At 38.7% G+C, this 576716-nt stretch overlaps 6 protein-coding genes, 1 long non-coding RNA gene and 2 pseudogenes across 68 annotated transcripts in view; 3 read left to right on the top strand and 6 right to left on the bottom strand.

The window, feature by feature from the left end:
- CCDC89 (coiled-coil domain containing 89) overlaps positions 1-836 on the bottom strand; it is a 2636-nt gene extending 1800 nt beyond the window's left edge. Inside the window, exon 1 of the mRNA XM_058687619.1 lies at positions 1-836. This exon is cut by the window's left edge and continues 1800 nt beyond it. The gene's annotated coding sequence lies outside the window, so the exon portion shown is untranslated.
- A 3037-nt stretch (positions 837-3873) lies between these two features.
- Positions 3874-157343, bottom strand: SYTL2 (synaptotagmin like 2). 22 transcript variants are annotated; one of them, XM_058687589.1, is made up of 26 exons: positions 157207-157342; positions 154857-154917; positions 151866-152000; positions 146935-147162; positions 143331-143426; positions 139047-139103; positions 137634-137831; positions 70804-71306; positions 57025-57176; positions 54553-54685; positions 43346-43427; positions 42314-42428; positions 39889-40692; positions 31182-35075; positions 27960-28061; positions 25928-25981; positions 24638-24685; positions 21355-21449; positions 18122-18241; positions 16663-16832; positions 15450-15552; positions 12951-13121; positions 10966-11044; positions 8640-8739; positions 5793-5998; positions 3874-5000 (listed from the first exon to the last, which is right to left on the bottom strand). In XM_058687589.1, the coding sequence occupies exons 8-26, from the start codon at positions 70914-70916 to the stop codon at positions 4855-4857; spliced, it is 6687 nt and encodes a 2228-aa protein (XP_058543572.1). In that variant the 5' UTR covers positions 70917-71306; positions 137634-137831; positions 139047-139103; positions 143331-143426; positions 146935-147162; positions 151866-152000; positions 154857-154917; positions 157207-157342; the 3' UTR covers positions 3874-4854. The 22 variants fall into 22 exon arrangements, with proteins under 22 accessions (XP_058543572.1, XP_058543570.1, XP_058543567.1 ...); XM_058687587.1 differs by lacking the exon at positions 146935-147162 and adding an exon at positions 141975-142034 and having other exon boundaries at positions 137634-137834; XM_058687584.1 differs by lacking the exon at positions 146935-147162 and adding an exon at positions 141975-142034.
- Positions 136219-204311, top strand: CCDC83 (coiled-coil domain containing 83). Of its 12 annotated transcripts, none has more exons than XM_058687612.1 (13): positions 136219-136237; positions 149870-149957; positions 157845-157911; positions 163886-164008; positions 170106-170190; positions 175245-175407; positions 179326-179493; positions 187449-187540; positions 190617-190685; positions 196154-196275; positions 200249-200325; positions 200847-201049; positions 204089-204311. In XM_058687612.1, the coding sequence occupies exons 4-13, from the start codon at positions 163914-163916 to the stop codon at positions 204248-204250; spliced, it is 1236 nt and encodes a 411-aa protein (XP_058543595.1). In that variant the 5' UTR covers positions 136219-136237; positions 149870-149957; positions 157845-157911; positions 163886-163913; the 3' UTR covers positions 204251-204311. The 12 variants fall into 12 exon arrangements, with proteins under 12 accessions (XP_058543595.1, XP_058543593.1, XP_058543598.1 ...); XM_058687610.1 differs by having other exon boundaries at positions 157845-157920; XM_058687615.1 differs by lacking the exon at positions 157845-157911.
- A 16582-nt stretch (positions 204312-220893) lies between these two features.
- PICALM (phosphatidylinositol binding clathrin assembly protein) lies at positions 220894-322264 on the bottom strand. 19 transcript variants are annotated; one of them, XM_058687551.1, is made up of 23 exons: positions 322098-322264; positions 288955-289097; positions 285545-285620; positions 282122-282224; positions 274982-275075; positions 271711-271822; positions 270117-270223; positions 268085-268126; positions 265839-265924; positions 263420-263543; positions 263021-263157; positions 260564-260667; positions 254874-255023; positions 251076-251156; positions 246589-246696; positions 244123-244254; positions 243998-244028; positions 243725-243824; positions 239886-239909; positions 238418-238477; positions 236804-236908; positions 223535-223637; positions 220894-222265 (listed from the first exon to the last, which is right to left on the bottom strand). In XM_058687551.1, exons 1-22 carry the CDS (start codon positions 322225-322227, stop codon positions 223545-223547), a joined length of 2142 nt encoding a protein of 713 aa, XP_058543534.1. In that variant the 5' UTR covers positions 322228-322264; the 3' UTR covers positions 220894-222265; positions 223535-223544. The 19 variants fall into 19 exon arrangements, with proteins under 19 accessions (XP_058543534.1, XP_058543535.1, XP_058543536.1 ...); XM_058687552.1 differs by having other exon boundaries at positions 244123-244239; XM_058687553.1 differs by having other exon boundaries at positions 254874-255002.
- Positions 321606-516306, top strand: EED (embryonic ectoderm development). 9 transcript variants are annotated; one of them, XM_058687577.1, is made up of 17 exons: positions 321606-321789; positions 321920-322034; positions 354343-354443; positions 359304-359397; positions 455317-455465; positions 491102-491254; positions 493532-493624; positions 496758-496823; positions 497771-497896; positions 498588-498669; positions 501101-501192; positions 503638-503771; positions 505753-505858; positions 506989-507063; positions 514410-514568; positions 515533-515606; positions 515972-516306. In XM_058687577.1, exons 5-17 carry the CDS (start codon positions 455463-455465, stop codon positions 516096-516098), a joined length of 1290 nt encoding a protein of 429 aa, XP_058543560.1. In that variant the 5' UTR covers positions 321606-321789; positions 321920-322034; positions 354343-354443; positions 359304-359397; positions 455317-455462; the 3' UTR covers positions 516099-516306. The 9 variants fall into 9 exon arrangements, with proteins under 9 accessions (XP_058543560.1, XP_058543562.1, XP_058543558.1 ...); XM_058687575.1 differs by lacking the exons at positions 321606-321789; positions 321920-322034 and adding exons at positions 322695-322817; positions 355312-355476; XM_058687579.1 differs by lacking the exons at positions 321606-321789; positions 321920-322034 and adding an exon at positions 322657-322784.
- Positions 377687-379189, bottom strand: LOC131486557 (large ribosomal subunit protein P1-like; annotated as a pseudogene).
- On the bottom strand, positions 382936-387165 carry LOC131487186 (uncharacterized). The gene is made up of 2 exons (XR_009249652.1): positions 386916-387165; positions 382936-383256 (listed from the first exon to the last, which is right to left on the bottom strand). It is a non-coding gene; the product is annotated as an uncharacterized LOC131487186 (long non-coding RNA).
- Positions 415703-415768, bottom strand: LOC131488939 (U6 spliceosomal RNA; annotated as a pseudogene).
- A 16612-nt stretch (positions 516307-532918) lies between the features above and the next one.
- Positions 532919-575979, top strand: HIKESHI (heat shock protein nuclear import factor hikeshi). Of its 4 annotated transcripts, none has more exons than XR_009249651.1 (6): positions 532919-533144; positions 537411-537648; positions 566526-566677; positions 567768-567849; positions 568055-568345; positions 574849-574972. XR_009249651.1 is itself a non-coding variant. In XM_058687549.1 (5 exons), the coding sequence occupies exons 1-5, from the start codon at positions 533115-533117 to the stop codon at positions 575506-575508; spliced, it is 615 nt and encodes a 204-aa protein (XP_058543532.1). In that variant the 5' UTR covers positions 532921-533114; the 3' UTR covers positions 575509-575979. The 4 variants fall into 4 exon arrangements, 2 of the variants coding, with proteins under 2 accessions (XP_058543532.1, XP_058543533.1); XR_009249650.1 differs by having other exon boundaries at positions 567768-567853; XM_058687549.1 differs by lacking the exons at positions 567768-567849; positions 568055-568345 and adding an exon at positions 575433-575979 and having other exon boundaries at positions 532921-533144; positions 574849-574967.
- Positions 575980-576716: the final 737 nt, after the last annotated feature.

Raw genomic sequence — 576716 nt, 5'->3', positions numbered from 1 at the left:
CCTGAGTGGCTGTGAGTTGAACCTATAATGTTTAACACAGCTCAGTACAAGAGCAAACCCCAGTGAAATTTCTTTAGTTTCCCTTCCTATTGTCCCCGGCTGGGAATACATCTTATTAGATATTCAGCTTTCCCTGTTTCTACTCAATGGCAAAATAAGGTTATAGAAAGAAGCTTAATGAACAATATAGATGTGCTGAACATTAAAACTGAAAGAAAGATCCAGATGAGGCTTGCTATCATATACCAAAGTCAATTCCAGATTAAACAGTTAAATATAACAAGTAAATTAAAGTGTTCAAAATGGAAACAAAGGAAACACAGGTAAGAATAAAACCTTAAAATAAGAATAAAACCTGCAGAAAGGACTGTTAGTTTATTCATTATGTAAAAGAGGAGTAAGGAAAAGCTTAATTGGACTTTGCCGAACATCTCAAGTTACTTATAACTTTTTAAATTGTGAGCTCTGAGGTCTCTCCAACCCCTTGTTCCTTAGGACCTGCTTGACATTTTACTTCCTAGTCCTTCCCAACTACTGATGTTCCCCTAACCAACCAGCTCTCTGGCCTTGTTTGTGCGTGTTCTCTCTGCCTGGAATGCCTTTTCCCACCTTGTCCTTTGTTACTCTACTCACTTATTGAGCATCAATACTCAGTTGAGAATCATCTTCTCTGTGAAGCCTTTCCTGGCCCCCACATGTAGAATTGACTGCTCACCTCTTTTGGTGCATCCACTGGAGACTTTTCACAATTCTAATGGAAACTGTGAAAGCCTTATTGCACTCATGGCTCACCTGCCTGCCTCCCCCTATTAAGCCCTGAGATCATTAAGGGCAGGGGCTGTGACTGTTCCATCATTGATACTTGACAAGTGCCTGGCACCTTGGGGAGGCTTAAATAAATGTGTGGTGAATAGATGTTGAAGGCAAATTTCAAAAACCAGGAAAAATATCCACCATAAAGATGACAGATGATAATTTTATATTTTTATACAGCCTGAACAAATAAATAAAGCATTAACATCTAAAAAGAGAAACAAATTCACAGATGAAGGGGGGAAAATGGGCAAGGATTGAACCCCCTCAGTGATCCTATAAGTTAAAGTTAGATACCATTTCATCCATCAATTTAGTCACAATTTCCCCCCTATTTTAAGACTACCCAGGACTGGTGAGGGTATAGTGAAATAGGTACTCTCACACTATTGGTGAAAATCAGTTGACAGCACATATTGAGGACTAAAAACATTTTTATGCTTTTTAAACTAATGATTGCCCTTTTGGGGGAGAGTTTTGCTTAGGAAATAATCCAAAAGATAAAGTTTTTCACTGCAGTGTGGTTTATAACAACTAAAAGTTGGAAACCTCAATGTCCAAAAAAGAGAAAATGTTAAGAAATTATATTTTCTTAGGATATTATGCAGCTATTAAACATTACCATGCTTGTAAGTAATTTAATGGCATGGAAATTTTTATGCTAGAAATATAAGTGAAAAAAGAAAGATAAAAATCTTAAAATTCAGAATGATCCTAGTGACTATTGCTATGACCACTGCTTCTGGTGTTCGGCCTTCATCTCTCAAGTCATGATGATCAGGAAAAAGCCTGAGTGTCATTGTAGATGTTGGATGGATTTTCAAATGCTTCAGATTTCACCAGAATGAAAACAGATGAGAAATAATCTGATCTTTGGTCTCAGAGATCAGGGTCTCATGTCTGTAAAGGGAAAGCAATGTTGGAAGACTAGGAAATTTCCTGAACTGAAATTTTAATAACTACTTAAATTGTAGGATATTGAGGTTTTATGAAAGTGGATTCCAAAGACTTCACAAATATGAATTAGAGGCGCCTGGGTGACCCAGTCAGTTGAGTGTCTGACTTCAGCTCAGCTCATGATCTCACGGCTCATGAGTTTGAGCCCCACATAAGGCTCACTGCTCTAAGTGCGGAGCCTGCTTCAGATCTTCTGTCCCTCTCTCTGGGCCCCTCCCACACTTGGTGCTCACGTGTGCTCTGTCTCTCTCAAAAATAAATATCAAAAAAAGTGAACTAAACTTATTTGTATTTCCCCCTCATTCCTCTTCTTTTCCTTAAATTTCAAGCTCATACACTGAAATGGAACTTACAAAGTTGAGACAAGTGAGTAGAAAATTAGAACAGTCATCTTCATATAAAAAAAAAAGGGTCACAGATATATTGAATGTATTTGCTGATTACCACATATGGTTGTCTGATGTAGTAAAGTGAATTCACAGAATATATTTCCTAAGAAAAGAAAACACGACAGAAAAATACTCAGTGTTAACAGCAGTTGTTTCTTGAGGGATAAGCTTATGGATGCTTCCCCTACCCCCCTCCACCTTTCTATGCCCCCTGCACGTAGTGAATGCTTGGTGACATTTGTTGATTAAGTAGATTTTCCACATTAAAAATTGGTTACATTTCTATCTTAAAATTATTTTAAAAAACTAAGTCCATAGATAACTTGTCAAGTCTGAGAATCTCACAAGACCCTAATCAATATTCATTTACCTATTTACTCAACAAACAGCTACTAGGTATAGTGTGGTGCTAGAGGCTAAGTATACATTAATAAATTAGATACCATCTCTTTTCTGAGAGAACTTCCATTTAGTAATAATGACTCTGGGCTCCTCTCTGCCATGGTTGTTTTCCTTGCTCTACCATTTTTTCCCCCACCTACCTTTGATCCTGAAATTGTCCAATATATTTCCTCCCCAGAAGTTCAAAGCCTAAAACTGGGCTGATGCTCTCCCTAGTGGTGACCAATGAGTCCCCTCCACTTGCCTGTAAGTCTTTTAATGTCTGTTTTTTTTTTTTGAATCTACTATCTCCAGAGTTCTTCTATATAACCTGCACAGTACTAGGCACTTGTACATCTTCTCCCATTTAATTCTAACAATATTCTTGAAAGGTAGGCATTAGTATATACATTTTATAGTTTGCAGGGAACAAAGAAACGAAGGCACAGAGAGGTTGAACAAGTTACCCCATGTCACCCCGAGTGGTAGAGCCAGAATTCAAACCCTGATCATTTGGATACCAAAGGTGCTTCTACTGACCACTCTGGTGTTTTGCAGGTCAGGGATCTGAGAATAGGAGGAGGCAGGCAGTCCCAGTCCTAGATGGGGAGACACTAGGACCAATCACAGTGTTTCAGAGCTGCTGGCTGCTGGGAGGTGGCTGAGCAGGCAACTGAAAGAAGGGCTGAGAAAGAGCTGGCCCCGTGAAGTGGCAGGAGCTGGAACAGGATCTGTACTTTCGACCTGGGAGCTAGCTGCGCCTCCACTCAGCTCGTGCCCCTCCTTGTGGTCAGAGCAGGATCAGGAAATAGAGCTAGACTACACATCTCGCTAAAAGACCTTGAGAGACCACGGGAAGGGGGTTCTAAGTTAGCCGCTCTTACTGGGCAGAAGTTTCTCACGTGTTTCAAGTGGATAGAGGTTCTAACATCTGTTCAGAGGAGACAAGCACACTAGTCATTTTCAGTGATGTTTCCTAGACACCTGTCGTAAGGTTTCACACTCCTGACCATCCAGACCCCGCCTAACCTACAGTGCTTGTTTTGAGAAAGGCAAGCAAGTTGGGTCCTAAGGAGGAGTCATGCTTTATATCCTAAAATGACCCAAAAAATGTCTCTGTGGAAAACTTTTCAAAAATAAATATTAACATATCTTCAATGCTTTTCAACTACTTCTTTAAAAGAAAAACTTCCACTTTCAACAACGTGGTCAAAGCATCTCACTCAGAGGAAATGATGTCCAGAGTTACAGTAAAGACTCGAGAAATATTAGCTTACCAATTCTTTAGCCTTGCTGGGAATTTAAGATTTTAGGACTTCTAACATGAAGTATCTCATTTAAAATAAGAAGTCTATTTAACTTGACAACACAATTAAATCATATCATAATTTCTTCTAAGGGTTTTTACAAAATACTGTATGAAAATTATACATAGGAAGCAAAGTTTAACAATTTACATTCTAATTAAAACTTTGTTGCAAAACATGCCTGTGACCACTCTCATGCTAATTTCATATAGTAGAGTTACAGGAAAACCAGAATCTTATATATGCAAGGTTTTTGGTTTTTTCACATAGTCTATGACAAAATACAGGGTTGAGAGCTTGGGAGAAAATTAAGCCAAAAACTGAATTCCACCTATGAGCCAGGAGGTGGCACCAAAGCACATCTGAGACTTTGACATTGGGGGCCGGGTGGAAAGCAGTTTCAAAGGCAGAAAGAAATACATGCAACAAATTCAGTCTCAATTCCCTAACACGGAATTCCATATCATAATAGAGTTTATAGAGTATATCGTTTTCTTATGGTCAAATTCTTTATCATCACTGATATTCTCCCTCCCCCCCCCACTTCTTATAGGAGTGTTTTTCTGTCCCTCTTTTACAAAAACTATACATTTTCAGTTCCTGCAAGGGTTTTCAACCACTGAGAAGCAGGCCCTCCAAACCGTCGCACAAAATTGTGGTGTGAAACACACAACAGCAAACTAGAAAATGTTGCTCGTTAACACCACCCCATATTTAATATTTTTTGATAGCGTTTTCTCTGAAGCCTCAGTACCATTTGATTTTGCTAGCTTTCTCAAATATCTTCTTTGATGTTGAGGGCACAAATAAGTTAGACTGTTTATTATCATTTAAATCTCTTGGGCCTTGTAACCAAAGAAGCACATGCAGGTTGACTTGAACATGCTGTGTGGCATCCGTTAGTGGAAATAGGTAGCAGGTGAGAACTCTGTCCACACAGTCAGATTTTCAAGATCAGATTCCACCTGCTTAGTGGTTTTTAGTGGAGGAGCCAGTCGATGTTGAGTTCATTTTGAAATCTTGGCAATTAATAGCATTCTGAGAGGCAAGGTTGCTTCAATCCAAGTGTTGGGGGAATTCACCATCTTTTCCCAGAGAGCAACTTCCTCTGAAGTAGAGTCCATCCAATCCACTTCAGTGCCATAGCTTTTACCTGGTGGGGGGGGGGGGGCAGAGAAAGGAAGCTTTGCATTTAGAAAGGAATTGTTCATTAGAGGCAGCAAGGAAGGTCATTCCCTCATTATAATCACCAGTGGAATACAGCTAGGAAGCATTTTAATATCATCAGGAGGGCAACTCTGGGGCTCAATCAAAGAAAGAGCTGTTTAGTCACCTGAGCTAGCTGACAATCTGTCAGGGACATAGTGGGGTAGTAGGGAAGAGGCCTGGCACTGGGATGGAGGTGACACTAGATAATCTCTAAGGAAGTGTGGTTTGGGGTTTTGTGTCTAAGAGACTCGACTTTGAATCTTGGCTCTGATGCCTATTAGCTGTTACTTCATTTCTTAGAACATCAGTTCCTCTGGAGATAACATAGTAACGACTCATAGAATTTCTGTGAGGATTAAATGAAATAATATAATCAAAGCACTCAGTACAGTGACTACTGCTCCACAAATGTTAATTGCTATCATTATTTAAAGCATCCTTTTTGTCATAAAAGGATATAAATATTTTTCAGGGAAGAGTAGTGATGAAGGATTTTCTGTATCCCCCCACATACTGTAACTTAAGCTCTGTGTGGACAGACACTACATCCTGTTAGTCTTCATATCTAGAGCCCTTGGCATAAAGCCTGACATTCCTTCATTCATTCATTTCATTACACTTAACAGAAATAGAATATCTGTTTTCATAAGGAAGAAGTAAAGCAACAAGCAGACAAACCTCTACTGTCTCCAGAAGCACTTGGCTCATAGAGAATTAAAAACGTAACAGACATTACCTGTTCCAAAGCCAATCCGAAGACCACCCAAAAACTGGTTGGTTAATTTGTAATGGTCCCAGACAGTAAGCTCTACACAGGCTTCTGTCAGATCTTCAGGCCTGAAACCATCATACACCATGGTGTGGTTGAAGACAGGGTTGGTGGTTTTCCCTACAGCTCTTGTCTTTTGGCGACTTTTCCTACTTGTATCTGGAAGGATGATACTACAAAAGAAATCATTGTGAAAGCATTTTACTAAGACGGTGAACATTTACACCTTAAGTGTACTTCAACACAGCTAGTGAAGACTGGCAGAAGGATATAGAAGAAGAAAAAGAGTGTAGAGAGGCAGTGGTGGTGGCGATGGTGATGGTGGCGGTGGGGATGATTGGTGGTGGTCATGGTGGTGGTGGTGGTGGTGGTGGTGGTGGTGATGGTGATGGTGATGGTGGTAAGGATGGGGGTGGTGGTGGTTGTCGTGGTGGTTGTCGTGGTGGTGGTGGTCATGGTGGTCATGGCGATGGTGATGGTGGTTGTGGTGGTCATGGTGGGGGTGGTCATGGTGGTGATGGTAGTGGCGGTGGTGTTGGAGAATATTATGGGGATGGTGGTAGTGGTCATGGTGGTGGTGAGGATGGTGGTGGTTGTCATGGTGGTGATGGCGATGATGGGGGTGGTGATGGTGGTTGTGGTGGTCATGGTGGGGGTGGTCATGGTGGTGATGGTAGTGGCGGTGGTGTTGGAGAATGTTATGGGGATGGTGGTAGTGGTCATGGTGGTGGTGGGGATGGTGGTGGTTGTTATGGTGGTGATGGCGATGATGATGGGGGTGGTGATGGTGGTTGTGGTGGTCATGGTGGGGGTAGTCATGGTGGTGATGGTAGTGGCGGTGGTGTTGGAGAATGTTATGGGGATGGTGGTAGTGGTCATGGTGGTGGTGAGGATGGTGGTGGTTGTCATGGTGGTGGTAGTGGTGGTGGTGGTCATGGTAGTGATGGCGATGATGATGGGGATGGTGATGGTGGTTGTGGTGGTCATGGTGGGGGTGGTCATGGTGGTGATGGTAGTGGCGGTGGTGTTGGAGAATATTATGGGGATGGTGGTAGTGGTCATGGTGGTGGTGAGGATGGTGGTGGTTGTCATGGTGGTGATGGCGATGATGATGGGGGTGGTGATGGTGGTTGTGGTGGTCATGGTGGGGGTGGTCATGGTGGTGATGGTAGTGGCGGTGGTGTTGGAGAATGTTATGGGGATGGTGGTAGTGGTCATGGTGGTGGTGGGGATGGTGGTGGTTGTTATGGTGGTGATGGCGATGATGATGGGGGTGGTGATGGTGGTTGTGGTGGTCATGGTGGGGGTAGTCATGGTGGTGATGGTAGTGGCGGTGGTGTTGGAGAATGTTATGGGGATGGTGGTAGTGGTCATGGTGGTGGTGGGGATGGTGGTGGTTGTTATGGTGGTGATGGCGATGATGATGGGGGTGGTGATGGTGGTTGTGGTGGTGATGGTGGGGGTGGTCATGGTGGTGATGGTAGTGGCGGTGGTGTTGGAGAATGTTATGGGGATGGTGGTAGTGGTCATGGTGGTGGTGGGGATGGTGGTGGTTGTTATGGTGGTGATGGCGATGATGATGGGGTGGTGATGGTGGTTGTGGTGGTCATGGTGGGGGTGGTCATGGTGGTGATGGTAGTGGCGGTGGTGTTGGAGAATGTTATGGGGATGGTGGTAGTAGTCATGGTGGTGGTGGGGATGGTGGTGGTTGTTATGGTGGTGATGGCGATGATGATGGGGGTGGTGATGGTGGTTGTGGTGGTCATGGTGGGGGTGGTCATGGTGGTGGTGGCAGTGGTGGCAGCATCCTGCTGGAGGTACTCTTCATTACTCTTCATTACAGTGGACCAGACTTGCTTTGAATCCTGACTCTGCCATTTATTGGTTGTGTATTGTAGGAAAAGTCACTTAATCTCTCACTTGCTTCATCTTTAAAATGAGAATGGTGATACCTAATTCGTAAGGTTAATGTTATAATTACATATGAAGGAAACAACTTAGTTCAGTGCTTTCAATTAGTAAGTGCTTAACATGGTAGCAATTGCTTGAGGATTCCTTTATAATTTGGAAATATGATCTAGTCCTGATTATCTCTTTTCTGGTTTTTTTTTTTTTTAATTTTTTTTTAACATTTATTTATTTTTGAGACAGAGAGAGACGGAGCATGAACGGGGGAGGGTCAGAGAGAGGGGGAGACACAGAATCGGAAGCAGGCTCCAGGCTCTGAGCTGTCAGCACAGAGCCCGATGCGGGGCTCGAACCCACAGACTGTGAGATCATGACCTGAGCCGAAGTCGGCCGCTTAACCGACTGAGCCACCCAGGCGCCCCTATCTCTTTTCTGTTTTTAACCTACCATACCTCTTATAAATATAAGAAGGTCTGAAAGTTGTCTCAGAATGAGAGACTGCCCTGAGCTGAAAAATCTTACCAGCTGACATCTATGAATAATATATAGAGAGAAAGTCACAAATAATGTCATATAAACTTAAACAGCTACAACTGGTCTTCTGAAAGAATAGGTATAGATAAAATCAGTCAGGGGGGCTAAGAGAGCACACTAATAGCTGTTTAGACACTGCTGACTTGATGCCAGGCATTTATATATATAACAGAGAAAAAAGTTTGCCACTTAAAAATTCAAATTAGGGGTTCATATCACAGGTCCTTCCAGAATGTGTTGCCATTGTCCTAAGTTATTTCATTCAAACCATGAATGATGAGTTTCAGCACCACAGGTATGGAGACTTGAAACCAACCAGCAAAGTCTGGGCTATGGCAGAGATGAGAGAGGCAGAGTTATCAATGCTGTTACCATTTAACAAAAGAATTTAGATGGTTGCCCCTTAGCAGAGGTAGATCGAGACATTCCTTCACCCAGATGTGCACTTCTCCAGTTGTAGGAAGCTTTTTACCTATAATTGAAAAAGGGCAGAAAAGAAAATTTCACTGCCATTCCTCTCTTGGCAATACTGCATCCAAAGATGCAGTCTGGAACAGTGATGCTAGCTAGAGCTTGATGATATGATCCTAATTGGCTAAATTTATACATTCTTAACTAAATCTTCCCTAGTCTGGCTGCACTGAGCTCAGATAACTCTATGCAAATAATTCATATTGATTCCAAGTGCAGAGTACTATCATTATTTCTGGGTTTGGCTTGTTTCAAGATAAATTATAGAGATCAGGTATGTAAATCATCCATTTACAGTTATATTCAAAACACCTCAGTGAAATGCATATTCCTTTCAAATATTGTTAATGGGAGGCATTTGAAACATAATGAGTATAAAGTAACCAAAACAGGTACTGGCTAAGTACAGCCACTTTTCTTGTTAAATGTGGTTACACACTTTGTGACAATATTGCGTACACACATAATAACTAGGGTTATGGTCAAGGAATTCTGAGAAGTTGGCTTACTCTTTAGTTGTTGGCTAGGCTGGGTGCACATGGACAGAGGACCACTACCATATTTTTCTGAATGGGTTAACCTAATTAACCAACAGGAATTTAATGAGCATTTATTATATGCTCAGCCCTATGCTAGTAATATCATTGGATGCAAGGAACATAAGAAATCTATGTCCTCGGGAAATGTTTACACTTAAAAAGAGTAATTCAAATAAAAACTATAAAAATGTAACACAGAATGAAATGCCAAGTTATAACTATAGTGTTCTAGGTGATGATGTGCTCAACGAGGGTGAATGCATATAGCCAGGAAAAGCTTTATGGAGAAGATGGGGCCTCATCTAAGACTTGGATAGGTTGAGAGAGGAAGCCACTCCAGAGAAGAGAAACTACATGAACAAAAAATCAGACAAGGTGGAGCCCATCACAAAACATCCTCTCCTTTGCCCCCTGCTCCCACCAAGAAATGATAGTGGTGGAAAACAGACTGGCAGAATTTCTATGCATGTGGACCATAAATGATAGGATAGAAATTATATATTTTAAAAATCTGCCTTTTAGGAAGATCCAGAAGTAACAAAATGGTGGTTTGGCAGCCATATGGACCTAAAGATATCTTTTACTTGCCCTCCAATTCTTTTTTTCTTTTTTTTAACCGAATTAGAATGCTTTTTCTAGTTCAATCACTGCCCTTACCATCCAAGATTTCTTTCATGCCACTGGTTTCACAGCCTGGTTACTGAAAGCAGTTGAGTTGCAACCTCTGATTTCAGTCATAACATTTATACAGATTCTTAAGGAGAAAAACTTGGGGAACTTGCTTAGGAAATAAATGGCAGGCATTCATTTCTTGCTAGTCTCTTGCTCCTTAACTGGGCTGGAGACCTGAGGCCCTAACATCAAGGATGCAATTAGGAATCTTGAGGAAAAAGCTTTCAGTCCTGCTGAGACCTTAAGAATGGGGAACCAATACACTCTTACTTCCTAAGGGCTCCATATGAATTTGTCTAATTCTTGCCTGTGAGGAACACCCAGGCTCCATTCTGAATACGGGAAAGGCCATCCACACTGTGCAGATACACCCAGTAAGTCTTGGGTAAGACTAGAAATCAGTGCTCTAGGTGATTTTGATGCAATATTTGGGAACCATTTCTTAAGCATAAGTGATTTATTACGGAGATGCTAAACAATGATTTCTACTATTGATATTCATCACTTCCAGCTGAGATCATACCAACCCTCACACTGGGAACAATAAAAAAAAAAAAAAAGAAAAACTTTTGGAGAGTGAGGTGATAATTCAAACAAGGATTGTAAACTAGAGAATTTTGGAAACTGAACATTTTTTTTTCCATGGAACCAGAAGGTAGAATGGTGGTTATCAGGGGCTGGGAGAAGGACATAGTGAGGCTGAAGTTTAAAGGGTACAGAGTTTCAGATATGCAAGATGAAAAAAGGTCTAGAGATCTGCTTTATAACAATGTGAATATGCTTAATCCTACAAAAGGTACACTTCAAAATGGTTAAGATGATAAATTTTATATTATGTGTTTTTACCACAATAAAGAATTATCAACTATAAATTGACTCATCTGGTCCATATAATTACTAAGTTAATAATTTTGCCTAGGGTTTCACCTTTGAAAATATCACAGAGTTCAAAGAAATCCTTGGAGAGGGAAGGGATCGGGAAAGGACATAAATCTGTATGGAAAATCATTACATACCAGGAATTGGATCTGGAACATACTGGAGAGCTAACTTCATTTCACCTCTGTTTTCTGCTTCAAGGGCAACTGGTGCTGTCTGGAAAATGAAGGACACTGTCAGTAAGTGTGAGACACAAACTATTTTACTCTGTTGATATTGTGTTATAGGACAACAAATGCCCGTTTCTGTGAGTATGTATCACCCATGAGTGCCCTGAATTAACATTTCCATCAAAGCTAAACTCTTGCTTTTATATCTGGGAAAGCCATACTGTGTATCTTGGAAAGACTTGCTTGGTACCCAGAAAATATCTCAAGGCCTTTAGTCTCAGAGATAGTAAAGAAATCAGAATGGCTTTCTTGGACAGAGAAGAAATGTTCTGGGATGCTTTGGTTTTTATAAAAGCACATAAATTTTGTTGGTCACCCAGTCAGACATAAAACTATTTATTTGAGTTACTCTTTCTTTGAGTAAGAAGAGTGTGGGGAAAGTCTGGGGGAAGAAAAGCCAAACATTACATTTCCAAAGCTGCATTAACCTGATCATTTCAGATCACATGGTTTGACGTCTGTAAGAATAACAAAGACTGGACAATAATTTTAAAATGTGTATCTATTATTTTCAAGTATAAGAGAGCTGGTTTCACTTTCAAATTCTGGTCCTTTAGAGCCTTATTGCCAAAACATAGCTATGCATCAGAAACCTAAGGGTTAGTTTAAAATGAAAAGCTTTTGACATCTTCTAAGGAATTCACACCCAGTGAGTCTTGGGTAAGACTAGACATCAGTGTTCCAGGTGATTTTGATGCAATATTTGGGAACCATTTCTTAAGCATAAGTGGTTTAATATGGAGATGCTAAACAATGATTTCTACTATTGATATTCATCACTTCCAGCTGAGATCATACCAACCCTCACACTGGGAGCAATAAAAAAAAACTGGATTAAACAAATTTATTTGAAGGAATTAATGAATTATTATCATGACTCAAATGGAGAACATCTTTGAGTCTGACATTCGTTGCTTTTCACTTTGAGGCATCAGCTGATTTTTAAGTAGTGCCAAACTAGAGCATAATAGAAAGGAATAGCCTTAGACATACTCTAGATCAGTGGTTGTCAAAGTATGGTCCCCAGGCAAGGCGCTGTATCAGCAACCAGCCATGGCTAGAAACTTGGGCCCAGATGTTACTAAATCAGAAACCCTGGGAATAGGGCCCAGAAATCTGTATTATAATAAGTACTTCACGTGAATGGGATGCATGCTAAAATCTGATAACTACTTCCCTAGGCTTTCACTTGGAATCCCTGAAGGGCCATAGCCTAGGAATTTGAGCAAACAAAAACTACATGAGACCACATGAAAACTGAAACCCAGCTTCTAGTCAGTTTGTTCTCAGATTAAAGTGTTCTGTCCCCACTCTGTGTGTCAGAAACAAAAGTAAATCCTCTCAAAGTATCCTTAGAACTCTCATATACAATGCCTAGCCTACAATAATAAATGAACAGGCATACCAGGACAAAGGACCAAATGACCAAACTAAGATAAAAAATTAGATAAAAGAGACATACAAATGTTTAGGATATTGGGTTTTCAGATATATATTTTAAATAACTTTGATTAATATGGTCATGAGGATAATGTTAAGATAGAGAATTTTAGGAGAGAAGTGGTCTATGAAAAATCAAATGAAAATATAAATCTGAAAAATATAATGATTGAGAACCTGTAAGATGGGTGTTTTAGACATAGCAGATAAGAAAATTATTGAATGGAAAGACAAGTTAGCAAAAACTAGCCAGCCTGAATTCTGGAGAGGAGAAAAAAAAAAAAGAACAGAAAATACACTAAAAGGGCATAAGAGACATATTGGACAGAGTGAAAAGATATAATGATCCCAAACAAGGGATAACCGTTATTAATTAAAATGCAGTTTATAGTAGCTTTCTCCTACATGCCAGGCACCAAACCAACCAACAAACCAAAAACGTCAGAACTTACCTTTCGCTTCAGAGGGTACCACTTCAGTTGTTTATTCTGTTTGTTGTCCCAGTCCCAAGTTTCCAAGTCAAGTTCTACTTCCCCTAGAAAACTATTGCGCTTAAATGTATCTCGATGCCAAACGGACAGGTTCAGCTTTTGTGTTTTTAAGATTTGCTTTTCGACTTTATACTGCAGATCAAAGAAGGAAATTAAAGTGGTGAATAATACTATTTTATGCCAAAGTTATGACACAGAGATAAAGAGAAAAGTCATCTGTACAGATCAAGTTTTCTCATCTGCTAGGTTTCAAGTCTCAAAGATATTGCAAAGTCATCTTATTCTAAGTGTCTTGTTTCAAAGAGCTAAATCCATCTTTCACAAAAGCTGATTTTCTTTCTGCTTCTGGAAAAGCAAACCACAGTTCAAATATCATAGCCAGTAATAGCTTTCTAAAAACGAAAGCCAATTATTCATTTTTTACTGGATGTTTTTTTGTTCAAACTAGATATAACATAAGTCCAATTCAGTCTCAAAATGCTAGTGAAGTTTAATCCTGTGGTCTGTTTTCTACCTAAGGACAAGGTATTTTTTTTCTAATAGACTCTATTTTTTAGAGCAGTCGTAGATTTCCAGCAAAACTGAACAGAAAGTACAGAAAATTCCTATATACCACTTGCCCCCATTTACACACAACATCTCCCACTATAGATATCCTGCAATGACACGGTACTTTTCAATTAAATTCCTTTTTCCTGATTCATATGGTTAAGTGGAAAATATCTGGCATCCTAACAGTTTTTCATCTAAGATGCAATCAATCCTAGATTGTATATAATTATGGGAGGGATAATAGTACTTCTGACCTAAAAATAATCTCTATTTGGTTTTATGATGTACTACTTGAATGTCCATTTTGGTTGTAGCAGGCTGGTCTTTCTCTGAATTTACTATTTAAATTAGGTGGCTTTTCCTGAGTATAGGGTTGAAGTAGTTGACCTAGAAACAGCTAGGGTATGGAGGTATATCACAGTCAAACTGTAATTAAAAACTGGCTACAGAAAATCTATAAAAAATTGACCCATGGATGACTGAAAATTAATTTAATTCTGCTTCTTTCCTCAGAGGATAATCAAATAGTTGGACAGCCTTTCAGAAAAAGGGAATGAATGACACTTCTTCTGTTTCCAGTTTCAAATTATCATGACTAAGACAACATTATACAGTCTGGGGTAGGGGGAAATATGGGTATTTGAGGCAGGTATACTTTCTATTCATCTGTCTATTCATCTATCCTTCCAATAAACATTTTTTGAGTACTTATCCAGACACTGTATTGAGTCAACATGTGTTTAATACATACTAATCACTTTGCATATATTAATTCTTTTAATGTTCACACCTACTGAAGTAGTTAGGTACTCTTATTGTCTCCCTTTGGCAGATATGAAGCACAGACAGGTTCAGTCATTTGCCCAAACGCACACAGTTGATAAATGGCACAGAGTTGGACCTTGCCCTCCTGGAACTCACAGTTTAATGGGAAAGCAGACAATGAGGCTAGTAGTTCAAGTGCTGAGTGTTAACAAAGCCTAATATAGAACAAGGTGACTGAGGCAGCAGACCGCAAGGTGGCCTGATGGGTTAAGGACAGCCTCTCATAGGAAGAGGCATTTAAGGCTGTAGGAGGTAGTTAGGGATAGAATGTGGGAAAGAGCACTCTGGCCAGATGGAACAGGAAGTCCGGCAGTGTGAGAAAATGTAGTCAGTTCCTCCAAAGAACAGAAAGGAATCGGGGTGACCTGAACAAAGACTCTGAAATTGAAAAGAGGAGGCTGGAGCCTGGGTTGTGGAGGGACTGGTGACATGTTAAGAAGGATGGACTTGCCGCTAAGGGTAATGGGAATCCTAAAAGATTTTAAGCAGAGAAATAACATGATCAGAATTATGCTCTTGGTAAATCATTTTTACGATGCTCAATTCTGTCAGCTGTGTATCTTTGAGCAATTTCCTTTGTTTCTCTAAGCTTCACCTGCTTCATCTGTGAGGTGCAGGCAGTATCCTCCTGGTGGCCTATGTAGAGAATGCATGACAAAACGCAAACAACATTCAAGGTGTATGGTCTCATGCAAGGCAGTTTGTCAGAAAATGTTTATTCCTTCCCTTTTTCTCTCCCCGTGACTGACTTTACTTGTAGAGATACTACCCAAGAAGACGTGGCTATTTAGGGGCACCTGGGTGGCTCAGTTGGTTAAGCGCTGGACTTTGGTTCAGGTCATGATCTCAGTGAGTTGGAGCCCCGAGTTGGGCCCTGTGCTGACAGCTGACAGCCTGGAGCCTGCTTCGGATTCTGTGTCTCCTGCTCTCTCTGCCCCTCCCCCGCTCACACTCTGTCTCTTTGTCCCTCTCTCTCAAAAATAAACACACATTAAAAAAATTTTAGACAACATGGCTATTTACACATAATCACAGTGACACATCATCATTTAGGATTTTCCTAGACAGAGAGTTCATAGATACCCGCAGTATCTCATTATACACAGGATTCAAGGTCTTCTTCACTACAAGTGTTTTCTTCTTGCCCATTTTGCCCTTGTCTGGTAACAGATAGGCCTTTACATATCTAAAAAGAGAAGCGGAAAGACAAGAAGGTCAGAGAAAATAAAAGTCATGTTTCTATTTCTACTTTGAAAAATGCATTGGTAATTGACAGAAATAATTCATGACACTCAGAAAAGTGATAAGTAAATGAATGTTCTCACTAATGTCTTTTATACTTAAACGTTTAAACACATTGCAGCAGAATTGATCATTTTATGATTGTTTAAAAATTTTTTAAAGGATATTTCCTGAACTCCTTTTTTCTTTGGCCTTATCTGATATGGAGGGTGGTGGGGGACAGATCTCTAATGTAGTGCTTAATTTTACTGGCTTGTTTCCGATTAAGAAAAGACTGGTGCTTACAGAATTTTTTAAAAAAAGTTTTGTTACTGCCTTTTGAAAACGAAAATTACTCTTAGCACCAAACTAATCAAGCCACATTCAATGTGGGAAAAAAGTATACTGGCCCCAATTGTTTTTATAATAAAAGCACGAAGGATTAGGCTTATGCCAGCAAAATAATTAAGAATCTGACTTCTGCATAAGGATAAGTGAGGAATGTACTCAATTTTTGCAAATAAACTGAAGTATCAATTAAGCCTCTGATTTAAAAGACGAGCTGGTAATTCCCCCTAAAGTTCTTCTGTAAAATAGAAGTTAAATTTAGAATCTACCTCAGTCTAGAATCTTAACTGTTCCTGCACCACTGAACATTCTGAAGTATGCCTCTACATGTCCCTAACTTTAGAGAAGTTTGAGAGTCATGGGAACAGATTAGGGTTTAAGCCCTTATTCCCAGTTTTGCTGCTGACTCTCTGAATTTATGTAAATAGGTCACTTATCTTTTCTGGCCTTAATTTCCTTATCTGTTAAAAGAATGAATGGGACAAGATGGCCTCAAAGGTCCCTTCCAACTCGAAATATTTTGTGCTTCTCTGACATTTTTATAGTTTAATAACTTTGGCACATGAATTTATAAAGTAAATAAAACAGCACTTCCCCCAAACTTTTCTTGTCAAACATTTCTTTTTGATGCAGTCACACACATATCCTCCCTTCAATTTCTTTCTTGGCCAGTTTCTGCAAGATTACGAATAACTAAGAGAAAACAGTTACTTCAAATTGTACTTACGGGTCTGAGCGCTGTTTTTTAACATCTGCTGCTGCTAAGTCTTTACACTGGGCCACAAAGACATGCAACTCCTTCAATGAGTCCACATAGTCGATTGCAAACTGAATATTTCCTTTCACTTCCAGATTGCCAAAGTCTCCACTGTAAACACTCATCACACTGCCGCTCACCTGAAAGCATCCGAAACACACAGTGTTTGTTTCTATCTCTTTCACAAATCCAATACAAGGATCATGAATATAATCTTCGCTTGCCATTATTTCTCTAGTTTGCACTTAAGGCGATTAATAAAATATGGCATAAAGACAGGCCAACACAGACAACCTGACGTAATATACGGCATAACTAGTGTGTAAAAAAAAAATGCCTCTAAAAGATACAGATGAAAAGTGAAATGCAAAGTTATTTAGATACTGGCTCATTTCAAAGCAGGGGGATTTTTATGGTGGGGGGCATTCAAAGTTCCATTTTTAGGCATGCTTAGTATTTAAGACATTAAAGAAAGAGGATGTGAGAAACCCCAGGCACACAAATCACAGTGACACATTGCTCTATCAAATTTCCAAGGCACTAAAAAGGAATTTTACTATGTTACTCATCCACTAAATCTAGGAAAATGCTTACTGGGCCACACGCCTTTAGAGGTCAGGAAGGGTAGAGAATGGATGATTGATGAAGGCAGTTGAAAGCCTTCCCAAGGCCATACATTTGATTGTTATCAGCAGAAATTCAATTTAAACAGATTTTTTTTTTAAAGTTTGAGAAATGGGAGGCGAGTAAGAATTTAAGTACAGCTTTGTCATTTGATTAGCATACCTGTTGAGATATGTGCATGTTTATGTATATCAGAGAACTATTTGGTAAGTGTATGTGGATATATTTACATATATATATTTCTACACACATACTACATGCACGATGACTGATCTCACTTTATAAAAGAAGTTCTAGGTAAAGTCAAATTTTCTAAAGCCAACCTGAATACACTTAAGTAGATTTCCTTTTAAAACCCTGTTCTAAATCCTTCTGTAAAGCAAAGAAATCCTATTCTTTTATGTGAATCAGTACCTTTATTCATCAGGTTTGCTAAAAGAGAGATACAATTCTAAACCTGCAAAGAGAGTATAAAACATATCTAATATAAGCAGAACTTAACAATAGTTACCCCATTTGTTGCAGAGAAAAATGCAGCGGTTCATCTTGTTGGTAATTTAGGCTATTTCTAAAGTGCTTACATCCCAAAAAACATATTCATTTATAATGGATGTGAACTCTTTTTATGCTTAAAAAAAGAAAAACAAAGATTTAGCTAGCCAGAAGCTAATTGTGGGTTAGAGAAAAAGCTAGTGCCCTTGGAATCTGGGAATACAATGGGAGCCATTTTATAGTAAGAAGGAGCACGGCAGAGCAAGGTTCACAGAAGCAGAGAGATATTAACACGGAGCCTTTGTTTACATACAGAAGACAGGGACGTCATGCCAGAGGAGCTGCTAAGATTGGTTAAAGAGCTTGGGCTCTTCTTGTGTCTGCTGAGCTGGTAACTGCTTTCTGATGCTGTATCTGTTTCTCTGTCATCACTCTACAAAACATCATATAATATACACAAAATTTAAATTCAGGATGAGTGAAGATCAGAATCTCAATTTAGAAAAATATGATATCTCGGTATCCCAGGGATCTGTCAACATTTCTGAAGGTCAAAAGACACTCGTGCTAATCACCAGGGAATGGGATTCAGGATGAAATGGGTGGTCTATCTTGGACCTCACCTAAGGAGGAGAGCAGTGCTTTGCTACCAAAATAACAAAGTGATTTTTTTTTTTTCACCTACAAGGTGGGCCCATAGTGCTACAGAAGGCAGCATTACTGTGAGCTTTCTTGTTACTGTCTTAGTATATGTATTTAGGTTACTTGGGGAACTTTATTGATAGATATGAGAAGTTAACTTTACCCACACAATAAAAGGTCTAAGACTTACTATCAAAACATAAAATGTCGTGTGTAATTCCTCATTATTAACATAGCCTGTCTTCCCTAAAATTCAAATCTTTTACTTGAGACACTATTAAACTAGAAAAATAAATGCTAGTTTGATCTGTTTCAACTAGAACTTATATATATACATATTTAAGAATTCTAAACCACCTCTTATGTATTTTCATAGTGCTATTGTGCTTATCTTTTTATTGCTATAGGGAAGTATATATTAAATTACATTTATTAACATGTATTAAATTCTACCCACATTAGATTTTAACAATTTTTTAAAGTATTATTTTAAATATGTCCCAGGAAATATTTACCTGGGTCAAGAAAAAAAAAAAGTGGCAATAATAAATTTTATTATATTCAGAGCTAAAGTTTATCAGACAGTACCTTTAAAAATTCATGATTCAGAATGTGTTCCTTTTGGGGTTAGAGAGTTTATGGAGCAGTTCAGTGGAGTTAGGGAAACATCTGTATGGAGTAGTTAGTTCATGCCAACATATTCTGGGGCCATGCAATTATGTATCAATATAACAGATGCCAATTCAAATGCAGAGTTAAGGAGTTAAAGAAAAACAAAATTTATGACTTATATGGATAAGAAAAAAATCCTCCCTCAAGGATTTAAAAAAAAACAACAAAACACCATACCTTTTAAATGTCTCCGTTGTCACACCCTCCCCCCACATGCTTACGGTCCATCTCCCTCTATTATCGCATGCACTATGGTCTACCTAGTATATCAGGTCACTAGTGAATTCATGAAGGATGGGATCCTGTCTTATTGACCTGGAACACCAATTTTCACATAGCATGTACTCAACAAATGTGACTGATGTTAAACTAAGCCTCAAAGGGCTAATGGACAAAGGCACACGGCCTGGTTTCATGTCCACTTCCTTTAACATTTAGTCCGACCCATGTGCTTTGAAAGACAAAATTATACAGCTTAATTTGGCATCTCTGATGTACAAACTCAAATGACTTGGACTCTCCTTTGTGTGGAGCTATGAGGCAGCACATTAAAAGTGAAGGAGGAGAATGAAAAACCAGAACTGGTATCACTTGCCTCTTCAGTTATTATATAGCTTATTCATATGACCAACCAAGACCAAAGCCTGTTTACAAAGGTATAAAACCACAGGAACTCCATGAGGTGCCTACCAGTGGCTTCCAACTAATGATTTAGTTTCAAAGAATGAGTGATTCTTTTCAAAGGAACTATAATGTGGGCTGTTATGCATACGCAGGGGTGAACATTTGCAGATACAGTTCATCTAAGGCCCAAGAATAGACAAAGGGAAGGCCAGGAGGTCAGGCAAGAGATATGTAATTTATATGCTGTCTAGAACTTTCCTCATATTTCATCTACTAAGAGAATGCTTGAGGATAAAGCTTTTTATTTTACCATCAAAAATCAGACCCGAACTGCAAATAGTAACAGTTAATGTTTACTGGGCATTCACTATGTGTCAGGCACGATGCCCTGTGTTTTCCCTCCATTATCTCACTGACTCCTCACAACCTAATCAGGTAGGTACTAGGAAACCAGACACAGGGAAAGTAAGAAACTTGCCCATAGTCACACAGCAAATTTGTAGCACAGCCAGAAGTAGGAGTGTCTGACTCCAAGCTCCTAACTACCTGGCTGCAAGAACACAGAATCTTTTATGTTTTGTTTTTTTTTTTTGGGGGGGGGGCGGATTTTTAAGTTTCTATTTTAATTCTAGTTAACTTACAGTGTTATATTAGTTTCAGGTGTACAATATAGTGATTCAATAATTCCATACAACCCAGTGCTCATCATGACATGTGCACTCCTTAATCCCTATCACCTCTTTAACCCATCCCCCAACCCAGAACATGGAATCTTAATTAAGTCAAAGGACCTAAGTTAAAGTCCTAGGTCTACTTTTTAGCAGCTGTTGGATTTGGGGAAAGTTATTTAACATCTCAGGCACTTTCCTGTTTTATGTACCTACCACATTTAGTTAGTGACAGTTAGATATCAGAATGAATATTAAGTGCCTGGTATTTACAAAGTATTCAGGGAATAGCAGATAATAGTCCTGTTCTGACCTGAGGCACTAGGCATAATGGCTAACCATGATAATCGGATCTGGGCTCCAGTCCTGGTTCAACTCTTTTCTAGATGAGTGATGTTATTTACCTTTCATGGTGTTTCCTGACCTGTAAAGTCTGGGGATAATGATGGTGCCCGCCTTCTAGGCTTGTTGGAGGAATAAATGAGATAATGTACACAAATTGTCTATGCCCAGGAGACATCCTTAAAGTCTGCTGTAAAATTGTCACTCTATTACTTTACCAAATGCTTTCAAGCTAGTCATGCTACCCAGACTAAGCTTTCACAAATCAACTCTACTGTAAACTAAAGAGTGGTTATTTCACACCAGCGTATTTCTGTAGGGGTTTCTTATTTTGTACCCACTTTGAAACAAAAGTCATATTCCAAAATCAACGCAATTTGACTTCACCACCAAAATGAGTTGCCGTTTGAGTCAAATGAGACATGTCATGCCTCGTTCCAGGATCAACAACACTACCTTTATTGACAGGAAAGTTCATGGGTCAGTCCTACTGACCTCTTTGGTCTCTGCCACAGCTGAATAAAAACACACCAACCTTGGCAGAACAAATTCACCGATTTGGTTCCATTTTTTCTGAAATTACAAAAAACAAACTTGCCTCATCTTGGAGAAATGCTGGAACAGACTTGCTCATCCTTTTGAGTTTGTCAGGGTGGGAAAACTGATTATCAGGTTGTGAAGGCACTGTGGAAACTAAACAGCAGCATTTCCATTCAAAATTATCCTTACAATTTTGGACAAACATAAAGCATAAGTTGAAAACACACTTTTCTTTCATCTATGAATGAGATATTTTTATAAAAAGGTTAAAGGCACAGTAGTTCACATGCACAGGATCCTAAGATAAGCAACATGCAGTTTTCATAAATTATATAGAGAGAACTAGCAAGGAGATGAACCAATTGAAAATAAGAATTAATTTACAAACTGTTCATTTTTATTAATCTGGAGCTGGAGTTGAATTATATTTATTAAAACATAGAGACATTGTGAATCAGTTTTAACTTATTTTTCACATCAGAGATTTGAACCACACGATGTGTGATTTCTTGGTTCATCTCCTTGAGATGTATTTTTAAAACATGCTGCAGGCTGAAAAACTATTTCATTGGACAGCAAGGATCTCCGTACACAACTCAATCATAAAAGTGTCCTGGCTACTGAGCGTCTAAGAGAAGGCTTGTTTGTTCAGTGATTATGAGGATCACTTCTCTGATAGTGTTTCTCACTCAGAATTATGAAAGACTATGATTCCAAACTATTTTTTTAAACAAATTGTTTAGACTTATTATTTAGACACCTTAATTTAGATACCCTTTGATACAGTAAGTATATACATGGAAGTCACAATGAGATGATGAATTTTATTCCTCATTTGTGTAATTCTAGTTAGAAACCTATTTCCTTCTTTAAGAATTAGTGTCTGGGGCACCTGGGTGGCTCAGGTGGTTAAGCATCCAATTCTTAATTTTGGCTCAGGTGATGATCTTGAAGTTTGTGAGTTCAAGCCCCCACTCCCTTCTGACAGTGAAGAGTCTGCTTGGGATTCTACCTGTCTCTCCCTCTCTCTCTGTCTGTCTCTCTCTCCCTCTCTCTCTCCCTGGCCCCTTCTCTCTCATGTGTGCTCTCTCAAAAAATAAACTAAAAAAAAAAAAAAAAAAAAAAAAAAAAGAATTAGTGTCTAAGCTTTTCTTACAGTGAATCAGAGCTTGCATATTATATGAGTTAACATGTTTCAAGGCCCTTAGAATAGTGCCTGGCACATAGTATACTCTATATATAATTATTTGCTAAAAAAGTAAATATTGTCTGATAATCCTTAAATTACCTATTCGATGTGCTACAAATATACTGACTTGGTTTTAGCAGTGAAAGAGATACCAGGAAAATAGATAAAAATCAAATTATATTTCTATATATAACTCAAAAGGCTCAAATTCAGCCCTAAGCATTAGCTAAATTCATGTTTGGTTAAAAGAAATCTAATGAAGGAGAACTGAAAACTGAACTATATATATTAAATATTTTCTTATTCACATAGTTCTCATCTAGCCTTTGGCTCACAAATGTATCAAAACACATTTTACGGTGACTCATGAAATGATACCTTCTTTAATTGCTTCCCACTAAACAATAATATGTATGTGTGCATATTCAGGTGACTTACACTGAAGTGGTGTAAGACTAGGTCCTGTGAGGGCACAGCACAGCCCAATGAGTACACAAAACTTATGTAATACTGCTTGCTTCCCATTATTTGCAAAATCTACATCTGCTCCTCAAATGTAGTCAGTTTTACATTTATTAGGCTTTAGTTATTTATGTTTTTGATCATGTATTTCATTTTGTTTTTTGGTAAGAATACAGTCTCCACTGGAGAAAAGCAATAGTCTCAGCCCAGACATTAAAGTCATCTTGGATAATATAAAATAAGAGAGAAATCAATACATCCAGAATTCAGCACATGACTAGCCTTCGTGGCTTGACCTAACTAAGCTGGGTCATGAATGAAGACACAGGTACATTGGCATATATGTCCATGTTACTGTTTTCACTCCTCTGCTAACTGTTGAACAAAACGTAACAATATAAAACAAGATGACCATACCTAAGTATCTTCCAGTTCAAAAGCAACTGGAGAAATCTCTTTATCCAACACCCCCAAGGGGCAGGAATTTTGTTTCCTCTGCAGCAGCTGGACAGAGAACACGCACTAAGATCTGAAGCCTGGAGTGTCCTTTTGCCAGGTCATGTGCCAGAGCTCAACACCTTCCTCTCTGGCATGACCTTATGAGCAAAGTTTCAGATTTCAGACTAGATGTCACTGCCTTCTAGCATCAGCACTTTGTTTCTCTATCGAATGGCTCCTTCAGTTAGCTGCTGTTCTCATTAAGACTTATTAGCACATCCAGACTGTTGGCAAACTGTCAATAAAAATCTTGTAGACTCCTGAGGGCAGACATGTGTATCATTGTCTTCATACCTCCAGCACCTAGCATTATGAAACTGACTGAAAGCGAGAAGCTTAGAAGACACACACGCATTATCTGCATCCTTTGCAAGGCCCCACAAACTCCCTTTGAATGTGCTATTTGTCCTTGAGACAGTAGTCAGAGTTTTAAGTACATCAATCTTAAAATTGAACAGAAAAGAGTACATCATTACTTTTGATTCGTGGTGGATATTAATTAGCTGATGGACATTAGCCACCACAAGTATACACTTACTTCTTAAAACTCAGATGTTCACTTGCTTTATATATTGAATATATACTGAGTCCAGTTTTGAACCCCAGAGCTTAAACCCTGGACATAATAAAATTTGCTTCCATAGATATGGAGAGAGGCATATACAACCATACCACATACTTGTAAAAGTACAATTCTTTCTTATGTCTAAATAACTCATAAATTGTGTCATGTCTACAGTCTTGTGTAAAGGCCACAAGAGATCCAATACTCAAGACCATATACTGCAAACATAAAAGTCAAGTGATAAGACAAGGTGCCAACTTCATTTTAAGCCAAGACTCAAAGAGCAGAGAGATGTACAAAAGTATAACAATTCTCAGCAATAACATACATGTATATATTTATATATAAAATACACACACACACACATATGTGTGTGTGTGTGTCTATATAAAAATTGTTTAAGTACATAACTCTTCCTCAGTGGAACCATGAATTAATCTTTCAACACTGACAGCAGTAAAATGTTTTTAATAAAACGCTTGCCAGAATGAAATAGTTTTATAAGCTGCAAGAGTTTAGTACCAATAATAAATACTGTGTTATTAATAGTGTTAGTTATTTCAGTATATTTAACACCATGTAAAGTGGCAACATTTAGTCATTTGTGAGAAAGATCCTGCTACTCACTTCCTTGTATGCATTCATTTGTATCTGGTTCCTGATCTGCTTTTTGATCTACTCAGAAGAGCAACATTGAGAATAAATACCATTTTAACAGAAGGATTAAAGAGACATGAAAGTAAAACTTAAATGTCAGTTTCACAACAGAGACTGAAGAATACATCTGATGGGTTTTTAGCTTGCTTTCATCTGATCCCCAGAGTAACTCTTCATTAGCCGCTTTAGGGTCTCCTGTTCAACTAAAAATCCAACATCCAGCACAGGAGATGCTTGGCATCTTTTCTCTAATTCACTGAGCCACACATAGCTTGGGAAATGCAAAGAGCACTGCACTAGGAGCAATGAAGCTGAGATTCTAGCTGCCACCTCCCTCCACTGACCAACCAGCTATAGGATCTTAGAAAGGCACCTAATTTCTCTGAGCTTTTCTTATCAGTAAAGGACCATGAAAATCCCCGCCCCGCCTACTTCCATCAAGTTGTAAACATAAAATGACAAAGATAAAACTATGACATAAAAGTAAGGAATGACCTTTGAGGAGCTCTGATGCTGCATTTTATATGGAAAACTCAGTTAATACACATTTTTTGTATTATAGTAAAGGCAATTTAGAAAACACAATTCCAGTATACAAATGTAAACTATATATTTGCATAAATGCTGAGCTATAAAATATAAAGATCAGACTCATTTCCATCCCTTCCCCCCAAAGGCACTATTACCCTATGCATTTTATAACTGAACCCAGTAATAATCCATTGACAAAGTTCAAAATCTTCTGGCTCCTGAATATTCAGAACCAGTTAAATTTTACCTCAGTCTATATTTAGCTATTTAAATTACCCAAGGAGGATCCTGACTCTGGTTCTGGGACTCTTTCCTTTGAAGTTAAAGCTTTACCAGCTATGCCAGAGAGATCCAAATGCTGAGATGTGCGAATCCAATACAGGAATAACTTAACCCAGGAACCCACCCGATGCTTCCTGCCCTCGCAAGGAGTTTTGCAAGTCAGAGCAGCAAAAATCAGCTCATACCAATAGAAATACAATTTCCTATTTATAGAAACCCTCGCTTGCCAAGGGTCTCTGATGAGATCCTCACAAAGGTATCACCAGCAGAAGCCTTGAGAATACAAATAGTTAGTATTAAATGCACCGAGTCAGAACCATTTTATAATAACTTAGGCACCATTCATCACATAGTGGCAAATGACGTTCTTCTATTTATCCAACAGCTGCATCCCGGTGACTGCCCAAACCGCCCCAGACAGACATGCAAATACGTAAAGATATTTACCATCTTCAGCACTACGTACTAATTCTTCTGGCAGATTATCTACTTTTGCTTGATCTGTTCAGGAGAAATTAACAAATGGTTAACACGGCTGACCCTTGGCGAGAGAGAACAATGAGACTGCCCCTGGAAGCCCCCGGAGTTGGAAGCAATTAGTCAAGATGCAGTGAGGGGTGCAACCAAGATGTCTTCCCCAAAATACTTTCTCTTTAGATTAGCTACTTGAACCAGTGCCATAGCGGGAGCTCCCATTTCAGCCCCGATGCAGCTTACATCAGCACACTGCTGCACACGGACTCCCAAGGGTTAGTGGGTTAGCTAAGAGCAAGCAATCGGCCAGAGGCAGAAGAAAACACAGGGCTGCAACAGCCTCTCTATTCTTCTGGAAAGGGTAAGATGCTAGCCATGACTAACACCTTCTCAAACCCATGGTCATTAACAAATATTTCTGTGCATGCATCATCACTTGTGTAAGCCTCTGGGAGCCTTGCTTGGGAAGTCAACTGAAGAGATGTAACTGGGGACCAGCTGCTAAGTGGAATCTTGGCAGGCTAGTGTGAGAGTGGGTATCGGTATTTGGAAGGGAGCATGCAGGAATACCCGTCAGCTGATGGTGATTTTTTTTTTTAACCCTACACATTCCTAAGTACTTTAAAGCTGCACCATGGAAATATCCCCATGCTTCACAGGCAAGAGGTTTGTCAAACTGGACAATTGTTGCTGAGTTTTTTGTTTTTGTTTTTGTTTTCAGGACCCATCGCCAACATCAGGAAGAACAATTAGAGCGGTCCAACAAAGGACTGGACTCCCTTTCTGTGGGAGCATTCAGGCGGATGTAGGGGGTTGGCCACCTGTTGAGGAGGCTTTATAGAAAATTCCTGCATGGTGGGGAGGAGTGTAAAATGGGTGACCTTCAAGGTCACTTCTAACCCCGAGATTCTAAGATCTCCAGTGGGGATAGAACTGCCTAAATTGGGAATACTGTCTTCAGAGTCCTGAGAATCTCTGATTTTCAGGAATTATTTAATGGATTTTTCCTTTTCCTTTTTAAATTCAGACTTTTTAGTTTCAATTGCAGGTGCCTAAAGCATATTCTAAACATGAGAATGGTCAACTTTCAATCATATGAGTTTGGCAGTGGTTAACTTTCATTCAATAAATTTTCTCATGACCCTCTGCACTCCCAGGGGTGCATCTTAGTTTAAAAACAATTAAGAACAAACCCCCTAGAAGTCATGATTTCTAAGTTCACTTGTGTGGCTCACAAGTCCCTATAGATATTATCCTTCATGTTAGTACTCAAGAAGTCCTTCACCAATTAAAGGAGCAGTTGGGGGGGGTGGGGGCAGGAACAGTGTGCCTAAAGTATTGCAGGCCAGATAGTCTTTGGGCTTATAGTTCCAGTATCCAAAAGAAATATGTGAAAAGAAGGAATAAAAGAGGACAGTCCCTGAAGCTAGGGACTCATTCATCTCTATATCATGTAAAATTCATCAGACATCCATCACTGTCACATATAACATGGTCACTTCATAACTACTCTTGGTATTAGTCTGTTAATTCTGAATCACAGTTCTGTTGCAGGACACTAAGCAATTTACTTTACCTCTCTGAGCTTCATTTTCCTCATCTCTAAAATGGGAATAACAATTCATCCTCATAGGGTTGCTTATGCCAGTTAAATGAGATAATGCATGTGAAATGTTTAGCCAAGTCTTGGTACACAGTGCTTAGTAAATCTTAGCTATTACTATTAGAACCACTAGCTACCCCAATCTTTTAAAACTCACTGTACTTGAATAAACACTCAAACTTGGATTCTTCAATTCAAGGAAACCTAGTGTGTAGTAACCAAACTTCATGCGCTATTTTAAAAGTTCCAGCCACTCTGCTCACTTTGGAAAGGTTATTCTCATCTGTTAACGCCCCCTTTAGGGGCTTCAGTGCACAACAAGCATGCAGTGAGGCCACAGAAGAGCACATAAGCATTTTTAAGCTCAGACTGGGGCATGAACAGTGGGGCAAATTTTCTCACTTGGTGAATCTGATGAAATGTCTTCTAGACTTTTGGAAGGCATTTTCCTAGTAGCACTCTTTTCCAAAGTTTTCAAGACAGGACTGGGTTCTTCTTCTGAACCTGTTACAAGACAAAATCGATGAACACTGCACAATACAAAAAACACCCAAACTCTTAAAAACCAGTGGAAATTGATATCATAGGTTGAAAGCAGGCATTATGTTATAAAGCCTCTATACTTGTATTCACTCTATGAAGCACTTCTAAAAAAAAAAAAAAAAAAGGAAAAAGAAAAAAGAAAAGAAAAATTTCTCCACTCTTGGTATGTCCTTTAAAAACCATTTCCCTGGTCAAGAAATATTTGCAAGCATAAATCATAAAGAAACAAGATTACCACATAAATAGAAGAGTGATCTCTTAGTCGTCTACACCTCTATTTTAGGCACATGATTTGTTCTGTGCCAGACTTTGAATCTTTCCACTTCACTTCCAGCTTTTGAAGACAACCACAAAGTGGTTTTAGGAGCATTAAAACAATTAGCAGAAAACCACAGAAGGCAGGATTCAGATGTTTAACATCTGTGTATAATCAGGTACACAGATGGGCGAATTCCCCAGATGAAGAATGTAGGCTTTTTGGGTTTCATGAGGTAGTAAAGTTTCCAACAAAATGTTGGGAAATGACATGAAATAGTCAACTTTTTATGTAATTAAGTCAATTTAAAGTCGGGGGGTGGAGGGGAGGTGGCTGTATCATGTACTAATACCTGTATTCATTTTTTAAAAAGGCATGTTAGGACCAAAAGAAAAAAAGAAAAAGGGCATAATCTCAAAATAAGAATAGTCCTTTAAATTAAATACATCTAATGTTATAAAAAAAAATATCTCTAGATGGCTCTTAACTTTTTCATTTTGACAGTGAAAACTCCATCATGGATTAGCCCTGGTCTGAATATTGTCATTTATCACTGTTGTATCCTTAGTGCCTAGAACAGTGGCTGACAATAAGCACTTCAAAAATGTTTGCCAGGCACGCCTGGCTGGCTCAGTTGGAGAGCATGTGACTCTTGATATCAGGGTCGTGAGTTCAATTCCCACGTTGGATGCAGAGCCTACTTAAAAACAAAAAATGTTTGCTAAATCACTGCATGATTTCATTAATGGGCTAATGAATTTGAGAAGCACTTCTCCACACAGTACTTTCCTGAAACGCATCCCAGTTCTCCCCAGTGTTAACAGGCATTCTAGAACAAATGGACTGTAAGATGAATTAGGTATGAGATGCTCTGTGTTCAGATTTAAAGGTTTCTTACTACAGATATTCTTATAGACTTTAATATGCTAATAATGTGCATAATTTCCCAGCATTTCCAAATGTATTTAATCATGGAAATTTTTTTTTTTTTTTTTTTTTTTTTTTTTGGTAAGGAGCATACTGAGGTATTGGTTGATTAAGAGCTCTGCCACATGTCAAACATGTTAAGTTGCTCACCCAAATTGTGGTGCTACTGTAGCCAGGTTCCTCCCTCTCCCACCCTACCCCCATCTGTTTTCAAATAAAAATTTAGGTTAGGGGATATAAAATTACAACTGTACTAATTTATACCTCTTACTGGCTTATGAATTTTAAATATCTTCTCTAAGCTCTGGGTGGTTATTTAATATTATTTCATTTTTAGATAGGCTTTTTACTGTCTAATTGGTTATCCTGATATACTATAAACAAAGCTATATACATTAGGCAATAGTCTCCAAAGTAAGTACAAATTTACCCTCTTAGGGTCACTTCACCCTCGTCTCTAATGGGGTACTTTAGTAAAAGTCTACTTCAGCATGTTTAACATGCTGACTTATACTCTTGCAAATGTCTGGTTTCAGAGACTGGTATATCACTTTCCTTTGCTTACCAACAACCTTTGTTAAAGGGGCTCCAAGTTGATTAATTAGGATTAAAGGGGATACTTTGGTCAGTTTTCAAGAAGAGAAGACTACAGTTACTTGCAAAGGAAACCAAACCTCACAAGTCATCCACCCAGTAAGACTTACTCATTCTCATTGATGCTGAGGGGACTCAAAAATGACAAATTTTTAAAACTACTAGGAGGGTGACTGACACTAGCTGTTGTGCAACTTTGGTTAAAATGTCCCTCCCAAAGAGCATCCTTTATCATTTAATCACTATAATTGGGTAACTTCTCATTCCTATTTGTCTCTGGGTTTCTCTTCTAAAATGCCCATGTTGATCACAATAGCAAACAGAGACAAGCCCCGTGTCTTACAGCCTGGCTGAAACCACTACCCCCAAGTCCGCTCAGATGAATGTGGTAATCAATTAAGATCTTCATCCATTTGGCCAAAGTTGGAGTCAAAGAAATGCAGCAGGCCAGGCAATGCCTTCAGGTGGAATCAGGTGAAGTCATCTGACCAAAGTCATACTCTAGAGAAGGGAAAGATTCTGCAGATAACTGAACACAAGCGGAAAAGAGTGGCAACAAAACACCACAGTACTATGTATCTGATGGAAAGAAAGTTCCAACCTTGCACTTTGTTCCTGGTATTTAGCCCCTACTGTGGTAAAATATTCATCCTAAAAGGGAAACGTCTGTCCATTTGTGGCACTGTCTTGCCACAAATCTTACTAGAGACTTCTGTGTGGATTGCCCATTAAGAATGAAATTCTAATTATGTCCAGGAGGAAAACTAGCTAGGATGTTTTAGAAGTACTTTCTAAACCCAAAAAGTTCTTTAAAAAATACTTTTAAAACCTAAAAATTCTATTGTGATTAATGAGAATAAAGTCAGATTCTGAAACACTGCCTGTGGGTAAAACTGTCTCTATGTAACTGATTTGATTAAAGAATAAAAAGGAGGCTGGGTGGCTCAGTTGGTTAAGCATCTAACTTTGGCTCAGGTCATGATCTCATGATTTGTGAGTTCGAGCCCTGCACTGGGCTCTGAACTGACAGTGCTGAGCCAGCTTGGGATTCTCTCCCTCTCCTCCTCTCTCTCTTTGCACCCCCCTTCTCAAAATAAATAAATAAACTTGAAAAAAAAAGAAGAATATAAAAGGAAATGTAGCTTTTCATTAAGAAAGGCTAGGTAGAGCTAAAGTGATATGAAGAATTTAGCACCATTTGGAATGTCAAATTAATCTCAATTGTAAAAACTGTATCATCTTTTACATCAGCATTCCACAAATCAATTCATTAACCAACAGGTTAAAAAAATCAGAATGCTCACTAGAGGTATTTCTCCAGCTTTCTGCATTGGAACCAATGTTTCCATCTGAAAAATCAGAGTCAGAGAAACCTTCTTTTTCTTCCTTGTTCTCTTCTCTCTTACATGGTGATGCCAGAATCAATTCAACTTTACTTGTTTTTGTAGGGTTTGCTTTGTCTGTCAGGAGAGAAATGGGTTGCCTATTTGTGGACACACTCATTGCTTTAGGAGCCTTTTCAAAGCCAGGTTCCTGAGAAGCCCCTTTTTGAACCCCTGCAACCTCACTTTCACTGTCCCTGTCCTCTGGGGCTATTATAGTTTCAGTGACCCCTATTTTATGTTCCGCAAAGAGCTGTGGGGTTCCAAAGATCTCAACCCCACTGTCAGAACCACAAAGATCTACTGATAAATCAGTCATAGCTTGGTGTCCGCCCAACACTTCATCACACTGGTTGACTTGAGATTTGAGAACATTATTCTTAAGCTTCCTTTCAGAGGCCTCTGAGGCTGTCCAGTAAAAATGGGGCACTGTCTTCAAGAAACTGGCCTGCTCTGACTGTGGACACTCCTTCTCGGGAGTTTCTTCCTTCACTGACAACTGGAGCAGGTAAGAAGGAGTTTCCGATGCTTCTCTAAAAAGTTTCTCAAAACCCATATCAAAAGCACTCTCAGTTATTGATGGTGCCTCAGACTTTTTTACTGTTTCTTTGATTTCCTCAGGATGGAATTCAGAAGCAGCTTGCCTGGGCACCTCAGTACTACCTGTTAGCTTTGATGGAGAAAGAGTCCCTGTATCACTTCCATTTTTTGAGGAGGGGCTTTCAACTGCTTCCTTCAGTAGTTTTTCTAAGCCAGCACTGAATTCTAGGAACTCTGATTTAGGTTGAATAACTGTTTCCTTCACAATTTCTGCCACTTCCTGGGATAACTTTTTGCCATACTGAGTAACAGTGCAATCAGGTGAACAAAGGGTTTGTTCTGATGGAGATACTCGGGCAGCTAAGTAAGATCCAATTTTATGAGTTTTATCAGGAACTACAGTGAAGGGATAAAAATCCTTTCTGTCTGGAATTAAAATGTCCATTATAGCCCATGGTGTAGAATTCTGGGGGCTACCTGCTGCCTCAACTCCTTCAGGAAATTCTGCTTTTACTTCTCCAGGCACTACTCCCCTCCCAACTGGATAGCTCAACCAAGCTTCTCTAAGTAGCTTTTGTAATGTAGCATTTACATACTTCAAGGCAGGGTTAGGTGGAAGAATGACTTTTTCTACAGTCTCTGAAATTTCCCTTTGTGAAGGTAATGCCTTATCCTGGGGAGCGAGATGAGCATCCCTGGAATAAGGCATCCTTTGGGGAGAGTTGGCCACATCCCCAAAAGAATCCTTTCTGTATAGATGAGAAGGTCGACCCAATGAGTGAGAACTTTCTGCAGCCATCTGACACAAATCCTCCATGTTTAGCTGGCACTCACCACTTTCAGCTTTCTGAAGGAGAGCTGCATTTCCCAAAGTTTCTTCCCCTTTTGGAAAAGGAGCTATTATCTCTTTTTGATAGTCTGATATGTTGTGACTCCATTCTATCCCTTTTTCATAAACTCTACTCTCTTCAGGCTCAGAGTTGATCCTAGTGGTAACAGGTTCTAACATGGTTGGTAAGGGAGAAGGTGAAGTCCCAGTTGCTTCCTTCAGGAGTTTGTCTAGACTAGCAGTCAAAGTGTTCGGTTTGACCTTTGGAGGAGCTACTGTTTTGTCTACATGCTCATTAATGATCTCCTCATGTCCTCTGTCTTCTCCCTCAGTATCAGCAAAATCTGTGTCATGAGGCCATGTTTTATTTCCAGAAATCTCTCGTTCAGGCACTTGTTTTTCATGAACTTTTCCAACAGAAGTTTGCACGGCTGGTGATGAAGCTTCTGAAAGTAACTTCTGTAAGTTGTCATTAAAAGTGTCTTTGTAGTCTTTAGACAAAACACTTGTTTTTACTATTGATTCTTGTATCTCTTGGTCTGAGTAATCCTTTTCTTCCTTGAACACTGGTGTAACAAACCATTCCGTATTCTTTTTCACATTTTCCTTTGATGACTCATTTCCTGGCAACTGATGAGCAGACTTTCTGGATGGTCTCAATGGAAATGTGGTTTCGTCTGGTAACACCTGGAGTGTGCACTTTGAATTTAATTTCTCAATTTCCTCTCTTGCTGGTAATTTTTTTTTACCTGGAAGTGTCCCTATTTCATGGATATTTTTTCCTGATGATTTAATGTCACTGAGTTCTTTGTGTTTCTGGCTATTAAAAGGCACCAAAGGTTTTTGGCTTACTATGGTAGTATTCTTCTCAACATTATCTTGACTATTTGTATTGGCTCCTAAGTCCCAAAACTTTCTCAAATTCTCAAATTGAGAGTGATTATAGACCTGTTCCATATTGGGTTCATCCATTCTTTCTTTTAGGGACATAACTTTAAAGTTGGGATTTGATTCACCAATTAGGGATCTGTCTTTCTCCAAAGGAGTATATATTCCATTCGCAACATTTGAAGGATGTTGCCATGATGGTAAAGTAAGATCCCTTTTATAATGCCAGCTCTCAGCCTCTGGCAACATTTTTATAGGCTCATTTATCCTATTCTGAAAAGGAGACATTTCACCTGATTGGTCAACTGAAGGATAATTTTTGGATGGACCTGGTTTCTGAGGACTGGTCTCTTTAGATTTATTCGAGGAATAAAAGCTGGAGAGATGGGCTATGTGGCCATTGTCATTTAGGACCACTTGTTTGCTAATGACTTGATTATATTCAGTCTGGCCTGTAGATAAATTGTCCATGGACTTCACAGGCTGATATGCTTTAGCAGAATGTCGCCCTTGACTGCATGATGATGTGGGTTCTTTATGAGTTAATTTAGCAGCAGCTTTCTCACCTTCCCAAAAAGATATTCTGTCACTTACTCTTTTGTATTTCTCTCTTTGTACTTGGTTCTTGGGAGCCTCAACAGCATCCTGTGATTGGACTTCAGGCTTCTTCCAAGATTTGTCTTTGGCAATCCCACATGGTGACTCAATATACTCTGGCTCTAAGGAAGCTTTCAGGATGTATGTATCTTCTTCTTTGCTCTTTTTCTCTGTCTTCATGTTGTCTTTCAAACTTGGTTCTTTGACAAGTGTTGAAGAGTCAAAATTCACTTCTGAGTTTCCTCTACTTTTTTCAAAACCATGAAGCTTAGGCTCTTCTTCACCTAAGGTGCCAACAGCCTTAATGTTGCATGGAACTTGGTCTTCTGCATCAGGTCCTGTGACAGCACTGTATGAATAGTTACTGGTTGGGGGAACTACCCGATTTCCTTCTCCCATGTTTTTCGAACCTTGGCTATAGTCCATAGTTTTACTCCCTTGATTTGGGTCATAGATTTCACATGATTGCAAAATGCCTAGACCTTCCTTGCCTTGTTGGAACAAATTAATAGGTTTGGGTTTGATATTCACATTATTATTTTGGCAATTTCCAGAAGGTAGCATATTTCCCTTTCCCTGGAATGTCAAATCAGATTCCATAGGCGTCAGTTTAACTTTGGCAGATAATAGAGCCTTTGAACCATTTTCTTTTACACTGGCGTCATCTGTCACCAAGGTAGTAGCAACCTGTGATTCTGAGTCTATTTCTTCTTTGGGCTCTATTCCTTGGGGATGTTGGAGAGATGACTTATTGTCTTCTGAATGACAACTTCGATTAAACCAATCTAGGACTTTAGATATGGAATCATCAGTTGTCTTCCTTATCTCAGTGGCAAATGGATCAGAGTGTGAGGACGTCATTGCTTTTAGGGCCTTGAGAAGAGGGGGCTTACCTTGCTGATGGTCTCTAGAACTGTGACCTGGCACCTGAGATGGCTCAGGCTCAACACAAGACAGTCCATCTGCAACACAGAAATGCTTTTCTAAATAAGAGAATGCTTAAAGAATTATTATTCAATCACTCACATTATCTTTTGAAGAGGCACTTTGTATTTGCACTTTCCATACCACTAGCTGTTTATATCCGCACTTTTCAGGGGCTACAATATAAACAATCTTAATTAAGATATTCTATTAGAGTTGCTCTATGACAGTAAAGGAAGGTAAATGTAGACCTCTGAAATATGGGATATAGACCCAATTGAGAAATTCCTCTGAAGTCTCTGATTTATACTGAAAATTCATATGGGGGCACCTGGCTGGCTTGGTCGGTGGAGCATGTGACTCTTGATCTTGTGGGGTTATGAGTTCAAGCCCCAGGTCAGGGGTAGAGCTAAATTAAAATAAAGTAAAAATTCATGTGAATTTAGTATTCTGATCTATGTTACATTAAAATTTTTTTCAACATTTATTTTTGAGAGAGAGAGAGAGAGAGAGAGAACAACAAAGCACGAGAAGAAGAAGGGCAGAGAGAGAAGGAGACACAGAATTCGAAGCAGGCTCCAGGCTCCAAGCTGTCAGCCCAGAGCCCAATGCAGGGCTTGAACCCACTAACCATGAGATCATGACCTGAGTCGAAGTTGGACGTTTAACCAACTGAGCCACCCAGGTGCCCTATGTTACATTTTAAATATTTTCTTCTACTCTCAAATCTATGTATAAAACTGACACTCTAAGAAGATGCAACATGTTGATTTTGTGACTCCACCAATCCACTGGCATACTCATAAACATTAGAGGGGGCTTATACCCACGTTTGAGGAACATAGACCAGAATATTCAGGAGTTGGGAAAACAACTTTCTGGAGCTTCCGCCAGAGTATAAGAATGTTACAATGAAGATATTTGCATTCCTGGGCCTTACTCCTGCTACATTAAAGCAGAATCTCTGAAGAGGGGCCCAGGAATCTTTACTAACAGTTATCCCACTGATTGTTCTACATATTGGAGTTTGAGGACCATGATCTCAAGAGGCTCCTCTGTTATCTTCTATTTCCCTGATATAGTTTGTGATTTTTGTAGTTTCTATGAGCCAAATAAACTAAACTGAAGACTGATGGAGAATGTGATCTCAACTTGTTCCCTGATGTTGGCTGACCAATGGCTAGGAAGCTAGAGAAGGATATTTAAGTTTATGCTAAGCTATCAAGAAAGCAGAGAGAATCCTGTCTGAGCCTTAATTATTGGGCACACGGTACACTTAGGTAAGGGAGCTCAGGTATTTCTCCCCTTTAGTTAAGACTTGGATGTTTCAGGAGCACCTGGGTAGCTCAGCTGGTTAAGCATCTGACTCCATCTCAGCTCAGCTCATGATTTCATGGTTTGTGGGATTGAGCCTGGTGCGGAGCCCTGCCTCTGGCTCTGCTCTGATAGCATAAAGCCTGCTTGGGATTCTCTCTCTCCCATTCTTTCTGTCCCTCCCCTGCTCATGCATGCACATGCTGGCTCGCTCTCTCTCTCAAAATAAATAAACATTAAAAAAAAAGACTCCAGTGTTTCAGCATTTCTCCCTCTTCCTTACAAATGCTAAGTTATGTAATACATATTCCTAAAAATTACATCAGCAGAATTTTTATGAAATCAGCTACATTTCAAATGCACTAGAGGACATCTCAATTAATAAAATTTTATCTTTAATTTTAATCATCAACTCTGGCTAAGTGTGAAAACAACAAAGTGTTACACAATAATTGGCACATGGTTGATATTGGTTTCCGTAACTACCCATTGTACTATTGAATATATGTCAATAACTGTGAAGTTCTTTTGAGAAATCTTTAAGAATTCTGTGTTAGTTTGTTTAACAGAAGACTATTTAATGATGGAGAAATGCTTATAATATGCTATACGGAAAAAAAGAAATCTGGCAGTATAAACATAATTTAAAATTATAGTCATGCTTGAAAATTTTTGAAAGGCTCTATAATTAAATGTTAGCAATACTGTGGTTGGGGCGCCTGGGTGGCTCAGTCAGTTAAGCGTCCGACTTCAGCTCAGGTCACGATCTCACAGTCCGTGAGTTCGAGCCCCGCGTCGGGCTCTGGGCCGATGGCTCAGAGCCTGGAGCCTGCTTCCGATTCTGTGTCTCCCTCTCTCTCTGACCCTCCCCCGTTCATGCTCCGTCTCTCTCTGTCTCAAAAATAAATAAACGTTAAAAAAAAAAAATTAAAAAAAAATGTTAGCAATACTGTGGTTAATGCTGGCTGATGACATCACAGATAATATTTGTTTCATTCTGTGTGCACTTCTTTTCAAATGTTTTACAACAAAACTATATTACTTTTATTTTTTATTAAAATTTTTTTTTAATGTTTATATATTTTTGAGAGAGAGAATGAGAGAGACAGAGCATGAGAGGCAGAGGGGCAGAGAGAAAGGGAGACACAGAAGCCTATGTAGGCTCCAGGCTCTGAGATGTCAGTGCAGAGCCTGACATAGGGCTTAACCCCACGAACTGTGAGATTATGACCTGAGCTGAAGTCATATGCTTAACTGACACAGCCACCCAGGAGCCCCAAAAGTATATTAGTTTTAAAATAAGAACAGTTATTTTAAATATTTGATGCCAGGTAATGTTTAATTTCCTCTGAGGAGTTCTTTTGTATTTTCCAGGTAGTAATGAATGTGATATTGACTGTCCTGAAGCTCAGAGCTAAAGTTAAACCCTTACAATCCACATACTTTGCATTTATCATTTTTGGGAGCCTGTTTTCTTTTTACGCTTCGTTATTTACTTGTATATATTTTTTTGGTAAGCAAGGCATTAATAAGTAAGTAGAACTTTGTATATAAGCTATAAGGCCAGGAGGCCCATCAATCAAAACAGGTGTAACTGATGATGCCTTCCTCCCAAATTTCCTGGTCAGCTGGGATTTAAAAATCAGAAAACAGGGGCGCCTGGGTGGCGCAGTCGGTTAAGCGTCCGACTTCAGCCAGGTCACGATCTCGTGGTCCGGGAGTTCGAGCCCCGCGTCGGGCTCTGGGCTGATGGCTCAGAGCCTGGAGCCTGTTTCCAATTCTGTGTCTCCCTCTCTCTCTGCCCCTCCCCCGTTCATGCTCTGTCTCTCTCTGTCCCAAAAATAAAAATTAAAAAAAAACGTTGAAAAAAAAAAATTTAAAAAAAAAATAAAAATCAGAAAACACAAATAGTTAATACGTAATTGTAGTTTGTGGGAAAGCAGGTGCAGTTTGAAAAACAGGAAAGGTTTACCAATTTTTTTCTGTGGATTATAGTAAATGAAAATATTATTAAAGAATTTTTTTCATCTTTTGAATAAATATTTAAGTAAACACCATACAATTATTTGCCAGTGTTTATGAAACTTTAGTAATTTTCTTTAGCATGAGGTGTTTTTATTGAAGAATCACCTGCTAATTTTTAATTAAAAAAATATTCCTTTGTGTTCAAATAACTAAAATGTCTGGGGTGCAGGGGGGTGATTGAAAGTGCTCTGCTCTTTAAGAAGAGGATTGATCTGAACAAGTATAAAACTGTAGGGCTGAGCAAAAGTGACTCAGAGTTAACTTAGTACTGACTAATAAGGAAGGAGGAGAGCAAGTGCATCAGACACGTGGCTGCTGCTATTGTAAATTTTCTGGACTACAAAGACATCATCATAGGGTTGGATGAAGAATTACTGAAGATGGGAAAGAGTATACAACATGATTTTTTCCATTGTTCCTGTTTTATAAAACATAAGAATTATGAAGTAATCACATGGGTCTGGGAAAACAGTGTCTCATCTCCTGAGAGGTGTAAGATTTTCAAGAGAGGGCTAGTTATCTAGATAGCAGGAAAAAGCAGTATTCCCTTCACCTCTCCGCTCACAGCAGCTTAAGGAGAAAGTTCCTTCTGCGCTTTTAACATCTAAGAACACATGGCTGGTGGCCCCAGGCAAGCCAAGGTCTGAGGCTTTTCATAGTAAGTACTAGAACTCTAAGTTCCCATCCTTCAGAGCTAACAAAGTGAAGGTTCTTCTGAGGTTAAAAATAAAGTCAGGGGCTCCTGGGTGGTTCAGTCAGTTAAGCGTCTGACTCAGGATTTCAACTCACGTCATGATCCCAGGGTCTTGGCATTGAGCCCCACATCAGGCTCTGCATTGAGTATGGAACCTGGTTAAGATTTTCTCTCTTTCTGCTCCTTCCCTGTTCTCTCTCTTTCAAAAAAAAAAAAAATCAAAGTTTGATTAAATGGTAATTGATAAAATAACTGAATAATATATCCTGTACAAAGATATTAGCATATATTTAATTCTTACTCTATATACACACCTTGATTTAACTCAAAACATTATAATTTGTTTAGTTAAATTATTGGTAGCTAACAATTTTTAGTGAAAAGCATAATGGGCCAGAAAGTGTGTGTGTGGTTTTTTTTAATGTTTATTTTTGAGAGAGAGAGAGAGAGCAAGCAAGCATGAGGGGAGAGGGGCAGAGACACAGACAGACAGAGGATCAGAAGAGGGACCCATGCTCACATCAGAGAGCACAATGTGGGGCTCGAACTCACCATGAGATCATGACCTGAGCTGAAGTCCAATGCTTAACTGAGTCACACAGGTGTGCCTGGTTTTAGTTTGAGTTATCCCTTTATTTACTGGTGATTATACTACCTCCAAACCCATTAGAAGGTAGTATAATCATTCCCCAGTGGCACCTGCCTGAATTGTAGCTGAAATGTCTAAAAGGCAAAATGGGGCTTCTACAGGGCTGGTGGACTTGGTCATTCCAAACCCATTGGGTTGGTTTCTATAGCCTGGTAGTAACAACTCTTACCAGCAGGGCTTTTGGACAATTCTGATTTAAGCCTTGACAGTTCTGATGGTTTGGCTTTGTGTTCATTGATGGTAGGTGAATTCTCAATGGACTCTGGTCTTGTAGTTAAAACTTGTGAGGGAGAACGGTGCCCATTAATTGGAAAAGAACCAGAAGTCATTGGCTGACATGTTTCATTTTTTGATGCACTTGGGCTTGAGGCTGATTGATGTAAAGGCAAAGGCTTTCTGTACTGGGGAGGTTTAGGGTCATTCCAAAACTTATCTACGTCCACTTTATCTTCTGCTCCATTCTTCAATCTGTCAGATTCTAAAACACTAAATTCTCCTATGTCCCGGCCATGGCTTAGCCCAGGGCTCTGTGGGAGTTCATCCTTCACTGCAGAGAATCTCACATGTTTTAATGGCTCCAGAGAGTTTGAAGAGTCGTCATCTTCCAAGGAATGCTCCTTCTCAGAAATTCTCTCATGGATGGTTAGGCCAGGTGACACAATTTTGCTTTTGGGTTCAAAGTTCTGATGAAAACGAACCGTTTCAGAGTCTGTGCTGCTAGAACTGGAGTTGCGCTTCAGGATCCCTCTCGGAGCCCCCCTTGCACCCAGGGAGTCTGTCCTTTGTCTAGGAAAAGGCTGGTTATCATCTTGCTTTAACTCATGTGATTTGTGGAGCATTTTCCTGGCTTTGGGGATTGGAGCTTTGATCTGAGATCCATTCTCAGGGCCTGGAAATGTCTGCTTTGGTTTCTCTAAATTTTGGCTTGAAATATCTGGGATCGACGATTCTTCTTTTGACTCTGACAATTCACCTGAAAATTAAAACATGTTAGGTGATATACCAAATGGAGAATAACCCTAATTTAAAACACCTATCACGAATTTAATGTACATTTAGCAAAAAGAGTAAAATAAAATATTAAAGATAACAAAGTATTCGTGTAAGTGCAGACCTAATTAGAAAGCATTAAAAAATTCATTCATGAACTTCATTGAACTGTACATTTAAGATTACTGTGCTTTACATCCATACTTTGAGGTATTTTTATACTCAGCAAGTTTTTAGAAAAAATTTTTAAAATTCCTTAAGGAGGCTAAGGAAAAACACAGAAGTCACTTAAAAAATTCACGTATGTTGGGGCGCCTGGGTGGTTCAGTTAGTTGAGTGTCCGACTTCAGCTCAGGTCAGGATCTCGTGCTTTGTGAGTTCAGGCCCCACATTGGGCTCTGTGCTGACAAAGCCTGGAGCCTGCTTCGGATTCTGTGTCTCCCTCTCTGTCTCTACCCATCCCCTGCTTGCGCCCTCTCACTCTCAAAAATAAATCAACATTAAAAAAAATTTTTTTTTTAATTCACGTATGGAAACTAGAAAAAGGAACTCAATGTTTTAATTTTTTTTTTTTTCAACGTTTTTTATTTATTTTTGGGACAGAGAGAGACAGAGCATGAACGGGGGAGGGGCAGAGAGAGAGGGAGACACAGAATCGGAAACAGGCTCCAGGCACCGAGCCATCAGCCCAGAGCCTGATGCGGGGCTCGAACTCACGGACCGCGAGATCGTGACCTGGCTGAAGTCGGACGCTTAACCGACTGCGCCACCCAGGCGCCCCAGGAATTCAATGTTTTAAAAAGAAAATGTCAATTTTTTTAAAAAAGAAAATCTCTAAAACAAAAATTATTTTTTTCCAAAAAGTTAAAAAAAAAAAAATGGGTAGCACGTTCCAGTGCCTTTTTTTCTGTAAAATATTTTACATAATTTAATGTGTATCCAATGGAGGGGGGAAGTACACTAATATTAAAACAGGATAATTGATACTCCAACTCCACTATTTAATGTTAATTTTCTACCCCTTGTCCAATTTTTAATGCCTGAGGGCTCTTCTTATACTTGCTTTTGAAGAGACTGAACTGTCTAGTATTTCTTCTTAATGGTATGGAAGAACAGTAAAATTCTGTAAAAGGCAGACTTAAATCAATTAAGCCACAAACCTGATCAAATGCCTCCTGAGGGACTAGGCTGATAATTACAGATTAGAGGATCATAACATTGTCAAGTGGCCTTTTTTCCTTAAGGCAAAAACTCTTTTCATTTTACACAAAGAATGTCCTCACATGGTACACAGCCAGCATGTGCTGTTAAATGAATGAATGAATGCCTCTGGTCAAAAAATTCCCCAGTTCACTGAGGGGGAACCTAAGGCCTGGAGGTCAAACAACAAGTGTGAGCTCCAAGACTGGAATGCGTGAACTTCCAGTTTCTAAAATTTCTGCTTCCTTCCCTCAGGCAGGAAACCAATGGGCACAGTAGAATAAGAAAATCATCAGGACTTTTCACTTTCTCTTGAAAGTTCTTTTAGTTAAAGGAACTCAGAATTTCCCTTGGTCCACAGATAACAAAGATACAAATATCTAGTCCATAAAAATAATATTTACCTTCTTTTGAAGTCTGAAAGAAACCAGCCTTTCCATTTTTTGACGGCTCACTTTTGGTTTGTTGAGATAAGTGATCTTCTGGCAACTTGGAGCTATTAAATGGGTTCTTCCTTTGCTGGGGAAAAATATTGTTTATTAAACTCATTTTAAACGTCATAGCAGCAACTCAGTGTTAACAAATGCTTATTAGTTCCAAAACTTGATAGTTTCATCCAGTAAACTCTGTCTGGCATGTTTGAAAAATTACTGTTCTGGTTAATGTGGCTGACACAGAATTACCAAATATGCCAGACCAGAATTAAACTGTATAAAATATACTCAATCCCAGAGTCCTACAAAGTTAGACCAGAACCAGGCATTCAAATCTAAACCTCACATTTTACAAAGGTGAGAAAACTTGGGCCTGGTCTAGGTTAGGGTAAAGCTGAGACTGATCAGGGCAGATTCCCCCAATGCTCTTTCTACATAAAAGACTCTCACTGTGCTAGATTAAAGCTGAACTAAATACAATTGTAACTTATCTTTCCTATAAAGATTTAAAAGACACTTATCAAGGTATTTGGAGTGCTTCATAATCACTGTTATGATCATCAATTCCAATGACAGAAAGGGGAACAGTAAATAGAATTTTTTTATTAATATAAGACTGAATATGCTTATTGTCTTGACCTTCATAAATTGGCAATCCCCTCCCATAAGCAGAACTCTAACAGATTCAGGAAGCTATGAATAGGAACATGGACTGATATGGAACTAACAAGCTACTTTCCGTATGCTTAAAAGCAGCAATCCCCAACAGGGGATTTTTTTTATTCTCTAGGGCAAGAAATCGGGGTCTTCAGCAATGTAGAAACATGGTATTCACCAACTTTTTCACCACAAGAGTGACTTCTTACATAAAATAGTAAAAATTATCTATATTTGATACAAAAAAGGACTACAAAATCCTCTTTATATCATGGTACTTTGATACAATGAGAAAAATGGCATTCCTGACAAAAATGAGACTTTTGGAGTCTGAGCTCAATCTACCTTAGCCGGAGACACAGCTGACTTCCTTGTGTTTTCCTGGGACATATCAATCACGGTGGAAGCTGGATTTACCACGCTAGAACTGCAAAAGAAATAATAATTCAGAGAATAAACCCTCACCCTTTGAGGAAGCATAAATCATGCCTCTGAAGCTGAAAGCTATTAAGGCAGGACAGGAGAGGAAGTTTGTAAAACCAAACTGCCGGGAAGGGAGAGAGAGTTGGGGCCTAGAGATCATTAAGCAGCAAAGTGAAGGCAGAGGCAGAGCAGACACGAAAGACAGGCATGAGACAAGCAGAACCATCAGAAGCCTTGAGATTTTTTTTTTTTAATTTTTTTTCAACGTTTTTTATTTATTTTTGGGACAGAGAGAGACAGAGCATGAACGGGGGAGGGGCAGAGAGAGAGGGAGACACAGAATCGGAAACAGGCTCCAGGCTCCGAGCCATCAGCCAGAGCCTGATGCGGGGCTCGAACTCACGGACCGCGAGATCGTGACCTGGCTGAAGTTGGACGCTTAACCGACTGCGCCACCCAGGCGCCCCAACCTTGAGATTTTTATCATGGTACCAGGCACACAGGAGGTTCACAATGTAAATTTGTAGAGATGAACCCATCTCAAAGTCAGAAGCTAAGGTCAGGTGCAGATGACAGGGAGCAACTTATCTCAAGGCGAGGGGATGTCATTGCTGAAAATAAAGCCCCAAAGAGTTTCAGGGCTTGGTTTCACAGAATGGCAGTGGTCACTCTAACTCAGGCAGGAAATAACTGAAGGAAAAACTCTGGTGAGACCAGTGACTTGACAGCCGATCGAAGAGATGCTGTGCAGGGAGGCCGGTACATTCAGGCAACTTGGTGAGGGCTCTCAACCTAACTCTCCTAACTCAGGCTGGGCAGTGAGTTCTTGTTCAAATACAAAAGGGGTAAGGGTAAGCACAGCAGCCAAAAGATGGTGGCAGGTAGAAGCCTGGGGCTGGCTCAGAAGAGTGAAGAAGATTCTCTACCCAAGGGACAGGACAGCCCCAGGGTGAGAGCACGGTGAGAGTAAATGGAGAAAAGGGAGTTTAGCAGGGTTCCCTCCTGAACAACCACTCCCATGGCTATTAAGGAAGAAAGGAAAAAGAGAGTCAGAGTGGCCCCGGACAGACAAGAAGAAAACTATCTGTTCAGACTTCCTGCTCCAGTGGCCTTGCCTCAGGCATAAAAGGTGAAGTCACTACTGGCTGAAACCACTGTGCCCAGGTGGACTCCACCTGTCCTCTTAGTGACATCACAGACTCAAGAACTCGGAAAATACCTAGGAAGGCACCGGCTTTTCACCATGTAGCAAAGGAACTGGATGTTGGGGAAAGAGAGCAATTTTCCCCAAAGCCACAGAGCCCTGCCCAAGAATATGGTTACTCAAAACATGGGCTACTTGTTCCCACAGCTTCATTTCCTTTCTTTCCCTCTGCACTTCAATTGTTATTTTTTGCACAGACTTAGTCCCAGGAAAAGGATGAACTTTTGAGGAAGCCATTCTTCCTTTTGTTACTCTCTTCATTGTTCCAGAAAGGAATTGCAGCAGTTGAGGCAGATGTATATAAAATACATCTTAATTACGTGGATGTGACAAAGAGGGGAAAAGGATGGGGAAGGGAAGGGCAAGGAACAAGAATGGGAATTTATAATGGAGCTAGAATTAAGGCTCATAGAAAAACACATTGCAGGAGGCTATTCTTACAACAGTGGGCACAAATTTCAATCAAGGTATCTATCAGCCAACATGAAAACCAGTACCTGGTCACTGAGAGAACTCACGGTGTCCATACAATAAAAATAGCCAATAGCTCAGGACTAGAAAGCACTATCTCTTGACTGTCATTTTAAGAAGCCCATGAATGACACAAGGAACCTTACAGCAGAGGCTAGGCTCAGTTTCTTAGAATGTTTTGTATCATCTCCTTATAAATAAAGCAGTCGTATAATCAGAGGACCTCAACCAAATGCTACTGGCTCCATGGATCACCCATTTTGTCCTGCCATCTTCTTCCCTCCTCTCCCACTCACCAATACTGAAGGATAAGCAGAGTCTCAACTCTCTCCCCTCTCTGCTCCCTGGAAACCCAGTTCCTATGCTTCATAGGCCCCAGTTCTGAGTGCCCATATTTCACATCATAAAACCAGACATGAAACTAGTCTCTCTCTTTCTAAACTCTATCAACCAATGTATGTCAGGTCCACTATGAAGTACCTCTTTGACCATCTTTATAAACCCTCTGCAATGCCTTGTACAGCACCTGATACACAACTCATGAAAAACTGAAAAATGAAGATCACTGAGCCAGTGCCAGGCAGCAGATAGGTATCCGTGATTTTTTTCTTAAAAAACCCATGTTATTTGCCAAACAACAACAAGGCACATTATTTAAGTTTAAAATAAATGCCTTTGTTTCTATTAGTTCAGAAAACAAAAGAGGAAGAAATGACACATTCAGAGCACATGGTCAGACACTAAAGTACAGAGATACAGTATCACTGGGCCACTGTGTGTGTTGGGAGAGGGAAAATGACAAGGGGGTGGGACACGTGGTTAGGGACTGGGTTAGTCTGCTTAGAAAAAATGAAAACAACAGTCTTGTGCCTCAAAGTCTGTAAAAATACAGCTACTTCTCAGATTAAGCTCTGGCTTTACTTCTCTCAAGGAATACAGCAATGTTTTGCATTCCTGCCTTTTATTTGGCAATCATCTAATCCTCAGCTGATTTTTGCAACAACCCTTTGAGGTATGTATGCTTCTCCTCATTTTACTCATGAGAAAAACTAAGGCTTGGGAGGTTAAATAACCTTGATGTCACAAAATTAATAAATGAAGAGCTGGGGATTTGAGCCAGGTGTGTCTGACCCTGACCCAACAGACAATCACACGAATAATGGCGAGGCTACACTGCCTCTGATTTCTCACGTTAATAAAGTGGTGGTTTATAGCAAGAAGACTGAAGTCCAGGTGATCCTTCTTTCCCAGTGACTGTCACATCTGTCACTTCCTTTCTACCTTTACAGTCACATCCTTTATTTCTATCAACTTTATTAGCCTCACATCTGACCTCCTGATTCTAAAGTTCCACGAATCCATTCAGCATTCTGCCACTAAGCTGGGATGATCTCAAACACAATTTTGATCATGTCACTCTTTTGCTCGTTCTCCTTCCCTGACTCCCCAAGGCCTGTTGGAATGAAGTCTGTTTGAACTTGTCAGGAAGGAACTGGAGATGCTCTGCCATGTACCCAATATACTTTCCCACTCTTTCCTTCTATTGCCCCTTCATGCCAAAGAGTTCCATCTACTCATTATCCCCAAAACTCACTTGACTGTTGTCTCCACTTGGTCTATCCCCCCCTGCCCTGCCCTCATGTGTTTGCTCAGCTCTCTGCCCAAATCCTTGCTGTCATCTCCAAGCCCAGTCCAAATCTCACCGCCTTGTGATACTGCTCCTGTATCAGCCCAGCTGGAAGTGGGTCTCCTTGTCTCAAATCCTTATATCACATTTCAGTGGTACTTTGGATTCGAAATGTGCTCTCTGTCTGGCACTATTTGTTATCACATGATCAGATATTCACACACACGGATGCATTATTTTTCCTAAGAGAATATAGACTCTTTATAGCCAGATACTGTGTCTTTGTTTCTTGGAATCCCTCCCCAAGGCAGTAGACTGTGTCCTGCATATAAAAGATACTCAATACATTCCACAGGACTAGATTTTTAAACTGTAGCAAGCCAAATTCCACACCCCGTGCTTGTAATTCTTCCCTCAGGCACCCTTCAAAAACTACCTGCAATGCCAGAAGGAACACTTAGACAAAATGTGTTTACTTTGTTAAAAGAATTATTAAAGTATTAGATTATGATATTGACATTAGGGTTAAAAGTATCTGCATTTTAATACAAGTCTTGGAAAACTTAACTAAAAAGAATAATAAGGTATCATACTGTTGCAGGGATGCTGGGGAAAGAGGTGCAGCTTTAAATCATACCACGTGGCCAGCTGGACACTCAACCTGTTTCTGTGTCTAGCCATAAAGTGCTCCCAAGCACATAAAGTGACTTTTAAGAGTTTCTGAACCTTAACTGGCCTTTCCCTCTAAAAAAGTTAAAAATAACAGCAGACATCTTACACTAGTTCTTTGCAGCTTAAATATTAACAGTGTCGAATCAGAAGCAAATTCTGCGAGTGATTTTTTTCACATGTTGTTGCTGTTGTTCACCTCTCTCCCCCTTTGGGTGGCGAGTTTCTTGGAAGCTAATGCTGGGTCACGTCCCAAGTGCCCAACACTGTGCCAGCACATGTTACACTCAGTGAAGCTCAAACACATGGATAAACAAATGAAGAAATGGCTCAGGGATAAAGTGAGGGAAGTAAATTAGAAAATATGCTACACCAAGCCTTTCAAGTCAGCATTTTTTTTTTAAGTAAAACATTACTTGTCTGATGCCACCATACTTCATGGTACAGAATTCTCTAACATGAATATTCTCAGCCAAGTGTAAGACACTCTGATGTCACAGTGAAACTATTTCTACCACAGGTGATTTGGGCAAATCCAAGATCCTATACGATTAAGAAAGATTGTTTTAAAGTGCTCAGTATAAGTGATTTTGGGGGGCAGGCCTCTAAGAAATGAAATGGTCACATCACTGCATATGCAATATATCCAAGGACAAAAGATCAAATGCATTATCCTTAGAATGGCATCTCTACCTTGCTTTTGGGAGAAAGCTAGGTGCTTCACATTGAGCTTATTATTGGGGGAGGGGTTGAGGTAAGTGGCTAATTCTTCTGGGAGATTGAAACAGGGAGAGGAAGAGGGAGAAAGAGAGGGAGAGACTAAGAGATTGAGACACAAACAAAAGCCTTCCAGGGAAAAGAACATTAGTAGAAACAATAACATTATTTCAGAATTAAAGACATGGTTTTAATTTCTTGGTCTCAATTCAACAGAGGATAAGACAGAGATCGGTGGCAAAAGTATCAATGAAGCATAGGAAGTGAAGCTTAAAGATTAGCATTTTTGTTCATTATGATGACTCACAAGTAATCAGTGCTTTAACTCTACCAAAACCAAAGTGAGGTGAGGACGTACAGCTTCTCTTGTAAGAAAACTCATTGTTTTCTCACCACTTCCTAGGGAAGTGCAGAAGCCATGGAAAGAAATACCACAGGGAAAGCTTCACCTTGTTCTCCCTGAACTCATTTTGGAGATATTCTCTAGGGATTTTTTTGATTAACAGACATTACAAACCTCTGCAGCAGCCAAGCTCCCTCCTACCTCCATGCCTTCTGGTACTCTACTGTGAATGCCCCCTCTTATAGTTGTCCAAATGTGAGAATACCCCTCATATTCTTGTCCATCTTTTATAATCACCAGAGCTCATGGTGATACTGCTGAGCTGAGAGATTCTCAGTAACGCAAAGCAATGAAGTCTGTAGGCTATCGATCATGTTCTTCATTTGTAGCTTAACTTTTCCCTTTCTCCTCTTTTCTACTCTATTCCTGAGTTCCAAACTACTTCATTCAATCATTCATTCATTCACTCATTTGTTCATTCGTTAACCCCTCATTCACCATTATTCTTTACCTCATAACTCATTACCTTATCAACTGTTTTCATTCAAGTGGTCAGTCTCTCACTCTCCGTCTATTCTCCATTCATTCATTCCTTCCTTCATTCATTCCACAAGACACTCTTCGGGCACTGTTGTATGTGTTAGGAATAGGGCAGTGAACCAAACAAAATATAGCAATAAACCAAAAGGCCTTTTCCTCATGCATTTGGAGGGCGGGGAAGGACAATACATACACACAAAAATAAATATGTAACCCAATGTCAGGTAGTGGTAAGTGTGCAGAAGGACAATAAGAGAAAAGTGCTGGAATTCATATATTCCCCAGATACTTATCACTACATGTTAGGTGCTTGGTACATGGTGGTGAATAATATCCATGTCCTCAACACTGAGAAAGAAATGCAGTGATGCTCAGCCCTGGGAAAAATCTGGATTTTTAAAAGTTCCTTGGGCAGTTCTGACATACAACTCACAGTTGAGAATATCTCATCAAGTAACCCACATATCTTTTATAGATTATTAGATATCCCTGTGTCATACAAACACCTGAAATTTCTTCTAATTTCATCTCTAAAACTGTCATACGTTTCCTCTTTTCTCCACTCCTTTGATTAGGTTCTTACCATCTCTCACCTAAACTTCTGTTACAGTGTTCTAATGGAATTGCCTAACCCCATCTTCCACAGTTATCAGAATGATCACTCTAAAAAGCAAACTTGATCAAAATGTCATTTGATGGCTCCTTGTGACTTAAAGGAAAAGTCCAGCTTTTTGGCCAACATGCAAGGCTCTTCACAATCTTGCTCTGGTCTCTTCCTACAGCATAACTGCCCATCACTCACAGAGCACATCTACTAGACCATTTTCAGGTCTCCAACACGCCAGGCCCTCATGTCATTCTCTGTGCCTATATTGTCATTCTCCCCATGTCTACCTAACATAATCCTTCTCATCTTTCAAGAACTGACTTACATATAACTCTCTCTAGAAGCTTCCCTGACAATCCCTCGCATTCACCCTGGACACGGGGCTACTCCTCTGTGCTCCCATAGCTTTTAATTACACTTATCATGTGACATCACAATTTATGGTTATACATGACAGCCCCTTTTGCAAACAATAAGTTCCCTAAGGACAGGGACCATATGTTGTTCATCTCTGAGGTCCTAGGTACTATCTTGCATACAATAAATATGGAATAATTACTGACTGACTAAATAAATGACTGAACGAAGAATAAATTAGAAACCCTATAAAATGATTTATTCTACTGGGTGCTAGCAAGACATTGAATCAGTGTTTCCAATCAGCTACATACAGTGATATTTAAACATTTTATTTCTAATAAATATCCTGAAAGTAAACCGAGCCAATATATGGATTAAGTGTTCCATCCTAACCATTCATACCTGCTTCTCTTTCCTATTTTTGTACACATTTCACTGTCTTTCTTCTGGCCTTTCTGAACTCTTCTGCCTGTGGTTTAGGCTGGCCCATAGTACCCCTGCTGATTTTGCTCCAGCAAAAGCAGTAGCTGACCTCTGACGGAGGACATCTATTACTAGGGCTTGTTTGTTTATAGTCAGAGTATACTACCACCTCTTTGATATGATGCCAGGGCACTGAGATGCCCACTGCCACTAACACAGTCCTCTCTGCACCTAACACTTTGCTTCCCTTGGTTGAAGGCTCTGATCCCCATCAGTCTGCATTCTGAAGGTAATTCTTTAATCTTTAGAAACCATTAGGGACTGGAAGTCTTCCCAGCAGAAAGTCTATACAGGGTGGGAGACAGACACGTGACAGACCTCTGAATCCTTTCATTGAAATGCCCTCATGTGCACTGCACACCACATGATAAGAACTACTTGGGCTGTGTGTTGGGATGCCACAAACATGCTCAGGTTCTTATTTCAATAAGGTGACCATTCAGAAAAGGCAAGAAGCTGAAAATTTCCGTCCGTGCAGGGTTATTAAAAAGTCAATATTCCTTAGAGTGGAATGCATGCTAGATTCCTTCAAAGGAGAAAGGAGAGGCCATCGGGCAACTGAGGGATGTGGGATGGGGAAGGACGTAAGAAGAGGAACCAGAAGGGGAAAAGAAATGAGAAGGTTGGAATGCACTTGAGAAACTAGCGTTTTCTTTAGTGTATTGGGCTGGTCCTGTGAGAGGCCACAGTGTTAATATAAGCTATCACAGAGACCAATCTTCAGACAGGCAGTCTTAAAGGAAGAGATTAGAGAGAGAAACTACAAGGCCAGTCCACTTGCAGCCTCCTTCAGACCAAAGCAGCACCAAAATGGGGACATCTAAGACTATCAGTGTTGCCCGGAGCACCCAACCTTGTTTCACAGAACATGTCATCCCAAGTAACAAAGGAAGGTCTTCTCATCCCAAAATAGGTCTACCTCTATAGTCAAGAGATGTTATACCTCATTTATGGGCAGGGTCCTGACCCCCATGGGAAGAGCTTCTCACATCTTTATTTGTATACTCCCCACCTTGGTTCAGCCATGTCTTGTGGATTATTTGGGGATAGGGAGGACATGATGTGCTATCAAGGTGTGGTTCATGAACCAGTGCCAATCTGAGAACTGCATGTCACTGGTTCGCAATGAGGGGAGTACAGAAATTGAGTGTATACATTTAGACTCATTTATAGCAATTTGCTAAGACATCCCAAAACTGTATCGGGGCTTTATACTTTGTATGACTTTGCTGTTTTCTGTATTTCATTTTTGTTATATTTTTATATAAGATTCCAATCTGTGATGACTAAGAAATACAGATTATTTTTTAAAAAACCAAAACACTGGTCTTTGACCACAGTTTGTGCCAATACTGCACAGTTAAAATTCAGCAACCAGCACTGGAACTGTGAGCATTTGGAGTTTTCCCTTTGCCACTTTAAAGAAAACCTCACTCTCTACTCCTTCATTCATCAAACCTCTCTCTACTTCCTTGTGTGACAGGTGCAAACAAAGATGAGTTCCGGAAGAATGCAGGTACCAGATGGCGCGTGAGTTCATGCCAGGCACCCACAGTGTTTCAATTCTTCCCAGGAAGGACCCCACAGAACTGTGCCCATACAAACAAGGAATCTTGCCACAGAACCTATTAGAAAAACTGCTTCAGAAACTGCAATATCTACTCACTGTTGCCTCACAACACTCCCGGACACCTGACTCCTGGCTAAGAAAATATTGACAGGTACTGAGTCATGCTATTGAAGTTCAATTCCACTAAAAGTACAGGCCCCAAAATACACTTAACACACCCAGTTCGCAAAGGTTAAAGTATAGGTGAGAAACACCGCAGGAACCCGATACTGAGTAAAGTACTAGCTTCTGACATGGGAAGGAAGAAGTAAACAACAGCTCCTTCCACAGTTCTGGATGATTACCACCCATGTCACGTCATGAGCAAAGCAGCATACATTTTTATTCTGACATTTTTATTCTTGCCTTCTGAACCATACCTCATCTATGTTATAATAACATAATTATAAAGCCACTGGAAATTGCCAATTTTCTTTCTTCCTGTGAAATGCTAAGTGGTTCCCACATCTCATTTCATTTAATCTCATAATATCCTGGTGAGGCAGCTCTGCTCTGATTTACAGATGAAACCAGAAAGACTCGTCTGAGGCCACACAAGGAATGCAGAAAATAATGAAGATATGACTTGGGGAAGCTATATTAATAGCCTCAGATTGAGGAACAGGGGAGAAACACCCACCAGCCTGCATGGGGGTCATGAAGAAAAGAAGCCAGGTAATGAGGGCAGCGGCGCCTCTGTCCCCCAGGCCCTTTGAGATGAAATGCGTTCTTGGGAGAAGGACAGGAAGTCTGACCCAGATAAAACTGTGCAGTAAGCTAAGTTGGTCTTCTGACACCCCCAAATCTCCTTTCCCCTTCTGTGGTACTTGAACCCTCCTCCCCTAGTTAGTGTTCTGGTGTCCCCATCACCCATCAGATTGGCTCTTAGGAGCTGCTCTCAGCTCCTTAATGATGATTCTAAATAACTGTGTTCTCACTCCTGGAGTTTCTAATACTTAAGTTCTCATCTTTCCCTATGGAAGGAAATCCTTTATCTCATTAGGGGGATTGCTGGAAAATGGGAAGTCACCAAGGGGAAGTGGTAGGGGTCGATTCTCACTCAATGTATGTGAGAGTCCATACTTCCATTCACTAAATGCCCACTATGTCCTATTGACCATTTTAAGAATTCTACATTTACTAGCTAATTAAATTCTCAGTAATCCTGCTGGAAAATCATTATCATTCCATTTTTATAGTTGAGAAACCAAAGGCCCAAGAAGTTAAGTCACTTCTAACACAAGGTCACAAAATCAGTTAGTGACTACTTATTGTTTAACTTCTAGCCAACATGGTTTCTACATACAGAACATTACAAATCATCCCAGAGGGGAAACAGTCCAGCCTACAACCCATGGAACTGAGTCCTCTCCAACCGGGAGATGGATACTGTGTACCTTAATAGAACCAGTATTCCATTATTCATGTCATGTAACTTTACTCATATTTGGCTCTGAAATGCCTATTGATGCCTACATTATAGACCTTCTCCCTCATGTGTCAACTACATTAGAAATATCCCTGTTCCCTAGGTGCCTCAGACTTGGAAACTGACTCAGTGATTATCCTACCAGCAAATTTGTTGACTTCAGCCCTGTTGTAGACTCTGAATTGAATTGTCTTCACTGAGGAGGTACAGATACAATGCAACTGCCTTCCCACCAAAGGGTAATAACTATACCTCCAAGGGATGAACACCAATGGGAAGATCTTAAATACCTAAAAGCAAATCATCAAAAGGTTTCTGGCAATGTAGCTCCACAGTCAGGTACTTCTTAGGAAGGATGCACAAATGTACATTTTTGACTGGCCAGATGGTAACAGGTATGGAAAACACCAAAAAAATAAAAAAAATCAAGACTGAAATATTGAGGACAATCTGCATCCTAAAGAGGCATTTACTGAGCACCTCCTATATACCAGGTATTCTACCTACGTTATCACTAATTCTCACTATAGTCTTTTCTGGTGTGTGTGTGTGTGTGTGTGTGTGTGTGTGTGTGTGTATTATCTTTCCTATCTAGAGTTAAGAAAAGAGACTCAGAGAGGTTAAATGACTTGTCCATCATCAAATGGCTAATAAGTGGCATATTTAGGATTTGAATTCATGTCTGGTTTCCCAGAAACTTGAGCTTCTTCCATTGAACCAGGTTGTACAATTTGATCATAATTCACCTCTTCTCTGAAACGACTATATTTATTTTGAAGTACCTCTTCATTCTACTCTAAGGTGAAATCATTAACACAAATAAAAATCAGCTATTGTTGGTGCTAGGAGAAATCACCCACTTAACATTTTAATTTTATTTAACATTCAGGTCTGTTAGAAATTCTCGAAGTTGGAAGAGTACTGCTCAGGCTTTGTCCACATCAGGTCCCCAAATTCTCTCATACATACTCCCATCAAAGTGCCTGTGAGAAGAGTCTGGTGTTTGCACTCATAGCACACCAGGCCATGAATCCCACATCCAGCGGCTCTCCCTGTGAGCTCTACCTTACCTTGGGCTTGCTGGTGCTACATCCTCTGGCTCTTCTAGAGTACCAGTTAGCTCTGGGGGAAGGATAGCATCTTTGTTGACGTTATTCACCCAGCTTTCCTTTGCCTCATTTACTCTGTCCTTACTCTGCTCAGCTGAAAGAGGAAACAATAAAGACAGGAAGGTTATCCCTCACCTCCATGACCTACAACTCTTATAGTAGCTCTTATCACTGAAGCTCAAACTTGAACCTCAGGCCTTTCCAGAGTGCCAAGGCAATCACTAATGAGTCTGAGTATCCAGGGTCAGAATTACATCTGCAAGTCAAGTCAGTAGATTCTCATATTGTTAGCTTCCCTCAAGCAGAATCTCCTGAGAGCATGATTGTACATTTAAATGTGCAGGTAAATCCAGAGACCACTACAGCAAAATGCTGACCACCTCTAAGTGGATCTGACCTCAACTGGGGACAGGACTAAATATGTATGCCAGGGGAATTCTCTGGTCAGTGAGTCCTCATTGGAACAGAGACACCATCATTACCAAGCATTTACCAAACATCAACAGTGCCTGACTTGAGGTTGGGCTCTGGGACCCAAAGGGAAATAAACACTTATCATCTGGAATGTTCCTCTCCACTGCCTCTTCCTTCCCCCAGTCTCTACACATCCAAATTCTACATACTCCTCAATACCCAGCTCAGATGCCAAGGCCCCCCAAAAAACTCTGCGTTCCCTATTCAGGAAATAACTTCTTTTTGCCTCTGAACATCAGATCTCTTCACCAGCACCTCTCATAGCATCAACCAAGTACTAAATGCCAGACACAGTGCTGAGTTTTTTGCATGCATTTCCTTGTGAGGAAGGAGTTTTTTTCCAAGTTCGCAGGTTTGGAAATTGAGGATCAAAAAGTTCAGGAGACTTGCCTAAGACCACAGAGCCAATAAATGCCAGGAATGCTTATACATCAACGTTAAGAAAATGAAGCAGGGGCGCCTGGGTGGTTCAGTCGGTTAAGCATCTGACTTCAGCTCAGGTCACAATCTCGCGGTCCATGAGTTCGAGCCCTGCGTCGGGCTCGGGGCTGATGGCTCAGAGCCTGGAGCCTGCTTCTGATTCTGTGTCTCCCTCTCTCTCTGCCCCTCCCCCGTTCATGCTCTGTCTCTCTCTGTCTCAAAAATAAATAAACGTTAAAAAAAAAAAAAGAAGATGAATCAATATAAGGGCTCCCAATTACCAAATAGTCACATTCCAGGGTGGTATTCCCTACAGAGTCTCTCTACACATAAATCTAATTTCTTCAATTGCAAAACAGAATCCACAATAGTAACCTGTACCTATCAAGAGTTCTGAAGGCTGGGATGGTTTTGAAAATCAAGAGGGATGCGAGCAACACATGGCATATACTCAACAATAAGCCTTTATTTGCAAGGAGTATGACTCTGAGTCATAAAGAATGAAATCCCAGTGCACCATGTGCCAATGATACAACCTTGGACAAGTAACTTCATTTCTCTGAACTTTACATGTCCCATATATAGAACGGGGATAATAATACCTACCTTACAATATTGCTGCTATAGTTACAAATATAGAGAGTAAATGCCTATCATGTATTATATGATCAAAAGGTGAGAGCTGTTTTCCTTATTGTGTACAGGTTAGATCTACACAGGGGCTAATTCTCAGGGGTAAAAGTTTATACTGTCTAGTCTAGAGTGAAAGAGAAGGCACACTATTAATGTTTAATAAACCCAACAGAATTCTAAAGCCCTCAAAATACTGTCTTTACAGTCTCTTAAGTAATACACTTGGTTGATTAAAGAGGTATCAGATGTTAAAGTTGTTGAAAGAGATGCTAGTCTCTTTCTGTCACCCTACCCAAAGGAAAAGGTTTTGAATCTTTAGAGTTAAAAGCCAAAAGGAATGCAGGGGTAAATGCCCTATAAACCCCAACTGTTGGGGCTCCTGGGTGGCTCAATCAGTTAAGATTCTGACTCTTGATTTCAGCTCAGGTCATGATCTCACAGTTTGTGAGTTCAAGCCCCATGTGAGGCTCTGTGCTGACAGTGCAGAGCCTGCTTGGGATTCTCTCTCTCTCTCTCTCTCTCTCTCTCTCTCTCTCTCTGTCTGTCTCTCTCTCTCTCTCCCTCTGCCCCTCCCTTGCATGTGCATACTCTCTCTCTCTCTCTCAAAATAAATAAAATAAACTTAAAAAAAAATAAACCCCAACTGTCTATACTACTACAACTCAATACAGTCTCTAAAGGACTTCCCATGTTTTTCTACATTACCCTGGGTCACTTAGCCCTGCCTTCATCCATCTGAATTCAGGGCAAGAGGATTTTGAGCTGGGGGACTATACATTATGCAAAGCACACCTCTAAATGACATCCCTCAGCAGCTTCCAGTAAAGATTCTAACACCCTTCCCTTCTCTTGACAATGCCTTCCCCACAAATGCTGGCTCAAAATGTACTACCCAAATCAACTCACCTGCTACCTGGAGCTTCTTCTTTCTCATGGATGCTCTGATGATATCTGCACCATGAATTCTGTCTCTGTGCCTTTTTGCCTTGGCTTCATAAAACCACTGGCCACTCATATTCTTCAACTGTTGGTCATCCTTAATTTTTTCAGGCAAATGTCTACAAAAGGAAAAGAGCTTTACTTTGCTGAGAGCCCATGGTAAATAAATGAGTTTACTGTGACAGTGCATAAAGAAATTTGTAAACAGAAAGACAAATGAAGCTCTCAATAATTTAGAAGACCCCACAAACCTCCTAGCTGACTAAGAAATATATATTCCTCTTTGAATGAAAAGTCAAGAAAGACAAGGCTTACACTTTTTAAAAATCAAAGACTTTATCCCTGACCTCCACATGATGTCTGGAATTTCTCAAGAATGGATTCACTTTTGGGCTGTGGTCTTCTGTGTCTACTGTTCAAATGCAAACACCCCAGGGAAAGATGATATATTAAGCATCTCTAAGCTTTGGTCCCTTTAGCTGTAAAAAGAGGTTAATCATACTAATCTACTTCATGGGATTGCTTTGAGGATTAAATTAGCTAATGCATATAAACTGCCCTTTGCAAATGCCTGGCACTTAATACCCAATGAATAAGTGGTGGAGTAGTTATCAGCTCATCAATCCTTTCCATTTCAGTGAAATGAGTTTTATCAGAGACTTTCTGTGGGGGAAGTGCATGATGTCTCTGGGTCTTAATGCTAGGGAAATAAATGCTGAAAAAGCAGGCAGGAGGCAGGCAAGATCAAATTTATGGTAGGAGGGGGACAGGGAGTAGAGGCAGAGGCACAGCCAATTGTGCAGCTACTGCTTTCAAGGGTTCCATGATCACTCATGCTCACTGAAAAGCTAAAGCCTATAGAACAAAACAAATGCAGCCCTAAAACCTTCCTAATTTACTCACTTAAAAAGACACTGTTCTATTTAACAAGTCTTTTTTTGTTCATTGTGATAAGTGTATTCTTTAATTCTCATCCCCTATTTCTCCCACCACCACCACCCCCACATCCCCTCTGGTGACCATCAGTTTGTTCTCTATTGTTAAGCATCTATTTCTAGGTGTCTTTTTTCTTTGCTCATTTGTTTGTAAATTCCACACATGAGTGAGATCACATGGTAGTTGTCTTCCCATGACTGACTTATTTCCTTTAGTATTACACTCTCTTGCTCTATCCCTGTTGTTGCAAACAAGATTTCTTTCTTTTTTTAGTGGCTGAATATATTCCATTGTAATACACACCACTTCTTCTTTATCCTTTGCCTATCAGTGGACACCTGGGTTGCTTCATAGTTTGGCTGTTATAAATAGGTTGTAATAAACATAGGGGTGCATATACCCCTTTGATTCAGTGTTTTTGTATTTTTTGGGTAAATACTTAGTAATGTGATTACTGGGTGGTAGGGTAGTTCCAGTTTTAATCTTTTGAGGAACCTCCATACTGTTTTCCACAGTGGCTGCACCAGTTTGCATTCCTACCATCAGTGCAAGAGGGTTCCCTTTTCTCCACGTTTTCACCAATACTTGATGTGTCTTGTGTTTTAATTTTCACCATTCTGACAGGTGTGAGGTGATGACTTATTGTAGTTTTAATTTGCATTTGCCTAATGATGAGTGATGCTGAGCTTGTTTTCATGTGTCTCCTGGCCATTTGGATGTCATCTTTGGAGAAGTGTCTGTTCATGTATTCTGCCCACTTTTTAGTTGAATTATCTGTTTTTGGTACTGAGTTGTATCAGTTCTTTATATATTTTGGATACCAACCCTTTATGTCATTACCAAATATTTTCTCTCATTCCACAGGTTGCTTTTTAGTTTCATTGTCTCCTTCACTGTGCAGAGCTTTTTATTTTAATGTAGTCCCAAAGTTTATTTTTGCTTTTAATTTTCTTGCCTTAGGAGACATATCTAGAAAAATGTTGCTAGGGCTAATGTCAGAGAGATTACTGCCTATGCTCTGTTCTAGGATTTTTTATTATTTCAGGTCTCACATTTAGGCCTTTTAATCCATTTTGAGTTTATTTGCATGTATGGTATAAAAACGAGGTCTGGTTTTGTTACTTTTCACATGGTTGTCCAGTTTCCCAATACCATTTGCTGAAGAGTCCTTTTCTCATTGGATATTCGTTCTTCTTATGTTGAAGATTAACTAACCATATAATTGTGGGTTTATTTTTGGATTTCTTTAATATTCCAGTGATCTATGTGTCTATTTTTATGTCAGTACCATACTGTTTTAATGACTCCTGCTTTGTAATATAACTTGAAATCTGGAATTGTGATACCTCCAGTTTTGTTTTTCTTTTTCAAGATTGTTTTGGCTATTTGAGGTCTTTGGTGGTTCCATACAAATTTTAGGTTTGTTTTAGCTCTGTGAAAAAAATGCAGTTGGTATTCTGGTAGGTATTGCATTAAATACGTAGATTGTTTTGGGTAGTATAGGCATTTTACAATCTTTATTCTTCCAACCTATGAGCATGGAACATCTTTCCATTTCTTTGCATTGTCTTGAATTTCTTTCATCAGTGTTTCACACTTTACAGAGTACAGATCTTCCACCTGTTTGGTTAAGTTTATTCCTAGATATTTTATTGGCTTGGTACAGTTGTAAACGGGATTCTCTTCTTTTTTTTTTCTTTTTTTTTCAATATATGAAGTTGGGATTCTCTTCTTAATTTCACTTTCTACTGCTTCATTGTTAGTGTATAGGAATTTGAAGGACTTCTGTACATTGATTTTGCATCCTGCAACTTTACTGAATTCATTTATCAGTTCTAGCAGTTTTTTGGGGGGATATTTAGGGTTTTCTAAATACAGTAACATATCATTTGCAAATAGTGAGAGTTTTACTTCTTCCTTGCCAATTTGGATGCCTTTTATTTCTTCATGTTGTCTAATTGTTGTAGTTAGGACTTCCAGTACTATGTTAAATAACAGTGCTGAGAGTGGAACAGGCTTGTCTTGTTCCTGACCTTAAGGCAAAAGTTCTCAGTTTTTCACCATTCAGTACATTGGCTATGGGTTTTTCATATATGGCCTTTATTATGTTGCAGTATGTTCCCTCTAAACCTACATTACAGAAAGTTTTTATCATGAATTGGTGTTCTACTTCGCCAAATGCTTTTTCTGCATCTATTGAAATCATTATATGGTTTTTATCCTTACTCTGATTGATGTAATGTATCATGTTGATTGTTTTGTGAATATTGAACCACTCCTGCATCCTAGAAATAAATCCCACTTGATTGTGGTGTAAGATTTTTTTTTAATATAATTTACCATCAAGTTGGTTAACATACAGTGCATACAGTGTGCTCTTGGTTTGGGGGGTAGATTCCCATGATTCATTGCTCACATACAACAGCCAGTGCTCATCCCAACAAGTGCCCTCCTCAATGCCTATCACCCATTTTCCTCTCTCCCCCATGCCCGCCATCAACCCTCAGTTTGTGCTCTGTATTTAAGAGTCTCTTATGGTTTGCCTCCCTCCCTTTCTGTTTATAACTATTTTCCCCCCTTCCCTTCCCCCATGGTCTTCTGTTAAGTTTTTCAAGTTCCACATATGAGTGGAACTGTCTGTCTTTCCCTGCCTGCCTTATTTCACTTAGCATAATACCCTCCACTTCCATCCACATTGCTGCAGATGGCAGGATTTCATTCTTTTTCATTGCCAACTAGTATTCCATTTTATATATAAACCACATCTTCTTTATCTGTTCATCAGTTGATGGACATTTAGGCTCTTTACATAATTTGGTTATTGTTGAAATCACTGCTATAAACATTGGGATACATGTGCCCCTATGAATCAACACTCCTGTATCCTTTGGAGAAGTTCCTAGTAGTGCTATTGCTGAGTCATAGGGTAGTTCTTTTTTTAATTTTTGTATTGTTGGATTCAGTTTGCTAATATTTTTTTGAGATTTTTACATGTATATTCATGAGAGATATTGGCCCGTAGTTCTCTTTTTTTGTGGTGTTCTTATCTGGTCAAGGTGATACCGGCTTCATTGAATGAATTCGGAAGTTTCCCTTTCTCTTCTATTTTTTGGAATTGTTTGAGAAGAATAGGTATTAACTCTTCTTTAAGTGTTCGGGAGAATTTTCCTGTGAAGCTGTCTGGTCCTGGATTTTTGTTTTAGGGGATTTTTTTATTATGGATTCAATTTCATTGCTGGTAATTGGTCTGTTCAAATTTTCTATTTCTTCCTGCTTTAGTTTTGGTAGGTTATTCATTTCTAGGAATTTATCCATATTTTCTAAGTTGTCCAATTTGTTGGCATATAGGTTTTCATAATATTTTGTTACAATTGTTTGTATTTCTGTGGTGTTGATTTTATTTGGGTCCTCTTTTAGAGGTTTATTAATTAGAGGTTTACCAATTTTGTTAATCTTTTCAAAGAACTAGCTCATAGTTTCACCTGTTCTATTGTTTTTTAGTTTCTATGCCATTTATTTCTGTTCTAATATTTGTTACTTCCTTCCTTTCGTTGGGTTTGGGTTTTATTTGTTCTTCTTTTTCTAGTCCCTTTAGGTGTAAGGTTAGGTTGTTTGAGATATTTCTTGCTTCTTGAGGTAGTCCTATATTGCTGTAAACTTCCCTCTTAGAACTACTTTTGCTGAATCTCAAAAATTTTGGACCATTATGTTTTCATTTTCATTTGTTTCTATACAATTTTTTATTTCTTCTTTGATTTCTTGGTTGACTCATTTATTGTTTAGTAGCATGCTATTTAACCTCCAAGTGTCTGTGCTCTTTCCAGATTTTTCTTGTGGTTGATTTCTAGTTTCATAGTGTTGGGGTCAGAAAAGATCCCAGAGTCAAGCCCCTATTTTTAAAGTTACAGGCCTTAAGTCCCACTGGTTGTAAGAAACCACATATTCAGGTCCTCTCAATTTCAAAGGCAAATATTATGGGAATTCATCCTCCATTTTATGGGTTCCCTGTGGGAAAGTCTGTTTTCTGCCCTTCTTTGTGCCACCAGCTTCCTCTGCACCATAGATGGCCCTAATCCACTTCACTCCCAAACTGGGCCTTCACTCTTCCTACCTTTTTCAATGTGGCCTCTTCTCCACCATTTAATTGTGGAGTTTGTTCTGTCAATCTTTGGGTTGTTTTGTGGGTTATTTATACCGATGTGAGTGTAATCTGGTTGTATCTGTGAGATGAGGTGGGCTTAGGGTCATCCTACTCTGCCATCTTTCTAGCTGACCCTCTACCTGACAAGTCTTTTAACCTCTACATCTCTCCACCCATCTCGGTAAAATGAGAATCACAAACTCCAGGGTAGAGCAACAGAATAAAGAAGTATTAAAGCCTTAAGCAGACTTTGAACTTTTGGGAGGTAATGTGCTACATAAATCCAAGAGGGTTTATGATTGTCATTCAAGCTAATATGCACCCTTCCTAAGTAGCAAATCAAAATGTCTTAGCCAGAGAACGTTGTATGATGGCCACACCAAGGGGGTGGCAGCAGGGCTGTGTGTGAGGGTTGCACACTGGCATGCCCAGGAGTGGAGAAAACAGGAGGGATTCTAGCAAGTGCATGTCCTCTCTCCAAGGGTGCCTGGAGTGTCTTCCTCCCAAGAGTTCAACTCTCTGCTGGAAGTTTCTCTCCTCTCCCAGTTACCTAGGAAGAAGTGACCCCATCCCAAACATGTCCAGTTACAATAAAACATCACCAAACCCTGACAGAAACAGTCATCACTTTATGGTTTTGAATCACCAGGGAAGTCATGGTTCTTATCAAACATTTCTAATGGTTTCCAATTGTCTGATGCTTTTGACAAAGCAAACAATCCTCCATGGGCTACTGATGGAGCTTTATTGGCTTCTCCTCCCAAAGGACCAAGTTTGAGTTCAATTCCAGAAGAGAGAAGTCCTTCTAGCATTCCATGATTACAAAGTGAGCCCCTAGGAGCAGGTCTTGTACTCTATATATCCTTATTTGGTATCTCTGGAAAACGGTGGGTATTTACTCAGTGCCTGTGGAGTGAAGGAATACCAAAAGAGGCCCCTGACCACCTGGCTTCAGACTACCTTTTCAGATTCATTTTCCAGCATGTACCTCCAGACTCTACTCGCCAGTACTCTAGATTTCTTATTATTCCCCAAACTGCTCTTTCTGATCTCCATAAACATTACAAGCAGAAAGTCCTGGCAGAAAGATTACAAGGTTTAGACTCTCCCAAACAGGTCCAAATCCTTGTTCTAACCCTTCCTATATGCTACCTGGGCAGGTTACTGAACCCCTTGACACTACAGTCTCTTTGTAAAGAGAAGGAAAATAAGATCTACTCTGTAGGACTTCTAAGATGATTAAATGAGGTGTTTACCTGAAAGCACCTAACAGTGCCTAGATCTTGGTAAGAGGCCAATAAATGTGAAGTCTCTCAGGATATCTTTCCTCACTTCTCTTTGCAGTACATTGGTCCTTATCCTTCAGATCCAGCTCATGCACCACCTCACAGGGGAAGCCTTCCCTGATTGCCAAGACACATGTGAGCAGCTTGCCCTTCCCCCAGGCTCCCACAGCACTGACCACATCATGTTCCAACGATCTATTTGCACATCTGTCTCACCCACTACTCTGTGAACTCTGCAAACACCTTGTAGGTGAGGACTACATCTTAATCACCTTTGTAATGCGAGCACCTCGCACCAAGCCTGGCACAGAGCTGATACCCAACAACTGTGAATTGAGTGAATAAAGAACAAATAAATGCTCAGCAGCCACCCCAGTCTGAGTCAGGCAAGATATAAGAGAGATCCTGTCGCTGCTGGGCTTAAGTGAACCATACCCAATACAACGGCAGTGAAGGGTATGGTTCACTTCCCCTGATGAGGCAGGACATCTCACTCTTGGGGGAATGGGAAAAAGCATGATGAAATATGGCATCAGCCATCATCTTGTTGAAAGAGACCACAAACCCTCATAGCATAACAACTCTCAACTCCTCTTCAGGTTATTTATTTACTTATTTTTGTTGTTCAGCTGAAACATACTCTGTAGTCATCCTCGTGCAACTCTTACTCTGCTCCTGCCTGAATGACTGTCTGTAAGCCCTAATCATGCTAACCTTTCAGTGTGCAATGAACACACACCGTGTGAGTCAGGCTCACTCAAACACACTGGCCCCTGGAAAGGCTGGTAGCCATTACATTACAGAACGAGGGGTGAGTTTGTGGCTTAAGTGGCAAAAGAGTATGAAAATTTTCAAATTCATTAAGTGCCAATTATGTCTTTCCTAACATGATAATCACTGCTAGGTTTAATCAGTTTCCTTTTCTATCTTAGTCATTTGGAATATCCTATAGACGAATACATATATGTGACATTAAATCCCAAGTTTTACAAAGATGTAGGATCATTAAACAAAAATTCCACCATCTAGATGATGCTATTAAAATCTTCTCTATCAGCCGGGTTGATGTCTCATTTTTCATCAACTCTAATTGTACCAACAAAAATGGCATTTGATTCTCTAATTCGTATACCATTGAGTTGAAATGAGAAAAAGATAAATTTTTCGGCTCACAGTTTTCATTGCTTACCATCCTCTCCACACATGCACATTGTGCTTAGCAGAGAGCTGAGGATAGAGAAGATGCCCACTAAACCCCGCTGGGCTGGTGGGCAGAGATGAAGGTAGAAGAAAAGCACTCAGCCTATGAAGCACACTGTCCTGCTGGCCTTCCAGGCAGAATATGCCCCTCATGCCCCCCTCCTCTGGCTAATACATATAAAGCATGCGTGTTGTACTGGGCCCCATGCTTGGCACTTAACATGCATCATCTATCATCTCATTTTTTTTTTTTTAATTTTTTTTTTTCAACGTTTATTTATTTATTTTTGGGACAGAGAGAGACAGAGCATGAACGGGGGAGGGACAGAGAGAGAGGGAGACACAGAATCGGAAACAGGCTCCAGGCTCCGAGCCATCAGCCCAGAGCCCGACGCGGGGCTCGAACTCACGGACCGCGAGATCGTGACCTGGCTGAAGTCGGACGCTCAACCGACTGCGCCACCCAGGCGCCCCATCTATCATCTCATTTAATACTTACAATTTCACCATGATGTACAAAGAATTTAGTGAATTGTAAAAGACAGCCATCTTGCCTGCTCTGCGTGCTGAAGGCCATATCTATTCATTTGTTCATTCATTAATTCATTAATCCCCTATCATGTATTAGCCAGATGTTTGGAATTGTGCATAAAAAATTCAATCTACAGCCCTAAGCACCAGCCTCAACTTCTGTGTTGCAGAGTGTGAGCACTTCCAGAGGAAAGTTGGAAATGCAGTGACACCCTCCAGTCCAGCCTCAGTATTACCCTCAGCCGATCCCCTGCTCCCCTTTGTATTCACACAACACACCCCAGCTTCCAGTTATTCATCATTAGGCAAAGGTTTACCTTCACAGGCGGGACCTTCATGATGTTATCTAGTCAACTGGACAAGAAACAGCAGTCTGTCCAGAGAGGCCCACTGGCCCACTCCCAGGCGCTTTTTTTTTTTTTTAACTCCTCAGTATATTCTGGACAAGGCAGTTAGACTATGTGATTTGAGAATAGTCTGAGGCCAGAGAGGTTAGAAGGTTTGCCCAAGGTCACACAGAGCCAGGACCAGAAGCCATCCAGACTCCTGGCCAACACTGTTTCTGCTACTCCATCCTACCTGAGAAAGCCAAACATGATTTTGCTAAGATGGTCATCACACTTCACTTTTTCTACAAGGGAATTCAACCTTTGATAGAGAATCTGAGAACTAACACATGCAAAAATGAAATAAATTGCAAATGCTCCATGCGGAAAATGAGAGGAAACATGTGTCCCTTGTGTCATGGACACATCATAAATCCACACAATCTGCTGAGGCAGCACAGCATGAGGGAAGGAAGCACAGGCTTTGCAGTTTGATGAGCAAGGCTTCAATCTTGCAGGCGCTTAACCTCTTCTACCTCATTTCCTCACTGTAAAGCAGGTTTAGCTATACTGCTATGTAGATGAAAGGGGAAAATGTAAGTGAAGCTCAGGGTACAATATAGTTCCTTAACAAATGTTGATTCCTTTCCCTTTTGCACTGACAGAAAATACCCCAGAGGTCCTGAAAAGCAGTTCTTTAATGCCAACTGCCTTCCCTTAAAAAACTAGGTCTTAGGGGAGCAGCTAAGAATCATAAGATGTGGTTGCGGTTGTGATGGTATCTATGGCAAGAACGTCCATCACCGTAGATGTGGTTATGTATGCACAGGGGTGGGGGTGTGGTGCTGGTGGGGTACAGACGCACATGGGCAATGGTTTCCTGCTGACAGTATGACGCAAAGCACAGGAAACACCACCTTTAAAGTGTCTCGTTTCCAAACCATAAAAGACTAAAATTACATATGTGTATGTGTGATAATGTTTCTTAAAATGAAAAGGGAGTAGGGAGAGAAAAAGAATCCATCCTAAAGTCTGCTTCACTGCTGGTCTGTGAAATGGCTCTAGCTGGTAGTTAGGGAAGCATGCTGAGTATACATGCATGGTAATGACTGAGCCCAGCACTTGTGGCTGTAGGCAGAGAGGCAGCATGAAACACAGTTGTGGTGGCAACAGTCACCTGGAACTGTTATCTTGCAGCTAGCTGCATCCTGAGACATCACACTGGATATTCCCTTGGGTTCAAGTCCATGCTCTACCAGGTACAGGGATTTGAGAACTGAACACTTTCCCTGTGTGACACTCATCTTTCTCATCCATGAAATCATCCACAATGTCTTGAATGAGCTTGGAGGTAAACAATTTGAACCCCTGGATATATTAGGAAAGGCAAACAGATTTCAGTTTGAACGCAAAATCTCACTTACAGCCATGATGAAAAGGATTCTGAGGCATCATCTGGTCTTACTGGGCAACAGTGCTCCAGTCCATTGCCTTTCTAATGATGTCTTGTCGAGGTTATTATTAGAATTATATAATTTATGTTTCTAAAGCCACATTCCAAGTAGGAGAAGGACAGAAACTGAAAATCATGTTAGGGAAACAAAGCTGAGATTTTTAATTTGCAATTGATAATCCATTAAATGGACAAAAGTCAATTCTTTGAGGGCTGGGACCATGTCTTCATGACCCTAAAATTCTCTTCATATCATTGTCCAGAGTAGTTCCTTATACTTAACAGATGCTCAACTAAATTTCACTGCATTAAATTATTGAGAGTTTTAGGAGCAATTTGCTCCTGAAGAGTCAGACTACCAAGCATAGAATTTTGACCTATTTTAGAGGTAAAAACAGAGTGGGGAATAAGGGAATCGAAATGTATCCATCACTTCTCATGAGCTAAGAAGATTAAGAATTATTTTACTTAATCCCAACTCTAATCCCTTGAGTTTGGTATTATGGTCATTCCCAGTCTCTGGGTTAAGGCTCCAAAAGGTTAAATAACCTGTCCAATGAACTATTGTTGGTTAGTGGTAAGGAGAGGATTGAAACTCATGTCAGTTTTGACACCAAGGTTAAGCAGGGGAGTTCTTCCCTATTCTTCTGAAAGAATAATGCCAACAATTTTGACCCCAATTGAACACGGATGCTTTATGAACATACTGAACTTCACTTCAAGCACTCCAGAGTATCTGATTATGGCTACAAATAATAATTCATAGACAGTGCTTCACAAATTAACAAATGATTAACAAATGACAGTGCTTAACAAATTGCAAAGGGCAATAATACCAACATGGGATAGAGGGAATAGCACTGGACCAAAAGCTTTTCTTACCATAGCTTTGGCAATGACTAGCTGTGTGACCCTGGGCAAGTCACTTCCCCTCTCTGGGCTTTACCTTCTTTGTCTGTAAAGTAACCAATATGGACCAAAAAAGCCCCTTTTCAGAGCTGTCAGGCTATATGGAAGGCTGACAGAAGAGTCAAAGACAAACAGCTGGAGAATAGCAAAGGGGCTGAAAAGCAAAAGCCCATGGAATAGCATTTTCAGAGACCAGAGATCTAGTTCCACCAGCCCAGAAGCAGAACAGCCTCAGACCAATACCCACAAGTCCCTTTACCTCTAAATCAAAGAAGGGGCCACAGCATGATTCTCTTTACATGAAGCAGGCCAGGCCATGGGCTGGGCCTCTTTCAGTGTCTTCAGACTATCAGCCTCATGCTCACCTGCCGCCCCCTGCCCCCCACCCCCACCCAGCTGTAAACCATCACTCCTCCCCAGGAGCAGAGTCCTAGACCTATCTGTGGCCAAGTAAACATCAGGTGCTTGATGTCTAACTCAAAAATCCCCCAGAATGGTGGTGGTATACACGGCCTGACTGACACTTGATTTTTTGCCACCCCAAGACTTCTTCCTATCAGTTTACAAAAGTGGCAGCTGCTGGGGCACCCTCAGAAATGGCGAATGGGAGGGGCATCTGCAAACTCACCACTACCAAGGGACTCATTGCATTGTTGCTGCAGCTGTAGACTGGCTGGTACCAGAGGATATGCTCACACCCCTTACCAAGCCCAGCTCCAGACAGAACTTTGCATGTTTTGAGGATTTTTCCATCAGCCACTGCAGATGTCTATGAAACACCTCCACTCCACTCACACAGAAACACACAACTATGCAGAAGACTCAGCAGCCTGCAATCCCAGGGGCCAAGAACATTTAGAGTCAAAGGTGTTCAGCGATCTGGTTTTCACAGTCCCCATATCCTGACGTAGGAAGAGGGGCCCAGTGTAGCCTTTGCTCCAGTGCTTTCTTTCCAAGTCTCTCTGTCTTGTCTTCTGAGAGGATAAAGGAATTCCCACTATGGTTTAAGAATCAGCTAATATTGGTGCCTCGGATTCTGTGTCTCCCCTGCTCATGCACTGCCTCTGTCTCAAAAATAAACATTTCAAAAAATATTTTAAAAAGAATCAGCTAATATTGGGGTACCTGGGTGGCTCAGTCGGTTAAGCGTCTTACATTGGCTCAGGTCATGATCTCATGGTTCGTGAGTTCAAGCCCTGCATCGGGCTCTGAGCTGACAGCTCAGAGCCCAGAGCCTGCTTCAGATTTTGTGTCTCCCTCTCTCTCTGCCCCTCCTCTGCTCGCTCGCTCACTCTCTCCCTCTCTGTCTCTCAAAAATAGATAAGGATTTAAAAAAAAAAAAAAACAGAATCAGCTAATATTTTCTCTGTGTTGCCCTCACTCCTTATTTTCAAAATGGGTTTAACAGTCCTACCTTGCCAAATCTCAGGGTTGTTGTGAATAAACATAGGATACCATTCATGAAGGGGCTTTATAAACTGTAATGGGTAAAGGATCAGTGCTACCAAAAGGCTCTGAGGGCAGATTGATGTAAATCCCCTGCCCCCCCCCCCCCATAAAATGCTCACAGCACCTCACTTGCTGAGAATGGAGAAAAGCGCCCCTTCCAGGTGCACAGAGCACTACAGGTGACTTGTGGGGAGGCACATGCCAGGTAAAGAACCCCATTCTCACACTCCAGTATCTGTTACCATCATAGCTCTGTGCCCTTCCTACCTCAAGGCAAAACAGCTGCCCTCTTAACCACAGCCAGGTGCCAGGATGGCCTGTATGCAATTGTCTTCTCAGGGAGGGGAGGAGGAGTTAGTGCATGAGTACCTAAAGACCAGAACGTGACTCTCAATCCTGACACCTATGGGTTGTATGAGCTTGAGCAAGTCACCCGACCTGTGCCAACTTCCTCACACATCAAGTAGGCATAGTTGTATCCCACCGTGACCCACTGCCAACTGCAAAATAATGTTTGGGCTCAGAAAAATGCCCTTTGCAATCTGTTCATCACTGTCATTTGTGAGTCATTTGTTTGTGAAGCACTGTCTGTCTGTGAGATATTACTATGAGTAGCCATAATCAGATACTCTGGAGTGCTTGTAGTGAATTTCAGCATGTTCACAAAGCATACACATTCAGTTAGGGTCAAAATATCGTTCAAATAAATCCATTATTCATGATCCTGTGTCCCAGGAAATAAGAACATGGCTTATGCTCCTTTTGGGTAACTCCTGGGACAGTGATTATGCAGTTAATACTATTAACTTACACTCGGGAAGCCTTTCCCTGTCTTCAAAGCCCAAGGTTACACAGGTGACAGATGGCTCGCGCTGGGCTCAAGCCCACATCTTTGACATCCTGGTCTCATGCTCCATCTACCCCGCAGGTGAGTGGAAAGCAGTAGGAATGGTTACGTGGAACATTTGGGTTCCTTTCAGCAAGAATAGTGTGTCAAAGTTGCCATTCCTTCTTGTGAGACACAAATGAAAAACTGGCTCAGTGAGAGCCAATTTCAACTGCTGCTGAAACCAATTCAAACATTTCTGAAGGTATGCAGAAATGTGAGCTACTTCTCAATTTATTTTCTTTTAAAAATCTTAGGAATTAAAAAAAATTCTACTTTTGTCCATGATTCCTTTTTTTTTTTAAAAGTGGCTATAAAAATGCACACATTCAAATATACAGATGCAGATGTATGTACGTGTTTGTATATACTTCATTTTAAATTCAATATTTAATAAATTAAAGGGGTTTAGTTTATTAAGACTATTTCTGGCAAAAGTCCTAAGGAATTAGGAATTAAGAGACACTAAGAAGGAAAAAAGTCCCATCCTGGAAGTAAACCTAAAATTGGAACCTGTAAGTTCAGGCTCCAAGTCAGAACTACCACTTATGCCTGAGAAAAAGAGGTGTCCCATCTTCTGACAGACTGTGCCTCCTTCCCCCATGCCCGAGGACCCCCTGGCCTCTTACCTGACTCTCTCCTCTTCCACTCTCTTCAGAGCAGCGTCCCGCTGCAGAACCTTCATGATGGCTTCTTGCTCCTCCTCGGTCAGGAAGCTCAAGTCAATCATTTTGAGACGCATACACAAAGATAATAGCAACAAATCCGGCTTACAATTCTGAAAGCAAAACAACTATGACTGTAGTTCAAATGATTAAAAGACGCAAAAATTAAGTGAAATAATATCTTGTTCAGTTCTGCAACAAAAGTCTTGTGTTGGCTCAGCTAAAGTTTTAGGTGACTGATTGCAAAATCCTCCGCACCCTCTTCAGTGAGGAAGTGGTGGCCTGTGGGACAAGGTGGAGAAGAGGCTCTCAGAAGGACGATGAATTCCTTGCCAGACAGGTCACTTGTTCCTACGGTGGCATTCCTACTCACACTCCCACTCTGGACCAGTTTTAGACACAACTGATTCTCCCTCCGTCCAGATCATCGACTTGAGGAGAGGCAGCAAGATCCGAGCATCACCTACCTGGGGAATCATGAGACAGTAAACACCAGACAGTGAGAGGCAGTTCCTACAAGCATTGCTCATTATTACAAGATTTAAAACATGCCTGGGGAAAGAAAATGACCATGTGAGATGGTCTCTGAGATCAGGGAAACCAGTTCTGCCAGCTTCCTGAGCAAATGGGTCATGAAACATGCTTCAACTCAATTCCAGACTGCCAAGATGGAGAGCACACAAAATGCCGATCGACGTTTGACAACCGACTGAGCAAAGGAATGGTTGCCAAAAGGAGCTGGTTCTCTCTCTACAAACTCATGGGATGCTAGGCTAAAAAGTCACACTCGAGGTCCATAAGACCAGGAAGACGTGATCAGCTGTCAAGTGATTATGGATAAGAAACTAGACGTAAAAATTCACAAATGTTCACATCTTCATGAGTAGGAATGTTGCACCAGAATATATCTGTGCTCTGTACTGACAGGTAGTGAGCTAGTATCAGGTTAAGATACTTCGCGCAAGAGTGGAAATTGTTATTCTTCACCCAGTCTCACCTCTAACTTTGCTGAGTCTAGAGCAACTCACCAAGCTTGTCTCTCTTCATTTCTGAGGAGAAAGTACATGTGATGTGTGTGTACATAAACTGGGGAAAGGGAGATGCAGAATTTCAACCTCCACCCCCCCATCCAAAATGAGAATTTTAAGTAGGACTCCGGGTAAGAATCCTATTTTCTTTGAGGCAATTCAAACCCCCGTGCAATGGGAAGGTGACACGAAGAATTCCATAGCTGTCTGGGATTTCAGAAGCCACCTACTTCAGGATTGGGGCCCTTTGACAAACACCGTGCTATACATACAGTAGACACTGAAAACCAGGTGTTCAGTAAGTTTTAAAGCAGTCTCACTGAAGAATAAAATACAGTGTGTACACGGCTGAGTACTTTTTATGAGTAAGTTCTTCGCTTTGGCAAAATAGAACTGCTGAGAAGCGCCCCTTCTGCCACTTTAGCAAGCGAGCTCTCACTCGGCGACTCAGATTTCTTCTCATCTGTGCTGACTTGCCCATAGGACAGCCCTCAGAGGTTGTAAAGACTAAGTGAAACGTGAACAGAAAACAGCACATATCTTGCATCCTCTACCAAAAATAGCTACTGAAAATACATTCTAGCTTCCTTTCTGAGTTCACACTTTTGTTCTATCCCTCTGAATAAGAGTGTCCTTGATTATATAGTTTCCTTTTCTCTTTTGTATTATGTTTCCTTCCCAGCTTCCCCATGAGGTGTGGACTTCATGGACACATACTCTGATGACCTTTGTTTTAAATTCCTGTAGCTCTCTTCATATTGCCCACAGTGACTACTCAAAAATAAACATTAAGACACTACTTTCTTCTCTCTTTTTAAAATTTGCACTCATTTGTACAGGTTAGAGCCTACTTGTTCATCTTGGAGACTACTCATCCTTCAGGGTGAAAGTTACCAGTTACAGGAAGCCTTCCCTAATTTCCATACCTAGAGTTAAAAGTAGACTCACTTATGGCTGCTAACTCTTCACTCCCTCCCTGAAATAGCCATGCAACCATGTTGCCATTAGAGTAAGCAGAGTATTCATCCCTACCTTCCTATTGTTGGGCTTGACCTGTGACTTTGGTCCATGGAATGTTACAAATGACATACAAGCCTGACTGTAGATGCTCATGTGGTTTGGCTTGGCTTCTTACAGTCCTGCCATGGGCTACAAGAAGAGCTGCCACAGGTAAGCTACTGCCCTTTCAGTCTGGTCCCAGAAAAGGAGGTATTGGGACAAACTAGAACCTGACCCACCTGAAGTAAGGCCACCCCAGCTGACCTGGCGATATGGGAAGAAATAAATATTTGTTGTTGGAAGCCACTCAAGTGTGGCGTTGTTCTAGAACACTTCTGTAGCAGGAGCCTAACTAATACAAAAACTTTCTTCTCCATATATACACTTTCACCGTTGTAACTATGTGTCTTCCTTCAGTCATTCCCATTTGACTGTGAGTCTCTGAATGTGAATAAGTAAATGAATGAACCTAATCCAAAAAATACAAGTTTGCCAGGGGATGGCTATCCTTTCATGCAGAATAGCTTCTTTCATGCATAGGAACTTCCTTAGATCTCACAGGCTAGCAAGGAAATGAATTTAGGCCACATTCTGAGAACCATGAACACTGCCATATGGTTCGATGAGAGACTGTTTTTAAATCAATAAGTGGGGGACAGGAAGAGGACAAAGGAGAAAAACAACTCAGGTTGTCCAGCAGTGGTAATTGGCAGCGTTGCTAAAGGAGGAAATGCTGGTTTCCACACCTTCATGTACAAGCTAACCAGTGCTTCTATGTAAGAGCTTCTAAGGGTTAAAGGTTTTTCCTAAGAATGGGCTGTTAGTGAGACAAAGAGCAAAGTCTGCATTTCACAGACAAAGGAGTGAAGGGCTGGAACCTTCGACTCCTAACTGGGTAAGACAGCATTAAAGCTCTTGGATGGCAATCAAGACTCTTCAATGCCAGGTGCTTTCTCAATTCCCAGTATTCTAGATGGTCTCTACCATGGGAGCTAATCAAGCATTTAATTCATTCATTCAACAAACACTTATTGAGAGCCTATTATGTGTCTGGCACTAAATAGAGCAATAAATAAAACAGACAAAAACTTCGTGTCCCATGGAACTTACATGGCACTTAGAGGAGACAACAATAAAACGAAAAAGGCCTAGATAATTAAATTATGTAACAAGGTGATAGCAGAGAAGGGAAGGGGGGAGCTGGAGTTTTAAAGACAGTGATTAAGGTTGGTCTTGCTGAGAAGATGGCATCTGAACAAAAACTTGACAGAGGCGAGGAAACAAGCCACGCTGGTAGCAGAGGCTCCTCAGGTGGGAGTGTGTCTGGAGTGTTCAGAGAACAAGGAAGCTGGTGCCAGGACACCAGGTGTGCCAAGAGGAGGACAGGATGGGGAAGGTCAGAAAGGAAGTATATTGGACTGTATTCGGCTTTGCATTAGCACTGTATGACTTCTGGCTTTCACTCTGAGATGGAGCAGCACTGAGGAAAGGCAGAAAGAAGGAGAAGCAAGTATTTACGGGGTACCCGTAAACACCTGGCACTTGACATATATCATCTCATTGGATCCCCACAAAGATCTGAGGCTGGTGGTTTGGGATCTGTGTGTTTAGATGAGGAGAGTAAGGCTCAGAGAGGTGTTGGCCACCAAGCCTGTGTGTGGTGGGGCTGGTAGCTGTCAACAGCTTTGTCAGATTAAGCTGCCCCGATACTGAACTTTCCCTTAATTCTCCCAGCCACAGATTCTTCAAACTGGGAAGGAGAACAAAACTCTTCTGTCTGAATGTGGACTCTCATTCTCTGCTTAAGCATAAAAAAAAAAATCACTGGCCCTCAGCTGGCAGTCAGCAATGGGGGCAACTTCAGTGCAATGGGGGCAAATTGGGAGGGATGAAATCCAACAACAGGGATTCCCTATGTGTTCACACATAGTAGCTCCCAGGGTGAGGCATAAAGTCTTCCTTAGCTTCGGCCTCCCTCCCACCCACCCTCGTCATTCTGCCGAGTGACTTTTCTAAGTCACATGTGACTAAGCCATATGGCCAGGTTTAAAACCCTTTACAACTTCCCATTGCCCCTGGGCTAATGCTCAAACTCCCCACTGTGGCCTGTGGGCCCCACATGAACTAGCACCAGCTTTCTTCCTTAGGCTATTGCCACACAACTTTTGCCCCCTTTGAATATGCTGTTCCTTCCTCCTGGAATACCTTTCCTGAGCTAATACATTTGCGTCTCAAGTTAGATGTCACTTATTGCACAAAAGCCTTCCCTAACCTCTCAAGGCCAGGTTAGGCATCCCTCTTGTGGGCTACAATAGCACCTGACTTCCTGAGTCAGGATATCTATCACACCATCTGGAATCCCTATCCGCTCATGTTTTTCCTCCACTAGTTTATGAGCAAGGCCTGGGCATCTAAGTGCTTTGTGTCCCTAGCACCTGCCACTGTTCCTTGCATCCACAAGGCACTCACATACTCAACACATGAATACAAATGGAAGAGGACTGAGCTGCCCCCTTCTTCCTTGACATGAAGCTGGCTCTAGGGCCATATTGAAAAACCAGTCCATATTATTCACAGCTTTCAAGCTCTAGGTCTTTCACATGACTGTGTGGTTTAAATAAATTACATGACTTCCCCAGGTCTCAGTTTTCTCATCTATGTGATGGGCATATTTATTCTTACTTTCCCTTTCTTATGGAGATTACTGTGAAGCTCTCATAAAAATGCAGGACACCATTGAGAACAAATAAGGAGTGAGCAAGAGTAAGAGCAGCAGCAAAAAAAAATAAATAAATATATAAACATTAAAAGAAAAAAAAAAAGAGCAGCAACATGAAAGGGAAATTTACAGGCTCCAAATGCAGACTGGGCTTAATTCAAGTTTTTCATGTGTCAGCCCTGTTATGCCACATCTACAAAAGCCACTACTCCTTGTCAAGTGTCCAAAGTTAAGCTAGAGAGGGAAACCAAGACCCGAAACAGTTGGTTCTTGCTGGTAATCACAGCAAGAAGAAGAGTTAGACTTATAGCCCTAATCCCAATCATTCTGCCTGACCAAACCCAGGTTAAAGCCTGATTATCAACGGCATTTGTTCTCCAACCGCACTCTGCTGCAAAGGCAGACACATACACCATCTCTTCCTTCCCCAGATGACTGTTGTTGCACCAAAGCCTGCAGACCCCAAGGAAGGGGAGGAAACCTCAAGTAAGTAGTGACTCTCACATGATGAGGTTTTCAGATGAGAAGCAAATTGTTCTGACAGTCCTGTGACATCAAGAATGAAGACTTGAAAGAAAAATTTGGGAGGCAGAAGGAGAGTAGGAATCAATACGGTGGGGTTAGGAAAAATAGCGCTGGACAGCCCTGATCAATTAAGGGACTCGCCCCCAGCAGTGACAAACCATTATACATACAACCAAATGTTTTGTAAACTTCCTAGATCATAGTGGCATCAAGGAATAAATGGAATAATCCACAGATGGTTCAGAAGATGCCTAGGAATGAACAAGTGAAGTGGGACAATTAGAGAACACTTGATCACCTCCCACCCACTGCAACGATCTCCCCCCTGCATACCAAACTGGTGTCATCAGACCTGCAGGCCACCCCACCAGGGCACCACGCATGCCCAAAGCCCTAATTCCCCTACGGGGTTGCTCCACTTTTCAGGCTTAGTTTGAACTATGGTTGAACTTGTCCCTAATTTTTACCCTTTGCCTCCAATTTCCCCTGGCCCCCTCAGCTCACTCTCCCTTTCACACAGCAATTTATATATTTTTAATTTTATTTATTTATTTTGAGAGAGAGAAAGGGAGCAGGTAAGCAGGGGAGGGATAGAGGTAGAGAGGGAGGGAGGGAGGGAGGGGGAGAGAGAGAGAGAGAGAGAGAGAGAGAGAGAGAGAGAGAGAGAAAGGGAGAGAGAATCCCAAGCAGGCACAGAGCCTGACACGAGGCTTGAACTCAGGAACTGTGAGATCATCACTTGAGCAAAAGTCGGATGCCTAACCGACTGAGCCACTCAGGCACACTTCAACTCAAATTTTTTGAGTAGTAACCTTGAACCAGTCATAAGACAATGAATTATGCTTTCCCCTCAAAAAGTCAAATTTAGGCAACATATTAAGTTGAGTAATTTGCGTCTTTTCAATAGAGTGATAAAAGCCCTGACCACGCAGAAACAAGAAAATATTCATGTAGCATTGTTTCTGGACAGTGCTGTGAACAAAATTTGCTTTTCATATAAACACATCTCTATGTAAGTCTATAACAAAACATTCTGATTGAGTTTAAACACATAAAGGTAGATTCTTTTAGTAAGTTTCTGGTTCCTGGGATCTCCACCATCCTAAGAGGCTCATGGCCATGTTATAAACACTACCTGTTGACACAGGTGCCTTTTTCCCTCTACCCTGTGCTTGTGCTCCTTTCCATGTCTGTCCATAAAACAGATCCAAAGGGCCCAATCATTTTCCTATTCCTATGAGTTGTGCATAGAGGAACATGTCCTGCTTTGAGGGTCAATGCACATTGCTCATAGGGACAAAGAAGGAAACAGAATGTACAGAAGGAGGAACACATAGTAAAACCAAATGGGACTGGGAATCAGGAAACCTGGGGTCTAGTTTCATCTTTGTCCCTGACTAGCTATGTGATATCTCTGAAAATAAGGGGGGTGGTGACATAGAGAAAGATGAAAAACAGTGGCTTTAGAATCTTCCAGGCCTGGGTTCAAATCACCTTCTGGTTGAGTGACTATAGACAAATTATTTAACTCCTTGAGCAAAATGTTATCTGCACAATGCAGAAAATACCTGCCTTGCTAGGTGGGCAGAGAGATCCAGTGGGATCATGTAGGTAAAGCAAGATCATGAAAAGCTTAGACAACATCATGTGAGGAACAGTTGAGAAGGAAGGAAGCTCATCTTCCCCTCAACAAAGGAGACTCAGGGAGAAACATGTTTTCCTTTTAAGTTGCTGTTTGGTGGCTCAGTTGGTTGAGTGTCTGACTCTTGATTTCAGCTCAGGTCACGATCTCATGGTGGTGGGATCGAGACCCAAGCCAGACTCCATACTGAGCGTGAAGCCTGCTTGGGATATTTATTCTCTCTCTGTCTCTCTCTCGCTCCTCCTCCCCTACTTACACACATGTGAGCTTTCTCTCTTTCTCAAAAATGAACACTTTTTAAAAATATGAGTTGAATGAATAAATAAAATTAATAAATGACATGACCCTATAAATAAGTGAACAAAAAAAGGATAAAGATGGAATAAGAAAGAATATGTTAGTTTGTTATCTAATCATAGGTTTATTTTTTCTTAGAGGAACAACTGAAAAATTAAAACTAACAAGCACCTTCAAGACACAAAACTTTCACCTTCATGAGGATTATTCCAAAGGTAGAAGCCATTTTGCTACTCCATTCTCCTCCTCCAGTCCCAGGCTCATGTGACTGACAGCTCATATTTCCCATGACTAATGTGGTGACCTCAAATTAAGAATGAAGGAGATAGGGGCGCCTGGGTGGCTCAGTCGGTTAAGCACCTGACTTCGGCTCAGGTTATAATCTTGTGGTTCATGAGTTTGAGCCCACCATCGGGCTCTGTGCTGACAGCTCAGAGCCTGGAGCCTGCTTTGGATCCTGTGTTTCCCTCTCTCTCTGCCCCCACCCCCCACTCATGCTCTGTCCTCTTTCTAAAATAAATAAACATTTAAAAAAATTTTTAAAAAAAAGAATGAAGGAGATAGAAGGAAAGACTTCTTATATGTGACATTCCCCCCTACCCTTTAATCTCACGTTCAGACCTAATGATAATGTGCCATTCCTAGGCAAGTTTGGACTTATGGTACCCATAGGAACAAAATATTTTCATCCAGCCCCAATTGAGGACAAGATCCTGGGCTATGTGAGGAAGGCAATATCACACACAACTAACCTTCAGGCAAGTACTATGTGAAGAATGAATAAAGGAGGCACAAACCAAGTATGGGGGTCCCAGGGATTTAGGAAGCAAATAACATGAGGTGAACCTTGAAGGCTGAATTAGAGATGGGAACAGGAATTCTGGGCCAGTGTACTGAGCTGTGAAACCATGAAGGGATTCAAAAAGAAGGCTGGTAACCAGAGTATAGGGTACAAATGGGGAAACAGTACCCAGGGTCAGACCACACAGGGCCTGAAATGCCAAAGAAGGGAAATTTGAAACTGAATTTTTCACATTTTCCAGTCTTGATAAATGTGCCAGAACCACTCTTTTAATCTGTATTTTCTTGGCATATCAGGATTCCAAAATATGAAAACAGTGAAGAAAGAAAGGAGCTGGGGAAATGGGGAGCTGAAATTCATTTTAAATTTTATACTTGGGCCAAAAACTGAAATATTAAAAAAAAGGATGACAATCAACAAAAGGGATGATTTGCCATTGACAGTGTATCAACAAGGAGCTTTAAGACACAGTAGAACAAGTTTCACTTGACATTGCACAGACCATGGGTTTTTGTTGACTACCCAGCTTGGAAAGCACCAGGACCCTTGTCTAAGTTCAAAATGCCAGAGAGAAACTTCCTTTCCCTTTGTAATGGCAGTATCCACCACAGGCCCAGATAACAGTTTAGGAAGAGGAATCTGTATGTTCCAAAAGTTCTATAGTATACTCAGTCCCTGCCCTCTGAGAGTTTATATTCTGGAAAGGAGGACAGATGTTGAACAAGTCCAAGAATTCCTACAAAGCAGAAGAGCAGGATGCTTTAAAACTCTTAACCAGGGCACTTATTAAGGAAGAAATACAATCTCTGTCAACTTTAAGCTCTATAGTCACAACTAAATTGGGAGTTCTATCATTTTAATTAAATTCATCATTGCTTATATCTAAAATTTTTTTAATGTTTATTTATTTTTGACAGAGAGAGACAGAGCATGAGCAGGGGAAGGGCAGAGAGAGAGGGAGACACAGAATCCAAAGCAGGCCCCAGGCTCTGAGCTGTCAGCACAGAGCCCGACACAGGGCTCAAACCCACACACCACGAGATCATGACCTGAGCCGAAGTCAGACGCTCAACCAACTGAGCCACCCAGGCGCCCCATCATTGCTTGTATCTAAACGTGGCTGCTGAGTAGCAGATTCCCAGACTTTGCTCAAGACCTACTGAATCAAAATTTTCAGGGCTGGGGCCCAGGAATCTGCATTTTCTAAAATGTTTCCACATGATGCCAGATGTTTGGCCAGGTCTGGGAATCACAGCTATGAAGGATTCCCGATGGATTAGAAACAGATGGTGACTGGTTAAAGAGCAAAGCGATTAGTCAAAGTTAAACATGTTCATATGTACATCAATTGTTTTCCAGCTGTAACAAAAGCAAGCCCAACAAAGGGAGTAATAGCGGAATCATAGTCATAACTAGTTTTTTGTGCAGATGAGGAAGCTGAGATGCAACTAAGGTCACCTAGAACAACTGCCTAAGGACACACAGCTCCCTACTGTGAGAGCTGGGTTGCCCAGAAGAGGCCTTCTTTATCTTCCAGGACATGTGCATCTTCAACCTAAATAAGAATTTCCAAATGAACTACTACGTGGATTGAACTGCATTTCAGAACACCCTGAAGCCAGCACATTGACAACAGCAGGCATTACAGGTGAGTTCTAGATTTAATTCTTTTCTAGGTTTCAAATTCAGAGGAAGGGAGTGTAGCAACCAGGTGATTTATTAACCAGCTGGAATTAAACCAGGATCCTAAAGTTAACTGAACTGTAGCAAATCACCAACTCAGACTTTAAAAAGACTACATAAAGCCCCACTTTTGTACAATCATGTACATTCCTCCTTGGGAATGAGGGACCCTTTCCAACCATACTACTCAGGGTTTTCCAAACCTGGCTGCACATCAGCATCGACCTGAAAAGCTTTAAAAAAAATATTAGCCATGTCCAGGTCTCTTCCTCCTCCAACCTCCGTAACACTGATGTAACTTGTCCGGGGTCAGACCCTGGCTGCCCAGGTGATTGTAATGTGCAGCCAGTGATGAGACCCTTGAACTAACTGGTCCTCTTTTCTCTCTGGCCCCTGCTCAAATCTAAGACCTCAGGGTGAGGCAAGCAAGATGCCCAAGGCACAAAATTCAAGGAGGCAAGGTTGTGTGAGCGCAGCACTCTGCCCCTGAAGCCCCCCAACAGTGAGGCCTCCTTATCAGTGAGGCACCTAGGGCACAAAATGTAAGAAGACCCTCATTTTCACTCAGGGTGCCACAAATCCAGTGTCAGTACTTACATAACCTTGTGTCCATAGATTCTGTGCCCTGGGGGCCTCATCTCCCTCACCCCAGTCCCAGAATCTGTCCAAATCCCTCTGCTCAGGCCATTAATTATCCCATCAAAGATACATAAAGGTCCCACTATGTGCAAAGTCTTCCTTGCTCCTTTCCATCTCTATAGAGACACTCATTTTAAAACTGATACAGGTGAATAATGCCTACCACATCCATTTACTAGGGTGTTGTGATGGAATGGAAAACACTGGTTTGTGCATCAAAAAATGACTGGAAGGGTATTGATCTTTATTCCTTCCTTGGAAGCTCCCTGAGGATTCTGTATATTGTTCGACCCATACCATGCGGGCAGCAAGACGAACCTTCCAGGGTCACTGTGAGGATGTCATTAGACTGTAAGTTAAGTGGTCTGGGACACAGTAAGTGATCCATAAATACCTGTTGACAATAAATCTCCACATTTTACCAACTCAATCACCCTTCCATGCTACCTTGAGGTCAGAGTGTTATCGCTGCTGTTTTTCTCTTTTCCTCATTAGACTGTCGCCCATCTTCTAACCTCCCACCCTATTTTAAGGAGTCAAATTCTTGGTTTCCACAAGCCATACCCCCCTGGACTTTGAGGAGATAAAAAAATCTTCTAAATTTGGTATGGGGGTTTGGCAATAGAGAAAGAAGGTGGGAGGATCTCATTTTCAAATTACCAAAAATTCTTCTAAATCTTTTCATCTTAGGCCTGGACTTCAGCTTTGAAAAATCAAAAGTCAGGAGTCTGATATCTTGGTCTCTGGGTCTACACCAACATCCCTCATCTAATTCTGCTTCCTCTGATGGTGGGCAAAGAGGAGCTTAGGCATCCTTGGGCCTCAGCACCTAGCATGGTGCCTGGCACACAACAGGTGCCTCATTTATTGAATAAAGGAAAGAAAAAAAAGGGATTAGAAGGAAAAATCAAGACAGCAGCATAGTGAAAAAGCCTAGAAAAGTCACAAGAGTGGGGCAGAAAAACTGTGACAAGTTATCTTCCATGAATGTATTTATTAACTCTCTGTGGTTGGCAAAATCATGGTCCTCCAAAGATGTTCACATCCTACTTCCTGGAACTTATGAATATGGTACATGGAAAAGAGACTTCATGGATGTGTTTAAGTGAAGGATCTTATGGTAGGGAGATTATCCTGAATTATCTAAGTAGGCCCAGAGAAATTACAAGGTCCTTGTGAGGAGGAAGCAGGATGGTCAGAAGGAAAGAGAGCAGCTGTGAGAATGAAGACAGGTTGGAGTGATATACTTTGAGAGTGGAGGAAGAGGCCATGAGCCAAGAAACAAAAAAGCAGCCTCTGAGAGCCAGAAAAGGCAAGGAAACAGAGTCTCCCCTAGAGCCTCCAGCAGGAACTCCACTCTGCCAACTCCTTGATTTTTGCCCTGGAAGACCCATTTCAGACTTCTGACCTCCAGTCTGTCTTATTGACTATAATACAATAAATTTGTGTTGTTTCAATCCACTAAATTTGTGGTGATTTGTTACAGCAGTAACAGAGAACTGACACATAGTGTGAGGACAGATGGTGTCCTTATTCATCTCTGAATCCCCAGTTTGTTGCCTGAGACTCTGTTGACTGTGTTCATCATCATAAACAACACTCTGGCGACACTTTCCTCCCCAGGCCCTCCAGCCAACCAACTGCCAGGTACAGGTGACTGAACCTACGCAATCTCCCTCTGGATCAACCCTTTCTCTCCTTCTCTACCACTCACTGAGAAGGCTGTCATGGTCTCTTGAACATGGCTCCTCTCCTTCCTGGTTCTCCCTCACTTCTGTCTATTGTACACAATCTAGCTAGATTCATAGTCCAGAGCCCCACTCTAAGCATGCCATACCTCGATTTAAAAACTTTCCTCAGCTCTTCCCTGATGGCAGAGTAAGTCAACATTCCTTCTCATTCCCAGCTCCCTATCAACCTAATTTCACATGGAGCTTTTCCTACCTCATGAATTCCAGCCAAAGCACTTCTCAATAGCACCATGACACCATCATCATCAGACCTCTGTTTCTGCTGTTCTCTCCACCCAGAATGTCATTCCCTTCTATCTGCACACATGCAAACCTTACCCCTCATCCAAGTCCCACCCTCAATGACAGACACCTCCTCCATGAAGCTGCTTCTGCAGCTCCCTTCCACCTCACAAATACCCCTTCCACAAGCTGGTGATAAGGTACTTCTTTCACTGAGCCCTCATGGCACTTACGTGTACATCTCTCTCTGAAGTTGGAAAGAGCATAGGCTCTAGAGTCAGATAGACCTAGGTACAATGTGACCCTCTTGTGCAAGGTACTTAATTTCTCTGAACCTCAGGTTTCTCATCTGTAAAATGGACATCATATCTATCTCACTGGGTAATTGGGAAGATTAAAATTCATATTTAGGTGCCCAGAACAATAAGTATGCAATAATTACATCAACATTATAGTAATTTATACACATGTCAAATTCCTACTTCTAGATTCTTTTTAAAATGTTTTAATGTTTTTGTTTTTGAGAGAGAGAGACAGACAGAGCATGAACAGGGGTCAGAAGGAAAGGTCAGAAGGGGAGGAGCAGAGATAGAGGGAGACACAGAATTTGAAGCAGTCTCCAGGCTCCAAGCTGTCAGCACAGAGCCCAACGTTGGGCTCGAACTCACAAACTGCAAGATCATGACCTGAGCTGAAGTTGGGCATTCAACCGACTGAGCCACCCAGGTGTCCCCCTACTTCTAGACTCTTTAATGGAAGGATATATGTCCACTTCATTTTCGTAGCCACATAGTATCTTGCATGTAGCAGTGAAAAAACTTAAATACTGAGTAAGTCAACAAAGTGTTAGGAGCATCTCTGCAGTCTTCCTGTTCCATAGATACTAAGGATGGCCTCATTTTTTCTCCATTTTAAAGGAAACCAGTACACTGGTTCTCTTTCTGGTCATCAGTGTTTGCCTTTTAAGACAGCAACTTTGGCAACTTTGCAAGACCCACTCTCTTTAGAGAGACTATTCACCCCCAACTACTCTAAACCACTATTCACCCCCAACTAACAATACTCAATGAGCATTGTTTTCACTAGCATAAGTTATATATTGTTATTCTAATGTCCTTGAATTCTAGCTCAGAAAACAACTGTTGTTCCAGAGCTAGTGGGACAGTGTTCACTTTTACTCCATCATGTTTAGGTATCTCAAGCTGGAGATTCTCCTTCATTCCTCAGTTAGGTATGTAACAGAATCACGTTCCTTTAAAGGTATTCCTTAAACCACTTTTGTGGAGGGGAAACTTGGCCCTTTATTTCTCAGCCTAGTTGGCAGCATCATGAAGGGGAAAGAACATGAGATTTAAAGTCATTTAATATCTGATTTGAAATCTAGTTACCTGCTTAATAGCTCGGTGACCATGAACATAGCACTTACCTGAGTCTGAGTTTCCTGTCTCTAAAATTGAGAATAACCACTGCCCATCTCCCTCACTGAATCACTACAGGGGGCCAATGATACCATATATGGAAAGACATTTTATCAACTGCAAAATGCTATACGATCATATTTATCCATTCACTGTCTAACACAGCATGAACTCTACCAGATACCCAGGAGACTAGATAAGAGGAAAGATGCATAGTACATTCTAGAAGAAATGAAGAATGCTTTCATATAGACACTTCACCTGCCCAGACAGTAGCATTTTAACTGTAGATGTCAAATAACCACAGGCAAGCTCCCCTCACAGGAATCTTAAGGAACATCTGTCTTGACATCTATGAAGTGTTTGGAGGTGATATTACTGAATGAAAGGTGCTATTTAGTGTAACTATCATGTAATTAGCACCACCTCTGCCCAGGCATCATGCCAGACTCTTTACATATATGACATCCCTAAATCTTCAAAATCCAACAATCCTTCAAGGTACTTGCTGTAATCCCAAAGGACCTTAGCTGTGATTGACAATGTGTGTGAGATGACCAACCTCATCTAAGACAGCACTTAACATTAAAAACGACAGCAACTATCCTAATCCCAGTTTAGTTTTCCCCAACTCTAGTCCCTTTATTTATTTTCCAGGACAGCCTGACTCAGACCCAGTACAATGCCTCACAAAAGGGTAAAAGCTCTAATGAGCAAATCTCATGAAAAATTCAGCTGGTCTTTTGGAGAAAAACAGCTGGAGCTGACCTTAGGAATTCCACTAATTCCCCCTACCACACAGCCTAAAAATAGCCAAAGAGCATTTCTAGCTAGTGATGGCCTTTCCTTTAAAGGACATAATATGCAAAAAGGCATGCTGGGGTCATTAGCCCAAACCATGCAGTCCCCATGATAAATCCTTGGCCAAACGTTCCTATGAGAATCTGCTTCACAAGGTCAATGTTGAAATTTCATTGCGAAGGCTCCCTCTGCCCTACTCCCCAGGCACCACTGAGTCTGTTTAAAGATGAACACTATCAGCCACTAACTACCTCTGTGGCCATGAGTAAGACACTCCCCCTTCCTTGGCATCAGTTTCCTATTTTGTGAAATCAAATGGTAGACTGACCTCTAAGGTCTTCTCCTAGCATAAGACCTGGGCCCCTTCAGTGTTACATGGGCCCCTACAGATCTGCCCCCTACTTCCTCTCCATTTTCCCCTACCCCATGCCTTGATGTTCCTTAAATTTACCTCTGATGCTTCCATGTCTTCAGACAATAATGCTCTTTCCCAGCTTCATAAACTCCTACTCATCTTTCAAGTCAGAGTCCAGTGTCAGCTTCTCGGGGAAAGTGAGTCTAGCTCCTTCCTCAGAAGCTGGGTTAGTATCTTGGCCTCTGTGGTCTTGCTGAACTCTGCATGATATAGCAATTGTCTGTTTATTTACCTAGCTCCCTTATAAGACTAAGTGCCTCTGGAAAATAGACATTCTATGTCCATCTCCTCCATATTCCCACTATCCAACCCTGTGCCAGCCATTCGATGTTTGTGGATTCTGTACCAAATTCCACCAAAGTACCACATGGTTTTACAGTGTTATTCCAAAAGACCAGAAATTGTGGTTTTTTTCTTTTTACTGTATCACATTCTATTTTTATTTTATTTAAATCCAAGATAGTTAACATATAATTTAATAATGATTTCAGGAGTAGAATTTAGTATTTCATCACTTACATAGAACACCCAGTGCTCATCCCAACAAATGCCCTCCTTAATGCCCATCACCCATTTAGCCCATCCCCCCACCCAACACCCCTCCAAACCCTAAGTTTGTTCTCTATATTTAAGAGTTTCTTATGGTTTGCCTCCTCCTCTCTGTATCTTATTTTCAGAAACTCGGTTTTTTAAAGTATTGTTTTCTCTATTCAAAAAGCAAGAAAATAAACTATTACCAAACCTTTGCCTTATTAGGAAAAAATATATACAGCTGTTTGGAATTGTAACATAATCTTTGCAGAGCTTAAAAATATACATTACATTTTCCCTGAGAAACCTCTCTTTTAACCAGCTGAACCACATTCTTTTTAAAGGAGATTCAAATTTAGAAATGATGTGCAACTTGGTGGGTTTTGGTTTTGGTGGTTTTTTTTTTTTTTTTTTTTTTACCAAGAGGAAGGAAAATTTCCAAAAGGGATATATTATATACTAATCTTTCCGAAAATTCTCAGCCAAACCCTGGAAAATCAGATGAAAAGCAGCAAGAAAGAATGTGATCTTGTATAGAAAAGTAAAATGTCTTATTAACTACTAATAACATTAAAAGGCATGCATATGTGCCTGTATTACAGAAGATTTAAAAACTAAGTTAATACCATTAAGAGGTAGGAGTTGGGCTTGATGGAAGAGTAGAAGAAACAGACATTTTATCTTCCTTCAATACCTCCTTCCATCTTTATACACATGATATGTACAGCATAAGGAAACCAGCAAAGTAGGCGACTTTATCTGTGTTTTCCAGACGAGGAAAGTGAATTTCATGGAGGTTAAGGGATCTGCCTGTACCCATATTGCCTGTAAGCCACACAGGGATTTGAACCCAGGTCTGCCAAGTTTGAGTTATGTCCAACACACAGGAAGAGCTCTGGTAAAGGTGAAGAAAGGAAGGGCAAGGGCCCTGAGAAGGAGCCCAAGGATGCAAAGAAGAGCTGAGGTTTCCCTCAAACCCCGGTACACACAAAGCACTGAGCTTTGCAGTACACAATGCTGTTAACCTTGTTGTGTAAAGCAACCAGTTACAAAGGGACTTTTTATTCTTTATGTGATCCCAATTTAGCAGCACATATAGAGAGCAGGCAGGGAGTGTGATGTGGCAGCACCAGCAAATCTATTTTCCTAAAGCCTCATAAACAACGCAAATTTTTGCACTGATCAGGGAAAGAGCTTTACAGTATTAGCCAAAGACAAAAGATGATACACTTTGTTAGCTGAGGTCAGCCTGTGCCCTGCCTGGAGGAGCAGCCAAAGACAAGGGTTCTGGTCCCTGTTCTGCCACAAATGACTGAAACCCTTTGGTGTCTCTCACCTCTCTGAGGGCCCTCACCTGTAAAATGAGGCATGTGCTCTCTGATCACTCAGATATCTTCCAATTGTATAATTTTTTTCCTCATGGGCATAAAAGCAAACATCCAGAAGGAATTTCAACACCACTACCAAGCTAGCTGAAGGAGAAGGAGATGCAGAGGAAACTGACTGGAGGAAAAAAAGTGATTCTGCTGCCCAGTGCAAATGCCTTTTAAAAACTAAACATTTTCGGGCCACCTGGATGGCTCAGTTGGCTAAGGGTCTGACTTTGGCTCAGGTCATGATCTTGCAGTTCATGAGTTCAAGCCCCACATCAGGCTCTGTGCTGATAGCTTGGAACCTGCAGCCTGCTTCTGATTCTGTGTCTCCCTCTCTCTCTGCTCCTCCCCTGCTCATGCTCTATCTCTCTCAAAAATAAACAAACATTAACAAAAAATTTTTTTAAAGAAACTAAACATTTAAAAATAAGATAGAGCTATACTGAGGGAGGGGATGTTAATTAGGAAAATAAGATACAAAAACTGACAGAAGTCCTCCATCGCTTCTTCCTGTCCCTCCCTCTTTCCTTCCTTTCTCACTGAAAGTGTCCCCTGCTTGGGACGAGGCTAGGTACCACCAACACAACTGTTAGGTAGTTAAGACCTGGTTCGTGCTGTCAAGAAGATTTTGGCTCACAGCAATAACAACAGCTCCTATTTGTACCATATTGGGAGTTTACACTATACTCTGGCATACACACTCTTCACAACAACCTTGGCAGTGAGGGAGGGCAGGTGGGAGTAAGCATCATCATAATCCTCCTTTTATTGATGTGAAAACTGAGGTTCAGCAAGGTCAAGTGGTTTGTCCAATGTCACATAGCTGCTAAGTGACAGACCTTGGAAGAGAATACATTTGCAAAAGGGGAAAATGACTACAGACAAAGGGGGCATACTTCAGCATCAATTATGTGAGAAGTGGGGAGGTGAAGAGATCAGAACAAGGACTGGGAAGAAGTGAGACTTGAGATGACCTTTGAACATGAAGTAAGATTTAGACAATTCACACCCTACACACACTGAATTCAATGCAGAAGATAGCACAGTACTACTTTAGAGGGTGGAGTGCAGAAAAACCTAAGGATGTCTATACTTAAACACACACAGAAGCACACTGTCTTTCATTTAAGAAGTGGTCATTCTTTAGCCGTCATCAGTAATCAGCATGTGTGTGCTCTGAGTATTTTCCCCAGCAGCAGAAATGTGTGGCTCTGAGCCTTTTCCTTTGGCACTCACAGTGGGTATCAGGGAGAGGGTCACATGATGTTAGGGATATGTGATCTGTACCCACTGAGCTAGGGTGAAAATTCCTGACCTTGGCACTCTTGATCCTTACTGTAGCTACCTGAGCTAACTGGCCTTCTCAGTCAAGTATTCTTCTCTGTGGGTGTGACTAATCACATGGTTGTACAGCAAGCCTGCCTTCCCTGCATTCATTGCTCCCAAGGCTCAAGAATGTAATTAATGATCAACCTGGACCCGTTCCTATGTGGGAAGGGAAGAAAGAAAATGTCTGGGAAAGATTTCAAGGTGATGATAGAGTCTCAAAATTACAGAAGCGCTTAATAAAGCAGGCCCAGGCTCTGTACATCATGCAGAAGGAGATGTAAGCCAAAAAAGCAGAACTGGGGAGACTTTGGAATCAGGCTGAAGGTGCTTGAGAGAGAGGAGGAGGTCTTTGGCACAATGAAGGATGAGATTCAAGTTAAACTACAGACCTGCAGGTGGGGAATTCAGGTGACAGGAGTCCTAAGGTTTACTTCTAGCAGAATTCCAGGTCTTGCTAGTGAGACTTCAGTCAGCCTCCAGAATTCTGGTTCCATTTTTTTTTTCCTAATCAGGTTACATTTCAAACAATACCAATTTCATCAAGGGTTCTGAGATGAAATTCACAGGGTACAGGGTATAATGAGATTTATCAATCTTGTCTCACCCCCAGCCCCAAGTAACTGACAAGCATTAGGGATGAGGTGAAAGCAGGGACTATCTGATGACAGTACCCAGGAAGTGGTTTTGGAAGCTAGACTCAAAGCTGTAGGTGACTTTTTCCACCACAGGGAATTTAAACCTTCTCATCCATCACATCAGAACCCAGTACTATTTGCGGAATAAATACAATGGCCAAAATGAGCTACCAAGTTAGAGAGCATATTTTTCCAGCATATTTCCAGCTTTTCTGGCATCTTGAGGGGCTCATCAGAAGGCAACAAAGCCTTCCATAGACATCCACTGATGGAGATTTGAAGACTTGTCCTTAAGCAAGTGCCTAACAATGACTAAGTGAAGCAGAACAAGATAGACACTCATGCACTCTATCTGTCTAAAGTACAGAAGATAGATGTATACACATATACATGCAGGGATATATGTAATATATGTAAATTCTTAGTTCTCAGTCATTTGCAACCAATTTATGAAATCCTGAGAACTTTTCACTCTACTGTTACATAGAGAAAGCTAAGCAGGGTGGTTGCTAACTGACTACAAAACCAGAATTCTGGTGCCCAAGTAATGGGCAAAATCAGGCACCCTCCCCCCTCAAAGATGTCCTAATAAGGCTGGTTTTTGTTCAGATATAGCTGTTTATTGGAAGGAGGTAGCAGGATTAGATGCAAAGTCACTGCTATTGCTGTTGTTTCTATTCAGATTCACCATGCTGGAAGGCTTCCAGAACCATCACACCAAATCCTCAGTCCCACACTGTAAGGAAGGTGCAACTATCACTCCTTACTGTACAGAAGATGAACTGGGCTCAGAGAAGTGGAGTAACTTTACCCTGTCTGTCTTAAATACTATGTCATATTTGTGTATATGTGTATACTAAAGATATCAATTACAAACTGAGATAACAGAATTTGAAGTTTTCATTTCAAAAATTAAAAACAGATGGCTCAGGTAATATTTGTGCAATCTCATTATTCTTTCCTTTTGTTTTTTTGTTTTTTGTTTTTTTTTTTTTTTTGCCCTAGCAGAGGTAAATCTTAAATAGTCAAGCTATAATAGAAAACTGAAAATATTTAGGTAAAACACTTTATCCATAACTTTGATTTCAGAAGAAGATAAACACTCATGAATTTTTAATCAACAAAGGTTGACCAGTAAAAACCCCCTAAAACATGCCATGTGAGAGAGATTCACCAGGCGGCGCATCACACTGCAGAGAGGGGCTGTGATCATGGAAAACCTGTGTTGGGGAAAAAAACATCCTGGGACTCAGGCAAGGTCAATTTTACTCCCAGTTCAGTTTCTCCCTAGCTATGTGATGTTGGGCAAATCACTTGACCTTCAAGAGCTTTGTTCTCCTTAAGGACCCCTGCCAGCAATAAAACACTTATATTCATATTGGTGAAAGAGAAAAATTCAGGCCACAGCAAAATTTGGTTACAGTGGACCATGTCCATTTGGCTACAGGGAATGGCCCTGTAATTCATGAGTGCTACTTTCATTTCACCTCAAAGCCTGGATAATTCCATCCCAACCTTGCTGGACCAGGTTAACATAGTCCCTCCTTCAGTAGTGCTCACGCTCCTCTAAATCGTGTGATATTTTACAACCAAATTAAGTATCCCTCATTCCTGACAGTAAACAGCAAACTTGGAGTAATTATTTATTATTAATCACAGCAATATCAAAGGTTTACATAGCACTTATTATATATGCTAAGCACTGTTCTAAGTGCTTTATATCATTAACTCAGTGATTTCTCAAAACAACATGACAAGCATTTTATAGCTAAGGAAATAGGCTTAGGAGAAATGAAGTAATTAATAAGTGGCAGTGCAGAACTCTACAAAGACATCCAACTCGAGGGTCCACACTCTGGACTTCCACACCACCCTGCCTCTCTTGGACAGTGGTGTCACAAAGCACAGAGTCATTCTTCACATGCCTCAATGTTAGCTTTTTAAGTCTCTGGCTCTTCCTACTTCTTTTTCTCTAACCCTCCCGGACTCTCTGGCTTGGCCCATTTTCTAATATCTGGCAGATTCAGCCCACAGATTTCTTCAGAACAAACAGCCCAAGTTGATGAGGCCCCAGGAGCTTCCAGCCTCCTGATGGGTGCTATTCAGCCAAAAGAGACATGTGTCCCTGGGCAAACTTCTTAGTATGGCCTGAGACAATGTCCTACAACCAACCCTCACAGAGTAACTGAAATTCATCTTTCTTAAGCCCAGGGAGAACTCTGACCCAGCCAGAGGAGAAAAGAAACATTTCCCCAAGAAAAGCATTTGGTGGACTCAGATAAATTGAGTTTAAGCTTTTGCAAAAGTTTAATGGCATAGATGGTGCAACACAATGGTCTGAAAATAGAGCTTGGGCTTTTATGAGCTGCTTAACCACTGAACTTGAGATTCCTTATGGCTTATTCTTCCATTAGGAAGGCCAAAGCCACTAAGAGGAAAAAGAGTGTGGTGAACCTCACGAAAGTATTGAAAAAAGGAATAAGTAAATCAACTTATGAAGAAATGTGAAGAAAGAATCTTCTCTAAAAATATGATATTCTCTGCCTTGCTAATTCTTTTTTCATCTTACATACAAGAGAAGAGGGAAAAAAGTGGAAGAAAAACTAATCAGCCTGCGATGATTTTCACTTCTAATTCTGGGCTCAGAATTACATTATTCTTCCAAAATAATGGCTTTCAAATGCCATTGTTATCTACAAGTGAAACAAATGATATCATCATGGGACTTAACTCTATTGCATGTTAATTTTATTAAATTTATGCATATCAGAAGCCTACAAAATTATCAGACTTCAACATTCATTTAAAAAGAAAAGAATTATACCAAAAAAAAAAAAAAACATCATCTTAACTCTTAGTTTTAATTTATTTTTACAATCCCACAGAGCTGGTAAGGAAGACAATGTTTCCATCCCTAGATTTATAAACTAGTTTCCATCAGCCCTGGGAATGACAAGTTATTCCCACCACAGCCTCCTGCCAGCTGCAACATGCAACATTTGCATGTATTTAACGTAGTACCTTCTTATTTGCTTGTTACTATTTATTTGAACCAATGTCAGAAGTCAAGGTACATTGGGAAGAAGCGGGAGGTGAAAAAAGGGCCATTTAGGCCAAGAGAAATCCCACACCCACGCCACACTGAAGTCACTGTCTAGTCCCCTGACACACTGGAAAGCACAAGTGCCCCTGAAAGCTGGAAGACAAAACATCAAGCAGGTCTACTCTGTGGGACTCAGTTTCACCTGAGGATAGAGGTTTCTTGTAATTCTAAACAAAATGAAAGAAAACAAAATACATTTACTAAATGTAAGAGTCGACAGAATAGAGTTTCAGTATGAGCTCAAGCAAACAACACAGCCTATTTGAGAGCAACTAGAAATAAAAACCTTCTTTGAGGATGGAAAACAGAAGGAAAAGTGGGATTTCATTTCTTCCCTAGGCATTATCTGGCAAATGTTGAATATCTTCCTAGGAGTAAAAATGTGTGTGAGCAGGGGAGAGGGACAGAGGGAGAGAGAGAATCTCCAGCAGGCTCCATGCTCAGCACAGAGCGTGACACAGGACTTGATCCCATGACCCTGGGCATGACCTGAGCCCAAATCAAGAGTTGGAAGCTGGGGGTGCTTGGCTGGGGGTGTCTGTTTAGCATCTGACTCTTGATTTTGGTTCAGATCATGATCTCACAATTTGTGAGTTCAAGCCCAGAGTAGGGCTCTGCACTGTCAGCATGGAGCCTGCTTGGGATTCTCTCTTTCTGCTCCTCCCCTGTGCGCTCGCTCTCTCTCTCTCTCTCTCTCTCTCTCTCTCTCTCTCTCTCTCTCACACACACACACACACACACACACACACACACACACACACAAAATAAATAAATAAATAAATAAACTTTTAAAAAATGGTTTAAAATAGTGTTGGACGCTTAACTGACTGAACCACCCAGGTGACTCCCTTGTCTTTTTATAAAAGGAAAAGCAGATCTTTAAACTATTTTTGCAAAAACTTCTTTTATTCTTCTGTTTCCAAAACAATACAAAAGAATGATTTTTAAGATTTTAAATGAGATTTTTAATCATTATGAAAAGTTACAAAAATTCTGAATTGGTTCAGGAGAATTAAAGAGAGTACGATGTTTAAATTTTAATTTGTGAGGTCTATCAGAGGCTTAAATGAGGTCCAGACTTCTAGTTTTTCTCCAAAGAGGTCATATACTAAGAGCTGTAGGCCACTGAAGTCCAAAAGCCAAAGGTAATTTTCATTTATCTATTTCTTAGAAGAAAATAAGTAGTACAATGCCTAGCTCAAAAAATAGCTGTTGAATAAGTGCTAAATGAAGAAATAAAATAGCCCCAAATAAGGCCTACCATTGTACCCAACTAAACTACATAAATAGCAAGAAAAAAATCCTGTTCATATCAGCTTGGTTTGTAATAGCCAGAAATCAGAAATAACCCTGATGCCCTTAAACAGGTGAATAGTTAAACTGTGGTATATCCATATTATGGGATACCACTAAGTGGTTAAAAGGAACAAATTACAGCTACATACAACAACTTGGGTGAATCTCAAGGAAATTAAGCCAATCCCCAAAGATTATACACTGTATTGTTCCATGGCAAAATTATAGAAATGGAGAACAGGAGCACCTGGACAGCTCAGTTGGTAAAGCACCCAACTCTTGTTTTCAGCTTAGGTCACCATCTCACGATTTGCGAGTTCAAGCCCCGCATTGGACTCCACATTGGCACTGTGAAGCCTGCTTGGGATTCTGTCTCTCTTTTCCTCTCTCTGCCCTTCTTGCATGCTCTCTCTCTCTCAAAATAAATTAAAAAACATAAAAAATATTGTTAAAAATATTAGAAATGGCAAACAGATTAGTGGTGGCCAGGGGTTAGGGATGAGGATAGGGGAGGTTATATGGTTATAAAAGAAGAATGGGAGCAATCCCTATGGGGATGGAACTGAGAAGTCTCTAGGTGATAGTGTTGGCTACCTGTGATAAAATTGCATAGAATTTAATTACATACGCGGGCACACGAACACACATGATATTGACGTCAATATCGTGGTGGTGATTACTGTACTATAGTTATACATGATGTTACTACCATTGAGGGCAACTGGGTTAAGGGTACACAGACCTCTCTATATTATCTCTTATAATAGCATGAGATTCTATGATTATCTCAAACTAAAAAGTTTAATTTGTTTTTTAATTTTTTTTCTTTTTTAACGTTTATTTATTTTTGAGACAGAGAGAGACAGAGCATGAACAGGGGAGGGGCAGAAAGAGGGGGAGACACAGAATCTGAAACAGGCTGCAGGTTCTGAGCAGTTAGCACAGAGCCCGACGCGGGGCTCAAACTCACGGACCATGAGATCATGACCTGAGCCGAAGTCGGACGCTTTACCGACCAAGCCACCCAGGCGCCCCTAAAAAGTTTAATTTTATCTTATTTTATTTTATTTTTTTTAAATTTTTTTTCCAACGTTTTTTATTTATTTTTGGGACAGAGAGAGACAGAGCATGAACGGGGGAGGGGCAGAGAGAGAGGGAGACACAGAATCGGAAACAGGCTCCAGGCTCCGAGCCATCGGCCCAGAGCCTGATGCGGGGCTCGAACTCCCGGACCGCGAGATCGTGACCTGGCTGAAGTCGGACGCTCAACCGACTGCGCCACCCAGGCGCCCTAAAAAGTTTAATTTTAAAAAATTACCTTGAATCAATCTCTCCTCTGCCACTATCAGCACCACTAATTTGAGACTGTGTGTGTGTGTGTGTAGTTAACACATTAAACGTTTCCTAACCACCTACATAGATCTCTCCCACTTCTAAACTCACAATGTACCAGGGCACCTGGGTGGCTCAGTCAGTTAAACATCAAGTCTTGATTTCAGCTCAGGTAATGATCTCACAGTTTGAGTTCAAGACCCACATCGGTCTCTGCACTAACAGTATGGAGCCTGCTTAGGATTCTCTCTGTCCCTCTCTCTTTGCCCCTCCCCAACTCATGCTCCCTCCCTCCCTCTCTCTCAAAATAAATAAACTTAAAAAAGAAAATGAACTCACAATGCACCAATTGATTTAATCATACAATCAAATTCCTGTTCTTACATTAAGGACAACTATTTTAGGACTCTTCTCTCTTCACCTAGGGTAAAAGCACCTGAGATAGAGCCCATTTCTTAAACTTTTTTAATACTCTCTCAGTGCCTAGCACAATGCTGAGCCTAGAGTATAGACTGAATAAAGTGTTTTCAATTAATTAATTAATTTACTTATTTATTTTAAAGTAGGCTCCATGCTCAGCATGGAGCCCAACACAGAGCTTGAACTCACAACCCTGAGATCAAGACCTGAGCTGAGATCAAAAGTTGGATGCTTAACCTACTCAGCCGCCCAAGCACCCCTGAATAAAAGTGGTCTTAATAAACAAATAAGTGAATCAGGGCACCTGGGTGGCTCAGTCGGTTGGGTGTCCAACTTCAGCTCAGGCCTGATCTCACAGTTTGTGAGTTCAAGCCCTGTGTCGGGCTCTGTGCTGACGGCTGGGAGCCTTGAGCCTGCTTCGTATTCTGTGTCTCCCTCCCCTCCTCATGCTCTGTCTCTCTCTGTCTCTCAAAAATAAATAAACGTTAAGAAAAATTTAAAAAGTAAATAAATAAGTGAATAAAAGAATGTATGCATTTTCTACCGCCCACAGTAGGGCTGGATAAACCAGAAATTCACAATGCTTTTGCTCCAATTTTCTGAACTTCAGAGGTCAGCAACAGCTGTGCCCACTGCCTTACAGGCCTACTGCAAAATTAAAGGTCATCTGCAGCTGAGCCTACAGTAGCAGCAAGCACATGCAGAGATTCAGTCAGACAGCTGCACTGATCATTTGCTGTATGATCTTGTGGTAGTTAATTTCTCTGAACCTCAGTTTTCCCATTAGCAAAATGAAGAATAATACATATTTTTGCATGCAGCTTTGTAAATGAGACATGGTGTACATAAATACCCCAGCTCAATGCCACCTATGTAGAAGCTCAAGAAATGTTTATATCCTTCCACAGATACTTCCAGACACTGGTGTCTGGTTCATAGTTCAAAATGGTAGCCAATTCTTAGTAAATTTATGCCTTTTTAAACAAATAAACAGTGTTTCCTTCATGTAGCACCTTTCCTCTAAAGATCAGACTTTGCTTCCATTTACAATGGCAAAAGTAATATGGACAAAGTAAATGGAGATAGAGGATGGAGTAAATGGGAAGAGGCCAGTTTGAGCGGAAGATGATCAGGGTATATATGGGTAGCTGTTAGGATAGTGTATTCCCAGTACCTTTTCTGGTAAATCACGACAGAAGGCTTGTTTTGGGCTGGCTCCCCTCCCCCCATAGTTCCTTGCAGTGGTCCTGCCCAAAGGCAGCATAGGCAGTAGGGAAAGACACCCACAATGTCTACTGACCCCAAGAATGGTAGGCTGGTCGTCCTGAAGGGAAGCAGGACCCTATGGGAGGACCTATGTTTATCTTCTCTGCTACAGAAGTATTTGTTTTTAGGGTAAGTCTAATGCTTCCTTCTCAGGGCTGGGATTGCCTTAGTCCATTCTTACACTGAGGGTGATAACTCTTCCCCTAAGTATGCAGCTGTCTGAAAACATATTTGCTATGGATGTGTCACTGGGTCATGAGGAGTTCTCTGAGAAATACTTCACACATGGGTGTCTCCATGACCAGGCAGTAGAGATATTTGCTGATACATGAGGCAGAGATGGACAAACACTGGATATGGTTCCAGGGTCCAGGTTTTAAAAGAATTTACTAACTCAGTTTGTCAGTCAACAGCATTTTGAGCCTTGACTATACACACCTGGTCTCTGGTAGAAGCTGAGTAGAATCATGCATGACTGTGACAGAAAAGGTGATTTTCCTTTATGGAACTCATATCTAATTCTGCATACTCACCCATGTTTGCTTTACTTATACCATAATGATTTGTGTGAGACAATAGCACATTTTATCAACACAAAAATCTTAAAAATAGAACATCATTCCAAGCATATTCTCTGTAACTAACAGAAACATAATATACAAAGAATATAAAAATATATATATAAAAGTATGTCCATCTTAAACAATGAAGTATGACATATCCCACAGATTTCAGAAAAGATGACTGCACCATTCAGAGGGATTATAAGGTTTTAAAGCTTTATAAGTTTTATTATTTTATTTATGTATACAATGAATAATACCCTTCCTACATAATTATTATGTACCAGACACGATACTAAGCCCTTCAAAGAATCATCTCATTTAACCTTTAGAATAAAAAATGATATACCTGACATTTTTCCTATTTTGCAGATGAGGAAACTTGAGCTTACAAAGACCAAGGATATCAAACCAGAATCATCTGATTCAGAACCACTATTCTTGATCACCACAATAAGCTACCTATTATATGCTTGCTTGTTTTAGAGAGAAGGCCAAGGTTATTATTGCTATTATTGAACTAAGAAAGTATACAGGATTGCTCCTTCAAACATATTTAGGTTGCACCTCACAAACTATCCATAAGCAAATATTTTGAACCATGGAAATGGCAATTTCACTCGGTTCAACCCAATGTAATATGAAGACACAGAATGACATATGCCTATCCCCAGCACAGCCCCTAACAGGACTTTGGACAAATCATTTAACATTTGTAGTCTTCACTTGCTTGACCACATAAAATGAAGAGGTTGAACTGAATGTGTCTTTAGTTTCTTTCAGCTCTATAATTACAAGGGAAGAAGGGGGAGAAGCACAGTAATTCATTCGTCCGACAATTCTTCATTAAGTGACTATTATCTGTCTAATAGTGTGCTTTCTCTTTCTTTCTAAATTCACTTGTATTGCCAGGACAGCCTCCCAGCAACTTCCTCTGATCCCTGGGTCCCACATGTTAGAGAGAAAGAACAGCTTGAAGATCCTCGCTAGTCTGCTAGTTAGGCGAACTGGGGTGTGCCCTATGGTGTTGGTAGCTCCTGCCCCAACACAATTCCACCATGGACGAGAAAACCAAGGGACCCAAAAATCACTAGGATAAAGAGATGAGGTATAGTGTGGAAGAAGAAATGGGACATGGGAACAAATGTGTATCTTCCAAGGCAAAGAACTCTCAGTAAATATTCTGGCTCACAGTGATTTCCAGAAAAATATTCCACTCCTTTCTGGACTTCACTCACCCCTCTTCAAGAAGTCAGAAACACACACTTTTGATTAAGACAAAAACAAACAAACAAACAAAAAACTCCAGAAAGGCTGTCAACTGCCTCCACTGCTCTGTGAGCTAGCTGATTCTGAACTATTCCAGAAGAGTGGGTTTGAGGGAGTTCTGTTGGTAGAGCTATCCAGCTTTGCTGCATAGGGCACTTAATAAGCACCTAGTCCCAACCTTTGCAATGACTGAGGATTGGGAGTAAAGGGTTACAGGAAACACCCACTGCAAGCCTGAGGACTGATTCAATACCTGGCTGTGCTCCTCTGCCTCAGTTTCCTCATCTGTAGAATAAAGACTAGGATAAATGACCTTGACACATCTTTCCTATTCTAAAGGTTGACCAGCCCTTTATCTATGTTTTTACCATCCAATCTGCCATCTGTTCCTTTTGCACTGTCCACTGTGGACACAGAAAACAACTGTTTTCCACCACGCCTACAATAGGTCTTCAAATACATACTTGAATACTCCCATGAGTGCCCACTTCATTTCCTCTCCTCTGGCCTAAATCAAAGTTCTGAATGAAGTGGGGCTAGTAAGATACTGAACCTAACTCATGTTGGGTCATGTGCCGGAACTTAAAGCTCATAAGGAAGAGAATACATGCAGCTAATAGCTGTTTGCTTTCTCAACTTCTTGCAACTGAAAAAGACCCATAACTCTCAACCTCATTCCCTGGGAGTTCTACCACCTGTTATAGGAATACAAAAGCTGCAAAAGAAGGGGATTAATAACATTGGCATGCTGACAGTCTAGCTAAGATCGACTGTTCACACAGTATGTAACGGTGAACTGTCTATAGGACAGATTACTATTATGTGATATATTTAGGTGTATACCCAGTAAGACAAAAAGGAAGCCAGATGAACAAGGTCAGATGAGGGATATAGTCTGCTTCAGGGAAAGCCTATTGTTCTGTAGATTGAACTCTTCGAATCACTGAAAAAAGATATAACTTACCAGGGAAACCATGATACCAGCCCAGCCTTTAGTGGGGAGTGGTTTTCAAATTAGGGGTGACCCTGGGCACTACCAATATAGCCCTCAAACCCACTCTTCTGGAATAGTTCAGAATCAACTGTCTCACAGAGAGGTGCAGGCAGCTGACAGCCAGCTGACCTTTGCCTTTCTGTATTCTATTCCAAGTCAGGGCTGTTCATTTCTCTTAACCTGCTGCTTAACTTTCTAGTCCATTTAGTGCAGACCATCTTTAAATGGGGCTACTTTGAAATGTGTCACTTTAAGTACCTTAAAGTCTCCAGAGGAATTTTTTTCCTCTTTAAATATTTTTTAGAAACAATAAACCAAAGAGTCAAAATGATTTCACAAGAAAAGTTATCATAAAAGCAAATTGTTTGTTGCTAAACTGCATCCCCACCACCACTCAGATTCTTAGTTTCAGAGTTTTATTACCTCTCCTCTTCATTACAAAATATAAATACTTATAAGGAAGGAGGTAATGTGAGAATTGTTATTAATCAATGTCTATGTTTTAGAGATGAGCCATTTTCTTTTGAGACTGAATTAAAAATCTCCAATAGACAGACATGGAAAAAAGTTTCAGCCACCTCAAATTTTGGTAACATCCCTGAAATGTAAACTGATTTATCCCTAACTAGTGTTTTATAAACTTGTCCTTAAAAAGGGAATGTTCTCAACACTTTCTGTCATGGAAATTGTTCCAACAGGCAAATAAATAGGCATTTCCATGGTTAAGGCCTCACAGCTGTCACATTACTTAGTTCTGCACAAATGAAAAATCCTAGTACCAAAAAAAGGCTGGAGAATCTGTCGCTGGAAGCCAACAATTGTATTTTCACATTGTTTTAGTCAGTATGCTCCCTCAATGCAAATATAAACCCTGCAAAATATTTAATTAAAAATAACTATGTCGTCTAAAAAACAAGTACAGCACAACAGGAAGCATGTCAAAATGAGAACTTAATGCTCTGCCATCTTTAATTGATGATGCTATATAATTCATTAGAGAAAAGGGCTCACAATTCCTCAATCCCCATGGTCCAATGACTCAAAAGTACAGATTTAAACTCTAAAGGGCAATAGAACAAGCAGTAAAACCTCCTACTTTCTCAAGGTCACAGAATAGACTGTCATAGCCCAAAACTCACAAGAATCCAAATTCCCAACTAGGCATCATGTATCTCCTTGAACTGGTTCCCTATTGAGGGACCTTGAGTTTAAGAAGTCTTCTCTGACTACATGGACTTGATTTCTACTATTTGCCTGATATTAGAAGAAAGAAAAAATCATTATATTATGGCAGGGGGGTACAAGACTCAAACATGAATTCTCATTTCTTTCTGATAAAAATGTAAACAATTTTTTAAGATTTACATAGAAGTAAAAGAAAAGCAGAATTTCCAGAAACTGCTCCAGGAACTCATGGAAAATGGAGCCCTTCACCTGTACTTTCCTTTCAGTAAATAAAACCAAGAGATACCAAGAAATAAAATGCCTTTAAAAAGGCCTAGTTTCCCTCTAATGATTTTTGACAAGAGTGCCAAGATCATTCCATGGGGAAAAGACAGTCTTTTCAAAAATTGGCCCTAGGAAAACAACATATCCACATGCAAAAGAATAAAGTTGGGCCCTTACCTAACACCATATAAAAAATTACTCAAAATGAATCAAAGGTCTAAATGTAAGATCTAAAACAAAAAAAAACTCTTAGAAGAAAATTCAGAGAAAAAAGCTTCATAACATTGGATTTAGCAATGATCTCTTGGCCATGACACGAAAGAACAGGCAACAAAAGAAAAAAATAGACAGACTGGACTTCATAAAAATAAAAATTTTGTACATCAAAAGACACTATCAACAGAGTAAAAAGGCAACCCACAGAATGGGAGAAAATATTGAAAATCATATATCTGAGAAGGAATCAATATCCAGGATATATAGATAACTCCTAAAATTCAAAAACAACAAACTCCAGTTCAAAGTGGGCAAAGGACTTGAAAAGACATTTCTCCAAAGAAGACATACAAATGGCCAATAAGCACATGAAAAGATACACAACATCACTAATCACTTGAGAAAGTTTAAATTAAAACTACAAGACACCACCTCACATCCACTTAACTGGCTACTATCAAAAAAAAAAAACAACACCAAGAAATAACAAAGTATTGGTTGATAAGGATGTAGAGAAACTGAAATCCTTGTTTACCATTGGTGGGAAACTAAAAGGGTAGAGGTGCTGAGAAGCACAGTACAGCCATTCCTCAGAAAATTAAAAACTGAATTACCCCATGATCCAGTAGTCCCATTTCTAAGTATATATCCAAAAGAACTGAAAGGAGGGTGTCAAAGATATATTTGTACCCACATTCATAACATTATTCACGATAGCTAACACATGAAAGCTACCCAAGTGTCCACAGATGGATGAATGAACAAGCAGAATGTGGTATATCCATACAACTGAATATTGCTGAACCTTAAAAAGGAAGAAAATGCTGGTCTATGTTACATCATAGATGAACTTAAGGATATTATGCTAAGTGAAAAAAGTCAGTCACAAGAAGAGAAATACTTTATGATTCCACTTACATTACATACTTAGTCAAATCATAGAGCTAGAAAGCAGAATAGTGGTTGCCAGGGGCTAGGGATAGGAGAGAATAGGAAATTATTATTTACTGGATATAGAGTTTCAGTGAAAATGTAACTGAACAAAGGTGGGTTCACTCCTTGGTAAGTCACAGAAACCACACCAGGTCAGGTATTAACACAAAGAAAAAAACTTGGTTTGCAGCTAACTGTGACTCAGAGAGAGAGAGAGAGAGAGAGAGAGAGAGAGAGTAAGAGAGAAAGAATGGGTTAGGATGAATATTTAGATAGGGAAGCCTTGTCATTGTATGTAGAGGCAGGCAAATGATGGTACATGTGCCTGAAGGAAAACCTGCCTATACACATATTGTATGTTATATAAATGAGACTGAGGCTCCTTTGTGGGCAGAGATTTTAGTATTATAATGAGGTACAGGTAATTGCCTGCCATTCTAGGGGTCACGCCTCAGGAGTCAGGGGTTAAACTCAAAAGGTCTGTGTGGTCTGGGCAGAGGTCTTGTCAGGACAGTCGCCATCACCTGAGGGGTGGTGTCCAGGATCATTCGCCTAAGATAAAGGTAAGCTGGAAAGAAGAGCTTGGGGTTGGGAGCAAGGGGGTGGGGGAGGATGTAAGACAAAGGTTAGTGAGTACAAACAGGTGGGCAGTAAAGGTCAGGTCTTGGGGTCTAGCTGGTGACCTGGGGACAGCTGGTGTCTGGAAATGGATGACGGTGATGGTTGCACAACCCTGTGAATGTGATGCCACTGTACACTTACGAAAGGTTACAATGATAAATTTTATGTGCATTTTACCAAAATTTAAAAAATGCAGGAAATGCCTGGGTTCCTATTTCCTTATATTACCCCTAAGGACAGGTTAAGTGGCCTGTTTCTTACCCACATTTAAGTTCCAGAATTACCACTTACTATGTGATCTTGGGCAAATGACTTAGCCTTTCTGTATTTCAGCTTCTTCATTGGTAAAACATCTACTTAAAAATGTGATGTGAGGATTAGATGATTTTCCATGGGTAAAGCACTTAGTCTAGCACAGTAAACCCTATGTATTAGTTATTACTATCACCACCACTCAATCTATTCTCCATAATCCAAATAAAATTTTACCCATCCAAGAAGAAACAATTTGCATTTCATTCTCTGAAAGATGATGGATGGCTTGGCCCCAGGTTCAGCACCTGATCTAAAAGTAATTGAATATTCTCTTCCTCATCCAGAACACACTAATGGCAATTAGGGTCCAAGTTACTGTGTTCTTTGGGCAACAAAAGAGTTAAGATACTTATGTCCAATTGCTTTCATCCAGCAAATGTTAACCAACCATGTACCTAGTGTATGCAGAGCATTGTACCAGGTGCTGAATTTATTTGCTCATGGTCAGCACTTTCCATGGCAGTCTCTGGAACCCAAGTCCTTGTTTCCTTACTGAAGTGTGCTGGTCATCTGAAAGAAATGTTATATGAAAGCATTTCCCAGGATGAAATTAACAAGAATACAAGAGAGTACCCCAACTGTCCATTTCTATTTTCCTCCCTATAGTTTTATTAAAAGAAGAAGAAGAAGAAGAAGAAGAAGAAGAAGAAGAAGAAGAAGAAGAAAAACAACAACCCTCCACTTATTTCAGATTTAATAAAGCAAACTGTTCTCAGATAAGTTTTGGCCCAAAATCTGTTAAGAAGGGAAACGTCAGGCAAACTTGCTTTGAAATTGGCAAAACAACAGAGCAGACCATCCCCTCTTTCCCGGGGAAGGCACGTGAAAAGAATCAGAAAGGCCACTAACTGCCATGCATGGAGACCCACCAGGACTGGGAAAGGTGCACTGACATACAGAGCATGCACACGAAAGCTACCCTCACCAAAGAAATCTTCTCTAAAACTTCCAGTCGGGAAGCTAACTAACACTTCTCAAAACTTAACATTTACGGAGGTCCAGATAAGATTTAGTTACTTGTGAAAGAGCTGATATGTGTTCAGGCAGGACAGAGGTAAACAAAACAAAAAGCACTGCTTTGGGAGTAAGACCTGGGCTTGAACTCCAGGGTTACCACTTCTCAGCTCTGTGACTCTGGGAAAATATTAACTTCTCTGTTTCATTTCCTTATCTATATTATATGGCCTAAAATTCCTGCCTTTGAGGGTCTTTGTGAGGATTAAAGGAAATGATTCATACCACACACCTAGCTGATGTCTGACACAATGGAAACTCAGCATGATGGATGCTCTGTCCACTTTTTATTTTCAGGCAGGAAAAATGGCCCAAGGAACTCAACTCTTGATATGGAAGAATAATGACAATGGATCCCAGGCAAATATTGTCCTTAATTTTTCTAAGAGCCTAGCCCTGATAACTGGTATTTTTAGAACTCTTGACAGTACATGAGATGCTATAAAAAAAAAATCCAACCAAATCTTCCCCAATAGCTCTTTCTCACCCAAATTTTATAGTTGGCAATCAAGAAGACTTCAGCTTTATTCTGCAGAGCACCATATACATTCACAAGGCCCTGTACATATAGTCTTAAGAATTGGGCTTCTCCTCCTATGTAAAAACCAATAATCTCTCTGAGTCTTTCATGTCTCTGAAGTCTTGGTTTAAAAAAAAAAAAAAAGGATTGGCCCTGCATTTGTGGCATTTCATAGAGTTGGGGGATCCCCAAGACCAGCCCTAGGTTTTGATATTTTACTAGGAGGACTCATAAGGCTGTGGTCATACTCACAGCTATGATTTATTACTCTGAAAGGATACAAGGCATAACCAGCAAAGAAAAAAGGTAGGTGGAATGAAGTCTGGGAAAAACCAAGCATAAGCTTCAAAGAGTCCTCTCCCGAAGAGTTACCCAAGACACACAAGTTCTGACAACATGTGTGAAATGTTACCAACCAGGGAAGTTCATTAGAGATTCGATGCCCAGGATTTTTATTAGAGACTGGTCAGGTAGACACTCCCTGCCTAGCATGGAACCAAATTCCAGACTCCTGGATGGAAAGCAGGTGCTCAGCATACACAGTGCTATTTGCGCAAACTATTTAGGTACTGTGAGCTGCTCTCAATTTAGAGTGCTGCCAATCCTTCTGAAATCCAAGTTCCCAGACACCAGTAAAGGACCAGCTTTGCAAGCAGGGCTTTCTAGGGATAAGCAGTCTCAGCCTTGCTTTATGAATTCTTTCCTGTACACAACAGAACAAACACCCAAAAATCTAATTAATACCTGCCCACTGACCACTAAATTTTCAGAGCCAATTGATGTATTAAAATTCTAAAACAAAGAAAACAAACAAACAAACCTTAGTCGGGGCACCTGGGTGGCTCAGTCAGTTGAGCATCCAACTTCGGCTCAGGTCATGATCTCACAGTTAATGGGTTCGAGCCCCATGTCAGGCTTTGCTCTGACAGTATGAAGCCTGCTTTGGATTCTCTTTCTCTCTCTGCCCCTCCTCCACTCACTGTCTCTCTTTCTCTCTCTCAAAAATAAACAAACATTAAAAATAATTTCTTAAAAAACACAGTGAATATAATTCAGTGCTTCAAAATATATTCATTCAGCACATTTGTACTGTGTCAGCCTGCTGTGCTGTGGCATTAAGGAAATAACAAGACCCTTAGTCCCTGCCCTTTAAGAACTTCCAGACCAATACGGAAGATAAGAAGAGTACATAAAGAGAGATAATACAAGTTGGTATGCAATGCTGGCCATAAAATAGGTATAAATTGGCCCAGGTAGAGAAAGGGGAGCAAACTTCCTGCTCTGATGAACCAGGAAGATTCTGGTGACAATCACCAGAGCTGCAGTTTTAAGGACAGGTAGGATTTGAGAGTAAGTGACCGGCCAAGAAGAGCTCAAGGAGGGGAATAAAACTATCACTCCAGGCACAGGAAGCTACATGAACAAAGCACAGAGCCTGATACAGGGAAAGGAGAATATGATTTGAATAGAAGACAGGGTTCAGGGAAGGAGGTAATAGAAGATAAGAATTAAAAACAGAGGCTAGTATCACATCAGTGAAAGTCTCAAATGTCAGACTGAGATTGTCCTTTATGCAGTGGGTGATGGGAAGCATGTGTGTGTGTGTGTGTGTGTGTGTGTGTGTGTGTGTGTGTGTGTTTACTTTTTAAAGCATGCTACTTTAGCATGAATGAAGGAGAGGAGTGACCATAAGCCAAATGGCCAGGACTTTCTCAGTCAACTTCACAAGAGCCAAAGAAGGCTGGCAGTAGCAGAGGAGGTGAAATATAAGTATCATTTGGGAAGAACATTGGAAAGGAAGGAGTAACAATGTTCCTCAGGAAATGCATGAATCTAACAAGACTCAAAGTTCTTAAACAGAGTTAATTGGGGGATTGATGCACCAAACCAAGAATGCCTAGGAAGGCAGGCAGGTTAAAGGTAAAAACTGATAGCATGGTAGAAAATTCAGTAGACATGTCTAGAACTCTGATGGAGATGAGGAACAAGTGCTCAGGAGAGAGGCCATGGTTGGAACTATAAACATGGCAGTTACCAACTTAGAGACTCAACTGATTGCTGAACTCAGCAAGGGAAAGAATGCAGTGAAAAATCAGAGAGAAAAAAGCAGATGACATTGTACTTGTCAAGTGAAAAGATAAAGACCAGTCACGTTGGAAAAACAAAACAGCAGGGTGTCACAAAGCTAGGGAAAGAATTTTAGGAAAGAGGGAGCTGTCAACCTAGTCAGCTACTGCAAGGAGTTGAGGCAGAGTGGTGCAGAGAAAAGGGGAATAGGCTTGGTAACTGATATGTCACTTATGACCTTTGCCAATCAAAGACAGGGTGGGACAGAAAACCGTCCACAGGAAACTGTGTGAGCCAAGGCCTCTTGTCACTATGGGGGAAAAAAGGCGAGATGAAGTTCTAGAGGCTAGGGAGAGTAGTATAAAAGATAAAGAAAGTAGTATAAAGAGGGGACCCATCCTTTAATGGGTCTCCCAAAAGGAGAGATGGTTGTAGAGACATGGTGTCTGGACAACAATGACACTGACTGAGGTGCTAGGAATGGCAGCCTGCTCCTTCTCTTTCAGGGGACAGAAATGGGGAGAAGCTCAGGGACAATCAAAGGTGTTCTTCACAATCCAAAAGGATAGTGATGATTGTGCAAAACAGCCGGCTTCCTCAGCCAGCCATGGTGGATAATGGCAGAATGAAGGAGGAAACGAAGGTCCTTCCAATGGAACACTGGTTTGAAAATGGTGGAGTCCCCATTTTCAGTAACAGATGTGTGAACAGAAGAACCTGTCAGAGGCAAATGGTTCGATTCCCTCCAGAATTAACTATTTGCAGGACACTTGAGGGAAAGTGATCCTCCCACTCTTAGAAGCTTACCAGCCAGGTGTCCACCCACAAGCACAATATTTTTTCCCCAGACACACAGACCCACTGTAACAGGCATTTTGGAAAAGCCAAATACCATACATGGCAAGTGCACAGCTATGCATTCCTTTGCCTTCAGCCTACAGAACTTGGCTCTTGAGCTTGCCACAGAGTTAGTACTATAAACACATACATACACACACACAGAGAAGTTATCTTTAGACAGACTACTTCAGTTCAAATCCTAACTCCACCACTTATTAGCTTTATGATCTGAGACATCACTTAATCTCTGTGTTTTCTCATCTGTGAAATGGCCTTAATAATAGAATGGATAAAGAAGATGTGGCTTATATACACAGTGGAATACTACTTGGCAATGAGAAAGAATGAAATTATGCCATCTGCAGCAATGTGGATGGAACTGGAAGGTATTTTGCTGAGTGAAATAAGTTATCCAGAGGACAGACATCATATGTTTTCACTCATATGTGGAACTTGGTAAACGTAAATTTAACAAAAGACCATGGGGGGAGGGAAGGGGAAAAAAATAGTTACAAACAGAGAGGGAGAGGGGCAAACTATAAGAGACTCTTAAATACAGAGAACAAACTGAGGTTGGATGGGGGGGTGGGGGAGAGGGGAAAATGGGTGATGGGATTGAGGAGGGTACTTGTCGGGATGAGCACTGAGTATTGTATGCAAGCAATGAACCATGGGAATCTACCCCAAAAACCAAGAGCACACTTTACACCGTATGTTAGCCAATTTGACAATAAAATATATTTTAAAAAATAATAAACCATTTCAAGTTTAGGTTTAAAAAAAATAATAGTATCTACCTAATAAAGTTGTAGTAAGGGTTAAGTGAGCTAATCTGTGTAAGTGTTCAATAATTTTTCACTATTCTCTTATTTGAGTCTCAGTATTATTCCAAGAGGTAAAGCCAGGTAATCATTATCATCTCCATTATTACTAATAAGGAAACTGAGGCCCAGAGAGGAAATACTTGACCAATCATCACACAGAACAGGACACAAGGCAGGATCTTTAAAAAGTCCAGTCTCGGATACACAGAGTTCTCCATGATTGGCCCACTGCCTACCTCTCTCTGGCCCCAGATCCTGCCAGTCCTGCTTTGAACATGAAATTGTGTGATGAGCAATTTCCCTATTCATCCCTCAGTCTCTTCGCAAGAGCTCTTAACTTTCTTAACTTTCTTAACTTTCCCTATTCATCCCTCAGTCTCTTCTCAAGAGCTCCCTCTTCCAGAAAGCCCTTGGCACTTGATCCCCCTTCCCCTCACTACCCGACTTCCTTCCCCTGTGCTCACATCTTACTATTAACATCATACTGCACAGTGATCACAGAGGTCTGCTTTTCCCACTGAATTCTTTTTTTTTTTTTAATTTGAGAGAGAGATAGAGAGAGAGAAAGAAAGCAAGGGAGGGGCAGAGGGAGAGAGAATCTTAAGCAGGCTCCATGCTCCAAGCCCCAACATGGGGCTTGATCCCACGAGTCTGGAATCATGACCTGAGCCAGAAATCAAGATTCAGATGCTTAACCAACTAAGCCAACCAGACACCCCTTCTCCACTGAATTCTAAGCCTAAAACAGTTTCTGGCACATAATAAACACTCGGTAAGTGTTTATTGAATGAACTCTTGTCTCCAAATCTGATATTCTTCCCACTAGAGCATGCTTCCCCTTTTATCAACATATGTTCACTATTTAATAACAGTTTTAAAAAAAGGAAAAATAAAAATCAACCAATCAGAGTGTATTTAAATATTAAACTAAACTTAAAACACTTGGTCACTGTAACTCAAAATAGTGAAACACACACATACACCCTTCAGAGACCCGACCACTCCCACCCACAGTTCATCAGCCCTTGTGCCTTTGGTCTCAAGAGACCAAAGCTAGATCTATCAAAGGACTCAGCCCGGGTTTGATTAACCCAGTGAGAAGGAACTGGAGCTCAGCACATAGAGAAAGACAGGTTCAAAGATCTCATACTCTAAACCTCCAAGATGAGAAGCCTTTAGGAGTTTGAGGTGTACATAATCCTCCCTGCACACCACATGTCAGCCCAAGACTTGATTTCAGTTCCCGAATACTCAGAGAGTGATCCTGGGGAAAGGCTATCAGAGAAGGAGAAAGCATCCACTCTACCTTCACTTCCTCACACGACAAGCAAACACTGGTGCTCAGTTGTCCCCAGCAGAATCTCGTAAGTGGAACCACATCTCCTCACACCTTCAGTTCCCAGCCACCACCCAGTTCACGTGAGAAAGCAAGTGTCTTCTTTACATCTAGGTACCTCTAGTAACCAAGGCAAATCTCTCTGGAGGCTTTCCCTGAGGAATTCTGGATATGTATCTAGTTTTCCCCCTGGTCTGGATAAAGCAGACAGCACTCAGGAAAACATAAACACAGACCTAGAAACACACAAACACATGTGAATGTACTTGTGTTTGACTCTGACTACTTAAGGAAAAACGTCACCCAGTTTCTTGCAATTTGCCCATAAATGATAGTTTTGTGGCCCAGGCCTCCCTGATCCTCCCCTGAGGAAATTCAGGGACTGCTAACCACAGCAGCACATGCCGAGCACAAGAAATTCAACAAATCACCACCCAAATTCTGCACACATTGGGTGTCAACTACTCCCAGGATCTTAAACTCAGTGCTGGAGATATATATGTATAACATCTTAACATCTTTCTGGGTCTAAGCCTCAATGATTTGCCAAAAGCATACCTGGTCCTTTACTGAAAAATGGTAAATATGCTTAGCTCCAAAGCAGGGCATATTCATCCTTTTGGAACAATATGGCTCCACGTGGTGCAGTCCACAAATTAGTATATGAAGTCTCCATTTTCCTATACACATGTACCTTCATGTAGAAGTCTTGAGTTTGATAGCAGCACCATCTCTCCAAGTACTTTTTACAAAAAAGTTTCAAAACATACTATTTTATGTTACCCGTAAGTCCTAAGAAGTATGTCTTCAAACAAATCCATCTTCCATAACTTGAGCAGCGTTAACAACTTCCATAATTTAGGCTGTTTGTCCAAAGAGAAACCCAGCTATTTCGCTCACAATATTGAGAAACTTCCATTAGTTCCTTGCAGCCTCCAAGGTAAATGGCAAGTTTTGGTGTGGGGCTTGAAACCGCAAGCTGTGAGATCATGACCTGAGCCAAAGTCAGATGCTCAACTGACTGAGCCACCCAGGCACCCCAGTAAAGGGCAACTTTTTAGCCTGGTTTCACCATTGGGCTTCAGCCCACCACATTAGCACCTCCAGCCACAACTTATCTACCCTATATGACAACACCATAATCTCTCCTTTGGTATCCCATGCCCTTCCTGCCTCTATGCCACTGAACATGAAAATCCTTGAACGTGTTCTCTCTATCCCATTCCCTTCTCAATCTAGCAAACTCCTACTGGGCTATGGTTCCACCTCATTTTTCACCTTTCAAATTTCCCAGGCAGTGCACTCCGCAGTCTCACAATAAGCTGTATGTATTTCCACCAGAACATTTACAGTGAATTGTAAGTACTCTTTACCATGGTTGCCCCTATTATGGGCATTTTCTTGTCCTTTTTTTAATCCTTAGAATCCAATTATCAACTTAATGATTAGATAAAAACCCCATAAAATAGTGGGGCAGAGATCATCAACCCCTGTTTTCTATAGGTGGAAACTGAAGCATCAGTGAAATTAAGTGATTTGATAAGAGTAGAGCTGAGTAATGGCAAATCTCGTACAATGGGAACTCTCAAGAACCAACAGAGGAATCCAAGAGGAAAGGAGGAAGAGAAGAGAGGGGCAAGGAAACGGACACTGAACAGTGACTCTGCAAGACACAATGTTGGGCACTTTAATATATTCATTATGTTATTTATTCCTTAGAGCCACTTTGTGCGAGATGGAAGATGAATGCAATTTTTTCCAGAAAAGAAAGTTGAGATCCAGAGGTTACTTGTTCAATTACACAATTAATAAATGGATCCAAGGTATAAACTCAATATTGTCAGACTCCAAAGCCAAGTTTATTCCTCTACAGGGAACATGGGCTTCCAGACCCCACCTGTCCATGGACACAATCCAGAAACACCTTCCTTACTATAGCCCCCCCTTATCACCTTGCCAGCCGCTGTGCTTCACAAAATTCTGACTTGTGACTTTCCACCTATGACTGCACCTCACAACCATCTGTTACTAACCATCAGAGCAAAGTATCCCCAGGATTCTAGCAAGAACACAGTGACTGTATTTGCATAAAGGTGGTATGATGTTATTTCAAAAACGCTTGAGTGTGTATGCCATCAGAATAAAAACGTGTCATATTTAAGTGGTGTGAGTAGGGTAACTGGTACAAAGAATTCTTTAATAAACCTCTACAACATGTACAATATGAAGACCAACTTTGTTCTACTCAAATTCTTCATATATTCTTTCTAATTTCTCAAGTGACACCCCAAAATAAAAAGTATTGGGGTCTTCCAGAAATTAAGCATAAGGAAACAATTACTTGCCAGCTCTCTAGATCATATTTCAGCTACTCTGATTCCAGGTCATCCTGCTTCTTAGATACCAAGTAAGTACCTGACTCCTTAGGCTGTAGTGTGCTGGGAAAACCAGATTTTTCTCCTGTAAGGCTTATATCAAGTCCATCATTACTATTTCTTTTTTTTTTTTAGTATAATTTATTGTCAAATTATCTTCCATACAACACCCAGTGCTCATCCCAACAAGTGCCCTCCTCAATACCCATCACCCATTTCCCCCTCTCCCTCACCTCCCATCAACCCTCAGTTTGTTCTCTGTATTTAAGGGTCTCTTATGGTTTGCCTCCCTCCATCTCTGTAAGTTTTTTTTCCCCTTCCCATCCCCTATGGTCTTCTGTTAAGTTTCTCAAGATCCACATACCATCATTACTATTTCTATGGTAACATAAATGTTCCAGGTTTTCTAGAACAATCCCAGTTTCAAATATAATAATCTGTTATGAGCCTCAAGCCAAGCAATATGTTTCAACAAAGGATTCAGTAAATGTGGATATACTATGATTCTTCTAGAGAAGCCCCAGAAAGACTCAGTACTGGCTAGGGGACAGAGCACAGGCTTTTAAGTCAAGGTAAGCAACCTGAGTTCCAATGTTTGTCTTGCCATTCACTGTTGTTGACCTTGGGCAATGTACTTAACTTCTTTGTGCTTCCATTTCCTCATCAGTAAAATGGGTAATTATCATCTAGTTCAGAGTTGTCCTTCCAATTAGAGGAGCAATGACCTAGCAAGGGACTGACACATAGTATGTACTCAATAGATAGTAGGCATTCTTTTTTATCACCATATTGTTGTTATTATTCATAACATCCCTAAAAGGAATGGAAAAGAAAGATAGAATTTGGCATTCTAAGCAAAAGATGATAAATGATGTGACTTACCTAATGTAACCAGAGCTACAACTTTACTTCCTAAGACACAACACTTCAGTTACTATATTACAGTACTGTCTTGATACTGAAATGAGGCATTAAGTTGCTGACTCCTCATTTTTTAAGTCTCACCCCCAGATATTTCCTGTAATACTTAAACTTAATTATTGCTATTTCTAGGCAATAAAATTTCCTGAATATCATGCAACAAGTTCATTTTCAAGTATTATCTTGTATGGTCAGAACGTTTGTCAAGCGGGGCACCTGGGTGGCTCAGTCAATTGAGCTTCTAACTCTTGATTTCGGATCAGGTCATGATCCCAGGGTTGTGGTATCAAGCTCTGCATAGGTCTCCCTGCTGAGTGTGGAACCTGCTTGAGATTCTGATATTCTCTCTCTCTCTCTCTCTGTCCCTCTCCACCACTTGGGCTCTCTCCCTCAAAAAAAGAAAAAAAAATTGCCAAGCTATGCATCCTCATTCTGTATCTGGAACTGTTTCTAGCATCTTGCTTCCATGAATAATAGAGTGGAACATGCTTAGTTTGTGAATGTGACTTTCTCGTACTTTACGGACAAATAAAAGGGTTAGTTTTGATTGGAAAGACCATCCTCTGATGATCCAAAGCATGGGCTCTAGAGTCAGACTGCCTGGGTTCAAATCCCTGTCCCTTCTTTCATCAGCTATGTTATCTGGGTAACTTATTTAACTTGTGTGTCTTAATTTCATCATCATCAAATGGGAAAAATAATAGTACTCAAAATAGACTACTGTGAGGATTAAATAAATGGATGTAGGTACAGTGTTTAGAACAGTGCCTGGTACATGGTAACTGCTCAATAAAGGTCAGATATCATCACCATTCACTTGCCTCATAGGGTTTTAAAAAAGCAACCAGATATAATCAACAAAGCAACAAAGAACATACCAGATAAGATCAAATACTTTTGAAATAACTAACGAAGATGAAGCCCACCTAACCAATTGCTTTCCTCAGGCATTATCAATGCAGGAGATCCATAGCATTTGCAGCCTGAATGCATATGGCTTCAACAATTCATAAGGCATCTTAAATACATGTCACATAGAAACTGTAGTTAAATGAAAAATGGCACCAGATAGGTATGAGGTGGTGAGTCCTTGGCTGATGAGTCTTTGGCTAACCAGCCAGCAACAGCATCTCAATCTGCTTTTGCTGTTTTTTATTAAATATGTGACCTAATTTAATCCTCTGAGCAACTTGTGAGGCAGGTATGATCATCCCCATTTTAGACACACTGAAGACATGATATGCCATGCTGATAGTTGACTTGGGGGTACCAAAAGTCTCAGAATGCATACCATGAACATGCCCCAAGATGGTAAACCTGAAACAACACTAGAATCCACTTTAAAAAGAATGAAAGAATTAAACTGAAAACCCAGACCCCTTACTTCTAAAACTCAATGACTAATCTAAAACAAGCAATGGTAAAGAATATTCCCTAATGAATCTAACATGCCATAATTCAATCTTCCTCCCAATGTAGATTGCTGGCAGAAGGGGCGGGAGTGGTTGAGGCACTTGGCTTGGCCTGGGATCCAGCCCTTGCCTTCAGCCTCACAGACCAATGTTTTAATCAGCTGACTCAGCAAGTGGCAGGAGAGCCCAGGCGCCTGTGGCCGTGAGTAATGGTGGCACAAAACACATCTGTCTAATCAGAAGCTGATGGCACCAGTTCCGTCAAGACTTATGGTGAAACAGTGCTTCTGCAAGGGGGAAAAAAATGTTTATTCACCCAGAAGTTGAGCAATGCCTGTCTTTCTCCCTCTGACTTGGAATGCAAATTTGTGGACTATTTACAGGTCTTATACCCCCACTCCTCAAATATTTCTTGGTGCTTTTACAGAAAGACTTATCTAGAAATAATCAACCAAATCCTTTTTTTATCAGTACCTATGAAGAGTCTAGAAAGTATGGCATTAGGCAATGTTTTCATTTTGGCCTTTTTAAAAAAATGTCTATCATCATTATGCAGGATAATGCACAGGAAAGTGTTTCCATAGGTTGTAAGTACACATTTCATATATATAAACACGTCACTGCAACCACCTGAAGGTCACTGTACTACATTTCAGCAAAAATTTCCTTTCAACAGAATCATTCATTCTTCATTTTTTCATTTATTAATTCATTAAAAATACTTTACTGAGTTCCCGTCGGGGGTTGGGCAATGTAGATGCAAAATTAAACCAAAAGTCCAAGTCCTTGGGGACTTCGTCTTTTCCCAAATTGGTCTTTTAATCTCCATTGTATTCTAACCACAACTGGTACTCTCTGCTCTCTCCTGTCCCTCTCCCTCTCCCTCCTTATCTCTCCCACCTTCCTTCTCCCCTTCCCTTCCTCCCTGCCTCTCCCTCTTCTAGAGTTCGAGCCACTCAAGAGTGCTTCTCCCACATTCTGCAAAAGCCATAGTACAGGCAAAGTTCCCAATGGGCACTAAGGAAAAATACTGTATTTAGTAATTTCGAAAGCCAGTACATAGTGACACACATATCCCTATTACCATAAGTAACCTACTTTTACTATACTTCTATCAACCAACCTTCCCAAAAGTTACCAAAAGTAGTTCTCCCTCCCAACAATCTAAAAAGGTTCTAGTTAAGAGTAACACATAGACAAGCAAAAATAATTCTTCTTTCAATGATGTACAGATCATGTGTTGTGCATAAAGGTATCCAGCTGGGAAGCCCCATAGGAAATCATGAGGGGCACCAAAAACTGGAACATTCTCCCACACCTGATTTATCTGTGTGGTAATTCTCTACCAAAGTTCCATTTGGGCAGACATAGATGAAAAAATGGCCAGAATCATAGATTTTTAAGACTTGAAGTTACCTCATCTGGTCCTATTCCCTCACTTTATTAAAACAAAACAAAACAAAACAAAACAAAAAGCTCAAGAAGAGGATATGACTAAGATTACACAGCTTGTCTTTGGGGCAGGAATAGAAGCCAAGACACCTGCCTCCCAATCCCAATGCAGGACCCATTCCTCTCTTCAGAACTGAGTTGAGTGCATGCCTGTGAGCAGCCCTTGAGGCAGTGGCTTCTAGCATTCAGCCATGCACCGCCCCCGCTCCCCCCCACACATTGCCTTTCCAGTTACTCTCTCTGCTTCTCCCTTGTACACCTCTGCCCTCTTAAGGCAGCTACAGATGGCCCTGGAACTCTCTGACTCTCTCTGCCAATGAACAGCTCTCTTGAATGGCAAGCCCACTTTTATTCTGTGAAATGGGACTATTTTCTGCCCTTTCCTTCAGTTCAGAATTGTGATGAAAAGTAATGAGATGTTAGCCATCAAGGAATCTTCTATTCTTTGAAGAAAACTTAGAGTGGGGATCCAAAAGAGCATTTGCTTTGTAATTAAGTCCTGCTAATGTTAAGCCCAAGAGTTAGATTTCAGCTTTTTATAAAGACTGACAATTCTTTTGATCTTTCTACATTTAAACCTCCTTTTAAAAATAGCATAAACACCTGCATGCAAATTTAAGTAACAATACCTGACACCTGGTCCTCATTAGTGACTCTGGTAGGCAAAGGTACAGTAGGTGTCATTATCCCCAATCTAAGGAAGGGAAAACCAGTTCAGAGAAGCTACCTGTCTTGCCCAAAGTCACACAGGTAATAAAATTCAATGCTGGAGGGGCACCTGGGTGGCTCCATCATTTCAGTGTCTGACTCTTCACAGTTTGAGCCCCACATTGGGCTCTGCAGTGGCAGCGAGAAGCCTACTTGGGATTCTCGGTCTCCCTCTCTCTCTGCTCCTCCCCTACGCGCGCTCTCTCTCTCTCTCTCTCTCAAAAATAAATAATATTTTAAAAATGCAATTCTGGAGCAATGATCTTATCTGAGGCTCCTCCGTGTGCAGTTTAGCTTCAGAATTCTCTGGTCACATTTTCACTTCAACAACACTGAGGAGCTACCTTTTCTGTCACATTTAAGACACGTGAGTCATTTCACAAGAAGCACAGCTGGACCCTGTGACTGCAGCAGCAGCCCCAAAGGTAGGCACTTCCCTCTGCTGGGAACTGTCTGACACCGGGGAATTATGGGAAGGTGAACTTCACAAACAGGATTAACCTTTACGATGATTTTAATTATTCAAAATTAATTCTCTGTATCCTTTCAAAAGCAATCTGAGATGACTCCTAGCTCTAAGGATGATTGAGTCAAAAGTAAGGGTTATATTAATACATTTGTTCATTTTTTGTTTTCAGCTTACTACGCTTTTTTTATCCTCTCTTTTTAGGTTTATTTTTGGTAGTAATCTCTACACCCAACATGGGGCTCGAACTCATGATCCTAAGATCAAGAGTCACATGCTCTTCCAACTGAGCCAGCCAGGCACCCCTTCATTTGTTCTTTTTTTTATTTTTATTTCTAATGTGCTCATATAGACACAGAGAAGAAGATTTGGAAGGCTATAAAACCCAAGTTTTGCATTAGTTATTTCTGAGTATAAAGGTATTATTACTATTAATGCTAATCTGTAGTTTTTCTTTTTCTACAATGAATATATATATATATACATATATATATATATATATATGTATATATATATATATATAACCTTTGGTAATAGGAAAACAAACAGTAAGGATCTTCCTTCTACATATAATCGATAAACAACTGAACTCACAGAACAGGGAATAGAATGGTGGTTGTCAGAGACTTGGGAGAGGGAGAAATGGGGAGAGGTTGGTCAAAGGGTACAAACTTCCAATTCTAAGATGAAGAAGTTTTGAGAATCTAATATACAATATGGTGACTATAGTATTATATACTTGAAAGTTGCTAAGAGAATAAATCTCAAATGTTCTCACTACAAAAATATAGTAGCAATGTATACACATATGAAATCATCATGGACTTATACAATGTTATATGTCAATTATATCTTAATAAAGCTGGTGGGGGGGGTCAAACAATAAAGATTGTTTTTATTTTTAAAACATGTTCTTCATTCTGATAAATAGGAAAGGGGCTATCTCCACAAGGAGTTGGGAAGCTCTATTACTGTAAACCAAGTGCATGAAAAATGCAAATGGTACCCTATGCTGCCACACCAGAATGCTTGCCATTTGGGTACTTCTCCATTTGGGTACTCTCAGCACCCAAGAATATAAAATAATGTACCAAGACACCAATTTTACACAAATATTTTGAGGAAAAAATTTGTTTTATATATTGAAACCAAATTCAACATATGAAATCAAATTTAAAAATCGCATAATTTCATAAAACAATTTTCAAGCTTGTTGGGGTCAATCTGAACCGTACCCCAACCCCTAGGAGCACTTGCCAGTTCGTTATTGGAGATTCTCCTATGAAGAAGTTTGGGAAGCCCTATGGCAAATAGCACCATCTTATTTCCCTCCCTTTTTAAGACAGACTAAGTGATTTCTCCTGTTAGTTAAAAAAAAAAACATCAAGTTTTTCCTCATCTATAACCTTTAAAATTTCAAATAAAGCAGGTGGCAGAAAACATATTACCAGGCAAATCTAGAAGCCCACAGGGGCACAGCCTAGAGGAGAGAACTGCCTGGCCTGGCATCCTGGGTTCTGAGCATGGTGAGCCCTAGGCTGCCCCACTTCTGCAGGACAGCAGACCACTCTGCACAAGGTACTAATTCATTCATTCCACAAATGTTTATTGAGCAAAACCTGAGAAAGGCCTCTTAGGGGACAGTGGGATCATTCACAAGCCAACGGTCAGGTCTAACGGATCAGACGTGGACAATCAATCTTTCTTTAGACCTCAAACCACCTCTAGGATAAAGCAAACAGGGTCCCTGCCCCATTCACTCACTAGCAGCTGGGTGGGATCAGGCAGGCATTCTGGAACAGCACTGCTGCTTTGAGAAAGGCTAAGGCAGTCACTTATTCCCAGCAGAATGACCAAAACTGCACCATAAGTGGCATAACTCTTTTTTTTTTTAACATTTATTCATTTTTTGAGAGACAGAGTGTGAGCAGGGGAGGGGCAAAGAGACAGGGAGACACAGAATCTGAAGCAGGCTCCAACTCTGAGCTGTCAGCGGAGAGCCCACAACCTGGAATCCACAAACCTGTGAGATAATGACCTGAGCTGAAGTCAGCTGCTTAACTGACTGAGCCACCCAGGCACCCCTATAACTCTTCTAAAATGCTTTGAACAGTGTCTGCCACATGTGAGAACTCAGTAATACCATTTTTGCTGTTACTAGGCCAACTTACAAGGGCAAGTTTTTCTACCAAAAAAGGTAGAAAGAACATAGGTTTTAGAATCAGAGAAACTAGATTTGCATTCCAATTATTTTGTTTACTAGCTATGCGACTAAAGGAAGTGATCTTTCTAACCCTCAGTGTCTCATTGGTAAAATGGGTTAACTGACAGTACAGGATCCCTCATGTGGCTTTGTGAGAACCAAAGACACATTATACACAAAGAAGAGTGGCCCCTAAGTGCCTAATAAAGACAGTCGATAATGCCACTGCCATGCCTCCTTCCTTCCTCACCATTCTTGACAGGTCCTGGCATCTGACTTCACCCAGGCACCACACTAAGGAACAAAACAACTATAGGGAGGGGAGAGAACACCTGGAGACTTTCCACAGAAACACATCAAAATCCTCAACTCCTTTCAACCATCCCTCTGTTTGGCTGCCGTAACCAACTGGCTGCCCAACCAACTAGATCCCCTATTCCCTCACTGGGAATGGCTGCCAAGAAGAGGCCAGGAAGCTGGACAGCAGTTTGAATCCATCCCACCTTCCAGTGTCTGTCTGTCTGTCTGTCTGTCTGTCTGTCTGTCTGTCTGTCTGTAGCCCACTGGGCTTCCTCTGCACGTCCCTACCAGGCTCTATGGGTCAGGAGGCTGCCAGCGGATTCATAGTCTGTCCTTATCCAGACTTCCATCCCTACCCAGCGCCCAAAGCTCTGGAGGCTGCTGGTCACAAACCAGCACTAAATGAAAAGTCAAAGGGGATTTATAAAAGCAGGAAGGAGTAAAGGGAAGAGGAGGCAGGATGGGTGCAGAGAGAGAGGCCCACTTCGTACAAGCTGATGAAGCCCTATGTCCTAGGCGCTGAAGCAGTGGTTTTCCTCTCTGAAAGATGATAAATCCCATTCCTGTGATTTGTAATTCAAGACGGGACAAGGTCTGGGCGTAGGGAGATAATTCCAAAACAAACTGCTTGTTTTGCAAGTAAACCTCATCGGCTCCCAAACCCTCCTTCCCAACACCCCACCTGTAGATAGGTCCTATCGCCCTTACTTCACCTGAGCAATCTGGAGGCAGTTACTCTGCAACCAGATCCCGCTAACAGCCAGCCCGAACGAAGCTCAGGGTCGGTCCTCAAAAGCCTCAGGAAACGCGACAGCCCAGCAGAACCCCCGCCTACCCGGCACGTCGGCTTCCTGAAGACTGGGCCCCCTGGGCAGCGGAGCTGGCTCTTAAGTAGGTGCGGATTTGAAGGGAGCTTGCCGCTCGCCAAAACGCGGCTCACGCTTTACAACTCCGAAGACTACAAAGCATCAGTCAACACCAACAACTCCCTCATTTAAGAGGAGGAAAGAGAGACCCAGAGAAGGAACGAAAGTTGCCCGAGATAACACCCCGAGTGGGCAGAGAAAAAAACCCCGCTGCTCTGGTCGCCGCGGGGCAGGGAGAGCGTCTCGCCGCCTCCCGCGTCCTCGAGTCCACAGACGTGCAAACCCTGAATCCCCGGGTGCTGCGCGTTACCTTCCTCGGGACCTGGCGCTCGGAGCCTCCTCTCCCGCGAAGGCGCGCCTGCAGCTCTACCCCCGCACTCGCGGGGCAGTCCAGGTGTCGCCCCGCAGCTGTCAGCGCAAGGAGGCCGGTGCAAGCTCCCCCCTGCGGGCGGCAGGCGGGCGCGCAGGGGCGGCTCCCGGGAGCGCCGACCAATGGCGTTCCGCCCGCTCCCCGCCCCGCCCCCGGCACGCCTCACCCGCCTGCTCCCCTGCCCTTCTCCCACTTCCCTCCGCCCCTCCCGGTTTTTCTCTTCCCCTTGGACCTCCCGCCCAGACCTCCGCCAAAGCACCTTGCCCCGAAGCAACTTCTTCACTGTGCAAATAAGGAGTGCAATTATTTTGTGACCACTGTGCGTTAGGTGTCCCTGGAGCCGAAGAACGTGGCGCTCAAGGAACCAGTCCACTCAGAGAGAGGAGTTAGCCACCGCGCCGGGAAAGCGGACGGGATCAAGATGCTTTAACCGCTCCGGACGTCAGTTTTCTAACGTGTAAATTAGATAAAAATACCCCACAGGCAGTTGAGAGGATTAAGTGAAGTGATGCTTGAAAAGTATCCAATAATACCTGGATAAGTTGTGAGCGTGATGTGTACAGACTGAGCTCCCCCCGCCCCCAGCGCCCTGGATGGTGCTGGAAGGCAGGGTATCACGGCCAATTAAAAAAAGGTTACCAATGATGGGGAGAGCCCAGGCAAACTTCTGAAAGAGGTAAACCTTAAGGCCTTCTCCATTCTCCTCATCTCCCCCATTTGTGCTGTCCATCCAACTGAGGGTGGCCCAGGTCTGCCTTTGGTTCTTTCAAAAACCTTCTCTCCAACTTGCAAATGCTGATCCCCACGGACCTCATTCAATGCTGGGTGCTGGGCTGCTAACCTGGCCCAGGAATCCTTGTGCTGTGTTAATTTGTGTATTCTGGCTTTCACCCAAGCTTTGAGTCTCATGTGTCCATATGGTGGGTGGGCACTAGGGGATGCAAAAGAGGAAAAACCACTCCTCTTGCCCTTGAAGAGACAAACATGCAAATAATTTCAGTTTAGTGTCATAACAGCTAGAATAGATGTGCAAAGTGTTACAGAGTCACGAACACTGGGAGAAGAGGGCAATACAAGTTTAAATACAGATGTGACCAAGTCTTGAAGGAGGGCTATAACTTAGGTCAGACAGAAGGGGAAGAAAACAGTGGCTGCAGAGAAGCAGGCAGACATGCAGATGCCTGTCATTTGTTGCACAGGGTATGTTGACAGTGAGACAGAGATGAAACTAAAGAGGTAGAGGCGGAAAGAGCAGCCAGGCCTGCCTTGCTGAGGGAAGCAGACTGTGTCCTGTTGGTGAGGGCTGCTGGTGAATGATTTTAAGCAGCGGAGTGGTCTGATCTCATTTGTCTGGTGTCTTGCTTCCAGTGTTTGTGTGTGCCTTCATAATCCCCTTCCTGTCCCTCTTCAACCTGGAAGGCAGGCACTGGATCTTCCTCACCTGTGAGTGCCCTGCATGCTTGGTACAAAGCTTTGAAGGAACTCAATGCTCACTATTCCCGGTGTCACTCCTCCCAGAGGGAAAAAATAGCAACATCTGCTAGGAAAGGTCTAAGGATTCTCTTAGGTTAAAAGCTAGAGCCCTGATGTTAAGTGGCCAAAGTTCAAATACTGGCCCCACCACTTTCTAACAGGACCTTCAGCCAGTTACATAACCTTTCTGTGCCTCACTTTGCTCATTTGTAGAAGAGATGATAATAATGCTCCTCACTAAGGCTACTTGAAGCTTATAATGAGAAAATGCGTGTGTATAAGCATAGTGGCTTGCACAGAGGAAGTGTTGAATAAATCTTAGTTAACATGATTATATCAAGTCAGCAGAGGCTTGTTCCTCATAACCTATAAGATTTTGCCATTCTTCAAAATAGTTTTCATGTAAGTGACAAATTTCACAAATATTCTCTGTTGATATTAAGGGGAAAAACAAGGGTATAGGGATAATGCAGGGTTGGAGTACAGACTGGTGTGTGTCCCAGCTCTACCACTGGACTCTACAACTGGCTGTTGAACTATCCAGTTGACTTTGGACAAGTCACTTAACTTCTTTAGGTCTCTGTTCCTGTTCTACAAGAGAAATACAATTGACCCTTTCATAATATGGGTTTGAACTGCATGGGTTCACTTATATGTGAATTTTTTTAATATAAATACAATACAGTACTGTAAATGTATTTTCTCTTCCTTACAATTTTCTCAATATTTTCTTTTTTTTGGCTTACTTTACTGTACGAATACAGTATATACTACATATACAAAATGTGTGTTAATTGACCATTTATGTTATTGGTAAGGCTCTGAGTAGGCTATTAGTTCAGTTTGAGGGGAATCAAAAGTTATAGATTTTTGACTGTGTGAAGGAGGGGTGGTGAGGATAGGTACCTCTAATCCCTGAGTTGTTCAAGGGTCAACTGTGGTCATATTACCTGTCCCATGTAAGGGAGATGCTGCAAAATACATAGCACATTGCGTGGCCCAAGGTAAGATTTCAAAAACTGTAGTAAGAAGAAAGGTCTTATACATTTGGGAAAGGGAAAAGTCATCTAACAGTAATGCACTGGAAGGGGAAAATGTAATCCCAGGAAAAAAAAAAATCTAAGTGGAAAAGTTGATTCTGGATCTGTGAAAACTGGAACAGGAGTAGACGTCAGCTTAGAAACCTACAGGTGGAACCCTGGCCTGGAAGAGTTTTCTACTTGGGAATGGGTTGTTGAAATCTGGAACCCCCTTCTGGTCAATTTTTGCAACTCTATGGAGCTGCAATGAAATGGAGTGTTGTTTGCCAGGGTGTGTATGGTCTCTGAGCTGTCCTCCCGGAATGGTGGAATGCCATAAAGCTGGTGCTTTCAAATGAGAATCTGGGATGTAGCCTCCAATACCACCCATGGGTCACAGACACATGGCCAAGCTGTTTAGTTTTACCAGCTAGTTAGTAAGTGAATATTTATTTGTGGGATAGTGGGTGTGAATCCTTTATGCTTGAAATATGTCCCATCTATCTCAGAACCAAGGAATCCTTCTCATGCATTAGGGCCTGGGACAAATGTCCCGAGATTCTTCCTTCTTAGGTTGAATGAATTAATCCTTTGGACCTCTGGAAGTCCCATGGCATATTCCTCAAGCCTTTTCTTGGCATTGATTTCATTGTCTTTATAGTTAGTTGTCACAGGACTTGCAACTCCACACCTGTTTTAAAGCCTACCCAGTCAAGGGACACCCCTTTTCTCTTTGCATTTTTTCTCACTACCTCCATCATTCCTCTCACACCATCTCTACTTCAAATGCCTTGCACACTATAGGTACTCAATAAATGCTTATTAAATCGCATTGCAGGCAGGTCTCACAGAGTAGATACATTACAGAGAGCAGCACTGTTGCCACCATGGAAAAGTTAAAAAAAAACAAAAACAAAACTTCCTGTGCAGACATGACTTTGCCTTTAAGCTATGTGGATTTATAACTTCTTACCCACCAAAAATTGAAGATATTGCTGAAATGCTGTACAATTACATCTAGTATGGTAATGTGGTTAGATGATGTATAGCAGTAGGTATCAAATGTACAGCATTTAGAACACAATTGAGTCATGGTGCTGGGTCACCAAAGTAGGAATTTGGTTTTCTAAATAATTTGCAAAAACTGAATATCTTTTTAACTTTTGGAAGTACAAAACTCTGGCCTTGAATCAAATCGTATTAGCAATCTCTCCACAGTCTTTAATAATGCCTTGCCTTTCTACTGGGCTGTGTATTTTTCAAAGCTCTTCCACTTTAATTATCTTGTTTGATCTTCACATCAACCCTATGATGTAGGAAGGGCAGCTATTATTAGTATCTGCATTTTACAGATGAAGATAGGAAGGGCTTGAGAAGACCAGGCCCTAAACCCAGGCCAAATGGCAAACTAGTGACAAAGTCAAGGATCTACTATATCAGCGAGAGTTCTGATATTCATGAAAATTGGGCATCATTATTTAAGACCTTTATGGGCAGTAATCTCAAACAGACATGTCTTAATTTATATTCATGTGTATATACTCTCGCACAGACTTCCTTTTATAAAGAAGAACCTTTGTAGTGACCATCTCCCTCAGATATGTAATAATTATAATTTATTTCTTCAGTGGCTTTCATCCATGTCTATCAACATGCATTCCAACACTAATATTCTTTTTTTTTAATTTTTTTTTATTACGTTTCTTTATTTTTGAAAGGCAGAGAGAGACAGAGCATGAGTGGAGGAGGGGCAGAGAGAGATGGAGACACAGAATCCGAAGCAGGCTCCAGGCTCTGAGCTGTCAGCCCGGAGTCCGACGCAGGGTTCGAACCCACGAACCATAAGATCATGACCTGAGCTGAAGTCGGATACTCAACCGACTGAGCCACCCAGGCACCCCTCAACACTAATATTCTTTTTAAAAAGACCTCTGGGTTTACTCAGTCAGTATTTTAGGACAAATTTTCTTATTTTAATGTTTAAAGAAAGAACAAATGTTACTTCAAAAAAACATAAGACCTCTGTTTATATGAGATTCCTAGAATGGTCCAATACAAAGAGACAGAAGAGTGTTTAGCAGGAACTGGGGGAGGGGGTGCTGGAGTTAGTGGGTAGTTACTGGGTACAGAGTTTCACTGTGGGATGTTGAAAAAGTCCTGGAGATGGATGATGGTGATGGCTGCAGAACAGCTACTTAATGACACAGAACTGCATATTTAGAAATGCATAAATATTTATTTTAAAAATTAAGCAAATTTTATGTTATGAATATTTTATAACAATAAAACACTAGAAGAGGGGCACCTGGGTGGCTCAGACAGCTAAGCGTCCGACTTCAGCTTAGGTCATGATCTCACAGGTCGTGAGTTCAGGCCCCGCACTGGGCTCTGTGCTGATAGCTCAGAGCCTGGAGCCTGCTTCAGATTAAGGGTCTCCCTCTCTCTCTGCCCCTCCCCCACCCATGCTCTGTCTCTGTCTCTCAAAAATAAATAAATGTTAAAAAAAAATTTTAAAAGAGTAGAAGACCACCTTGTTTTATTAATATGAGATTCCCTGTAGTAGAAGGCTACTTATAACGTAATTCATGACCTTTTTTGTTTCACCTTGTCTTTTTGAAATTTACTTCACCTTCACACATTTGCTGTGGCAGAAAAGATACTGATCTGTAGGGAGTCATACCAACCTTTTGTAAAAAAATCCAAAATGGGTTGGGGCGCCTGGGTGGCTCAGTCGGTTAAGTGTCTGACTTCTGCTCAGGTCATGATCTCACGGTTTGTGGGTTCGGGCCCCATGTCGGGCTCTGTGCTGACAGTTCAGAGCCTGGAGCCTGCTTCAGATTCTGTGTCTTGCTCTACCTCTGCCCATTCCCTGCTCACACTCTGTCTCTTTCTCAAAAATAAACAAACATTTAAAAAGTTTTTTTAAAAATCCAAAATGGGGTTGAGATAGGGGGTGATAAGGTAAATCCTAGTAGAGTACTAGAGCTCCTATTAACCAAGTGTCTCTTACCTGCCAGTATTGACTACATGCTTTTTCCTATTATTTCATGTAATTGTGAGAGCAGCTATGGGTAACAGATGAGAAACTGAGTTACATGAAGGTTAGGTTACTTGCCCAGGGCCACACAACCAAACATCTTCCCAAAGGGCTGACAAAACTCTGGAGCTGACTTCCCAGGAGGTAGTAGAATCTCCCTTCAAGTTGCAGTGATCTGGGTTATGCAGTTGGACTAAAGCAGGAAAATTTCCTCAAGTATTCCTTCAAATTCTACTTCCTCTGTGCTGTAATTACTGTTGCCTTCTCTCTACAGAATCATTGTGTCCTATGTGCCTAGACCTGTGCTGTCCAAAATGGTAGCCACTAGCCATATGTGGCTATTGAACACTAGAAATGTGGCTAGTCTAGGGGCGCCTGCCCGGGTAGCTCAGTCAGTTAAGCATCTGAATCTTGGTTTGGGCCCAGGTCACAATCTCACCATCATGAGATTGAGCCCCACATCGGGCTCTGCACTAGGCATGGAGCCTGCTTAAGATTCTCTCTCTCCCTCTCCCTATGCCCTTCCCCAGCACATGCATGCACGCTGTCTTGTTTTCTCAAAAAAAAAAAAAAAAAAAAAGTACTGAAAAAAATGCTTAAGAGAAATGTGGCTAGTCTGGATTGAGATGTACTCTGAGTGTAAAACACCCACTTAAAAAAAAAAGTAAAATATCTCATCAACAATTTTTGTATTGATTATATGTTGAAAGATAATATTTTGGACATACTGAATTAAGTACAGTATATTATCAAAATTAGTTTTATCTAGGGGTACCTGGGTGGTTGATTATCCAACTTTGGCTCAGGTCATGATCTCCTTCCAGGGTTCAAGCCTTATGTTGGGCTTTGTGCTGACAGCTCAGAGCCTGCTTCAGATTCTCTGTCTCCCTCCCTCTTGGCCCCTCCACAGCTCACACTCTCTTTGTCTCAAAAATAAATAAACATTTTTTAAAAATGTTTTAATTAGGGGAGCCTGGGTGGTTCAGTCAGTTGAGCGACCGACTTCAGCTCAGGTCATGATCTCACAGTCTGTGAGTTTGAGCCCTGTGTCGGGCTCTGTACTGACAGCTCAGAGCCTGGAGCCTGCTTTGGATTCTGATTCTCTCTCTCTCTCTGTCCCTCCTCCGCTCATGCTCTGTCTCTCTCTCTTTCTCAAAAATAAATAAACATTAAAAAATTTTTTTTTAATTTTAAAAATGTTTTAATTAGTTTCATCTGTTTCTTTTTACTTTTTTCAGTGCAGCTACTAGAAAATTTTAAATTAAATATGTAGCTCTCATTATTCTACTGGATAAGTCTGTTCAAGGTTGCCTGGGTCACTTTCTCTACCTCACTTTCCCCCTTGAAAGAAGGGGCATATTACTTTTGAGTTATTACATACAGAATAGGAGACACATATTGATAGAACTTGCCTTTCTGTTCATTACTTTGCTTTCAAAGCACAATAATTACAAAATGTTGTCATTACTACTGCCTGGCATTTTTATCCCCTATTCCTTTCCAAGTACAGATGAATCTTGATTAATCATACACTTCAAGAATGGAATGTCTGGTAAAAATAAAACACAATCTTGTTCTATCCCTTGTTTATTCAGTTATTCATTCATGTATTCATTTCATATTACAAATATTTATTGAATGACACATTATGTACATGATATACGGCTATGAGAAATTCAGAGATGAACCAGATAATGTCTGCTGTTGATGCTCTTTCAAAAAGATATTAGTTTATTTCCTGGTTTTTAATAGTGAATATCTCAGGCAGCATGATATAATGAAAAAGCCCTGGCCCAGGGGACATAAGACCCAAGATCTAGTCCTGCTTTTATGAGTTATGTGAAATGAGCAGGTCTTTTTAGATCTAACTCATCTACAAAATTAAAAAGGATAAAACTATCCACTTTGCCAATTGCAAAAATAAAATTATAGAAATGATAATCTACAAATTGCTATTTCTTATTTATTAAAAGACATTGTAGTAGAAGTCAGAATATTTGGCTTCTCTTCTGGACCCAACTAACAAAATGCTCTGTGGCTTTAACCTCTCAGGACTTGGTGTCCTTACCTCTAAAATTAAGAGGTAACGGGCACCTGGCTGGCTCAGTCGGAAAAGCATGTGACTCTTGATCTCAGGGTCATGAGTTCAAGTTCCACATTGGGTGCAGAGATTACTAAAAAATGGTAAATAATCTTAAAAAATAAAGTTATGAGATTAGACTGCATATATTGCAAGATCTCTTCCAGCCCCAAATTTCAGGTTTTAGGAGTTTATGATTTTTAAAGTAATCATTCCCTGCAGATCAGCATTTCAATTTACTAGAGTCATAATTATATCAGTTTTCTAGCCATAGATCTTAAAAGACCTGAATGTATGAAACAGAAGCTTCTCTGGAAATTGTGCTTATTTACTTGCAGAAGAACCTCTGTATTAGCTTATTTTACAGGGCATTTTACCATCTGCATCTTTTTTATTATTATTTTTTTTAATATTTCTTTAGTTTTGAGAGACAGAGAGAGAACATGAGTGGGGGAGGAGCAGAGAGAGAGGGAGACAGAGAATCTGAATCAGGCTCCAGGCTCCGAGCTGTCAGCACAGAGCCCGACATGGGGCTCCAACTCACAGACAGTGAGATCATGACCTGAGCCAAAGTTGGATGCTTAACCAACTGAGCCACCCAGGTGCCCCTGCCCTCTGCATCTTTAAAAACCAAACAGAAGAGAAAAAATTGTAAAGAAATAAAAACAACAATTTCCGTTATCTATTGGTATGTAGCAAACCACTCTAAAACAGTGGCTAAAACAACAATTTCTTATTTTTCATGATTCTCTGGGTTGGGTGGTTCTGCTGCTACTCACTCACTGATGACGGTTTCTTATGCTGCTGCATTCAGCTGAGTGCTCAGCTGAGGCTGTAACATCGAAGGTGGCAGCTCATTCTCCAGGGCTGCCCTCCACATGGCCTCTCCTCATTCAGTAATCTAAGCCCAAACTTCTTACATGGCAGCTGAAGCCCCATTACAAGAGGCAAGCCCCAATGTGTAAATATTTGCATCAAGCTGGCTAACCATCCTTTGCCCAAAGCAAGTTTTGTGGCTAAGTCCAGAGTCAACATGGGGGAGCCTGAGGATCCTAGAAGCATGTTTCATTGAGGACCACCAGTGTGATAGTCTACCACCACCACTTCCATCCAACTGAGTTCTAACTAACAGAGATCTTACTCCTGTTTCTCGTATGCATGCATATATCATTCCATTCTTTACTTATGTGCTTTGTGCATACTTCCCTTTCTGAATATGTCACGCTCCACTTTTTTTTTAAGTTTATTTATTTACTTTGAGAGAGACAGTGCGCGAACAGGGGAGGGGCAGAGAAAGAAGGAAAGAGAATGAATCCAAAGCAGGCTCTGCACTGTCAGCATGGAGTGCCATGCTGGGCTGGAACTCATGAACCATGACATCAGGACCAAAATCAAGAGCCAGACACTTAACTGAGTGAGCCACCCAGATGCCCCTATCATACTCCACATTAATTACCAGTTTATATTTCAATTTTCCATCACCGAAATTGAATACTTGTGAATAAGGGAAGAGAAAGCATCTTAGCCCTTTCTGAATGTTGAGCATCTATCACAGCTCCACATAGGAGGCATTTAATCAGTAACAGACTTGAATGACACAGACCTAAAATCTTTGGAACTTCACCCAGTGCCAAAGGTAGAGCATCTCACTTCAGACTACACCAGGGCAAGGATTCTTAACCTAGGCTCCTTATTTCCACTAACTTATATCTGCAATTTATCATCTCTTTCAATTATAAATGTAAGCAATAACCACAGTAGTGTTATCGGTAGGTGAGTGAGTTTACCACCAATGGAAACCCCAAATGTTTCATATCACAATACAGATGACTTGTTGTAAATACTGTAAATATTACAATTTTTACAATATTTTAAAAAATAATTTGAACAATCCATTTTTTTTGCATTTCAAATAGCCTTTCTTTTTATTTATTTATTTTTCAATATATGAAATTTATTGTCAAATTGGTTTCCATACAACACCCAGTGCTCATCCCAAAAGGTGCCCTCCTCAATACCCATCACCCACCCTCCCCTCCCTCCCACCCCCCATCAACCCTCAGTTTGTTCTCAGTTTTTAACAGTCTCCTATGCTTTGGCTCTCTCCCACTCTAACCTCTTTTTTTTTTTAATTTTTTTCCTTCCCCTCCCCCATGGGTTTCTGTTAAGTTTCTCAGGATCCACATAAGAGTGAAACCATATGGTATCTGTCTTTCTCTGTATGGCTTATTTCACTTAGCATCACACTCTCCAGTTCCATCCACGTTGCTACAAAAGGCCACGTAGTATGAACAATCCATTTTAATATAATTAGTTTTCTTTGGAGTCCTAGGTATTTTATTTTATTCAATTTAGAAATATTTTCTGAGGAGTACAGGGTCTTCACCATGCTGCCCAGGCTACCTGTTACAAAGAAAAGGTGAAGAACCCCTAACCAGACATTTAATAGTCAGACAATGGGAGATATTTCATACCCTTAGGAAGACCCCCTCTTCCTCACCTCTAGAGCCATATCAACATTACCTTGTTCAAAAAGCATATTCTCAAACTCTACCATAGACCTTCTAAATCAGAAAATCTGGGGGTGGAGCCCAGTAATCTGTTTCTACAAGCCTTGTAGGTAATTCTGATGCAGGCTAGAATTTGAGAACCATTGAACCAGGGAAAACAGGAGTGAACTGACACTGAACCATATACAAGGGTAGCTGGAAACCATTTAATGAATCAATGAGTATAGATAAATATTGGCATATATCTCCTACTTCCTCAGCACTGGGGAAAGGACTATAGGAAAATGCTTTATATATTCATTTCAGGGATTATAGTGTAGATATACAGATATATTTTAAAAACTTTAGTCTCTACATTTAAGATTAGTACACTTTATGTATATTACATGTCAATTTTAAAAATAGCTACACAGAAGTGTGTAATACATAATTCCCGCCTTTGAGGAACTTTCCATTCATTTTAGGAGTCTATTTATTCAATCATTTCTTGAGGACCAGATAGTGTGCTAGATGGTTATGGATATAACAGTGAAATGAGCCAGGCATGAAATCTGTCCTCATGAAGCATACATTCTAGTGGAAGAATCAGAAAAATAAAACAGTGGTAATGTCCATCATAATTATGAATAATATGTAGCACCAAATAATTACCGTATTTCATTGATCTTAAGACAAACTTTTTTACAGCTTAATCTTCCTGAAATAAGTATGTGTCTTACATTCTGTGGGTGCCGGTTTTATTAGAAGCGTTTTTCTAACAGTACGTAAAATAATGGTGCATCTTCAGTTGATGGCTTCATAGATTTTGTGAAATTTGATAAATTCTAAACTATTGAGTATCACACAAGTTCAGGGATATGGAGATCTATAAGCATTCCAAGAGTCAAAAGGCCTTCAAGGGTAAGGTGATACCTGAACCAGGTTGAAGAAAAAGTAGGATTTTTAAGAGGGGAAGAAGAACAGGAGCATCTAGAGGTGAAACACCCAAAGGGAAGGAGAAACTGACTGAGAGGCACAGGCCTGGGTGGGACAGAGCAGGAGGTGTTAGGAACCAAGGGAGCTGAGTGACTAATAACTTGAAATCAGATTATAAAAGCCTTAGAAAATTTAGCAAATGATGCAGTTAAAAAATAAGGAGCAATGAAAGATCTCTGAGCAGAAGAATGAAAGGTTAAGTCCAAACTGATATTTGGAATGGACTCAGCATCAGGTGATTTTATATATATATAAATATATATATATATATATATATATATATATATATATATATGAGATAGATATAGATATATATATATATATCTCATACATTTATTTATTTATGTATTTATTTATTTCCAATTTTTGGTCACCACTGTTTGAGAAGGAAGGAGACATACTGACTTAGTACTCAGAGGCTATGAGCTCCTGGCACAGCCATGGCAAATACAATAGTACTATATACACATGAGCACGTGGCAGAGACGAATGAACCAACACCCACCCACTCCCCCAGACCTGGTGGGAGAGCACACCCACTGAGTGTTATTGCTTTCCAGTTGCCAGACCCGAATGACTGTGCTAGATCACAATAGGCACCAGAGCCAGGCATGCCGGCACTGAGCTGCTGACCATTGCCCCCTCCCCACTTGGGCCTCATGGAGAGAGCCCACTGTTCAAAGACTCGTCTTCTTTTTGAACAAGTCTCACTGTCACCCCAAATTCATCATTTAATCCTCACCACATCCATGTGAGGTAGGTGTTACCATTCTCATTTTACAAGTAAGGAAACTAGGGACTGGAGGTGAAGCGATTTGCCCAATGTCACAGTTAGTAAATAGCAGAGTTGAGATTCACACCCTCTTCTGTCTCCTCTCAAAGTCTGCTCTTTGAACTTGTATTCTCTATGAGTCTCAGTCCTAACCAGACTGCCAGATCAATGGTTTCCTTTTGAGCCCCCCCCCCACATCCCTCCCCCCCAGTTACAGAGTCTGGAATTAGCACTAAGATAGCCCGGGTTTGGTGTGCACCCATGTGTCCACCAAATTAGGCTTGTCCTTAACCCTTTATTAGGGACATGCTTGCCTTTCTGTAAGACTGGAACTTACCTGAACTCTTTGCTTTGCACTTTAGTTACTCTGCCACACAGAGAGCCCACCCTGAATCCCTGACTCCTTCACCTTCTCCTGCCAGTCTCTTCTTCCCAATTGTGGTCCTGATCCAAACTAGATAAATTCTGCACCCCCAACTTCGTTGGCCTGCCTGGTTCTGAGCAATACCCCTATGTGAAAATTGCTGCTGCTATGCCCCAATCCCTGAGATCCAAGTTGTCAGTTGGTCAGTGGGTGTCTAAGGCTCCAACCTAGAAACTAGAGCTAGGCTCAGATTGAGGTAGAGCTGGCCCATAGCTTGGGATGTAGAGGTAAGAAGGAATCTAGGGAGAGAAAGTAGGAAGGAAGGCAAGGAGCAGAACCAATACCCAGGCCCAAAAGCATCAATCCAGAGGAACCAGGCAGAGAGGGGCAACCAGCCAAAAGGGAAGAAGGCTATAACCAGAGCCAACATTAAGGAGCAAGTGGGTGGAGAAGGGAGGACAGAGGTGAAAGAGGCGCTAACTTCCCAAGCACTTGAATGTAGGGCAGGTCTTCTTACAGGATCTGTAAGTACAGCGAGATCGGGCAGGGTCACTAAGCTGGTCCAGACCTGGAACTGACTTCCTTCTGGCTCTAAGCCCTCGAGAACTATCAGGGATTGCTGTCTGGGTGCTGTGATCGCCATCCAGTCCAACCCCAGCATCCTTCCTCGCTCCACCCACATTCATTCATTTACTTATTCAATTAACAAACATTTAAGCTCCATGCAGGTGAAAATGTTGTCTATCTTCTTCATCACTTTTTAAAGTTTATTTAGTTTGAGAGAGAGAGAAAGAGAGAGAGTGTGCGTGTGCTTGTGCACACACACATGCCTGAGCACAAGTAGGGGAGGGGCAGAGAAAGAGAGAAAGAATCCCTAGCAGGCTCAAAGCCCAGTGAGGAGCCTATTGAGAGCTCAGTCTCACGACTGTGAGATCACGACTTGAGCCAAAATCACGAGGCAGATACCTAACCGACTGAGCCACCCAGACACCCCTCCTCTTCAACATTTGAAGGCCTAAAATCCAGAACAATTTTTGGCACACAGTAAGCACTAGATATTTGTTAGTTGAATGATTGAATAACTGCTGAATGATCAGAAAATATGTAGTGTCCTAGAGTATACTCCAAATTGTGGCAGTAACCTTAAGTAGAATTCCAAGCACATGTTGTCTGCTGGTATTCACCAATAAGAAAATAGGCTATAAGCTGTCAGCATGTATAGTTTTTAATCAGACATATCCTATACTAAGATCATTTAAAATTTTCTGACAAGAAATGGCATGCAGATTTTAGAGAAGGTAAAAATACACTTAAGTCAGGTTTTAGAACATTAAAATTTTATTTTTTCTTTTTATTAAATTTCCAAACTAATCTTTGGTCAATATTATCAATACTACTAAGCATTTGCCAGTGGTTTCAAAAGAATTTGCAACAAAGAATGCCTGAACATTGCCAATAATTACACAGTCAACATCATAGGTAAAAAATGATGGCATTTGATCACAAAATTTCCTTTGGAGTCCCCAAAGGAAAATATTGATGCAAAGGTTTGAGATTTTACTTTGGATTACTTCTTAGGGCACTAGATCAAGTAACACTCAAAAGTTTTCAAGATGCATGTAAACTCTTCATGCTGACTACAGGATGCTGTGGTTAGTTAGGCTGAAGCTCTCTATCTGCCATCTGAATACTCAGAGTAAACAAAAAAGGACTCTGGGACTTGCACAGAAACCATGGTAAACCCTGAGGGGGATTTGAACTTTGAATTAAAGGAAACCGCAAGCTACCACACTGTTGACCGTGAACATGTTTACATTTTGTATGACTGGGGACAAGGGCAGATGGAGTTTGGATGACTTACAGAGATGCTGCCTGAGGTGTGGTTAAAGTTGTCTCACAGTGTCGGGAAGAGGACCCAGCTACACGCAGTCAGAGGGTCAGAAGGTCCATGACAAACTTGAGCTTGGGTCGGGCAGGAATTGCCATCTGCTGGGTATGTGGGTGGAGGGAAGGAATACTTAAAACAAGTAACAGATGTCACTTAAAATGATATAGGGCCTACAGAAGATTGCCTAAAGTCTGGTTTATGATCATCAAAAGTGTCAGTCTGAGCATGGAATGGTTTACAAAATTCTGGTAGAGATTTTTCACCTAAAGTCATAGTGTCTTGGGGTAGAATGGATTACATTGAGTAACAGTGAAAACGTTGCTTTGGTCAGTGAAAACTGTCAATGACACATTTCAATTCCTAATTCTTGCTAAATTCTGCCACTCTAAGTAAGATGAAACAGTTGAAGCAATAGCAAATACTTCCCTTCCCCCTGCACTGGGTAATTACATGGGAGTAAATGAGCCAATAAGAAGTAAGCTCCTTGCTTAAAGTTGGCCCTAAGAAGGGCAGGTGGGGAGGGAGTGGGGAACCCTAGGAGAAATCAAAGCTATGACGACAGGCCAGGACTTCTGTGGTCTATGTAACATCCATCCTATGCAGACAACTCCCCAGACTCTACCCCACTCTTTATGCTGTCCCCAGAGCCTCAGCAGAGCCTGGAAGAGCAGAGACTGTGTTTGGGATGAGTCAAATCATGAGCTCTACTAGCTGCCACATCCATCCCTAGGGAAAGGACGCCTGGCCCATTAGGAATACCGCCCTGGGCTTAAGAGGTTGGAGAATGAAGTTTGCATAAATTAGTGCCACTTCCTTCTTTCTCCACTGTGCCTATTATGTAGCTTATTTACTTTAGGAAGTGCCTGATGCCTGGTATGAAACTTCAAAGAATCATGAGGGGTGAGCTATAGAGGAAAGGAAACATTCTAGTTCCTAGAAGCTATTTTGCAACATGGAATGATGTTTTGTTTCCAGGCAACTGGACTATCTGTAGCAGAATCCCAACTAGGAGATGGACAGGTAAGGAGGAACTGGAAAGAGCTGGATACAGGATCACTAGCCAAGCTGGAGGGGGAAGGAGGGAGGGACGGGAAGGGGTTGGAGCAGGGCTCAGCTTAAGTAAGCCAGAATGCCAGAAACTAAAGTGTTAGGCAAGGAAACTGAAGCAGAGGCCCAGCTGTATGGATTCTGGCAACATAAGAGCATTAAGGAAGAGATGCTTGAGATATCCCAGAAAGTATGAAGGCTCAGAGCCAGAGATGTGAGCTGGAATCCGGGCTGTCATTTCCCATCAGCACAACTTTGACAAGCTTCTTAACTTCTTTAAGGCTCAGTTTCCTCATGTAGAATACAGAAATAATACTAATCCAATAGGGATGTTGTGAGAATTAAGCTTTATAAAGTATATAGGTCCCAAATATATAGGCTTAAAAAAAATTATTTTTAATGTTTTATTTATTTTTGAAGAAGAGAGAGACAGAGCATAAGTGGGGGAAGAGCAGAGAGAGAGCGAGACACAAAATCCAAAGAAGGCTCCAGGCTCTGAGCTGTCAGCACAGAGCCCAACACGGGGCTCGAACCCACAAACTGTGAGACCTGAGCCAAAGTCAGACACTCAACTGACTGAGTCACCCAAGTGCCCCTCAAACATATAGGCTTCTAAACTATTAGTTTGTCAGCTCCTTGAAAGCAAAGAAGGGATCTTATCAGTGCAGCAATGACCATGAAGACAGAGAAAGCGTTTAATACATGTTTGCTAATAAATGGGGAAAAAATTGCATTATAGACCCTATCTCCAGGTGAAGTTGAAGTTGATAGTCTACACAGTCTCATGTTACTACTCAAAGTGAAGTTCATGAACTATTAACATGATTTGGGAACTTCTTAAGAGATGCAGGATCCCACCCCACCCCAGACCCAAATATCAGAATATGACCTGATCCCCAGGTGATCTGTCTGCATGTTAAACTTCGAGAAGCACTGCTCAGTCACGATTGACTGAATGAGGAGGCCTGAGTCTCCTGGTGGACGGCTTCTGGTGGCTCTATCCGGGAGGGGACGGGAATGGCAGGAGCTCTCAGGGAATATCCAAACTGATTCCTTAAATTGTGACCATGGTCTCTCAGGGTATGAGCAGATGGCCAGGCTGCTCTGCATCAGAGGAGCTGGGACCCCAATCTGGCCAGGCAGGGATAGCATACTGATTCCATAGATGTGTGAGCAAAGGATGAGTTTCAGAGCCTCAGCCTGGACTCGAAGGCAATATCTACAGGTCAAGGAGGCAAGAAGCCAAGCCCAGGGGACTCGGGTGAGGGTGAATGAGAAGCTAAAATGAGTTATGCTGCTCTGGAGCACCAAAGTCTAGAGAATAAGAGTTTGGAAGAAAAAGAAAGCAGACGATTCAACCAGTACTTACGGTGCCACTTATGAGTAAGACAGGGAGTGAGTTCTCATTTTAGGAGAGGTTGGTCCTCATTCTCAGGCTGACATTCTTTCCCGTGTAGGTAGATGTGTCTTTATAGCTGTGTGGGTGTAGTCTGAGGGGGACTCAGCATTACAACGCACTTGTTCCTTGTGAAGCCAGATAAAAGGCTTGCTGGAAGGTTCCTCTGTCCTGCTGACATAAAGAGACATCAGTCAAGCTGGGAAAGTGGAAATTTCAGGGACTGTTTTTGAAAGTTCTGTAAAAAAAAATGAACAGGAAGTCCCAGAACTTTTGCCCACACCATAATCCTATATTTTCAGTAAAGAATGGGCCACTCCTCTAGAGGCAATATGTCCACACCCCTAGGAACCCAGATGGCATTCTCTCAGGGGGCACAGCACAGGTGCCAGAGCTGGAGGGGACTTGGTAGTTTTCAATCATTTTTAAATCATGGAACTCTATTTCCTAACACTGTTGGATGCTCAACACTTGAACTGGATATTAGTGAATCTACTCTTACTGAAGAGAAACTGAGGACCAGAGCCATTCCCTTCTACCCCCTACACTCCAAGGCCCTCTGAGGCTCCTAGGTAGAACCCCCTTGTTTCCCAAAGGCAGTTTGAGAAGGATTTCTCTATACCAGTCCCACTGATGAATGAGGAAGATGAGGCCCATGCAGACAAGATCTTCCTTGACTTGGCACAGGCTCATCTCACTACCCAAGTGACTCCCTACAGTTTGGCCATTGTGGACTTTCTTCAGTCTTCAGAACATTCCATGTTCTCTCTTCTGGGCCTTTCTACATGCTATTCTCTCTGCTTGAAACACTCTGCTCCTCTCCATGCCTCCTTGTCTTCCCACCCCACTCCTGCCTGCTGGACTCCTCAGTAACCTCTGGATCTCAACAAAGGCCTATTTGCTCTGTTCAAAGGCCTATTTGCAACTGAGGCACAGTTGCCAGCTCAAAGGTGTGAGATTGCTGACTGCCCCTCCACCCAAATATGGGGTGATTGTGAGCAAATCCTTGTCCAGTCCACGTTGATTCCATCTCAGGGAGTTCTAACTGATGTACAACAATGTGAGGTGAAGATCCAAGTAATGGGGAAAATGTGAAGGAAATGCAAAGTGAGACACACTTAGAAGATGTTGGTAGGTCCATGTGACAGCGGCCTTCAAAGTGGTCATACAGAGTTATTGGCAGATATCTGTTTCTTATAATGACAGTTTTCAGAGATCATCCTGACCTGCTACCCTGAGAGTTTGGAAGACAAGAGGTCTTCAATATGACTACCTTCTAACCCCAGTAACTATATTTGACATCACTAGTAGATAATCTTGCAAAAGTTCCACAAGAAATTATTGAAGACTTCACCAATGACAAAATACAGACACAAAACATGCTACCTGGTATATCTCAGGCATTTCTGTGGTGGATGCATGAATCTCTCCTGAAACACCCATCTGACAATCAATCAATCAATAAATAAACAAACAAACAAACAAATAAATCTGAAGTAATGTTGCACTAAAATTGTTCTAAACATGCAAGGAGCTACAAATGCTAAGTCAACATATTCCAAAATTGGCTCACCCCATTAGTATGTGGGCAGTAAATTGTTAAAAAAAAAAAACTAATTATCTTTTTAGATAGTATTACCCCAAACATTATTTTTACAAGCTTTGTAGAGTAAGTCAACAGGTTAAGTCAAGTCTCTGCTTAAGCTTCATTTTATTTAAAGTGACACTTCCTGGTAAACAGGTTTTAATTAAAAAGGAAAATTACATTTGCATCCCTGGAAGATAAAGGAGAAACTACAGACTATTTCACTATCTATTTCAGACTATTCTGACTATAGTCAGACTATTTCACTCTCTGTTTCTACTTATCTTTGGCACCAGTTACAAAGGAAAACTACCTGGAAGGATAATTTCCCCCACAAAAATCCCTTCCAATTAGACAGGACTTAGCAACTTATAAAGTATATTCATATACGTGATTTCATTTGATCCTGTCAACGGCCCTGAATGGCACATATAACAAGAATTAGAGTTAACTTCATATCATAAATGAGGATGCCATGGGTGCTACGTGACTTGCTCATGGTCACCCTGATGGTAGGCAATCAGCCAGGCTTTGAATACAAGGTCTGTGATCACAGCTCTATCTCAGAGCTGTCATCATCAGGTAAACTGTGGTTAAGTCAGCCTGATGTCTTAGATCATATTATAGAGGGCCCAGGAAGGGTCTTCAAGTTGCTGTGGTTCTCAAACTATACCTCTTAGAATCCCAAAGGTCCCTAGTGATGCTTAGGAAGCCACCATAGGGAACATGAGAAGACCGGATACTGGGCTAATATCCCAATCAAGGATCTCCGTTTTCATGTCTCATATACTGATGTTTCAAGTAAAATTTCTTTGGAAGAAAGTATTCCACTGCTTAGAAAAAAACATTTGAAACTCCAATATACTAGTCCAAACTTGTCATTTTGCATATTGGAAAAGACCCATAAAGATCACATAATTTGTCCATTTTCACACCCAACTTAGATTGGAAACCACACCCAGTTGATGACCCTGTGATTGGGATAAGAGTTAAGTCTCTCAGTACAGTGTTTTGTCTCCATCTGAAGACAAAACCTGAGTGTGTATCAGGATCGCCTACAGGGCTTGTCACAGATTTCTGGGTCCCATGTCCAGAGGTTCTGATTTAATAGGGTTGGGGTGGAGCCTGGGAATTTGCATTCTCAACAGATTCCAGATGACACTAATGCTGCTGGACCACCAGTCTACAGAGTACAAAACAACTGAAAAGTCTATTGAATTGACCAGCAAATTGTGCATTTCCTCAATTTTATTTCACTCTGGAAAAGCAGTAAAGGAAAATTTCTCCTTCAGAATTTATAAACCCATTGCTTTAACCATGTCAGTATACATTCCTCAACACCTAGTGTTGATATGCTATCACATCAAGATCCCAAACCCTCCATGTAGCAGATAACATGTCCCAGTTCATACTCCCTCATCCAACCTCTGAGTTCACTGGCATCTACAGTGGGCAGTTTCCATGCACACAGCCAGCTTTCTATCTCAATGGATGGCATATCGTTGGTGTCTCTGAGGACTTTCTTTAGCCAACAAGAGCTTGCTTACTCCGTGTGTGTGTGTGTGTGTGTGTGTGTGTGTGTGTGTGTGTAATTAATGTCCCCATTTTCCAGGGCACCCTTCAAACAATGAAGACATGAATCTGCAGATAAACACTCCAGGTTCCCTATCTCTCGGTGGGATTATTTTTTTAAGTTTATTTATTTTGAGAAGCGGGGGAGGGGTGTAGGCAGAAAGAGGGAGAGAGAGAAACCCAAGCAAGCTCCCACCATCAGTGCAGAGACTGACATGGGGCTCACTCTCATGAACCATGAGATCATGACCTGAGCTGAAATCAAGAGTCTGACGCTTAACTGTCTGAGCCACCCAGGTGCCCCTCGATGGAATAATTTTGAAGCTTGTTCAAATGACTCCTCAGAGGGTCCCCAGTGAGATTGTGCCCCCGTTTCACACAGCAGTAACTCACTTATTCATCACCCTTTGTTGGCATTTCTCCCTTTCTATCCACCTTCCCCACTCCCTCACTTGTGCTTCCTGAGATCACTTCCTAAATAAACTACCTGCATTCCACGTTCTTGTTTCAGGGTCTGCTTTTGGGAAAAAACAAACCAAGACACTCTATCTCATAAGTTGTTCACCAAATTCACAGAAGCATCACTTCCCAGCTGACTCACACCTGTTCTTGCTCACCTTTCATATCTCATATCTCACCATTAACACCAACTTAGGGTGCACAAGATGGGTGTTAAATAAGTGAAACAATTGTTGCTGCCCTAACAGCAGCAGAAATAGAGACTGTTGAATGTGTGAATATGATTCACTGACTGTACACTTAAGTAGTCACTCTTCAAAAAGAGGCCCAAGTTCATCAGTCATATTTGTGAAGGATGCCAGCTTTAAAAAAAATTGGCATTGGGGCACCTGAGTGGTTCAGTTGGTTAAGTGTCCGACTTCGACCTAGGTCATGATTTCACTATTCCCAAGTTCGAGCCCCACGTCAGGCTCTGTACTGACAGCTCAGAGCCTGAAGCCTGCTTCAGATTCTGTGTCTCCCTCTGTCTCTCTGCCCCTCCCCGACTCACACTCTGTCTCTCAAAAATAAATAAACATTATGCATATTTTTCAGGGCATCACTATAAATATAAATATTTTTAAAACTATCAATTCTGAAATGGAGAGAAGTTTCCTTTTGTACTGTTAAAGCAAGATTAACTTTCAGCTAATATTTACATTTGAGGAGTGGAGTTTCAGCAGTGAAGGCATTGACGTTTGTCAAACTGTCGTGCAAATCTCAATGAAAAAGAAAAAAAAAGAACTATGTCAGAAGCAATTAAATTGTCCTCAAATTGAAGCCAAAGAATAGATACAGATCCTTTGGTTAAAAAAACAATTAAATGAATCAAACTTCATCCTAAATAATAGAGCTATTACATGTATTTCATTCCACTTGTTATTGATGGCTTAATTTTTTTCTTTATTGAAAAAATAGTCTTATTGTGGGATAACTGACATATAATGAACTGTACATATTTAAAGTGTACAACTTAATAAATTTTGACATATATATGCACCCAGGAAACCACCATGTGCACTTATTTTTTAAAGCAATATTCTCAAGTTTAAGTCTATATTATTTTAAAATCCAATTTCTGGAATAATGCATTAATTATCATATTGATGCAGTGATTCCTTGTGGGCTAAAAGTTCTTTAAATTACTCCCTATTTCAAATGGCTATATATGAGTATGCTCAAAAAACTGGTTGGCCCAATTCCCAAGAACTTAGACATAGCTGGCTAATAATAATAAAAGCTACCACTCATTAAGGATCTGTCATTGCCAGGGGCTATTTTGTAGCTCTTTAAATATATCAGTTGTAACCCTCACAACAATTCCATGAGGTAAATGTTACTAATGCTATTTTACAAGTGAGCAACTGAGACTTAGAGACATTTAAGGGGTATGACATGACAGATCTGGGAACTATATTCCCTCCATTATATAATATTCCCAAAAATGTTAATTTGCTTTTTATAAAGTTTATTTATTTTGAGAGTGAGAGCACAAGCATGAGCAGGGGAGTAGCAGAGAGAGGGAGAGAGAGAATCCCAAGCAGACTCCACCCTGACAGCATGGAGCCTGATGCAGGACTCAATTCCATGACTGTGAGATAATGACCTAAGCTGAAATTTAGACTCAGATGTTTAACCGACTGAGCCACTCGGGTGTCCCTTATTTCTTATTTATTGAACAAATATGCCCTGGACCCTAAGTTAATGTTGAAGATACAGCAGTGAAAGTAATTGATACGAAATTTCTTCAGTGATGAAGAAATTTACTATTTCAATGAAATACAGTTGCACAAATAATTGATTACAATTGCTATTAATGCCTACGGGAGAAGTACAAGGTGCTGTAAGAGCATGAAAGGGGACCTGATCTAGTTTGGGGGCAGGCAGTCAGAGGAGGCATTCATAGGGAAATAATCCTTAAGCTAAGACCCAACAAATTAGTGGATCTATAATTTTTTAAGTAGGAGAGGTGACATAATCAGATTTGCAAGACTATTTAAGGGAAAGCCACTTACCTGGTAGCAGGCAGTACAGGAGGAAAAATGTCTTCCTTGAGAATTGCAAACTGCAAGCTCAACCCTCGGGCAGGGTTGGAACCAGAATCTACATGCCTATGTAACACAAGAAAACCTCATCACACCTAAATATTGTTCAGAGTGGTTCTTGGTTAGTTAATGCTCTCAGGCATTTAGGTTAGTAAAAGCAAACTTGCAGGGACAAAAACCAACTTTCAGAAAGTTCACACATAATAAGGTTTCCATGGACATGAACTCACAATGAAAACACCATGAAACAAGCTGCCATGAGCAAGTGTTAGCATAAACAATAAAGTATACCAGAATTAGAACTGCAAAGACTGCAGATATTATTAGAATTATCAGATTGAGAATATAAAATAAGTTTGTTTGATACATTTAAAGAAATAAGAATATCAAAAGTACAATTAAGAAGCAAGATATTTTAAAACTGATCAAATATATTTGAAAAAGAACACAGAACAACTTAAAATTTTATGTGTAGATAGATAGCATTAACCCTTTATCTCTTAAATATATTGCACGTATTTTCCTCCAGGTTTGTTGTTTCTGTTTTAACTGAATTTGTGGTGATACTTGCCACTCATTCCTGAATTTTTTATTCTTTGGAGGTTAAATCTGTGTATCATTTGCCTTTAAGGCTTTTGCAGTTTGTCTCTTGCTTAGAAGGGCTTTTTGTACTTCAAGGTTATTTGAAGAATCTTTATTTTTTTAATGTTTATTAATTCACTTTAATCTGTATTTTATATTAACACAAGAGTCAAATGTTGCTTTTAATAGACTGCATTTGGAAATTCCAGCACTGTTTAGGGGCGCCTGGGTGGCGCAGTCGGTTAAGCGTCCGACTTCAGCCAGGTCACGATCTCGCGGTCCGTGAGTTCGAGCCCCGCGTCGGGCTCTGGGCTGATGGCTCGGAGCCTGGAGCCTGTTTCCGATTCTGTGTCTCCCTCTCTCTCTGCGCCTCCCCCGTTCATGCTCTGTCTCTCTCTGTCCCCAAAAAATAAATAAAAAACGTTTAAAAAAAAAAGAAAAAAAAAAAAAGAAATTCCAGCACTGTTTATTAAATAGAACTTTCTTTCTAACTAATTTGAAATAACACTTTTAACATAAATTAATTTCTTGTTCTAGTCAATAAGAATTTAGTTCTCTTAAAACTTCTGACCTCACTTACTCCCTCCCCCATCGTCCAAATTTTGGGATAAATCATCAGTTGACTACTTATATAACAAAAAAGCATGCAAATATTATACACTGATGAAGAAGGTAATTACTACAATTATGTTTCCTTTCTTGAACTTTTTTTTTTCCAGGAGTTAACTATCCACCTTGTTATTTTGAGTTGCACAGTTTCCTATGAATCTATTCAAATGCTTGATTGGACCTGTCAAACACCTATTGTTATTATTTTCCAGACACTAAAATATATCAAATAATCTTTTTGCTCCACTTTTTTTTCCCCCCTGACAATATCCCCCTCAAACTCTCAAGTTTTCCTACTCCATATGGGCTAATTACTTTCTAGGCCCACAGCACAGCTGTCAGCTAGAATTTCCTTTAGTGCTTTCCTACGCTAGATCCTTCAAATGTCAGTATGTGGAGGTGTTTTCTCTTTAGAGAAACAGCCTCCAGTTTCCTGCCTGGGGGGACATATGCCTGATGGCTCTTTGGAAGAAGGGTCTTTGTGGGAGTAGATCTGAGAAAGAAGGCTGAGGGTACCTTTGTTTATTACTTGAATTTTCCCAGAATCAGCATGTTTCAGTCTCCTGCCATTAACCCAACCCCACCACACCCCTATATGTCTTGTGTCCCTGAGTCTGTCTGGGTCTCTCTGGTTCATTGTCTCCAGAGAACATACTTCCTATCACCTGTGGAGGGTAGTTTCCCTGACTTCAAGGGATAGGGAAGACGCTTTGGCTTCAATATCTGCATAAAAACTTCAACCAATCCTTGCACCTCACTCACCTTTGGTGTACCTGGTACCACCTCAAGTTCTGCATCCTCTATGGGCTCTCAATAGTAGCCTCCTCTGCTGTCAGTTACATTTTGCTCCTCCACTGATTTTCCACCTTTCAAAATTTGCTCACATCTCCTTTCTAATTTTATCAGTCTTTGTGGATTTACACTCCCTCCAACTCTACCCCGCCCCACCTCTTCCTATTTAGTCATGTTTCAGTAGGAGGAGACAAACTCAACTATGTTTAACTAGAAGTCTCTCAACCTCATAGTGCCATATATGTATGTATAGATAGCACTATGAGGTATATAAAACCCCATCCTCAATGAAACAATCACTGATCTGCTTTCCATCACAGTAGATTCATTTGCATTTTCGAGAGTTTTATGTAAGTACAATCATACATATGTATTCTTATTTGTCTGGATTCATCTCTGGATAGATTTGACCTTTATTCAATTCTTTTTTTTTATTTTTTATTTTTTATTTTTTTTAAAAAAAATTTTTTTTCAACGTTTTTTATTTATTTTTGGGACAGAGAGAGACAGAGCATGAACGGGGGAGGGGCAGAGAGAGAGGGAGACACAGAATCGGAAACAGGCTCCAGGCTCCGAGCCATCAGCCCAGAGCCTGACGCGGGGCTCGAACTCACGGACTGCGAGATCGTGACCTGGCTGAAGTCGGGACGCTTAACCGACTGCGCCACCCAGGCGCCCCAACCTTTATTCAATTCTTAAAAACCAGCTTTATTGAGGCATAATTTACATACAAAGTCACTAATTTTATTTACTTTTAATTTATTTAATGCTTATTTTTGAGAGAGAGAGAGAGAGCGCGCTCAGGGGAGGGGCAGAGAGAGAGGGGACTCAGAATCTGAAGCAAGCTCCAGGCTCTGAGCTGTCAGCACAGAGCCCTACATGAGGCTTGAACCCACAAACTGCGAGATCATCACCTGAGCTGAAGTCAGACACTTAACTGACTGACCCACCCAGGTGTCCCCAAAGTCATCAATTTTAAATATAGAGCTTGAGAAGTTTTGATACATGAATATCATCATGTAATCACCACTACAGTCAAGATGCAGAACATGTGAAAAGGAATATTTAAATATTTGCTTAAACTTAAGCAAAGTTTTAAGGGAAACAATTTCTTAGTTTCAGAGAAAGTCATGTGCTGTATGCACACAACATTCAGGCATCATTCCATGGACACAAAAATCAGTGCCATTTTACCTCCCTTTTCAAGTTACACAGTTGTGAGAACTTGCACTCTTGATTATTTATAGGGAACCTTTGTGATGACTTATAACTTTTTTTTTTTTTTACAAATACCCCTTTGGTGTCTTAGGAAATAACTTCAAAGATTAACAGAAGAGGGCTTGTAAGGGAGTTCGATTAAAACCTAAACTGTATTTGCATACTGTATATACTTTGATTCATTCACTGCTGTGATTCATCTGTCTCCAACCAGGCTACTGGCCCCATAAGAAAGTGTCACACAGCTCACAAGTTTCTGTTCAGCCATGTTGTCTCAGTGCTCTTTGCTCCTATCTTGTGTCCCAGCCTCCAGCCTCTCCCCATTCCACTCCCACCTAGGTATCACTGTTCATTAATATTTCTGAAGTCTTACTTTTATGGCAGGGCACCTTCCATACTTCCCAGTGCTCACAGGAGTAGGTCTGAGTTCCGTAATGCTGCCTTCAACTTCGTGTGCTCCACCTTATTTATGTTCAAACTGTGGGGAGCTGGGAGCCATTTCCAGAGAGTCATGTGGCTGAGCCCGGTTGTTGTTGTGCAGGGTGGGCTGTGTGTGTTTTATCCTTTCCAAACCCAGCACAACATGTGGAATGGCCTGGGTCTAGAAAAAAGGTGTTAGGATTTGTTGCAAAAGAATAAAAATTTACACCTTAAGCTTTATTTAAAAAGCACAGTAAAGCTTTTAATTAGCTACTGTAAAGAGAGTTCAGTAATTTATGTGAATATAGAGATTTAGGTGTCACAATAACTTAGAGGTTTTATGCTCCATGTGTAATTTATTTGTCAGATACAGAGCATGACATGCCTTACTTACTTTCTGGTTTGTTTTTTTTTTAAGTTTATTTTTTTGAGCGAGAGAGAGACCAGGGGAGGGGAAGAAAGAGAAGGAGAAAGAATCCCAAGCAGGCTCCACACTGCCAGTGCAGAGCCCGACATGGGGCTTGAACTCACGAACCATGAGATCATGAGCCGAGCCAAAACCAAGAGCCGGACACTTAACTGACTGAGCCACCCAGGTGCCCCCTGGGTTACTTTCTGAAAAGCATCATCATTTATTTATTTATCCAAACATTCATTAAATATCTCTTGAGCAACTATTACTTGTCAAGCTCTGTGCTAGGCATTGCCAATACATTTGTGAAGCAGAGAGATCTTGTCTATAGCCTTACAGAGCTAGCACATTGGCTGAATGAGTCATGATAAGAATAAGCAGAGCTACGGATGGAAAGTAAACTGGGGGCTGTGGAGGCCACTACTGCCCTGCTCACATCCCCTCAGCACCCACCGGGCAAGCCAAAGGCTTCTTCCTGCAAGAGACTCTCAGGCTGAGTAAGGCTTCTCTGGCCCACAGCAGGCAGGAGCATGCTCGGCCCTAGTATGGTGCAGGCCGTCAGTGCCAAGGAATCAGTGCCCTCAGGAGCGGTCCTCAACCCATGGTGAATAAGACTTGAGAGTTAACTACGCAGTTCCCTCACCCTCTGGGTGTTCTATACTATCTAAGCCTGGGCTGCCATAACAAAATGCCATAGACTGCGTGGCTTAGACAACGGAAATGTATTTTCTCACAGTTCTGGAGGCTGGATGGCTGAGATCAGGGTGCCAGCATGGGTGGTTTCTGGTGAAACCTCTCTTCCTGGCTTGTGGATGACCACTTTATCACTGCGTGTTCACGTGACCTCTTCTTTGTGTGCTCTCTCACGAAGAGAAAGAAAGACCTCAGGGGAGCTCCTTGGTGTTACTTCTTAGAAATACACTAATGCTACTGCATCAAGGCCCCACCCTTATGATCTCATTATAGGCCCTCCTTAATTTTTAATTATCTCCTTATTGTCCCTATCTCCAAATATAGGCATATTGAGGATGAAGGCTTCAACATATGGATTTGGGGGAACACAATTCAGGCTATGGTGTATACTGTCTCCCAGAGTTCCCCAGTGAGACTGAGCCCCAGTCACTCATCTCCCATGAATCCATTCATTAAGGCACTCTGAATAGCCTTCTTTTTCTTCCTTCCCCATTCCTCTATCTTCCTACCACAGCTTCCTGAGATTACCCCCCACATAAACCACTTGCACTCAATTCCTAGTCTCAGGATTTGTTTTGGGGGGAACCCCACCAATGACTGGAGCATATATCAGGGAACCAGACTTATGCCTAGTGGGCCTGGATCTTAGAAAGTCTTACCAGCTGTGCCAGGTGGGAAGCCATTTAAAGTCTTAAGCCAAAGGAACGAATCTCTGGTAGCATGTGGAGAAAAGATTCAAAGACGTAAGAAGCTGATTCAGGGCAACTAACAGGGAAGCTATTTCTTCAGTCAAGTCAGAAGAAGATTGTGATCAGTACTAGGGAGGAAGCAGTGAAGACAGAGCCTGACATGATGCCTAGTCCATAGTAACTGCTCAACAAATATTTTTGGATGAAAATTAATGAATAGGTTCAATGTACCAAATCACTAGATAGACTGTCAGAACTTGAAGACTCGTTTCATTTGGGATTTGAGGAAAAGGAAAGAGTCAAATCTTCAGGCTTGAACAGCTAGGTGAATGCTGACGCTATTTACTCAATGTGGATCATAGCTTTGAGGATCAGCAAGTTGGAGGGGTAAGAGATAATGTGTTTGGGGCATGATGTGCCTGTGAGACATCTAATTAATGCTGAGTAGGCAGCTGGGTACACAGGTTTGGAGCTGGGTTAGAGATGCATATTTGGGTCCCACCAGATATAGCTGCAAACTGCGTGGAGCAAGCCCTCTCCAACCACATGGGAAATGTGACCCAGAAGAGCTCCACGTTTTCCTATTTTCTGGAATTCTCTCTAAAATAACATTTCAGAAGGAGTATGAGGGAGAACTAATATCCATTGAGAACCTACTATAGGCCAAGAATTGCACTAGGTGTTTAATCTTCAGAACAGCCCTGAGAGGTATGAAATATTATCTCCATTTACAGACGAGGAAATTAAGGTACAGAAAGGAGGTCATTTATCCAAGTTCACAGCTGGTCAGCAGCTTCAGAAAAACTCTAGACTGTCCTAGTCCAAATTTCATGTTTAAAATAAGAATCAACAAAACATGGTTCTGTATCCTATGACTCTTAGTCTCACCAGACTTCACAATGTGCAATTCCCAAAGTCAGGTGCATTCAGTAGTAGAGTCTTTCGATTCCAGGGACCAAAGGTTATTCTCTCTGCAGCCCTCTGTTCAGCTCCTCATCCCTCATTTGAACAACTCTCTTTCCAAGTGGTCCCCCTGCTGGTGACCCTACTGTGGTAAAGCCCCAACTGAAGTCTCTCAATTTCTGTCTCCGCAGATTTGCTTTCTCTGGACATATCATTTAAATGGAAGCATATAATGTGGTCTTTTGCAATGATGTTCTCAGCCAGTGTGCTGAATAAAAAGTAAAATATTTAGTATTTCCTCAACACCATATGTAACATAGAGAGTAACCCAAAACCTCATTATTTTTTTTAATTTTTTTTAATGTTCATTCATTTTTGAAAGACAGAGAGAGACAGACCACAAGCAGGGGTGGGGCAGAGAAAGAGGGGGACACAGACTCTGAAGCAGGCTCCAGGCTCTGAGCTGTCAGCACAGAGCCCAACGTGGGGCTCGAACTCATGAACTGCAAGATCATGATTTGAGCCAAAGTCAGATGCTCAACCAACTGAGCCACCCAGGTGCCCCTTTTTATTTAAAAATATAGCACACCATCTTGGATTTGCTAATACTGATACACAGTAGTGCAAACATTTTTTTTATAGATCTGCATTAAACTTATACATTTATTTGGAAAGATTAATACTGATATTATTCAATGTTATATATTTTCTATTCCTGGTATGATCCAGTCTGTTAAGTCAAAAGTTTTGAGAACTTTAAGAAAACTATTATTTAGGTTTTTAACACATACTATCTGTATCAAACACTTTTTCTGGTGATATTTTTATATGGCACATTTTCCCACAGTCTATTCTCTCTCTCTTTTTTTTAAATGTTTATTTATTTATTTTGAGAGAGTGTGAGAGAGGCACAGAGATAGGGGCAGAGAGAGAAAGAGAGAAAGAGAGTGAGAGCAAGAGTGAGAGAGAGAGAGGATCCCAAGCAGGCTCCATGATGTCAGTGCAGAGCCTGATGTGATCATGATATGAGCCAAAATAAAAAGTCAGACACTTAAGTGACTGAGCCACCCAGGTGCCCCCACAGTCTATTCTAAATCATTGTTTCTAACAGACAGGGAAGCTATTGAATTGCATATTCAAATTTTGGAAAACAGTATGGAGGTTCTTCAAAAGATTAAAAATAGAACTACCACATAATCTAGCAATCCCATTTTGGAATATTTACCCAAAAGAATTGAAATCAGGATGTCAAAGAGGTTATCTACACTCCCATGTTCACTCCAGCATCATCCATAATAACCAAAATATTGAAACAACCTAAATGTCCCTTGATGGATGAATAGAGAAAGAAAACATGGTATAGGGGTGCCTGGGTGGCTCAGTCAGTTAAGCGTCCGACTTCGGCTCACATCATGATTTTGCAGTCCGTGAGTTCGAGCCCCGCGTCGGGCTCTGCTGACAGCTCAGAGCCTGGAGCCTGTTTCAGATTCTGTGTCTCCCTCTCTCTGACCCTCCCCCATTCATGCTCTGTCTCTCTCTGTCTCAAAAATAAATAAACGTTAAAAAAAATTTTTTTAAATAATAAATAAATATTAAAAAAATTAAATTAAATTAAAAAAAAGAAAACATGGTATATTCATACAATGGAATATTATTTAGCTTTAGAAAAAGAAAAAAATCCTGCCACTTGCAACAATAGCCTGTAGGACATTATGCTAAGTGAAATAAGTCAGACACAGAAGGATAAATACTGCATGAATACACTTATATGAGGGATCTAAAATAGTCAAACTCATAGAAGCAGAGAGTAGATTGGTGGTTGCCAAGGGCTTTGGAGAGGGAAAATGGGTAATTGCGGTTCAAAAGGTATAAAGTTTCAGTTATGTCAGATGCATAAATTGGAGAGATCTGCTACTAAATACAGCACCTATGGTTAACAACAATATACACTTAAAATTTTGTGAGAGAGTAGATCTTAGGTTGTGTTTCTTACCACAGTAAAAAAAAAAAAAAAGCAACTGAAAACAATTATACAAACACAGTTCTTAAAAGATGGAAGTCAGAATCCATACTGCCTCATTCTCCAGATGTGAGGTAGTGTCGCTCCCTATGTTCTAATTCTTTTAATATGTTTGTTGGAGGCAAAGTTTCATAGACTACTTCCTGGTGTGGGGGTGAGCATCTCACCTGAGTCATAGAAGGTTCCAGAGATTGGGCAAGATTGAGCCAGAGAGATGAGGTCATTCTTTTTGCCAATCATTGCAATGTTGCAAAAGGCAGAGGCGGTGTCTTGGACAAGAAACTAGACCTAAGTGAGAGGCCCTTAGGCAGAAGAAAGAAGTATGATCAGTGGAGTTCATCCTGGACCATGTCCCCTTCTTGACCTCTCCCAACCCCTTCCCACTGTAGCCAGAGTGAACTTTTGTCACCATGAAAGATGGTTCAGAGGACCTGTGACTACTGGCTAGCTCCTCTCCTTTCTCTGGGAACCTATTCTCTAAGCATTTGTAAATTTCTTTCAGCTCCAAAAAACACATCATTTTCATCTTTACCTCTAGGCCTTTGCCCATACCCATCACTCTGTTCCAGCCCCCTTCACATCCAACCCTCCAAACTGACTAATGCCTGCTCATTGTCAAGTCTCTGTTTAGACCTCATTAGGAATTTTTTCCTGACCCTCAAGACTGGGTTAGGTTTTCCCTTTTCAGGGGCTTTTACCCCTATTCCACAGACCAGCCGAATGTGTTGTGATTGCCTATTAACTTGTCTACTCCTCACTCCCCCTAGACTGAAAGCTTCTTCAGGCAGGGACAGAATCTGCCCAACATCTGAACTCATGAGATACCCTAACTTAGAACTTCCCAATCAACTTGCTCCCAAACTCCTGATCCATAGGCACTGTGAGATAATAAGTGATTGCTGTTGTCCTGAACCATTAAATTTGGAGTAATTTGTTATATGGTAATGGATAACTAATACACTATCAAAACTTAGAAGCTTTAAACAATCGTATCCCAGATTCTGCAGGATAGCAACTGACGACCTCTTGGTGCTTGTGGCATCAACTATGGCACAACTCAGCATTACTCAGCTGGTGGATGGGCCGATTGGGAGGATCCAAGACAGCTTCACTCACATCTTGGGCACTTTTTGGGCTAGAAAGTAGTCTCCGTTGGAATAGATTACCACAGAGCCTACACTTGGCCTCTCCAGAATGGCTGTCTCCAAGTAGATGAACTTTACATGGCAGTTGGCTTCCCTCAGAACAAGTATCCCCAAAGAACCCAGAAGAAGCTGTACTTTTTATGACCTAGCCCTGGAAATAACATAGTCATTTCTACTATATTCTCTTGGTTGAAGCAGTCATAAGACCACCTAGATTCAAGAAGTGACTCCACCTCTTGATGGGAGGAATATCAAAGAATTTATAGCTATTCTTTTAAAAATAAATTAATTATTAAGGTATAATTTATATGCAATAAAATGCACCAATTTAAATATGCAATTTGGCAAGTTTTAACACATGACTATGTATTACCCTGTAACTACCATCACCATCAAGCTACAGAACATTTCCTTCATCCCAAAGTTCCCTTCTGCCTCCTTGCAGTCAATCCCTTTACCCTTCCCTCCTAGTGCCAGGCAACCACTAATCTGCTTTCAGGCTCTTCTAGAATTTTGTGTGACACCATATATGGTTTTTTACAGTTGGCTTTTCACTTAGCTAAATTCTTTTGAGACCCATCATGTTGTTTGTTGCATGAATCAATAGTTCATTTATTTTTTATTGCTAAGTAGTTTCTGTTGTATGTCTATATATGTTTTGTTTTAGCAGTTACCTGTGGATGGACATCTGGGTTGTTTCCAGATTTAGATTATTATGATAAAGCTGTTATGAACATTCATTTTCATTTCTCTTGAATAAATATCTAGGAGTGGGGTTGCTGGGTCATACTGGAGATAGATGTTTCAACTTTATAAAAGACCACTCAATTGCTTTCCACAATGGTTGTGCCATCTTATTTTCCCAGCAAGAATATATGAAAGTTCTAATTGCTCCCCACCCTTGCTAACACATGGGATTGTCAGTCTTTTTAAGTTTAGCGATTCTATTGGGCGTGTAGCAGTATCTCATTGGGGTTTTAATTTGCATTTCCCTGATGACTAATGATGTTGAGCATATTTTCATGTACTAATTGGTCACTGATATATCTTCTTTTGTGGAGTGTCTATTCAAATCTTTTGGCATTTGTAACTGGTTATTTTCTCACTACTGAGCTTTAGAAGTTGTTTACAAATTACAGATACCAGCCTTTTGTCAGGTCTATGTATTAAAATACTCTCCTCCTCAGGGCACCTGGGTGGCTCAGTCAGCTGGGCGTCTGACTTCGGCTCAGGTCATGATCTCATGGTTCTTGAGTTCAAGTTCTGTGTTGGGTTCTTTGCTAACAGCTCAGGGCCTGGAGCCTGCTTCAGATTCTGTGTCTCCCTCTCTCTCTGCCCCTCCCCCACTCGCACTCTGTCTCTCTCTCTCTCTCTCTCTCAAAAGTAAACATTAAAACATTTTTGTAAAGAAATATTTTCCTCCAGACTGGCTTGCCTTTTCATCTTCTTCAAACTGACTAAAGAGCAGAAGTTTTTAATTTTGATTAAGTCCAAATTATTATTTTCTTTTTTTTTAATTCATGCTCTTGGTGTCCTATAAAAGAAATCTTTGCCTACTCAAGATCACAAAGATTTTTCTCCTATGTTTTACTCCAGAAGTTTTATAGTTTTAGCTTTTATGTTCAGATCTATGATTCACTTTGCGTTAATTTTTTCAAGGTGCATAGTCAGGTCAAGACTCATTTTTTTCCCAAACATATGCAATAGTTACAGTAGCCTTTGTTGAAAATACTATCCTTGCCTCTTTTATTTAGCTTGCCACTTCTGTCTGAAGCAACTACCTATATGTGTGTGTATGTATATATATAAAATAAAATATATAGTCAAATATATGTAAATATATGTATATATATTTTTGTGTATCTATTTCTGGATATTTTTGTCACATTCTATTGATCTGTACATTTACCTATGTAGTCATATTTTAAAACTGCCAAACGCATAGCAACTCACTGTAGCTGAACTGGTCTCATGACATCAGACACCAAAGCCCTTAGGCATGGTCCATATTACCTGGCTCAGGCTCCTGGGAGATGGCATGCTGGCTCCTGCTTACCATTCTGGGCTCCTCTCCCTCAGAGAGAATGAAGAGATCATAAAAAATTAGTAAGGAGGAGGAGGTATGTGGGGAAAAAAAGAGATGTGATCTCTTTTTGCCAGAGTTCTGGTCATTCAAGTTAAACTCGGTGTGAAGAAATGAAGATATGAGGAGAGATTGCAGAGCTATGTCTCTGGCCTAAAAGAAAAAGTTAGGACCCATATAAGTTAGATGGGAAACAATCCCATTTTACAATATTGAAACATGCCAATGGATGTTGCATCACAACACAATCCCCTCTATGGGTTTGTTACAGTGTCTGCATAAAGGTAATGTAAGCCTTTCCTCTCAAGAGAATATTTTACTTCATGACTTTTTTTTAAGTTTATTTATTTATTATTGAGACAGAGACAGCGTGAGTGGGGGAGGGGCAGAGAGAGATTGAGAGAAAGAGAGAATCCCAAACAGGCTGCACACTTTCAGCACCGAACCTAACGTGAGGCTCGAACTCACAAAACCGTGACATCATGACCTGAACAGAAACCAAGAGTCAGAGGCTTAACTGACTGAGCCACCCAGGCACCCCGACTTTTTTTTTTTTTTTTTTTGGCAAAACACCTATTTAATTATCTCATATTTGTCAGGAACAAAGTTTTTGAATAAGAAGTTATCAGGGTTTTTCTGTTTCTGAAAAGTAACCTTATTTTCAGTAAACTTTCTGATTTACTAAAAGTTTTAACTGGTTTACAAAGTCAATATGTTAATCACTAGCTCAGGCGTCTAAAAATTATTGTGAGATTTAACATGAATGCATTTAGTTGATTGCTGTAGGGTCTGTTTGCAGAGGTAGCGATCCTCAGTAAAAGTGGGTGAAAATTTTGAAAAAGTATAAAATGTTTAGCAACTGTGCATACCAAACAGGTTCTCTGGCATTTTGCCAAATCAGACAACATATCTGGCTCTTTCTACCACAGAAACTCTCCTACCTGTATTTCTACATCACTCAACATGGCAGAGCTAACAGAAAACCAAAGTCAAATGAGGAAACTTGGCAAATGATTATCTGGCTTCACTGTTTGACCACTAACTGGCAAATACCATAACAAAAACTGCCCAGGAGATAAATGAGGGGATAAGAGTACATTTTTGACCCTGGATCCAGGCTCTCATGGAAGAAGCAGGTCTAAGATTTATAGGAAATGATTTGGGAATGAGTTCAACGTACTGAATAATCACAAAATTGTTTTTCCATTTAACAAAAATAATCCCCACGCTTCAAAAATTTTGGTGGTAGCTTTTTTTTTTCTCCTGCAACAGCACTCTAATATTTTTACCCCATAATCCCACCTGTTGGTATTCTAGTTAAGACCAAGTACTTGAAAACCTTTATCATATTTGTAGATCCCAGCAACCTGCTGGCATTTAACAAATACACAACACTGATGGAAATAAAGGAAGGTCCAAATGAGGTAAAACACATAAATTGTCTCAAACTGGTTATTTTTTGGATGACTTTTTACTGATGAGAAAAACTCTCTCAGCCAAAAGCTAATATGCGTATTAACTGCTTCAATTCCCTTCTTTTAAGAAGTTCTGAATTTGTTATTAATATAACACAGCACTAGTTAGAAAACATATGATAAACTAGTTTTTAAAAATCGAATTCAAGAATGCCAAACTGGGTGACTAATAAGAGTGGAGGTTCCAGGGAGCGCCTCACTTCGTCTCCCCAGGACAGAGGGATAAATAACTGAGTCAGAGGTTAGTGGCCTAAGTAGGTGGTGCCAGGGCGTAAGAAATTGTTGTCTCGAGGCAGATGAGGAAAAATGCAGAAGAGGAAAGGGGAACCTTAAAAGATGTAGGTGTGTGGTGATATTCTTTTCTCAAATGAGGACAGAGCTGCAAAAAGTATCAGGAGGGGCAAAGACGAACCTGCGTTGGCTTCTCGAGGTTTAGGAGCAAAAAAAGTAAAGCGAGAAGCAAAAGAGGCAAGATCTTTCAGATCTTTCAGGATCTTTCAGAGCTGGACATTATCATACAAGCACTTAATCCAGGGGGTTGCAATTCTGTCTGGAGCCAAACCCGAAGGAACTTTTACACAAAACAAGAGCAGAGAGAAGACAAGCCTTGGTCGCTGAAGGGCAGAGTGCGGCAGAAGCCCTCCACGCGCATACACCCCTTTCCCCATCCCGTGAGCTGCTAGGAAACCCAGAGCGGTCTGTGCCTCAGTTTACAGCGGAAGAAACAGACACACAGACCCACGTGACCCGCTCACGGTCACAGAGCAGAGCCGGCTGTCACGTCTCCACACAACTCACCACTTACCGGTTTGCCACTCCAGGGAGGCAAGGAGGGAGTTGTGTGTTTCACGGAATCAACAGGGGAGTCGTGGCGGTCAAAATCACGCGGGGAGAAGGCGGGAGGACGCGATCTCGGCTGCGAAGGCGGCCGTGCGTGCCCTTCGCCTGGACTCTTCCCCGTGCGACCACCAGGTGGCGCGCCCGGCCCGTGGGTCGCGGCGGCGCGTGGCGGAGTGGCGGGGGGGAAGCCCTCGCGAGCCCATCGCCTAGGAAACGGAGGGCTAGGCTACAGCCGGGGAGTGGGTGGGCCTGGTCCGCGGGCAGGACGCGAGTGCTACCTGCGGGCCGACTGCAGTGCATCCGCGCCTAGAAGCGGTCGAGGGAAGGTAGGGAGACTGGCTGGACTCCTCGCTCGACCCCTGACTCCTTCCAGTCTGGCACTTAAGACTTTACATCTCCGTCACACCCCCACCAGGCCTGGGGCTTGCTCTACGCCCAAGCGGGCCTGGGGTCGCTCCCTCCTGGCGTCCTCCACCAAACCCTGCTCCTGGACCGTTGGAAACCGCCGGGAGGGGTTCTCATAGGCCCGCCCCTCTTCAGGAAGGAGACAGTGAGGGAGATTTTTTGAACTGATCAAAATATTAACCTCTCTTCGCCTTGCAGTAGAACCCCCGGTGACTTGCTGATTTGCCCGCCCTTCGAGATCTGTTCCTGAGGGCAGGATCTGAATGTGATTCAGGTTTGTGACCTTAATGGTGCCCTCACAGCCTCTAGCACATAGGTGTTCAGTAAACTAATCCTTCCATTTGTGTGGAGCTTTATCGCTTGACAGTATTCCTAAAGCATTTGAGCCTCATTGATAACCCGGACAGGAGGTAGGAAAGATGGAAGAGAACTCAGGGTCAGAGGGGATTAGAGACTCAAGGTTATAAAACTCACTAGTGGAGGAGCCAGAACTAGACTCAAGTCTTGCTTTGCTTAGTGCTCTTCTCACCGAATTCCTGGTCTTGTGAATGCGTTTTGAGTGAGGACTCACACCTCCCTCCAACCTTCTCAGAGCCATCATGGAGCCCTCCCACGAAAGCTCTAAGTGTTGCTGATGACCTCCCCCCCACCGCCCCCACTCTCCTCCACAGTCCATAGATTGGCTTTAGCTCCTTGCCGTGGATCCTGCAACATCCTGTTCACAGGATGCTAGGTTTCTTTCTTTTATTAATGTTAGATTTGTACAGTACTTTGTTCTTCACTCCCCTTCTTGCTCCATGATTAATTCTCTGCTGGGCAAGAGAGAGTTGAGGAGGTGGTTGGGTAGTGTGAGATGTCCCATTGAAGGAAAAAAAAAAAAAAAAATATATATATATATATATATATATATATGTGTATATATATATATATGCATATATATACATATATATACACATACATATACATACATATATATATGTATGTGTATATATATATGTATATATATATATATATGTGTGTATATATATATATTTCTGTTAAGGCAGAGAAGGAAAACAATAAACCTGGGTATTTATCACTGTGTGTGTGATAATTGCTTATGGATTTCCTTACTGCCACCCCAAGACCTGGCCCCAGTAGATCTCTTTGTATTCACCACTGCTCTCTGAAAATGGAAGCCCTTTGGTTCTCCTCCACCATCAGAGTTTGAAAATACTACATGTATTTCCATTATCCTCACAACATTCTTTTCATAATTATGTCTCTTTTATTTTGACATTTCTAAGCTTGAAGGACAGCAGGAGTTGGGGAAAAAATGTAGTAGTTCTGGTTGCTAGAGAAATTAGTATAATATAATGCTTCTCAAACTATTTGTTATTAGCAAATCTGGATCAGAAGATAGACCAATTCAGAAGCTAAGTGTAATTCGGGAACTGCAGTTCAGAAATGTCCCACTGACCAAAGGATTTGTATGGGTGAAAAAAATACATGGTAATATAATGTACATCACCAATTAGGCATGTGAAAGTTGAAAGTGTTATTTATCCAGATATTTTTAAATATCTTGATTTGAATATTTGGTTGTTTAACATATCTCCAAACTGGCTGTGTTTTACATTTTAAAGCTGTTTTGGGCTGTATATACATAATCTATACAAAAAAAGGACTGAATTTGTTTTAAGCTAACTTTTAGGTAATATTCTCACTACTAAAAGGCTTTAAATGAATTCAGCGCTTTTTAACATACACTGAAGAGCATTTCTTTTTTTAAATGTTTATTTATTGATTTATTTTGAGAGAGACAGAGAGCACAAGTGGGAGAGAGGCAGAGAGAGAAGGAGAGAGAATCCCAAGCGATGTGGGGCTCAATCCCACAAACCATGAGATCATGACCCAAACTGAAATCCAGAGTCAAATGCTCAACCGGCTTAGCCAGCCAGGCACCCCTACACTGAAAAGCATTTCTAAAACATTTAAATATTGTATTAACAATATGTTCTAGCATAAGTGAGAATTTGAATTTAAAAGTGATTTACTTTCTAAATTCAGGGTATATACAACATTACGAGAAAATAAATAGGGCCATGGATAAAGAAAGTGAGTATACATTATTTGCAGGTCATTCAAATTAGACATTTATTGAGCATCTACTTTGTGTCCAACAAGGTATGTTCCAACATATATTTTGAAAATATATTTTGAAAATATATATTCCAAATATATGTTCCAACATATATTTTTGAAAACCCAAAGATGGTTTGTTGAAGTGGTTAGTTGTTATTCAGTATTAAAGGTATTATATTTTGTTGCAAATGAGCATATAACACCATGAATGCTTTCAAATATATATTGCAATTAACACTATAATGGGATACTACTACATTATTATTATTTATTAGACATACACATTTAGAACTAGTTAATGGCAGAGCCAGTACTGGATAGACTTCGAGACTTCCCACACCCATATAGAAATCTTTTCACTAAATCATGCCCTCAATCTCTGATGAAATCTTATTCAGAACTTTTACCGTTACTAATGCTGTTAAGTAAATATCTTCCATTTTAATCCACATAACAAACATCAGAATCCATTTCAAATGTCAAAAAAGCTATTAGAGCAGAGCTGCCATCCCTCTCAGCCTCCACAAAATTTGGAAAGAGTCATTAGGAGGCTTCTGGATATTCATGGCTCCACAAAGTCATGAAAAAAGTCATTAGGAGCTTTCTCAGTATTGAGGCAGGATCCTGAGAATGCACCCTTTGGTTTTTTGGGGGGGTAATTTTGCAGAGTCAAGTAAAGCATTATGGGATAACAGTACATTTGAATAAGATGGCTATTCTATGTCCATTTAGAAGTCTAAACAGACTTCTTCCTTTCCACTGAGAAGCATTTGGGGAATATGTTTTGAAAAATTTTCTGACAGAAAGTGATTATGGAGTAGGCTCTGAAAAGGCTGGAGACCTGAGTCTTTCAAACCTAGCCTCCTCGCCTGCCATCGCTCCATGGCATATGTTATGGAATGCCCAAAGAGCATTGGGAAAGAACAAACAGATAGTACAAAAGGTCATACAGTGAGCAAAGATCTCCAAAGCATTCATTGCCTGCACAATCTTGCTAGCCTTTTAAAGTTGTTCATTATTTTTTTTTCAACGTTTTTTATTTATTTTTTTGGGACAGAGAGAGACAGAGCATGAACGGGGGAGGGGCAGAGAGAGAGGGAGACACAGAATCGGAAACAGGCTCCAGGCTCCAGGCTCCGAGCCATCGGCCCAGAGCCTGACGCGGGGCTCGAACTCACGGACCGCGAGATCGTGACCTGGCTGAAGTCGGACGCTTAACCGACTGCGCCACCCAGGAGCCCCTGTTCATTATTTTTCTTAAAGTCCTACTAGAGTATGCTTCTTTCTTCCTATCTGAGTAGAGACTTGCCTCTTCCATATGTTATAATTAAGGACCAGGTAACGTGCCATGCACAGAGCAGGCACCAGATAGATGTTTGCAGTTACTGACACACAGATTAGGTGTCCATCTGTCAAGAATTATTCTTCATAAAACCTCCTGGAAGATAACCTACATTACTGTGTGAATATTTTTCTAGGGTCCTCACCCTTTGCTGAGATAGAAGTCCTCTAGGTGGACAGGAACTGTAAATCCTTGTAAATGTTTATGAAAATCCCCATTGTTTGTAGGACATTATCAAATGTAGAAGGACATTCTGAATAATGTCATTAGCTCATTGCAAAAATGCATCTATTAAGAAAGAGGCCAATCCTCTGCTTACTGATTTTCTGGAAAGTATGTAAAACAACGAATCTTAAAATAGTTTATGGATAAATAATTTGTGCTAATGGATCCACATTTTCACTCATAGTTTGTTAAAGTGCTTTGCCATGAGTTGCAGTTAGGTAACTAATAATACTTTAGTCAGAGAGCTGAAAACTTAAGAGCCAGGTAACTGAGGTAATGAGCAAGATGAGGTCATTTTTCCTCCAGCACCAGATGGGTATTATAGATGGAAACTCTAACACTTGATCTCCTCCATATGACTCAGAAGGAAAATTAGAGATCAATGTTAACATTTGTTTTAACTTTTAAATAAAATATTTATAGTAAAACAATCACTGTTAAGTAGTAAGTTATTGTTGCAAAATGATACACTTGTCAGCATGTTATCTCTTTGCGCAATAGTCAAGTTAAAATTTCTAATTCTAAAATAGAAAATAATATAAAAATTCAACTCTGCATCTAAAACAAAAAAAAAAGCAATTTTTACTCAACTTACAAGTTTCTGTGAACTGTGATGGGAGAATGACACATTTTATTGTGTAGTTTATGAAATTATTCTCAATACTTTCATATCTGAGAAGATACCACTTAATATATTACTCTGTGTTAATGTGTTAAATCTTTTTGTTGACAGCTGTGTGCTTTTCAGTTGGAAAGTATTATATAGTATGTTTGCATTCACATATACTCGAATCTGTTAGAATGTAGAGATGAGCACACTGGCTGGAAAAGAAAAGTCTCAGACACAAAGACTGAGCCTCACTGGAGGTCTAGGTGTGAAAACAGCATGTCTAGGAAAAAGTGTTTCATTTCAGAGACATTTTCCACTGTGGATCTCAGTGATCTATGTAGATTGCCGAGTCAGTGACCCAAGTCAATGATGAAGGTTGACAATAGCAAACCACATGGATTAGTTTTTCCACACATCATTATACTTGGCATTGGGTAGACATCCTCTGCTTTAGTTACCCAGAGTTTGAAAAAGCCTGATCTGGAGCTTTAACTAAAAGGGCATAATACTTAACTAAGCTCTTTCTGTATGTCACCCACTATGCTAGGTGCTTTAAATAATGGCTTATTTAATCCTTATAACAGCTTTTAGAGTATGATTTTTGCTCTTAACTTATAGATGATGAAACTGAAGCTCAGAAAGATTAAGTCACCTACCCAAGGTCACATAGATAATAGGTGGTGGATATAGGATTAAAACATGTCTGCCTGATTTATCCATCCAGTTTTTCCTTTGACAAGGACTTACTGTGCATCTACTTGTGCTAGGTGGGGAATAGAGTAATGCACAATAATTACATCATACCCACTCTCATGGACTTCCCAGCCATCTAAATAAATAATTACAAAGGTTAAATTCTTTCTACCATACCCAACTACTACTACTTTGATTGAAGCTTAGGCACTTATTTTTTTTAATTAATGGAAATTAGAAGATAAAAATCTGTTAAGATTATAATCTGAAAAGAAGCACTTTAGTACCTATACAAAATCCATCAAGTATTCCTGTTCACTATAAAAATCTGTGAACAGTGGACCTGATTTTTCACTCTTAAAAAATATTATTTTTGAGAATTTTTTATTAGATAAAAAGCAATCGATAGCTGATGAGCAGTGACTGCTAAATATTACATTATTATTATTACTTTGCATTTGTAAACCTTTTAGCCATTTAAAAAAACATTGGAATATGTGCTTTTATTTGCTCTAACAACCCTAGCCATACCTAATTCTTTTGGATTCTAGTTTCTTTGGATTCTAGCTCACAGAAAATTGTGCTTTTTTGTTTTGTCTTAATTAAAAAAATTAACAGACATTTCCTGAGCTGTTATTATATGCAGTAACACTGTGGAGAAATAAAATGACTGGAAAAGTATAGTCCTTGTTCTTAGAAAAGCTTGATAGGGACAAGAGATGTAGATGGATAACATAAGGGGGTGAGTGTCTTAGAAAGTTTGGGTAGGAAAGGGTACCTGGGTGGCTCCGTTGGTTGAGCAGCTGACTCTTGATTTCGATTCACATCACGATCTCACAGTTCAGTTCCTGGGATGAAGCCCCACTGCAGGCTCCACACTGACACCAGGGAGCGTGCTTGGGATTCTTTTTACCCCTCCCCTTCCCCTTCCCTCTCCCCCTCCCCCTCCCCCACTGCACATGTGAGCATGTGCGCTCAAATCTCTCGCAAAATAAACTTTAAAAAAAGAAAAGAAAATGTTTTGGAATGGGGAAATGCTGTACTTGGTCCAAACAGAACTTACTAGACTCAAGAATCCATTGATTCACTGATGTCCCAGCAATGTGGTGGATGATAGGTCTGATAGGTTTCCTAGCCTGGAAAAACAGTTTTAAATTAAGTGCTGGCAGTTCCTTATCTTGAGTAAACACAAGTAGAGGGGCAAAGACAGAATTTATTTGCTTTTCCTACTTCTTTTCTAAACAGGCATACCTCTTACTAACGAAGCAACACAATGGACAACACAGCGAAAGCAAATAAAAAGGATATTCAAAATGAGCCACCCAAAGAAATCCAATTGCCTACCAGTGAAGCACTTCTAGACTATCAGTAAGCTTAGATTATGAAATCCAAACATCCCCATATGCAAATGGAAATCATTGTTAAAATTCATATAACTCCAAACGGACAGTAATGCACTCAAAAGTTGTCAAGAGAGCCAGACTAGAGGTAGATTGGAAGCATAATTGAACTCTTGTGCTATGTGCAGACTTTTTTTTTAAGTTTTGAAACTTTGACTATAATATATTCCAAGTAGTAGCTGTGAAACCACATTCATTAATGTGGTTTTGGATCTCTCTCTCCCTCCATTGTATTATTGGTCACTCTCCCACATACTGTGTACACTTTGTATATAACAGCTGGCTGGCTTACCTCTTAAAATACAACAGAGAATAGTTAGTGTCATCTCCAGTGGCTACAGATCAAATCCAAAAGATAGAATTATTTTTAATAACAATATTTCTTAATGTCTCACTCCCAGGAGCTGAAGATAAAACTAAAGGTAATACCTATTCTATATTTATGTTTTCATAGATAGTAAACTGCTGGAGAGATTTTGAACCTCAGCTTTTGACACAGCGTAGGTGTCTTAATGTGTAATTCTTAAGGAGTGAATGAATTCATTTCATTCTTTTACACACAAGAATGTACTTCATAACCCTCAACAAGGTAGGTTTAGAAGGAACATACCTCAACATAATAAAGGCCATATATGAAAGCCACACAGCTAACATCACAGTCAGTGGCAAAAAACTGAGAACTTTTTCAGGAAGGTCAGGAACAAGGTCAGGAACATGACAAGGATGTACACTCTTCCCACTTTTATTCAACATAGTCCTAGCCACAGCAGTCAGCTAAGAAAAACAAATAAAATGTATCCACAATGGTAATGAAGGAAGAAGTAAAACTCTATTTGCAGATGACATGATACTATATATAGAAAACCCTGAAGACCCCAGCAAAAAACTACTAGAACTGATTGATTTATTCAGTAAGGTCACAATTTACAAAATAAGTATACAGAAATTGATTGCATTTCTATGCACTAATAATGAAGTTGCAGAAGAAGAACTTAGCAAAAAAATCCCATTACAACTGCACCAAAAAGAATAAAATAGCTAGGAATAAACTGAACCAAGGAGGTAAAAGACCTGTACTCTGAAAACTATAAAACACTGATGAAAGAAATTAAAGATGACACTAACAAATGGAAAGATATTCTGTGCTCATGGATCAGAAGAACAGATATTGTTAAAATGTCCATACTACCTAAAGCAATCCGCACATTTAATGCAATCCCTATCAAAATACCAACAGCATTTTTCACAGAACTAGAACAGATAATCCTTAAATTTGCATGGAACCACAAACAACCCTGAATAACCAAAGAAATCTTGAAAAGGAAGAACAAAACTGGAGGTATCACAATCCCAGATTTCAAGATATACTACAAAGCTGTAGTAATCAAAATAGTATGGTACTGGCACAAAAATAGATACATAGATCAACAGAGTATACATGTGTGTGTGTGTGTGTGTGTGTGTGTGTGTATATATATATATATATATATACACACACACACAATGGAATATTATTCAGCATTATTATTCAACATATACAATGGAGTATTATTCAGCCATAAAAAAGAATAAAATCTTGCCATTTGCAACAACATGGATGGATCTACAGAGTACAATGCTAAGTGAAATGTTAAAGAAAGACAAATACCATATGATTTCACTTATATGTGGAATTTAAGAAACAAAACAAATGAACAAAAAGAAAAAAAAGAGAGAGACAAGCCAAAAACACGCTCTTAACTATAGAGAACAAATTGATGGTTACCAGAGGGGGGTTGGTAGGGGTATGGGTGAAATAGGTGATGGGGATTAAGAGTACACTTAACATGATGAGCACTGAGTAATGTACAGAATTGTTGAATTGATATATTGTACATGTGAAACTAATATAACATTGTATGTTAACTATACTGGAATTAAAATTTTTAAAAAAGCATGTACTTCATTCATGCATTTACTGAACAAGTACTTGAATATTTACCAAGTCCAAGGCAAGTGCTAAAGGACAACAACAAAGAGAAAACCTGGTTCCTGCCCTGATGAGACATGGGAGACAGACATTAGACAACTAATTCAAGCTTTTTTTACAAAATTGCATAGCTGCAATTAAGACACTATAAAAGAAAAGTGTAAGGTCCTGTGTAACAGTTTAACTAAAGGTTTAAACTATGGTCAGAGGTGTCAGGAAAAGCTTGTTGAGGAAGTGACGTTGGAGCTGATCTCTGGAAGGGGAATAGGTATTATGGAGAGATAAAGTAAAAGAGAGAAAAGCTTATGGAAAAAACGCTGGAGTGAGGGAGAGGTTTCACAGCCCAGGAACTGAGAGAAGGCAGAGTGAGGGAGAAAGGGTAAGACTGAACTGATGATGTATGCAAGGGTCAGATAAACCGAGTCCAGTGGAATATTTGGGAGTCAGTATGAGAAACTATTTATTGGAGAGGAACAAGACTGAAAGTGGGGAGCCTGGAATGCTGGTGACTAGCCTGTGACACTGGGCTTCAAGAGATTTGTTTTTAACAACATTCAGATAAAATCTACCTCCTTCTTGAGAAACTCCAAATCTATCTGTTCTTTTTAGAGGGCAGTTGACTGAAAGGGTCAGAACACTGAGAAACCCAAGAAGGGACTTGTGACAAAGCTCCCTTTTATTTTTTACTTGAGATAACATTAAGTTATAACCAGAAACTACCCACACTCATTTGTCAACATAACTGAAAACTTCCCTCATCTCATCTTCGGAGAGGTGGACAAAAAGGCTCTAGGAATACAACCTGCTCTCTAATTTGCTGCCCTGGTTTACAGTGATGACATCCAAATACAACCGTTTCTCTTGTAGGTCAGTCAGAGGCCAGTCTTTAACAGAGGTTTACAAAAAGACAAACATTTAAAAATTCTCATGATCTAGCACAAGATATAAACTGAACATCTCATGCTTTTGTTCTCTGCTTTGTTAAGACTAAATAATCTCATGGACTGAAACAGTCGAGGCCTGACTGTACCATACTCTGCTAGTGACACTTGACTCATTCCAGGTGTTCCCAGGTGACAGAACTTTTGTCACATGACAAATTGGCCAAAACACCCACCTCACCATCTGAGAAAGGATTGCCCAAGGGTCCCCTGGAAGTATCTTCCTTCTCTCTTACACAATCTCATTTTAGAACAAAGAGCTGGGAGCACGTAGTAGGTAATCAATGACTTCTGAACTGAACATTTTTTTAAATCTATCCCAAGAAAATAAGGTCATGAACCTCTATGATTGTGAAGAGCTGAGACTGTCAATGCCAAATCTATAAAGTGACACCATTTCTAGGTAATGGTGGTTTTTATTTTTTCCTTTGTACTTGTTTTTCCCCCAGTTTTCTACAATGTGTGAATAGACCTAGAAATAGGTATAGATATTATTATAGGTTAAAAAATAGATAAAAGTATAAAATTTTTAAATCCAGATTTATCTATTTTACTTCTGAGAATTTTCAATGAAATTGCATGGAGGGAGAAAGTTGACACATTAATAACACTTTAATAATACAGTGAGGTAAGGGGGAAGGTGACACCTTGTATTACTAACCATTTCATATCACTGTGCTTCAGAATAATGTGTATCCTTTCCAAACGGCTTTAATATCTATTATCTCATTAGTTTATCCAACTTGCTTCAGCATTTAGTGTGACATGTGGGCTACTATGGCATCTGAGAAAGTTATAAAAAGGAAAAAGTATATAGAGAAGAGTGAAGCTTGAACTCCCACAGTGGCTAAGAGTGTTGAGTTCTGAAGTTCAGTTTCATCTTCATGAGACCTAAGGAGGTTGAAGTAAATTCCAAGGAAAGACTCAGCTAACTTAGACCTATGACTACCATGTGAGCCACAATTGATCCAATGAAGCCACCAAAATCTTTTGGGCATCTCAGAATCTCCCCCAGGCCTGCCGGTGCCATTTAGATCTTTCTGAACAGCTCACTGCAGAAGGAACAAAAGACAGAGCCCTAGGTCATTTGCCCCTAACTGCTCTGAGCAGAGGGGTGGTTGGCTGAAGTGTAAGGTTGCCAGATATAGCAAATAAAATTACCGGATGCACAATTAAATTTGAGTTTAAAATGAATATGAAATAATTTTTTTTAATGTAAATTTGTGCCATGCAGCAGCTGGGGTTGGGGCAGGATGTAGTCTCTGGACCCATCTTTGTATACTCAGTCATCAGCAGCGAAGGCTCTCAGCTGAAGCCATTAGTAAGTCTATTAACTAGACCATCCAAAGACTCTTTCAACCAATGGAGACTACATATTTGAGATTCATTTGCCTGCTTCACCCATACTGAGAGTTAGGTTGCCATATTTGTAATTGCAGAAATTGCCTAATGTGTGAACATTTGCATAGCCTTTTTTCAAATAATTCTCATAATATTTTTTATTTTTCTCCTTAAAATGGGAGGTAGAGAAGGCGTTCCTTCAAAATTTTTGCATACCTAAGCTTTAGGTGAGAAGTAAAAAGATGGTTTATACCTACCTATAGACTTATTTATTATTATTGTGTGGAAACCACCCTTCCATTTAGCCTGTTATTTCCCCCATAACAATGGGTAAATAATATGATTGTGTGTTTACTCCTTTATTGTCTAATAAAATGTAAGCTCCTTGAGGGCAAGAATCACAGAGGTCTTGTTCAACACTATCTCCATAATGCCATAAACAATACTGGGCACAAAGCAGCAGCTCATTAAATCTTGTTATTTGTGAATGCATGAAAGGGAACAATGGTCAATTTAAATTGTATAATTTTTGAACTGAAAAACTATAGAGCTCATCCCCTTCAATTCTTTTACCTACAGAAGAGTAAGGCAAGGCCTAACTAGGTGAAGAGTCCTTGGGCAGTTAGTGGAGAAGCAGGCCTGAAATCCAAGTTTCATAGTATCCAAACAGAGTACTTTTGCCACTAAAATGGATTGCTTGTTTTGTTTTTATGTTGCATTTTCTCATTATTGGGAAAGAAGGAGTCTTATTTTTCTCTCTACCAAACATGCAATATCACAAAAATAAATGGTATTTTGGAGGAAGGGCTGAGGATATAAGATTCACTTCAACGAAATTTACTAAGCACTTACTCTATGCTAGAAACATTCACATACAATTTCTTATTTTAATCCTTATAGAATTAGGGCTAGGTATTCTTGTCACCACTGATAGCTTGGAAATTGATACTCAGAGAAGTGACTTGCCTGAGATCATGTAGGTAAGAAGGGACAGGGACAAGATTGAAAACAAGAGTTGCTCAATCTTTAACAGCATCTCTGTTCACTACACCACAGAGGTGCTATATATTTGTTTTGTTTTGTTTTGTTTTGTTTTAATTGAGGCAAGGTATTTACATGAAGTTGTTTCCATTGTGTTACTTTGGTCTCAGATTTAAAGTTACAAGATGTACTGGGTAGTAGAGATATACTTAGCACTTCAAATATTTATCACATAGCCCACATCAAAGTCTTCCTGCACCTTTCTGTCTCTCCTTTGTATCTGACAGATGCTCAACAAATACTTGTTGGGTATTAAAGAAATGTGTTTGTGTCAGGAAAGCTTTTATTATTTATAGAAGAGATGGCGTGCTAAGGAACTTGAACCAAAGATATGCCTAGTATATCTTTCTCTTTCAAGAAGATGTGCCTGCACTTATAAAGCCTTTGTTTTGTCATTTTTGTTTGAAATATTTAGATTTCTAGAAAGCATGTTTTCTGTATGCCCTTCTTTAGTTTCCCTTTAAGCTTAATTATTTATAGATAGTTAGAAAGTATAAAAATTATGAAGTACAAATGGGGATTGATTTAAGAAAAAAAACTTGAAGTTATCTCTCCAATATATATTTTAGTGAGGAAAATATACTCAGAAACACACACACACACATACACACACACACAAATCACTTAAAAAGTTTTCTGATCCCTAAATGGGTTTTTATAATGTATCTAATACTTTATTTCAATTCAAATAATTTAGTTTAAAATTTTAAATTTGCCCCATTAATTTTCCAAGATAAATAATTGTAAAACATCTTATCTTTGTTTATTATCAGCTGTCAAATAAAGGAAAATGCAGTAGAACGGTTTATGGCTCAAATAAAGAGACTTAGAGAAAAGAACCAAAAGTATCATGAAAGAGTGAGTATAACATTTAAAGCTTATATCTAGTTATTAAATATTTACACAAATGTTTTAAAAATTGTGAATTAAGATGACATCTTCTTTAGTGCTTGGAATTGATTAATTTACAATCTAAGTTTTTTGTACATGTAAGGCAAAAGGGTACTGTTGTTCCTATTATATTAATTACAGTGTCGAAGGAAGTCAGCTTGAGCTGTGTTATTTAGACATGATGACATTGAGTCTTGTGTTAAAAATTTTAAGGCTCTGAAACCACATTTATCATTTAATTTCTTATTTAGCCAAATGATAAAACATTGGGTCTCTGTTTTTAATTTCTACATCTTTTTGCTCTTAGATTTTCAGAGTGTGCATATGTAAATATTATTTGAAAAATATAATCTCAGTTGTTAAAATGACTGATGTTTAAGATGATATGTTGTATTTATAAAATCAGATTGAAATGAATATCAAAGTCATGCTGTATATGACTAAGTGATAATTAACACAATTTTTCCCTTAAGGGGATAAGGAAACGCTGAGACTGTTCTCTACTAAAACATTTATATGGACTCTAAAGCTTCCACAGTTAACTGTTTTATTTGGCTTTTGTCTAAACTGACTATATCTACAAGTTTTAATGGAGTCTTGGGTCAGAGACCTAAGATTGCATCCTGACTGTACAACTTAAGGCTGGTAGCATTTTGGCCAAAACTGATGTGAGCCCCAGTTTCCCTCCTATAACATGGGATTCCTGTCTTCCAAATAGGGCTAATTTGGTCATTCATTCAGCAATATTTTGGGGACTAGATATGGTGGTGATATAACTGTGACCCTGACATTGTCGTGATTCTCAACGATCAGTTACTAAAGTCTGTTGATCAGAAACTCAGGTCTGTGGGTGAAAATAGAAAGGGGACGTTTGGTCTAGGTGCTTGGATGCAGGTTCCACATGATGAGATCCACAGCACATTAGATGAGTGAACTGCCATCAAGGACCAATGCACACCATCCCGTGGTCAGCACTGGGACTTCCATTTGGTTGTGGAAATGACATCAGGACTGAGGGATCACTTTCCCATACATAGCCCCTCATTTGAAGCCAGAAACAAAATTCTTATTTTCATGACTATGGGATAGGCCTATGTCTTCTTCTGGGATCATGTGGACCCAGCAGTGACGAACATGGAGAGGCAGACTAGTTCCAGCTATGTATCTATTTCTTTCCATTTATGCGGCTACTGCCACAGTTGAGGCTGCCACCAGCTCTTACCCATCCTTCTTCTATTCAGTACATTTTCCACAGTGCAACACTTTGAATACCGTAAACCTTTCAGTGCTTAAAACCCTACAGTGGCTTTCTATGGTACAGAAAATTAAATCCATGCTCCTTACTAAAGTCTTTGAGGCCCTACAAGATCTGACCTCTGTTCACCTCTCCAACCTTGTCTCCAGTTGTTCCACCCTTTGCTCACCACTGCTTCTTTTAAATCTTGGAAAACCCAGTCTTGCTCGTTATTGTACCTTTCTTCAGGCTTTCATCCTCCAGAATGCTCTTCTCTTGGCCAGCTCCTTTTTGTTCCCCCAAACTAAGCTGGAATGCTCCGTACAAATGTATCTCCATTATTAAATTGAAAGCTCTTTAGGGAGCAGAATCAAATCTTACTTACCTTTGTTTCTCCGGAAGGGCCCAGCATGAGTCGGTGTTCGATAAATATTTGTTGAGTTGATTCACACTAACACCAGTGAAGGAAACATTTTTGAGGTCACAGATATTTACTTGCTAAATTAAATATGACTCATTAACAAGACCTACTTTTTCTCTTCCATTAGGTCAAACTCAGAAATCCTTCCTCCCCATCATGTCCTCCTTTGTGTGAATTTTGTTTGGACTGTCACTTCATTGATTATCTTTCTTTCTCTCTGTATGCTCCACTCATGTCATTAGACATTTCATAGTTCACTCTGTCCACTTCCTTACCTCCATTTCATCCTTTCACTCGTGCTATTCCACCACACCTGCTAGGACAGAAGTTATTAATGACCAATTAGCCGGGTCCAATGGCCTCTTTTTAGTCTTTATTTCTCGTGCCTTCATCATCAGCCCTGTCATCTTGAAACTCTCTTTTCCTTTGGCTGCCAGCACATCCTTTAATATTCCCCCATATTCTCCAACCATTTCTTGTTTTTCATTCACTGCTCTTTTCCCGGAACCATCCCTTAATTAGGTATTTTCCAGGGTTCTGATCTCCACTCTTCTCTTTAAATCTAAAGGCCTTACTTAACACTATGGCTTCAAATGCCATCTGTCTGGTGATAATTCTCATATGTATATGTGGCAAATTTTCTTAATACTTATCCACTAAAAACAACTACAATGAGCATATGTAAAAACTGGTGAAATCCAAATTAAATTCTCTAATTTACTTAATACCATTGTACAAATGTCAACTTCTCCATTTTCAGGTGCTGTGGTTATATAAGATGTCATCATTGGGGAAAGCAGGGTGTAGTAAGGCGAAGCTCTGTGTACTATTCTGGCAACTTCTTGTTCTTGCAAATCTTAAAAAGTTAAAAAGGCAGAGCCCATGAGATGGCCTTATAACAAAACAAAATCAGTTCTTTCTTTGTAGTTTATTTATTTAATCTACGTTATTCTATTTTTATGGTGTGATAATGGTTTGCTTTGTAGGATAAATGTCTTTTTTTAAACACATTGGTGAATATAGCTAACTAAATTGTATTTCATATATCACTCAAAATAATTTTTCAGATATAGTGAATTTTGTAACATGTTATCAGACACATGTCCCATCCACTTGTAATTCACTATGGGATTTGGGAAGTTTAATACAGATGCTATTAAATTTATATATAATGCAAATATGATTTAGTCATGTTCATGTAATTTTTGAATACAGTTTTAGGACATATGATACTATTTTAATTTATAAATGAAAATATCATATGTTTTAAAAGGATAGTCATTGTGTTAAAAATTTGATCTAAGAGGACTGGATTCACTTTGACAAGTATTGTGCTAAGTATGGAAAGTAAAAGGAAAATTTGTTGACTCATTACACACTATTCTTTTATGAATTATATGTAGTGGTTTTTAAATGATCACTGTCTTTGGGTATTTTTTGCCTATTTTTCAGCTGGAATTGATTTTGAGGCAATTATTGCCTTACTATAATCACCTAACATAAATAAAATCAGATAAAGATTTATTTAGTATTCGGACTATGTATTCTACTATGTATATAGTATTCCTAAAAAGTATTAGGAATGCAATAATTTGGCAAGGGATATTTCCATTGCTATTATTCAAGTTTCTAAAAATATTTCATTTTCAGATAACTCATGTCGAGCCAAAGTAATTCAATTTATTTATAAGAAAAGCAAAACATGAATCAATTTCATTTAAGAAAATGGAGTTATTTGAGAACTTATTAAAGAGCAATAAATTGTTTACCAGTTGCTAATATTGATTGATCTTCATTTTTTAAATTAAACTTTTTTGAAATAATTACAGATTAGCATGCAGTTATAAAAAAATAATACAGAGAGATCCTGTATACCGATACCTGGTTTCCTATAACATATTACAGAACTATAGTACAATATCACAAGTAGGATATTAACATTAACAATATTGACATTGATACAGTCAAGGCATAGGACATGTCCATTAACACAGGTGTCTCTCATATTATCCTAATATAGCTACTCACTCATTCCCAATTCTGCCCCTTCATTAGCTCCTGGCAACCATTAGCCTGTTCTCCATATTTATAATTTTGTTATTTTAAGAATGTTATATAAATGGAATCATATAGTAAGTAATCTTTGGAGATTGGCTCTTTTCATTCAGCAGAATTCTCTGGAGATTCAGTTTGCTGCATGTATAATTAGTTGGTTCCTTTTATTCATTTTTATTTCATGATATGAATATATCACAATTTATTCAACCATTTACCTTTTGAAAGACATGTGAGTTGTTTCCAGTATTTGGCTATGATAAATACAGTTTTGTAAGCATTGTATCAATGTGAATATAAGCTTTCATTTCTCTGAGATAAATGCCTAAGAGCCTAGTTGCTGAGTTGTATGATAGGCAAATGTTTAGTTTTATAAGAAATTGGCATCCTTTTTTAGCAGAGTAGCTGTACCATTTTACAAAGGAGTCAACTTTCAAGAGGAAGAGAGAAAAGAGGGATAAGGGGGGGAATAGGAGAGCAGAGAAGGAGAGAGTTTGAGAGAGGAGGGGGAGAGCAGATTTAGAAAAAGTTTTTAAAGCTGAGATCTGACAGCATGTAAGGCTCTGGTCCAGATGTGGCATCCTGCCTTGGCTGTTTGGTCATATGAAAAAATTAAAATCCTCTTTATGCTTATGCTAGTTGCAGTTAAATTATTACCTTTGCAACCAAAGCGTCCTTTTTCTGAGTCTGTTGTCCCCATGAAGCTGGAACTCTGACCATGGACACCTCGCCTTACATCTTTTAACCTCAAAATGGAGACCAAAAAACATGTTTCCATCAGTTTCAGTGAAAGTATTTCCAGGGAAGGACTCTGAGCATATGCTTGCTTGAGACAGCATGCTCAACCTGGACAAATCCAGTGGCCAGGAGAAAGTGCCACTGTATTTTGTGTATAGTGTTCACTGATGTACTCCTAGTGTCTAGAAGACCTCCTGGCACATGGTAGATGCTCCATAAATACTGATTAAATGAATGACAATCGCTGGAGAAGAATGGTATTAGTGGGAGATTGAAGAAATTGGCCTCCAAGGTCTAACTTTAATGTTCACTGATCCTATAATAGAGTGATAGACTAGGAAATTAATAACACAATTTTTTAAAATGTAACTTTCTATCCAATAGTTACTATGTTGATGGTTTTAATTTTATTTTGAGTCTTCCATATTCCATAAGCTTTTAGAGATATTGTATAAACTTACTTCATTAAATGTTTTTTTCTCATTTTACAAGCCTCAGTGTGACTCTGTTTTGAGGCAAATCAATGTAAATATTTGAGCAGATGCTGTTACCTACTGTTGATTGTCATGACAGAACAGACGCTTGAAGGATGAACAGACTTGGCACATACGGAACCTACTGAAGGAGCTGAGTGAAGAGAAGTTGGAGGAATTACCAGTTGTAACAAGAGAAGATGTTGAAGAAGCAATGAAGGAAAAATGGAAGTTTGAAAGAGACCAGGAAGAAAACTTAAAAGGTGGCTTAGGAACTTGGAAAATTATAAAGCTGCATCAAATTATTTCTTGAATGTGTTAATGCTTTTGTCTCCTAATATGTTCAAAATGCCACGAACATGTTTCAGATGAGATCATTAACACCACAAGCACACACACGTGTGGGTAAATGGACAGGAGAGGGAAATAACAAGTGGGCAGAGCTACTGAAGCCAAGTGAGGAGGAGGAGGAAGGGCACTGATCAAAAACAAAGACAAAAGAAAACCACCTGGGTCTTGACACTAGATAACATCATGTTAGCTACCACCCTGAAGTCCTCACAGTGGGGATTTGTTCTTTCTTGGGGAAATTCTCTTGTTTGGCAGTTTCTTTGACTTCAACTTCAGTTCAGACTTGGGAACAAGGTGAATATTACCATAAAGCTTCCCCCCACACCAGTATTGCTAAAGGAGCAAACACTCCCATTTAGGTGAAGAGAGGGATTAGAGTTGACCAGGGGGAAGGTTGGCGGACGTGGATAGAAATGATGCTAGGTGTAGAAGATGAAAGACCCAGGATTTACTCTTGTCATGGGCTTAGGAAATACCGTGGTCCTGTGGGGAAGTCGTACATAGCTTTGACACATGCATTAAAAAGAGATTTTCAGGGCATCTGCGTGGCTCAGTGGGTGGAGCAATTGACTCTTGATTTCAGCTCAGGTTGTGATCTCACAGTCATGAGACTGAACCCTGAGTCAGGCTCCACACCAAGCATGGCACCTGCTTAGAATTCTCTCCTCTGCTCCTCCCCAACTTGTGCACTCACACTCTCTCTCAAAAAAAAAAAAAAAATTGTTTTTCATTCCTTTATCCTCAACTTGCTGCTAAGATTTCCAGAACCACTTTTGCCAAGACCTCTATAAGTATCATCTTAGCTAGGAAGCTGGAAAACTTGGGAAAAGACATTGAGTGTTCTCAGGAAGCAGTACTAGAAGCTCGGAGGCAAAACAAGGACTTGCTTCCCTGAATGTGTCCCAAGTATTTCAGAGAGCCCACTTACCCAAGCACTTGACAAAGAGCAAGCACACCATCTGTAATTATTTTTGGTTTTGAATGAAATAGTTAACAACACAAAAAAACGGCAATCAGAAAACTTCATTTTTAGGGGTCTCCACAACTGTTCCCATAAGCCTGTTCTGACCCATCTTCTTATGGGCAATGATGATGTCATGAGGTGGTAGATACTGTATTTCTCAGGGCTCCTTTCCAGGAGAGTTCTACTTATGCTTGGAAGGAGTACTTTAATAAGTCCCTTGAGGTGGGAGTGAGACCACAAAGGATACTCAAATGTGCTCATGAAACTGCCTTCGCAGGGAAATGAGCCCAGCTAGCAGAGGTGTGCCTGTTTATGGTTTGGGCTGAGTGATGGAACGTGTGTGTCATACGAGACTGGCGCCGAGCTGGGTGACCAGGCAGAGAGGAGGAGTGCTGGGCATGGGAGGTGATCCAAGAAAGAAAAGAGCCCACAGGTGCCAAAGGAGAGAGAGGAAAGTGAGAGGGCAGGTGGCTCTGAAAAGGCTTTCTGTTGCAGTTCTGTCAGGTACCAGGTAGTCGCTTACAGGCAAGCCAGTTTGAGGTGGCAGAATCTCAGACCCAGCCAGACCTACAGAGTTAGAATCTGCATTGTGACAGACCCTAGAGGATCCCTATGCATAGGAAGGTTTGAGAAGGACTGAGGTAACCCCTTTTTTTTTCCAACTTAGGACTCTTTAGTCTCAAGGATAAAACTTTAACCCAAACTATAGCCTAAGCTCAAGGAGGATGTTAATTTTTTCATAAAATCAAACAGAAAAGTCAGATTGCTACTGACCTGGACCCACCAGAGCCTCACATGCTGTTAGATTTCAGTTTGTTTTTTTTTTTAATCTATCTCCTCTGCTTCTCCCTCTTTCTTCCCCTACTGTCCTCCTCCTCTACCTCTTATCTTTCTCCTCTCTCTGTCTTCCCCCTGAAAGATGGCTCCTTTAACTGAGGCTATTGTTCCCAGGAGGCTGGAACTCAGACAATAGACACTTCTCACCTTACATCCTTTTAACCTCAAAATGGAGACAAAAGAGACATGTTTTCCACCAGTTTCAGTAGAAGGACTCTGAGCATGTGCCTTGCTTGAGACACATGCTCACCACTGGACAAATCCTTATGTCCAAGAGAAGGGACCATTGTAATTGGCCTACTGATTTGACAAGGGGTAGGAGAAGGGAAGGGAGATAGGTTCTGGGAAAGTATAACAATAGCCGCTACCTCCACCTCTTTTCCAGAATCTTCAGTGACATTAACCAGCCTTCCCCTCAAAGGCTGGATGTGGCCCAGGGCTGAGATAGCAGCAATCTTTTTTTTTTTTCAATATATGAAGTTTATTGTCAAATTGGTTTCCATACAACACCCAGTGCTCATCCCAAAATGTGCCCTCCTCAATACCCATCACCCACCCTCCCCTCCCTCCCACCCCCCATCAACCCTCAGTTTGTTCTCAGTTTTTAAGAGTCTCTTATGCTTTGGCTCTCTTCCACTCTAACCTCTTTTTTTTTCCTTCCCCTCCCCCATGGGTTTCTGTTAAGTTTCTAAGGATCCACATAAGAGTGAAACCATATGGTATCTGTCTTTCTCTGTATGGCTTATTTCACTTAGCATCACACTCTCCAGTTCCATCCATGTTGCTACAAAAGGCTATATTTCATTCTTTCTCATTGCCACGTAGTACTCCATTGTGTACATAAACCACAATTTCTTTATCCATTCATCAGTTGATGGACATTTAGGCTCTTTCCATAATTTGGCTATTGTTGAGAGTGCTGGAGATAGCAGCAATCTAACCAAATAAGAGGACAGATCATCGGATAGGTTATAACAGTATTAATTGTTTAATGGCAACAAGTATCATTTATTAAGGGATTTAAAAATATCTTATTTACATATTTGGAAAAAGGCATGTCTGGAGTCCTTCTGGCCCTCTGTACTGAAGGACATCCCTCTGGCCTGAATGGGGTGTCTCAGTCATTCCATAAACATTTACTGAGCACCAACTAATTGCCAGACTCTGTGCCAAGTGCTGGATTTACACACATGAATAAGATGTGGTCTTGCCTTCAGGGAGCTCTCAAACCAGATGGTGTGTGGCATTGAGACAAATAGCCATTCACTTCACTGTACCTTGTTCTTTGCATGCTTCCATTTCCAAAATATTTAGAAGCATGAGACCCCGCCTAAAGATTGAGTAACATATCACGTTTAGCAAGTGCATCAGGGTGAACTAAAAGTTTATACAGTTGAGATAGCTCAATTGCACATACTGTCCTAGTGAATTTATCTTTCATTCTGAAGGCCTTAGTAAGTGGGGGCAGGAGAAGACATGGTATCATTTGGTATGATATGGTATCATTTGGTATGATATGGTATCATTTCACACAAGGGAAGCCCAAACAATGAACTTTAGATAATGGAATCAGCCAACTTACTTACAAAAATGGTTGCCAAGGACAGCACAAGGATACAAGTTGAGGTCACTTTGCCCAAAGGCATAATGGTCAGAAAAATCACAATTTATTAATAAAAAGTATATGCAACATAATCTTGTACAAAAAAGGACTCTTATCAAGCTATCATGGGAATAATTTAAGCTTATGGGTTCCTAGGCATATAGGTTGTCTATTATAGCTGTCAGTCACGGCCTAAAACCACACATCTACTTCATAATTTGAAGTTTAATTTTACTTAGATTATGAATTATGAGGGATAAACAACAGTTCGAATAGTTTAGATTTCCTTTAATTGGAGTTAAAAGTTTGTATTTATGAATTAACAGCATTGTAGTATCAGACCTTAACTTCATAAAATCTGATTGCAACATATAATGGTTGCAAGAACAAAAGAAATGACATGGTATCTTTATTTTCTTTCAACAGATATGCACATGCAAATAAATAATGCTGAGAAACTATTTCTTGAGAAACTCAGTGAGAAGGAATTCTGGGAAGAGTACAAGAACGCAGGGAGTGAACAACATGCTAAACTCATTATCTCCTTACAAAATGACATCAATACAGTTAAAGAGAATACAGAGAAAATGTCAGGTCAGTTGAGACAAAGCTAGTTTAAATTCAGTAGAAAATCTTCAGAGAGCAGCCCTGTGGTAGAAGGAAAAAAATGCACACTCCCTGAATCATTCTTTACTCTCTGCTATCAGCACAAGTAGCTATGAACCTAAGGGTGAAGGTGGAAAGAGAAGGTGGAGAAACTCTCCCAGGACTACCAGTGAAACTGAGAAGGATGGAGGGGTGGGTGCTGGGGCAGTGGAGAATCCCTGAGACCAGATATCTTAGAGAAAGAAGCTTCGTTCAGCGGATGGTGTCTGTATGCTCCCACACGTAGGTCTGGGGCAATTCTATCGGGGTGGAGGCAGGGGGGTCCTGGGACAGGGTTACATTAGAAAAGAAATTTACCTGAGACAAGCTTAAAACAGCGTAACCAAGCTATAAAACCAGAATCATTGTAGAGAAATGCCCAAGTAAATGCTAGGTTATGGTCAGAAAGAACTGAAGAACAAACATGAGATGGGAAATGGGAAGAACAAAAATGAGAAGGTATGGAGAAGGATGGCATCAGGTGAGATGAAACTTACCAGGACTAAATCTGGGAACCATGAGGCTACATGTCTGTCCCTGTGGCTAGCATAGTGGCTTAAAAAAAAACAAAAAATCAGAGACCCAGAGACAGAGAAGTCATGGGATAGAATAAATGGAGTGATCTGATGACCCAAAAGACCACTGTGGCTGGATGACAATTCTGAACCCAGCTGGTGATGGTGCCCTGTGTTGGGGAGGTGTTCCTGTGGCATAATTTCCATCCCCACCTCTGGGGCCCTCTTGGGATGTTCCACATCTAGACCAATTTTTCTGTAAAGTTCTCAGCTCAGGGCTTCTGCACCACGATGGTAGTATAAATTTGGCCCAAATCAGACTGGACTTGGAGTTCTAATCTTTCAAAAGGTTCTCCTCCTCAGAAGAAAAGTAGAGCATAAAAGGGACACCTTCCTACCCCTGTACATCCCCCAGTCACTCAGACACTCTCTGTAGATAAAACCACAATTACCAATTTCTCATATAGCCTCCATCAGAAATATTTTATATCAAAATATACAAAGCATGCTACAAATACAATATATGAACATTCTTATAGATCAGTACATATTAGGGTGTCTTCATTCTTCCAGTGGCTACTTTGTTTTGTTCTGTTACAATTTTTTTTTTTTTTACCAGTCCCCTACTCACAAGCATTTAGGCTATTTCCTGTATTTTACTATTACAAATAATGCTGCAAAGAATATTCTTATATTTATATAATTTCATTTTTGGGTATCTCTAGGGAGGAATGGCTGGCCCAAAGAGCCTGTTTATTCATTTATTTTTTTATTTTGATAGGGATGGCTCTCTGTAGATCTTGTACCAAGTTTATTTCCCCCATATGGATGAAGATGCCTATGTTCACACATCTTCAACAGCAGGGATGTTAGCTAACTTTTTTTGTTGTTTGTCAGTCTTAAAAATAGAAAATGGTATCTTCTTGTGGTTTTAATTTCCACTTCTCTTATTATAAGTGATAGTGAGTATCTTTCATAAGGTCAGGATATGTATTGAATTTCCTTTTCTGTGAATCATCTGTTTGTATCCCTTGCCCATTTTTCTTTTTTTTTTAATTTTTTTTTCAACGTTTTTTATTTTTTATTTTTGGGACAGAGAGAGACAGAGCATGAAAGGGGGAGGTGCAGAGAGAGAGGGAGACACAGAATCGGAAACAGGCTCCAGGCTCCGAGCCATCAGCCCAGAGCCTGACGCGGGGCTCGAACTCACGGACAGCGAGATCGTGACCTGGCTGAAGTCGGACGCTTAACCTACTACGCCACCCAGGCGCCCCTGCCCATTTTTCTACTGTGTGATGGAGCTCTTTACCTTTTAAGGAAATTAGCTCTTTAACTGTGATATAAAATACAAGTATCTTCCTTATTTGTCACTAGTTTTCTGTTTGTGGGGTATATTATGAAGACATTTTGTAGTTTTGGAGTGCCCAAGTTTGGTTTTTATTTTAAGATATCTGAGATTATAAATAGTCTAATATTTCTTCTATTAGCCATATTTATGGCTTCATTTTAATATTTAAATCTTTGGGTTTTTTGTGTGTGTCTATGAGGTGGGAAACCAACTTTATGTTTTGCCAGATGTTTTTCCAGTTGTCCTAACATCACTTCTCAGATAACTCATTTTAACCTTACTGATTTGAAATGCTGATTTTATCATACTTTAATTTCCCATGTGTATTTGGGTCTCTCTTATCTTTCTATTCTGTTCCATTGATCTATGTGTTTGTGTACCAGTATCATACTTTTAAAATAGTTATTGTTATGGCATGTTTAAATTTTTTTAAGTTTTTTCCCCAACATTTCTTTATTTTATATTTTTAAATTAGGAAGAGTCATCTTCTCAGATAAACTTATTATGTTGATCAGAAATTTGGATGATTTCTTTCGGTTGAAAATTGTCATGCTGTTGAATCCAACTTTGGGATGATGGTAATGACATTTATACATTGAATAACTTCCTGGTTGAACCTTGGTCTGTAGCCAACTTTAGGTGTCATGGGAAGTAGTTGTTATGGGCTTGTTTTACTTGTCATTGAATTTAGGCATTTCTCCCAACCACGCAGTTAGCAGCAGCAACTCTGCCTGGGGGCTATTAAAATATTGGGGCCATTAATTGGAAAATGAATATGAGCAGAACACTTGCATCTATTTTTCTGGAGCCTTACTATTATAGTGCCCTTTTTCTCCCCCACTGCCTCTCTTCTTCCACGATTTTTCTGGAATTTTTCTCCCACAACCGTGATCATGGACTTTGTGTTAGTTAGACTGGGTTTACTAGCAAGGAACAGGTATTTTAGGGACGGGGCGGGGGGAGTTACTGAATGAGGATATTAAAATAAAATTCTTTAGTCTCAGTTAAACTGGAGTGGCAATATAACAGACACCACATCAGAGTAAACTGAGATACCACCATGCAAATGAGGCAGAAAACTGGTTTCATACCTTCAACCACTGAATTCCAGTCTATAAAAGGAGTTGGATAAGTCAAACAAAGATTGTTGGAAATTAGGGGACAGCGTTTAGAAAGAGACCTTGGTGTGCTTTACGTCCTACATTGTCCCCCAAACGGGCAGGTGAAGGGTAATTCCTCCTTCATCTCAAATCAAGACGGAGGGTCTTCAAGGGAATGCCTCTGATTATTCAGTATGTGTCTCCTGAAGTTTGGGAGGCATGGAGGTCTGGTTTATGACCCACCCCTGAGAAGTCTAAGGAATAATGGACTAACTAATCATTCTGTCAGCAGAGCAAATATGAGGAGGCTGCTGTCCTGAGCTAGGGCTCTGTCTTAGTCCATTCAGGCTGCTGTAACAAAGTGCATTGAATGTGTGGTTTATAAACAACAGAAATGTATTTATCACAGTCCTGGAGGCTGGAAAGTTCAAGACCAAGGTGCCAGCAAATTTGGTGTCTGGAGAAAATCCACTGCCTGGTCCATAGGCAGCCATCTTTGGTGGAAGGGGCAAGAGAGCTCTCTGGAGTCTCTTTTGTAAGGGCACTAATCCCACTCACGAGGGTTCCACCCTCTTGACCTAATGACTTCCCAAAGACCCCATCTCCAAATGCCATCACACTAAGGGTTAGGTTTCAACCTATGAATTTTGGGGGACACAAATATTCAGTCTGCAAGAGGCTACAATTTCAAGAATTTGTTATGGCAAAGCACGAAAGAGTTTTTCTTGTGAATATGCTATGAGGGAGGGCTAGTACACTGTCCAGTTAGATCTTGGTGATGAAGTTCCAACAGAGGAATTAGAGGCCAGCATGTAAGGGAGGAAGGAATATATTGAGAGCCAGAGGCCAAAGGAAAAGTTGTTAGCCAGCCATTAAGGACAGTACATCACCCGCATCAAGGGAACTCAGGTGAAATAACTAGCAATGGGGAAGGTGGTCCTCTGAAGAACCTATAAGAACACCTCCATGAAAAAGACATCAACCTTAAGCATCAGCTAGGACCAGAAAGTGCAACATTAACTTGAGACAGTATCTGTCAAGTGAGAGCTTTCTTGTCCCTTTCCATGCTTCCCTTCATCCCTAAGGGAAGAGGAAGCTCAAATCAGAGGATATAGTTGTGCATCTAAGCTGGAAGGAAATAGCCAGAGTTTTGAATAAAATTTAAAGTTTTGTTTATTACAAAAGACCGGATATATAAATTACCAATTGAGAACCTCTTATCATCACAAAGGAAGCAGAAAAATCAGAAATTTGCCACATATCTTGTTGAGAGAATTACTAGCTTCACAGTGTGAATTTTAAAGGGAAGAGAAAAAACTGAGGTTGCTTGATGTCCCATGGTCATGTTTGTTGAATATAACACTTATAATGAGGAATAGAAAGTTTGAAGATGGTAACAGAAGCCTATCAGATAAGTGGTGGCTATAGGGATGGCTCCTCTCCACATTTATCTCTCACGGACTGTCTCCTTCAGATGTTCCTCTGCTTTGCTTTGCTCTGTCCTGTCCCCATTCTCTTCTTGCTTCCCAAAGACCAGTTCTTGCAGTTTTCTCCATCTCCTTCCCTATAGCCTAAGACCCCTGAGATTCTGAAGAGCTGGAGTGATCACCTACCTAATCAGAGATGAGCAAAGACCTTTGTCCATGCCTCCTCGTGGGTAATGAGTCAGCCCCAGCACAAACCATTCTGTGGTCAGCTATCCAACACTGCCTTATTCAGTATGTCCCTGAGCTCTAGAAGGAAGCGGGAGGAAGCACCTAGAGCTTCTTCCCTGAACTTGAACTGGGAAATGTTGGGATAGTGGGTATAGGAAACATGGTCACTAATGTATCCAGGACAAGGCTCTGACTCTCAATAAAAGGATGAAGCCCAGCAATACAGAAAGCGTGGGGTTATTAAGAGTCATTAGATATCAGAGCCACAGAGCATTTTTACTTTTGCCCTTCACCAGACATACAGGACAGGAATCTCTAAAATTTCTTTGTACGCTAATAGTGAGTTAAAAGATTTGGGTTCAAATACATTTACAAAAAAGTAGCATTACTTCTTTGAACATTAATTTCTTCATCTGTAAAATGGGAGTCCCCTGGTGATCTTCAAGAGAGAGTACAAGAGAGGCCACCACCACAGGAGGGGGGGTGGTCAGTAGGGTGAAGTTGTGTGACACCGACACGTGTGAAAAGTGGACAACAGACCCCCAGAGAGCTGTGGAGGAGCAAACCAACTCAGAGCAGATACAACAGGGAAGGTAGAACAATGCAAAGCCAGCTTCAGCCAGGGGGGCTTTGAGCTTGGCTTCTGAGAAGTGGCCACAGAGATAGGAATCTGAGCAGTCCAGAGTTTAAAGCACAAAGCCATAGTCGCCCATGCTCAAACTTTTATGAGGAGACATTTATATACTCATAGCTTCTTTGGCTGTATTCACAAATGTGTGGTTAATAACTGTTTCTCAAAACATCTTGTGAATCACAAAAGAGAGCAATGAGACTTTTACATGCTCCCTTGTGCTTGTTACTCTGCTTTTAAGAAGATAAAAAGTCCACTGAATTCTATATGGAACTTGGAACAGAGCTGGATATTTTTGTTGCTGTTTTAGTGTTAATATGGCAATAGAAAGAGGTATAACTTTAGTCAGAGCATATCTGATCATCTGTTTTTTATGATTTACAGCAAAGAATTAATACTTAATGTTATCAAGCTCCCAGTTTTACGGTTTCTTCAGATGCTAAGAATTAAAAATCCACTATAACTAAACTCCTGATCCATAGCAACTTTTAGATTGCTTGTTGTGTTTTGTTGGGTAGAAATTTCAAATAAATATCCAGCCTTAGTCTAGTGGACTAGGTACTGAATTGAAAACAATTTCTATCAGAGATGAGATTGGAATGATTAAAATATTCAAGTGATTACCCCGGATAAGAGTAAGAAAAATACAGGCTATATAGATGAGTACATGTGCGTTGGAATAATGAAGAGTTTCATTTTCTTATTCTCCAGATGTCAAGTTAGACTAGTCCCCAAAACGCAACTCTTGTGTTTGTTAACTGCTGCCTCAGTCAGACACTCCTGTTCCAATTCTGTTAGAGGCAGAAACTGACCCGCCCCCCTTTCTGGCCACTGGGCAACCTGGGAGAGCTCCCCCTTCTCGCCCTCCCCTCCCCACCACAGTCACAACTGAAGGCCATCGTTTGCTGCTGCCCTACCTTGTGGTGAAGCCTCAGATCACTGCCCGCCAAAGACTTGCACATTTAATTTTCTTCAACATATTCTTCATTATCTGTTGTGTCCGAGACTGCAGGAGAAGAAAGGTATGGAAGAGGAATTTTTACTCTGGTCCCCTTTCCAGAACCTCAGCTCCAACCTACTAAAAGACCAGATCTGCAGATCTCCTTCCCTGTAGCCTAAGACCCCTGAGAGTTCTGCTTTGACGGACTTGCTCTGGGGAGAAAATGTTCCCTTTGAAACAGTGTCCTAAATGGCAGTTAGGTTCCACAGCACCACTCCTACAAAAGTATTGTTTAGTTACAGAATAAGTTAAATGGGTTTCTGTGGACCAGTACAGAAATCTAGCAAATACTTATCCTTCAGATGTTATAAATAAAGTACAACTAATGGCGACTTATAACATAGATGCTATCATCAGGTACAACTGACTTTGATTATTCTCAGATTTGTGTAGTGTGGTTCCCTCCTGTTGCACATTGCTGACTACCTCACCTCATTCAGTCTTTACCTCCTCAAAACTTTCTCTGAAATGGAGAATTTTAGTTCTGCTTCATCACACATATCACCACCCAAAATATTATTTATTTGGTTGGTTACTTACGGTCAGGCTTCCGTACTGGAATGTACCTGTCATAAGGGCAGGTGATTTGTTTCTTATTCAGCAGTGTTCCCAGCGCCTTAAGTAGTGTCCTGCACATCAGAACACATTGCTGCTGGTTTGTTGAATAGAAGATTAACAAACTGGACTCATTATGCACCTTTCTTCCTCTCCACTCTCTACAGAGACCTTAATGTCACTACTTCACTTTCCTTAAACAGAAGTGTTGATATGATCGCTAAGCATCTTTCAAGGCCTAAGATTTTATGATCCTTTGCTCTCTCCTTTCTGACTATGACACAAGAACTTTTGGAAAGAATAAAGAATCCTGCATTTCTTCATATCTCTCCTCCTTTCTTGCTCTGAGCCCAACTCAGACCCAGGGGCTGACTTCCACAGCCCCTCCACACCTCTCCCTTCTTCTGGCTCTGTCTTTCCTGCCCACAGAGACACATGCCTAGAATACTGGAAATTTAGTTAGATGAAGTCAGAGTACAGGATGTTTCTTGTGCAGATAATCAGATCTTCTTTATGTTTCCATTGTGCAGTCAGAAGTGTGTGATATGAAAGGTAGATGGCTGCACACATACTAAAGTATTGGGAATTCTCCCTTTGGAGAGACAATTCTTTGAAAATACAAATATTCTTGGAAGAGATATCATCTTAAACCAATTCACATTAAGGTGTTAGTAAATTATTGGAGCATTTCTTCTAATTGAAGGTACTAGATGCTTCAGTAAAAATGTACCCTGAAAATTCAGGAGGGAAAAATATGTAGAAAAGGAGGGGGAAGATCATGGAAGATAACATTTATGAACACCATAGTTTTACTTAGGATTAGTCTTTTTTTTAAATTTTTTTAATATTTATCCATTTTTTGAGAGAGAGAGAGTGAGAGAGACAGAGCGCAGTGGGGGAGGGTCAGACAGAAAGGGAGACGCAGAATCTGAAGCAGGCCACAGGCTCTGAGCTGTCAGCACAGAGCCTGACATGGGGCTCTAACTCACGGACAGCAAGGTCATGACCTGAGCCAAAGTTGGACACTTAACCAACAGAGCCACCCAAGCACCCCTTTCCTAGGATTAATCTTGTTGAGACTTCTAATTTTCTTTTTAAAGAACACTATAAAGTCACTCTGGAAGATGCCAGAAAGAGAATAATCAGAGAAACTTTGTTGCAACTGGATCAAAAGAAAGAATGGGCCACGCAGGTATATTTCAATTTTCTTAAAAACAAAAGTTCTTCCCCTACTTTTTTCTCATGGTATATAACAATGATTAAGATCTTGAGTTCTAAAGTTAGTTTAGTTTAAATCACAGCTGTACCACTTACTGGGAATATAAACTAAATTTATTACTTGACTTTTCTGGGCTTCAGTTTCCTAATTTATAAAGATTGGCAATGATATTTACCTTTAAAGAATAGTATGAGGATTAAATGAGATTTTTTTTTAAATTTTAGAGTGGGGGGGAAGGCGGGGGGGGGAGGAATCTTTTTTTATATATATTTGTTCATTTTTTGAGAGAAAGCATGCCCATGCATGTGAGTGAGTGAGGGAGGAGTTGGGGAGGAGACAGAGAATCTGAAGTGGACTCTGCACTGATAGCCAGGAGCCCCATGTGGATCATGATCTGAGCCAAAGCTGGATGCTTAACTGACTGAGCCACCCAGGCACTGAGAGAGAGAGAGAGAGAGAGAGAGAGAGGGAGAGGGAGAGAGAAAGAGAGAGAATCTAAAGCAGGCTCCATGCTTAGTGTAGAGCCAGGCATGGAGCCTGGCACAGCACTCGATTCTACTATCCTGGGATCATTGACCTGAGCCAAAATCAAGTCAGATGCTCAACTAACTGAGCCACCCAGATTGAGCCACCCAGGTGCCCCTAAATGAGATGATTTAAGTAGCATAGTGACTCATAAAAAATAAAAAAATAAAAAAGAGCTCAGTAAATTGTTACTCAGTTATTTTTAAGTAATAATAATGACTACAACAAATTATCAGATAAAAGTTTTGGATGTATTATAGAATGAAATATGATTTGTCTAAAAAGTACTTTCATATATATCCAAACCTAAGAAAGTACTCCACATTGTTAGAGGTTTAAAGATTTGGGACATAAAAAAATGTTTGAGATATGGTTTCCAAAATTATATGTTTTCTAATCCTTTTGTTTTTCACAAAACATCTGAATCTTTTCTTTTCACTGTTCTTCCCCTGTCCCCAGACTACCTTCTCAGTTAGTGAGGTCCCCACTGGGATTGTCTCTTCATCAAGAATATCTCTTCTTCAGAATCATAAGCACTGGTCTTCTCTAAAGTTCCTCATTGAATTTCAGTTGCTTTGGTTTGTTGCTTACGTGTTAGTTTAGTTGTCCTTTCAGTTACCATCCCATTGCATGATTTTTACAGATCTATGCAAATATAGAGGATTATGGAGAACTTGCCAATAGTTTACTGCCCATAAAATTCAGCCCCTTTGTGACAGAATATGATTAAATGGTGAAATCAACATTAAAATGATCTGAACATAGTTAAGATGATTAAAAATGCATCTGTAAATCAAATATCTTTCAAATATACATATTCAATATATAATGAAGACTGTTCCAGATACTGTTCTGAGCCTTTTATATTTATGTCTCTCAATAATCCTATAAGGCAGGGACTTGCTAATGAGAAGGCTGAAGCACAGAGAAATTTTGTGACTTTCCCAGAGCAAGTGGCAGAATCGAGAGATTCAATTTAAGGTGTCTTCTTCAGATCACTGCTCTTAATCGTTACACTATACATTTTCTTTTCTCTACATAATTCACACACATAAATGAAATTTCCCCATTTTTATCTGGCTGTTTTAGCATACATTTAACTTCTGATAATCCACTGTTGTACAACCTCGGCTGCAATGTTGGAGTCACCTGAGAAATTGGTTAACTCAGTCAGTGCCTGGGTCCTGTGCACAGATATGCTCATGTAATTGACCTACAATGTTGCATTGGCTTCTGGATTTTTCAAACTGTCCAGGAGATTCTAGCGTATGGCCAAAGTTGAAAACCTCTGCTCCACTTTTGGTAAATGAGGCCATTAGCCATCTAACTTCAGTTATGAGCTATGTCCTGCTTTTGTTCAGATGAAATTCTGTGTTCCAGGAAACCTTAGAATTATCAGTTGTAGCTGGAGCATAAAAGTTCCTAGTTCCTGGGGAATACAGGTCCACTCTTAGTTTAATTAGTGTGATTTAAATAAAAAAATTATTGCAAATCTTCCAACACTAAAGACTTAGATAAATTTATTCTTAACATAGTTTTAAATTATTCCTGTGAATGCTTATGATCTATAGGAGTTTTCCTAATTTCTCTTCTTTAGGTTGTGCCCTTCAGTCACTGAATATGGAATTTATAACATGGTATCCATATAAAAGTACCTCACAGATAAATACAATCTTTCATCCACTATAAAGTTCGAGTGAAACTATAAATATACAAGTAATTGAAAATGAATTTACATTTTGTGAACCTACTGACAAAGTAATACTTTTCCTGTTTTCTTCATCTAAAATAACTTTCTCCAGAAGACTGTCTAGCTACAGCCTGCTACCCTGAAACTATTTGCTATTAAGTTTGTAAATATGTATATTGTTATTACTGACATACAGAAATATCTCAAATTAAAAATGTAGTTATAGAATCTATTCATGCTTTTTGCTATATGTTGGATTACAACTGTGACCATAAACTTGAAGAATAGTTGATCACTGCAGTTCAGCCACCTTAATTATGGAGCAGATCACTTCTTTTTTTTAACATTTATTTTTGAGAGAGAGAGAGAGAGAGAGAGACAGTGCAAATGGGGGAGGGGCAGAGAGAGAGGGAGACACGGAATCAGAAGCAGGTTCCAGGCTCTGAGCTGTCAGCACAGAGCCGGATGCAGGGCTTGAACCCACAAACCTCAAGATCATGACCTGAGCCAAAGCCGGATGCCCAGCTGACTGAGCCACCTAGGCGTCCCATAGAAGCAGATTACTTAATGATTGATTTCACCATGGCAATCAGGTTCATTCACAATAGAAGCCAAATTGAATGGATAACTGCTATCGAGTTCTCTAAATCACCTGTATTAGGCAGTGCAAATTAGCAAAAATAATACAATAGGAGAATAAAGAACAACTGAAGCAAAAGTTCTTAGGTATGTTTCCAAAGTAATTGCAAAACATAAGTTAAAATGAGTGATCAGCTAAGTTGATGTTGAACCACCATGTTACAATTCTTCCTTAATACAGAAACTTTCTTTTAGAATGCCATAAGGTTCATTGACAAAGGCAGCTACCGAGAGATCCGGGAGAATGACTGGCTAAAAAGAGAGGTGAGTGGAATTTTAAAAGCAATTTCTTCTTTCTCGTTTTTTTGAACTGAAAATGACTTTCATTTATGACCTAAAGGCATGGGAAAAACACAGATTTGTGGCTAGCTGAGGTAAAATAAAATTCAAGTGGAATCCTAATCTTATTATAAGCTGTTACTCAATGAGTACCATCAACAATTTCATTAATAATCAGAAGTCATTTTTTGACATCATAATTAATGCAATATATTCAAATGTTTGAAGTTTCTCATGCCCTAAATTGATCTGGTCTTTCTCAAGACGCTACTTCCTTCTGGGTGGTGGGAGGAAGGCTAAAGGATCATTCTAACCTCATTCTCTGCTGTTTTTAATTGCCCCTTTGGGATGCAAAGGATGCCCCTTTGCATAAAGGTTCAGTTGTTTGAATTTCCTTACTTCCCCCTGCACTTCTCGAAGATGGACCCTGTTGTATAAGAAGGTGGAGTTACATGCCCTCTTGTGGGGCGTATTATTAAAGAGGGTTCAGATCTATGGGATTTCCTTTGGACCTTTGCTCCCTCTGCCTTTCATCTGTAGAGGACATGCATCTGTCTCCTCCCTGCACTAGTGACTTCTGAATGGACTGCTCTAGCTAGCCTTTTGGACATTGTGTTGCAGCCAACACCAAACCCACAATTACAGCCATTTGCCAATGATCAAGATGCCCCTGCCCACTGCAGTCTCTATATCCTATCCTAGCTTGGTCCTTAGACTGTCTTCACACCTCCCTCTGGAAAGCATGCAGAAACCAGTGGACCCAGCATGCTGCCTTAGACTCAACTATCTACTTGTCTCCCTATACCAGTGCTACAATATTGCTCTTGCTGAATGTGATCATGTGAGGACTTATAGACCTTCTTTGTTATGAGGCACTGTCCTGTTTTCCTTACATTGTACATACTAGTCCCTCTGCCTTATCTCCTTACCTTCTCACCCTCCTCTGCCTGGAAAACTCCGACTCTTTCTTTAGACACAGACCTTGATGACTAATTTCTTTCTGAATCATTTTGTATTTCCCCCAGAAAGTCTTGAGTACTTTTTCCTCAGTGCTCTCTTGTTTCATTGTAACTCTTGCTAAAATATGTTGAAATTGTCTGTTTATGCATCTATCTCCTCATTGCACAGAGCAGGCTATGCCTTTTCAACTATATGTGCATGAAAACTAATACATAATCTATGTTCACTAAATAGTTATTGAATGAAAGAATGTCTATGAGTATAGATATACTCATTGGAGCAATGAATCAAGTACATGGCTTAGATCTTGGGTGAAGATGTGAGAGCATGTTATTGGATATAACAGGTAGATAATCTTTGGTCTAGATGTTACAAGGGTGCTACAGAAAATGTGCAAAACTCACTACTTTGAAATTGCCTTTACATTCAAACAAGGAGTCACCCAAACTGTGCTTAGATACCATCTATGAAAGAAAACTCAGTATCTTTTGAAAGAATTCACTTCAACTACACACAGCTCTTGTTGGCAAGTTATATGTATGTCATTCTGAAATCACTAGCATGTGATTTCTTCAGCATTATACCTTAGCTCTATACCTATATTTTTATTTGCCTACCAAATATTTCCACGTGGATGTCCCAAAGGTACTCAACATACCTAAAGCAGAACTCATTAAATTTGTCCTTAAATTTTCACTTCTTGCATTTCCTTTTTCACCATCTGCTCAGACACTTGAAGTAAAACTGTCACTGTCACCTTCTTTTCTTTTTTCCCTGCCTCCTATTTGGCTGAACAGTATTGGTGAGTCTAGGAAACAAGGAATTTAAAAATTAATGTGCTTTCTATAATATTGACAATTATCTTTAAGTTGCCTTCATAAAGTCATGGTCAATAGGAGTCCATACTACTTCCAAAATGAATCAAGAGGAATCCCCAGTTTTGAAAAATGAATATTGATTTTAAAAAACTCACAGTGAAGGGCTTAATCAGCTCAGGGTCAGACTCTTGATCTCAGCTCAGGTCTTGATCTCAGGGTCATGAGATCAAGCCCTGCTTTGGGGTCCATGCTGGGTGTGAAGCCTACTTAAAAAAAAACAATAATAATAATAATAATAACATAATAACAAAATAAGTTAAATTAAAAAATTTAAAAACTCAAGGTGAGCTTAACAGTTAAAGAGTATTAGGGAAGAGTTTAGTTTTGATACTTTTATTGAATACAATAGTATAATCCTAATTATAGTAATTTCACAATTCAAACCTTAAATCCTATAAGATGTCATAGATATTAGGTTCAGAGAAAATGATGGCAAACATTTATATTTGACTGATAAGAAAGGCTTTTTTGGTGTTTTGAGCCTTCCTACTAAAGCCACAAATTACATTTTGTCTTGTTTTCTTCTCAGAATTCAGTAGAAATAAAAGACACAAAAAATGTCAAATCTAATTAAATCATGAACAAAAGAGCTTAGTAATAAAGGACAAATCATTTTAAGGAAATTTAGTAGATTTAATTTCTCCTTATTTCAATAAATATTTATTTTAGCATTATTAAATTTACTCCCAAAATTAATTAAAACCATCTCTGGTTATAAGTATTATCATAAGAATTGAAAATTGCCTGGAAATGGAATAATGTATGTCAATTAATTTCTTTGAGGAAGGTTTAGAATGAGTAACAAGGGATATTTAATAATGGAACTCCTGAAAATATTTCTCCATTTAACCATCTTTCAACAATAACCAAACAGTTAGATCTGTGGGAAGGATATGAAATGTCCCCTGCATGACTTCCATTATCTGGTTTTATTTAGTATGCATATTAAGGAAATGAAGAAAAACTGAAATTTACAAATGACTGAGACTAACTCAACAAATGGAAAGCAAATAAAACTAGACAAAGAAAGGGATTCAAAGAGGTTAGTAATCAGAGTTTCAAGGGTGAGGAGGCATAAAGCTAACTGGGAACTTGCAGGGGAAAATTTCAAGAACATGCATTTAATTCAGGATCCTAGGTCTCTGACTTATAATAGTTTTAACTAAATTCTTTCTCAATTTCTTGGATATTTGAGGATGGGGAACATGAGGAAGGAAAAGCAGTCTTCTACTTCTTCATTTTCAGTTTCTTACCCTAGAAATCTAAAGGTACTTTTCATCTCCCTAACATTTCAAAAGGCTGGAAAGGAGACATTAATTGCTGAGAACCTTAGTTAGTAGTCCAAAGGGGTACGTGATGCTCCAAGACATCCTTAGCTTGAGAGGTCGGACCCCAAGGGGCCCTCATTCCAAGCTTTGGAAGAAGACCAAAAACTGTGTGTGCTGCCTCCCAAGCATGCCAAGTCCTTGGGTCAAACATTTCCAAATGTTCTATCAATTCCTTCTGTTTACAACCTCTAAATATAATTTCTTCTCATCCTTTGACATTTGAAAATTATTAACTTTTCTTTAAGGCATTCAAGCCTGTAATTGAACTGTTTATCTCCCAACACATGAGATCCTAAAGCACCAGCCCCTTGCTTTCTAATTTAGTATTATGGACTCAAACGGTTTTGCTAAATTGTTTAAGGCAGGTAAAAAATATATGCTTTTCTTTTGAACTCCAAGCCACCAGCAATATTTGAGCTTTTTTTTTTTTTTTAAGATTTTATCTTTAAGTAATCTCCACACCCAACGTGGGGCTCGAACTCACGACACTGAGATCAAGAGTTGCACGCCTTACCAACTGAGCCAGCCAGGCACCCCTATTTGAGCCTTTTTTATGGTACCAGTGTTGTTTTATGTTACAAATATTTGTGTATTTGTTCACTGCATTGTAAACTTCTTTGAAGGAAGAAGCTATGCCTTATTCACTTTTGTGTCCCTCTGTCTCGCACAGAATCTTGCCCATAGTAGGAATTCAAGCATGTAATACATGACTTATGTGACAGAGATAGGAATGTGGTAATATACGGAATGCTTCCCAAATCAAAAATACAATAAATATATTTAATTACAAATCAAAAATGTTAGCTATCTAAGTACTCTTGGCAACTCCTAACAAGAAATACTGAATCTAAACCCCTGAACCTTTTTTGTTTCATCATATTCTTCTGAAATACTTTTTCCAGTTTATTTTCTATTATTCTTACCAGTCTATTGCTTTCTCTTTTGTACTGTTGCTTCTAATTTTGCTATTGTCCTGACCTCTTTCTGTGAGCATCTCTCAGGGCAGCACCTGTATAGCTCATACTATATGAGGCAGGGAGAAAGGTGAGTTGGGAGTTCTGTCTAGTAACATTCTGTGTATTTTTCCCACTATCAAGCCTTCTTTAGACAAAAGTTATCAAAATACACTTCTTAAAGACTAATGGGGATTCTGTCAATAGAAGCAGCATGTTCATATTTAAGTTAGCCACATTTCTTTACTAAACGTCAAACCTGCTATGTCTGTCAATGACCTTCCATCACCTGCAAAATAAAAACTAGTGCTTTATTATGCTAAGTGAAATAAGTCAGTCAGAGAAAGACAGATATCATATGTTTTCACTCATATGTGGAACTTGAGAAACTTAACAGAAGACCATGGGGGAAGGGAAGGGGAAAAAATAGTTACAAACAGAGAGGGAGGAAGGCAAACCATAAGAGACTCTGAAATACAGAGAACAAACTGAGGGTTGATGCAGGGGGTGCAGGGGAGAGGGGAAATGGGTGATAGGGATTGAGGAGGGCACTTGTTGGGATGAGCACTGGGTATTGTATGTAAGCAATGAATCACAGGAATCTACCCCCCAAATCAAGAGTATACTGTATACACTGTATGTTAGCCAACTTGACAATAAATTATATTAAAAAAAAAAAAGAAAAACTAGACCCGTTAGCATTATTTGGCTCTTCCCTAATTGTCCAATTTCTCTCCTACTTCTCCCCGCTTCCACTTTGTAGCTATCTACACCAAAATGATTGTGCCTAACATGTGGTTCCTTCTGCCTAGAATGTACCCTCTTTTGTTGCCTAGAGAATCCCTACTTGGCCTTCAAGATCCAGATTAGATGTCATCTCCTCTATTAATTCCCCTCTATCCCCTACACTAGACATAGGGTGAACCTCCCACCATACCTGGACAGCTTCCGTTATAGTTTGATCACACTGCTTTCTGTTTTTATCACCATCTTCCCCCACTTATATGGATAAGTTAATTAGTCTTATTTTTGTTTATCTATACCTCCAGTGTATATCATCACAGATAAGTCCAGTGATGTTTTTGAAGGGTAGGAAAGGACAACTCCTACCATTCACTAATAACTGCCTTGCCAAAAAAGTACTGCACATAATCTAGAAAAGAGACCCACCTATTCCTTCTTAGAGAGGAAGGACAAAACAAACCCAGTAATCAATAATACAGGATAGATCTTCCCCTTAGGCAAATGGATTTTTAAGAGTTGAATTTCTTATAGAAGACTAGATAGAAGTAAGTCAACAAGTACCAACATTCATTCTCTTCTTCTGAAAACAGATTGCAAATCACAGGAGGGAAACTGAAGAATTAGAAAATACTATTCATAAACTGGAAGAAGAAAACTTGGTGCTTATTGATCAACTATTCAACTGTAGACTTGTGGATCTCAAAATACCCAGGTGAAAGTCATTAGCATATCTAGAAAGTAGTTTGTCAATGTTTGTAAAAAAGTTATTTTTATTTATTTTTTAATGTTTATTTTATTTTTGAGAGAGAGACAGAGTGCAAGCAGGGGAGGGGCAGAGAGAGAGAGAGGGAGACACAGAACCTGAAGCAGGCTTCAGGCTCTGAGCTGTCAGCATAGAGCCTGCTGTGGGTCTCGAACCCATGAACCATGAGATCATGAGCTGAGCCAAAGCCATACATTTAACCAACTGAACCACCCAGGCACACCCAAAAGTTATTATTTTTAAAAGATGATTTAATATTTGATGCTCCAGCAAGATGACAATTGTTGAAAAGAAAAGAACTCACAAAACAGCCATGATGAAGGTGTAATATTATAATCGACCATTGGTACAGTACAAACTGTGGCTTGCTTTTTCTAGCAATACACTATAGTCATAATAGCAAACACTTAACATGAATATCACAACTGCTGACCTTCAAAAGCCTCCACGTCAGCAGGGAAGAGAGTCATAAAAATCAAAGCATACCTGTGAAGCAGAAGAAGTATGAGGTGTGGAGTTAGCACAACGAGGAAGTGATCAACTTTGTGATAACTTCCTGGAGGTCTTCTGGGCTTCTAGTTACCTTGTGGACTGTACAATTGTTTCCTTTAGTAGTTAGTGGAAGAGTCAAACTATCTTGTAGGCAGAGAAAATATTCCTGCACAAGAGAAACCAAATGTGTATTTTAGGTTCTTTTCCTTGCCTGACAAAAGAATTCTTAATACACCAGCCTTGAGGAAAACTAGGGCCCTGGAATATGGATTAAAACTCAAAGTAGTGATTATAATTTGGGCAGGTAGTCAGAAACAAGAAATAATCTAAATAGTAGCACGAGAAGGGAAAGAATCACACAAATGTAGGGTGTATATGTGTTTGATGGGAAACAAATGTCTACGTCTAGGAATTAAAGCAGAGAAATTCAACGTGGTAGAAGGACCATGAAAAAATTTCTACCCAAATGGTTCCTGTGGCTTGTGTGGCATGGAAAAATACCATTTGTGACATAATCAGATATTTTTTGTTTGCAAACTTCCTGATGTGTGGATACAGGTAAGTTGTGGGGGGTTTTGTTTGCTGGGCTAAGTGATGGGCATCAGGATACAAGATTGGAGAAACTGGGAGATAGGGCAGTTGCACTGCAGACTGAAAGCTGGGTGGGGCAGGGTAGAAAAAGGGGCCCTCTGCTCCCTTCCACAATGTCTGTGTGATGCCCTGCAGAGGTAGACACCAATGCAGATGAGGCAGGCAGTCAGGCCGAATGAATTGGCTGTTTCCTGGACGCTTGAATTCCCAGCCTCTTGAGCTGATGCTCTTGAGGGGTCCTCTGGGGAGGGGCCTCACTGTGCCCCATAATAGGCACACCCACTTGCCAGCTGTCTTCTGTCTGATCAGGTCTCCAGCTCCACTCTCCTGTCCTGCCTGCTGCTGCTGCCTTCTTAGCAGTCAGGTCTAATCTCCGCAGCCAGTGCTGGCTCTGTGGCTTAACAAGCACTGCTGTACCTGCCATCCACTGTCGTCTTTCCCTTAGGAAGGAGCTACCCTCCAAACAGATGACTCCACTTGCTGCTTTGATCAGCTCAGTCTGGCATATCTGATTTGGTGCTGCCATGGATGTGAATTACTAGTTACAACAAAGAGGAATTCCTTCACTGGCCAGAGAGAACTTGGCAGTGACAGGCAGGGAGAGGAGAAACTTTTAATGGAGATTCTCATTGTTTGCTGTGTCCTATGCAATTTAACCCTATCCAATTTAACCCCTAACCCCACAAAAATCTTCAGTAGAACTGGCAACGTTCATCAATGCCTTGTGGGTTGATTTTCTTTAGTGAAAGATATGAGTGTTTTGTCTTGCCTTAGAGTTGGGAGAGATGAATTCAAAATCTGACCAAGCAAAAAGAAACAGCATGGGTGACATTTATAAGAACTGGGTTAGGTACCCTGGTATATGCTTCCAAGGATGGTTTTCCTTCATAACCAGCATTTATCACACTCACAATTACTTATTTAATGTCTGCTTCCTTGCTAGATTGTAAATTGTCTGAGGCAAGTGTTTAGGACATTTTACTGCATAAAGGAACAGAAATGTGTAAACACTTCATTTCTGTTACACTACTTTTCCAGAAGGGTAACTCCAAGCATATTCAGCAGCTTTTACTGTAACCCATTTTCAAGTCAAAGAAATATAACACATATTGCATATTTTATGGCAACTTCCATTTTCACCTATTTGTTGAGAACTCAGTCCTATATAATACTAGAAGGGGGTGAGAAATAGACACAAACTGTACCCAGAGGAAATAGAAAAAGTTGTTTTCTTATTTGGCTGAAAAATGAGGTATTCTAGCTAATAGAGTTACTACCTTTCCCATCCAATGCTCCCCAGACATTTTCCTTTCACAACTCACAAAGAACATCACAGTATTTGTTTAACACATGAGAGGAGGTAAATGTCCACCAGAGGTGACTTCCCAGGGACTCCAGTGCCACAGAACTAGACTAAGTGCACCAATACCTATATAATAGCATTCTTTAAATATTTTCTATATCATCAAGTGTTGCCCTATGATGGTATAAAAATGACAATAAATTAATGATTGAGACAGAATCCAGATTTATGAAGTTTATGACATTTAGTAAGATCATAATTATTCAAAAGGGTAAAACCACTTGGGCACCTGGGTGGCTCTGTCAGTTAAGCGACTGACTTCTGCTCAGGTCATGATCTCACGGGTTAGTGAGTTCGGGCCCTGCATCAGGCTATCTGCATCCCCCCCTTCCCGTCCCCCATTCACACACTCTCACGTGTGTGCTCTCTCTAAAAAATAAGTAAACATTTTTTTTTAGGGGCACCTGGGTGGCTCAGTCGGTTGAACGTCAGACTTCAGCCTAGGTCATGATCTCGCCATTCCCGAGTTTGAGCCCTGCATAGTACTCTGTGCTGACAGGCTGGAGTATGTTTCAGATTCTTTCTCCCTCTTTCTCTCTCTGCCCCTCCCCAAGTAAACATTTTTTTAAAAAAAGAAGTTTTATAAACATAAATATTGTATGTAGTTACATTATTTGCTTGAAACTTAAGCATTTTGAAGAACGATTTACTCATGTTCTTTAAATAATTGACAACCTGTAATCCAGGGGCTTCACCCTGACTGCTGAGCTGCTAAGCATGAGGGGTGGTTTGACTATCGACAAGAGTGCAATTCATGCTGTCTTCGGGAAAACTTCATGGAAAAGTTATATGGAGCTTTCCAGACATCGTATTTTCTGGTTGCAAGTTCAGTGGGCGCTGAAAAGCAGAGAACAGGATTAAACACATGCCCAGAGAGCTTCAATAGCAGACGTACAGCTCCCCAGGCTTGGAGCTGCAACATGGCACTCGGCGACAGCCAGCACCTCGATGTCATCTGGGATTCTTGCTGCTTGTTGTCCTTCTCTTTCCCTCTCCATCTTAAAACCACTCATTCAGGCCACGGCTGTTGCTCACCTGGACTACTACAACAGCACCCTAACTGGTGCCAAGCTCACTTTCATTTCCAGAACATTAAGTGTGTCATTCCCTTATCACACAATGCCCTTCCTCACCCCAAACTCTTCCCTGGCAAATAGCCCCTGGTTCTTCAAGACTCCACTCAGGTCCCATCTCCTCCTGGAAACCTTCCCTTACCTCCTAAAAGCTCAACCAGGTGCACCTTCCCTCTGTGCCATAGCACTTCTCACACTACCCCCATCACCCATCAGGGTACAGAATGTCACCCTAAAGTACTGTAAGTCCATCAGCCATCTCCTTGGGCCTCATGCTTCTCCAGGGGAGAAACTGTCTCAATTTTCATCTGTGTGTCTCCAGAACCTAGCAGAGACACAGACACCAGTGACCAGATGGTACAATGTTTGTTGACAGACTGCTTTTCTCATTTGTTCTTTTTAGGCAACTGTATCTTACTCAAGCTGCTGGACAGACAGTGACACCTGAAGTGCCTTTGGAGTTACCAGAAACACTTAAAGGTATTATTTCATCGTAATGGTGACAGGTTGTTTTTTTAAAATAACAACTACTTATTGAGCATCTATGACAGGTACCTCGTACCCAAGAGCTATTCAGGGAATAGGTATGTGCCAGTTTCTCCATATTTCTCTTCTCCTTGCAGCACTTGTCCTAACCCACCTCCTTTCTCTAGTCCTGTTTTCAAATTCAAGTCACCACGTTTCACGTGGTGTATGTAATTCAGTATTACATAAATACTGGTGGAGAGGGATGGAGTGCTGTCTATACTGGTGTATTTCTGGGTTCTAATTTAGCCAACCAACCAAAATAACAACACACACGAGTTACCATATGATTACCAAAACCTGTCAGCTAAGAGAATGGAATAAACTTGGAGGTTCTAAAAATGGGGCTCACTCTCACATTAATATATAGACTCTACATTCCTCAAAGATCTTTCAAATTAAAAATGTGACAAGTGTATATTGCATTTTCATTTTTATCTGTCCCAAAATAACCAATCTCTTTGTATTTATCCCAGAAGAGTCAAAATTGCAATCTGTAGAAGTAAAAAGTGGAAACACGATGAGCTCCTCAGCTGAGAGCTGTGCTTTATGTGTCACTCGTGAGGATGGGACCAGGTACAGCAAGGACCTGAAGACAGATGAGGAAAGCGACTCATGCACAGGGTTTGGGGCCTCTGATATGAAATACTTACTGTATGAGGATGATCAGGATTTCAAGGTAAGATTCATGCAAAAAAAAATTCTGACTGCTAAGAGAATGCTGTTTTATTAATTAATGGAGAAAATTAACCTATAATACGGATATTGAAAATTTCTGTTTGCAGTTATTAGTAAAATTGGCCCACCATTCACATCTCTCATTAGACACAATTTTCACTCCTACCCATGTGCAATTTGCTGCATATATTCACTAATAGAGTTCCATTCCTAGTATACAATGTAAGTTATCTAATGCCATATAACAAATCATCTCCAAACTTAGTGGTTTGTAACTTCTGTGGCTTATAACTTCTTTCATAACTTCTGTTGGTTAGGAATTTGAGAAGGGCTCCACTGGACACTTCTCACTTGGGCCCTGAGGAATTGCAGTCATATGTCAGCTGGGGCTACAGTCACCTGAAGGCTTGGCTAGAGTAGGAGGAGATCCACTTCCAAGGTGGCTCACTCACATGGCTGGCAAGTTGATGCTGGCCAAGCTGGGACCCTCAGTTCTTTATCACACGGGCCTCTCGTGAGGTGCCTTTATTGTCTCTTGGTTATGTGTCAGGCTTCTCCCAGAACAAGCAATACCGGAGGCCAAGGTAAGAGCCGCAATATTTTGTATGAGTTAGCCTTGGAAATCACACACCATCACTTCCATCATATTCTATTGGTTGATGTAGTTACAAAGCTCCACCCAAGGGGAGGGAATGTAGCTCCTGCATCTGAAAAGAGGAAGGAGCATCATATTCTAAGAAAAGCATGTGGGGGTGCCTGGGTGGCTCAGTTGGTTGAGCGTCTAACTTTGGCTCAGGTCATGATCTCACAATTCATGGGACCAAGCCCCACATCAGGTTTTGCGCTGACCATGCAGAGCCTGTTTTGGATTCTGTCTTCCTCTCTCTGACCCTCCTTCTCTCCCTCTCTCTCTCCTATATATATATATATATATATATATATATATATATATAAATCATGTGGCTCTCTTCCACTCTAACCTCTTTTTTTTTTCCCTTCCCCTCCCCCATGGGTTTCTGTTAAGTTTCTCAGGATCCACCTAAGAGTGAAAACATGGTATCTCTCTTTCTCTGTATGGCTTATTTCACTTAGCATAACACTCTCCAGTTCCATCCATGTTTCTACAGATGGGTATTGAGGAGGGCACTTTTTGGGATGAGTACTGGGTGTTGTATGGAAACCAATTTGACAATAAACTTCATATATTGAATAAATAAATAAATAAATAAAAGACAGAGATTGTCATAGTGGATCAAAAAACACAACCCAACTCTATGTTGTCCACAAAAATACACTTAAATATAAAGACCTGTATAAACTGAAAGCAAATGGACAGAGAAAATAGACCATAAAAAAAAAAAAAAGAAAGAAATCATGTGGGACAGGATACCTATTACTGTGGCCATCACTGGAAAGTACAAACCACCATATATACCATATTAGGTGAAACCTGGAGTATCAAAGCTTTTTATTTTTAAAACCTTTTTGGTATATTCTAATTACTCCCACATCTATCCCTTGCTATCTTCCTTCTTGGTACTACTAATAACTTTAAAAGTCATCCTAGAACTTAGGGGGCACTTGGGTGGCTCAATTGGTTAAGCATGTAATTCTTGATTTCAGCTCAGGTCATGATCCCTGATCTCTGTCTCTCTCTCTCTGTCTCTTTCTTCCTCCAAATAAATAAATAAACTTAAAAAAATCAAAATAAGAGTTCTCCTAGAACTTAAAATCTGGTAGAATAAAATGATGTATGAAAGCAGAAGATACTGAAAAAAAAAATCAAACAAAAACCATTTTAGCTAACTACAACTCAGTCCTGCTAACAACAAGTGACATTTTTTTAATGTTTATTTATTTATTTTGAGAGGGGGAGAGCATGTGCAAGCAGGGGAGGGACAGAGAGAGAAAGAGACGGAGAATCCTAAGCAGGCTCCACGCTGTCAGCACGGAACCCAATGTGGGGCTCAAACCCACAAACCGTGAGATCATGACCTGAATAGAAATCAAGAGTCAGATGCTCAATGGACTGAACCATCAGTAAATTAGATTTCTGTTTGTTGGTATCTTAAATTACAGTTAGTTTGGCAGAATATGGTAAGCTTTCTTATATAGTGGCCACTGGTCCTGTGAAAAGTGAAAATTCACGGAGAATTTTCTCAATATTAGAATATTTATAGTCAAAGTAACCTTTGCCAATCCTTCCCATTGTTCTTGAATAATATAGAAAACTCTGCTGTGTTTATATCCTGGCCAGCAGAGGGCTACATATATACAGCTAACATTTTCTTTTACCAATTAAAGACCTTGAGAGAATATATCTCCCCATTCTAATTGGTGCCCCTCATCCAACTCCCTGAAAGACAAGCCTGTCAGCCTTGCTGCCTGCCCTTTGGGAGGTCTTGCCTCACATTCTCTACTGGGTATATAAGTGTATTTAGTGGTTTTTTGTTTACAGTGGTTCTCATATTTCACTTGTTATTCAGTCAGTTAAAAGGACAATGAAATGTCAGATAAAGGCCAACTATAATAAAGGAAACCTAACTATTGTTTTTAATGTTTATTTATTTTTGAGAGAGAAAGCAAGTGGGGGAGGGACAGAGAGAGAGGGAGACAGAGAATCCCAAGCAGACTCTGAGCTATCAGCGCAAAGCCCAATGCAGGGCTCAAACTCACGAACCACGAGATCATGACCTAAACTGAAGTCAGACACTCAACTACTGAGCCACCCAGATGCCCCAAGGAAACCAAACTATTAAGACTGGTAATTTGTTGGGGCACCTGGGTGATTCAGTCAGTAAAGTGCCTGCCTCTTGGTTTTGGCTCAAGTCATGACCTCACAGTTCCTGACTTTGAACCCCGTATCAATCTGCCCTGCAAGCATGGAGCATGCTTGGGATTTCACTCTCCCTCTCCCTCTACCCCTCCCCATCTTGCTTTCTCTCTCTCTCTCTCAAAACAAACAAACAAACAAACAAACAAAAGACTGGCAACTTGTTGAATAACCTCTCATATTTTCTTCTATATCTGTTTATCATAGGATTATGTCAACTTGGGTCCCCTCCAAGTGAAGCTCATGAGTGTGGAGAGCAAGAAGATGCCCATTCATTTTCAAGAGACGGAAATTCCAGTCAAATTCTATGAAGATGTCAAGAGCCCAGAAAGCTATATCACATACAAAATGATGAAGTCTTTTCTCTAAGACTAAAAGCTACAAAGTAAAAATAACAACTTTTCCTTATAAATTTTCATTGGGAACTGAAGTATATCACTTGCCCATTTTATTTACACTTTGGTCCATTATTAAACCAGTTGTTATTTTTAAAGGTCATAATGATATTTAAAATCAAAGTTCTAAGTATTCAGTTGTTCATTTATCTGCATGGCATGAGTGACAAAAATGAAAGTACACTTTATATTTCCATATCCAAGTATTCAGAAGCATGATAATGGGCCCTAGATGGTTTCCAAGTTTCCTTACCACTTAAAAATCTTCTGATAAATCTATCATTCCAATATGAAATATTTCAATTAGAAATTTTCTAAGACAAATTTAGAGGTTTGCATAGCACTGACTACAAATCTTTCTCTCTGAGGGTGCCAGTCCACAATTCAAGACTATTCTTCTTTCATCTAACACTATTTATAATAAATACAAAACACTTCGGAAACAAACTTGAGGGTGATAATTATTGTATAAAAATATTCCACCACGGAGCACCTGGGTGGCTCAGCTGGTTAAGTGTCTGACTCTTGATCTCAGCTGAGGTCATGATCTCAAGGAGCCTGCTTGGGATTCTCTCTTTGCCTCTCTCTCTCTGCCTCTCCCCCACCCGTGCACACTTATTTATTCAAAATAAATAAACTTAAAAAAAATTTCCACCAACAGTGAGATCCCTCTCCTCTCAGCTCTATTAAGTCTAAACTGTTGAGTTCCTGTTCAAGACCATTACCACTTCCCTCTTACGGGTGCCGCAAGCCAAGGACTGTGACCACGCCTGAAGTTGACATCGACACTCCATTTTAAAGCTACTTTTACTTATAAGGCTTTTACAAGGAACATGTTTTAAATATAAGGCCAAAGATAGGGAAAGAAAATCAGCAAAGCCAAACGCTGGTTTTTTGAAGGGCTCATTGAAATTGATAACCCCTAGTAAGACTAATCAGAAAAGAAAACAAGAAACAAATGAAAAAGGAAACATTGCTACAATGTTACTGACACTATGAAAAATATCATGAGAGGAAATTAAGGGAAAAAAACTTTTCCCAATAAAATTGACAACTTCGATGAAATGGAAATGGTTTCTTAAAAAACATTTCTGAAAAACGGAAGAAATAAAAATTCTGAATAGCCCTCGATCTATAAAAAATATCTAATCTGTACTTAAAATTTTCCCAAGAGGAAAATTGCAAACCTAGATGGCTTGCTTTACTGGTGAATTTTTCCAAATATTTCAAAAAGATTTAATAGCAAACATACACAAACTCTTTCAGAGAACAGAGAAAAAAGAAACACATCCAAATCATTCTATGAGGCCAATATAATTCTAACACCAAAACCTGGCAAGACATTACAAGAAAAGAGAATTACAGACCAATCTCTCTCATGAATATAGATGTGAAATCCCTGACAAAATATCAGCTTATTGCATCTAGTAATACATATTTCATGATTAAAGAATGCAAGGTTGGTTTAACATTCAGAAATTAGAGTGTAAACACAAATAGAACCAGTGGATTATATCAATGTCAATATCCTGCTTTTGATATTGTACTATACTTTTGAAAAATGATACTATTGAAGGAAACTGGGTAAAGAGTACACATGATCTATTCATATTATTTTTTTTAAGTTTTAATTATTTATTAATTTATTTAGAGAGAGAGTGAGCAGGGAAGAGGCAGAGAGAAAGGAAGAGAGAGAGAATCCCAAGAAGGCTCTGTGCTGTTAGTGCAGAGCCTGATGTGGGGCTCAACCCCACAAACCATGAGATCATGACCTGAGCCAAAATCAAGTGTCAGACGTTCAACTGACTGAGCCACCCAGCACCCCATATCATTTTGTACAATTGTGAATTTGTGAATTTATGTATTAAAATTTTTAAATCAAGGGTATAAAGAACAAAAAAATAAAATAAAAATCAAGGATATAATGAATGGAGCATAGGAGGTAATTCATATGATCATCTCAATAGGTACAGCATTTGATAAAATTCAATACTGTGAAAAAAATCATAATAGTATGATAAAATTCTCAGCAAACCAGGAATATCTAAAAAACACTATAGCTAATTTTAATAGTGAAATATTAAATATTTTCCCACTGAGGTCAGGAACAAGACACACATGTTCACTCTCATACTTCTATTCAGCAGTGTTTAACACAAGTGGAGGTTGGGACCAGTTCAATAAAGGCAAGAAAAGAAATTAAAAGCATAGAGATTAGAAAGGAAGAAGAAAACTACCTTACTTATAGATATCAGGTTTCTGTAAGTAGATAATCCAAAGTAATCTACAAATTAGTAGAATTTATAAGTGAATTTAGCAAAGTCACAGGGTACAAGGTCAATAAAGATCCATTATATTTCTTTAAACCAGCAGCAAACAATTGGGAAAAAGTCAAATCATTTATAATGACATCAAAAACATCAAAATAAATATGTCTAATGAAATATGAGCAAAATTCTATGCTGAAGACTGTGCAACATTGTTGAGAGAAATTCAAGACTTACATAAATGGGGTATAGAGACATATACAATCATAATGCATTGGGAGATTCAAAAGATTCAATTGGAAGATTCTTAACAGAGTTAAGATGTGAGTTCTTCCTATACCTGTAGACTCAGTGAAATCTCAATAAAAATTCCAGCTGATTTTTTTTCTTAGAAATTACTAGTTTCTAACATTATTATGGAAATCTGTAGCATAGGCAATAGACCTATGATAGCCAAAACAATCTTTAAGAAAAACAACAAAATTGGAGAACTTATTATCAAATTGCAAGAGTTTTTTTTTTTTTTTAAGTTTATTTATTTATTTTGAGAGAGAGAGTGAGAAAGAGAAAGTGCAGGCAGGGGAGGGGCAGGGAGAGAGGGAGAAAATCCCAAGCAGGCTCCCTGCTGGCAGCACCAAGACTGACACAGGGCTCAAACTCACGAACCATGAGATCATGCATGACCTGAGCTGAAATCAAGAGTCAGATGCTCAATAGACTGAGCCACCCAGGTGCCCCAAATTGTAAGACTTTTAACATTTCAGTAATTGAGACAGGGTGGTATTGGGCCAAGGATAAAGAAAAAGTACAATGGAACAGAATAAAGAATCCAGAAACCAACCCACAAAATCACTTAAATTCTGACAAACATGCCATTATAATTTGGGAGAAAGGAGTTCTTTTCAATAAAAAAATGATGCTCAGGCAACTGTATATCTAAATGGGGAAAAAATGAACCTTGACACCTACATCATACCATACTCAAAAATCAATTCAAAGTGAATGAGAGACCTAAATATGGAAGGTAAAACAATTCAAGTAGGAAATAGAGTATCTTCATGTTCCCCTTTATACACCCAACAGATCCAATAATTAAGCCTATGCTTGAATTAAAATCTATACCTGGTAGGTGGGTAAATGTGGATTTGGCAGTGTTCCAAAAGTCCCCTTCCCCAAGCCTACTGCTTCCTATGCTACCTACCTCTTTGGGAGGAAAAAGGGACATAAAAATCACCAATCATAAATTGACAAATTGAATTTCATGAAAATTAAGATCTCTTTTCATGAAAAGATACCATGAAGAGTCAAAAGGCAAGCCACATACTGGGAAAATATATTTTCTATACATATATCTAACAAAGAAATGTCTAAAATATATAAAGAACTTTTACAAATCAGTTGGAAAAAAGACAACCATTTTAGGAAAAAATGGGCAAACGATTTAAATTGGTATTTAACAAAAGAGTATATCCTAATGACTAATAAACATAAAAAGAAGATTGGTATTATTAGTCATCAGGAAAAAGCAAATTAAAACGATTAGATACAACTATACACCCACTAGAATGGCCAAAATTAAAAGTTAAAAATAGCAAACATTGACAAGGATACAGAGCACTTGAACTATCATATAATTGTTGATGGGATTATAAATTGGCACAAACACTTTGGAATATGTTTGGCAGTATTTTATTAAAGCCGAACATATATATTTGTCATGATCCACCACTTCCACTCTTGGCTTAATATGGAATAGAAATGAGTGCCTACGGGGCACCTGGGTGACTTAGTCTGTTGATAATCTGGCTTCAGCTCAGGTTATGACCAAGGTCATGGGAAGGAGCCAGTGTCAGTTTCCACGCTGAGCATGGAGGCTTGCTTAAGATTCTTTCTCTCTCTCTCTCCCTCTGCTCCTCTCCTCTGCTCAAGTGCTCTCTGTCTCTCTCTCTCTGTCTCTCTGTCTCTCTCTCTCTCTGAAACAAAAACATTTTTAAGAAATTAAAAAAAAAAGAAATGAGTGCTTCTGTTTACCAGAAGATATGGATAAGAATATTACCAGCAGCTTTACTGATAGTAACCAAAAATTAGAAACAACCCTAATGACTATCAGCAGAATGTGTAAATAGTGACTGATACATGTGTATCAATATATATCAACCTATATACAGGCACATAGTGGAATAGTATACAGCAATGAAAAGGAATAAACAACTACCAAATGTAGCCACATAGATCAATCCTATACACATAAAATTGAGTAAAAGAAGGCAGACACAAAACAGAACATATGTTATGATTCCATTTATGCAAAACAGGACAAGCACACTAACCTTAATGACAGAAGTCAGGATTGTGGCTACTTTTGTGATAGGGAATGCCTAGGATGCTATAGGAAGGAGTTTTCTGGTAATCCTGATCTGAGCGAGTGGCAGTTAACATGGATGGTTCACTTTACAAACATTAAGCAGGACACTTAAGATTTGTGTACTTGACTGATATAATACTTTAAAGTTATCTCTCTGATGGGAATTGAGGAGGGCACTTGGGATGAGCACTGGGTGTTATATGTAAGCGATGAATCATGGGAATCTACCCCTAAAACCAAGAGCACACTGTATACACTCTATGTTAGCTAACTTGACAATATTTTTTTAAAAAGTTACCCCTCCCTCCCCAAATATCCCTAAAATACCCATCTTCCAATCAGTTCCATAAAGTAACAGAATGGAAAGGCCATGCTTATGTCTTGCGGTGTGAACGGAAGCAACAGTGTTTCCTGACTGGAAGGCAGAATACTTTGTTAGGATGGTCTTTCAAAGGTCAACAGAAACAGAAATGCCCTTGGAAAAGTTAGTAACAATATGGAGTGGATTTGCCAATTTTCTTTTTAAGAAAGAAGGGTAAACTTTTTATAGATAAGACTTATCTTTACTTTTCTCTGATAGAGGGGGAAAACTTACTGCCTTTCTCCTGGGACAAATCAAAGAGCTTCCAGTAAACTGACAAAGAAAGGCTATGTGACAGCTTGTTGGTTTCAGTAGGTCAGCAGAAATTGACATTGTTTTTCTATCACTCTTGGAAAGTTCAGACCATGAGATTATGAAAACAAGCCAGGCATAACATGGTAGGACTCCAGCATTAATTTATTAGTTGTGGCAATTTTTACTTTACAATGTGAATTTGAATCGGAAGAAAATATCAAATGGCTAAAAGTCTTGTTTGCTGCCAAGAAGATGTCAGAGTAGAAAAGGCATCCTTTGGAAAAGGAAAGGGAAGAATGTTCTTTCCTTCTGTTAGTATCATTTCTTGCGTTTAGAATTTGCAGAATAGCACTATCTCTAAAAAAAAAAAAATCTGCAGGTTGTTTTTTTTTTTTTTAACAACTCAAACTGTAAAACAGTATAGGTGTGATAACTTTCTTAGATGACAACATTCCAGAGCAAATCTCAAAAACGTTGCCTACCACAGCGAACTTCCTACAAGTGTCCCTCATTCAATGAAGTGTTTATTAAACAAGTCCCTCCAGCCACGCACTGTGTGTAAGGCATTCGGGAGGCAAAATGAAATTGTCTCTTTCTTCAAGATGCTAATGGGTGCTGAGAACTGCTTTCGTTCTTCATACCAGCAGCAAAGGAGGAAGCAAGAGAGGTGAGAGAAGACAGGACAAGATACTCTAGATGTGGTGGGTGGTTGTATTAAACTTACAATATTCTATTTTTAGCACCATTAATAATAACTTTGGAAAAGAAATTTAAGATGAGTTTAGGAGGATCTTATGCTTTTTATGTGGTTTCAGTTTTCAGAATAACCAAGCATGTGAGTTTTATATGTTGCTATTCAAGATTTGAGGGGCAGAAGGATAGAGACTGGTGGTCAGCAGCTTTAGCTTCAGGCTGGGAAATTGCTTTTTTGGGGCTAGAGATTAGATAAATCTGGAGAAATTAAGGAGGTGTAGAGATGAGGTAGAGTGTGGGAGAAAACATTTTGTGGAGTTAGGCCAGCTACCTTGAATCTTGAGCAGTCACTTAACTTATTTTAAGCCTGGTTTCTGCAACTTCATTACATGGACCTAATTCTCCTATGGCAGGATTATTTTAAGGATTAGAAAGAGTACATGTAACCTGCACATACTAGACATGCAGGATATGGCAGTTGAAATAATGACTGGCACTTAACGGTAATCACTGGCAGTGAGGCCCAAGAAGTCTTTGCAGAGCATTCACTACAAAGGCATAGAGAGTGCCTGGGTCCCATCCACCGGATGCTGTGAAGCGCTGACCTGTCTCTGATGGTAGCTGTATGAAGGGGTTCATTCTGTCCTGGGTGGCTGGGAACAGGGACTCAGCTGCCACCTGGTGTGAGGGCTCCAAGAGGCCATACCCAGCCTCTGCCAATCAACACCTGGCAGTAGGGACCAGTAGTAAACCCATTTCCAAAATTTTCATGAGTGTGGGGGAGGCAGGGCATGGCACTGTGGGCCAGCAGTTAACATTTTTGTTTCTTTTTGAATCTTCCAGCCAGACACTAGAGCCATTCAGGGAACAAGGAGGCCAGGGGATTTTTGTGGCAATAAAGGGCTGTTTGTTAAAGGCCCGCTTGATCCTTCCTTGTTTTACTAGAGCTCAACACAACAGTTTCTCTGTATTTTTCTTGGAGTAAAACTGGCTTTTGCACTAACTGCAAGGAAATGTGCTCTCAAAGCAACAGAGGCTTTCTAAATATTAGTGACTTTAACTCGGTTAAGTATTTCCATTTCCTATTCCTGGGACTTTATGAGGCTCAAGTTCCCTGAAAGGCTGCTTTTTTGGACTGTGACTCGGTTGGTTATGTTTTAAGTCATTCTGTTCTTAGGATCTGAGTGTTAAAAACCTTCAAGATGCTTTTAAAGAAGCATAAAGAAATGTTTTCAGATTTCCAGCAGAGTGAATGAGTTTGAAAGGGACTGCAGATTCAGATATCCTCACAGATTCTTAGTAAAATGTTTTGTCAGCATTTCCTTCCTTAAGCTGGGTGCTCAACTCACTGACCTCCTGCCTTCTTGGGTTAGGGCCATCTTTTTGTATAGTCTCAGCTATAAAAATATGCTAGGACTTGCAACATTTCCCTCCTAAGAGGAATGAAAATTAACTATGCTGGATTCCCCTCTGTATGACTAACTGAGGCCAGCGAAGCATTTTTACCTTAAAGCCCTCACTCCAAATCCAAGTGCTCTGGCCTCATTTGAGGTTCTGGCACAAGTGTGCCAAGCACTTTGGATCTTTGATGTTCTTTGTTCTTTGTTATGTTTCACTTTTGCATCAGTTTCTTCTAGCCACTTCAAAAAGTGACTTCTGTGACTTTGGTGCTATTTATGTAAAACTGTCAATATGGAATCCTGCTGTGCCTGAAATTTGGTGTGAAGGTACACATTTTCAACATGTCTTGTAACACACACTGAGCATGAGCAGTTTGGATTCACTTTTTAATTTTTAAGCATTTGACACTTTTTCTATTTAATTTCTTTGAAATAACTCAATTGTAAAACTATATATATATATTAGTATATACATGTATATGTATATATATATATGTATTAGTATATACATATATATATATATATATATATATATATATGTATTAGTATATCTCAGATCTAAACTTACAATATGTGACATGGGAGGGATTTAAAGTCACTGATCAGAAAAAGGCTCAAGAAATTAGCAATTCTTTTAATGAAAATGAAACGATCGTGATAGTAGCTTCTAGTACTCCTTTGTCCCCCTTACGCTATAATAATGCATTGATTTAGCTATGTTGGCTGAATACATGGTCACCTAAATTAAAGATTATTTCCCAGCCTCCCTTGCAGCCACATGACAAAGTTCTGGCCAATGGAATGTGAGAAATTGTGCACAATTCTTCTCCCTTTCTCCCTACTTTCTCTATCCTGCTGCTTGGGGTGGGGTTATGCTGCTCAGCCACAGAGAACTATGAGATGGAAGGAGCTCCTTAAGGACTATGGAACAGCAAGCAGGCACCTATCAATCTGATGAGCAAAGCTGCCATGCCAGCTCAGACTTTTATGTGAGAAAATAAACTTGTCTTCTTTGAATCATCGTATGAATTTTGTTACACACAAGCCAAATCTAATACTAATACAGAGACTAGCATGAATATTTACCAAACAAGAAGTCAATGTTTCCAATAGTAAAACATAGTCTCTTCCACTAAATAAGACTTGGGTAAGTATTTATTCTCTGTTAAAAAGAAAAAAAAGGAGGGGAGCTCAAATGACTTTAGAAAGTATTCTGCTTTATCTGAGGCATCTAAAGCTGCTGACCTAAGTATACTTAGATGTGTGGGGGCTGGCTATTTTCAAAAGTGTGTTCTGTCACACCAGACTCAGGAATTACTGCCGCTGCTTCAGAATCAAGGACTCCTGCTTATGTGAGGACGTGTGGAGTTAGAGGTTCAGGGTTCTGCTTTGGAATCACGTCATGAGACCTCCAGCAGAGCACTGGGCTAACATCAGCACAATGCAAACAGGGCAGGGTGAACAAGTCCAAAGAGTGACATTTAAAAAGGCTCTTTAGTAATAACTAACAATGGCAAACACCTAAATGCTCTTATTATTGCACTTTACATATATTACATATATTTACATATATATGCACATATACATATATTATATGCACTTTACATATATTATGTATATTATATATTAACCTAATTGATCCTTCTTATAATCCTATGTAGTGGGTCCAGAATTATTCTCACTTTACAGATGAAGAAATAGGCAGAGGGAAATTTAATAAATTTCCCAAAGTCCCCCAGCTAGTAAGGGACAGAGTCAGGATCTGAACACAGATGTTTTGCCTCCAGAATCTAGGCTCTTGACCACAAGCTATTCTGTATTTCAAGAAGTGTACTCAAACTTTATTACATGCAAAGATGTCCTAAATGCCTCCATTTTTAATTCATTAATTACAAACAGCAGTCATATGGGGTAGGCGTTATTATGCCATTTTACAGATGGAGAAATTGAGGCATGGGCAATTATATAAATTGCTCAAACTAGGAGTTAAACCCCCAGCATAGCTGCAGAGTCCACACTTACCATCTATGGAGCAACTGTCTCATCAAGCAGCAGATGCCTCACTCAATGACAGAAATACTCTCTGAAGGGAAGAATGCTCTTCAAAGACAAATATTATGCAAATTGTCTTCTGTATATGTTCATATTCCAGGCTATCCATTTGCTTTTCTTTCATCACTTACCCCATCTCATCTCCAGTCTGATAACCACTCAGCATTTCCCTTCCTCCCATTGATTTTGCAACCTATCTCATAATGCTACATTTTTTTCATCTTTGAGATATAATTGACAACATTTTAAAATATTTAAAGTACATGATGTGATGATTTTATATATAAATATATATATATATATATATATATATATATATATATATATATATATTCTTTGTGAAGGGATTCCTCCCATAGAGTTATATACACATCCAACACCTCACATACTTACCTTTTTGGAGGGTGGTGGGGGGAGAGCATTTAAGTTCATTCTCTCAGCAAATCTCTTTTATATGACACAGTGTTATCAACTATGTCACCATGTTATACGTTAGATCCTCACACCTTATTCTTTTTATAACTTAAACTTTGCACCTTTTTACCAACCTCTCTCCCTATTTCCCCCACCCTCCAATTTTCTGTTTCTATTGACTTTTTTTTTTTTCAGAATCCACATATAAGTGAGACCAGGCAGTGTTAGTTTTTGTTTGGCTTATTTCACTTGGCATAATCCCTCCAGGTTCATCCAGGTTGTCATAAATGACAATAATTTCCCTCATTTTTAAGAATAAGTAATCAATATTCCAGTGTGTGTGTGTGTTTATGTATATGTATATATATCTTACAATTTTTTAAATCAATTCATCTGCTGATGGACACTTAGGTTATCTCCGTACCTTGGCTATGGTGAATAATACTTCAGTGAACATGAGAGTAAGGTATCACTTCAAGATCATGATTTTGTTCCCTGCAGATATATACCCAGAAGTGGGATTGCTGGATCCTAGTTCTGTTTTTAATTTCTTGAAGAAACCCCATCCTGTTTTCCGTCGTGGCTGTACTAGTTTACATTCCCACCAACAGCACACAGAGTTCCCTCCTCCACATCTTCACCAGCATGTTATGATTTCCTGTCTTTTTGAAAATAATCTTCAGCTCTGTTCTTTTCCTGGCCTCCATTAATCCTTTACTATATATCCCTTAATAATGGAGATAATTTCTGGGATTTATCCCTGAATTTGCCCTTATTCCACACTTACACAGTTGTTTCTTTGATAATCTCAATCCCCCTTCCCCAGATATATGGTGCTGATAAAAACAGCTTGTTAAAAGTCCACCTTCTCTTTACTCCAGATCCCTTAATACTGGGATTTTTATGGAGGCTTCTAATGACTGGCTTGGTTTTTCTAGTGACCAGCCTTCATCCTCTGAAGGCATCCAGGAGCCAAGAGTTGCCTCATTAGAGCAAGACACCCCTGGCACCCAGGAAATTCCCAGAGATTTAGTAATTTTGTGTCAGGAACCAGGGTCAAAGGCCAATTAAAACAAGAGATGCTCCTAGGACTAACACTGAAATTATAAGAGTTTTAGGAACTCTGTGCCAGGAGTAGGGAACAGAGACTTATATTTTCTATAATTTCCTATTATCCTATTGTATTGTTGCTTTTAGGCCAGAATGACACCAGTTTAACCTTTGTAAGATTAAGTGAACCGTCATTCTTTCATTTCTACTTCGGAGCCACTATGTGACATAAATTCTATCACAAATTATTAAGGTCCACATATGAGTGTAATGGTTGTAAAAGATCAGCTCCGAGCAACAGGTGTTATGAACACCAAACAATGGGCACAGCCATCTTTATTGGGCTTCGTGTCATCTCTGTTTTTCCCCGCCTCCTACCACAGTGCCTCTGCCTGCCTTTTCCAGGCCCTTGGAGCCTCCTTCAAGCAATTGCATGGAAGCGAAAAGCTTTTCAATTCCTACCCTACTTCAGGACAAAAGTGACCAGAGAAATACAGATTTCATTTTGTGCCTTTTAACGTGACCCCTAAGTTAGCTGGCAGTGCCGTGTGGTGTGCCTGATGCTTCCATGTAAAGTGTTCCAGAAAGGCCAAGGAAATCAACTGGATGTTCTGCATTAGTGCAGACAGCATGGAGTCCAGGTGCAGGTGGGGAGTGGGGATGATCTACTTTGTTGATACTTTCTTCCCTACAGTCCCAGTCGAGGGGCAAGGGCATGATAACCCTGTGCTTGTTTAAATGGGAGTCTAAGACAGCTGACAAGTACCCAGTCTCAAGGGAGACAGGCAGGGTGCCTGAGTGTGGAAGGCTCAGACTGAGCTAAGGGTTAGCTCCCCAGGCGATTCTCACACGGCTATTTTTATTTCAAAACCAACCTTAAAATCATTTTTGGGGGAGGGGAAGCCTGGGTGGCTTAGTCTGTTGGTTGAGCATTGGATTCCTGATTTCGGCTCAGGTCATGATCCCCAGGGTCATGGGATTGAGCCTTGCCTCGGGCTCCATGCTGAATGTGGAGCCTGCTTAAGAATCTCTCTCCCAGGAAGATCTCTTATGCACTGCTGGTGGGAATGCCAACTGTGGAGGAGCTGTGGAGGATAAGCTTAGGAATCCCCAGGGTTTACACCAATGGATTAACAAGGCATAAAGAAGTACAAAGCCATAGGTTGCTCACAGGTGAGTTTGGGTAAACAAGATTAGGTGAGTAAGGATAGAGAAAGGGGGCTTAAGCCCCCAGAATAGAGAGGGAGAGGCAAAGGCCCCAAAATAGGGAGGTGCCCAGGCACCAATATAGAACATAGGTATAGGAAATAAACAAGATTAGATATTCAGAGTGGAAGCACCCCCAATTTAGTACTATAGCAGAGAGCTACTTTCAACAGGAAGAAAGGACTAAGTTAGGTAAACAGGTAAATAGGTCTATAGACCTCTGCGCTGCAGGTGAAGCAGCCCAGAGGAGAGATGGTTAACAAAAGAAAAGGTGCCTTGTCAACCCTGAGGTGATTTCCCCAGTCTCATCCCTTAGGCTAGCTAAGATAAACAGAGGTGCTGCCTCACCTCCGCTGCAAACAACCTTCCGCCAGGCTGCCCGGCGTCAGGATTTTGCTTTCTATTAACCCAAACCCCTAAACCCAAATATCTTGAAGACCCCCTTTCCCTCACGTCCACAAGTTAATGTTCAGAGATTGTCTCTTTGTGCACATCCACCGCATGTTTGTAAGCCTTCTGATCCTAATAAAAACAGGCAAGGACCCTTATTCGGGGCTCTTGTCTTTTCCTGGACATTTAGCCATCTCCTGCTTTTCATCCTGAGTCCTACTCTCTTGCCAGACAAGAGAGAACTTTAGACCCAGAGTCTATGACAGTGCAGCCATTCTGGAAAACATTATGGAGGTTCCTCAAAAAAATTAAAAATAGAACTATCCTACAACCCATCAATGGCACTACTAGGTATTTATCCAAGGGATACAGGTGTGCGGTTTCGAAGGGGCACATGCACCCCAATGTTTATAGCAGCACTATCAACAATAGCCAAAGCATGGAAAGAGCCCAAATGTCCATCGACAGATGAATGGATAAAGAAGATGTGGTATATATATATATGTACAATGGAGTATTACTTGGCAGTGAAAGAATGAAATCTTGCCATTGGCAGCTACATGGATGGAACTAGAAAGTATTATGCTAAGTGAAATTAGAGAAAGACAAATATCATGACTTCACTCATGAGGAATTTAAGACAGAAAACAGATGAACATAAGGGAAGGGAAGCAAAAAGAATATAAAAACAGGAAGGGGGACAAAACCTAAGAGACTCTTTTTTTTTTTTTTTAAATTTTTTTTTTCAACGTTTTTTATTTATTTTTGGGACAGAGAGAGACATAGCATGAACGGGGGAGGGGCAGAGAGAGAGGGAGACACAGAATCGGAAACAGGCTCCAGGCTCTGAGCCATCAGCCCAGAGCCTGACGCGGGGCTCGAACTCACTGACCGCGAGATCGTGACCTGGCTGAAGTCGGACGCTTAACCGACTGCGCCACCCAGGCGCCCCAAGAGACTCTTAAATATAGAAAACAGAGGGTTGCTGGAAGGGTGGTGGGCTAAATGGGTAAGGGACATTAAGGAATCTACTCCTGAAATCATTGTTGCACTATATGCTAACTTGGATGTAAATTAAAAAATTTTGGAAAAAATACACTAAATGTGATGAGCACTGAGTAATGTATTCGTTTGTTGAATCATTATGTTGTGCACCTGAAACTACTATAACACTGTATGCTAACTATACTTCCATAAAAATAAAAGGATTGTAAAATATGTATTTGTAGCTGAAAAAAAAAAAAAACACTCCATCTCCCCTTCTGCCCCTGCCCCACTCGTGCATGCATGTGCACACTCAAAAAAATTACGTTTCGTAGCAGATAACTATTCTATGGTTTTTGTGTGTTTTTAAGTAGGCTCCAAGTCCAATGTGGGGCTTGAACTCATGACCCTGAGATTAAGAGTCACTTGGTTTACCACTGGGCCAGCCAGGTGCCCCATGGAAGAGCTCTTCAAAAAAATTTTTAATGTTTTTATTATTTTTGAGAGACCAAGTGTGAGCAGGGGAGGGGCAGAGAGAGAGGGAGACACAGAATGTGAAGCAGGCTCCAGGCTCGGAGCTGTCAGCACAGAGCCTGACGCAGAGCTTGAACTTGTGAACAGTGATATCATGACCCGAGCCGAAGTCGGACACTTAAACGAGAAGCCACCCAGGCGCCCCTGGAAGAGCTATTTTAAATAAGAACCTATTGGAAAACAAAGCTTCTATAAAATTTTCCCTTCCGTTTTTTCTCCTGTCTGCCTACCATCAGTGTAACCTACTATCCTGCCTCAAGAGAGTTGTACCTGCTCCCTCCCCCATACCACAGAAAGAACTTTACACAACTTTTGACAATGTGAGTAATTTCATATATGGCTTAAGAACTCAACTTGTATGCTTCAATAACAAATGGGACATTCACTAAATGCTTACATGAAAATTAGACTACAAATACTAGCTGAAGACTTAGAAAACATTTCTAATTGGTGGCACACCAAAATAGATGATGATACTGCAGCTCTCCATTCAGAGCCCAGACAGCAGAATTCCAAGCTAGTCAGACCCATGGAAGGTAGCAAGTATGGCTGAACAAAGAACTAAGCTACTTGGGGAGGCCACTGATGGAAGCTGTGAAGCCATCTTTTCTCCAAGAGTAAGTTCATCTGGCTGTGTGCTGTGACCTCTCCATACAGTCTGTGACCCAGCCACTGCTGAACACATGGAGCCACACTCATCCCGAGTACTAAGTACATCAGTACTCTGAACCTCAGACTTTGAAAATATGTTTGGTGATGATGATGAATAAATTATTCAGTTGAAGGAGAAACTTATCCCATAAAGGCCTATTTTTCAGGGGTCATGTTTTATTGGTTTGTGGAGAAGTAAAAAATTCCTAGTGTAACATAGGTCTTTTCCTAAATATGGACTCTCACAGTCACTGGTTAAGAAAAAGACAGCTTTAAAAAAATGAGTCTGGGTGGCTCAGTTAAGCCACCTGATCTCGGTTCAGGTCATGATCTTGTGGGTCGTGAGATCTAGCCCTACACTGGGCTCCGCACTGACAGTGTGGAGCCTGCTTGGGATTCTCTCTCTCCCTTCTCTCTCTGCCCCTCCCCTGTTCATACTCTTGCTCTCTCTCAAAATAATAAACTTTATTTTTTTTTAAAGATTTTTTTAAAGTTTATTTACCCATTTTGAGAGAGACAGAAACAGCAGGAGCTGGGGAAGGGCAGAGACAGAGGGAAACAGAGCATCCCAAGCAGGTTCTGCACTGTCAGCACGGAGCCCAATGTGGAGCTCGAACTCACAAAACCATGAGATCATGACCTGAGTCGAAACCAAGAGTTGGATGCTTAACCAACTAAGCCATGCAGCAGGCACCCCTAAATAAATTAAAAAGTAAAAAAAAAAAAAAAAAAAAAAAAAAATTAAATTAAGAAATGCTGAATGATAATAACAAGATGTTAAGCCAAAAGCAAAAGACTAATTTTGAAAATGATTTGGGACAAGTATAGCTGCCCTCCGTAGCTAATGATCTAACTTCACTCTGCAGCCTCCACCAACTTGGTATTTGGGAACTAAGATGGTTTGGGCATGTACAGGTTTATAACCTAATAATATAGTTATGCATTCAACATCTAAGTTACCTCACTTGTTACATTGTGATTAAAGTTAATATGATCATATATTTTGTATATTTCCTAGTCAATAATGTCTGGGCATCAGAGCAGGAAGCAGGAAATGTGCTTCAGAGAGGAAGTCCGTGTGGAAATGAAGAGTAGTCATCGGTCTACACTGCACAGGGATACAAATCTTTGTTTAGTTTATACACCTGAATTAACAACAGCAGGTCATAAAAAGGACAATGGACCATGAAACTAAAGACCAGACTCCTCTATTAGCTTATCAACCTGATCAAGTTCCTTTTCTAATTCCTGATTTCAATTTGTAAAATGGGTAAAATATGGATAATACCTATCCAACAAGCCCAGAAGTTTTTTCAGCAATAGGATGAAAATATTTACAAAGCACCTTCATAAACATACAAAACACTACTGCTGCTTTAATTATAAAAGGAACAAGCCATAGACCTGAAATATGAACATCCACTCAACATAAGACAAATCAAAATCTGTGAGAATGTTAAGGAAGTTAACTACAAAAGTACAATTTCCCAGTTTATATGAAAATGGTTTAATGATAGTGAAACTTAAAAACTAGTAAAGTTAACAAAGTATATTGGCTACAGATGAATTTTTTCCAACCATGGCAAATACTATGCAGATAATTATCAACACAAAGCCTTTAATCCCTCTCTCATGTACTCTGAATCCTACTTACTCTTCAATATGAAACACGATACAGTCAGAGGTTTCCTTGGCACAATAAACACATGCATTAATATGCCAAACATCAAGCATTTTCTCCCTTAAACTTACCTGACTGAAGGCATCTGATCAAAAGACATAAACAATTTTAGTAAGTAGTTTAGATTATCAATGAGTCTAAAAAGTGACACAAAAGTACAAAGAAAAATCCTTAAGGAAATTAAGTTAAAACAAATAAAATTTACATTTTATTAAATCACCAAATATAATCACCTGGGTATATTTTTATTAGCAAAAAATGATACTGATGATAAGGAAGAAGGAAAAAGGAAAAAAATGCACCTCAGACCAGAATACCATAACAAAAATTTTGTGGAAGCTGCATTTTATTTGAAAATCCACCCATTTTTGCTAACATACATTTTAATATTGTAAACAAAAATAGAATCTGCAGAGACAATGCAACAAGTATGCTTAAACTCATGTACAGAATTGCTTTCCTACAACGAACTGTCCTTCTTAAGGCCCCTCTCAACCGAAACGTTAAGATGTATTTACACAAAGCACCGATCAACAGTGCAGTTTAATTCTTCGTTAACTAAACTCTTGGCTAGACATTAACTTTAAAGATACTATTTCCCCTTATTTAAAAGGTACATGATCATAACATGGCATGAGCCAAATAAAAGGTTTCAAGGATTTTGTCCCCTTCCCTCCCCCCATAACACCTCCTAGAGTTTTACTGAAAAGAAGGAAAGTCTTGAAGTGAAAGCAATTCCTCACATTCATTTTGGAAAGGCCCTAATGTCAAATGGAAAATAATGACATGCCAAGCACAAAGCAGTAAAGTTCCTTCCCAATGCACTAATGCTGAATTTAAAATGTAGTGCTTTTCCTAGTCAGTGAACTGTTCCCTTGCAAAATCCTAGGCACAGAATTGACTATAAGGATTAATGCATTTATAATGCTTCCCTAAATCCCATAGAGACTGAGAATTCTGAAGCGATTCAGACCTATGGACTTGCCTTAAAATATTTAGTGCTCTGTATGTCAGCTGAAAAGCATTCGGAATCAGATTCATTCTTATGGATAAAAATCAAACATACTGTTTACATCCATACTCATTTTCATAAGGAGGTCTGATACAATATTAATGTTACGTAAATTGATAATCATAAATAAATACAAATACTTAAGGAATGTCTACTGCAAACTGAATATATAATTTTTTAAAAGAAAAGTTAATTTTAGTTACTGTTTCTGTGTCTGTGAGGACTGGAGAAAAGAAAGATACTGCATAATTAAGAATTATGATTTTGATCCCCCCAAAAGAGTCCTGTTGCATTACAGGAAAGGACACAGCTCTTCTCTCCAGGCAGCTTTTCCAAATACAAATTTCACACTTTCCAAATAAGGGCTTTTTTCTTGGTAGGTTACTGATTATGGGTATTAATAAGAGTTGAAAGAACTGAAGGGTTAGTCACCAAAAAGATCTTAGTCTGAAATCATGGCAATTCTCGGCTTTATAAACTGTATTGATACGTTCTCCTATATACTAGTCCCAATTTCCTTCATGGGCCTTCACTGGGTTACTGTAGCATTCTAATGGAAGAAGAGAGTTTAAGAGACAGCAGTTTGGATTTTGCTCGAAGTAAGTATTTGCTGCTTGAGCACTTGTCTTTTTGGAGTAATTCCATTCTCTTCCATCTAGTTACATAAACTGTATCTGGAAAAAAAAAAAAAAAGAGTGTAAGTTGATTCACTGCATTCTAGGAAGTCTTCTCACAAATAAAAATGCTTTGTGGCTTTTACCATTCAACTAGCCCAGAAATGTTTATAGCATGTTTATCACAACGCTGATCACCAAACTAAGTCAGTATTATCAGCTTATCATGTGTCAAAACTCAATATGTAAAGACTAACTATAGGGACTTCAAATAGATCTTTCTAATTATTAAAAACCAAGAGATGGGGAAGAAAGAATATGAACGAGCAACTTTTCAATAACAAGTTCAGAACATCTCTCCATAAACACAAATATTCTATGTGAAAAATCTCATTTAGAAAAGCAAAGTGTGAATTATTATTTACAAATGATGTCATAAAATTAGAGATAATTGAGGGAACTGTAATATGCTTACTAAATCATTTCTTTACTAATATAAATCAAAATCTCAAAGATCTACACAGGAAAAGATTTCAAATAGGGCATCACTATTTGCTCAGATACTTCACTCATGAATTCCCTTAAACTGTTCCTCCAAAGACATTACTGAAGTAGATGTGCTAATAAACTTGTCAAATCAGAAGAATACAAACTCTCAAAGATCTAGAAGCTATATACCTACACACTGGGGGTTAGAGCACCAAGAAGAACAAATTACACTGTCTTCCAACAAAAAGAGGCAGTGTGAATCAAACACAGAATCCTTCTATCAAAAAGGACAGAAATGTTCCCTTGCCCTTAATTTAAAAATAAAACAAAAGTCTGTTTTGGGGAAAATGTTACTATTTTTAAATGAAAAGGCACACATAAACATAACACTTTAAGAAACTGTTAAAATGAATTCTTCACAACTAACATTCAAGGACATTATATTAAAACTAGAGATGCTCCTAATCAAGCTCTAATCCAGTGTGTAAAATTATGTTTTCTATGCAAATCTTTTAAGACTGATGAAAATACCCAGTTTTTAAGGGTGGTATTTGATCTCATCCATCTGCTGTGGGCAGTGGATGCTCACATGTAAACATGAAAGATGGTTCTTTGATTTCACACCTTCTAATTATGTTAAAGGTATTTTCCAAAATTGTTTGTCCTTATGTCCTATTTTGATCTATTTTTATTCTTCACCTAAAGAACAGAGAAGGAGGAGGAAAAGAGAGAACCTAGAGTCCTTTAAAGAAACAAAGGAGAAGAGTGAATTGTGTTTAACACTTGATAAATTTTTAAAGTATATAAGTCCCCATCTCCCCCAACAAGCAGCAATAATACCTAAAGTGATTTATAAGAAATCCTCCAAAGAGAGCTCTGCAAAAGGGTCCTTTCCTGAAGCTCTGTGAGGACTGTGACTGGAGGGGCTGGATGCTGCCGACAGCTGGGGGAAAAGAAGACAGAGAGAGGGAAAGAAAAAAAGATCTCTGAATGACAGAACATGAAAGCAGAAAATGTAATGAAAGAAGAAGTGGTTTTTGTTTTGTCATCTTTAATAAATATAAAGGCAGCCTTTAGAGAAAATGGAATTATTAAAACAAAAGTTTCAATCACATGTCAATTTAAAGGGTATCCAAATGGCATGTGTTTTTCAGAAAACAAATTGTTTCTGAAATTCCAGAGGAATAAAGTATCTTATTCAAAAAGGTCGATAAAAGCTGACCCACAGTTAAGACTTCTATTGGAGGTGCGGGGGAGAGAAGAAGTGCTTGTGATTTTTTCCTTTTTAATTGAGGGAAGATGGCTTCGTGTATCCAGGCTACCTGTCAAAAGCTGTGCAAAGTCCAACCTCAGTCCAAACCAAATGCATCTAGCTGCCAATAGTCTTTCCTTCCTTCCTCCTAAGAGGTGGAAGGTCACACTTTTTTCACATGGGAGTTGTCTCCTGCCTGTTTCTCTGGATATGCTGTAGCTAATACATATACTAAGAGGTGAAAGTGATCTTTGAGGTCACCTAGTCTAACTGCCCACATAATACCTTGAATATAGGGAATACTTCAGATCTTTGATTCTGTTTTCTACTTTATTACATTTGTTTGATTCTTGGAATTAGCTGCTATCATTTGAGGCAAATCGTTTATTAAACTCAATAACATATCTTTAGTATTCCTTCAAAGAAAGACAGTTCCTGAAGAACAAAGATGTTCATTTTCTTATGTCACCAAACCTACTTTGAGTATTTCAAACCAAACCCGAGCCATTTTAGTTTGGAGTAAACTTTTTATTTTTTTTTTTATTTTTTTTTAATGTTTATTTATTTTTGAGACAGAGAGAGAGCATGAGTGGTTGAGGGGCAGAGAGAGAGGGAGACACAGAATCTGAGCTGTCATGGGGCTGGAACCCAAGAACCGTGAGATCATGATCTGAGCCAAAGTCGACATTAAACCGACTAAGCCACCTAGGTGCCCCTAGTTTGGAGTAAACTTTAATTTTTTTTTTTTTCTCTCCCCCTGCAAAAGAATGCAAAGGCATGCAAGCACGGGGCTATTATGAAATGAGTCGTCCTTTTAGGGATGTTCAATTGAGTACTAAATCAAAGATGATCAAGTGGGAATGGTTTCAATTCATACTTCCAACATTCAAATTCTGTAACAGATTTCAAGCCTCATAATCTGTCTTTGCTAGTTGAAGGTGATCTCATTTCTACCTTTAATTTTTTTTTAAGAAAAGCACTATAGAAAATGGATAGCCAATGACTTTCAGGCAAATATTACATCACAAGTACATGCAATTTGTTATTGTAGATGCCAAAGTCAATTTAAAAGTTGAAAAATCATCCTCAGTTATTTTAGTGGTTGAGTCATTTTCCTGATCCATACTTTGTTCTCAGAAATAAATGTTCTAAGACAATGGAAAGAGACAATGGAAAGATGATGGAATTACACAAGCAGCTACAGATGGGAGGATGGAAAAGCTCTCTGGGTTTGGGGATTCAAATAACATCCAGGTAGAGACAGATTAAGGTGCAGCTTAATTGAAAAGACGTCTCCTCCCCACTTCAATTTTGTTATTATTTTTAATGTTTATTTTTGAGAGAGACAGAGACAGAGACAGAGCATGAGCTGGGGAGGGGCAGAGAAAGAGAGAGAGAGAGGGAGACAGAATCTGAAGCAGGCTCCAAGCTCTGAGCTGTTAACAGAGCCCAACGTGGGGCTCGAACTCACGAGCCTGAGATGAGCGACTGTGCCACCCAGGCGCCCCTCCTACTCCCCACTTCAGAGCAATCATGGATGACCATTCAGAAACAAGAATGATTATACGCAAAGTGATCATCAGTCACTGAGCTGGATAGAGTCTAAGATTAACTGGGTTTCTCTCCAAAACAGATTCTTTCACTTGAAGTTAGAAATAAAAACAACAAAAATCCCTGCTTATTGTGGATAGATTGCATCCAAAATCTGAAGTCTCCTATGAGAGCCCACAGTAAAATGTCTTCTTAAATCACATGTTTTATGAGGGCAGCAGGCAGTCTGAAAACCTGCCAGTCCCAGAGGAAAATGCCCCTTCTATTCTTCTCAATGTGGAGCATACTGATAGGGAGAAGTCCCACAGGCTTACAAATAATGTTAAAGAAGATCAGTATCTTTGGAGGGGGAAAGTGCCAGTTTCTAATACTACTACTAGTCTCTTAAATTGGTAAATTTAACACGTTTATCTTACATTTATAAATATGTAGCTAAATTAAAACGTGAGAAAACAAGATCTAATACCCCTGTAGTAAGTTTCAAATCATCAATGCTCATCCCAAGCATATGAAATGATGGCCCAAATTGGTTTGGCTGACTGGAGAGTGCTAAGGGAGGGGCCACGAAACAGCCCTGGACCACCTGTACCCACCTCTTCCTGGCACCTGTACCAAAGCACAGACACACGATGCACTGGTGAGAAGTAGCCAGTTCTGAGTAGTAAATAAGGATAAAAAAGTAAAGGAAATATGCTGTAATAGCCCAATTACTGCTCAAGGAAAGGAGGAAGAACAAAAGAGCAAGACAGGGCAACAGGATCTGGTGGGAGCACCTGCAAGTAAAGGAGCTGACCCTCCTTTACTTAAGTGAGTAAATCAGAGCCTATGTAGGGCTCTAGTACTAAAATACAACTAATTTAAGAAAAAGAAAAAAATCCAACTACCTTCATTAACTGTAAAATCACCAACTTTTAAAAGTCAGCAAAAAACAAACTGTAGGTGACCATTCCAATTAAGTCCTATTACAAATATGCCATCACAAAAAGACAAAACATAGCCAATTACCCATTTATTTCAAGTAATATTCTCTATACCAATTCCCACAGACCTATAAAAAATTAGCATACCTATCACAGTCTGTTCAAATTAAACTGACCTATACCACAAAGGAGTATGCCCTTTAAAGAAAGTAGTCATTTACCGTGAGTCTAATACAGACATATTACTTACTCTTCCTTTCTCATTTTATAGGAAAATAAAATACTGAGAAGCAGTCAAAGGGCAGCACATAAACAGAAGCACTAAGATTTACAAGTAACTGATGATGGTAACTCTTAGCTGAAATTCTTCTACCCCTTCCCTCCACCCTAATCAACCTTTAAAAAATAATGTTGACATGAAAACAAAAATTCTAATGTTACCAAAAACTTTTGCTTTTATCTACAGAGCAAAGATTTTTTTGGTTGTAGGTGTGTTTCATATAATAAAGACAGAGTACAGAAAACATAAGTTATCTTTAATAAATGGCAAACACACTTAAAAGGTTTTTTTTTTTTTAAACAAAAGAATTCTACTGCTACACCAAATGTCATAAAACAAAAATGGTTACTCCCTCATTAGACTCCTGTCCAACAGCAAAGAAAGAACATTTTCAGGTTAGAACAAGAAAATAACAGCAGTCTCAGAGAGAGACTAGTCCAAATGAAAGCTTTGGAGAGAATGAAGAATTGATATTTAAGGATAAACTTCTGACATATCGTTGGCTGTGCTTAAAATTCTTAGAGAAGAAGCAACTTTGCCGCATCTTTTCTTTCCATATGAATTCTGCAGTCACCCCAAAGCCTGGGTAGCAAATAGCAATGCTGCAGAGATTCACTTTGTCTTTGGTGGAGAAGTGAAGTCAACATCTTAAGAGAAAAATGGGTATTACTTCCTTTGTCCGGGATGACAGAGTTTCAAAGAAGGATGGCATTGAATCTAATCCTGGCTTTTTTATAAAATGGAGTTTAGACTATCTAGACCTGATGTGCGTGTCTCCCTTTAAGACTATCTTGAGAATTAAAATATACATAAAGCAACCAGTATGTTGCCTGGCATAGATTAGTAGCTCAAAGGCTAATTACACCTACAATCAAATGCTCTTCTATTCTTAAATAAGAGCCCAACTCTGAATCTATGTTGCTCATATTCTTCCACTGTGTTCTCAACACTCTGTGTTTCTCTTCTAATCATTCTTATTGTACCATCAACCAGTCATTTGTTTGTCCATATTATACTCACCTTAAACGGAGAAAATATACTTTACCTGATTCTTGTTCAGAAACTAGCAACCATTTACACATAGTAAGCATTCTATAACATGTTAAATTAAAATGTTTTTTGGTGATAAAACATGCTGTGTATAAAAATAAAAATGATCTACAAAATAGGACATTAGAAATAAAACCTAGAACTTCTCTCTTAATTTTTACTTATTTAACACTTCTATTTTTGTATATTGCTGTAGGAATATATAATTTATAAATATACATACACTAAGGGTTACATGCTTAAAAAAAATATTTTCCCGATAATGCTGTACAATCAAAACACTCAGAGGCAGAAATACCAGTTATAAAACTGAACACAGAGTTACAGAACATCAGGACAGGAAGTTGTTTTTGGATAATATGAACATATGAATATGAACAGAACATGGCCAGGACACTAGTGGTGCAATTGGATCCAGTTGCATAGGAACATAAGTATACAGTGTTGCATTCTGGTATTTTATATTAAAGATAAAGCTATTCCTCCTTTGTCCCTGTGAAGTGTGGCTAAAAGGATTTCTTTACTGTGGAAGGTAGAGGGCCTGCCCTGTAGGTTTACTCTAGTACCTCTGATAACTGCTTCTTGGGTTTGTGCTCAACATAACCCCATCTTGGGTTTCTGCCCATCAGTAATATCACAAAGTTATGCCACCAGTACTCCTGTCACCCTCAAAGCACTACTCATCTTGAGGGCATTGGACTACTGCTAGAGTCTATAATAATTTACAACTGTTAATACGGAAGCAATAAGTTATTCCAAAATGGCATCTAACGTCATCTCATTAGAATTAGGGCAACCTACATTGACCAATAGTTAAAGAAAACCAAACTGGAGAAAGGGAAATAGATTACAAGATTTCCTAAACTCTGGGAGAAAATATTAACTGACCTAGCTAAAAATAAACATCCTCTGTATATCATAAGTGCTTCCTAGAGTAAGAGAAGTCCTTTTAAAGTCCTACTTAATGGGTGGGCATCACAGAACACTGGCTCAACTTAGTTGAAATAAGTGCTCACTGCTGATTCCTACTAGATTTCAACTTCTTACTCCTCAAAAACCAAAGAAAATGAAAAGCTAAGGTTTATGTCAACTGGTGCCAGAAGACAAAATAATGAAATGTGCCTATAATGTACTACTTATTTGCCATTTATTGGAAATGCAGCACTTCAGCTTGGCTAAAAAAGTTTTTCCAAACTGTCTTCCATATATGAGCTTGCTTTTGCCTGATTTATATACTGAGTTTCTACTAAAAATTTATATATTGAATATATATTGAATTCAATATATATTGAATTTCCACAAAAAAGTTTACCCCTCCCCCAAAACAGAGCAGTTTGTTTATTTGGTCCAAAAAAATATTTCAATTATTATAAACTAAAGTTTTATACTTCTGGGTAACACTATCTTCCATAAATGGTGAGCCAATTAAGGTGCTTCTGATACAGTCCTGAAGAATGATGTATCTTGGTTCTTAAGAACGATGTCCACAGTACACTGCGCATGTGGACGATCCATGCCCTAAAGCACGCTGTGCTCAGCCCGACTTCCCCATCTCACCACCGTGGCCTATGCCTGCGTATTTACATCTGATGTTGTCAGACAATAGTGAGTCGTAATTAAGGTTTCAAAGTAATGAAGTATGAATTATTTACAATCAAGATTACTTGTAATGCATGGAAAGAAATATAAACTGTATTAGAATTAGAATAAATTAAATTAGAATATGGAAATAGAGACAAGCACTGAACATGAAGCAACCTTATAAAATTTCCCTCTAAAAACAAAAAAGTTCCTTATAATAATCAACAAAGAAAAACAACAAACCTCCACATCCCTAAGTCAATTTCAAATATTTTTATCTGATTCTTATGGCAAACATAAAGTACACAAGGTAAAATTACCATTTTACAGATAAGGAAACTGAGGTCCATGCAAGTTACTTAGGCAACTTGCCCTGAAATACTGTTAGTGAGAAGGTGACACTATTGAATTGTGTCCTCCCACAAAAACATGAAGACCTAAACCCCAGGACCTATCTCTGAATGTGACCTTAGGGAAACAGCGTCTCTGCAGATGTCATCAAGTTAAGATGAAGTCGTTAAAATGGGCCCTAATACAATGACTGGTGTCTTTATAAGAGGGAAATGCCACATGCAGACAGACACAGGAGGACGCCACGTGACAGAGGCAGAGACTGAAGTGCCAACCAAAAAGTGACTGGGGCTACATCTTTCCCTCTGAAAAGAAGAAAGGAAGGATCTTACTCTGGAGGATTTGGAAGGAGCATGTCCCTGCTGACACCCTGTTTTCAGATTTCTAGCCTCCTGAACTGTGAGAATACACTTCTGTTTTAAGCCATCAAGTTTGTGGTCCACCTTGTTACAGGCAGTCCAAGGACACTTAACAGTAGACTCAAATGCAGATCTGCTGACACCAAGGCAGGTGCTTCGTTTCCTCTCTAAAATCTGCTATCCCAATTAATTTCAACTTAGCTAGAATTTATGGCTATATTTAACATACAGGGAAAAATTATAGTGAGAGTAGAGAAATAATTTTTTAAAAGGGACTTCTCTAGTAAATGTTAAACAGTCAATAAACTGTTGTGTTTTCATCTATACAGTGCTGTATATGGTCACTGATGTTCATCATGAAGATTTTGTAGAACTTTACAGTCATTCAAGATTTTAAGAATATGTTCTGGTTTCAAGACAAGAAATTAGATCTCCACTTTTTACAAAGGAAGTCCTCAGCAAAAACCCAGTAAGAAGGTCTTACTCTACAGGTTGTCTTAATATCTTCAATTGTCAGCAGATGGGACTCCTCAAATTTTTGACTGATTCACATGTGCCCTGGGGACTACAGAACCACTCTCACCTATGGTGCTAAATCCCAATTCCCAAAATAAATTTCCTTACAGTCTACCAGGCAAGAATAAATGAGCATAACACACTGCTGACAAGGCAAAAGGCCTTTTTCACAGAAATCCAGCTGGACAGATCAGCTGACAGAAGAGGCACTGCCAACACCCACAATTAATGCACCAGGAAAGTTTAAAAAAAAAAAAAGAAAGAAAGAAAGAAAAAAAGAGAAAGAAACTAAGCCCCAATAACAAAAAGAGTCACTAATTCTGACACACAAGAAAGTCATTAAAAAGGCAATTTTTTTTAAAACTTGAATTATTCCTATATCTAACAATGTTCCTATTTAGAAGGGTAAAAGGCACTCACAACAAGCCTTTGTTTCCTTTCAGACACTTAACTGATGTCAGACTTATTTAAAATTGGCCAAACTGGCCATTACAAACAAAACACAGCATCCATTTTGCATCTTTAGCCATATCCTCCATAAACAAAACTGGCAAGCCTCCATTTAAAAAAACAAACAAAAATACAACAATACCAATCAAAACCAATAAAACTTTTAAAAGCTATTTTAAAAATTAAATACCCAAGTGTAACATTCTGTTTCTCATACTGCTTTTGAGAAAATACATTGGTATGGAATCAGAGTGAGTTTCTCATACAAGGAAGTGATAAGAACATAACTAACACAACATTCACTCCCACCTCCCCCCCGCCCCGCCCCGCCTTTAGGATCTTCAACAACATCTAAACTGCCTGATATTCAATAAAAGAGTGTTATTTCACATCATAATGACTTTCAAAAGAAAACTGAAACTAACTAGATTAACTGTCTCCATGCTTCTAATAGAATAGCTGCATATTGCAATGCAGGATAAGTTTAACAAACTACTGGTCAGCAATGGACATTTCCATGTATACACCAGTAAGTATCAGTAAGATTTACATAAAACACCATTAAGAGAAGGTGTAAGAGTCCCATTCTACTCTAGTTAACAAAAAGGCACACTTGTAACTAGCCATTAAATAGTGAATAAAACTGAGAGGAAGCACAGAAGAGAAAAAAAAAAAAAATCACTAACCACAGGGAGCTGGTATTTTCCATGTAGTCAAACATGTAGGAAGATGCACTAATGTAGAACACATATATATTTTTTTAAGCTACAGTGTTGGGCATGAAACAGAACATAATCCCCATCTTTTTAAGCAACTAACAGTTACACAAAACTATCTAAAAAATACAGAATAAGCCTGCACAAAAAAATGAGATGAGAACAGGGTAAGTGTATAGAAAGTCATAATTTCACTACTATAGTGAATACTACAGTGTAGTCTATTAAAGACAATATACTAAAGAACAGAATAGTCTAGTCTGAGCTAACAGCCATCCGGAAGGTATTAGCTAACAGGCACTAATGCAGCACTTATAACCTAGATATAATGTAGGACACAGAACATATTGTTTGGAATGGCTCATTAAATGTAATAAGATGAACATATCTAGGAGGGCTGAGATACTCTCAAAAATATTAACTTTATTTAGAATAATCACAAGACCAGAAGATACAAGTAACGTTCTGGGTGAGTAACAGGACTCAAAAAGGCACTTCAAGGAGCAGGGAAAGATTTCTGGCACTAGGTGTAGTACTGGGATTTGATTAAAAGGTTCTATTTTAATGGGATTTCATTTTACATTTAAATTACCATTTCATTTACCACATACAAAGATGGTGTTGGTCTTCAAGTAAGTAGGAATCCAATTGAAAAAAGGGGCGGAGGAAATAATGAGAGAACTAAAAGGTAATTCATTAAGAAAAATTATTCTGGGGGGGGCACCTGGATGGCACAGTCGTTTAAGGGTCCAACTTCGGCTCACGTCACAATCTGTTAGTTCGAGCCCCACGTCAGGCTCTGTGCTGACAGCTCAGAGTCTGGAGCCTGCTTCAGATTCATATTCTCTCTCTCTCTCTCTCTCTCTCTCTCTCTCTCTGCCCCTCCCCCACTCGTGCTCCGTCTCTCAAAAATGAATAAACGTTAAAAAAATTTAAAAATGTAACTATCTGGTTACAGCTAGCATTTGAATGGACAAAATTAATTCAAGGGACTACCTAAGAACAATTAAAAACTAAAACATGAAAAATACTCACCTACTTCAAACATAAATAGTTTAATTGTTTTAATTATTAAAAACAGTCAATCATAGGGGAGCCACAGCGGCTCATGGCTCATGAGTTTGAGCACTGTGTTGGGCTCTATGCTGACAGTGCAGAGTCTGGAGCCTGTTTCAGATTCTGTCTCCCTCTCTCTCTGCCCCTTCCCTACTTGGGCGCTCACTTGAGCGTGCTCTCGCTCGCTCTCTCAGAAATAATAAATAAATAAACTTAAAAAAAATCAATCACAAAATTAAAAGTATCTTCATTCCTTAGGTGACAGTTGTCAAATATTTTAGGTTACAATAACCATTAGCTAACAAATTAAACCAATCTTAAACATTGCTCTAAATTATTACAGTGGTCATAAGTAAGTAAAAAGAGAGGTCAATGAGGAACAAGTAAGTTACACAACAGAAAAGGAAAGTTTTTCAACCAGATTCACTTGTTTGACAATGTTCAAAACTATTACGAGTCAGGTACTATTCTAAGAACCAGGGACACAGAAGTAAACAAGCCACATAGAAGCCTGCCTCTAGGAGGCTTACAATCTACTACAGGAGTCTCTTGTTACACTGGATGGATGGATGGATGGATGGACAGATGGATGGACGGATGGATGGATGGATGATGGATGGACAGATGGGACAGATGGGACAGATGAACAGATGTTAGATAGTGGTAAGTTCTATAAAGAAAAATAATACAGGATAAGGAAAAGAACTTTAGATCTCAGAAGTACTGAAAGGGCATGTGAGATGACTAAAGAATTAGTGAAGAATGAACACTGGGACATGTATGGAATTGTTGAGTCACTACACTATATACCTGAAACTAATATAACACTATGTGTTAACTAACTAGAATTAAAATAAAAACTTAAAGAATAAAGAATTAATCTACTTTATGACAGATAAAGGCCTTGTGGCAAAGACAGTAAGTGGCAGCAGAAAACTGGATACTTACGGAGAACTATAAAGGCATGGGAATTGAAGAACCTGAATATTCTGTTTACTCACTATTACTGTTACAAATATGGAGACTTTGTGAGGCAGCTGTTAAGCCAGAAGGAAAGCTAAGGGATGTTCACATGTTGTTATATTTAGATTCACCTCCTTATTTTTAAATATGGAGATAAGACGCTAAAAATACTGCCATATCAGATTACTGGAGTATTTATAAAATAGATTAAATTACAAGGCAAGATACACAGGGAAACTACTGCAAAAGAAACCTGAGATTAAGGGTCCCTGCAGAAGACAAGAAGGGTGGATCTAATGACAGCAGAGGAACAATTAGTAGGGCTTTGTGATGAGACACCTGGAGAACAAAGGGAGAAAAGGAATTAAAAGTAACATTAAAAGATTTAGGATTCTGCCGTTCAACTGATTCAAACTGACTGAAGCTTTTTTGAGTCACTTCATTGCCCCCTGATTTGTTTTCCTGGTTATCCATTTGCTTCCTTTATGTGCTTTCTTTAATCTATAATATTCAAAGTTAAGTACTCACATCAAATTTGATTTCTTAACTGGAAGAAATCAGTTAATTATTATCAGCAATAATAGAGCATTATTGCTCTAATGTTTTCATTTCTTTTCTCTTTTGACATAATTTGATTAGGAAAAGGTAGTTCTGCCACTGTCTCTCTTCGTGACATGAAAATTCTAGCATGTTTTTTGATGTTTCATGTTTGCAAATTTTGGTGTTATGTGGATTTTAGAAGGCAACAGTATATAAAACCTGGATTAAGAGCAGATGCTAGGGAGTCAGCACTTTTTATAAAGGTAGATTTTTACTATGATTTTTTTAACCATATATTTTTTTAAAAAAGCAAAATTCATACAAAATGTTTCAGGAAGGTTGAAAGCATTCCCTACAACTATAGATGTTCTTGACATTTATAGTAGTTATATCCTGAAATGTGTAAATGTAGTTTATAATCCAGCAGGAAACTCAAAAGACTGGCAGAGTGGGTCAGTGCTACATGCTAGTAGAATAGCCATATGGACTCAGTCCCATTAGTACAGAGGCAGAGTGATACAAATGAGCACTGCACCAGAAATGCCCTCATTTCCCTCATTCCTGGGGATAGTTGCATTTCACCATTTACTTGGCTGAAGAACGTTTCCAAGTCTCAGCTTTCTCTATCAGAAAAATAGGATGGTCAGCCCATCCACCTTAAGTATTATGTTGAGAAGAGGGTGAAACAGTAAGTGCCTGCAAACAGTCTGGCGTTATCCAAGCTTAAGTTTATGAAGTATTATGTTTCCGAGACAGGAGCCTGCAAGATAAGACCCAGACTGGGGATACAGGGTTTAGTCACACATCAGGGAAAAATTACTGTAGTCAGTAGTTCCTGGTAAATGTATAGCTCTGGACTGTAGCTTTTTCTCTTAAATACATTTCAGGTGCTAATCACTTAGTCCAATCAGCAAAAAAAATAAAAGTAATTTTTAAAAATAAATGATACTGGGGCCCCTGGGCGGCTCAGTTGGTTAAGCATCCAACAACTTCGGCTCAGGTCATGATCTCACAGTTCATGAGTTCAAGCCCTGCGTCGGGCTCTGTGCTGACAGCTCAGAACCTGCTTCAGATTCTATGTCTGCCCCTCTCTCTCTGTCCTTCCTCCCTGTGTGCTTGCTCTCTTAAAAGTAAATAAACATTAAAAAAATTTTTTTAATTAAATAAATGATACATATCTGAAGTTAAAAGTATAGATAACAAAGAAAAAACTGAAAAAGAAAAAAACAGAAAAACAAAATGACATGAGGAAGACATATAATCTCAAGAAAACATCTACACCAACAGTTAGGGAAATCATCAACATTTTAAAAGATTATCAAAATCTAATATATTTCTTTCTTTAGCAAGTTAAGTCAGTACTTAGGCCTACTACTGGTAAAAGAAGGGAAAGAAAGGTATACATATCCATAATCCATCTTATAAAAACAAATACATACGAAATAAGTGACTTATAAAAAAGTTATGGCTGCATCAAGTACCCTTACTCCCAGCAACCTTCATGGTAAATACTCTGATAAACAAACAGGAAGATCACTTTAACATGGAAAAAAGAGGCAAGAGGGTAAATACATGAATTGCAAAGAACATGGATTTTACCTTTTAATCAGAACGAAATTCACTACCCATTCCAAGTTACTGGTACTCCCTAAGATGCTAATTTATGAAATGAGTTAAATTCTTCAAAAGGGCTGAAAAACAAAAGGATCGATCCCCTTGTGATAGAAAAAAAATTCTATCACTTCCTGAGTGTCTCATCCACTAGTATGCCAGAAAGAAGGGACTAACAAATTTCATAGCTCTCCTACCCATAATGAGGAGAAACTTTCAAAAAACAAAACAAAACAAAAAATCCAGATTCCTCTAATGCTAACAAAAATGGGATGAAAAACAAACAGTATTTGGGGTGAATTTTCAGGACCTGGGAGAGGGTCTACGAAACATCTGAAAAGTCTCTCCTTCAAAGAAATTAGGTCAGCATGGCATTTCAACTTTTTGTTTGTTTCTTTGTTTGCCTTCCTCCCCACACCCCCCCACCCCCACCCCCACCAGTTTGTGTTTAAATACAATCCTCAGTGGCAGGAAGTTATCTAATAAAAAAAATAACATTCACATCTTTTTGTAGACTTGTCTTGTGGTACAAACATCTCAAGGGCAACATCTTTCGTGTAGCACCATTCAAACCAAGGCACTGGAGCTCAGTTTCTAGGGTTCACAAAGGAGAGCAAGCCAGAATCATGAACAGAAAGTAGGTTCCTTAATCTCAGAAAAACCACCCTCTGGATTGACCAACTACAAATTATCAAGAATTTTTCACCTTTAATGTTTGTAATCTGCTTGTGCTTTCCTTCCAAATAATATTCTTAAAAGCTCTTAGATGATAAAGAGGCAAACAAGACAACATCCACCATCAGTGGGGAAAAAACACTAATAGCTTGTTTCTCAAAGTTGTATAAGAGGAATTCTTAGTATTATATTCTTTCTACATCAAGCACATTAAAAGTTACATATGGCACATTAATACCTGTGCTCCTGATACAGGACCAAAGGGGTTTGGTGGTCTCATGACAGGCTGGCTATATATTAAGGTTGGTTGTGTCATTACAGGTACACTTCCCATTTGAGGAGGCTAAAAAAATAGAAAAATATTAAGTTAAATGATGTTGACGGACATCTTCCTTAAGTAGTACACAAGAAGGATGTCAATAATGAAAAATACTAGTACTTTTGCTTTAACTCAAAGGAAAAATTCTTGTAAATACAGCTACAAATTCTTAAGAGCTTTTTTTAAGTCTTTAATGTACTCACTTCTAAAGTTTGTTGTTATTTTTTAAAAAAAGCTTAAATTTAAGAAAAACATAAATCTTACTACAGTATGACAGAGAAAGCAATTCAAACCAATCCAAAATTTCCAAATTTGTCAGTTTTAGATACAGGAAAACTTAAAAAACTGTAAAATAGTGAAGCTATTTCAAAGTAAACTGCCTTTGTATATTAGATCAAGTTCTTACATCATTATGCAAATAATCACAAGTGAATAGAGTTGTTTCTTTGAAGAGGTTTACTCTCTATGGCTCTTTAACTTTATTTCTGCTACTGTTAGGGAGAACCAAGAAGAGGTTTAAACCAAGAAGAGGTTTAAATAACACATGAAGAGCTTAGTTCATTCTATAACTGAAAACAGAATCACAACCAACCATCTGTTTTTTTAAAAATCACCACTCCATGGTATAAAATCAGCATAAGTAAGTGACCAAACAGAACATACACAGACCACTATGTTATTTTGGTTAAAATGCCATACTCTCAAGTCTTATCTTTCCATAAGTTCTATTTAACCTTTCAACTAAATTCCTATTTATAGCAAGAGCTTCACTTTAACCTGTGAGATTTTGTGCACACTCCTTTCTTCTATAGTAACCACCCATCCAAAAGCTGTGAAACTTCTTCATATGTGGGAAACAAGCTACTTCCAGAAGATGTAAATAAAGAAGTAGCACAGAGTCCGCAGTAACAATACCAAGGAAGGTGGTGCTGTCTCCTACTGGTAACAGTACCTCAAACATGTAGGGGGGGGTGGGGTTGAAGCCACTTACCTCCATTTCTTATCTAAGTGAGTGTATATATTAAGAAAGCTAGGAGAGTAAAGGCACTGTAGAATGTGGATTGTAGGCAGCTCAAAGGTTTAAAGGACTATTTCTGTATGGTAGCAATCACTGTCAAAGGAAAGTTTCTCTGGCCTTTACTGGACTGAATTTGCCCCAGTACAATTCAACAAATGTAATTCCTGCCCTTCCCCTACAGTATTAAGGTTTTTATAAGACTTCAATGGTATCAATGTAAGGTCACACAAACAGTTGGAGTTAAAATTAATGTTTAAAAGAGTTTGTAATGAAGTAGAAAATGCTTCGCAAAGTTATGAGGGAAAAAATAAGCTAAGTAATACTGGGAAAATTCATAAACAGTATCAGCTGTATAATGACTATTCTAGAAATATTTATGAAACCAATGCTGTAAGATTCTGTGTTAGGCACTAAGAGTATGTGTGGCACTAAGTGCTTTTTTTAGTTAAGTTTGTATAAATGCATGTTAAACATGAATTAATCTATTTTCAAAATGTGTCTAGAAAGATACTTACGATTCCATATCCTATCATGCCTGTTGGTGTAGTAGCAGGATAGGCCATTACAGGGGGTGCCTGACATGGTGAAGAAAAAATAAACAAGGATGTATATAACTTATGTGTGTCAACTGAGTACATGGAATTAATAGCTTGTGGTTCCACTAAAAAGAATTGCTAAGACAGCTGTGATTAAATGTGACACTTGTGATCATTAATAACTGTCAATTAATGCTCAATGAAAAAGAGTGTCTTGAAATTAGCAGAAAAGCAGAATTATTAGAAAGAAAAAAATACCATGTAAACTTAGATACAACAGTGATCTAAAATTTCTATGAGCTTTTTACAGCTTTAAAAATCTTCAGATTTTAAAAAATATTCAAGATTCTAAAAGTTAAAGTCCATCACTATCAGTAGCATAAAAAATGTTTACCTAGAAAAAGTTGTATTACTGAATGTTTTCCTAGGTACTTCATTTTTTGAGCAAGAAAAAATAATTTTTAAAGATCCCCAATCAAATAATAACCTGATCTTCCAAAAAATTAGTTTCTAAAGACCTCATTTACTCTTTTCAAAGAGCCCCAAAGATTTCAAAACACTACTGAATAGGACTATTTCTATGACGCACACAGTTCTTAACATGGAGTACGTACATTAGCATTCCTTCTAATCTACTCTATAAATTACTTAAACTATCTTCTGCAAAGCACCAATTTGGAGGAGCAATACATTTTTAAATCTGTTTACGCTTTAATGCTTAAAAAAGCCACCTAGCCCTAGGATGTTTAAGTTCCCTTTTTCCTCCTACTTTAACTCATGCTCTGTAAATATACAATCTGAGCACAGAAATCATTTTAGATATATTTGCTGTCTTAACAACATTCCCTGTGTGTATCTTATAATGAAAACTGAAACTGAATACAGGAGAAAGACCAATAACACTGCTGAAACATAAAAAATAACTGAAATTTTATGGCAATTTGAACATATGCATGGAGAAGTTAAATGAAGCATAACTAAAGTGAACAGTTAAAAGTTGAGTATTTGAGTAAGCATGTAGGACTTATTGGTCTCTCCCTACTTAAAAACCGAGAGCTGCAAGAGCAGTAGACAAACTGCCAAGTACAGCAGAAGCCTGTAAGATTTCATGCAATTGTTATTGTCAACATTACCACAATCAACATTTCCCTTCATTCAGAAATCATCAAGTGCATAGTGGCAGCACAGATACACACACAGACACCCAGCCATCTGGCAGCAAATGGCAGAATATTAAGCAAGAAAAAAAAATCTGTATTTCCCATGCCACCATCAGAATCAATTCTGCAACACATCCATGAAATCAGTAGATGCTAGAAAGAATTTTTGGCACATTGAAAATCTGAATGTGAAAACAAGTAATAGCTAGAAGGTTATGAGATTCGGCTACAGCAGTGGTTAATAGCATGCCAATTTATTGCAAAAAGGCTAGTTTTTGGTCACTTACGTATTGTGGAAAATGCATGCCATTCTGTTTTTCCCAGGAAGAACAATTACATAATGCAATAACACTGGATTAGAACAAGTACTTACACAACAGAAAATACACAGAGCATTTTAGTTCACATGTACATTCACTAACTACCTAAAATCTCTTGTATTTCCAAAATCTAATGGAAGAACACCTAAACTAAAACACTATCAAGGTTACTAGGAAAATTTAGTCTCCAGCATAATCCCCTTACATACCTAATAGTTTACTATTACAAGTATCATAAAACATAAATGCAAAATTCATTGCATCCCATGAACAGGGTTGCATGTCTACCATAGAAAAAAAGCAAGCAGTAATTAAAAGTAATTAAAACCATATCTACTAATAAAATACCAATGAATTTTTTAATTAAAAAATGTTCAAAAACCTTGACAGTGTTTATGGATTAATAAAAAGGTTAGAAATGTAAAGACATGTCATAAGCAGCAGTTTATCTAAGTTGTGAATCACATCACCAGCCCTATATGTTAGTCATTAAAAGGAAACTCTATGAAATACATACATACAAATTTTAACATTTTAACAAAATTCTTAAGAGATGACACACATTGACACAATACCATAAATATCATCAACTTACATACAAATTCCAAATGGCTAAATGCCTATTCCATTCTGGTAGTCAATCTTAAGTCAAGTGCTGTCTACAAACTTCTAATATTTCATATAGTCTAATACTAATTTTATAACAAAATATTCATTGTATTTTCATATCAGCATTTGGATTTATATCAGGTCTCATGTATTATCAATGTACAATTCACACCTGAGGCTACAAAATCCACTAAACTAACCTCTTGTCATCCCCTGGTCAGTGAGGTATGTTATAGTGTGGATAAACACTGGATTCAGAGTCAGAAGGAATGGATTTAAACTAAAATCTGCTTTCTAGAGGCTTTGTACTTAAAAAAAAACAACAAAAAAACAAAAAAACTGCATAACTTTATTCCTATAATTGGGATGATACCTATTCAAACTTCCCAAGAATGTACTGTTAACAGACTCAAGATAGTGAGTGTATACGTATGTGTAAAAACCTAACAAGCTACTTAACTGCAAGGATATATTAGTAGTAATGGCAGTGAACCTTATCAATGAAAAACTGTTGCCTTAAAAAGGTAGCTAAATTTCCTTGTTATTTTCCAATTAAGAAGATGGATTGGATGGAATGGATTTCAGCTAAAATCTGCTTTACAGATGCTTTGTACTTAAAGTACTTTGTACTTAAAAAAAAATTGAACAACTTTATTCTTATAATTGGAATGGTATCAATTCAAACTTCCCCAAGAATGTACTATTAACAGATTCAAGACAGTGAGTGTATATGTATGTGTAAAAACTTAACAAGCTACTTAAATGCAAGGATTTATTAGTAGTAATGGCAGTGAACCCTCAATAAAAAACTGAAAAATTGTTGCCTTAAAAAAGGTAGCTAGGGGCGCCTGGGTGGCTCAGTCGGTTAAGCGTCCGACTTCAGCTCAGGTCACGATCTCGCGGTCAGTGAGTTCGAGCCCCGCGTCGGGCTCTGGGCTGATGGCTCGGAGCCTGGAGGGTGCTTCCGATTCTGTGTCTCCCTCTCTCTCTGCCCCTCCCCTGTTCATGCTCTGTCTCTCTCTGTCTCAAAAATAAATAAACGTTAAAAAAAAAAAATTAAAAAAAAAAAAAAGGTAGCTAAATTTCATTGTTATTTTCCAATTAATTTTCCAATTAAGAAGACTAGAGCTGGGGCGCCTGGGTGGCTCAGTCGGTTAAGGGGCCGACTTCGGCTCAGGACATATCTCGCGGTCCATGAGTTCGAGCCCCGCATCAGGCTCTGTGCTGATAGCTCAGAGCCTGGAGCCTGCTTCTGTTTCTGTGTCTCCCTCTCTCTCTGCCCCTCCCCCATTTGTGCTCTGTCTCTCTGCCTTTCAAAAATGAATAAATGTTAAAAAGAAATTAAAAAAAAAAAAAAAAAAAAGAAGACTAGAGCTAACAAAACTTTTTGGGTATTGTCACAAATTTTATCAGCACACTATTTTTAGCTCAGCCCTAGTAATTTTAACATATGATCAACCCCAGGAGAAACAGGGTAGTGCTCTAGAAGGGATTTAATAACAAGTGGCTGTAACAAGGGTAATGGTGGTCTCTAACAACATCAGGAAGGCTACAATGTGTAATCAAAATGCTTCTATTCACAGTTATAAGAAAGCATGTTTTAAATTTTTCTATGAGAAAAATTTTCTATGAGAAAAAATTGGTTTTCTCTGATGCAGGAAAACTTATCGCACTGATGAAAACAGCAGCTGACCAAGGATGGGGGGGGACAGCCACAAAGCTAACTCTGGTACAACCATACTTCATAGTGATTAAAAATATGTGGGGTGACTGGGTGGTTCAGTCGTTAATGATCTGTATTCGGCTCAGGTCATGATCTCACGGTTCATGACCTCAAGCCCCGCCTTAGGTGAATTGGAGCCACTGCTTCAGGGTAAAAAACAACCAAAAACCAAAAACCAAAAACCAAAAAACACATGAGCCCCTGCCTTGGGTGAGCCCTGCTCCTTCCCCCCGCCTCTCTCTCCAGCCTCTTGCTCACTTGCGCCCTCCTTTCTCTCTCAAAAAAATTAGGACTTCTTCAGTACTAGATGGTAACTACTTAGCATATACAATTAATCCTCATTTTTCACGGATTATGTATTTACAAACCTGCCTACTTGCTAACATTTATTTGTGATCCCCAAAGCAACATTTGTGGTGTTTTTGAGGTCACTGACAGACATGCATAGAGTCGTGAAAAATCTGTTGCCCAACGCCTTTGTTCCCACCTAAAGGTGACCAAGGTGAGGTTCTGCCTCCGAGGGTGGGGAACAGGGCAGGGTACTGCAAGCAGCTCTGACTCTGACTATGGCTTGAGTCTCAAGTCTGGCACTTGTCAGTGCAGCAGCCTCAAGTAAGTAAGTCACTTAACACTTATGAACTGCATTTTCTTTTTTGTAAAATAAATTTAAAAAAATAGCATCTACTAGAATGAGTTTGATTAGGATTTAAAATTATAATATTTGTAAGGATTGTGTATGTGTTGATTCTCCTAATTTGCTGCACTTATGTTGTTAAAGTAACACAACACAAAATCAATGATTGCTAAACCATTACTAGAGGAAATAGGTATGTGCGTGTGAACCTAGCAATGGTCAGTGCTCAGGGGATTTTAAGAATATAATTACAGCAAATAAGGAAAACCAACTGTATGAACTATTTGACAATATTAACAAAAACCAAGCAATGTATAGTTTCTTTACCAATGGTGAGATCAAAAAAATACTAAAGATTTTATATTCTAGATAAATAATAGATTTGAGACCAGCAGTAGAGGGTAATGCTTAAAAGCATTAATCATTAACTGCTCTGAGGTTAGACTGCCTGGGTTCTAAAAATTCACCCAATCACTTAAGAACTCTGGGAGCCTAGGCATATTATGTAACAACACTGTGTCTCCATTTCCTCATCTGAACACTGGGGACAGTAATAGTTACTACCACGTAAGGTTAATTTGAGGATTATACAAAACAAAGCCACATATTATTTATTGAATGATGCCTGCAACAGAGGAACCTTTAAATATATGTTAGCTACTAAAATGTACTTGGAAAAGATAGTCAAACAGATTCCTTTAAAAACAAAACAAGAACAAGTTTCTTATATTTCTAAAACTGAATAAACAATCTTTCCACTTAAAGTTATCACTTTAAAAACATTTTCATGTCACACATTCACCTAAATTATTCTCGTTACTGTGAGATTTTTCAACTCACCATTGTTGCAGCATTCCAAGCAGTTGTTGGTGCAACCTTTGGTTGCCAGTTAGATCCTCCAGTTAGCTTCTTTTCACCTGGCTGACTCCAATTTACATCACTTTAAATAAACATAAGTGAGAACATTAAATGTCTGTAATTATAAACGTTCTTTCCTATACATTGAGATTGAACAAAAAGATGTAGGTTTGGCATCTCTACACATACTTTGGAGATGAAAGCCAAATCAACTTTTAAATGGTACATGAGAAAATAACACAAATAAACACTCACTTCTTAGTGGTTCCATTTCCAATGCCAAGATCTATGACAGGAGAAAAAGAAAGCATTTAAAAACCAGACTCATTTTTAATACAGCTTATTTTAAAGTAGATTAAAAGAATCCAAACAATACTTACTGCCCACAAGGTTTGCTAAGGATGAATCCAAGTCATCAGATACTAACTTGTTAGGTGGAAGTTTGGCAACAGGAAGACTCTGGTTCTGAGAAGCCACTGTTGGTTTGAGAAGTCCACCTAGTTCATCAAAGCCTTAAAGTTACAAACAGACGAAATAGGATATGTAAGGGACTTTATGGTGCTACAGCTTTCTAAAGGAGATCTTTGCCTTTTCTACTCGTTTCTTTGTTGGAAAAGTCCACCAGAACATTGGACATTAATAAATGTCCTTAAATGAAAAAAGGGAGAAATGCGTCATTTGATTCACGAAGTGACTGAAAAGGCAAATTTGCTTTGATAGAAATCATGTCTTACTTCATGACAAAATTGTATTAAGGTTATAAGGATGAAGAAAGAGGCGCCTGGGTGGCTCAGTCAGTTAAGTGTCCGAATTCAGCTCAGGTCATGATCTCACAGTTCGTGGGTTCAAGCTCCACATCAGGCTCTGTGCTGACAGCTCAGAGCCTGAAGTCTGCTTCGGGTTCTGTGTGTCTCTCTCTCTCTCTCTCTGCTCCTCCTCTGCTTGTTCTCTCTCTCTCTCTCTCAAATACAAATAACAAACATAATAAATAATAAAAAAAGAGAGATGAAGAAAGAAGGATTCAGGTAAACAATTTTTATTCCAAAGTTGTGAAAGAGGAGGGAATAGAATGTAATTCTCCCCCTCGCTCGGAAAATTTTCTGAAGACTCACATACACCTGAAGAAATATAGATAAAAATACATCCCTGTAACTCTGAAAAGTTTTTCTTCTAAGAAATATCTCCTAGACCTCTTTACATTCTCCAGCGTGGAGAATGTAAGGTATCTGTAAACCAGTATGTTACAAGCAAGTGAAAATGAACTGCCTGATCATCACTTTTCCTCTATTTAAAACCAGCTAACCTAAATTACACTGAAGAAACCGCTAATGCCCCAATTGGATGAAAACATCTAGTAAACAAGAACACTGCTTAGAAATGTAAATAAAATAAAATTCCTTAAGGTTCTCTACCAAAGCGAGAAGAGAAGGTAAAGCAAATCCAAACAAACACACTAAAGAACACAATAATAGCGGGATCTAGGGGGCGCCCGGGTGGCTCAGTCCATTAAGCATGAGACTTGATTTCAGCTCAGGTTATGATTTCATAATTCAGGAGTTCAAGCCCTGTAGTGAGATTCTCTGCTCTATCAGCACAGAGCCTGCTTCGGATTCTCTCTCCCTCTCTCTCTGCCCCTCCCATGCTTGCTGGTTCTCGTTCTCTCTCTCTCTCAAAATAAATAAAGCAACACACACACACACACACACACACACACACACACACACACACACACAGCATGATCTAGAAATAAGAATTTGAAAAAGAAAGTCACCAAAAATGGTGGTTTACAAACTATGAACAGTTGATCTCTACTTCCTTTATCCTTCATCTCAGAAAGACAAACTCAAAAGGAAAAAGTCAAATGCATCAAAAAATATAATTATAAAACTACTAGTACGTAGAAAAAAAATCTTAGTTCATACATATTCTTTATAAGCCTGCTTCCTATTTATACATACAACTAATTATATATAAAATTAAAAACACCTCAATGTTTCTTTAAATGGTATGAACTTAATTACTAACCAAAATCAAAGGTCATCGCGTAGTAAGAATAGTCAATTTTATGGAACTCTTATTAATCTTTACAAACTTCAAATTAACAAGATATTATATGAAAACAAATGGAAACCTGGCTCTACAAATTTACAGAAGTTCTTTTAAGACAAATGAACAAGCATACTATAAAAAGAATCATCCTTAAAATAACAAAAAGCCCCCACAGATCTGATCCATTCTAGCTGTTTATACATGGACTATCTCAACCAGTCAAGGTACCACAGGTTTTCTTTTCCTTGTTTTCAAAAAAGCCAATTTCATTTCAGTAAAGGTAAAAATTGTAATGATTACAAAGCACAACACTCTACATATAGTCACTAGCAACTTAACAGTCTAATCTGAGCAAGATTCATTTAGGTCTGGGAGAGAAAATCTTCCCAGTGTCAAACTGCCACTAAGAAAAGGGTAACAGTTAAAAATCTCTTGAAGTTCTCAACTAGTGGTTGAAAAAGAGAAACAACTTCATTGGCTATCCCAATTTAATCTATTTACACCTGTTCAGAGGAGTATTATTATCTGTCCTTACACAGAGTCTATATGAGAACATTATAGTTATGTTAGTAAGACAATTTTTTCTGGGGTGCCTGCGTGGCTCAGTCAGATAAGCATCAGACTCCTGATTTCAGTTCAGGTCATGATCTCATGGTTCATGAGTTCAAGCCTTGCATCAGGACCCATGCTGACAATGAGGAGCCTGCTTGGGATTCTCTCCCTCTCTCTTTGCCCCTCTCCCACTGACACGCGCACTCTCAAATAAATAAATTACTTAAAAAACAAATGTTTCTTACCCCCAGAATCTACAATAACGTTGGTAGATTTATTTCCAAACACAGATTCAAAGTCAACATTAAGGCCAGCTGAAGGATGTGGCTGTGCAACCGGAGATGGAGTGAATCCTAAGAAAAACCAAAATGGAAAAAGTTCAATTCTTCACTAAATCTACATTTATAGCTCTTAATAATGATGACAATTGAATGGAAAAAGCAATAAATTCCATCAACAAAAAACAAGGCCAAACCTTCAAGCAAAATGTTTCTTAACATTACATTTTTTTGTGGTGATGACATTTTCTGTAACAAAATCATCCTACTGACAAAGAAAACAAAAGAACAACTGAAGTTGAACCACTATTTTGTTTCATTACAAAAAAACCTTTGCTTATCTTTTTACCTTAATTTTGCATGCTGATGATCTTTAAAAAACTAAACACATCTAAAATTCCAGGATTTTGCATGAAGCAAAAACACACACACACACACACACACACACACACACACACACAAAACACAACGTTAAGTGATCATTTGGTAATGAGCTAAGCCTTCTATGGTGCTTAAAAAATACATGAATCTACTTAGTATACCCAGGAGTCTTCCCCTCCCTCTACCTACTCACCTTCCTTCCTTCAATGGTTAATCAAATGTAATACAGTTTAAGTTCATTTGAGAGGTGAAAAGATTCTGAAAGTTACAACTCACTAATCCTTACATCCCTCTTGTGTCTAGGTGCTTTCTGAGTATCAAAAACAATAAGAGACCATATTCAACTCCTGACCACCTTCTAACTTCAAGTTGCTACTTCAAGAGTGAAGTGGCCAACTATACAATTAAACATGCTAATTTACCTAATGCAAATCTGAAATACCAGAACATAAATAGGAAACCTTCTTTCCTGTCTGTTACACTGATGCTGGTGGTACTAAGATAACACCCAGCTCATATCTCTGAAACAGGCTATCCTCAGGTAACAAACGAAGATTTTCAAAAAATTGTGAAAGGCTGTATTTTTGTGAGGCGAGGTTCTGAATTTCTAGGGTTTGAAAAGAAGAATTAAAATCATCTAAAAATAGTTGGGCTGCCACATGATTTGGGGAGTATATGCCAAGCAGAAAACAGTCTAGCATCTAGCAAGGATTACAAAGAAGGAATTCTTTTACTTTGTGGAAGGCTATCATAAATGGCTCCTAAGTTCTCTTCAATTCTAAATTCTATAAAGTCAAAATGTGTGTGTGTGGGTGTATATATATATATCACATATATGTGATATATATATATATATACACCCACACACACATATATGTACATATATATTATATACACACATTATATATAAACATTATATGTGTATATATATATATAAATTAGTATTAGAAGATTATCAAATATATCATTAGGGGAAGGTTAACCTATTTAGTCCTCAACACGGCCTCTCTTCCCTCCCTCAACTTTCTGCTAAAGGACTTTCCGTCTGTCAGAATCTCACTTTGAATTCTTAAAATGTATACCATCAGGATATAAAGTACAATGATAATTGTACTAAAAAGACTGATTTTTAAGAAAACTGTAAAAAGTAGGATAAGACTTGGTGAAAAGTCCACTAAAGTCCTCAAAGACAAAGAAGCTAGAACAATGACTTATCAATGACTCACAGAGCTGATACACATCAATACTACTACTTTAAAAGTAGCATTTTATTGCTAGCATAAGTATTCCATAGGGCACAAATTTTTAAAAATGTACTTATTCCATAATTACTTAACACTGAAACTACTCTTAAAGACACTGGTCATATAATGAGAACACAAATACAATCAAAATACAAAATAATTTAGTATATAAATCTGGCCATTAATCAAAAGGTTCCCAGATTTCTAGACTTACCAATTTAACAGCATTTTAAAGCATACAAGCTGTTTAAGAATTTTACCATGGGCTCACTGCTTCTTCTCATAACTCCTTACAACTAAGAACTGATTTTATCTACTCAAGAAAGACAAAAATCTACCATATTTACTTATGTGCCCATCTGTGAGAAGTATACATATTGTTCTTTAAATCACTGTAGAAACAGTATCTTGGCTTTATTTCCAAACTTTAGAAAATACATGGAATAATAATTTATAACTAGGATAGCATATCAAATTCCTATTTTTTCCTGTTATTTTGTCTTAGCTTTGTAGAATTTGGTGATTATCAGAGATAAGCCTATCCTTTATATTAATCCATTCATTACTATGTGTAAAGAGAGGAACCATTTCCTGAGGTCCCTAAGGGCATCAATCTGTGTAATTACAATACTATTATTACCTAAAAGTAGAAAAGGTTTGAAAGGATATTAAGTAATCCAGAGCTAGTACTTCAAATTTAAAGTCTCTAGGTATACATAAGCAAAAAGTAAAATGACTATTTTTAATAAATTGTAATAGCTGACAGGCTACCAGGGAAGAAAGCAACGTATTTCACAGTAATAATCTTTTAAGTAAGGAATGTATATAAAACATGTTGAAGGTAAGAGTTCTGCACTATCATTTCAATGAACATTATCAACTTAATGGCCTTTTATCCCAAGTCACTTTTGGGGAGACTGTTAGGATTTAATTTTTAAAAGTTACTTAAAGATAAAAAAAACTAGGATCACCATTTCAAAAGGAAAATTTAGGGACAAAAAAAAAGATAAACAGGCTCTCTGAGTTAAGGTTAACTGTATGAAACAATCGTGATATTGAACTCCCTACTCTTTCATTTCACCAAGGCCCAGTGAAAAACTCTGCCACTGACCGGCACTAATTCATAGTTTAACATTTAGAAACCACTGCCCTACATGGCAAATCTCAGAAGAACAATAATAAATTAACTGAAAGTACAGGATGAACAAGCTTTGGGGACAAAAAGGCATTCCAAACACCTTCCAGAAAAATTTACTGTTTTGTTAACAGATTTTGGTGGTAGTTCCAAAATAAATTAGACCTCATACTTTTTGTGAAAGTAACTTCTATTTATTAAACCCTATTAAACACTATCCAAAAGTTTTATAAGCAGTATTATTATTTAAATCTCACAACAACCCCATAAATAGTTATTATTATTCTCATTTTTACGGATGAGGAAACAAGGAGATTAAACAATTTACTCAAGACCAATGATTTAATAAGTGGCAAAACCAAGACTTAAACCCCAAATTGCCTGATTCCAAAATCTTTTAGGTGTTTTCAGTTTATCCCAAATATTTCATATTATATAAACTAGTTAGTAGAAAATTTTATTATTACAGCTATAATATTTATTCATCAGGACTATTAAAATTGTATGACCTTCTTGAGCTTTTCATAGCAAATGCTGGGCCTAAAAAGTGAAGAACCCATGGTAATTTTAAAACCTGAAAGCAATGAAAGAAGTGTTAAGACTGTATCTGATAATTAAATAATAATTTGGGTAAAAAGTCCATTGCAAATATTAAGGGAGCTGCATACACAAGATGGTTTTAATAGTTTCAATGATAACTCTATGTACCAGGCATAGTGCCAGATGTTATATTGTCATATATGTAAACTTCATGGCAATCCTATCACCCATTATTATCCTATTTTTCCTTGGCTTAGAAATGTTAAATACTTGTTTCAAATCATACAGGTAAGGAAGTAAACTGGAATTCAAAAAGGAACTCAAACGTAAATTCACTGGATTCTAAACACATACTTTCCATCAAATGTCCTCATAAATTTCATTTTTATTTATTTAATTTTTTTAAGTAGGCTCTACACCCAGCATGGAGCCGAACGCAGGGTTCAAACTCAGGGCCCTTAGATCAAGACCTGAGCCGAGATCAAGAGTTAGATGCTAAACCGAATGAGCCACCCAGGCGCTTCATAAATTCCATTTTTAAATCCTTTAATCATGTCCAACTCTGCCAGTTGTTTAGTTGTGTTAAACATACTTTTTAATACCAACTGACCTAAGGTAATCAATTCCTATGCAAAAAAAAAAAAAAAAATCAGCTGGATTTTGAGGTTTCATCACTACTGCACTGGCCTAGAATGTCTGCAAAGACAGAAATGAGTATCAAGTTGGCCATGCCTCTCTGGAAACTGCTTCCCATTTCTACCGTCTTGCATAGTGCTAGAAAAGCACACTTGTTTCCAACAGAACCTCCCCACACCTGTGCCACAACTGATCGAGTCGAAATTACTTAGTGTTTGTTCTATCACTAACATCTATACAAAGGGCTTTAAATTCCATAAGCTTGTAATATTAAAATGTTATAAATTCCTCTGAAAATGTGAACCTTTTGAGTATGGGCTAAAGTAGGAAGATGACAAAGTATCCATTCACAAAACAATCCTCTGTTTAATCAAGGAAAACAAAATTAGGCAAAAAAGCTGTTATTCAAAAGTATTTTTTTCTTACAAAATTAAAAAAAAAAACCTCATTTTAAGGCAAACAACAACAGAAACTCCCTCTTGCATAAACAGATGATCTTAAGAGATACCATTACCTACCTCCAAATAAACCAGCTACAGCAGAAGACTCGTGGCACATAAGGGTAGAATCAGGATAAGCCTGAGTGCCACAAAAAGAATCTGACAAGGCATACATGGGGGAAAAAAGAACAGGGAAAAAAAAAAAAAAGAGAGAGAGAGAGAGAAATGAGGAGGAACAGTTAAGAGTAGAATGGAGTAATTAAAAACAAACAAAACAAAAACAAAAACAAAAACAGGAGAGTCCAAGCTCTTAGTGTTCTTTAAATTACAACCTACTTTAAAAAAAAAAAAAAAAAAAAAGCGCCTGTCTCCATTATGAGTGTTATATTTAAAATATATCCACAACAAAATTTTGAAATAACCAACACTGCATTTCCTTAGAGAAATAAAAAGCAGTTGGCTTTTGTCAATATTAACATGTCTTCTTTTAATGAAGTAGGCCTGAACAAGGTCACAGACATGGGATGGCTAGGATCACAATCCACTCTTCTGGACTTATAACTGCTTTAATAAGGACTAGATAGTACAGTGAGCATCACATCACCAGATCAGTATCCTCCTCTGGAAGGGTTAGAGGGTGTCTAGGTAGCTATTCTGTGATTTTTCTGGGTCATTCTTAATCCTATAAAGCAGAAGCTGGCAAATTACAGCCAGTGGCCTATTTTTATATGGCTGTGTGAGCTAAAAATGGTTTTTACATTTTTAAAGGGTTGTTTTTAAAAATGAAAGAAAACAGAAGAATATACAACAGGGATTTTACGTATCTTGTAAAGCCTGAAATTATTTACTATCTGCCCCTTTACACAAAAAGTTTACTGACCACTGTTCTAGAGCAGTACTATCCTACAGAACTTTATAATAACAGAAATGTTTTATAAATCTGCTCTGTCCAATATGGGAACCACCAGTCACATGTGCCACTGAACAAAAGAAATGTGGCTAATACAGCTAAGGAAGTAAAATTTTAACTTTAACATTTAATTTCAATTAATTAGAGCTTAAATGACATGTAGCCAGTGGCTAATTGGACAATATATCTCTGGGAATGACATATTTTGGGTGGTCCTTTCATGCTCTTAATACTCTAAGAAAACTTAGAATTTTTATTACACAAACGTACTTCTCAGGAACTTTTAATATGGATTAAAAGCCTTCTTATTAAAAAGCCTCTTCTTAGGATAGGCATTAATCAGCAAACTAGGTACAGGTCTTTGTAAATAAAAATTTATTGGAACACAACCAAACAACATGTTTACGTACTGTCTATGGCTACTTTCATGCTATAAAGCCAAAGCTGGTAGCTACAACAGAGACTATGTGGTTCGTGAGCTGAAAATATTTAGAATCTGACCCTTTAAGAAAAAGTGTGCTGATCCTTGTTCTATACTAATGCCTAACAGTCTAAACCACATGTGTGGTTTTTATTTTGCCATTCTGTAGTCATTTTTACAAAAAGGTAAGTACTTATTTTTTGCTTATGAAAAAATCTTGGCAGATTTGTTTGTTTGTTTTTTAAAGTATACTTGATACTTTAGTCCGCACATCCATAAGGGAAAGGGCAATGTAGAGCAAAGCTAAAGGTCTCCTGCTTCGAGCTTTTGCTCCTACTAGCTGGGTTGTCTTAGTGTATTAACTTTTCTGGGGACTCAGGCGATCCATCCAGAAAATGACAGTAATTATCTTACCAATATGAGAGTTGAAACTTGACCAAACATTCTCTGGAGGTCTTTGTAAACCCTAAACCACCAATTCTATCATTTTATCTTCAAATGCACCAACTCACCTTGGCGTACATGGCCATCAAACTTTACTTTCTGTGCTTTCTGGTCTTCCTCTTGCCCAAACCCATGGGCTCCAACTTAAGAAACATTTGGAAAATGACATTTCTAGTATATTCCTTTTGTTACAGACTTTCCTTGCATAGCTTTTATACATTTTTACTCTTCTATTTCAATGTGAAATAGCAATGGCCTTTAGCACTTAAGCTTACTGACCTCCATTCTACCCCTCTTCAGTGAATAGAAGATTGACGGCCTGAAACATATGCACTGCTCTGACTTAAACGATGGAAATGATAGCCCCAAAGCAAAGATACCTTTCATACCCCAAATTAAACCAACGGACTTAAAAAGACACAAGAAACCATATTTACTAAATATATACTAGTTCACATTCAGTAAGCATAAAGAAAATACAAACTTATTAGAAAACCTGATTCAAAGGATAACTCTAGTAACCCTTTATTACCAGGCAAATAAGGTACTATATTTCACAAATTTTGTAGAGTAACAGAATGTGAAATTTGGTTTCAACCACTTTTTATTTAATTTGTAATGAATTACAATGACATACAGGAATTACTGTAATTAATTATTATAATTTGGAGCTATAAGACTAGTGATATATAACTAGGGTACCTGCCTTGGAACTCTCTCAAATCTCCAACTATTGTTTTCTCGTCACCTCCCTTCTGCCCCATTAGCTATATAGAACAGAATGTTCAGAATATGGCCACATGATCTCTTTAGGGTACACAGATAACTTTCTACATGCTGCTTTAAACAAAGATTTAGGGGCGCCTGGGTGGCTCAGTCGGTTAAGCGTCTGACTTCGGCTCAGGTCACGATCTCAAAGTCTGTGAGTTCGAGCCCCGCGTCGGGCTCTGGGCTGATGGCTCAGAGCCTGGAGCCTGCTTCCGATTCTGTGTCTCCCTCTCTCTCTGCCCCTCCCCCATTCATGCTCTGTCTCTCTCTGTCTCAAAAATAAATAAAAACGTTAATAAATAAATAAATAAATAAATATTTTTTTGGAAAAAAAAAACAAAGATTTAAATTTACATCACTTTAAGCTGTTTCTCTGAATTGAATAAAAGCATTTTCACCAACTTTTAAGGAGCGTTTATCATCTTTTTGGAGGTTCAAAAACATTAATTTCAGGTTAGTGTATATTCAAAAACTTACATTTTCCTGTATTAACTCTAGAATGAAATTCTACCATTTTATGGATTTTTATACCACAATTAAATGCAATTTAGTCAAGTTGTTTTTCATTTTCTACTTGTCATTTATCTCCAAGCTAACAATGAAGTGAAACCCTTAAGAATGGGACAGGGTGCCTGGGTGGCTGACTCGGTTAAACTGACTCTAGATTTCAGCTCAGGTCATGATATCAGGGTTTGTGAGCTGGGGCCCTGTATGGCGATGACAGTGCGGAGCTGTCTTGGGATTCTCTCTCTCTCTCTCTCTCTCTGCCCCTCTCCTGCTCATGTGCGCCCATGTGCTCTCTCTCTAAATAAACTTAAAAAAACACAAAAGAATGAGACATACAGTATGTATTTATTTGAGACAATCTAAAATAGTACTATTCACAGTATTAAAAAAAAAAAAAATAAAGAGATAGCTACTAAGAGTGATTAACTACCCTCTCTCCCAAACACAGAGGGGGAAAAACAGAAGCATGCATAAACATGTTGGTAACTTTTAAGAGATGTTACCCTATAACCAACTCTTCGAATTAATAAAATGTGGCAAATGATGTTAGACAGCTTGAGCATCACACTAATATGATAGATAACAAAACACTAAAAAAAGCACAACTTCAAAGGAAATTTTCTTTCCTAAAAACTTGGATTAAATAAAATTAGGGATACTAGTGTTAATTTAAAAATCTTACTACATTAATGCTATTTATTTTATTTTAAAATTTGATATTAAAATCCAAAATTATTGCAGTGCCTTAAAAATAATTGATGAATACGTAAAAAATACTTAGGCAGTATAAACATTAATTGGAAAGAAAGGTTAAATTGTACTTTACCAACAAACATTTCATGAGTAGGTGTCCTAGTAGTAAAAGTGGATACATCTGAAGAAATGGGAAGGTGAACATCACCACTACTTTTTGTGAGGAAAGGATTTAAGCTTGGAATGGCATCATCAACAGCATCTACAGTAGCAGAGAAAGGATCTGTGCAGTCCAAGTGCATTACAGCAAAATGAAGAAAGGAAGTAAATTAATTAGTATTGCAATTAGTCAAAAGATGCAAAGTGAAAAGTAGTAGCTATATTATTGTTTATTAATCTCAGTGCAAAATACCTAATCATCAACATCAAGATGGAAGAACTACATTTAATTATTTTAAAATGAATCCTCAGAAGAAAACATTTATGTATCCAATTAACATTGGTAGCATACTAAGGATACATCTGCTTTCCAACATCAGGAAGCAAATAGTCAGATAGTTAAAAAAAGAGAAAGAAACAAAATGCATCTATAAAAGAGCCACCCACCCTGGACCATGTTCCCTGCCATAGGTGGGAATGCATTGGTTTTCATGGCATAGCTATGTTTACTCAAATAACAGACATAAACAATCAATATGTGTGTGGTATTGAGTAAAATTTCAAAAACAAAGAGAATCAGGGGTCAAGGGGTATTTCTAACAGGTGGAGGTAACTCGTGTATAGGTTCAGAGGTAAGAAATTAAAAAATACAGATGAAAAGGTCTAATGATTTAGAAAAAGGAAAGGAATTTTAGAAAAATGAAGAACAGAGGCATGAGTGGTGGCCATGTAGTAAACTGGGAACTGCTCTGAAGGTCCAGTTAAGGATTCTAAAGCCAAATCATTAAGCCTTTAAACAATTTGCTGAAGGGACGCCTGGGTGGCTCAGTCGGTTGTTAAATGTCTGACTCTTGATTTTGGCTCAGGTCATGGTCTCACGGTTTCTAGGATGGAGGCCTGCGTGGAGCTCTGCACTGACAGTGCAGAGTCTCCTTGGGATTCGCTGTCTCCCTCTCTCCACACCTCCCCCATCTGCACTCTCTCTCAAAATAAATAAACTTAAAAAATAAATAAATAAATGATTTGCTGAAAAATAACAAAAGTATTGTTCCATTAGAATAGTACAAAATATATATTATTACCAAATCCTACCCTAAAGTTATTTTTAGATCAGATAATTACTTTACCTACACCTCATTCAAGATAATCATCATTCTAATGATTGAAAGCTACTCATCCTACCTTAAGTAAACAAGGAGAGAAAAAATAAAAAGCAGCAGAAATACTTTTAACCTGTACTTCCTGTACTTTTAACCAGCAGCCTGTTCTTGCCTATCCTCGTCTAGTTTGTGATCCTCACTTAACAATGTAGTAAGCACTGTATTTTACCCTAAGACTGACAGAGTAAGACAGCAAAGGGCTTAAGGACCAGCTCATTCACTGTAAGCATACTTTCCCTAAAGTCAATAAATTCAAATCCTACAACTGGTTAAAAAAGAAGAATACCAAGAAAATATTGAGATCAGTGGCTTATACAGAATCTTTTTATGAAACTTTAATTTTTGTATTATTTTTTTGTATTTTGTATAATTATTTTCTAGGAATTAATCATTTTTACAGAACATCAATTCACACCCCAAAATAAAGTCCTACAAATGTATCAAAATTCATTGATGTAGTGTTCAAACTCATATGATCATGTTTAACATCTTTACCATCCCTCCACTCCTGAATAAATGGAACAATGGATAGAAGAATCCAAAAAAGTAACTGAGAATTAAGAAGTAGAAAACAGATACAAGAAATGGGTTTTCTATACCAAAATAAAAATGTAATGATAACCAATCTAACTCCTTCCTAAGAAAGGAGATGCATTATGTTTACAGTTGATCAATTTGCTGTAAGTACTATTTTAAAATACTGAATAGTGGTATGGAGTTTTTGAAGTATATCATACATTGTTAGACTCAAAACATCTCTCTAGTTTTCCATGCCTTTGGCTATGAGATAAGTCTTTCAAAAAAACACATTTTTCTATTACCAATCTATTGGTTTATGAGAAAAGACATGTTTGGGAAAAGTTGCTACTTATCTGCTACTCTAATGAATGCTTAAGTTTTACCTAAGTACTTATTATCAATCATCTTCTATTATATGAAACATCCTAGAGAAGAATATACAGAACCATGTAAGAATGCCGTATTTAGGTCAATCAGACAATAAGAAAAAAACAGTTCTTAATCTACTTGACAAAACACGAGGTAATCTAGATGATGTTAATCTGTTAGTGAACACTATACTATCAATAATAAAAACAGGGCGCCTGGGTGGCTCAGTCGGTTAAGCATCCGACTTCAGCTCAGGTCATGATCTCACAGTTCTTGGGTTCAAGCCTCACGTAGGGCTCTATGCTGACAGTTGAGAGCCTGGAGCCTGTGTCAGATTCTGTGTCTCCCTCTCTCTCTGCCCCTCCCCTGCTCATGCTCTGTCTCTGTCTCAAGAATAAATAAACATCAAAAAAAAATTTTTTTTAATAATAAAAACAAGTTCATTAAGATAAAAAAAATAATAATGTTTCAGCTATCCCAACTTAAACTTTATTTACCAGACTGGCAACTACTATAAATCCCCCTAAACTTTTAAGAATAGTTTTTATCATTATTCATTTGACGGTTTAATTTTGTTACAACATTCAAAAACTAATCCAAAAAGTTGAGGATCAAAATAGTGTTGAGGTCCTAAATACTGGATACCTACATTTACACAAAGACAAATGAGTTTTTCATATAGTGTTGTGTGTTTTGTGCTAGCTGTGAGTAAAGCAAATTAAACTTCAGAAAGGATAATTCTTTTTTGCCTGAATTAAACTTTGAAATCTTGCTTAAAATATACATCAGTGCATTGAACTGACAATATTGTATATTTTTAGATATGCTGTGACACTAAATTTTAAAGGTGATATAAACTTAAATATTCTCACCTATTAGTATTCAACACCAAGTGCTTGTTGAGACTCCAAACCATTTCTTGAAAAATCAAAGGCTCATTAATATATGCAATGAGGGGAACAGAAGAGCTTGTGTTCTCTCATGTTCATTTTTTAGGTGGAATCTTAAATGCCTTTTATATAAACATGCAAACCTTACTTTAACTCTTTAACTCTACATTCCTAACTTATCTGTGGTGCTTGGGATAAGAACTAAGTTAATACCAATTCTGTTTTAAAAATACCAAATATGTTATTTAAAACCATTTTTAGCAAATGAAAGCAAGAGAAACATAGAATAAGATCCTATCTTTGTTTTGCCACATGGTATAAAAGCAGCATGATGTAAAATGTCACATTATTTCAAATGTTTAGGTAAATGGTTAATTTCAAAAAAAAAAAAAATCTTTAACACTCTACTGTTATGATCAAAACATTTTATATACAGTTTAAGATTTATTTATCTTAGTCTAACTTTAATTTTAAAAATACAGTAAAAAATCTTAATCCGAATGTCCTCGATATAAAAAATACACTGAATTAAAAAGTATTGAAAGTCTTCACTTAAAACACTCTTCAGCTATCCAATTAGGCAGAAGCCAAAACTCTAAAATTATCACCAGCTCAGAAACCAAGTATCTTTATATGAAAGTCAAGACAAGATAGAATTCTTAAATTGAGAGGCTCATAGTAAAAACCACTGTCCTTTCCTCATATGTAATAAGCTTTTGGAAAAATAACAGTCAATTGCTACGGCCTCTGTTCCCACTATACTTGATTTGTATTTTTAATACTTTTAACAGTCTCACTTGTACACAGAAAGCCTAATGTTAAAATATGAAGGAAATTTTGATGGAAATAATACAAAGAGTAAAATAACCTAAAACAGAAAACTAAAACTTGACTACATGTATTCCAACATACTGTTTTCAAAAACTGCTATGAAATAATTTCTTCTGGCAGGACATAAAACAATTCTTAGAGGCTGAAATTACTTGAAATTATTCTCCCACAATAATCATCTACCCACCTTCATGTAAGAGTTCAATAATCCCAAGCAGAAACTTTAACTTTTCATTATTAGAATTAACTATCCAAACAAAACAACTTCACAGTTCAGTTTCTTTGAAGTGTCCTATCAGTTCTCAATAAGCCTACTGTAAAATTTCTCACCTATTTTGAAAAACAACGTTCAGCCTTAACTTCGGAAAAAACAACTACACTGTTTTTTATAAAAGCGGGGGAGGGTGAAGCAAGTTAAAATTGTTTAAATGGACATGTCAATTCTATTAAACTTTTCTAAAACAATTCACAGTAAGCAGAAAATACGTGTGTAATTTTGCCGATTAAAAATCCTAAAATTAGGACTTATCATTGGGATATTAAGGAATTACTTTCAGATAAATAGTTCTAAAGTATTTATTGACTTTAAACTAGCTTACCATTTTTAGAAATTACTTCTTAATCATAAGATTTAGCTAAATTAAACTAATCTTCTAAGTTAGTTTTTTAATCAAGTCATGGCTCACAAAATTAGTGTAGAAATCTAGTGTTCTAGTGTTTCACTATTCCTGTTCCCTGCTGTATCTTGAACCAGAAAGAAGCTGTCCAGAAAAGAAAGAAAACATCCACTCATTCAAAAAACATTAAAAATCAAAGCATCTAGGCATTGATAATACAGCACTGAACAAAATATTTAAAAAGCCCTGCCTTCACAGAGATTATGTTCTATTAAACTAAATAGAGCCTTAAGAATTAACTATAAAAAATAATGAAACAAAAAAGTTAAGACTCCAATCATCAAAATATAGATGAAAAGTCTAGTTCACGTTAACAGAAAAACTCACAACAATTAATTTATCTTGCTATGAGAGGTAAACTGATCAATTCAGATTTTACATGAGCAATGAAAATTTTAAGGTAGCTTGCCATTCTCTATAGTTCTGTAGACAGCATCCTCTCAGAATATCTCCCCTTTCTGTCCCAAATAATTTTTGAGTGTCTGTAAAATAATACATATATGCAAACAAAAGCACCAAAACCAAGCAAATGGAATCACTTGAAAACATATTATATGTCTAAGCAAACCTGCTTAAAAACTGACAGGGACTAGGCTCAATCCTTCAAAGATGCCAGGTCAATGATCACGATACAGTCACCTTAAGATCAAAGAACTACTCCAGGGCAGCAAACATTCCTATTGCTATTAGGGGAAAATTCTTTGAATACCAAAATCTTAATGATCTAAATTAAAAGCTGTAAATACAAGTAGCATAAAGTTTGTCATAACATTCCCAGTCAGAACACAGTTTATTGAGTAGTAACACTGTATGCGTTTTATTAGAATCTTATCATACATTTACATAGCATGAGTTTTCTTCCCCCATTAGTCATTTTATTTTCTATACCAAAAGCACAATAACCCTTATGCATTTTCTGATTATGGAATAGATATTCAACATTGAAAGAATGATTTCATACTTCAATATACATTGGGTCCTTCCTTTTCACCTTCATTAAAACCTCATTTCATAATTTAATTGAACAGAAATTCTAAAATTACATTTACAAATACATGAATGTCTTCAAGGAACAAAATTACCTTACTGCCATTTTAAATATGTTTAAAGTTCACACGTATCAAATGTAACCAAAAAGTACACAAATGAGTGAAACACTACAGAATGCAGATGGGAAAGGCTTACATAACAAATAAAGTAGAATTCATTAATGCTTACCTCCCCATGTACTTGCTACCTGAGAAGTAGATGGCATAGGAAGTACAGATGGGTGAAAAGTTGGCTGTTGTAAATCAAGCAGATCATTTGGTAGCTTTGATGTGCTAGAAAATATTTTGAAAAGATTATTTATTTATTTATTAGGTAAACCTTGCTGTATCGGCCACTCCCTTCTGTCCCAGTAAATAAAAACATTAAAAGTAAGAAAAGGCCCCAGTAATGTAAACCTCAAGAGGAGGAACAGTTTCGGCAAGGTAACAGTTGCATACCTTTAATATATACAACAGCATATCTATATTTATAGTAGCATATTTCTACGGAAGTCTGGAAAAAATATTCAAGTACCATATCTTAAATTTATATAGGATTCAAATAATTATACTGTACCCCTTTTGGAATGTATCAGTGACTCTCCTGGGAAAATACTGATTTCCTTACGGAAATGTACCTAAACAACATGATTCTGAAATATGAAACATTATGGCAATTTTAATTTTTTTAAGGAAATTTGTTTTCTTACTTTTAATCTTCAAAGAACTTCCATTACATTTGTAATACTAATCCCTCTAACAAAGCAAATTACCTGTTAATCTCACTTGCCCTGCTTCAATATCCAAACATATCAATAATACAGGAAAAAATTATACATGCATATATGATATAAACTTATAACAGAGCCACCCCATTACACAACTACAGGGGGCATTATTTACATGGTATGTATGACTTTTATGTGATAAAGGAATAACAACTAAAAAAAGATACCAGAGGAGTGCCTGGGTGGCTCAGTCAGTTAAGAAGCCAACTCCTGAATTAGGCTCAGGTCACGATCTCATGGTTTATGGGTTTGAGCCCACGTCAGGCTCTGCACTGATGGCACAGAGCCTGCTTGGGATTCTCTGTCTCCCTCGCTCTCTGCCCCTCCCCAACTTGTGCTCTCTCAAAAATAAACATTAAAAAAAAAATCACAGAGTTTCCATGAATTGAAGCATTGTGGACAAAACAACATACATCATTTTTAACTTATACTTACTCAAAAACAAAATGTCTCTTCGATGTAAAAAACAGTTTTACAGATAAATAAAAATATAAATGCATTTAGTACTTTGGGGGAGAAAAACAGAATAAGGCAATATGCATTCTGTTATAGGCTGTTAAGATCTGCCTTCAATTAGAATTAAAAAGGTAAAAACTAAGAGTGTATTAAGTGAAGTAAAAAATAGCCAAATTAGTTCTTTATCTAATAATTTTTTTCATTCTTAAACATTCAGCATCTTTTCCATTTATTTCCCCTGAGACAGAGTTCTTTCTAAGGTCCTGAAGTGGGGATGTTTCATGGGTTCAAAGTTATTTTAATAGGGATTTAAAAAGGCAGCATGCCAAACAACAAACAAAACAAATGAGAAAACAATAATTATAAAGTTGAAAGAAAAACACTGAATTCAACAAACATCTATTAAGACTTTAGGGAACAAGCAGCAACTAAGTAAGTTACATTGAATGATGACAGGTCTCAGGTGGGAGGGAAGACCTTCTAAGGATGAGTTAATAATAAAATAAACAGCAACAACAACAAAATCAAAGATATTGTTTAAGATTGTGTGCTTTAGTATAGGACTGTGCTAAATCTTATGCTAGCCACATGGCAGTCTGTTGGAAACAGAAAATCTTGGGCCTCACTTTATATCTACTGTATCAGAAACTCTGGGGGTGAGGTGCAGAAAGCTGTGGCTTTAGAATCTCTCCAGGTGATTCTGCAGCTTACTAAAGAACGAGAACCACTGACCTATACCATACAATACCTTATGTGGAAACAGGTTTAAAAAAAAAAAAAAAAAAAAAAAAAGATTAAGAAATAACAGCCAGGATTCAAACCAGAATCTGACTTCCAAACTTCTACTTTAAACCACTCTGAGGTAAAAGATAGGACAAATTTAAAATAAACCAATTATTTGAATTTTCCAGGAAATATTATTATTTCCATTATTAAATAGCTTCAATTATTGACACTGCAACAAGATCATTGATGTTGGCCTGGTAGGCCTCAATACCACAGAAATCTGACAACTAAACTCTTACGGTGTTCCAGAGTACGGAGTTTAACATAAGGCAATAAATAGACATGAAAGACATTTAATATCCAATGAAAGGATACTGTGAAATATATTACCATACCCCTATATGTACATATCCATATATATAAATGAAACATCTGCCCCATAGATTACCCACTACATTCTAATTAGTATAAATTTGTAACTTAGCCATTTTCCATTTCCTAAATATGAAAGGTATATACTCTTAACATTTTATATTTAATTATACCATTATCACCATTTATTAACACCACCGTGTGAACTTCTGAATATAAAATCATAAATTAAACTAAATTTGAAAAGCTCTATTAGAAGCCTTAGATCTAAGTATTCAAAGGTAATCTTTACCTTCTCCACCTACCTGTTAGAAGAACTAGGGGTAGAAAATATGTCAATGGCTGGTGCAGTCATTATACCCCCTGCAGAGGTGGACACTGGAGAGGCTGCAGTTGTTAAAGAGGTATGAGGTTTCTTTGCAAGTTCTTTTAGGCGCTGTTCCTGTTGAGAAAGGGAACTAGCATAAGGAATCCAAAACCCGGATTTGTTTTATGGCCACTGGAAAAACACATTATCTAATTGTGTTCTGATAGCAGAAAGGTGTTCCTGGTTTCATCAGTCAGTCAATGTCAGGATGAAAAATCAGATCATTGAGTTTCACCCCATTTGGATAACTATCATTAAGTTAGTCTATTTAGAGGTTCCAATTCCTTTATGAACACCTGTACCTGTTTTTCCGAATAAAGAGAATGCAAACACCTACCTTTAAAGCTTTTAAACGAGCCTGTTCTTCCTCTAATGCTGCCTGCTTTTCCCTTTCATCCACTTTGGTTAGAGACAGGCCAGTGCTTGCCAGGGAAGAGACTGCGTTGGAAAGTGTTGTTGCCCTAGGAAATTGGACAAAGGTAATTTGGCTTTCTGCAACCTGGTTATAAAATGGTCTGGCAACACTGCCATGGATTGGTATTACAATTATGAATTTACCTTTTGGAGTAAAAATCAGTACTTCAGATAAAATATTCTACCTAGTGACCCACAGGATTATTAGCAGTTAGCTAATTTATACAAATATTCCCTGCTTTTTAAATTGTTAGACTTTGGAAAGAGTTCACAATAAAGGTATGGGACACTGCTTCTTCCAAGCCCCAAGGAAGGGAACTAATGCAATTAGAAAAGAGTTCACATACTCCCAGGAAAACCCTGATGGGTAAAATATATTGAATTTCTCGCAGGAAATTACTCCACTAATTTACAGCGTAGGTTTTGGCAGTACCACTACAGGAACACTAAAACATTAGTACCAGTAATAAATAATGTGTGTCTAGAGAGGTTTCCATTATAATAACACCCAAAGATGTCATTCCCGGAGGATCACAGGTTCCTTCAAAGACAGATCAATTTCGTCAGTCCATCTGGCACCTCCTTTCTATCTGCTACCCTCTTGCCAAGCTAGAAGTTCCTTTCCAAACATAGTACACATGCGCAATGCATCACCATAGCAAGCCACCTCCTTCCCCTTTTATCATACCATAAACCCCAACAACATATATTCCCGAATGTCAATTCTAGGCAATATGAACACATCTAGGAAGAGTTCTAACCTGAAGAACTACTACTCATGACCTTCACTCATTTTCCTTTTATCACACACCAATCATCATTAATTTATACTCTAAGCATACAAGTGGCAGAACTACTAATAATTTATGTAAAATCAATTTTTATAAAATACAACTCAGAAGACAAGGGAAGAGTAATATAGTTGTGATAGAAATGCAAGAAACCCAGCAAATTTTATGATAACAAAAGTATGAAGTTAAATCAATGTACCTCAACTACTTGGCCATATTTTTTATTCATTTCTTATATAAGTGCCATATAATTTGGCTTATGCTTCTAAAAACCTACTAGAAAAGTCAAAGAACAAATTTGGAATGAAAAAGTACTAAAATCCAGTAACATTTTCCTTTAAAAATTACTTAAATTCTGCCACCACAAATAAAGTTCTGAAACAAAAAAATCTAAAGAAAATGAAGGTTCTCATTACATTTTACAGAATTTTTTTTCATGCCATTAAAAGGAAATCTTCATAAAGAAACATGAGAATTACTCAAGTCACACTACCCAACATAAAACTCATGTTACAAAGTCAGTATGAGATGAACCGTGCTATTTTCAGTTTGCTAGGTTAACTGGTTTTAGTCTTGGAAATCCACTCAAAGCCCAACAGACTGATTAAAATATGTCAAATATCAACCCCATGAATTGGTATCAGAGAAAGATAATGATATTTGCTATCAGATATCCTAGGTTTGAGTGCCAGAATTACTACCGCACACTTCACTGGGCCACAGTTAGGGTTAATCAAATTTGTGGACAGGCATCTTATAAGTACAAGACACCACATGAATAAACGAATTATCATTTTTAAGAGAAATACTGACACTGTGAATACAGCTGTAAACCAAGTACTCTGTGTTATCATCTTAAGAGATGCTGACATCAAGGGGCAACTGGGTGGCTCAATTAGTTAAGAATCTGACTCTTGGTTTCAGCTCAGGTCATGATCTCATGATTTTTGAGATTGAGCCCTGTGTCTGCGCTGACAACGTGGAGTCTGCTTGGGATTCTGTCTCCCTCTCTGTGCACCTCCCTTGCATGCTCTCTTGCGCTCTCTCTCTCAAAATAAATAAATAAACATTTAAATTTTTTTTTTTTAACGTTTTATTTATTTTTGAGACAGAGAGAGACAGAGCATGAACAGGGGAGGGGCAGAGAGAGAGGGAGACACAGAATCGGAAGCAGGCTCCAGGCTCTGAGCCATCAGCCCAGAGCCCGACGCGGGGCTCGAACTCACGGACCGCGAGATCGTGACCTGAGCCGAAGTCGGACGCCCAACCGACTGAGCCACCCAGGCGCCCCTAAATAAACATTTAAAAGAGAGAGAGAGACAGAGAGATGCTGACTTCTATTGAAGATCAGGAACTATTCCAAGAATTTACACGTATTAACCCATCTAATCCTTGGTAGCAGCCCTACCAGGTAGATATCATTAAGTTCATTCTAATATATGATTAAATCAAGATAAGGCAAAGTTAAATGCCTTGACATTTAAAAGGTAGATTCATCAACTCTCTCAGGAACATAAAAACCTGCTCTTTGCCCTAGGAACAGTAATATACCTGCTTGCAGCTGTAGAATCTTTGATTTTCTTTCCTTCCAAGGAAGCTAAATGTTGTTCCAAAGCATCAAGTAGACTGCTGGGGGCCTAAAATTGTACAAATATTAAGATTTTCAGGATAAAGAGACCATTGGTCAAAATAAATTAAGTATCACCTAACATAGGAGAGGAAAAAAATAAATAGGTATATTCCTCATGAATTAACAGTGGAGTTTTGTTTTTATTATGCTCTTATTTTTATTACATAAGCATGACCTAGTAAGGGGTATTAATAAACATAATCAAAAAAAATTGAGACTATGTAAACACGAAACATTAAAGAGTTCTTGCAAGTACTTTCATTAAATATATTAACTTATTTGAATTTTAAATAAAAACATACTCTTAAAAGCTAGACATATCGTTGGGAATGTTTCTGGTATTTTAGTAAATACTTGAGTAAATCAAAGTGTGCAAAGATTATTTTTGAATAGTTATTGATAAATGAAACTACAGACCAGCATCAAGAAAATGCAAATTAAAATCACGATGAGATAAAATTTCTTAACCACTAGAATGGCTAACATTAAATAGATTAGCAACATCATATGTTGGTGAAGATATGAAACAACTGCAACTCTCATATGATGCTGGTCAAAGTTCATCCATCTTAAAAAATGATCTGATTTTTTTTTTTTATGAAGTTAAATATACATCTAGCTTAACTACCCAATTCCATTCCTAATTATTTATCCAAGGGACATAAAAAACTATCTCTACAAGAAAAGATTTGTTGAAGAATGTTTTAAGTAGCTTAATTTACAACAGTAAAAAATTACAAATAATCCAAAAGTCCATCATTTGGAAAATGGACAAACAAAATTGGGGTAAAAGTCACACAATGGAATACTATTCAGCAATAAAGAAGAATGAATATGAGCAATACATTCAATAATAAGGACAAAGCTCAAAACACTATGATGAGCAAAAGAAGCCAGATATAAGAATAAATACTTGCGTGATTCCATTTATGTCACATTTAAGATCTAATAAACTTATGCTATTAGAAATCACATTAGTAATTTGTGTTGGGGACTAGGGAAGGACCAGAAGGGGCCATGAGAATTGCAGTGATAGAACTGATTTAAATACTGAATGGTATGCTGGTAACACAAATGTTAATTATCAAGCTTCACTGAAATGGATACTTCACTCAATTTTGTTTTAAAAAGAAAGACTGGCCTTTAAAGACTATATATCAAATCTCAACTTAATATGAAAAGCTAGTTACTTTCAAAAGGAAACCTTTTCCGTCAGTTGAAAAGGAATTGTTCCCTATCTTTAAGTGAAACAAATGCATCAGGAGCATTTACTTGCGCCAAATATTCTTTAGGATTTGAGATAAAGAGTTACTGGATTGTAGGCATCTAAATCTCTCTACCAATTATGACTTCAACAATTTCCTTCATTCAGTGTTTTCCCTCTACATGCAAAACCTTAGTATAAGAAAGATACAGTAGAAAACCAATTAAAGCCAAAAATACTAGATTATAATATTAACTTCTATGTTGAACTGAGAACACATGTATACCACTTCCCAATCCCAACATAATGTCTGCTAAGACTCCCAAAGACACTAGTATTATCTTCATTTTACAAATAAACAACCTGAGACAGTGAAAATTAAATAACTTGCCCAAGATCACTTGTCTGATACACAGCAGGAGCCAACAAAGGGTCTTTGGTATATATGACTTGAAAGTCTAGATATTAAGTACTATGCTACAGAATCCTTAATTAAAACCAGGCATTTGATGGGGTGCCTGGGTGGCTCAGTCAGTTAAGCATCCGACTTTGGCTCAGGTCATGATGTTATGGCTTGTGGTTCAAGCCCCGCGTCTGGCTCTGTGCTGACAGCGTGTAGCCTGGAACCTGCTTCAGATTCTGTGTCTCCCCCTCTCTTTGCCCCTCTCCCACTCTGTCTCTCTCTCAAAAATAAACATTTTTTAAAAGTTAAAAAAAAAAAAAGGCATTTGAACTGTACACATTAAAGGAAATAAACTAAAGGAATGGTATAGTAACGGCTAGCTCCACCAACATAAGAAATGAGATCATAATGTTAGAAGTCAGCAATATATGTTCGAATCTGTCATGAAAAATCACACCAATCCCTTAACAGTAGTAACTGCATATTATTCATCTTTGTACCGTTCACACCTAGCAATACATATAGCAGACAGTGAAATGATATTATAACCATACACTTACCTGTGAAAGGTCTGGTATATCACCTCTGTCAATTCCAACTTGCTGTAAAAAGAAGCAGCATTGTACTTAACAAAATTATAATAAAAAATAAAAATTTAGAAAATGACATTATGGCTAGTACCACGAACAATATTCTAGATTGACTTCTTTAAAATCAGAAGACTATTTAATCTCCAGAGGGATCATTCACTATTTCCATGGGCTTAGATGTTATTTACATGGTTCTAAAAGTTGTAAAAGGAGAAGAACCAGAGTTGGAAATCCAGTAAGAGTATCCACATCTTCTGAGCACCTAATACTTAAGCTACCTTGTCACAATCTTAAAAAATCCATCACTTTTATGTGTCATATGACAAAAAGACTACAGCAAGAAAGAGAAAGGCTGACCATGAACAAGTTTCCTGGGGCATAAAAAAGAAGTTAAGGAACAAATTTGAGGATAAGGACTTTGTCTTTCTACATAAAGTATGCTTTTCCTGGCAATCACCACAGATAACAGTTTTTAAAACCCATGTTCATGCAAGTAGACCAGGTTTTATACAAATGCCAAGTGATCTTCCAACCAGGATATAACTATCTACACAAACCAATTCTAATACACTTTCTTAATGTTCGGGCATTGGGCAATTTCCAGCAAAAATGATAAAAACCATTCATACTTTTCTCGTGACCAAATTAAAAAACTTTTTTCCCTTCCTGTGGTTATGTTTCATTTTCTAATCATCCTCTCTTCCCTTCCACAGTTCGAGGGCAACTCCCAGAATGGTATCAGAAAATTTGACAGAATAATCCATACTAAGATCTTAATAGCTTATCACTAACTGATATACATGAGTCCCCTCCAAACACATTTGAAAAGGTTACTTGTACCTTTACTCAAAGGACTAAGGTCTCATAATGGAACTGCAACCCAAAGACAAAGACAGCCTCATGAAAGAATATTTTATTCCTCAGATCACACAGAGTAAATGGTCTATTTCATCTCAGACCAGAATAACTGAAGGTAAATAAAGGCTTAAAACTTAAGTCAGTAACTATAACTATCAAACGCAAAGAACATAAGAGGCCAAAGGGAAAAGTCAGCAAACTAAAACATTTAAAGAATTTACTGAAAACACAGTGTAAACACTACCTTTTTCTTGTTTTAGTATATGACTAACCCTAAAGAAATGGAAAAAATACATTGATCTCTTGAGGGATACTTTAAATCCAATATAAACTTCAGTAGATTTCATAAGATAGCTAACATAAAGCTCTTTTTTTTCAAAAGGTCTTATGATGCTGTTTTATTTCATCTGCTAGAGAATGAAATATCACTATGGTAATAGAGCTAGAATCACCAACTTGCAAGTTCCAGATTAACTACTTTGATATAATTGATAAATGATAGTCATCTTCCAGAATTATCCTAAGGTACAGGAAAGGAAAACAAAAACACTTTGAGAGTTGCCTCTGTGCAAGCAAAATAGTGCCTTCTATGATCATTTCAGAAAATTATTTAAACAGATTTATAAAATTAGACTGTTCTACAACCTACATTCATGGTGTTCATAATCAATGACAAGCAATAAATACACTAAATTCACTTCTGTGGGGTAATGAAACATTGTGGACCATGTGATTCTAGCTGCAAATCTCAGTGGAAGAAAGAGACTTGTACTCACACTGAAAATTCTCTACCATATAATAAGATAAATATGCTAAAATATATGGCTAATGCCAAACACAAAATTCTATTGCACCACTGTGTGCCACCTTCCTTATTTTAGCGAGAAATAAACAATTTAAAAAAGGATTACGTTTCAATATTCAATACTGAATTAAGTATGTAAGATATATCTTAGTCAATACCATATCACATTCATAACATAACAAAGAATTCAATATAGTATATGGATATGACTGAATATATACTTTATTTATTATATTTAAGATGTGACTTTCATTTGGATAATGACTTATTTCTCTAAAATCTATACTTAAAGACAAAAAAAGCAAGTTAAAAGACCTAGTTAACTTAAGGACAGTTTACCTCTGCAACTTTGAGAAACTCTGAGATTCTTGTCATCCTAGTCAGGAACTTCTTATAGATGTCCAGACCTTCTTTGCATTGGTTCTTTTTCATATCAAAATATTTTTCTGCCAAAGGTAAATGTAAAAATACTTTTATTCACATCAAAAGAGAAAATTCAAAAGTGAAAACAAGTAATAGCTCCAAAGAGATCATATAGGTGTCTCAGAGAACAAACTCACCCTACAGGAAAAATGTCAGTGTTAAATTAGCTGAGATATTTAAATTGAATTAATACAGAGATGCTATATTAAAAACAGAAAAATCATTTGACTTCACTCATATTACTAGTTTGTTCTATAATATTTCTATAATTTTTAATTTTTTTTTTTTTTCAACGTTTTTAATTTATTTTTGGGACAGAGAGAGACAGAGCATGAACGGGGGAGGGGCAGAGAGAGAGGGAGACACAGAATCGGAAACAGGCTCCAGGCTCCGAGCCATCAGCCCAGAGCCTGACGCGGGGCTCGAACTCACGGACCGCGAGATCGTGACCTGGCTGAAGTTGGACGCTTAACCGACTGCGCCACCCAGGCGCCCCTATAATTTTTATTAACACATTATACTTTTTTCCATTCCAAATATTCTTACTTTCAAATATTCTTACTAATAATGTATTAACATATACTACTTCCAAATATTCTTCTTCCAAATATTCTTACTAATAATATATTAACATTAGATGGCAACTTTACCATGTCCAAATGTCACCTGGAAAGCTTATTTAAACTTATTATATGAACAGCAATAAAGAGCTTAATTTATAAGTAATTGTAGGGTGACTCCCAAAATTATGTAGAAACCTTCCATTTTTTTGTGAAAAAAATAATCCCAATTTCCCTATCTTCACAGAGTAAAGCATCCCTAAATAAGTTTGTGAATAAGCCTATAAACAGCAAATTTAAATAATTTTTTTAAGTGAGGAGGGGAGGGAAAACAAGCACATTGGAGTGAACACACTGTGGACATCTGAGACCAATACTTAGGCACTCTTTACAGACTGTTACTCATCTACTCCATCCAAATCCCACAGGAAAAAAAGATCATTTCTAGGCAAAATTAAATAACTATGAATACACACATTCCTAAAATGCCTCAAAAGTAAAAGGCATCCTAAAAAATAAATTTTTAATCCATTTAAAATAATTATCAATTTTAAAATTAGGCCTAGAAAAAATCTATCAATTTTATAATTACAAAATTGTGAAGAAGTAAATTGTGAGGAAGTAAGATTCTTCTGGGAGAGAAAATAACTTTAACTTAATTTTAAAGGGATCTTTTTATCTCTAAAAATAATAAAACTGACATAAAAAACCATAAAGATATATCTACAAAACAAGTTCATCCAGCTGAACATTCTAGTTGTAAAAATAAGTATTTAATCTCTTAGCACGCGTAACTAGAAATAAAATCTTTTCTCCAAATAAATTGTTACAATCAATGAATAGCCCAAGGAGTTGGTTAGGCAGCTCAAAGTAACAACTCAGACAACAATATTTATCCATATGACACAAGATAAAAAAAATAAAATGTATTCAGCTACAACAATATTTACCCAACAGGTTAATAATTCCTTCATTGTATGCTGCAAACAGTCTAATGGCATCTTTGAACAGGAGCATGAAGGCAGCATTTATTACCCCATTTGTAAGTTCATTGCTATTAACCTAGGGAAAAATTAGAAAAAAAGATGAACTAATCTTAATCTTTTAAATGACAGTGACTTCCTTCAAATTAAAATACAGTAAATTCAAATATTTAGGTGTATTAGAGAAAAATACATTTATTTCTTTCAGAGTTACATCCAAATAGTGCAAAAATGTGCCTAAGAGCTCAGATTTATGTAAAAGCCACAAACAAAAATTCTGTAACATTCAATGTAATTCAGAAGTAAGTCATAAAGAAAAAAATACCCTCTTTCGAAATTCCTAGGCAATCACCAAGGCACAAAGCTAAGCTAGGTAGAAGAAATGTATTTTTTTTTAAATATACCTTTTTCCACTATTATAAACAAACTTACCTTCAAAATGGTTATGATATTTCTATTTCATATGGTTATCTGGGAGAATTAAATGATACACTGATCGTAAGGAGCTTAGGACAGTACCTTACACATAAAGAATCAATAGTATTATTACTAAATATGCTGTAACAAAAAGCCAGCACCTATTTATCTATCAAGAATACAGGAAAACCTTTAGTTTTATCTCAAGAAATGAAATCAAGAAGATAAACAAATGAACTTTAAGTTCTTTTTTAGATTACACAAATAACTACTACATGAAAATTCATTTTTTGGCATAGAAAAACATAAGCACAAAGTTAAATGGTAAACAACACATTGGTCAATACATGCAAAATATCTAACAAGGTTGACTTCCACTGTAGAGAATCCTAATAATAAAGCAAATGACAGACAATTCACAATATACAGTTAGTAACATGTGAGAAGACCTTCAATTATCAAGTAAATTAAAATATAATAATCAATTAAATCACTAAACTATCCTTTCTTGAGCACCAGATTGGTAGATACCAAAATAATCAAAACCAAGCTATTATTCAATGCTAACAAGGATGAAGAAAAAGAGGTACCTGTTGACAAGTGACTAGGTTTAAGCCTTCTGTAATGTAAGTTAGCAATATTTATTAAAAATTTTAATGTTTATGGGAATACAAGCTGGTGCAGCCATTCTGGAAAACAGTATGGAGGTTCCTCAAAAAACTAAAAGTAGAACTCCCCTAATACCCAGCAATTGCACTACTAGGCATTTATCCACGGGATACAGGTGTGCTGTTTCGAAGGGACACATGCACCCCCATGTTTATAGCAGCACTATCGACAATAGCCAAAGTATGGAAAGAGCCCAAATGTCCATCGATGGATGAATGGATAAAGAAGATGTGGTATATATATACAATGGAGTATTACTCGGCAATCAAAAAGAATGAAATCTTGCCATTTGCAACTACCTGATGGAACTGGAAGGTATTATTCTAAGTGAAATTAGAGAAAGATAAAAATCATCTGACTTCACTCATATGAGGACTTGAAGACCAAAAAAGATGAACATAAGGGAAGGGAAACAAAAATAATGTAAAAACAGGGAGGGGGACAAAACAGAAGAGACTCATAAATATGGAGAACAAACTGAGGGTTACTGAAGGGCTTGTGGGAGGGGGGATGGTCTAAATGGGTAAGGGGCATTAAGGAATCTACTCCTGAAATCATTGTTGCACTGTCTGCTAACTCATTTGGAGGTAAATTTTAAAAAATAAAAAATAAAAAAAAATTTTTTTAAGTTTATGTCCTTTGATCCACCAAATTCTTTTTCTAGGCATTAAACTTATGGAATCAGGTTTATAAGTATGTAGATACACACATTAACACACACAGTATTTAGTGTATCCCTCATGTTTTTTTCCCATTCATTTTCTGTATTGAAAAAATCAGAAAAATTCTAAATCTCTGTCAATAGGAAGATTGTTACATACAGTGAAGGACAACACAGACCATGAAAACACATAATTTTATAAAACATTCACAAAATACTAAGTGAAAAAAGTTTCATGGTTGAATCCTCTAATAAAAACCAAAATGAAGCATAATAGTTACATTAATCCCCTACATCCTCCACACTAGGGATCCACAACTGTTTTTTGTAAAGGGCCTGAATCTGAGTACTTTAGACTCTGCAGGCCTGATAGTCTCCATCACAACAACTCAAATCTGGTTATTACATCAAAAAAGCATCCATAGACAATACCAGTGAGCCCCGCTGTAGTCTAACAATACTATTGTAGAAACTGAATTGAAATTCCAAGTAATTTTCACCTGTCAAAAATATTTTTTTATTGTTCCAACCATAAAAAAAAATATAAAAATCATTCTTAGCTCACAAGCCATACAAAAACAGGCAGCAGGCCATAGTTTGATACAATCTGTCCTAGATGGAAGCATCTACAGAATTCATTCATTGAATGTTTCCTGAACATACACTCTATGTGCCACACATGCCTTGACAATGGAGACACAGTAGAGAAAAAGCAGACCTGGTCCCTGCCCTCAGGAAGTTAAAGACTACCAATTAACAGCAGAAATAAAAGAAAAAAATCTATTTCATCATGAAATTGTCAGTTTCATTCACTAACTTGCACTTATAAGCTCTAAAATAAAATATCTAAAGATAGATGCCTCCAAAAAGAACAAACTTGAAAATGCTAACACTTAACATATTAATAATATGTTAACAAATTACATGTTAACATATTAACAATAACATATTAACAAACGACAAAGCTGGCAACCTAGTTTAAAAAATGATCATTAAAACAAAAATTCCAAGGAACACATTGCTCTTTGACAACAACTATATATATAACAAGCTGTTGTAAGTGTATTTGAACTTCACTGTATTTGTTAACTGTCATATTCTGAGTTCTACGATATAGAGAAAAGTGAAATATTAGGTGGTTTATTCATAAAGAAAATCTTTACACATTTTTAAAATCTAAAAACCTTTATCAAAATACATTTTCAGATCAATCGCTTCATCTCTCCCTCACTTTCTTTAGCTTGGTATACCCTGTAATTCTAGAGCTAGAGAAACACTACCAAAGAAATTAGAGTAAATCTTTAAAAATCATATAAATACCAAGTAATCCGATTTGGGACCACATTTATAGAAAATCCTTAGCCAAACAAGATATTAGTATGAAAAAACTAGAGTCGATGGAAACTTGAGAATAAAGACTCTGACCAATTCTAATAATACGTATTTTTTAAATCTTAAATTTTTATAAAATCATTTGTGTATTCAACTTACATTAAAATCAAGAAGGGCATCCATCTGATTTTGAATAATTGGTACAGTTTTAAGCAGTTTTTCTGTGTTCATTGTTCTCATCACACCATCAGCCCTATTTTAGAAAAAAAAAGAACTGAATTTGTTATTAAATCTATATTTTAAGCTCTCATTTGGTTCCCTATTTAAAGAAAGAACAAGTTGCTATGAAACATCACATGTTTTTAAATCATTATTGAACCTGAAACCTCCAGCAAAAGACATACAGGAAAAACAAAAACAGGAAACACTGTTATGTCCAACATCGAGGAGCTTAAAAAAAAAAAATAAAAAAGGTGTAAAAATATGAGACATAAAAGCATACATTAGAGTCAGGTTTATTGCGTATTTTTCACATGAGGAAACCATCTGATCCTCACACTACTCATATGTAAAGGGCAGTTCTACAATTTTTTTAATTGGAAAAAAAGAAATCATTTGCCTCAAATCACTAAACAGGACATGATGAGCCAGCAACTAAACTCAAGTCTTGGTAAGCACTGCTTTATTTAAGGTATTTTATTCATGACTCAACCAGCAAGACTTGTAAGCCAGAATATTATAACTAAAATTGTTTTATTACAAAATAAAGTCCAATTTTACCAAATCATTTTTTTTTTTCAACTTTTTTTTTTATTTATTTTTGGGACAGAGAGAGACAGAGCATGAACGGGGGAGGGGCAGAGAGAGAGGGAGACACAGAATCGGAAACAGGCTCCAGGCTCCAGGCTCCGAGCCATCAGCCCAGAGCCTGACGCGGGGCTCGAACTCACGGACCGCGAGATCGTGACCTGGCTGAAGTCGGACGCTTAACCGACTGCGCCACCCAGGCGCCCCACCAAATCATTTTTAATCCAGCCATTAAAATATGTGATACTTAAGAGGAATGTTTTTTTTTTCTTTTTTCCTTTTTTTCTTTTTTTTTCTTTTTTCTTTTCATTTTTTTTTTCAACGTTTTTTATTTATTTTTGGGACAGAGAGAGACAGAGCATGAACGGGGGAGGGGCAGAGAGAGAGGGAGACACAGAATCGGAAACAGGTTCCAGGCTCCGAGCCATCAGCCCAGAGCCTGACGCGGGGCTCGAACTCACGGACCGCGAGATCGTGACCTGGCTGAAGTCGGACGCTTAACCGACTGCGCCACCCAGGCACCCCAAGATGAATGTTTTTTAATAAAGTATTCTGTTAAAAGTCCCAAAATAGATTTCTTTAAATATTATTGCTTTGGGGCGCCTGTGTAGCTCAGTCGGTTGATCACCTGACTTCAACTCAGGTCATGATCTCACGGCTCGTGGGTTCTAGCCCCTGTCTCGGGCTCTGTGCTAACAGCTCAGAGTATGGAACCTGCTTCAGATTCTGTGTCTCCCTCTCTTTCTGCGCCTCCCCTGCCCACACTCTCTCTCTCTCTCTCTCTCTCTCTAAAATAAAATAAAACATTTTTAAAAATTTTAAAAATAATAATAAATAAATTTTGCTTTAGGTATTTCTAAAAATAGATACAAGAAATATTAACAGTACCAATATAAAGAATTTTACAACAGTGGTACCAAAAACACTAGAGAAGAGGTACCTGGGGCTAAAGTACACAGTGACCATCAGGCTCCATACTAAGGGCTTGATGTATGTTTTTCAAATCCTTACAAAAATCATATAGATAGACTTCTCCCATTTTGTAGATGATCAAGTTCTATGATCAGTGAGATTATATGACTGTCTAAAGTCAGAGAACTACTGGGTGGCAGGGTCATTATGTAAATCCAGATGTAATAGACTCTAAAAGAGTGCTGTTAATAACCCTTTGTGAGAGTAACCATCACTTCTTAAAAGTGTGTAGGCTTTCCCTAATTTACAAATGACCTACTTACTTATAAATAGCCACTCTACTCTGAGCCACTACCCCTTCAATCATAACCCCAGATACCAGAAAAACAATTAAGCTATGAAAATCAACAATAGTGTTTTGCAAGACAAAGTCACGTTTAAAGAACAAACACTGGACTGCCTTAGGTAGGCAACCATTATCAGCCTTAGTCCAACAATTCTCTCCAATAAGTGTTAACCTATGGATGCCTGTTTCCCCTCCAAGTACTATACTCCACTGGTTGGTACCAGCTAGTGCAGTTTGGCATAAGGACACCACTTCCTCTTCACAACCATTTTCTCGTTCTCATACACCTCACTCTAATTTGATCAGTCTCCTTTTAGTCTCCCTCCTCTCCTTGCTGAAGTTATTTTTGACCTGCTGGTCATTTCCTCTTTACCACAGAAGACCTGAACTGGCTCAATTTTTCTTGGTTGATTTCAACATCTACATGGACAACGAATGCAAAATTTTAATCTCAAAGTTCCTTGACTAAAGATCCTATTCCTATGGTCAGATCATGACCTCACTGTCCCCAGAAACCACATTACCCCTACCCCACCACCAATATGAAAAAAGATAAAATTTATACATCTTATCCTATGACAATAACCTCCCAGCTGCCTTGGTCAAGTACCACCAAGGCAAAACTATTTGACTTCATCATAAACTTGAATGTTTCAACTTCTACCACTATCCTTCACATTTTTACTTCCTTCATCTAGCTTAGAATTCCACAGATCATTATTGTGATAATTACCTTCCAAATACACTCAACTCTCTTATACCTCTCTTCTTCCCTTGCAGTCACTTGGTAAATTCATAATCCTGGCTAAGCAGCTAAGTGCTGGTAAAGAAAACCACACAACAGAGCAAACTGGTAAAACTCTAAATTTCATTATCATCAACCTCAAATGGGCACTCGGCACTGCCAGCAATCCTCTTAGCCTTCTTCAGTAAATTCCTCCAAGTACTCTGAAATCTGATTCTCCCACCCTTTCTTCCCAGCCTCCCCACACCCACACACAAACTCTCAGCTCATAACTCCCAAATATTTCATTCAAAAACAGAAGATGACAAAAAGAGGTTGTCTAGTCAACTTGCCAACAAAACTACATCTATCTGGTCTGGTCCAATTCAATGGAGGAAATCTCTCTTTCTATGAAATATAAATACCATTCACAGAGGTCCTCTGGATCCCACTCTGTCACAGTCCTTTGGTTGTCTTCTTTTTCTCTAACACAGCACTGTCCAACTATCTGCAATGGTGTAAATATTCAATATGTGCACCATTCAATACGGTAGCCACTAGCCACATGCAGCTATTGAGTATCCAAAATATGGCTGATCCAATTGAAGAAACGAATTTTGTATTTTATTTCACTTTAATCAATTTAAATTTAACTAGCCACATTGGCAAATAGCTACCATACTGGACAGTGCAGCTCATTAACCTCTTCTTTTAAACTAGACCATTCCCATGAACATGCCGGCAAAGTCTCTATTATCACCATTCTTTAAACGTACACACTCCACTAAACCCATATGCCCATTCACCTACCGTTTATCTCACAAAGTCAAATACACTTCTCAAAAAGAGTTCCATGCTCACTTTTCATTCATTATTCAGTTCATCTCAAAATCGGCCCCTCTCCTACCACTCCAGTTAAACAGCTCTAGTTTAGGTCATGTAGAAATTCTATGTTGCTTCTCCAATGGGTACTTGTCTAACCTTATCTGACTAGACTTCTCACAGTATTTTCTTCACTATCACTTTTTCAGTTTCTTTTCTTGGCTCCTCATCCTTTGTTCATCCTCTAAAATAAATATTGTATACCTCAAGTGTTCCTGGGCTCTCTCTTCTCATTCTGTACTTACCCCCAAGGTGATCTGTTATTTTCAAGACAGAAACCACCAAGATGCCAATAATGTACTTATACTCCTAAACCAAAACTTTTAAGTTCCAAGTTAGTATGTCCAATTGTCTACTTGATACCTCACCTTGTATAAATCACAGGCATGACAAAACTGGTATTTCCAAAACTAAATCTTTAATTTTTTGCCATTATGCCCAACACTACCCCAATCCAAAATCTTCCCAGTGAAAGGTGCCCATCTCCCCAGTGACTTACACCAGAAGCCATGGGGACAATTTTGATTCCCCTCTGTCACTAGCCTCCACAACATTTCTTTCCAAAGAACTTCAAATTTCTCAATTAAGATAAATCTTAACAGTTACCAAATACTTTTATCAGACTTCAAAACTCAATTCACAAACCCAAATGCTTCAACATGATTTGCACCAAATACATGACAATTCATATTCCAAGAAGAACACAAGTTTTATGACTTCTTAAATACATTTTAATTCAATTCAGACACTTGCTTCTCAAATATAAAAGCAAGAGATTAAAGGCTGACTATCCATGTCCTTATTTACAGAAAATAACTGGATTATTCTGTTTTGCTTGTTACGTAACAATATCTTGATACTTTGAACCAAACCAATTTAGATTTCAAGATAATTCAACTTAATACTATGAAAAAATGGAATGTTAAACAAAAAGAAAATATAGGGACTGATGTTTAACAATCAACTGGAAAGATAAATCCATAGGCAACTTATTGGATTCATTTTTCATAAAGCCATTTAATAAACTATTTACAAACTGAATTAGTTCTTTTTTCAAGAACTGTTAATCACCTAATATAGTAGTTTAGACTGTACAAAGTCCTGAAGATACAAATGTGAGTAATGCTATGTTGACCTGTGGAAGTGACAGTGCTATGTAAAATCTAACAGCAGAAATAAGGTTTCCTCTGGGGAGCCTGAGTGGCTCAGTCAGTTCAGCATCCAACTCTTGATTTTGGCTCAGGTCATGATCTCAAAGTTCATGCATTTAAGCCCCGCACTGGGGTCCATGCTGACAGTGTGAAGGCTGCTTGGGATTCTCTCTCTCCCACTCTCTCTCTGCCTCTCCACCATATGCATGCATTCTTTCTCTCAAAATAAATTAAAAAAAATATATATATATACAAATATATAAAAGAATGGTCAGAAAAATGCACTGCTTTTATAAGATAAAAACTGAGAGTAAATCAAATGTACATCTAGAAGAGAATCCCATAGCCATCCAAAAGAATGAGATCTGAGTACAAACTGAAAATATCTAAAATACACAAGAGAGAAGGAAAGCAGTCTTCAAATAATGTAATTCAATTGTCGTGTGATTTTCTATGGGTCTTCCTACATATATTTATTTCTACTTACACACAGAAAGCGGGTTACATATACTAAAATGTTAACATTTCTTACAAATTTTCTACAAGTTACAACATAGGTTGCTATGCTCCCTCAGTTTTTAAAGTGTATTAGTTTTGTAAACATAAAAAATTATTACCCTAATAAATACAACTTTACTATTTACCACAAAACTCCTCTCCAAAACTGAAACAGTTCACTGAGGTTCTAGCCACGATATAATAAATTTTAAGTGCTGCCACATTCTCAACTTACATCCCATGTCCTGTATTTTTTCTTTAATACAATGATATATATGTGTATACACACACACACACACACACACACACACATATATACACACATACACGTATCTGTGTGTATGTATCAATTTTGTGCTTCTTGGTTCACTCAATTATGGCTCCTTGATTCACTTTCCCTATCCTCTAAGAGTAATTTCCTCTAAGTCAATATTAAATATATTGTGCATTATCAAGGGGTGTTCTCAGCTCTGTTAAATACAGAAATGCAGGAGCACCTAGTGGCTCAGTTGGCTAAGTGTCCCACTCTTGATTTGGCTCAGGTTGTGATCTCAAAGTTCAAGGGTTCAAGCCCCATGCTGGGCTCCATGCTGACAGCACAGAGCCTGCTTGGGATTTTCTCTCTCCCTCTCTCTCTGCTCCTCCCCTGCTCTCTCTTTCAAAATAAACTTAAAAAAAAAAAGAAAGAAGGAAATGCAACAACTCCCCTCAATCACAAAACTAGTCCTTCAAAGATTAGCTTTACTGAACACACTTTACACTGAAGTGTTAATATAAGCCCAAGTGGAAAATGGTTCACTGGACAGAATACTGGAATTAAGAACCAGACTTCTAAGATGAACTCCTCTATTATCATCTCACAAATGACAGAGTATTTAAATATATGAAACAAAATCTGTGGAATTTAGTTTTGGTAAGTTCCAAACTAATCACCTCCTGATTACTTTGGAATAGTGACACAGAACATTTAGGTTCAATTTTTAAAATGCTTAAATTAACTAAGGGGTTACTTCTATTTTTGTATTAAATTTTCCATTGCAGTCTAGTAATTTAACATTTCAAGAGACCTACTCATTCATTCATTCATTTAGAGAGAGAGCATGTGCAAGTGGGGGACAGGTGCTTGGCATGGAGCCTGATATGGGGCTCAATCCAATGACCCCCCCCCCTGGGATCATGACCTCCAGTGAAATCAGGAGTTGCATACTCAACCAACTGAGCCACCCAGGTGGCCCCTTAAAAGAACAATTTAAAGAAAACATTAATTGTTTAGATGGAAGCAGGGAAATTCAGAAAGGCATTCACAAAAATATTTCTGCAGAAGCCAGATTCCCCTTAGGGCAGTCTTTCAGACCTACAAGGGTTACCAGTGCCCCTTAAGAATGTCTTTAGTGGCTTTATCCAAGGTCTTCTCATATATCCTAAGAAAAATCTGTATACCAGGCTATATCAGGTAGTGATCCACATTAGAACAAGGATGGTACAACTTGAATATATTTTACTAGGTGAGAAAAGCCAAACTCAAAAGGCCATATAACATATGATTTCATTTATCTAAAATATTCAGAATAAGCAAATCCATAGAATCAGAAAGTAGATTTGTAGTCGTCAGGGTCTGGAGAAAGGGGGAAATGGGAAGTGATTGCTAATGGGTATGAGGTTTCTCATAGGAATGATAAAATATTCTGGGATACTTATGCAGCACACAACTTTGTAAATATATGAAAACCCACTTAATTATACACTTTAAAAGGCTGAATTTTATGTTTTGTGAATTGTATCTCAATAAAGCTATTACAAAATTTGAAAGAGCTTTTAAAAATCCTAGCACAAAGCATATGATATACTTCAAATAAAAAATAAAATTCTTATTTTAAACTGGCCTGAAATCATAATTCATAATCTATTAATTTCTATGGTTCACATTTTAAAATATTTGAATCCATGAGATATCAAAAAAAAGGGAAAGCTTAACTCACCCTCTTTTCACTTTTGTGAAATCAAATGCAACTTGTCTGTATGAAACTGCTTTTTCATTAAGATATCTACTATACCGCCTAATAAATGTAGACATGTCATATCCTGTAAGAAAAAAAATAGAAATGTTTTCACAAATTATTAAAATCCCACTTTGCTTAGAAAACCAACTCATTTCATCCAAAGGCCATAATATCTTGCTATCCCAACTCAATCTAGTGATGTAAATTAAGTGACTAATAATGAATAGCATCACATTAAAAACTCTAACACTTCACATGTTTTAAGTCAGGTATATCATAGGTGGTTTTGAAAAATCTTCCCCTTTAAAATTTCACTAAAATAATATTTTATTATACTTCTGATCAACATTCCTATAGGAATTGGAAAACCATGTTCTCTTAAATACTTCTTGATAACTTCATAACTCAAACTGAACATCCTATGGAACCATAAGCCCCCTCTTCAAATCAGTAAGCAATTTTATAATTTTCATACTTAAGAAATCTTCAGTTATATATTATTTGGAAAAACCAAACTTATGTGTGCCAACCTTATAAAAAGTACAAAAATTACTATATAGTATGACGAGAGAAATGGCAATACCTAAGTTTAAGGCATAATAAGAAAGAACTATATGATGTTTTCAGTAAAACTTGAAGATTTTCTTTCATCATAATCATGAGATTTAAAAACTTCAGCAACATAAAACTTAATCAATGTTATTAAAATAACAACTTTTATTTTAGTTACTGCCTGGCTTAGGTAAGTTCACAAATTTTTGCTGCTAATTACGAACCAGGTCCATCTTATTTTAGCTCATCTTCACCAACAAATTTCACTTTATTTGATGATCTCTACTACTTTAAAAAGACAATACCAAAACAATAACAAACAAAAATGTCAAATAACTGAATTTAACATCATTACCAATTCATTTATTCAGCACATATTTCTTGAGCCCTACTAAGTGCCACTGGAGAAAAATGAACAAAATAGAAAAAAACATTATCACCCTCATGTATGCTCGTAAGTACTACTGTATTTTATAAGGTGTTACATACTCACATTCCTCAGCTCTTTAGTTTATATTGTTCCCTCTCATCAACTTTATTCCATCCTCCTGCTGGGAGAAATACCTACCATCCTTCAGTCTCTGACACTTTCCCTGAACTCTTGTGTTTCCACATTATTCTTACTTCATGTACAGTTCCTAGCTACTTGATGTACATAATGTCTAATGCACTAGACTAGAAGCTTATTTGTATTTATATATATACCCAGTATATATATTATAAAATATAATGAAATATACCAGACTCCACCCAGCAAATTATATGAGCAACCAGAACTGCCAAAACCACTGAATTACATACTTTTAATTACTGTTTGTTTTATCTTTATAATCTCTTCAGAATGAGCTTCAAGCAAAAGGCCTAAAAAATGTTCTCTACATAAAAGGAATAAAAATCCTAAAATATTATTACCAGAAATGCTTAATTTCCATCTTAAGTGGAAAATCAGTAGCTAATAAGACACCAAAAACTCCATTTGCATATATGCATATACTCTGTTTTAGAGTAGTGGTTTGCCAATTATTGTCCACAGACTCTTAAAGTTGAAATAAACAGAAATAAAAAGATAAGCAAGTAGCGTTTCTTCCACATCCCGGAAAACAGATCAGCTCCAGTTTTATCTGTTATATATTTCTGGTTGCTATTTAAGGTTTTATTTGAAAAAGTGATTCCACTGCTTAATTAATTTTTTTTTTTAACTACTTGGAGCACTACATCTTTGTCAAAATAAAATCAATCTTATAACAGTTCTATATACAGATTACTGGCCTTCCCAAATCTCTGGAAGATAGGGTATTTGATTCATTCTAATTAATACTTTCATCTTCCAAAAGTGAACAAGTATTGAACCGGACAGCTCCCAACCCAAACAATGTTAGCCACTAAATTCCACTGATGTTACCTCCACAAAAGCCACAATTCAGGTCATTAACTTTCTACTAGATGACGAAAACGTTCTACTAGATGACCAAAAAAATGACCAGAACAGTCTCAATGTCTTCAAGACTTTATCACTGTAATCAAACTTGTACTTAGGTATGGCACTCTCACACAGTCCTTCTCCCCTTCTCCCTCTACTCAAAAACATGATGGTTTCAGGGGCGCCTGGGTGGCGCAGTCGGTTAAGCGTCCGACTTCAGCCAGGTCACGATCTCGCGGTCCGTGAGTTCGAGCCCCGCGTCAGGCTCTGGGCTGATGGCTCGGAGCCTGGAGCCTGTTTCCGATTCTGTGTCTCCCTCTCTCTCTGCCCCTCCCCCATTCATGCTCTGTCTCTCTCTCTGTCCCAAAAATAAATAAAAAACGTTGAAAAAAAAAATTAAAAAAAAAAAAAAAACATGATGGTTTCTCACTGCATTATAAAATCCCAACTCTATCAAAATTTTCTGTGTCTGATTTTGGCCCCAAACAGCTCTAGAGGGCTATCTGCCACTACCTTTTCTCCAATATATCATCCATACATTCTATTCATATTGATTTGCTCTATAAATCTTAAATATCCCATGCTCTTTCATGTGCACTTTTGCTTAAGCCAACCCATGCTCTCATCTAGCTTTCAAAGCCCAGCAGAAAAATCTCCCTTCTCCAAAAACATTTCCCAGATTGAGCCCTACTATTGAATATTCCCAAATCAGTTAGTATGTTCTTTGTGATGTTATTCCTAGAGCTGGCATTGTATAATGTTAAAGACCTAGTTCAGGAACTAAGTATGACAGATCCCAGTAAGACAGAATGTGCATGGAGTACCAATGTAGCAATCTCAAGTTACTGAATTAAAAGCAAAATAAATAACAGGTCTGAGTATCAATGAGCAATTCATCTGAACAATACACCATACTTACTTTTGCTACTAAAATGTATGATATTCACAACTAAATTTCTTGGAATAAAGCATAAAATGGTAACAATAACAATGAAAGCTCATACTTACATGGATGGTGATTCCTGTGTACCAGACACTACTGTAAGCACTTTATAATTATTAACTAGGTTAAGCCTCATGACAACCCTACAGGGTAGGTGCTATCATTATTCCTGACTTTACAGATGCAGAGAGGTGAAGTAACTTGCTCAAGTTCATGCAGCTGGTAAGTGGTAGAGATGGTACTGAAACAAGGCAGTTTAATTCGAGTCCATGCTCTGAAAGCTCTACCCTATTTTATTTCCTAGAGTTCTAAGTGTCAAACACTGAAATCAATCTTAATCTTCACATTAAAACACAGTTTTTTCTTCCCCTACACCTTTTACTAAAATATGAAGTTCCTCCACAACACATGTTCTAAAAGACAGAGTTCAACTCTACAGTAATCATCATACAGGGTTGATTTTCTATAATGAGTAAGTTGTCTTTACCTTGCAATCCACTTTTATCCAAAAAATTGCTTAAGTTAAACAATGTGTTTCTTGAAGCCAAATACTGAATAAAACGCTGGAAAACAAACAAACAATTATGTCAAATTAAGATAATGCCATCTAACAAAGTCTAATTTGAGAATGTGGGGGGTGGTTGTGTTTAATACATTCCATTAAGCTTATCTAGCTTAAATTTCTCATCCTCAGTCCTGTTAACTAGTTACTAAACCTAGAAACATAATCCATATTTTTCACTAGCATACAGGAATTGATTAAAGCCTAATACCCATGGCTTCAGTATCAGCGTCTAAAAGGAAGTAGGAACTTTTAACCTAGAACCAGTAATTTTGGCTTTACTGCAGCATATTAGGGCTACAGCTAGTCACACTCAAGTGGAATCTTTATACAGCTACCTAGTGACCCAAATTTTTATGACCTTTTTAAAAACAAAATTATAATCATACAAGAAAACAGTATTACAGATATCCTCCCTTACCCACTGTCCAGATTAAACACACTGCCATATTTACTTCAGATTTTCTTAGAGAAACAAAACATTAAAAACTCTATTGAAGACACATACCTTCAATCTCATTTCCTTCCCTCTTCAAAGGCAATAATTTTCTAAAGTAGGTTTATATCATTCCCACACACATTTTTATAATTTTTCTATATATATCCTATAAACTGTACATAACTTTTTCTATTTTAAATTTACAGAAAAATCATACTGTATTCTTTTCCAAAGTGCTTTTTAACAACTTTTTCCCAAGAAAAAGTATTTAATTAATATACGTAGAACCAGTTAATTCATTTTAAATGATGTTCTAGCATTTCAAAGGCCAGTATATCATTACGTATCCATTTCTTATCCAGTTCTTTCCAATTTCACTATTATTAACCATGTTTCATGGACATCTTTGTACTTGGTCTCCATGTGCAAACATACAAAAGTTTCTCATGATATAAACTTAGGCTTGAATTTTTGGGTCAGCATGTTATGCAAAAGTTCATCTTCTCAAAATACTGTCAAAATTCTCTCCAAAGTTCTTACCACAGAACACAACCTTAACTTCCCTTTACATACAACCTCTAAAATAGAGCTAATTCCTTTCAATTTCACTTCCCCTTAAGATTTCTTTTTTTTTTTTAATACATGCAGAGGGTTACTATCAATTAGGATATACACCAGCACTCCTCTAATTCAATCTTGTTTCATCTGCGTTCACCCCAACTACCAAGCCAGGATTTTGAAAAACAATTTATAAATCAAATACTGATGTTTCATCACTTATCCTAAAACAACTGGTTTCAAAAAGGTGTTAAAATATCCTAAGACAGTATTAGACCCCTGTGATAACCTGTGATAATTCATTGTTGTGGGAAACCCATCCTGTGCATTGTAATGTTTAAAAGCATTCCTGGCCTCTCTACCTACAGATGCCAATAGCAACCCCATCATTTGCAACAAATGTCCCCTAGCAGGGGCAGGACAGATCACTCTCCTCCTTGCCCTATGGTATTCTCATCACCACAACAGAGTAAAATCCTATGCATACTCTCTCACAGACTACTAAACCTGCCAATAAGAAGAGTATCGAATTTGTCTTAGCTGTTTAAGGGAAATAAACATGAGTTTATCTAAAAACCACAATGAAATACTATCTTTCTCCTCTTATTAGTCAACTGTAAGGAATCGCTGTCAACTTTCTGTTTCCTTACTTTTATCAAAGTTTTGTGTCTAGTATTATCACCTTATTCATAGTCCTGGAAAGCCATGACTAATAGTCTTCCTCTTTATCTGGCATTCTAATTGGTTATACTCGTGGCTTTTTCTTTTTAAAGGATAAACTACATTTTCTTTAAAAAAGGTGAAAAATGCTATATAAGCCTGAAATTCTTCACAGTAAATAATCATGATCTTAAGTAAACACAATCCCAATAAAAGCAGAAAACTGTTATCATAGTTAAGATAAAAAATGCTTCAAGTTATGCTAAAGATAGTATATATAAACATTCCTATTGACTCCATACACTGGTTACAATAAATCAGAAAACTGAGTCATGTCTGTTGACTGAGACATCATATTTCAGGTAAGTTCTGGGAATAACTTTTAAAACTTAAACACTACAAATAAAGTCATCCAATGTGATGCTGCTGTAACAGTGAATAATCAGAAAGCTAAATTTCTAGGAAAGGGAAAGTTAAGAAAATTATGGAATATATGATCCATTAAATTGTCACTAAAGATAATAAATACAAAAAAAAAAAAACAGAACATGGAAATGCTTATGGTGTGACATGATATAAAAAAGCTAAATATAATAGTTTGTCTAAATTATGGTTATAGCTATTAAAAACAAGGACCAGAAGAGAACACCAAAATGTGCATGTAGTAAGATCTGTTGCAATGATCAAGTTGAAGGTAAACTCTGGCTTTAATTCTAAACTAATTTAATGATTCTCTATTGGTATCTTCCCAAAATGACAGAAAAGCCTTAGCACTGAAAGCCCCAAATGAGTAACGTGATGGATGTCAGAAAGTCATTATGCTCAAAAGCCTAATACCAACACCTGAAGTCTCTCCCCATCTCTCAACAATTGGTGGCCTGCATTTTTCTAAGGTGCACACTAAGTATAGATTTATCTAGTTGCATTCAAGTATTCTTGTTACACAATTAAAAAATCAGCCACTAGCCTATCATGGAAAACAAGATGATTCTCTCCAAACACTAAAATACAAAAGCTTATGCATCTTTTTGTTACCCTTTAGGGCAATGAAGACTTCAGTGAAGGCTTCAGACACCTTTCTGCTTAAGAAGGCACTCTTTAGACTCTTAAACACAGAGGAACAAACTGAGGGTGGATGGGGGAGAGGGGAAAATGGGTGATGGGCACCTAAGGAGGGCACTTGGGATGAGCACTGGGGGTTGAATGGAAGCCAATCTGACAATAAATTATATTTATAAATAAAAAAGGGCACTCTTTAATCAGTCCCTCTCAGCAAATGCCATCTTAGTGCTCAATGTAACAGCTTTGAACTAGACAAAGTGGTTCCAAAGACAACTATATAAAATCAGGGAGAAATCTGATTGGCCATAATAAAGCACACAGATATAGACAAACATACAGTCTATGCACAAGGCCTGCAAAACCTAGTGCTGCTTACGGAATCTACCTCTAGACATGAATCCCTATTTCTTGATCCCATTATTCAAAATGCTCTGGGCTTTGACCCATTATCCTTCCTCAAATTGTAGAAGCTACAATTTTATTTCTGCCTAGTCCCCTTGCCCTTTTTACCTATATAGTTTGGTTGCTAAAGCCATTCCTGAAGTTTCCATGAGAGAAGCAAGCTGAATAATCAGTCATCACACCAGTATGCTTGTTAATCAAAAATTTGGCTTACCTCATTTCCATACACCATCAAATGATGAGTTGTAATGAGAGATTTGAAGACCACGACCCAACTACTATTAGTAGTTCTTTCAAATAAACTGTCTGCCAACTGTGGGATGTTCACATTCATCTCATTTGTGCACTGAATTAAGTCTGCAATTAAAAAAAAAAAAAAAGACTTACTCTGCAGCTTTAATTTATTATTAATGTTGGATGTGCATGCTAACAGGTGAAAAATCTAACAGTGGAGCAACAATAGATAGTTTGGAGAAGTTATTAAAAATCTCTTAGGAGAATAATTGAGACCACTATAATCCACCTGAGAAGTAACACTGATTAGGAAGGATAATATTAATTACAAAGGATTAGGAAGAATAATATTGATTAGAAGGATATTGATTAGGATCATATAAAGGATCAATATCATTAAGTAAATCAAATTTCCTCAGAGTAATTCACCCTCAACTATTTTACTGATCTCAAAAAGAACTATTTTAAGGCCCTGTAGAACTTTCAGTTCTCTTATTACTCATAAACCCTCAGAACTACAATGTTAGTATTATTCATCCCTACCATTCAAAAAAACACAAACAAACAAACAGACATATAGAAGCATGAACAAACTGAAGGTCAAATGGCCTTTATTAATATTCTCCCTAGAATGTTGTGTTTGTACTATAAGGAAGATAGAGCAGATATGTGATCTGTGAGTGGGTAGGATCTCGGTTTATATAAAATTTTCATTCTTCTCACCCTTCAGTTTTACCATTAGCTCAGTTATCAGTTGATATCAACTAGCTAACTCTAACAAAACTGGAAATGAACTGAAGCTTCTTGTTGCATACATGTCCAAGAAGAAATGATCCAAGAACTCTATTTGCTATTACTCTGAAAACAGCTAAAACAATCTAAGTTCCAATTTTATATTTCAAGTGGGAGAGCATAACTATAAAATGGTTTAATATACAATTGTTTCAGCCCCGAAACCGGGGGGGGGGGGGGGGGGGGAAGGCAGCTCTTAATAACCTCAGTTTTACCTCCAATCTACTTAAGGGATATTATTGGCAAATTCAGTGAAGAAAATATAAAATACAATCCAATTTAGAGAATAGAAAGGAAGAAATGAGTTGTTTCACTTGTAAAGTAACATATAAAAAATGTATAAATATCTCAGCTATAACTGTGGTAAAGGGAAAGAAACTAAAGTTATTCATGACTCATAAGTAGTTTGTCCATTTTTAATCTTCAGCACATAATGATTAAATAAAAATTCAAGTGACCTAACTTGGCCTTGATCACTAGCAAGAAACACTAATGTAACTGTGACCATTTTATCTGCTTACAATCTTTTAAAAACATTTCTTCTTATAGGTCCAATTATTATACAAAGTAACATTTGATAACAAATGAATTTTAGATAAGCAGTCACCCTAGCCAACAAAGCTTAAAGAACAAAGCACAAAACAGTCCAACAGAGTGCCCATGGAACAGAAGAATGACACAAGGCTTTCACAATTCATACTTGCAACAAAAATTAAACAGTACTTTCACAATTTGGTGTGTATGGTTCAGTTTCTGATAGTAAAAAAACACATTTGATCTCTGCCTTCTCTGAATTTTCTTGAACAGTACTTCATACCTGTCATACAGCACTAAATATATCGCATACACCTTATTCCCAAAGTTAAGCTTTCCCTGCCTCTCAAAAAATAATGAGGGCAAGGCATATATATCTGTCTTGCTCCTTCTGAATCCTTTAGAACCTGAAGCTCATTGATCAAGGTCTGAACCCAATTATAAGGAGTTATCTTAATTTTTTTCCTCCATTTATCTTGATATATCTGTATTTTTTCTTTTTTAATGTTTTATTTTTGAGAGAGAGAGAGAGAGACAGAACATGAGTGGGAGGGGCAGAAAGAGGGAGACACAGAATCTGAAGCAGGCTCCAGGCTCTGAGCTGTCAGCACAGAGCCCGATGTGGGGCTCAAACCCACAAACAGTAAGATCATGATCTGAACTAAAGTTGGCCACTTAACCAACTGAACCACCCAGGCACCCCAGATATATCTATATTTTTCTATATCCTTCCAGAAACTATCTTGATAAGCTATTCAATTCTTAAACATGTTTACTTCCCCATGGTATCATTTTATACACCTCAGAATCTTTTTTAGCTTTCAAAACTGAACTTGTCACAAAATTTGTCACAATACTACCCCAAAAGTGCTCCTACCTGTGTGTTTATATACACTCCCTACAGCCCATCAATAACTAAGTCTCCTAAATCTCCAGCCATTGTACTTGTTCCTCTCCATTACACTGTCATTGCCAAAGCCAGAATTCAAGTCCTATTTATTTCCTAACCAGGAGGTACCACCTCTCCTGAAAGTATTCAGAAACTGGGGAGGGGGATTAACACACAGAGTTTTTACTGGCATTTAATATCAAGTGGGAAACTAACCATCCTGCAATGCACAATCAGCACTTCATAATTTAAAACTACTCTACCCATCAGGGTACCTGGCTGGCTCAACAGATAGAGCACGTGACTATTGATCTCAGTGTCATGAGCCCAGGCCCCAAGTTGGGCACAGAGCCTACTTAAAAAAAACATTTTTTTTAAATAAATAAAACTGCTCCACCCAAAATTGTCCCCACTGAGAAACGTTGGACTGACTGGCTGCTTCACTTCTGATTTGGGGTCTCACTCACCTCACACCCCTAAACAGTCTCTAAACTGACCAAAGAAAGATCTACAACACAACACTGTCACTGCCTAACCTCAGTGAGGTCCCTACTACTTACAGGACGGCACACATTCTGTCCTCGTCAATATCCTCCCTTCTTGACTTTTGGCTTCCAAAACAGAACCACTCTCCAGTTTTCCCTGATGTACCTTGCTGTTTCACACCTGAATCTTTTCATTCTTACTCATTCTTCGAAATGAGTCAAGTGTTCCCTTTCACATTCTAAAGTACTCGCCAGTCACTAAAGCTGACACATAATCCTACACTACAGAATTATTCCATACTATAATTATCTACTTACAAATGATTTTCTTCTAACTAGTTTGAAAGACCTTAAAAGGAGGCTCCAAACATTTTTGTTAGCAATTTCCATACTCTTCATCACAGAGGTAAGTAAAATGTTACATTAGTCAGAAAGAGCCTGATCTGGGGCGCCTGGGTGATTTATTCAGTTGAGTGTCCGACTTTAGCTCAGGTCATGATCTCACAATTCATGAATTTGAGCCCCATATTGGGTACCACAATGACACTGCAAAGCCTGTTTGGGATTCTCTCCCTCTCTCTGCCCCTCTCCCTCCCTCAAAATAAACTTTTTTTTTTTTTTTTTTGGGGTCTGATCTTAAATGAAGCAAAAAGTAGATTTTAGTTTCAACAACTAGAGGATTTTACATATATTAGAATTTATACATTTTACCAGTGCTATGTAATCCCTCTGTGACCAGCTCTCTCCTCTGTATAACTTTGCTTCAGTTACACTGACGTCTCCTTTGCAGTGCCTCCCAAAGGCCAAATACTCTTACCACAGGTGCTCAGGACCTGCTGTTCTTTCTACCTAGAATACGCTTCTCCCAGATATCTACACTTCTTGCTCCCACATTTTATTCCTATAGATCTTTGCTCAAATGTCACCTTATCAGATAACTCTTCTGAATAATTATACAAAATTACAAAGCCTCAGGGCACTCTTCTACCTCCAAACCATCACTATCCACCCCCTTAACTCTTGTTTTGTCTCCAGAGCACTTACCACCTAATTCATCTTACTGTATTTAATGTTTTTCTCTCTCAATCAAAATCTAAGTTCCAGGGGTGCCTGGGTGGCTCAGTCAGCTAAGTGTCTGACTCTTGATCTCAGCCCAGGTCATGATCTCACAGTTCGTGAGTTCACAAGCCCCACACTGGGCTCTGCGCTGTCAGCTATCTATTACTTGGGATTCTCTCTCTTCCTCTCCTCCATTCTCTCTCTTTCTCAAAAAATTATAAACATTAAAATAAATAAAATCTTAGAGCTCTTAAAAAAAAAAATCTAAGTTCCATGTGGGCAGGGCTCTGTTTTGTTCTCTGCTATATCCCTTAAGGTCCAGAATAGTGCCTCATGTATAGTGGTCACTCATACTTTTTGATTCATTTTAATAAGCGTATTATTATAAGCATACACAGCCTTAGCATGACTTTTTTTTAAAGGCATCCAAAATGGTATTTTTTACATAGACTAAAACCAACAATTTCAGACTATCTGCACAATCTTCTATTCCCAAAAGAATAAAGAACCTGAGCCCATTACATGTGGAAATTTTCAAATTTCAAATTTAAGAGTATCTAACAAACAAAGGTTATTATTTGCTTATGAAAACAATACTTTAGAAATTTCTACACTTTAGAAATGACCACATAAAAACTGAAGGATAACTCCAGAAACTAAAATATAGCACTTCACATGAAATGGGAAAAAGAAATAAGCATTCATGGAGAGATTAGGAACCCAGAGTAAAGCAAATGCAAAACCAAAGTTATATAAATACTGCTGAGAAAAAATACTGAATCATTACACCAACTCTACAGACTATACTTCCCCCATAGTATTTTAAGCAGTACTCCAGGCAGTAATTTTTCCTCCGCACAATGTTTCTACTACAACAATAACCTGAAAATGCTTCCAAGTCTGAGCTATAACAACTCAGGAAAAAAATGTTTTCCCACTTCTGACTAACCAAAAGCAAATAATTCCAAATAAGAATCATGCATATTATGGGAATCTTGACAGCTACTGCTTTCCCTATTCTCAATTCAGAAGACTTCAGTTCTTAAAAACCACAAACTTGGTATTAAATTTCCCTTACCAATCAAAAGGGTTCCAAAATAGAAACACATCTTATATTTTCTTTTAGTTATTTCCCTTAAGAATATAAAAACTAAATACCTTCTTGAATTTTACATTATAAATAATTCGTAAACCTCACACTCAAAAAAATTACTACATGGGATACAGGATCTATGCTTTAGGTACAAAAGAGAATTTTCAAGAGGATTTCTAGTATTTAAGGTCAAGAAGAAAATAGGCCTACTAAGGAAATGAAGAGCATTTTTCCAGAGACAGTGGAAAAAACCAATTCCTACTATACAAACAAAATACTCTCCCTTTTACTATTTAATATGCCCTTCCAATGTCTGTGGCAGGTAGACATTAATTGTATCAACACAGGCAAGACTTGCCCAAAGGTTAGGTCACACGAGGTCACTACAAAGTAGTAACAAATTTAGGATCAGAATTAAATTTTGTAAAAGATAAGGTGTTTAGAAACATATATACCAAGTGAATATCCAAATAGCCAATCTAGTGCAAGTACTAAACTTCTAATCAATTTAAAACGAAAATAGTAAAAAAAAAAAAAAAAGTGGTGAAATGCGAACAGTATTTTTGTATTCAGAGGAAAATGTTCAGCAAAATATCAAAAATTTAGTAGTAACCAATTACCAAATGGCTTCATTAATGTTACAGCCATATTCCTAGTGCAGGCCACTAGCCTATACACATCTCCCAAGGCAAAGTTCAGTAACTTTAGAAACTTAAGCCACTTAGAGTTCACTTTCACAACTCAGGCAAACACCATCAGCAGAATGTATAGGGTCTCAAGTTCCCAACTGTACAGGCATTCACTAGGCTATATCAAAACTATGCTGATACCCAAGTAGATTTTTTTAATAAATAAACTTGGCCAAAAATAATAGTAAAAAACAAACAAAAAAACCTACAATGTATCATAATCACTCAGCCAAATGCTACTATCTCTTTCAAAATGATCACTCTGAAACCTACTGGTTTTTCTGGTGTGTATGTGTATCTACCTCGTAAATTTTGAGGATTAGTTAATGCTACTGGAACTACAAAGGAAATGCTCAACAAATACTGGTAATTAAGTACTACTATATAACATATAATATACCTATGTCACATACATTAATAAACATCTGTAGTTTAAACAATTCAAAATTTCTATGTGTTTTATATCAATTACATTTTCCTACTGTTAACCCCCCTTCACCCATTTCTCCCACCCTCATTCCCCACCTCTTGCAACCACCAATCTGTTTCCTGTATCTATGAACTTTTTTTAGATTCCTCAAATAAGAGAGAGAACATAGTATGTGTCTTTCTGTCTGACTTATTTCACTTAGCATAATGCCTTGGAGGTCCATCCATGATGCTGCAAATGGCAAGATATCATTCTTTTCATGGTGAATAATATTCCACTGTGCATATACCACAATTTCCTTATACATTCATCCATCAATGGACACTTAGGATGTTTCCATATCTTGGCTATCATACATAATACTGCAATGAACATGAGGGTACATGTATGTTTTCAAGTTAATGTTTCCATTTTCTTCAGATAAATACACCAAAATGGAAATGCTGGATCATATAGTTCTATTTTCAATTTGATGAACCTCCATGTTTTCCACAGTAGGTACACCAATTTACAGTCTCACTAACTGTGCACAAGAACTCCCTCTTCTCTACATCCTTGCCAACACTTGGTATTTGTCTTTTTGATAAAGGCCACTTTCCCAGGAGTGAGGTGATAACTCACTGTGGTTTTGATTTGTATTTCCCTGATGATTAATGATGTTTAGCATCTCTTTACATTCCTGTTGGCTATCTGTATGTTTTCTTTGAAAAAAATGTCTATTCAGATCCTCAGCCACTTTTAAATTGAATTGTTTGGTTTTTGGTTTTGACTTGTTTGTGTTATTTACCTATTAGCCCCTTATCAGATATGACTTGCAAATATTTTCTCCCATTCAGTACATTGCCTTTTGGTTTTGTTGACCGTTTCCTTTGTAGTGCAAAAGCTTTTTTAGTATTATGCAGTCCCACCTATTTTTGCTTTTGTTGCTTCTGCTTTGTGTGTCAGATTCAAAAAGTCATCACCAAAACCTATGTCAGGGAGTTTACCACCTCTTTTCTTCTAGGAGTTTTGTGATTCCAGGTCTTACATTCAGGTCTTTAATCCACTTTTTATTTAATTTGTGTATGGTTAAGACAGTGGTCAAGTTTCTTTCTTTTGCATGTAGCAGTCCAGGTTTCCCAGCACCATTTGATGAAGAAACTATTCTTTCCCTAATGTATATTCTTGGCTCCTTTGTCATAAGTTAATTGATCATATATGCATGCATTTATTTGTAGGCTCTCTATTCTGTTCCATTGATCTATATGCCTACTTTTATGACAATACCATACTGTTTTAACTGTTTCAAACATTTTTATTTTTTAAATGTTTATTTATTTTGAGAGAAAGAGAGTGGGGAAGGGGCAGAGAGAGGGAGAGAGAGAATCCCAAGCAGGCTCTGCACTGTCAGCATAGAGCCCAATGCAGGGCTCGATCCCACAAACTGTGAGATCATGACCTGAGCCGAAATCAAGAGTTAGACCCTTAACTGTTAGAGCCACCCAAGCACCCCAATACCATACTGCTTTAATTACTATAGCTTTGTAATATAGTTTAAAATCAGGGAGTGTGTGTGATGCCTGCAGCTTTGTTCTTCTTTCTCAAGACTGCTTTGGCTATTTGTGTGTGGTGGTTGTTTTTGTGTAGTTTCATACAAATTTAAGAATTATTCTATTTCTTTGAAAAAATGGCATTGGAATTTTGATAGGAATTGCACTGAATCTGTAGATTGCTGTGGGTACTAGGGATATTTTAACAATATTAATTCTTCCAATCCATGAACACAGAGTATCTTCACATATGTGTTTTCCTCAATTCCTTTTATTAAGCCCTGTAGTTTTCCATACAGGCCTTTCACTTCCTTTAAGTTTATTCCTAGGTATTTTTCTTCTTTTTTGATTCAATTGTAAATGGGATTGTTTTATTTCCCTAATTCATTATTAGTACACAGAAATGCAACAAAATTTTGTGTATTTTTTATCAGAACACTTTACTGAATTTGTTTATTAGTTCTAACAGTTTTTTTGATGAAGTCTTGAGGGTTTTCTATATAATATCATGTCATCTGCAAACAGTGACAGTTTAACTTTTTCCTTTCCAACATGGATTGCCTTTAATCTCTTTTTCCTGTCTAGTTGCTCTGGGTAGGATTTCCCGTACTATGCTGAATAGAAGTGGCAAAGAGTGGACATTCGTGTCTTGTTCTTTCTTGATTTTAAAGGAAAGACTTTGAGCTTTTTACTGTTGAATAGGATGTTCGCTGTGGGCTTATGATACTTTTTGCAACTGCCTTCAGAATCAATTTCAATAACATGACCAATTTCTTCAGTCATCTGGAAAATTGGAGATACACTGAATCTGGAAGGCAAATTCAGTAAATCATCAAATGTTGCTTCATTGATCAGATCTTCGACATCTTTCCTGGGTAGGAGTACAAACAGGTAGGAACAAATATTCACCAAGAAACAGTAACAAAAATAGCCAAGAAACAGTAGCAAACAAATTTCTGAACTTGTGCTTTTTAAAAATACCAGCAACGTTATTCTCATTTAGCAAAAACTTGAAAGTATTTCTAAAACATGCTAGTTGAAATCAGACTTAAGCCCAAAGAATTATACACAGAGGCACATCTGCCCTTGTCATAAGCATCAAAAGTGTGAGAATTGGAATGCATGGTTTTATACCTTATTCCACTCAATTTTTTGTGTAAGGGTAACAAATTAAGATGTAACTTACCATTTTATCTTTATAGTTTGCAGGTACTCTGTGTGAAACACAATGCTACACTTTTGCATAATTCCCATTAGAACTAATTCAGAAATAGGGTCTTCATAGATTAACTTATGCCTTAAGAAAAAAAAAAAATCTAACCAACTTATTAATTTGATGTGAAGATAAAAAACTGGGGAAAGACTTACATACTATAGAATTCAGTACAAGTAGCAAAGATTGAGTTAATTTGAAAAGAGGATAGAAGGGTGCATTTCAAAGTATTAATAAGGAATAAAGATGTCCGAATGGCTTTGATAAAAGTGCTATGAAGTTAAAGGAACTAAGTTACAATGTAAGAGGACATGTTCAATAATGGAGGAAATAGTTCATTACATGACAGTGGTCTGACAATGAAATACTATGAGGCCAACAAACACAGGGCAAAAAAAGCTGACAAGGGAAAAATGCTAATAGTTCATTAAATCAAAGCCATGTTAAAGAACAATACACAGTAAGATTTCATTTTTAAAATTGTAAGCATATAATATTTTCTGATATATACGGATATGCCTAAATAGGTTGATGCAAAAACAACTGAACACTTTCAAACTTATTCAGCAAGTTATATATGAACAGTAATCAAAATCAATATGTAAAGAACTATATCACTATTATTTAATTTTACAAATCTCAGTAAGCACCTCTCATGTCACACATCAAATACCAATCCTGTACCAACTTATTAATTGGATGTGAAGGTGAAAACTGGGGAAAGACTCACATACTACAGAATGTTTAGTACAAGTAACAAGGACTTAGTTAATTTGAAAAGAGGAGGGAAGGGTGCGTTTCAGAGCATTAAAAGTAAATAAAGATATCCAAATGGCTTCGATAACAAGTACTATGAAGCTAAAGGAGCTAAATCAATGCACAAGGACATTCCAGACCCTCTGGGGCATACCATGATCAATGGCAGAAAGGACAGCCACATGTGTTCATTTATTTCCTCAAGCATGTGAGGAAGAGGTGATACACGCACAAGAGTTGCATGGCAAGACAGCTGAAATCTGGTAGCCACTGTTCCATTAAGTAGGCCAATATGGAACAAAAGTTCAAGCTCTCACCATGGTAGAAGGCCCTTAAGTTATCTCCAAAACCCACCAAGTAAGGAAGGCAAAGGCCCACTTTACTAAAAACCAAAACAAAACAAAAACATACAGCAGCTGCAGGAAAAACCAATCTGTGAGCACAACTAGATATGCTATTTCTGTCACTGTGTTCTCTGCAAAATTAACAAAAGATTGACAAATATGAAAACTAAGAAAAATTAAGATAACTCTACAATTTGGTGATAGTACATGTTATATTTAACCTGTTTATTCCATGGTGTTTCTTTCCTTTTAACTGATTTTTTTAATCACCATGTAAAATGAGGTTTTTCTTCCCTTAAAACTATTCAACAGAAAAATTACTATAACCATGTCATTACAAATTCATTATCTGGCTATCCCTATTTATTTTAAACAAAGTTTTTTTAAAGATGCATTAACTCTAAAAGACCTCTATCAGTGCTAATTTCAGGTGCTTATGGAAGCCACCCAAAAAAATCAATTTTTGTAAATAGAGGAATAAAAAATTTGACATATTTAGAAAGTATTTCTAAGTCTGCAGCATATGTGGGATATATCACATAAATGTCAAGTGTTGTGTTTTCAGAACACTTTAAAAAACAACAAAAAACAAAAGACTGATCTCCTCTATATCTGCAGGAGAGTAAAGAAATACAACTAAGGAGGGAATACCTAAGAATTCAGATGAAGCTAGGTAAACAAAGTCAACCCTAAGATACTCTACATTAGTATCTGGCTGAAACTTAGCCTCTTAAGTGATAGTGAAAACAAGCCAAGTTTGCTGAACTGTCTATACTTTAATTTTAAAAGTGCAAAATAAAGTGTTTTAGTTAATGGAATAATTACCTAACAGCTCTAAAATTGTAATCAATATACAAGTGTCTTTTTCAAATCAGTCCAACCTATGTCTCTTAAAATCATCTATCTTTATTTATGCATTTGCCTCTTCACCCACAAATCTTTTATAAATACATAAATCTTATGAGAGCTGAAGAAAGTTTAAGTCATAAAAATGCTCTATAGAAAAACACATACTCTTTGAATACTCTCAGAATTCACTACCAGTGATTTATATTTTCCAGAAAAAAAGGTCATTCTTTTTTCCCCCATTATCAAAATTTTTTAGCTCCTATATAAGCATTCTTAATATTAAAAAAAAAATCTGAAAACCTACAGCTTCTCCTGGGTGTTCTGGTGTATTCTGCATTCCTACCACTAGATGGCAGACTGTACAGAGAAACAGTAAGACTCTAGGAAGAACACAGGTGGGTTCGGGTTTATCTCAATTTTGAGACTGTTTAGGATTCCATTCTAGTACTCCAAAGTGGTGATTTCCAAACCTTGACAACCTAGTCCCATCCCAGATTCCAAATAAGGATCTTAGGGGTGAGTAAGTCATATGTGCGTAAATCATATGTGAGTAAGTACTACCCCCAAAGGCAACTATTACTTCTGTTAATTTTTAATTTACCAGAAAAATGTAAGATGATAAAGTTACCTAACAGAATAAAACACGTGGCTTGATATAATAAAAAATATTTATTTATAGGAAAACAAAATGAAAGCATTACAGTGATCCAACATATAAAAACACCACTTCCACAATATAAACAAAGGTGTTTTCCTTCCCTTCTTTGAAGATCTGAAGTTTCAGAATCATCATCCTACCTGCAGGAAAGGAAACATGTAAGTATCAAGTAATTTAAAAGTAAATACAAAAATTACAAATTCTGTCTTTATGCATTACATTTTAAGAACTTAATACTTCATCAGCCCACTTAAGAAGATATAACCAGGATTCTTAAAAATAATCTAATACTGGATCAGAAACACAAAAAATGATTTCCTAAGCAAAATAAAAGGTCAAGTAACAACTCATTGCGAGTACTGCACTTACCGCCATCAAGGCTGTAAACCAGAAGAACAGTCCAGGGGAGCAGGAAAAAATGAAAAGAATTCCTTCATTCCAACAAGACCAAGAAAAAGGAATCAAAGCTTGACAAGTTCCTCAAATGCAGATCAGAGTACTATGTAGGAAAAAAAATTATCTGTGGTCCAAGGAACTGGGACTAAGTATGGAGAAAAGTATGTTATTAGTAGGAGGTGATCAAGTGTCCTGGTTTTCCTGAAACACTTCTGTTTTACACCTATTGTCTCAGTGTCCCATTCAAATAGCACATCCTTTCACTCTCAAAAGTGACCCAGTTTGGAATATAAATTATATGTCACCCTAGTTATAAGTGACCTAATAAAAGTCTACATGTAGCTAAGGAATTAATACACTACCACCATGTACTCCTAGGGTATTTGTATTTTCTTTCTGAAGTGCTATATTGTCCTTCCCCAGCCTTCTTAAAACACAAACAAGCTTCGATTCTATTTGTTTTGTCCTCTCACCCTCAACCCATGGGCATTTTCTTAACATCAATCTCTGGTTCTATTTGTTTCACCCTGAGAAAATTATCTCCTAACTTGAGCAAAAACCTCTATGCAAAGCATTCTCAAATTTCTTCTCTGAAAACCAGTCTAAGGTTGTCTGGGGAATTGGAGATACTAGAAAATTTCACCTCTATATCCGAAAATATCTGATGCATGAAAAAAGAGTATCATCTCAACTATAACCTGAGTGTCCCTTTTTTGTTTTAAGCAATCAATATTCATCCTTTACTCTGTTAAAATAAATTCAGGAATATTTTGTTTTCCTGTGTCTTCCACAATGTGTGACATGATGGTATAAATATTTATAGATTTATACGTGAAACAAAAGTCTATTTCTCCATTCATAATACTGGTTGCGGGGGGGAGGAGTGGAGAATAACAGGCAAAAAGTCATACCTAGGTTATACTATAACAGCCCAGCCTATGCCTTAAAAGTAAGTAAGTTAGGTAGTAAGCCCAAAGATTTTCATGGCTTTTCTAAACAATTTAAATTATGCCTAGTCATAGTGAATAATAAATTGCAGTTAGACTCTCTGGGACTGTGCACCTCATCCAGAAAACACAACGTGTTCATGTCCTGGATGCAATTAGAACAACAGATGGAACAATATATTCCATCTTCCCATAGCCTTGCAAACCTTAGTATGAGCAAGTAGAAATTCCATATATTCTACAATATTCATCATATGCCAAATAGTCTTAGGAGTTAGAAATTTGCAATAGTGGACAAAGTTGCTGCCCTCAGGAAGCTTATACACTAGTGGGGAGACACAATCAATAAACTAATGAACAAATATATGTCAGATGGTGATAAACGGCTAAGGATTTCTTAGCACTTAAGGAGTATAGGACACGTGTTTGGGTAGGTTGCTAATTATACATGATAATCAGGAGTCTTTGGATAAACAGATTTGAAAATCACAGTAACAATGCTCATGTGTCACCATTTGCCTCTATGGAACTGACTACCATGATCAATTACATCTCCCAGAGAGTGGGGAAGTATGAAGGTATCCTATTCATTCTGTATCACAAATGTCTGCTCCACCCTTGCCAAACCACCCTTGCCAAACCAAAGTCTCATTGAACAGAAACCTTCTCTTGTTGATTCTACAAAGCCTCCAGTTTCATGTAGATTAAGTAGGGACTGGGAATCTCATTTATTTATTCACGCACTTCACCATTAAATCAAAGTGACCTTGTGTCAAAATTACACCAGCCTTTTACTACACTTCATTAAATTCTGCATTTGTGGCAAGCAGGTATCAAAAGACCCTTCTAAACCATTAACAAATGAAGGCCTTTTCTAAAAAATCTTTTTTCAAACTGCTGTAAACAGTAATGACATATACAGCCAGAAAATAGTTAAGCACCAAATAATAAGCTATCTACACAGCTTTAAGTTTCAAAATAATGCTCTGTAAGTGAAAAATGAGTTACTAATATTATAAATCTCCATAAAATGAAGTAGAAGTATTTTTCCTAATAAGCCTTAAACTTAAGCCTTTAAGTTTCTACAAGAAGGAATAATCACTAGGAGTGTTTCAACAAAAAATATCTCCACCCTCACACGTTTCGTAACTATACAACTGTTCTTCTAAAATTCCATTATGGCCCATGTTTGCCTATTTTTCAGCATAAAAAACAATTCATCCTCTGACAAATCCCCTTCTTAAAAGGCATACGTTTTGAGATAAAAATTTGTTTTATAAGCTAGCAAAATCAAAATTGAAGATGTTACTTTTTTTAACATAAAAATTCCATATAAATTATGCCTCAATAATGTTGATTAAAGGAAAAAAAACTCCTACCAGTTTGAATCTAAAAGTTCAAGTTCGGGGGCACCTGGGTGGCTCAGTCAGTTGAGCATCTGACTTTGGCTCAGGTCATAATCTCACGGTTTGTGGTTTTGAGCCCTGTGTTGGGCTCTGTGCTGACAGCTCAGAGCCTGGAGCCTGCTTCGGATTCATGTGTCTCCCTCTCTCTTGCTCTCTGCCCCTCCCCCGCTCACACTCTGTCTCTCTCTCAAAAATAAATAAATGTAAAAGTCCAAGTTCAGCCATAAAGTGTTTGGTGATCTAAAAAGAATTTTTTTTTTTTAAACTTTGTTCATTTAGAGAGACAGAGAAAGCACACCAATGAGAGTGGGGGAGGGGCAGAGAGAGAGACAGAGAGAGAGAATGCCTCCACTGACAGCATGGAGCCTGCTTGGGATTCTCTCCCTCTCCCTCTCCCTCTCCCTCTGCCCCTCCCCCACACGCTCGCAAGTGTGTGTGTGTGTGTGTGTGCTCTCTCTCAAAAATAAACATTAAAAAATAAGTTGACAAGATCACAACTTATTCTGCACACTGCACAGTTAATTATGGATTTATTTCCCCTAAATATAGGCTTTAAGTATTTCTCAATACAACACATTCCCATAAACAGACTTCTGCTGCTAGAAAATTTAGAAACAAAAAATTTAACACAACATATATTGTACATAACACAGTGGTTTTTTATTTAGTTCTTCTGCTCCTATGTACCAATGATAACAATACTAATAATAAAAGGCTAAGAATAGTCTCAGTTGATTCTTTCATACAAGTAGCTATCTATATTTAGGTAGATAGACAATATCACATATATTTTCAAAATCTATATTCCATCTGTAGACAGACATCTAATTAGTCCCTTAAATTTCTGAGATAATTTATCTTTCTCTTGGTTATGAAAAGGCAATATAAATCTTAAATGGTCTAAAGTAGCAAAGAAGAATTTAACCACCTTTCTCCCTTTCCTATAATATCAACCTTTCACCAATTTCCCTTTTGCTATGATGACAAAAGACCCTCAAATAAGCCTTCTTCTACCCAACTAAAAGGCTACCACTTTGAATACTACTGCTTTTCAAGTATGATCTCTTTCTAAACTTGACAAATATTGGAGAACATTAACTACCTTTTTGTTTCACTGCTATATTGGATACCTTCCAGAATGAATCAGATTGACAGATGGAAAAAAGGGGTGTCTATTTTTGGTTCTTTCTATTCTTTTAAAGTTCGTTTCTTCCTATTAGAGCTCTTTTCTGACTTACATTCATTTGATAATCTATCCTAAGTACTATTCATTTCCAATCTCTGCTTCAAACAGTGATGATGAAGGTGCTCATCTCACTATCTCTAAAGCTCTGTTCTAGGCTCTCCCATTTCTTTACATGGTGCCATCCATTTCCATGTGCTAGGACTATACTGTAACAGGATGAAGTGACATCAGAATGAGCAAAGGATGTAGAATCAAATTCCAGATCATTATCATTATGACTTCAGGCAAGTTAATTAGCCACTCACTTTCAACTTCTCTGTATTAATAGGAATAAAATTGCCTTTCACAAAAGTATAGGAACATATTTAGAGTATTTAATAAGCTTTAAATATTACAAATATTGTTAGTTTTACTTAGTATCATATTTTACTGATGACTTTTCCCTCATCATTTTTCCAATACAGTATTGTGAAACCACTTCCAAATCAATGACTTCTGCACAACCTTCTTTAGAAGGTTTATAAAACTAAACTTCCTCAACTGGAAAATGTAACCATAGTTACATGCATACATGGCAAAATCTTTACACATGCAGATCTCTCTATGCTTTACAAAGTTTCTTCATATCCTTAGTTTTCTATTACAATAGCCTTGTGATGATGCAAGGGATGCTCTGTTATCTCCATGGTAAAGATTTAAATACTTGCCTATCTAAGTAACACAATACAGTGGCTGTGTTGGAACTAGATTCTTTAAAACAGTAATCTTTCCACTAGAGGGATAAAGATACACACATATTTTCTCTCAATTCTCTCTCTTCAATCCAAGTAGTCTTGTCATCACCTTCTCTTCTAAAATTCATACATCTCTCTTTTTATCTCTCATAAATCTAATTCCCAGTACAGACAGTAACCACTTCTTGTTTGGTACAGTATTTTCTGCTCATTGTCATCATCTTCATTCTGGCTTCATTCTTGTCAACTGAAGATGACAAGATAAAAGGAAGGCATCATATCATTCAAACCAAGTTCACAAGGAACAGGTTTCAAGAGTTTGGGACATCTCCAACTCCAAGTGCCTCAGAAACTGTAAGCTTTAATTTACAAACAACCTTTAAAAAGCTGAGAATGTTATAAAACAAAGTCAATTCACCAGATTTCAGGTGAGGAGGCCTAACATGATTTAACATGAAGAACACATAAAGCAGTTTTCCAGTCCTCTGGCCCAGAGATGTAATCATTACCAATTCTCAGAAATAGCAAAAGAGAAAAACTATGTTTAAATTTAAAAAAAAAAAAAAAAAAAGCTACAGGTTAGTCACTAAGTTAAGAAAACATAACTCTGATGAAGAAGCTCAAAGAAAAAAGCAATTCTAGGTTAAGTCTACAAGCCCCAAAATAGGAAGCAGCTTAAAAGGTTTCCATCTCCTGTTAAGAAGAAATGCTTTTCGCCCTGCACAGCACCTTCCAGCAGTTTATCAAGGAATGTCTCAGCCTCCTGAGCTGCTCTCTAAATAGCTTTCTAACTTAGCTGTCAGTTACAACTCTGTAACTAATTTTTAATTCAGTGTCTATGATTGATCTTTATTGCCACTCAGGTGTGTTGTGGGATGATTCTGGGATGTGCTAGAGAAATTACCTAAAAATAATGCCTTGGTCCACTCTAGGTCACCAATTCAAAGCAATATTTTCCAAGAATATGAACAAAAATAGGTAAGTGTTCATACTGTACCAAGTCTAAAAGTTTGTACTGGATACCTAACACAAATTCCAAACCTGGTAACTAATACACAAGTAAGTAGTTGTGAAATAAAGTTGCAAAAGCTAATGTTGAGAAAAGAAAAAGGGGGGAATACTGCACGCTAAACCATAATTTCCCATCATTTAACAGCTGGTTTTACTTCTCAAAGTATAAATTGGCCTAAGGATGATGTGGTTACATCTTCCACATTTGAAAATACAAGACAAAGTGATCATATAAAGAACACACCAGATCTTTCCTCCAGTTTCATACCAAAAGATTAAATGCAGCTATCTTATAACCCTCATGAATATGCAGTTAAAAAAAAAAAATTGCAGAGCAATATACTCAATTTTGTATTTACCAACAAATCTTCACACTGGCCTTATAAAATTGAAACCAGACCAATTCCCCCATGACAGCTCCCCTGAAATAAAGCTAATAACTGAAATTAGTGAAATCGGTTTTGTTTGCTACTCACCTAATATAAATGCTACAACTTTCCAAAATCCTGCCCCTCTTTCCAAAGATGCTATCTGCAGACAAACTTGGCAGTTAGAAAAGGTATCAGCAACTATTAAAACAAGTTTCCTAGATATAATTATGAATTGAATACAATTAAAGATTATTCTAAACTACACCAGTAAATTGCTTATTTAATTTCAAGTCACAAAAGGTTAAAAAAAAAAAAAAATGGCCAAAGAGAAAGCACCACACTGTATTTGAAAGTCAACTCAAAACTAACTACATATACAAGTAATGGAAGTGAAAAGGTTGAGACCAAAAATGAGGAAGCAGCTAGTCAGAAAAACCAATGCAACGTTGGCCTATTCTAGAATTTTAGTATTAATAAGTAGACATAGCCAACCCTCATCCACAATATGTATACAGTATACATATACGTCAGAAACAAAGTCCTTTCAACAAGCAAATAAATTAAGAATCTTTGAAACAATAATGCTTAGAAGAATCCAATGGTTCTAAAGTTAAGGAATAAAAATACAGTTTGAGAAATAATTCACAAACTCATCATGTAACCAAATAATTTTAAGATGGTGTTACTATATGTAAGAGCACATGGTGATGGATTAGTGATGCTCCATTATATACCCATAACTGATCTCCTATTATGATCAACAGCCACCAAATGCAAGATAATTACCCAGTGTAGATCATTCAGTCTACGGCAATAGTTAAGGCATCACCACCCTAACCTTTTTTAGGTATCAATTCATAATCCTGGAACAAACACTATGACCTGATCAAATGATCCAACTAGCTCAAGACCAAGACGAAACATATCTGGATATTTTCAATATAAAGATGAATTCTATCCAAGAAGTATTTCACATTTAAAAAACAAAAAACTGTTAACTAAATAGTACATTGGCTCAGGACACTAAGTCCATTATCTCCATGAAAGATTTATTTAATATTTACTAAGGTACTATTACACAATTACACTAGGCATTAAATTCTGGGTACTAGGGTTACCAGGATAAATAAAGCTGAGTCCCTGTTTTCAGGCGATAAACATGCACAGAGTTAAGAAAGAAAACGAAAAAACGGGCCTCTACAGAAGGACAGGGGAACAATTTGATTACAAATGCTACCCAAGCATGCCTCATTTGGCAGGGTGTAGTGGGAAATAGAAGTGTCCAGTCATCCTTCACCAAACCAGGACATCCAACCCAAGCATGCTTGCCCAAAGGGGCAAATCTGAAAAAGAGATAAACATCCTGTAGTCAACCTGACTGACTGAAGTGAAAAAAATGTGTGGGGCGCCTGGGTGGCGCAGTCGGTTAAGCGTCCGACTTCAGCCAGGTCACGATCTCGCGGTCCGTGAGTTTGAGCCCCGCGTCGGGCTCTGGGCTGATGGCTCGGAGCCTGGAGCCTGTTTCCGATTCTGTGTCTCCCTCTCTCTGCCCCTCCCCCGTTCATGTTCTGTCTGTCTCTCTCTGTCCCAAAAATAAATAAAAAACGTTGGGAAAAAAAAAAAATTTAAGAAAAAAATGTGGAAAAGCAAGCACGAGACATAGATTGAAAGGCTAGTAGGCAGTCTCTTATTATCAAGTATCCTTTATATTATTCCCATTTTAAAGAACACTAGAAGCAAATTCTCATTTTTGTTGGCAATTTCCTCCTAAAACGAAGTCACAAAAAAAGTGCTGCCCCTTCATCCCAATGACAGTAAGATATACAAGTTCAAACTGTTTTTCAAATAATGATGATATGATGGTAGGCGGGGCACTCCAATGGAGATTGAAGCAAAAGCTCATATAGAAACTGTCCATAGTCTTAGTTTTCAAAGCACTAAGCCAAGAACCCAAAAGCTAGAGGTACACAAATATATAACATCACAGAACAGCTGAGCAGGGAGACAATTTAGAAAATAAGAAAAGTAAGTAAGGGATTTTCCTAAGGTCAAATGGAGCTGGGGCAGGCCCACCCCCCCCACCTCCTCCCATATTTCGGTTCAGGGATTATTCCTCTTGAAGCACATTAATAATTTAAGAAGCAAAGGAAGTGCTGTTTCCAAATGTAATCTTATGTATTTATGAAATTATATTTCTCAAAGAAAGATTTTCTCCTAACAATATCCCATTCCCTAAAAGTCCTCTGTGAGCTAAGAAGTTCTTCAAATCGCCTGACTTCCATTCAAGGTTGTTCACTGAATTTTAATGGTAAAATTTATTCTCTATTTCCTTTTCCTAGTAGAGTCTCAATTTATGTAAGGATTGTGTTATGGTGCAAGACAGAAAAGATTCTTTAAATCTTATTAGCTATTATGCCTATAATGCAAGTTATGCCCTAATTAAATTGATTTGATCAGATTTTGTGAAACACCAAAGACTGAAAAGTCACCTTAAACTTTTATAAAATCTCTATGTCCAGATCAAAATTAGGTATATATCATTTCTGTTTGGAAGACTTTTTCATTAATTCTTGAGCAATCTATGGACTCAGAAATCCAGAAACCTTAGATACTGCCACTATTAATGCAGTCTGTAATAATTAAGGTAACATAAAAAGCATAAAGCAGCAAAATCCCATTTCCAACTTCAAGATCAGCCAAACTCCTTGTCTTCTGTATTTTAGCACTAGTGACAGAAAATAAAGATATAATACAATTTCGAAAATCAGCTCTACAGTAACCAGAAGCTACCTGGAGGTGAGATATATCTAAAGGTTTTATAATTAAAAACCATACTCCACAATCTAGCCTCAAATGCTCCAACTGTATTTCTCCTTACTCCCAAACCAATCTCTTTTCTGGCTCCACAGCACCCCATTCACCCTCTACAATTAGTTAAACAGACTCCTTTGTTCCCCAAACACACTTCCAGCCTTCCTACCTTCAAATGTTTGCTCATGTTGTTTTCCCCACCTCAAATACCTACTGTTCCTGACTACTTCTCATTTAGGGTCCAGTTCTCTCCCTTATCAAAAGCAGTATCTTTCTCTCCTATGATTTTCAACAACATTGACATGAATTTTATCTCACATTACCTGTTAATACAGCTATCTGTATATATCACCTTCCCTACTAGACTGAGGATGTGATCAGCAATTTCACTTTTGGATTTCTCAATAATCTCAAACACAGTAACTCAGATACACAGTAGACACTCACGATGCAATTGCTAATGAGCATATTAATTTCTACAAAACTAGCTAATAAAGTCTTGTTTGGTACAGATCCAGCTTTAGAAAACCTATGAATGACTGATAATTAATATATCATTTGCAGATAAACAGATGTCAGCAATTAAACCACATAAATCAAACATGCCTCCAAGAATCTTGTGACTAACTGGTTTATCAAACCTTTTCTATTCATAGTGGTCATCATCATATGATGATTGTGTTTAAGTTCATTCATAATTTGTAACTCAAAAAAATTCAAAAGCCATGAAGATTGGTGTACCTGATTTTATTTAGCAACCCAAACCACCACGTATAGCAATATTCAGAAGTCCAATTTCATATGCCAAAGTCATCTAACCCCCTGCACAAATGGCAACAGGATTGTACATTCCTTCCTTCCCTATCCCTTTCAATAACCCTGCCACAAATTACCTAGGAAAAGGAAAGAACACTTCCCCAGTTCCATAGCACTGGCATCTAAAGCTAGGAAAGCAGCTAATAAGCAGGAAGAAAGGGAACTCTAAAAGGAGGATTTGGAGAAAAGGGCTACAGAAGACCAGATCTATCAAAGTAACTCCTGCCCCAATAAGACCTTTAATGGTTCCCTCTCCAGCCTCATCTCCCTCTTACTCTTATGAACACTTCACATTCCACCACAAAGAACTACTCAAAAATTTCCCCAAACACATCATAATGCTCTTTCTCACCTCTATTGTCACTGCACATGCTAAATTATTTAGACAAAACTTTGTCCATCTGGCAAATCACTATTCGTCCTTAAACCCCTTAGGCTCCTCTATGAAGCTGTCACTAACCTTCAAAATTAATTACTCCAGCCCCTACTTTGAAGCTTTATGTAAAAAGTATTATGCAATTATCTCAATGTATTACAATTATTTGTTTACACATTTTCACCATTAGATCTCGTGTTCCTTTTAAAGTAAGGATGATCAAGTGTCATCTTTACATTCTTTTCTAGATCTTGATCACTTTCCCTCAGTACCCCACTTACTGCTTCAGACTAGTGTTTCTGTTGGTACTGCTTGCTACATGTTAAACAGAACTCCATCTCAGGACTTTTGCCCCATACTCTTGCTCTTACAGCAAGCAAAAGATTTTAATGGTTCCCTAAGGAATTTTAATCCAATAACACAAAATTTTTAAAAAATTATATATATTTGCTCTTACAATTTTTTGTTCTCAGATCTTCTCCCAGAAAAAAAGTCACACAAAATGATTAACTCTTGAATCATTAAGTTCACAAATAAATTAAGATTTACCTACATGTCACTTTCAAAAGAAAACTAATTTGGATTTTCACAGGCAATTCACCAGAGTCCTAAAACCAGCAGAGAAAAGGCATAACGGAAGTGGGTAGTAGGAAGAAACCAATCAAGGTCAATGTTTGACTCATTCAATATAGCCTACTAAAGTCATATGCTTCATTTCTGGGTATCTTTATTTGCACTTTAAATGTTTTGCCAATGTTTTATAACAAAGCACACAATGCTTATTTCGCAAACAACACCTTACAGCATTCTGCTATAAGATGCGGATTATCATGGATAACACAGAATGTAAAATAAAGGACTGCCTTGGAATTTACTTTTAACAACCAAAGGAAAGGAAATAATAATGATGATGATGATGATAGGAAGAAAAGGAAAGCAGAAGTAGTAAACTCAAGATATGACAAGTTTAAACCCATCTGTTTGAAGTTAAATATACCAATAATAGGTAGGTCCTGAAGTGAATAATACTTTGTTAAACTGCTCTAATTTTACATCTAATTCTGGAAACTTATTTCCCAACTTCCATAATTTCTCACATTTTCAACCAATAATTTACTTGATCACAGAAATGGAAGAAGTTGCAACAACCACTACTCAAAGACAACTTCTACAGCAACTATCCTCTTTATTAAAAAAAAAAAAAAAATGCTGTTTGAATACACATCAGAAACCCTTAATGACAATTTCATTCCTTCTTTATTCACTCGGCATCTTTTTACTGCATATTTGTTACATGCTGTTTGTAGCACAATAAAGACTACACATGGGCTCTTCATTTAAGAAATTATAATTATAGAAGCTATAAAGAATTACTACATAGTGCAATTATCTCAATGTATTACAATTATTTGTTTACACATTTTCACCATTAGATCTCGTGTTCCTTTTAAAGTACTCCACTACATAGTGTTTATGGAGAAGTACAAGATACTATGGCAATATACACACTACTCTGTGTGGACAAAAGTAACCACCTATCGATACTCAGACAACTAAGTATTATCTCTTCACACATTTAAAAGACTACATTGGGGGTGCCTGGATAGCTCAGTCAGTTAAGTGTCAGACTCTTGATCTCTGCTCAGCTCACGATCTCACAATTCATGAGTTCCAGCCCCACATGGGGCTTTGCGCTGACAGTGCAGAGCCTGCTTGGGATTCTCTCTCTCCTTTTCTCTCTGCCCACCCCCTTAAAATAAATAAACTTTAAAAAAAATAAAAGACTACACTGGGACCCTAAAAAAAAAAAAAAAAAAATGTGCATTGGATTAGAGTAAGCAGTCCATCCAGTTGAAAGGATGTTTGGTTCAAATATTTCTATTTATCAGTCAACAAACTATGTAACTCAGTACTAGAAACTGCCATCAAGGAGATCTTTTTTCTCCCTCACAAATCTCTATATTTATATTATACAGGAGCACAGTAGAGTTATATCCCATGACAACTTCAGAAGAAGGGAAAAAAATACCCTTAATTTTCCTTACTACCACCTTGCCACCTCACACTACATACAAAAATTAAAATCTGATCAAACCTAAAAGAGTGAGCTAAAAACTATAAAGCTCCTTAGTAGTAGGTTAGGCATAAATCTGAATAACTCTGGATTAGCCAATGGTTTCTTAGCTATTATATCAAAAGCACAATCAAAGAAAAAAATTGCAACTTCAAAATTAAAAATATTTCTGCATCACATCAAAGGACGCTATCAAGAACAGCGGAAAGACAAGCCATAGGATGGGGAAAAAAATATTTGCAAATCATATGAGGATCAAGCATCAGGAAGATGTAAAGAACTCATCTAGTACTGAAATATATTAAGGATCAAATTTAAAAATGGGCAAAGGATCTGAATGGACATTTTTTTCAAAGACATACAAAGGTCAATAAGCACATGAAAGATGCTTGACATCATTAGTCATTAGAGAAATGTAAACCAAATCACAAGATACCATTCATACATTGCTGCTGGGAATGTAAAATGGTGCAGCAGCTGTGGAGAAGACTAGTTGTGTCTCAAAAAGTTAAAAAAAGTACCACATGACCAGCAATTCTTCTCCTAGGGATATACCCAAGAGAACTACTATGAACATTCCTGTACAAAGTATGTTCATAGCAGTATTCTTCTTAGTGGGTTTCAAGAGGGAACTGACCCAAATGTCCATCAATGGATATGCCGCATTTTGTGGCACAAGGGAATATTATTAAGTTATGGATAGAATGAAGCACTCTTATATGCTACAACATAAATAAACCATGAAAACATTAAGCTAAGTAAAAGATGTCAGACACAAAAGACCACGTTATGTGTGATTCCATTTACATGAAATGTCCAGAATAGGAAAATCCATAGACAGAAAGTAGCTTAATGATTGCCAGAGAATGAAGGAGGGGAAACTGAAAGTGATATGCTAACAGATATATGACTTCTTTTGGGGGTGACAGAAAACATTCTGGAATTAGACAGTGGTGATGGTTACATACAACATTGTAAATATACAAAAAACACACTGAATTGTATACTTTAAAATGGTGAATTTTATGTTGTGTGAATTACCTCTCAATTTCAAAATTGAAAAAGTCACCTTGCCTCATAATCTCCTTTTTCACGTCAGATTTGGATTAAATAATATTCCTAGTTATTCCATACCCTGCATGAATCAAATTTCTGCAAAGTGTTTTAAGTACATCAAAAATCCTGCCAATCCTGTGTGAACGGTGTGATGGGGGGAAAACCATCCTTCTACTTAGTTTTTGGTATATACTTGAATTACAGTAAGATTTTCAAACATTAGATGTATTTAAAATATGGTACATTCGTATTAAGCATCCACAAGACAACTGGCTATATTACAGCATGTAAAATTTCTAATATCGCACACACACACACACCTCTTATAAAGAGCTTATAGTCACATGAAGAGGTATATAATCAGCAGACACATGTACACTAAGTAAAAATATGAAATCACTTCTAAAGTATACCTGCAATCTTTAGAGAGAGAAAACATTTCTTTTTTTTTTTTTTTTTTAATTTTTTTTTTTTCAACGTTTATTTTATTTTTTGGGACAGAGAGAGACAGAGCATGAACGGGGGAGGGACAGAGAGAGAGGGAGACACAGAATCGGAAACAGGCTCCAGGCTCTGAGCCATCAGCCCAGAGCCTGACGCGGGGCTCGAACTCACAGACCGTGAGATCGTGACCTGGCTGAAGTCGGACGCTTAACCGACTGCGCCACCCAGGCGCCCCGAGAGAAAACATTTCTAAAGCAATGCTGCTTCAACCACTACTTGGAAGAAGTGTCCCTAGAGTAAAATTAGAGCCCCTAGAATGCGTTCAGGTAGTAAGTTTATGACTACAAATATCAGTACCATTTTGAATATTACTGCTGGAATTCCAAATGTTCAGAGAAAACTTTCAGTAATCCCCATTAGTCCCTAGAATCAACTTATGGCCTAGATTCAGTGGTCCTACTATCATGACCATCACTACTACTCTCCAATGCTTGCCTTATATCTCATAATGCTTCATTCTAAAACAGTCATTTCTTTTCCTTTGCATTTTGACATTAAGTGTACTTTATCCTTCCTTACATCTAAAATAAGTTTGTCATACAGTTAGTACTCTGGAGACTCCCTGCACAGAGACTACAATGTGATCAGCACCTCCTGGAATTGTGTAAGGAAACAACTCTATTGACAAACATTTCACATTTATTTCTGGTCCCGTTTAATTCTTAAAATTAATTTCTACTTTCAAGAACATATCCTCAAAAATATGCCTCAGTATAGTTTTCAAACTGAGCAACTGCAAACCCCAATTTTTTGGCTATGAAAATATTTTAAAAACATCACCTACTATTTTAACAAAACTAACCCTCTTAATGCCTCATAGGTTCCATGAAACAGAGAGCAATTTTGTTATGTTTTTTTATTGATGCTACCAAATGACTTCTACATTTAATTTTGAAACCGGCTAATTACCATTCATTGCAACTAAGAAAATCACCATAAAATTATTAAATGTTTACTGGAATAGATCTCTATAGTGACTGTGTCCCTAAGTTGTTCATGGAATAGTCTGAGCTGGGAAGGCAGATTATGTGTAACCATCTGAAATTTACTGAGCACCCACAGGGTCACTGATTAGGTACTTTGAGAAGAGATATAAAATACAGAAAAGTATAGTTCCTGTTCCACAAACACATGTGAACCCAAAATATATATAAAAGCATGATACTAACCACAGTTTAACAAGGTATTATTCAATAACGTCTTTAGTAAAGAGGCTACTTTAACTGTGAGTGTTAAGGAAAGCAAGTTAGTTTTGAGAAGATTTAAAAGGAAGAAGGTATCTGTTTTGACAAAGAAGATGTTTTACGTCCAAAGAATGGTATGTCCAAAGAATAACTGCTAATAGTTTGGGAGTTAGAACTTTTGGCATAATTGGTGACTAATGTGCTTGGCTGAGGGGCGCATAGGTGGCTCAGTCGGATAAGTGTCCAACGTCAGCTCAGGTCATGATCTGAGTCTGTGGGTTCAAGCCCATCGTCGGGCTCTGTGCTGACAGCTCAGAGCCTGGAGCCTGCTTCGGATTCTGTGGCTCCTGCTCTCTCTCTGTCCCTCTCCTGCTTGCACACACTCTCTCAAAAATAAACAAACATCAAAAAAATTAAAAAAAAATAATAATAACGTGCTTGGCTGAAAGGGATAGCTTAGATGTAAAAAACAATGAGGAAAAAATGGACCAGGAGTCCCAATTAATGATGAACTTTATTAAGGCCTTTCAGGAAAAGAATTAGGTATTATTACTGTTAGATTCCTTTTGCCCCCAGCAGTCTCCTTTCCAAGTCACATTTCACTTTCCTTCCAATCTACTTAACAGTATGACCTAAAGGATTATGCCACGTCTCTTCTCAAAGTCCTCCAAATGATGGGTCACTGTTACCTACCAAATTATTCAGAGTTTAAAGGACCTCATATATCTACTTTCTGAGTAGCCTTTTTTCCCCTCTAATATACCTTCTTCTTTAGGGTTACATTTTCTAATCTCAGGACCTTTACAATCTTAAAAACTGAGGACAGACCTCAATGAGATTTTGTCTATGTGGGTTTTCTCAATTGATATTTACTGTATTAAGAATTAAAATTAAGAATTTTTAAAATATTCTTTTTAAAATAATAAATCTCATCCAATGCTAACAGCTTTCATGAAAAATAGCTATATTTTCCAAAACCAAAATTTACAACATTGGTATTGTTTTACCTTTTTGCAAAACTTTTTACTATCTGGTTTAATAGAAAGTTGTTGGACTGTCGTATCTGCTACTACATTCAATCTGCTGCACTATCATGCATCACATAGACCCTGGAAAACTCTATTGTACACTCATGAAAGTACAAAAATTAAAAAGACAAATAATGTCCTAATATATGAACATAGTTTTGATCTCACAAATAAGCTGAAAGGGTCTTGGAAACTCCCAGAAGTGCCAGGAATACACTTTAAGAGCCACTGCCATGAATAAATGAATATTGTTTATTCATTCCCTGGAACAGTAAAGCATTATGTAAAAAGTCACACTGACATGAAAACACAAACCTGATGCTAGACTACCTGGGTGCAAATCCCAGTTTTCCTCTTCCTGGCTGTGACCTTGAGCAAATTACTGAACTTCTCAGTGCCTTCGTTTCTTCTTCAGTAAAATGGGGATAATAATAAAACCTCTCTCACAAAGTTGTTAAAAGGAATAAAGTTAATAAACGTAAAGTGTTTAGTGCAGTGAGTGCCCAGCACAAAATAAAGACAAATAAGTATTAAATATAAATTGAATCAATGCATACAGAATATGATTTGCTGTACTGCCACTACATTCTAGTATAACTTGAAAAATTCTTAATACTATACTTCTGATAACCTGGCAAATTACAAGTCTGAACATAAATTTTAATACTAAGGTCTAGGTTCATCAGCATTCCCTTATAAAGGAGTATCGTTAGTAAAATCTGACTACCCGGAAACGTTTCTCCATTAAAAGAGCCATACACACAATGAACATACAAAATTCTAAAAGGTCAAACCCAAAAATTGCAATTCTCTAGAGAAATGTATAAAGCAGTTTAACGGGGAACATACTGAGACAGAACACAAAGTAACGGAAATGCCACTTCAGCCACTAAAAGAACAGGAAGAGCAAATACTAAGGCTGTATGTACTTTGAAAATCTAACCCTATTTCTTCTTGGTAAGACTCTAGCCTCTTGCCAAGAAGCCTTTAAGTTTATTTTTCTTACTTCTTTGATTTTTAAAAGGGAAATCACGAACACAAGCATTTTGGATATAAAGAAAATACTTGTCTATGCATCATGGTAAACTTTTACATTAAATATTCTAAATCACAGGGTCAAAATAATTTTATTTAAATTAAAGCAATTCTAGTAATTAATTACAATAGATTATTTTAACTATTAATGTACTTTTAAAATAGCTAATTAAATATTTCATATAAATACTTCACAAATCAAATGAGGAAAAAGAAAGCGTAGTCACCTCTTACCAAGTTTTACTTCTCACCTGCCGCTCTAAATTAAACTCAAAAACACCTTTAAAAACTATTCAAATTGATTAAAAAAAAAACACAGTAAACATAAAAAACCTTGTTATAAGGATAAAAAATACATGCCTAGAGTCTAATATTAGGTATTTTTAAAAATAACAAGTCCACTAGTGCAGCCTAATTACTTTTCAAAGGTATTTGAGAATAAATTTGCTAATTATGCATAAGGCAGCTAGCAAAATGGTTATATACCAAATTCTCTTCTGAGTTTCCCTTTTAAAACATATACAATTTAGAAACATAACTACCTGTAACAAGGAGGGAAAATTACATCTGTGTAGTTCTACTACATAATCTCAGGCCATGTGACATATTTGACTCCATTACCATTTTCTTTTTTCAGAAGTATTAAAAACTAAATAGTAAGGAACAGAATAGGTCAAATAATGAAAAGTGAAAATATAAATCATATGATTAATTCTTAAGGGAAAGAATAGTAAGCCCATAGGTCAACTACAAAATAACTACCTCTTTAAAACAAGATCCATCCTCAGTTACTTTATTTCTAAACAAGACACATCGTGGGGCAGATTACCCACTTAGTATCTTCCTCACATGCATCTTCTTGTAAATCAGATCCCAGTTACCAGGTACCTTCTTAACAATATGCAAACTAAGCACCCAATCCATGCCATTAATCAAGACACTGAAAATCAATACATTTGCTTAAAAAGGTAATTATTTCAGGTACTTTTTGATATTTTACATACATTTTCAATAGTTATACAAACCACTAATCCAAATACAAATTCCACCTTCTACATATTCAATACATTCACAAATTCTTCCTCTTAAAATTGTTTCCACAACTAAATTTAGGCAGGATATGGATCCAGCACACAACACACAAATACCCACACTATATCTACTATAGAGATACGCTTATAATGGATGCTTAATAAGAACAAGACCTCAATTTGTTGTCAAGAATCTAAGGCAGAGATGCCTGGGTGGCTTGGTGGGTTAAGCGTCTGACTCTTGGTTTCGGCTCAGGTCATGATCTCACAGTTCAGTTTGTGGGATCAAGCGCCATGTGGGCTCTGTGCTGACAGCATGGAGCCTGCTTGGGATTCTCTCTTTCCTTCTCTCTCTCTCTCTGCCCCTCCCCTTCTCTCTCAAAATAAATAAAACAAACAAACAAAAAGAATCTAAGGCAGATGATAGTTGGAATAAAGTGTCCCTGGAAATTTTAACTGGGAAAAAATATGGATGAAAAAGTGAAGCCATTATAGCCATTAACATAAATATTATGTTTCAATGCAACATGCTGCAATGTAAATGCCCAAAGACAATAAATTAAACAAGTATAGAAAAAAGAAAATTAAGTATTCACATCAAAAAACAAAGGCCAACGGTTGTGAAGTTAGATAAGAATGTTTTTTAAATTAAGAATTTATAAATTTAAATATTGTGTTTTATTTACACTTCAATCATTATGGATGTTTTAATGGAGGTAGAAACTACTTTCTAAGCATGTGGCTTGCCTCTCCCATAGCCATGAAAGAGGATTAAATTAGATAATGGTTAATAAGTGCCTGGCAAATTGGAACACCTTCCAATTTAAGGTTTGCTATTCTTGTGCCTTGATTATGACCATTAGAGGCCGGAAACTAAATGCAAATCATGTTTATTTTTACATATTTCAAGCTGGACAACTCTTCACACTAACGACCCTAGTTAATACCATTATCTACAGCCACCTATAAGCAAAGCAAAAGATCTTTCTTAAACAAGTATATAATGTAGTATGAATTAAGCTGTAATTCGTAGATTATAATAATTACTTCCTAATATGGAAAGACCCTGGAGAAGTACACAGAAACCACCTCCACAGTCTAAAGGCCTATAGGAAAAAAACAGTCCTAAGCATATTTTTGTTAAATACTAATATTTAAAAGATGAAATTGCTTTCACTGAGTTGGACTAAGTAGGCAATAGTCATTCAAGATATTAAAAGGTGCAACAGAACTAAGCACTCACTAGAAAGAAAAATTCCTAGAAGAGGAAAAATTATCTCTACATTAAAGCCTGAAGTTCATGGTGTCAAGCCACAGAAATGTCTGTGAAAGCCTTTTTAATATTCTGGAAACATGTTAAAGTGTGTAAAGAAGGAAGGTGTTTAGAAAAACCATTCATTGGCCAAACTTTACTTAATATAAATCTATGTCATTGCTGAAAACTGGCTACAAGCGCATTTAAAACAATATAGGGAAAATAGTATTTCAAAAGCCCGCAGAACAGAACTAGAGTATAAGTTCTAGAGTATACTAGAGTATAAGTATAAATAAGTGGCTCCTTATTTATGTGGATTAAAAAAAAAAAATCACACAATAGAACTTATTCAAGTTCTAAAGTGGGAGCTTATTATAAACACAGCAGTAGTAGAGAACTACAAATGAGAGTTTATCCTCCAAACCTAATCCCAGTTAGCATCTGCAGTAGCTACCACAAGAGAAAAAGAACAGCACTAATAAAACCACAAACAAGTATCACCCTCCTAACCCCATTTAGCCTATTTTCTGCCCTTCTTGGTAACATGTTAAAATAACTACTCCTACATTTGAAATAGGCAAAGCTATACATCTTTTTGTTATAATTTATCATTTTGAAGCGAGGAAAGAGAAAAATAGTTCATACAGTAACAAGTAGTTTCTTCACCTACCCATCACCAAAAAGAAAAATAAAAAACAATTAACAAGAATTAACACAATGTTAGGACAAACCATTAAGACTGGGACAGCAAGCCAATTAGTCACTTGAAGGGAAGTAAACAGCAAAACTGTCCACTCCAAATATCAGATAATCAAAAAAATCGCGTAAGGGTCCACTATACATTTTAAACAACTTTCCATTTATAAGTGTCACCATTTAAATATATTCTGCATTTTCTAAACAGGCAAGGACTGATTGTTAAAAAGCAGCCTGCTCAATCAGCACACTACAGAACCAAGCAGTATTTTTTTCACTTTTACTTTTCCACAGTGAAGGAACAAGTCACAATGAATAATGGGTCTGTAGAAATAACTTGTTCTAATAGCACTTCATGAGCAAAGTATCTTGGAAGAATTCACATTTTGTACATTTCTTTTTAAAAATTGCAGACGTTAGGGCCAAAGTCCAAATGAGAAATCCAAACAGGACTCCTGTCAGTGAATTCCCTTTCAGGACATGCTCACTCTTGCTTCAAACAGTAAAGCAAAGTAACTTTCATGTAGAATAAAAGCCAGTCAGGCTAATGTGTCCAGTTACCATTTTAAAAAGGAACTTATTACTGTGCCTATTTCCGTGTTTTTTCCTGAAAAGTTTTCGGTCACTCCATTGAGTCAAAGCTTGAGTAATCCACTGAGCTATCTGTACCTCGAGGTAAAGGAAAGAAAAATGAGGTATTATACGTGACTTCCAGGTTTGTAAAAAGTTGGGAGGAGTTAGCTCTGGTAATTGTGTGTAAGTTAGTGAATGGAGTAATATTATGCCGTATAAGAGAAGCTACTCTCCCCAAATAACCAGAATAAATTAAAAGTAAATTGAAACTCAAGTATTATCAATCACCTTTTTAGCATTTTTAAAGACATGTATGTAAATTGTAGTTTTAGTTATTAATCTATGTTTTACTCCAATAATGTACACTTTACACTCAACCTTCTAAATTCAAATCGCCAGGGTTAACAGCTCCAGGAAATGATACCAGTATCACCCAATCCTTTTCCAAATCCCCATTAGAGAAACACGGAGGATGGGGGCCTGACATTCACAACTTATCCAAGAAGCATGAAAATAGAATGATTAAATTCCACCAAAGGCAATTAAAAACCCCAACTTCCCACAGAGCGTTCCCTACACCAAACGGAATCCATTTATTTTCACTCTCACGAAGAAAGTAATTTGGGATAAAAGTCGGGTATTGAGTATGATATATCTAATATAAAATGAGACGAAGGAACCTAACTGAAGCTACAGAAGCAAAGAAACGTAACCAAAACGGGAGAGGAAAGCTGGAAGAGAAACCCGAGAAGGAAAGGGACAGAAGAACCTAGTGGAGCAAAGGAAGTGGAAATCACTTCAACGGAGGTAGCCTTCAGGATTGCAGAGAAATAGGGACGTAGGTCCACGGAACCGGGCGTTTACGGAACTCCAAGGCTAATGGGGAAACAATGGGGCGGTGAGACCGGGAGCAAGCGGAGAGACGCTCAGGAGAGGGCGACTAGGCAGCACGGGACGGGGGGGATGAAAGAGCAGAAGGCTGCAGTAGACACAGGCGGCAGGGAGGTAAGAAGCTAGGTGGAGAGGCAAGTTGGTCGGGTGTTGGTCAGCTATCGTGGCGCACCGGGTTGGAAGCGAGGGTCCCCTAGGAACCCGGGATGGGGGTTGGGGGGAGTGGCTTATCAGGGATTTTTAGACAGGGAACGGAAGCCGTGAAGGCAGGTGTGATGGAAGCGAAAACACACCTCGGACCAGCACAGGACCCGACGTGCCAGACAAAACGCAAGGGAAGGAAAAGACGGCTGAAGGGGGTAAGAAAAGAGAAGAGAAGAACGCCAGTCGCGGGGACATGGGCCGCGGTCGGCTTCACTCACAGTCCAGGTGCTTTTTCTTGGGCCCCATGATCTCGTGGGTCGTGGCCTTGCATACTGTCTTGGATACGGCGGAGCCGGTGACACTGTGCTGGGCGGCGGTGATTCGGTCCGTCAAGCTCTGGCCGGACATCTCTGCGGCTCCTCCGCCACCCTTCCCGCTCGGCAGCCGGCGGGGACTGGGACCCCCAAGCGCCGGAGGACCCCCACCCCCCACCGCACCCCCTACCCCCACCGGCTCCTTCTCCGCCTGCCGGCCTGGGGCGGGGCTGAGGGCCGCGCGCTGCCACCTAGCCCGGAAAGAACCGGCTCGTGTCACCCGCGGGGTCAGGCACAGTGTCGGGCACTCCCCTGCCCCCGCCTCAGCTCAGCCCACCCCTTCCCTGGTCAGCTGGAGCCGGGCTGGGCAAGAGGGACAGGCAGCTGCAGGAAAATGGCGGCGCCAGGCTCCTCCTCGGAGCTTTCCGGGCTGTCCCGGGTCACGTGACTTGGGCGCCGCCCCTCCTTCTTCTTCTCCCGCCCCTTTTCCCTTCCCTTTCCTTTTCGACGCCCGCCCTCCCTCGCTCCGCGAGGGAAGAGCGGGGCGGCGCCCGCGCGTTACGTGATGGAACCCGCCCGGCGGGCGCAACAGGAGGCCCGCCTGGGGGCAGTGCGCTGCCGGCCGCGTCACGTGACGCTTCTTGCCAACAGGTCGCCCGAGGCGGGACGCTGGGGTCACAGAGGGTAGGTGGGGCGGGGGAAGGGCGGGAAAGGGATCGCAAGTCTGGCGCTCCGGGGGCGCGCCAGGGAGTGGCATCCGCCTCTCCCCTCTCCCACCCCAAGGGTCTCTTGGTGCCTGTGGTTGAAACCAACATCTTGACAAAGAGGAGGTGCGGCTGCCTTCACCGCTCTGCGTGGGGAAGGGGCTGTCAAGACTCCCGCTGCCCGGACTTTACTAGCTGAGTCAGAATTGAGTTGAGGAACTACCCCAAAGCCGTCCTCCTGGTTTTAAGCAAAAGGAAAACGCTTCAGTTGGCCCATTTTCGGAGCCTGCAGGCAGGCCTCTCCCTACTGTGGAACTGTTGAAGCTCTCCCTTCTTACTTACCCTAGAAGGGTTGGGATTTTTTTCTCATTTTCTTGAAAGGCTTGCAAATGTCACCTGTTTTTGTTTATCTCTCTCTTGTTAAAAGTCAGACGCGTTGCTGCCGGACTAAATTTAGATACTAACCAGCCCGTGTTCTTTTCGTAGGGTGTCAAATAGGACAGGAAACACATAGCTTCACTGGAATTTGAAAAGGGAAGTAGTAGGATGATGTCAACAGAGATTAGCTTGACCCTACAAGGCTGACTCCTGTGGTGATTAAAGGTCCAGACCATAGAAGGAAGTGAGAGGGCTGGTAAATGGAGAAGTCCCATTGAAAGAATTGAGACATCACTACCTGCCATTTCCCCTGGTTTAGTCTTTCTTCCCTTTGGCCTTTTTTCTCTTTGGTAAATCAGATTTTCAGGGAAAGGAGACCTGGACACTGACCTGTGAACATTTTAGAGGAATTACTGTATCCTGTGAATCTGTTCTTTGAGATCTGTATCTTTAAGAAAGCCTTAAAAATGTAATTGGCGGGGCGGGGGGCACCTGGGTGGCTCAGTTAGTTAAGTCTCTGACTCTTGATTTTGGCTCAGGTCTTGATCTCAGGGTTGTGAGATGGAACCCTGGTGGGCACTGTGTGCTGGTAGTAGAGTCTGCTTAAGATTCGCTCGCATCTTTCTCTGCCCCTTCCCTGTGCTCGTGTGCTCGCTCTCTCTCAACAAAACAAAACAAAGAGCCCCACATTTAACTCAGGTTTAGGGATAAATTTTTAAATCTATGAATGTTAAGTTACTGTTATAGTCCTACATAATCTAGCTAGTTCAAATGAAATGCTACCGTACTCCAAAAGTCTGTGTACACCATCTGCCAGCCAAATCCAAAATTTGTGCTTCAATCTGGTGACTCTCAGAAGATGCAAAGCAAATAGTTAACATTTTATGTATCATATCACAGGTTTTGTGGTCTCGTCCCATTCCCTTTCCCCCTTTTTTTCCACCATGGCTGGTGAAAATCTGCAGCACCATGCTTTGCCAAGAACATATAGTCTTAAACCAGCAGGCTTCATCTTTGTCAAGCCAGCCCCAAATTTCCTTCAGTGCATCTGCAGTCCTTCTGCGGTTTGGTGCCCAGTTTGCTGCCCCATGCCCATTGTGCAGTACAGTTACCCCATTCTCAAGACCTGTCTGCCATCCTTGCTACTTTTCTATGGTTCCACGGAGTGAATTACCAGTTGACCTGAGCCTCTGTACTAGTGAACCCCCTGCTGAAGTAAGTAAACATGAGGCATGGCATTTAAGTGTCAATAGCTAAATATTTCAACCTTAAGAAAAGTTCAGAAATTATTCCTAAGTACACAACAGGAAATGTGTATGTTTTGCACTACTATGAATGACATTATAGGATAATATTTCACTGTTACTTTTACCAAAGAGGTTGTTACAAACCACCTTTATTCCAATTGTGATCATGTTCACCTTACTAATAAACTAGCTTCTGTTAGAAATAACACTGTTATTTTTTTTTTCAAGGACACATTTTTACAAATTTCTAAGTAAATAGTCATCATTATAGAAGTTTATGTACAATGGTGAACTGAAAGATATAAAGAAATTTAGAAGATGATGGGAAAGTATTCTGAGGTTAGGAATTACCGACCTGCCTGCCCTGTCTTATATAAGTTTTCTTATAACTTATAAGTTTTCTGTGTGTTCTACTTTCGTTGGTCTGGTCAAGAAATATCTTTATTTGAAGTACCACAGATGCTTCAAACTTACTATGGCCAAAAATGACTTCTCTTGCCCTTGCCCAGTCCACATCCGTAATCCATATGGATCTTCTACTTTGTTTATTTTCAGGAATGGCCTTACCACCTGCCTAGAAATCCAGGTCAGAAAACTATGACTCATTCTTAGCTCTGCTTCTCTTATTTCTCTTATCTAGCCTAATCTAGTTGTATCCTTCAAACCCATTTGTTCTCCAACATCACTTCTATTGCCTTAGTTCTAGCCTTTATGATTTATTACCACTTCCCCATGTAGACTGTTCTAATAACTTCTTAGCTGATTTCTGTCTCTCATACCTCAACTCTCCAATCCAGATCTTTCCAAACCTAAAATGTATTCATCTTTTCTTTGCATTAAAACCCTTTAATAGCACCCCCAAGCACTACTCTAGAGGATAAAATCTAGGATTCTCAACTTGGCATATAAAGCCCATCATGATCTAGCCCCTACCTAACTATAGTTTGTTGAACCTCATCCTTCCCCATTTCCCACATGCACTCCAGCCAGTATCACATGACTGGCTGTACCTGGGTATGCCATGCTGCTTTGCACCCTTTTAAGTAGTCAGTGGTTTCCTGCTGATACTCGTGTAGTTATACAGTCTCCTACTAATTATTTTTGTAATTGTTTTATTGTGCTAACATGAGGCACAGAGATATCTTCTTGCTTATGTTATGGCTGATGCAAAATAGACACACAGTAGAATGCTGGTTGAATGAACGAATGAATGAAAACACTTTGAAGTCACCCATTTGGAAACACCACTCCAAACTTCTCATTTGATAAAACCTGCCTACTTTTTCACACTTACAACATGTCCATTCCATAAGTATCCACCTGGAGGACCATCCTTATTTCAGTAACTTATTAATTCATTTACGAAAATAAATGTATTGAACACCCACTATGGGTCAGGCACTGTTCTAGGTGCTGAATACTGTTGTAACAGTGAGCTCATCAGTCCTTTGGGAACTAATAAGCTCTTAACTTTGATCATCAACTTGAAGGCCTATGTGCTTTAATTACAAATGAACAAAAACAAAACAGAAGTAAGGAAAAATTTGAATAGCACATGATATTTCCTAGGTTCTCAAGTTAAGAAGTATGCCTTTTATGTGTTTGTAACACTTATAAATTTTTCATTTCTCATTACTATAACACTAAAAAGGATTGTACTGTTTAATAACGGGGGGGGGGGGACAAGTTTTAGAAGTTAAGTGCTTATATAATTTTTCTCTATTGCTTAAAAAAAAAAAAAAAAATTAAGACTTAGAGGTTCCAGAATCCCTCAGATAATGAAGTAGCAGAAGCGAGATTTAAAAATTCATTTTTCAGTTTCTTTATCTAGACCTGTTCACCAAGACTTGAAGCAACTACCCATAAAGATTAAATTTATTCAACAAATTCTTCTTGCCTGCATACTCTATGTTAGGTATTGCTAGGTATTAAAACATAATAATGTATGAGACCAACATGGTCTCTGTTCCTAGAGTCTTACATATTTTCAGTGGCAATAGAGGAGAAAATAAATCAAGTGAAGAAAACTTGAATCTTGAGGATGTCTAAACTTCAAATTAAGACAGTAAGAAAGAAAAAGAATTTGGAAGAGAGGATTAATTTTTTTTTTTTAACGTGTATTTATTTTTGAGACAGAGAGAGACAGAGCATGAATGGGGGAGGGTCAGGGAGAGAGGGAGACATAGAATCTGAAACAGGCTCCAGGCTCTGAGCAGTCAGCACAGAGCCCGATGCGGGGCTCGAACTCACGGACCGCAAGATCATGACCTGAGCCGAAGTCAGACGCTTAACTGACTGAGCCACCCAGGCGCCCCGAGAGAGAGAGGATTAATTAACCAGAATTTTTACCTCTTATTACTTCACTTAAGCTCATTCTCAAAGGCAAAGAGTCTACCACTTTATTCCCACTCTTCTTGGACATTAGAATCTATAATTTAGATTTATAATATAAACTATAATCTTTTGATATTCTGTAAATTAAGCCAATATGAACAGCTTGGCAATCCCTTTCTTCCTCACCTTTCTATGTTTATACTTCCTGATGCTGCCAAATGAATTAAAGATCATAATCTTTAAAAGGTAAGGAATTGTCTTTGAGTGTATGTGAGTTCTCTTGCTAAAACTTCCATGCAAGTACTCCACTTCCAACTGTGTGACCCTTATTCAGGCTCTCAGCATACATACTTGTGATAATAATGGTAATGTAACTTTGTTGGTTACTTACCATGTGCTAAGCACATTATCCAGTTGAACCCTAAAACAACTTCATGACCTTAAGTGGCAGGTGTCTTCACCAAAGTCTGTTTCCTTTTCTCCTGAGCACACACATTGTATTTCCCAGACTCCTTTGTAATTATTTGGGGTCATGTGACTGATTTCTGTCCAGTAGAATGTGAACAGAAAAGATGAAAGCCATTTAAGGTTTGGTCCACAAAATCTCTAGCACATCCTACACATGCTCCATGTTCTCTTTCTTTCTGTGTTTATCAGGAAATGAAAACTTCAAAGAATTTACAGGAGGGGCACCTGCATGATTCAGTTGGTTAAGTGTCCAGCTCTTGATTTCACCTCAAGTCACGATCTCACAGTTTGTGGGATCAAGCCCCATGTCGGGCTCTGCACTGACAGCATGGAGCCTGTTTGGGATTCTCTCTTTCTCCTCTCTGCCCATCCCTTGCTTGTACTCTCTCTCTCTCTCTTTCAAAATAAATAAATAAACTTAAAAAAATTTTTCAGAGGAGGCCAAAACCACAAAACATGAAAAGCCTGGGGCCCCCAAATTAATCCTTGCAGAAATGTCCTCCAGGAGAACAGCATGGTGAGGAGCACCTGTGTTGGATTTTACTTGTTTTATTAAATTATGCCTGTGAAATTATGATGCTGTGTTTTACAGTAATTAGCTACCCTGCCTTTTCTCTCCATTTCACTGATGAAGAGATTGCGACAATGGAAAAATTAAGGAACTTGCTTAGCTATTAGATGGGGAAACTAGGAGTAGATCTCAGGTCTGTCTGACTTTAGAGTTTGAGCTGTCACTGCTTAAGTTTCTCATTATACCATTTCATGTATTTCTAAAAATTTCATAAGTTTCATATGGCCTTTAGTACACACTGCTTCACCTAGCATGCTGAAATGACAGTAATATCAGGGTGACCTCAAGGTTCTCTCATATATATAAGGCTCTCTTACTTTTTTTTTTTTAATGTTTATTTATTTTCGAGAGAGAGAAAGATAATGGGGGAGGGGCAGAGAGAGAGAGGGAGACACAGAATCTGAAACAAGCTCCAGGCTCTAAGTTCTCAGCACAGCCTGATGCGGGGCTCGAACTCAGGAAGGGCGAGATCATAACCTAGGCCAGAGTCGGACACTTAACCAATTGAGCCACCCAGGTCCCCCTCTTACTTTCTTTAACTCATTCCTACCACACTTTTCTTTCTTTTGAGTATATTAATTTTATAATTTCAGTATATCTTACAGTGTATTTGGATCCTATATGCCTGTTGAAAATGACATGTAGATTAGTTTTTAAGTACCATTCTTCCCTTTGAAAGGAAGATTTACCACCCCTTGACCATGAATCATCACCAATAACTGATTATGAAACAGAATAAAAATAAGATACCTGAGCTGTTAAGATATCTGAGGCCCATTTTCTGTAATCTAAAGAGGCTAAATCAAGTACAAATATACTAGAACATGCAACACTGTGTTAAAATAAGAATAGAGTTTTAATGTTAATGTTATATACTTATTTAGAGAGAAAGAGAGTGAGGGAAGGGCAGAGAGAAGGAGAGAGAATCCCAAGCAGGCTCCGCACTGTCAGCATGGAGCGCATCGTGTTGCTCAAACTCACAAACTGCAAGATCATGACTTGAGCCGAAATCAAAATCACTTAGCTGACTGAGCCACCCAGGCGCCCCTAATGTTAATGTTAAAATTAGGCTATTGAATTTTGGCTGATATGTATCAATAACATGAAGGAGATTTAATTAATTCATTTGACGCAATGGGGGAAGTACTGGAGTAATGCAGTCAGACACACTTAGGTTCAAAACTCAACAAGTTATTCAGTTTCCTCATATATAAAACAAGGATAATAGTACACGTGTTGTGGATTTCTTACCAGGATTAAAATAATGTACATTAAAAACTAATACAATGTTTGACACACAGTTGTCACTCAATAAATAAAATCGTACAACAAACCTTTATTCAGAATTCACTATGGGCAAAGCATTCTGCTAGATTTCCAGGATACAGAGATCAATCAGACAAAATATTAACGAATGTATTAAGTAATGTGATAGAGATATGCATAAAGTGCTATAAGAATAGAGAAAAAGGACACCTAGTTCTTCCTGGAGGGATCAGCAAGGTTTCTCAGGGGCAGTGACACATATGCTGAGTCTTGAAGGATAATTAGGAATTGTGAGGGAACCATGGGACATCTGAGTGGCTTAGTCGGAGGAGCATTCAACTCTTGTTCTCAGGGTCATGAGTTCGAGCCCCACGTTGGGTGTAGAGGTTACTTTAAATAACTTTTAAAAAATGAATTGTGAGGGAATCAGGGAGAAGTTATTGTAGGCAGAGGAAAACCGCATATGCAAAAGAAGTAGCAAATAGTTTTATATGACTGAAACATATTACGTGTGAGCTTTTTATTTACTCATAAGATCAGCAGGTAGTTGTTGAACACCTATATATGCCAGATAGCATGCTAAGTCCTGAAAACACATCAGTGAACCAAAGAGAAAAGTCTTTTGCCTTCTTGAATGGTGCGTACATTCAAGAGGGGCATGTAACTAACAGATAAATATGAAGAAAAATTAAGCAGGGTAAAAGAATCAAGAATGACAGAGAACTTTAGATTAGATGAAGGGAAAGCCTTTCTAAGGAGGTGGCATGTGACTTAAGTGGATTGTGGGAGTCAGCAATGCAAATATTGGGGAGAATCATTTTGCAGAAAAGGAACAATAAGTACAATGGCTCTCAGACAAGAACAAGATTAACTTGTTTGCAGAACAAGGCAGCCAGTGTAGCCAAAGAAAGAGTGAAGAAGGGAAAAGAGAATTAGGAGGTTATCTCAGAGATATGACTAGATCATGAGGGGCATATTGAGGACTCTTAAATAATATCTAGAGGTAGATAACCCATGAAAATGGACAGCTAGCCTTAGATCCTTGGAACAAGCTGATGACTGCCTGAAGTAGGGTGTTTCCCACCAAGACCTCTGGAACTAGACCCCCACTGATTGCCATGTTCTTCATATGCATATCCCCTTGGCTTTTCATCTTTATCCTCTTGGCTATTCCCTCTCTTCTGGATTAAGGTCCTAAATTATTATGGATACTTTTTTTTTTTTTTTTGGAAATACATATTATTCACAAGACCTGTATCCTTGAAAACTACCAGATACAGGATTAATTCTTCATTCGCTGGTAAGGTTGAACAAACCCTACCCAAATTAAAGGAAAAAAGAAACTTGATTGTATAAGGAAGATTATGTCACATGTCCAATTTTTTTAAATTTATTTTGAGTATAGTTAATGTGCAGTGTTATATTAGTTTCAGGTGTAACAATATAGGGATATAACAGTTCTGTACTTGTCCTATTTTTAAAATCTAGGAATATAGCTTTGAAATGCCTTGCAAACTCTAATCATTTTTGTCTTAGTGTCTGTCTGCATTGCAGTTACCAGATGTATGATCTTCAGAGTCTTAAATGCTGCTGCACAGCTACTGCTACATTTGATGATTTACAAATGATCATCCAACAAAAAGAACAAGAAGGTGTGATATTTACAGAGGTTAATATGACTACCATGAAAAACTCAATACATAACTACAAATTATTAAATAGCAGTGCAGATCTGATCACGTTCTCTGAAAAATAATGGCCTTTCTTCTAACTTAGGCTAAAGAATGACTAAGAGAATGGGGACTGAGAAATGAAGCAAAAACTAAATCAACTATGCTATTGATATGCCACACAAACAATTCTAGCTCCTGTTTTAACACCAATTTGTGTAGACTCCTATGTTACAAGACCACAAACTGATTTAACTGTAACTCTGAGCAGACTCAAATGTTCTAGTAATTCACTCAGTTTACAAATTCTAATCAGTCCCTGCCGAAGCTAATGATATCTACTATAAAGGCACCCTATGATTAATAGCAGTCCCCTCTCAAATTCCTGTATCTTTCCCTAACTACTCCCTTTTGAGACATTATTGAGACTAGGTTACTGTGATTCTTCCCCTTACCAGCAACTTTAACAAATCCAGATTTTTATCATCTATAGGGTTTCAATAGTGCTATGTTTAGGTCTCAGTCTTTGGGTGAGCCTGTGGCCATGGACTGGGAACTTTACCAGTGCTTCTCAGTTTTTGTTTTTGTTTTTTATTGAAGTGTAGTTGATACATAATTTTACATTAGTTACTATGTACTATGTGTACAACATGGTGATGCTACAACTCTATATATCATGCTATGCTCACCACAAATATAGCTACTATTTGTCACCATATAGTATTATTACATCACCATTCACTGTATTTCCTATGCAGTACCTTTTATCCCCATGACTTACACATTCCATTATTGGAAATCCAGTACTTCTGATTCCCCTTCATCCATTTTGCACATCCCCCCACACTCCTGCCCTCAGGCAACCACCAGTTTATTCTCTGTATATATGGGTCTCTTTCTTCTTTTATTTGTTCATTTGTTTTATTTTTTAGATTCCACATATAAGTGAAATCATGCGGCATTTGTCTTTCTCTGACTTATTTCACTTGGCAGTATACCTTCTAGGTCTATCTATGTCATCACAAATGGCACAATCTCATTCTTTTTTATGCCTGAGTAATATTCTATTGTGTACATATATATGTATATAGATATAGATGTATAAATGTGTAAATATATATATATACATACATATGTGGTACATATATATATATTTATACATGTACATGTGGTACATGTATATATATTTACATACATATGTATATAAATATGTATATACTTATGTATGTATATATACGTATATATGTGCATATATACATATATACATATGTATGTATGTGTATATACATATGTATATATGTATATGTATATATACACATATATATGTGTGTACCACATCTTCTTTATTCATCTATTGATGTACACTTGGGTTGCTTCCACATTTTGGCTATTGTAAATGATGCTGCAATAAACATAGGAGTGCATTTATGTTTTCAAGTTAATGTTTTCATTTTCTTTGGGTAAATACCTAATAGTGAAATTACTGGATCATGTGGTATTTATATTTTTAATTTTTTGAGGAACCTCCATACTGTTTTTCCCAGTGGCTGCACCAGTTTCCATTCCCACCAACAGTGTATGAGTATTCCTTTTTCTCTACATCCTCACTAACACGTGTTATTCTTGTCTTTTTGATACTAGCCATTCTAACTGGTGCAAGGTGATATCTTGTGGTTTTGATTTGCATTTTCATGATGATTAGTGATGCCAAGCATCTTTTCATGTGTCTGTTGGTCTTCTTTGGAAAAGTGTCTACTCAGTACTCAGGTCCTCTGCCCATCTTTTAACCAGCTTATTTGTCTTTTTGGTTTTTTGTTTTTTGCATTGAGTTGTATAAGTTCTTTATCTATTAGATTTTAATCCCTTATCAGATTTATCATTCACAAATATCATTTCCCATTCAGTAGGTTGCTTCTTAATTTTTTTCTTGCTTAGGCAGGACAGGGTAGACAGAGGGGTCTGGAGTTGTCTATTTTTCTCCCACCAGATACTTTAGCCTCTGATAAAACTTCAGCAGAATAGGCTCAGGCAAAATAGTTTCTACTGAGGGTAGGCCATGTTAAGAACAGAATACTCTGGCATATATTGAAATGGTTCCTTTCCCCTCCTCCTGCTGGAAACACTAGGGGAATTTTCTCTGGTATTTACTGAGAGAGAGGGCTTGGTAGAGTTCCCATAGGTAGAGCTAACAAAAGTGTGGGAACCTCCCCCATACCTTGTCTACACTGAGCCTCCAGCAATTTGTCAATCACAGTTTAGGCTTCCCCACCCTGGGACAGTTCTGGTGGTGGTTTCTGCTTGTACATTCTGCCATTTTAAGCTGTGATTCTCAGTGTTCACCTATTTCTCCAGTATAGGGAAGAACAGTGATTTGCCCTGTGACCTCACTTCTTTGACAACTAAGAAGAGTTGACTTTCAGTTTGCATAGCTTTCTACTTGTTCTTATGTTGGAGTGGTGCTAAGGGACAAGAAATCAGAAGACTGGACATACTGATTTTGGGTGCCCATGAGAAACCAAAATGGAGCTGTCTAGTATACCAAAGAATATAATATGGCTTCGGTAAGCTAGAGATACAGATCCAAATGATATGAGTGTACAAGTAGTTGGCAAATCTTGAGTATATGAAGTTAAATTGGGAGTTAGCTCCCAAGAGTGAAACAGAATCCTGGGGAATTCCAACATTAAAGAGGCAGCATATAATTTTATTTTATTTTTTTATTTTTTAAATGTTTCTGCTTTATTTTTGAGAGAGAGAGAGAGAGAGCGAGCTTGGGGGGTGGGGGGGGCGGGTAGAGAGAGAGAGGGAGACACAGAATCCGAAGCAGGCTCCAGGTTCTGAGCTGTCAGCACAGAGCCCAATGTGGGGCTTGAACTCACGAACTGTGAGATCATGACCTGAGCCGAAGTCAGATGCTTAACTGACTGAGCCACCCACGTGCCCCAAAGAGGCAGCATATAATTTTAAAGGAGCACTGAAGATATAGTCACTCTCTGATAAAACTAAATTTTCACAGATACCTTGTTATTACTCATATAAATTTATCAAAGTTCATTACCTTTTATTCTTTTCCACCCACACCTCCCACACCCCAATTAACTAAAGCAATTATATTACATAATCTGCTCATCCTGGGACAATTGTTAACATGGAGACTTTTCAAAATTGAAATATTTCAAACTACCTTTTAAATAAGGTTCTATAGATTGGTCTATAAATCTTCTTCTGTTTAAAAAATATCATTTTAAAGGAAAGATATTTTATTCCAGTAGGCAGTCCAGAGAAAGTTTCTGAGTACCAAATTCTAAATCTCCAAAAGTAGGATTAAAATTTTAGATACTGAAAGATTCCAGGAAACGGTTGCATTTCTGCATGCTACAGTAAAATGAAGGCAGGAGGGACACATCTGCCAAACTTTATATTATAATTAAATCACTTTGTACTGACATAGCTTTACTTTAGAGGAGAATGTTTGTGGGGATTTTTAATCAGATAAAAATAGGGCTGCTGTTTTCTCTATACCAATTAACATAGTTGACATTTAGCCAGATCTGCCCTGGACACAGCAGGGGATGTACAGTTTGTCCTGATTCTGTGGGAAATGAAAAATGCAGTACTTGGCACAAGAAAAAATATGTGAACCCAAAAAATGTTGTCAAATATAGAAGTCAAATTAAGAAAATTGATTTACTGAAGGGCAGTCTATGCTTTCTAGAGAACAAAGGAGAAGAAAGACTCTCTGGACTGTTCAACAACATTATGGACCTTGAGTTTATAAATATGATATGCCAGTGAATAAATATATCTGGTTAAAGATATTTTTCCACAACTCAATTAAATATGCAATTATTACCGTGAGTTTCAGAAAGAAACTGCTCACAGCTCACGGATAACATATAAAGACGTGTTAAAAATATTTGCACAGGGGCGCCTGGGTGGCTCAGTGTGTTAAGCGTCTGACTTCAGCTCGCGTCATGATCTTGCAGTCCATGGGTTTGAGCCCTGCGTGGGGCTCTGTGCTGACAGCTCAGAGCCTGGAGCCTGCTTCGGATTCTTTGTCTCCCTCTCTCTCTGCCCCTCCCCCATTCACCCTCTGTTTCTCTCTCTCTCTCAAAAATAAACAAACACTTAAAAAATTATTTTTTGCACATTAAGTCTGCTTAGATATCATCTAATCAAATTCTTTCATGTATGGATGAGGAAAATTGGTCCCAAGGATGTTAAATTACTTCCATAAAATCACACTGATGCATTGCCCTCATAGATCCTTTGGTTCTCAAAAACTTTATGGGAACGTCAAAGCTGTTGAAGCATTTCAAATTTATCAGAGTGCCTGAAGAATAGTTTCTTCTGGTTTATTGAACTTATGATTAACTAATGATGTAAAAGAAAAGTGCCTTTATATTTATAATTTCTTAAAAATTGATCTAAGGCAGGGGCACCTGTGTGACTCGGTCGGTAGGGCATCCAACTTCAGCTCATGTCATGATCTCGTGGTTTGTGGTTTCAGGCCCCGCATTGGGCTCTGTACTGACAGCTCAGGGCCTGAAGCCTGCTTCAGATTCTGTGTTTCCCTCCCTCTTTGCCCCTCCCCTGCTCACGCTCTGTCTCTCAAAGACTAATAAACATTTAAAAAAATTAAAAATAAAATTGATCTAAAGTATTTTACTTCATAGTTCGACCTTTATAAGTAGTAGATTGGAAACATAAAATCGCTGCTGTTGGATATTTACCCACAAAAACAGCAAAATTCATGTATTTCAAACTAAAATATGAAGGTGAACTGAATATTTGAATAACTTGTAATAATTCAAGTTCATTACTGCAAAGAGCATTTTATATACTTAGGGTTATGGCTCCAATACAGTAGTTCAGGTGACTGTGTAGAAAATATTTTGACTCCCTGTATACCCTGAAAAATTTGTGGCCTGTGCTAGCTAGCCTCCCAGATGAACTTCACTGATCCTCATCTTCTGGTTTTTGTGCCATTGTGTAGTCCCCTCTCACAATGAATAGGAATGACCTGTGTAACCAGTACAATATTGGGGAAATGATGGTGTGTGACTTCTCAGGCTACTCTCTCTTGGCTCTCTCACACTGGCAGAAGTCAGACACCATGTTATGAGAACACTCAAACAGTCCAACGGAGAGGTCCACATGGCAAAGAACTTAGGCCTTTTGCCACCAGCCTGCATTAACTTGCCAGCCTTGTGAGTGGGCCATCTTGGACGCAGATCCTCTGGCACCACAGCCAGGCCTTCAGAAGCCCTGACCAACATCTTGATTGCAACCTCAGGAGAGACCCTGAGCCAGAACTACTCAACTAATCTGTTCCCAAATTCCTGACCCACAGAAACTGCGTGAGATGTTGTTTTAAAGCCTCTAAAATTTGGGATAATACATAACTATATTGGACTTTTAAAAAATATATATGCCCTATGTGTTAGTTTTCCTAGGGCTGCTCTAACAGATTACCACAAATCTGGTGGCTTAAAACAAGAGTTTATTCTCTCACAGTTCTGGAGGCCAGAAGTCTGAAATCAAAGTGTTGGCAGGGCTGTACTCCCTCCAAAGGCTCTGAAGGGAGAATCCTCCCTGTGTCTTTCAGCTTCCGGTGGCTCCAGGTGTTCCTTGGCTTGTGACTGCATAACTCCATTCTCTGCCTCCATTTTCAGGTGACCTTCTCTTTTCCATGTGTCTCTCCTTTATGTGTGTCTAACAAGGACACTTATCCTGGGTTTAGAACCTACTCAGATAGTTGAGGATGATCTCATGTCCAGATCTTTAATACAATTACATCTGCAAAGAGCTTTTTTCCAAATAAGGTCATATTCACAGGTTCCAGGATATGGACATATCTCCTTGGGGGGGGGGGGGGGGCGGGGGTCACCATTCATCCTACTACACACTATAAGAGTTTATATATAGTTTGAATATGTAATTTACTTAAGTCACCTAAAAGAGTCATGAAGGCAAACTAATGATAAGATGGTAATAATAATGGGGCACCTAGGTGGCTCAGTTGGTTAAGCTTCCAACTTCAGCTCAGATCAGATCTCCCAGTTCGTGGGTTCGAGCCCCACCTCGGGCTCTACACTGACAGCTCAGAACCTGGAGTTTGCTTCGGATTCTGTGTCTCCTTCTCTCTGCCTCTCTCCTGCTGGCACTGTCCCCCCCCCTTCTCTCTCTCCCTCTTTCTCTCTCTTTCTCTCTCAAAAATAAATATGAAAAATAAATAAAAAATAAAAGATGGTAATAGTGGTAATAAAAGACCTGGTTAATTGAGTGCTCTAGTGAATGGGTTTGATTACTCAAAGTGCATCATATCATCTTTTTTATGAACAGGAATCAGGAGTCCTGGGATCCAGCCTCCACTGGCTGTATGGTCTTGCAGGAGACTTTACTTCTATGATCTTTCCTGGGGGGAGGATCTTTTCCCTTAGCCTCTGTGTGCAGAGACATCTACTAGAGTAGCACCTCTGGCCTGTCTTTGCTTCCTTACTCATTCTCCCTAGTGACTTCAGGAAAAAGAAATGAATGTTCTTTGCCAGGACCAGGACTAGTATAAGGTCACCAGGACTAGGGAGGCACTAGGGGCACAAAATTTAAGAAGACCCTCACTCTCGTGGTGCCTGGGTGTGTCCATCAGTTAAGCATCCAACTTTGGCTCAGGTCATGATCTCAAGATTTGTGAGTTCAAGCCCCACGTGGAGCTGTCTGCTGTCAGTGTGGAGCCTACTTCGAATTCTCTGTCTCCCTCTCTCTCTGCCCCTGCCCCTTCCCTAAAATAATAACTAAATAAACAAACAAACAAAAAAAAGAAGATCCTCATTCTCAGGGTCAGGAGGCAGACACATTCCAGGTATTACATTATGGGCCTCACTCCAGTGCCACTCTAAGAAGCTCTCCCTGCCAAATGATTCAAGATCACATCAATCCTTCTCTACTTTGATGCTCTATAATAGTTGCCTGTATCTCACAGTTCACAGTTTTTATAATCTGTTCTCTAATTGTTCCAGTATACATCATTTAGATTGTAAACACCCTCCCTTCAATGTTGTCTAACCACGTTGGAGCACATTATGTGCACATCACTACACATGTATTGATTGACCAAATTAATAGACACACTTCTTCAAGAAAAACCTACTTAACATGTTTTTCCTCCTTGAAAATCATTTTTTCTCAAAAATCATTCATTATTTTAGAACATAGTACATTTTCCATTTGGACTATTTTCTTCACAGAAATCATGTAGTTCTTAAAACATCTGAATCCATTGGGGCGCCTGGGTGGCTCAGTCGGTTGAGCGTCCAACTTTGGTCAGGTCATGATCCACCGCTTGTGGGTTCGAGCCCCGTGTCAGGTTCTGTGGCTCTGTGCTGACAGCTCAGAGCCTGGACCCTGCTTTGGATTCTGTGTCTCCTTCTCTCTCTGCTCCTCCCCTGCTCATGCTCTTTCTCTCTCTCTCTCTCTCTCTCTCTCTCTCTCTGTCTGTCTCTCAAAAACAAATAAATAAACATTAAAAAAAAATTTTAAACATCTGAATCCATCATGCAGTCTTCTGCAAGTTAGTTATATTTTTAAAATGTGTTCAATTCTTGGTATTAATTTGTTTTCCCAGTTTCTTAATTTGTGAGTCTATTTGTGAGGCTACTGATCTAATTGTGTTATTTTAGACAGGGTAAAATACCAGTTAGGCCAAAAAGAGCTTGCTTGGGTAACTGTGTATAAACTCTGCCTGAAAGTCCCACCGCTAACATTGTGGAGGTAGAACCAGACCATACACAGAGCCCGGTATCATGTGCCTACATATTTAAAAGTTATATATCAAGCTCTTAAACTTTTGGAGAAGTATGTCCTATCCTTCTACTTTGATAGATTTTTTTTTTCTTTCCAGAATTTCACTTTTATATTTTCCATTTCTATTTTGGCCTCAACGTGATCTCATTCTTAATGCTCTAAAAGATTAAAAACCAAATGTAATTACATTGAAAGTATTCAAATTGTGAGTATATTTTCCATCAAAAAAAGTAAATATAAAAGACTGAAAAATTACAATTATTTTTGGGTGAAGATGGTCTAAAGTACAAACTTCCAGTTATAAGATATATAAGTTCTGGGGATATAATGTAGAGCATGGTGACTATAGTTAATAGTACTGTATTGTATATTTGAAAGTTGCTAAGAGAGTAGATCTTAAAAGTTCTCACCACAAGAAAAATAAATTTGTAGCAATGTGAGGTATGGATGTTAACTAAACTTATTGTGATAATCATTTCACTGTATATACATACATCAAATCATTACATTGTATATCTTAAACTTACACAATATTATGTCCATTATTTCTCAAACTGGAATAAAATTATAATTATTTTACATGTTTAAAAAATGACTTCTCTAAAGATTCAAAGTTATATCTCAAAATTGAAAAGGAAAAAATAAATTATAATTATTTAATATCAAAATTTTAAATCAAAATCATAGAGAAAACTTAAAATTTACCTGCATCTATTTAAATATACTATTAAAAAGAAAACTATTCTTTATTCTTGCATTGACCATCTGGTAGTCAGTGGGAAGAATTGATATCATGCTTCATGCATGCTATGTCTAGCTTACATATTTACACATTCAAGAGTAATATGAATTGTTTTATATTGCAAATGTTCCTCAGCAGTCATGTTTAATTATTACAAATAATATACTAATTCATGGGTACTTCTGGAAACACAAAATGTAAAGAAAAGCAAGAGGGGCGCCTGGGTGGTGTAGTGGTTAAGCATCCAACTCTTGATTTTGGCTCAGGTCATCATCTCACGGTTTGTGGGTTTGAGCCCCACATTGGGCTCAGCACTGGCACTGCAGAGCCTGCTTGGGATTCTCTCTCTCTCTCACTCCCCTGCTGCTGCTCTCTCTCTCTCAAAATAAATAAATAAACTTAAAAACTTTTTTTAAAAATAGATACTGGGTGAAATGGAAAATGATACTGCACTGTGCAAAAATCTTTTGCACTCATGCTGAGAGGAAGGAAATGAAAAGTTAGTCCTTTTGCCTCTCTAGGTACTCCTCTTATTCAAACCCACCCACATCACTGGTGTTCATCTCCAAATTTGGTGGCAGTACAATCCACAAGACCTCACAGCATTTAGACACAGTTGCCTTTTCACTCAAGAAATAGGACAAGAGAGGTAAAGAAGCGTTTCCCTGGAGGCTGAATGCTGTTAAGCATGAAAGTTGATGTTTAAGGACACATGTGCCAGTGCTGAGCACCAAATCACAAGTGCCAGAGGTACCCATGTGCTATTAAACAGATTTATTTTTTGTGTTTGTGATATGTGGGGCCTTCTAAAACACAGAGCCTAAAGTGGGGCCACCTTGCTTGGGTGGCAGGGTTGATTGTATCACTGTGCCAAAAGTCAATCACTGAAGGTCAGAAAGTTCTTTCTAGTCCCAATAGGGTTCATGGGTTAAAGAATTAAGCTATTTGTAGTGATATGGTATAATAGTGAGAACACAGACTCTGGAGACATAGTGATTGGGTTCACATCCCAACTTTGCTACTTAGTTGTCTAACCTTGGACAAGTTAGTTAACCTTTCTATACTTCAATTTCCTCATCTGTAAAATAGGAATGATAATAATGATACTACTTTGAAGGAGAGTTGCAATGTTTAAAAAATACTCATCTCACTGAGTAAAGTGAGTACATATATGTGAGAGAAAATGTAGTGAATATATTTTCCATCAAAAAATGTAAAATGGGGCGCCTGGGTAGCTCAGTTGATTGAGCATCCAACTCTTGATTTAAGCTTGATTTAAGCTCAGGTCATGATCTCACAGTTCATGAGATAGAGCCCTGCATTGGGCTTGACAGCATGGAGCCTGCTTTGGATTCTCTCTCTCCCTCTCTCCCCCTCCCCAACTCATGCTCTTTCTCTTTTGCTCTCAGAAAATAAATAAATAATTTTTTTTAAATGTAAAGTAAATATAAAAGATATTTTGCAATATAAAATTACTCATATTACTCTTAAATGTGTGCTACATAGGCTAGCATATGTAAGCTAGACAAAGACATATATCAACTATGTGCACCCTCCAAATCATTGTGTAGAACCAATTCACTCCTGGAAAAAGTACAATAATTAATTTTTAAAAAATAACAACAACAACCAGCTTTTGGATGCCTTTTGTGGCCAAGCACAACATTTACATTATATCATTTAATCCTCAGAACAGTCCTCAGAGATAAACATTATTTTCAGTTTTCAAGGAAGAAATTAAGAAAGGTTCAGTAATATGTTCAAGGACACAAGTAATAAGCAACGGTGCTAAACTTCAAATGGATGTTTTCTGAGTACTAAACCTAAGCTCTTTTCAGTTTGTTCTTAGTGGACCAAACTATGTCTCTTAATCGCAAATTCTAAATTCTAAGATCATACAGTGGTAATGTTATCGGTAGGAATGGAAATTATAAATAACTTGCCATCACCAAACTTTGAGCTCTTTGAGGACACAGGTTGTTTTATTTAGCTCTTAGCACAATGCCTGGAACACTGTAGACACTCAATAAATGCTTGTCAAACCAGTAATGATTAATCTGGGGCCAAAAACAGGCTAAGGAAGTTAACATCATATTTTGTTAATTGACAGTGTAAAATAGATTCATTGAGACAACTACAGTGCTCCCTCTACTTCATATAACAAAATTTTACATGATTAATATTTTTTTAAAGTTTAGTCATCTCTGTACCCTTAGATCTTGTTTTGACATTTTTAACCATGGCATATGGAGCTTGACTTTGATTCTTCCATGAATCTTTTTAAAATGAGGACTCAGTTTATTCAGATTTATCTGGATGGCACTATTACTTCCCTGATCCTTGCTAGAAAATAAGTTACAGAATATTTGAAGATGTTTTCCTTATTTAGATTTGAACTGCATGGGCTTTTTATTGTTTTCCAGAAAATTCTCATGGGCCACACAGGGTTCATACCAATGGTGGCCCACCCACCATTTTCAATAACATTTAAACTTGGGTTTGTATATTTAGGGATACAATGATGATGCTATGGATTTTTATCCTGAGTTTCAGTTCTTTTGGTGTTCCACAAGGAGCAACCACATCTAGTACTGAACAACATCTTAAAATACATTGCCTAGCAAATTGTAAGGGAAAAAAAATGAATTCCTTCAAGTTTGTCTCTCTTCTACTAGACCAGAAACATCAGCTATTTATTTATGCTTTAGTCCAGATTGGGAGATAAGAGGAGTTCAAAGGGAGATCATGTAGCCTTCTTCATGTCTATTTTCTTCAGTTGGGCTGAAAAAAAAAACGTGATGACTGAAGCTCCAGCAATAATTTTGGGCCACTAGGTACAAGCTACATACTGAGGGTAGCAGAGCAACAGGGTAAAAGAGTCTGTGTCCTTGATGATTATAAATCTGCCCTACCAACCCTGGACTGTTTACTTCCAGACTTCACTTATGTAAGAGAGAAATGAATTTATATCTCATTTAAGCCACTGTTATTTGCAGCTTTCTGTCTTTTTCACCTCTACCTAATCCCAACAAAGAGGCTGTATTAAAGTCCTCATATGTTGTTTTATTGTGCGCAAAGTAAAAAGAAGGATGTGACTTTATCTCCATGATCATCTCTTTCTACTCCCAATACCAAATATTATCCCATTTCCATCTGGCCTATAGAAGCCAGACACCTAAACAATTCTATAAGAAGACGGAACTTATTAACTTATCCTAGCATATGAATGTAGTAGCAATTTCTCAAATAACATGCTTATATTTTCCAAGCTGGCCTAATTAAATACACTGGATTTTGTTCTATGAAATTGATTTAAATGATTCTCCTGCACTTTACACAGTTCATTAATTATATACCTTTAGGGCTCTAGAACCTTTTCCTAGAGTACCAAGAAATGTAAACTAGCCAAATGTGACTTTTAACCTCAAACTTCAACCTGCTTTATATGTCACATTGAAAAGTACTGCACAGGGGCACCTGGGTGGCGCAGTCGGTTAAGCGTCTGACTTCAGCCAGGTCACGATCTCGCGGTCCGTGAGTTCGAGCCCCGCGTCAGGCTCTGGGCTGATGGCTCAGAGCCTGGAGCCTGTTTCCGATTCTGTGTCTCCCTCTCTCTCTGCCCCTCCCCCGTTCATGCTCTGTCTCTCTCTGTCCCAAGAATAAATAAAAAACGTTGAAAAAAAAATTAAAAAAAAAAAAAAAGAAAAGTACTGCACAGCTGTTTTCCCAGAAAGACTAGTTTTTCTTTCAAATCTTCCTTCATTTTTATAATCTAATCTCTAAAATGTTTCAACATATGATTGTATATTGAGTCCTATATTATAAGGCTTAAATTCATTTCTTTTAAAGTTTTCTTTTTACCCTTGAAAAGGTATGCATTCTCAATAGTGAATAATTATTGTGAGATAAAGAATAGAAGGGAAGAAAAAAGAAATTGAAGATAAGATTGGGCTTTAACACAGAAGAAAACTTACCTGGGTGCACATTAAACATTTGGCTAAGTAAATTCTTACAAGGAATACCAAAAGATTTTTAACCAGCAGTAACAAAAGCTTGACAAAACCAAAAGGCAGGTTTCCTTATGATCTAATAAGATAATTTTGTCTTCATAATTAGCAAATTGATGTTGCTAAAATAGCACATGGAAGAGTATGCTCAAATGTTCCGCCAATGGGAACAGTGTGCGTGACTCAGACTGTGAGCAAAGACAGCATAGGATGACTTTAGGGAAATGCACACAATTGCCAAATCATATCCTCAGGCACCAGAATGTGTGAGTCCTCTACCCACTACTGATTCTTGTCTCTAAGGTATGTTGACACATTTATTTGTCATGTGTCTTTCTTCAGTCTGCAGTGTGGTGTAATACAAAAAGTATTGAGTTCAAGATCAGAAGACTTGAGCTCTAGGCCAGGCTTTCACACTTATGGCCCTGTGCATGCCACTTGACCTTCCCCAGTGTCGGTTTCCTCGTCTGTAAATTAGGGTTAATAATACCTGTAATACTTGCCTCACAAGTGTGTTGTGAAAATCAAATGACATGTATGTATTAGTGCTTTGTAAACTACAAAAATTAAGCATTCTCTTCCTTCAGATTTTACCACCTATACCTTCTACTTATGATATTTCTTTTCCTGAAATCTGTTTTGAAAATTAAGAGCCGGTCTACATCTTCTAGTGGCCTCTCTCAAGAGCAAATCCTTTACCTACCTGAGCCCCTTTATCTAAAAATGATGAGTTGGACTAGACTGACAGGTCAGAATTTTATTTAGCAGCAGAACATTTTTAAATAGGCTTATTCGGAAGATCAGCATAATGAACAAAAGTAGGGTTGCTCTTAGTTGAGATGGTTGAAGCTGGGATGAAGAGAACTCAGAGTCCTGCCTAATTAGAACTCCCCCACAAAGATACACACTATACCCCACTCAACCAGCTCCTAAGGTCCCTTACAACAAACCTTAGAGCCTCCTACTCTGACTTTCTATAATGTTGATGTTATGATTCCAGCCCTGATGTTTCTATGATTCTTCAAGCAAAATTCACTCCACTGTAAAGGAGTAAAGAAAAGCTGTAGTATGTTATGGATGGATAGATGTGACATTTGAACTCTTGTTAGCTGACCAAGAAATTTGTTGAAATGTAGCCATGTCAGTCTAATCATGTAAGTAACAAACTACTTGAGATGGAAGCTGTGTGAAATATCTCAACAGTCTTCATGGATCAGAGCACTCTGCCGAAACTATAAAAGTAAATATTGAATGGGCACTTCTCCAATTTGTTCTCCACTAAATATACAGCAACACTGCAGTCTCTTTGAAACCATTTTCAGTAAGAATGACTCAGAGATTAAGAAGCCACTTATAACGAAGTAAGTAATGCAATGCCATTTCTCAATGTCCCAGACAACTGAGACTGTGTATGGAGGTTGGCTTCAGTGTACACAGATCATAGAATCACAGAAAGTCTGATCTGGAAATCATGTTAGAGAACAACCAACCTATTTTATAAATGATGGGTCTGAAATCCAAAAAGACTGTGAGCTGCCCAAGTTTAGGAATTCATTCAAGCTTCATTAAGTAAGCATTAGCTAAGCACTAACCATGTGCCAGGTGGTATTGATAGGAAGATAAATAAAACATGATCTCTGTCCAAGTAGTGGGAGAAGTCAGACAAATAAATCCATAATTGCAGTCAGATTATTGCAGCACCAGGACTCGAAACTCTGTGTCCAAGTTCTTAGGCCAGTGTTTTTACCACCAACTTATACTGTCTCTCAAAACAAAACAAAACAAAACAAAACAAAACCCATGAGAAATTAGTAGTGAGGAACTATAGCCAAATTGATCCAAAGATATATTAATGTAAACTAAGCCTAGGTCTTTGGGATGCACAAGTACTTATTCACATTTCTTGAGGACCTAAGAATAATAAGAGGGTTCTATCCTTGTATGAAAGAAAATGCTTACAAAAATCTTTCACTAATACTAGTAAGGACTTCCTAGAAGACTGAGGAAATCATGAATGGAAAAGTCCTACAAACTAAGCATACATAGCATGGCCTTTGCTCCAACTTTGAGGAAGTTGCCATCAAGGTCAAATTCATGAAAAACTCCATTACCTACTGACATACTTTTCAACCTATTTAAGCAAGAAAAGAGATTTTAATTAGCTGCCTTCCTGTCTTCATGTGCTTATTATTTTTATTTAGTATTTAAAATACTGAAAAAATACACAAGATTTCAAAGATCTATGCCACCATCCAGAAAGAAAAAAACAAACAAAAAACTATGGGCATACTTTATAAAATCTCATTTCTTCATTACTAGTAAGATTTTAGGATGAATTTTTTCTGCATTCCTGCTCACTGTCTTCTCTAAACTGCTTTGTGGTTTTCAACTACATCAAAGTAAAATCAGCACATATACCTAACAAGAAAACTTCAGGGAACAACACCAATCAACCTACATTTATTTGTCCAAAGTTTAGCACTAGTAGATCTGAGGACAGGCATCTTTACAAAGAATCCATCATCTATGCATCCATTTATCCATTTGTTCATCTAGGATGCATTTATTGACTACGTTCTACATGAATACCATGATATGAAGAGCTATGTGGAATACTAAAAAAATAGAACAATGTTTCTCAAAGTGTAGTTTGAGGACCTACCTCCATCAGAATTACCTGGAGAATTTGCTAAAAATGTAAGTTCCTAGACCCCAGTAGTATAGATTTTCTTTATTGGTTTAGTTCCCCATTGCAAGCAACAAAAACAAATTCTTGCTACCTTAGACAAAGAAGGAACTGACTGAAAGGATATCAGGGATTCACATAATTGACCAGAGATTGGAACCGAGGAAGCTTTAGAGGAACCACGACAAAAATAACAACACAGGAACAATGTAGTCATCATGCTGACACTGTAATGATTTCCACTTCTAACTTTGGTGTTGTTTTACTGCTATAGACTGAAATTTCTGAAGTAGAGTCACCAAATGATGGAGTGTCACCAGGCCCAGGTGACACTTCTTCAGACTAATCTTCCAAAGGGAGATTCCTCTAAAGGGAAATTAAGATGAAAATGAGAAGTGGCATTAAATGCTGGTTAAAACTGACGAATGCCTGGTTACATATTAAATCAGAATCTCTGAGGGTGAGGCTGGGGGGGAGGAGAGGGTATACATTTTTTAAAAAAGCTTTCAGATAATTATGAAGTATTCTAAAGTCTGACCAACACTGATGTAAATGATATGATCTATCCCCTGAAATAGATTTAAATCAAAGCAGAAAGCAAAGACATTTATGAAACTGGAGAATAATTCCAAGTTTCTAATTAAGTGTTGTCTACCTGTGGATGTTGCCCCCATTTCCACCCCTTGCCCTCATCAGCCATCCAATCAAAAATGAGCATCTTTATAAAAAGGTATGTAATGCTTATTACAATAAAAAGTAAGTATACACATATTTTTATGGAAAAAATAGATGCATAAAAAGCAAGTTTGGAAGACTACATATCAAACTGTGAACAATGGAAAAGAAAGAATAATTCCAAAGACAATATAAACAAGTTCATGATAGTTATATAGCATAGATATACTTGATATAAAAGATATAAAATAAAAATAAATGTAACTGAAATTCTTTATTTCAAACTCTTATGTATACTTTCTGTATTTTATAATTTTCCTGGAATGAGGAAAATAATGTCCTAATCCAAATTATTGAGAGTATAATTGATCATTGTTAGTGACCATGTTTAGGCTTTCATATGGCTAGTCATTTCAGACTTTCCAAAAACACTGCATGTCAGATTTTCTTAAATTATAGAAATTTTCGGGGTGCCTGAGTGGCTCAGTCGGTTAAGTGTCTGACTCCAACTCAGGTCCTGATCTCACGGTTTGTGGATTCAAGCCCTGTGTCAGGCTCTGTGCTAACAGAGTGCTAACAGCACAGAGCCTGGAGCCTGCTTCAGATTCTGTGTCTCCCTCTTTCTCTGCCCCTTGCCCACCTGTACTCTGTCTCTCTCTCTCTCAAAAATAAATAAACATTAAAAAAATTAATTTTCATCATTATCACTTACTGTACATTAAATGAAGATAAATGGTCACCAGCAAGCTCCTCTAGTACAGCTAATGAAATAATATGTTTGTCTGTATTTACTCATTGCGAACAATATCTGAGGATCTTCCACATATATAGTTTTATCCTAGGAACTATGTTATAGGAAAACAAATGTAGGAAGGCACTAGCTAAAGAAAAAAGATAAATTTAATAGGAAACAACTAAAGAATCATGTGAAAGCAACTTATAAACAAATACATGATGGCATAATCTAGATTCTAGTTAGTGTCATCTCAAACTAAGCAGTGGATGAGAGCAAGACAAACCATGAGCATTTTTTTGTTTTGTATTCATATTAGGTAGGCATAGACCTAAAATAGAAGACTTACAGGCAATTCTGAAATAGAGTGTCAACCACTGTGTGGTAGCTGTGGCCTAGGGTAACCAAGAACAGCCTGAGTCTTTTCTTGTTAAGAAAGTGTCAACTGGTCACCAACAATTGCCATGTCTCTAGCTGATCACAGGGCTCAGAGGCAAAACTGAGAACAAGGAGCCAACAGAGCAGTTAGTAGCTGTGTTCAGGAATTAGGATGGTAGCTGGCTCCTAGTAGGAGCTCAGTAAATGTTCCTTGTTGAATAGTCATTCATTTGGAAAGAACTGCTGCTGTTACATTGATTTATCCAACCTTTCTCCCACCCTTTCCTCCTCATTTTCTCACTCCTCTGGGTCCCTGCCACATACAACACAGCAAGATAATAATCACCATCCACAATGTCATCTTTGAATGAAATATTAAATGTGTATCTGGATGCCAAATACTTAAAAATATGTTGCAAAACATAACCTAAAATGTGCATTTAGCTACAGGCCCATCTAAAAAAAGAAAGAAAGAATAAAAATAATCTGAGTTCAAGCGAGAAAGAATGTGCTGTTTTTATGCATAATATTTCAAGCTTTGCCTCTATGAAGCTTAGATTTGCTAAAAGCATATTAAAATGCAGCTAGTTGGCTAATTCACAAGTCAAGTCTTGTGGGTGGAGACCATTATTATTATTATTATTATTATTATTATTATTAACATTTAATAGTATTATAAATATTTATGTACTGCTGTACATTACCAAAGTGCTTAAAATTAGTTAAAGCCAAAAGCAGTATCATCTTTGTTCACTAATGAGAATGAAGTTTGACTGTTTTGTGGAAACTACAGAGAAAAAGACACATGGACTAGAAATTTAAATATTTGATGTAAATTTCAGTTAAAATATTAAACTGTGTAATTTAACTAAGAACATAATGAAGCTCTACACATTAAAAAATTAAATTATTAAGATGTTATTTTATGTCAAATTTTGCTTGTAATTATAGAACATGACACTGAAAGTCCGTATCAGTGTTCCTATAACTTTTCTGATAATATGAATCACAAGGAATGTTTGTAAAAAATACAATTCCTTGACTCCCAAGACTTGGAGTTTCTGATTCATTGAGTCTGGAATGAGACCAGGGAAATTTTATTTGTAACCAATACCATAAGAAAGTCTTATTATCAGGGAAAATTGAGAAACAGTTGTTTCTGTGAACTAGTATCCAACTCCAAGACCCCATAGGAACTTGGAACATACAAACTTTATAATCAATCAAACCTTACTTGTATAATCAATCCATCAGGCACTGGGCTGATCCACATCTCTTTTGATCTTCATGGCATTCCATAAGATATCCATTTCTCTGATCAAATTTTGAAATGCTGAATAACTAGATGAAAAGAAAAATTGAATAATTAGACCAAATTCACAAAGCCAGGTCTATCTGGCTCCCAAACCTATGCCAAATCAGTATGTATTTTTGTCTGCACATTGCCAAATCTTGCATCTTAGAAAAGACAAAAAGGGAGGAGAGGGAAAAAGAAAACAGAATTCCAGTAAGTGCCCTTAAGCTTTTCAAGAGATTATTGAATATGCACACTAAGTTAAAAAGTTAAATCCACCTTAAGTTTTCTAGTTGAAATGTAAAATTGTTAGGAATTGTTTAAAAATTATTAAAAATTGTTTTAAATTGTTTCAAATTATTAAAAATTATATTCTCGGTGCCTGGGTGGCTCAGTCTGTTGAGTGTCCAACTTGGTTTTGGCTCAGGTCATGATCCCAGGGTCATGGGATTGAGCCATGCAGCGGGCTCCACACTGAGCAATGGAGCCTGCTTAAGATTCTCTCCTCTCCCTCTGCGCCTCTCCCCACTTCCTCTCTCTCTCTCTCAAACTAAAGTAAATAAATAAATAAATAAACATAAAAATTAAAATAATTAAAAAAAATAAAATTACATTCTCTAGTTGAAATGTAAAATTGTTAAAAAGAATCATGTTCCAGGGGAAGACCAAAGGGAGTAAATGGTCATAAAATAAAAAAAATATAGTTGATTTCTATATTAGTGTTAAGATAGATGTTGTTAGGAAGTGTAGAGTTCCTTTTGGTTGAGCAAGTAGAGGAAGAAGTAAATAGGTCATGGTATGTAAGGGAATCTGGTGTATTATTTCTCTGAAGTTGGCAAGTTAAACTATAAGGAGACCATTCTTTTCTTGTGGGTGCAACTCTTAATCCTGACTGAAGGACCTAAGGCAAAAGTTATGTACAGTCCTTTATTTTACATTAGTGCTGCTGAGAAGGAAGATTCTCCAAAGTCTCTCTCCATAAGCAAGCCTACTTAAGAATCAGGTTATCTTGTACAAGTGCAAGAAATAATTGACCTGAGTTGAGCTAACTTTTTCAGAGAACACAAGCTGAGGTGAGCTAGTTTTTGTACAGAATACAGCTCTAATGTTACCTTGAAAGGCCCGGCAAACAAAACCTTTGGGCCTTTGATGTAGAAATGGGACAAATAGCATGACAAGAAACGGTAGACTCTGTCAGCAAATTGTTATTGAAATTAATGCCCCTCCCATTTTTGGTTTGTGGTAGTGGTCTGAATGTAGACAATGGTGATTACCTTTCAGTTTTGTTATAAGATGTGGCTACTTCCTTGGCTTTCAAAAATTCTACTTCCTTGGTTTCTTTGTCTCAATGTGTCACAGTATTTCTGCTTTAAGTTAGGGGAGATGACCTTGAAAATAGACTTGGGAGGGGGGCAGCTATAGTTTAAGGGAGAACTCAGTGTAGTAATGAACTTAGCTCAGAGGAGCTTTCAAAAAAGTAACAGACCCATCAACCAGTAAGAAGACATTTATGGGAATGAGTCTGTATAATGAGATGGCCATTGTAAAAAAATCTGATAAGCTGAGAGGGCCTGCTATAAAGCAACATCAAACCATATTAAGTCCTATCCTTCTTATATAGATGGGACAAGCCAGAAATTAAGAACTTTGTGTTAGAAGAGCAAAATGATATCCCAGTGGAGATGTTTAGCTACTAGGGCAAAAGCCAGGAAGGGTGGGTGGGAGTGTGGGGAGGTGCCTGGAAGGATGGTTTTTTAGTTTCAAAGAACATTTTGCATATAAGGAAGCATCCTAGTGATTATGAATTATTTTTATGTTTTGGCCATATTGAATTTATTTTATTTACACTTAATTTCTTAGCTGAAAATAGGTTTTGAAGACCTAAATGTATAAAGTTGTTGAAGAAAAGGCCTATTTCTCAAAGGCAGTAAGCTCTCTTACAAAAATAGAGTAATGATCGACTATCAAAAAGAATGAAATCTTACCATTTGCAACAACGTGGATGGAACTAGAGTGTATTATGTTAAGCGAAATATGTCAGAGAAAGACAAATATCATATGATTTCATTCATATGTGGAATTTAAGAAACAAAACAGATGAACATAGGGGAAGGGAAGTAAAAATAAGATAAAAACAGAGAGGGAGACAAACCATACGAGACTCTTAAATACAGAGAACAAATTGATGGTTGCTGGTGGGGTGTTGGGTGGGGGGATGGGCTAAATGGGCAAATGGGCACTAAGGAGGGCACTTTTTGGGATGAGCACTGGGTGTTCTATGTAAGTGACGAATCACTAAATTCTATTCCTGAAATTATTACTACACTATTTTAACCAACTGGGACCTAAATTAAAAAAAAAAAAAGTAGGGGCGCCTGGGTGGCTCAGTCTGTTGGGCGTCTGACTTTGGCTCAGGTCACGATCTTGCAGTTTGTGGGTTTGAGCCCTGAGTTGGGCTCTGTGCTGACAGCTAGGAGCCTGGAGCCTGCTTCAAATTCTGTGTCTCCCTCTCTTCCTGCCCCTCCTGTGTGCATGCTCTGTCTGTCTCTGTCTCAAAAATAAACAAACATTAAAAAAAACTTTTTTAAAGTAATGATTAGTAAATCACCACTGAATTTAGTAGTGATAATAATAAAGTAAGTAGTAGTGATTCTTCTAGGAATTGACTGCCTTGATACCTTGCATGCCTGAGATCAGGAGCTAAATCCATTGTTCTTTGAGATCTTTCCAATTTTTTTTTTTTAATTTTTTTTTTTAACATTTATTTATTTTTGAGACAGAGAGAGATAGAGCACGAACGGGGGAGGGTCAGAGAGAGAGGGAGACAAGAATCTGAAACAGGCTCCAGGCTCTGAGCTGTCAGCCCAGAGCCCGACGCAGGGCTTGAACTCACGGACCGCGAGATCATGACCTGAGCCGAAGTCGGATGCTTAACCAACCGAGCCACCCAGGCGCCCCGAGATCTTTCCAATTTTAAGAACTATAAATTTATGAACCAGAATCTGAGGGAGAAGAAAAATAAACCCTTTTCTCTTTAGTGTGTCAATGCATAAGAAACATTTTCAAACCAGATTGTATTATTTTTTCATGCCATGCCCTATTCTATCTGTATGCCAAGTGGAAAATGTAGTTGGAAATGTTTTTTTGACCAAATATAACTCTGTTCTGGGAAACTACTTCCTTTACCAACCACAGCTATTCAGACACATATTAGAATGTAGTATAGGTGTCCAAGGAATATCCCCCATGGTCCCCTAAGCCGCTGCATTAACTCCTAGGGAAAATTGCAAGTTGATGACAGAGGTATCTGGGACTGGCATGGGTGTCTGGCCTCTTTCTTAAAGATCTCTAACCTAGCCAACAAGATGGCTGTGTGTTGTGAGAGAGGACAATAGAAGCATCTGGTAATAGCCAAAGAAGTTGTCCTTTTAGACATTTCCATTTGACTATCTCATAAGTCTACCATACTTAACTTTCCCAAATCAAAACCAATTCCCCAAAACACGTTCAACCTCCAGTCTTTCCTATCTCAGTAAATGGCACCATCATATGCCCAAAAATTCAAGTCCAAACCTAGGACTTATTCTAGTTTCTGCTTTACCTCACTCCCCAAATCCAATTTATCAACAAATTCTGGAAATTCTGAACAAATTATTCTGAAGGAAATCTTGAATTTCCCCATCATTACTACTATTATCCTGCTCTAAGCCACAGTCATCACTCATCTGAACTACTATAAAACCCTCCCGTTTTCACTGCTGTTCCCTCTATACTCCATCCTCTAGCCAGAAGATGGAATCATCTTTTAGAAAAACAAATCAGTCCAGGGGTGCCTGGGTGGCTCAGTCGGTTAAGCTTCCAACTTTGTCTCACATCATGATCTCCCGGTTTGTGAGTTTGAGCCCGGCGTTGGACTCAGTACTGACAGCCCAGAGCCTGGAGCCTAGAGTCTGCTTCAGATTCTGTGTCTCCCTCTCTGCCCCTCATCCGCTCATACTCTGTCTCTCTCTCTCTCTCTCTCAAAAATAAATTAATGTTAAAAAAAATTTTTTTTTAACAAATCAGTCCATATCTTTTCCTGGCTTAATCCAACTTTGTCCATAGCCTCCCACTGTAACTTGAACATAATCAATGGTCTTGCCACACCCCATAAAATCCTATATGGTCTGGCCTCTGCCTACATCTACAATCTCATCTCCTATCTCTCACCCCTTTGTTCAATTTACCCCAACTACATTGTCATTTCCTCTGTTCCATGGACAAAGCTCCTTTGCACTTGGATTCCTTTTCCTGATATGCTCTTCACAGGCCTTCTTATTAGCTGTCTCCTCCTAATTCATGTCTCAGCTCAGTTATTAGCTCCTCAGAAAAGCCTTCCCACCTTTCTTCTCCCTATTCATTAGATTTGAGAGGAGATAATTTGGTTGTGTTTTTTTTTCCACTATGTGCATTTATTACTTTGCTTTGTAAATTAAGGTAAAAATGTATAAATAAACAAAATAGCCTCTTTAATCACTATTATATCACTTTGTTTTGCTTTCTTCATTGTAGTCATCATTTTCTCACATTAATTTTCTTTATGTTTTCTTATTTATTGTGTGTTTCTCACTGGAATGTAAGATCTATGAGAGAGGAATTATTTCAATGACCCACATCTGCCATGTCAACCAGTGTATCCCAGCACCTACAAGGTCATTTATACATTGCAGATTCTCAATAAATATTTGTTAAATGAGTAGATTTCAGTTGCCTAAAAAGTTGTTTCCTTTGGCTGAGAATGGTCATGTGCATTCATTTGAAAAGAGTGTTTAGTGAAATATTCTGTTTGCATATTAAGATACTATTGCCAAGGGACACCTGGGTTGTTCAATCAGTTAAGGGTTCAACTTGGGCCCAGGTCATGATCTCATGGTTCGTGAGTTTGAGCCCCACATCGGGATCTCTGCTGTTAGCACAGAACCTGCTTCAGATCCTCTGTACCCCCCCCCCCCTCTCTGCCCCTCCTCCCCCTCAAAAATAAATAAACATTTAAAAAAAGATACTACTGCCAATACCCACTCACGTGGAATGGTTCCTTAATACAAGTGAGAAATTGTCAAAATACATGCAAAGCTCCTAACAAAGATGGCAAATAGATTAGTATCCAAATCTATTTCACATGTCAATGGTAAGGTTCACATCAATGTGAAAATTGAAAAGCAAACTTTATGTTGTTTTGAATCTGATAGCTAATACCTGAGTTCTGCTTTCTAGGCAGTGGTGAACTGTGTGGAATTGCTGATGCTGGAGTTGAAACCTGAATATGAGGATGCTCTAAACTGATTTGCAGCACAGTAAAAATGGAAGAATAAGAGGTAAGGATAATTGCCTACACACTCCAAACAGGACGCAAAGTTATGAGGATGTGGCTATGACAAGTTGTTTAGAATTAGGGCTTTGAAAAATAAGAGTTCTCATTGATTGAATGCCTACTGTGTGCCAGGTCATTGTCTATAGTCTTTATAGAAACAATTTAAGTGGGTATTATTTCCCCATAGCTATGTAAAAAGTAGAGCAATAACTTAAACTAGATTTTTCAAATCCCAAAGTTAACATGCTGTCCACTGTACCACTCAGTCTTCTTCTGATGATGCACTCCATTTATTTCTGTGATTCCTAGCCCAAGTTTAGAGCCTGGCACAGCATCCTAACAGAATCATGCCTTGCTGGACAGTAAATGCCTCTGCTGCCAGCGGAGGGGGCACCTAAATGTCCAAGCTGAACTGAATCCAAGGTTTGCTGACTAAGCAGGTTTCAAGTTTCATGCTCACTCCTCTTCCTCCTCCCTTTCTTTCCCAACATCCCTTGAAGCTCACCTCTCCCACCGTCCACTGGGGAAAGCATCTTCCAGGTGCTGATAAGAAAGAGACTCTGGCCATAGTGTGATGGAAAGAGGCAGCTCAGCAAAATCACTGCTGAGAACCTGGGCAGGCTTAGACAATGTGATCTGAAGAGCTGAAGTGTGCAACCCACAGAGAGAAAGAATTGGGTAGAATGCAGAATTGAAGAGGATGAGCTTAAGAGGAAAATCTTCCTGACAGAAATGAATTAGTTATGGGATCAACTCCCCAAGGAAAGGGATGTGGCTCCATTCCCTAACTCCCAGGCAGAAAACATACTAGAAAGGACAAGCAGGAGACAAGGGGAGACATCAATGACTAATCGGTGCTTTTCACCTTTGAGTTTTATGAAGATGAATGGAGCACTTTTGAATGGGGGAATGAAAACAATAATAAAAATGAAGAGATGGTACTGACTAAGGCACTGCAAAGATAAAGAGGAATAGAGACTTTTTTGGCCCTTGTGCAGAGTGAGAAAAAACTTTTCTTCCAACTGGGAGATGCAGAGGTGAGCAGTTCAGAGTTTTGAATTCACAGTTCAGGCTCTGCCACTTGCCATTTATATGAACCTGAGTAAATTAGACTTTCTAAGCTACAAAATAGGATATTATTCCTATAGGAATCCTATAGGAATCTCCTATTTTGTAGGTTATCTCTCACTATAAAATAGGGATAACATCTTTACACAGAGGGTTCTTGTGAAGATTAAGGGAGATAATTTGTGTCAAAAACAGTGTTTAGCACGTAGTAAGCACTCAATGACAGCAATTATTAATGGGTTATGGCTTTGTGCAGAGGGAGAAAATAGCCAAGATCACTGTTAATCAAGGTCAGATTATGGGGACAATTCTTCCCTTTAGACTTAAGGATGGTGCCTCCTTGGTTGAATCATTTGCTATGTTGATGTCTCACACCCTCTTTATTGACTTGGCTTTCGGCTCACAGAGAAGATGAAGCCCAAATATGATAGACACCACCCCTACTCTCAGGCAAGCTTGCTAAAGAGCAGCTCAACCTGTGTTGGTACTCTGCATCATTCTAAAGATAAAACCATGTCCCCATGGAAGGATATTGTGCACAGATGATAATAGTAACAACACCAGGGGCGCCTGGGTGGCTCAGTTACTGGTAAGGTTCCAATCTAGGCTCAGGTCATGATCCCGCAGTTTGTGGCTTTGAGCCCTGCCTTGGGCTCTGTGCTGACAGCTCACAGCCTGGAGCCTGCTTCAGATTCTGTGTCTTCTTCTTTCTCTGCCCCTCCCCCATTTGTGTGTGTGTGTGTGTGTGTGTGTGTGTGTGTGTGTGTGTGCACGTGCGCACGTGCGCTCTCTCTCTCTCTCTCTCTGTCACTCAAAAGCAAATAAATAAACATTAAAGAGAATAAAATAGCTAAAAATAATAGTAACAGCACTATACATTTACTCAATCTTTTACTATTTACAAAACACTGTTACTTATAAAAGGTTACTATTTTTACTTCATAGATGAGGAAACAGAGGCTTAGAGAGGTGAAGCAACTTGATTAAAGTGACATAGATAATTGGTGGGTGGAGCAGGGATCCACACCCAGCTCCTCTGACTTCAAGTCTGGGGTTTTTCTGTATCACAAGATGATGTAAAGGATGGGAACAGGTAGCAAATTAGAAAGCCATTTGCTTCCAATCATAAAAACATTGAATTTTATTTACTTTTTAAATTTTTTTAATGTTTATTTATTTTTGAGGTGAGGGGATGGGCAGAGAGAAAGGGAGACATAGAATCCAAAGCAGGCTCCAGGCTCGGAGCTGTCAGCACAGAGCCAGACGTGGGTCTCAAACCCACAAATGCGAGATCATGACCTGAGTTGAAGTCAGACGCTTAACCGACTGAGCCACCCAGGCGCCCCACATTGAATTTTAGAACAGAAAGTAGCTTTCAGATTGCCTAATACTGTGGTTTTTAGACTGTATCCAAGGAATCCTGTAGGAAGTGGGAAAAACCAAGCAGGAAGTAGGATTGTATGCACCTCAGTTTTTATCAATTCATTTTATAACATTACAATGTACTTTGAATGCATGTTTAAATCATTAAGACTTTCCTTTAAGAAGAATGAAGTTGAAAACTCCTAATCTAGTGCAACTGTTTTCCTTTCTCTAGTATGATACTGAGGCCTGGTCTGGTTAAGTAACTTGTCCAAATTTCGTAACTAGTTAGAAGCAGAGTGAGGAATAACACTGAGTCCTTGTCACCTGCATATTTGATAAGCATGTCATAAATGTCCTCATTCTCCAAATATTTCCCTTTGATTATCTCAAGCAGTCATTTAAATCATCAAGAAATAAGCCCTGGTTGAGGAGGGCACCTTTTGGGATGAGCACTGGGTGTTGTATGGAAACCAATTTGACAGTAAATTTCATATATTAAAAAAAAAAAAAAATAAATAAATAAATAAATAAATAAATAAATAAAAATAAAAAAAAAAGAAAACCAATGTAAAAAAAAAAAAAAAGAAAAAAAAAGAAATAAGCCCTGGGGTTATTCTCTCCTGATGATTCACTATGTGACCTAATCAGTCCACTGATCTCTGTACCCTTGGCTTTTCCATAGGTAATAGGGAATGATAATTCCTGTCTAGGCAGCTCTCAGTGGGGGTGTTGTAATGATTGTAAAAAAGAACATGTGGAGGTTCACAGGTTTCTTCCAGGGAAGGAGACTCAGAAAGTTCAAGATCTTAATTATTTACAAATGCCTACCAAGCATGTCATTGCTTCTAAGGTGACCTTTGCAATTTACCATCCCTGTGTATTTATTGTTCCTCATTTGAGAAGTCAATGTAGTTTATTTTTGTAACCATGTCAAGGTTTATGAAATAGCCTCAAAACTTATCACATTGGCTTTCTGATAAGACTGTGATTTCTTACTACCTGTAGGTGGTAAGTAAATCTTTTAAGGTTAAACACCTTTCATTATACACATGTTATAAAGGAAGTGATCACTACTGGGTTCTAGCAATCATGGGAACCTAGAACCAGATGAAACCAAAGGACTTGCATGCAGGTTACAGAGTTTGTAATTTGTAACCCTTCCACCTAACTGGCAGTTTTTCCTTCTTCAACAAGGAATGCTAGGAAAATGCTATCACAGACCTTCAGGCTAACCTTGAAAGCAGCCTGAGGACTGTGTGTCATCTTGGCTGAGTTCTTTATTTCTCTGAGCTTGTTTTCTCACTTGTACAAGGCAGACATTACATTCCCTTTCCACCTCACAGGGTCACCAAGGATCAAAAGAGAGAACATAGGGTGACATGTTTTTAAAACCGTGATGTGTATGCTAACTGAAAAGATGGTCATTTTTAAGAATGTGTTAGGGGCACCTGGTTGGCTCAGTTGGTTGAGTGTCCAACTTTGCTCAGGTCATGATCTCGTGGTTCATGAGTTCAAGCCCCACATCAGGCTTGCTGCTGTCAGTGCAGAACCTGCTTCAGATCCTCTGTCTCCCTCTCTCTGCCCCTCCCCCACTTGCATTCTCTCAAAAAAAAAACTTAAAAAAATTTTTGTAAAGAATGTGTTACATACTATATTTATAATGTACGTTTCAACTAAGTCTTCTAAATTTGTTAGGAATACCTACTTTGGAATGATCAACTACTTAGGATGAAGAAAGGTATTTCAAATTATGCTGATCTCTATAAAGAGAGTAAAGTGGCAATATTGAGCAAGACGAAGTTAGAGCTAAGGAATTCCCTCCTTAACTGGAATTATCACAAAACAAGAATAATTTTCTATTTTCAATTAAGAATATTTTAAATATAGGGGCACCAGGGTGGCTCAGTCAGTTAAGCATCCGACTTGGACTCAGGTCATGATGTCGTGGTTCATGGGTTCAAGCCCCATGCCGGTCTCGGTGCTGACAGCTCAGAGCCTGCTTTGGATTCTGTGTTCTCCCTGTCTCTGCCCCTCCCCTGTCTCTCTCCCTCTCAGAAATAAATAAACATTAAAACATTTTATAAAAAAAGAAAAGAATATTTTAAATTAAAAAAAAAGAAATTAAACAGGTCTTTACCAAAATTCTACTCTGGATGCCTCAGATTTCTAACTACAACTCTTGGAGAGTAGCATTTCTATGCTTATTCATGTTGATACTTTCAAAAATCTGGACCTAGTTTCCATTATGCAGACAAGCCACAGAAGTGGACCAATATTTTAAGACTACAATGTTTACTAATGGATGTCTGGCTAGAAACAGTGTTGGCAGAATTTTGGCGGAGGCATTTACTCTCACTAATGATGTGGAACAGGGCTGCGTAATCATGTCCACTTGTATAAAGTCTACTCAATACTTCATATTTTGAAATAGAACCAGAAACAAACACCTCCAAAAGTCCTGGGATTTTACTGGAAGAAACATTATATCAGAACTGGTTTAGACCTTCTGACCCATGACTTCACAGGTAAAGTGGATATCAGATGCTTTTGCAGAATATTTAGAGACAAAAAGATAGTATATCCTATGTATGGGCCATCCGAGGCCAGGAAAAATCTTTCAAACATTTCCTTAAGAAAATATATCAACTGTTTTTCCTGCACATATATTAACAAATCTTTAAAGTAAAAGGACACTCAATCCACACCACTGCCCCTTCCTTCCATGCCCCAGGAAAGCTATACTCAGTTATGCATTATCAATTTCTTTCTTAGCTATACTTGGGACTAAAAGCATTAGCAGTTATTCATCAGTAAGGAAGAAGGACAATGACATTCATTTAGACTGTTTGGACATTGTTACTATATCACTCTTCTGGGAGAAGGTAATTTCTGTCTATTAAAAGAGACAGATTCCAAACTAAGATACGTGGGAAATCATAAGATATTTAATAGAATTCAAGTAATGCATGTGGTCCTAAAAAATTGTAATTAATAAGTATCTAGCCAAGGAAAATTAATAACAGCAAACCTTTAAAATGGAAATCCTTAGAATAAAGGAATAGCTGTTAGAATATTAGTATTACTCTGTATTAAAAAAGTCAAGATACTGTCTTTGGATTTCTTTCCCTTCTACCTAGTTCTAGATCAACAAAGAATCTTCATTATTTTCTGAAATTAGATGCTGCTTCAAAGATTTTAGAAGTAACCATGAAATGAGTACACTGAAGAAGCATTAGTTTTTGCAGATTACTATTAAATTACATTTTTTATCCCACATTAAAACTTAATCACAACGTTTGTCAAATATCTCAAAGATATGCTTTAGACAAATACCTAGCATTATCTGAAACCAAATCTGATTGTTTCAAATGGGTAGGAACTAGGCTGTGGGGTAGGAAAAAGTCCTATATTTCTCACCTCCTCTCTTCCTTCCTCCCTTCCTCCCTTCCTGCCTTCCTGCCTTCCCTAACTTCCTTTATTCATCCTTCCTTTTTCCACCAATATGGCCTTATGGTGCTCCTGATCTATATCAAGGCAACATTTCAGTGGAAGGTATACTGCAGGAAACAATGTGCCGAATGGTTGTCTGGTAGTTCAGACAAGGAGACACATTTGCAGTGCATGATGCTGTCATCACTGCAGCTCCCATATGTCCTCTCTCAAGATGTCTGTGCCTCAGTCGTTGCAGATGTCATCAAAGATTATCCCTTTAATTTTTAACGTTGTCAAAGTTAATATATACCCTTTACTTTTCAACACTGTCAATGCTAATTCAAACCTTTTAACTTTTAACATTTTAAAGTTAATATAAACTCCATTAAAGCTTCTCAGCTGATCAAACACAGGAATGATCAGTATGAACTAGTCATATTAGTAGTTTTTCCAGTAGATAGTCAGTAGATTTTTTTGGTGATGCTATTGTGAACAGTTATAACGATAGCTACCCTTACTTACCATATTATTTCATATGCAAAGTATATCATCCTAAACACCTCATTTGAGACTCTGCTCACTGCTCACCACTCCAGGCTTCTTCCCTAATTGCCTGTGCCATCTCATAACTTCTCCATGCTGCTGCCCCCATCCCTGGAGCTTTATTCTCTACATGTACATCAACTCCTGTCTCCATTCTTCCAAGTATTGTTAACACAAGATATTATCTGCAGTAGACTTTTTTAAGTGTGTTGGTTTCCTAGGGCTGGCATAACAAAGGACCACAACCTGAGTGGCTTAACCACCAAGAGTTTATTGTCTCAAAGTTCTGGAAACTAAAAATCTGAAATCAAGGTGTTGACAGGGTTATTCCTTCTGAGAGCAGTGAGAGAAGGATCTGTTGCAGATCCTTGACTTATAGATGGCTGTGTTCTTCCTGTGTCTCTTAGCATTGTCTTCTTTTTATGCATGTCTCTGTGTCCAAATTGCCCCTCTTATAAGGACACCAATCATGTTGGATTTGGGCTCACCCTAACGATGTAACGATGTTACCATTGTAACTTGGTTGCCTCTATAAAGATCCTATCTCCAAATAAGGTGACACACTGAGGTACTAGACGTTAGGACTCCTACATATCTGTTTTAGGACACAATTCATCCCATAACACTAAGGTTTAAAGATAACACATGGGAAATACAGCGTAGAAAATAAAAACTTAAGCTACATCTTAAGTGTCATTGTCATAGAAGCTATTGACTATGCCTGGTACAGAGTCTGATTCTCTCTATCCTTCTGTCCAAACTGCTACCATATTTCTGTGGCCAGTTCACCATACTGGATGGAAATCTGATTGCGCACTCTTACTCCCTGTGATGGTTAATTTTATGTGTCAACTTGACTGGGCCACAGGGTACTCATATATTTGATTAAACATTCTGAGTGTTTCTGTGGGGGTATTTTTGGATGATATAAACATTTAAATCAGTAGATAGAGTAAAGCGTATTGCTCCCCATAATGTGAGTGGGCCTCACCCAATCATTGAGAGCCTGACTAGAACACAAGGCTAACCCTTCCTCAAATAAGAAAGAATTCTCCTACCTGACAACCTATAAACTGGGACATCAGCTCTTCCTAGTTCTACAGCAGCTTCCAGTGTGAGACTCAAACTGGGACACTGGCTCTACAGAATGTACATCCCTCCTCCCCCTACCCCCCCCCCCAACATGAACATTATTTGTTCTGTTTCTCTGGAGAACCCTAACTAATACAGTCCCTAAGACCAGGTCCTACCTAATAAAGAACAACCACAAATACTGTAAGTATCCCTTCAGGATTACAATCTCTCTCCTATAGAGCCAGCCATTTATCTTACTCAGCACAGTACCCAACTCCTCCAATCTTAAGCCTTTATATATAGGTTATTCCCCTGGGTTTCATTCATCTTTATGACTAAAAAATGTTCCCCCATTGAACTCTCCAAGAGCCTGCCCCAAAGACAAAATCCAGCTCTCAATCTTAGTGAGACTGAGAAATACTGAAATCCAAACTCAGAGCACTCTGCTATATGCACAGAACTTCTCATATATTCTTTGCATACATCTCAAATCACTGAGGCCTTCTCAAGTTCTCCTCATCTAATTCCATCTAAGGCTTTTTATGCAACTATACAATTTCTTCTATAGCTTAATATTGCATGTGTGTGGCTTTGTAAAAAAATTAGCCTTGTTTAATTAGGACTCAGCACATATCCTCCAAAGTTTAAACAAATGAGAGCTCAACCAAATCAGACTCTTCAAAGAGTGTTTCTAGGTTAGAAAGGGCCACACTACTTCCCCTGACTCTGTGCTTGACTTTCATCTTTACTTTGGGTTTCTGTTTTCCAGATTCTCTATGTCACCACATCACCTGGTCATGCCTCACCCAAAGCTGTGTGGTTCCCCTTTAAAATTTTCAATGTGGACAAAAATGTTTTCCCTTGGCATAACTAAGACAGGCTGGTATTTTCAAGAACAGCTTTACTAAACATGAGGGAAGCAGAAAACAAATAATTACATAAAACACACACCATATAAAAATAGCCAAGTTTCCAACTGCAGGTTTCTGTTTCTAAAAATTCTATTAGAAGTAGGAAAGTTTTACTGGGCCTCAATCTCATTTACCCCTTAGTCAACCGCATCCCTCATTTTGCTGTATCCTGTCTGGATTCCTTCTTTCCTACCTTCAACACTTCATCTATCCCTGAACCCTATAATCTTGAGCTGTTTGCTTGGTTTTCTTAACCCGTATCTCAAAGAAAAAAATACCCAGTAACTTACTTTTAAAACTATCATTCTCCTGGGGCGCCTGGGTGGCTCAGTCGGTTGAGCGTCCAACTTCAGCTCAGGTCATGATCTCGCAGTTTGTGGGTTCAAGCCCCGCATCAGGCTCAGTGCTGACAGCTCAGAGCCTGGAGCTTGCTTCGGATTCTGTGTCTCCTTCTCTCTCTGCCCCTCCCCCACTTGTGCTCTATCTCTCTCTGTCTCTCAAAAATAAATAAATGTATAAAAAAATTTTAAACTATCATTCTCCTAATAAAATATCCTGGACTCCCAAAGACCTGCCAAAATGCCTGCTTACAAGAGATTTTCAAGTTTTAATGTTGAAGATTCACAGGGTCTCAAACATTAACTCTTCTCAATATTGATATTAAAACAGCATTTAAAAAAAAGTACATTCTAGGAAATAGTTCCTGGAATAATGAATATTCTTGACAATAGCAGATAGCATTCTGAGCTCAAATAAATTTGAAGAATGTTGGGTTAAACTAAGTTTCAGCTTTCTCCAATACATAATTTCTCAAATCATTTCATGCAGTCAGCCAATTCTTTTTGTGTGTGTGTGTCTTTTTTTAATTTATTTTTTAAACTTACATTCAAGTTAGTTAGCATATAGTGCAACAATGATTTCAGATGTAGATTCCTTAATGTCCCTTACCCATTTAGCCCACCCTGCCTCCCACAATTCCTCTAGTTTCCTCTGTTCTCCATATTTAAGTCTTTTATGTTTTTGTCCCCCTCCCTGTTTTTATATTATTTTTGCTTCCCTTCCCTTATGTTCATCTGTTTTATATCATAAAGTCCTCATATGAGTGAAGTCATATGATATTTGTCTTTCTCTGACTGACTAATTTCACTTAGCATAATACCCTCTAGTTCCATCCACGTAGTTGCAAATGGCAAGATTTCATTCTTTTTGATTGCTGAGTAATACTCCATTGTATAGATATACCACATCTTTTTTATCCATTCATCCATCAATGGACATTTGGGCTCTTTCCATACTTTGGCTATTGTTGATAGTGCTGCTATGAACATGGGGGTGCATGTGCCCCTTCGAAACAGAATACCTGTATCTGTTGGATAAATACCTAGTAGTGCAATTGCTGGGTCATAGGGTAGTTCTATTTTTAATTTTTTGAGGAACCTCCATACTGTTTTCCAGAGTGGCTGGATATCCAGATATCCAGAGTGGATATCTTCTTTGGAGAAGTGTCTATTCATGTCTTGTGCCCATTTCTTCACTGGTTTATTTTTTTTGGGGGGGTGTTGAGTTTGATAACTTCTTTATAGATTTTGGATACTAACCCTTTATCTGATACGTTGTTTGCAAATATCTTCTCCCATTCTGTCGGTTGCCTTTTAGTTTTGTGGATTGTTTTTTGTTTTCGTTTTTGTTTTTGTTTTTTGGGTTTTTTTTTTTTTTCTGTGCAGAAGCTTTTTATTTTGATGAGGTCCCAGTATTCATTTTGCTTTTGTTTCTCTTGCCTCTGGAGACATGTTGAGTAAGAAGTTGCTGCGGCCAAGGTCAAAGAGGTTTTTGCCTGCTTTCTCCTCAAGGATTTTGATGGCTTCCTGTCTTACATTGAGGTCTTTCATCCATTTTGAGGTTATTTTTGTGTTTGGTGTAAGAAAGTGGTTCAGGTTCATTTTTCTACATGTCACAGTCAGCCAATTCTTCATGAGCACCTATTATGTGCCAGGCACTGATCCAGGCACTGAGAAAATCCTAATGAAGAATGAGCAGAACGTATAAAATCCTGGCCCTGCCTTCATAGAATTCACCTTCTAGGTAGGGTTCACCAAGAAAAGTGAATGAACAGGCAAGCAAGTAAGATTTTCAAATAATGGTAGGGACTCTGAAGACATTAAGGGGTGATATTATAGGGAAGAGCTGGAAGTGGGGAAACCCAGCAGGCAGAGGGAACAATGAGTCCACAAGACTCAAGGCAAGAGAAAGTTCGGCATATCAGAGGAAGAAAAAGAGCCTCTGTGGCTGGAACTGAGAAACTGTATGGGAAACTGTATGCATGTGAGAAGGTATGATCTTACAGGCCATGGTAAGAAGGAAGATTTGATCATTGGTGCTATGGAAAGCAAGATGAAGGGTCTTAAGCCTTAGCACACTGTCATAATACAATTTGAAAAAGAAATCTCCTTGGCTGTTGCATAGCGAATGGAATTTAAAGGCCAAGATTACAAGTGGAGACCAATTAGGAGCCTCTCACAGTAGTTCACCTGGGAGACGATGATGGGGTTGGCAGAGCAGATAGATGTGGATGGCTTCAGCATGTTTTTCAGGAGTGGAGACAACAGCACTTCCTGATGGGTTAATGTGGGAAATTGGAGACCAGAGAGAAGACAGTGATGACTTCTAGTTTTGGGGCTTGGGCAGTTAACTACATGGTGGTATTATTGACAGAGCAGGGAGAGACTAGGGAATCAAAGGCTTACAGGGGTGAAGGAAATCAAGAGATTGTTTTATCCACATTAAGTTCAAGATACCAATTACACATATAAGAAGTGCTATCAAGTAGACATATCTTACATATCTATGAGTCTGGAGCTTAGGAGAAAGGTTTGTGATATAAATTGGGAAATCACTGGCATAGAGATGGTATTTAAAGTCATGGAGCTGGAGAGATCACCTAGGGAGAATGTAGGGATTCTAAGGCCCAAAGCCAAGCCCTGAGGCACTTTGAATTGAGAAATCTGGTATAGAGGAAGAGCGGCAAAGAAGAATTTTAACACGTTCATGTACATTAATGACTCTTTAAGAAGTGATAACAGAAGTCAGCATTTCTCAAACTTACTTGATCTTGGAAACTTTTGTCACATGGCATCTCACAGGGATAGGGTCCCAAGGAAAATATTTTGGGAAACATTGTTCATACCCTTCTAGCTGCTAATATATTAACTTCTAAGGTGACATAGGCAAGTCTTTTCCCTCTAAGTGGGGAGGTATTTCAATGAAAGCCTATCAGTTGCTAAGCAAAACACTCCCCTGATGATCTAGGCCAAAAAATGTACCTGTGGGAAACACACATGAGCCAGATGCAGTAAGGAAGAAGGAAGGCTGTTGCATCATTGCTTTACTGAGCCAAACCTCACATGCTGGCCATTTTTGCCTTGTTACATTAATAATAGTTATTTTGGTGGAAGAGTGAGATTGAAGGTCTGAGGAGAGGTCCAGAATTAAATGCTCTTTTTTTGGTGAATTATGTAACTTTTTTCAGAATGCTAGCATTTGGGTGTTTCTACCTGTATACACTATACCAGAGTATCTTTTGATGCTCTGGAAAGAGTTAATTTAGATCAAGATTTTTCTCTATTTTCTAGTTAGTTGGGTTTTTTTTTGTTTTTGTTATAAACAACAGAAACTCACTCATGCATATTATTGGGATCTAAGGCAGCCCTAAGGACAGGTTTCTCTCTAGGACCCCTTTTTCCCTCCTCTTCTCTCTCTTTCTCTGCCCCACCCACCCATAGGCCAGAGGCTGTCTGGTCTTTCATAGTACCTTTGAGACTTCTCGCTTTATAGGTATGCACTATGAAATCATAATAAAATCCTCTACATTTGTATAGCACAGTCTAAGTAGACCCACATGTTATGGACTGAATGTTTGTGTCCTTGTAAAATTCATATGTGAAATCCTTGATCTTTGTGAGGTGGGGCAGTAACTGGGAGTTAAGTCTTGACAATGGAGCCCTTGTGAATGAGATTAGTACCCTTACAAGAAGAAACACAAGAACAAACTGATGGTCATCAGAGGGAAGCAGGGTGGGGGGAATGAACAAAATGGATGAAAAGGAGTGGGAGATACAGGCTTCCAGTTATGGAATGAGCAACTCATGGCAATAAAAGGTATAGCATAGGGAATGTAGTCAATGGTATTATAATTCGTTTGTATGGTGACAGATGGTAGCTACACTTGCAGTGAGCATAGCATAATGTATAAACTTGTTAAATCACTATGTTGTATACCTGAAACTAATGTAACATTATGTGTCAACTATATTCAAATTAAAAAAAGGAAAAAAAACAAGAAGCAAAGTAAAAAGAGAGATGATCTCTCTCTCTCTCTCTCTTCAGCTGTGTGAGGATACAAGAAGAAAACAGTCATTTGCAAACAGGAAGAGTTCCCTCACTGGACACTAGATTGGGCCTTGATCTTGGACTTCTAGTCTCCAGGACAGTGAGAAATAAATGTTTGTTGTTTAAGCCACCCAGTCAGTCTATAATACCCTTAACTAAGAGAACACAGTCTTGGAGGTTTGCTTTAAAAATGAGGAAACCAAGGCCTAGGGAGGAGAGACAAAACACAGTGTGGAAGGACTCCTAGATTGCTTTGATAAACCTAAATTGTACTCTTGTGTGACTGTAGGCAAGTTTGTGACTAGGCCTCAAATTCCTCTTCTGCAAAGGGAGAAGACTGAGAAGCGATAAGTGATTTTCAAGATGCGTTTTGAGGCATTTACAGTCTGCTTTTATGATTTTGAGATGGAGTGTCTTAGCTGAAGCCATACAATGTTCTATCACCTGGCCCAATGTTTTGTTTTATGACACCACACTGAGTTTCCATTAAAAAAAAATTTTTTTTTTTTTTAATTTTTTTTCCACGTTTTTATTTATTTTTGGGACAGAGAGAGACAGAGCATGAACGGGGAAGGGACAGAGAGAGAGGGAGACACAGAATCGGAAACAGGCTCCAGGCTCTGAGCCATCAGCCCAGAGCCTGACGCGGGGCTCGAACTCACGGACCGTGAGATCGTGACCTGGCTGAAGTCGGACGCTTAACCGACTGCGCCACCCAGGCGCCCCATTAAAAAAATTTTTTTATGTGAACTAATTTTTCTTATCTATTTGTATTGCTATGAAAATACTACCAGAAGGCAGCATTGTACAGTGCATAAGCATAAACTTTGAAACCAATTGGACCTAGGTTTGGATGTAGGTCTACTTTTAGCTCTTGTGACCTTGGAGAAGATACTTAACCCCTTCTCAGCCTCGTTTTGTCATTGTAAGAAAACTGTGTATAATACCTGCCTTATAGGGTTGCTGATTAGATTGAGATTGTGTCTATAAAGCATCACGGTCATAGCAGGTACAAAACATTCTTAGTCCAATCAGGCTGCTAACAGAAATTCATTTCTCGTAGTTTTGGAGGTTGAGAAGTCCAAAACCAAGGCTCTGGCAGATCTGGTGTGTGGTGAGAACCAACTTCCTGGTTTTCAAATGGCAGTAAAAGGGCTAACTGGTTCTTGGCCTTTTCTTACAAGGGCACTAATCCCATTCATGAGGGCTCTGCCCTCATTACCTAATCATTTCCCAAATTATGCCCTGCCTCCTAATACTATCACATTGGGGATTAGGATTTCAGTATATCAACTTGAGGAAGATACAAACATTCAGTCTGTAGCACATTTCACATCTTCCTCCTTCTTAATGATTTGGGGAGATAAGGAATTACGGCAAAGAGTTCATAAGCCAGGATGGAGATGGGGCATGCATTTTTTCTATAAGTAATATTTATTCAGGAAAACATTTTAGTTCAATCAGTCTTGTTGAAAGCCTTCCCAAAATATTAGTCTGTGCTCCTCCTTTGGAACACTCTGAATATAATTGAATCTTTCTTGATGACTGAAGACCTTGCCATGCCTCAAGCTTATTATTCAGCTGTTTGGATAAATATGCAGAAGGTGCAAAACTTAGTTGGAATGTGTTGAACTCAGGAAATCTTCTAGAAGTTTGTTGTTTATTTTGAATTGAATTCTTTGTTAACATTTTTATTGTGGTCAGACTTCTAAATAGTGTAAGCATTCCATTTGTAGATGTGTAGATATTGGATATTGTGTTCTGGTTAAACAAATGATCAACAGATTTTTTTTCTTTTAATGACTTCTTTGTTAACAGACCTGAACCAGGAATCATCTTTAACATGAGGAAATATGAAGGCCTTTGAGGCCTTAAGGAATGGATACCCTAATGGGGGGAGGGGCAAAACATAAAGTCATAAAAAAATAACTATAACAAGAACCAAATGAAAAAGAGAAGTCTTTATAAAGAAATCAGTACTTGAAATGGGACTTGAACCACATAGGATTTGGACCAGTTGTGCTCATTGCTAAGGGAATGATCTTTAAAGTAGAGAAAATAGTTTGAATAAAAGCACAGGGATGGGGAATCTTGGGGTATATGCATAGGACGATAAATTGTTAATTCAGAGATAATTAAGGTTAGCAAAAGATACTTAGTTGGGATATTTCTGGTTTTTGATAACATGTGTTGAATATCCAAATATCTTGAAAAGTGTTTCTTAGGTTCTTATATAGTTGTGGGAAACTCTGATCTACCATATATTCTTTTGTAAGTTATTTTATCTCTGTGGGCCTATGATATATAGGTCACAAAAGAATTCATAGGGCTTCCAATTTGCCTGTTGTTAGAGGCCTAGAATCCTTTCATGGACACCACACATGTCTAGTACAGCAGAAAGCCCTACCAAAATCCATCTGCCTATGTAGAAGACCACCTTTAGAGCCACAGGATAGGTCATGGGTTTGGATCTTCATTGCCCCTCCTTAAACACCTCAAGCCGGGAGTGTGGAGGAAGGAGAGAAACAGGTTTCTCTAATTTCCCCACTTGCCTCACCTGCCCCTCATTTGCCAGCCCAGCCCTATGCCCACTCCCATCCCACACTGGCTTATTAAAAACAAGGTCACTTTCCTCAGAGGGAAAGACATCCTTTCATCTACTGGTCAATGGACTTACATAGTCCTTTATGAAAGTGGAAAATGAGACAAAGAAGGGAAAAATCTGAGCAGGACCCTGGTGTTATGGGACATAGTCTGCTTTGTGGAAGCCATCACTCCCAGCAGGAAAAAAAAAAAAAAAAAAGCATGACATAGCAATGTGTATATTACACATTAAATTAATTGGGCAGTGAGCCCCTTGTTAAAAAATTGCTGGATAGACAATCTCATTAACATTTCCAAGTATTGATTGACTCTGATAAGTAAGGAAAAGAAAGATTGATGAGATTCCCAAACTCAGCATTCCACATGTAGAGCAAAGCAAGACTATGCCAGTGAACATGACCTTTTGCTTTTTAAGGAAACAGACATTCTATCCTGGCCACCAAATGAGGAGGACACTTAGTATTACTCCCTGTATGGGGCCAAGGCTCCCTTCTAATTTTCTCTTTTTTGTTGTTTTTCCATATCTGACTTCTTTGCTCCTGCCCTTTACCCTCTTACATAAATGTAAGACCGCTCACCTAATAATGAAAAACTCCTTTCCTAATAAGGCACAGGGCCAGAGTGGTAGAATTGGAAGGAAACTTGGAAGCCTTGAATTCACCCTTCTGGTTTTTGAGAGAAAGAAAGTGAGGCCCCCCAAAATAAAGTGGACTTACTGAGTGTGGAGATGGTAGGGATGGAAGCAAGTGGTGGTTCGTGTAGTGTTAGTCCGTTTACAGGGTGTTATCACATACGTGATCTCATAAAAACCTTTGATGTAGGTGATATTATTATGATTTTTTTTTACAGGCGAGGAAACTGAGACCCAGAAAATTCTCCCAAAAAGGGAAAGCGCACTTTCCCTTTTCATCAGGGAAACTGCCATGACAAAACCTAGTAATTCTGAAATGCCAAACTCTGCTCTGAAGGGCAAGGCATTCAAAGATTGAGAAGATGCTGCCCGTGTGCTTACATCTGTTAGGGGCAGGTTGTCAGTCTTCCCACAAGGCTACATGCAGGGCACCCTAATGCTGTTGAAACATCACCCCTGCAAAGACTGAGTTTCATATAGCCATTTGATGCCCTCTAAACATTGTTATGTGGAAACCCTAGAAAGGGCCAGCTCTTCTGCAGAGGTATCTACATCTTTAAACCACCCAAAACTAAGAGTCTCTGTAATGTGAAAGGGAAATGAATTAAAGTTGTCTCAAGATTATGAAGGCATTCATATGATTTTTGTCTTTCTCTGACTAATTTCACTTAGCATAATACCCTCCAGTTCCATCCATGTAGTTGCAAATGGCAAGGAAAAAAAAAAAAAAGATTATGAAGGCATTCAGACTTTAATTGGGAACAGAGGCAGGATGGGTATGAACTCTTCTCATCCTTTTACTGTTCTTTGTGACTAGCACCCACCTCTATGATCCTGCCTTTTCAAGTGGCACTGACAAGTATCTACTCTTTTTTCCCCCTTTTTAGTCATGTAGAAAGAATCTGATCACCAACTAGATCATACTTTCAGGGATGGTGAAAAAATCATTTGGAACTTCTGTTCATCTAAGATAAGGGTCAGCAAACCACAGCTCACAGGCTAACTCCAGCCTGCTGCCATTTTTGTAGGCTCATGAATTAAGAATAATTTTTACATCTTTAAATGGTTGAAAAAAAATCAAGAGAAGAGTAATATTTCATGCCATGTGAATCTAATATTAAATTTAAATTTCAGTGGCAATAAAATTTTACTGGAATGCAGGCACTTTTTTCATTTACATCTTGTTTATAGTTGCTTTTGTGCTGCAACAATGGGGTTTGGTAGTTGCAACAGAGATTATATGGCCTGCACAGCTTAAAAATATTTACTGTTTAGCCTTTAACAGAAAATCTTTGCCAGCCCCTGTCTAAAAGCACTAATCACACTGTATGAGACTGGTTCTATTCATATCCACCTCCTAAACTAGACTTTTAAGCTTATGAAAGGCTCCACTGTGCTTAGAATGAAACTCTACTTTTGGTTGGCACTCTGTACATGTTTGTAGGATGAAAAGAAAAGTGAATAAATGATGTGGGCTTGGGCAAGTCAGTTCCCATTTCTGGGCCTTAGTTTCCCCTTTTATGAAATGAAAGAGTTGGCTAACATGACATTGGTCCCGTCTAGCTCCCGTCTAGCTTTAAGGTTACTGCAGCCAAAAATAAATATTATGCTCAGTTCATTGAATCTTCTGTTTTATAACTTTGGGTTCTCCCTTAGTGACTTTCGGAATATTGGCTGGTTTCTCAGATCTTTCAGTACTGTGAAGGGGGTACCCTTACTAGCTAACTTTACTGGAGCATTTGATGTTACTGCTGTGTGCATTGCCTACCATGTGAAAATTCATTATAAATCAGCAACTTCCTTTTCTTCATGGCTGCCTGTTTTATGTGAGTGTAGCAACATGAACAAATTTCTCAGGGCCTGGTCACTATTAAGAATCTGAACATGTGGAACCCAGAGAACACACTCTGGATTTATGGCCCCCCCTTTCCCCCTCCATCAAGATGCATCCACATGGCCTAGAAAACAGCCATCTGCCATCACTTAGAAAAATCTCACTAGTTAGAAAAATTTAGTACTTGGAAAATAGTGGCATTTTCAAACCAAATGGATATAAAAGTTCTCCTCAAAACCTCTTAAGTGCACAGGGCCATGTTCTCCAGTGGTGTTTAGTGGACACCGTCATGGCACAAGGCTATGGCCTGATATGTTATCAGTGGGATTTGATTTGAGTAGTTATCCTGCACTGTTTCCTCCCAGAAAGGTAATTGTGTCTCCCCAACCCCATCACTGTTAAAGGGACAGAAAATCTTAGAATCCAGGCACATATGACATGAAGAAACATGCTTACAGCAAATATGACCCGATGAAGTCTTCCTGTGCAGCAGCCAAGACCAACCCTCATGCACCAGATGAAATTTGTTTTCTGGATTTTTCTGTTGCCTTTTCTACTTCTTCCCCCAGGTTGCTAACACTGTCCATTCTATCTCGGACCTCTGCTATGATGTACCAGACATGGGAAATACTCAAGCTTTTAGTTCAGTATCTCCTTTCCTTTTCTCTTTTAAATGAAGGATAGAGAGGTATAGTGAAAAAGTGTAAAGCACTTAGAATCATATTAGTCTGAGACCCAATTCCTCCACTCATTGGTGGACTCCCAGTTCTTATTTGCTTAATGAAGATAATACTTATTACCTACCTCTACTTATCACCCAGAATCCCTTACAGACAAGGACCATGCATTATTTATTCTTCTTTTTATCTTGCAGTACACAGTACATAACATGCAGTAGATCCTTGGCAAGTGTCTGAGCAAAATTGAACTGACTTTATACATAATTTTACATGTATCATGACATGTGGAGTGTTTGAGCTAAAAGGAATTCAAAGACCTCTTCAGTTCACTGGTAGCAAATAGGAACTTCTCACTTCTGTGCTAAATGGTCCAAACAGGCACTCTTTTCTTTCCAGCTGAGTGTCTTTTTTTTTTTTTTTTTTTTCCACCTGAACTTCACAATCTTCAACAAAGTTCTCTGGAAGGCCACCACCATTTGACTGGAATTATCACTGGAGGGAAAAAAAATTTTAGGTACAATTCTGGATTGAGTTCAACTTCTACTTTATGAATGAAGAAACCTAGACCTAGGGAGTTGATATGATTTGCAAAGGTCACAGGACTAATTGCAGAGTGAGTTGGAACTAGAATATAGGTCTCTAGGTTCTTTATCCAGTGCTCTATCTACTACATAACATTTGTGTTCTGATATAAGTCTCAGTGCCTTCCAGCTAGCTCTGGAGGAAATGTCTAGCAAGGACAAATGAATGTGGGAGAGGTAGGTATAAAGGAGGGCCTTAGAGTCAGGTAGCTGTCTCCCTGTCAATTCAGAAGGTAAGTTATTCAGCAACTTTCACTGAAGGCCTCTTTCAGGCAAAGGTGCAAGGCCCCAGAGATCTAGATGAATGAAATGAGGACTCTGCCCCAGGACTTATAGACCTGTAAACAAACAGTGAAAAATAAAACAGGATGATAAGTGAGCTAACAGAGATATGCTTAGAGCCCTCCAAGGGCCAGAGGGCATGACCCAGAGAAGTCAAGAATGGCTTAACTGAGGAAGTAACTTCTGAGCTGATTCTTCCAAAAAGAGTTATAGTTCTGCAAAGCAAAGAAAGGAAAGGGTGTTCCATCAGAAGGAATGGTCTAGAAAGAACTTGGCACACAGAGAGACTAGCAAAAAGTTCTTCATGGAAGGAACATCAATGTGTGGTAAATGGGAGAGGAGAGGGGAGGAAATTAAGGGCAGTGTCAGGCAAGGGACCTGGAGAGATAAGCAAAAGCAATCTTCTTTGAAGGAGTCTACAAAGGGTGACAAGACATATATGTAAACAATTAAAACATAGGAGAGAATGATCCAGTACTTTTCAGACCACCAAAGGAAGTGCAGGGAAGTCAGAGAAGGCAGACATGATTTCCCACTAGGGGTTACAGAGATTATATCACTGATTAGTCAGGCAGGGTTAAAAGTTAAAATCCATTTGAATTTTTTGGGATTCAAATAGAAGTTAAAGATCTGCAGTATAATTACATACCCAGTCATGTTCTTTTTGGATCATATCTTTAACTTAATGAACCAGATCCTAAATCCCAACACACTACCCAGTGGCTTCCCCCTTCCCATTATATAACATGTTGTGTATTTTGTTCACCATTCTATCGCCAGCACCTAGGACCATGCCTGGAACCTAATAGGTATCAAATAAATATTTGTAGAACCAGTCTTTCAGTTGATGTGTTTCAACCACATACACTAGATTTTTCAATGTCTTTAAAATACCCTGTCTTTGGGGCAGCTGACTGGCTCACTGTGAAAAGCGTCCAACTCTTGATCTCAGGATTGTGAATTCGAGCCCCATGTTGGGTGTAGAGATTACTTAAAAAAATAAAATCTTAAAAAAATAATCCTGTCCTTTAGTTGCCATTAGTATGACTGTATTTGTCATACATCTAGAGTTCTGACTTAGAAAATATGGTGACAAAACTCATAGACACAACATAAGAAAGCTTCATTCTCGTTGTCAGAAACTCCCTATGCCAGGGGAGTATTTGGGAAGGAGGTGGGAAGAGAATGTAGTCTTGTGTAGAGCACACCATTTCTGGGCTGGAGGCCTCAGCCGCTCCCTTCTGCATGGTTGGCTGCCCATGTAGTCTCAGACCAGGGCAGCCCTTCCATCTCGTTCTTTGCTCGCTGAACACACAGGCTTGGGAGTCTTGGATGAAAGACTTAGATGAAAGTAGAAAGCATTAGCATCTTGGAAAGGATGTAGCTGGGGTGCTTGTGGCCTCGTTTGGGTCTTTCCAAACAAGTTTCTGGCTCTTCTATTGGGAGAGGAAATCTTCCACATCTGCAGAGATGAAGGAGTGTGTTGTTACAAACTTAGCATCTTCCCAACACTCCTTGAAATATAACATTTAATATGCTTGATTATCACTATCAAATGGATCATCAGTGAAAACCATTACCAACCCTATAATGTTCTTCCTTTTCTCCTCCTTCTCTCCTTCCTTTCCCCCTCCCCTTTTTCTTCTTCACCTTATTCTTCTCCCTTTCCTCCTTCTTCTCCTCTCCTTCTTCTTCTGTCCTTCCATTTTTGTTTAGTTTTATATTCAAATGTCAAAAATACTGGATGCGCATAGACTTATTTGTTTGTTTGTTTGTTTATTGAGTTGAGGAAGAGGCTTGTGTTGTATCCTGTATCCTGACTTTTCACAGTTTATCTCCATCTCCTGGAAATTTTTGCATCCCTTCTGTATTTAGAAAGCAATAGAGAAGTCTGTCTTAATGGTTTCACCATTCTCCCATTCACCCAAAATATAACTCCTTAGAACTATGTCCTCCATTTCTCTCACCACTTCATTCTTTTTATTTTGTATTTTTTAATGTTTATTTTTGAGACAGAGACAGAATGCGAGTGGATTAGGGGCAGAGAGAGAGGGAAACAGTATCGGAAGTAGGCTCCAGGCTCCAGCTGTCAGCACAGAGCCCAACGTGGGGCCTGAACTCACAAGCCATGAAATCATGACCTGAGCTGAAGTGAGACACTCAACTGACTGAGCCACCCAGGGGCCCCCCCTCACCACGTCATTCTTGAGTCCTCTTAATACTACCCCAAAGTATTCTCACATGTATCTCCTCTCATCTGGCACCTTGACACTCTCAATCTGGGTTGTTCCAACAGCTTCTTAACTGACCTCCTTGACTCCAAGATCTAATCAGACCAGCCTTTGCTCTACTCCCTAAATCATGTTAGACTGTGACACTGTCTTCCTCTGAAGTCATGGGTGACTCCTCATCATATAGGGAATAAAATACAAAATCTTGGGCATGCTACTCAGGACCACACTGAGTCTTGACAGTGCTTTACCAGCCAACCTTTGGAAATGAAAAATCAATAACAGGAAAAATAAATTTATAAAATAAACCAGATATATTACATAAAAAGTGTTGCCCAAAAATCCACTGCCAAAAAAATATGTGAATACATGTAAATAGATAGGTAGGTGTGTGTGTGTGTGTGTGTGTGTGTATGTATGTATATGTGTTTGCACAGTGTGTGTGTGTATATATATATATATGTATGTATATGTATTTGCACAGTATTATTAAGGTTTCTAGGCAAGCCCATAAAAGTCTATTGAATATATAATTGTAGGCAAACTACATGCGTGTGCAATTTTTTAAAAATTACTCAGCAATGCCAATAAATACTACAGGAAAATCACTAAAATTTTAAATTATTTTTAAGAAATAGATCTTGACTACTGGCTCTTGGGGTGACACGATGGACAGACAACTCCACTTGTCTTAATAAGTAACATTAACTACATGCTTACAATATGCCAACCCATGTTAGAAGACCTTTGCAAGCATTAGCATTTCAAGTATTTGATGTCACAACGACCTTATAAAATAGGTATCATTTTCCCCACTTAACAAACAAGAAAAATGAGTCACAGGGAAGTTAAAAAACTTTCCAAGGTCACACAGAGAGTGGTAATGGAGGAATCTGAACTGAGGCAGTTTGGTTCCAAAGCTCTCAATCTGAATGACAACCCTAGATTAAGAACCACTAGAGAGTCCTCTGGAAGAGGCAGGGCCAGTTAATAGTGTGGGATGCACAGGAAGTGTCTAAAGCTGACAGCAAGTGACTGGCTAGGGGCAAAGCTGGGTAGTCAGAATTGGGTACTGGGTATATGACATTTTCTTAAGGTCATTTTGATGCTAGTGCTATTTTGACATTCACAATTCATTTCTATGAAGAATAAAGCATTAAACTTTCAACTTTTAAAAAATCATCAAGTACTCTGTGCAGTAGAAACTGATCCTAATGACAGGATGAACTGAGTCTCATCAGCGATTCAAGACTAGAGCTGGAGTCAGAGATGTGGTGGTAGATGATGAAGCCTTAAAATGGGGTAGGGTTGTCACACACATTTGTTCATTTTCTTTTTAAGTGATTGGCTTGATAATTTAGGATTACAGAATGTCCATGGTGTCAAAGTGGTCTCAAAAAAAGAAAAAAGAAAAGAAAAGAAAAAAGAAAAGAAAAGAAAAGAAAAGAAAAGAAAAGAAAAGAAAAGAAAAGAAAAGAAAAGAAAAAGGCTCTACTTCAAAAAAGGACTTGCAGGAGGAAGAGGTTAAACAGTGAGTGCTAACCACAGCCTGCTTTGGGCAGAAGCAGAAGGAAGCCTCAAGCCAAGTAATGGAAGGAGAGTCTCTTTCTGTTCTGGTTGTCAGAAAGGGCAAAGAATCAAAACATCACTTTTGCAATGGATGAGTTTACAAAATTGCAGGAAGTGTGACAAGACTTAAAAGACAAGACACATTTTTTTTTAAGAGTTCAGCTTTTCGCTGAACAGGTTACAGAAGAGGTTAGTCAAAAAACCAAAGCCCATGTCATCATCAGACTCTTCCGATTCTTCTTTCTTTGCTTCCACCTCCTTCTCGCCAGCTGGGGCAGCGGTGGTGGAGGGGGTGGGACCTCCCTCTGCTGGACCTACACTGCAGATGGGGCTCCCGATGTTGACACTGGCCAGGGCCTGCCTTTGCAAACAAGCCTGGCCAGAAAGGTTCAGCATTTACACGTGCTGCTTCAGTGAGGGCGTTGTTATCCTCTGTGACCGTCACCGCATCGTGGTGCAGGTTGAGGGCTGAGGAGATGCCGGCAAGCTGTGAGAAGGAGGCTATGGGCCGGTGAGCGCTGAGCGGGTGCTGCTGGGCACAGTGCTACTCACCGGATGAAGTGAAGGCCTCACCCCAACACACACTTAGCTTCCCCAGAGAGACCCAGGACCTTAGTGGCAGCTGAGGAAAGGCAAGACATATTTGTTAAACATCTTTGTACAGTATCTTTTTGCTGTGGAGGATTTCCATCTGAAAATTGGGATTACTTGAGAAAGTGGCATCACTTCTGGTATTATCCATGGATTAAGACAAAGTTTTGTGAGAGAACTAGGGTACAGAGCCGGGTTCAATTCTGGGCTCTACCATTTGCCAACTGTATGTCTTCAGGCAAATCTCAGCCTCTCTGAACCTCATTTCTTGCTTTCATTGATTAAAAGGGAGTGATAAGATTACTTAAGTCTTGAAGTTGTTGTGGTCCTTGAATTGTGCCTCAGCTAGTCAGCATTCAGTGAATATTTATCAAATGGCAAGAGTGGTTAGTAGCATTACAGCTGAATATTTTATTTTGCTTTTCTCTATTTCTTAAATTTTCTACCATAAACATATTGCTTTTGCAATTAGAAACAAAAACATATTATTTTATTTATTTGTTTGTTTGTTTGTTTGTTTAAGAAAGAGAGAGAGAGAATCCCCAAGCAGGCTCATGCTCCACACAGAGCCTGATGCGGGACTTGAACTCACGACCCTGGGATCATGACCTGAGTCAAAACCAAGAGTCAGCCATTCAACCGACCAAGCCACGCCGGTGCCCCAAAACTTATTCTTTAAAAAAATTTTTTTCAACATTTATTTCTTTTCAGAGAGAGAGAGAGAGAGAGAGAGAGAGAGCAGTTGAGGGGCAGAGAGAGAGAGACACACACACACAGAAACCAAGGCAGGCTCCAGACTCTGAGCTGTCAGCAAAGATCCCGACACAGGGCTTGAACTCACAGTGGCCGAAGTCAGATGCTCAACCGGCTGAACCACCCAGATGCCCCTAAACTTACTCTTTTTTAAAAATGACAGATGCAATTTCTCACATTTTCACATTTGCTCTCCCCACCTTTGTCTCCTTCATGTCCCTTTCTGCTATATATAAAAACGGGTCCTCTCCACACAACAATATTCAGAAGATGCTATGAGATGTCAGTTATCTCTATACTCCATCATGGCTTTAAGGGGGTCAGCTCAGTGAACCCAGACCTGCAGCAAGGCTGAGATCAGTGGTAGTTCAGTGCCATGGTTGCTCTGTTCTCTTCATTACACATCAATCTCCATCCTGCCATTCCCTCAGTCTCTCAGTCTGCTGGATGCTCCTAGCCCCTGCCAGGCCTTAGGGAGCTCCATTTTTTTTTTTTTTTATTCTACTGGTTTCATTCATTCAGTACCAAGGCCTAGAGACAATGACAAGATGTAGGAGCCAAGCTTCGCATTTGGTCTTTGGAAACCAAGGAGAGTGTGGGTGAGGGTATTAAATAAAGCAAAGTTCTGGCAGAAAACCAGCTTCTAATCTTGAAGTATCCCCTGGTTCTCTTCTTTGTAATTTTAAGTTTGTGGGTCCCAGATCTCCATATTTGCCTTCTGGAGCTGCCTTAGCAATAAGAAAAGATATTCATCTTTTTAAAGCTGAATTACACCAGCTCCTGAAACATTCTTGCATCAGGAAGCATAACCAGGGGACTCTGTCACATTTGAAGCTACCTGGTCTGCCCACGCTCTCATGCAGTGGGCTTATTCTCACACAGGGAGGTAGGGGAAGAGCCTAAGGGCCAGGATCTTTCTGAGTGTGTGGCCTTTTCCGGGAGTACAAGGTATGGTTCATCAGCTTCCTCTCAAAAGCCACTCCTGCTTGCTGGTTCCTATTTCAGCAAACATCACTGCCATCCACCCAGCTGCCTAGGTTAGAAATCTGGAAGTTGTCCTTCACCACCCCCACCCCCATTTCACATCCCATGTCCAATTACTGCTTTAAGTGGCCCTTGAAGTCATTTGCTTTTCTCCATTTCTGCTGCTAGTTAAGACAACCATGCCCTCCTGCCTCTATAACTGGTATCCCCCAGATAGGATAGTTGTTTGAATGCTTGATAGCCCCAGATGACATCTAGAGAGGATAAGGAACATGTAAGGATCACACAGGCAGTGACAGCAGATTCAGAGAAGAATCCAGGCTTTCTGGTCCCAAGTTAAGCACTGCTGCTGGAAACTATTTGTTCACTATATAGTTGACCTTTCAACAATGAAAGGGTTAGAGCCAACCTCCCACACAATTGAAAATCTGCATATAACTTTTGACTTAAAAATTACTAGTAGCCTAGAAGCCTTGTTGATAGGATAACAATCATTTTTTATACTATGGTATTATAACTGTACTCTCACAATAAAGTGAACTAGAGAAACAAATGTTATTAAAATCACGAAGAAGAGAAAATACATTTATAGTACTATAGTACTCTATTGAAAAAAAAACTGCATGTAAGTGAACCTACACAGCTCAAACCTGTTGTTGTTCAAGGGCCAACTGTATTGTTTTGTTTTGTTATTAGGTTTATTTATTTATTATGAGAGAGAGAGAGCGCACGCGCGCACTTGTGCATGCTGTGAGCAGGGAAGAGACAAAGAGAAAAGGAGAGAGAGAGAGATTCCAAGCAGGCTCTGCACTTGTCAGGGCACAGCTGGATGTGGGCCTTGAACCCACAAATTGTGAGATCATGACCTGAGCTGAAATCAAGAGCCAGACGCTTTACTGACTAAGCCACCCAGACCCCCAAGGGTCAACTGTATTGTATTGAGATCTTGATTGGTGCTAGACAGATTAAATCATTGTCTCCCTCTGGGGTTTCTCCAGTGTCACCTCCAGGGGTGACTTCCCATGTTGGATTATGGTTTTCAGCCTAATTTATGTCCACATCACTCCTGTACATTCTCAACTGCAGATAGAGTAGGGCATTTCTTAGAGCCCTGCCAGCCCTCTCATTCCAGCATTCTCCAAGTTGGCTTCTGCATGGTCTACTCACAAATAGCTTGTGAGCTAGTGAGGCCAACAGGAAATACACACATTGAAGCACTTCTCCAAAGGAAAAGATTCTATGTGAGTGCAACATTTAAAACACAAAGTGGAAGGACGCCTGGGTGGCTCAGCTGGTTAAGCCTCCAACTTTGGCTCAGGTCATGATCTCATGGTTCGTGGGTTCGAGCCCTGTGTCGGGCTCTGTGCTGACAGCTCAGAACCTGGAGCCTGCTTCAGATTCTATGTCTCCCTCTCTATCTGTCCCTCCCCTGCTCATGCTCGCTCTCTATCTCTCTCTCAAAAAAATAAACATTAAAAAAAACCCACACCAATAAATGGAAATGCTTCCCTCTAGCATTTCCATATAGGAAAGGGGAACAGGAAAGGTGATCTGGTTCAGCTTTCATTCCTAGCACACTCCATAACTTCTTGTGAAGTCAATGTTCAGAGCATGATAAGTTCCCCAGTGTGCCCAGGATTCCAACTGATTCACTTAACACAGGTTACTAAGGGTATACTATGTGCCAGACATGGTGCTGGGTGCACAGAACACAGTGCTGTATCATATAGACAAATATCCTGCTTTAGGGGACGTTATAGGCTAATGGAATCTGACCTAAGCTATTACCTAATTTTCTTTTTAATATATTCTTACCTGGATATCATCTTTATAAATTTCAAATACATGATTATAGAATCATAATATTCTAGGAGATAAGAAGGAGATATTCATTTAGCCTAGTGTCTTTCTCCCCTTAGCTAATGCTTAAATCCCTTTTACAATACCATTGTCAAGTGATCGTGTGGTCATTTGCCAACAATGGGATTCACTACCTCCAAGGTGATCTATTTCTAAACAGCACAAGGAGTTACAATGTTCTTCCCTATATCAAACCAAAATTGGTTTCCCTAAAGTTTGCAGTGCATTCTGGCCTTTGGGCCTACACACTCAAGACAGTCTCTTCTGCTCTGAGTTGGCCTTGGGTATGAAAGTATGGTTACTATGTCCCCGAAGCATTCTCTTCTCCAGACCAAACATCTCCACTTCCCCATAAATACGGTTTCAAACTTCTTCTCTAGTCAGATGGCCAACAGAGCTACTTCTTCGCGTTCTGTGAAAGCATGAAAAGCATCTTACATAAACAATATTATTTGCCTTGATTCTCCCATGTTAAACTCAGAGATCATGTGACCATAAAGCAAATTTCTTCCAACCCTGCAATACCGCATCTCATCCATAATTCTGCAGATAGATTTGAAACAAGCAGGCTAACTTTATTATTCACAGACCAGAGCAATACTATTGAGTTGTCAGGATTGTTGTATTAAAAGTGATAATGAATGTTAAATATTTCAACAAATATTGATGTAACACCCATCATGTACTGGACGCTCTGCTAGACTCTGAGTATAATACAGTCCTGAAGATGATAGGGAAGACCTTTACCTTTATGGAGCTTACAGCCTAGAGACTGAATATGAGCAGCTCTCCAAAGCCATATGGTTTAACCTGAAGCCAAGCTCAAACTCTCCTAGAAGGCGGTTTGAGTTCTCCCTTCCACTGACCTAAGCTAGAAGCTCAAAAATGGTAACACTGTTATGATTATCATCATAATGAACATAGATATAACCACATTAATGCCAATAAAACCTTTGGGTGTTATAATTTCCTTATGAGAATAATGCTTTTAGAAAGAGAGCAAAGACCATTCATTTCTTATGAATAATAACCATTATATCTCAGATTGTCTCATTTTCTCCTCCTAGAAACCACATATTTCCTATAAATCAAGGAGTTTTATAATAAATGATCTGAGTTAGCTTCCACACAGTGACTGTTTATTCAAATCTGGATTACTTGAGCAAACCGAATGAGAGGTTCTAGAATACAGAACAGCTTCATCAAGGAAGGTGCAGCTGCACTTACAGGTACAAAGCCAGACCCCCTTCCCCCTTCCATCTGTCTGCTGGAGCGATTATCCTGTCTGTAAAGTCATCTTCAGCCATCTTCTTACCCAGCACGCTATGCATGACACAGTGTGCTTCCAACATCAAAGAGGCTTTCAGCTTTTCCAAAAGCTGTGTCTTCAGTTCCTTATCATTTTATATCATCATTTGTTCAGCCTTTGGTCAAGCAACTGATAGAAATGGAAGAGTTATTTATTGTAAAACATATAGTCGCTGTATATTTAAAACCACTGATCTTCCTGTTTCTCTGTTACCATCAGATAATCCACCATCTTGGGTGGGGTGAACATGAAACCACCACATAGTATCTCACCAGGGGAGGGGAGTGACCACAGGATGTCATCATCTGTGTCAGAAGAGTGGCAAATATTTAGCAAATATCTCACATTTGCATATCTAAGAAGTGCTCCACGTCCACACCATACTGCTGAAATAAGAGTTAAAATCTTTTTCATTAAGCCTCCTCCACTGACCCTATATGCTGACAAGATTTTTTTTAGTACTATTTATGTTTTGGTGTATTAATCATACTAATATTTATAGTGACGAATACTTGTTATCTACAATTAGCCTAGCATCCTGCTTGGCATGTACTTTATCTCGGTTAGTCCTTACAGCAATCTTTTGAGGTAAGAATCTCCTCTTTTTTCATGTGAAAAACTGGTTCAGAGAGGGTAGGTGGCTTGCTCAGGCTAATTTAATTAATAAGTACAAGTGCTAGGATTTGGGCCCAGTAGAGTGCTCATTTCCTTTTACTCCTTTAACCCACCACCCCAAACACACGAATCCCAATCCAGAATAGAGGGTGCCACGCTCAGAGCGTCCTTCCTTGCCTACTTGTTCACTCCCTCCCATTGTTTGTGTCCTTTTCTATCCCATGCGTAGGATTTCAGTTCCTGCAAGGGAAAGAGAAGTCATTAATCTTTGTGTTCCTCTCCAGAGACCACAGCATAGTAGCTCTCAATAAGTACATTTTAAGTGAAAACACACACAATGCTATCACTAGAACTCCTGACTCCTACTTCAAAATTACAGAAAGGCTTGGGAATGCAAGCTGGTGCAGCCACTCTGGAAAACAGTATGGAGGTTCCTCAAAAAACTAAAAATAGAACTACCCTACGACCCAGCAATTGCACTACTAGGCATTTATCCACGGGATACAGGAGTGCTATTTCTAAGGAACACATGCACCCCCATGTTTATAGCAGCACTATCCACAATAGCCAAAGTATGGAAAGAGCCCAAATGTCCATTGATGGGTGAATGGATAAAGAAGATGTGGTATTCACACACACACACACACACACACACACACACACACAATGGAGTATTACTCGGCAATCAAAAAGAATAAAATCTTGCCATTTGGAACTACGTGGATGGAACTGGAGGGTATTATGCTAAGTGAAATTAGTCAGTCAGAGAAAGGCAAAAATCATATGACTTCACTCATATGAGGACTTTAAAAGACAAAAGAGATGACCATAAGGGAAGGGAAACAAAAATAATATAAAAACAGGGAGGGGGACAAAGCATAAGAGACTCATGAATATGGAGAACAAACAGAGGGTTACTGGAGGGGTTGTGGGAGGGGGGATGGGCTAAATGGGTAAGGGGCATTAAGGAATCTAATCCTGAGATCATTGTTGCACTATACTCTAATTAAGTTGGGTGTAAAATTAAAATTAAAAAATAAAATTAAAAAATGAATTAAAAAAAATAAAATAAGTTTAATTAGTGTAGGTGCTACATTTATTTTAGTTTTAATGTATTATTCAAAGTAATTACATGTCAAATGATATGGAGTTTATATATTAAAATTATTTTTGATATGGGGAAGCTTTATTATTTTAAAATTAAAAACAGATTGATCATTAGATTAAAATATTATTATGAAACAATTTTTTGAGAAATCTTAAATGTTTTATAATTCCAAAAATCATTTGATAGTCAACAAGTTGCTTATTATTGGATTTACTTCACCTTTTGTAAGTTTGTTGATAATCAATTTGCGTTTAGATGGGAGTAATTCTATTATGTCTCAATTTTTCATGCATTTTACTTAATACTTTAAACTACACTGTTGATTTATGGCTCTAGGATGAAACTGACCTAGATTTATGTCACAATGTATTTATAAGAGAGGGAAAATATTTTCATCAATGCAAAGGGTATTGTAGTGGGACTAATAATAATAAAATACCCAGTAAGTAGCATCAAATCAAATCAAATCAAATTGCTCAGGGTAAAAAAAAAAAAAATTACAGAAAGGCTTTCATTTTGAAATTAATAATGAATCAAAGCATCTTATTGAGCCTGTGTGATAGTAGCCATAGTGACTAAACAATAAAACTGCGTTTTTTATTGAAGCTCCAAACTGCACATCCTTCAGCTGTCTGAAGCCACTCGAGAGGATAAAATCCTCTCATCCTTAGTGTGACCCTCAAAAGTAGTTGAGCAGAGACATGGATGGAAGAATTTGCTGCTCTGCACAAATAGAGAAGTTTCCCCACACTTACAAGAAACTGGTGGGACTCATTGTGCAGAACACATGGGAGGAAAGCTCTCCCCTTTATCCAGGGTTGGCCTCACTTGGAACACTTGCAGATTGAGAAACAGAGTTCTTGGCATTGATGTTTAAGACTCTGACACCTGAAAGTCATCATTCCAGTTGGAATGGGAGCAACATGGAACAAATAGGTGTACAGGGATCAGCAAGCCAGGAAAGAAAGACTGACATGGCAATAACAACTCTCCACATTTATAGAGTGCTTCCTGTGTCCCGGGTGCTTACTTACATTATTTGTGTTAATATTTACAACGGTCTAAGGGTAGGTTCACTTTAAAGATGTAGAAATGAAGCTTGGAGGAGTTAAGTAACTTGCTAAGTCCTCTTTGTAGGTAAGTATAGAGCTGAAAGAATTGAACTTAAGTCTCTATGACTCCAAAGTCTAAACTCTCAACCATTCGTGCTAATCATTAACTGCACTTGCCTAACCATTGAATCTGTTCTTGGTGACCAATAATAGAGGCTAAATACTAGACACACTGCATTTTATTTGTTGCTTTATTTAAAGCTAAATGTATAGTTCTCATTCTGTAAGATGAATGCTGTCATCCTCAATCTTTTAGCTGTCAACATAATCCCAGGCTACCAACCTTCTCTAAATAAAATACAGGGACATCTGGACTCAGTGTCTTCAAACTGACAATTTTACTGAAGAAACTGATGCCCAGAGTGGGCAGACCAGATAAGCACCAGCCGTTACAGACTTGAGTCTGATGAAAAATACTACTTATTTCACTTACATTTGTAGACTGTATTATGGCTACCAGGCAAGTCATATGTATTATTTTATTTGATCCTATGGAAAATTATGAGGAAGGTAAGGTAAGTAATATTATCTCTATTATACAGAAGGTGAGAAGACATGCCCAGAATGATTACCCTACTAAGTTCTGGTCTTGAGACTCCAAATCCCCAGTAAATGAATTAGCTCTTTTAACCCTTCAGTAATATAGATGCAACTGTGCTCAAATATTGACTCTACCACACATCCCTCAGAGTTTTCAGTTTTCTCCTCTGTCAACTAGGAGATGAGAATGTCTGCCTCACAAGATTGTGAAACTAGATGAAGTAATGTAGGTAAAGCCATTTCAATAAAGTAGTGAACAGAACAGATGCAGATCCTATTCTCATGGGCCTTCTAATCTGGAGTTAGGAGGCAGGGAGTGAAAAACAAACATTCAATGATTACACACTTAACGGTCAAGTTACAATGATCATTAGTGTTATAAAGGGGAAAGATAGAACACCATGCAAGTATACCATAGAGTGAGCCAGCCTGCTGTGCGGCTGAGGGAAGGTCTCCCTGGGCAGTGACAGTTAAGCTGAGACCTGAAGGATGAGTGGCAGTTAGTGAGACGGTGGGGGGGGGGGGGGGGGGAAGGTACAGAGGGTGTTCCAGGCATAAGGAGCTGATTACCGATGAAGAAGCTTGGTGACCTTGAGAATCAAAGAAATGACTTCTGTAGTGTAAGGAGCCCCAGGAAGAATGATGCAAAAGGGTGCTGGAGAAATAGGCGCTGGAGAAATAGGCAAACTCCAGGCCATGTGGAGCCTCACATGACAAATTAAAATTTTGAACTTTAACCTAAGAGCAATGAGAAATGATCAAAGAGCTTTAGACAAGAGGCAACATTAAATTTGAGCTTTAAAAAGTCCATTTCTGGGTTGCCTGGGTGACTCAGTGGGTTGAGTGTTGGATTCTTAATTTCAGCTAAGGTCATGATCCCAGGGTCGTGGGACCTAGCCTCACATCCAGTTCTGCACTGAGTGTGGGGCCTGCTTAAGATTCTCTCTCTCTCTCTCTCTCTCTCTCTCTCTCTCTCTCTCTCTCTCTCTCTCTTCTCCCTCTTTCTCTCTCTCTCACCTTCTGCCCCTCTACTCCACTTGCACTATTTCTCTAAAATTAAAAAAAAAAATTTTTAAGTTCAGTTCCAAACTAGGGAAAGTTGGGATCTTTTTAAAATCTTTCTTTTTTTATTTTTCTTCATTAAAAAAATTTTTTTAATGTTTATTTGTCTTTGAGAGAGAGAGACAGACAGAGTGTGAGCAGGAGAGGGGCCGAGAGAGAGGGAGACACAGAATCCGAAGTAGGCTCTGAGCTATCAGCACAGAGCCCAATGTGGGACCCGAACCCATAAACGGTGAGATCATGACCTGAGCCGAAGTTGGAAGCTTAAATGACTGAGCCACTCAGGCACCCCTCCTTTCTTCTTTTAAATAAACACTTCTTTAGTACCCCTTATATTGCAACAGTGATGTAGACTGCGTGTTTGAAATATAAAATGAAAAGACTTAGACCCTGGGCGAGTACCAGCTCTTCCCTTTACTACTTTCAGGATCTAGGACAAGTCACCTCAAAGACTATCTCTGCTCTTGCCACCTAACATGGTTTCTTCTCTTTCTAAGGAAAGTTAACCTCCAAATCTTAAAAGTGCATTGAGAAACAGTGTACACATTTCTGGGAAGCTCATTTATTTATTGTTTTTGTTAAACATGTATTAAGCATCAAGCATGTGCCCAGCATCATATTGGGTACTGGGGGTACAGAGATGGATAAGATAGAGACCCTGCACTTTAAGAACTCACAGTTTGGGATAGAGGTAGGCGAGACAAACAAATAAGTAATCATTATGTTGTACACCTGAAACTAGTGTAACGTTGTATGTCAACTACGCTCCAATTTTTTAAAATTTTTATTTCTTATTTTTTAAGTTTATTTTTTTTATTTATTTTGAGAGAGAGAGGGAGATAGAGAACCAGCAGGGGAGGGCCAGAGAGAGAGGGAGACAGAATCCCAAGCAGGCTCCGCACTGACAGTGTAGAGCCCTGTAAGCAGCTCAAAGTCATGAACCATGAGATCATGACCTAAGTTGAAGTCAAGAGTTGGACGCTTAACCAACTGAGCCACCCAGGCTCCCAAATTTTAAAAATTTTAATGAAATAAAGAGAAGTGGAAGAAAATATATACATCCATATGTAAAAAGTAGTGACAATAAAGTAGGATCTACTACAAGAGAATAAGCAAGGAAGGAGTTATTCACAAGAGCCTAGAGTCAGGGGAAATTTTTAGTAGAGGTGATAAGCACATAGTATGTGCTTAATACATGTGGAGTAGTAATACATGTTGAACGAAAAGTTTGAGCTGAGTCTTTTTTCTCCAACTTTATCGGTATATAATTGACATATAACATTGTGTGAGCTTAAAATGTACCATGTGTTGATTTGACACACTTATATAGTACAAATAATTACCACCTTAACATTATTAAGCTGAATCTTAAAGGATGAGGGGTAGCTTACTGGGCACAATAAGAGGAGTGGGAAATGAACAAGATCACAGATACCAAAAAGTGGCTTTTTCAGATTTATCAGCAGTCAACTGGATAGGTTGAAAAGGAGAGATTGTAGGTGAGAAGACCAAGTGAAAACCTGGGGGCAATTAATCCAGGTGAAAGGTGCAGTAGACTTGATGTTCACTCAGCAGTAATGGTGGCTGTTTTCTTAGCCCTAAGTTTTACTTGGTAGTACAGCATGGCTTGTAAGTGTTGATACATCTCCTCATGAATGGATGTCTGTTCCCCTTCACAAGGGTAGAGACCATGTCACCTATTGAAATCCTTATAGCACCTAATGCTATGCTTTCTACCCCATGTGCACCCATCAAAAGTTGAATTGATGGGGCACCTGGTGGCTCAGTCAGTTAAACGTTGGACTCTTGATTTTGGCTCAGGTCATGATCTCATGGTTCGTAAGATCAAGCCACGCATCAGGTCCTGCACTGACAGCATGGAGCTTGCTTGGGATTCTCTCTCTCTCCCTCTATCCCTGCCCCTTTCTCCTCTGCCCTCAAAATAAATAAATAAACAACAAAAAAAGTTGGGTTGACAGTTGGATTCACTGAGCTGTGATGGGAGTGGAGCAGCTGGAACAAGAGAAGTAGGGGAGGACACCCCATCTGCCCCGCACCATAGGCATTCTTCCCTCATGTAAGGCAGCATCTTAAACTCAGCCAAACCTACTTATTGTTTTTCCCCCAAAGCCTGGTATGTCCTTTCTCTTGTTCAGTTGCCTCCATCCACTCTAGCTAGAAACCTCAAGATAATGTTGGAAACCAAGAATAAAGCTGGGGCAAAAAAACCACTTTTCAGGCTTTTAAGAACTATACTTTGAGGCATCTGGGTGGCTCAGTTGGTTGGGTGAGTGTCCAACTCTTGATTTCAGCTCTGGTTATGATTCCTGGGTTGTGGAATCCAGCCGCGTGTCTGGTTCTGCACTGAGCATGAAGCCTGCTTGGGATTCTTTCTTTCTCTGCCCCTCTTCCCCACTTGTGCACTCTCTCAAAAATAAAAAATAAAAAATTTTTTAAATGAACTATACTTTTTGCTCCAGGATCTTCAAAAGATCCTCTCATTCATACGTAGAAAGAAGTCAGTGATCCTAAGATTCAACAATGCCCCTTCTCTGAATCTCCCCTAAAGACACACTCACACATGTACACAAAGAAGCTCATATAAATGTATTCTCTATAAGAGACAAAAAGTGGAAGTACCCTAAAAGTCAATTGATACAACACATGTTAAATAAACTACGTTCTATTCATGACACAAAATGCCATACAACAGCTTAAATGAGTGAAGTAGATCTATAGGCATTAATACAGAAAGCACTCCAAAATTGATTGTTTAAGTGAGAAAGGCAATTTGAAGAATGATAGGTCTTATATTATACCATTGGTGTGAAAAATAACCGCGAATGAACCAACAACTTGGAATAGTAATTTATTTTTTATAGCTACATATATATGTACTAAATGCATAAAAAATGGTCTGGGAGAATATATACAAAACTGGTAACAGTGATTACCTCTGGGAAGGTGGGATGGAAATCAGGACTGGGAATGATGGTCCAAAAATGTTTTCTGTATTTAAATATTTGTCACAAGTGTAATAGCACATTTATGATTTAATGAAAGAATTTTTTAAGGTAAGAAAATCAGTAAGGATATGCAGTACTATTTTTAATAGTGAGAACTTTGGACTACCTAAATATCCAGCAATGGAAATATTATTAAATCAGTCATGGTACAATCCATATGGCAGAATTTAATAAAAATGTTCGTTTTTATGTTCACAGATGTAAAGAAGTTAGTGATTTATAGTTCTATGTAAAAGAAACTAGATACTGGGGCACCTGGGTGTCTCAGTCAGTTAAGGATCTGACTTCTGATCCCAGCTCAGGTCTCGATCTCGGGGTCATGAGTTCAAGCCCCGTGCTGGGTTCCACACGTGTTGGGCATGAAGCCTAGACAGAAAGAAAAGAAAAGAAAAAAAGGAGAGGAAGGAAGAAATGGAAATAGATACTAATTATGTTCTGAATTATCCCATTTTTGTTAACAAATGCATACACAAAAAGGTTTGAGATAATTTTTTATAAAACGTTTATAGTAGTTGTGGGTCTGGTTGTGTTTTCTTTTGCTTCTTTATATCCTATTTTTTCTATAAGGAATATATATGTAATAAGAAAAATTCCATTTAAAAAAATGTAAGTGAAATGAGGAAAACTGAACTGGATGAAAGGTAAGAGGAGGAAATGTGTAATGGTGGATGGGTATAAGAAAGTAGGGAAAAGATGTTTGAAGATTTTTTAAAAGAGATTTTTATTTTCCAGAGAGTTAAGGGGAAAAATATTTTTGTTCTTGGAGTTTTTCAGTATACTTTCCAAGCCATCAAGTTCCTAAATATAACCAAAGATGATGATTTTACAAGCAAGCCAATATAAACATAGTAGATGTTTATATTTCTACATTAACAACATGGCATTGGAGCTGCAAAAGTTCTTTCGAATTCCTATATTTTATTTTTCTAAAAAAACAAGTCCCCTTTTAAAATATAACACACCCCCACCCCATTGGGGCTTTAAATTTCAAGAAATGGCAGAGCAAGGTAGCATTTAGAACTGAGGACAAAGACGGGTGGAGGAGCAGGAGGGAGGTGGGAGGTTAAGCATTTGGGCAGGAAGAGGAGGAGGAAGACTTTTGCAGAGCCTTACCTAAAAGTAAGTTCTACCCAGACTTTAATGTGTATTTGGATCATCTAGGGATCTGGGGAAAGTGCAGTTCTGGGGTGAGACTCCCAGGTGAGGCCCATGCTACTGGCTCATGGACAGCTTTGAGGCCTGAGAGTCATAGAATTTGCCCTTCCACCCTGGGTGACCTGCACTTCACATTGGAAACCTCTGGCTATGACGGCTTCTTTCTTTCTAACCTAACACTGTTTTTGTCAGTATGCCGAATAACAGAAACCTTTCAGAAAGTCATCTTACCGTCTACAAGGTGCACTTTATGGCCCTGTGCATGGAAGTGAGTAAAATGGGAAACAGAAGGGGGAATGGGCAGGAGCCCCTGATACACAAATGTTATTTGTTATAAAGGGTGTGGTATTATGGAAAAAGCCCTGCACTGGTTGTCAGAAGAAGTGGTTTCATTAACCAGCTGTGTTTCTTTGTGCCAGTCATTTCTCTCCAGTTCTGCATTTCCTTTTCTGTCAAAAGAATTGGTCTACATGGCTTCTAAAATCTTTTGAGCTCTGACACTTGAAAAGTCTATAAAGGAGAGCCCATATCAACAGGAGGGAAGAAAAGAAAGATGTGCCTCCATGCACATCGCTGCCAAGGATCCTGTACATGTGGTATTATAATGGAAGAATTTTCCCCTAGTCTGCCCAGATGCAGAAATGTTGGAGTGAGAGACTGGGAAACTTGCCTAGTATGAAATTCTAGTACCCTGACTTCCTGGTTTTGGCAATTTAGAGTCTTGGGAATCTGTCCCAGGCTCTGTAAAGTAAGACAGACCATGAAAACAGGCCCTCTAAGAACTTCAATGTGGCTCTGGCAGCTTTCAGATTCAAAGGTCCTCAATCCTTGGGGCACCCTCAGGTTTCACCTCATTCCCCAACACTGATCAGCAGCCAAATTCTGAAGCCACTTGAGCCCAAAGGCCCAGCCAAATGGCCCTACTGCCTTCCTGTTTGTGAAAGCCTCCAATTCCCAGCCTGTGGCCAAATCCAATTTTCATAGCAACTCAACCCTTCCCCCAAGATCACCCTCCAGACCCGAGTCTCCCAGATGCTGTGGACTCTATCTGGGCCTGTCGCAGCCAAGCCTAAGGGAATGGAACAGGCCAGATGGTAACACTTCTTTCTCTATATTTAAGATAGTCCTACCCTCAAAGTGCAGATCGCCCCGAGCTTGATAAGCACAGGGAGGGAAAGGGGCCTGCCGGGGTGAGATTACCCAGACTCTGGAGAAATCTCCCACAGCTCCGCCTCACACCTCAGCAGACCTCCACTTCTCACCTTGTTACTTACTCACAGGCCTATGACTATTCTAGCAAAGTCATCAGTAAACACGCTAGCTTCAGGCAGTTTCCTATGGCTTCTGGGCAGTCAGCCTCCATCCATGTTTCTGAGACCCCATCCCCCAGCAGACACCCACCCAGGGCATGGCCTCCTGAGGCATCCATTTGGGATGCAGGGACCCTGTGGGCTGCAGAAGGAGTTATTTTTCCCTGTAGCCCCAGCCTAGGCTGAATGATGGGGCTGGCTAGTACAAAGACTGCTTTTTATAATGTTGGTCCTTGGTATTTTTGGTGTCTGGAGAGAGCTTCCTTTCCTCCCACAGGTAATTAGTAGCATAGGAGCATTTCCCTTTCCTCAACAGAAAGTCTGTTCCCAACCCTGGGGCCAGGCAGAAGGGACAGCAGGTGTGGCTAAGTACTCCCTGAGGTTAACCTCAAACTTAAACTTAGAGCCATACTTGATTAGAAGCAAAGTGAAATGCAGGGTTAGCTTCCATTGGGACAGGGTCAGCAAGTGGACACAGGTCCCTGGCAAGCCAGGATATTGTTTTCTAGCCTCTCAATCAGGTGAGGGGACAGGAGAAGGGGGTGGGGAACCAATGTGTGTTTGACACGTTTGTGAATTGTTCCTATAACAAAGGCTGTTTTAAAAAAAAACAACAGAGTGGAGCTTTATATATTTGAATGACAAGTACACAGAGGGACCTATTGTCACAATGAAAAATTGCATGAGTAATCGTGCATGACTTCAGTCTTCCTAGTTGAAATGTTAGGCATGTTAAGGATGATTGTGGACATTCCAGTGTTTTCAGTGTGGGGAAGAGGGAGGAAGGAACTCCTGGGAGGTGAGGAGGCAGGTTGTCTAGCAAGGTAGGGGAAACAGGAACCTAAAAAGCTCTTCCTCCACTTTTCCTTGCTGGTTCCCATTCTTACTCTACCTAATTAAGGTACCACCTCCTACAGGAAACCTTTCTGCCCCTACCTCCTACTTTCACCTCCCACTTTTGGTGCTTTGAATAGGTATCTACTGTCCTATCATTATTTATGGAACTATGATACTATTAATAGTTTGTAAAGCAGTGAACATGGACTCTGAGATTGGACTCCACCACTTCCTAAATGTATAACTTTGGCCAAATACTTAATCTTTCTTGTCTCAGTTTCCTCATCTATAAATGGGAGTAATACCTAACTTCTAGGGTTGTTATGAGGATTAAACATGTTAATACATATAAGGCACATAGAATAGTGCCTGACATATACTATGCACTCAATAAATATTAGCAATTATTGTTTTTATTTGTAGCCCCAGTGGTTAACACAATTTGTAATATATCATGGAGCAGTGGTTTTTTCAACCTTCACATACATCATAATTGCTTGAGGAACTTTAAAAATATATGAATGCGGGTTCCATTGGTCTAGGAGTGAAAACTGGTCATGGTATTTGGGAAAAGTTCTCAGGTAGTTTTATTATGCAGCCAAAGTCATAGGAGCTCAATTAATATTTGTTGAATAGATGAACCAAATGGGATCAGAACAAACCAGCCCAGGTGACTCTGTCCTTAGGAATGTCAAGGCATGATTCTGTCTCCTTCAGAAAGTTTGTTATTCCTGAGGCAGGCTTCCAGAGAATAATATGACAGTGAATGTAATGGAATACATAAAAGTACATAATTCTAGTCATCTCAGCATATCATTCTATTGAAGAAATAGAAAACTAATAAGCTAAGGTTGATATTAGAGATCGATAGGTATTTCCTATTATGTTGTCTTCTGTTTATGCAGACCTATTGCTTAGAGAGTTGCCATAACAACTCCAGCCAGAGCTGAACTTTGACCTTTCCTTTTACTCCAGTTTTACTTTTGACTTGCAACCAAGTTTTTCATTCAGTGGACATAATAAAACATTTAAAGACCTCAAATAAAACATTTCTACCACTATAATGTGCAGTTGCAATATGTTGCTATCATGATATATTGTAATTAGCCGCTTTATTTAGCTGGTTTACAAATTAAAAAAAAAATTTTTCAATGTTTATTTATTTTTGAGAGACAGAGAGAGATAGAGTGTGAGTAGGGAAGGGGCAGAGAGAGAGGGAGACACAGAATTCAAAGCAGGCTCCGGGCTCTGAGCTGTCAGCACAGAGCCCAATGCAGGGCCCAAACCCACGAACTGTGGGATCATGACCTGGGCCGAAGTCGGATGCCCAACCGACTGAGCCACCCAGGTGACTCAGTTGGTTTACATATTTTAACTGACTGATGCTTGTAAAACATGAAGTCAGGTACCTTTACAATAACCAGGGCCCTTCCTCTCAAAGCACATATATATTAATGGGGGGAATAAAGATAAACACACTGAAAACTAGAGAAAACAAATATAACAAACATTTAAATACTATGTAATAGTATAAAGTGGGCTTGGAGTCAGATTTAGGTCTATTTCTTATCAGCTATCTGACTTCAATTAATTTAGCTAACCTTCCTGAATTTCAGCTTCCTCCTCGACCAAATGTGTATTTGGACCAAATGCCTACATCACAGGATTGTTGTGAGGTTTCAAAGCGATAGTATACGTAAGTGTTTGGCACTTTTTATTAAATGAAATTATTTTAATGAACAAAGAGCTGTGTTCCAACAACTTTGTTATCAGCAATTTCATTATAAGGAGGAGGGATCATATGGAAAAGGAGGAAGCAAATCAAAGTGGAGAACTAAGCATGAGCATATACCCACCCTCCCACCATGAATCAAAAGATAGCTTTTAAAATCAGTGAGTCTCTCCCAACACCATCAAACAAGAGAGAAGGCAGAAATTATGATAAAAATCTGGCTAGAAAGCAGTTAGGATCAGACTGATAGAGAATTCAGGACAGAGTATTAACATACTCCAAAACACTTTTAAGGTAAATTTCTTTGAAGGTAGGGGCAGAGAATCTCTCAGCTCAGAGAAAGCAAATAGAAAGAATTGGGAGTTATGAAGTGCTCATCAGGGTTATTCATCTTTAAAATGACCCATAAATAACGGACCTCTCTCCTCTTCCCTCTACTTCAGGGAGCTGTAGGTGAGGGGTAGGGGTCAGGATGGTGAGATAAAACACAAAGCTTTACTCAAAGAAAGAAAGTCCCCTCTCTGGGGAGGGCATCTGCTGGTGTATAAAGGGCCTGTGAGAAAAGCAGGGCTTGAAGTAACCCTTTCCAACTTCCACAGACACAGAGAAAGGAAAAAGGGAAAGCTGTTCCTGCCCAGCCTGTCAACTGGGGCTTTGTCTAAGTAAAGGCCTCCTTATTTTGGCAACTGGGGATGGGTAAAGGACGAAGTGGGGAGGAGGGTGGTCCCCAAGCCTGCCTCTCTGCCTGCTCCCAGCACCTTACTGGGAAGTCTGCGGTCAAAATGTCCTACTCACAGGGTCCCAAGTAACCCTCCATTTACCAAAGGGAAGTGGAGGGGAAACGAACAGCTCAAAACTGGAGGGAAAACTTACCAAAATACCTGCTAATTAACTCATCCTTCAAACATAAATATGATGAAAAACCAAGGATCACCAGATATTTGAGGAAATTCAACAGCTCTAAAGGAAAGGTTTAAGATCAACAAATGGAAAGCCGATCCCAGACGAAAGGAAGATAAAGGAACAGAAAAGAGCATTTGAAAAATTCTAAATATCATCATCCTTCAAAAGAGCCCTGAGGATATTGCAGCAGGGTCTATGAAAAAGAAACAAACAACAAACAAACAGGAAATGAAAAATTATGATAGTAAAATTTAAAAAGCAGTAGATGAGATGAATAATAAAATGGATATGGCAAAAACTGGGGTTGTTAACCAGAAGCTGAGTGTCAGGAAACCTGCAGAAACTATCAAGAATGGAAAATCTGACAGAAAAATTAAGAGACTACTATGGACTGAATTGTGTTCCCCTCAAATTCATATGTTGAAGCCCTGAACTCAATGTGACTGTATCTGGAGATAGGCCCTGTGAAGAGGTGATAAAGGTTAAATGAGATCAATTCAATAATTCAGTAGAGCTGGTGACCTTATACAAAGAGGAAGAAACAACAGAGCTATCTCTCTGCCATGTGAGGACATAGCAAGGGCACAGCCAGAAGGCAGCTGTTTCCAAGCCAGGAAGAAAGCCCTCACTGGAAACCAAATTGGCCAGCACCTTGATCTTAGCCTCCAAAGCTGTGAGAAAATAAATTTCTGTTGTGTAAGCCACTCAGTATATGGTATTTGGTTATGACAGCCCAAGCAGAATAATCCAGAGACACAAAGCATTGATTCAGAAGTGCCTCCTTTCATTCAGGAGAAATGCCAGCAAAGAACCGAGAATTGGTGGGGAAGAGATCCACAAAGAAATAATAAAAGAAAATTTCCCCAACCCAAAGAAAGGCTCAAGACTTCATAGGGCCTGCTAAGTGTCAGACAAGGGACATTTTAAAAGATGCTTGCTTAGGGGCGCCTGGGTGGCGCAGTCGGTTAAGCGTCCGACTTCATCCAGGTCACGATCTCGCCGTCCGTGAGTTCGAGCCCCGCGTCAGGCTCTGGGCTGATGGCTCGGAGCCTGGAGCCTGTTTCCGATTCTGTGTCTCCCTCTCTCTCTGCCCCTCCCCCGTTCATGCTCTGTCTCTCTCTGTCCCAAAAATAAATAAAAAAAACGTTGAAAAAAAAAAACTGTTTAAAAAAAAAAAAGATGCTTGCTTAGACAGATACTAGGGATGTTTCAGAGCCAAAAGGACAAAGAGAAAACTCTAAAAGTTTTCAAAGAAGTAAAACAGGTTACCTACAAGGAACAAAAATAAATTGGCTTTCAGACTTCTGAAAGGTCACTCTGAATGCTGGGCAGTAAAGCAGTAACTTCAAACTTTGAAAGAAAATAATTTTGACCTAGAATTATGTATTATGCTAGCTAGCCAAACTAACTTTCAAATGAGGGAGAAAAAAAAGACTTTTTTTTTTTTTACCTTCCAGGTTGTCAAAAATGAGTAAACTTGATGAAATCCAGCACTAGCAAGGTTTTAGGGAAGATGGCCCTCTCAAACTCCATGGGAGTTTCAACTGATAGAGCTACTTTTGACAGAGTAACTTGGAAATACATATCAATGTTTTTCTTTTCCAGCTATGTAACCTGGAGAAAAGCTTGTGCAAATGCACAAGAGGCTTGTATGCACAATGAGGTCAGTAGTATAGATCCTGGAGTCAGAGTGCTATGGTTCAAATCCCAGCTCAGCCAGTTATTAGTTATAGGACTTTGGGTGAGATTACCTTAGTGCCTCTGCAGTGAAATGAGGATGATAATATGTAGTCCCTACTTCATAGCGTTTGTTCTGAGAATTGAGTGAGTTACTTACATGCAAAGTGCCTAGAACAGATCTTTGTATAGACTAAGCATTTGATAAAAAATGAGTATTACTATTAAGTATCATATATAGATATTAGTGTCATCTAAGGACATTAGACAGTAGATTGCGTCCAATTTCATGCCACTGGAAATAAGTGATGCTGTGGTGTTTGATGTGGCATAATATTGAAAGACCTACTATCTATCAAGAGGAGGATGGTACAACCATACTATGGGATACTATGCAGCTGCTAATAAAAAAGTGGCAGAATTATACTAATTCTATGTGCTCTCATGGAAAGATCCCAAGGACATATTGCTAAACGAAGGTGAGGGAGAAAATGCAAATTGTAGAACAATATATATAGATTATCCCATTTAAAAATACATGAATGTACATGGACCACCTGGGTGGTTCAGTCAGTTGAGTGTCCAACTCTTGGTTTCGGCTCAGGTCATAATCCCAGAGTCATGAGATTGAACCCCACGTCGGGCTCTAAACTGAGCATGGAGCCTGCTTGGGATTTTCTCTCTGTCTTCCTCTGCCTCTCTTCCCTGCTCATGCTCTCTCATTCTCTCTCTCTCTCTCTCTCTCAAATAAATAAATAAATAAGACACATTAATGTACATATTGGACATATGAACAGTGGCCTACCACAGTAGGGCAAAGAAGGGAGAGCTGTCCTGAGTGTAGGCAATAAGGGGATATATCAACTGAGAATAACTTTAAAACAATAATTTTAGGCAATAACACGAAAACAATAGTAAATGATAAAATCTAATGGTCTGCTTTTTAAAAAATTTTTTAATGTTTATTTATTTTTGAGAGAGAGAGAGAGAGGAAGTGGGCAGAGAGAGAGGGAGACACAGAATCTGAAGCAGGCTTCAGGCAACTGAGCTGTCAGCACAGAGCCTGATGCGGGGCTCAAATTCACCAACTGCGAGATCATGACCTGAGCCAAAGTCGGCCACTTAACCACCTGAGCCACCCAGGCGCCCCTACTTGATCTGTGTCTTATTATTACCATGAACAGTGAAAACAAACAATGTCAGTGATAAAATACTACTTCTGCCAGAGCAGTCTGCTCCTTCTGGCTCCCACCCCGTAATTCTGGACACTCCTGCATCTTCCTAAGTGCATAGAAAAACTAATAGCAGAAAGTTAGTGTACTGACTAGATAGGGGGATAATTTACAGAAGGAAGTGGGGTTAAGTGAGGTTGTATGAGCAGGATTTTTACTCTTCACTCACTACTCATTTAAATTTTTTTTTGCAAAGAATGTATTTATTTATAGTTTACACTTGTATAGTTAACACTTTTTTAATATGAAAAAAATAACATGGTAAGCAAAAGATTTATTATAGGAAGTCAGGAAAATGGAGTCCAATGATAGTCTATAACCATTCCTCCAAATATTTTAGATTATAGAATATGGGTTAGGTATGGTGACTGCATTTTCAGAACTAAAAGTTAGAAGCCAGTGTCTGCCAAAGAATTTTTGGTACAACTTCTGAGTAGGAGAGGCAGCCTGGGACATCCAAGCTGTATGCCAATGTAATGGAATTTCTGGGACCATCTGATGGTTTATTATTACAAATAAACTGTCTGAAACCAGGCCTGTCCATAAATCCCTAATCCTGCTCCATTTTTAGATACTATTGGAACTGAACTCCTCCTGATATGATATCAGCTTAGAGCCTAGCATTCAGCCTGCTTTACCCTGACTCCCCCAAGTTCAAGGCCTTGAAGACTCTGCTCCCCCTGAGATCTGCCATAGCACAGACAGAGCACTCCTAACTTCTCTGTTGCTGCAGCAGCATCCCCAGGCACGCTGTTTGCCCTCACCTGAGCAGGCAGGTGTTTTCCTGACTCTGTCAGTCTCCCCAGGTTCCCTACTGGCCTCCCTACCCCCAGCCCAGTTATCTTCTGTGTCCCTTACACTCTCCACTATCCCTCCCACCCTCCTCACCCCACCCCTCGTATGTAGCTGAGCCAGCCTGGCCTGGGCTACTGATCCCAGTCCTACTGATACTACCACAGACAGTCCCAGGCACAGGGTAAGCTGAGGCTGTGGAAATGAAATGGCTGGGTACAGAAAGGAGGAGAGTGATAGACCCAGAGAAACAGGAAAGTTTGTCAGGAAACCAGACTGACGTGGACTGAGTAGAAAAGAGAAGTTACAGCAGGACTCACAGAACATCTTGGGGCCAGTTAAGGAAGTGGGAGAGGAATAAGAACTAAATATACACAGCAATTCTAGTTCTAAGTATCGAGAAGGATGTCAAGGTCAGTACGTGGATATTCACCACTGACAAGGACCAAATGAAAAGCCCCATTGGACCCCTGGGTATTCTGGGGGAAACAGGGAAAGAACGTGCGTCAGGAAGATGTGCTCCCACCCTGGCTGTGTGACATCAAGAAAGTTCCTTAATCCCCTGAGCTTTATCTGTAAATTGGGGTCTTTCTGAACATTAAATGGATTCTAGTAAGTAAAGCTCCCAGGCCAACATTTAATAAATCTGAATTTGTTTCTCTTTCCATCCAAATGTTGATGGTAATGATGAAAACTTACCGCAGCCTCTCACTACCCACTCTATCCTCATTGTGAGCAGTGGACACACTAAGTAATAGTGAATTATGATAGCTGCATTGACTGAGGGTGTATTATTTGCAAGCTTTATTCTAAACTCTTTGCAGCATTACTCCAATCCCCACAGCCCTATGAGGTAGATAACATTATTATTCCTGGTTCACAAATGAGAAAGTTAAGGCTCAAAGAAATAATTCACCCAACATACATAGCTAATAAGAAGCAGAGCCAGGACGAAAATCCATCTCTAAGTGTAAGACTCATGCTCTTTACCGCTGCGCTATATTTCTTACCCGATGTAAGGCAGAAAATAGAGAAAAGCTTAAACAAGTAAGGATCCTATCAAAGGCATTGATGAAGATCAGTAGGAGGGTTCCTGTTATCCTGTTTTCCTGTGTGGAAGCAGCTGCTGTAGGAAATTTCCCAGACGGTTCCCATTGGACCATGGGGCCCAGGAGAAATCCTAGTGCTGAAATGAAGTCATAACCCCCTGCCCAACTGTCAGAGATGGGTGGTGGCATCTGAAAGCAAGCAGATCACATATGCAACCAGAACAAATAAAGCTGTAGGCAAGGGCTTTGCCTCATGTTCCAAAAGTATCTTGTAATAAAGAATGTGGTAATGAGTCCAAACAGAAGAGTGATGAGTTGGCAAGCAGTCTGGAACAAGCCAAGTTAAAGTTTGTCTATGTGTCTACAGCTCTGTCCACTCTGAATGTAAATGTTCCATACTGGTCCTGTAGGCAGAAAGCCCTGGGATGACAAGGTCTTAAGAAGATGCTGCCTGGGGAAGGTCAAATCATCAAACAAGTAAAAGAAATTACTACTGTTGATTTAATAATGCCAATGATATTAGAGGGTTTCATTAATGCTGCTGTCATTACCGCCACTTCATTTATTCACTCACTCATGTATTTATCCAGGAAACACTTATAAAGAGCCCACTCTGTTCCAGGCCCTGTGCTGGGTGCTGGGACATTATAAGGAGTCCCCAGGAACTTACAGGGTAGTCAGGAGGTGGTTGAAAACAGGCTTTTCCAACACAATCAGGTAAAAGCTCTGCCATCAGTGAGGGCCTGCCACATGCAACCATGTGCTCCCCGCAAGGAGGTGATTGTGCCAATGGGAGTCAGGAAATACCTCTTACAGTGTGCAAGCCAGAGAACATTCAAAAGTAGTCCATCTCCCTCACTGTATAAGGAAGGAAGCCATGGATCTGAATTGTAAAAAGGATATACTGCAGGGGTACCTGGGTGGCTCAGTCAGTTAAGCATCCAACTCTTGATCTCAGCTCAAGTCATGATCCCACAGATCATGTCATGTCAAGTCATCGCAAGTCATGATCTCATGAGTTTAAGCCGCACATTGGGCTCTGCTCTGATGGTGTGGAGCCTGCATGGGATTCTGTCTCTCCTCTCTGCCCCCACCCTACCTGTTCTCTCTCTCCTTCTCTAAATAAATAAATAAATAAATAAATAAATAAATAAATAAATAAATAACTTTCAAAAAAGATACTGCAAATCAAGACTACATATGGTTAGTATCAACTGAATGGCTCTGTCACAAGTGCTGTGGGAGTTAAGGGAGACAGGCATCACTATGAGTCAAAGAAGGTTTCCTGGAAGAGGTGAGACTTAAGCTGGGCTTTCCTGAAAAAATAAAGGGTGTGTGTGTGTGTGTGTGTGTGTGTGTGTGTGTGTGTGTGTGTATGTGTGTGTATGAGAGAGAGAGAGAGACAGAGAGACAGAGAGACAGAGAGAGAGACTTGGTTTTCAGATATTCATCACATTGTTCCTTAAAGACTATTTAATTTTCTTTTATCTGGTTTGTTAATTACCAAAACCCTTGAGATCTGCAATTTTTTGTTTGTATGTTTGAGAAGATCTGCTACCAAATATGATTAGTTGCACAGGCTTCAGAGTCTGACAGACCTGGGGTCAAATCCACACTGTCATTTTCTAATCGTGTCACCTTAGTTTCCTCATATGTGTAATGGGGATGATAATACCTAGCATAGGATTGTGATGAGTATTAAATGAAATAATATATGTAAAGCATGTAACATAGAACCTGATACTCAGGAAACACATAGCATAACTTCTTAAATGTTGTGATAATTACTTACCTGCATGGACCTTATGATATTTACAGTGTATCTTATATTCATTCAGTTTCCATTAATTCTTTTATCAAACAGGCACAGTGCCAGGCACCATACCAGATGTGGGACAAGCTATGTATGGACAAGCTATGTACCAGACAGACATTTTTCCTGCCTGCTCAAGGCAGTTTAAAGGGATATGGGACACGTAAAATCACAATTGTGGTACCATGTGAGATGCACTGTAATAGGGAAGGGTGCTAGTTATTATTGGTCAGCTCTAGGAAGGCTATGAACTTTAAGGGCCATAGTAGGGCCTTTGGAGAACTGATCTCACCAGGGTACAGTTGCCCTGAAGACCGAGCTAGACACCAGCAAAGTCATTATCACTTCCTTTTTTTATTATTAAGCTTTTTATTTTAATTCCAGTATAATTAATGTACAATGTTATATAAGTTTCAGGTGTATAATACAGTGATTCAACAATTCTTTACTTACTGCTCATCGCGATAATTGTACTCTTTAATCCCCATCACCTATTTCATCCATCCCCACACCTAACTCCCCTCTGGTAACCATCAGTTTATGTTCTATGTTAGGAGTTTGTTTCTTGGTTTGTCTTCCTCTCTCTCTCTTCCTCTCTCTTTTTTTTTTTCCCCTTTGCTCATTTGTTGTTTCTTAAATTCTACATGAGTGAAATCATATGGTATTTGTCTTTCTCTGACTTATTTTGCTTAGCATTATGCTCTCTAGCTCCATCCATGTTGTTTCAAATGGCAAGATTTCCATCTTTTTGTGGCTGAATAATATTACATATATACACACACATATACATATACCACTTCTTCTTTATCCATTCATCTATTAGTGGACAGTTAGGCTGCTCCCACAGTTGGGCTATTACAAATAATGCTGCAATAAACATAATGGCATACATATCCCTTTGAATTAATGTGTTTGCATTTTTTGGGTAAATACCCAGTAGCACAATTACTGAATTGTAAAGTAGTTCTATTTTTAACTTTTTGAGGAGCTCTGTACTGTCTTCCAAAGTGGCTATACCAGTTTGCATTCCCACCTACAGTACATAAGGGTTCCTTTTTCTCCATATCCTCACCAACCTGTTGTTTCTTGTGTTGTTAATTTTAGCCATTGTGACATGTGTGAGGTGATCGCTCATTGCAGTTTTGATTTGTATTTCCCTGATGACAAGTGATGTTAAGCATCTTTTCCTGATTCTGTTGACCATCTGGATGTCTTCTTTGGAGAAATGTCTGTTCATGTCTTCTACTCATTTTTTAATTGGATTATTTATTTTTTTTAAGTGTTGACTTGAATCTATTCTTTATGTATTTTGGATACTGACCCTTTATTGGATACATCATTTGCAAATATCTTCTTCCATTTAGCAGGTTACCTTTTAGTTTTTGTTGATTGTTTCCTTTGCTATGCAGAAGGTTTTTATTTTGTTGAGTCATTACCACTTCTTGATAGCTCTGTGTTTACTCTACATTTTCTACAATATCATTTCCACTTAATAGCAGAATAATCTGGATAGAAAAGAATGTTTTCTCTTACCAGTCCAGCATCCAGCAGAAATGACAAGAAGCAGTAAAAATACACCTGAGCTTAAGATCCAGACAATTTTCCTGGCTCCTCTCTCCCAATGTGTTTAGTACCTGTGGGAGCAAGAATCCAAAATGGCTCCCAAAGATCCCCACCCCCTGCTAGTTACACCCTTGTGTATTCCCCTTCTGAATTGTACCATGGTTGGTCTTTATGATGAACAGAAATGGCAGAAATGATAACCCAGCACTTCTAAGATTAGGTTGTAATTTTTGGTGCTCTCTCACACATGCTTTCTCTTGGATGACTTCCCTTGGAGAAAGTCAAGTCTTGAGCAGACCTGTGGGGAGGTTCACATGACAAAGAACTGAAGCCTCTTACCAACAGCTGCAGGAGTGAGCTTGGAAGTGGATTCTGCAGCTCTAGAGAGTCTTCAGAGTCTATAGCCTTGGTCAACAGCTTGACCTCAGCTAAGCCATTCCCAGGTTCCTGACTCCTAGAATATATGTCAACTAATAATAACTTGTTGTTTTAAGCTACTAAATATTGGGGTAATTTGTTTTACAGCAATAGGTTACTAATACAGTGCCCCTATTCTGTGCCTCAAGCATTTTACTCCTTCCCTATAGTACTTACCACACTGCGTTGTAATTACCTGCAATTACCTGTGTATGCTTCTGTCTCCTCCTCAGATGAAGTTTAATGGATACTGTGTCTTATTGTCCTTGGATCTTCATAACCTGGCATATGCCTGGCCCATAGCAGATGGTCAGAAAACTTTGTGGGATGAATAACTTGCATTTGTATAGCACATTAGAATTTATAAAGTGTTGGTGCACTCATGTATTCTTCATGGTAACCCTAGAATATAACTACTACTATTTTCCTCACTCAACAGATGAGGCAATTGATGCTCAGTGACTCAATTATCTCACAGCCAATAATTGATAAAATCAGTACTCACACCCAAGTAATCCAATTCATAGTCTGTGCTTCTTCCTCTATACCACACTGGTCTTCATTTAGCCTATGGGGGAGGGGGATAGAAGGAAAATTATTCTAAAGAATAGAATGCGGGGCGCCTGGGTGGCTCAGTCGGTTAAGCGTCCGGCTTCGACTCAGGTCATGATCTCACGGTCTGTGGGTTCGAGCCCCGTGTCAGGCTCTGTGCTGACAGCTCAGAGCCTGGAGCCTGTTTCGGATTCTGTGTCTCCCTCTTCCTCTGACCCTCCCCTGTTCATGCTCTCTCTCTCTCTCTGTCTCAAAAATAAATAAATGTTAAAAAAAATTAAAAAAATGAAAGATAAAAAAAATAAAGAATAGAATGCTGTTCAATCATGATGGAGCTCCATAGAAGGGACAGTGGACAAGAACGTGATTCATTTAGGAATAGGCCAGGTCTCTGTGGGTTTTCCCATACCCCATATGCAATGTCTCATTTAATCATCACAAACCCAAAACAGAAAATCAATCATTATTCTTCCCACTTCACAGATGACAAAACCAAGGCAAGATCTCACATACGTTAAATAATAGAGCTGGGACACAAGCAAATGTACTCAAACTCCTAGTTTAAGGCTCTTCTTGTAAAACTCAAACTGCTTCCTTTTCTTAGTACTAGACAGCTGAGTTTGGGGGTCAGATAGAATTCCTGATTCCAGCAGGGACACACAGGGCAAGATATAACAGAGTCTCAGACAATGAGCAGATGTGACTAATGCAAGGACACTACCTGTGTAGCTACGTAACACATCACGCTCATACTGAGCTCTAGTCACTGATTCTCAGGTGCAGGGTCCAGGGTTTTACAATATCCCTTCTATCAGTGAAAGGAAATAGCCTGCAGTTAGCTTTGAGTCATTTTCAGTTTGCACATCTTTAAAATGGGAAAAATAATTATAGTGATGGTTAAATGAGATGATGTATGTAAAATGGCTGGCATGTAATATCCATTTTATATACTGTGAGCATGTAAATATATAAATATTCCTCCCCCTTCTGACATTATTGCTATGGGACATTTTTAGGACAGGAGCACATATCATTTTGTGAGACTCTCTTCCCCTCATAAGCTGAAGTCTTAGAGCAACAGTAAAAAGCAGAAGGAAAGGAGAATATTTCTGAGGGTCTGCATAGTCTCCAGCCTGAAGGGAGCTCTGCAGTGAGATTTCTGCTTTATGTCAGCTGTGCAGTGGGGCAGGAAGACCTCCATTCTTTGAGGGCAGGTATCAAGCTGAAGAGAAGAAGCCCCAGCTGTTCTGTGGGACCTGATGGAATGTGCCTTGGGGCTGCCTGACGCCTTGCTGGGTTGGGTAAACTTGGCCTGTTGTTTTCCATCCAAGAGACCTTTCACCTTGAGGGCTCAGTGACCAGAAAAACATTCCAGAAGCCAATAATTTCTCATTCTCCAGGGAGCCAGGGAGAAGACAGTTTCTGGACTGGACGCTGGGGACAAACCCATGAACTATGAGTGGGCCTCTGTGCTGAGGACTCCGTCTGATCCCAGGAAATGCAGTGGGGTTCCATGTGCTAGAAGACATAGCTTCCTGCCAGGAAAAGGATCTGGGCTTTGTCTTCACACACGCCAGCATTTAGATGTGGCTGTCTAGGGTTTCATGGATGGGCTGTGGAGATGGCCAATCCCCAGCTGGAAGTCAGAGTGAGCCTCTTTCAGTCCTGTTCAATGTAATTCAGAGCAATTAAACCACTAAGTCAGAACCTACCAGGTGCAGACCTTTGAGAAAGCAGATGATGCTATGGAAAGGCCATAGGCTTTGAAGCTGGAGAGTCTTCTCTTGAAGACTTGGGAAAGATATTTAACCTCTTTGAGCCTCAGTTTCTTTATCTGTAGAGTAAGATGAATAGTAATGCCTGCTCTGCAGTGCTGAGATAAGGATTAAATGAAGTTGTCATGTATAAAGGGTATAGAAAAGTGCCTGCTGCCTGATCAGTGCTCAACAAACCAATCTTTATTATCAAGTTTCATGGGGAAATGGATGAGAGGTGAAAACAGCCACAGTTAGAAAGACAGTACATGTAAAATTCAATGTAACTAGTTTGATTTTTTTCAACCAGTGTATATTGTGAAACTTCCTAAGTGCTAGTGACTAAATGGGGGGGGGGAGGGAGCTATAAGAACAATGGCCTCAACCTATAAGAACTCAGAATTTTGCCCCTGAGATGGACAAGTAAGCAAACACTTTCTATTAGACTTATAAGCCATCCAAGGTAAACAATAGAAAATGTTGTCAGAGCAGAGTGGAGGAGGTGCTCACATTTTCAGAAGGAGTTAGAAGAGGCCTTGCTGAGGAACCAACCATTGGGCTCCATTGGCTGAGTCTTAAAATATGAACGAGAAAGAGTTCATCAGGTGAAATGAGTTGGAGAAAGTCATTGCTGACCTTGGGGACAGTGTGTGGGAAAAACATAGGCACAAAAGAGCTTGGTTGGAAGAATGAGAACCAGGGAGTAACTGAATAAAAGGGACATGATAAAGGACCATCAGTCCTGAGAGATACTAAAAAGATCTTGTTTGCCTGCTACAGGGGTAGGACTTTGCTCTGGGGACAAAGGGGGTTTTAAAGCAAAAATGAGATGATTAATTTGTTTTTAGGAAAGATAACTGGGTGAAGGATGGTGTGCAAAGGGGAAATACTGGAGGCTGGGAGACTGGAAGCATATGAAGATAAGAAGCTCATCTGGGTTACCTAATCAGGAAGTTGGTAGGGTCTCAGGAAGAGAGGCTAGACCTCTTGGCTCCTGGTTTGAGCTTTTTCGATTAGATGGCTCCTCCTTCCACATCTTTGAAACCTGCCTACTAAGGCAAACCTTGACCTAAAATTACAGTGCTCATGTGAACAGGAAAATAAAGCATACCACATTGCAACTATGTTTGATTTGGACCAAGGCATCTGCTTTTTATCTATGGTTCACCACAGCATTAAAACATGTTCAACATTTTTCTGAGCATTTACTCCCTGAGGTCTGTATTCCTAAAGAGAATGCAAGTTCATACTGATTTGGGCAAATCATCCATCCACTTGCTCAGTTCATCCATCCATGTGTCCATCCACAGAACCACAGAAATACATCAGCAGCTACTGTTCTAGTCTGGCTATGTCCTGGGGATAGAGATGGAAGGTAGTCTCTGCCCTCAGAAAGCTCATAGCCTGGCAGAGGCAGACAGGAAAGTCAACAGACAGGGACAATCCAGTGTGGTGTGTGGCTAACCCAGTGAGAGAGATGTACTGATTTCTATGGGAGCGTGAAGCAGGCATACTCAACAGCCATCAGGGAAGTAGAGGACACTTGTTTAAGCCTTGAAGGGCAAAAAAGAAGAGGGTGCAGAGGTACTCTGAGTAGAAGGAAGAGCATGTGCTACTTGGGGTTACAGTGCAGGGACAGGAATGATTAGAACTGGAGACTTCAACAAGTCTTCTAGCCCTGAAGCCAAACACATGCTTTGCCTATTTTAATCAAATAAACCACATTAATCCAGATTTAACTTATGGCTTCCATCTGGGACCTCACTGCACACGACTAAGCCAGTGTCCACTTTCCCCCAAATTACCAAATAGGCAAAGTTTGTTTGGCATTTTCTGACCGCCTTTTTCAGGGCCAGTCTCAGGACACCTCCAACTCTGGACCCAGTGCCCTAAGTTGTTCCTCCAAACCAAGAGCCCTCTTCACGCACCCCCCTCAGGGGCCCAGGTCCCAGTCTGTCTATTCTCACTCACTTCCCTATCAACTCTTAGCTTATGGGATAAATTCTGCCCAGCTTTTGGATGGTGTGACCTTGTGAACCTGAAAGGCTGCTGCACATTTTACTTGTTCGTAAGCACCAGCCAGCCTAAAGCATTCACCTGTCAGAGGTATCTGTACTCAACATTGTCTTTCCTCACTTTACCTGTCCTCTGTGAGGTATGTGACCTCATCATTCCTTCACTCATGGTTTTCTATGAAATCCCTGTCTCTGGGGTTACCTCCTACTTCTCCCGCAGCCCCATTCATAAAGCTCTATCATAACACTTCTCAAACATACAGAGTTTCAACCATATCCTTATTTTTGCCTTCATACTGGACAAAAAGCTCTGTCCTACTCACTTTTCTTTCCCCAGATCCTACACATAGTGGCACTAATAAACATTGCATGGATGAATGAATTAGTAAAGGAATGGACTGAAGTCTCTAGAACAAACTTCTGCCAGTGGAATGCCATTCTAGAGTTAAGAACAGCAAACATAAGAGGCAGGGTGGAGAACCAACTTTTGAGACTTTCAGTACCCCCTCTGAGCTAAGGTTAGTTGTGAGGAAGGCAATGCTGCTCCTGACAACAGAGAGAAGGCAGCATTTTATATCTTGATTTCTTTGGGCCCTGTCTGGCCTCATTTCTCCAGGCCCATTTCTTTGGGCCTGTGCTACTTTGTATGGCTCTTATTCATGAACTTGGAACTATTAATGACACACCAGCAGCTGATATTATACTTGACCCGAATTATGTTTTAGCACTAATGTGCAATTTCACAGAAGAGAAGGACTCAATTGAAGTTAATACTCGCTAAAAAGAAAATGAGTGGTCCCTGGCTTATTATTAGAAAAATCCTAGCCTTTGGTCTGAATTTTTTTCTAGTTTTACTGAGAAATAATTGCCGTACATCATTGTATAAGTTTAGGGTGCACAGCATGATGGTTTGATTTACATATATTGTGAAATGATGACCACAGTAAGCTAAGCTATCATCTGACTTCTCATATAGATACAGTATGAAGAAAAGAATAAAGGGGAACAAGTTATCTTCTCATGACGAGAACTCTTAGGATTTATACCCTGAACAGCTTTCCTGTGGGTGATCTGACAGTGTTAGCTATAGTCACCATGTGATGCATTACATCCCTAGTACTTCTTTATCTTATAGCTGGAAGTCTGTACCCTTTGACCACTTTCCTCTAATTCTCCCTACCAATCCCCACGTCTGCTAACAAATCTGATCTTCTTTTATTATTTTATGGGGTTTTTTTTGCATTTTTTTCTCAATTCCACATATAAGTGAGATCGTGTAATAGTTGTCTTTCTCTGTCTGACTTATTTCACTTAGCATAGTGCCTTCAAAGTCTATCCATGTTGTCGCAAATGGTAGAATCTCCTGGATTTTTTTACAGCTGAGTAATATTGCATTGTATATAGATACCACAACTTCTTTACCCATCCATCCACTGATGGACATTTAGGTTGTTTCCATGTCTTGGCTATTGTAAATAATGCCTCCATGAACATGGGGGTGTAGGTATCTTTTCACATTAGTGTTTTTGTTACCTTTGGCTATATTCCCAGATTATAGAACCAATTTTTTATTAGGATCCAAAAATACTAAAAAGCCTGACTGATTAGACATGTAAAGCACATGCTGAGTGTCCTCAGCCAAAGGCAAATATGAGAAAAGTCAAACAGTGTATAGTAAACAAATAAATGAATCACAGTGTTGGGTAAACTGCTGTTTGGCACCAATCCATGATCACAGACCAAGAAGTGTCTCTGCAAAAATGTGAAAAATATCTGGAAAAGATGTGGAAAATATCTCAAAAACAGATCTGAATTGGACCTGTAGTCTTGACTACAACTGAACTTTGTCCCACACGAGTAATACATGATGTTTTCCTTTAGTACATATTTGTTCACTAATCTGTCTATGGATCATGGGTGAGGCTGCTTCCTGCAAAGTGAACTGCACTCTGTGGTGGCCTTGGTCATTGCTGTGCATGGCCAGCTGGGGCCAGGCTGACCCACGGCCATGGGAAGCAAAGGTAATCGAATCTGGCTGCTTAGTGCAGTGGAATGGGACCAGGGCCAGGAGCTGGGGGCCCTGGGTCAAATAGTTGCAGACCACATGTAATATTCTTTAAAAGGCCTTGGCCTTCCACATGTATTAGCATGCAACTGACTACAGACTGTTTATTTAGTCTAATGTCCAATTTGACATTTAATTACAACAAACTTCTTTAATTCATGGAATTGCTTATTCCATGGTGAAAGTCACCTTGTGAATATTAGGGATAAAACGGTAGGAAAGACTTAGGCCTAAGTTTTCTAAAATCTGTCAGATAACTAGCTTTGTGTGCTAAGTTCTAGGCATAAAAAGAGCTACAAAAAATTAACAGACACAAATCCTCCTGCTCTCAAGGAGTTGAGAGTCAAGGAAGCAACATTAGTGATGTTATACCTATAAAATAAGGTAGAAGGAGAAAGTAACAATAGCTAGCATTTATTAAACACTGACTGTGGGCAAGGCACTATTCTAAATGCTTTACATGTACTGGCTCATTTATTATTTTTATATTAAATATAATTTGTTGTCAAATTGGTTTCCAAACAATACCCAGTGCTCATCCCAACAGGTGCCCTCCTCAATGCCCATCACCCACTTTCCCCTGTCCCCTACCCCCACCCCCATCAATCCTCAGTTTGTTCTCAGTGTTTAAGAGTCTCTTATAGTTTGCCTCCTCCCTCTCTGTAATGTTTTTCCCCCACCTTCCTCTCCCCCATGGTCTTCTGTTAAGTTTCTCAGGATCCACATATGAGTCAAAATATATGGTATGTGTCTTTCTCTGACTGACTTATTTTACTTAGCATAATACCCTCCAGTTCCATCCATGTTACTACAAATGGCCAGATTTCATTCTTTCTCATTGCCAAGTAGTATTCCATTGTATATATAAACCACATCTTCTTTATCCATTCATCAATTGATGGACATTTAGGTTCTTTCTATAATTTGGCTATTGTTGAAATGCTGCTATAAACATTGGGGTACAAGTACCCCTATGCATCTACCCTATGACCCAGCAATAGTGCTGCTAGGAATGTACTGGCTCATTTAAACCTAACAAAACCCTTATGAAGTAGGTGCTCCCATTAGCTCCATTTTACAGATGAGGAAACTGAGACATGGAGAGGCTTATAAATTGCCCAAGATCACACACAGCTAAGGCGCCAGTAGGGATTTGAACTCAAGTGGTAGGACTGCAGATCCTGTGCACAACCACTGTGCTATTGTGGGTGCCAGGAGCATCTGAGAGGTGCGCATCAGAAGCTCATATCTCAGTTCTGGGAGCTCAGTTGATGGAGATATTCAATGCATCCTTGGAGAAAGATTACCCAGACTTTGTAGAGACATAACATTACTAAGCCTTGAAGGATGGGGAGGATTTGAACATATAAATGTTGGCAGTGAGAGTGGAGGAAGAATTTATTTATTTATTTATTTTTATTTATTTTTGGGACAGAGAGAGACAGAGCATGAACGGGGGAGGGGCAGAGAGAGAGGGAGACACAGAATCGGAAACAGGCTCCAGGCTCCGAGCCATCAGCCCAGAGCCCGACGCGGGGCTCGAACCCACGGACCGCGAGATCGTGACCTGGCTGAAGTCGGACGCTTAACCGACTGCACCACCCAGGCGCCCCTAGAATTTAGAGAAAAGGAAAGAAAGGTTTCCAGGTTGAGAGCAGCATTAGTAAAATATGAAGCAGTGATCACACAGGATCTGAGGAAACAGCCGAGGTCAGTCTGGTTGTATCAGAATGTGTGAAAACATGGGAATGCAAGCTGATGCAGCCACTCTGGAAAACAGTATGGAGGTTCCTCAAAAAACTAAAAACAGAACTTCACTACTAAGCATTTATCCATGGGATAGAGGTGTGCTGTTTTGAAGGGACACATGCACCCCCATGTTTATAGCAGCACTATCAACAATAGCCAAAGTATGGAAAGAGCCCAAATGTCCATCGATGGATGAATGAATAAAGAAGATGTGGTATATATATATATATATATATATATATATATATATATATACACACACACACAGTGGAGTATTACTCGACAATTGAAAAGAATGAAATCTTGCCATTTGCAACTACGTAGATGGAACTGGACGGTATTATGCTAAACAAAATTAGTCAGTCAGAGAAAGACAAAAATCATATGACTTCCCTCATATGAGGACTTTTTTTTATTAAAAAAAATTTTTTTTAACGATTATTTATTTTTGAGACAGAGACAGAGCATGAACGGGGGAGGGGCAGAGAGAGAGGGAGACACAGAATCTGAAGCAGGCTCCAGGCTCTGAGCCATCAGCCCAGAGCCCGACGCGGGGCTTGAACTCATGGACCGCGAGATCGTGACCTGAGCTGAAGTCGGACGCTTAACCGACTGAGCCACCCAGGTGCCCCATCATATGAGGACTTTAAGAGGCAAAACAGATGAACATAAGGGAAGGGAAACAAAAATAATATAAAAACAGGGAGGGGGACAAAACAGAAGAGACTCATAAATATGGAGAACAAACAGGGTTACAGGAGGGGTTGTGAGAGGGGGGATGGGCTAAGTGGGTAAGGGGAACTAAGGAAACTACTCCTGAAATCATTGTTGCACTATATGCTAACTAATTTGGATATAAATTTTAAAAAATAAAAATTAAATTAAATTTTTAAAAAATGTGTTAAAACAAAGGAATGGGAGAGGACTGCAGGGACAGTTGGGGCTAGACCTGGAAGGTGTGCTCCCAAAGATGATCTTTACCCACCTATTCCCTGCACTTTGCCAAATTGATGAGCTTATCACCAAAAATCACTCACAGAGAAACTTTGAAACTAAAAATGAACAAATGAGAGAATTAAAAAAAAAAAAAGGTCACTTTCCCCCAAAGATGAGTAAGCACAAGAAAACTCAAGTTCTGTGTCCAGTTTTCTGCTTGTCAGCTACGACATTGTGAATAACCTTCCCAATGTTCCAGATCAGCTATACTTTGTCAAACTACTGGATAAATAAGCGTACATTTCATAGTAAAGATGGTAGTTAGATTCTTGGCAATAATTCCTGATAATTCTGAAGGGTTCTAGGCCTTCGTTAGAAACAGGGGTTTGACTTGCTGTTGTTGCTATGCAAAAGAAAAAATAATTCCAGGTACTTATTTTAGAATTGGTAGGGCCTTTTCAAACCATGTAAACTATGCCCACTTATTTTGCCAAAGAAGTAAAAAAAGTTTAAAGGTTAAATGGACTTACTCAAAGCCACCCAGAAAATCAATAGCAGAATCATTTTTTGAACACAAAATTTGGGGGAAGCAAAAAAAAAAAATGCTTTTATTGCACATTCGTAAAATCTACATATAGAATGTATCCAGTGTTCTGTCCCACTCCTCATCCATGAATCTTTGAAATTTAGTTAAAAACAAAATCCCAACAAGAAGTTTTTAAAAATGTTGAACACAAATTTTATTTATACTTACAAAAGTGGTCTTTGTAAATATATATACCATGCTACAAAATAATTCAGTAGAGCTATTAAAATTAACTATAGCTGACTCTGAGCGCTTGTTCTGTGGCAAGCATCGTACTGAGCATTTCAAGTGCATTATCTCATGTCATGAGGACAACAACCCTCACAAAGGTACTACTGTGATCCTCATTATATGCTCGAGGAAACTGAGAGATCTAGTAACTTGCTCCAGCTTATATAGCTAGTGAGGACTAGTCTGGAGTCAGGCTGCCTGACACTGCTATTAACTGTTAAAATAACCTCTGTAGCTGTAGTGGATGACACTTACCTGTACCAGTAAATTGAAATTGTCCAGCCAAGGTGTAGAAACCAGAAGATTTTCTGTAAAAAATGTTACCCTTAACTGGGAGCCTCTGGGGAAATAACACTTCTAACAGAACTTCTTATCTGTATGCCACAGCCAACCATTTTTGCTGCACTTTGTTGAAGAAACAGATGCCTGCAGTTTATCACCATCAGAATCCCAGTGGCCATTAATGACTGTTAGCAGCCTGCAGCCTGCAGCCTGCCCAGTGCTGTGCCCATCAAACATTGCCCCGCCATGAGTGGAGCCTGCTTGAGTAGCCTGGAAGCCTGGGCAGAGGTCTAGGGTCTTGAGAAGCAGTACTTTGGCTTGCCTCAGGCCCCGCGTTCTGCCCCACCTGGCCTCACCTGTCATCCCACTGACCGCAGGCCCCATTCACTGTATTTAGGAAATGGCCTTTGGCTCTCCTGCTTCCTGTCTGTTCTACGGCCATTACGCTTCTTTTTTTTTTTTTTAATTATGGAATGCTTCACAAATTCCTGTGTCACCCTTGTGCAGGGGCCATGTTAATCTTCTCTTGCCACTACCCTTCTTTGGACATCCATCAAGCATCCAGGACTGCTCTAAGCTTCCTATTTCCTCATGCACCTTCTTGACGCCTTCCAGTCCATCCTCCCCTCTGCTACCAGAATGATCCTCCAAACCTGATCATGTCAATCCTCTCTTCTGAACTCTGTGATGGCTTCAAGTTGCCTACAAAGTAGAAATCACACTCCTAAGCATGACATTCAATATCCTTCACAGTCCTTACCTTCTGGCACTCAACAAATATTTGGTCAATCAGTGAATGCTCTCTTCTTTAAAATCCTGTTAGCAAACATTCTCTCCACATGTTATTCAACCATCCAATTTATTAAGTATCCACAATGTGTTGAATTTTAAGAATTTACTGGGTTTTTTCCCCCATAGGATAATGGGATAACAGACATAGTTATGGACACAGAATCTGGAGACCTGGGTTCAAGTGCCACTCTGGCCCTTTCTCTGTATGTGGAAAGTAATTTTCTTCCTCTAGCCTCAGTTTCTCCATTTGTGTAAAAGAAAGTAGATCTACACGATCTCAAAGGCTCTTACAGCCCATGTCTGTACTGGTCCCTGATATTAGAATCCCTTGAAGGAGGAACCAAGAATGTTAGACCCTAGGCAGCCTAAAATGTGTGTCCCACAGCTGAATCCTGTGCTCAGCAGCTTCAAGACATCCTACTTTACCCATGTCCTCACTTCGGCATAGTCTCTCAGAATCTCCTGACTGGCTCTATACTAAATTATAGCACTGACATTCACATCTTCAGTGTATTAGACCTGGAGATGAGACAATAGAGCTCTTAGAGACTTCAGCTATGATCTCATCTTCTGACCAAGATTTTTTTTCTTGGCCTGTGATTGCTCAGCCCTAACGGGGGTGGGGAAGCAGGGAGCCCCTACTCCAGGAAGTACTGGTGCTCACTCAGCATACCATAGGTCTGAAATTGGAGCAGGAACTTGTGTGGACTGGCAGAAACCTTGTAGGCTCCTGTGGGAAAGAGAGGAAGAATCTAGGCAAGCCCAGGAGAAACAATCCTGAGAGCAAAGAGACCTGAAGAGATGGAAGGCAGCAGGGTTGGTGTAAGGGAGAACTCCTTTATTGAGAAGCTTCTGCATACCAGGCACTTCTAATCTGGGCTACCATTTTGCAAGGCAGGTATTATCCTATTTCCAAAGCTCAAAGAGATTCACTTTTCCAGAACCACATGACTAGGGAGTAGCTGTGGGATTCAAACCTAGGTCTTCAAAGATCTGTGTTTTTTCTTTCACACACCCTGAGAAGCATCTTGGAAAAACTTAGGAAGTCTTGAGAGTAAAGCTTGACCCTCAGGGAATACTTACCAGATGGTTCTTTCTAGGAAATGGGCAAAATACTAATGGGCTAATATTTCATCCCAAATGACCAGTACTAACCATGAGAAAAGGTAATGTTATAATCACCAAAGGAAATAGCTTTAGGTCATAAATGAATGTTGTCTTTTGGGGGGATGTAGAATGACGTTGTTAATTCCTTGAACATGAATGTGACTAATAAACTAGGTGTGGTATCAGTCATCTTGTCCACACAGCTGTCTGGGTACGCTAATCTGTGGTTTGAGTCTCAGTTGCTGTCTGCCCAGTGGTGTGCTACACTCTAATCTCCTGGGTTCACAGTTAGCTTGACAGTTTTGCTGAGTCTGACTCACTTGCTCCCGGCCTCAATTGTTCTGTGCCAGTGCAGACTTCTTTTACAGTTGGCCTACTTAGAAACACAGGATGTTAGTGTTGGAAGGGAGCTACCTTAAAAGTCACCTAGTATAACCCCGTATCTTACAAATGAGTTCACGGGTCCCAGACGAGGTTTGGCGATATCTGAACTCGGGTGGGTTTAAGTGGGAGGCATGGTGGACCTCAGCAACATGGGCCTGTCTGACAGGAGGAGGAAGCTGGGATCAAGCAGCACTGGAGCTGGCCATACTAACACTGCTGCAGGATATGGGGGACCAGGGCACAGGGAGCAGACCCAGCCCCCTGGAAGAATGGGTTGGAAGAGGAAAACAGAGCGTCAGGATCCCAGCCAAGCAGTCTGGAGTTTAGAGCAAGGCTTCTGTCCCAGCAGGGAAATGTAGGGCTGAGTAAGGGAATTAGGCTGCAGGTCAGTTGTGAGGACTGGGCTGACATGGCAAGGAGGGGGATGGGTATGAAGAGAAAAGTCCTAACTCAGAGCCTACCAGGCAGTGCAGAGTTCACCAGAGCACAATAAAGTCCAGATTAGTGTCAGCACACACCACCCCCATGGTGGGTGGTAGCTGATGAACTTCTCACTCTTCAGGAAGGCTCCAGACTGCAAACAACTCCATGCCATAGCTGGGAAACCAGGGAAGGCAGCCCTGAATTACTCCATCCATTCTGCATCCAGATGTCTCTTGGATATCCCTTTCCTCCATTTCTACTGTCATCATCCTGAGCCCTGGTCACCACTCCCCACCCCCCCGAATTACTGCAGTAGAATTTTATTCTACCTGCACTCTTTCTAAATATTCTTCTCATTGTCACCAGAGGCATGTTTCTATGACATGTGAGGTTGTCACTTGCTTTCTATACATGTTGGATGACCTGCCATTGCCTACCAGCCTTTCTCAACTGGGCTTCCACGTGACCATCAAGCCCTACAGAAAATTATTTGAGTCACTGTTTTCTCAGTTATCTCCCCAGGATGGTGCATAACTGGTATTGTTCTAGGTACAAAGGGAAGAAATTCATTTGTACAGGGGATGCCTAAGGTCAAGAGGGCTTAGTTTTCTTTTTAATTTTTTTAATGTTTATTCAGTTTTGAGAGATAGAGAGTGTGAGCAGGGGAGGGGCAGAGAGAGAGGGGAGATACACAATCCAAAGCATTTTCCAGGCTCCGAGCTGTCAGCACAGAGCCCGATGTGGGGCTCAAACTCATGAACCGTGAGATCATAACCTGAGCCAAAGTCGGCTGCTCAACCGACTGAGCCACCCAGGCACCCCAAGAGGGTTTAGTTTTCTTGTGGAACCCTGGCTGAAGAAGGGCTGATGAGAATACAGCCCAGATGTTGAAGCCTGGCACTCAAGGTCCCACACAGCCTCAGTCCAACTTCTCTGAGCCTCATTTCTTGCCCTCCCTACCATACATCCCATGCTCTGACCATACCAAACTCTTCTCATTTCTCCATCATTTGATTTTGTTCACATCTTAATGTTCTTCCTTCCACGTCTCCTTCTTGGCCTTACAAAACCTTCACCTTCCTCCAAAGGCCAGCTCAGATGTCACCTCCTCTCTGAAGTGGTGCCTCTATGACCCTTAAAGACTGATTAAATTATCCCCCCCTCTGTGTACCCTTATTTTGTGTATATGTGAGCCACTGTAGAGGACATTGTTCCTGGTGGAGGTTTACATCTCTGTGTGACCTACAAAACTTAGACTTTCTGCACAGCAGGCCACATCCCCCATACTCCCCTGACCTGAATAGATGTTTATCAAACTGAACAGCCCAGAGCTCCCTGGGTGATCAAAAACAATGCTGATTCTGGAACACAGGACTCTTGACTCTTATTGTGTATTGTTATTTGGGTTTCCACATGACACTAGATCAACTGTTAAACATGCCAATTTTAGATATGCAGGTTTGCATGGTAATAGTGTGGGCTGGGAGAAAACTTCTGGAATAATTACTGTCTGAGTGAGGGAGTAACAGCTGGTAGGTCCCACTATGAAGGCAGAGTGGAGCCCAAATGATGTCAAGTAAAGTACCAGAGGAGACTCCATCAGGAGTATGCATAGCACCAGCTTTATAATTTCTCTAGAAAAAAAAGAGAAAGAAATGAAGGAGAAATCGTTGATGGTAGGGCTAATTGAAGGCCACATATGTCGAGAACTGTGTCTGAAATGAGTCATCAAAGCTGAAATCTGATAATAAAGAGAAGGTACACTTGTATAGTGCAGAATGATGTCACATAAGTGATCTCATTTAATTCTCAGAATAACCCTGTGGTCGTGGGGGGTGGGGGTGGGGTGGAGTGAAGGTGTTTGTAGTTTTGTTACAGCCCTTCCTTTACAGAGGAGACAATTAAGGCTCAGAAAGAAGTGACGTGTCAAACACCCACTGTCCCTAAGTGAGGCAGCTGGAACTAGAAGACAAGCTTGCCTGTCCCAGGTCCAGAGCCGCATTCACTTTGTTTAAGAACGGGGAGGCGGCTCCTCTGCTCTAAAAGCTGACGGCTTTTATAAAATCAAATAGGATGACATATAGAGGATTTTCTGAGCTGTGACTCAGAGGGACTCTCCATAAACTCAAGACTTTTCTAGGCTGTTTTCAGATGAAGATAGAAAACCATTAGTCAGCTGACTTGCAGGGAGTTGGCTGATACAGAGCAATTCTTGGCCTGAATTGGGCAAAACTCTGACTTGACTAAAGAATCTGGGACAGGACAGGAGAGCAGAGGGTGGTTTGTTTTTTACCTGCCTGTGGCTCCAGGGGGGTATACAGGACAGTGGATGAGGGCCACTGCTGCTGCACTTTTTGGTCAGCTTGGCATGCAGAAAGTGTCCAGAAGCTGGAATGGATGAACTGAGACCACAAGAGGTCGCTCAGCTGGTCTCTCCCTCTCAGACTTCTCCAGGAACCCTGAAAACCGTGAACTCTTAGAATCTAAGTACCACTGTCCAAAGCTCTGCGGATGATCCCTTCTGTAGTTGTTTAGCCTCTGTGGTATGTGTTTCCTGTCTTCCCAACAAAACCGTAAGGCCCTCAGGGGCACAGAGTTGATTTAAATAACTTTGTACTCCACTGTCTGGTGCTCTGAATATTTCAAACAAATCTCAGGAAATGGCCTTTTGGTTACAATAAAGATTTCAAGTTTATTAGAAACATCTTCTATATGACTCCATGGAATGAGATTCCTTGATTTGTCTTCCCTCTCCTTCAAAAGTTACCTAGATCATTTGTTTAATCCTCATCTATTCATTCTATGCCAGCATGTATTGAGGGTCCACTATTGTGCTAGGTGCTACTACATGTTAGGCCCTATGCTAGGTGCTAGGTACCTGGAGGGAAACAAGAGGTCACCCACCTTCATGGACGTTAGAGTTTAAGGTGACACAGTCTGGTGTGGTTGGAAGAGACTGAAGAGACTAATTCAACTGCCTCATTTGAGGTGAGAAAACGAAGACCCAGAGAAGGATAAAATGTCGCTGAAGGTCACACAGCCAGTCCATGGCAAAGCCAGATAAAGAAAATAGTTCTACTTTTCAATTAAGATCCTGATCTGAAGTTATCCAGGGAGGCCAAAAAAAAGACACATTATCTTCCTTCCCTTCAGTCCCAACTCAGTAAATCTCCTTCTTGGCTTCTTGATTGTTGGCGAAAGTTAATATTTTCCTGCCCTGTCTGTTCTGGAACTAAGCATGGTCTGTTAGTAATAAACCAGAGTTTCCTCATTCTCTGGAAGTCTATCTTCTCTGTCCTTTGTAAACCCCCTTCTCCACAGAGGCTGTCAGTCTTATACCTGGAGCCCCAGGACCAGAAAAAACATGTTGCCAGAGTTTTACTTTTCAACAGGAAACAGAATATGCTAACTCTCTCTCAAAAAAAACACCATGAATTTCTGTTTCACAGATTGCTTTCCATATGTGGATGTTTACATTATACCAAGGGAGACAGAAAATGAACAATAAAAATAAGTGAAATACAACATATACTATGCTAATGACAAATGCTAAAGAGAAAAATAAAGCAGTGGAAGGAACTAGGAAATGCGGGGGGATGGATGTTGTCATTTCAGCTAAGGTGGCTAAGGAACACCTCACTGAGAAAGTGACGTTAAAGACCAGAAGGAAGTGAAAAGCTTCCCAGGCAATGCAGACATCTGGGGAAAGAGCATTACAGGCAGAAGGAACAATGACAAAGGCCATTGTTATGGGTTGAATTGTGTCTCCCAAATGATATATTGGACTCCTAATCCTTGGTACCTGTGAAATTTGACCTTGTTTGGAAATAGAGACTTTGCAGATAGAGTCAAGTTAAGATGAGGTCATCAGAGTGGGCCCAGTCCAATATGAATGACTGGTGCCCTTATAAGAGGACACAGAGACACAGATATTTAGGAAAAGTGCCATGTAATGACAGAGTCAGAGGTGTGATGCAGCTGCAAGCCAAGGAATGCCAAGGACTGACAACTACCCTTAGAAACCAGGAAGAGGCAAGGAGTCCCCACTACAGGATTTAGGGGGAACATGGCCCTGATAACACTTGGATTTTTTTTTAAGTTTACATATTTATTTTGAGAGACAGAGAAAGAGAGAAAGCGAGCACAAGTGGGGGAGGGGCAGAAAGAGAGGGAGAGAGAGAATCGCAAGCAGGCTCGACACTGCCAGTGCAGACCCCGACACGGGCTCGAACCCATGAACCATGAGATCATGACCTGAGCCAAAACCGAGTCAAACGCTTAAGTGACTGAACCACCCAGCCACCCCAACACTTTGATATTTTAACTTCTAGCCTCCAGAACTGTGAGACAATAAATTTCTGTTGTTTTCAGCCACCTGGTTTGTGGAACTTCATTATGGCAGTCCTAGGAAACTCTTACAGCCATGGAGCAGGAATGTGCCTGGCATGTTGAAAAATATGGAGGCCATGTAGCAAAGATGAGACTAATGGGAATAACAGACGGTGTATCATGTAGTGCCTTATAGGTCAGAGAAGTGACATAATCCGATTTACCCTTTAACAGGTGTATATATAATTATAACTGTGTGCTGTATTTATTTATGGCTGAATAGAAATGTATGGAAGAACCCAGATGATATTAAGTTAATGAAATAATCATAAGAAGTAGTGAGAAAGGTACCCAACTGTGTAAATACTAATATTTATAATTCAATCTTTCATTTGCTCTTTAGGTCTATTTTAATCAATAGTGTTGGTGCATAGCTAATTTTAAAAGGATGAAATTTTTCTTTTCTTTTTTTTAATGTTTATTTATTTTTGAGAGAGAGACAGAGACAGAGTAGGAGCAGGGGAGGGGCAGACAGAGAGGGAGACACAGAATCTGAAGCGAGCTCCAGGCTCTGAGCTGTCAGCACAGAGCCCCATGGAGGCCGGTGGGGACGGAGGGGCTCGAACTCATGAACTGCAAGATCATGACCTGAGCCTAACTCAGATGCTTAACCGACTGAGCCACCCAGGCACCCCTTTATTTTCAAAAGCAGATCATTAGGTGGCAAAGTGTGGACTCTCTTACCGGACCTCAGTTGACCACACTAGTGGCCACCTGGGTTTAGACCATAATCACATGACACAAAACAGAAGTCTCTAAATATCAGTCTCAGTTGCCCTTATTCTCTGCCACCTTGTAGGCCCAGTGCATGCAGCCAACTGCTGCAGTCTCTCTAGATTCCCACGAAAGATGGTCTGACCAGGCTTCCTCCTGGGTCAGATGTCTACTCCTAAGCCCATCAACCATGGCTGAAGACTGGGTCATTTTGAATGGACAACTGCTCTCCTCCCAAGGCTGTGGATGCTTTATTTTCTAAGAAGAGGATGTGAAAGTAGGAGGGATATGAAGGGCATCTCTAGCACAAAATCCCTCAGCTGTAACATTTCAGAAGAAATCTTCAACTTTTTTTTTAAATTTTATTTTAATGTTTATTTATTATTGAGAGACAGAGAGAGACAGAGCATGAGCATGGGAGGGACAGAGAGAGGGGGAGACACAGAATCCGAAGCAGGCTCCAGGCTCTGAGCCGTCAGCACAGAGCCTGATGCGGGGCTCAAAACCACAAACTGTGAGGTCATGACATGAGCTGAAGTTGGATGGTTAACCGACTGAGCCACCTGGGCGCCCCTGAACTCTTCAACTTTGAAGCAAATGGTCAGTTTTGAGTTCCTCTTCTGCTATGCATTAATTGTCTGACCTTGAATGCAGTCAGTTCAAGTTTTGAGTTGTTTCCTCAACTGAAAAATACAGATAATACCCCTACTTCAAAGGGTTGTTTTCATTCACTTACTTAAAAAAATAATTTTAAGGGGGCGCCTGGGTGGCGCAGTCGGTTAGGCGTCCGACTTCAGCCAGGTCACGATCTCGCGGTCCATGAGTTCGAGCCCCGCGTCAGGCTCTGGGCTGATGGCTCGGAGCCTGGAGCCTGTTTCCGATTCTGTGTCTCCCTCTCTCTCTGCCCCTCCCCCGTTCATGCTCTGTCTCTCTCTGTCCCAAAAATAAATAAAAAATGTTGAAAAAAAAATTTAAAAAAAAAAAAAAATAAATAATTTTAGGGACACCTGGGTGGCTCAGTCAGTTAAGTGTTGACTTCAGCTCAGGTCATGATCTTGCGGTCTGTGAGTTCGAGCCCTGCATCAGGCTCTGTGCTGACAGCTCAGAGCCTGGAACCTGCTTTGGACTCTGTGTCTCCCTCACTCTCTGCCCCTCCCCCACTTGTGCCCTGTCTCTCTTGCTCCCCAAAATAAACAAACATTAAAAAAAAATTTTTTTAAATAATGTTACAGTTTTTGAGATAGGCAATGGCCTAGGCACCAGAAATATGGAAATAAAAGATACAGGCCCTGCTGCAGGGAGGCTCACAAGGTAATGAAGGAGGCAGGTAAGAAAGCAAATAATTACAGTTCTAGGTACTCTGCCCTGAGGGAGAGCAGCACACCTGGGTTAGGTGTTCTCTGTGCATGCCCCCATCATGGGAGGTATATCTGTGTGTGTGTGTGTGTGTGTGTGTGTGTGTGTGTGTGTGTGGTGTGTTTGGTGTGCATGTGGTATGGACCAAACAGAAGAGGAAGGACAGTTGGGAACACTTCCAGAGGGAAAGCTGGGTGGCAGCTTGATAGACAGGTAGGCATTACTGGGAAATAAAGGTGGGGAGGGGAAGTATGCCCAGGTAAGGAAGACAGCACATGTTGAATCACAAATACATGAAAGAGACTGGTCATTTTGCTCATGGAAGAGCAGGGCTGAAGTAAAAAACAGCATCTGTTAATGAGCGAGGCAGGAACTCCGGTGTGGTGGCTAGGAGTGAAGCTGGAGAGGAAAGCGACGCTCTGATTGTGGAGAAAGAAATGAAAGATTGTGTGGTTAAGCTCTCTGAGAGCCAAGAGTGCCGCATGCAGTAACAGTGGCAAACACTCGTAGTGCCATAATGCAGGCTAAATTCTTTCATGAATTTACCCCTATGAGTCAAATAATGTTATCTTCATTTTGCAGGTTATTATTTGAGTAATTTTCCCAGGCTCACACGATGTCTTAGTTTAGGTTCCACCAGAAGCCAACCTTGAGAAAAGGATTCAAGTACAAGCAACTTTTGGGAAAGTGGGGCTGACCCCACGAAACACAAGATGGGGAGAAGGGAAATGAGTGACAAGAATCCGGGAAGATGTGTGCTATCAAGCAGGTTACCACCAAGGACAACTGGAGTTCAGTCTCATTGGGGAATTTTGGAAGACAGTGAGGAATACTCTTAAGAGTTATTCTCACCTGGGAATGCAAACTGGTGCAGCCACTCTGGAAAACAGTATGGAGGTTCCTCAAAAAACTAAAAATAGAACTATCCTGCGACCCAGCAATTGCACTACTAGGCATTTATCCATGGGATACAGGTGTGCTGTTTCGAAGGGACACATGCACCCCCATGTTTATAGCAGCACTATCCACAATAGCCAAAGTATGGAAAGAGCCCAAATGTCCTTCGATGGATGAATGGATAAAGAAGGTGTGGCATATATATACAATGGAGTATTACTCGGCAATCAAAAAGAATGAAATCTTGCCATTTGCAACTACGTGGATAGAACTGGAGGGTATTATGCTAAGTGAAATTAGTCAGTCAGAGAGAGACAAAAATCATATGACTTCACTCATATGAGGACTTTAAGAGAAAAAAAAGATGAACATAAGGGAAGGGAAACAAAAATAATATAAAAACAGGGAGGGGACAAAACAGAAGAGACTCATAAATATGGAGAACAAACTAAGGGTTATGGGAGGGATTGTGGGAGGGGGGATGGGCTAAATGGATAAGGGGCATTAAGGAATCTAGTCCTGAAATCATTGTTTCACTATATGCTAACTAATTTGGATGTAAATTTTCAAAAATAAAAAATAAAATTATAAAAATAAATAAATGTTAAAAATTAAAAAACAAAAAAAGGAAAACTTATTAATGTATCTCATTAAAATGAGATGTTATTGATTGTAATACACCAAATTTAATATATCACTAAGAAAGAAAAACTTTTCCATTCTAATACTCTCACAGACTATTAATTATAAGATGTATTCTAACTTCAGAAATGTTGAAATGTGACAAAAGTGTATCTTGAAAGATATTAAGTGATAATTAAAATAAATACTCGAACAATCTATTAAAAAACAAAAAGAGTTACTCCCACCAAGGGGCACCAGTTGGCTCATTTGGTTATGCGTCCAACTTCGGCTCAGGTCATGATCCTGTGGTTTGTTGAGTTTGAGCCCCACATCCAGCTCTGTGCTGATAGCTCAAAGCCTGGAGCCTGCTTCAGATTCTGTGTCTCCCTCTCTCTGCCCCTCTCCTGCTTGCTCGTGCTCTAACACACACCGTCTCTCTCAAAAGTAAATAAACATTAAAAAATTAAAAAAAAAAAGTTATTTCCACCGAGAGGTGAGGAAGCTAGGGTATCTCACCAGTCTCCATCATGGTTTGAGGACTGTTGCTCAGGATGTTAACTCTGGCTTTCCTAGCTCCTCTGCACAAGGGCCGAGTGCATTCTTTATGCAATGAGTTGTAGGTACTCTCAGTAAACAGACTTTGGAGTGTAGAAGTGAGATCAAGAGATTATAGGTAGGATGCTGAAAGTGTCCTATCACAAGATCTAAGTGGGGAAGCCAGGGTCTTGCCCCATGAAGTCTGGCTCAGGTTTTAGCAACAATATTATACTTCTGCCCAAATGCAAGTTATATCTATATCTATATATCTATATCTATATATCTATATCTATATCTATATCTGTATCTGTATCTATATCTATATCTGTAACTGTATCTGTATCTATATCTATATCTATATTTATATCTATATCTATCTATATCTATGTCTATATTCATAGTAATACAGTACTTTTCAGAAAACATAATATTGTGGCTAGACGACAGGGAGCCCATTGTCCTAGTCAATGACTGGCATATAACAGATCTTCGATGGATATTTGTGAATGAATTCTTTAAAATTCAATGCAAGTTAGTCATTCAGTGTTATCCAGGTGAAAGCCTCTGGCTAGAAATCAAGAAGTGTGGATTGTAGTCTGGGTTCTGCCACTAGTTTGGGGACCTCAAGGAAGCCAGTTAGTCTCATTAAGCTTTACTTTTCTCATTTTGAAATCTTGTTTTACTACTTGCCCACCTGTCTGTACATAGAACGGTTGTGAGCTGATCATGGCTATGAAAAACAGACTACAGCAGACTGAGAAGTAATCCTGTATCTCAGTCTTTGGATTGGATCTGGGCGAAGTTACTTGTTGGCCTTTTGGCTTCCCAGGATCCAGGACCACCTACGATGGGTCCATCAGCTATATCAGAGCTCTTGGAGGCAAATAACAGGACCCAACTCTGGCTATTTTAATCAGAACAAGAATTTGAGAGATATCAGGAAAATCACAGAATTGGCAGGAGGGCTAGAACATCAAGCTTGGAAAATGGACATGAACCAAAGGAGACCATCTCAGGAGACAGAAAGACTGTATCACAGAAACATCTCCATTAAGATGCTGCTGCCACTCCCACTGAGCAGTGGGCACCAATGCAACCACCAGCACAAATTCTAAACTGTCCCTGTTTCTTGGGCAGGAGCATCAGCGGGATCGAGCTTAGGTCATATGCTTGCATTCCAGCTGCCAGGAATCTAGAAGGGCAACTGCCTGACCTCTTTCCCAAATTCCATAAGGGGAAGACACACTCTGCCTTCCATGAGACCCATGTTTCATGTGATGGCCATTCCCTCAAATGTAGGAAGGGGGCTCGGGTGCTGGGCAGCCATAAAAAATGTGATCCTTGATAAATATCCTGTCTAAGGTACTCAAAAGTCCCATTCAAGTTAGGATACAGAGAAAGTAAGGATACTGGTTTAAAACTGGAAAGCTAAGATTAGGTCATGAGACTTTTTATTTACTAAAATCAGTTCGAGGTACAGGGTACAAAGATGACTAAGACAGGGGCGCCTGACTGGCTCAGTTGGTAGAGCATGCGACTCTTGATCTTGGGATTGTGAGGTCAAGCCCTGAGCTGGACATAGAGCTTACTTTAAAAAAATAAAATTAAAAATAAAAAGATGACTAAGACACAGGTGCTGGCCTCAAGGTGTTCTATGCCGGTAGGGAGGAAAGATAAATAAAATGTAAGGAAAGGCTATAACTGAGTACAACAAAGTAGAAAGAGAACATAGAACAAAGGATTAATGCTGGGGATCGTGTGGGTGGTCAGGAAAGCTTTTACAGAAAAGATGAGTCTAAAAGGGTAGAAAGGGAGTGGAAGAAAGAGCATTAGAGGCAGAGCCATCTTTGGTGTGGGTTAATCTTCTTGATTAGCCAGAATCTGGTTCTGGTATTTCCTGCTTACTCCTTTCCTACTGCCATCAACCACAACACATATGCTACTACAGTTAAGGTCTAAACTTAGTAAGGTCTAAGTGTTATTAGGGTATTGTCAGAGCCAAGTTTTTCTTCCTTTGCTCTCCCCTAAATATCTGGTGCATAGTAGTATTGGCACAAGCTTATTGCTGCTTCTGCTGTTTTTAACTATTTTAGATGCAACCAACCATATACTCATCAGACCTGGGTTTAAATAATGGCACAGCCATTTTCTAATTATAATACCTCTCTGAGCCTCAGTTTCCTCACAGGTAAAATGAATCAAAACTACTTGCCTTCCAGGACTGTTTGGGGGATTAACTGAGATGATGTTTGTAAAGTGCCATCACTCAGCAGTTAGTAGATTGCTGGTTCAAGGAAGTTCTCTGCAAGTCTGGTGATGACAAGCATTCCTCTCTGTTCTTCCTCTTTGACCTAAGTAGTTTCACAATGCGGCCAAATAGATCACAAGAAGGAAATGTCTTCTGGGAGGGAGATGGCCCACGAGTTGGGTCAAAAATGTGAGAATATTGGTGTGAGGAAGGAACAGATACGAAGTTCCTCTTGAGCTCTCAGCCCTTTCCAATGCCTGACTCCATGGTGGGTCTGAGAGGCTGGTGGTTATTGGACTTGAGGAAGGTTTTCCAACCCCTGAAGAATGATTTTGAAAACAGCCCTTCTGGCACTAGGGATATTTGCCTGTGCCCAATAGGAGAAGTAAACGATTTACCCAGATGTGGGTTTGATCAGGCTCCCTTCTCTCTCAAGATCAGGCCACAGAACTCAGAAGTGTGGAGAACAGCACATCTATTAACTGACCATGTTTACATACTGTTCTTGCACAGCATTTGGAAATGGGGGCAATATAACAGGTTGAATAACACTGATGGAGTCACACTGTGTCCTTTCAGAATAATAAGCATGATACTTGAGGGGAATTTGCTACTGGCTGAAGCAGTTTAATAAATGGGGCAGATCCAGATGTGGAAATGCTATGTGGCTTGGAACAGACACCCAATTATGTGAAGTATGAATTTAGATCTCCTTTCTGAAATTCCTGGTGTATATTTCATTAGTCTCATCTTACTAATAAACAATAGTGTTCTGTTCCAACCTTGGACTTCTAGGTAAATTCTGATCATTCATTCATTACACAGCTGTATATTGAGTACTTGCCACATGCCAGGCATTGTGAGGTGTGTATAAGATCTTGAATTTGATTCTGAAGAAAGGAGAGGGGATTGTTTTATAAAAATTCAGAGTGCTTCTCCCTTCAAACATTATTTGTGGAGAAGTGTAAATGTCTCCCCTATCTGCATATGGAGGAAATAATTTCATGTAGAATGGCTTAGTTCCTGTGTGCATCTCATCTGGGGGTAGGCTCAGGAATGGGAGGGATCGAGCAGCAGAGCATGTTGCTATGGTAACTTGGCATCAGCACACCTTTAGCTCCTTTGTGTCGCCCCCAAATTACCTTTATAACTAGTGTTTCAGAGCATGGAAAGCTTTTCTTAATTTCCACACAGCCAGTGATGAAAGCATTTTCCAAGGCACTAGGCAAAGGGAGGGTGCTTTCTTTTTAAGGCTGAGGCTCTGCTCATGCTGTTTCTGAAGCCACAGTATAGATCCAAGATGCAGACTCTCTTGTTTTTTTTTTTGGAAGATTTCACTTTCAAATCCCTTTGAAGCATGTTATCTCGATTTTTATTGCCACATTTTTTTAACCTTACGCAGTCCAAAAGGACAAGAAAATGAACCAGCTAAACATTTATGCTTCAAAATAACCATGTGAGGTAGGGACTGGTATCCCCATTGTACAAACAGAAGAACTAAAACTCAGACTTTCCATAATGTGCCCAAGGTCACATTATTAGAAATGGCAGGATGAGGAATGCAACAAGGACTTTAGATCCCAAATCCAATGTCTTTCTGTTATACCTCAACTGACTCCCAATCTCTTTCAGCCTTTGTTACTTTATAAAAATACATATGTATATAAAATAGCAACCAGTTTATGCTTTGCTTTAAAAAAAAACTTTATTGAAGTATTCTGTATATTTCATAGCATTCAATCGTTGTGAACATACAGTTCAATGATTTTTCCCCTAAATATGCCAGTGGGTTTTTTTTTTTAATGTTTATTTATTTTAAGAGAAAGAGAGCACATGTGTGTGAGCAAGGGAGGGGCAGAGAGAGAAAGGGAGAGAGAGAATCCCAAGAAGGCTCTGCACTGTCAGCACAGAATGAGATCATGATCTGAGCCGATATCAAAGTCGGATACTTAACCGACTGAGCCACATAGGTGACCCAGTTCAATGATTTAAAAAAAATTTTTTTGCAACAGTTTTATTAAGATATAACTCACATATCACATGTTCTATCCATTTACAGTATAAAAGTCAATGGTTTTTAGTATATTCATATACTACAATCAATTTCGGGACATTTTTATCTCAAACCCTCATTTTTATCTCAAATCCTCTATCGGTAACCCACCAATCCTCAGATTCTCTCCACCACCCTGCCCTAAACAACCATTAATCTAGTTTCTGTCTCTATGGATTTGCATTTTTGGACATTACATATAAAAGGCATCCTATAATGTGTGGTCTTTTGTGACTAGCTTCTTTCACTTAGCATAATGTTTTCAAGGTTCATCCATGCTGAAGCATGAATAGTAATTCATTCCTTTTTGTGGCCAAATAATATTCCATTAGATACACAACGTTTTGTTTATCCATTCATCCATCGATGGACATTTGGGCTGTTTCTCCCTTTGGGCTAGTGTGAATAATGCTGCTATGAATATTTGTGTACAAGTTTTTGTGTGGGCATATGTTTTCATTTCTCTAGGAGTAAAATTGCTGGGTCAAATTTCACTCCTGTCTATCTAGGAATAATTTTACATTCCGACCAACACTATGAGATTCCAGTTCTTCTCCACACCCTCACCAAAGTTGGCATGATTTGCTTTTTTCACATAACATTATTTCTTAGTTACATTTCCATATCCACATGGTTGTCATTTTTAATGGGTATCCGCAGTGTTCCAAAGCAGTTACTTTGATGTTGTTAAAGGATTACTTTAAAGTCGAAGATTTATATTGTTTTCGGTTTTATGCTATTGTAAGTAGTAGAACTAGGATCTGTGCCACTTACTTCTTTTTTCCCTTACTTTATTTCCTCGAGGTACATTCCGGAGTGGAACAAAGGGCTCACACAGCACTATTGCTGCTTCCCGGGTTACTCTGCAGAGGTTGACTGTGTATAAAATGCCACTTGCCAAGCTCATTCCTGCCTACTTCCCCATAGCCTCTGCCAACACAGGGCTTTATTGCTTTATCACTGTGCATTAATAATATAGGTATATGATAGAGCTTTGAGGTTGTTTTGAGTGGCATTTCTTTTGCTGTTAGTAAACTTACAGTATGTGAAGGGCCATCACATAGTCACTGTAACTGAGTCATTGGTCCAAAGAGGCCAGGTAGTATAGGAAAATTTAGGGGTGGAAGCAAGGGGTAGCAGATGGAGAGTAAAAGGATTCTCTGGGTTTTGGGACATGGGTTCAGTCATGTTTGATAGGGTGGTTGTAGCCTCAGCCATAGAAGAGAATGCTGACTAAATGGTCAGCTGATTTAGACAACTGAATTTTCCCCTCATTCAGCCCCTCTCATGGTTCTGCCCTTCCCTCTCTGACCATTCCTTCTCAATCTCAGTTGAGAGTTTATTTTCTTTTGTCTGCCTCTTAGAGATTGGTATTCCCCAGGATTTCATTCTCAGGATTCTTCTTTTTTCTATTTAACACTCTGGGCAATCTCATATACTCCCAGGGCAATAATGACTGTGTAAATGCTGGAAACTCCCAAATCTTTATCTCCCATTTCAAATTGAATTTTCCATGTGCTTATCTAACTTCCAACCGTACATCTCTATTTGAATGGCCCCTAGGCATCTCAAGCACAGTATTTCTGCCTCCAGCCACTTGTTTTTTTCCCATATCTCTGTCTATCATGACAGCAACCCAGTCGCCCAAGTCAGAAACCTGGAAGCCACTCCAAACTCCTTCTCTAGCCTACATATTTCTAAATATCACTCAAGTACCTCTTCTTTTGTCCAAACCTATTACACTAACTTGATTCATGTTTTTATTTCTCCAAATAAGTGTAGCATTGTTACATGTATTAGTTAGGGTTCTGTTGGTTGTAATTGTGTCACTTTAGGAAGGAAAATTAAAAGATTTATTGAATGGCTACATGTATGTAATGAAAGAAGGGACTGGGCAATCACTGTGGAAAGGCAGGCTCTAGGGAGGTTCTAGGGACCCGGGAGCAAGCAGGTAGCCCACGGAGCTTCTCTGGAGGGTCTGCTATAGATGTGACTTGGTTGCAACAATCCTCAGCTTCTGAATCTCTCAGTTCAAACTAGTACATTTCTGGGGAGTCTGGAGACCAACAAAGATCAAAAAGATGGAGAGGCTGAGTCATGTGATGGAAACACAACTGCTGGAAAATGGCTTTCATGTATTAGAGGCAATTATCAGAGAAAAAGAAAGGGCATGAGACAGTCTTTCCAGAAGTTATTTACTATATTGCCACAATTTCTGAACTGATCACCATGCCTCTAGTCTTACCCTCCACCAATCTCCTTCTGCTAGAGTAATCTTCCAAAATACAAGCCCAAGAGAAAAGAGAGGTAGTGGGGAAAGTAAGGGCATGAAATCCGCATTCGGCTCTTGCTAAGTCTGGGACTTTGGGCAATAATAACCATCATCTATCTATTTGAGTCCCTATTCTTTGCTAACACGGTGTAGGCACTTAATATATATTATTTCTACCCCTTGTGACAGCTCTGTAAGGTGAATATTATAATTACTGTGCAAAAGAGGACACTGAGATTCTGAAAAATTTAATAAACTTGTCCTAAGATAAGTAGCAGAATCTACCATGTGACTCAAGGCATTTATTAATTTATTACTGTGCTATACTCTCTCTCTCCCCCCCCCCAAATAAATAAACAGGCATTCGAAAAATAATAATCAAACAGTTGCCGGACATGGCCAGCCCATTGTGATCTTTCTAGTTTCAACTCTTTCTACTCCCCCACATGCATCGAACACTCCAGGGACACTGAACCATTAAAAAAAAATGGACTCTTGTGCCAAATTTCCTTTTGTCTTCCTCTGTTCTAGCCACTGCCTCTTTTTTCTTTCTACTTCCTCCTCATAAAAGTCATCTCTTTCTGTGTCACGATCCCATCTTTAATTTTTTTTTTAAATAGTGACAGTCTTCTTCCTAAAACTTGCGTTATTGCAAGCTTCCCAGAAAGCTGTGTACTGTTACCCGTAACAAGGGAAGTCCTGCCCTTCCTTTTGCCAATTGTACTGAGCCCTTTCAGTCACCAGGCTGTCTGGAACCTTAGTGGCCATGTGCAATGTCCCTGCAGGTTTGCAGTCACGGTCACGCTGAAGCTACACACAGGGCTAGAGTATCCCAGTTACACCCTCGGGAATGATTATGGAGTATGAAGTTACTCGGGCTGGTGTGCCCCTTGAGCTCAGGCTTGAGGAAGGTGTGGGGATCTCTAATATATTCAGGAAATCATTTACCTGACAGGCATCACAGAGATCTGAATCCTGTCCTTTCACTTAGAGAAGCGGCATGGCTTAGTGGAAACTGCTAACTTTAGAGTCAGGACTTGGCTTTGAGCCCACTTACCTGGCTGGCTGCTCTTTTGACAAACCACTAATACCTGTAAGCCTCTGGATCTTCAACTTTAGAATAACATTAGCCCTCTTCCACTTACCTTATAGGGTAGATGTAAGTTTTTTTAAAGCATGTAAAAATACTGCTTCTTATTGGGCATTAACTATGCACCAAGAACAGGTAGGTACGTTTCTCCTATTTTATACATGGTTTATACAGGTTCAGGAACCTGTCACAGAGTCACTCTGCTAACACATGGAGAATCAAGATTCAAACCCAGGTGTTTTTGTTTTGCTTTGTTTTGTTTGTTTGTGTTTTAGTTTGAGAGAAAGAGAGAGCATGCAGAGGGCAGGGGTAGAGGGAGAGTGAGAGAGAATCTCAAGCAGATTCCATATCCAGCCTGGAGCCCAATGAGGAGCTCCATCCCACAACCCTGGGATCATGACCTGAGCCAAAATCAGGAATCAGATGCTCAACCAACTGAGCCACCCAGATGCCCCTTAAACCCAAGTATTTCTGACTATGTTGTTCTTGTTGTTTTTCTTCTTTAATTATACCAGACTGGCACTCATGAAACATGCAATCTGAAAACATTTTAGCAGGAAAAGCAAAGTCCTGCACTACAGAGAGAAATTATTAGTTTACAGATGAAGAAACTGAGGCCCAGAGAAGTGCAATAACTTCCCTTGGGAGTTGGTGGCAAGTTTTCATCCAGCAAGTACTCAGTGGGGCAAGTAGGTGTGCAGGCCACTCAGGAATTAAGGTGTGGCTGCATCCAGCCGAAAGAGGGAAATCCAGCAAAGGTAACAGATGTTTAGGACTATTTTCACATGTTTTCCACTTTGTGGTTGCACTAGACAGCTTAGATGACACAATCTCGGTGACACTGTCAGGTCAGAAGAGTTTCCAGATCCCTTGTTGTGGAACACAGGAGGCTGTGACTCGGCCCTGTCACAAATCTCCAGTGTCATCTCTTATCAGGCCTCCCCTGCCACCACATACCCCCCAAATTTTCTCTTCAGTCATAGTAACGACTTGCAGTTCCCAAAATGCACCCTATGGATTTGTGCCTCTATGCCCCCATGCCCTTTACTTGGAATACACTACTTCACCCCCTGAGTACCCAGCAGTACTCACTTTCTAAGACTGCTTAAAGGTCAGTGCCTGAATGAAGTCTTACCTGGTGTCCCCCGCCCTTCCCCACTTTAGATATCAACCTTCTCTCCTTTGGGTCTCTAATATCTCCTCTACATATTTTTGCATTGGAACATAGAACATTTTTATTGATGCCATTTATGCAGTAAGACTGTTTTTTTACCTGTCTGTCATCAACTGTTAACACCTTAAGTGTAAGGACTATCTCATTTGTAATTGTGTCTTTAGTATTTAGTACGGTGAGCTTCTAGGGGCAGAGCCTGATCTACTCTGCAGACCACCCAACATCTACTCCCAACCGGTTTATCTTTTGCCTGCCTCCTCTAAAAAGGCTGGAAAAACTAAGTTCTGTTTTTCCAGCCTCCCTTACAGCTAGTAGGGACTGTGTAGAAAACCAGAGAAGATAATGAGATATAAGCCAGTGAGATATAAGCAAAGGTCTTGGGAAGGAGTGAAGAGCTTCTGGGAGAACTTTTGCATTCTTGTAAAAGGGCCAGAGTGACTGGTGCAAACTATCTCCTCTGCATCCTGCCTTGAATGCAAACATAATGCTGGGGCTGGGATGACCATCTTGCAACCATAAGGGAAAGCCCCAAAGGATCAGTGCATCTGTCTAGATTTTTGTTATGTGAGAAAAATAAACCCCAACTAATTCAATCACTATTGATAGATTATCTGTTACTTGCAGCTGAAAGCATTCCTAACTGATGAATTACTAATGTTTGTTAACCAAAAGAAGTGATTCCTTATTTCAATGATTTTTAAACGATTGGTTCAGCACCAGAAACCTCTCCTCAAGAGGACTTTTATACCAAACCCAATCGATATTGATCAAAGCAGATATAGTCTGATTAAAGGGAGTACGAGACTGCAGCATGGACTCCCAGCCCTTTTCTTACTCCTTCTTTTCCCCAGATGACCCCTAAGACACCTATTTGGAACCCTGAAGCCTTCTCTGAATACTCACTACACTCTCTAACACAGTGTGGATTGGAACAGCCTCTTTTTTTGTGCATGATATGGCAGTTTGAAGGCACTTTCTATCATGTTCTTAAATTATGCAATTTTTGACTCAGCAACTCCATTTCTAAGACTCTATTCTACAGAAATACTGGCATTTCTGTCAAAGACATATATATGTATAGGGTGGTTTATTATAGAATTGCTTGAAGGTAAAAAACAAAAAAACAAAAAAACAGAACTTAAAAGTCCACTAAAGGATTAATTAATTACTTTATAGCACATTCATACTCTGCTATATTCTGCAGCCATTACTGATTTGAAAGGTTTTCAAGATATATTAAAGTAATATGTCTTTAACATACATTTTTAAAGAAACTCACAAAATACTATTGAAAGAAAAACTACAGAGTTGTGTAAAAATATACATATGTAGATATGCAAATGCATACAGAAATGCCTTGAAGGAAGGCCAAGAAAATATTAACAGTGCTTACTTTTCAGTAATGAGACTGAGGGAAAGAGAAGTTTGACTTTTTCCTTTGTAAACTTGTATATTGTTTGAATAATCGGGAGATATTTATTCTTACTCTGGTAAAATAGAGAATAACACCTGACCAAAGAAGATACAGATGGCAAGTAAGCTTATGAAAAGATGCTCAACATTGTCTGTCATTCAGGAATTGCAAATAAAACGAGATACCACTATATATTAGAATTGAAAAAACCAAAATATTGACACCACCAAATGTCGGCAAGGACGTGGAGGATTAAGAACTCTCTCACTCAGGGTACCCGGGTGACTCAGTCGGTGGAGCATCTGACTTCGGCTCAGGTCATGATCTCGTGGTTCGTGAGTTCAAGTCCCACATTAGGCTCGCTGCTGTCAGCCTATCAGTGCAGAGCCTGCTTCAGATCCCGTCCCTCTCTCTCTGCCCCTCACCCCACTTGCGCTCTCCCAAAAATAAATAAATATTCATTCATTCATTCATTCTTGGTAGAATGCAAAGTGGCTCAGCTTGGAAGATAGTTTGACAGTTCCTTACAAAACTAAACATCCTCTTAACATATAATCCAGCAATAGTGAGTGCCGCCTGGTATTTACCCAAGTGAATTGAAACTCCTGTCCACACAAAACCTGCACACAGATGTTTCTAGCAACTGTATTCAAAATTGCGCAAATTTGGCAAGATGTCCTTCAGTAGATGATCAGATAACTAAACTGTGGTACATCCAAACAATGGAACATTATTCAGCACTAAAATGAAATAAGCTATCAAACTGTGAAAAGAAACTTAAATACATATTACTAAATGAAAGAAGCCAATCTGAAAAGGCTACATACTGTATGATTCCAACCACATAACATTCCGGAAAAGGCAAAACTACAGAGATGATGAAAAGATCAGTAGTTGCCAGGAGTTAGCAGGAAGGGAAGGATGAATGGTTGGAGCACAGAGGATTTTTAGGAGAGTGAAACTATGATGGTGGATACATGCCTTTGTACATTTGTCAAAATTCACATAATGTAACACCAGGAATGAACTCTAGTGTAAACTATGGACTTGGGGTGAAAATGATGTGTCGATGTAGATTCATCAATTATAGCAAATGTAACATTGTGATAGGGGATGTTCATAGTGAGGGGGGCTGTGCTCATCTCAGGGTTGGGTGAGATGGGAATTCTCTGTACTTTCCACCTAATTTTGCTGTGAACCTAAAACTGCCCTAAAAAAATTCTATTTAAAATATACAGGATAAAAGAACACCAAATCGAGACTTAGCCCAACGTGTTTATTCAATGTTTATTATGCACAACACAATGGTCTAGGTATTGTGAGGGTAAGCAATAGTTAAAACATAGTTCCCATTCTCAAGAAGCCTAAATATAATAGGGTAAAGCCGTAGAACTATACTATACTATACTATACTATACTATACTATACTATACAGCAGAATTTGTAAAGTTCTACAATAAAGACACAAAGAATGATGATGGGAGTCCAAGGAAAAGAATGACTTGCTCTTTCCATTTGGAGAGAATCTTAGAATATTTGACTAAAGGGAGAACGTATGAGTTGGGTCTTCAAAACACAAATAAGGTCTTGTCAGTCAGATCTAGTATTGCAAAGGGAATAGGAAAAGCACTCTAAGCAGAGGGAATAACACAAGCAAATACATGGAGGCATGAAACAATGGATATTGTTTGTGAGGAATGGTGGCTGCCAGTGTGGCTGCCTAGTACAATTATGTAAAGAGATACAGTGGGCAATAAAATTGGGAAGGAATGGTGAGATAAAAAAGTACAGTATCTTGGGGCACCTGGGTGGCTTCATTGGTTAAGTGTCTGACTCTTGATTCAGACCCAAGTCATAATCTCACAGTTGTGAGACTGAGCCCTGTGTCAGCTTGGGATTCTCTCTCTCTCCCACTCTCTCTGCCCCTCCCCCACTTGTATGTGTGCGCCCACACTCTCTCACACAAAAAAGTGTACAGTATCTTGTATACTCCATGCTAAGTGTTTTATGTTAATAAGACACAGTGAGTCTGCACGGGTTGGCAAACTCAATCACAGGTAGATGGGATCCATTATCCAAATAGCCAGGACAGAAGTAAGGAGGCATAGGCCTCAGTCCAAGGGTCTGGGCCAGTATTCAGGAAGGATGGGATCTGGCAAGGCTTCCCAAGAGAGAACATGGCTGGGGTTGTGCCAACAGCCAGGTCAGAACATCTACTGCCTTTTGGCTCAGAGCAGCTCTGCCCTCCCTGCTCAGACCATTTCTGGCTGGCCAGACCATACATAATTAAAAATCAGGCTTGGGGATGGGGAGCAGGTGAAATAGGTGGAGAGGGTCAAAAGTTACAAACCTCCAGTTATAAAATAAATAAGTCATGGGTAAATAAGTACACACACACAGCAACTATAGTTATTATTGTATTGCATATTTGGAAGTTGCTAAGAGAATGGATCTTGAAAGTTCTCATCATGAGAAAAAAAATTCTGTAACTATGTATGGTGATCAATGTTAACTAGGCTTATTGGGTGATCATTTCATTATATATACGAATATCAAATCATTATGTTGTATACCTGAAACTAATATAATATTGTATGTCAATTATACCTTAACAAAATAAAGGTATAATATTTATGCAAAGAAAGAGATTTGTGGGATAATTTGAAGGAGTACTATCAGAGATGGAAATAATATAATATAAGACTTATGATTCCTTTTTTATCTTCCAGTAATTTACCTGTATGTTTTTTTTTTCTTTGTAATATTCTCCTTCATATACAAGCTTTCTCATGCTTGGTGTTCTTTTTTAGAGTCAAATTCTCTAGGGGCTCCTGGGTGGCTCAGTTAATTAAGCGTCCAACTTTGGCTTAGATCACAGTCTTGCAGTTCAGAGTTTGAGCCCCACATCGGGCTCTGTGCTGACAGCTCAGAGCCTGGAGCCTGTTTCAGATTCTGCGTCTCCCTCTCTCTCTCTGTCCCTCACCCACTCATGGTGTCTCTCTTTCTCTCTCTCCCTCTCTCTCTCTCAAAAATAAATAAACATTAAAAAAAGAGAGAGAGAAAATAGAGTCAACTTCTCTAGCCAGACATGAGAGATTTGTGGGGATCTTGGCGAGTCTCCTTTCTTTCCTTCTCCTTACTTCTCTATTCTAGGTGTTGCATGAAGGACCTGTCACTTGATTTAACTCTTTCTGATCATCCATAATTCAATCAATGAGTTTGTACTTTCAAATCTCCATAAATTCTCCTGACTCTGGTCATCTAAAGTCCTGACCTTAAATTACTATCTTCCTTTTGTCTCCAATGTTCTATTTATATTCCTGGCTGATATCCAGTTGTTCCAAAACTTATTGGTTTAATGGCTTGGCTCTGCATTTCAATCTTACTCTGAACCTCAGCCTCAGAAGCCAAAAATAAGGGCTTGTACCTAATACGGATTGAGCTCATTGTTCCTAAGCTGTTTATAATCTAATCAGGGGTGCATGATTAATAAACATTAAGCAAAATGAAGATTGGATAGAATTAAATTCTAAAACACATCTGTTGGTAAAGAAAGGGCAGAAAAGTATAGCAGGAAGGAAACTAAAGTCAGGACATCTAGCTTCTAGTTCTAGCTGCCACTCACTGGCTGCAGGACTAGCCAAGTCTCTGAACCTCAACCGTAAAATTGGGGGATTGTTCTATATGATTTCTAAGAGAACTTAGAACTTTGTGACTAAGTGCTACGTGGGTGGAGAAAGGGAGAGATCTGTTTGGATGACATTTGTTGGGTGAGCCTTCCAGAAAAAAAAAAAAAGGAATTTCATATGAGGCTTAAGGATGGGTGGGATTTTTGATTGGGAAGATGCTAGTGAGAACACTTGCCCAGTTGGAAATAAAATAGTCAAGGAGTGAGGTAAGACCGAGCAGAATGGTTTACACAGCACAGCAAACAACCCGGCCTGAGCACAACAGCTGGGAAACAATGGAGAGGACTGGATGGGTACACTGCAGGGAATGTTGGACATAAGACCAAAGGGTTGAAGAAGATCCTCGGAAAGTGTCTGGGCTACATAGGTGGGAGGATATGATGGAATAGAAGTGAGGCTGTGACCATGGTCCAGGTGTGAGTTAAATAAGTTTGGACCAAGGTGGCTGAGGTGTGAGTGAAGAGGAAGTGGTAAATGTGAGGCGCATTTTGAAGAAGAGATTGAATAAAGAGGAAAAAGAAGGGGAAGCAAGCTAATTTCATCACTGAGGGTGGAAGGGATTTTCTCTGGGGGGCGGTTGGTCTGCTGGGGAGTTTCATGGCTTCATTTTTAGACTATTCATGTCTGAATAGTCTGTGTATCCTCTAAGATCAGCATGTCTTTGTAGGCAGCTAGAAATGAGAATATGATTCTCAGGACCAGATACATAGAGTTCTTAATTATTCATTGCAAGGCAGTAGTGGAAACCATAAAAATGGAGAATATTACAAAGACAAAAACATATAGGTAAATTACTGCAGGATAAAAAGGGAATCATAAGCCTTGTATTATATTATTTCCATATCTGATAGTACTCCTTGAACCTATCCCACAAATCTCTTTCTTTGCATAAATATTAGCAATCTTTTCATTTATGGATAATTGTATTAGGAAAGATAGTTTAGCTTATACCTAAATGCCAAATCTCAGTGGCTAAAAAGTAATTCTCACCCATTCTACATGTTAGTCACTCCTACTCACATTTTATTGGCCAAAGAAAGCCACATAGCCACATCAATCTTTAAAGAGGTGGATAGTTCAGTACTTTCCTGTGCATTAATGGAGAGTGGGAATATTTGTGAATAGTTCTAACAATAACCATAATAACATTTTCCCTTACACATCTTTCTATAACCATGCCTGTCCACACTTTTATCTGTATCATCCATAAAATGTTCCTGGTATCAAATTTTATAAGTAGTAGTACCATAGTAAAATTCCTATACGAACAAGTTTTTTCTGTTTCTTTTGTTTTCTGCTTGTTTTGATGTTAAGCCTTCCTTTGGTTCTATGGTTGGCTCTCTTCTTTTCTTTCCCAATTCTTGGAACTAAACAGACTCAAGAAAAGGCTACACCCATGATTAAAACAATCTTTACCCGTGTCTCTCCTGTCTTTGGTTCCACTTCTCCTCCTTCTTTTACAAGAATAAATTCCTTCCCTCACAAGAATAAATTCCTTCCCTCTGGGTCCTGCCACACTTCCTTCTACTTTCTCACTTCCTTATCACTCAGAGTTTAAGGCCATTGAAGGGCAAAATAACAAGCTGACAAGTAATACTTATTACTCAATCCACTATCTATTCTGCCCAACATTAATTAGCTGGTTGCCCTGATGTGCACACCCTATGTATATCCCATAAATTGTTGACTTGATTATTCTAATAAGAATTAATATTTTTTTCCATCAGAGTCCCATAGAATGTTGTTTGAACCTCTAATATGATTATCACAGTCTGTCTTGTCTCAGGGTTGTATACGCTCTGTCCCTAAATCATGACATCCTTATGGATTAAGCTATAATTTGCATGCAGTAATACTTGACAATTGAAGACTTATTGATGAATCCTATATATGACTAAATTGACCATTGGTTTTGGTAACATTTGGGTATATCTTGATTCAGCATTTGGTGCTTATTAGACTCTTGCTCATATCAAAAAAATAAACAAACAAATAAAAAAAAAACCCACTGAGATGGGAAATAAAATTACTTGTTCCAGAAAGTGTTCAAGAAGTTCAATAGAGCTGAAACCTAACAGGAAAAAAAAGTTCCTTAGCTTAACACACAAACCCCCTTTAGATCTGACACCTGCTCATCTTTCTAGCTTCATCTCCTGCCATACGGGAGGATTTTTTTTTTTTTTTTTGAGAGAGAGAGAGAGTGAGAGCACGTGGGTGGGGAAGAGGGCCAAGCAAGAGAGAGAACCTTAAGCAGGCTCCATGCTCAGCATGTGGCCCTACTCGGGGTTCCACATAGGGCTCCACACAGGGCTTGATCCCATGACCCTGGGATCATGACCTGAGCCAAAATCCAGAGTTGGACACTCAAACAACTGAGCCACCTAGGCACCTCTACCTAAGGAATTATAACTTGAAAGCTATGGATCATGTCTGAGGTCCTCTCCCAGGCAAGCAGCATCTAGGATGCCACTCTGGGATTGTAGTTCCAGAAGCTGCGTCTGGTTGTGAGTAGGGTGAGACTTCTTCATAAGGTGCAGAGCATGGAATGAGAAGATCTAAAGTAGAGGTCCAGGGACAAATCCAGGATTTACTCAAAGTTGAGAAGAAAAACTAGCAATAATTAAGGTGAAACATGAACTGAAGGTAATAGGACAGAACAAAGACGTCAAAGAAGAGGGCCAGAGGCACAGCCTACTGTGGATTCTTAAAGCTTCCTCTCCCCTTTCTGGGCTCTTTCAGACTTTCAGTTCTCTGGGCAGGAAAGGAATATTCTAAACCTATTTGGACCCAAAGCTCTCCAAGGATTTTAAGAAAAAGAATGATAGGGACTGCCACTGTTTTCTTAATGGAGTACACAGCATCTTGTCGTGTCCTGTGAGCTCTCCCCTGTATGTATCTGGCCCAGAGTAAGTCCTCAGTAAACATTTAGTGAGTAATATGGACTTGCTGCTGATTGTTAAGCATGGGAATGCTTTTGTTTAGTCTATTTGCATGTTGTATGAGTATCATGCCACAAGAAAACTGATTTCACACAAACTCACAAAAGTTCTTTTATTTATTTTAATAAATGCCAACTAAAATCATATTTTTACAAGCCATTCAAATGTAAAACTAGCCTTTTCTTCCACAGTGTCTCAGGTATGCAAATTTAAAGCCTATGCATTAAGAAATAAAACAATAGAGAAGAAACCCCCAAAAGGAGAACCAACTAAGAACAATATGACAAGTAGTTTAGCAGTAGTGTGGTATAAATCTCCATAATAACAGTCTTCCAGAAACAGTGGCTGAGATAAACTTATTTTTAAGCATAAGTTTAAACAATACAATGCTGCTCATAAATCTTGTATGTATATATGTGTGAGTTGCCAATCATAACTCAGGATGGGTGGCCAGAAGTAATGTAATATTAATGGCTATTGCTATGGGTGCCAATAGCAAAAGCTAGACTCTCCTGGGGAGAAGCCTCACTATTTGCCTGCCATTCTAAACTTGGGGGGAAACAGATAAGTTTTGGGCCCAGTCCATCGGGAGAGAAGACTTTAAATAAATAACAGTTGAACAGGGTGTGACCAGCCTATACACATGTCACAATGGTGCCATCATGAGACAAGTCCATGTAACATAAAAATCAAGGGAGGAAATACTCCAAGTGAAGATAAAACTGGCAAGAGCTGCAGAGGATTACCCTTTTCCCACAGCACAATCATCAAATATACCTTGTGAATGTACGTATTTAACACCTGAAAGGGTATGTATCATAAGTTAAATCAACAGGCATTTAAACCTGTACTATGATTTCAATTATTTATATGAACTTCTGTCTCCAATTTCAGGATGATTCCCTCATACTTAACATCAACAGAGAACAGAAAGCAGAATTCTTTCCCTACAAAGATATCCCTTGGGGTATAATAAATATTTGGTCTTGTCCCTACTTCCTAATACACAGCTTCTAAGCCCTAGGAGTGATAGGAGTGTCTTTTATATGCTAATGAGGTGGCCGGAGATGTAGAAGCTTCAAGAGGGGAATGGGGGTGGGTGGTGGCTAGAATGACCAAGCCTTGATTAGAAACTTGGAACTTTCAGTCCCGACCCCCATCCTCCAGGCTTGGGAGAGGAGCTGAAGATTGAGTTCAATTATGAATGGCCAATGATTTCATCAGTCATGCCTATGGAATGAAGTCTCCATAAAAACCCATAAAATATGAAGTTTGGATAGCTTTCAAGTTGGTGAACACATCGAAGTGCTGGGAGGGTGGTACACTCCCAACTCCACAAGGACAGAAACTCCTGCATTCAGGATGCTTTCAGACTTTGCTCTATGTATCTGTTCAACTGGCTATTCATTTGTATCCTTTATAATAATCTAGTAAACACAAATGAAGTGACTGCCTGAGTTCTGTAAGCCATTCTAGCAAATTACTGAACCTGAGAAGAGAATAGTGGGTATCCCCAATTTATACCTGGTTGTTCAGAAGCACAACCATGGGTGGTTTAAGACTTGCAACTGGCATCCAAAAATGAAAGCAGTCTTTTTTTTTTTAATTAAAAATATTGTTTTAATGTTTATTTATTTTTGAGAGAGAGACAGAGCGTGAGTGGAGGAGGGGCAGAGAGAAGGAAACACAGAATCTGAAGCAGGTTCCAGGCTCTGAGCTGTCAGCACAGAGCCCAATGTGGGGCTTGAACTCATGAACAACGAAATCATGACCTGAGCTGAAGTCAGACACTTAACCAACTGAGCCACCCAGGCACCCCTGAAAGTGAGAGCAGTCTTGTAAGACTGAGCCCTTAACCCTGTGAAGTGTAACTAACTTCAGGTAGTTAGTGTTAGAATAGAACTCAATTGTGGGACACCCAGTTGGTGTCCAAAGAATCAGAGAATTGGTGTGAGGAAGAAAAAAAAAAAAAAACCCAAACCCATACATTTGGTGGCAGACATCTTGTGAGTCAAACCAGCTTACTCCTGGTTAAATATTTCTTTCTAGTCTTACTATTTTATCTACTTGTAGAAAAATTAGTATTTAGCAAAATCTCATAGGTTCTCTGAGTGTGTATATGCACACACACATATGCAAGCGTGCTATCATGTGAGGTTTGGAATAATGATTTGGGTAGGTGTAGAAGTGAATCTGGGTTTTTTGTCCCTCAAACATTTCAGGTCTAGATTTAATATTGCTCTGTTATTTCTCCTCTGTATTCCTTACTTCTTTCAAGTAAACTTCAAGTTAATTCACTGCTTTTGGAAGCCGCTATCAACCTCACCCTATTCAGTTACCTCTCTACTTGGTTCTACAGATACTCCATTTTCTAACACATTCTGTAAGGCAGTGAAGATCAGGAATTGTTTTAATCCTTGAAGACATGGTAGGATTTACCATGTGATTTTAGGTAATCACTTAGACCAGAGGCTACACAGAAGAGAGATTTGAGGAAGGAGGCTAGAGGTATCTTGCACAAAAGCACAGTTTTGGAGTCAGCCAAACCTGAGTCCAAATCTAGCTTCTAATACTTATTGGCTGTACAACCTTAAACAAGTTACTTATGCTGTCCCAGCCTGCATTTCTTCATCAAGGGCTATCGTAATGGTTTTCAACTAAGTCATGTTTATGAAGTGCTTAATGTAAAGATTGGCACATATTATGCCCTCACAAATGGCAATGATTAAGTTTAATTGTCATGTTGTCATGTGAGTCATATGAATGTTTTTCATTTGGGTCTTAGCTAGATTTTTAAACCCTTTCTTGTCAGCATCTCTCTTATTTCCCACTAAGGGCACTGGATACAATGTCTGTCCCCCAATCCTGGCTAGAAGGTTATTCAAATGTCACCGCATTCCCACTGTGCAGCAAACTAATGTCAAAGGAATGTAGACTAGGACGGGATGGTCTCTGATACCCACTTCTTTTAGTCCCCCTGAGACCCCTTTCACTCTAGGCGGCCCCTTCCAGGCTCATACCTCATTCAATGCCACGGACTCACCACTCCTTACGTGCCCTCCTAAAACAAGTCCTTCATTAAAACTTGCTCTGCCACATCGTATCCTCTCCAGCTCTGTCTGCTTACTAATTCTTTCAATAAACTCAACAAACTTTTACTGAGTGCTTACAACATGCCACTAGCTGAGGAAACAAAATGAAAGCAGTACAGTCTTTATACTCCAGTAATTAATATTCTGCTTCTTCTTTGATACATTCAATGATTCTCAACCTCAGAATTAGAACCAACTGTTTGAAGTTTTAAAAACAGCAAATGCTTATGTCCCACCTAATTTAGTAAATCTGGGTGGGACTCAGATACATAAAATTTGTAAACCCTCCTCAAGGATTTTACTGAATAGCCATAGTAAAGTAGAACCACAGGATGTGTTGAGAATGGAAAGATGATAGGAATCTGCAAGTGTTGGGTGGACTTCATATTGGAGGTTTAAATTGTATGCTGAGGGATGAGTAGTTTTCTAGGCAAAGAGAACTCCAGGAAAAGGAAAAGCATAATGCCTGAGCCTAAGCCATATGAATTTATCAGTATCATTTTCACTAATACCCTCATGGAAGAGGGTTAGAAGACTCATTTATGAATACCATCTGTGCATGAACTATCAATTTCTGGGGAAAATACCCTTACTCTGGGTCTTGTGTGCTCTCCTTCTCTCCCCTCCCACCTGCTTTCATCTCCCTTCCTCTTAACTCATGGTTGGAATGTCCCAACAACATGGGGCCTGTCACTGTTCTAGCTCAACCCCCTTCTCCACTTAATCATCAAACACTTTCTCCATCTTACTCAGAAAATAGCTGAGCCCCTTTGAGGGCAGCAAGAGCACAGCGCATAATGGAGGAAATGCCCAGTGCAGGGACGAGAACTGGGTGAAAGCCTCAGTGTCACCCACAGTGTTTCTCCCTTTCCTCTTCCTTGAGGCTTCTCCTGTATGTGGCTGGGGAAATCCAGACCAGTCATCTCTGAAAACTTTTGAATTAAAAGCTTGATCTTCCACTAAAGTTGCTTTTGGTAAGGAGAGTTGGCTGAAGCAACTGTCCCCGCCCACAACTAATACTCATGCACTTATCTACTTAAACCCTGCAAAATGATCTGTCCTCTCAGAAAAAAATATACCATCCCTGTAAGCCTCTAAATTAGTCAAAATGACAACCTCAGACTTCAGAAGCGTGTTTACATGCAACACTTATGTCTGGCATACTATTTCCATAAGGTCCCCTGGCTAGTCACCAGTCACCTATTAAAGATTATCACCCCAGGGCATCTGGGTGGCTCAGTCGGTTGAGCATCCAACTCTTGATTTCAGCTCAGGTCATGATCCCAGGTCGTGGGATTGATCCCTATGTCAGACTCCATACTGAGAATGGAGCCTGATTAAGATTCCCTCCCCCCCTCTTTCTCTCTCTCTCTCTCCCTCCCTCCTTCCCTCCCTCCTTCCCTCCCCCTTTCCCCTGCTCATGCTCTCTCTCTCTCTCTCTCTCTCAAAAGAAAAAAAAAGACTAACACCCACTTCTCCTCCCACACTCCTGAGTATTCATGAGGAGACAGGCAGATCTGGCCCATCCTCTTACCAGGTCATTTAAAACATTTATCAAAAAGCTTAATTTGAAGAATATAATCAATAACTAGTATTAAGGAGTTCCTGGGTGGCTCAATCAGTTAAGTGTCTGACTTTGGGTCAGGTCATGATCTCATGTGCTGACAGCTCAGAGCCTGGAGCCTGCTTTGGATTCTGTGTATCCCACTCTTGCTGCTCATACCCCACTTGTGCTCTGTCTCTCCCTCTCTCAAAAATAAACCTTAAAATAAATAGCTAGTATTAAATCAACAGATGGATTGTGAAAGCTGAAAATTCCCTGTGGCGCCAAAGTCCCATCTTTTGAATGCTCCCCACCTCAGTCATGGTTGTTTTTGAGATTAGGAATCTTTCTGCACCGGCTTCTGTTTATACCCTCCTCCAGTGTTCTCTGATCCACTTGTGCCTCTGGCTCTGGTCTTGGACCTCAGCTGGGGGCTCCACTTCTAGTTCTGCCATCTCAGTCACATTTTCAGTTGAGCACTCAGCAACTTAAAATATTTGAAACCCACATCTTACATGCAGAATACTCAAACTCTTAACTGACAGGAAGTGCAAAATCTGTACTTAAGTTCCCTTGGTGCAGTTGTCTTTTCTTCTCTTTGATCCAGTGACTCCGGCTATCACATGGTTTGGGGTTGTTGTTTTTTTTTTTCCCCCAGAAGTGGACTTGACTTTGGGATTGGTACCCTTAGAAGATTCTCCCCAATCCCTTCTTCCTATTGACTCACAGAGCTCCATCCCTACCCAATGATGACAGCTCTAATAGGCTGAATAGTGACACCCCAAGATATCCCTGAAAATGTTGGCTTATTTGAAAAGAGTCTTTGTGGACGTGATTAAATTAAGGGTATTGAGATGAGAAGATTATCCTGGATTGTTTGGGTGGGCTCTAAATGCAATCACAAGTGTACTCCTAAGAGAGAGTCAGGGAGAGATTTGACACAGAAAGAAGGTGCTGTGAAATGGAACACAGAGATTTGAAGGTACTGACCTTAAAGATTGGAGTGACACAGCCATACAACCAGAAATGTTGAAAAGTTATTCAAAGGCTGGAAGAGACAAGGGACAGATTCTACCATAGAGCCCTCTCCCAGAAGGAGGGTGATCCTGCTCACACCTTGATTTCAGCCCAGCGATTTATGTCTTCTTTTATACTTTTCTGTATTTAATTTAAAGATATACACAGGGAGGCACCTGGGTGACTCAGTCGGTTGAGTATTCGACTTCAGTTCAGGTCATGATCTCACAGTTTGTGGGTTCGAGCCCCACGTTGGGCTCTGTGCTGACAGCTCAGAACCTGGAGCCTGCTTCAGATTCTGTGTCTCCCTCTCTCTCTGCCCCTTCCTGGCTCACACTCTGTCTCTCTCTCTGTCTCTGTCTCTGTCTCTCTCTCTCTCTCAAAAATAAACATTAAAAAAAAAAAAAAAACCTGGCACAAGAACAGACACTCAGATCAGTGGAACAGAATAGAGAACTCAAAAATGGACCCACAAACGTATGGCCAACTAATCTTTGACAAAGCAGGAAAGAATATCCAATGGAATAAAGACAGTCTCTTCAGGGGCGCCTGGGTGGCTCAGTCGGTTGAGCGTCCGACTTCGGCTCAGGTCATGATCTCACAACTCATGAGTTCGAGCCCCGCGTCGGGCTCTGTGCTGACAGCTGGGAGCCTGGAGCCTGTTTCGGATTCTGTGTCTCCCTCTCTCTCTGCCCCTCCCCTGCTCATACTCTGTCTCTCTCTCTGTCTCAAAAATAAATAAAACACTAAAAAAAAAAAGTCTTTTCAGCAAGTGGTGCTGGGAAAACTGGACAGCAACATTCAGAAGAATGAACCTGGACCACTTTCTTACACCATACACAAAAATAAACTCAAAATGGATGAAAGACCTCAGTGTAAGACATATAACCATCAAAATCCTTGAGGAGAAAGCAGGCAAAAACCTCTTTGATCTTGGCCTCAGCAACTTCTTACTCAACACATCTCCGGAGGCAAGGGAAACAAAAGCAAAAATGAACTACTGAGAACTCATCAAAACAAAAAGCTTCTTCAATGTGAAGGAAACAATCAGCAAAACTAAAAGGCAACCGACAGAATGTGAGAAGATATTTGCAAATGACATATCAGATAAAGAGTTAGTATCCAAAATCTATAAAGAACTTATCAAACTCAACACCCAAAAAACAAATAATCCAGTGAAGAAATGGGCAAAAGACATGAATAGACACTTCTCCAAGGAAGACATCCAGATGGCCAATCAACACATGAAAAAATGCTCAACATCACTCATCATCAGGGAAATACAAATCAAAACCACAATGAGATACCACCTCACACCTGTCAGAATGGCTAACATTAACAACTCAGGCAACAACAGATGTTGGCGAGGATGCAGAGAAAAAGGATCTCTTTTGCATTGTTGGTGGCAATGCAAGCTGGTGCAGCCACTCTGGAAAACAGTGTGGATGTACCTCAAAAAACTAAAAATAGAACTACCCTACAACCCAAAAATTGCACTACTAGGCATTTATCCACGGGATACAGGTGTGCTGTTTCGAAGGGACACGTGCACCCCCATGTTTATAGCAGCACTATCAACAATAGCCAAAGTATGGAAAGAGCCCAAATGTCCATCGACAGATGAATGGATAAAGAAGATGTGGTACATATATACAATGGAGTATTACTTGGCAATCAAAAAGAATGAAATCTTGCCATTTGTACCTACATGGATGGAACTGGAAGGTATTAATCTAAGTGAAATTAGTCAGAGAAAGACAAAAATCATATGACTTCCCTCATATGGGACTTTAAGAGACAAAACAGATGAACATAAGGGAAGGGAAGCAAAAATAATATAAAAACAGGGAGGGGGACAAAACAGAAGAGACTCATAAATATGGAGAACAAACTGAGGGTTGCTGGAGGGGTAGTGGGAGGGGGCATGGGCTAAATGGGTAAGGGGCACTAAGGAATCTACTCCTGAAATCATTGTTGCACTATATGCTAATTTGGATGTAAATTTTAAAAAATAAAAAATAAAATTAAAAAAAAACCCAACATCTTTACTAAATAAATAAATAAATAAAAAGATACATACAGGGTCCCCTGGGTAACTCAGTTGGCTAAGTGTCCAACTCTTGGTTTCAGCTCAGGTCATGATCTCATGGTTCCTGAGACCAAGCCTGAGCATCAGGCTCCTTGCTGAGTGTGGAGTCTACTTAAGATTCTCTCTCCCTCTGCCCCTCCCCCACTTACAGGAGCACATGCTCTCTCTCTCAAAAATAAATAAATAAATTTTTAAAAATAAAATATTAAATAAATATATTTATAAACATATTAAAATTGTACTCAAAGAAACAATGAAATGATTTTTATTACATGCAAAGAAAAAAGAGTAAAATACTTCTGTATTACTTGAAAGTTTATGGTGAGAATACATTTAGTTATTACTTATGGAACTTTTAAAAACAGACTGCCAGTATATAGACTAAAATATCAAAAGTAACTAATCCCTGGATGGTAGGGTTCTAAATGACTTATTCTTCTGTAAAATTTTTCTCTATTTTCTAAGCTCACAACAATGTAATGCTAATACATAATTAAAAATTGTAAAGAAAAAATTTTGACATAGATCATTTACTGACACTGAAAAAGTCCCACAAATACATTAGTAAGTGGGGGAGGGGAGGAAGCTACAAAACAATGTAAATATCATGGTAATTTTTACTTTAAAATATGCACATATACAGCCAGACAGTAAAAGTGCATACATCAAAATGTTAATAATGCTTATCTTTGGTACAATCATGTCTAATTTTTGTTTTACATTATGTTTTTGGCATCTTCAAATATTCTGTGTTAATTATGAATTTTGTAATGAGATAAAATTCTTATTAAATAAGACAAGTTAAAAGCACATAAATGATAGAATAAAGGTTGACTTGGGTTAGAACACATAGACCTTCATGGAAGAATATCAGATGGCATGTTAGTATAATAATGTAGCTCCTATAGGGGTGCCTGGGTGGCTCAGTCAGTTGGATTTCCAACTTCAGCTCAGGTCATAATCTTGCAGTGTGAGATCGAGCCCCGTGTCAGGCTCTGTGCTGACAGCTCAGAGCCTGACACTGCTTCAGATTCTGTGTCTCCCTCTCTCTCTGTCCCTCCCCCACTCACACTCTATCTCTGAAAAATGAATAAATCTTTTTTTTTTAATTTTTTTTAAATGTTTATTTATTTTTGAGACAGAGAGAGACAGAGCATGAACAGCGGAGGGTCAGAGAGAGTGAGACACAGAATCGGAAGCAGGCTCCAGGCTCCGAGCTGTCAGCACAGAGCCCGACGTGGGGCTCGAACTCACAGACCATGAGATCATGACCTGAGCCAAAGGCGGACGCTTAACCGACTGAGCCACCCAGGCGCCCCTGAATAAATCTTTAAAAAATTAAAAAAAAAAAAAAACCCGCAACTCTTATAACTGGATCATGGAAGACAGTTTTTAAAAATGCTTTCTGAATGTATGATAAAAAAATAAGGTTAAAATTGTGCCTTTCTGTCACCCACAGACTAGGGTAAGTCCAACACCTGCATAGGCTGCCTGCTTTCCCAGAGATTTGCACCTAAACACCACTGTGACTAGGTACACAGTGAGTTTACAGTATTGTCATCTCTCTTCCGTAAGTCATTCACAGGTCTCCTTTATTTCTGTGGTTAAACACCTTTCCAGGGTCCTAGATTCATGCCATTGATCTTGGTATTTCCAGCTCCTTACTCCTAAATTGAGGGCCAGGTCTTTCCAAGAAGATAGCCTTCATTTTAGAGAAGGTATGTGCCTCACAGTTGGCCTTGCATTTCTTCAAATTCCAGGCTTCTGCTGATGAGACTGTTTTGGTCCCAGAAGTGAATCCTGGCCAAGACTAGGTCCTCTCCTCCACCATGAGGGATGGAGCTGCACCACTGTGAAGCTGAGTGCTTTTGTATTCGCAGCCTTTCAAGGATACCTTCTCTGGTGTCAGAAATAGTCCTCTGACTCTGCCTGTTGGCAATCAGTAGCTGAAGCTTCGAGCAAGATCTCTCTCAGCAAGAATTCTGCCCATGATAATACTGCCCCCTAAATCCTAGTGCCCTGTGTGACCACACCAGATACAAATCTTGTAGTTAGGTAGAACAATCTGACCAGGATCCTGAATCACACATGTAGCTATGACAAGCTTCTCACCAGACACATGTACCATTATCTTTATTGCCAGCTCATGCTGGTTCCAAATCCTATCAGGCTGGACAATGTGGACTCCTCAATATTTTTGCCCTTCTAACTCAAAATGTCCCAGACACCAATCCCAAGGCAAAGAAGAGGTGAAAAGATATGAGCATTACAAGATGTAAACAAAGCTAAGAGTCCCCAGAGATGATTGACGGGAAAATATCTTCTCAGCCCACTTCCGTTTATAATGACTTTCTTCCTCCAACAGAATCTGCAGAATCAATGTTGCTATAAAATCTCCAATTTGTTTTAGATTCACTTCAGAGTTCCTTTTTCTTTGGAATGAGGGACAGAAACCCTGAGCTCCCCCTGGAGGTAGGAGTGTGCTAGTAAGAGTCTCCTTGGACTTGCTCTTGACTCTTCCTACCCAGTTCATTTTTTTTTTTTAAATGTTTATTTATTTTAGAGAGAGAGACAGACACAGAGCGTGAGTAGGGGAGGGGCAGAGAGAGAGGGAGACAGAATCTGAAGCAGGCTCCAGGCACTGTGCACTGTCAGCACAAAGCCCGATGCGGGGCTCGAACTCACAAACTGTGAGATCATGACCTGAGCCGAAATCAGATGCTTAACCGACTGTGCCACCCAGACGCCCCTCTACCCAGTTCATCTTAACACAAACCTAGTTAACTTGCTTACTTTCACCCATTTCCAGTCAGCTTCTGGTGACCTGTCTGCAATCTCCATAACATCTGACTGGGACTTCTGTCCTCTTTGTATTTTAGCTATTCTAATCCTTTTTTTTTTTTTTAAGTTTATTTATTTATTTTGAAAGACAGAGAGGGTGTGCACAAACACATATGTGTTTGTGTGCTTTCATAAGTGGGGGAGGGGCAGAGAGAGAGAGAGAATCTCAAGCAGACTCTTTGCTGTCAGCACAGAGCCAAAAAGGGGCTCGATCCCAAGAACTGTGAGATCATGACCTTAGCCAAAACCAAGAGTCCAACGCTTAACCAACTGAGCCACCCAGGTGCCCCTTAGCTACTCTAATCTTAAAGTAGAAAGTACTCCTTGCCTAGCTGCATAAACAGTATTGTCTATGTGTCCATCTTGTCTCAGATTTTTCTCCTTTAATGCAAGTGGTTTGTAGTCATTTGATTCCTCTTGTCATCTCTCCAACATGTTCCCTTCCTCTTTATCCTTGTTATTGCTCTTCATCTTACCTAGAATTTTTTTCCTATCCTCAGCCCTTGTCTCCTTGTGAAAATCTTTTCCACTCATCAAAAGCCCAAGTCCCAGCTTCCCCACACCCCCCTCAGAAATCCTGTAGAACTTGTTTACAAAGCATTTATGTATGCTGCTTTGTATTTTAGTTATCTCTACATAGTTTATCTTACTCTATCCAACCAAATGTCTAGCATAGTGTCAAGGTCTAGTGTGCCATAGATAATCATTAGATAAATGTTGAATTAAATTGTTGAAGGATGATTTCAAACAACCCATTTTCAAAGAACAGATAACTGCACTGTTGAAAAATGAAGGAAAGCAAGAGACAGGAAGAAGAGAAAAGTAACTGGAAGACAAAGGGCCTGAGGATCTGAGGATCTCGGGGTGCTATAGAGAGAACACTGGGATCAGGATATAATGATCAGGAACCTGGGCTCAAGTCCCACGTGGCTGTTAATGACCTAAACGACCACAGAGCTGCTCTCTAGAAAATCAAGGCAGTGGGTTATATGAATTTCCAAGTTTATCATCACGATGAAATTGTATGACCATCACCCCATTTAGGCTCCTGATAGCTGACCAAACAAGATAGTGTTCAGACTGCACCTCCTCAGAGCCTAATGTAATATGTGTGCTAATAAATGTTAGTTTCTCTTTTCTTCACACATAATGGGAACATTATGCAACATTCTCAACTTTAGCAAAAGTTTGCCTTCTTTATCCACTGAGGACAGACCCACACAGGAATATTTGCCTGATAATATGGCAATAGAGAACTATACAACTTGTTTAAACAAAAATACTGCAGAAACATTTGTTTTCTTCTCTAGATGTGTACTTTATGGAAGAATTTTTTGGTGCCTGGTTCTCTCCATTAGGCTGAATATGTTTTCTTATCATTTTTTCTTCTAGCTCTCACCATGTGCCATTTTAGGTACAAGCTTCCATTCCAGCAACTGAAAGGAAACTGAAAAAAAGTTATGCCAATACAAATTCTTAGTCAACTACATCACACTGTCTGGGAAGATGTGGAAATTATTTGACAAAGATTGTTCTACATGGTAAGCAACAAAGAAGGGTAACATTTGGAAGGCAATAAAAAATGTCAAAGAGTTTAAATAAAGTATACCAGGAAAATAAACAAACTCCAAGGAATTAAATGAAGGATTCTTGAGCCTAGGACAGTTGCAGATGTTGAGATTAATATGTATAACAACAACCCACTTACCAAGGATTTTAGAGAGATGAGGACTTCTACCTGTGGGACTTTTAGAATTCACTGAAGTTTAATTCTTTGCATTTTTAGAAAGCTGATTTAATTTGACTATTTTATTTTGATGTTTTCCTGACTTAAGAGAATTCCAAACTCCCCTCAGTCCCTGCAGATACGCTGTGTTCTTTCACTCCTCTGTGCCTTTGTGGGTGCTGTTTCCTCCTGCCTTTCCCCTCTCCTCCTCATCCTTCAAAACCTATTTTAAATCTCTGTGAAGACAAGCCTGACTCCACTCAGCAAAGTAAGTTGCTCTCACTGCTGCCCAATAGTCTTGACCCGTAGCTCTATTATTTTCACAATCACCTTGGCCCTGGCTGGGTGAATGCCAGGTGCACCCAGTTGAAGATCAGCCTGGGAAGTGAGGAGGGTACTGATTAGGAGAGCAGTGCTGTGCTCAATTATGAGAAGTTAGGGGCCTTTCTTTACTGAGCATCTACTGCTATGTTCTGTGTTAAAAGAAAAAAAAAGAAAGAAAGAAACCTTATGAAATGTTTTCTTTTAATGCTGTCCTGAGTATATTCTGAGAGGCTCTTAATAGAAGCCAAATTGTGTGGGGGGTTGGGGAGCGCAGGGGTATCTAACAGGAGGAGGGTGCTAAAATAGGAGGGGGAAGAAAAAAGAATCCTCAGTCTCAGAAGACTTTGAAAGAAGTGAGGTCTAAGTTTACCCACTCCCACACCTTCACTTAGTTATCCTCCTACAGGTCTTTACATTTTAGCTTCCTCAGGAAAGTGTGTCATGCTTTTTCTGATGAGAACAATCATCACATCTTATACCTCTCACTTCCAGCATTTACCACAGTTGTAAATCTATATGTAGATGTGATTCTTTGACGGATGTCTGTTTTTATCACTAGGCTCATGAGAATAGGGACTCACATCAGGTTTTTAATCACCACTATTCCCTAAGTCCTAGGATAGGCCTGGCACATAATGGGATTTCAATATTTGTAGAGTCAATGAATAATGTTGCATGAAAGGCAATAAGGGAAAGGGAATTGAAATACAGATTTAAAGGGACCATTTAAATTAACTCAGCAGTATTGCTGATGATTAGCATGGTGTGATCAATATAATGATCAAGGGTGTGAGAGGTTTTTTCCTACTGACATATATCTGATGTCTTTTTCAACACTACCTCCCCAATTCTCCGACACCAGCTGGGTGACCAGCAATTCAATTCAGTTCTGGCATAATTTACTTGGAGTTGGCATCAGACCCCATAAGTTAAAGGACTCAGCCCCATGAAACTGCCTCCACTTTCAGATGCCCGTTGCAAGTCCCTGGCCACCTGTACCTTGGATCCACCAGATACAAATTGAGGATTCCTATGACCCTTTCCTCAGGTTTGATGTTTTGCTAAAATGGCTCACAGAACCTAAGACAGCATATTACTTACATTTACTGCTTTATTATGAAGGATACAAATGAACAGCCAGATGTAGAGGTACATAGAATAAGGTCTGGAAGGGTCCCAAGCACAGGAGCTTCTGTCCCTGTGGAATTGGGGTATGTCATGCTCCCAGCACTTTGAAGTGTTCACCAGCCTGGGAACTCTCTGGGCCTCATTATTTACAGGCTTTTATGGAGGTTTCCTAACATTGGCACGATTGATTAAATCATTGGTTGTTGGTGATCAACCTTAATCTTCAGTCCCTTTCCCCCTATCAGGAGGTGGGGCTGAAATTTCCAAGCTTCTAATCTAGGTTTGATCTTTCTGGCCTCCAGCCCCCTTGCTAAAGCTATCTAAAGGCTCGCCAAGATTGGCCTCCTTGAAAGAGGCTCCTATCACCCTTATCCCAGGAAATTCCAAGGATTTTAGGAGTTCTGTGCCAGAACCAAGAACAAAACCAAATATGTTTCTGTGATACCGCAGGGTGGGAATGAATTTAAGGATGTAAATGTAAGGGTATATACAGTCAATAAGTTAATTGTAATGAAGATGCCAACAATGTACTGAGGTTTCAAAGGATAATGTCATTAGGTTACACTTGCATTTCATCACAATTTATTTTCCACTAACTTCTTCTGTAGAAATTAGTGACATCATATGTCTCCACTCAGTAATTATAGCACTCCCCATTTTATGTAATAAAATAACATCTTACTCAGAGTCATTTATTTGATAATCAGATGTTACAGACACTCATGAGAATGGGTGGCTAAATTAAATATTCTGACACTGTTTTCTGGGAAGAGAGAAATGAGTGCCTTTTAACAACTTTGAGCCCCACATAAGACCTATGAATTTAGATCTGAACTTTCTTTGTTTCTCCTATTCTCCAACACTTAACATATCAAAAAAAAAAACACCACTTTCCAGCACAAACTATAAGTTGATAATTTAAGGTAATAAATGAGACCCTGTCAATCTATATATGGCTGCTCAAAATTGTTGCCGATAGGGTAACAGAAAGCAAATCATGTATAATCTGTTGATTGAGACATTCATTCATTCCCTTGAGTATTTGTTGAAAGCCTTCTATATTCCTGATACTAGGTTTATAGGAGACCTCTATGATCAAGTGAAAAGAGGTCTATTGGATATACACAAAACTCAACACGTAACCTGCCCTCAAGAAGTTCCCAATCTTGTTAGAACAAAAGATGATAGAACAAATTTTAGAACAAAATCTATAATTAGATACTAATATGGAACAACATTCTATAGACGTGTGGGGAAAAGGGCAACCAAATCAGATTAGGGAATCAGGGAAGGTTTCCTGGGAAGCTAAATTTTGAAAAGAATGAATTTGGAAGAAGAAAGTATTTTAAGCAAAAGGAAACATATATGAAAAAGATCACAGCCTAGTCAGTAAACTACCAGTAATTCACTACAGGTCTTTACTCAAATACTTTCAACTTACAAACATTCAAAAATACAAAGCTTGGGGCACCTGGGTGGCTCAGTCGGTTAAGTGTCCGGCTTTGGCTCAGGTCATGATCTCACAGTTTGTGAGTTTAAGCCCCACATGAGGCTCTATGCTGACAGCTCAGAGCCTGGAACCTGCTTCAGATTCTGTGTCTCCCTCTCTCTCTGCCCCTGCCCTGCTTGTGCTTTGTCTATCTCTCAAAAATAAGTAAACCTTAAAAAAATTAAAAACAAAACAAAAAACAAAAACAAAAAACAAAGCTCAGCTTCCAAGCAAAGGTGCATCAACTCTTTCAGACATGCCAGAAGGAGTTAGTGGTCAGGTGAGGTCATGTCAGTCCTAGTCACGTGATCATTGGGTTATTCCTTAATCCATTTAATTATTCCACTGGGCTATTCTTTAATCCATTGAATTAATTCCTTAACTTGCAAACTCAAATACCTACCAGGAGTACAGCTGGCAGGGTGGGGCCTGAGGTGAACTGGAGCGTGAGGTGTGAGGTGAACTGTGTCCAGCTATGGGGAAGAGTGGCCCCAGGCGCTAGCGGATTTTACCCTCCCAGAATGTAGCCTCAGTGATGCCATTGCTCTCTCAAGGCAAACTAGAGACCTTCTTCAATTTTGAATTGTTGTTCAATTTTGAATTGTTGACAACTAATTCAAGTTTTTAAAATTGTGTGCAGGCCAAGCAAAAAATGTATGCAGGCTAACTTCAGTCTGCTGACCATCACTTTGTGACCTTTGATATTTGTATGTTTGGTGTGTTTGCTTTAATTTTCAATGTTTTACAAAAATTACAAACGTTTTTCAGAAGAAGGAACAGATGCAACTAGAATATTAATAGTGTTGGTAGGAAGTGGTAGGAAGAGACATGGAGTTAGTATAGAAACAACAATAGATGTAGTAAACAATTAAAAATAATAAATGTGTATACTTAAGGGATAAATTGTTTCACTGATAGTAACAATTCTGAAGAACAAAGATCCAATCATTCAATCATGTCCATGTACCTATGCCATCAAAAATAATGAACAAGATGAAGAGTAATTGTCAAAATGAAAGGCTTTAAGAATGTGCAGCTGGAGAGGTGCCTGGGTGGCCTGGTCGGTTAAGCATCTGTCTTCAGCTCAGGTCATAATCTCACAGTTGGTGAGTTCGAGCACCATGTCAGGCTCTGTGCTGACAGCTCAGACCCTGGAGTCTGCTTTGGATTCTGGGTCCCCATCTCTTCTCTGCCCCAACCCCGCTCTCACTCTGTCTCTCAAAAATAAATAAACGTTAAAAAATAAAAATTAAAATTAAAAAAAAGTGCAGGTGGGGGAGGGAAATCAATGTCAGATGTCTAAATAAAGTAATTTCTAGGGGCACCTGGGTGGCTCAAAGGTTAAGCTCCTGACTTTTCATTTTGGCTCAGGTCATGATCTCACAGTTCCCGAGATGGAGCCACACGTCGGGCTCTGTGCTGACAGATTGGAGGCTGGAGCCTGCTTTGGATTCTGTGTCTCCCTCTCTCCCTGCCCCTCCCCCCACTTGCTCTCTCTCACACACACTCTCTCTCTCTCAAAAATCAATAAACATTTTTTAAAAAAGTTAATTCTGGACAAACGCAAGCATTTGTTCAGGAACTCTGCTGGACATGGTAAAATTGCTGCTCCTGAAACTTCGGACAGTCACAGTGAAATTCCATTAAGGATGTTAGAGCTGCCAAGGAGTTTTCTACACTTGCAGCCATCCCCAAGGAGGGGGACCACCTGCCTCAACATATGGTCAAAATGGTAGAAGAGAAAGTCGATAGACTGCACATACGATAGGAGAAAAGAGCATGTCTGATTTGTGATTTTAAAAACAAACTAATTGTTTTTTTAAGCAATAGTTGTAAATGTTTAAAAATTCAAGTAGTGTAAAAAGATATACAGTAGCAAACAAGTCTTTCTTCCTCCCTAGACCCCTAGTTCTTCTGCCTAGAAGTAACTGCTATTAATTATTCTTTTTTTTTTAATGTTTGTCCAGTCCATCTAATTTCATTCTTAACCACTTCAAACATGTTTTAAAATTTTTTTTCATGTTTATTTATTTATTTTGAGAGAGAGAGACAGAGCATGAGCAGGTGAGGGGCAGACAGAAAGGAAGGGAGAGAATTCCAAGCAAGCTCTGCATTGTCAGTGTGCAGAGCCCGATGCAGGGCTTGAACCTACGAACTGTGAGATCATGACCAGAGCTGAAATCAAGAGTCGGATGCTTAAGCAACTGAGCCACCCAGGTGCCCCTTAAGAATTTCTTATGGGGTGGGAATGCAAGCTGGTGCAGCCACTTTGGAAAACAGTATGGAGGTTCCTTAAAAAACTAGAAATAGAACTACCCTATGACCCAGCAATTGCACTACTAGGTATTTATCCATGGGATACAGGTGTGCTGTTTCAAAGGGACACGTGCACCCCCATGTTTATAGCAGCACTATCAACAATAGCCAAAGTATGGAAAGAGCCCAAATGTCCATCGACAGATGAATGGATAAAGAAGATGTGGTACATATATACAATGGAGTATTACTTGGCAATCAAAAAGAATGAAATCTTGCCATTTGCACCTACATGGATGGAACTGGAAGGTATTATGCTAAGTGAAATTAGTCAGTCAGAGAAAGACAAAAATTATGATTTCCCTCATATGAGGACTTTAAGAGACAAAACAGATGAACATAAGGGAAGGGAAGCAAAAATAATATAAAAACAGGGAGGGGGACAAAACAGAAGAGACTCATAAATATGGAGAACAAACTGAGGGTTACTGGAGGGGCTGTGGGAGGGGGTATGGTCCAAATGGGTAAGAGGCACTAAGGAATCTACTCCTGAAATCATTGTTGCACTATATGCTAACTAACTTGGATGTAAATTTAAAAAATAAAATAAAAAATAAAACAAGTTAATTAAAAAAAAAAAAAGAATTTCTTATGGGGGCACCTGGCTCTGTCAGACAGTAGAGCATGCAACTCTTGACCTTGGAGTTGTAAGCTTGAGCCCCACATTGGGGATAAAGTTTACTTAAAAATTGTTTTTGAAGTTAAAAAAAAGAGTTTCCTATATTTCTTCTCATACAAATAAATGCATATTATACACTTATTTCTGCAACTTTTTTCCTATGTAATTATTTAATGTATTTTGGAGATTGTTCTATATTAATTCATGTAGATACACTTTATTCATTTTAAAAGCTACATATAAAGATACAGTGTAACTTATATAATCAATACTCCATTGATGGATTTATATTGTAGTCTTCTGCTATTATAAACAAGAAGACTGAGAAAAAAACACAGAGAGAGGCAAACCATAAGAGACGCTTAAATATAGAGACCAAACTGAAGGTTGATGGGGGGACACATGAGGGGGGTGGGTTAAAATGGGTGACTGACATTAAGAAGAGCACTTTTTGGGATGAGTGTAAGATGTGTAAGAGATGAATCATGGGGGTTCTACTCCTGAAGCCGAGACTACATTGTATGTTAACTAACTTGAGAATGAAAAACAAAACAAAACAAACAAACAAACAAAAAATTCACTTAAAACAATAAATCTGTCTGGTTTGAAAATTTCAAAGAATCTATTTGGTCAACTACATCCTAGGCCTGCAAGCCTAAACACCTCTTAGTCCTGTTGGGCTTGGGAACAAGTGAACCTAAGAACAGCCACTTGGAAATGAACTTGTGCATATGTATAGAAGAATCTGTGTCTGGAAAGAAGGTAAATGTGGCAGGATGACCAGCGATGAGATTGAATTCAAAATTAGTGAGATCATTAAGGCCCCATGGGATAACCTAAGGAATTTGATCTTCCCTGCAAAGATAGCCAGAACAACTGACTCGTTTCAAGCAGAATGATGACATAACTCTACTTATGTTTTAGAAAACTTACTGCAACAACAATGAGAGTAGATTGGAGGGAACCAGAAAAGAAGTAGAAAGAGAAGAAGAGAGACAATTCAAGTTATCCAGGAAGTAATTTATGAGAGCTATTACAGGAGTAAAATCTATAGTACCTTGAACTGATTGGACAGGGGTATGATTGAATGGGCAAAATCTAAGATGAACACCAGGCTTCTGGGTAGGTCCACTTGGTGGATAGCGGTATTAATCACCAAGACTCAGGAAGGAGCAAGCATAAGGAGAAAGATAATAGTTGAGTTTTGAACATTTGACCTTGACCTTCTGGGGCATACAGGTGATTATGTCCAAGTAGTACAATATTAGGTCTAAAGCTCAACAACACACCAATAGCAGACATATAGTTAACAGTTGAACAGTTGAACAACATATATTTAACACTCGAAGCTGTCAGAATAGAATGGGTCACCTGAGAGTTACATATTCATTAATGCAACAAAAGACATGGCAGAACCCTGAGAAAAGGAGCCAATAAGGGGAGGCAAAGGAGGCTATAGGTGGAGGAAAAGGAACCAAGCAAAGAAGAAAAGGCCTTTCATGAACAGTCAAAAATTAAATAAGCTGGCACAACAAGGAATCAAGTACTTTTACCTTATTTGAAACTCAAGCTATTTTAGGCAGATCTAATCAGAGTTCCACATTATAGGTAACTTAAGCTCATTTAGGTGACTAACCCAAGATTTCACAGTTTTTAAATAGCAGAGCTAGGACTTTAACGCAAGTCTTCTCCCAGTTCCACAGAGCTTGGTTCCACCATGCTGGCTCCAAATTTCTTATGATTCGCAGACTAGCAAAGCCAGGAACGCGGAAGAAGGAAAGAAGTTATACTAGCACAATCAGGCCTCCCACAACTCTCCCTCTTCCCATGCTTTTTACACAGTAGGAAACTAAGGTTCAGAGAGGTTTTAAAAAAACTCATTACCTTAAAACTCCAGTCCTTATTAAAACTTCCCTAAAACCACAGACCTGTCCTTTAGCATTCACAGGCAAAGAGACATTAACTCTTTGTTTGCATAAGGGTACATGTATTTAGGACTTTTATACTAAAGACATCAGAAGCTAAATAGTATCTTTTCTGTACTGTAATCATTAGAGAGAACTACAAAGTTTCTTAAGTCCTTGCTCAAGCCCACATAATGTTCTTTATTGTATGCAAATGTACTAGCTGTGAGAGATATTCCATGTGGTTTTCAGGAGTGTGACATGATTGAATGTTAGAGATAAGTAGAAATCGGCAAAACATTCCTTATAATAGATATTGTCAAAATATTATTATTATGGGTCTGCAAAAGCTTAGAAACTTTTTACTGTGATCCATCTTGTGATAGTGAAAACTTTTACTGATATTTGATCCGTAAGAATAGAACTTGGTCACCAGGTTTCAACACAAAGCTTGTTGAAAGAGTATGTTTCTCCTGCTGATATGAATAGGGATTTAAAAAAAATTTTTGATAGGTGTATATAAAACCAAGTCATACAAGTGTGTTGCATTTGGATAGATTCCAGATGCAGGTTTGAACATGATTATTTCAAGATCTCTTTACTTCGGTGCATTAGTGAGCCTGCGCAAGAGATCTCTGCCCAGAAGCTCCAACCTGTCAAAATGGTTTTAGTTGCTCCATTTCTCTTCTCACCAAAGGTGAAGTCTCAAGCTATATGATAACAACTCCAGGAGCTTACCTTCTTTAATGCCTCTAAATAAGTCAATTAAATTATGGTAGTAAACAGAGATAGTGATTTCATTCATTCAGAAAACATTTACTGAGTGTGAAGTCACCATGGATATCAAGATGAATGAGAAATGGATTCTGTCCACAAATAATCCTTCCTGGGGTGGGGGTATGGCGCAGCTAAGTAGCTGGGCTAAGGCTAACATCTCTGTTGAGAACTTAAAGTGTATGTATTTTATGTTGTTGATCCGTGGACTTTGAGGTATACACCAATAAACAGGTGGCATATGGCAACGTTAGCGTTCTGGTAGGAAAGTCGAAAAGCTTGGTTGGTATTTCTCATTGTTGCTTGGAGTGCCTGCTCTTCTCTGCAATCCTGGCAGTGTTTCAGGAATCTGGCCGCTAAGGGATTACAAATCTTTTAGTCATCAAACAGTAAACCAACTCCGCTGTGTGTTAACTTGTACAACTTTACCAGAGTGAAATGTAACTTTGCATGAATGATTTAGCTTACCTCCCGCTTCAGGAAACAATCACAGATGGCTATCAACATATATGTGCATAAGTACGAAAAAAATCAGAAACAATTTAAATGCCACACAACTGAGATGTGGTTAATTAAATTCTGGGTATCCTTCCTGATGTAGTGCTACGGAGCCATTAAGATGATGTCTTAGGAAAACAAAGGAAAATATTCACCATTTGCTGTTGCAAAAATTGCTTACAAAACCATACCATGGTACCTTTACATTTTCCGAATATGTGTCTATTCATGTTGTGAGTTCACAGGAAGAGACTAGAAGAATAGGAAGACTCAAACGTTAATAGTGGTTACCTCTGGGCGGTAGGATTATAGAAGAGTTTTCTTTTTTGTGGTTTTCTTGTATTTTCCAAATTATACGAAATGTACATGTGTTACTTTCATTATTCAAAACAAATTATATTTTTGAAAAGAAAGACCAAAAAGTAGTCTAGCTCTTCCTATTATGTAGGTTTTTTTGACAAAGAAGTTTTACCAAATTCCCCAAGGTCTGAAACAGAAGACTATTTTAGTGACACCAACTGTGCCCACTCAAATCTTTACTCACAGAACTTGTATCAAGAGGCAAAGAAAAGCTTCACTTCCCATCCCCATCTGGGGCACACTCACCAGGAACTGCAGGGAGTCTTACTACATCTCTTTATGTTTGAGGGTTTTTTATTTTTAATGTTTATTTATTTTTGAGACAGAGAGAGTGCAAGCAGGAAAAGGCAGAGAGAGAGGGAGACACAGAATCTGAAGTAGGCTCCAGGCTCCAAGCTGTCAGCACAGAGCCCGATGCGGGGCTCGAACCCACAAACTGCGAGATCATGACCTGAGCTGAAGTCAGACGCTCAGCCCACTGAGCCACCCAGGCACCCAGAGGGTTTTTTTTTTAATTATGATATCCCTGGGGCCTCACAAGCAATGCTAAAGTCTTCATCATCTCTTCCTGTACGCTAGTTGGCCATGTGCAAATAGGACTATTGATGGCCTTCAGTAGTATCCCAGAGTTCAGTAGTACCCAGAGGGTAGGCACTGTTTGGAATAAAACACCATATTGGTTAGGAGCACAGACTCTGTAGTCAGACCTTAGTCAGAATCTTAACACTAAAATTTGTTATTTGTTGGGGCGCCTGGGTGGCTCAGTCAGTTAAGCGTCTGACTTCAGCTCAGGTCACGATCTTGCGGTCCGTGAGTTCGAGCTCCGCGTCTGGCTCTATGCTGACAGCTCAGAGCCTGAAGCCTGCTTCAGATTCTGTGTCTCCCTCTCTCTCTGACCCTCCCCCGTTCATGTTCTGTCTCTCTCTGTCTCAAAAACAAATAAACATTAAACAAAAAAATTTTTTTAAGTAAGTGAAAAGACATAGACTGGAGAAAACATTTTATGTTTAGTAACCAAAGGATTTGTATCTAGAATATATAAGGAACTCTTGTATCTAGAATATATAGAAGAACTTTCATTGCAACTCACTGAAAAAAAGGCAAACAAGTTTTTTAAAAAATGGACTGAAGATTTGGACAGACTCTTCATCAGGGAAGATCTATGGATCAGTAAGTGTTCAACATCATTAGTCTTCAGGAAAATGCACATTAACACCATAGTAAGATACCACTACATACCCACCAAAATGGCTCAAATTAAAAAGACTGACAATACCAAGTTCTGGAAAGGATGTAAAGCAAATAGAACTCTCATACATGGATGGTGATGATAAAAATAGGATACAACCACTTTGGAAATGGTTTTAGGGGTGCCTGGGTGCCTCAGTCGGTTATGCATCTGACTTCAGCTCAGGTTATGATCTCATGATCCGTGAGTTCGAGCCCTGAATCTGGCTCTGTGCTGACAGCTCAGAGCCTGGAGCCTGCTTCAGATTCTGTGTCTCCCTCTCTCTCTGCTCCTCCCCTGTGCATGCTTTGTCTCTGTGTCTCTCAAAACTAAACATTAAAGGAAATTTTAAAAAAAGAAAAGAAAATGGTTTCATAGTTTCTTACAAAGTTAGACATATACTTGCCATATAATCCAGAATTCCACTCGTAGGCAATTTTCCCATAAGAAATTTAAAAATATGTCCATACAGTCTTGTCCATGAATGTTCATAGCAGCTTTATTCATAGTAGTCCCCAAATAAACAACCCACTTGTCCATCAACAGGAAATAGGTAAACAAATTATTAATATAAATTAAATAAAAATATTTAATATTAATATTAAATTAATATTAAACAAATTATTATAAACAAATGAACAAATTCATTCAATAAAATATATGCTCAGAAATAAAAAAGAGTAAAGAACATATGCAGGCAAAAACATGGATGAATCTCAAGAAGGATATATATATGTCCAAGAGTGCATACTGTGTGATTCCATTTATATAACATTCTAGAAAATGCCAACTAATCCATATTGGCAGGAAGCAAATCAGTGTTTTCCTGGGTTGGAAGAGAGAGGAGAAGATGCTTGCAGAGGGGCACTAGGGAACTTTTAGGATGATGGAAATGTTCTGTATCTTGGTGGCAGGGGTTACATGGCATCAAAACTCATTGAACTGTATATTTTATTTTTTTTTATATTTTTAATGGTATTTATTTATTTTGAGAGGGAGAGAGAGAGAGAGAGAGAGAGAGAGAGAGAGAGAACATGAGCGGGGGAGGGGCAGAGAGAGAAGGTGAGAGAGAGAATCCCAAGCAGGCTCCTCACTGTCAGCACCGAGCCCAACACAGGGCTCGAACCTATGAACTGCAAGATCCTGATCTGAGCCAAAATCAAAGTTGGATGCTCAACCAGCTGAGCCATCCATGTACCCCTGAACTGTATACTTAAATGAGTGCAGTTTATTGTATATGAATTATACCTCAATAAAGCATGAGAGACACCAGTCACGCCAGGTGCAATGTTAAGGAATGATGGAACACACCGATGATAAAATATTACTGTTCCCTAGGCTTCACAATTGAAAATGATGTGCATAATCTTCAATAAAGATAAAAGTTTATTTTCCGTATGCTGCCCTCTCCTAATTCACCTAGCACATGTTTATTGAGCTTCTCCTCTGTGCCAGCCATTTGACTCAATATTAAGAATCCTAAGGTAGGTAGGGCGCCTGGGTGGCGCAGTCGGTTAGGCGTCCGACTTCAGCCAGGTCACGATCTCGCGGTCCGTGAGTTCGAGCCCCGCGTCAGGCTCTGGGCTGATGGCTCGGAGCCTGGAGCCTGTTTCTGATTCTGTGTCTCCCTCTCTCTCTGCCCCTCCCCCGTTCATGCTCTGTCTCTCTCTGTCCCAAAAATAAATAAAAAATGTTGAAAAAAAAAAAATTTAAAAAAAAAAAAAAAAAAAAAAAAGAATCCTAAGGTAGGTAAACAATCTTCACAAGGTTACTGACCTTACAGAGCCTACAGTATAGTCAGGGAGATGATAGGACCAACTGTACGTTTATGAGGATGACTTCTGTGAGCAGGAGGATATGGGATGCCAATGAAGTACGTTCGCTTGGTGACCACTTCCTGTAGCAAGTAACATCTAAGTTCCTATCTAAAGTGTGACGTTTAGTTAACCAAAATCAAGCTAATTGTCACCCCAGAAATGCTCCCTTCCCGAATGGACAGGGACATTCAATATGTTCATGCATACAAGTTTTGAATTAATGGTTCTCCAACTAAACAATCTTTCCAAAAGTTTTTCAAAATAGGGAGTAATGTATCCATGCTTTTAGTTTAATATCAAAAACATAGAAGTGTGTTAACCAAACCCCTGGTAGTTTTATGACTGAAATCCTTACCCAATTTTGTATAGTTTAACTTGTTATACTAATCAGAGTTTACATTTTACACCTTATTTTAGGTAGTATAATTATAGATTCACACATTATTTACTGCAAAATAATCTGGCATGATAAATTACTCCATCAATCAGAAAAAAAGAGAAAGTAATAGTCTATATAAAAGATATAGCAAAAAGCAACCTTGTCAAATCTATTACCTACTTTAAAAGAGGGTAGAGGGTAATTCTTAATGAAGAGTGTTACGCCCACCTTAGAGTGTTTGGAAACCTTTGGGATGGTTTTGCGGTTGGCACAATGATTGAGAGAGCTATTTGCAATCAGAGATTAGGGTCAGGGGTGCTAAATGCTTTTCAATGCTCAGGATAACCCCCCATATATGAAAATTACTCTGCCCCCAATGCCAATAATATCCCCATTGAGAAATACCATTAGAAGGTCTCCAATGGCTTTTCTGGTTCTAAAAGTTTATTAGTGGATTCTATTCATTCATCTGAAATGGCACTGCTTTAACAAGAAGACAATATCACAGAGTGCCTGGGTGGCTGTTGGGTAAGTGTCAGACTCTTGATTTTGGCTCAGCTCATGATCTCACAGTTCCTGGGATCAGGCTCTGCACTGACAGCACTGCCTTTTTAGGATTATCTATCTCCCTCTCTGCCCCTCCCCTGTTCATGCTCTCTCTCTCTCTCTCTCTCTCTCTCTCTCTCTGTCTCTCTCTCTCTCAAAATAAAAAACTTAAAAAAAAGTATCATCCAAATAGGCATCTGTAATGATTAATTTTATGTATCAATCTGGCTAAGCCACAGTGCTTAGATATATGGTCAAACAATACTCTGGATGCTTGTGTAAGGGTGTTTTGGATGACATTAATATTTAAATCAGTGGACTTTGAGTAGAGGAGATTGCCCTCCTGTAATGTGGGTGGGCCTCAACTAATCACTTGACAGCCTGAATAGAACAAAAGATTCCCCGCCCCCCGCCCCCAAGTGAGAAGGAATTCTGCTAAAGATGGCCTTTGAACTTGAATTGCAGACTTTGAACTTGAATTGCAGACTTTGAACTTTCCAGTCTCCATAACTGAGTGAAACAATTCCTTAAAATAAATCTCTCCTTCTCTGTCTCTTTCTATCTCTCTCTCTATACACACATCATATTGGTTTCATTTCTCTAGAGCACTTTGACTAATACAGACAGCATCCTTATTCTTGGGCATAAAATTTAGAAAATGTGAAATGGAAAAACAAAGTTATCCACATTGTCACATTTACCAGATTATCACATTTACCCTGAAGATGGATAGCCATAGTTTCATGAATGCACACCACAAATCCTAAGTATTTCAAGTATTTGAGATTTAGAATGCCCCTAAGCATTTTAACGAGCATCTTTCCTCTGCACACTTAAATTCATGTGCACATAATCCCTATGTTTTGGATTCATTTACACTTAACTCATCAAAATCTCTTCTCACAGGTATCACTCCAAGCCTTCCAAACGCTTGAACTTAGCTCCGTCAGTCTTTGTTCTAAGAACCAGAAGTCACCTTTTGTTCTATCAAAGAGATAAAATAAAGAACCCATTGGGGCGCCTGGGTGGCGCAGTCGGTTAAGCGTCCGACTTCAGCCAGGTCACGATCTCGCGGTCCGTGAGTTCGAGCCCCGCGTCAGGCTCTGGGCTAATGGCTCGGAGTCTGGAGCCTGTTTCCGATTCTGTGTCTCCCTCTCTCTCTGCCCCTCCCCCGTTCATGCTCTGTCTCTCTCTGTCCCAAAAATAAATAAAAAACGTTGAAAAAAAAAAATTAAAAAAAAAAAAAGAACCCAAATTGGAGTAAATTCAGAGTGTACAATTTCTAATTTAGTTCCTATTCCCTTTTTTAAAGCACATTTATTTTTACTCATGTTCATTTGGGAAAAAACTGCCGTGTACCTTAAATCCAATCAAGGTTTAAGATTAGGCCCATTTTTCTCAGACACATTTTTAAATACATACATATCTTCAAACCAAAAAGCAGCAAGTAATTTTGTATAAAGTGTATTTGCATTAAGTACGTTTCTTTTCTTGCCATGGTTATATGGACCAATGGTGGATTCGTGTCAAGTTCAGTGAATCCAAGTGTAACCTGTTTTAGAGGTTGGTTTTTTTGTTGTTGTTTGTTTTTTTGTTTCCCTTTAAATGTCTCATGTTGTTTTGCAAAGTCTATGTAATTTAATCTATCTAATTATCCTTTCAACAGAAAAACGTCCCTGGTGTTGCCTTATGCCAACAAAAACAGTACTATCTGATCCAACAAACTAATGCTCCTGAGACATCATACAATAACAAACCAATATGAACAAGGGGAAAAGGAAAGCCAAATACTCACAAAGAAAATTAGACATACAGTTTTGCACTTCTGAGAGGCTAACCTCACATTTCTTTTAAACATCAGATCTCAGGACTGTTGTAGATGGTAGTGAATTTCTTAAGCTTGATTAACAATTTTTCAGACAATTTAAAGGTCACAAATGTTTAAAAAAAACCACTCCTCTTTCTCTGGCTTTGACAGCTAAAGTTTTATTTCAGAATTGCACATTTATCTGTAATATTCCAGACACTGAGATAATGACAGTTAATTAACCTGGCAGTAATTGTAGTCTATTTTTCAGGGAATTAAGCACACACTATATCATGCACCAGACAAAACTTGGTCTTCAAACAGCAGTGCACTTAATGCTTGAAATGAAAATTAGATACAGAGGTGTTCTTTCAGGGAATGAATGAGAATTGGGCTATTTAAAATAAATTCATTTATCTGATTGCTTTTTAAATTAAAATAACCTTTTTTGTTAACCTCAAAGTAATATATGCTTATTACTATAAATACAGAGAAGCAGAGAGAAAGAAAGAAAGGATATACTCATGTCCATCCACCTAGAGATAAATACGTTGATGACACAGTGGGAGGCCATATGGTACAGAGTTGAAGAACTCCATTCCCACAGCTGGGCTGTGTACATTCAAACTTAACTCCACCACTTGCCACCTCTGTGTTGAGCTAGTAGCTTAATTTCTCCACCTCATCTTCCTCAACTGTAAAATAGAGGATCGAGGGTGTTACGAAGATTAAGTGAAATAAATCCTGTGATGTGCCTTGTATATAGCAAGCCTTTGATGAATGTTAATCATTAGTTCAACTTTCTAGATTCTCTTTGTCTTAGTGTGTTCACATAGGGACGCTGCTGGTTTTGATTTACATTTGAAAAGGGCACTGGAAGTCTCAGAAGATAGTCACTCAGAATCACAATTATCTTTCTCTTTGTACTTTTTTTTTTTTTAATTGTGTAAGTGGTGGGGCACCTGGGTGGCTCAGTCGGTTGAGCATCCCATTCTTGATTCCAGTCCAGGTCTTGATCCCAGGGCCATGGGATCCTGTCCCACATTGGGCTCCGTGCTGAGCATGGAGCTTGGTTAAGATTCTCTCTCTCTCCCTCTGCCCCTCTGCCCTGCTTGCACACACACACTCTCTCCCTAAAAATGTTTTTTTTTTAATTGTATAAGGGGGAAATTGCATGTAAAATGATATTATTTTTAAAATCAAGGTTGGTGATTTTTAAAGCAAGAGCAAGGGGCGCCTGGGTGGCTCAGTCGGTTGAGCGTCCGACTTCAGCTCAGGTCAGGATCTCACGGTTCGTGAGTTCGAGCCCTGCGTCGGGCTCTGGGCTGATGGCTCAGAGCCTGGAGCCTGCTTCCAATTCTGTGTCTCCTTCTCTCTCTGCCCCTCCTCCCCCATTCATGCTCTGTCTCTCTCTGTCTCAAAAATAAATAAACATTAAAAAAAAATAAAGCAAGAGCAATCTTTTATTTCAAAAATCAAAATTAATTTATCATTTAACAATGATAAATAATGTAATGCAATGTTTCAAGCTCTTCCACACATATTGTCTTATTTAACACACACAACTCTTCTGAAAGAACAAGACATTGGAATTATCTCCATTTTTTTTTTTAATTTTTTTTTTAACACTTATTTATTTTTGAGACAGAAAGAGACAGAGCATGAACGGGGGAAGGTCAGAGAGAGAGGGAGACACAGAATCTGAAATGGGCTCCAGGCTCTGAGCAGTCAGCACAGAGCCCGACGCGGGGCTCGAACTCACTGACCGCGAGATCGTGACCTGAGCCGAAGTCGGACGCTTAACCGACTGAGCCACCCAGGCGCCCCTATGTCCATTTTTTAAGCTAACTCTTCCCTTAGATTAATAATAGACCACTGTCATTTGCATTTGCCCTTGAAGACTCTATTTAGATTGGTGGAAAAATAAAATTACGTGTCTGTCTGCTCAATGCTAAAAGCTAAAAACTCTGCCTGCTTCTCCTCCTAAGCCCCCTATCTTAGAGATACCACCATCCAGGAAGTCAGCCAGACTATAAACCTGAGTCATGCTATGCCTGTCTCTCCACCGCTCACATTCCATGAATTACTGAGTCCTGTCAGTTATATTTCTTAAATATCTCCAGAAACAACTGCTTACTTTCCATCGATCTTCATCGGCACTGCCTTAGTTCCGGTCTGCAGTGTTGCAATAGCCTTGGAGCTTACCTCCCAGCCTCCAGTCTTACTCCCTGATATCTGCCAAAGAGAAAACTCTTTGGCCACTCATTATTTACAGACCAATGGCATAAGGCTTTTCACTATCTGGCCACTTCCAAATGAACAGGATGCCTATTTATAAACCGTATACCCAAGTATGAAAGTGATGCTGTGGAATATTCCTCCCTAGTGACTAAAATACAAATGTCCACTCTTCCGGGCACTTTTTTCCTGTTATCAAGAAAACCAGAAAGTTGAAGTAGCAATCATAAGGTAGTATGTAGTAAGCAAAAGCACTGTACAATCACAAGGGAAATTTCATGCAGGCAATAATTGATTCCAATAAATTTCCCCTTATCCACAGGAGAGTGTACCTTTCTAGTGTTTGGAACACAGCATTTGCATCCCCTGGATTATTTCTGCCTCTCAGGCTTTATTAGAGAAACACTGACAAAAATTTGTTTTCCAGGCTAATTCCCCCACCTCTTCATGAAGGCTTCTCATATTTCCATCCAATTAAAATTAGTTACTGCCCTACCTTTCCTATCATAGTACTGTATTCTGTGTTGAATATTTCTACTACAGGACTTGTTAGTATTGTTAGCACTAAAATGATTTAAGAAGATTGCTCTCTTCTAGAAATCTGCAAGAGTTAGTGATTAAAGGGACCAGCCCTTGGGTCAACCAGATCTGGGTTTGAATTCTGATTCTTTCACTTATTACTTGAGTAGCCTTTTCTAGTCCCTTAACCTCTCTGAGCTATAGTTGCCTTATCCATAAAATGTAGACAGTATGGTCCTACCTTCATAGAATTATTGAGAGGAGTATATGTCAAGCTACATGGAAAGCACTTTGCATAGTACTGGACACATGGAAAACACTCAATAAAGTAGATGTTACTGATCACCTTGGCATTCATTCAGTGTGGCAGTGAGGAATCCTATGTATAGGACAGGATCCATTCCTTACACAGCCTTGCTTTTATTCTTGTGGCTTCTCTACTTTGGAAAACAGGAATATTTTCTCTTTTAAAATGTTTTGTCCATCATTTAGTGAGCAGACCTTTTAAGGCAGTTAGAAATACTCATTTGGCTTACCTCTGTCTTCCCTTACCAGACTATAAGTTACCAGAGGAGAGGCATGATGTTTTAATTACTTCTGACTCTCCAGCACCTAGAAAAGGCCTGGCACACAGCAGGTGCTTAAAGAAAATGTTTACTGAGGGGCGCCTGAGAGGCTCAGTCAGTTGAGCCTCCAACATCGGCTCAGGTTATGATGTCAAGTTTCGAGTTGGAGCCCCGTGTGAGTTGAAGCCCCATGGGAGTTTGAGCTCTGAGGGAGTTTGAGCCCCCCACCAGGGTCACTGCTGTTAGCCTGGGTCCTGCTTCGGATCCTCTGTCCCCTCTCTCTGTCCCTCCCCCTGCTCCTGCTCTTTCTTTAAAAAAAAAAAAATTTTTTTTAAATAAAGAAAATGTTTACTGAATGAAATGAATAGATAAATTTCTAGAAACTATTTATAAGACATTTCTGCTTTTATCATCTAGACCAGTGGTTCTCAAACTGTGGTTCCTGAATTGGCAATGTGGGCATCACCTTGAGTTTGTTAGAAATGCACAGGGAGAGACCCCAACCCAACCTTATGTATCAGAGTCTCTGGGGATGGGACTCCATTGTGATTTAACAAACTATCCAGATGATACTTGTGTCTGTTACACTTTGAGAACTGCTGATCTACACAGTATTTTTCTTTAAAAGTTAACACCATTTTATAAATCTCAAAAACATGCTGAGCACAAGAAACCGGAGACAAGAGAGCACAAACTGAATCATTCCATTTATATGAAGTTCTAGAATAGGCAAAACTACTCTAAGGTGAAAAAACCAGAATAGTGGTTGCCTGAGGTTCTGGGAGGTTTGAATAGAAAGAGGCATAAGGGAACTTTCTGAGGTATTGTGAAGTTCTATCTATGTCTTAATTGGATATGGATTATAGGAGTGTATGCCTAGGTCAAAATTCATCAAACTATATACTCAAGCTATTTACTAAAACTCATCAAACTCATACAGTGCACTGTATATAAGTGAAATACCAACAAAAAATTAAATAAAATAAAGTATTGCCATTTTAATTCCTTCTGTATAAGTCTTATCAGGAGGAGACTTTTTTTTGCATAGCAATCTTAAGATGGTCTACAAGGTCCTGTGTGATCTGATCTCCTACCTACATTTCTAGACTTAACTGTTAACTCTGCTCCTGTCACTTTTTCAGTCTTTCACCAGCAATGACCTTTTAGTTCCTCAAAGTCATATAGTCCTATCCTGCCCTAGGGCCTTTGCACATGCTGCTACCACTCCCTAGAATGTGTCTCTTTCTTCCCTTTCACCTGTTTAACTCCCATTCTTCTTTCAGTTCTCATTCTTCTGTCTGTTACTCAGAGAAACTTTCTCAAATGTCACTATATTATATGTGTCCATGGAACCTTTTGTAAGGCTGCTGTGTACACTCGTGCAGGTTGTTCATCTAAACAAGGGTTCTCAGCTGAGATAGTAGTAGATGAAATTTGTGCTCCGCTCACAAAGACTTGCACATAGAGCAGGGCTATTTCAACCTGGAAAAAGGTCTGCCTTTTTCTAATTCATTAAAGGCATAGTTGCTTGCTAAGCTATGCCTACTCTGGGCTGTTTCCATCTAGGGGGACACCTTTTAAAAAATAGCACACAGATACTATATGAGTTAGCAGCACACCTGACCCTGTACTTCCTCTTCATAGTACTTACCACAGTTGTCATTTTACAATTTTTTGTGTGATTATTCGGTTAATTTTTGTTTCCCCCACTAGACAGTAAACTCTATGACAGTAGGAAAGTGTCTGGTTTTACTTATTATCAAGTATTCCCAATACCTAGAATAGTGACTGACATGTAGTGGGTAATTAGTAAATGTCTATTAAATGCATGAGACATTTTGGGGGCAGGGGGTTTAGATAATGTTTATTTTTCATTTTTCATTATATACTTATTTAAATTACAAAGTAATACAGGCTTATTATAAGAAATTCAAACAACAGAGAAGTGTATAAAGAAAAAAATGGGGCACCTGGGTGGCTCGGTCAGTTGAGCATCCAAATCTTGATTTCAGGTCATGATCTCAGAGTCCTGGATTGAGCCCCATTTTGGGCTCCACACTGAGTGTGGAGCCTGCTTGAGATCCTCTCTCTCCCTCTGCCCTTCTCCCCCACTTGAGCTCTCTCTCTCTAAAAAGAATTTTTTTTTAAAAAAGAAAAAATTAAACTCTTTCCCCATCAGTTCCATTTTTCAGCTACAACCACTGTTAATGTTTGACATGCCTTCTTTAGATTTTCTTCTAAGCATATATAATCAAATTCATTCTTTTTTTTCCTTATGTTTTAAGTGAAAATGCAACCACACTCTACTCATTGTTCTGTGACTTGCTTTTTTCACATCTTCAGGAATAGTTGGATTTTTTTTAACATCATTTTTTAAACTGGAAAAACAGTAAAGTTATTTTTGTTTGGGTGAATAAAAATGCATCATTCAGGAGAGAACAAAATGCATGTGTGATCTGAATGGCCCAGTGAAGAGACACACAGGATAGCAACTTCCTATGTGTAGGTCACCATAATGGCCAATACAGTTGAGGACCCAGACATGCCCAGTCACCTCAGGAAATTGATGTGTCCTGTACTCCCTAAATCCTCAAACCCAAAGAAGGACTGCTAGAGCTCAGCTTGGGCTAAGAAGGCCCAGACACTGGGCTGCAGGCTGTCCCCCGAGAGATGACTTCCCTGTGCTGGGACAGTGGCCCAGAGGGCAGCTTCCATGGGGTCAAGCAGGACAAGGCCAAGGAAGGTTACCCCACTGCTATTTGGGAGGCTGCCTGATGCATGCCACCAACCACCCTTCCCCTTGGCTTGCTACAATCCCTCATGAAAAGCACCCAAGTTCCCCTTTTTTTTCTTCCTCTGGTTCTTTCGATTGTCATATTCATGGAGAAGGTCCTCTGAGGGGGGTCAGAAATGCTTCTGGAGCCTCATCAGAACACTGCAGGAAGGGACAGGCCAGTATCCTTGCCCCTGAGTCCTGGAAAGAAGCCAAATAACAAATCTGTCACTGTGTCTGTCCTGCAAGGCAAGACAACACGTCTGGCTGGGAAGACCCATGCCCCAGGGACCCAGAGCAGAGCTGTGCCTGGCTTAGAAGAGCTACTTTTTTCCTACGGAGAGAACTTTAAGGAAACTGAGTGAGAAAGTAGAATCCCTTACTCTGGCAGATCACTGCACAATATTCAAAGCTGTCCCAGTAACTGCACCAAACAGCATACCCTGAGGTGGTGACTTGGGGCCTGGGGCTGCTTCCACAGGCTCCCTGTCCTCTAAGAACTTCTTTGAAACATTCAGTCATGATTATCCTTTTGGCTTTTCTTTTCTGAAAATAAAACCCACACATATGTAGAAAACTGTAAAATGGCAGGAAGGTACCAAAAAAATGTCAATGACTCATAACCCCATTATCGTAAGATGGCTCCTGAGTATCTTCATGTATCTCTTCCGTTGTCTATGTGGTTGTGTACATATTGTTAACAGGATTAGGGCCCAAGTCTATACAGTGTTGTAATATGCTTCTTTCATTTTTCTAGGAAGCCATTTTCCTGTTTGTTCTTTATTTGTTTGCAGTGTGCTTTTTAAATGATGACATAAATAATATTAAACAATCCCATGTATTACTCCACATTTTGTACTAGGGGCATAACATATGTTATGAAGTAGGTATTACTATTACCTCACTGCAGAGATGAAATAACCAAGTCTTGGAGATGTTCAGTATTTGTTTGTTTTTTAAGTTTATTTATTTATTTTGAGAGAGACAGAGACAGCGCAAGTCGGGGAGGGGCAGAAATAGAGGGAGAGAGAGAGAATCCCAACCAGGCTCCAAGCTGCCAGTGCAGAGCCTGACATGGAGCTTGAACTCATGAAACTGTGAGATCATGACCTGAGCCAAAACCAAGAGTCGGTCACTTAACTAACTGAGCCAACCAGGCACCCCAGAGATGTTCAGTTTTGACCCCAGGTCCCATGGTCCTGCAGGCCCCACAAGGCAACCTGCCTCTTGGGCTCTTGCTCCCATCCACTCTCTTCTACAGCCTTCTTTAACCAACACTCCTAGCTCTGCTTTGCTCTGCTTTGTTTACCAGAGGCCTTTACTGCCCCCTTCAGGTAGCATCCCTGAAATGCAGGTGCTAGAGACAAAGGAGCCACATTCTGCTGGAAGAGCCAATGAGTGAGGACTGCACAAGACACCAGAGATGAGAAAACTAGTCTGAGGGTGAATTATCCTAGTTTCATGCCTGTATCGAATAATCCTTTTCTACTAAGAAGCTCACAGCATTTCATGCAGTTCTCTGCATAAGACACAGACCCATGAAAGCTAAAAAATTTGCCTCAAATCCTGCAGCAGCTCAGCAGGAGATGCATTTACCACTGCCTCAACAAACTTCTAGGTACTGGGATCCCTCTGTCATGGGCTGGGGCCCAGGCCACAGCTAAGGCAATTCATTTCACCTAGCCTCTGGGTATGTCACAGAGATTTAAAGATGGCCACCTCACCCTTGGGTAGTTATTCAGAAGTGGAAAACTCTGGGGGTGCCTGGGTGGCTCAGTTGGTTAAGCGTCCAACTATTGGTTTCAGCTCAGGACATGATCTCAAGGTCCATGAGTTCCAGCCCCATGTCGGGTTCTGTCCTGACAGTTTGGAGCCTGCTTCAGATTCTGTGTTGTCTCCTTCTCTCTCTGCCCCTCCCCTGCTCCTGCTTTGTTTCTCTCTCTCTCTCTCTCTCTCTCTCTCTCTCTCAAAAATAAATGAACATTGGAAAAAAAAAAAAGAAGTGGAAAAACTCTGACCTCTGTCTAAGTCAGAGGTCAGCAGACTTTTTTAGTGAAAGACCAGTTGTCAAGTATTTCAGGCTTTGAGGTCCATATAGGTTCTGTCAGCTCTGCTGTTGTAACACAATAGAAGCCATAGATAATATGCAACAAGCATGGCTGTGTTCCAATAAAATTTTATTTACAAAAAAAAATGTTTATTTACAAACATTTGGTCTGCAAGTAGGGTTAAGAATGCAGAAGGGCCAGAGGCACCTGGGTGGCTCAGTTGGTTGAGCGTCTGACTTTGGCTCAGGTCATGATCTCACAGTTCTTGAGTTCAATCCCTGCATTGGGCTCTGTGCTGACAGCTCAGAGGCTGGAGCCTGCTTCAGATTCTGTGTCTCCCTCTCTCTCTGCCCCTTCCCACTCATGCTCTGTCTCTCTGTCTCTCAAAAATGAATAAACATTAACAAAAAAAAAATTTTTTTAAGAACGTGGAAGGGCCAAAAAGAGAAAGGAGAGGGAGGGAAGGATCCCTTCAGAGGGCAAGTGGGGAAATCCCTCACCCTTTGGGGCAAGGGTAGTCCAGCTGGTTCTCTCTGGGGCTTCAGATCCTCACCGAGGAGTAACCTTGGCTGGAGGACATCAGTTCTCCAGGGAATACCACAATTGGTCCACCAAGGGAAAGTCTGGAGAAATTCCTGGAGAATCCGGGGAGAGCCTCGGGCCAGCAAAATCTCCCCAACAAATGCAGGGTCCACCAAATGTGGGGCGACCCGGTTGGGTGGAGGCCAGTGGTGTAGAATGTGAAAGAATTCACCCAAGGCAGAACAAAGGAGATGGAAGTTTATTGAATACACTGCAAGGGAGCAGTGGGCAGGACAGCAAAGGAGAGACTGTCTGGCAGGGGGCAGTGGTGGGGGGCTCTAGTTAAGGGGGCGAGGTGAGGAGATATGGGAATGTATGGAATTTTCCTTTTTAACAAAGTTTTTATTTTAGAGAGAGAGCATGCACAAGCCAGGTAGAGGGCAGAAGGAGAAGGAGAGAGAGAGAATCTTAGGCAGGCTTCACGCTCAGCACGGAGCCCAACACAGGGCTTGATCCCAGGACCCTTGGAATCATGACCTGAGCAGAAATCAAGAATTAGGTGCTCGGCCAACTGACCCACCCAAGGTGCCCCAGAATTTTTCCTTTTTTGACACCTGTGCCTGGATGTAACTAACTCTTTGGTCAGCTAGGGCTTATGGATATTTTGAGGTAGGTCACCTAATGGGCCTGTTTGTATTCAGGCTGGTGGTTACTATGGGCCCTTCTACCATACTCAGGTTTCCATTGCTCAAGTTGGTTGTCTAAAAGCAGCCTCTACAGGCTGTACTTTTCCAACCTCTGCTTTTAGGGTTTAAGTCTGCCCTAAAAACACCTAGATTTAAATATTGGACAGATTATAATTTACATGCAAATCACTTAAGTTTTAGAGCATGAGCTCATTTCTGAGGGGTTGACCTGTTTTTCTTCAGTGGCATAGGAACACAACCCTTCAACGATTAATCTAAAATCTTGGGCAAGTGCAGAAAAATCAGAGGATGTTTTGCCTTATATTGTAGTTGCTCAGTATTAGTAACAGATGAAAGGGAAATATTTTACAGATCCATAACAACCAGAAAAGAGGATCAATCAGACTGAGGGAAAGAAAACATTAGGAGAATCAAAAAGTGTATGAGGAAGAAAAATGATATTAATATAACCAGGCAGCTACATTTGGCTTCAGTTAGCCAACTGACGCAATGGGCAGCTTATCCAAACCAGGAAACAAGAGAAGTTGACAGCTCTCATTGGTAAGGATAAGGCATCTCCTTTCAGAAAACTTTAATTGAAGCAAAGATATTAAGATCACATACATTTTGGAGAATGCCAGGTAAGCTGTTGATGAGAAGTTGAATTGCAGTCTAGGAATATCTCACATCTGGGGACATGCTCTGTGCTCCTCATTCCAACTTCCTACTTCCTTTGTTCACCTGCGAAGCTGGGATGATGAGGAAACAAAATGCCATCTACCTTCTAGATATGGGAGGAGAGCCCTGCTGTGTGCTGTTGGGCAAAGGTATGCAGAGGTGTTAGCAAACACCCCCCAAGGGAGAAGTGGGGTCCCCTCCCTCAGCTGGAGAGCTTCAGAAGAGGCAGGCTGGGAACAGAATTATATTGAGTCAAGATTCCAAGGATTAGAGTGGCAGGGCTGACAAGAATCCATGACTGATGCAGCACCAGCACCTTCTTGGGAAGAACCACTCTCAAAATGCAGGCAGAAAGTCTGCATGAGACATCTATATATTTTTTTCAGTATTTATTTTTGAGAGAGCACAAGCGGGGGAGAGGCAGAGAGTGAGGGACAGAGGAACCAAAGTAGGCTGTGCTCTGACAGGCTGACAGCAGTGAGCCCAATGTGGGGCTTGAACTCATGAACTGCTTGATCATGACCTGAGCCAAAGTCGGATGCTCAACCAACTGAGCCACCCAGGTGCCCCTGCATGAGACTTTAAAAAAAATTTTTTTTTAATATTTATTTATTTTTGAGAGAGAGAGAGAGAGAGAATGAGTGGGAGAGGGGCAGAGAGAGAGGGAGACAGAATCCAAAGCAGGCTTCAGGATCTGAGCTGTCAGCACAGAGCCCGACACGGGGCTCAAACCCACGAACTGTAAGATCGTGACCTGAGCTAAAGTCAGTTGCTTTACTGACTGAACCACCCCAGGAGCCCCTGCATGAGATATTTTTTAATGCTGGAAGCATATTCGGCTTTTTGAAGGCAGGGACTGTGTCTTATTTTCCCTTTTTAGCCACCCCCCCCCCCATATAATTACCTTAATGCTTTGCACATAAATGGCATTCAGTAAATTCCTCCCGATTGATTTTAAAATGTTCAAAGAAGCCATATGATGTTCTGTTCATAGAAAACTGGATCTGCAAGGCTATGATTACAGAGTGCATGAGTGATGATGAACAGCTGCTATTTATGAAGCAGAAGAGACAAAAAAATGTTGAATGAATGAGAAATAGACTTCAATTGAAATGGGAAGGATTTAATTTAGCTTTTGAAATTCATTTCCTGAGTTGAAGCTTACATGATACTATAAAACAATAGGAAGGGAGGCTGTAAAGTTTCTTTTCTTTATAAATAAATGATCTTTATAAGTTTTTCAAGATGGGTCAACCACTTATTTGAAGTCTAACGGGTATTTCTGTCTAGTGTTCCCCAAAGTCTAATATGAAATAGATTTTTTTTAAGTAGGGTTTTTGGTGTATAGGGGATAATTTTAAAGAAAAGTTACAAAGATAGTATTGAGACTTCCTGTATACCCTTCACTCGGTTTCCCTCATTTTTAACATTTATATTACCATGGCACATTTGTCAAAATTTAAAAAACTAAAATATGTCTGTAACCATTAACTAAACTCCAGACTTCATTTGGATTCCCTTGTTTCTCCAGTTATGTTTTCTTTCTGTCTCAAGTTAGGTAGCTTTCTTTGATAGTGTATAGAAGATTATGTGGTCTAAAGACCAAGCACCTGAGTAGAATTACATAAATCTAGAGCTGCCTGGGTTTATCACCTTGAGGCAAAAGTGCTTTGGCTTTCCAACCAATCAGACCTAAATATGATCCTTAGCTTTGCCATTTTGTTTAAAAAAAATTTTTTTTAATATTTATTTATTTTTGAGAGAGAAAGAGCCCAAGTGGGGAAAGGGCAGAGAGAGAGAAACACACACACACACACACACACACACACACACACACACACACACAGAATTTGAAGCAGGCTCCAGGGTCTGAGCTGTCAGCACAGAGCCCAACACTGGGCCTGAAATCACAGACCTCAAGATCATGACCTGAGCCTTAGTCGGATGCTTAACCAATTGAGCCACTGGGGCACCCCAGCTTTGCCATGTTGAAGAGCTGTGTGTCTTTGGGCAAATTGTTTAATTATACTAAATCATAGTTTCCACATTTGTAAAACTGTGGGTGGTAAGACTTAAACTGTAATGGTTTCTGAAATCCCTCACAGTAATTTGGTGTTGAAAATTTATTAAATAGGTAATTAGTCTTTTGTGTTTATTAAATTAATGCCATAGAGATAGCACTCCAAATGAGACACCTATGATATTTTATATGTGTTAGATTAGTGACAAAGACTCTCCTCTTGACCAAATTGTAGTGTGGCTCCTCTGGGCCCTCTTCTCAATAGGCCTTATCCTTGGGTCCTGTCTTTGGTCTCCCTAGTCCAGTTGTAGCAAGAATCTTAAATCAGTTTAGAGAGAATCCCCACCCTTGATAGCTGATCAAATTCTTATTCCCCACTCTGGATATCTGATCATCCTGGCAAGTCAGTTTACAAAGAATCCTCCTACCCTGGATGTTTCCTCTAAGTTTCTGTCCATCCCCCACCCACAGGGGAGGAAACGTTCCCTCTACCCTCCTGGGTTGGATAGCTGAGTCTAGGAAATAAACTGACAACAGACAGATTAACAGGAGAAAAGGTGTACACGTTTATTAACTTTTAATACAACACGCACAGGGCATCACAGGCGGAAAAAAGCGAATACCCCAAAAAGCAGTGAGATTTGAGTTTATACCATCTCCATAGGGGAAGGAGTTGGGAGATGTATGTCACACAGGGAAAAGTAAATGATTTTTTGGAAAGATGAATAGGTCATTAGAATATATGGGAGCTCTGATAGTTTGTGACAAAGTCTGTCTGGGTGTGGTGTGACTTCTAGTCTTTTCTGTGATAAGTCAGTCTTCTCTGGTTGATGAAACTCCTGGGGAGGGGATTTGTAACAGTTGAGCTCCTTTTGGAGGATCTGTCTTCAGGCAGATAAGAAGAGTTTAGAGGAAGCCTTTTTTTTTCAAGTGCATTTAGCTCAAAATCACCAATATACCAAAGCAGCATATTGTGGATGGCAAGTCCTAAACTCCTTCAACTCCAACTCTGCTCCTTGATTATAAGTCCTCACTTGTCCTTGCTGTGTTTCAGAGTTGAGCCCTATCTCTTTCCTATTGCAACAGTCTTGACACCTATTACAATAATCCTGAATAAAGTTCACTACTATTTTAACAAGTGTCAAAATGATTTTTTAACATCAGTAATGAGCTTTAACTAATTTCCATTTATTATCCCTGACCCATAAAAAATTAAAATAATTAAAATATCCTTGCAAGTTGTAACAAAACTCTTTAAAAGTATTTTTGCTTTGTTACAGATAACATGCATGCTTAGAGGCATTTTCCTTCCATCTATGTCCTTTTTCAAATGTTCAGCAACTTTCTTCATTTTATGATCAGAATTTGACTCCCACTTCCCAGCTCCTACTGATCCCAGACACATAGAGTAATTTGGATTGGAAATGTTTTAGTTGATTAGTCTTTAATTGTAGAGCAAAGTTTCACAATCTTTTCAACAGACAGGGGAAGTTTGTCTCTGCCCATGAAAATGTCATACCAAAGCACATCTTACTTTCTCAGTGGCTGACTCCATACAAGTCACATCTCTTTCTCACCAATTGAGAAGTAATTAGTAGTGCCTGGAACATTAGAAGAATTCAGCAAATGACTGCAATTACTATTATTATTAAGACCTGAACTTTAATTTTTTTCAGCTTATTTTTCCTAAATTTTCACTGCAAAAGCCTTGTTCTGCCCTTTGCCTTACCTTACCTTCCTTTTTATCATTCTTAACTCCATTCCCAAAAGGAAAAGTGACTTTGCAAGCTGCAGATAATGAAACTGATACTGTCTCTTAAGGAATCATGCAAAAATAATTCAAGTACACAAGAATTTTATGTACGGGGCACTCTATTCAGGTTATCCACTGGATGATGTAATGAGTTATAAGAGAGAAAAAATATGTATTATTAAGTAGGTGCTCAAGAAGTGTCAGGTCCCTTCCAATTTCCTCAGTTTTATGGATGAGGGCAATGAGGCCCAGAAAGAGAAGTAGTCACAACTAAGAGCTACCAAAAAGGGGGCTGAGGGTCTGGCTTTTATTTCTTGACCTGGCCCTCCTTTTCCTGATTTGATTACGTGACTTAATGAACCATCTAACAAATCCACAAGGTTCGCCAATGTATGTGACACATGTCAAGAGCCCAGATATACTAACACTTGTTGGAAACAAACATTTTGGTCAAGTATACCAGTTATGTTGCCTTTCCCTAAAATTTTATCTGGTATGTCTCCAAATTTTGTCTGTTAAGTATCACAGCCTTATACATAGTTGGAGATAACTACTTATTTTCAGACCTTGGCAATTTTTTTAACAGTTAAAAAGAGCCCTTTAGGCTATAACTCATTGGAGTCTAAAATCATAATTACAGGATATTCCTAAATTAAACGATACCCAATGTTGGCACCAATTGGGTGAGAAGAATCACTGATTGAAATAAATATTCATCATATTAAATATTCATCAAGACTTTAGGACGCATCCAGATACTACGACTTCGTCGTTCTTCGAAATCCATCTCGGACTATAGCAACCCGGTGGAAGACTACCTGGTTCAGCAAACAAGATTTCGAAGAGGAGGGGCCCGAGTAGGCGGGTCTGGACAACCCAGCGCGAGAATACGCCCCAGCGCATGCGCACCTCTTAGCGGGTAACTTCCATTTGTTAGATGGGGGAGACAAGTGAGAGGCACTCTACAGTTTTCCAACTCCTAATGACAACCAAAAGCTAGAGCTTCAACAGTTCCATGAATAACGTGAAAGAGTTGTCCTCCGAACTCAAGATTAAGGACGCTTGGCATATGCCGCTAAAGCAAGAGGTGACTTCTCGTATCTTCCCCCATCCCCTGGAACATTGGTGGTCTAGTCCATTCCACAGACTTTCGAGTCCTTGCAGCGGGTCGGGGATCGAAGGATTGGGCCGATTGCGGCTGAAACGTCTTTGGAAGGAGGAAGGGGGTGAGGGGGCATCCCTTTGAGTTCCGCTCCTCCTTTTTCGAGGCGGCAGTAGGGAAAGGACGTACGAAATACTGCTCTCGAAAGCTAACGGATCTTCACCTCTCCGTGCAAACTGCCGGGAGGGCGGCGGGAAAAGGGCAAGACGGGAGCAGGGAAAGGGAAAGAGCCAGGAAGCTGCGCGGGAGGGCGCGCACGCGCGCCCCTTTTTCAGCAGTGTGGCGGGGTCGCACGCACGCCCGCCTCGGCGGCTGGGCGCGGTTTGCGACAGTGGGGGGAGCGGTGGAGGTGGCGGCGGCAGTGGCAACTTTGCGGCAGGCTCCGGCCGGGCTTGCTTGACGGCGGTGTGGCGGAGGCCCCGCCCTAGGCGGCAGGAACCTGGAGGGAGGCGGAGGAATATGTCCGAGAGGGAAGTGTCGACAGCGCCGGCGGGAACAGACATGCCTGCGGCCAAGAAGCAGAAGCTGAGCAGCGACGAGAACAGCAACCCCGACCTCTCTGGAGACGAGAATGTGAGTGCAGCCCAGAGCAGTGTGGACGGAACTCTGGAATGAAAGTTTTAAATTCTTTTTAAACTGTCGGTGCGGGGGCGGGCGGGCTGCTTTGGCGGGGGGGGAGGGAGAGGTGTCACCCGCAGGAAAACGCGGGCGTGGAGGAGAAAATCGAACTTGTCTCTATGGGGATTTTGAGCAGGGGCCGAGAGCAAACAGAAACTTGGCGAAGGAGAGTGGTTTAAGAGAGCGTGGTGGGAGGAGGGTCTGAAGGGGTCTGCTCTGAGATCCTTTTGCGTGGTTGGGCAGTGTTTGGGCCTTTGGGAGATTTGGGGAGAGTGCGGATCTGAGATTCCAGTAGTTTAAAAGGCAAGTTAGAGTTTTTTCTGAGAAAGTTGGAAGGAGGAGCTAGAGTGTGTTAGTGACTTTTTAAGAGGAGTTTGGGGATTGTGTCACTTTTTTGACCTTTACATGCTGTTCAGGATGGGAAGAGTAGATAGATCTTCGTTTTCAGGGGTATGGGTGACTCTTCTAAAGGTGGGATTTTATGTCTACTTCTGTCTTTTGGATGGGAATGGGGTGTGCCTGACAGGCGGCTTTTCTTCCGGAGGAGCAGAATTGAGAGGGTCGTCTTCTGAGTCGGAGAGGGAAATCACCGTTGAAGTACTAAGAGTCGATTACTGTTCTGAAAATTTTTACTAAAATAAAGGGGACGACCTGGAGGATTTTAGGTAACAGTGGTAAAGGCAGATGTTTTTAGGTGTGGGCCAGTGGCTTCGCAAGTGTAAGGTATTTTGGAATCAGACTTTTTTTTTAAGCTCTGAAATGGATCTCCATAATCATCTAGTGTTAGGTAAGTCGCCAGTAATAACTAAAGTGACATTAATTTTAAGTTTATATCCAATACGGTCAGCAAAATGTCTTGACAGTTCAAAGGTATTACTGCACAGTGTGAACCTTGTTTTCATAATATATGGCAATAGAATCTGAATATATTTCTTAAATCTTTAAAGTGTTATAGGAGCGTGATGTAAATTCTTCATTTTCTCGTCCTTTTGGCTAGTTTTAGGAATAAACGCTATGATACACACCCCGTTCCTAAATTCTATATCATTACATCACCGACTGAAGGATATGTATGGCATGGGGTCATTACCGAAAGTTTCACTCGAGATGGGAAAGAATATTTTTGCAGATAGAAGAAAGATGTTTGGGGAATTGTTAGTTCCAACTTAAAGTTTCTAGAAAGTTTAGGTGTTGAATGTTACCTCAAATCTTTTTCCTGTTTGTGCTTCTCAGTCTTATATATTACTTTCTAACATTGTTGACCTTCTTCATTCTAGTCCTTGGAACCTGTTTTATTTCTGCTTTTTAAAAAGTGTTTTCTGGGCAGATTAGGTTAGGAGTACAGATTGGATCCACATGTTAAGTTAAAATTTCCAAATCTACTCCTTACTGGGTGCTTGACCTTGAGCAAGGTACTTGGTCTGGTTTCATCAGTTTCTTAGAAATAATGGCCTTTACCTCGAGTATTTGTAAGAGCTAAAAGAGATAATACAGGTAAAGTGATGAAAAGAGTGCCTGCCCCAGAAGTACTATACAAGTGTTAGTTACTGTGAAGACTTAATGCTTCTGGCCCTTGCGCATACTAATCAAGCAGAACTGTAATGAAAATGCCAATAATCTAGACTGAGGAAAACTTCAGGGAACAAAATAAATTGCTTGTTTTTGTTTTTGTTTTTGTTTTGTTTTTGGTAGACCCTTAAGGAGGATATATTCTTTGCATTCTAAAGCTGCTTAGAACCAAACAATGGAGTAAGCCTTTGTTTTGGTTCCCTGATTTGGGTAGGGACTTTAAACCTTTTTTGTGCGTTGGAACACTTCAATGAATCCTGGGTAGTCTTCTCAGAACAACATTTTAAATGTATAAAATACAATATATAAGATTATGAACAAAATAATAAAATTATGAAATACCTTAAAAATATTTTCAAAACAAATTTAAGATTTTTTTCATAAATTAAGTCCTTTAATATAAAGTGTTTAAAGAAAGTGCTTCTTTATTAGCAGCACATTAAGTAACTAAATCTGGAAAGGTGTCTGGTAGTAATGATGGGCATAGGCAATTTTTTGATATCTGCAACTACTAGCATATGATATAAAAATACTTGATTTCCACTGATGAGAAAGTCACAGCTACAGCAGTATGTTACCTTCATTTAATAGAAGAAAGTGCTAAATTTCAGTTAAAGATGGTGAACATTAAGCGGGTTTGTTTTGCCATTTAGGTTCAGACACCCTCTGAATTCCACCCAAGGACCTCAGATGTAGGACATAAGTTAGGACGAAGCAATAAGGAAAAGCAGTAGAGAACTCTGTAGAAAAATTAGTTCAGAAAAAGCTAACGGGGCAGTGGTCTTAACTCTTTGGAAACCAAATAGCGAAGAGAAGGCCAAAAGGAAGTGAGGAAAGAATGTGGTGTTTTTGAGTTGGAGTTAAGGTAACCTGAGCAAATACTACTGTGAATGTGCATCAGAGAATTGAAAGGACATATTTTAAGTTTAAGTATATATGTATATGCCATTTTATTGAATTTTTAAAGGTCTTAGGACTGCAGAGTATGTAACTTTTAGAAGAGTACTAATGGTTGCCTAGCAGAGGGCTAAATCTGGAGACTTATCCTTTGCTTAAGCAACCTGTGGCAAGATTAAGGGACAAATTACTATCCCTGTTTTCTTGCTGGGCAAATGAAGATGGTAGTGCCATATCATCATTCTGTACTTTGAGGAGGGGCCAAAGTGGAAATCACCCTATACACAGATACTCAGCAAAGGTTTGATTTTAATTTAAAGATAAAATTAAAGCATTGCGACTTGCATTTCCATTTGATTCCTTTGTGATTTTCCTTTGGAAGGAGGTGGGTAAGTTAAGTGGTCAGTTAAAAAAAACAAAACAGGGTTTTGTGTGGTTTCTTGATTAGCGGTTGAAATTCGGGCCAGAATGTAAAGAAGCTGGTGAATAAATGTCAGTTTTATTATTTCATTTCTCCAGTGTTAAAAGACAGTTTCCATAAAAACGGTAAGTGAAACATAATTTTCATCTTACTCATGTGAGAGAACTGGGCAAGTGTAAGTCAGACAGTATACATTAAAGGAATGTAGAGGTGAAATTGCAAATGGAGACAAAAGTTTTTTTCCAGAGTAGAAGGGAAGATATTTTGAGACTTTACCTTTGGAGACAGAATTTACAGGAGTGTAAGTTAGTTACCCACAATATAAAATGAGTTGTGAGGTTTAAAGGCAATGAAGAGGGCTAGAATATGATAACCTGGAAAGGTGCTATAGATAATGCATAGTTTTCCACTGAAAGACGGTTACTTTCTGCACTAGATGTTAACTCTGAAACTGTGAAGAGGGGGAGAAATAGAGATATAAACCATGATTTCAGCCTGGGAACTGAACTTAAAAGTTTACATTTTTTATCTGATTATATTTACATTAAGATTAAAATTCCAAATATTGAGCACCTATTATGTACCATCTATCTAGTCTTTTCATCCAGTTCAGTATATTCCAGAATAATTAGTGTATTTTTTAAAAAGGTAGGAACCATTTGAAGTTTTGAAGACTACCCCCAAGAACAATTGTATAAAACCATACTGTTTTTAGGTGAGTTTGTATGGTATTAATTTTTTATATGCTTTTTGACACTCCAGTTAATTTTTACCCTTTTGTAAATGTAACACCAGGTTTAGGAAGCAATCGTTTAGAAATAGCCCCTAAGGCAGTGTTTCCTAGACTTGTTCTAATAGATGTTAACAGGCACTCTGCAAAAACAGCCTTTCTATGGAATGAATTTAGGAGCTGTTGCCCTAAGGCAATAGGTTTAAATAAATCTCTTTATTCCAAAGAACATACTGGAATATGTAATCAAAGGAGGTAGTTAAATCTTAGATTAGAGGGCCATGAATGTATTTTGTGCACTGGAGATAGGGTATAAATTAAGTGAATTTTCATGGTTTCCTGCAGTCATTTCTACATTCGGAATGATTTTACTTTAATTATAGAGAGTTTCTGGAGTTCTATAAAAGTATCATTATTACATAAGCGCTGTGAGGCAAATGTCACTTGTAAATAGCACAGAATATGTAGGATTTTATAAAGATTCTAAATGGTTTGTGTTATAATTAAGCGGAATTTGAATAACAGGATTTTCAAAAACTACATCTAAAATAAGAGGCATCAATACTTCATCATCCTCAAAGGGCTACCAACCCCCGTGCTGCAAACAGAGCAGCGGTCAAATAAATTATGAAGACATGTAACATGTAGTTCAGTCAGATTTAGGAGTCACAGCTTGTTTTGAATCCCAGCAACCCTAGTAGCAAGAGACCTCTTAGGATCTCTAAACAACACTTTCTTATCTAACAGTACCTTCTGTGAAGAGCTGTAAAGATGAAATGAGCCAGTGTATTAAGGTGGCTGGCACAGACCAATGCTTTGTTATTTAAAGGCAGTATTATTCTCATTATTCTGATTAGCTTTTTTGTTTAGATTGTTGCTGAAATCCACAAATCCTAAAGTGTAGCTAGTTTCCTTTATATCCTTATTTGGAGACAGGAATAAATTTTTGCATTTCTTACAGAATTTATTAATCACTGCTTTTAGGTCAATGAGCAGCTACCCTGTGATTTGCTGCTGCAGTATTGCTGTTTCACGTAATTTTTCCCAATTTACTGCTTACAGGATGATGCTGTCAGTATAGAAAGTGGTACAAACACTGAACGCCCTGATACACCTACAAATACACCAAATGCTCCTGGAAGGAAAAGTTGGGGGAAGGGAAAATGGAAGTCAAAGAAATGCAAATATTCTTTCAAGTGTGTAAATAGTCTCAAGGTATGTGCTGAAAGACAGATCCTGTGGACTGAATGCTAGGCTTCAGAATTATTTCTCAGTGATAAACATTTTATGCTCAACGTACTTTGTCAAGTTTAAAATTAGAGTGCTGTGAAGGGTGTTTTTTTTTTTTTAGCATAGACCACATAGTTATTACAGTCCATTTGTTTAACTTTTTTTGTTTTGTTTTAATTTAAATGGGTAATACCTAGTACTGCATACAGGGTTTTCTTTATTGTTTGTATTAAGATAAAAGATTTTGGGATATGTTATTCTTCACATTTTGTTAAAACTTTAAAAACATAAAGCCATTTCCTGATACCTGTTACTAAAAAGAACTGAATGTGACCCATTAACTTTCAGCACAAATTGAAACATGTTTTTCTGCAGGTTTTAAATGTTCTTATCATTTGTCTTATTTGAAATTGTTTTCAAAGGAAAATGTGTAAATTAACTTTTTTGAATATTCAGTATTTGGGGAAAACAAGGTTTTGGAGTTATTTAAATTGCTGCTTCCTCAAAAGCATTTTTAGTTATAAAAAGGATTGATATTTATTTAAAATGTTTTCCTTTACATATTATTCTTTTTCTCTTTTTTAAATTTGGGAGTATTTTTCCTACACTGACAAAAATATACATTGTATTATCTTTTACGTATGTAAGTTAGAATCTTTCTAAATATAAGAATATATTTTTAGGTAAAGTATTGGGAAAGCATAAGAAGTTATGTCTCTAGGGAAATTATTTTCTTGTCAATGTAGCAATATACATGGCTCAGTGCGTCAAATTATATTCTCTTAGAAGGAGAGAAATTAATATACTTTTTAAAAAAGCAAAGTGTCCATTAATAGTTTTGTGTTAATATTTAATTATCTTAACCCATTTTTAGATAATATATCTGGAAGATGTTGGTTTTGACTGTTTAAATAATTTGATTAAATATTTCAGAAGCCTAAAGCTGTGGCTTTTCAAAGGATGAGAAATGAAAGTTGTTAACACTTTAAAAGCGAGTGTGAAAGTTAACGTTCAGTGCCAGGAGATTGCCAGTAAAATTCTAAGGCTGAAAAATAATTTTTGTGAACAAAAGTGAATACTGTTGACCCTTGAACAACTTAGAGATTGGGATGCTGTCACCCCTGCCCCCGTGCAGTTGAGAATCCAAGTTTAACTTTTGACTCCCCAAAAACCTAACCACTAATAATCCCTTGCTGACCAGAAGCCAATAACATACTTCACCAATAACATTGGTTATTGGTTAATCTTACCAATAACATAAAGTCGATTAACATGTATTTTGTATGTTACATGCTGCATTCTTACAGTAAAATAAGCTAGAGAAAAGAAAATGTTACTAAGAAAATCACAAGGGGGGCACCTGGGTGGCTCAGTTGGTTAAGCGTCCAACTTCGGCTCAGGTCAAGATCTCGCTGTTCACGAGCTCAAGCCCCACTTGACGAGCCCCAGACAGTTCACGAGTCTGAGCTGTCAGCACAGAGCCTGGAGCCTACTTCTGATTTTGTCTCTCCCTCTCTGCCCCTCCCTGTCTTGTGCTTTGTCTCTCTCTCTCTCTCAAAAATAAATTAAAACATTAAAAATACATAAAATAAAAATAAAATCTTAAAAAAAAAGAAAATCACAAGGAAGAGAAAATACGTTTACAGTACTGTAATTATCCAAAAAATCCGTGTTTAAGTGGACCTGTGTTGTTCAAGGGTTAACCGTATGTTTTTTGTGCACCTCCTTATAGCTTCCTAGTAACTGAAGTTACAGTCTATTGTCACCCCTGGTCCCCAGTGTTCCAGTATTCTTGTTCATGATAAAACTCCATGGGATATTTTTCTTTTAGGACCCAAAATCAAGATTATTTAAAGTTGTTTCTATAGGAATAATAGAAAGTAATGATTTGAATGGAGTTTGATATGCTTTGCTTTACAAGGGAAAAATTAAACCTAATAAAGTTTAGTGAGTGTTAGAGAAGCTATATTAACTCTTAGTGTATTTGTTCATCTCCTATTTCAGAAACATAAATTACCTCCTAAGAGATTAAATGCATCTACAGTAATTAAACCAGTTTAATTTTGATTCAGAAGAATATGATTGAATTTAAGTAAATAGAAGGCAAATCGTATTAATTCATAGTTGAATGCTTGTTACCTGACCTCTGACTTAAATAGTAGCCTACATTTTTGGAGGGGGGAGGGGTTATAAGGGAAAACGGTCAGTTCACCATTCTTTTGTTTCTAAATTATAGTAATTTTTCTTATGATTATTTTACAGGAAGATCATAATCAACCATTGTTTGGAGTACAATTTAACTGGCACAGTAAAGAAGGAGATCCGTTAGTGTTTGCAACTGTAGGAAGCAACAGAGTGAGTGTTCAGGGGTCTGCTTGGCATTTGACTTGATTATTAGACTGTGGTGTTATTATAATATTAAAGTGTGATGATTTTGAAGTAAATTTGGCATAGCTGGTTTGATGGTATTTATGTAAAAGCAAAGCGTTTTAGTGATTGTCAAAACTAGCTAAAATTGTTAAAACTAGTATTCATGACTGAAAATCCATCTTTATTTCATGTATTTCCAATTGTTCATGAAACAGGTTTCTGTTTATATTTTGTCTTCATAAATATTTTGTTTTGCATGGCTGAAAGAATTGACTTCTGTTTTTGGAAGTGATTTAACTAGTTTATCATTTAAGATACAAAGTCTGTAGTTTCCTTTTTTTAATATTTTTTTTAATGTTTACTTATTTTTGAGAGAGAGAGAGAGAGAGAGAGAGAGAGAGACAGTGCAAGCGGGAGAGGGGCAGAGAGAGAGGGAGACAGAACCTGAAGCAGGCTCCAGGCTTTGAGCTGTCAGCACAGAGCTCAACAGGGGTTCGAACTGACGAACCATGAGATCATAACCTGAGCTGAAGTTGCAGGCTGGAGGCTTAACTGACTGAGCCACCCAGATGCCCCCAAGGTCTGTAGTTTCTTAAAAATAAACTTAATTAGTGGCTCTCTGTAAACACAAAGCATATATCCAGTAGATTTGTATAATAGTTATTCAAAGTATTTTAAGGATTTTCAATAAACATCTGTGTTAGATTTGTTTTTATTTGAGGAAGCCAAAAGTATCTTGAACTGAAAGAAGTGTATGGAAGAAGCATGCTGGCACATTTTAACAGAAACCATTATTTAACTTTTCAGTTAGACCAGGGATTCAACTGGTGGATAGCAATTTATTATTCTATTTAACTCTAAATAAATGGAGAACAGGAAGATTCCTTAGTGCTTTCCAGGGAGTCTCTGGAGTTATTTATTAAATTGAAATCACCTCAAGGAAAAATTGTCCTCTTAACTTTGTATTAGCTAACATTCTGGGTATCCATTAATACTGTACTAGCAGTTATGAGGAATAATGTAGAAATTTATTGTTGTATTTGGAAAAAGAAAAATGGAGGAAATAGATGAATTGGATATAGGTTGATAACAAATATAAGTCACTTCCTCTGCCTTTAGCCCAAGAGGTGAAGAGGAGTGAATCAGAGAGATGTTTTATACTTTGTTACTTTGAGTAAAAAAAATGTTACGGTTCTTTAGTAATTGTGCTAAGCTTCTTAGGCAATAAAAGAACATGATTTAATGCACACTGTTTTCTGTATTTGTTTTTTGTTAGCGTTGGTATTCTGTTCTCAAAGTTAACTTTATAACCAGGGACTGTCATCTCCATATTTTTCAAATGTCAGCATATTTCCAAATCACAGGAACACATATGCATCTATTCTGGGCTAGATCATTTTTTTCTAGATACCTATTTTCTAAAAAGTAAAATTTGACTTTAGGTATTTCCTGGAAAACTTCCTTTAAGGAAGGTCTAATTACATTTAAGGCTCTGGTGCTTTACTAGGTTGTTGAAATTCTGAAAATTTGAAACTCGGCTACTACAGTTGATAACATGGGACAGCAGGGGTTTTTTTGGTGTTTAGCCAAATGTAGTTTGTGATATGTAGCCTGCCTATAGTTGTTTGGTTCCTAAGTTCTTTGAAAAAAAAAAATTTGTGGGGAAAGTGATGTGGTTTCAAGAAAAGATTAAGGTTATTTTTCCTAGTTGGGAGCATACTGCATTGATTAGTTTGAATCTACTTTAAGTAAGACATCACTGTAAACCTAAGATTATACTTCACCAACTTGGCCATGATAATATGAGAATTAGTATAATTTGTGCTCCAGTATGCTATTTTAAATATTCCATGCATTCTAACAAAAAGTATCCCTGTTATCATTTAAAATGACATTGAAGGGAGTGCACCTGGGTGGCTCAGTTTCTTGAGCTCTGCACTGACAGCATGGGAGCCTGCTTGGGATTTTGTCTCTCCCTCTCTTTCAGCCCCTCTCCCACTCACAATTAATCTCTCTCTCACTCAAAATAAACACTTAAAAAAATGACATTGAAGGCCATTACATAGTATATTGAATTATAAAAAGTTCTGTTTGGACTTCTTTTAAAAAAAAATTACCTTCTGGGATATAACCTAGTTTAGCAGTCATATAAGGAATTTTTTTTAGACTATTAATGTAGAGCTTTTATTAACTTAGTAGTGATAGGTGATTTATAGAGTTACTATATTTTAAAAATTTTTTTTAACGTTTATTTTTGGGAGAGTGCGCACGTGTGTGCACACTGGAGAGGGGCAGAGAGAGAGAGACGCAGAATTGAAAGCAGGCTCCAGGCTCTGGGCTGTCAGCACAGAGCCCAACGCAGGGACCACAAGATCATGACCTGAGCTGAAGCTGGACGCTTGACCGACTGACCCACCAAGGCGCCGCTAGTTCTTATTTCTTTTGAAATTATTAAGTTACTGCTAACACAACTATAAACTATAAAAAATGGAAAGAAATTTATTACAGTTAAATTGTATATTATACAGATAGTATTAATTTTAGAATATGTGGCAAATAAAAAGGACTCCCATACATCAGAAAGTTAGGGGCCCCTGGATGGCTCAGTTGGTTAAGTGTCTGACTTGGGCTCAGGTCATGATCTCACAGTGGGGGATCCGAGCCTCGTATCAGACTCCCAGCTGTCAGCACGGAGCCCACCTTGGATCTTCTGTCTACCCCTCCCTACTTGTGCTCTCACTTTCTCTCTCTCTCAAAAATAAGTAAAAGATATTTTTAATTTTTTTTTTAATGTTTACTTATTTTTGACAGAGAGAAAGACAGCATGAGCGGGGGAGGGGCAGAGAGAGAGGGAGGCACAGAATCAAGCAGGCTCCACGCTCTGAGCTGTCAGCACAGAGCCTGGTGTGGGGCTCGAACTTGTGAACCGTGAGATCGTGACCTGAACCAAAGTAAGACACTTAACAAACAGTCGCACAGGCGCCCCTAAAGAAGCTATTTTAAAGCAATAGTTTCTATAGTGTCTCTAAGACACATTTGTGACTAAGATGTTTCACAGGTGAAGAGAGTATGTTTTTGTATTTGAAATGAAATTTTACCGTATTTTTGTTCTTATTAGGTTACCTTATATGAATGTCACTCACAAGGAGAAATCCGGTTGTTGCAATCTTATGTGGATGCTGATGTATCCTTTCCTGGGTTTTTAATATCTTTGGCTAAAGAAATTTCAATAAGTACACCAAAACTTTTCTAAATTAATTACTTTGTCCTTTCTTTACCCAGTGCTATTCCTTTACTGTCATAAGAGACTCCTTGTATTTAGTTTAATTTTCCTGATCCCTAGAAATGTATTTTAAGGTGGATATGAGGGAGGGAGGAAGGATGTCTGGAGATGAGCATTGGAAATCCAGTAGTAGAGAATGATAGCAAGAGAGTAGCTAAAACCTGTTTCTTTGACCTTGTGTAGAGTTTTATCATGTCAGGGTAGTTAATTTGATGAATTTGGGTTGATCAGAAGCTGTGACTGGCATTCATCCCAAGTATTTGAACAACAAAGCCTATAGGGAAAAAATAAACATGCAGTTTGTTTAGGAAATAAAATATTGCAAAACATGAGTACATAAAGAAAAAGAAAGGTTTAAAAAGCCAAAAGGTTAGACAGTCAAAGCTGTTTCTTTTAAGATCCATTTGAAAAAGCTAGCAAAAAAGAAAAAGCGAGGATATTCAGTCTTTCATCATTTATGTGGAAAGAAGTGCTCTGTAGCCTTACTGGGAAAGTCTCACAGGAAAAAGTGGATAACTGAATAGTTGCTGATCTTTTTCTAGAGATGCATATTCAGAAGTATTGGGCTAAAACAGGGGTCAGCAAATTACAGCTTGTGGGGCTAGCTACCTGTTTGTGTAAATAAACTTTTACTGGTACACAACCATACCCATTCATTTACATATTGTTCATGGCTGCTTTCAAATGACAGTTGAGTGAAAGCATCTCTGAATAGTAATCAAATTGAGTGGAAGGACTGGTTTGTAAAAACTTGAGCGTTTCTTTGGAGCTTTCCTTATACTGTACTATAATCATTGACGTGTTTACTTTTCAAAAACAAATTATATTTCTTAACTGGCATTTCTTAGGCTGATGAAAACTTCTATACTTGTGCATGGACATATGATAGCAATACAAGCCATCCTTTGCTGGCTGTGGCCGGATCTAGAGGCATAATTAGGATAATTAATCCCATAACAATGCAGTGCATAAAGGTGGGTTTTTTGGTTACATTGTAGATCTGCCCTGTTTTGAATGCACACTTGTGAAAACTTACCATTTTTTAATTTAAAACTAGTGGAATCCGTATCTGTATACTTTCTAACTTGATTTGTACTTTGCTTTTTGCTTCCTTTAGACAAGTCTTTTGAGACCTTTGTCACATTTAGATAATACAAATTAAGGAATAAGCAGGAAGTTTTTATTCGAAATTTAAAAAAAATAGAATAATTTACCTCCTGCCTTGCCTTATTCAGAGAGTCTGGAATGAACTATAGCGGAAGAGTAAGTCTTTCCCAAATCTTTTAATTAGGGATTTAGAGTCAAGGGCACCTTGTAAAGAACCAAAAGGTGAAGCCTAGGAATTTGATACCGAGAGAAGTTTTACAAACCTCTTTAAATCAGAAGTTTTTTAACCCTAGGGCACATTAGAATCACCTGAGGGTCTTTTAAATCCTTAGCTGGGCCTCAGCTAATCCAGTCAAATCAAAATACCTGCAGTTGGGACTTCAATGTCTTTTTTCTTTTTTTTCTTTTTTTTTCAACCTTACTTTGTTGGGTGATTTTTAATGTGCAGCCAGGGTTGAGAACCAGTACTTTAAGTGAAACTATTTTTCCATTCTCTTAAGATTAACGAGAGAATTTATTGATTTAATATGAAAGTTGAATGTTATAAATTTATTGTAGCATTATGTTGGCCATGGAAATGCTATCAATGAGCTGAAATTCCACCCAAGAGATCCAAATCTTCTCCTGTCAGTAAGTAAAGGTAAGAGAAGCAAATGTTTCTTTAGTCCTATTTATTTGGAAATGATTTTTTTTTTTTTTAAGGGACAGAGAGTTCTTAGGTTAAAAAAAAAAACCAAATTTAAAAAGAATTTATAAAGTATGTTTTAGTAGAAAAATCTTAGACCTTATTAGCATTCCCAGACCAAGAATTAGTTGAAAGACCATGAAAAAATACACTTTTTTTTTTTTTTTTTTCAACGTTTTTTATTTATTTTTGGGACAGAGAGAGACAGAGCATGAACGGGGGAGGGGCAGAGAGAGAGGGAGACACAGAATCGGAAACAGGCTCCAGGCTCCGAGCCATCAGCCCAGAGCCTGACGCGGGGCTCGAACTCACGGACCGCGAGATCGTGACCTGGCTGAAGTCGGACGCTTAACCGACTGCGCCACCCAGGCGCCCCGAAAAAATACACTGTTAACATCAGATATAAATGAGATAATAGGTACTGAAGATTAAGTATGTGTTACCCTTCTTATGTGCAGTAGTGTGTTATGATCATTCATCCTCATTTGAATTATTTTATTAAACTTTATTAATTTTAGTGGCAGAACATCAAAGTTAGGACATTTTTAAGAATTTTCAAAAGTTTTGCAAATCATCTTATGACTAACCAGTCATGTAGTAAGAAATAATGCATCTGAAAATTGTTTTTCTCTATGTATATATAAAGTTTTTGTTTTGTAAAGGATCCCCTAATAGACTTCCTTAAAATGCTAAGTTCTCTAGTATAAGCTCTTTGAAATGTTTCCCATACTTAGAAAGAGAAAGCCTTCCGTATGCCTATATTGGCATTATAAGTTTATTCAGGGCTCATTCAGGCCTCTTAATCATTTCTGAGCTCTCTGAAATGAGCTGGCTTGTTCTTATTTCTACATTCTGTTCTTGATTGCCTTTTTCCCTTTTACTTCTACATTATTCTAGTCAAGTTTATTCTTTTTAAAGGCTTGTCAAAAAATAAAGGCTTATCAAACCTATAATCTCCCCCTCAATCTGTTTATATTAAAAGATGTCCTCAAGTCAAAATTCTTACATGAAAATACTTCAGTGTGATTTTTCTTTAACTATCAAGGCTTAAGTATAGAAATTGACACCTAGGAAGAGCTGACAACTTTCCTCTGATAATAGTAGCTGGACCCAGGTATTTCTTTACAGGTGGTCTGGGTCATAATGCCGCACTTGTTCTAACTATCACAACTTTTTAACTCAGCTCTTCCCCCATTGTGCAAAATAATCTACAGAATATGATAAAATATTTTCCAAGTTGTATATCTAATAAGGGATTTGTATAAAGAGCTCTTACAACTCAACAATAAAGACAACCCTTTAAAAAAAGCGTCAAATGTTTTAAATAGACTTCCTCTAAAGAATACACACAGTTGTCCAGTGAGCACTTGAAAAGGTGCTCAGCATCATTTATCATTAAGGAAATAGAAATCAAAACCACAATGAGACCATTTCATACCTAGTAGGATGACTATAATCATACAGACAATAACCTGTTGATTAGAATGTAGAGAAGTTTGAACCCCCTATACATTGCTGGTGGGAATGTAAAATGTACCCACCTTAAAAAAAAGTCTAGAATTTCCTCAAAAAGTTAAACATAGAAATACCACTTCCGTGTGTGTGTATATGTAGTCAAGAGAAATGAAAGTAAATGTCCACACAAAAACTTGTACACAATTGGAATCAAGAAATAATTTTTTTAAGAAATAATTTTTATGGCAACGTTAATTTCCACTACTAAACATAATTTATTACTGTCTTTTAGTGTTCCCTATGGAGTAGATTAATAGTCATGTACAGTTTGGGCATTGCCAGATACCAAGCTGTACATTCATGTTTATATTAATGCGGTATATTTTGTTGCTAATGCTTAGTGGATGAGATTGCTCAAATTATAGTTAATATTTCTAAGAGGTCTTTAATACTATAAAAGTATGTTGTGATATGTATAGTTTTTAATCCTATTTTGGGTTTACTGTAAAGATCTCGTAAATCTGCTCAGTCCCCTTCAACTACTAAATGTGGATTCTATGGAGGGAAAAACTGTAGTATCTTGTTCTATGACATAACATAAACTTTATTTATGTCAAATCCCTAAGTGTTATGTCATGAGCATGACTCCATTAAATCAGATGTTATTTAAAAGAAATTGTTTGAGGTAAATAAGCTAAACATATTTTAAGACCACATAAATACTTCTTTTTGATCTTGAAAGTTTGAGCTCATACTTAAGTCTACATGTTGATGTAAATATTTTAAATTGCTATATAATTGGATTCTGCTTAGTCCCCACTGTGCATAACTTAATTCCAAACTTCAGTAGTTTTTACTTTAAAGAGGTTTTGCAAGTCCAGAGTAAATGAATGACTAAAGTTCATTTTAATTTTTTTTATGTCTATACTAGATCATGCTTTACGATTATGGAATATCCAAACAGACACTCTGGTGGCAATATTTGGAGGCGTAGAAGGGCACAGAGATGAAGTTCTAAGTGCTGTAAGTTGAAAGCTGCAGGGCGGTGATCTTCAGGTGTACAGAGCTCTGAACGATCCCCATGGAACTCTTATAAGAAAGCATGTGGTTTGTTTCATACAGCCTGTCAGGCACTCATTTCGTTTACTTGTGATATAACAAGGTTATTAGCTTACAGATGAAGGAATAAAGCGAGTAAGGCTCTGTGTTTTATCTGTACTCTTGCACTTTATACCAACACCTGGATTCTCATGAAAGAATACCTTGAACTTGTTCAATCAAAACTCACCAAGCTAACTTTTGTTTTGCTGTTTCTCAGTCATTAAAGAAAAAGGTTAAGCCAGTTAGCAATTGATCAACTTTCATCTTTCAATTTTTTTTTTTTTTTTTTTTTTTTTTTTTTTTTTACATTTATTTTTGAGAGACAGAGCACAAGTGGGAGAAGGGTGGAGAGAAGGAGACACAGAATCTGAAGCAGGCTCCAGGCTCTGAGCTGTCAGCACAGAGCCCCACGCGGGGCTCAAACTCACAGACCAGGAGATGATGACCTGAGCCAGAGTCAGAAGCTCAACTGACTGAGCCACCCAGGCCCCCCTTGACATTTTTACATTATTTTAGCTTTACTTATGTTCCATTTATAACTTACTTAGTGGTTTTACAACTCTTCAGTATTTTCTTAAACTATGTAAAGGGGCACCATGTTTTGAAGCAGGTAGCATTTTAATTGGAAGTACTAAATAATTGGAAGTTGGGGTTTGTATGCTTTTGTGAGAATCATACCTAATTTCACCTACTTTGTCACCTTGGATTTTCTAAAAGTTGCAGCAGCACTCTCCTGTCTTCTGTGTCTTAAGACCCATGACTACCATCCTTTTTTTAAGAATTATAAATTAGAGCTACTGGCTCTAAGGGTGTCATGTTGCTGTTGACATTGAGGTAATTAGAAGTAGCAGCAACCAGACTTCTGAATTCAGTAAACACGAATCTAAAGCCCTTAGGCTCTTGGAAAACAGTGATCAGTTTGAAGGTTGGTTTAACACAAATACCTAGATTAATAAGGAAGATACTCTCCTCCATAGATAGAACTCTTTACTGTTCATTCGTTCGCTCTTTCTTTCTTTCTTTCTTTCTTTTTCTTTTTATTTAAGATTTTATTTTTAGGTAATCTCTGCACCGAGTGTGTGGCTCAAGTTCATAACCCCAAGATCAAGAGTTGCATGCTCTACTGACTGAGCCACCCAGGTGCCCTTCTATTGTTATTTCTTTCTTTCTTTGTTTTTTTAAATTTTTTTTAACTTTTATTTATTTTTGAGAGATAGAGGCAGAGCATTAATGAGGGAGGAGCAGAGAGAGGGAGACACAGAATCCAAGGCAGGCTCTAGGCTCTGAACTGTCAGCACAGAGCCCAACCCGGGGCTCAAACACACAAACTGTGAGATCGTGACCTGAGCCGAAGTCAGACGTTTAACCGACTGAGCCACCCAGGTGCCCCTATTGTTATTTCTTAAAAATTTTTTTTTTAACGTTTTATTTATTTTTGAGACAGAGAGACAGAGCATGAACGGGGGAGGGGCAGAGAGAGAGGGAGACACAGAATCGGAAGCAGGCTCCGGGCTCTGAGCCATCAGCCCAGAGCCCGACGCGGGGCTCGAACTCACGGACCACGAGATCATGACCTGAGCCGAAGTTGGACGCCCAACCGACTGAGCCACCCAGGCGCCCCACCCCTATTGTTATTTCTTAAAATGAGAGCAGTACACAGTCTATTTCCTCTTCTCTATAATACAGGAGGAGTTCCACTAGAAGGACTGATGTATGAGATTTTCATTAACATGAATCACATGCTAAATTAAAGAGCATCTCTGTGCCTCATTGCTTTATGAAATAGGTACATTAAGGTTGCTACAACGGATGATCTGTTAGCAGTCTTAACAATTGGTATATAGCAAATGAAAAAGTTAAAATACATTATTTCGGTTTTTTAGACCTTTTTTCTTTTTAAAAGTGAACTTACCTAATGTAACTGAAGTATTTTGACTTAAATATACACATAAAGCAAAATTTCAGTTGTTTAAAGACTCATTGTATAGTTTCACATACAGCTGTCAATTTCATTGTTTAATAGACAAAGAAAACTAACTTCGGTCTTTGCATCATAGAATAATTACTTCAGCATTCTATTTACCTTCAAAATCAAGCAAAGGTAATATTTAAAAATAATTGAACAGATGAAACTAAATTCAAACAATTTACTTTCTTGACTTATATAAGCTCATATATGCTATGGTGACAAATCAGATAAAATTAAATCTTGAAATCAGTAACAGCTCTGATTTATGGGCTACATAGATGAAACTCAAAGTGTTTGTGACTTAAAATACAATTTTCACTACACTGTACCTCAGATGAAAATTGGATAGTCTAATTTGGGCAGTTTTGTATGTTTAAGCTTTTTTGTTTTACGTACAGGATTATGATCTTTTGGGTGAAAAAATAATGTCCTGTGGTATGGATCACTCTCTTAAACTTTGGAGGATCAATTCAAAGAGAATGATGAATGCAATTAAAGAATCTTATGATTATAACCCAAATAAAACTAACAGGTAAAAATTGTGCTATTTAAAACAGTTATTTCTTGCTGTTGGATTGATGATGTGTTTTACTTTATCCAAAATTTTTACATAATCCCCTACAATTTACATACCATAAAATTTACTGATTTTAAATAGAAGCCCTTTGCTTTTAGTCTAATGTTTGTGGCTCATTTTTCAAAATCCCCTTTAAATTGCGTTTTCATCTTAATTTAGTAGCATGTTTTACTTATTTAGGTATGTATATGCTTGGCTTTTTACATTATAACAATGTTAAGCTGCTTAAAATTGCTGTGGGATAGAGTAAAGGGTCCTTCTGAATAATGTTGCTAGCATTATTTGTCAGCACTTTTAATTTTTAGTCACGTCAGTAAATCCTGATTTTTTAAATGGGTTTCTTGGCTTTGATTCATGATAATGTAATTCTTTCCTTTAAATGATGATCCCTTTTTTAGATGGAGAAAATTCAAAAGCTGGAACCTCCTTCAAAAGATTTTGAGTGGGAAGTTTTCTTAATATATATAAAGATTTTCATTTTTTAAGTAATCTTTCCACCCAATGTGGGGCTTGAACCTACAACCCCAAGATCAAGAGACATACACTCCACCCTTTGAGCCAGCCAGGCAATCTTCTTTTTTTTTTATTTTTGAAAAGTTCCAATTGAAATCTGTTTTCGAAATGCTTATTTTTTTTTTATTGTTTACTTATTTTTGAGAGAGAGACAGAGTGCCGAGTAGGGGAGGGGCAGGGAGAGAGGGAGACACAGAATCCAGGGCAGACTCCAGGCTCTGAGCTGTCAGCACAGAGCCCAATGTAGGGCTCAAACCCATGAATCACTGAAGACAGACGCTTAACAGACTTGAGCCACCCAGGCACCCCTGAAATGTTTCAATTCTTTAATTCAGTAACTGTCTTTTCAGTATCTGATCAGGCTGTTAGCACTTTCACTGTAACTGTCATAAATCTCCATTTATTAACTTTGTTTACAGTTCTTTTTTAACAAAGAGCTAGCATTTATTTTCTCTTTATCAAACCAGATTATTAATAGATTATCAGTTAAATTTATAACCATCAACAAATATTTCAATGCATTAACATTTATGAGACCTCAGTGGCCTCTGAGAATTAGTACAACTTCCAGATTTCTCTTTTAGAACCCAAGGGGTTAGTATAATATTTGTTTTCATATTTTCTAGAGCTTTGGAATAAATAGAAATTATATTTTACAGTTTACAGAAAGTAACATTGAGTTATGCTGATCTTGAGAGGTTTAACCATAGATTATAATATTTATTTGGCTAAAAAGCAGTTAACATAATTACAGCAGAATTGAGAATTTATAACAGATTATGAATAACATTTTAATGTTTTAATAAAGAAAAGCTCCTAGAATTGGAATTGGGAGGAATGTATGAGAGGATTCAACCCAGCATTCTTTTTACATATGAAGGAGAAGTAAAAAGGATGTGTTGAATTGTCCAAGAGACACAGCTAATTCATGGCATATCATTCTTTTATAATTAATTTCAGTCTAAAACTGAATCACTAGATTAGAAATGTTAGGTATACTTTTAATTATCTGTAGAATGGGAAGAACTGGTAGTTGGTGGTCTTCTCACAGACATGTTTAAGCAAAATATATGTATATATATGTATGTATGTATGTATGTATGTATAGCAGTATGTTTTACTTACCCAAATATAGGAAAAGTCTTATGAAATGCCAGATTCTTGTCAGATACCATTTCCAGAAATTGTTGCTCAAGGCAGGACTCTCATCTAGCTTTCTCTTTAGCAGTCTTTGGAATGATATGTCATTGTTCTAGAAAGATGACGATCTTTTGAAATAATCTAGATATATTGACTTTCATAGACTTAATGCTTAACTTTAGATAGCTTATTGTATTTATTAAAGTTTTATAAATCTTTTAAGTGAAAATTAGTGTGATTCTACTATCCTTTTTTCTTTTAACTTTTGACATTTCCATTTCAGGCCATTTATTTCTCAGAAAATTCACTTTCCTGACTTTTCCACCAGAGACATACATAGGAATTATGTCGATTGTGTGCGATGGTTAGGTGATTTGATACTTTCCAAGGTATGCTAACTGTTGTTAAGCTGTACTTCTGTTATTTGTGTTTGTGTGAGTTGGAACTTTTCAGGGAGCACAGTTTTTTCATATAGTTTGGTAAATTGGATGGCAGATGGCAGAAATTCCTTTTTTTTTCTTCCTTGAAGTCTTATAGATTTGGAAGCTTGTTTTAGGCATAAAACATCCTGATGATTTGTTATAACTTGTGCTGTAATAATAGGAAAAATGTTAACTTGTGAGATGATATTCTTCTCTGATATCTGATGCTATAAAACAACCCAATTTCTAAAGCCAGTGGTGGGTTTTTTGGTATGTTTGTGTCCATTTTGGTAAATTTGTATTTACAAAAACAGCTGGGGTTGGCTATGGGCTGTAGTTTGCCAACCCCTGATCTCTAAAGTGTTGATGTATATTTACATATTTTTTGCTGATAATTTAGAGTAGTTGTTGGTGATGTTATCTGAACATTTAGGATTGTCATATTTGGAAAAATTGCTGTCCAGTCTCCTTTCTTGATGTGGATTTCAGGGTATTGCATATTTTCTTGGGCAGAGCCTGACTTTTTTCTTGGCCTTCCAGGTATAGTTTTTCCTTTTTTTAAAGTTTTGACCTTGAAATAATTAGATTGACAGTAAGTTTCAAAGCAGAGAAGTCCCATATTGCCCTTCACCCGATTTCTCCCACATACATCTCACATAACTATAATACAATATCAAATTTAGGAAATTGACATTGTACAATGTGTGCGTATAGTTCTATGTCATCATTTTATCACATGTGAATTTTGTCAGTTCAGGAATGTTAACAGTATGGGACCTTTTAAGATTGGTTTTTTTTTCACTCAGTATAATGCCATCCAAGTTGTTGTGTGTATCAATAGTTTCCCCTTTTTATTGCTGAGTAGTATTCCATGGTATGGCTGTACCACAGTTTATTTAACTATTCATCTATTGTAGGACATTTTGGTCCTTTGCAGTTTGGGGCTATTACAAATAAAGCTTCTAATGAACAATCGTGTTCAGGTTTTTGTGTGGACTTAAGTTTTCATTTCTCTGGGATAAATGCCTAGAATGGCAATTGCTGGGTCATGGTTAAGTTTGTTTAGTTTTTTAAGAAACTGCCAAACTATTTTCCAGAGTGGCCGTGCCATTTTACATTCCCACCAGCAATGTATGAAAGATCCAGTGTCTCCGAATCTTCGCCGGCATTTGGTACTGTCACTATTTTTTATTTTAGCTGTTCTGATAGGTGTGTAGTGATACCTCATCGTGGTCTTAATTTGCATTTCCCTGATGGCTAGTGATGTTGAACATCTTTTTCATGTGCTTATTTACCATCCATATATCCTTTTCGATGATGTCTCTTCATATCTTTTGCTCATTTTCTAATTGGATTGGTTTTGTGTGTTTTTTTTTTTTTTATTGTTGAGTCTTGAGAGTTCTTAATATATTCTGAATATGAATCCTGTGTCAGATATGTAGTTTGCAAAAATTTCTTCCAATCTGTAGCTTGTCTTTTCATCCTCTTAACAGGGTCTTTTGTAGAGCAAATGGTTTTAATTTTGACGAATTTCAATTTATTGAATTTTGTTTGAAGAAAATTATTTTATGGATTGTGCTTTTGATGTTACATTTAAAAGCTCTTCACACTCTGGATCCTAAGGAATTTTTCCTGCATTTTGTCGTGTTACATTTTATATTAACGTATCATCTATTTTGAGTCAATTTTTGTATGAGGTTTAGGTAGTTCATTTTTTTGCATGTGGATAGCCAATTATTCAGCACCATTTGTTGAAAAACTATTCTTTCTCCTTTGAACTGCTTTTGCATTTTGGTCAAAGTTGTTTGGCCTACTTGTATGAGGCCTTTTCTGGTTTTTCTGTTCTATTTCCCTCTACCACTGCTATATGCAGTCTTGGTTACTGTGGCTCTATAGTAAGTCTTGGAATTGGTTAAGTGATTTCTTCCATTTTATTCTTTTTCAAAATTGTTTTAGTTATTTTGATTCCTTTGACTTCCCATTTAAATTTTAGAATAATCTTGTCTACATTTTATAAAAAATCTTGCCAGGAGTTTTATGGGCAGGGGAGATTTTGATTGCTATTATGTTAAACCTATATATCAGTTTGGTGGGGGACTAATATCTTTGCTCTGCTCTCCAGTTCATGAACATAGCTTGTCTGTCCATTTATTTAGATCTTTGATTTTTATTATCAGCATTATGTAGCTTTTTAGCGTAGAAGTCATGTACATACTTTGTTAGATTTATACTTAAGTACTTCTCTTTTTTGTGGTTACAAATGATATTCCTTATTTCTATGTGTTTATTGCTAGTATATAGGAATGCAGTTGATTTTTACATATTGACCTTTAATCCTGTGACCTAATTCTAGGAGGGTTTTTTTTCGAGGACTTGGGATTTTTTTACATAGACTATCATGTCATCTGCAAATAGGGGCAGTTGTATAGTTTCCTTTCTGATCTTGCCTTATTGCACTGGCAGACTTACAGTTCTATGTTGAATAGTGATGTTAAGATCAGACGTTCTTGACTTGTTTCTGATGTTAAAGGGGAAAGAATTCAGTGTTTGGCAATTAGCTGTTTTTTGTAGATGTTCTCTATCAAGTTGAGAACTGTCTCCCTTACTAGTTTTTTGAGAGTTTTATCATGAAATCCTTGTTGAATTTTGTTAAATGCTTTTTCTCTATCAGTTGGTATGGTCATGTGGTTTTTCTTCCTTAGCCTGTTAATGCAGTGTATTTCTTTTTTTTTTTTTTTAAGTTTATTTACTTTGAGAAAGAGAAAGTGTATGTGATTGGGGGAAGGGACAGAGAGTGGAGGACAGAGAATCCCAAGCACGCTCTGCTCTGAGCCACCCAGGCACCCTGTAATTGTTTTTTTTTAATATTGATTCCAGTCCCTGGAATAAGTTTATTTGGTCATAGTGTGTAATTTTTATATATGTTGCTAATAGTTGGTATTTTGTTAAATATTTCTGTATTTTTGTTCATGAGACTGATATTAGTCTGAAGTGTTTTGTAATGTCTTTGTCTGGTTTTCCTATTGATAATACTGGCTTTATAAAATGAATTGGGAAGTTTTCCCTCCTATTTTCTGGAATTGATAGAATTGGTGTTTATAGAATTGATGTTAATTCTTCATAAATGGTTGTTAGAATTCTCCAGTTAAATCATCTGGGCCTAGAAATTTTTGAGGGAGAGTTTTAAGGATAACAGATTCAGTTTCCCTGATAGTTAAAAGAACTGACTGTTCAAATTAACTATTTTATTTTATTTTATTTTTTTAATTTTTTTTTTTTTCAACGTTTTTTATTTATTTTTGGGACAGAGAGAGACAGAGCATGAACGGGGGAGGGGCAGAGAGAGAGGGAGACACAGAATCGGAAACAGGCTCCAGGCTCCGAGCCATCAGCCCAGAGCCTGACGCGGGGCTCGAACTCACGGACCGCGAGATCGTGACCTGGCTGAAGTCGGACGCTTAACCGACTGCGCCACCCAGGCGCCCCGTCAAATTAACTATTTTATATTGTGTGAGTTGTGGTAATTTGTGCTGTTTGAGGAATTGGTCCATTGTATCTAAAGTAAAAATTGTGTGTAGAGTTGTTTGTAGTATTCTTACTGCCCTTTGATAACTGCAAGGTCTCTACTGATGGCCCTGTTTCATTCCTGAAATTGGTAATTTATTGTCTTCTTTTTTTTTGTCAGTCTTGGTAAGGACTCATCAATTTTTTATCTCTTATTTCCCATGGATGTATTTTGCTCTTTTGCCAATTTCTTAAGGTGTGGGAGCTTAGATTATTAAAAAAAAATTTTGGGGGTGCCTGGGTGGCTCAGTCGGGTAAGTGGCCGACTTCGGCTCAGGTTATCATCTCGCGGTCCCTGAGTTTGAGCCCCTCATCAGGCTCTGTGCTGATAGCTCAGAGCCTGGAGCCTGCTTCTGTTTGTGTCTCCCTCTCTCTCTACACCTCCCCCATCCGCGCTCTCTCTGCCTTTCAAAATTGAATAAATGTTAAAAAAAATTTTTTTAATGCTTATTTATTTTTGAGAGAGAGAGGGAGACACAGAATCCAAAGCAGGCTCCAGGCTCTGAGCTGTCAGCACAGAGCCTGATGTGGGGCTCGAACCTATGAACGGTGAGATTGTGACTGGGGCTGAAGTCAGGACGCTTAACTGACTGAGCCACCCAGGTGCTCCAAGAGAGCTTAGATTATTGAGTTGAGACTTTTCTAAAGTAAGTATTAGATGCTGTAAATTTTCCTGTCAGCACTGCTTTAGCTGCATTTCACTAATTTTGATACGAAGTGTGTTGTTTAGTTTCTAGGTGCTGGAGATTTTCTTGTTATCTTTCTCTTATTGATTTCAGTTTGATTCCATTGTGGTCACAGCATACTCTTGATGATCTTGGCTCTTTTAAACTTTTTGAGATTTATTGTATGACCCTATCTGAGGTATATGTTCCATAGGAGCTTGAAATGGATGTGCAGTTCTGTTTGTGTGTAAGTTCTGTAAATGTGAGTTAGCTGCTCTTGTTGATGGCGTGGTTGAATTCCATATCTGCACTGCTTTTTCTCTCTACTTATTTTATCAACTAGTGAGAGATGGGGAAGTTTCCAGCTGTAATTGTGGATTTTTCCCATACTGCTTTCAGTTGTAGGATGTTTAGCTGTTCTGTGGGTTGCTTGTTATTGCTATGTCTTAATGACTGGATCCTTTAATTTTTTTTTTTCTTCTTATTTTCTTTTATCTGGGCTTTTCCCCTAATTTCATATAGGTTATATGAACATCTTTTTTTTTTTTTTTTTAGTAGGCTCAACACCTAACTACTATGTTAACTATGTTAACTACATGCTAACTAAACCAGCCAGGCACCCCTATGCGAACATTTTTTAGAATTCCATTTTGATTTATGTATAGTGTTGAGTACATTTCTTTATGTAGCTTTTTTGGTGTTTCCTCTAGCAGTTACATTATATATGCATATTACCTATTTTGTTACCATATCTTATATATATTATGTATTTTTGTTATGCTATCTATAAGAAAGTTCACTAGGTATAAAATATGTATAGATTAAAAGTAAAAAATTATCTAAAAATATACTACCATGCAAACATAAGTATAAATACATATTTATATAACTTGTCTGTCTACTGTGTATCAACATTTTACCACTTCATACGAAGTGTAGAAATCTTATTTCCTCTATATTATTACTTTGTTCTCCATTTATAGTATAATTGTCTTAAATATTCCCTTTATACTTGAGAACATCAAAAAGTATTAACCATTTTTGCTTCAACTATCAAACATAACTTAAAAACTCCAGAGGGAAAGGAGGGTATTGTATTTGCTCATTTTGCTTTTTCCATTTTTCTTTCATCCTGATGTTCCAAGATTCCTTATATTATTTCCTTTATGTTTATAAAGGTGCCTGTAATCATTCCTTTAGGGCAGGTCTGCCAGTGACAAATTCTTAATTTTTCTTCATTTGAGAATGGCCTCATTTTTCCTTCATTCCTGAAAGGTACATTCCCTCTTTATAGGATTTTTCTGTTGACAATTCTTTTCTTGAAACATTTGAAAAATGTTGTGCTCCTTCCTTCCGAGGTCTGTGGTTTCTGATGAGATACCTGACATCATTGGAATTGTTTTTTTCCTAAACATAGGTGTTCTGTCTTAACTGCTTTCATGATTTTTTTCTTATGTGTTTTTAGTTTTCAGAAGTTTGAATGTGATGTGCCTTGATACAGATTTCTTTGAATTTATCTTTTGGGGTTTATTCACCTTGAATTTGTAGTAGACTTATGTCTTTTGGGGACATAGTTTGTCCCAGATTTGGAAACTTTTCAGCCATTATTCAAATTCTTTTTTAGGCCTGCTCTCTTCCTGCCCTTCTTTTGGAACTCTAATGATATGAATGTTACATCTTTTATTTGGACCCCTGGGCCTTTGTTGTGTACATTTGTTTTCTTTTGTTTAGATTGGATAGTTTCTGTTCTAACTTTAAATTTATTGACTCTATTCATCTCCTGTTGAACCTTTCCATTGATTTTCTTATTTTGGTTATAGTAATTTTTCGGTTCTGAAATTTCCATTTGATTGTTTTTATTTTTTATTTTTGGCTGAGACTTTTAATTGTTTTAAGTGTGTTTATAATTGCTCATTGAAGCATTTTTATGGTGGCTAAATCCGTGTTAGGTAGTTCCAACATCTATGTCATCTCAATGTTGGCATTTATTGTCTTTTAGCATTAAAATTGAGAATTTTAAGATTCTTGGTATGACAAGTGAATTTTTGATTGAGATCTGGATATTTTGAGTATTATACAAGACTCTGGGTCTTATTTTATTTAAATCTTTTGCAGCAGGCTTCCTCTGATAAATTTTCAGCTGGGGAAAGGGAGTGCTACTTCATGATTGGCAGGTGGTGGGGCAAGTCAGATGATAGTGTCTTATTACTGTTTCCCAAGTGGTCTCCACTGACCCTGGGGGTTGTGGCTGGTGGTAAACATGCTAACTTTCTGCTGGGCCGTCTCTGATACCACCCCAGCTGGAAAGGAGGAGAGTTACCTCATTATGATGAGGGATAGGGTGAGTTGAGGATGCACTTGAGGTGCATAGTTAACCACATGAGAAGTGCTCCCCACTGGGCCTTGGCTGGTTCACATGAGGGTGGGCCCACAGTTTGTTTTTTTTTTCCTGTGGTGTTTGGCTAGAATAGAGTGTTTGAAAATGTTCTCTCTTGCTATGTTGCTATCTTCCTGGTTCTTTGGCCAGAGAGAACAGGCTTTTGTTGGGATTTTTTTGGCCTTTACCTGTTAGTATGGGGGAGTTGCTGCCTTCTCTAGTATCCAGTCTGTAAATGAGGCAAAAGAAAACCAAGGAACTCAATGTGCTTCACGTCCCAAGGTTCCTAACCAGACTGCATTCTCTGTACCTTTCAGAGTCTTATGTTTGCTTTATATATGATATTTAGTCTTTCAAGCTACAATGAGGATAATAGGAGAAAGTATATCTACTCCATCATTTTGGAAGTAAAAGTAAAAAGCCATCAGCTCTAAAATTTCTTTTCTTAGAACTTAATCAGATGATAGGAAAGAATTTCTGCATTTTAGGTTTCAGGAAGCTGACCTGAATGAACTATATTGGTGGTCTCAAATCTATTTCTGCATCAGAATCACTGGGAGAACATTGTAAAAATAGATTCCTAGGCCTCACTCCTGGAGATTCTAAATCTGGCACAAGGACCTGGGAATTTTAGTTTTAAAAAGCTTTCTAGATGATTTTTAAGTGTAGTCATCTGTTAGGCTTGTCAAATTCTTTTTAGCTCCTTAAGTTTTAGTTCTCCATGAGGGCACTCTACTAAGGGTCCTTTACCAGTGCAGTCAGTGACAAGCACTTGAAGAGCTGTGTTACAATTCTTCTGTTTTGGCCTTCCCTTGTAGAGGTTCTCATTCAGTAAGGTTGGGACCAAGATGAGTCTTTTGAGAGAAGTAGACAGGCTTTCAGTCCAATCGTGCACTTAGTTAAGAGTTATCAGAGTAGGTAATGTCCAAGGTACTTTACAGTAAAGAATTTGTATATCAGATATATAGCCCTGTGATTTCAAATGATCTAAAAAGGCAGAGAGGAAGAAAAAAAAGGGGTGTTGTTTCCTCCCTAATCTTCCTGTGCCTCTGCTGTTAAACTATTTTATAGGTCAGTGAACCTGACAGAGCTGCCGTATGTGACTGTGTAGGCTGTGTCCTGTAAAACTCCAGGAGGCACTCTACCTACACAAGAATTTCTCAGTCTAGGTTCTGTTGAGACATTGGGCTAGATAATTTTTTTTTATGGCAGAGGCCATCCTGTACATTGTACGATGTTCAACAACATCTCTGGCCTCTACCTACTAAAGGCCAGGGACATTGCCAAAGGTCCCTTAATTGGCACACCACTGACCTATAATGTGAATAGTGCCCACTGTGTTGTAATTTTTCTTCCATCGTATTCTTTACTACTTGGTGCTTAACTTAGATGTGTGCAAAGAAAGATATGATGTTACAGGATAGAGAAGGTGTAACTTAGTCTATTTCCGTCCTATCCTCATATCAATGTCTTGATGTTAAACCACGCGTTTAATTGCCTTCTATTATAATCTTATCTCTAAGCAGGGGACACATTGAAGAGCCATCTATTTGTATACAGTTTATATAATTTTACCTTTGTTATAAAACACTCAAGTCTCTGGATGCCAGAGTATCTAGAGCTGAATTTGGTTTGGAAGAGAAATTGTGACTTCAAAATGAATATTCCAGATAATATAATGCTTTTGGGTATTGTTAAATTCTGTTGATAATATAACTTCTTGTCAAGTGTGGGCATTGACTCCAAATATAAATAAATGTATATCACTGTATTTAGTAGATGGATAACCAGGTTTTAAGACTGTCAATTCTAAAAAGATAATAGAGGAAAAAAAGGCTTTTTAAAAAAAAAATTTTTAATTCAGTTCTTTACATAACATATCTTTTTTTTTTCTCATTTTTCTCTTTCAAAGTCTTGTGAAAATGCCATTGTGTGCTGGAAACCTGGTAAAATGGAAGATGATATAGACAAAATTAAACCCAGTGAGTCTAATGTGACTATTCTCGGGCGATTCGATTACAGCCAGTGTGACATTTGGTACATGAGGTTTTCTATGGATTTCTGGCAAAAGGTAGCAACATATTTTTACATTTTCAAATTACTTGACTTAGACCATTATAATTTCACTTTTCTTTTGTGCATCCATGTTCGGTTCCTTCTAAGAATCTCTACCTCAGTATTTTATATTGATTACTTTGGCTTTTGGTGTTATTTATTCTACCTTTGTGGCTCTGCACACCATCTGCAGTGCTTATTATAAATGCAATTGCAGGTGTCAATCATGGCAGTGAGGTATTTACTTTCTGTAACATGTTACTAAGATTTAATGTTTTGGTGATTAGAGTTAACCTTTGTAAGTAGATTTTTGGTAGAAAAACCTAAAGAAAAATAAACATGGGGCAAAGTACTAGTTATCTAAAAGTTTTTTTTTAAATTTTTTTTTGGTGTGTGCATTTATTTTTGAGAGAGAGAGAGAGACAGAGCACGAGTAGGGGAGGGGCAGAGAGAGGGGGAGACGGAATCTGAAGCAGGCTCCAGGTTGTCAGCACAGAGCCTGACATGGGGCTCTAACCCACGAATGGTGAGATCATGACCTGAGCTGAAGTCAGACGCTTAACTGACTGAGCTACCCCGGCGCCCCACCGTTATCTAAAATTTTAAGGAGATTGGTGTTAGGATTTTGAAGTAACAAATTACTTGGGTATTTACTTCTGTAAGAAAGCTTTGGAGGAGCTGTGTGTAGTTTTTGCTACATTCTTTAAGGCAGAATAAAGAGTACATGCTAACAATGTAACTTGTAAAGTTCTTCATCAGTTTGCAGAATGCCTTCTGATTTACTCAAAGTACTTCTGTGAGGTATTAGTTGCTCTTACCCCATTTACAAATCCGAAATTTAAGATGGCAAAGAAATAATTATAAGCATGGCCATAAGCTGGAGCTGAGGTTTTTCTGGAATATGAGTATGTCTTAGGAATGCTTGAATACTTTATAGCCTATTTTAATAATTGGATGTTTAAAAAAATGTGTTTATACAGATGCTTGCATTGGGCAATCAGGTTGGCAAACTTTATGTTTGGGATTTAGAAGTAGAAGATCCTCATAAAGCCAAGTAAGTATTCAAAAATTTTATTGATAATTACTGCCTTTTTCTTAAATGTTATGTCAGTACAGAGGAAGTAATTGATACTTAAGGTACCATCCTCAAATCATTTTTAACATTTAAATGGCTCAGTTATTTTAAAGCATTTATCTTTTATCACAGTGACTGGTTATAAGTATCTTGGTGACAAGTTACTTTTTTAATTTAAAATGTACCCAAATTTTATGAAAATTGAGGTTGAGCTCTTAGTGATGTTTTCAATGCGTTCTATAGGACTTGGAACATCTATTTGTTTTCTAATTTACTGGCTTAAGTTAGATACTGACAACATTTTCTGTGAATGGCATTTAACCTGTTGTCTTGTTTTCCCCTAGATGTACAACACTGACTCATCATAAATGTGGTGCTGCTATTCGACAAACCAGTTTTAGCAGGGATAGCAGTATTCTTATAGCTGTTTGTGATGATGCCAGTATTTGGCGCTGGGACCGACTTCGATAAAATACTTTTTCCTAATCAAAATTAGAGCGTGTTTTCTGTGTATAATAGATTAATGTATCTTGCTAGTAAGGGCACATAGAGCATTTAGAGTTGTCTTTCAGCATTCAATCAGGCTGAGCTGAATGTAGTGATGTTTACATTGTTTACATTCTTTGTACTGTCTCCTGCTCAGACTCTACTGCTTTTAATAAAAATTTATTTTTGTAAAGCTGTGTGTTAGTTTATTTTCATTGTGATAAAGAGAAATGTTGAAAGTAATAAAAGTATGCCCTTTTTTGTAGTGATCATTTTTGTAGTTCTTTTACCTGAAGAAAGCTATTATAGGGGCACCTGGATGGCTCAGTTGGTTAAGCGTCCAACTTCAGCTCAGGTCATGATCTCACAGTTCGTGAGTTCGAGCCCCGCGTCGGGCTCTGTGCTGACAGCTCAGAGCCTGGAGCCTGCTTCAGATTCTGTGTCTCCCTCTCTCTCTGCCCCTCCCCACTCATGCTCTGTCTCTCTGTCTTATAAATAAAACATTAAAAAAATTAAAACAAAAAAAAGAAAGCTATATAATGTAGTGATTAAGTGTAAGTTCTAGAACTAAACTGAATTTTAAGTTTTACTGTGCAACTATAAGCTGGGCCAAGTAACTTAACATCTACCTCAGTTTCCTCTTGTGTGAAACAGGGATAAGATACTCATAGAGTTATTAAGGATCAAATGATTAGACACGTGGGAAGCAGCCAGAATAGTACTTGATATACATGAAACCCTAAATTACATTATTTATTTTTACTGGAAATCGTATTTCCTATGTCTTCGTATTTCTTCTGTAATAATATCATAGTGATTAAATTTAAAATTTAGAGTTGGCACATATGATTTAATTAAGCTATCTGCACTATTAAAAAATATACTGCTGTTTGGTTTGCAGCTAGACCATAAGTAATCTGAGTGGATATTTTGCCATTAGAGCAAGTGAGAATAGGACATAGAAGTTTGAATGCAGGGGGTTGAAAAATGAAGGACATGGAGTATGTACAGTGTTACTCTTTGCTTTTCCAGAAAGGTATTGCTTAAGAGAAATAGATTGAGGGAATCAGACTTGAGAGTAGTTGATTGTTTTGTTCCAAACATAAGGTGCTTTGTATACACTTATGAACAAGAAGAAATAACAAGAATGAGAAAATCCCCCAGTTAGGACCAACATGACATGTGGAGGAATTAACCTGAAGCAGAGGGAATGAAGAAAACCTGAGTAATCGTAAGGTAGGAAGTAAAATGAGGGGACCCAGCATAAAGTACAAAACTGAATTTTGTCAAATTTTGAGATGATGAGCCTTGTTTTTTTATAAAAACCCTGCATATCCACGAATATACCTGTATTTAATACCTTTTTGGATGTGCTCATTGCTTCCGTTTTTTGTGTGTTTTTTTTTTTCTTCCCTATTGCTATAAACAGCATTTTGGCTAATAGCTCAGTACACAATTATTTCCATGCTTATCTGTCAGAATTAATGAAAGGGTATTTCTATTAATGTACCAAATTCACTTGCTCCAACTATATATGTTGGTACCCATTTCACTTTTGTTATTAGTTCCTATGTGTGTGTCTATAGATAAGCAGTTGGTAAACTTTTTTGTAAGCAGCTAGGGAGTAAATTTTTTAGGCTTTGTGGCCCATACAGTCTCTGTCACATTCACTCAACTCTGCTGCTATAGTATGAAAGCAACTATACACAATCTGTAGACAAATGGGCCTGGCTGTGTTCCAATGAAATTAATAAAAACAGGCAGTAGGCCATATTCAGTTCCCAGACCTATAGTTTGCTTGCCCTTGCTGTGGATACTGTTAAAACTAAATCTTGAGGCTCCTGAGATTGCTGAAAATTTAGGTCAAATAGCTCACAAAGATCACCAAATAGGCAATGAAACAAGTGCTATGAGTGATAATTGGAACAGTAACCTGTAACCTAGACCACTAAAGACCTTAGATAACTGGAATCAGAAAATGTAAAAGCCACATTTAAAATTGCATCTCTTTCCGGGTACTTGACCCTTGACTTGCTTTCTTATTCAACATTCAATGATCTAGCATACAACGTAACTTACTTGGGTTACATTTCTCCTCCCACTGGGATGTAGGCTTTATGAATGAGGGTAGATTTATTTTGCTGGTACAATCCCGGCACATAGAACAGTGCCTTGCACAAAGGTGCTCAATAAATATCTGTGGAAAAGAATGAAAAGATGCAAACAGAAAAATGAGCAAGCAGTAAAAGACTGCCAAGACCATGAAAAAGTATTTTCATTGCTACCATAATACCCAAGAGTGTCATGTGGACAGGGAGAGAGATGGTGGTTCTGGCATTTCCAGAATGTCTCCCATTTCTGTTGCAATCCTAGCCACTAATGTGCCAGTCTGCTTCAGTTGCCACCAAGCCAGAACTTTGCCCCAAACTAGTATGTCCTGAGAAAAATCCCCCCTAATTGATTTCCAGCTGGATGAGGGACTGATACCATATCCCTATTATAGTCTTCTGTGGTGAGGCAAGGAGCTCACCAGGACAGCAGATTTTTTCAAGCCTCTCTGTACCACAATGTGAAGGCCTTGTGTAGTTTTGTTTCCTGAATAATGGGAACCAGGAATTGGCATCCATCTGGGTCTACCCCAGAGCCTGATGCTTGATCTAAATTCTTTTCCAGTTATTCGCTGAGTATTCATTCTAGTGCTGTAATGAGCCACAAATTTCTTCATGTAACTTCACGTCATGGAACCTGTTTTCTTTCTGGATTACAAAATGCGTTTTGGACAGTGAGGACACTTGAAAGTGCACACTTAGCTCACCTGGATCTCTAGCTGAAAAGTGGGGAATAAATTCTGTTCAGATGTGTTAACATGGAGGTATTAAGCACTGTAACATTGTCCATTTAGGCCAAGATCATGTTCATTGCCTCCAAAGGAGCCAAAGTCATGATACTTTCCAGAGTGGGTGAGTAAAACAATTTTTGTGTATGGATTTCAGAAAGAAGTCTCCTGGACTCTTGTGCTTCAGTGGACCCCACAGCATTTTGGGAAAGAAATGTAGAATAATTCTCTTTACGTGGGTAATACAGAATAATTCCAGAGAAACAGGACACTTTTGGTCACTTGAGGGCCTGTTGCAAAATGAAATTGCAAGCCTCTTGTTTAAAAAGCAGGAAAAAGGCACCAATATAGTACTAAAAATGCAAAAGCTTTTTCCTTCTGTAACTTCTTAACTTACGGTATTTTAAAATTTGCTTTTAATGCCATTCTAAGTAAAAATGCCATTCTGAGTTAAGATTTTGCATTAGCATGAATTTTACCATTAATCTTCATATTGTATGATGGCAGTTTTCAATGCAAGCATAAAAGCATCTAACTCCTATTAAAATTATGCAGTTGGTATTTCTTAGCTTGTACTTTCACGTGTGTTCAGTTCTTGCCAGTACAGTGAAAATGCAGGACAAATTAACATTTCATTTCTTGATACCACACATTCTACCAACATTCTCTGCATTTGACTTACTGATTTTAGGACAAAGGAAAACAACCATCCATTATCCTATCTTTCCCTTTTTTTTGTGTCATCTTTAGTGTAAATGGTTGACTAATACAAGGAAGTAACATAACCAAGAATAGCTTTGCTTAGTTGCTCAAGTTTCTTTAAATACCTTGTCTTCTTTGTTCAAACCAAGTTCTGGTTCACATTGAAAGCAAGGCCTCTTGGGGTTGTCAGTACCCCTGCCTACTCTGTTGTAGATGAAACATGCTTACCCTGCACTCATGTTGAGTCTTGCTGAGTTCTACACATGGTTCCAATGGAATTCTTTGCCCATGGGAATCGCAAATGCTACATATGAATAGAGAGGCAAGGGACAGTAAACATACTTTTGCACATATCCCCTCTTCACATACATGCTGCCCAGTCCCAGTGGACTTTACTTACAAAATTTAAGTTCAAAGAAAGTTACTAAGAATGTCAAGATGGGAACAGCAGAGTCATTAAACTAAGCATGGGTTCTCTCTGAGCTTAGTGTCCAGTACTACTGAATACGTTACTACTGAATACCGTGAAGCTGATTCTTCCTGGAGCCGACCTGAGGTCCTGTGCCTCCCTTTTCTCAGAAACTCCTGGCACTGACAACTCTGTTGATAGGTTCTCATTTCGTTTCTAAACTATTTAGTCTTGTTATCAGTCTCTGGCTCTATCTTGGTTTTCTTTGGTCCATTTGAATAATGAATAGAATGATTTTTCCCCCTTCTCCCCTTCTCTCCACATTTGCCCCCAAAAGAAAAATACCTTTCAGCAATAGGAAATAAGGCAGAGGCTGGGAGCCATGTTGTCCTCTGTGGGGAGGGACTTGAGTCAGAAGAAATCTATGAAGAAGGGTAGATGGTTGCTGGGGCACCTGGGTGGCTCAATGGTGACTCTCAATTTCAGCTCAGGTCATGATCTCACAGTTTGTGAGATTGAACCCCGTGTTGGGCTCCACGTTGACAGCACAGGGCCTGCTTGGGATATTCTCTTCCTCTCTCTCTCTCTGTCTGCCCCTCCTCTGCTCACACACACGCTCTCTTTCAAAATAAATAAATGAATGTTAAAGAAAAGATGGTTGCTATTGCAGACATGACAAGTATGATGAAGTCTTGGGGCATTTAGGAGGCAAAAAAATTGGCTAAGAAAGGATTGGGATATAACTTAGGTTTATCATCCCACAGGATACTGGAAAAGGGCTGGATTTAAATTAAATGGTTTTAAAGTCTCTTTTCAAGGGGTGGCTGGGTGGCTCAGTCAATTGAGCCTCCGACTCGATTTCAGCTCAGGTCACGATCTCATGGTTCTTGGGACGGAGCCCCGCATTGGGCTCTGTGCTGACAGTGTGGAGCCTACTTGGGATTCTCTCCCACTCTCTGCCCCTCCCCACATCTGTCTCTCAAAATAAATAAATTTAAGGAAAAAAAAAAAAGTTCCAGGGCGTCAAGGTGGCTCAGTCAGTTTAGCATCTGACTTTGGCTCAGGTAATGATCTCACTGTTTGTGAGTTCAAGCCCTGCATTGTTGGGCTAGCAGCTGTCAGCGCAGAGCTGCTCTTGGGATTTTCTGTCCCCCTCTCTCTGCCCCTCCCCCACTTAATCTCTCTCTCTCTCTCTCTCTCGAAAATAAACATTTTTGAAAGTTTCATAAAACAATACACTTACCATGTATGATGTATTCTGATGTTTTCTATGCCTTTTTTTTTTCTTTTGGTAATGTGATTGTGACGCACTAAGTTGATTGCACAACTTAATAATCATCTCAACCTACAGTCTGACACACACTGATCTAGGGGAAATGAGCCTAGATGGCTTTTACCAAGGAAATTGGGAGCAAGACCCACATCAGGGGCTTCTGACTGGCTCAGTCGGTAGAGCATGAACTCTTGATCTCAGGGTGGTGAGTTCAAGCTCGCATTGAATGTAGAGCTTTCTTTAAAAGGAAAAGTGCTAGATGGTCTCTTTAACCATAAAATATAGCTCTAACGCTATAAAATTTCTAACTTCCCCTACATTCATTTATCACCTGTGGGTTTCCCCTGTTGTGTAGAAAATGACTATCATTTTGGTATTGAACTAGTGGATTTCTAAAAAGATTTCTTGCTATTTTGTGGTTATTTTCTGCTGCAGAACAAGACTTTAGTTGAATTAAAGCAGACTCATTTCACTTTCCTTGCTTCAGTTACCCCAGGCTGATGTGAAATTTACTAAGTTGGGTGATTTCTGTTACATTTCATGCAGTGAGTTGAGGGAGTGTGTATTTGTGTTTAATACCATTACATTGCAGGTTGAGAAAGTCATTGATTGTGAATATTGGCCATTATTTGATTTTTTATTTGATGGAACATTTGAACTGCTAAAGTTTTGTATAGAACCTTTTTTTGGTCCGGTTGTTCTCTTTGAAGTTTCAAAATGGTTGCCACAACTTCAGGTGTCACTTTTAGTTATGTTAATGTACAGAGGGAAAAAGTGATCATCTCTTCATGTAACTTTCTTAAAACCAAGAAACCTATCCCAGTACCCCCAGCGACTCTTTTCAGGTTTCATTGACCAGAATTGGTGTATAGGACTGGCCCTAAACCAATCATTGCAAAGGGATAGGAAAATTGTTGGTTAGATTAAGCAGGGTCTTCGTCTGGGGCTCTGAGCCTCATGGAGGAGGGATGGCTTCCTAACAAAAATAGGGTTCTGTTAGCAAGGCTGAAGGGAGGAAAATGGATGTTAAATAGATAACTACTAGTGATCGTTACAGGGAAGGAAAATTAATAAATAAAAAGTAATCACAAATTTTGAAGGAACTACATAGAAGTTAGCTTTTGCTGCATAACAGAACATTTCAAATTTATTTAACTCAGGATTCTATTTTGGCTGAGCTCGGCTGATGGTTCTGGTTTTGACTGTTCACTCATGTGTCTGGTCAGTTGCAAATCAGCTTGGTAGCTCTGTTCCTAGGGTTTGACTTGTTAGCTTGAGCTAGGAGGGCCAGGTGTCTTTCTTTATCCAGTAAGAAGCTAGCCTTGGCTTGTTCCTATGGTAGATTGGCAAAGTTCTAAGAACTAGAACAGACCCTTTTAAGTATTTTTGAGGCTAATGCTCGGAACTGGCATATCACTACTGCCTTCTTTCCATCAAATCAGGTAAAAAGGCCAGGCGGGAGAAGAAATAGACTCCATCTCAGTGTGAGAAGCTGCAGAGTCATGCAAGATCGTGGACACAGGGAGAGGAAGAATTTGTGATATTTTTGCAATGTGCTATAGGTGATAAATAATGGGAGAGTCACTCAGTTCTCCCTTCAAAAGAGAACTATCACTTGGAAAGTTTCTTTTTTTTTTTTTTAATTTTTTTTTTTAACGTTTATTTATTTTTGAGACAGAGAGAGACAGAGCATGAATGGGGGAGGGTCAGAGAGAGAGGGAGACACAGAATCGGAAGCAGGCTCCAGGCTCTGAGCTGTCAGCACAGAGCCCGACGCGGGGCTCAAACTCACGGACCGTGAGATCATGACCTGAGCCGAAGTCGGACGCTTAACCGACCAAGCCACCCAGGCGCCCCTCACTTGGAAAGTTTCAAATCACCAATATGTCTTGTTCTGAGCTGAAGTTCTTATACCAATATGATTGTTATTGATGGTTTCCTGATAGTGTTTGTTTTAGGCATCAAAAAGTTCAGAAGATGTGATGCTGGTGATTCAAAACAGTAATGTTAAAGTGACATAAAATCATGGACTATTCAATGCAAGGAATTTTAGAGAGTAATCCAATTTGTTATTTTGTCACTTTTGTAAAATTAGATTTTATTATTAATATAGGCACATCGTTTAAAAAGTCAAACTGGGTACAAAGGCTTTTAAGAAAAAACAGTAGTTTTATGCTCATGTTCTGTTCCACAGAAGCAAGCACTACATTTTTAGCTATTTCTTCTTTATTTACCTTATAATTCTAATATGCAGTTGTTCTCTTTTGATTCATTTGTTTTGATACATATATATATATATATATATATATATATATATATTGACTACGTTTGAAGAGGGTTTTAGCTGTCATACCTGCTCTTCCTCTTCTCTCATCTTCTTAATGTAGTTAATAACAATTTTTATTTAATCCACATTTGGAGCTTTATTAAGATAGTATAGTAGGCTGAATAATGCCCTCCCAAAATAGTCAGATCCTAATCTCTGGGACCTATGATGAATGTTACTTTCATTATATGGAAAAAGAGACTTTAGGGGCACCTGGGAGGCTCAGTCGGTTAAATATCCAACTCTTGATTTCGGCTCAGATCATGGTCTCAGGGTTGTGAGAATGAGCCCAGCTGGGCTCTGTGCTAGGGGTGGAGCCTGCTTGGGATATTCCCTCTCTCCCTCTGCCCCTCTCCCCTGCACACACGCGCTTTCTCTCTCAAAATAAATATTAAAAAATAGAGACTTTACAGATATTATTGAGTTAAGGCTATTGAGATGGGGAGATTATTCTGGATTACCCTAGTGGACCCTAAATGGGATCACAAATATCTTTATAAGAGGAAGGCAGAGGGATGCTTGACATAAAGAAGTAGGCAGTGTGAGGACTGACGGAGGATGCTACACTGTTGACTTTGAAGATAGAAGAAGGGAGCTATAAACTAAGGAATGCAACTCTAAAATCTGAAAAAGTCAACAAAACAGATTCTACCCTAGAGCCTCTGGAAGGATTGTGACCCTATGAACATTTTTGTGGCCAGGTTAAACTGATGTCAGACTTCTGACCTCTAGAACAGTAAAAGGATGTCTGTTCATTGAAGCCACCAAATTTGTGGCAACTTCTTACAGCAGCCATAAGGAACAAAACATTCATCTACGTATTGTTTTGTGCTAAGTCACTTTATTGTACAGTTTTATGTCTGTTGGCCTAAATAATGGCTTCTTTTTCAGTTTTAGTTTGAATATCTGACTTAGGGCTAAGTCTTCATGCATTCACTTAGCTTCATAAAACACCACTAAGTATAATTTTTCATGTCAAAAATATCAGATAGTAATCTATTCCATTTCTCTCCCCTGAAAAAGCAAATCCCCCTAGAGGCTCCCTGGATTGATAGCTGTCAGCATATGTCCTGGGACTTCTTTTTGCCATCACCTTTGAAATTCTCTTTATCATTCCCCTTAGTTGAATATCCTGTACACTGAATCTCATGTCTTTCTTTCTCTTTGTTGGTTTTTATTGGAAGGAGCACATCCATTATCTTCCTGAGAATAAGGTACACAGGAGGTAATTTTTTTTGAGATTTGGCATCCTTTACCTCATTGGAATTTTGACTGGATATTGGGTTTGAGACAGGAAATAACTTATGCTCAGAATTTTGAAGGCATTTTTCCTTTGTCTTCTCGCTTTCACTATTGCTACACAGAGGTCAATTTACTTTGTATATGTAACTTTCAATTACTGTATGTAACTTTCTCTCTCTTTTAGCTTTATGGAACCTATTTAGTTTCAGGAGTCTGAAAATTCATGAGGATGAGCCTTGGTGTGGGTCTTGATTTGTATTATTGGGCATTCAATGAGCCTCTTTTTTTCTGGAGATCCGGGTCCTTCAGTTCAGGATATATATATATATATATATATATATATATATATATATATATAGTTTGTTTGTTTGTTTGTTTGTTTATTGATTTATTTAGTGATCAAAACACCCAACCTAGGGCTCAAACTCAGGACCCCGAGATCAAGTGTCACATGATCTTCTGACTGAGCCAGCCAGGCGCCCCAGGAATTTTTTTTTTAAGTAGTACTTTTTTGATAATTTACTGTCCAGTGTTTTCTTAATTTTCCTAGAAATTCCCATACTGACCCTCCTGGACTGATCTTCTAATTTTATTCTCTCCTGATTTCCACTTCTTTCTTTGCTCTCTTTCTGGGATAGTTCTTTGACTTTATCTTACAACCAAACCAGAAAGTGTCTCTTGATTTCTTACACTTTTAAGTTTCATGGGTTCTTTCTTGTTCTTTGATTTTCCACTTTTATAGAATTCTATTTTTATTTTAATTCTACAATCTCTCTCTCTCTGGATAATACCATAGGGTTTTATTAATTTTTTTTTTCCTGTTCTCTATTGTTTTTGTTTCTACTGAATTTCCCCACCCCACTCTCATTCATTTACTTTGGTCACTCTCTTTCATGATAGTGGCTTTACTCAAATGTCTGGTGATCCTTAGTGGCATATTCTATTTATAAGCAAAAAATATGGGGAGACCTGTTAATTGGAATGTTTCACTATACTAGGATTAGGCAGATAATCAGTTTTGTCACCAAAGATTTCAAGACCACTAACTGTATCTCTGGCCTGTTTGTTTTCTCCTGAGAAGGATCTTCCAGTCTCCTGCCTGGGGAATGTGAGCCATGAAGGCAGTATTGTGGAGCTAGGAGCAGGAAAACTTCCATATAATTCCTCTGTCCCAATCCAGGATGGCCCATTTGCTCATAGACACTTTTGCATAATTTTTTTGATGCTATTTTAAATGGTACTGATTTTAAAAAACAGTTTTGTTGAAATATAATTCACGTACCATACAATTTACCTACTCAAAATGTATAATTCAATGATTTTTAGCATATTCAATATATAATAGCAACCATTACAATCAATTTTAGATCATCTCCATCACCTCAAGAAGTCTAAGGGGAGGGGAATAGGAAAATTTTAACAGCCATAGAGTTTCAGTTTTGCAAGATAAAAAAAAAAATTCTAGAGATCCATTGCAACAAGGTGCATATAGATAACGCTACTGTCATGTATACTTAAAAAATGGTTAGGATGGAAAAAAAAAGAAACACTGTATCCTTTAGCTATCTATCATCTCTATGTCCACATCCCAACATACCCCAGTTCTAAAAAATTACTAATCTACTTTGAGTCTCTATATATTTCTCTATCCCAAATATTTCATATGAATGGATCATATAATACATGGTCTGTTGTGGCTTTTTTCACTTCATATAATGCTTTCAAGGTATATCCATATTGTAGCATATATCAGTACTTCACTTTTTTATGGCCGAATAGTATTTTATTGTATGCATATACCACATTTGTTTCTCCATTCATCCATTAATGGACATTTCACTGTTTCTACATTTTGGCTATAATGAATACTGCTGCTATAAACATTTATGTACATGTTTTTGTATGAACATTTCTGTTGCTTTAAGCCACTCAGTTGTTGGCAATTTGTTATGGCAGCTCCAGGAAACTAATAAAGATCCTTTGCCCAATAAAAAATTTCTTTTTAAATTTTTGAGGTGTAAGAATCCTTTATGTACTTTGGCTATGGCTCCCTTAACAGATATATAATTTGCAAATATTTTCTCCCATTCTGTCAGTTGTCCTTTAATTTTGTTTAATGGTTTCTTTTGAAACAGTAAAGTTTCTAATTTTCATGAAGTTCAGTTGATCCTTTTTTTGTTTTATTTTATTTTTTGTTTTTGCTCATGCTTTTAGTGTCATATCTAAGACTCCTTTGCCAAATCCAAGGTCAGGAAAGAGTTTTCCTCAAAGGGTTTTATAAGTTTTGGTTCTTACATTTAGATCCATTTTGAATTAATTTTTGTATACAGCATGAGGTAAAAGTCCAACTTTATTCTTTTGCATATGGCTATAAAGTTGTCCCAGCATCTTTGTTGAAAAGACATTTCTTTCCCCCATTGAATGGTCTTGGTGCCCTTGTCAAAAATCAGTTGACCATAAAAAAAAAAAAAATCAGTTGACCATAAATATATAGTTTATTTCTGGACTCTGAATTCTATTCCATTGATCTACATGTCTATCCTTGTGCGAAAACCACACTGTCTTGATTGTCATTGCTTTGCAGTAAGTTTTGGAAGTGGGAAGTGTTAATCCTCCTAGTTCTTTTTTTCCAAGATGTTTTGGCTATTCTGGGTCTCTTGTAATTCATTATACATTTTATTTCATTTTTAATTTTTTTCAAATTTGTGTTTAAATTCTAGTTAGTTAACATATACTGTACCGTTATAAATTTTAGAATCAAGGGGTGCCTGGGTGTCTCAGTCGGTTAAATGTCCGACCCTTGGCTTCAGCTCAGGTTATGATCTCACAGTTGATGGGTTTGAGCCCCACATCTGGTTCTGTGCTGACAATGTGGAGCCTGCTTGGGATTCTCTCTCTCTCTCTCTCTCTCTCTCTCTGTCCCTCCCTGGCTCACCTGTGCTCCCTCTATCTCAAAGTAAATAAACTTAAAAAAATAAAATAAATTTTAGAACCAAGATATCAATTTCTACAAAAAGTCAACCAGGATTCTGATTGAGATTGCATTGAATCTTTAGACCAATTTGGGGAATATTGCCATTTTAACAATATTAAGTCTGCTGACCCGTAAACATGGGATGCTTTTTTATTTATGTAGATCTTTAATTTCTTACAATAATGTTTTGTAGTTTTCAGAATACAAGTATTACGATTTTTAGTCAAATTTGTTCCTAGGTATTTTATCCTTTTTGATGCTATTGTAAATGAAATTGTCATCAGAATTTCATTTTTTGATTGATCATTGTAAGTGTTTAGAAATACAGCTGGATTTTGTATGTTGATCTCATATCCTCTAACCTTGCTGAATTTATTAGTTCTAATTGTATGTGTGTGTGTGTGTGTGTGTTTGTGTGTGTGTGTGTGTATTCCTTAGGACTTTCTATATACCAAGTTATGTCATAATAGAGATAGTTTTACTTTTTGATTTCCAATGTGATGCCATTTATTTATTTATCTATTGATCTATCTATCTTGCCTATTTGCTTTGGCTGGAACCTGCAGTACAATGTTGAATGGAAGTGGCTAGAGCAAATATCTTTGTCTTGTTCCTGATCTCAGGAGAAAACATCTAGTCTCCCACCATTAAGTATGATTTAGCTGTGGGATTTTTGTAGATTCTGTTTATCAGGTTGAGGAAATTCCCTTCTATTCCTTGTTTGTTGAATTTTTTTTTTTAATCATGAAAGGGTGTTGGATTTTTACATGAATTCTTAAAACATGCTCCTTCTCCCCTATGGATGAATTAGTAAAAGATATCCCTCCCTGCCTGAATGATATAGAAAAAGTCATCCCCCATCCTCCAAGTGGATGTTTTAGAAAAAGCCATTGTCCCTTTGGGTGGACTTAGTCTCACACTGGTGTGTTTGACTTGGTGAGCCAAATGCTCATCTCTTACCTGGGTGTCCTTATTCAAGAACTAATCTATATATGGTGGACTCACCCCATAATCACTTTCCTCAGTATCTACTTCCCTAATGTCTAGGGCCTCTTTGATTCTTTTTTTTTTTTTTAAAGAGAGTTTATGCCAGGGCACCTGGGTGGCTCAGTCAGTTAAGCGTCCGACTTTCAGCTCAGGTCATGATCTCGTGGTTCGCGAGTTCAAGCCCCGCGTCAGTCTCTGTGCTGACAGCTCGGAGCCTGGAGCCTGCTTTGGATTCTGTGTTTCCCTCTCTCTCTGCCCCTCCCCTACCCATGCTCTGTTTCTCTCTGTCTCAAAAATAAATTAAAAACATTAAAAAAAATAAAATAAAATAGAGTTTATGCCAATGGAAGATGTATAGATGAGAACCAGATATAAAATCTTGCATCAGTTTTAAGTAGTGTACCTGTTTCAGTCTACTGACTTACCTCTGCCTTCTGTGGTCCCTAGCAACTCCAATTCCTGAGTTTCTCTGGAATTTATTATCTTTCTCTGTAGGTACCTGAATTTGACCTTCCTCTGTTCTGCTAAGTCATTTGTCTTTCTTCACCCACTTTTGATAGGTATCTTTTTTCTTTCTTTTTCTTTCTTTCTTTCTTTCTTTCTTTCTTTCTTTCTTTCTTTCTTTCTTTCTTTCTTTTCTTTCTTTCTTTCTGCTGGTATCTTTTTGACTTGGAGTTACAGATATCTTCTAGTTCAAAGAAGATGGAGTTTGTGCTTCTATTTCTTATTCTCCTTGTTGTGGAAAAGAAAATTTTTCTTAAAGAGAAAAAATATTTTTGCTCTCTTTAAGTCAGAATTCAATGCTCTCATTCTGGAAGTGTGTAAACCTAATGCCCCCCCAAAATGAAACAAATCACCTTATTCCTAGGCTAGCTAATGAAAGAGCTAAAACTAGAATTCAGAATTCCTGATTCCCTAGCCCAAACTTAACAATGAATTTATTGTTTATCCATAGAAGCATACAAGTGAGCGCTGATAGGTAACTTTGAGGTCCTAGGGCAATTTCATGAAGTTTTCCATGAAACTCCTTAATAATATAACATAAATGGATTTCAGCATTGGTTCAAATGTTGGTGTGAATAGGAGAATTCCCTGTCCCATGTCTGTCTATTCTTATTTCAGAAAGCTCTGATTATTAGAAAAAAATTTTCCCCTAAAATGTTTTTCTTCATTTCCATTATCTTATTCTGCTGTCTTTCGTTACAAAGAGCTATTATATGTAAAAATAATATAGCTTGGTGAATAAAAGGCTGGTTGTTATAATTTGGAGAAAGGATACTAAAATCACTGCTTCTAATTCTTTGCCCAATGTTAGATCTGGATTATTCACCAGCAAAATGGAGAAAAGCCTGAAATTCCACATAACAAAGATTGGGATAATTAATCAACAGCAACTTTAGTTTATAAAAATAATTTCTAAGTTAGCTAGCTCTCAAACCATTAAATAAAACTTCTGTGTAAGAAAATGAATGACTAATTATCAAGGGATAAGATTCCTGAAGAAAATATTTGAGTCAAGTGGGAGGTTGTATATGAAATTGCCAAGTAAGTATTATAGGCACATAACATAAGTTGTGTAAGCACAGAAAGATTGGAAAGTGTGAATTGCTCAGAGAATCAAATGTATGGTAAGGGTATAGAAAGGAAAAAATCTGGTCTTTCCTCTGGGTTTCTCTTCACTCTCATACTACTACCATACTCACAACACTTCGGACACCAAAGGTGTGGATTTTTTTTTTCCCCCACACCAAATAATTCTGTGACACCAGCTGGGTGTCCTACAATTTAACTCAATCCTGACACTACTTGGAGATAGCATCAGATCACACAGGTTAAGAACTCAATCCCACAAGACTGTCCCTCACTTAAAAAAAATTTTTTATGTTTATTTTTGAGAGAGAGAATGATAAAGCATGAGTGGGGGAGGGGCAGAGAGAGACACACAGAATCCAAAGCAGGCTCCATTCTTTGAGCTGACAGCACAGAGCTTGATGTGGGGCTCGAACCCATGAACCCTGAGATCATGACCTGAGCCTCAGTAAGATGCTTAACCAACTGAGCCACCCAAGCACCCTAACTGTCCCCCACTTTAGATGCCAATTACAAGTAATAGGTCTGGGTTACCCACAACTTTTGTCCAACATGGCCACAAATTGGAGGTTCCCATGATTTCCTCCCTCTTGGATTCTACTATTTACTAGAAGAGCTCACAGAAGTTGGGGAAACACTTATGTTTACCTGTTTGTTAAAAGATATGATAAAGAATAAACAGCCAGATGAAGAGATACATAGGACAAGGTCTGGGAGGGTCCCAAGTGTAGGAGATTCTATTCTCTTGGAAATGGGGTGTGGTGTGTCACCCTCCACACTATTGGGGTTTTATGGAGGTTTCCTCACATAGGCAAGATCAATTAATAACTCCATTTCCAATCCTTCTTCCTTCTCTGGAGAATGGGGCATGGGGCTGAAAATTCCAGGCTTCTAATCATGGCTTGGTCTTTCTGGTGACCCGCCCCCATTCAGGAGTCTACCCAGAATCACCTCATTCGAATAAAAGATGCTCTGTAGTGCTCTTATCACTTAGGCACTTAGGAATTTACAAGCATTTTAGTGCCCTATGTCAGAAACTAGGGGTGGAGACCAACATATTTATTTTTTATTATTTCACAGAGTACATGGTGGTTATGAAGACATAGAAAATCTGTCAGGAAAGGTAATAATGTTAAACACTAACATTTTATTAAGCTATATTCTGGCTATATTTAGTACTTTTAATGCAAGAACCTTCATAACAATCTTATGATGCAGATACTATTATTATCCCATTTTACAGATGCAGAAAAGGAGGAATGAGAGTGTTAGGTTAACTAACCTAAGGTTATATAGTTAATAAATGATAAAGAAGGACTTCGAACCCAGGCAGTGTACCTACCCCTCAAGAAGTGATCTTACCACAAATGGTCTTTCTATTTTGAAGGTTCTAGGACTTTTTAGGTAGGAAGTTGGAGACATTGATAGAAACATCCTCTTCTCTCTCTTCACCTTTGGCCTGGCTATCTAAAAGGAATATCTGAAATAAGATAAATGGTTGCAGTTTTTGGAACCAAAGCGGAGGCCAGAGGATTGTTACAAACTCTCTGATCTTCCATATGTAACCTGGGTTTGGGAGGACAGACCTGCTGATGACTGGTATTTCAAGTAGGGTAGAGACCCTTGCGAGGGGATACCCTACCTTCCTATATAAGAAGAAAGATAATTAAGCTGTGAAAGGAGAATGAGTATTGGTGTCAATCAGTACTTGATGCCAGTTCTTTTGGCTATTGTTTTTCACTTCCTATGAATCTTTTCTGCAAATGCACATAGAAAAAAGTAAGACATTTAAAACCCCCATAAATTAAGCGCTGCCACCTATTGTTTTAATACATACTAACTCATTTAATCCTCTCAGCAATCCTATAAGACAGGTACAATTATTATTCTTATTTTACAAATGGGGACATAAAAGCGCTAAGTTACAAAGTTAAATAGTATCTTGCTTACAGTCTTAAAGAAAATAAATGGGGGAGCTAAGTGAAGCTGAAACGAACAATAAAGCTGCCAATAAGTACTAAACAGCTGATTAAAAATTAGTATTTTTGAGATACCGTGTAGCAGAAAGAGCTGATTTGGATGAGGACTTGGATTCAAGCTCCAACATTTAGTGCTGTGTAAAGATTAGGGGCTAGCTGGTCACCCTGGGCAATTTCCTGGCATACCAAAAGGGAGACAGTAATACCTACTTCATAAGGTTTTTGCCAGGATCTAGTGAAGTGATTATTGTAAAGCGCAGTGTAATCTCTAAATGTCACACAACCGTGAGAAACAACTACCGGCCCACAGTTCGGAAATTTGGGATCTGAACAATCCTGAAAAACAAGCCCTATTGACGCTCCTCCCGGAAACCGGAAACCGACGCAGGGCCCTCTGGGATTTGTAGTCTTGAACAGGCTCTGGCATGATTTTCTCCCTTAGTTGGGGAGGCTCGTTGTAAGCCCCGGAAGTACTCGTCGCCCGAGGGGCGTGCTGGCTAGGAAGTGGGGTCAGAGGCCGAGCGGGGCAGAAGGCGTTCCTGCCACTGGCCTAGTTGCTATGTAGTGCAGGGGCAGGCGTCGTCCCGCATGTTCTGGAACGTTCTTGGGCTCGACTAGGGCAGGAGCCCCAGGACTTCTAGTTGCCGGCTTCGGGTCCCTGCCGGCTGAGCGGAGTCCCCGCCATGTTTGGCTGCTTGGTGGCAGGGAGGCTGGTGAGGATGGGGCCGGGTGGTATCAGGAAGGGGGCAGGACACCCGAGGGCGAAGCCCCGGGAAGGGGAGGGTGCTCCGGTGCAAGAGATGCGGGGAAACCCCCTAAGTGTTCTTTCCAGCTACATATTAGGGTGGAGAGTGGGTGTTGGGGTGTTCGTTCTCCTTTGCCCTCAGCTCTGTTCAGTCATTTAAATAGTAGCCACGTTAGCTACCATTTATCGAGTGTGGATTATCTATATGCTTGGCAATGCACGCCTTTTGTCCATTTCTCATAATTTCAGCCTTCTAGGTAGCGCTAATTTGGCACTTCACATTTAACCCTCGTAACTCGTGAGATAGTTATTATAATTTCTGTTTTGCAGTTGAGGAACTTAAGCTCAATCGGCAGTTTATTTAAAAAAATTTTTTTTAAATGTTTAACAGAGAGAGACAGAGCATGAATGGGGGATGGCCAGAGAGAGGGAGACACAGAATCTGAAACAGGCTCCAGGCTCTGAGCTGTCAGCACAGAGCCCGTCGCGGGGCTTGAACTCACCGACCGAGAGATCATGACCTGAGCTGAAGTCGGATGCCTAACCGACTGAGCCACCCAAGCACCCCTCAATCGGCAGTTTACACGCCTGAGCTCATAAAATAAGTTAGAGATAAACCTGGCGTTTGAATCTAGTCTGTAACATACTGTTTCTAAAAGATTAAGGTACCGGGGCAGTGTATATACCTTTTCGGGCCTTTTGGAAGGACCCCAGTAAAAATATGCTTATGGTAATTGGAAGTTGGCTGATAGAAACACCTAAAACTTAAGTGTGAGTCATAGCTGAGGTACCCCAGAAGGGTATGAGCTACGAAAATCCTTACTGGTCCAAAGAGATAATAACCTGCTTTGCCAGATGAGTAGCGTTAAATGAGATCACCTAGAATTGTTAAGGAATAATCTGAGAATAATCAAGAGAATGAACCTTGCTTCCCTTAGAAACCACCCAGAAATCCACTTCAGACTCTACTCCTTTCACCCAGAGTTCTTTTTCTTTCTTTTTTTCTCCCTGCTTAGTTAAATTTTGCAGCCCCTTTGTTGAAGTAAAATTTTTACCAACTTTTGATAATGTGTTTTGTGCATTAAGAAACCACAAAGATAAATTGGAGATGACTAGCCTCAGAAAGTTTATTGTCAGTCTCCTGAATGACTGGGAGGCCACTTTTGGTGATGGTGGTAATTGGTAATATTGGTGAGATAACTTTGGATTGCTCCCTGCTGTTGGCAGGGAAAATGAAAGGACCAGCCTGGGGTGAGTGTGGGACTTGTATGAATGAGTGTCCTTAATGAATGGTATTTAAAATGTGTGTATGTGTTTTGTTTTTATTTATTTTTAAGTAACCTCTCTGTCCAACGTGGGTTTCACCTCATGACCCCGAGATCAAGAGTCACATGCTTTAGCAACTAAGCCACGGAGGTGCCCGTGTGTGTGTGTGTGTGTGTGTGTGTGTGTGTGTGTGTGTTTTAAAGAAAAGCACATAGATCCATGTATCTCTCACGTTGTCAACTAATTGGGAAGGACATTTAATTATAGCAATACCTGTGTCTACTTACCTAACACCCAACCTCTGTAATGGAAATACAGTAGAGGTTTCTTTCTTTCTTTCTTAACGTTTATTATTGTTATTATTATTTTTTTTTTTTTTTGAGAGAGAGAAACAGAGTGGGGGATGGGCAGAGAGAGGGAGACAGAATCTGAAACAGGCTCCAGCCTCTGAGCTGTCAGCACAGAGCCAGATATGGGGCTCGAACTCATAAACCTGGTCATGACCTGAGCTGAAGTCGGGGGCTTAACTGACTGAGCCACCCAGGTGCCTCTCCAGTAGGGGGTTTCTTAAAGATAAGCTTTTTGGGAGGTGTTTGACTCTTCGTTAATCAAAGAACATGTTAATCACAATGAAGGGCAAATAGACCTAGAGACATCCAAAACTTAACTTCATTATTCTCTAACCAGAAACACCCACTTAACCTAAAATTATGAACTCAGTTTCATTCCTTGAAAATTTTTTCTTCACTAAAAGAGTTCTCTTTTCCCTAAGGTCAAGGATTAGTGTGTCATAATACAGATTTACAGAATGGTGGTTGTTAGAGTTGACGTTTAACAAATACTTGTTTTGTCTGATGGCTATTTCATGCTTTGTAAATACCATAATTTCATATGTTTTTTTAAGATTATGTGCATGCCCAAAACTGGTGAAATTGAATTTAATACTAATACAGGCAGTTTGTCTTTCTATTTATGTTTTTCCTTTGTTTTGTTCTCTGTGTTTAAACTGGACAGTTTTTAATAGGGTTGGAAAACTTCAGAAGAGGAAATCGAAACTTGATTTTAAGAACATTCATCCTTAAAAAAAACAAAAACAAAATAAAACCAAAACAACAACAACAAAAGAACATTCATCCTTCATCTCTTGGGAGTAAATTTAGGGCAATTCATATTAGATTATTGATAATATGTAACTAAAAATTTTTAAAGTTTCTTTGTAGGAGTAGCTAGGATATTATAAAAGAAAAAAAGTAGTGGCACCTGAGTGGCTCAGTTGGTTAAGTGTCAGACTTTGGCTCAGGTCATGATCTGGTGGTTTGTGGGTTCGAGCCCTCTCAGGCTTTGTGCTGACAGCTCAGAGCCTAGAGCCTGCTGCAGATTCTGTGTCTCCTCTCTCTCTCTCTGCCCCTCCAGCCCCCCCCCCCCCAAATAAGTTAACATTTTAAAAAATTAAAAGAAAAAATAAGCATTTTTGTAACAGCAAATACTAGCAAAGGAAAAGAAGTTACATTCTGGGTAATAAGAATTGACCATTAAGAATCTTAAAATACTGGTAGTGATTCAGATTTGGTGTTTTGGTCAATAGTCAATGGCCATAGCAATTAAAAAGAAAACGAAAAAACGTTGTATCATGTTAACTCTTGACGCCGATCGACCTGAGTGCCCTCAGAATTACTACTTTTTGCTAATGGATGCGATATGGCAATTACCAATAATTTTTTTGAAGTCGATAAAAGAATTTTCTCTGTGGAAGTAGATTTCTCAAACTTCAAAATAAGATAAGATCTCATTCTAGAAACTGACATTCAATTCTAGAACCGAAAGTTAGATTATGAAATGAGTCAAGAGGAAACTTTTATGGGTTCCCACTTAGCACATTCTGGGTAGAATTTTTGCATTTTATGTACAGTTGATTTTCGTTGTTCACAATAGTTAGGTTCTGTGAAGTCAGTGTGAACATTGATTTGGTAAATAATGAATTGTTTCCCCTAGGGGAAATACAGGGTTAGGTTTCTTTGAGCCTCTGATCTGATGACAGTTTTTATCAACTTATCATTACATAATTTTGTTTTTTGTATGTTTCTGTTTAAAGGCATGTTATTTAATATGTGTTGTTGATTCATTAACATTGAACTTAACAGCCAGTAACACCATAACTCATTTCTGAATGAAACTTATGTAACATACTTTCTAAATAAGGCACATAACAACCTTTTTGGACTTAGGAATACCAGCCAGCATTTCAGTGTGCCATTTTAAATATCAGAATCACCAACAAAAAGCAGCAAATACAAACATGGCAGTAAATTGATTGTGAAAAGGACACTCGTTTACAGTATGAGAGCTGAAACAAGAAGGCACAGCTAACTTTTTTCCACTTCAGCTGGGAACATGTGCATTAGGCAACTCAGAATTTTTGCTGCTCTGCCCATTAACATGTCCATGAATGACCACCATAGGGTGATGAATATTGATTTTGTGCTTGGAAATAAATTTTAGTGAGTAGACGAATTAGCAAATATGGAATCTGCAAATAATGAGGGTTAACTAATTCCTTCTGGATTGCTTACCCATTTTAATTTCCTGAAGTTCTTTACCTTTATACTAGAGGATAAGGCTTTGGTGGTGTGGTATTTTGAACAGCCTTTCATTTCTGTAACATACTGAAGCTGTAGTAATTTACTTGTGTAAGTAAATTCCTTTCAGGGCACTTCAGAAAGAATTTAGTTATGTTTTTTAAAGGTTACACTCATTACATGATCATTTTAAGGCTGAATATGTATATATTTGGATTTTCTTTTTAAATTTAACACTGGTATATTTGGAAATTCCATATAGACTATCAGATTAACCTGAGGTTATACTGGGTATAATGTCTATAATTGCTTATACTTGGTAACAAGCAATACTGTAAGTGTTCTAGAAACTCCTCAAACTATTGAACTAAGATGAGTTTCTTATTTTCTAGGTGCAAACAGCTGCACAGCAAGTGGCAGAGGATAAATTTGTTTTTGACTTGCCTGATTATGAAAGTATCAACCATGTTGTGGTTTTTATGCTGGGAACAATCCCGTTTCCTGAGGGAATGGGAGGATCTGTCTACTTTTCCTACCCTGATTCAAATGGGATGCCTGTATGGCAACTCCTAGGATTTGTCACAAATGGGAAACCAAGTGCCATCTTCAAAATTTCAGGTCTTAAATCTGGTAAGAATAATATTAAAATAATTTCATAATTAAGCTGTTTTCTTAATAGCATGACATAGGATATGGCTCTTTTTTTTTTTTTTTCATTATGTTTTTCTGGTTGCTAAAGTGGTATATTATTTTTAAAAATTCAGATGAGGGGCGCCTGGGTGGCTCAGTCGGTTAAGCGTCCGACTTCGGCTCAGGTCACGATCTCGCGGTCCGTGAGTTCGAGCCCCGCGTCGGGCTCTGGGCAGATGGCTCAGAGCCTGGAGCCTGTTTCCGATTCTGTGTCTCCCTCTCTCTCTGCCCCTCCCCCATTCATGCTCTGTCTCTCTCTGTCTCAAAAATAAATAAACGTTAAAAAAAAAAAAAATTTAAATAAAAAAAAAAAAAAAAATTCAGATGATACCCAGAACATTTGAAAAGTAAAAAGCAAAGGACCTCTTTCTTGGCTCTTCACATTTCCATCCTCTGTCCCTGGAGAGAAAAACTCGCTGTTGTTACCTTTGTATGGTATATACTTTTGTAAAGGGATTTTATTGGGTGTTTTAATAAATAATGACAAGGCATCTCAGAATTTGTGATACGCATCTGTGTTTTAAATAAACAGACAAAGCAAGTAGACGTGTTTATGAAATAAAATGAGAGTTCTCTTTTTTTTAAATGAAGACTTTTGAACTTTTAGATTTGATTACCCTCCAGTGTTTTTCTCTTGGTTGTACTGACATTGCAGGTGTCAGAACTTACAGGGGCATAATCCTTGCTTTGATGCTTTGAAGTATTTTGGAGAAATGTGAGAACAAAACTAGATTAGGTGCTATTTACTGCCACTGAATCTCCGGTTCCCTTGAAAATCTAGATGAAAACAGACATGAAAATTCTTAGTACATTCTTCTGTCTATTGAGTCCAAGGAAAAATTATATTTAGGCAATATATTTATATATTTAACAAACATTTGGGTATATACTATTAAGATTTAAAGATAATGATTAAGTTCTTGGTGGAGATGACTCATATTCTTATAAAGGAAGATAGTTTTGTAGACCAGTAATCAGAAGGGTGCAGTGTAATAGTGGATGTTTTTACAAGGTGCTGAGAGAGAATATACAGGGGAGCAATTAACTCTCAAGTGGATTGGGGAAGGTTTCCAGGAGGAGGTGATGTTGGGACTCTTGGGAGGAGAAGAAGCTTGTTAGGCCTGTGGGAGGCCTATTGGACATTCTCTTCTAGGTGGAGATAATATGTGTATAATGGAGAAATTTTGAAAGTGTGGTGTGCACAAAATGGTACAAGGGTAGGATAGGCAGGCATGGATCAAGAAAAGCTTTATGTATCATACTGACTCATTTGAATTTAATAGATTAGCAATTTTAAATGGACTTAGAACACAGGCCTATTTGGTAGTATTAAAAAAATGTGTGACATAATGTAAATACTCAAAAGTTTACATGTTCTCTGAAGCCTATCCATTTTTCCCTCCCCATAAAGAACTGCTCCAGGGACGCCTGGGTGTCTCAGTCAGCGTCTGACTCTTGATTTTGGCTTAGGTCATGATCCCAGGGTCGTGGGATTGAGCCCCATGTTGGGCTCCATACTGAGAGTGGAGCCTGCTTGAGATATTCTCTCTCTTTCTTCCTCCCTCCCCCCTTCTTCCCCTGCACCCTACTCGCTCTTATCTCTCTCTAAAGTAAAATGGGGGGAAAAAAAAAAAAAGACCTGCTCCTATAGGTATAGAGGAGCCGGTAAACAATTTTGGGTACGGGAGGTGATATGATCAGGTTTTGTTTTTAGCCTGGGGGCTGTGTAAAGAATGAACTGGAGCAGTCCTGGCCAGATAATGGACAGTTAAGTGCTGCTACTTTATGTAGTTGGAATTCTACAAGGAGCAGTGGGAGAAAGAGAGAGAAACAGAAGGTAACAATATTTAAAGCTAAATTCTGTTTAGAATTAATGATAAATACTTATCTCTAGATTTAAGAAGCAGGACAAAATCCCTACAGTCCTTCTCAACTGGGGTTCCATGAGATAATTATGCTAAATCCTAAGACAGTGGTTCTTAAAGCATGATTACCTGACCAGCAGAATCAGCATTAGCATTAGCATCACCTGGGAGCTTGTTAGAAATGCAGATTCATGGCAGGACCCCAGACCTACTGTGTCAGAAACTGTAAATAAGTTCCCCAGGTGTTTTGTATGCTACAGTTTGAGAACACTAATGTCTCATACATTTAGCATGGATTCAGTTCTGAATAGTCTTAGGGAGAATTAATAGTCATTCTCAAATCACTTTTTCTCTTTTATGTGACTGTGCCTAAAAATAAATGAACAATCTGTAAGTAGAAGGAATATGAATGGACAATTCAGTACATCCTCATGAAATTTCTGGGCCTTTACTGGAAAGAGAAAGTAATAAAGGAATCAGAGAGAAAAGATAAGTTATTTGTAACTGGATGGCAGTTAGTTTAGCAGACTTATCATGAGTGAATAGAGGCCATAACTAATAGATTAATATCTTTGAAGTGCCAAGGAAACATAAACTAACTCTCAAAACTTTAAAGTAATGGAGAAATAAATATATTGAGTTGGAGGTGGAGAGTTTACTACTCATAGACTATTACTGAAAGAACTATTGAATACTTGTACTTTATAGGAGAAAATTGAACCCACAATGTAGAAGAGCATGCAAGAGGCAAAGTTTAAGATTGGTAAACACGTAGACTAATCTGGCAATGTGATTGTATAAAACAACACAATAAATAACTTAAATGCAGAAGAATTAAATACCGTACTAGAAAATAATGCATAAGACAGGAAGGGTAGTGATCTGAGTTAAAGCTTTCTGAGTTCTTACTGTTTAGAAGGGATAATAGTATTGATTCTACTTTCAGATAATCCTGTTAAAATTTAAGGAAAAGTTAAAAAGTAAAAGCGTACTATATTAAAAACAAAATAAGATGGATGAAAATAATTTCAATTATGTCAATTATCAAAACAAATGTAAACAGGGGCGCCTCGGTGGCTTGTCGGTTAAGTGTCAGACTTCTGCTGAGGTCATGATCTCACAGTTTGTGGGTTTGGGCCCTGCATTGGGCTCTGTGCTGACAGCTCAGAGCCTGGAGCCTGCTTCAGATTCTGTGTCTCCCTCTCTCTCTGCCCTTCCCCACTCACACTCTGTCTCTCTCTCCCTCTCAAAAGTAAATAAAACATTAAAAAAAAAAAAAAAAAAAAGAAATGTAAACAGAATACACTTGCCAGAGAAGACATGGAGGCTCCAGGATGGAATTTTTTTTTTTTAATTTATTTTTTAAATTTACATCCAAGTTAGTTAGCATATAATGCAATAATGATTTCAGGAGTAGATTCATTAATGCCCCTTACCTATTTAGCCCATCCCCCCTCCCACAACACCTCTAGTAACCCTCTGTTTGTTCTCCATATTTAAGAGTCTCTTATGTTTTGTCCCCTTCCCTGTTTTTATATTATTTTTGCTTCCAGGATGGGATTTTTTTTTTAAAAAGCCGCAAACAAATAATTATGTTGCTGCTTATGAGGAATGGATCTAAAACACCTTAACACAAGGAACCAAAAAAAACAAAGTCACAGATATATTAATTTTAAGAAAAACTAGACTAAGACAAAAGCATTATCAGGATTTAGAAGAAGATTCATTAAGAATGAGAGAATTCAGGGGCGCCTGGGTGGCGCAGTCGGTTAGGCGTCCGACTTCAGCCAGGTCACGATCTCGCGGTCCGTGAGTTCGAGCCCGGCGTCGGGCTCTGGGCTGATGGCTCAGAGCCTGGAGCCTGCTTCCGATTCTGTGTCTCCCTCTCTCTCTACCCCTCCCCCGTTCATGCTCTGTCTCTCTCTGTCCCAAAAATAAATAAAAAACGTTGAAAAAAAAATTTTTTTAAAAAGAATGAGAGAATTCATTAGGAAAACCAAAATATTTTTAGGAAAAGATAAGTCATGTATTTGTATATGTAACTTCAATATCTATTTAAAAATTGACATTTATTTATTTACTTATTTTTTAAGTATACGATTATTTTTAGTAATCTCTACACCCAATGTGGGGCCCAACTCACCACCCAGAGATCAAGAGTTGCATGCTCTTGGGGCACCTGGGTGGCTCAGTCGGTTGATTGGCTGACTTCAGCTCAGGTCATGATCTTGCGGTCTGTGAGTCGAGCCCCACGTTGGGCTCTGTGCTGTCAGTTCAGAGCCTGGAGCCTGCTTCAGATTCTGTGTCTCCCTCTCTTTCTGCTCCTGCCCCACTTGCGCTCTATCTCTGTCTCTCAAAAAATGAATAAACGTTAAAAAAAAAAAAAAAAAAGAAAAAAGAAAAAAGAGTTGCATGCTCTTCTGACTGAGCCAACCAGGTGCCCCTAAGAAATTGACATTTAGAATGATAAATGGTATTAATATTTTATCTAACCTCTCTTGATAATTAATACATCAAGTAAATAAAATATTAGTAAAATGGAGGATTTGAATAAAAGATTAACAAGCTTGAGCAAATGACATTTATAGAACCCTGTACCTAATAATTAGATTATACACTTAAAAAAAATTTTTTTAAGTGTTTATTAATTTTGGAGAGAGACAGAGACAGAATGCAAGTGGAGTAGGGTACAGAGAGAGAGGGAGACACAGAATCTGAGGCAGGCTCCAGGTCTGAACTGTCAGCCCATCGCTCGACCTCAGGACCTCAGGAACCATGAGATCGTGACCTGAGCCAAAGTTGGACACTTAACTGACTGAGCCACCCAGGCGCCCCAGATCATGTACATTTTTTTTTTTTAATTTTTTTTTTCAACGTTTTTAATTTATTTTTGGGACAGAGAGAGACAGAGCATGAACGGGGGAGGGGCAGAGAGAGAGGGAGACACAGAATCGGAAGCAGGCTCCAGGCTCCGAGCCATCAGCCCAGAGCCTGACGCGGGGCTCGAACTCACGGACCGTGAGATCGTGACCTGGCTGAAGTCGGACGCTTAACCGACTGCACCACCCAGGCGCCCCCAGATCATGTACATTTTTAAGTACAGAGAACATTTATGACATTTGACTGCATACCAAGTCATGAAGCAAAATGCAGTAAATGGCAGATAATCGGTATGTAGCCTATAATGCAACGTAATTACAAATCAAAGGATAAAACATTGTTAGGTTTTGAAATCTTCCCTTTTGCACGTAGCTGTCCGGGCCCAGATGGTTTTACAAAGTTCAGTTAAACCATTATGAAACAAATTGTTCATCTTATATAAGCTTTCAGAGAGTAGAAAGAGATGGTTACCCAGGTTATATACATATTTTGTTAATGTTTATTTATTTTGAGAGAAAGCAAGCTGGAGAGAGCGATTGTGAGGGAAGGGCAGAGAGAGAGGGAGAAAGAATCCTAAACAGACTACGCTGTCAGCACATAGCCCCACCCGGGGCTCGATCCCACAAACTGTGAGGTCATGACCTGAGCTGAAATCAAGAGTTGGATGCTTAACTGAGCCACCCAGGCACCCACCCAGCTTATATTTTTAAGCTGGTACAATCTTAATACCAAAAAGGACAAGGACAGTATGAAAGAGGAAATTTGGCCTCTGTCAATTTTATTTATTTAAGATTTTTATATCAATGTATATAAAATAGTTACAAAATGAATTCAACAAGATACCTTTTCTTACTTTTCATGGTAGAATATTAAAACATATACAAAAGTAGACCAGATGGAACACTGAACCTCTCTGTACTCATCACTTAATTTCAAAAACGACCAGTTCATGGACATTGTTATTTCTTTTATATTCCCACTCACTTCTCCCTTGTATTATTTGGAAGCAGATTCCAGAATCGTAACATGTAGTCCATAAATATATTTGTATGTGTCTTTAAAAGAGAAGGTCTTTCTTTCTCTTGCTTTTTAAAACAGAACCATAATGTTGCTATCATGTCTAAAAACTAAGGATAATTCCTTAATATGGAATTCAATGTCTAGTGTTCAGATTTCCAGTGATTTCAGAAGTTTTTTGTTCATATATTTTAAAGTTGTAAATACTTTCAATCAACCTTGTATATTGCAACTGGTTGATCTCTCAAGTATCTTTTATAAAAATTACAGGTTCAGTGTATTTTCTGTTCTCTATTTCCTGTAAATTAGTTGGATTTAGAGGTTTGATCAGACTTCATTTGAGATTATTTTTAAAAAATTGTTGGTAGGATTATTACAGGTGATAGTATGTTCTTTGATCAGGAAGCAAGTAAAACTTTGGATTGTGAGTAACTTTTTCTATGAGTGTTCTGCAAGATGAGCAAACATTTCTAATAAATTTTAACTGAATAAAGGAGCGATGTTTTGGAATATGAGTAGTACGTGATGCCAAACATCACGTGATCACAACTGAGCCAATAGTTCTTGAAATTCTCTTTGATATACAAGTGCTTTGGATTACAAGCATGTTTCCAATGAATTATGTTCACAAACCAAGGTTTTATTGTACATGGTTATCTCTTTTTGTAAAATTAACATCCATAAATATGCAGTGCCTACATTTGTTAATTCAGTGGGGGTTCAAAATCATCATATTCTAATTCTGTTATTTCATTTATTAGCTATAAAGAGACTCTTGAATATCTACTGTTTGGTTACCCAGAGGTAGAGTCATTATAGGAAGGGCATAATAAATGCTTGCCTTTCCTTTTCATATATTAGTGTTCAAAAAATGAGTTGATTTCCTAACATCCAAAAGTAGTAAGCTTTTTTTTAAAGATTGTAAAATCATGGAGTTATGTGGTATATATTTATTTATGTTGTATGTGTTCTAACCATTGGCATACCTCAGGATCCACTGAACCTAATTTTAATTTTTCTGTAAAGATTTTATTTTTTAAAAATAATCTCTACTCCCAACATGGGGCTCAAATTTGAAACCCTAAGATCAAGCATTGCATGCTCCATTGACTGAGCCACCTAGGTACCCACTAATTTTAATTTTTCATTTTCTTTTTTAGGCAGTTACTGATCTTTCGTGATTTTTACCCTTTCTTAAGAAATCTTCCAAAGAAAAGGGGCACCTGCGTGGCTTAGTTGGTTAAGCGTCTCTTTGGCTCAGGTCACGATCTCATGATTCATAAGATTGAGTCCCATGTCAAGTTCTGTGCTGATAGCGCAGAGTCTGCTTGGGATTCTCTCTTTCTCTTTCTGCCCATCCCCTGCTTGCACTCTCCCTTTCTCTCTCTAAATAAATAAATAAACATTTGAAATGAAAAATACAAACTCTGGGGCGCCTGGGTGGCTCAGTCGTTTAAGCGTCCGACTTTGGCTCAGGTCATGATCTCATGGCTTGTGACTTCGAGCCTGGCCTCGGACTCTGTGCTGACAGCTCAGAGCCTGGAGCCTCTTCAGATTCTGTGTCTTTCTCTCTCTCTGCCCCTCCCCTGCTCACACTCTGTCTCTCTCTGTCTCTCAAAAATAAACATTAAAAAAAAAAAAAATCTTCCCAAGAACAAAAAACTTACTTTTTATTAATAATTTTAATAATTTATTGAGATATAATTGACATACAATAAATTGTACATTTTTAAAGGGTGCATTTTGATAAATTTTGAAGTATGTATATATACTTGTGAAACACCACACTCAAGATAATAAGCATATCACCCCCAGAAGTTACCTAGTGCTCCTTTGTAATCCCTCCTTTTATTTTGTCTCCTAGCCTAGGCAACTAGTGATCTTTGTTTCACTATAAAATAGTTTGCATTTTCTAGAGTTTTATATGAATGAAAGCATACAATATGTATGCTTTTTTGCCTGGCTTCTTTGACTTAATCTGAGTTATTTTTAGAACCATCCATGTTGTAGTATGTATCAATTCATTTCTTTTTATTTCTGGGTTGTATTCCATTGTATGGATGTATGACTATTTGTTCATCCTTTTACCCGTTGATGTATATTTGGATTGTTTAGGGGTTTTGACTCAAAAAATAAAACTCATATAAACATTTGTATACAAGGTTTTTGTAGGGACACATGCTCTCCTTTCTTTTGGGTAAATATCTAGGAGAGGAATGGCTGGATTGTATGGTATTTATATGTTTAACTTTTTGAGAATTTGCCAAACTTGGGGCACCTGGGTGGCTCAATTGGTTAAGCATCCAACTTTGGCTCAGGTCATGATCTCAGGGTTTGTAGGTTTGAGCCTCACTTCAGGCTTTGCGCTGACAGCTCAGAGCCAGGAGCCTGCTTCAGATTTTTTGTCTTCTCTCTCTGCCTCTCCCCCACTTGCACTCTCACTCTCTCTCAAAAATAAATAAACATTAAAAAAATTTTTTTTTGAACTGCCAAACTATTTTCCAACATGGTTGTTCCATTTTACATTCAACTAGCAGTGTATGAAAGTTCTAGTTTCTCTACATCCTTGTCAATGTTTGGTTCGGTTCACCTATTCTAATCTGTGTGGAGTGGTATACATTGTGATTGATTGATTGATTGTTTAGAGAGAAGGTGAGCAGGGCAGAGGGAGATAGAGAATCTCAAGCATGTGGGACACAATCCCATGACCCTGGGATTGTGACCTGAGCCAAAATCAAGAGTTGGCCACTCAACTGACTGAGCCACCCTGGTGCCCATATTGTGTTTTATTTTTTGTTTTTATTAAAAAAATTTTTTTTAAGGTTTATTTTTGAGAGAGACAGAGTGCAAGCAGGAGAGAGGCAGAGAGAGACAGGGAGACACGGAATCTGAAGCAGGCTCTGTGCTCCAAGCTGCCAGTCAGCACAGACCCCAACATGGGGCTCGAACTCATGGACCATGAGATCATGTCCACATTGTGTTTTAAATTTGCATTTCCCTAATGACTAATGATGCTGACATTTTTTCATATGCTTATTTGCATGTCTTTGTATGTTCCTTGTTGAAGTGTCTATTATTTTACTAGGTTGTTTTATTACTGAGTTTTGAGAGGTCTATGTGTATTCTTGATGCAAGTTCTTTATAAGATATGTGATTTGAAAATGTTTTTTCCCAGTCTTTGGCTTGTCTTTTCTCTTAACAGTGCCTTTCATAGAGCAGAAGTTTTTAATTTTGATAAAATCAGTTTTTCAGTTTGTTCTTATATGGATTGTGCTTTTAGTATTGAACCTAAGAAATCTTTTCCTAACCTTTTTCCTAACCCAAGGCTACCAAGGTTTTCTCCTTGTTTTTTAGTTTTAGATTTTATATTTATATCTGGGATCAAATTTGAATTAATTTTGTGTTTAGGGCAAGGTATAGATTGAAGTCCATTATATATTTTTTCAGATGGATAGCCAAGTGTTCCAGCACCACTTTGTAAAAAAGACAAAGTAATGGCACATTTTTCTGCATCCATTATCAAGTATGTTCACTTTGATATTTACTTGGGAACTCCCAGAGTGCTCCATTTTAAAGTAAAATATAAACATACATAAATGAATATTTATTTATTTATTTATTTATTTATTTATTTATTTATTTAGAGGGAGGGCACAAGTGAGCGAGCAGCAGAGAGAGAGAATGCCACATGTGGCAGAGAGAGAGAGACAGACAAGAGGGGCTCACCCAGGGCTCATGTTTTACCCGAAGTGGGGCTCATGCTCACTTGAAGCATGGCTTGTGCTCACGTGAAGTGGGACATGAGCTCATGTGAAGTGGGACACGAGTTCTCCCAAAGTGGGTCTCAAGCTTACCCAATATGGGACTCAAACTCAGGAATTGTGAGATCATGACCTGAGCTGAAGTCAGATACTTAACAACTGAGCTACCCAGGCACCCCATAAATAAATATTTGTATATTGATTTTAAAAGACAAGAGGGGTGCCTGGGTGGCTCAGTCAGTTAAATGTCCAACCCTTGATCTCAGCTCAGGTCATGATCTCCCAGTTTGTGAGCTCGAGCCCCATTAGTTTGAGCCCTCCTTTGGCCTACATGCTGACAGCGTGGAGACTGCTTGGGATTCTTTCTCTCTCTCTCTTTGCCCCTCCCCTGCTCGTGCATGCATGCTCTCACTCTCTCAAAATAAATAAACTTTAAAAAAACTAAAGAAAAAGACAAGAAATTAAATAGATACTATTACAGTTTTTCAATTTATTTTATTTTAAATGGTTATTTATTTTGAGAGAAAGCATGCATGTAGAGCAGAGGAGGGACAGAGAGAGAGGGAGAGAATCCCAAGCAGGCTCTGCACAGTCAGCACAGAGCCTGACACGGAGCTCAATCTCATGACCCATGAGATCATGACCTGAGGCAAAATCAAGAGTTGGCTGCTTAGCCAACTGAGCCACCCAGGTGCTTCAATTAGAGTTTAAAAAAAAAAAAAAAATTGCTAGTTTTAAACATGCTAGAAGATGAGATGGATACTGGTAAATATTTATAGTAAAAAGCAGTATAAGAAGAGAGCTAATTGGGGGAAAGAGTGATGATGTTTTTGGTTTGGGTTTGAGGAGTCTGTGGGACACAATAGCAGTGACTCAAATATAAAATGGTAAGTTTTGTATAGGAATAGGCTAGTAGCCAGCTAACTGCTAACCTTTTGCATAGTTGGAAAGTGCAGGCTTATATTATATGCAGAATTGTATGCATTAAGGTGAATTTTAGCCACCAGCCGGTAGACGAGGACCCATTGTTTGTTTTTGGAGACATACACATTATATTGTCAATTTAATGCATACCTTTATCTCTCTTCTTTTTGCCTCAGCTTTGCCAGCATTTTGTGTTTCTTTTTCATTTTTGATCATCACTTATTCCTTGCAGGACATGCCTTGGGGAATAGTGAAAAATGTTTTTTGTCTATCCTTTTCTCATTGCTTTTGGCTCTCTTTTCCCTTTTCTCTTGTGATCCCCGACAGGTTGAAGGTTGGTGTGCCGGTGGCATTTTGGGGTAATAATAACCTAGACATTTTCTTATTGTGTTATTTAATCGAATTTGGAGAATATTCAGCAATTAGAAATGTGTTAATTCAATTGCTATACTTGGAACAATAATAATAAGTTAGATATGTTTTCTGTTGTGGAGTTAGGTAAAATAGTCCTAAAACCTAATCCCAGAGTAAAACCTGATTCAGTAAGGGAAAATGGATTTATTTCCATTATGATAATAGGAGTAGTTCTTTTTTTCTCCTGCCTTTTTAAAAGTAAATCGTTTGTCATTATTTCCATTTTAACATGTATTGATAATTTTATCCATTAAAACAAATTTTCAAAGCAGTATTTATGATGGACAAAGCACAATATTTTATTAAAAATAAAGCAGCTTAAAATGTTTAGAAACTTAGTGCATATCAACATTAAGCAAATGATAAAATGCTGTTAAAATGTTTTTTTTTTTTTAACTAGTAAGTTGTTTGGAAAAGCATTTTTTGGATGTTTAAAGTATTAGAGTTCTTTTTACATAAAAATAAGATGTTATTCATAGTAGGGAATGGTGTATTATTAAAATAAAAGAATAGGTTGACTTTTTTTTTTGAAGTTTATTTATTTTGAGAGAGAGAATGAATCCCAAGCAGGCTTCCATGCTGTCAGCACAGAGCCCAATGTAGGGCTTGATTCCACAAACCATGAGATCATGACCTGAGCTGAAATCAAGAATTGGACGTTTAAATGATTGAGCCACCCAAGTACCCCAAGAATAGGTGGACTTTTAATAGATCTATATTGTTGAACCTTTGAGATGCCCTATATTCAAGGGTATAGGTTTTATTACATTGGGCATTCTTAGCTAAGTAGCATGGCAGGGTGGGAAAGAGACGTGTTGAAGTACCTCCAGGCAGTTGTGATTGAACTGAAAAGTTACGAAGCTGAATTTGTATGAAAAAAATTTCATTAAAAAAAAATGTTTATTTATTTTGAGAGAGAGAAGAGCACGAGCTGGGGGTTGGTGGTGGTGGGTGCAGAGAGAGAGGGAAAGAGAATCCTAAGCAGCCTCTGCACTGTCAGCACAGAGCCCGATGTGGAGCTCAAACTCATGAACTGTTAGATCATGACCTGAGCCAAAATCAAGAGTCGGAGGCTTAACTGATTGATCCACACAGGTGCCCCTCAAAAAATTTCATTTTAAGAAACTTTGGCACTGTGCAGTTTTCTGCTAGATAATGAAAGATTTCTTAACTTTTCACTGAACAGTCCTTGTTGAGGCAGGTTAAGAGAGCTCTGTTGGGAGAATTGCATTTGATAGGGAGCCTTGAAACCAGTTACTGTGAGTTTTATTTTGATTGAGAAAAGATTCTTTGTGACTCTTGGGGTCTGAAAGGAGTTATATGGTGAATACATTTTTCTGGAACAATCTGGGGGTGATGGTTAACAAGTAGGATAGGGCTAAACTTGAAAATACGTAATGAAGGGTTTGATGTTAAGAAACAAAAATAGGGGCGCCTGGGGGCGCCTGGGTGGCTTGGTCGGTTGAGCGTCCGACTTCGGCTCAGGTCATGATCTCGCGGTCCGTGAGTTCGAGCCCCGCATCAGGCTCTGTGCTGACAGCTCAGAGCCTGGAGCCTGTTTCAGATTCTGTGTCTCCCTCTCTCTCTGCTCCTCCCCTGTTCATGCTCTGTCTCTCTCTGTCTGAAAAATGAATAAAAGTTAAAAAAAAAAATTAAAAAAAAAAAAATAGGGGCGCCTGGGTGGCTCAGTCGGTTAAGCAGCTGACTTCGGCTCAGGTCATGATCTCATGGTCTGTGAGTTCGAGCCCCGCGTTGGGCTCTGCGCTGACAGCTCAGAGCCTGGAGCCTGTTTCAGATTCTGTGTCTCCCTCCCTCTGACCCTCCCCCATTCATGCTCTGTCTCTCTGTCTCAAAAATAAATAAACGTTAAAAAAAAAAAATTAAAAAAAAAAAAGAAACAAAAATAATCTTCCCTTCCTCTCTTCATCCCCACCTACGTGGGATATAGAAATCCTAAAAAAAAAAAAAAAAAAAAAAAAGCACAAGCTTAGGAGATAAGATTTGGTGGTTAGAGAATTGGAGAATATGGGAAGTTTCTTTACATGAGTCTCTTGTAATTTTGTCTTTAGATGCTGTCCTTGGTCTTTATAATGTGAAAGAGATATTTAACCAAAAAATTAGTAAAAATTTTGAAATACTGAGAGTTCTATATAAAGAGATTCTTCCCTCTATAAAGAGATTCTTCTCTTTAGTAGAAGTGTATACTAACTCAAATTGGCACATACAAAGGAATATTAACAAAATTAAAACTTGTTTTATGGAACTTATATTAAAAGTATCCATAGGTACTATGGGTCTTTGGCTATACCATGATTTTCTTTTCCTATCTTCATATATTGCTTTGAGATTCCAGTGACTATTGGCTGTATAATGTGTGATGTAAACTCAAAAGCATTTCCTAGTGTTTTTTCTTCTATTGCTCTTTTTTGGCACCTCCTTCTGTGTCTTTAATTATGCCCCCTTACCCCCATTAGCAACTCTGACTGAACAAAATATTTCAGGTTGTAAACAGAAGGCCCCTGGTTAGCAGAAACCAAACACTATAAATCAAACCAAAGCCGAACATCAAATGAAGTAGACGCTGACTTATCTAGGCTGTTCACTCATGTTAGGGGTTGATTCAATATTTACTCCTTTACCCTTCAAGCTATGTAGATGTCCAGGCTTGAGATACCTGCTGCTTTTTTTGATTCCCATTTCACACTGTGCCTCTAACTTCCTTTTTCAGGGACTGTCTTGTATTCTTCTTTTTTTTATTGAATATTATACTAATTTTAGGTGTATAAATATTGATTTGAGAGTACTACACAATACTCAGTGCCCACCAGGATAAGTGCAGTTACCATCTGTTAACCATAAAATGTTGCTACATTACTGACTATATTCCCTATGCTATACTTTTCATCTGGAAGCTTCATATGGCGGTAACCCATGTGTCCATCAGTAGATAAATGTATAAAGACGTGTATGTGTACACACACACAGCGGAATAATACTCAGCTATAAAAAAGAATGAGATCTTGCCATTTGCAATAATATGGATGGACCTAGAGGATGTTATGCTTAGAGAAATAAGGCTGAGAAAGACAAATACCATATGATTTCACTTATATGTGGAATCTTAAAAAACCACACAACTGAACACAACAGATTCTTTTTTTCTTAAAATTTTTAAATGTTTATTAATTTTTGAGAGAGAGAGACAGACAGAGCATGAGTGGGGGAGGGGCAGAGAGAGAGGGAGACACAGAATCTGATGCAGCTCCAGACTCTGAGCTATCAGCACGGAGCCCAACATGGGGCTTGAACTCATGAACTGTGAGATCATGACTTGAGCTGAAGTCAGATGCTTAACCGACTGAGCCACCCAGGTGCCCCAACAGATTCTTAAACATAGAGAACAAACTGGTGGTTACAAGATGGGGGGTGGGTGGAGGGATGGACAAAATGGATAAAGGGGATTAAGAGATACAAACTTCCAGTTATAAAATAGGTCATGGAGATGAAAAGTACAGCATAAGGAATCTATTAGTCATTAATTCTATACCATTATTTTCAAGTTGTCTATTTACATTGTGAAAGCTTGGGAAATATACCAGGAATTACTTTAAGCATTTAATAATAAATTATTAATTTATTATTAATTATAACAATTATAGTTGTTTATATACTTGTTTAAATAAAAAAGTTCCTGCTTACGTAATTTAGACTTTGTTGTATTGCTCAACTAATTAACTGAAAATCTGCTTCATTCTTAGCATGTATGCGTCAAGTGATGACTGCTTTCAGTTAGGATCTGAGTGTGTGTGTGTGTGTGTGTGTGTGTGTGTGTGTGTGAATATTAAAATCACTCCAAGACAGTTTTCAGAGGAAACAAATTAGTAAGCTGAGATAATTTAAAATGGCTTTGTGGAAGATGAGACTGAGTATGTATTTGAAGTATGAATAGGTTTGGATAGGGTGGCAGTAGGAGGATGAGAATTGCATTTGGAAATGATCAAAGTCATAAAGGTAGTAATATGCACTGCACATTCAAATATCAGTTAGGTGGCAGACTTTGAAGCGTGTCATAATAGGCTCCTATCTGAGAAGTGTCATTGGGGTAAGGTTTTAAAGGTAAAATGGAGCTGTTGTGTGATGGTGTAGCTATATGGGGTTTCAATTTTTTTTCTGGTTAGGCAAGTGTTTTTAGCAAGAAAGTGATATTTTGTATTTTATTTAGTTTTACTGTTTACTTTTTTAAATGTTTATTTTTGAGAGAGAGAGCGAGCGAGAACATGAACAGTGGAGAGGCAAAAAGGGAGGGAGACGGAGGATCTGAAGCAGGTTCTGTGCTATTAGTGGGGGTTGAACCCATGAACCATGAGATCATGACCTGACCCGAAGTTTGACACTTAACCGACTAAGCCATCCAGGCCCCCTGGATGCACACAAGTGGGGAGAGGGGCAGAAGAGGGAGAATTTTAAACATGCTCCACACTCAGTGTGGAGCCCAATAGGCCTCTATCTCACAACCCTGAGATCATGACCTGAGCCGAAATCAAGAGTCGGATGCTTAGCTGACTGAGGCACCCAGGTGCCCTGAGATTGATACTTTTTTAAATGATGTTTTAGGAAAGTTATTGTCTGAAATGGCTTGGAAAATCTGTTGTGATTAGAGCAAGAGAAACCAGTTAGGAAGATTTTGTAATGATTGAAGGATGAAGGAAAGGTAACATATATTGAATATCTGTTTGTATAGTGCATTGAGCTAGGCTTTCACGTGTATTAATTATTTAATCTTTAACAGCAGTCCCTAGAAGGAGGTATTATTAGTGTCTGGTTTTTAAGAGGCTGGATTTCAGAGAAGTTACAATATTTTGCTCAAAGAAGAGAGTCTGTTAATTTTGGGGTATTATGTATAGATCTACCTCTTCGAAACTGTTGAATGTTATATGACAATAAATACCCTAATTTAATTAAACAATTCCCATTGATGGAAGTTTGGGTTGTTTCCATTGTTTTAAATTGTTTTACTACCAATGCTACAATAAATATTCTTACACATATCTTTGTACATATTTTCTAGCACTGTATTTCTGTAGAAGAAACTCCTAGAAGTTGGAACTGAATTCCTGGATTAAAAAGGCCTTTAAAACAAATGGTGTAGGAAGCCCGGAGAAAGGGTACTGAATGTGGATAATGGATCATGATTTTCATGGCAGTTTTTAGAAAGTCGTAATAAAGGTACAGTGTACTTGGTACTACATAAAAAAAACTAATAGAGCATATCCTTGCCAAGTATAATAACAGAGTAAGCCATGGGATATTAGACTGGCAGGCCTAAAAATAATTTAATCCACTCCTTAATTTTCCTGATGAGAATCTTGAGATTTAGAAAGATTGATTCTCATCAATCTCAGATCTCATCAAAGATGAGTTTTTTAATATTTATTTAAAGGGATGAGGGGAGCCTGGGTGGCTCAGCTGGTTCAGTGTCAACTCTTGATCTCAGCTCTGGTCTTGATCTCAGGGTTGTAAGTTAAACCCCAACTGGGGTTCTGTCCTGGTGTGAAGCCTCCTTAAAAAAAATTAAAAAAAAAGAAGAAATAAAGGGATAAGATGATGACATGAGTTAAAAGGCTTTCAGAAACACTGATGTAGAGGATATGGTTCTTTATTTTCTACCTGTTTTAAATGATAGTATAGTATTACATTTTGTTGATAAATTATGGTTTGATTTACCTATTTCTTATTAGACATTTTGGCTTTTTTTTTTTTCTTAAGTCTGAACATCCTTTACATTTCAGTTGTTTTATTGCTATATATGGAAGTACAACTGATTTTTTTTTTAAGACTTTATTCTTTTTAGAGCAGTTTTAGGTTTACAACAAAATTGAGAAGAAGGTACACAGATTTCCCATATATCCTTGTCCCCACACAGACATAGCCTTCCCCATTATCAACATCATTCACCAGAATGATTGTTTTGTTTTGTTTTGACCAAGGATAAGCCTCCACTGATACATCATAACCACTCAAAGTCCAGTTTATCTTAGGGTTCACTCTTGTACATTCTATGTATATGGATAAATGTTTAATGATGTATATCTGTAGTTAAAGTATTACACAGTATTTTCAGTGTCCTAAAAATCTACCTATTATTCATCTCGCCCATCTCACATTTCCCCTAACCCTGAGTCCTGGGCAACCACTGACTTTTTATTGTCTCTCTGATTTTGCCTTTTCCAGAATGTCATGTATTTGACATCATACAGTATGTAGCCTTTTCAGATTGATTTTTTTCACTCGATAGCTCATTTCTTTTTAGTGTTGAAAAATATTCCATTGTCTGGATGTACCACAGTTTATCCATTTACCTAATCAATTATGAATAAAGCTGCTCTAAACATCCATGTGTAGGTTTTTGTCTGCATAGAAATTTCTGTTCCCTTTGGGTAAATACCAAGAAGCGTGATTGCTGGGACTTAGGGTAAGAATATGTTTAGTTTTATAAGAATCTGTCAAACTGTCTTCCAAAGTGGCTGTGTGTGTTTGCATTCCCACCAGCAAGGAATGAGAGTTTCTGTTGCTCCTCACTGAATAGCATTTCATTACCACACAACTGATTTTTGTATATTGACTTTGTACCCTAAAGAATGAAGGAAAGAGTAGCATATATTGACCATCTTGTTAAACACCCTTATTCTAGTAGCTACCTACGATGTTTTATGTAGATGATTGTAATGTCTTTGAAAAAGTCTTTTTATATCTTTCTTTCCAAATTGGATGCTTTTTATTTCTTTTTATTGCCTTAGTGCATTGCCCAGGCCTTTGAGTACCATGTTGGATACAGGTAGTAAAGGGAGCAGTGAGGCAAGAAAAATAAAATGCATAACAGTTGTTCTCTCTTCCTGTTTTATGAATGTATAAGATTGATGAATTGTCCCTTTCATTTATATGAAATGCCCTTTATCCCTGGTAATGCTCCTGTCTGAAGTCAGCTTTGTCTAAAATTTATATAGCTTTTTTGGCTTTCTTATGGTTAGTGTTCACGTGCTATATTTTTTCTGCATTTTTACTTTTTTTTTTTCTTTTCTTTTATTGAAGGGAGGCGTGGGGCAGAGGGAGAGAGAATCTTAAGCAGGCTCCATTCTCAGTGCGGAGCCTGACTTGGGTCTGGATCCCCTGACCCTGGGATCATGAACTGAGCTGAAATCAAGAGTTGGATATTCAACCAACTGAGCCACCCAGGCGCCTCTTTCTTGTGAACAGTATTTAGTTAAGTGCTGCTTTTTGAAAACTTGTTCTTTCAATCTCTGCCTTTTAAATGAAATACTTAGTCTATTAATATTTAACATTATAGATATGCTAGGTTTAAATTTTTACCTTGTTCTTTGGGGTTTTTATGGCCACCTTTTGGATTATTTTAAATCCATATTTCTTTTATTGTTGTTTTTTTTTTTGTTTTTTTTTTTTTTTTTTTTTTTTTTGCAAAGGTGGATTAGATTTTTAGTGTTTCCTCTAGGGATTATAATATGCACTGTTAACTTTTCACAGTGTACTATAAATTAATATTAACAATAAACATTCTGTATTTGACAACTACAAAACTGGATCTTGTCATTTTATAAGGCCTCATCTCTAGTATTACTTTCTATGTCAGCCTACTCAGTGAAATTCTGAATATAATGACAAAAACCATGTGGCAAAAATCACATTTTGTGACTTATTTTGAATTAAAGATATTTATCTCCTATTTTTATCTTCTTCATAACACAATTCAACATTGCAGCTCTGTTTTATTTTATTTTAACTTAATTTAATTTTGTCATACTTTTCTGAGAGAGAGCATGCAAATGGGGGAGAGGGTCAGAGGAAGAGAGACAGAGAAAAAGGGAGAGAGAATTCACGCTGAGCGCGGAGCCCGATGTGGGGCTTGATCCCATGACCCTGGGATCATGACCCGTGTCAAAATCAAGAGTCCGATGCACAACTGACTGAGCCATGCAGGCACCCCAATATTGCAGGTTTTAAATAGCATGTGAGAGAGAGTCAGATCTGGATAATTGAAGCCTGAAGGTCTGTTGTAAATACTCTGCACATTTTCCTCATTCCTCAGAGTTCAGAATTTTCATAGCTTTCAGAGTTGAATACCAGAGACAAAAGGATTATTTACTCACCTTTGCTTTCGTCGAAGAAGCATTTCGTGATCAAGTCCAGGTTGTACTGGGAATTTTTCAGTGGGCTGCATCTTTAATTTTTTTGAATTCTTTTGGGAGATAGGTGGTTTTTCTTTTTCTTTTTTTTTGATGTGTGTATCCTTTCATTAACATAGAAAGTATCTGTACTTTGAAATCCATTTTCCACATATACTTATTTCTTTCTAGTTTTGTATTAATATTGTCAGATCTGACAGTGCTTTTTGAGTTTTTTTTTCAATTATCTTACCTGAATTCTGTAAGTATTGTCTAGTATCATTAAACTGTAAGATGATTAAGAAAACTCAGCATTCATATAGTAAGTCAACTAAGTGCAAGTGTCCCATTTATAATAACTTAAACATCTGTTAAAACCTGTAACAACTGTGAATAATGAGGTGCTATGTAATGTTAACTTTAAGAAGGTTTGGTTCATCATCTGTAAGCATGAGTACAATATCTTTTAAATAAATGTTTAAAATTTTGATTCTAAATTTGGAAGGTGGAAGCAGTTTCTCTTACTGAAAATATAGAACTGAATATATATTATGTACATTTATGCATACTTAATATGCATATATCTGTCAAAGGTAAATCTTTGTAGAGTTCATATACTATTTGAACAGTTTGTTTAAACCACATCCACATACTCTTTCATACACACAGAGTTCAACTTAAAACCTTCCTTTTCTCTGTAGGTTAACTATTTGTAAAGTGTTTCACGAGACAATGAGGAAATAGTTCAATGCCTCAGTCAGGGAGAATTCCAGTGACATCTGCAGTGGAGAATTATGTGGAGGATGGGAAACAGAAGAGGCCAAGATTGGAAGAGCAGGTGGGGGAGTAGGACATTAGGTCAGATGTAATAAAAATATACGTGGAACTTTACAAATATTTTTTTTTTGTTTGTAGCACTTTAACATGTGATTGTAGTTAATAGAAGAATAAGAAATAGTTGTTTAAATCACCTGTGGTGTAAAGAAGAGGGATCATTTGTTTATCTGAATTAAATAATGGAGTAGAGCTTTGTAGAATGCTCTTACTATGAGAAAAGGTGATATTTTAATATTTTAGACCTTCAGGGTAAATTGGGCACCTTGTAGTGGGATTTTACCTACCTACCTACCTTTCTGTCTTTCTACCCTGGCCTTATTGTATTAATTTGAAATGAAATTCCAAAAGTATCTGTTCCGATACTTAAAAATTCTTTTTTGCATTAGGGATTTAAAACAACTTTATTTTGAAATAATTTTAAAGTTAGAGAAAAATGACAAGAATAGTACAAAGAATTTCTTACATTGTTCTCCCAACATTTATCAGTTTTGCTACATTTTATCATATAGATCTGGAGATCTGTATACATGTGTGTGTGTATTTTCTTTTTTCTTGAAACTTTTGAGAATAAGTTGTAGATATTATGCCCCTTTACTCCTAAATACATCAGAATACAAAGGTATTCTCTTATGTAATCATAGTATAATTATCAAATTCAGAAAATTTAAGATTAATACAATACTCTTGTGTAACATACAGTATACATTAAAGTTTTACCAATTTTCTTAATAATGCCTTTAGTAACAGGCATTATTGCCTTCATCTAGGATCCAGTTAGGATCATGCATTGCATTTAATTGTCTTTAGTCTTCAAACTGGAACAGTTGCTCCGTCTTTCTTTTTCATGACCATGACATTAAAAATAACTGTGAAGAAAGACTTAGTAGACTTAGTACCCAAGAGGAATTTTTAAGAAATGTTTTTAAAGTTTATTATAAATCATCATTTGAATTTCTTCTTTATAATTCTGTTCTTTTTGGGCTTGCCATATTTTAATGTCCTCACTTTGGCTTTCTCTGCACATGACCTATATGGTCTCCTCTAATTTCATTTAGCTCAGTTGCCAGAAAGAAACTTTTAAACTTATTCTAGTTTTTGTTTTAAAATTGGGTTGAGCTTGTCAAGGGGATTAAAAAGGACAACATGAGTTCAAGATGATACTATTAGTCTATTGATATGAAATAGAGATTGTGAGCCAAAATGGGAGGGAACCTTTTACTTCCTAACATTTCTTGACTTGCTTTCTTGAATGGCTTATTGTGAAGTAAGAAATGAGTAAAAATCAGTGAAGAGTTCATGTCATGGGTTGGTATAAGCAGGTGGGATAATGAACTAGAATGAGTATCAACTTTAGAGTTTGATAGACCTGTTTTGAACCCAATTACTAGCTGTGTAATCTTGACCAAGTTATTTAACTTCAGAGGGGATTTCAGGTAAAGTGGATATCATAATAGCTACAGTGCAAGTGTTTTTGTGAGCATTAGAGATAACAAATGCAAAATGCATATAGTATCTGTCATATAGTTGGTACTCAAGAAATGGTTATTACCTTTTTATAAAATCTTTCTTTTTATAGAAAGATCTAGGAAATATCTTAAAAATCGCCCAGAAAATGAAGCCTATTCAGAAAGATTAAGTATCTGTTACTGCTCCCATTAGATTGTAAGCTCCATTTGTATCTTTTACTGTATGTGCTTTAGAATGTATACAGCACAATGATGGACTTTATTAAATACTGGAATATTTACCAAGTGATGAACTTGGTAAATATTACTTGTTTACATTTCAGACATGCAAATTCTAGATGTATTATAATGTCAGATACATTATCATGTTTATCTGGTTAAAATATTTATTGTTGATAAACCTTTGACCGTCACATTGCTTTTGAACTATGCATGAGTGAAAAATGTAATTTCAGGCTTGTGAGGCTATCGATGGAAATGAAGCATAGAGGTTTTAGAAATAGATTACTGATTTCTAAATATTTACATCCAATATCAACAAGGCTTTTATGCAGGCATAATTATGCCATTTTATGTAGTTTTTTTGCATATGTCATATTCAAATGCCACTTTACAATGAATTACTTATTTTTAGCATAAGTGCTTTCTTTAGTCATCTCTTTGTCGCCATGCACAGCTTACATATCTTCACCAATGGACCTACTTTTACTTTTTTAGTTTCCTTTTTAGGGTATTTAGAACTCTTAGACTGATATTTCATGAGTATTATTCTTTTGTAGAGGTCTTCTAAAGAATAGTACATTTGCTTATATATTTTTAAAAGTCATTGTATCTTGCAATTACCATATGGATCTACTGGACCATTTTACAAATTTAAAATGAATTTGGTGTTATTAGTAACCTTATTTTTCCTCCATCATGAAACAGTTTGCTCTTTCATCCAAGGAATTATTCATTACTTGTCAATTACTCTCAACTATGCAAAAAAAAAAAAAAAAAAAAAAGAAGAAGAAGAAAATGGATGATGGAATTAGTGCAGATTTTAGCAAACATTTTTGTAAAGAATAAGATAGTATATATTTTAAGCTTTGTGGGCCACATATGGTCTTTGTAGCATATTAGTTTTTAAAAATGTTTATTTATTTATTTTGAGAGAATGTGTGCGTGGGTGAGCAGGGGTGGGGCAGAGAGAGGGGGAGAGAGAATCCCAAGCAGGCTCCATGCTCAGTGTGGGGCTCTATCTCATGACTACAAGATCACACTCTGAACTGATATCAAGAGTTCGATACTTAACTGACTGAGCCACCCAGGCACCCTTGTAGCATATTCTTCTTTAAACAACCCTTTAAAAGGGTAAAAACTATTCTTAGCTCACAGGTCATATGAGAATAGGTTGTGGCCCAAATTTGGCCTGTGTACCTTAGTTGCCATTGTGTTATCCTACAGTTTTCATATTGCATCATCCAAAAGATTATTTTAGCTTTTAAGAAGTGTAAAAGGAGACTGGAGACACCATCTTTATGGTGTGCTCTTTGCTTATATTGAACAGAATTAGGAATTCATATTTTGTTATATTTTGTTTATAATTGCAAAGAGAAGAAAATTGCAAGGAACAAGTTTCATAATTATTGTATGAATCAGAAAATGAATATAAAGAGGCAAATAGCCACATTCTAAACTCTAATTATCATGGTGAAGTTGATCATAAAAGGAAAGTCTCAGACTGATTCTTTGGATGATATTGTCTTAGGTGAATTTTCTCATACTAAAAAACTGATGATTGAGCAGTTTATTTCTAAGGACAAAAGAAAATATGGTACTCCTACCCATTTAGTTATTTAACAAGGAGGAGTAAATACAGTATTTTGTGACAAAATCTTGAAGATGTAGTAAAATGATGTATGCTGGTATTCTTTCCTGTTATTCTTTTAAAATTGAGACACTTCAAAAGTGGACATTGCTGAAAGTGGGTGTGTATACAGGTAATTAGAAGGCAGTAGGTGTAGAAATGAAACAAATTAATTGGATTGATTATTCTAAATAATTTTATAAATCAAAAAATGACAGTGTTTTGCAAATTGTGACTCAAAGAAGATGCCCATCCTTTCTTCAACAAATTATGAGCCATTAAATATTTCAGAATTTTAAGATTTAAAGCATTGCATTTTGACAATGCAATTGTTAGAAGAAATAATGATAAGTTAGAACCTATTAGAAGATGTGTTTAAAATCAGGAGTTATTAGATTTATAAGATGGATATGTCTCACATTTACTCATGATAGTGAACAATTCAGAGAATGTGGCTCATTTTGGTTATATATAAACTTAAAAAACTGGTTAGTGGGAGATGAATATTTGGACTTGTTATATTTCAATACTTATTAAAAATTTGAATAAAGTTGTTTTTCACTATTTTCCTGTGAAATTTTTGTAAGATGACTTTTAAAATCTATATATTTAAAGACTCCATTAGACACAGATAGTAAGTGATGATTACTGCTTCTCCTTGTATACTAACAGTAAAAGTCTAGTTTCTCATAGAATTTCTTCTTTTGAGTTGTGCTTTGTGTTAGGCTCTTGACTTGCAGTGAAGAGGGACACTTTGAGAAACACCTTTGAAAGATTTTCTGCTGCTTTTACTATTAGAATGTTGAGGAATTTATCTAATTTTTTTCTTCAAGACCAGGTTGGATGTTTTACTTTCTCTGTTTTTGTTTAACTGTTTGACACTAAGACTCAGTATAATTGGTCATGTTTTTCTTTTCATTCTTGCTGTCATGAATTCAGATCCAAAATTAAACACTAAGTTTGTATATTATGTTTCAGTGTTTCTTCCCAGTATTTTATGATTTACAAACAAGAACCTATGTACTTAAAGGTTATCAACCACTGTGTCAAGCCCATTTTGAGAATAAGAGTAAATAAAAGAATGAGTTCATTGCACAGTGGATCTCTTTGAAAATATAAAGATTGCCAAAGACTTTTGGTTTTGTTTTTTCTCTCTTAAGTTGTTTTAGTCCCAGAGAGCTTTAAAATGAAGTCAGAATATTTCCTTAGTCCCCATCTCTTACAATGGGTCTCAAGCCAGTTTTACTTAGTAATTTGCCAGTAGCTTGCATGCAATAAAAGAGGAGGTTAGAGATGACAAGGCTTTCTGCTTGGGCAGATCATCCCTGAGTAGTTAAAACTAAGGCAGTATAAGGTTTCCTTGATTGAGGTCTTTGGAACCTGTTATGCAGACAAATAGCAGTACATCTTCTCAACTTAGCATAATTCTAGGTTTAAAACAGTTAAAACTTCAAAAGAACTTCAAAAGTCCATCTCTCCATAAAAGCAGCAACAGCAACCAAAATTGTCAAAAACTGTCAGAATCTTTTTCAGGACTCTGGAAAGTAACCAAAAGTTTGTAGTAACCAGGGGAGCATTAATCAAGAAAATCACTGCATCTAGGTAAGAACAGCAAGCTTTGTGGTATTTTAACTTACCCTGTACCCATCCCATGTTCCTCAGCTCAGTGGTAGCCTTGAAAATAATAGCCCTTGTTCTTGGTACTTGTACCAGAGAGAGCCAAATAGACCTCATTCACAACACATTATAATTACAGTTGACCCTTGAACATCATGGGGGTTGGGGCATGTACCTCCTGTGCAGTTGAAAATCCACGTATAACTTTTGACTCCCCAAAAATATAACTGCTAATAGCCTACTGTTGACTGGAAGCCTTACTCATAAAAGTTGAGTAACATGTATTTTGTATGTTATATGTGTTACATATACTGTATGTATAAGTTAGGGAAAAAATAAGAGAAAAGAAAATATTAAGAAAGTCATAAGGAAAGTGCATTTACAATTTGTACTATAAAAAATCTATGTACAAGTGGACTCACAGTTCAAACCTGTGTTGCTCAAGGGTTGACTGTAATTTTTTTGGTTTGTCTGGTGGTTCCCTTAAGATTAATTGAAAACACTTTCCTTTATCTCACTGAAGTGACAACCTTGGGAGTATTTGTCAAAAATATGTACTTTGTTACTGCTGCCTGAGGCACTGACAACAATTGGAGCAAAAATAGACTGACTAAAAAGCTTGAGAGGAAAGGCTGGGAATAAGATATTTTGAGGAAGAAGGGCTTTGAGGACTTGGACTTGGAAATTTTTGACTATTTGCAGTCATGGCTGTGCACATGTTCAGGCTGTGCACAAGCTCAGGCTTAGGACCTTAAGAAGGTTGTAAGTTTGTTCTGGCTGACTTTGGGGCTCTGTGTAGTCTGGAAGTGAGGGCTAAGGCAGAGTTGTAAGCTGCTTGGTTAGTGTTAAAGGGATGTCCCAACACACAGAGCCCATCTTCAAAGACTGGGAGAATTTTTGGGTTCTAGGCTTTTAAGGAAATGTCTGTTCAATCACTGGTTGACCACTAAGCTAATAGAACAGAGATGTCAGTGATCACACACGACAAAAAATACTTCATAGTATTGGTTCAGAAAAGTCATTAACGAAAAAGTATATATTAACAGTAAATCCTAAGGAGGGGAAACATCTGATTTCTAGATTTGCAACATTGTAATATTCAACATCCAGTTTTCCATAAAAAGTTTTATGAAGCATGCAAAGAAGGTAAGACCCTTTCAGAGAAGAAATGAACAGAAACTGTCCCTAGGAAGCATTATGACCTTGAACTTACTGAAAGTTAAACAACCAGGAGAATGATGCGCCATCAAATATCAATAGAGAAGTTATCAAAAGGAGCTAAACATAAATGATGGAGCTGAAAAGTAACAGTAGGAAATGAAGAGTTCACTAGATGGTTTCACTAGATTTGAGTAGGCCAAAGGAAGAGTCAATGAATTCAAAGGTCAGTTGAAATACCTAGTTTGAAGAGCTGAAAGAAGAAAAATGAACAGTCTTTGAGACCTATGAGATGCCATCAAGTATACCAACATATGCATAATAGGAGTTGGAGAAGGAGGAGAGAGGAGGGGAGGAAAGAATATTTGAAGAAATAATGCCCTGATAAAACTTTGTAAATTTGATGAAAAACATAACACGCTTAAGAAGTTCAATAAACTCCAAGTGGGGTAAACTCTATACCACAACCTATCATAATCAAACTGTCAAAGACAAAGAGAATTTTGAAAGTGGCAAGAGAATCAGCTCCTCAAATAACAACGATTCTTAGATTAACAGCTGGTTTCTTATCAGAAACAATGGAATCCAAAGGCATTGGGATGACAAAGCACTGAAAGAAAAACTAAATAATTCTCTATCAAAACTATCCGAAATGAAGGAGAGATGACATTCTCAGGTAAAACAGAGAGTCATTGCTTAAAGACTTAGCCTACAAGAAGTACTAAAGAGAGTCCTTCAGGCTGAAAAGAGAGGGCATGAGACAGTAATTTGCATTCACATGAAAGAAAAAACACAGGTAAATGTAACTACGTAGGTAATTATAAAAGTAGTGTACATTTTGTTTGTAACTCCTTTTCCCCCTATTTGATATAAAAGACAACTACATAAAGAAGAAACTATAAACCCATGTTTATGGGCATGCTATTTATAAAGATGTAATTTATGACAACACATAGAGAAATTATATAGGAGCAAAGTTTTTGTGTACTACTGAAATTAAATTGGTCTTAATCCAGACTGGGTTGTTATAAATGAAGATGTGCAAGGACTAAGGAAATAGCAAAAATATATAGTAAAATAAATGATCAGAGAATTAATATGGTACACTAGCAAAATTAAATTCTTCAGTTAAAAGGCAGAGGTTTTCAGAATGGATAAAAGAAATCCATCTGTTGATTCAGACACAATCATTGGTTGAAAGGAAAGGATGAAAAATGCATCAGTAACTAAACATGCAAACAGTAACTAAAAGAGCTTGAGTGGCTGGACTAAAATCAGACTAAATAAATGTATGAAAAAAATTGTTATAAGAGATAAAAAAGGACATTGTATAGTGATAAAGGGGTCAATCTATCGGAAAGGTAATAACAATTATAAACTTTTTGTACCTAACAACAGAATTTCAAAATACATGAAGCAAAATGTGGCAGGATTGAAGGGAGAATATGGTTCAACAATTACAGTTGGAAACTTAACCCTACTTTCAGTAATGGGTAGAATGACTAGACAGAGGATCATCAAGGAAATAGAAAGTGTGAACACTATAAACCTCCTACACCTAACCAACTTACAAAGAACATTCGTCCCAACAACAGCAGAATGCACATTCTTAAGTGCACGTGGAACAGTTTTTTGGATAGGCCATATATTAGGCCACAAAACAAATCTTGATATATTTAAAAACAAATCATACAAAGTATGTTCTCTGACCACAAATATAGAAACAAATCTGGAAAATTCATAAATATATGGAAGTTTGATAAAACAGTTAATTTAAAACTACTGAAACTATCTTAAACTAGTCATATTTAGTGAGAAGTGTGTGTGTGTGTGTGTGTGTGTGTGTGTGTGTGTATTTTTAAATCACAGAAAAATACATTATAACTTTTTATTCATAAGCTTGAAAATTTTAGGAGAGTTTTGGTATTTGTAATGAATGTTCTAGTTATTAGGACTGTGTGTTGCCCCAGGTTTTTGTCCTTCAGTATTTGATTAAACATTTTATAGTCCTATGAAAACAGCAGATAATCCAAAAATCTATTGTATGATTTTTTTTCCTTCAGACTCACTTTTCTGATTATGTCATATGTGGATTAAAAAAATTGGCCTATATTTTCCACATATAAGTTAGATGGCACTTACAGGCTCAGAAGTATACTTAATGATACATTGATTTATAAAGGGAAAGAGTTATTGGTTATTTTCCATTAATAAGCTTCTTTACTGCTTGTTTGATAACATTATCAGGTGTTAAGTGGGAGTGATACATGACATTTAATAAAATATACCATGTCATTTCTCAATAATAATGGTAATTTAAGATCTTTATTTAGTGGAGTGATGAGAAAATGTTAAAACTAACTTACAAAATCTTTTTTTTAATATGAAATTTATTGTCAAATTGGTTTCCATACAACACCCAGTGCTCATCCCAACAGGTGCCCTCCTCAATGCCCATCACCCACTTTCCCCTCCCTCCCACCCTCCCATCAACCCTCAGTAAACTAACTTAAAAAAATCTTAAAAAATATTCTTCCCTTTGAGTTAGCATTGAGAATTTTTTAATGTGATTCATGCTTATTCATTTATTTTTCTCATCGTGTTGTTACTTTTCATTTTTAGCTGCAGTAGTTTTAATAAGCTTTAAAGAAGTAACATCTTTTTTCTGGTGGGGAAAATTCCAGTTTTCTTTGTTAATTTGGTAAAAACTAGCCTTTTACATTTATGTGAAAAGAGACCAACTTTAATCGAAACTTTTTAGTGCATGTAGATCAGAGGTTTTTCACATATTTACAAAGGAATTTGGCTACAAGTTAAACTTGAAATTTGCGGTACATGTTAATTTCTTTCAGGAGAAGGAAGCCAACACCCTTTTGGAGCCATGAATATTGTCCGAACTCCATCTGTTGCTCAGATTGGAATTTCGGTGGAATTATTGGACAGTTTGGCTCAGCAGACTCCAGTAGGCAGTGCTGCTGTATCCTCAGTTGACTCATTCACTCAGGTAATGCAATGCACATATTTCATTATTTTCTAAATTTTAAAATCAAATTCTGTACTTTAAAAATAAGCTTCATGGTAGAAAACCTGTAAAAATGAAGGTAAATATGTATGGCATAAGTTATTGGCTTCTGTGGATAATTTAACCTTGTCTATCTACTTCTATAGGTACTCTAAAATTGGTAAATGTTTTGATGAGAGTTGTTTTTATAGTGATGAAATAGCTCAAAGCAATTTAAAAATGGGATTAAATATTAACATTTTTTCCCCTCCCACAGTATACTAGGTTGTAGGTGTATAGTTGTGAATTTTATAAGCAAGATTCTCATCCTCAAGGAGCTTAAACTGACGTAATTCCATGATGATTGGCTTAAGCAAAAAATGTTTATTTTTGAGAGAGCACATGTCGGGGAGGTACAGAGAGAGAGAGGGACAGAGGATCTGAAGCAGACTCCTCCCTGACAGCAGCAAGCTTGATGCAGAGTTCAAACTTATGAATCAGGAGATCGTGACCTGAGCTGAGGTTGCACGCTCAACCAACTGAGTCAGCCAGACACCCCAATGATGATTGACTTTTAACCTCTGTATGACAAAAGGCTGAAGGGGAGAATGATGTAGGCAAAGGTGTAGCTAATATAAAGGCCCTGAGGTAGAAAAATAATTTTGTTGTTTGGAAAATAATATGAAGGTCTTTGTGGCTGGAGTAGAGCGAGCAAGGGTGAGAGATGGGAGATGAGATGAGAGTAATTGGGGAGGTGGACGCAGGATAAAATCATGGTACCTCACTGGCTTTTATAAGGACTTAAGCTTATATTCTATTTGGAAAAGAAGACATAAGAGAGTTTTGAGAAGAGTAAGAGGATCTAAGTTACATTTTAAAAGGATCATTTTGCATTTTTGGAGAGACACTGTAGTGGGAAGGAGGAAGATTAATTAGGAGGCTCTTATGAAAATCTAGATGAGAGATTATAATGACTTGAACTAGTGAAGTCCTGGGAGGTGCATATGAAGGTAATTAAAAGTACTGGCATATCTTGTTTTATTGCACTTCACTATATTGCACCTCACAGGTACTGTTTTTTTATATATTGAAGGTTTGTGGCAACCCTGAATGGAGCAAATCTGTCAGCAGCATTTTTCCAACAGCATTTGCTCACTTCATGTCTCTTTGAACATGTTGGTAATTCTTGCAATATCTTAAACTTTTTTGTTATTTTATTTGTTATGGTAATCCGTGATCAATAACCTTTGATGTTACTATTATAATTGTTTTGGGGCACCATGAACTGTGCCCATATGAGATGGAGAACTTAATTGCTAAGTGTTGTGTGTTTTCTGACTCCTCCACTTACCAACTATTCCCTGATCTTTCTCTCCTCAGGCCTCCCTATTCCCTGAGACACAACAATATTGAAATTAGGCCAGTTAATAACCCTACAATGGCCTTTAAAGGGTTCAAGTGAAAAAAGAGTCAATCTATGAGGCAAACTTCATTGTTGTTTTATGTTAAGAATTTGCCACAGCCACCCCAACCTTCAGAAACCACCACCCTTGATCAGTCAGCAGCCATCAACATTGAGGCAAGACCCTCCACCAACAAAAAGATTATGACTCGCTGAAAGCTCAGATGATGTTTAGCATTTTCTAGCAATAAAGTATTTTTTTAATGAAGGTATGTACATTTTTTCAGACATAATGCTAGTGCATACTTAACAGACTATAGTGTAGTGTAAACAAAATTTTTATATGCACTAGAAAACCAAAGCATTGACTTGACTCACTTTACTGTAGTGTCTGGAACTAAATGGCAGTATGTCTGAGGCATGCCTATAGTTGATTTCTAGAGATAATTTGAAGATGGAGCCAGTAGTGTTTCATGGTGTGGATCACATGTAAGGTCTGAGATTAAGGAGAGACACCAACTGTGGCCCAAGGATGTTGGCTTGAGGAACCTGAACATGGAATATCGAACACAAGTATGGGCTGGGAGTGGAATCAGGAGTTGGATTTTGTTTGTACTATGTTTGGGATGCTTGTTAGACATCAAGCTGGAGATGATGAGTCTAGAGTTCAAGAGCGAGGTCTAGGACACAGATCAAAATGGGAGTCATCAGTGTAGAGATCTTATCTAGAGTTTTGTAGGACTGTGGTTACTAGAGAAGTAATTATAAATAGAAAATTTGATCTCAGGGCCATTTCAAATTTGAGAAGCTTAAGAAATGAAGAGAGAAAAAGAGTAGCCTAAAGTAGGAGGAGACCCCAAAAGTAGTGTTTTGGAAGCCAAACAGAGACTGGTTTTGAAGAAGGAAGTATCAGTAGTATCATTGCTGATGGGTTGAGATGAGGCTGAGAAGTAACCACTGGATTCGGCAAAATAGAAGTCATTGAAGAGTTTGATAAGAGTTCAGGGTGGTAGAAGAAGAGTTTGGAGTGAGTTGGAGAGAAGGAAGTGGAAACAGTAGTGACTATAGATGACTCTTGATGAGTATAGTTGTGGAGGACGGCAGATAAATGGTTTGGTTACTTAAGGGGGGCTATGGGTACACGGACTTTGTTTTTACTGTTTTTTAATGGGAGATACTACATTATGTTTGACTGATGTGAATGAAGCATTAAAGAAAAACTAATGATGCAGGAGAGTGGGGAGAGTTGCTGAAGTGGTGTCCTTGAGTAGGAAATGAGAGTACATTAGATAGGATAATGGACAGTTCTCATAGTAATGGATATATGGATACAGATGGATGCAAGAGGTTGGTAAAGGTGGTGATGAGAACTTGTGCACGTTCTCTCGATTCCTTCTCTTTGTTCAGTGAAATAGGAAACAAGGTCATCAGCTAAGATTGAAGAGAAAGGAGTATTGGATATTTAAAGGAAAAGGATTATTAAATAAGTCCACTAGGAGAGGAGGAGGGTGAATGAACTAGGGAATTCTTTTCTGGGCGGCATATTCTTTAGGGTTTGGCCATGAATTTAAAGGCAGACTTGTCACATGATCTCTTGAGAATGAGCTGAATTATAAAGAATGATAGAGTCTGGGTCTTTTTTTTTTTTTTTTTTTCCAGTAATTAAAAAAACATACTGCTGTGCTGAGAATAGCAAGTTGTAAAGCAGTAGTTACAGTATCCCAGATAGACGATATTAGAAAAATGTCTGAAAAATACATACCAAAGTGGTATTATCCCTGGAGAGAGTTTAAGAAGACTTTTTACTCTAGATATTTATAAATTATTTGAGCTTTTTATTTATTTTTTATTTATTTATTTTTTAACGTTTATTTCTTTTTGAGACAGAGAGAGACAGAGCATGAATGGGGGAGGGTCAGAGAGAGAGGGAGATACAGAATCGGAAGCAGGCTCCAGGCTCTGAGCTGTCAGCACAGAGCCCGACGCGGGGCTCGAACTCACGGACCGTGAGATCATGACCTGAGCCGAAGTCGGACGCTTAACCGACCAAGCCACCCAGGCGCCCCTGAGCTTTTTAAATAAAGCATATGTATTTTTTTAATGCTTATTTATTTATTTTGAGAGAGTGCAAGAGAGTGGGGGAAGGGCAGGGAGCGAGAGGGAGAGAATCCCAAGCAGGATCCACACTGTCAGTGCAGAGTTTAAGGCAGGGCTCAGTCCCACGAACCGTGAGATCATGACCTGAGCTGAAATCAAGAGCTGGATGCTCAACCAACTGACTGAGCCACTCAGGTGCCCCAAAGCATATGTACTTTTTATTAAATATTTTATTATGAGATATTTTAAATATATAGGAAAATACATCCTACAAATATTGTATGCCTACTGTGTACCAGGTGCTTTCTAAGCACAAATGGATAAAAATAGGTAGACAAAATAATAGTTGTTCTTACAGAGCTCTCTTTATAGTGGATTATATAAGAAGACTTCAGAGTGTCTTCCACCTAGATTTAACATATTTGCCACTAATTAGTAGCATATTTGCTACTAATTTTTTTAAAAAAGTATTTCAGATAAGGCTTGGTGGCTTCTGCTTCTCTTCCATTTTTCTGGTAGCTACTCTTCTAACTTCATATATTTTTGCCATCCTGTGTTAGTACTTTAAAAGAAACATACATGTCCACAAAAATGTATAGCACTACTCGTTTAAACATGTTTTTAATTTATATTCTTGATTACTCTTACTTCTTTTACTTTTTATTAATAGTACGTGTACGTGGCTTAAACATCACACAGTTTTACATGCAAGACAGTTGTCCTTGGTTATACTTCTTATATTCTTCTCTTTTTCTGCTCCTTAAAAGTACTCACTTTCAACCTTCAACCTCCTTCTCATTTTTTTTTTCACCGATTTCTTCCTGTATTTAACTTCCATGTGTCAGAAAAAACTTGCTTAATCTGTTCTTAACCAATTTGTCTGTTCTAGGTGTTTTCCATCGACTTACCAATACCTAATGTGATTTAGCTCTCTCATTCCTCTGTTCCCCAGCATATGGAGATATTTTTTCTTCCCACTTTTTTTTTTAATGTTCATTTTACTTATTTTGAAAAAGAGTGTGAAATCAGGGAAGGGAGAGAGAGTGAGGGAGAGAATCTGAAGCAGAGACAGAGAATCTGAAGCAGGCTCTGCCCTGCCAGCGCAAAGCCCAATGTGGAGCTCAAATTCACCAACCTAGAGATTATGACCTGAGCCAAAGCCGGTGGTTCAACCAACTGAGCCACCCAGGTGCCCATCCCCACCTTTTTTTTTTTTTTTTTTAAGATTTTATTTTATTTTTAGGCAAGAGATTGTGTGCAGATGGGGTGATGAGGGAGAACAAGAATCTCAAGCAGGCTCCATGCCCAGCATGGAACCCGATGTGGGGCTTGATCTCCTAAGTCAAAATCAGGAGTGAGATGCTTAACTGCATCACCAAGGCGCCCCAAGATTTACAACCAATGTGGAGCTTAAACTTAAAACCCCAAGATCAGGAGTCACATGCCCTACTGACTGAGCCAGCCAGGCACCACCACCCCCCCCCCCCCCAACCATTTTATTACTGATTTTCATTTAATTAATCAGTTTTCAGTATCATGATCACTAAATGTTTTTCAGAACTGAGCCAACATACTGTGATTTGCGTTTTCTTTCTTGTATAACTTTTTATTTTTCTCGGTTAATAAATGCATTTTTCCTTTGTATGGATTTCTGTTTCCAGGTCTAATTTATGCCCAAACTCTGCCAAGTATAAATTCCTATTCAGTATATTTTTAAAAAGCAGTTTTTAAATTTTTTTTGCTAATATCCTTCTTGGAACTCTGTTTTGTTCTTCTGTGGACTGATTATTCTCTGGGTCTGTTGCATAACTATAGTCAAGGTTTTATTTTCTTTAACCATTATTGGAGAAATTCCTTTTATTTCTCTTCTGTGTTGTAGTCCTTTTTTTTTTTGTTTTCTCTGTTTTTCTTTCTTGTTGATTACCCCTTTGTATCTTTTTAAATTTTTTTAAAAATGTTTATTTATTTTTGAGACAGAGACAGAGCGTGAGCGAGGGAGGGGCAGAGAGAGAGGGAGACACAGAATCTGAAACTGGCTGCAGGCTCCGAGCTGTCAGCACAGAACCCGATGTGGGGCTCGAACCCACAAACTGTGAGATCATGACCTGAGCTGAAGTCGGACGCTCAACCGACTGAGCCATCCAGGCGCCCCTTTATTTATTTATTAAAAAAAATTTTTTTAATGTTTATTTTTGAGACAGAGACAGAGTGTGTCCCTTTTGTATATTTTTTAAATGAATGTAAATGGTATACTGTGCAAATTTCTGCAGCTTGGCTATTGTTCATTCAACATTTTAAAGATTTATCTGTGTTGACACATGGAATAAATCTAGTTTATTTCAATTGTTTTATAGTATGCAATTGTATGAATGAGACAGTTTTTTTTTTTCATTTCTATATTGATGGATATTTTCACTAATATTTTTGTTAAGACCTTAAATTTTTGCCAAACTGATGGGTGAAATTTGAATACCACTATTGTTTGGATTTGTATTTCTTGATTACTGGTGAAGTTGAACATCTTTTCTCATTTTGACCCGCATTTGTTTTGTTTTTATTTTTGAGAAAGTGCATGCATGCAAACTGGGAAGGGGGAGAGGCAGAGAGGGAATCTTAAGCAGGTTTCATGCCCAGCTAGGAGCTTGATGTGGGGCTCCATCTTATAACCATGAGATCATGACCTGAGCAGAAATCAAGAGTCTAGTGCTTAACTGACTGAGCTACCCAGGTACCCTGCAGGCTGCCTGCTCAGCACGGAGCTTGTCACAAGGCTCAATCCCACAATTCTGGGATCATGACCTGAGCTGAAATGAAATCAAGAATCAGATGCTCAACTGACTATGCCACCCAGGCACCTATATACATATTTTAATAGCAATGATGGTTTATATATTTTGCCCAATTTTCTATTGTTTGGCAGTTTTTAATTTTACCTTTTTGGGAAGTGGTCTTTATGTATTCTGGGTAATAATCCTTTGTTCTATATGTTGTAAGTTTTTGTCCTAGCATGTTGCTTGTCTTTAAGTATTGTTTTTGGTATTTTTTGCATGCAGATGTTATATTTTTGTGTTGATGATCATATCTTTTGTGATTTTGTGTGTGTGTGTGTGTGTGTGTGTGTGTGTGTGTGTGTTTGAGAAGTTTTTGCTGTCCTAATGTGTGAAGATGTTAGGTTCTCTTATGGGTATTTAAAGGTTTAACCTTTTACTTTTTGAATTATTTTTTGTGTGTGGTATGGGAAGGGATCTAAATTCATGTTTCCCTTAAGGAAAGGTAGGTGTCCTAACCCCATTAATTGAAAGCTAGTCCTTTTTGTTTGTTTGTTTGTTTGTTTGTTTAACTCTGAGTTAATAGCATCTTTGTTATATATCACATTGTCACATAGGCTTAGATAGGTTTCTGGCCTCTCTCTTCTATTCCAGTTAGTTCATTTGTCCCTTTGCCAGTAAAAGTCTTAATATCTGTTAGGTCAGACCCCTCCTCCTGCTCATCAAAATAAGTTTAGATATTCTCCATAATAATTTTAGTATAAGCTTATTGAGTTTCATGAAAAATTTATTGGATTTTGTTGGAAATGACATTGGATTTATAGGTTTGATTTGGGGAAAATTGCTGTTATTATACTATGTCTTCCCATCTGTGCACGTGTTGTATCTTCCCACTGAACATGGTGTATAGATCTTTTCATTTGGTTTCTTTTCTGTCTCTCAAGACAGTCTTGAAGTATTTTCCACCCCAGTTTTATCAGCTTCTTAGCAGTTTTCCTAGATATGTACAGACTGTGTCTATTCTGAATTGCAGCTTTTAAAGTTACATTTTAAAATTTTGTTGCTAGTGTGGAGGTTTGCTGTTTTTTTCCTCCTGATACTGATATTTTATTTAAAAAATTTTTTTTAATGTTTATTTCATTATTTTTGAGAGAGAGAGCCAGAATGTGAGTCAGGGAAGGGCAGAGAGCAAGAGGGAGACACAGAATCTGAGACAGGCTCCAGGCTCTGAGCTGTTTGTTGTCAGCCCAGAGCCTGAAGTGGGGCTCGAACTCACAAATGTGAGATCATGTCCTGAGTCGAAGTCGGCCGCTTAACCAACTGAGCCAATCAGGCGCCCCCTGATACTGATATTTTAGTTAGTGATTTTACTGAACTCTGGATATTAGTTCAAGTCACTTAATGGTAGCCTCTTGGATTACATTACCTTTGATATTACTAGGCAAAAAGATAAAAAACTAATAAGGTATTTCCTCATTACATTTAAGCCTTTATCTTTCTGGCAAGAAAAAGACTTCTTAGAGATGGTTGTTATTTTAGATATGAGAAAGTAGTTTGATGTGAGGCGGGTGGGATTTGAGGAGGGGGCACGGTATATGTAGAGGTAGAGATAAACGATATTTTGAAGGAAAACATTTTTTTCCCCTAAAATGAATATGTTAGGAAATTAAACTAGTTAAAAATCACAGAAATACTTTGAGATACAAAGAAAGTACTAAAGGCAGGTTGTTAAGATTTTGTGCCACAGTGTCATTTTATGACTTTCCTTATCTTGCAGCATTAGACTGTCTTAGAACTCACAAGTCCTTAAAATCAAGTTACTGCAGAAACATTTTTAATTAAAAATACTAAGGTCTAACTGGAATATTTAGCATGATTCATTAATCTATTCATTATTAACTTTTCAGTTCACACAAAAGATGTTGGACAACTTCTACAATTTTGCTTCATCATTTGCTGTGTCTCAGGCCCAGATGACACCAAGTCCATCTGAAATGTTCATTCCAGCAAATGTGGTTCTGAAATGGTATGGGAAATTTTGTGTCTCTAATATTAAGGCTTTTAGTAACCATATATATTTTTTGCCTGTGAATGTATTTCTTCTTTGACATTTAAACATATTCTTTTATTGTGGACATCAGCACACATTAACATTGGCATGCCATGAAAAAGTGTACTGTGGAGTTCGTATTGAGGAATATTCTTACCCTAAATATTCTGTTATGTAGTAGCCAATTGAGTTGATACAGTCAGGAAAATACAATTGCCTGTGTTTAGGGACCACAATTAAGGATTGTAAATTTTCAAATATTTTAACTTGTAAGTAACCATATAGGAATCTTGAAATACAAAGCAAAATTTTTTCCTAAGTTTAGAAAGTCTTGGTCTAACATAGACATTGTATAAGGTATCAGGGTGGTTTATACTGCATCCTATACTTAAGTGATTAATCAAATTTATTTCTCAGCTTTCCCATATTTCTGTTTTATAGGTATTCTTTTCACTTTGAATATCCCAGTGGTGGGATGCATAAGGAGAATTTGTTGAGCAGTGGTAGCATGGTGTAGCATGGATAGCCCTGAAAGGTATTAGGTTTGAGATTTGTTAAAATGTAGGTATGTGACCTTGAGTAAATTCTTCCACTCTACTCATCTGTGAAATGAGGGAGGAGGAGTTAGATTTGTTTTTTTTCTTAGGTCCCTTCTAGCTGTCAGATTTGCAGAAGATAAAAAATTAATAAAATTTATTATGATTTGTACTCTCTGATACAAGCCAGTCATACTTAACTCACTATGCTTAGTGTCCTTTTATAAGAATAATTAAACTTTCAGATTAATATTTTAGCTTTTTTATCTCAGCTTTTTAGAAGTGACATGTAAAGTTATTTGCTTTTTAACAAGTCCTTTAGTAGATTATGAAAGATCTTAATTTTCTTGTAAATATGTTTTTCTTTTGTAGGTATGAAAACTTTCAAAGACGACTAGCACAGAACCCTCTCTTTTGGAAAACATAATTTGAATAAAATAATTTTTAATGGATTCTGAACTTTGTCATGTTTTGAAGAGAAATGCCTCCATTTAAAAGTGTGAAGTCAAAAGGATCATGAAACCTAAGTTTAAAAACTGCTTATTGACTGCAGCTTAATTATAATCTTTATAAAAAATTAAACACATGGAAAAATGAAAATATGACTTCATTAATGAGTTTTTTTCCCTTAAGCTTAAAACATTCAGATGCAAAACACTTTGTTTTGGCTAGGATTTATTTTTTACTTAAAAATAAGGCATATTTACAACAATAGTGTGCCAAATGCCATTGCATTTATAATCTTTCATTTATTTTTATATTGGTTTGCTAGAGTAGTTAACTTAAAATCAGCTATATCAAAGTATGGGAAAACATATCAAATACACATTCTTACATATGGGGAAATTATTTTCAGTTAGTATTTCTTAAGATTACAAGTTTTTCCAGTAACACAGGTTGGTTGTCAGTTTTATATCTGCAAATTCATACATGTTTGTTTTTTTAATAAAATTACCATGGTTAATACTGATGAGGTTATATTTAATGCTGGTAATGTTGTGAGGCATTTGTGTGTAGAATATAGGATTTAATTCCTTTGCCTATTAAGGTAAAGCTATTGTGTCTCCAGAAGGGAACCCTTGGCTCATTTATACCGGTGACATCCATTGACCAAAAACTACCAAGATCTCACCTGTAATCAAAGCTATGTTTACTAGCTAGCTGCACCAAAGGAGTCAGACACCAGAGG

This window comes from Neofelis nebulosa, chromosome 10, assembly GCF_028018385.1.
Source record: "Neofelis nebulosa isolate mNeoNeb1 chromosome 10, mNeoNeb1.pri, whole genome shotgun sequence".
NCBI lineage: Eukaryota > Metazoa > Chordata > Mammalia > Carnivora > Felidae > Neofelis > Neofelis nebulosa.
This window is presented reverse-complemented; position numbering and strand designations above follow the sequence as displayed.

Bases quoted from the DNA above. Each gene is read 5' to 3' on its own strand.
- CCDC83 (XM_058687615.1), top strand. From the start codon at position 163,914: ATGGACAACACAGCGAAAGCAAATAAAAAGGATATTCAAAATGAGCCA. The intron at 170,191-175,244 runs GTGAGTATAACA...TTGTCATGACAG, and splicing joins ACCAAAAGTATCATGAAAGA to AACAGACGCTTGAAGGATGA. The intron at 179,494-187,448 runs GTCAGTTGAGAC...TTCTTTTTAAAG, and splicing joins GAATACAGAGAAAATGTCAG to AACACTATAAAGTCACTCTG.
- EED (XM_058687572.1), top strand. From the start codon at position 486,264: ATGTCCGAGAGGGAAGTGTCGACAGCGCCGGCGGGAACAGACATGCCT. The intron at 501,193-503,637 runs GTAAGTTGAAAG...TTTTACGTACAG, and splicing joins GAGATGAAGTTCTAAGTGCT to GATTATGATCTTTTGGGTGA. The intron at 505,859-506,988 runs GTATGCTAACTG...ACTATTTTCCAG, and splicing joins GTGATTTGATACTTTCCAAG to AGTGGCCGTGCCATTTTACA.
- SYTL2 (XM_058687589.1), bottom strand. From the start codon at position 70,916: ATGCGTCTCAAAATGATTGACTTGAGCTTCCTGACCGAGGAGGAGCAA. The intron at 54,686-57,024 runs GTGAGTTGATTT...TTCCTCTTTCAG, and splicing joins GAAGAAGCTCCAGGTAGCAG to CTGAGCAGAGTAAGGACAGA. The intron at 13,122-15,449 runs GTATCTATGAAC...TTTGATCTGCAG, and splicing joins TGTATAATGAGATACTGCGG to TATAAAGTCGAAAAGCAAAT.
- PICALM (XM_058687551.1), bottom strand. From the start codon at position 322,227: ATGTCCGGCCAGAGCTTGACGGACCGAATCACCGCCGCCCAGCACAGT. The intron at 289,098-322,097 runs GTGAGTGAAGCC...TTTTAATTGCAG, and splicing joins CAAGAAAAAGCACCTGGACT to ACTTAATTCAGTGCACAAAT. The intron at 246,697-251,075 runs GTAGGTAATGGT...GGTTTTTCTTAG, and splicing joins TGTAGCTGGTTTATTTGGAG to GATTCACTCCATCTCCGGTT.
- HIKESHI (XM_058687549.1), top strand. From the start codon at position 533,115: ATGTTTGGCTGCTTGGTGGCAGGGAGGCTG. The intron at 537,649-566,525 runs GTAAGAATAATA...AATTTCTTTCAG, and splicing joins AATTTCAGGTCTTAAATCTG to GAGAAGGAAGCCAACACCCT. The intron at 574,968-575,432 runs GTATGGGAAATT...TCTGTTTTATAG, and splicing joins GCAAATGTGGTTCTGAAATG to GTATTCTTTTCACTTTGAAT.